The sequence below is a fragment of the Dama dama genome, chromosome 12 (assembly GCF_033118175.1).
Source record: "Dama dama isolate Ldn47 chromosome 12, ASM3311817v1, whole genome shotgun sequence".
NCBI classification, from domain to species: domain Eukaryota; kingdom Metazoa; phylum Chordata; class Mammalia; order Artiodactyla; family Cervidae; genus Dama; species Dama dama.
In genome coordinates this window covers 54,397,099-54,973,814 of record NC_083692.1, presented here as the reverse complement: position 1 = coordinate 54,973,814, position 576,716 = coordinate 54,397,099, and the positions used below count along the sequence as shown (strand labels likewise).

Below are 576,716 nucleotides of genomic sequence, written 5' to 3'. Positions count from 1 at the left end.
TAGAAGGCAGCAGGAGAAGGGGATGACAGAGGATGAGATAGTTGGATGGCACCACTGACTCAATGGACATAAGTTTGAGCAAGCTCTAGGAGATGGTGAAGGAAAGGGAAGCTTGGTGTACTGCAGTTCAAAGGGCTGCAAAGAGCTGGACATGAATGAACGACTGAACAACAACAGCAACTGTTCCCTCTGGATGGGTGCCTCATGGGACCCTTAATTAAGTGTAGATTATTCAAACTAATTTTATTCAGTGACACTTGCTCTCAAGTTTCTTATTTTGATCTTGCTTTAAAATGAGTTAAGACTATCTTGGTTTCCCACTTTCCTGGAACATGCTGGGGAGAACATGTGGTTCAGCTGAGAGAGGGTGAACTTCAACACGAGGCAGCTTGGCTTGAATCACCGCCTTGCCCTGTGAGCTGTGAGACGGTAGGCACGCGATGTCACCTCTCTGCCTCAGAGCTCTGTGGCAGAGACACAGTGAGGTAAGTCCACGACGTCACCCACACAACGTCTGACCCACAGGTGCCAGGAATCAACAAATAGTCGCCTCCCTCTTCTCCCACCTCCTTCTGAATTTATGGCTACAGAGCTCTGCGCTGTAATATCAAATCAAACTCTTTATTTTTTCCCTCCTCCAAAGGCTTTGAATGCAGCGGCTGGCCACTTCTTTACCCACCAGTATTTGGGAAAGAGGGGGCATTCATCATTGGCAGCTCTCTTCTCTCTTCTGGTTGTGCAAATTTCTCTGCAAACTACTAACCCTTTATTTTGTGGCTGGGTTCAATAATTCACAAGTTGGTGTGGGTACTTCTTGGAAACAGCACAGGGATGATCTTCTCTGGGGTTTATCGAAACTGCTGAATTTGGACTCTTTTTGCCAAAGCCCCTTCTGTAGGATGTGAGGCAGATGGTGGGTTGGCAGATGCTGTCCTAGCAGGAGAGAGGCGCCTGCAAAACGAGGGCTCTGATGAAAATGTTAGTGAGAGGTGCCCAGGTCTGCAGGAGTGGATACTCGGCACAGACAGATGGACTGGCTACAACACTGCCCTCCGCCTCCCACCAGGTAAGGTTGTGGCTGCTCCATCCAGGATGGAACCCTTATAATCAATCAAGGTGTCAGTCCAGGTGGCCTGTGACGAAGGCGTGGGGGCCGCAGGTGGGCAGGCAGGTAACAGAGCTCTGGCAGCCCCCTCCCATGCATGGTTAATGCATGAGGCGATATTCAATCACCTCCCCGCAGAGCAGTTGGGAGCAAGAGAGCAGCTAACTACACAGCAAATGACCAGCCTAGACACCACTGGAGTCAGACTGTAGCTCAACAATCAAGTTCTGCGCTGGTTCCCAGTACATTGTTTCCAAAGCTGGCCAGGCAGGATTTCCTACAGCCTGGATTAAATAAGCCTACTTCTTTCCCTCAAGCTGAAAGAGAGGGCCTGGGGGCTTCTGTCTTGTGACCTCAGTGATGGCATGGTGGTGGGGGGTTGTGGGGATCATTTTCAATCCTGGACAACTTTGGAAAAGACTGGCATGTGGGAGGGAAGTCAGCAAGCACAAGGCACTGGGCCAAGCCAAGAACATGACTGACAGGGGAACTGTGGCCAAGACTGGGGATCAGAGCCCAGGGAGTGGGGAGAGGCATATCACCAAGAAGTCACCAAGCAAATGAGAGCTGGCGGCCCTGCCTGCCTTTAACTAAATGGTGGCCCCACCTGGAGACTGTCGACCCACCCATCCTGATCCACCAGGGGCCAGCTGACAGCTCCTCTTTGCCCCGAGACCTTGACACCCAACTGGGGGCACGGGAGCGGGTCTGTGTCCTCAGAGCAGGAGTGAGTTCTCAGCCAGATGTGAGAAGAGGGGCCCATATTCTCAGATTCTCCTTCTGATTTCTTCTGTGAGGTCAGAGCTAGGAGTGGTTGACAGAGTGAGGGGACATTCTCTGTCTATCAACTGCAGGAAACTGGGCAAAATTTCAGTGGTGAGGAAATACATCTTCTAAGCGTAGAGTCACCTGTCATTTAATGAGGCCTGGGTGTGTGGACTGGGTCAAAGTTCTAATGTCTCAAACAAATCCCTTGTTACCACCTCCCCCTAGGTCTGTTCCACCCCTCAATCCTCCTGGTTAAGCATGACAAAGGGACTCTCTACTTCGGGTAATTCCAGTCAAACCCTTTAAAGCCATCCTCTCCCCCTCTCAAACCCCACATTCTTTCTCTCATCAAGCCTTGTTTCTCCTCCTTCAGGAAGCCCCCCATCTAGTCTAAACCACCACCCATTGTCTCCCAGCTGGTCTCCCTGCCTCCTATGTGACCCCATCCCAAGCCATCCCCCAACCTGTGTTCCCAGTGATCTTCCAGAACATCCCTCCCCTTGAAAGACCCCTGCCTGTGGTTCTCTACACTCCATGGGATAAAGCAAAAGCTCTTTTACCTGTCTTATAATGCCTTTTGTGGTATTACCCCTGCTTACTTTTCACAGGCCTCTCACACCACACCCCTCCCCCACTGCTGGCCCCACCCCCCACCCTCCAGGCCTTTATTTATTCGTTTTTATTAGTGACTCATTCATCAAGTATGTATCAAGTGCTTACTGCCTGCCAGCCTCTGTTCTAGGTACAGTGAATACAACAATGAACAATACAGCAAGGGTAGCAAATGATCTGCCATCAGAGAGCTTACACTCTTTAGTGGAGGGGGTGGGGGGCGGAGCAGGACAAAAATATGTAAATAAGCAACTATGCAGTATGTCAGATGATGATAAGGGCTAAGGGGAAGCCAGAGCAGAGGAAGAAATGGTTGGTAGAGATTTCTAGCACTCACCTATATCCAACTGCTCTCTCCTTCCAGCCCATGGCCCAGCAGGGTCACCCTCCATTGCTGTCCTCTGAAGTTAGATGGGGCTAATAGATATGTGCTTGCCAAGGGGGAGGGGGGTAGGGAGAGATGCAGTGGAAGGTTGGAATAGCAGATTAAGCTATTATATATGGAATGGACCATCAACAAGGTCCTACTGTGTAGCACAGAGAACTACAGTCACTACCCTGATGATAAACCATAATGGAAAAGAAAATAAAAAAAAAAAATATGCATATAGATAACTGATCATTTTGCTGTATAGCAGAAATTAACATAACATTGTAAATTAACTATACTTCAATTTTTAAAAAAGGAAAGTTAGATGAAGCTATATGACTAATTTTTACCAATGGGATGTGAGCCTTAGTGATGTGAGCGTCAGTTTGGGGCTAAAGCATTTGTTGGGGCAAGGTCTTCCAGTGCTCACTTCCCCAACCTTCTCTGGCTCTCTCTAAGAGCACATTCCTCAGTAAGTCACTCAGTACTCTCCACAATTTTGACCTTCATTCTTACCTCCTACGATATCTTTCCCCAGTGTCTTCCTCCACCCCCTTGGCTCCCCTTTCCTCCAGTCATAGCAATCTACTCCTCCCAAGAAGACACCTTGACATTTTGTGCCTCCTTTCTCTACTCCCCTATCTGCCAACATTTCAAAGTTTGCCTCAAATTCTATCTTCTCAGGAAGTCTTCTTGGATTTTCCCATCAGGGTGAAATTTTCCCATCTGTAGGACCCCTCCACCATTAGCATTTCTGTTTTATCATTTCTCAGAGGCTGCTTTTGTTAGTTGCCTGGTTATATGTGCGCCATATATGCTCGCCATATGGTTATATGCTCGCCGTATGGTTATATGCTTGCCAACCAGTTTTTGGGCTTCTGGGGGTTGAAGACTCTGCCATATTCATTAGCATTTCTCAGAGGCTGCTTTTGTTAGTTGCCTGGTTATATGTGCGCCATGTATGCTCGCCATATGGTTATGCTCGCCATATGGTTATATGCTCACCAACCAGTTTTTGGGCTTCTGGGGGTTGAAGACTCTGCCATATTCATCTCTGTCTCCAGGGCTGCTGTGTATGGTTGTGCAGGTGGGACTCTGCACAAGAACATCCAGCTTGGAAGTGGGGGGGGAAGGGGGAAGGGAGAGGGTTGTGGGAGATGATGTAGGCTGAGCATTGCTCACCAAGCTGCGCTGCCTGGCAACAGCCTGTGTCGGCCCAGAGGAAGAGATGACTTTTTATATTTCACACAAAGATGCTGTACAGGTGAGAAGGGGCCTAGCCTGTGCCCCTCAGCACCTGAACATTTTGCTTCGCAGGTGATATGGGCTTCAAGAACGTTCGCAGGCGAAGCAGCCCAGTTCTTGCCATAAATGCTAAACAGTGATTCAAGGTCGTTGATGAACAGAACAGATCATGCCTCCATGCTCTCTTTTCCATCTCTGCCTCTGTGGGCCGCTTGAGTGGTTCACTGTGATTCTGAAGACCCTGCATATGCCTATGAAAGGATTTAAGAAATCTGTCCCACATCACGACCCACCCCGAGTCTGCAGAGATTTCAGCCCCTCCCCTTTGGAGAGCAGCCTGCCCCTCCTTGTCCCCAGGCGGGTCTCAGACCGCCGCCATATCCTTGGGTGACTGGTGGAAGATTCTACTATGAGAGTCACAGAAGGACTGGAGCCAGCTGAAAAAATAACTGCATTTCTTTCCCCCAGAGTGAAAATTGTCCATTTTCCTGTTTCTACCCGGTCCAGCCCTTAGTGGTGTGATCACATCCACCAACTCTTGGCCAAGCCCAGTGGGGAGGGAAATTGTTAACAGGAAATTCCTTTCAGGGGCATCCAGAGGCCACCTGGACCTCCACTTAGGAAAGTCATCAAAAGGAACTAGGGCTGTGCTTGGGGGAGAATGAGGGAAGGTGGGGGAAGACAATGAGGCAGGTTGGCCTGTCATGGCCCAAGGCCCAGTAGGTTCTCAGGCTGGTCACTTGGGGCAGCCGTTCCTGAAAACAGCTGAGACTGGTTGAGGGGGGCGGTGCGCCTTGACCTTCCAGGCTCTTGCCCTTCTGCCTATGTCTGCTTGCTCTTCACTTTCCAGGCCCTGCATCTCTGCACATCTTGGCTGGTCAGCTTCCTTCTAAAAGTCTTCACTCTTCTGGCTTCTACCGCACAGCACCCCAGTCTCTCTGGATCCCTTTCCCCCCAGGGCTCCTCCGTGATTCTCCCCACCTCTGCCACCCACTCTTGAACGCTGGTGGACCTCTGGTCCCATACTGCAGGCCTCCCTGGTTAGCCAACAGCATGGAGGGTAGCCTCAGAGCTCTTCTCCCCTTTGACAAATGTATGAGTGCACACACATATGCTACTTTTTAAAAAATCAAAAGAGCTTCCTACCATGTGTATACTGTCTGTGTTCTTGATTTCACCTGATAGCACCATCATCTGCTGGTAGCAGAGGCAGAAGTCTGGAATCAACCTTGACTCCTCCTATTTCTCATGCTTTCCAATGTAACCTTCTAAATCATTCTGAATTGCCCTTCTTGTCTATTTGGACTATGCCCACTCATTGCCTCTTACCTAGATGATTATAATCATTTTCTAATTGGACTTCCCATCTCCAGATTGCTCTCTTTTAGATTAAGCCTTTACATCATTAAAAAAATAGGGTTTTTGACATTGAGATGAAAGTCACATAATGTAGAATTCACCATTTAAACTATTTTAAAGTGTGCAGTTCAATGGGTTTTTTTTGTATATTTATAATACTGTACCATCACTGTCACTATCAAATTCCAGAATATTATTATACCAGTGTTTTTGAGCTCCAAGCCTTGGCCTATTACTGGGGGGCTATGAAATCAATTTAGTAGTTTGAAACCATTATGTAATTTTAAAAAATGACATCACCATAGATCAGGGATCATTGCAAAGGTGAAAAGGTAACTATTGTTTCATGAAACTTTTGTTTCAGCTAGATTCTTTATATGTTTCTTGTGTATACAAAAAATTGAAATGAATTTCCAACTGTGAATCATGATTTAAAAAAGGGGAGCAGGAAGACCATTATAAGTCCACAGTGTCTAGCTAGAGAGATTTTAAATTATAAATCTAAGTATGTCACACCCCACCCCCCCGCCACCCCATCTAATGCTTGCCAGTGGCTCCTTAGCTAAATCATTCATTAAGAAATGTTTGTCAATGAGCCTACTATGTACAAGTCACTGTTCTAGGGGCTGGGATATAGCAGTAAACAGGGTGGACAAAAACACCTGCCCTGATTCAGTTCATATTCCATATGGGGGAAACATAGTAAATAAGAAAACTGTACAGTATATTGGGGCTTCCCTGGTGGCTCAGTGGTAAAGAATCCACCTGTCAATGCTGGAGATGCAAGAGACATGGGTTGGATCCCTGGGTCAGGAAGATCTCCTAGAATAGGAAGTGACAACCCACTCCAGTATTCTTGGCTGGAAAATTCCATGGGCAGAGGAGCCTGATGGGCTACACAGTCCATGGGGTCACAAAAGAGTCGGACACAACTTAGCAACTAAACAACAATACTGTGTTAAGAGGTGGTAAGTGCTCTGAAGGAAAAAAACTGAATGGGATGAAGGGGCTTAGAGTGTAGAACAGGGGAAGGAAGCTGATGCAATTTGGGAAAGGATGGTCAATGCAGGATTCATGAAGAAGCAACATTTCAACAAGACTTAAAGGAGGTGAAGGGAGAGCCATGTAGACACCTGGGAAAAGAGCACTTACACTAGAGGGAAGAGGCCAGGCAAGGATCCTGCGGCAGAAGCTGTCTGGCTTATCTGATGGCTAGGGAGGAGGCTGGGAGAGTGTACAGGGGGGCACTGGAAGATGTGGTCAGAGAGGGAGCTGGAAGCTGGGCCTTGTTGGGCCTGTGGGCCATTGTAAGGGTTTTTACATGGGGGGAGTGGAGCCATTGCAGTTTTGAATAGAGGAGTGACATGCTCTGGGCCGCATTTTTAAAAGACCATCCAAAGGCTTCCCTGGTGGTCCAGTGGCTAAGACTCCATGCTCCCAAGGCAGGGGTCCTGGGTTCAATCCCTGGTCAGGGAACGATATCCCATATGTTGCAACTAAGAGTTCGCATGCCACAACTAAGATTGCAGATCCCATGTGCCTCAACTAAGACTCGGTATAGCCACACAAATAAGTGAATATTAAAATAAATAAATAAAAAGACCATTTATTGGATTAGTTTGTGGTTCACAGTCCTTTACGCCCTGGTCCTGACTACAGATCGAGACTCACTTCTGGCCACTTCCATCAGCAACACCAAAATACTCTCATTTCCCTCCACGTACTGTGATGTTTCCCACCCTGGGACTTTGCTGTTCCTCTTGCTTGGAAGACCCCTCGCCTTAGGCTGGGCTCACTCTCCTCACCCACTCTCAGCTCAGCTGCTCCCTCCTGTCTCAGGTCCTCCCTTGGACTGGCTGATGTGCCTGCTACTCAGCCCCCAGCCTTCCATGAACGTCTAGCAGTTTCCCGGATTGTACTGTGGCTCATGTTACAATGCTCAGCTTGCTTGCACATCTCTGATTCCTGGGAGGCACAGGACCTTGCCTCTTGCATCTTCTCATCCCGTTTCCTAGAGCCGTGGTGCCCATAGATCAAGGAAGTAGTACAGGGAAGGCTGTTGAATCAGCTATTGCTGCTGAGAACTCAACGAGGCCTAAACCAATTGCCCAAGCCACGCAGCTTAGCGCACCCTGCTCCTTGCTGGTGCCCCTTCCACTACACCTTGAGGTTCCTTTCCTGGGATTCTCTGAGGCTTTCCTGGGGTAGGAGGAGTTGCAATTCTGCAATGTCCCTGGAGGAATTTAACAGATGGGATGGGACAAGATGAGTGGTGGGATTGGGTGGGGTAGGGAAGAGACTTAGAGGTGGCAGCCTGCTTAAGGTTACTCCAAGCTCACTGGACTTGGGGGCCCCTTGCAGCGTCTGGCTCTGCACCGTGGTCGGTCTACATGATACGCCCCAGGCCCAGCTGTATCTCTTCTCAGCAGCAGATCTCCTTACACCCAAAGTGCTTCATCACATTAGAACCAGAGCAGAGGGGACAGGCTGGTATCCCTGTGGCCCCTGGCACAGACAGGGCTTTGGCATAATTTGGAAGCATACTCGGGGACTCCCCTGAGACACCAGAGTATCCTGCCCTGGGCTGCCCGGCCAGTGCTCGGAGATTAGGAAAGAAGGGGTGCAGACTTCCCCTGTGAGCTCCCCTCTCCTGTGGTGAGAAAGACACACATGAAGGGGAGGGATAAATGAGGAGCTTGGGATTAACAGATATACCCCACTATATATAAAACAGATAAGCAACAAGCGCCTCCTGGACAGCACAGGCAACTCAGTATTTTGTAATAACCTATAATAGAAAATAAGCTGAAAAGAATATATATATTATACTATATATTATTATAATATTTACACATTATATATTATATATGTATATTTTATATAGTGCTCAGCCTCTTGGAGGTGTCCAACTCTGTGTGACCCCCTGGACTGTGACCCGCCAGGCTCCTCTGTCCATAGGATTTTTCAGGCAAGAATGCTGGAATTGGCTGCCATTTCCTACTCTAGGGGATCTTCCCGACCCAGGGATTAAACCCGTATCTCTTGCATCTCCTGCATTAGCAGGTGGACTCTACCATGTGCCACCTGGGAAGCCCCACATATTTTACATACAAATATATATATATTCTTTTCAGATTACTTCTTATATATAATGTATATAACTGAATCACTTTGCTATATACCTGATATCTAACACAACATTGTACATCAACTATATACTTCAATTTTTAAAAAAGACACACACACAAGAATAGGGGCATAATTGAAAATGAAATAAAACGTCACACATTGTTTCCTTCCCACACTTTGTTTTCCTTCTTTTCTCCCCTGTCTTCCCATAGGCAACCAACAATCACACTTTCTGGACACACTATAAACTCCCTCTTCCAAGCGTCTTTGCAGCCTAGACTTATAGTTTTTCCTTCCCAGGTCTATTTCCTTATAAATATTCCAAGGTGAGGCTGCCAGCTGGTGATTTATTTACAAGGCGGTATCATTTCAAGCAGCTGTGGCTACTACATCTCTCACCAAACTTAGCCTCGTTATCTATTTTAGATGAGACCAGGATGATTCACTCTATCTTGAGTTTCCATTCCAGCCAAACTAAACTGATTTCTGCTTTAAAAGATTTACAATGTAAAAAATTGACAGGTCGAACAAGTGGCTGGTCTGATGGCGGCCACTACTCCTAGTGCTCGAGCCTTCTCACAGGGAGAGCACCCACGTGTGCACACACTCTTGTGCCATCACCCTGAGGCCTCTGTCGTGGTTCTCCATCCCCAAAGGGAACCTTACAAAAGAGACAGAGGAGAGCACACGGCCAGGCCAGTCTTGCTAAACGACTGCTTATCCCAAATCTTTCTAAGCCTCCTTATTCCATCCCCATAACTTCTGGGGGAGTGAGGACTCTTCTGGGATTTCCCAGAAGATGATGTCTGTGCCCACGTGCAGACCACTTCTGCCTGTGATTCCAGGAGATGCAGGAGAGTGAAGGGCAGCAGATATAAGGCAGCAGGTGCTGGAGGAAGCTCGAGAGGGCAGCAATCCAAGGGGGTCAGGCCGAACGGGTAGGGATAGGGAGGGGTAGCTGCAGTCTGGACCCTGGTTTAGACTTGGCGACAGAGAGGAAATGAGAAGTCCTTCAAAGAAGAGATGATTCAAGGTAGAGGAGCAGACCCTCAGATGTCGTGCTGTGGAGGAACAATAAGGGCAAAGAAGTGAACGCTTACTAAACACGTGCTATGTCCCAGTCACTGGGGTATGTACCAGAGGGTAGAAACAGGTGTGGTCCCTCACCCAAGAGAGCACAGAGTCTAGTGGGGTGGCAGGTGAGTCCCAGGTACCATTAACCATAACACAAGTCAGGGGACATCAGGGAGCGGTAGTGCCCCTGTCAAGTCCAGAGGCTGCAGAGGGGCTGCGATGGGTGGGCAGCCCTGGTTCCAGGGTCCTCATCCCCAGGGCAGAGGGATGGTTCCCCGTTAGGGGCTGGGCCCTAGGGGCAAATGCGTGATGTCTCAGTTAAGGCTTTCAGTTTTCTGGAGGTCCCTGCCGGCTCCAGCCTCTCACATCAGACACAGGCAGGGTCATATCTTGTTTTCTGGCGTGGTGACTCAGCTGACCAAAATAACTCTTGCTAGCAGCAGCTCTTTCTGCATCTTGTGGGCTGGGGACAGGCAAACTGGGAAGGCCAAAACTGCCAACCATTGAGATGAGAGGACTGCTCCATCTGACTCAGCCACAGATATGGAAGGGGAGAAGAGAAACGGAGACTCAGAGAGAGACAGAGAGATGCAGAGTGGGGCCTTTTCTAGCAGTAAGGTTGGGTGCCCCTCAGCTCTTGGTTCGGCAGCTGTGGAAGTCACAGGGCGGTGACTACCAGGCAAAACAGCTTATGAGTCTCAGAACTCAGGATGCTCTCCCCCGCACCCCAAGGCACTGCTGGCCACACCTGCAAGGTGGTGTGACCCCACCCCCCCACAAAATGGACTCCTCCCAGTCAGTTAGTCTGTCTGCTCCCAACGTGCCCAGGCTCTCACAGTTCCCTTGCTCTCGGCTCCAGGATGGTCCCACACATCCTGTTCCCAGGATCCCCTTGTCTTGGCCCTTGGGTGTAGGGTATGAATGTGCGCCTCACAAAATCACTTCACTGGTGCCCTTCTCCTAAGGCCGCCTCATTCTGTGAGTTGGGATTGGCCAATGAAGAGGGATGCCAACCCGTCTTTCTGTTCATCCACATCCAGTTCACACACCAAGGCTCATTCATCCCCAGTTCTTCCATTTAGAGTCAGCACAAGAAGCTCACATTTAAAAGTGGGTCTGGCACCATGCTGGGGCTTCCCTGATGGTTCAGTGGGTAAAGAATCCACCTGCCAATGCAGGAGAACCAGGAGACATGGGCTCAATCCCATGGAAACACAGGCTGGGAAGATCCCCTGGAGGAGGAAAATGGCAACCCACTCCAGTATTCTTGCCTGAAAAATCCCATGGACAGAGGAGCCTGGTGGGCTACAATCCAAAGGGTTGCAAAGAGTTGGACACGACTGATCAACTAGGCATGCAACACCACGGCACAAGGCTGGGTGCTGACCAACATCCTTTCATCTAGATAATAATCCCAAGACAGAGATACTGTTAAGTAAGTGAGAAAACTGAGTCCAAAGAGCATCAGTGATTTGCCCAAGGACTGATCCTGGGGCTGAAGCTCCAATACTTTGGCCACCCGATGTGAAGAACCAACTCATTGGAAAAGACCCTGATGTTGGGAGAGATTAAGGCAGGAGGAGAAAGGAGCAGCAGAGGATGAGATGGTTAGATAGTATCACCAACTTAATAGATATGACTTGAGCAAACTCTGGGAAATAGTGAAGGACATGGAAGCCTGGCATGCTGCAGTCATGGGGTGGCAAAGAGTCAGACGTGACTGAAAGACTGAACAACAACGAACACCAGTGGTTAGGGTGTAGCTGGAATCTGGACCCAGTGCCTTCTGAGGCATTGCACCCAGGCTCACGTCCATATGCCTCTCTCTCAGAATCTGACCATGGTGCTCAGAGCCCGGATAATGCATCTGAAAATGCAGATGATTTTATATTAATAATAGCAAACGGAAGTCCTCTTTTCCTTGTGATTAGGACGTGTAGTTGGTTGATTAATCAAGCTTTAAAGTCAAAATAGGACATGTATAATCTTATTTTGATGTGAACTCAGGGCCTTTTATTAAAAAAAAAAAAAAAAAAAAAAAGCCCCCTAATGATAATCCTCTTTGTCTTGCACAAGCCACACTCATAATTTCCATTTCCTATTTTTATAGAGAGAAATTAAGTCATTAAACAATTTAAATGCAGAATCCTAGATTTACACAAGTAGCAGTAGTGTTAGTGGCTCAGTCATTTATGACTCTTTGTGACTCCATGGACTGGAGCCAACCAGGCTCCTCTGTCTGTGGGATTCTCCAGGCAAGAATACTGGAGTGGGTTGCCATGCCCTGCTCCAGAGGACCTTCCTGACCCAGGGATTGAACCCAGGTCTCCTGCATTGCAGGTGGATTCTTTACTGTCTGAGCTACAGGGAAAGCTCCCTCTGTTTTTTAGTTATCTCATCTGTACTTTGTTTGAAAGATTTTTTAGTGGTTCAACTTCGTCAGGTTTTTCTAAAGTAATGTGTTTGTCATAAAATAGCGATAGTTATCTTTTGTTCCACTCCTCTCTTTTGGTTTATATTCCTTTTGGTTAAATCAAATAATTACTGTGTTAAGTATAAGTGTCATAAATAGATTGGGGAACAAAAATAATTGATTTTTGGTTAACATTTGGTGGGAGCAGAAGTAAGGAGGTGTATAAGAGATGAACTCCTAGTTGGGAGCATTAGTTGGCATATTTAAGACAGAGGGTGGGGGCTGGATGACCTGGTCAGTTAGTTAAGGAGAGCTTGACTAAGAGACTTTACATAGGACTAGCTGGAAGTGGTTGATTGAGGACAACTGCAGGTAGCAGCAGTGAAAGGATTTAGTGACATGGCACTCATATATAAGCCATCGTCATGATTGCTGAGTCTTCCCTGGTGCTGCAGCCCATATGCACCTCTGCCCCTTGTGACTTTTCTTTCCTGGGGAACATTCAAGAGCCCCAGATCAACCAGCAAGAGGCCTAGGTCTAGTACCAGCTCTGCTGCTGACTGCCACTGTAGATTTGGGCAAATGACATTATATGTCTTCACCTGTTTTCTTCTCTGTAAACTGAAGGGATTGTGTGAAATTGTCTGGGAAGGCTCTCCTGGCCCTGTTAGTTTTGAGCATCTCAGGATCAGGTTTCCTGTTCACTCTCGTCCTTGGGGATCTCAGTCACCCCCAAGGTGGCAGCATGCTTTCCTAAGGCTGTAGCAACAGTTTTGCTCCCACATGTTCTGCACGGAGCAGACCCATGATTCCTGCTGTTCATCCAGCTGCCCTGCAAGTGGGATGACCTGACTTCTCTTGGATGAACAGGTGAGACATTTCAGACGAACTCAGTGCAAAAGCATATTGTCAAACGACAATTACTAGGATAGTACGTCTCTGGAGCACAAAGGGCTCTCTTATAAGAACATAATATATGATAAAGGAACTAATGTTCGGTATTAGAAAAGCTAAGTAATGATTTGGGAAAAAGTCATTTAGGCTCACATCTCAAACTATACTCAAAAATAGAGTTTTTCTTAAATGTAAAACAAATTTTTTCTACAGAAAAATCAGGAGAAAATGTAACAGAATGTTATCATAGCCCTGGAGAGAGATGTCTTTGAAAGTCTAAAAGCCATGGATAAACTCACAAAGGGAAAGAATAATTGGTTTCACTGGTGGCTCAGAAGGTAAAGAACCTACCTGCAATGCAAGAGACCTGGGTTCAATCCCTGGGTCAGGAAGATCCCATGAAGAAGGGAATGGCTACCCACTCCAGTATTCTTGCCTGGAGAATCCCATTGGCTTATAGTCCATAGGGTCGCAAAGAGTCAGACATGACTGAGTGACTAAGCACATGTAAAAATAGGTAAAAGCAGTTTGTGAAATAAAGAGGCAACGGGAAATATTTCCAGCTAAGATTAAATATGAAGGGTTAGCAGAGAAGAAAACCAGCAAGACTCCTTTCAACAAATGTCTTCTTGTAGAAGCAGACATTCAACTGGTATGGTAAAAATTCCAGCCTTTCCAGTAGTTACATGCATGCATGAAAATTAAAATAAGAACAAATAAACCATTAAATTAAGCAGAACATAAAAAACTTAGACTATTAGTGCTGGTAAGGCTAGGACAAAGTTGCCAGGTGGGACTATTAATTCCAACCATTTGGAAATTGATTTCAAGACATTTAAAAATGGCCTTGTTCCCTTTGATCCCACTTCTAGAAAAGCATCCTAAGAAGATGATGTTAAATATAGATAAGGCTATTTCTAATGAAGCTGTTCATGAGAACATTTTTAAAGGAAACACTATATATGTTACAGAAGAGGGATGAGTTAAACATTATGCATTAATACCAACCCAATGAATGATTTTGCAGACATTGAAAGAATCAACACTATGGCAAAGTGGAAAATGACATTTACGTTGCAACTCAGTGACCCTCTATGAGCTTCAGTTTTCTTATTAACAAAATGTGGGTAGTAATAGTAATTTCCTAGAGAAACTATAATTTAAAAAGATATGTTCAATAGCAGCACTGTTTATCAATACAAGAGCCAAGACTGAAATCAATCTAATTGACAGATGAATGGATAAAGATGTGGTACATATATACAATGGAATATTACCCAGCCATTAAAAAGAATGAAATAATGTCATATACAAAAGCATGGATGAACCAAGAGATAATCATACTAAGAGAAGTAAGCCAGGCAGAAAAAGACAGACATATGATATCACTTACAAGAAGAATATAAAAAAATGATACTAATGAACTTACAAAACAGAAGTAAACCCACAGACATAAAAAACAAACTTATGGTTACAAAGGGGAAAGTGGGGGGAGGGATAAATTAGGAGTTTGAGATGAACATATACATACTACTATACATAAAATAAATAACCAACAAAGACCTATTGCATAGTACAGGGGACAACATTTATTATTTTATAATAACTTGTAGGAGAAAATAATCTGAAAAAGATGCATATACACATACATACAAATATATACACACACATATATATGAGTCACTTTGCTATACATTTGAAACTAACACAACATTGTAAATCAACTATTCTGAAAAAAATAGTAACTTCCTTATAATGCGTTATAAGAATTAAATGAAATAATGTGTGCTATGTGCTTAACCTAGAACCCAGGCTATGGTAAGCATGCGATAAATGTCAGTTAATGCCATTATTTCCATAATTGTCAAATACAGATAATATAGAACTGGAATGGAATATAAAAAACATAATAGTTATGTTAGGGTGGTGGGCTTATAGGTGATTTTTTTCTTCTATTTTCCAAACTTCACATACTATTGATATATTTGGTTTATAATCATAACAGCTTTATTGAGGATCAATTTATATATCATAAAATCTATCCATTGTATGTATACAGTTCAGTGTTTTTTAATATAGTACAGAATTGTACGACATCACCAAAACCTATCACCCTAAAAAGACTGCTTGTGCAAGTTTGTAGTCCCTTCTTATTTATACCTCAGCCCCAGGCAACAGCTTATCTGTTTTTTTGCCTCTACAAAGTCGCCTCTTTTGGACATTTCATACAGATGGAATTAGGCAATATATGGTCTTTGGTGGGCTTCCCCAGTGGCTCAGCAGTAAATAATCTTCCTGCAATGCAGGAGACACAGGAGAACCACATTCGGTCCCTAGGTGGGGAAGATCCCCTGGAGGAGCATATGGCAACCCATTCTAGTATTCTTGCCTGGGAAATCCCATGAACAGAAGAGCCTCGTGGGCCACGGTCCATGGGGTTGCAAAGAGTCTGAAGTGACTGAGCCCAGCATAGCACAAGCACGTGCTCTCTTGTGTCTGGTTTATTTCAGTATATAATTTATGGGAGTTCAAAAGAATCGTATGCCACTGTCATTGCAAAACAAAAAACAAAACAAAAAGCAGTGGTTGTTCCTTGGCATGGTTGTCCTTTACATTTTCATCCAAACATCCAATAACAGCCAGGGTCCTGGCAGAAACAGATGCCCACTTGGAGGGGTCAACTCAAGAGAGTTTAATGGAGGCACTGTTTAGAGAGGGGTTGGTTAAGTGAAGGGACCTGATGGTGCATCATCCAAGGTCTCCCATCAGACAGAAGCTGGTCCCACCTTGAAGCCTAAAGGGCAGAGGGGAAGAGCAGTGGTGCTGGAACCTGCAGGGTAGGGCCAGATGACCTGGCACAGAGGGAGCTGATGGACGGTGGGTACCAACATCCTGACCTTGCTCCCTGTCCTCCATCTTCATCTGCTGCTGCCACCTCCCATTGACTAAACCCAGCGGGAAGGCAGCAGATTGGGAGCTCCTAGAGGTCAGCCTTCAGGGCAAGAGGAGAGCAGAGAAAAGCCATGAATGGGCGTAGAGGGGCCACAGAGACCCCAGAGCACAGTTTTCCATTCGTGTCTCCCCCTGTCTCCACATCCTCCAGCACTGTGCACTTAATCCCACTACAGTGCTTGGAAACCTTCCCCATGCTCTAAACTTTAACATCCTCTTGCCTTTTACAAACTGGTGCCTGATTCTGGGATGCTCTGTCTTCCTGCCTTCAACCCTTGTTCAGACATCTCCAATGGGAGGGGACTGTTCTGACCTCTGTGTTCCACTGTGTGTGTGTGTGTGTGTGTGTGTGTGTGTGTGTTTGTATACTCAGTTATGTCCAACTCTTTGTGACCCATGGACTCTAGCCCACCAGGGTCCTCTGTCCATGGGATTTCCCAGGCAAGAATACTGGAGTGGATTGCCATTTCCTTCTTCAGGGGATCTTCCTGACCCAGGGACTCACCTGAGTCTCCTGCATCTCCTTCACTGGCAGGCAGATTCTTTACCAGTGGGCCACCTGGGAAGCCACCATAGGAGGTTTAGTCTTTCAGAAGGGCATTAGCACATTTTGCTGTAATTCTGTGTTGGCATGACTCTCTGTGACAGAGAACCACCGCATTTCCCTGGAGGGAAGTAGCTGTTTTATTCATGATGCCTGGACTAGCACCTGTTACATGGTAGGTGCCCAAATAATATTTGTCCAAATGAAGAATGCCCTCTAACTTTTCTGTGTTCCTGTCACTCCATCCCGTTAGCATCATCCCCAGTGCTGTCTTCTGGCTCAGAGGATGGATTTTAGTGTGCTGGTAAATGATGAATAATCTTACATTTTAGAGATGCTCTAAGATAAGGCAACTGCATCATGACCTCTGACTTTAGGAATAAGCCCACCACCTAATGAAGGTGGGAAGTAAGAGTGTGAATGCTCCTTTTGTAGAGATGCAAAGTGACCTCCTCACCATTTTATTTATTTTAAAAATATTTTATTTGTTTATTTAGTTGTGCCAGGTCTTAGTCACAGCACAGGGTATCCTTGATCTTCACTGTGGCATGTGAACTCTTGGTTGCAGCATGTGGGATCTAGTTCCCTGATCAGGGATTGAATCTGGGCCCTCTGCATTAGGAGTGTGGAGTCCTAGCCACTGGACCACCAAGTCCCTGGGAAGGTTTTTAAATTTAACTAATTTATTTTTTACTGTACTGCACAGCATGTGGGACCTTAGCTCTTAAACCAGGGATCGAATCTGTGCCCCCTGCATTCACAGTCTTAATCACTGTACGGCCCATGAAGTCCCTTCCTCATCATTTTAAGCAGCTCCAAGCATTTCGTTTTCTCCAGGACCTCTATCCCAAAGGAAGGGAACCTCTCTAACTTTTTGCTCAGCACTCAGCTTGCCCTCTCTGATTAGGGAGACAGTAATCATCCCTTGGACTTCAAGGAGATCAAACCAGTCAATCCTAAAGGAAATCAGTCCTGAATACTCATTGGAAGGATTGATACTGATGCTGAAACTTCAATATTTTGGCCACCTGATGTGAAGAACTGACTCACTGGAAAAGACCCTGATGCTGGAAAAGGTTGAAGGCAGGAGGAGAAGGGGATGACAGAGGATGAAATGGTTCAATGGATATGAGTTTGAGTAAGCTCCAGGAAGGAGTTGGTGATGGACAGGGAAGCCTGGCATGCTGCAGCCCATGGGGTCGCAAAGAGTCAGACACGACTGAGCGACTGGACTAAACGGAACTGAACCATCCCTAAAGCAGAGCTGACAGAGTGAAGCTAAGACATTGAGTGAGGTGGCATGAACCGGGCATTCACAGATGCCCCATAAGAGCTCAGCCCATTGGAGAAATCTGCCTTTGAGACTATTACCCATGTCTCTCACTTTGTTGGTTCTCAAACTCCTATAAAAGTCCTCAAAGGAAAGAAAAAGAAACAACAATTTTCACATTCAGGTGCCCTCCCAGCTGAAATAAATGCCTCTGTGTGCAGCTTCACGTCCAGTGGCATTTCCTGACTGGCCACTGCAGTGGGTATTCCATCAGGAGCTTTGTCCTCCAAGTATCGTCCCTGGCAGGGAGACTTCAGGCCACAGAATAGATTTAAAAAACTATGAATCCTGGGCCACAGAGCAAAGTTAGTTCTCTGGCAAGAGAAGGAGGAACAGCATTTGGGAGGGGAGCTACTGGATCCCACGAAAAACACAGAATGAGTATGATGCCATCCAGATGACCATGAAAATGCCCCTTTCAGCAATGGTCCAGAGAGTAGAGTGGTAGAACAAGATGATCCTTTGAGCAGATCCTTTTCCAAACCTTGGCTCTGACACTCATTGGCTGGGGTAGGGAGTGAGGGGCAGCATGAGGATTCTCAGGACACTATTAAAACAAGATTTCCTGTTGGCTTCTTCCCAGGAAGGTAGCATAGCATAGTTGCAAGGGCATGGCTTTGGAATGACACAGACCTGAGTTTGAATATGAATTCTGTTATTTACTAGAGTGTGCACTGCCATTTTGCATAGGATTTTTAGCTGGGCACATTAGCCACTGAGCTAAAAGCTGCATTTCCCAGCCTACCTTATGACTGGATATGATCATATGACTAAGTTCTGGGATCCCAAGTGGGAGTCAATATGCAACTTATTCCCCTGCCCTGAAAGTGAAGAAGCATGTACCACCCTTCCCTCTCATGACTTCCCTATTGTCTAGAAAGTAAACAGGGGGTCTGGGGAGTCTGCTTGGATCATGCAAATCCCCCAGGTGACTGGCAGAAGCAAACCCAATTCATCTCTCTGTGTGTTAGTTGCTCAGTTGTGTCTTACTCTTTGTGACCCATGGACTGTAGCCCACCAGGCTCCTCTGTCCATGGAATTTTCCAGGCAAGAATACTGGAGTGTGTTGCCATGCCCTTCTCCAGGAAATCTTCCCAACCCAGGGATCAAACCCAGGTCTCCCATGTTGCAGGCAGATTTGTTACTGTTTGAGCTACCTGGGAAGCCCAATTCATCTCTTGAGCAATGCAACTTCTATTTAAGCCTCAAAAAATTCCATAGATAAAGAATTGAGGCATAAATATTCACAAGACAGAGACTGAGAAAAAAATATATGCAAATAACATATCTGAGAAAAGACTTTGTCTTAGTTCATTCAAGCTGCTATAACAAAGTACCACAGACTGGGTGACTGATAAACAAGTGAGAGGTATTTCTTACAGTTCTGGAGACTGAAGTCCAAATTTGGATGATAGCGTGGTTAGGTGCCAGTGACAGCTGCTTTCTTGTCTCCTCACAAGGCAGAGGGAGAGTTTAGGAGCTCTCTGGGGTCTCTCTGTTGTTGTTTAGTCACTTAGTTGTGTCTGATTCTTTGCAACCCCATGGACTGTAGCCTACCTTGCTCCTCTGTCCATGGGCTTTCCCAGGCAGGAATACTGGAGTGGGTTACCATTTCCTTCTCCAGGGGATCTTCCCGACAGAGGGTTCAAACGTGTGTCTCCTGCTTGGAAGGTGGATTCTTTACCACTGAGCCACCTGGGAAGCACCTGGGGTCTCCTTACAAGACCACTGATCCTACACATGAGGACCCCACCCTCATGACCTCCCAAAGGCCCACCTCCTAATACTATCACACTAATAGCCAGGAGAGATAAGAATGCCTTCCTCAGTGATCAATGCAAAGAAATAGAGGAAAACAACAGAATGTGAAAGACTAGAGATCTCTTCAAGAAAATTAGAGATATCAAGGGAACATTTCAGGCAAAGATAGGTTTGATAAAGGACTGAAATGGTATGGACCTAACAGAAGCAGAAGATATTAAGAAGAGGTGGCAAGAATACACAGAAGAACTGTACAAAAAACATCTTCACGGCCCAGATAATCACAATGGTGTGATCACTCACCTAGAGCCAGACATCGTGGAATGTGAAGTCAAGTGGGCCTTAGAAAGCATCACTACGAACAAAGCTAGTGGAGGTGATGGAATTCCAGTTGAGCTATTTCAAATCCTGAAAGATGATGCTGTGAAAGTGCTACACTCAATATGCCAGCAAATTTGGAAAACTCAGCAGTGGCCACAGGGCTGGAAAAGGTCAGTTTTCATTCCAATCACTAAGAAAGGCAATCCCAAAGAATGCTCAAACTACCGCAAAACTGCACTCATCTCACACGCTAGTAAAGTAATGCTCAAAATTCTCCAAGCCAGGCTTCAGCAATACGTGAACTGAGAACTTCCAGATGTTCAAGCTGGATTTAGAAAAGGCAGAGGAACCAGAGATCAAATTGCCAACATCCACTGGATCATCGAAAAAGAGAGTTTCAGAAAAACATCTATTTCTGCTTTATTGACTACGCCAAAGCCTTTGACTGTGTGGATCACAATAAACTGTGGAAAATTCTGAAAGAGATGGGAGTACCAGACCACCTGACCTGCCTCGTAAGAAACCTGTATGCAGGTCAGGAAGCAATAGTTAGAACTGGACATGGAACAACAGACTGGTTCCCAATAGGGAAAGGAGTACGTCAAGGCTGTATATTGTCACCCTGCTTATTTAACTTATATGCAGAGTACATCATGAAAAATGCTGGGCTGGAAGAAGCACAAGCTGGAATCAAGATTGCCAGGAGAAATATCAATAACCTCAGATATGCAGATGACACCACCCTTATGGCAAAGAGTGAAGAGGAACTAAAAAGCCTCTTGATGAAAGTGAAAGAGGAGAGTGAAAAAGTTGGCTTAAAGCTTAACATTCAGAAAACTAACATCATGGTATCCGTTCCCATCACCTCATGGGAAATAGATGGGGAGACAGTGGAAACAGTCAGACTTTATTTTTTTGGACTCCAAAATCACTGCAGATAGTGACTGTAGCCATGGAATTAAAAGACGCTTACTCCTTGGAAGGAAAATTATGACCAACCTAGATAGCATATTAAAAAGCAGAGACATTACTGTGCCAACAAAGGTCCATCTGGTCAAGGCTATGGTTTTTCCAGTAGTCATGTATGGACGTGAGAGTTGGCCTGTGAAGAAAGCTGAGCGCCGAAAAATTGATGCTTTTGAACTGTGGTATTAGAGAAGACTCTTGAGAGTCCCTTGGACTGCAAGGAGATCCAACCAGTCCATCCTAAAGGAGATCAGTCCTGGGTGTTCACTGGAAGGACTGATGCTGAAGCTGAAACTCCAGTACTTTGGCCACCTCATGTGAAGAGTTGACTCATTGGAAAAGACCCTCATGCTGGGAGGGATTGGGGGCAGGAGGAGAAGGGGTCGACACAGGATGAGATGGCTGGATGGCATCACCTACTCGATGGGCATGAGTTTGAGTAAACCCCGGGAGTTGGTGATGGACAGGGAGGCCTGGCGTGCTGCGATTCATGGGGTTGCAAAGAGTCAGACACGACTGAGCAACTGAACTGAACTGAACTGAACTGAGGGGTTAGGATTTCAATATACGAATTCTGAGGGGACAGAAACACTTATTTCGTAACAGACTTGTGTGCAGAACAAAGAAAGAACTCTTAACAACTCAATAATAAGAAGATAAACACTCAATTAAAATGGGCAAAAGATTTGATTAGACAGTTCACTGAAGAAGATAAGCAAATGGTTAATATGTGATGAGAAGATGCTTAGTATTAATACCATTAGTCATTAGGGAAATGCAAGTTAAAACTACAATGAAGTACAGTTTGACACCCATTACAATGGCTACAATCAGAAACAGACAATAACAAATATTGACAAGAATGTGGAGGAATCAAAATCCTCAAGTATTACTATTGGTAGGAAGCTGCTTTGGAAAAAGGTTTCACAGTTTCCTAAAACTTAAACATAAATTTGCCATATGACCCAACCGTTCCACTCTTAGAGATAATACCCAAGAGAAATGAAAACATATGTCCACATAAAGACTTGCATAATGTTCATAGCATCATTAATCACAAAATGGAAATAAGCAATTAGTGAATGGATAAACCAAATGAGCTATATTCATACAGTGAAAGACTAAGTGCAATGCTGAGTGAAAGAAGCCAGACACAAAAAAGGCACATGTTGCATAGTTCCATGTATATGGAAAGCCCAGAAAAAGCAAATTTTTAGAGACAGAAAGTAGACTAATGGTTGTCTGGGAGTAAGAGAAGGAATTAACTGTGAGTGAGTATAAAAGATCTTATTGGGATGATATAAAAGTTCTAAAACTGTATTATGCTAATAGTTACATTACATTATACAACTCAATAAAGTCACAAAACTATTGAATTGCACAATCAAAATGGCTACATTTTATGATATATAAATTATACCTTAATAAAGTTGAGACATAAATTTTATGCCATTAATTTTTTCTTTTAAGAACAAGAGCAAAAAATTTTTCAGATAAGCACAAATCAAGAGAGATTTTTAAAAAGACAGACATTTTAAAAAGGAGTCTTTAATGGAGATAATTTAAGAAAAAATAATATGGGAAGGAAGATTGAGGAAGGAGAAATGATGAGCAAATAAACTAGGAAGGGAAGAAAATGAATTAACCTGATCCAAGGCAACTATAGAAGACTGCATAATTACCTTCTCAGAAAAAAGAATTTATAAATAAATTATTAGAATTAATGAGATTTTAGCAAAGCCAATGTATTGAAGGTCAATATGCAAAATTCTGTTATACTTCAACACACCACCAACAATGTTTGAAAATATAACTGAAATGATAAACTTTATAAGAGAAACAAAATAGGCAAAGTATGAAATTAACCAGACATATGCAACCTCTTTATGGAGAAAATTGCAACACTTTCCTGAAAGATGTTAAAAAAATTTAGCTGAATTAAGAACTAAATCATGTTCTTGGATAAGAAGATTCACCATTGTAAAGATACTGATTATTCACAACATAGTTTAATGTAGTTCCAAGAAAAGCCCTAACAAGATCATTTGTGAAACTTGAAAAGACTTCTAAAATTCATATTGAAAAGAAAAAACCCAAGATAAGGTAAGACACTCTTGAAGAACAAAGTCTTAGGAATTAATCAGCTTAATATAAAATAATTAAGATAGTGTGGTGCTAGAGCAGGAATGGATAAGTAGATCACTAGAGTAGAACAGAGAGATCAGAAACAGACATAAACATATACAGAAACCTGAATTATTACAAAACAGTATTGCATATCAGTGAGGAAAGGATGGACTATTCAATAAGTGATGCTAGAACATTCTTGATAAATGTTCACTGGGGACTGGAGGGACATTGAATACCCACCTCACACCACACATAAAAGCAATTCCAAGCGGGTTAGGCACTAAACAATGCATTTCAAATCTATACATGGGACCAGATTATGTAAAAACCACACACACACACACACACACACACACACACACACACACACACACACAGAGTACATGTGAAAACTGGTGAAGACGGAATAAGGTCTGTCATCTAGCCAAAGTTTCTGGGTTTTTACACTGTACTACACGTATACAAGATGTCACATCTATTCATTATTTTTGCAACTCCCTGTGAGTTTATAATTATTTCAAAATTAAAAGTTAAAAAAAGGAAAAGCTATTAAATGTTTAGAAGACAATATAGAATGTGTTAATGACCTCAAGGTGGAAAAGACTTTCATAGCCAAGATAGAAGATGTAGAAGCCATAAAGGAGAAGATGAATAAATATGATTACACTAAAGTTAGAAACTTCTTCATAAAATGACATCTTTTATAAAGAAGACATGAATACAAGAAAAGACACGTGCCACATATATAGTCACCAAAGAATTAGCCTCTAGAATATAAAAGTAACTATGCATCATCAAGAAACAGAAAAACAAGAGTTCCCTGGTGGTCCAGTGGTTAAGATTCCACCTGCCAATGTGGGGGACGTGGGTTCAATCCCTGGCCTGAGAAGATTCCACATGCTATAAGGCAACTAAGCCCACACACGGCAAATATTGAGATCTGAGCAGCAACTATTGAGCCCATGTGTCTTGGAATCCATGTTCTGCAGTAAGAAAAGCCACTGCAATGAGAAGCCCTTGCACTGCAGCTATAGAAAGCCTGCACACAGCAACAAAGACCCAGTTCAGCCAAAATCAAAATCAGATAAATAAATAAAAATAAAGCCAAAAAAAAGAAAGATGGGCAAAATGTACCATAGACATGTTCAGAGAAGAAATAAAAATAGCCTAGATATATGTGAAAAAAAAAATTCCCCAATCTACTTAGTAGTCAGGGATATGTGAAATGAAATCTCAATGAAATATCATTTTATACCCAACAGGTGAGCAAAAATTAAAACATCAGACAGTGTTAAGTGTAGAAAGGGATGTAGAGAAATAGGAACTCACAAATACTGAGGATGGAATTACCCGCTGTGAACATCTGGCAATAGCTACTAAAACTGAACATACACATATCACAAGACCCAGTAGTGTTTGTGATAGGCAAAAACTGGAAGTAACACAAATGTCCATCAATGATTGAACAGATACATTGTAGTCTATTTATATGATGGAATACTATACAGCAAATAAAATGAACAGAACTCTACAAAACAAAATGAATGAATCTCACAAGTGCAAGTTTGAATGAAAGAACCCAGACACTAAGGAATATATAGAGGATGATTCCATTCCCCAAACAGGCCAAATTAAACTATATTCCTTAGTGATGCACTCATAGAGGGTAAAACAAAATAAAAAGCAAAAAAAAAAAATTACTTCAAAAGTCAGGAAAGTGGTTATTCTGGGGGATTAGGGGAGTGGGATTTGCTTTTGATCAGCAAGGAGCAGATAGATGGCTTCTGAGGTATTGGCAGATATTCTCAATCTAGACCTGCATCATGGTCTTTTTGGTGTCCATTTGTAACTATTTCTTAGTTTGTATAAATGGTATAGATGGTGATAGTGGTAAAAAAAAAAACCCATTTGCCAATGCAGGGGATGTAAGAGATGCAGGTTTGATTCCTAGGTCTGGAAGATCCCCTGGAGGAGGGCATGGCAACCCACTCCAATATTCGTGTCTGGAGAATTCTATGGACAGAGGAGCCTGGGGGGGCTTATGGTCCATGGGGTCACAAAGAGTCGGACACAACTGTAGCACTTAGTCGGACACAACTTAGCCCACACACACAGACTTTTCTATATGTGCATCTCCCAATGAAAGAGGAGGAAAAAGAGCATATGCTACTCTACATCTCTTCTATTACAGCCTTTATCACCAGATTACAATTGCTCACTGAACAGTTGACCTATTACCATATAAGACACATGAAAGGAGGAATCATGTCCAGTTGTCCTTTTAGCCTTGCTGAGCACTTAGGAAGTACTCAATGATTGTTCAGGGAGTGAACAGTAACCTGCTACTCTTTGAAGCAAAGCCTGAGCTTGTGAAATGGCATCTGATTTTACAGCCTAATTCACCCTTCTGCCTGAGAATGACAGAAAAAGACTCAACCAGAAACCCTCACCTCTACATGGGGACTGTGACCACAGTGAACCAGAGAGAGTGGACACATTCAGTTGGCTGCCAGCTCTTGACGCGTCACAGAATGAATGTTAGACAACTTGTGGAGAGAAATTACAGCTCAGCTGGATGGCTCATGATTTAAGACCTTCAACATCCTCAGTGGATGGTCTGTGGTGAGAACTGTCAGGGAAATGTGCCTGCCTAGAGCCAGCCCCTGTCTAGTGAGGTCCCTGGAGAAACTTAAAACAATGACAACAGCCCCGGGTTTGTTTACAGTGTATGGTTCTCTGCTTATGACCTGACATCAAGCCGCTGAACCCAGCTGCCTGGTAGATGATAGCAGTTTGCCTCCCCGATATGGGTCCCAGCAGATGGAGGAATATGGAGGAAAGAGGTCAGGGAATCAGACAGTCTTTTGTTCCACAGGAAAACTGTGGTCTAGTGATTCAGGCAGAAAGTCTGTATTTCTGCCTTCCTGCTCCCATAGGCTTGGAATGTGATCGCTAGCAAAGCCTGAGTCAAGTTAACCCACAACGGTTGAGTCATGAAGGTCAGGGACGCTGGGGCTCACATATGGAATGGTCTGTAGGGGTACGCACTTGGTGCTCACACATTCACTCAACAAGCATGTCTTTAGTGCCCACTGTGGGCAGGTGTTATGAGGGCCCCAGGGATAGTGTCCAAAGAAGAAAGTCAGATTGTCTTTCCAGACTAGACTGCTGCAGGTTGCTGTTCAGGAAGGCACAGATATGGTGGAATTGACTAGTAGTCCCAAGATACTGGTCCTAAAGGAGTTTCCTTGAGGATGGAACTCGAGAGTTTTAGGACCAAGGAAAGGAGGCATCACATTGCCAGATTTCTCATGGGAAGCCCTGGAACAGGCTGGGGGATGTCAATGCTTACAATACAAATTCTGGGTTGACTGAACTATAAAGGGAGACACAGATGTTTTGGGAAAGACTCCCAACTTTTGAAGTTATATCAGGAAGAGGAATTGTTCTTTTTAAAGAGCTGTGCCTTGCTATCACTGTTAAAGACAGTATGCTTGGCTAACAAAAGCGTGAGCACCAAACCTCTCCATGGCCCCAGTAGCATTTATGGAGCCCAGGCTAGTGCACAAATAGTCCTTGGGTGGTGGGATACATGCTGAGCCCCTCACCACTATAACACAATGGGCTCATGCTCTAATGGGGCTACGTGAAACACTGTGTCCTTTTTCTTAAGAATTCATCTCAGCATATTTTTTTTTAATTGAGCACTCCTGCCAAAATATGGAAAATATTCAGAGACCCTCTAAGAAGCAGGTGTGTTAACTTATATAAATATTGATACTGAGAGGTGACAGGCAAGTATGCAGCTGTTTATAAGAATCATATACATTTCTGATCATTTATATCATTAACCTTCTCAAATCTAAACTTAGAATTCCCACTCCATGTAATGTTTTTTGAACAGTACATAAAAGTGTGTGAAATTTGGGTATTCTCAACTGTATATTTAGTTAATCAAAGAATTTTATGCATTCTGAACTCTTATGTATTTAATTATGGATTTGAAAATTTAAAGAAGCATAAAAATAGTTAAAATATGGTAGAAACTTTGAGAAACCATGGAAGAAAAATTAATTAAACATCAAAGGAGAGAGCAGATAGACTGCAAGACTGATTTGAAAGTCTACTGGTGTCTCAGTCAGTAAAGAATCCACCTGCAATATAGGAGACCACGGTTTGATCCCCGAGTTGGGAAGATCCCGTAGAGAAAGAACTAGCGTTCTCAGTTGTATCCAACTCTTTGCAATGCCATGGACTGGGGCTTGCCAGGCTCCTCTGTCCATAGAATTCTTCAGGCAAGAATACTGGAGTGGGTTGCCATTCCCTTCTCCAGGGGATCTTCCCAACCCAGGGATCAAACCTGGGTCTCCCGAATTGCAGGCAGATTCTTTACCATCTGAGCCACCAGGGAAGCCCAATTGTGGTGTAACTTATAATTAATGCCCTGTGTACTTTTTTCTTTTTATTTGAAAATTTAATAAAAGATATCCTGTCCTATAAACTCTAATATTAGAGTTTACACAGAGTATATATAAATATATATACATATATATGTATGTATATATATTTATACAAACAGCTCATACAACTCAATACAAAAAATAAATAAATAAATAAATAAATGGGCAGAAGACCTAAATAGACATTTCTCTAAATAAGATATACAGTTAGCCCAACAGGCACATGAAAAGATGCTCAACATTGCTAGTTATTAGAGAAATGCAAATCAAAACTACAACGAGGTATCACCTCACATCAGTCAGAATGGCCATCATCAAAAAGCCTATAAATAATAAATGCTAGAGATGATGGAGAAAAGAGAAACTTCCTATACTGTTGGTAGGAATATAAATTGGTGCAGCCACTATAGGGAACAGTATAGAGGTTCCTTAAAAAACTAAGTTACAATAAGATCCAGCAATCTGGTTCCTGGGCAATAAATATATAAGAAAAGGTGAAAACTTGAATTAAAAAAGATACATGCACCCCAATGTTCACAGTAGCACTATTTACAATAGCCCAGACATGGAATCAAACTAAATGTTTGTTGACAGATGAATGGATAAGGAAGATGTGATATATACAAATATTATTTAGTCATAAAAATTAATGACATTTGCAGTTACATGGATGAACCTAGAAATTATCATAATAAGTAATTTAGACAGAGAAGGATAAATATCATATGATATCATTCATAGCAGAATCTTAAAAAATGATATAAATAAACTTATTTATAAAACATAAATAGACTCACTGATACGGAAAACAAACTTATGGTTAGCAAAGCAGAAAGGGGTAGGGGAGGGATAAATTAGGAGTTTGGGATTAAAAGATACATACTACTATATATAAAACAGATAACCAACAAGGACCTACTATATAGCACAGAGAATTATATTCAGTACATTGTAATAACATATAATAGAAAAGAATCTAAAAAATCTTTATATGTGAATATATGAAGATTTGGGTTTTAGCCACAGCAGATTTGGAAGCCATGGAGAGATTTTATGAGTAATCATGAAGACACTGTGATGTCTGGTTCAGTGAAGAATGAGACTAAATTCAGGCCAGGCTGGAGAAGACACAACAGCCTAGGGAGGCAGGATGAGGCTGCAACAAGGGAAGGAGGGACAATGGGGTGAGGAGAGGAGCTGGTCTGAGAAGCATGTTGGTGATAGACGGACAGTCTTGGAGTCACTTGGGTGATGCAGAAGGAAAGCTGGACCAGACCATGATACTGGTGAGGATAAGTCCAGGGCATAGAGGTTACAGGCTGAGGGAGAGACCTGAGATGGATTCAATACGGGGTACGCTGGGGTCTTCATAGAAATGTCAAAGGGATCACCCAGGAAAGAAACTTAGAGCGAGAAAGAACACTTAAAGGGAGGGCAGAAGAAGAGGAGGTGGAGAGAGATAAGTTGGCTCTGAAAGGTTGTTCTTTCTTATCATCTTAACACAGAAAACAACTCCTTTTCTTGAGGGCCTCCAGCATCTGAGGCCCTTAGCCTCTATGACCTCTTTTTATCTTGTCTCTGTATTATTGAGCTTTCTGTTCCTTTCCTATGTCACTGTGGTGTGATTGTGGACCTCTGGCCTTTGTGGCGAGGTTAGCCCTACGGCTACTTCCCTTGCACAGGCCAGACCAGCAGTGACCCTTGGCTCAGGCATGGACAGAATGAAAGGACCCCCTGTTTCTTTAAACAATTCAGCTCTAAAGAAATAGCCCCTGAAATGGGAATCCATAGTTTCAGGTGCCTCAAAATGGGCTTCCCTGGTGGCTCAGATGGTAAACAATTCTGCAATGCAGGAGACCTGGGTTCAGTCCCTGGGTCAGAAAGATCCCCTGGAGGAGGGCATAGCAATCCACTCCAGTGTGCTTGCCTGGAGAATCCCATGGACAGAGGAGCCTGGTGGGCTACAGTCCATGGGGTTGCAAAGAATCAGACACAACTGAGTGACTAAGCACACACTGCCTCAAAATAGTCAACGTGGGAGTTTGTTTCCCATAACAGCCCTCCCCTGAAATAGTGCCTTGAAGCTCTCTCTTAGTTGAACAAAAATGACATTGTGCTTATACTGTGCCTGTAGAGTGGCCTTAGAACTCAAGACCATGCTTTTTATGGGAACAAAGCCAGATGATGCTCAGGATCTAGTTAACGGAGTACAGTCTTTGCTGGGAGAACACAATCTCCAGGTGTTAGTCCACGGCTGGGAGCAGCGTTCACTGTAAGAACCTGGATAATCATTTACAAGAGCCTGCTCGGTGTCAGGTTCAGCGCTAGGCCCAGTGGGAAGGGGCAGGGGTAGGGGGATGGGGTATGGCCTCACTATTGACAGCTTCAAGGAGAGGAAAGACAGAGTCCGGGAGTCTGTAAAGATAAGTATAGCCCATCTTAGACAAGTCCTGGGGAGACAGATACGGAGGCAAATCCATTACAGAGAAATGAAATAGGTTGGCAACCTTCCCTAACATCCTCAATTTTCACACATTAAAAATATGATTATCTTGGGGACTTCCCTGCTGGTCCAATGGTTAAGATTCTATGCTTCTGGCAGACAAAGGGATAAGAAAGTTGTGGTACATATACACAATGGAATATTACTCAGCTATTAGAAAGAACACATTTGCATCAGTTCTAATGAGTTGGATGAAACTGGAGCCTGTTATACAGAGTGAAGTAAGTCAGAAAGAAAAACACTTATGCAGTGTCTTAGTGCATACATATGGAATTTAGAATGATGGTAATGATGACCCTATATACGAGGCAGCAAAAGAGCTGCTGCTGCTGCTAAGTCGCTTCAGTCGTGTCCGACTCTATGCAACTCCATAGACGGCAGCCCACCAGGCTTCCCTGTCCCTGGGATTCTCCAGGCAAGAACACTGGAGACACAGATATAAATAACAGAATTTTGGACTCTGTGCGAGAAGGCAAGGGTGGGATGATTTGAGAGAACAGCATTGAAACTGTATATTACCGTATGTGAAATAGATCAGCAGTCCAAGTTTGAAGCATGAAACAGGGCACTCAAAGCCGGTGCACTGGGACAACCCAGAGGGATGGGATGGGGAGTGAGGTGGGAGGGGCGTTTGGGATGGGGGCCACATGTACACCCATGGCTGATTCATGTCAATGTATGGCAAAAACCACCACAATATTGTAAAGTAATTAGCCTCCAATTAAAATTAATTAATTAATTAAAAAAAAAAGAATTTGCCTGCCAAGCAGGAAATGTGGGTTCGATTCCTGGGTCAGGAAGATCCCTTGGAAAAGGTAGTGGCAACCCACTCCAGTATTCTTGCCTGGGAAATCCCATGGACAGAGGACCCTGGTGGGCTACTGTCTATGGGGTTGCAAAATGTCAGACACTACTTAGCAACAAATAATAACAACAACAATATATATAATCTATGAATTTGTTTTCAGGATAGTGAAGTGAAGCTACAAAATATATTAAAAAGGAGTTACTGGTTTTGAATGGATTAAATGTTCTAAACTTTTAAAAGGAACTAAATTCTAATGAGAAAACTTAAGATATGATGTTTATTACACAAATCAACAATAGAAGCTTGAAAACTGCTCTAGTTTTGTAGGTCAGGCTGGCTAGAAGCTGCCAGGTATTTTTATACACATCTAGAACATGGGCATGGTAGGAATAATTCAGATGTATTCCCTTAGTAAATTTTGGTTATATTTATTTTTTACTTTATATTAGAATACAGCAGTTAACAATGTTTTGATACTTTGAGATACATAGTCAAGTGACTCAGCCATACATATACATGTATCCATTATTGTTGTCTATAATCACTACACTGTGCATTAGACCTCTAGGACTTATTTATCTATTGGTTGCAATACTCTTAAAAAACATCTGTTCCTGCACCCTTTAGCCCCTGGTAACCACCATGTTATTTTCTGTTTTCATGCATTTGGCAATAGAGGTGCCAACTAATGCTACAGTAGCAATCATATTGCAATATGTGAATATATTAAATCATCAGGTTGTACACTTTAAACTTACACAATGTTTATGTCAAATATAATTTCAATAAAAAATAATAAAATTTTACAGCACTATTTACAATAGCTAGAACATGGAAGCAACCTAGATGTCCATTGACAGACGAATGGATAAAGAAGTTCTGGTACATATACACGATGGAATTACTCAGCCATTAAAAGGAATGCATTTGAGTCAGTTCTTTTTTTTTTTTTTTTCCTATTTATTTTTATTACTTGGAGGCTAATTACTTTACAATATTGTAGTGGTTTTTGCCATACATTGACATGAATCAGCCATGGGTTTACATGTGTTCCCCATCCCGATCCCCCCTCCTGCCTCCCTCTCCATCCCATCCCTCTGGATCTTCCCAGTGTACCAGCCCTGAGCACTTGTCTCATGCATCCAACCTGGGCTGGTGATCTGTTTCATCCTTGATAGTATACTTGTTTCAATGCTATTCTCTCAGAACATCCCACCCTCGCCTTCTCCCACAAAGTCCAAAAGTCTGTTCTGTACATCTGTGTCTCTTTTTCTGTTTTGCATATAGGGTTATCATTACCACCTTTTAAAATTCCATATATATGCATTAGTATACTGCATTGGTCTTTATCTTTCTGGCTTACTTCACTCTGTATAATGGGCTCCAGTTTCATCCATCTCATTAGAACTGATTCAAATGAATTCTTTTTAATGGCTGAGTAATATTCCATAGTGTATGTGTACCACAGCTTCCTTATCCATTCATCTGCTGATGGGCATTTAGGTTGCTTCCATATCCTGGCTATTATAAACAGTGCTGCGATGAACATTGGGATACATGTGTCTCTTTCAGATCTGGTTTCCTTTGAGTCAGTTCTAATGAAGTGGATGAACCTAGAGCTATTATACAGAGTGAAGTGAGCTAGAAAGAGAAAGATAAATACCGTATTCTAATGCATATATATGGAATCTAGAAAAATGGTACTAAAGAATTTATTTACAGGGCAACAATGGAGAAACAGACATAGAGAATAGACTTATGGACATGGGGAGAGGGGAGGAGAGGGTGAGATGTATGGAAAGAGTAACATGGAAACTTACATCACCATGTGTAAAATAGCTAGCCAATGGGAATTTGCTGCATGACTCAGGAAACTCAAAGGTGGGGGGCAGTTCTATATCAACCTAGAGGGGTGGAATGGGAAGGGAGATGGGAATAGGTTTCAAAAGGGAGGGGCTATATGTATACCTATGCTGATTCATGTTGAGGCTTGACAGAAAACAGCAAAATTCTGTAAAGCAATTATCCTTCAATAAAAAATAAGTTAATAAAAAGAAAAAAAAATAAAATATTAAAAATGGGGCATGTGAAGCCTACATCAAGTTAAAAAAAAAAAAAAGACTCCATGTGTCTATTGAAGAGGGCACGGGCTTGATACCTGATCAGGGAACTAAGATCTCACGTGTCAGTGCAGCAAAGAAAAAATTAGAATATCTTGAGAGAAGTTTTTTTTTATACTAATAACAGGTAAATCAAAAGCTTCATCTCTGCTTAGACTTGAGGAAAAACTTATATTAAATATTGTGGTAAAGGAGAAGAATCAACGGTTAACGTAAAACATCACCCTGAGCCAAAGAGTTTGTATTTCTTTCTGTTGTTGTTGTTGTTCAGTCACTAAGTCATGTCCAACTCTTTGCAACCCCAAAGACTATGGCCCGTCAGGCTCCTCTGTCCATTGGATTTCCCAGGCAAGAATACTAGAGTGTGTTGCCACTTCCTTCTCCAGGGGATCTTCCCCATCTAGGACCCAAACTTGAGTCTCCTACTTGGCAGGCAGATTCTTTACCATTGAGCCACCTGGGATACCTGTATTTCTTTTTATTTGTCATCAATTCTATATGTTTAAGTCTTATTTAAAATGGTATATTTTTATATAATAGAGTAAAAATCCATTTAAATTGCTTATTCTCTGCTCTTTTGACATCTAAAATGATCTTTCTACAAAAACATAATTTAGTAGAATCTTTGGATTATTTATCCAGGACTAAGGAGAATCTACTGTGAGATTTCAAGATTAGATGTAGGCACTATTATTCAGCTGGCAGAAGCTTATCCACATGAAAAGAATAAATAAAAAAATAGATACCTATGAAAGCATCAGTATATAAAATTATTATAATCACATTGTTTATAATAGTGAGAAATTAAAAACAAGCTAAACGCACAACAGTAGGGAACTGAACGAATTCATTGTGGATGTAATTACAAAGTAGTTCTACATTATTGCTGTTAAAAATGATGCTGTCGAGTAAATTTCTGGGGGTTTGGGTGTGAGGTTGGGTATACAGATTTTACCACGTCCCCCTCTTTCCTTAAGATTCTGGCCAAAAGGCAATCATTGGACAAAAGGGTATCAAGATAATAGCATTATTACTAACAAGGGAACCACCAAAAACCAATATCAGCCTACAGAAGAACAGAACTTGGAGTTGATGCCAAAGTAGAACCTCCTTCTTCCCCTGGATACAGACTCAAGGACTTGTCTGTAGGAATAACTAGGCCCACCCAATCATCTCTGAGCTCAGTTCCCCAGCTGGCATCATGGACTACTGGCTTGTCTTACTTGCACGGTTACTGCGGGAAAACGAGATCATGAAAGAGGGAGGCATCACTGGGCCTTGCCCTGGATGAGTTTACCACATGCCGACAGGAAGCGAAGGAGAGGTCAAGTGAGCCCACCCTCAGGAGTTGGCCTTTAACATTTTAACTCTGTCCACTAGCCAAACAGAGCCCGATGCTGGGCCTCACCAGAAGAGCTACTTCTGCCCACTCGAGAAGAGTGACTGAATGTAGACAGAGAACACAGAAGGATGAGTCCCTTCCAACCCTCTCCAAGGGAAAGGAGATATGGGTTCCCTCCTCTATTTGTTGTGGTAGAAATAAAAAAAAACAGTGTTCTCCTTCCCCAATACCTAGAAACATGAAAAGAATACCCTGATATATGGTTATTGTGTTACTTATATTCTCATATATAAAATATAACATGTTTTAAATATTTGTTCTTTACAGATTTTCTTTTTTACCATTAGCATTCCTTACTTTTTGAAAGTAATTCATTTAAAAAATACCAATAAAAATAGTAACATTAGGGGAAGCTGGGTAAAGTATGTATCAGAACTCTATATTTGCAACATTTTCATAACCCACTCCAGTATTCTCGCCTGGAGAATCTCAGGGACGGGGGAGCCTGGTGGGCTGCCGTCTATGGGGTCGCACAGAGTCGGACACGACTGAAGCGACTTAGCAGCAGCAGCATAACTTTTAAATTATTCCAAAATAAAAATCTTAGGAGATACTAGCCTTGTAAATACTATAACATGATGGAAAAGTGTTTGATGTCATAACCATCATCCAGTAAACTGGGTTTACATATGCTTTCTCTCCTAGCTGAGATAGAGTAGTAGGAACTGAATATACCCATCTACTTGAAATAACTAAAAACTGGATAGAATGGTTTTAAAGACATTGGACAACAAGCAATGAAGGCCAGGGATCTTGGAGAGCTGGGAAACAACTAAGGGAAGCCTACAATTACCCTCAGTAGAGAGAATTTACAGGCTGTAGCGTGGGGAGAGGGGACCCAGGGGGATCCTTGGTGCTCTCCCTGAGCTGAGGGGATGGAATTGGGAGTTTGGTGAAGCCAGAGTGAGTCGGTTTCACAGGGCCGAGTACCAGAGAGGTGAAAGCTACACAGAGAGAAAATTCCAGAGATCTTCAGAGCAGCCAACTGAGTACTGAAGAGTACATTCACATGAAGAAATTGCCCAAAGCCAGAAAAAGAACCACCCTAAAGGATTAAAAGGAACAATCCTCAGAGGTCACACAGAACTGAAAATAGTGCTTGTTCCCACAAACCAGATGGAAAAACTCATAATTCCAGAGGGCAATGGGAGAATACACAGGAAGCTTTTGCCTCGGTAGCAGGGAATAATTAACCTCAGGTGGGGTCCTCTAGATCCACCTAATAAGTCATAAAACCAAAACCCAAAAGCATCAAGATGTTTCCAAGTAACTGAACCATGTCCCAGAACAAAGCTCAAGAATATTTATAAGAATTCAAAAATATCCAGTGCCCCAAAATGTCTCGCATCAAATAAAAAATTGTCAGGCATGCAAAAAAGTGGGAAAATAAGATTCACACTGAGGCAATCAATCAACCAACCCAAACTGACCGATCCTTTAAAAATTGTGAGTCACTGTATTGTATACTTGTAACTTAAATAATACCATCCAGCAACTATACTTCAATAGAAAAATAAAGGGAGGACAAAAACACTTTTAAAAAATGACCCAGAACTGACACAGATGATAAAGTTAGTTTAAAAGGACATTGAAACAGTTATTATAATTCTATTCTATATATTCAAGAAACAGATGAAAAGACTGAACATGTTCGAAGGTAACATGGAAGATATAAAAAATATTCAAATCAAACTTCTAGAGATGAAAACCATGTCTGAGATTAGATTAATGGAAGATTACACAGAATAGTGAGCCTGAAGACTAGTGAATGATTCAGTGCAATAAAAATGATCCAAAACTATCCAATAGAAAGAAAAAAGAGTGGGAAATAAATGTACAGAGCATCACTGAACCATGAGAGAACTTCAAATATATGTGTAAAAGAAGTCTCTGAGGGAGAATGGAGAAAGTTGGGAAACAAAAATTACTTGAAGAAATAATGGCCAAAAATGTTCCAAATTTGATGAAAACTATAAACTCACATGTCCAAGAAGTGTGACAAACTCTTCAAGGACAAGAAACATGAATAAAGCTACACCAGGCATTGCACAGTTAAATTGGTCAAAACCAATAATAAAGAAAAACTCTTAAAAGCAACCAGAGAAATAAGATGGATTATGTACAGAGGAAAAAAGATAAGAAGGTCAGCAGTTATTTTTCTTTGGAAATAATGTGAGAAAAGAGTGGAGCAACATCTTTTAAGGAATGAAGTTTTAAAAAATACAACTTGTCAATCTATAATTCTATATCTAGCAAAAATATTTTCCAAGACCAAATGTAAAATAAAAACCTTTTAAGACATACGAAGCCGAAAGAATCCACCAACAGCAGAACTGCAATATAAGCGATGTTAAAGGAACTTCTCTGGTCTGAAGGAAAATGACACAAGATGGAAACAGGGATCTCAGTAAAGGAATGAATAGCACCAGAGATGTTAATTTCATGGCTAAAGAGTAAGCTTTTAAAAATTATTTGGTGTGTTAGTTACTCAGTCATGTCCAACTCTTTGCAACCCCATGGACTGTAGCCTGCCAGGCTCCTCCAACCATGGGATTTTCCAGGCAAGACTACTGGAGTGGGTTGTCATTTCCTTCTCTAGGACATCTTCCTGACCCAGGGACTGAACCACAGTCTCCTACAGTGCAGGTAGATTCTTTACAACCTGAGCCAACTTAAATGACTTTTGACTGTTTGGGGCAAAAACAGTAACAATATATGATTACATTCATATTTGGAATCTAAAAAAAAAATAATACAAACAGACAAAACAAAAACTAACTCATAGATACAGAGAACAGACTGGTGGTTACCAGAAGAGAAGGGGATTGACGTGGGTGAAATGGGTGAAGAGGGTCAGTTGCATGGTGATGGATGAGAACTAGACCTTTGGTGGTTATCACCTAATAGAATATACAGACATCAAAGTATAACATTGCACATCTGAGGCTTACATAATGCCATATACTAATTGTACCTCAATAAAAAGTAAAACAAGGTAGTGTTAAGTTTGTAAAATATGTAGAAGTAAAACATGTGACAATGGTAGAAAGGCCAGGAATGAAGAAATGGAGCCATTCTGTTATAAAGTTCTCATACATATGAGAAGCCCACTTGAAAGTGGAGGCGTTAAGGTCGTTACCATGTACTTTCTGTTGGGACTGTTAGGGGAGAACAGATAGGCGTGGAAAGACACGGGTCAGGAACATCAGGATCAGGACTGCTGATCCTGGGGATGGACTGGGACAGGAGCTGGACACCCCCTCCCTGGTCAGGCAATGCTGCAAGACCAGCGCAAGTGGGAGGAGGCCAGAACCAGCCTCGAATAAACCATAATTTCTTAGACTCAAAACTGAACTTGAATGGCAAGAGGGTTCTTTTCAGTATTTCCCTCTCACTGGCTCTGCATTTAGCAGTCATGTGGATTGTTCCAGACCATCACAAATAAGATTCCATATTCCCAGTGGGTGCTATAGTTCATTTGACATTTTTTGAGGCCAAATAACAATAGTGTCACAGGTTAAGACATTTAGATTAAGGAACTGTGAGACTGAGGAGCTGAAAAGAATAAACACAGTGAAAAGAAGGCATGATTCAAAGACAACTCAGGGTCTGCAATGAAAAGGCCAGATTTCATGAAATGGATTTTAACCCAGAGCAGGCTCCTAAACATACAGTGAAGTAACACACAGAAGTCAGGTTTCTCCACATAGAATAAAACATCCAGGGACTGCCCTGGTGGTCCAGTGGTTAAGAATCTGCCTTGCAATGCAGGAGATGCAGGTTTGAAACCTGGCTGGGGAACTAAGATCCCATATACCATGGAGCAACTTAAGCCCACATGCTGTAACTATTGAGCCTGCCCACCAGAACTAGAGAGCCTGTGTGCAACAACTCCTGAGCCTGGGTGCGTCAAGTAGAGAGTCCATGTGCCTCAACAAAGGATCCCACAAGATGCCATGAAGATCCCATGTGCCACAATTAAGACTCAATGCAGCCAAATAAATGAATATTTTTTAAAAATAAAAAGAGAACTTTAAGAAAAAGCAAGAATAAAACATCCAGCTGGGAGCACACGAAGAAAGCCTTACCTCCATTTCACTGATGAGGAGTGCAAAGCTCGCACGGAAAGATTTGCCCAAGGATATGCTCAAATATCAGAATCATGTCTAAGACTCAGGCTTCTTGCCTTGTGATTTAGACTCCTAACTAATTTTAAACTGGTGCATCTTTGAAACATTTTAATGAAGTATAATACGTAGGCAGAAAAATGAACAAATAAAGGATCAGAAACTGAACACACCAGCATAACTAGCACACAGATCAAGAAGCAGAGTACTCGCAGCCCCAGAAGTCACCACCCCCTGCCCCTTTCCACTCACTTTCCCTACAAATCGATTCATGTTCTTATATTTAAGCTCATAGAAAACTTTTGTCTGTTTTTTTTTACTTTCTAGAAATGGAAAGATAAATATTTTTTTGCTTCTGTTTTGCTTTAGCTAAGCATTTTTTAAGTGAGGTTCATTCATATTTTTGCATATTCATATAGACTGTTCCATCTCATTGCTGTACATTATCCCATTAAGGGCTTCCCTGGTGGCTCAGGTGGTAAGGAATCCGCCTGCAATGTGGGAGACCCAGGTTATATCCCTTGGTTGGGAAGATTCCCTGGAAAAGGAAATGGCAATACACTCCAGTATTCTTGCCTAGAGAATTTCATGGACAGAGGAGCCTGGCAGGCTATATAGTCTATGGGATCACAAAGAGTTGGACACGACTGAGCAACTAATACACACATCCAACTATTTGATTATGCCACAATTTATTCTTTCTATCAAATACCACAAGCACTTAAGTAGTTCTCAGTACAAAGCTATTACAAAGAATGCTGAAATTAAAGTCCTTTTAGGTGGCTTTGATGACTATACGTACACATTGCTAGTGGGTACATATTTAAGACTGGAATTGCTGAGTCTTCAGGTATGTATATGCTAAGCTTTAGTAAATGTTATAATTGTCAAATTTAAATTTTGGTTATCATAGTTTGAAAATCACCTAACTATAAAATTTGGAATTTGTTTACATCTGGGCATCAGTCTCATATTACTGAATAACTGTCTTCTCTGCTTATTTGGATCATTGGGGAGCAGCTCACGACTTGAACTTTTCTTTTTCTCCTTGGTGCTGGATACTTGGGGCAGGTATACAGTATCTGTTATATAAATACTTTCTTATCCAAATGTACAAAGAACTACATAGGCATGGTTCTGCTCCCAGGAAAGAGTCACTGACTCAGACACACATGCAGAAGACACAAAACACCTCAATAAAAAGAATAACCAAACCAAAATTGGTCTAAAAACTTGACAGCAGAGCTCATGGTTCATAAATCTTTGCCTCCCTCACAGTATCTAATACTGTCTCAAACAGAATAGGTGCTCAATGTCTATTTGCCAAATGAATGAAATCAAGATAAGGATGACTGTGAATTGCACTTATCACCTATAGCTCAAAGGCAAGTGCCTTTTGAGATTGGAAAACAAGATGAATATAGCTGATGAATATAGATGAACTTTTACCCAACTTGGGTAAAAGTTGGAGGAAAACATGCTTTAATCCAACTTACGGAAAACGTTTCATATAGGAAAGAAACCTAAGTGTTTTATTAATGTTCTGGCCCCTCCCTCCAGAGACAGAGAAACCCTGGCTCTCTTGCCCTGATCCTAAACAATGTAAAACTGAAGAACAGACTAGTTTGAGGGGCTGGACGTTAAACTTTATTCCTCAGTACCTGGATGCAGTGCAGTGGGAGAAGCAACATTTGAAAAGTTCCAGTAACACCAAAGACAACTGTATCTCTCTGAGAGACCCTGACTTTGAAGACTCAAGGTGAGCCCTGGGGTGGTGGCTGACAGAGGGTCTGACCACTGGCACAGACTCTGGTTACTAGGAACTAAGGTTCTGCTTTCCTGTTTATGCAGCAACAACGTTCATAAAGACAGGCTTAAGCCCTAAGAAACTAAGATGAGATGGTAAGCTGTTCCTTGAAAGGGTTTTTTTAGAGAAAAGAAAAGCTTTGAAAAGAGATCTGAAGTTGACAGTGTCTTGAATCCCTCGACAGACCGTAGGCCCCGGCAGACAGAGAGCATGTTACCCAGACGTGGTGCATTTCTGCTGAGGGCAACACAAAGGAAGTGTCTTTTGTTCATTTCAAAGCCAGAGAGAAAGAAAAATAGACCTCTGTGAGTTATGCTCATGGCCTGTTTTGACATCTCACAGGAAATCACAGTTCTGCCAAGGAAAAGCCAAGGGTTTTTGGTCAGGACCCAAAGGAGTCTTTCAAACTTCTCATTAGCAAGCCAGAGGACAGTGTGAGGGTTCTCACTCACCCTGTAAACCACGGTGAATCCCCTTCATTCCAATCAGAAAAACCCAAGAATATTTTTCTAAATGGGGAAAGAACTCGAAAAGGAGAATCACCGCTGTCCTACAGCCAGGATGGGAGGTGTGACCCCTTCTCAGGGCCACTGTTGGCAGGTGAGACCAGCCCAGTCCCACCTGGGCTTGAGAGAGACAGGAAAGGGGATGTGGGATGGGATGGGGAGTGGAGAGAAAGGAAGAGAAGACTAGGGGAAAACTAGTAACATTAGAGGTAGAGAAGAAAATGAAAGTTTATTGAGCACCTATTTATAAACTAAATATTTTTATGTAAACTATTTCATTTGATCCCCAAAGCACCTCTGACAATGAAGGTGTATTATGCCTACTTTTGCAGTCAAGGAAATTAATGCTTGCCTAAAATCACACAGCCAGTCCCCTTCCCCCTGAGCAAGTGGGCTCTAAAGGGCTTTACTCTGGCCAAATTGTTCTCCATGAGGTCAAGAGACCCAGGGGCAGGGGATTTCCCAGAGTCTGTGCATCCCCCCACCCCCCACCTCCCGGCTAGATGTTGCTCCAAGTACCTGCAACCCAGGAATCCTCTGTCAGAGGACCCCCAAGCATTCTTTCAAGGCCCACAGAGATTTCTTCCTGGAGACCACCACCCTGAAGGGGTGCTGAGATGTTAATGTGTATTCCCAGGCCTCAGCGGGGACCAAGGGACTACTGTTGGCAGGGGTGAGCTAGCGTCTGCACCCGTCCATGTGAGACTTCTTGTGATGTAGGACAGAGTCAGAGTTGGGGAGAAAGTGGGGAGAGAAGGATGGGACAGGCACGGATGGGGGAGGAGGCTGGAGCCTGGGTCTTCTCACAGTATCAGAGCTGAAGTTCAAGGAGGCTGGAAATTCTGAATCAAAGCTGGCCTTCCAAGTTCTTACAAAGGTATGTTTATCAAGGTATAGGATAGAACTCACATTTAACCATTTGTTTTATATATATACATGTAAAACATACATTTGTTATATATATGTTTACATTTGTTTTATATATAAATAAGTATATATATACAAAACACATATATATTTAACTCTTTAATATTGAGCCATATAGCATGGCAGCCTTCATTTCTGCTCTTGCGTGGCTCCTGCAAGTGTCAGTGGTGGGGCTGCCTGCAGCCTATAAGAGATACAGCTGGTGGGAACTGAATCCAGCTCTGTCCAACACCAAGGGTGAATGCTTTCAACCAACTGCCCCGTGACTCCTGACCCCACAGAGAAGTCGGACACAGGAACAGAGCTACTATGTAATTTATGGAAATGTTCTCATTTTACAGAAATTATCCCTGACGATTTCCCACGGCAGATCCTCACCTGTTATGAACATGCTGCTCTTGGAAAGCCACCCACTCCTCTGGGCTCAGTTCCCTCTGCTGGGAATGAAGGGCCTGATGACCTCAAAGGAATCATTCAACTTGAAGACACTGGGCATCTGAAGAGTAATAAAACCTGTTTTCTGACTGTACTGAGTCTTAGCAATAACAGTAAATAACACTATAAAGACCATGATGGTGAAGATAACAAAAGGAACAAATCACCTTGGACAACTGAAGGGCCAGGCTTTGGCCATCAATGTCTGGAAAAGGCAGGGGCCAGGGGCAGTAGTAGGGAAAGAGGGTGGGAAGCTGAACATCTCTTGAGTGATGGGAAACCAGAGGCACTAGGGAGCTTCTGGGGGTGGGGGCAGTGGGGTCTGGTCCTAGGATTCTGGGATCCCATCATGGCCCCTCCTGCTCCATGTCTCTTGGAGGAGAGGGGGCAGGAAGATGGGGGTAGACCCTGGAGAGCGAAAGAGTGCATTTGAGTCCCTGGGCAGCCAGAGCCAGGCTGAGGGAAAGGAGGGGCCAGGTTCTTGGTAAAGTAGGACCCTGGCAAACTCCCTGGAGGACTCCCAGGTATGGGTCTTCCCATCTTGGGTCCGGAAGATGTGTTTCTGCCTCTCAATCTCCATCACCCTGTTCTCTGTCTGTGTGAAGAATCCTGCCTCCCTCCCCCTTCAATTCAATCAGCTGTTTTCTATCCATTAGCCTAAAAGGTCAGTGGGTGCTGAGATTCTCTGCAAGAGGGGTGGGGTGGGGGGGGGCTATCTCTTTAGGAAGATGCATTGGTCTCTTGCCCCCTACTCTGAGCCCCTGATCATCAACCCTGCTCCCCACAGACCCAGTGCTGAGGCAGCTGGTGGTCCTCCAGGGGCCCTGGTCCTCCTCCTCAGGTGTGTTGAGGGAGGGTACAGGTGAGGAACTACAGGATGGAAGGAGCTTTGGACTCTTGAGTTAGCAGATCTGGGGTTAATCTCTTGCTTCCTTACCTAGTGGCTCTGTGCTCTTGGGCAAGATTCTGAACTGTTCTGAGCCTCAGTTCTTCTCATTCGTAAAATGGGGATGATAGTTTCCTATCTCTGAACCATGCAATTTAACACCAAATTATACATGCATGTATTTCAGTACTTAATATTAAGGTCAATGTTGCCTTTAAAAAATAAGCAGCATCATGGGTATGGATTTCCTCTTTCCATGTTGTCTCAACCCACTTCACTTATTCTGTGGGTCTTCCCTGGGGCAATCAGATAAAAAGCACGAGCACTGGAATCTGGAATAAGACCTGGTGGCCTCTAGATTATGCTCTTGATCTCCCAGAGGGTTCTTACATCTCCCCAGCCATTTTCCTCCATGGGACTTAAGCATCTAAGCGTTATTTATGGAGAAGGCCAGACAGATAGACAATGGAGGAGACAGGAAATCAGGATTTGTGTGTTGGGGAGAAACACGTCTGGCTCAAGTTCTGGCTTAAAAGAAGGACCCAGCTTCTTTCAAGCAGCAGCCAGCCTTCTGTTACAAACTCTGCCAGGTCAGTCCCTGGATTATCAGAGTAAAACCCAGAGGACATGCAGGCAAAAGCCTTGGCTGTAGAAGATACAGAGGCAGACGTGGGGGAGCATCTACTGTGTAGAAGTGCTGTGTGTCACACTGTGGACCTCCAAAATGAGTAAGACTTATTGTACAGACTACTGTGCTCAGTGGCCCAGTCCTGGGCAAGGTCGGGGTTTGAGGGGCTGGGTCAGAGCAGAATAACAGGTGACAGGATAAAGAAGGTGAGACAGACTGTAGTTACGGCTGTGTAGGTTGTTGACTGCACAATCCCATTTCCAGTTCCTAGACTGCCAGACCCGGGGATGGTGTGTGCCAAGGCTGGACCATGCAGTAGCCCTTGGATAAGTGCTGTGACTGAAATACCCACAAAGGGATCTAGAAACATAAGTGAGAGGGCCATGGTTTCTGGCTCCGTGTGTATGTGTGTGTGCATGCACAGCATGAGGAGATAAATGTCAATATTGATTCCACCAATACCTCCTCAAGACCTTCTTTCTGCACCCTCCTCCTCTTTTTCTTTGGCAAAAATCCCTACTTTTTGACAGTGTATCACAATGACTGGAATGATTCTTGGCTCCATAATTCTTTGACATGCACAAGACTTGGCAGACTCACAGGAAAATGAGGTCATTTAATAAAAACCTTATAATGATTGGAACCTGTGCTTTCTATGGTAGGCAAGGGATGAGGGGGAGGGAGGAGTAACCTGGGACAAAATCTTGTCAGTCGGAAATGTTCAAGCTGGGAATTTCTCCTCTTCAGGGAGGTGTGATGGATGGGGGGCTTTTATGTCTGGGAATGGGTTTCATACCATTGAGCGGAAGCCTTTGTGCTGAGAACATGGCTGGGCTGGCCTGCCCATCCCAGCTGCTTTGCACATAAAATCTGAGCAAGCTTATTTTAGAAAGATATTTAACGCCAAATGCCGAGTGCATGGCTCACACATACCTGAAAGTGGTGGGGGCCAGTCCATCACAGGATGGAGAGCAAGTCAAAGGTGTCCTGTAACATTAGCCACTGGGGGCAGGGGGTAAGCTGATAGCTGACCATGCTTACCCCATCCTCTAGAGTCACCAGTTCACATTTTCACAGGACAGCGGATTAACAGCTGTAGGTCTTATTACCTTGCCACATGCACCCTGAAGTCTATGAGCCACTTTCTGCTAGGAACACTTTTGAGAAGAAGCAGGGGTTCTTAGCACTGCACAACAGCCTGTGCATGTGCAACAAACTGCTCTTTATTTAAAAAAAAAAAAAAAAAAGATTTTTTGTATGGACCACTTTAAAAGTCTTTATTGAATGTGTTGCAATATTGCTTCTGCTTTATATGTTTTGGTTTTTCAGCAGGGAGGCATGTGGGATCCTAACTTTCCGAACAGGGTTTGAACCTGCACCCCCTGCAACGAAAGATGAAGTCTTAACCACTGGATCACCAGGGAAGTTCTAAACTACTTCTTGATTAAAAAAAGAAAGAAAGAAATATCCCTAGGGTCTAATGCTTCTCTATGTCAAGTCTATCTTTCTGGGAGACTGTGGCAGGGTTGGGGGGGTTAGTGCTGAAAGGAGTGACGAGGCCAGGGTCTAGTTTTGGATCCTTTTCTTACTATTAAAAGCTCTGAGTTTCTTGGCCAGATCATCTGTCTGCTTTAGCTTTATTTTATCTATCTATCTATATATATATCTTTTTTGCCTGTTAACACGTGTTTGATATCTGCCTATCCCTTGAGGTCAAAATAAATCAGATACAACACCCCAAGTTACTGTAAAAGCTAAAAGTGCAATAGGATTATTGTTATTTTGCTGTATAGTCAATGTTGGACTACTCTTTCTTATAAGCCCTAATTCTAATCAACGTGAGACATGTGAAAAGCCTAATCAATTCACCCAGTTCATGTATATTAAGAAACTACCATGTGCTAGGAAATCTGAGATTCTTGTGCTAGCCACTGAGAATATAAAGATGAATATTACATGATTTCTATTTTCAAACTGATTGAATTTTAAGTCCTCTGTATGCACCTGTGGGCTGTATATTTATGAATTAATGAACTAACGGACATTTCACTTCCATCTGGGAATCCAGGCGATATATAAACACACACACTTATCCTCACTTCTTTCCAAAACTGCGGCCCTGTGGTTTCTGCTCCTCTGCCTGTAGCTGCGGTGTGGCACGGGGGCCACTTCCGGTGGCACAGTTAGCACCACACGCAACCTTGCAGTAAAAGTGGGTTGAGTGCTCTCAACACAGGACGCTTTCAGGGCCTCAGAGCCAGTCAGTTTCAGTGGGAGAAAGAGAACTCAGCTGAGTCCACTGAGATCTGGGTTTGAGCTCCAGCTTTGTTCATTAGCAGCTCCGTTACTTGTGCTCCCTCTAGCAAGGCTGAGCCTAGATTCTCTGCCTGTAAGGCACCCCAGCTCAGCGTGCTCTCCTAGAAGGACCAGAGGAGCCCCCAGTTCAGATCCCTTCTCTACCGCCTGGACAGCTTCTTAACCATGCTGAGAACTAGTGGAGGTCATTCACTCACCCTGTGAATACTCACTGGGCACCTCCTACGTGCCAGGCACTGCTCTCACTATGGAAGAAAGCAACAGCCAGGGGCCTGCTCTCCTGGAACCCATCCTCCAGCTTCTTCATCACAGGGCTCTTCCCACAGACACCAGGGCCTTGAAATCCCAAACAAGCATCTGGACTCAGCCCCTGTATTCTGATCTGGAATAATTGGTTGGGCTTTGTTTTTTCCCACAAATGCTGCATTATTTCCACGCACCGCCCCCCGCCCCATCCCTGAGCCCTTTTATCTTTTTGGCCACACCATGTGGCATAGGGGATCTTAGTTCCCTGACCAGGGATTGAACCTGCTCCCTCTTCATTGGAAACATGGAATCTTAACCACTGGACCACTAGGGAAGTCTCAATTGTTGTTGTTGATTAGTTGTTAAGTCGTGTCTAACTCTTACATGACCCCACAGACTATAGCCCACCAGGCTCCTCTGTCCATGGGATTTCCCAGGCAAGAATACTGGCGTGGGTTGCCATTTCCTTCTCTAGGGGATCGTCCCAGATCAGTGACGATCTGAAGTGCCTCAATAGGAAGTCTCAATACAGCCTTATTTTAATTGTGGTCTGATAACTGGGAAAACCAAGATCCAAACAATGACTTAGATCTTAATTTGTTCCCAAGGTTTGCTTTCCAAGTGTTATGGCTGCTTTCAAGTTGCCCCAAAAAGAGTGCCTGTGAGGGTCCTATAGACAGAGGGGTATCATTCACAGCCATCAACACATGTGAATTATGGAAGTACGTGACCCATTGGTTCTTTTTGAGCCACGTGGGAGGGGCCTGGTGCCAAGCTGCAGATCCTGAGGCAGAGCCCAGGAGGTGCAGCAAAGAGCTGGGGTTTCCTTAGATCTTGCTGGGTTCCAAATTCCCCTGTCTATGCATCTCAGTGACCTCATCACCCAGTGAGACTATCACTGGCTCCCTTGGCCATGGGATCTGTATTAGGACCAAATAAAGCAATGAAGGGTTTCCTTGAATAAGCACACACACATGACATTTAACAATAAGAAAAATAATATCATTTCAGGACCATCTCACTGTCTATATGTTGATATCACATGGCCCTCTTTAGGTTCACTTTTCCCAAGACATTAGTTTTTCTTGGTAAAGAAAATGGAACCCACAAAGCTGTGTCTCTGGACAGAATGTAGCCCTGCATTTGCATCAGTGAAAACAAAGAGAGTGGAGGCAGTCAAAGAAAACGTGCGGGCTAGGGGAGATGGCAGATGCGCAGGTTTTGCTCCATGTTATAGACAAACCATCAGGCTTCCTCTTCAGGAATGAGGTGAGGCCAATCAGGCCAGAAGTCAGTCTAATCTGGCTGGGGTGGAAAGGGATATTTGCATTCAGCCAGGCAAGCCTGGAGAACAGGTGACAGGATCTACCACCCAAGGTAGGCACAGGACAGACTCTCCTGAGACACACAGGGTCTGACTGCCTACTGGAGCCCTAAGAGCCACAGGATCAGCCTGGGGTGGCTAGGGTGGGGGTCTCTGCCTCCTTCCAGGGCACCTGGTGTCCTACAGAGAGGCCTGAGCCTCCAACACTTAACTTAGAAACAGTTCAGCCAAGGCCTTCTGGGCTGTAGGCTGGGTCAGCTTCCCATGCTGAGTGCAGGCCTGGAGTCTCCTGGCTCACTCACTTTCTGCCTCTTCTGTGACACAGGGTGAGGCTGTGATATGAGGGTGCCAGAGGTGGAGTGTGCTGAGCACAGCCAGCCCCGAACAGCAGTGAGGATGCTGTGGGAGGGCAGAAATCCACAAGAAGGGGGCTAACATTTATTGAGTTGTACTATACCAGATGGCTTTGGCTTCCTAGGTAGCTCAGTGATAAAGAATCCACCTGCCAATGCAAGAGATGTGGGTTTGATCCCTGGGTCAGGAAGATCCCCTGGAGAAGGAAATGGCAACCCACTCCAGTATTCTTGCCTGAAGAACCCCATGAACAGAGGAGTCTGGTGGGCTACAGTCCATAGGGTCTCAAAGAGTTGGACATGACCTAGCGTCTGAGCACACATGTACTACACCAGGTAACTTACACTAGGGGTAAAAGAGGGTAAGGGTCATGCCTCTTGAGATTACCTGGGTTCAAATGCTGGCTCTGCTACTCACTTGCTGTGGGGCATTGAGCAAACTACTTCACCTCTCTGGGCCTGGTTTCCTCACCTGAAGACAGGAGGGGTAGTGGGGACTTCTGTCATGGGCATCAGAAACAGATTCTGGTTCACTTAAACAAAGGGGGACTGAAGGCGTAGGTAACTCACAGAGGAGGGGGACAGCTGCAGGTGGGGGGCTTGGACACATCCAGCCCCAAAGTTACTCTGGGGATCCTGGGAGCCAGACGCCAGCCCAGGTTGTGTCCCCCATGGGGATGAATCAGGCCCTCTCAAGCATCCCAATCCTGAGGGAGACTTCCCTCATGGTCCAGTGGTTAGGAACTCGCCTTGTGGTGCAGGGGACATGGATTTGATCCCTGGTCAGGGAACTAGGATACCATGGGCCGTGGGACAGCTAAGCCTGAGCACTGCAACCATTGCGCCCGCATGCAGCAGCAAAGTTCCCGAGTGCTGCAACTAAGACCAGACACGGCCAAATAAACAAATATTAAAAAAAAAAAAAAAGGATCAATCCTTGGGGACAGAGCCCGAATGACCCTTCAGGATCACCTGGCCAACCTATGGCTAAGAGAGGAGGTGAGACAACCTGGCCAAACTGCCTTGTGCATGTGAAATAGCTCCGAGTGGCTGATACACATTGCTGGGGTCTCCCTGCCCCAACAGCTCTGTCTACGTGCATTTTCCACTGTCCTTCGGACTTCATTTGCAAAACATGAATTGAAAGATAAAATTACTAAGGATTTTAGGACAGTGATGGCAAAGCATTAAAACCAAAGGACAGAGAAGGACAGAGATTGTTCTCAGGACAGAGCTGGTTGCAGGACCAGGAGGCGGCATGAATGGCTGCTGGAGCCAAAATATCAGAGGAATCCAATGTACGGGCAGTGTCACCCACTGATGGCCTTGTTGTGAGCAACAGATGAGATCAAACAGTAAGGTGCTTAGCACAGTGACTCCTAAGTGGTCCCCAAGGTTTAGCTGCCCTATGACTTCTCTTAATCCTCAACAAATGTAAAATATTGCCCCCATTTTCCAGATGGGAAATTGCAACTCCCAACTGGTAAAGAGAATTACCCAAGGCCGCCTGAATGCCAAGCAGGATCCTGACCCCAACACTGGTGCAGAGGCAGCTACACAAACTGCAAAGTCTTGTGCAAGGCAAAAACGAGGGACCCTTTATTCAAAAAGCAGGGGGAAAAAAATACTATTCAAGGAACTTAAACAAAGCTTTTTCCTTCCTTCCAGTGTCTCTCTCTAGAGTACTGGTGTTTTTTTATTTCTACTTAATGTCATTAAATTAAAAATTTTAATTATTACTGTTAATTTTACTGGCCATTAAATTGTGCAATGCCAGTTTGAAATGCACATAAGAGCATTTAACCTGTATGTGGAGTCATCAAGTCATCTGCATGAGTGGTCAGCGAATCCAGAGAAGTAACATGAGTAAGAAAGGATAGAGCTGACTTCCTCAGATGTTCCTGTTTCTTGCAATAGCACTGCCTTCTTTTTGCCTTGAAAGCAGGTTTCGATTTGATTGGAAGGCGTAGCCCCTTGCAGTTTTCACTGTTATGCCTAACACTCTTACCTTGTGCTGATGTTGGGTCTCACTGGATTCCCATGCATCCTGGGTGCCCTGGAATTCTGTGTTCATGGGGCACCTTGGATGCCTTGTGCATGTGAAACAGCTCCAAGCGGCTGATATGTATTGCTGGGCTCTCCTGCGCTCACACATCTCTGCTTACGTGCATTTCCCGCTATCCTTCAGACTTCATTTGCAAAACGTAAATTGAAAGATAAAATTACTAAGGATTTCAGGACAGTGATGACGCAGCATTAAACCAAAGGTGAGGCCTTTCTGAAGGGGTCCTGCTTGCCTCTGACCTCAGAGCCCTGGCTTGTGGAACACACGTACCCCTGGCCCCAGGAGTCCACAAGCCTCTTCTTCCTCTGGGTTTGCTTTTTGTTCTGTGACAGAAACTGAGTTCTGCCACTAGGGCTCCAAGAGCTGAGGGAACCCTGGAACTAAGGGGAAACTGAGGAGGAGGAGGAATGTGTGCCCAGGAACCTCTTTGCACAGAGTATGGGGCCACAGGGACTGTGAGCTCCAGCAGGGGCTGTACTGTTCATACCCAGCAGACTATGGTGAGGGAGAGACACAGGTCCGCAACCGGAACCCTGATTCTGAGGGTAAAACTCCAATGGATCTGCCCAGCTTCACCCAGCATGAAGCTGAGGGGTTGGAAAGCACAGTACCCCATAGGCAACTGTGTCCTGGGCCTCTTGGTTGCAGGTGGCTCCCAGGGTGAGCTCCCCAGGAAATATGAAGCATCCACAAGGCTTGCTCTTGGGTCCAGAGCAGAGCTGGGTGCCCTGCTTGCTGACTTCTCCTCCTCAGGAGTACCCCTCCAGCTCTGAGGGCTGAGCCACCACCTTTCTTAAGCATCAGGCCCATGCTGGCTCTGTCAGCTCCAAGGGGCTCAGCCAGGATGCCTCCCAGGGTCTTGGAGGCCAGTTCTGGAAAATTCTCCCTGCCCTGCCCCCCACCTCTTGGGGATTTCCAGTGGTTAGAGGAGAACCACCCCACACCCACAAAGCTCAGCCACACACAGGTGCTTCCTAGGGATTTTATTGGCAATCCAGCCACTGAGTGACCAGCAGGCCCCTTGGTGGGGGTGGGAGGCTGGGGCAGGCAGAGCAAAGAGCCATTTCGCCTTTGTTCTTAAAGAAAAGAGAACAAAAAAGGCTCAGATTTATCTTCTGTTCCCAAGAAGCCAATAGGGGTTTCCCAGATGGTGTTAATGGTAAAACAACAACAACAAAAAATCCTCCTGCCAACACAGGAGACATAAGAGACACAGGCTTGATCCTTGGGTCCTGAAGATACCCTGGAGGAGGGCATGGCAACCCTCTCTAGTATTCTTGCCTGGAGAATCCCCTGGACAGAGAAGCCTGACAGTCTACGGCCCATGGGGTTGCAAAGAGTGGGACACGACTGAGCAACTAATACACACACAAGAAGCCAATAAGAACAGGGACACTCTGACTCAGTTGCTTACCTGCTAAACTGAGGACATTTTTCAGAGGAGGGAAAGCGAGGAATACAATGTGGAGACTGAGCTGTAATGGTTGTAAAGCCTCTCATCCCGGGCTCGGCCACCCACCACCTCCTCCACACCCTGTGCCAGCCTGCACCAGCCCCTGTGCCTGCATCTGTAAGGGAGACCGGTGTGCCCCCCGCCTCTGTGAGGATCACGGCCATCCAGGCTGGGATGTGCCCAGGCAGCGCCGGAGTGGAGGTGCTGTCTTGTTGCTATTGTCCGATTTTCAGAAGCTCTCCCAAAGCAGATTTACTTCCTTTTAAGCAGACAGTAACCTTTGTCTCTACCAGTTTCAGTATTTATATTTTAAAGAAAGAGCCACTGTATCAGAGAACAGGAAATAAGATTTGACCCACAAATGTTTCCTTTTACCAACCGCCCTGGGGAAACTTTGTGGTCAACACCCTCCCTTAAAAAGCTCACTGCGGGAGCTCTGAAAACTTCTCCCTCCATCCCTGGAGAACCTTTGTCTGCTTGGCAGGAGAATGCCTTTCCAGACCCACAGTAAAGCGTTGTGAGTCAAGGGGCCCAGTGAGAGAGGGGTTGCAGCTCTGGAGGTAGGGCAGGCTGAGGGACCAGGCACATCTTAGGACTGGAGTCGCTTCAGAAAACCCTCCCTTTGCCCACACAGAAACACCATCTACCTTGCGAGGAAGGCCATCCTCCCATGCTCCTCTCCTTTGTTCCAAAATGTGTGCCCAGGGCCCAGAATATCTCCGTGGGCTGGGCCTGTCTGACCAAAGCTCCCGGGCAGGTCTGTGCCGTCCAACTGCCGCAGGAGCAGAGTACGATGCTGAGTGCTCCAATGTGGAGCCATCTGCTGTGAAATCGCCTCTCTGTCTTGGGTCAGAAAGGAGAAGAATAATCCACTCTCAGGCCCTGGAAGTGTAAAATGGCACTCCTGGGCTGGACAGGTGCGGGGCATTGTCTGCTAATGAAGTCTTTAAGCCCTGCACGTGAACCCTGCCCACAGGGGCCCAGCAGCCTATGGGGCACTCTCATTTAAGGGCTGTGGAGGAGCTGGAAGTGATGGCTACATTTTAGGCACAGGAGCAGCCACCAAAGGAGAAGGCAATGGCACCCCACTTCAGTACTTTTGCCTGGAAAATCCCATGGACGGAGGTGCCTGGTGGACTGCAGTCTATGGGGTCGTGAAGAGTTGGACACGACTGAGTGACTTCACTTTCACTTTTCCCTTTCATGCATTGGAGAGGGAAATGGCAACCTACTCCAGTGTTCTTGCCTGGAGAATCCCAGGGATGGTGGAGCCTGGTGGGCTGCCGTCTATGGGGTCGCACAGAGTCAGACACGACTGAAGTAACTTAGCAGCAGCAGCGGCAGCAGCAGCCACCAAAATTCCCTGTCCTTATAGATGTTGGCCATTCCAGATCAGTGAGGTTGGCTTGTTACCCCAAAAACAGAGGCAAGGGAAGGAGCAGCAGGCTATACTTGCATCCTGGCCCGTGCTGACCCCACCCTCACCCCACTCCCACCCCACTCCAACAACACACACATTTCTTTTGCTAGGCTCAAGGATAGGGGGTGGACATCAGTGAGTTGGCATCAGAAATGTGTCAAGTGTAGAAACCACACCAGAAGGACTGGGTGTCTATTTAACATTCCAACTCCTCCAGGAAGCCTTCCTTGACTTCTCCAGAGCAGGTAGATTATTCCTTCTTGGAAACTCACACAGTATGGACAACCTGTACCATAAATGTACCCCTAGATAGGAACACAGTCTGCCTGGCCCCAAATCTCAGCTCTGTCATTGACTAGATAGATATGCGACTCTGGGCAAGTTACTTTCTCTCTACTTTGTCCTTTCACGTTTAATCTGAGAACACTGAAAATGCCCACTGCATAAAGTCATGGCAAGTACACTACTTAAGATATACAAAGTGCTTAGAACAAGCCTTAGACAAGAGGCTGCTATTGTAATCATACATATATATATATATATATATATATATATTTTGTGTGTGTGTGTGTGTGTGTGTGGTAAAGTATGCATAACACAGGGCTTCCCTGGTGGTTCAGCAGTAAAGAATCTGCCCGCAATGCAGGAGACCAGGGTTCAATCCCTGGGTCAGGAAGATCCCCTGGAGGAGGGCAAGGCAGCCCACTCCGTTACCCCTTCCTAGAGAATCCCATGGACAGAAGAGCCTGGCAGGCTGAGGTCCATACGATCACACAGTCGGACATGGTTGAAGCAACTAAGCAGCAACAGCAGCAGCATGCATAACATAAAATTTACCATTTTAACCATTTTTAAGTAGCTCAGTGCCATTAAATGCATTCACGTTGTTGTGCAACCACTGCCACTATCCATCTCTGGAACCTTTTCATCATCTCAAATTGAAACTGTTTCATTAAAGAATAACCCAGCACTTCCCCTTCTCCCCAACCCCTCATAACCTCTTCTACTTTCTGTCTCCAATCATAACTTTTTATATAAAGTTATATAAAGTTTTTATATAAAGTCTTATTTTCTTTATTTCACAAACAGTTATCAAATACTTACTTGGCACCTGGAATTGAAATAGAATTTGGGGACACAGTGGTCAAGAAGATTGATAAGAGTCTATGCCTTCATGGAGCTTTTACTCTAGTAGGTTGAGGCTTAGTCCAGTTCAGTCGGTCAGTCATGTCTGACTCTTTGCAACCCCATGGACTGCAGCACACCAGGCTTCCCTGTCAACCAATTCCCGGAGTTTACTCAAACTCATGTCCATTGAGTCAGTGATGCCATCCAACCATCTCATCCTCTGTTGTCCCCTTCTCATCCCACTTTCAATCTTTCCCAGCATCAGTCTTTTCAAATGAGTCAGTTCTTCACATCAGGTGGCCAAAGTATTGGAGTTTCAGCTTCAGCATCAGTCCTTCCAATGAATATTCAGGACTGATTTCCTTTAGGATGGACTGGTTGGATCTCCTTGCAGGCCAAGGGACTCTCAAGAGTCTTCTCCAACACCACAGTTCAAAAGCATCAATTCTTCAGAGCTCAGCTTTCTTTATAGTCCAACTCTCACATCCATACATGACTCCTGGAAAAACCTTAGCTTTGATTAGACAGACCTTTATTGGCAAAGTAATGTCTCTGCTTTTTAATGTGCTGTTTAGGTTGGTCATAGCTTTTCTTCCAAGGAGCAAGCGTCTTTTAATTTCAAGGCTGCAGTCACCCTCTTCATTCTTGAAGAGCTATGCAAAAGGTTGAGGCTGGAAATGAGCAAATAAATACACAAGACAATCTCAGAAATGCATGCTACTGTTGAAAAGATAATTTGAACTTGGAAATAGGCAAATGAGAATACATGGGTTTCAAAGCCACACATGGGTTTTCTTTAACAGTACTGCCCAAAGATCATTCAATGCTCCAGAGGACACACACGTGTTTGATTTAACTATTTACCATTTGATCAGATTGCAGACACTGGGAGTTGGATGTTAACTTGTAGATTTCTTGCCAGTGGAATAGATTATCCCAAAGATTATGGTTTTATTATCCTGTTTGTAGCTAACTAGAAATCTAATTAGGATAAGAGAGCTCAGAAATGAACCCATGTTTATATGTGCAATTAATCTATGGCAGAGGAGACAAGAATATACAATGGGGGAAAGACAGTCTCTTCAATAAGTGGTGGTTTCTCTTATGACTCAGATGGTAAAAAGTCTGCCTGAAATGCAGGAGATCTGGGTTCGATCCCTCGGTCGGGAAGATCCCCTGGAGACAGGAATGGCAACCCACTCCAGTATTCTTGCCTGGAGAATTTCATGAACAGAGGAGCTTGGTGGGCTACAGTCCATGGAATCACAAAGAGTTGGACACAACTGAGTGACTAACACACCCTCAATAAGTGGTGCTGGGAAAACTGGATAGCTACATGTAAAAGAATCAAACTGGACTACTTTCCCACTCCATACACAAAATTAAATTTTAAATGGATTAAAGACTTAAAGGTAAGACCTGAAACCATAAAACTTCTAGAAGAAAACATAGGCAGTACATTCTTTGACCTTGGTCTCAGCAATATATATATACATATATTTGGCTCTGTCTCCCTAGGCAAGGGAAACAAAAGCAAAAATAAACAAATGAGACTACATCAAGCTAAATAGTTCTTGCACAGCAAAGGAAACTATCAACAAAACGAAAAGGCTGCCTATTGAATGAGAGAAGAAATTTGCAAACAATATGTAGGATAAGGGGCTAATATATAAAATATACCAAGAACTCCTACAATTCAATATGAACTCCCCGCCACCCCCCCCCCAAAAAAAAACCCAATTAAAAATTGGACAGAAGATCTGAAAGGAGATATTTTCAAAGAAGACAGAATGGCCAACAGGCACATGAAAAGATACTCAACAACATCTCAAACTACTCCAAGCCTGAAGCCAGCTGTTTCTTCCACCAGATTTTGTCTCCTCCCTGGCTGTGAGACTTTGGGTTCGGGAAGTGGACGCCCTGCAGAAAGGCATGGAGAGAGAGGGACCAGCCCTGGGCTGGCTGGTAGGAACCTAGAAGGGGAGCGTCCAGCGCATCCCAAGAAGTTGCTCTGGGGCTCAGCAGTTGGCCGTGGTTACCAGTGTGTTGGAATCAGGGGACTTGGTCGTAGTCCTGCTGTAGGACCTGTCCAGTAAAATATGAGTGATACTTTCACCTCTAAAACCCTCCAGAATTCCCTGAACACCAGCCCCCCAAACTACTCTTCAAATCCCCTTTCTTGCACAGAGGAGTCCTCATGATAGCGCTACTGAACAGTGCCCTCTAGGGGAACCGTGTGTTCTGGCTGTAACCCCTCAGGGGAAGGGATGACAGGCTTTTCCACAGAGACCCAGCCCACTCTAGTCCTCGGAGCTCCTACTGTGTGCCAGGTGCAGTCAGCTGTTGTCAGGTACTGGGAGCAGCATATGAGCTCAGGCCATGCCTGTCTTGTTCACCTTTGGGCCTCAGCACATCATATTGCCAGCACATACTGAATATTCCTTAAGTGCTTTTTAAATGAAAAAACAAGATGCAGTGTTTGGATCTTAATGAAATTAATGTGGGGACTGTCTTGTGTTACTTCAGAGCTCTGGCATGAGCAGAAGTTGTGTCTTAAATTAAGCTCAACCTAACAGGCAGCTGCGTGTACTGTTGAGCAGAGTTCTGGAGGCAGACGGCTTGGGTTCCATTCCTGGCTGTGCCACTTACCAACCCTGTGATCTCCGATAGATTACTTAACCCCTCTGGATCTAAATTTCTCTTCTGTTAAAACAGGGCTCCCTCATTGTATTGCCATGATGGTTAAAATAATTAAAAATTGTAAAGTATTTAAGAGAGTACCTTTGCACTGTGTTAGTACATGTTTTTTTAAAAAAATGGGAAAAAAAAAAGAAAAAAAAATGGGAAAACTTGCTAAAAAATGGAGTTCACAATGAACAGTCTAAGTAATAAGGTACTGAATTGTCCATAACAGAGGATGTGTTAACTCTTTAAGATAATCAATCATAACTATTATCTATTAGGCACTTAATGTCCTCCAGCACTAATGCTAAGTACTATGCACTTTTTATCCTATTTGTTTCTATGATAACACCATGAGGCTGGTATTACTGTCATTGTCTAATGCAGGAAACAGAGGCTTTGTGACAGGTTGAAATCCCTTAGCAGGGAGCTGTTGATTCTGAGGTGAGTCATGTTCAGAACTCAGGGAACACCTGGGTGCCCGAGGTCAAGTGGGGCATGGGAAACAGGAGGAAAAGGCAGGTGAGTGATCTGTGGGCTGGAGGGAACACTCCAGGATTGGCCAAAGCCCAGGGCTTGGTGATATGAAACCCTTTGTGTTGGGGCCCAAAGGCAGAGGAAGGGCAGCGGGGGCGGGGAGGCGGAGGCAGCTTTGGTAGCAATCAATCAGTTAGTCAACCAACCCACCAAGCCAGAGACATGCTGTGTTTGGCAACAGAGGGAAGGGAGGGGCTGACAGGTGTTTCCAAATGCCCCAGGTGCAAGACACTGCCTCAGCCGGTTCATGAAGCTCTTCAAAGCAGGAGGTATCCCTGCAGAGAAAGAGCTGGAAAATACTGGAGGAGGGAACAGCAGGTAGATGGGATGAAAGATGGGGGGGGGGGGGGGGGGGGACGACGCGGGGGAGGGGGGACTTCCTCAGCAAAGTGGGGACAAGCCTTTCACAGCAGGAACAGGATGGAGGACAGGAAGGGAGACACATACCTAAAGACAAAGAGGAAAGCTTTGCCTTTACAATTAAAAAAAAAAAGTGGAGATTCAGTTTTGTCTTTATAATAAAAAAGGAGCTGAGATCCTCAAGTTTAGGTCATGAAGTCCTGAGTTTGGAGGCTTGAGAAAGGCATAGTTTGTAATAAGCCTGAGTGAGGTATCCTGGCAGAGCAAGAGAAGCAAAGAAATCTTGAGACCCAGCAGGAGGAGCTGGGGAAGGAGGGCGGGAAATCAGGGGTGCTCAGCAAGACGCATTATTTATATGTAGGGGAGGTAAGAGCTAGCTCAGTCTCTCTGCTACTCAGCCCCCTGGTTCTTACACAAGAACCCCGAGTTCTGGGCACTCTGGGAACTGTCCTATTCACCTATAAGTTATTTTTTCTCCTTGTCCAGCCACGAAAGCCACCACTCAAGAGCACATGGAGCCCTTTCAGTGGCCCCATAGGACTCCTTGGGCTTACACATCTGGCGTGCTCTCTATCCACTTCCTCTACCCCATGCCTTCTCCACACTGACTCTCAGGAAGACATCGGTGACCAAAGAGGGGCATGGCTGCAGCCTCCAGTCTGTTTCCTTGGATAAAGCATTCCCCAGTTTTCTCATGGGCCGCTAAGTGGGCATCAGATGAACACCGTGACTTCGTTTTCCAGGTGGGAGAGTTAACTGTATCGGGTTCTCCATCATTTGCAAGCTGCATCAGGCTGCCAGGAGTTGTCTTGATATTGAGGCAAGAAGGGTCTGGTGCTGCGATCTGTACCTCCCTCCATCCTTTCCACGCAGGATCGCTCCCATCATTGTCCTAACTGTGGGGTCCCAGGGGGTGTTGGGGCAGGGATGGCAAACATTTGAAACATACATATCATCGTGCTTTAATCTGGCGTCTCTGGCAGACACCCATAATGTGTCGTGCAGTATTTCTCAACACGGTACTCCAGGCAGCAGCACAAAACAAGTGCAATGGGAATTCCAGGTAAAACCTGTTCGTTATTCCATTTGTGGGGTGGGTAGCTCCAACACCCTTCCTCCTGTGAAGTGGGATGGCTGAAGGCATGAGGTGTGGCTTTGCCTCTCAGCCCCCCTTCCCCTTTACTTCCAGAGCTGGGTTCTCTCCTGAAGGTCAATCTCCTCAGGGTCCTGAGGAGCTAAACAGATTATCAGGGTCATTGATTGGCCATGATGGGAGGAGCAATGGGTTCCCATCATAGCCATACCCTCTTCACTGCCTTCCTCTCCCTAAGGCTCTTCTTTTCTGTAAAGGAGACAAATGGCACCCACCTGTAAATCCTTGGCCCCAGGACTGAGGCTCAGAATTAGAAATGAGACCCTGTATGTGTAAGATTCTAAATTCAAATGATCTTTATCAACTTAGGAAAATCTTACATTTAATCCCCAGCAACAACACTTCACATATTTTAACAGGTGCTTTGAAGGCACGGAGCTTTGCTGGTGGCTCAGACAGTAAAGAATCTGCCTGCAATGCAGGAGACCCATGTTCAATCCCTGGGTCAGGAAGATCCCCTGGAGAAGGAAACGGCAACCCACTCCAGTGTCCTTGCCTGGAGAATTCCATGGATGGAGGAGCCTGGTGGGTTACAGACCATGGGGTCACAAACAGACCCATCTGAGCAACTTTCACTTGGGAGCACAGCTTTTTAGTTTGAAAGGAACGATTCTGATGATGGAATTTTTAAGAATGTATTTATTGGGTCTTTGTTGTGGAATGCAAGATCTTTGGTTTTAGTTGCAGCATGAGGGATCTAGTTCCCTAACCAGGGATTGAACCCAGGCCTCCTGCATTGGGAGCTCAGCGTCTTAGCCACTGGACCACTGGAGAAGTCCTTTATGGTAGAATCTTTAACTGGCATAGATATTTGGAGGTAAGCTGTGCCTTGTGGCACCCTCAAATCTATCTCATGCTGCCGCAGAACTCACATGTATATGGTGCTTAACAGGTGATAAATAAACAGCTGATAAAGAGTTTGGCACTTTCTCTTATGAGCACTCTGTTGCTATTTTTGTGGCATCAGCATGGCTATACCAGTGAGACTTTGTAAATTTCTTACCTGGTAGATGCTGCAAATTCCTTACTTTCTCTTCCCCCTGTTTTTAATCAAGGGCTCATGATGGAAGGCAACTTGCTGGGCAGGGACCACAGTGTGTAGAAGTTCTGTCTAGGCCGAAAACGCCCAATCTGGGATCATTCACCCATCTCTGCCCCCAAGGGCAGGGAGTGCACAGCCAAGCCAAGCCAACGGGAGGGTTATTTTTAATCCCAAAGATGCAGTTTGAGAATAAACAGCCTTGGCCCTGGAGTACCTGCCAAATGAGTGTGGGCCTGGAGGTGTCAGAACATGGCCACTTCCCAGCGCCCCAGGGCGCCTCCAGAAACTAGAGCCGCACAGCCGTGCATATTTTTACACACGCTGACTTGCTGCAGCCTCTGAGGGCCAGCAGGTCCTATGAGGACGGGGTGGGAGCCCCATGAGCCATGACCTTTAAATCCAGTCAGGCCCTAACCCAAGATGCTGCCTGGCATCCCCGCCCTCTCCCCCAATCTCTCATTGCCCGATGCTCCCAACCCCTCCACCTGCTGCCCCATCCCTATCCCAGACTCACAGAGCTGAAGGCCACTGGTGAGTACCATCTTTCCTTCTTTTATATTTTCCTCTTCTCTTCCTTTATTCTCTGTAACACAAATAATTCATATTCATTGTAGAAAAAATTAGAATATTGAGATGAACAAAAAGAAAAGAAGGGACTTACCTGGCAGTCCAGTGGTTAAGACTCCCAATTTATAATGCAGAGGGCATGGGTTCAATTCCCGGTCAGGGAACTAAGTCACAGGTTGTACAGTGTGGCCAAAAAGAAATTTTTTTTTTTTTAATTTAAAAAAGAAAGGAAAAATCCCTATCACCCCCTGATCCTATCCCACTGTGGATGAGGACCAGCACTTGGTAATACTTGGTGGATATTTTCCCTGACTTTTTGCTATGAATATTTTTTACACGCATTTATTTTTGTCCAAAACAGGAACTCCACCCAAGGCCTGGTACTGAGGAAACCATGACGGCTCCTCATTTAGAAGGAATGCTGACCTTCTCTCCCACTGAGGGCCACAGGCTTCGTGGCCAGGGCTTTGAGAATGTTACAGGAATATGCAGCCCAGTGCCTATTTCATACAAGCAATTCTCCTCTCCATCCTCATCTTTCCCAGCAGGAATCATCTTGCCAGTGTCAGGTTTTGTCTGTCTAGTTAAGAAGGCAGGCTCTGGGGATTTCCCCTGTGGTCCAGCAGCAAAGACTCCAAGCTCCCAATGCAGGGGAGTCCGAGTTCAATCCCTGGTCAAGGAACTAGATGCCGCATGCCACAACTCATGTTCAAGTTCATGTTCATGTTCAAGTGTGTGCTCAGTCCTACTCTTTGTAACCCCATGGACTGTAGCCTGCAAGACTCCTCTGTCCATGGAATTTTCCAGGCAAGAATACTGGAGTGGGTTGTCATTTCCTACTCCAGGGGATCTTCCTGACTCAAGAATAGAACCCACATCTCTGTGTCTCCTGCATTGACAGGTACTGTGCTACCTGGGAAGCCCAAGAGTTTGAGAGCTGTAACTAAAGATCCTATGTGCCGTAATTAAGACCCAGTGCAGCCAAATAAATAAGTAAACATTTGAAAAGAAGAAGAAGAAAGCAAGCTCTGGAGTCAGGAAGCTTCAGTCTAAACCCTTGCCCTGCTTCTAAATAACTGTGTAAAGTTGGGCAAGTGGCTTAAATCCTTCGTGTTGAATTTCCTCATTTATAAAACAGGGGTGAAGATAAGATACCTGTTACAGGCCTGGCATGAGAATTCAGTGAACTAATACAGGTAGAGCAACGGGAAGAGAGGCTGGTACACAGTAAGTGCTCAATAAACACTAGCTCTTGTTCTGCTATAATGATTATCTTCTTAAGTTGTATGGAGTGCCTTCTGTTTCTGGCACTAGTCAAGCTTCCTGTATGACTCAGGGCAAATTAATTAACTGACCTCTTTCTTACTTCGTTCGATAGGTGTTCAAGGCAGTCGTGGAATGGGGAGTAATTCTGGGCACTTGGATATCAAGAGATTTAACGCATTTGCGTCATGGGGTCACTTTCAAGTGTTAAAAGCCATGTGGCTTTCATTGGAATTCTCACGCACATACTACTCCAGTTGTTGAAGGCTGCTCATGAGTACCTAGGGGTGCACCACTAGGTATTGTGTACCACGTTTGTGTCTGTTTAAAAACTTCCATAATAAAAATTTTATACATATATATGTATATAATATGTCCAGGGCTTCCCTGGTGGCTCAGATGGTAAAGAATCTGCCTGCAATGTGGGAGACCCAGCTTCGATCCCTGGGTCAGGAAGATCCTCTGGGGAAGGGAATGGCAACCCATTCCAGTATTCCAGTATTCTTGCCTGGAGAATTCCATGGACAGAGGAGACTGATGGATTACAGTCCATGGGGTCGCAAAGAACTGGACATGACTGAGCCACTAACACACACATTCTAAAAAATCCACATTACTCTACTTTCACACTTTTTCTTCATTGTTTTAACATACTTCTTTACAATGTTAAAGAATCTTTTTTTTCATTAATGAAGACAATGCAACCTTTAGAAAGGGCTTCCCCTGGGACACACCAGTGTTGACAGAAGCCGTGGCTGGTCTGTAACAGGCTCTGACTCTGGGCTGGCCATACTCAGCTGCACTGATGATGTGCAGAATTCCCAGCTGACAGGCGATGGGGACAGAGAGCAGACACGCTCTGCTCCTGGTGCCAGGCTGCCCGGCTTCCTCTCTGCGCGTCCCAGTACTGGCTTCCAGCCCTTAGCTGGGGTCACCCTCGTCTTATCTTTGTCAATGTCCAGCACTTAGTGTACACCGCTAAAACTCTGAGAACAGAAGAGGTGGAGGTTAGAGACACCCATCGGGATCCATCAGAACTTTCCACCTCAAGGTTAAGCGGCCCTGACGTCTGTCCCCTCCCTCTTCCATGGAGCAGAACAATCAGCAGATTGCTCACCTCTTTCTCCCTGGTTTTGGCACCCCCTCCAGACTCTTGACAACACAGATATCATGTCCTCTGTTGAGAGGACCAAGCTCACCTTGCTTTTTGCGACCATCCAGATGCGTTGGCTGCTTTTGTTGCTACCAACGTTATTATTGTGAATAATTACAGCTTCCAATTACTGATTGATTACTGGGCATCAAATGTTGTTCATCCATGGGTATGGTCTGATTTAATCCACAGAGCAGCCAATAAGGTAAATACTGTCATCTCATTTTTCAGAGGAAGATGCTGACGTTTACAGAGGCTGAGTGAGTGACTCATCCAGGGTCACAGGGCTAATAAATGGAAATTGAAATCACAGGCTGATTCCAAAGTTCATTTGTTGTTGTTGTTATTTAGTCACTCAGTTGTGTTGGACTCTTTGCAACCCCATGGACTGTAGCTGCCAGGCTTCTCTGTCCACGGGATTCTCTAGGTAAGAATACTGAAGTCGGTTCCTTCCTTCTCCAGGGGATGTTCTGACCCAGGGATTCGACCTGTGTCTCTGAGTTGGCAGGTGGATTCTTTACCACTGAGCCACCAGGGAAGCCTTCCAAAACTCATGCTCTTAACACTACGCTAATTAAGACTCTTTTCCATCCTCAGAAAGAGGAGAGGGATGTAAAAGAATGGCTAGCTTTCACTAGGCCTACAGTTTTGTTGCTGTTTTGTCTATATCATAAACAGAGATTACCATGAAGTGGACCCCCTTGTTTCCTGGGCTATGGCCTTTCATAAAAGGACCATAGGAGGTGGGTATGTTCATGTGTCTGTACCTCTGAATGTATGAGGGTCATCCACAGGTGGAGGACTGTCAGGTAAGACTGCTTTCAGCACACACGGCTCCTGCCTCTGCTCTGACACTCACCAGCCTGTTCTCTTGAACCAACCCATTCCCCCTCTCTGGGAATCAGTTTCTTCATCTGTAAAACAGGGATAACAAAACCTAGGTTACGGTCAGAGAGCACATTCAAGGAGATCCCAAGTGGGATGTGCCCAGCTGAGTGTCTAACTAAAGCAGAGCTTGAAAACAAAGGTGTGCCTGAGACAGTGGTCCACAGTAGGATCTGGAATAGGAGAGAAAGGGGCGGTGGGGGTGTGTGTGTGTGTGTGTGTGGTGGAATGGAAGGGGGTGGACACCATCCTATTGTTCTGAGTGCTAAGTTGGCCCTCTCTGCCTCAGTTTCCCTATCCTCTTGCCCAGGGTGCTGGCCGGCTCTCCACATACCCTCCATCCTGCTCCCAGCTGAAAAGAAGATCCTGCTCCTTGTCCACCACACAGGTCACAGCCACGTGTGCTGGGCAGCAGGTGGTTGGCAAGACCCCAGCGGGCTTCTGGTCCAAGAAGTTTGGCCACCTGTGCTGTGAGCCACTTTCTCTTAGGAAACCTAGAGTCAAGTGCATTCCTGACCACCTCTCTCTGCCAAGGACACACACACACAGACACATGGACAGACACAAAGATACACAGACACACTGGCTCGCTCCCAGCCCCCAGGCCCAGCGGTCCCCCCTCTTCAGCTCTGACTCTGTGGTCTAATAAGGGTAGGTGAGAAAGGGTCATGCGATTCCAGAGAGATTCCCAGTGCTTTCCTCCAAAAGCCTTTCAGCTGAATGTTCAGCTCTGGGCTAGTGTCCAGAGCCCGGGGCCCCAAGGCTGAGTCATGGGTTCCTCGAGCCCCAAGTCGCAGTTCTAGCCCAGTCCAGACCTCGGGCCTTTAAAAAAAACTCATAGGTCATCCCTCTGAGTCAGCAAAGGTTCCCACAGAAACTCCATTTGGTGTGCATTTAATCACAGGGTATTTTTAAAGCCTCATCTGGAGGTAATTTGGAATTTAAATTACCAGGAGAGAGGATATTTTTACCAGAAGAAGGGCTTGGAATAGTTATATCCTGTCAGTTATTGATCAAGCATTTCCAAAGGATTAAAAAAAAATAGACCTGTTTTTACCAAATATGTTATAAAAATTCCCTTCAGGATTTGGTCATTATTAGCATAACTGATATAAATTGTTCCACGACACTTAGGAATGTGTTCCATGACACATTTCACAAATTTTCTAAATTAAATTGAATCATACTTAGACCTCCATCTACCGGGACCACAAAAAATTCCCAGCCACTTTTCAGGGCCCCTCACTCTCCCTCCACACAGAAGTCTGAGGCCTTCAGGATTCCAGAAACATGGACAAGGGCACCAGGGCTGTGATGGTCACTATTGAGTGGCCTCTTGTCCAAGCTCTAGTAGGCTACTTGGAGGTGGCTGCTGCCTCTGCTGCCCACAGCATCCTCTCCAAATCCAAGGCCACAGCGCAAGTGTTAAGCCCCGGGCATCCCTTCCCCTCCTAGTCACGCCCCCAAGGCCCTGCCAACTCCAGAGTGCCTGGTGCAGGCCCAACACTCAAGGGTCCTGCCAGCCCTTAATGACTTCTGGGCCCTAGGCCCCCTCCCAACCCTCTCCATCTCTAACAAGTAGTGTTAAGACTCCAAACCCTTAGAAAATCTAAGAAAGGCCTCTAACTTTTCCCTGGGGCAAGAGAAACCCAACCCTTGAAAAAGCAGAGGCCTCTGGAGAGGAAAAGGGGAAAATAGCTCACATTCTTTTCCAGTGAGCCTGCAGAAGAAAAACAGACATGGTTAATTTCTCAATCACAGTAGTCCCTGACTTAGGCAACAATTACTCGATTTACTTAGCACTGCACACTCTTTGGGGAGTAGGTAGAGAAACTGTTGGGACCAAAACAAAAACAAAACCCCTTCCTTAACAAAGGTTATGAAATCTTTTGGCTTCTGTGATTTTCAGGGTCTCTCTAGGATACTCCTGTTTGGACATGACATCAAACCACACAGATGCCATCTAGTAGCTTGGTGTCCAGTAGCTTGGTCTCGTGGTTGTTCTTCTTTGTGGAAGAACTACACTCCATTTGAGGACAGATGAGGTTGAGATGCTTCCTAGGTGGCATTAGCAGTAAAGAACCTACTTGCCAATGCAGGAAACACAAGAGGCATGGGTTCGAACCCTGGGTCGGGAAGATTTCCTGGAGGAGGGCATGGTAACACACTCTAGTATTCTTGCCTGGAGGATCCCTGAACAGAGGAGCCTTATGGGCTACAGTCCATAGGGCTGCACAGAGTCGGACACAACTGAAACGACTTAGCATGTATGCATGAGGTTGTGATAAGGGATGAAATTCAAGTAAACATGGGTTAGCTTCAACTCACACCCAATACCACAGAAGGCAGGGGAGCTTATGGTTAAGAGGAGTGGCTATGGAATCAAATCAATCAGAGTTTTAGTTCTGGCTCCATAACTTTTTGGCTGTGTGAATTTAGACAAGTTACTTTACCTCTCTGAGCCTCCATTTTTCCATTTCTAGTATATAAGCAACCTTGCAATTAAAAGAGCTATTCTTTACAGGATTAAGTAAAAATTTCATAAGCAACTTGTGATTTATAATAAGTATTCAGTTCAGTTCAGTCACTCAGTCATGTTTGACTCTTTGCAACCCCATGGACTGCAGTCTGCCAGGCTTCCCTGTCCATCACCAATACCAACTCAAACTCATGTCCATCGAATCAGTGATGCCATCCAACCATCACATCCTCTGTCATCCCCTTCTCCTCCTGCCTTCAAACTTTCCCAGCATCAGGGTCTTTTCAAATGAGTCAGCTCTTCATTGCATCAGGTGACCAAAGTATTGGAGTTTCAGCTTCAGCATCAGTCCTTCCAACGAATATTCAGGACTGATTTCCTTTAGGATGGACTGGTTGGATCTCCTTGCAGTCCAAGGGATTCTCAAGCGTCTTTTCGAACACCACAGTTCAAAAGCAGCAATTCTTCAGTGCTCAGCTTTCTTTATAGTCCAACTCTCACAGCCATACATGACTGCTGGAAAAACCGTAGCCTTGACTAGACAGACCTTTGTTGGCAAAGTAATGTCTCTGCTTTTTAATATGCTGTCTAGGTTGGTCATAGTTTTTCTTCCAAGGAGCAAGTGTCTTTTAATTTCATGGCTACAGTCACTATCTGCAGTGATTTTGGAGCCCAAGAAAATAAAGTCTGTCACTGTTTCCATTGTTTCCCCATCTATTTGCCATGAAGTGATGGGACCAGATGCCATGATCTTAGTATTTTGAATGTTGAGTTTTAAGCCAGCTTTTTCACTCTCCTCTTTCACTTTCATCAAGAGGCTCTTTAGTTCTTCTTTAATAAGTATGTATTTGATCAACATCCCTCTTCCTGGCATGTAGCTCCTAGGACCCTTGGAATTTCCTGTAATGAAAACAATGCAAGTGTCTTTTGTTGTATGAATGAGGTGATTTTGGGGAAGCACACAGGTCACCTCAGGATGGGGACTGGTCACCAGAGGAGTCAACGGGTGACTAGAGACAACTTTCAGCCCTCTTTGGGGAGGGGAGAGCAGCTGAAGACTGACTTTAGTCACCAAGGACCAGTAATTCAATCTATTGTGCCCATGTAATGAGGCTTCTGTAAAAACCCAAAAGTGGAAGAGTGGCGAGCTTGGGGAGGGCATGGACACTGAGCCCCTTCCCACATACCCTAGCCTATGCTCCTCTTTCATCTGGCTGTTCCTAAAGTATATCCTCTTATAATAAACTGGTAACCTGTTCCCAGGTGGCTCAGTGGTAAAGATTCTGCCTGCCAATGCAGGAGATGCAGGTTCAATCCTTGGGTCAGGAAGATTTCCTGGAGGAGGAAATGGCAACCCACTACAGTATTCTTGCCTGAGTAATCCCATGGACAGAGGAGCCTGGTGGGCTACAGTCCATAGGGTTGCAAAGAGTTGAAGAGGTGTTGGAGAAGACTCTTGAGAGTCCCTTGGACTGCAAGGAGATCCAGCCAGTCCATCCTAAAGGAAATCAGTCCTGAATATTCATTTGAAGGACTGATGCTGAAGCTGAAGCTCCAATACTTTGGCCATCTGATGCAAACTGACTCATTTGAAAAGACCCTGATGCTGGAAAAGATTGAAGGTAGGAGGAGAAGGGGACAACACAGGATGAGATGGTTGGATGGCATCACTGATTCAATGGATATGAGTCTGAGTAAACTCCAGGAGTTGGTGATGGACAGGGAGACCTGGCGTGCTGCAGTCCATGGGGTCACAGAGTCGGACATGACTGAGCGACTGAAATGAACTAAGCACATACACATAATCTAGTAAGCTAAATGTTTCTCTTGAGTTCTTGAGTTCTGTGAGCTGCTCTAGCAAATTAATTGAACCAAGGATGGGGTCATTGGAGTTTGCAGTGTTTAATATGTTGGTGAGAAGCACAGGAGAGAACCTAGGCTTGCAACTGTCACATGAAGTGACGGTGGGCGGTGGGGACAGTCTTGTAGGACTAAGACCTTAACAAGGAGACTCTGATGTTATCTCCAGGCAGACAGTATGAGAATTGAGTTGCAGGACACCCAGCTGGTGTTGGAGAACAGCTTGGTGTGGGGAGAAAAAACCACATTGGAATTGGTGACAGAATCTTACAACTATGGCACACCAAGACAGAGATATCTCTGTGCCCAGAGCTTCAGAATTAAACTTTGTACAGTTTTTCATAGTCCATAATATTTCAGAAAGGGAACTTCTCTGGCCTGGGTTGGTCTTCTCTGCCTTTATTAAATATAAACACATTTTTCAGCCATTGAACGGACGATAGCCTGAATTCAACAGTGACAGGATATGTGTCACTCAAGAAGCCAGACTGCCTGATGGAGCTGCCCTCTGAAGAACCTTAACAGCATCCAGGGAGTTCCATCATCAGTCCTCCTCTTTGAAAGAAACAAGGACTTAAATAATTAGAGACGCTCATGTTTCCTAAAAGTCTTGCTGATGTATCTCTTCCCTAAAATTATCCTTTAGAAAAGAGGGAGTGGTCTTAGGCAAACTCTTAATTACAGGGTGTTCTCACAATAATTGTATTTTTGAATAAAAGAACACTATTTGGAGAATGTACAAAATCCTCAAAGAAACTCAATCGATGCTATTTTTAGGTTGGTAAGGAGATCACTCAACAGATTTTGTTAAAAAAGGAAGCAAAGAAATGAATATCAATGTACTCATTATTTCTGGGGCAAGACCTTCACAAATGTGAGCACTGGTGGTGGTGGTTTAGTCACTAGGTCATGTCTGACTCTTGTGATCCCATCGACTGTACCCTGCCAGGCTCCTCTGTCCATGGGATTCTCTAGGCAAGAACACTGGAGTGGGTTGCCATTTCCTTCTCCAGAGGATCTTCTCAACCCAGGGATCAAATCCATGTCTCCCGTGTCCCCTGCACTGCAGGCAGATTCTTTTATCACTGAGCCACCAGGGAAGCACTGGATATCACTGCAAACAACCTTTTAAAGATCACTGATCAAAATGATAATAAAACTAGTTATGTTACAGAAATCATATATGTACTCACAAAAAAAACTTAGAAAATTTGTCTTACAAATAGGCCAGTGGGTACTTGTGGCTTGGTATAAATTTCCAGTAGCAACAAGAAACATAGATTCACAAAGTGCTGGATTTCAAATAGTTTTAGGAATTAAAGATGACTGTGGGAGAGGACTCAAGAAACAGCTCCAGTGAGAGAGACAGTGATGGTAAAGAGAAGTTGGAACAAATCTATTCCATGAAATGCAAAAGAGGGAGAAAAACGGTAATCTTTCTCTGTGACTTTATATCATGTGATTTGTAAGTTTGTTGTAAATAATAAATATCATTAGCTGTATTTGACTTTTCTGCCAACAACATTCCTAAAACTTTATACATTCAAGTTGTGTCCCCTTCCCAGAGTTTTTTGTTGTTGTTGTTGTTTGTTTAATCTCTCATTTGGAAAAAAACAAAAGATGAATGTCAGTATTCAGGGTTGACTTTTGTTCGGGTATATAATTTAAGCTGTAACAGGAAAGGTGATGAAGGTCCCTGACCTTCCTTGCCAAGCAAGCCCACCTGTGCTGAAGGTAACAGACTCCTCTTAGACTTGCTTTAATTTGTGCCTCTTTGGCAGGACCAGGTTTGAATCCCTGGGAACCTGAGCGCACTGAGGACATGTTGTTGTTGTTCAGTTGCTAGCTGTGTCCTACTCTTTGGGACCACATGGACTGTAGCACGCCAGGCTTCCCTGTCCTTCACTATCTCCCAGAGGTTGCTCAAATTCAAGTTCATCAAGCCGGTGATGCCATCCAACCACCTCATCCTCTGCTGTCCCCTTCTCCTCCTGCCTTCAATCTTTTCCAGCATCAGGACCTTTTGCAATGAGTCGGCTCTTGGCATCAGGTGGCCAAAGTATTGGAGCTTCAGCTTCAGTGTCAGTCCTTCCAATGAATATTCAGGGTTGATTTCCTTTAGTGAACTTAGAACTACTGCCTTCACTTACCCAAGAGCAGAAAATTGCCTGGTTCTTCCCAAGAAGAACTCCTAAGTGCTCTGGACTGAAGGTGTCCCCCACCCCCAAAATTCACATATTGAAGTCCTAACCCCCAGTGAGATGGTATTTGGAGATGAGACGTTGGGGAGGTAATTAGGTCTCGATGAGAAGATGAGGGTGGGGTCTCCGTGGTGAGATTAGTGCCCTTATAAAAAGAGGAGGGGACTAGAGCTTCCTCTCTCTGCTGCATGAGGATCCAGGGAGAAGGCAGCCATCTGCAGGCCAGGAATGGGCAGCAAAGAGGTAATGAACTTCTGTCCGGCTTCCCTGTGGAACAGCAGAAGAACTGACTTCCTCTGTCCATTGCTTTGAAAGTCCAAGCCCAGCACAGCAGAGAACCATCACTAAAACCACTGATTGGAAAGGCTGATGATGCCACAGGGAGCGTATGGTTTCCCCTCTCCCTACTGCGGGTCCCCCAGGCATCAAGGAAGGCAGGGAGGGAGGGTTCCCAAATTCCACCCTCCTTTGCAGCCCAGGAGATATAGTCAGGGGATAATTGACTGTCTGTAAAGGACTCTGTCAGGGCCTCCAGGAGCTCACTTCCCACCCCCTCATCCCCTCCCAGCTGCCAACTCTGTCTGGACCATAGACAAAGCAGCGGGTTGTAACCAAAATGACAGAGTATAGAATATCTGAGATTGTTTCCAATTAGTTTTCCAAGCAGTCCTACAGAGGGGGTCAGGTTTTTTAAGTGCTACTTTGCACATTAAGTAATCATCACTTTCAGCCTCTCTGGGCAGAGCGTCCAGAGCACCTTCTCTTGGGTCTCCTGGGCAGGAATCCAGAAGTTTCCATTTCATGGAAATCCAGAGCCTTTATCCTTCCTGTCAACATTGCTGATAAAAGTTGTAGATCATTAGATCCTGGGTAACTCAATGTGGCAGCAGCCTTTCATGATGTTTGCCTTTTTAAAAAGTTATAAAGTCGAGAAGGTAAGAGCAAACTGTTCCTGGTGAGATGCCTTCCCTGTACCAGCTCTGCTTCCAGTAACGCTGCCCCATGTGGAGGTTTGTGCAGAAGCCTGACAAGGCGCTAAATGACCTCAGTTTATTTCAATGGGAGGAAGGTTGTTTTAGTTGAATTCATAAGCAGATAATAAGAAAATCAGTGAGGCCCATTGGAAAACTGCCATGATGAGCAGGATTGAACCATCATGATTTAAACCTGTTGGTATTAAGGCAGAAAATGTATCACAAACTCCCCTTCCCTCAGTAGTTCATGAAACTTGGATACACATAAATGGAAGACCTTAGAGTTATGCCAAACCTTAGGCACACCTTTGGAAAGCTTAGATAAGGAAGCCCTCCACCAGAAGCTCATAAAACCCAAGCGGGACAGAGTTTTGGAGTCAGAGCAGAGCCTTCAGCTCTGGGACATCAGAGCTTCACCTCATGCTGTTCCCTTCTTCATGGAGGCCATCCTTCCCCTCTTCCCACCTTGGCAACACCTAGCCATTCTCAAAGACCATCTCAGGGACTTTCCTGTGGTCCAATGGTTAACACTCCACACTGTTAATACAGGGGGCCATGGTTCGATCCCTGGTCAGGGAACTAAACCCCACATGCCACAACTAAGACTCGGTGCAGCCAGATAAATAAATAATTTTTTTTTTTTAAAAAAGGACCAGTTCAAGTCCTGAAAATTAATTTGGCACCAGTTTTGGAAAGTCCAAAATTGTCACCTAGTTCTATAATCTACCCCCCTTTATAATTTTGAGCAAGAATTGAACACCATTGCTGACTGGAGACTCACTGCCCCCAGAGATAATCCATTCTAGCTCCAAACAGCTTCATTTTTATTAACAATAATATATACTATTTGGGCCTCCCTTGTGGGAGGCTGGTAAAGAATCCGCTTGCAATGCAGGAGACCGGAGTTCGATCCCTGGGTTAGGAAGATCCCTTGGAGAAGGGAAAGGCTACCCACTCCAGTATTCCTTCCTGGAGAATTCCATGGACTGTATAGTCATGGGGTCCCAAAGAGTTGGACACGACTGAGCGACTTTCACTTTCATATACTATTTACGGTGTACTAACTTAAGCCTGACAACTGTCATGTGATGTAATTCTCACAACAACCTTACGAGGGAAGGTTTTGTTTCTCTTTGGGAATCCAGTGGGGACTGCACAGCGCTGAGCACACCTCTGATTGACTGAGTGGCAGTGGAGAGAGTATCAGACAAAGAGTCTGGTGTCCTGGACTCTGGTTCCAGCTCTGCCACCTCCAGACCAGTCCTCCCCTTTCTCTAGCCTCTGTTTCCCCACATGAAGCAGATGATGTGTTGACGTGTGCCCCCACCTCTCTTTGATGCTGGCCAGCTAAGCATTGGAGCTCTCTCAGGCCACAGGACTGGAAGTTAAGGACAGAGAGATGGAATCCATTACTTAGACTGAATCACATCCTCAGGCACCCACCTGGGGAAGCAGAAGTGGTCCCATAGAGCACACAGCTGGGACAGGGAGCCAGGCAGAACCCATGGGCAAGTGCTAACTTCTGTAGGCACCTTGATCTATTTGTCCTCTACACTCTCCAGGCTGATAACAAGCAGAATTAACACTTGCATAATTCAGAGTCTTTCAGCCTCTAACCTTTTCAGAACTTTCTCAATATTTAGCAAAATATAATTGCAAAAGATAATAAAGATACTCCACTCATAAGGTTATTATGAGAATAAAATCATGTGACAATTGTCAGGCAAAAGTTAATACACAGTAAATAGTATATATTATATTATTAATTAATATTATAGTATGTTATAGCATTATATTATTAATAAAAAATGAAGCTATTTGGAGCTAGAAGGGGTTATCTCCCTTCTTTTCCAAATCTCAATATTTCACACAGTGTCACTGATAATCTCCAGAAATTTCTTTGGAAAATTCCTTACTGGCTAATTCATCAAGAAAGTTAGGAAGGTGGACTGGGTTCAGCCTTCATCATTGCATTGGGGAGTTTTTCATTCATTTGTTCATGTATTTCACAAGCTGTGTGTGGCAGGTGGTGGGGTGGCTATTATATCCTAGGCGCTGTGCTGAGTGGTATCTTGGTCATCTACAATGATGAATAAGACTGGACACAGTTCCTGTCTACAAGGGGTTTATAGTCTCACTGGTGCTAAAAATATTAAGCAAATAATCACACATTATGATTAAAATTTGTGGTGTCATAAAGAAAAAAACACACAGGGTGCTAACAGGCAGACCTATCTTAACCTGAGGGTGAGGTGGGATCAGAGAGGGCTTCCTGGAGGAAGTGGCATTTAAGCTTAGACCTGAAACATTCAGGAAAGAAGCGTGGTGAGGGTTGGGGAGAGGTGGCTCCAAGGAGAGGTAATGTGCTCTGACCCACAACATACTGTGGTGGGCTGGCACTGGACTCATAATCCCAGCTCTAGCTTTCACTGACTGTGAAACTTTGTGTGAATCACCTAACCTTTCTGGGCCTCAGGGGCTTTTCATTTTGATTGGGTTTTGTTGGCTTGTTTTCTATCCCATCTGTAAAATGAAGATCTGCTACCTCAAGCAAATGTTGTGATGCTCAGAAGAAAGCATTGGCTAAGATATCACCCAGAAAAAGAATTCTACGTGAATAAATATGTGAGATTCTTAGTACTGACATTTGCCCTCGAAATTCACTGCATCTGTGAAAGTGAGGTCATCTGTGGGAGAACTTCAACTGACATTTAGAAAAAATGTGAGTGGAATGGGTTTTCCTTATTTGGATTCTCCACTTTAAACGCAATATTCCCAGATAATGTACAGACACATAAGAGGGATGCAGAGGGATTGGGAAACCTGGTCCCAGATGACCTTGAGAGGGAAAAGCCATCAGACGAGTGATGGGAGAAAGGGGCTTATTAAACAAACCTCACCGACAGTCCCTCACCCTTCTTTTCCAGATGCGCCTCAAAACGTTTGCCAGGAACTCTAATGAGAAACAGACCCTCTCTCCATCCTTCACCTGCAGATCTCTAAGCAGAGATATTGCTGCCACTTCTGCTTAGAGTCCAAGAGTGGTTTGTTTTCAATTCTCCCTTGTAGGAATCGGGGCTTTGAGAGCTGGAGAAAACAGTTCAGATTTTTCCTTCTTCTATACTCCAGCCAAAATGCACAGGGTCAAAAAACGAAAGGGAGAAAACCCAGGACATTTGGTGGAGGACTGGGGCGAATCACCCACCGGAAGCTCTGGTAGTTAATTACCCAAGCCCGTATGTTGAAAGGAAGCAACATAGAAGAATCCTAGTTTGCACATTGAAATGTTTACTCAGTCGTGGGAAGGTCCATGTTTATGGTCCTCACCCACCCACCCACCAGCTTCAGTGTGGGTCAATGAATCTATTGTGGAAAAAAGAAAGCCAAGGCAAGACCTTAGCCAGCAAAATGTAGAAGTGGGATTTGTCTCCTTAACCTGAAACAGAGGTTATAAACAGAGATTTGCCAACTTCTGCCATCTTGGATTGGGGGTTTTCCTTCCTAACTGCATAAGATTCTAAGACAAATGTGTTCTCCTCTTTTGTCTTTTGGGCCAGAAATCCAGGCCTGCCTCTCTTCTCCATCACCTGCCCTCGTTTCTCGGAGGCCTGTTTCAATCTGTCTTGCTTGTTTCCTCTGCTTTCCACAGTCTTCGCTTGCCTGCTCGACCTGCAGAGCCAGGATGGAGATTCTTTCTGCAAGGCACTCTCTCCAAGAAGCCAGCACAGACCCTCGCTCCCTCTTTCTGTGTTTATATACAACTGTGGGAAGACCATACTTTTCTATTTCTTATGTCATGCTGTCTCTTGAAAAAATCCTTATTTCTAAAAACTTTTCCTTCTTGGGACTTCTCTGGTGGTCTTCACTCCTTAGTCCTAGTGGCTAAGACTCCTTACTCTTAACGCAGAGTGGCTGGGTTCAATCCCTGGTCAGGGAACTAGATCCCACATGCTTCAACAAAGACCTGGAGCAGCCAAATACACAAATATTGAGGGAAAAAAAAAAAAAAAGCTCTTTCCCTTCTTACAGGCAATCAGGATAATGATTTGCTGAAAAAGAGTTGAGCTATAATCGGCCTAAGTGGTGGGAAAAACCAATTCTTGACTTCCTTTTGGATCGTTCACCCCCACAGCACCCAATTCCTCTCCATGAGAGCGCTATGCTCTTTAAACCAAGCTTCACCCACATGAAAATTTGCCAAGACAAACCCTCTGTGCGGGAGGAGCTCCCGTCAAAGCCTCTTGTTGGAATAGTGTGCCATGTGCCAAATGAATGCGCAGAGGCTAAAAAACGAGCTGGGAAACCATTTTTATGATCAAGTTACATGAAAAAGAAAAGCTGGAAGCAAAACTGGAACTTCATGTGTTCAAAAGTATGGAAACCAAATATTAGATTAAAAATAAAAATGTTTGCTTAAAAATAAGAAAGTTTGAAAGAGAAGATTTCAAGATGCGCTATGGCTGTGAGGGTAGTTGAGTGGGATGAGAATGCGCTGTGGGGCCAGGCTACTTTCCTCCAGGTGACAGCTCTGAGTGAATTCTAGGAGCCTCAGTATTCTCATCTGAAAATGCTCCTCCTCTCTGAGGGTTCTGGTGAGGATTAAATAAAGTGATGTATGTGAGAGTTCTGGGGGCTTCCCAAGCGGTGCAGTGATGAAGAAAGACACCATGGACTGTAATTCACCAGGCTCCTCTGTTCACACGAATTTCCCCAGGCAAGAATACTAGAGTGGGTTGCCATCCCTTTCTCCAGGAGATCTTCCTGACCCAGGAATCAAACTTGGGTCTCTTGTATTTCAGGCAGATTCTTTACCATCTGAGCCACTAGGGAAGCCCCGGTGGTAAAGAATCCCCCTGCCAATGCAGGAGCTGCAGGAAACATGGATTCGATTGGGTCAGGAAGATTCCCTGGAGTAGGAAGTGGCAATCTACTCCGGTACCCTTGCCCGAGAGACTCAGACACGACTGAGCGACTGAGCACACAGCACATGTACGAGAGTTCTAGCAACACCTCTTCAGCCTTGTCTACTGTTCTGCACTTTCTAAACGTTCCATGATGTTTGTATCCTCATTGTGGGGAAAAGTAAACTTATAATAATAACAGTGTGGTCCAAGTCATTTCAAACAAGGTACATTTCAAACAAGGTAATGTTACCCAGATTGGATATCATATCTAGCATGGCAAAACTTCTAAAGTGTTTCCTAAAGCTTAGTAATAATTGGTCTAAAAGTGCAATTATTTTATCCTGCCAATAACACAACCATAGACTCAATCTGCCGTGGTAGAAATGTTAGGGGAAGCACACTGATTGAAACCGCCCACCCTGGTCAGGTACCATAGTAACCATTTGCATGAGTTGTTTTATGGCAGGAGATCCTGATAAGGAATACAGAACTAATAGGCCACCACCAGCCGGAAGAGTTCGGGAAAGATCCAGAGACACTACCTGTCCGTCCACTTCCCAGAATCCCTCCTGCTAGCATCCATCTTGGCTGAGCGATGCGTGCGCCACCAGGAAAGACTCTGAATTAGAATGATTGGCCAAAGACCACCCGGAAACTAATCCCATCACCATAAAACCCAAGACTGCGAGCCACGCGGCAGAGCAGTTCTCCTGGGTTCCCTTACCTACTGCTCTCCACCCGGGTGCCCTTTCCCAATAAAATCTCTTGCTTTGTCAGCATGTGTCTCCTCGGACAATTCATTTCCGAGTGTTAGACAAGAGCCCAGTTTCGGGCCCTGGAAGGGGTCCCCCTTCCTGCAACAAATGGCGACCACGAAGGGACATCTTCTTCGCTGAGACTGACATCCTGACCACTCGGGGTTCTCAGGGGCCAGCTTGCCTGCCAATGGACCAGACCCAGCGGCCGCAACTGGGACCCTTTTGTCCCTGGTCTCCTCCTGACGCGGACAACTGGCCAGAGTGCCCCGACCGGTAAGGAACAAGAGACTTTATTGACCTCCCTCCTCTTCCCTCTCTCTTTCCTCTCCTTAGCCCTTCCTATCCTTCCTGTTTTTCTAGTCCCCCGGTCCTGGACGCAGGAATCTGGTCGAAGGGCCTCAGCTTAAGCTGAGGATTGGAGACTGATCACCTCCTCTTGGCAGAGAACTCGAACTCTGGTTCTGGTAGGGCCGAGTTCCAGTCCTCCCTTCTCTGGAAGCCCAGGGAAAAGTCCCGTAATGCCTGGGTGTCTGCAGGTGGCAGGAGACGTCTGTAAGGCCACCCCTTTTTCTCTTTCTCTCCCCCACTCCTAGACCTTCTGTCTCGTCCCACTCCTCTTCTCTCAACCTGGCCCTCTTCCCTCTCTTTGAAGACCCAAGTTATTTCCGCTTACTCTGTCTGTCAATACTTGACCTGAAGTTCTGGGTCTTTGTAAGAGATTTTCAGAGAGGCTACGCCCTCTGCTCCCCATCAACTGTGCTTTCTGTTCCTGGGGAGACGATCGGGCGTTAGAAGCCCTCCGTCGGGTGCCCTGTTTCTATAAATTCAGCCATTTAATTGCGCATTTGGCTGAGTGCTTCCACGTGGAAGTGATTGACGGGGTTCAGTATAGTCGCACCTGGTCTTGCGTGAAAATTAACACCCTAGATACATCCTTAGGGGTTAATTTACCTTTTGGGACCAGCCCTACAGCCCCATTGATTGTGCTTACTACCGAACATTTCCTTTGGCGCTTATACAATCAGGCCCTTTGGGACCAGGAGAGAGCTTACAATCTCTCTAGAGTCAGATATAGAGGCATCCGCCCCAGTACTGGTCCCTTGGGAACGAGATATAGGCTATACCATTGCTAAAATGGAAAATAAGCCTAGCTTCCCTCTAGACACCCCGCTCGGTTGTCTTTTGGCCAACTGGGAGGGTTAAAAAAAAAAAACTTATCAAATACTGTACTCAGTACTGGCCTACTTATTCCCTGGGAGGAGGGGAAAAATGGCCCCAGTCAGGATCACTTGGACACAACACCATTTTACAGCTCAGTCTATACTGCAAACGTGTGGGTAAATATAAGAAAGTTCCCTATGTTCAGACCTTTATGGCCCTCTACCAGGATTCTGAAAAAAAGGGAAAATATAAGCTTGAGGACTTCGATAAATGCTCTTCCAAAATCCTTTTAGCAAGGCCTGAAACAGAAGATCCCCTTGACCTTCTCTTGACCTCCCCTGCTTCAGCAGAGAGGCCACAAGGAAGGGAGGGTCAGACACGCCCGGAAGTCAGGAGCCCGGGCCGGAAGACATGAGATCAGAAGGGGAGTCACTCCCAGTCGCCTCGTCTCCTCCTCCATATGTCCCCTCCCCCATGGGGTTACGATCAGGAAGTAAGCTTTGTCCTCTACAGAAGAAAAGGTCATCCTCAGACAAAATCTGCCCCCTAAGAGAGGTACCAGATGGGGAGGGGGGAACTATGCACGTTCATGTTCCGTTCTCTATGCAAGACATTACCCAATGCAAGGAACAATTGGGTTCATATTCCGAGAACCCCCAAAAATTTAAGGATAAATTTGAGCGTCTTAGCCTTAACTTCTCCCTCACCTGGAGGGATATAATGGTCATCCTCACCCGGTGTTGTAATGATGAGAAAAAGCTCGAATCCTAGATCAGGCTAGAAAAGTGGCTGATGAAAGACAGCGGGTAGATGTCAGTCTGGCCCCTGCCGAAGAGGCAATTCCCTCGACAGAGCCAGACTGGGATCCTAATACAAGGGCAGGAAAGGAATTCTTAAGACACCTCATTACTTGCCTACTACAGGGAATGACCCAGGGTGTGCGAAAGGTTGTTAATTATAATAAGATAAAAGAGGTTACACAGGGAGAGAATGAAAATCCAGCTCTTTTTTTGGGCAGACTCACAGAAGCCTTTAAAAACTTTACCGAGACAGATTTAACAAGTATGGAAGGACGAGTCCTGTTGGCCCATTCCTTCATAACCCAGGCAGCCCCAGACATAAGGAGAAAATTACAAAAACTGAAAAAGGACCAGAGACCCCAATTTCCGATTTGGTGGAAGAGGCAAATAGGGTGTTTTTGAACAGGGACCGGGAGGAGGAAGCAAGAAGGGAGCAAAAAGAAGTCCGAAAAGATAAGAAAATAGAGAGGCGGACCCAGGCCTTGGCCCAACAACAGGCTAAAATCCTGGCCTTGATTCATCCTGCCACTATGCGAGAGTCCCGGGGAGAGCAAGGAAGAAAAAAAGATCTTAACAATCCACCGCGGCTGAGCCGCACCCAATGTGCCTACTACAGAGAGGATGGACATTGAAAAAGGGAGTGTCCATATCGCCCTAAGGGAAGGCATATGGTGACCCCTACACCTGCTCCCTCTGTGTTAGTTCTGGGCGACCAGGACTGACGGTGCCCAGCGGCTCGAAAAACCCCCGCGAATGGTGAGATCCAGATCACTCCTGTCGACCCTTGGGTGACTCTACAAATAGAAGGTAAGGATGTGAACTTTCTTCTAGACACGGGGGCTGCCTTCTCCGTTCTTCCTTTCCGATTAGGACCTTTAGACTCCCAGACTAAAATGGTGATAGGGGTAGATAGAAAACCCCAAAGCCGGAATTTTACTAAGCCCCTCCATTGTAAGGTGGGAAATTGGCAAGGAACCCACCCCTTCTTATACATCCCTGGTTGCCCTGCTCCCCTACTGGGGAGAGACCTTCTTTGCCGCCTCCAAACCAAAGTGACTTGGGAAAAGGTAGAAGTCGATAATTTTCTTTGCCTAGTGTCTGAATATTTACAGTCAGAGGTAAAAAAGAAAGAGTCTGTCCCTTTCCTAGATGAGGTCAATCCCCAGGTGTGGGATGTCTCCAGCCCTGGTTTAGCCATAAATGTTCCACCGGTAAAGATTTCTCTGAGGCCAAATGCTCCCTACCCCTGGAAAAGACAATATCCCTTAAAACCAGAAGCTCTTGAGGGTCTTAGACCATTAGTTAACAAATACCGAAATACTGGAATTCTAATCAGCTGTGAGTCCCCCTGCAATACTCCAATCTTGCCCGTTAAAAAACCAAATGGATCTTATCGATTCGTCCAGGATCTAAGAGCTGTTAATGAAGCTGTGGTTCCCATCCACCCCATAGTCCCAAACCCGTATACCCTCCTATCCCAAGTCCCAGGAAAAGCCAAGTACTTCTCAGTCTTGGATCTTAAAGATGCTTTCTTTTGCATTCCTCTCCATCCTGAATCCCAAAAACTCTTTGCTTTTGAGTGGCGGGACTTGGAAACGAGGGAGACCATACAACTCTGCTGGACTCGACTACCACAAGGGTTTAGGGATAGCCCTCATATCTTTGGGACTTCCTTGGGGAGAAAACTAAGGGAATTAACTTTAACGAACAGTAGTCTAATACAGTATGTGGATGACTTGCTCATAGCTAGTCCAGATTTTACCAGCTCTCAAATGGACACTATTAAAACTCTAAATTTCCTATATGAAAAGGGTTATCGAGTATCCCCCAAGAAGGCTCAGATTAGCTTAACCCAAGTAAAATACCTTGGATTTATAATTACAGAAGGAAAAAGAATGCTTGACCCCGAGGGGAAATCCCTCATCTTAAATACCCCGTACCCCCAAACAAAAAAACAGCTTAGGGGATTTTTAGGAATGACCGTGTTTTGCAGGATCTGGATTCCTAATTATGGCAATCTGGCCAAACCCCTATATAAAAAGTTAAGGGGAAAAGAGAAAGAGCCACTCGACTGGGATGAGACCTGCAAGGTGGCCTTTAATGCCCTAAAAGAGTCCATCACTACAGCCCCAGCTTTAGGCCTCCCAAACCTGGAAAAGCCTTTTAGACTCTATGTTTCTGAAAGGATAAGAACTGCTCTTGGGATGTTAGGGCAGATGATGGGGCCCGTATTACAACCCGTGGCTTATCTCTCAAAACAACTAGATGAGGTGGCCAGAGGGTGGCCCACTTGCCTCCGGGCAGTAGCAGCCACTGCTCTTATGGTTAAGGAGGCATCTAGGCTGACCCTGGGTCAGCCCACCACAGTGTATACGCCTCACCAGGTGCAAGCAGTCTTAAAAACTAAAGGGGACAGGTGGATGACAGGGGGAAGGATCACCCAATACCAAGCCCTCCTCCTTGACACTCCAGAAATAAGGTTGAGGGTCTGCCAGACTTTAAATCCAGCAACCTTACTGCCAGATCCCCCTACTTCCCCTCTGGATCACCAATGCATACAAATCATAGACGAGTTATACTCTTCTCGCCCGGACCTATCAGAGACACCTTTATCTGACCCAGAGGAAAACTGGTACACAGATGGCAGCAGTTTTGTAGAAAAAGGAGAGAGGAAAGCAGGATATGCAGTAGTGAGCCTAGAAGGAACTAAAAAAAGTGGGTCCTTCCCCCAGACACCTCAGCCCAGAAAGCTGAACTTTTTGCCCTGACAAGAGCTTTGGAGTTAGGAGAAAAAAAGAGGATTAATGTGTATACGGACTCTAAGTATGCTTTCCTCATTCTGCATGCCCATGCAGCAATTTAAAAAAAAGAGATGCCTCACAACACTTAAATCCGTTTCTAAACGCCCTCATTGCTGCCGGTTTTGCAGCAAGTGGGGTGACAGTCTCCTCCCAGCTGCTAAAGGACTGCCCCTGTACCATTATGCCATGTTCCAGTTGTAAGGCAGATGGAAATCCTGTTCCTCTTTGGCAAACCCATTTTGCTGCCCAACTTAAACCTAGTCATGGTGTCTATTTCATATGTGGGGATAAAGCTTATTTATCCCTACCACCTTTTTGGTCAGGAACTTGCTCCCTAGGGTATGTTACGCCCCACATACATCTGGCCTAGAATAATACCTCCTTGCCTCTACCAGTATATACCAACCAGAGGATACATCGTGCGGTAATACTTACCCCTATTTTCCTGGCATTAGGACTGACTGCTGGTTTAACAGGAGTTGCCGTGGGGGGAACTTCTTTACATAAATTTCAGCAGCTTTCTACCGACACTGCTGTATCCATAGAAAAAACAGCGAGGACCCTCCAACGCCTACAATCCCAGTTAGACTCCCTAGCCGCAATGGTCCTACAAAATCGTCGGGCCCTAGACTTATTGACTGCAGGACAGAGAGGCACTCGTCTATATCTAAAGGAAAAATGCTGTTTTTATTATAACCAGTCTGGGCAGGTCCAAGAAGATATCAAGGGGCTTTTGAAACAGGCTACAAAGATCCGGGATTTAAGTTCAACAGGTGTATGGAGTTCTCCTTCTTTCCCTTCTTGGCTCTTACCATCCATGGGTCCAGGGATAACTATCCTATTAGGCCTCCTACTTGGCCCTTGTATACTCCAACTCCTTACAAAGTTTATCTCCAGCAGACTCCAGCAGTTCCAGGCCAAATTGATGTTACTACAAGGGTGAGAGCTGGTTTCAAATATAGAACACCCCAACTTAGATCAGGTAGAGAGAGACTTCTGCTCTGCTAGGCAGGCCTACGCCCCGACACAGCAGGAAGAAGTTACAGAAAAAAGAGACCTCCGCCCCAATTCCCAAGAAGCATCTTGAGTATGAAGTCTCTCAGGGGGGAGTTGTTAGGGGAAGCACACTGATTGAAACCGCCCACCCTGGTCAGGTACCATAGTAACCATTTGCATGAGTTGTTTTATGGCAGGAGATCCTGATAAGGAATACAGAACTAATAGGCCACCACCAGCCGGAAGAGTTCGGGAAAGATCCAGAGGAGACACTACCTATCCGTCCACTTCCCAGAATCCCTCTTGCTAGCATCCATCTTGGCTGAGCGATGCATGCGCCACCAGGAAAGACTCTGAATTAGAATGATTGGCCAAAGACCACCCGGAAACTAATCCCATCACCATAAAACCCAAGACTGCGAGCCACGCGGCAGAGCAGTTCTCCTGGGTTCCCTTACCTACTGCTCTCCACCCGGGTGCCCTTTCCCAATAAAATCTCTTGCTTTGTCAGCATGTGTCTCCTCGGACAATTCATTTCCGAGTGTTAGACAAGAGCCCAGTTTCGGGCCCTGGAAGGGGTCCCCCTTCCTGCAACAGAAAGAAGGTTTCATTTCTTTTTAATGATGGCTACTCCAGGGAGCACATTTCAGGGATACTGGTGCCTCCCACAGAGATGCAAGGAACTTGGCTTTCTGCTTTGAAAGATACCCAGCAGGCTGAATGCCTCTGAGGAATGAGAGTTCCCCTCCCCCACCCCCTTATATCCTCTGAAATGGCAACATTCTTCTCATCAAACTGTTTCATTAGCATCCTTTTGTAACCCATTAAGTCTTTAACAGCAGCTTTGAGGAGTCCCACCTGTTTTCCATCAAGATTTCAACTGTAAGCCAGCACAAACATGTGTGATAAGTTGATGCTAAAATACCATGACACACTCCTTGGATTTACTAGCATTTAATAAATGAAGGAGAAAGCTTTGCCTTTTATAGCTCTGAGCCTCCCAGGCCCAAAGCAGACATAGCAGTTGTTTCCTGCTAAACATTCATCACCCACTGCTTCCAGATCTGAGGGCCAGTCACCTCCGGTCCCTATAAGGGCAGGAGGACCCCTCTCTTTAGGAGTAGCAGGCCCGGTGTGCTCAGTCCTGACTGTAGCTCAGTGTCAACTGAGTCGTTTTCTAAGAAGCACCCAGGCCCAGCTCCCAGTCCCAGAGATTCTGATTTAATTGGTCTTTGGTGTGTGTGTGGTGGGAGTGGGGGTGCAGGGAATGGAGCGGGGGGGCTCGGGGAGTCATAGTTTTTAACAACTCCTCAAAGGCCTCTTGTGCATAGACAGGACTGGGATCTGCTGAAAGCGATTTAGATCATAAGCAGTACGAAGTGAAGTGAAGTGAAAGTCGCTCAGTCATGTCTGACTCTTTGTGACCCCATGGACTATATAGTCCATGGAATTCTCCAGGCCACAATACTGGAGTGGGTAGCCTTTCCTTTCTCCAGGGGATCTTCCCAACCCAGGGATAGAACCCAGGTCTCCCACACTTCAGGAGGATTCTTTACCAGTGGAGCCACAAGGGAAGTCCTGTAAGCAGTAGAGTCAAGTGGAAAGAATATGGACTTTGGAAATTGGAAGTAATAGATTTGAATTCACCATCTGAAAAGAATAAACTGTGTTATGTTAGGCAAGTTTTATAAAATTCTTGGATCTGTTTCTTCATTTCAAAACTGGGGTTAATAATATCTGTCTTATAAGGCTGATGTAAAGATCAAATAAAATAATATATGTAAACTGCAGGGTACTGGGTCTTAGTCACAGCAGTTGATCAGTAGGTGTTAAGTTTTGTTATTAATGGGCTGAATGTCAACAGCTATTTCCTAAGAATCAAGGTTCTCCTAAGGGAGAATATAGTAATTCTACCACCATCTTGTGGGGATGACAAAGCCTCTCTTCAAAGCAAAGTACCTATCATATAAAGGTCAATACAATACTGTATTAGAGATTCTAGTCAACATAATAGAGCAAGAAGAAGAAATAAGACACACAGACTGCAAAAGGAAATATCAGTTCAGTTCAGTCACTCAGTTGTGTCCAACTCTTTGCGACCCTATGGACCACAGCATGCCAGGCCTCCCTGTCTGTCACCAACACCCAGAGTTTACCCAAACTCATGTCCATTGAGTCGGTGATGCCATCCAACCATCTCATCCTTTGTCGTCCCCTTCTCCTGCCCTCAATCTTTCCCAGCATCAGGGTCTTTTCAAATGAGTCAGCTCTTTGCATCAGGGGGCCAAAGTATTGGAGTTTCAGCTTCAGCATCAGTCCTTCCAATGAACACCCAGGACTGATCTTTAGGATGGACTGGTTGGATCTCCTTGTAGTCCAAGGCACTCTCAAGAGTCTTCTCCAGCACCACAGTTCAAAAGCATCAATTCCTTGGTGCTCAGCTTTCTTTACAGTCCAACTCTCATATCCCTACATGACTACTGGAAAAACCATAGCCTTGATTAGACGGACCTTTGTTGGCAAAGTAACGTCTCTGCTTTTTAATATGCTGTCTAGGTTGGTCATAACTTTCCTTCCAAGGAGTAAGCGTCTTTTAATTTCATGGCTGTAATCACCATCTGCAGTGATTTTGGAGCCCCCAAAAATAAAGTCAGCCACTGTTTCCATTGTTTCCCTATCTATTTGCCATGAAGTGATGGGACCGGATGCCATGATCTTAGTTTTCTGAATGTTGAGCTTTAAGCCAACTTTTTCACTCTCACTTTCATCAAGAGGCTCTTTAGTTCTTCACTTTCTGCCATAAGGGTGGTATCATCTTCATATCTGAGGTTATTGGTAATCCTGGCAATCTTGATTCCAGTTTGTGCTTCATCCAGCCCAGCGTTTCTCATGACGTACTCTGTATGTAAGTTAAATATAAAATTGTCTTGATGTGCAGATGGTGTGTCTACATAGAAAATCCAAGGACTCTTAACAAATGCTATTGAAACTAATAAATTTAGCAAGATTGGAGAACCCAAGGTCAATGACAAAAACCAATTATATTTCTAAATCCTAGCAATGAGCAACTGAAATTTTCGGTTTAAAAAGCAATACCAGGGTGTGCCTGGTGGCTCAGTGGTAAAGAATCACCTGCCAATGCAGGAGAAATGGATTCAATCCCTGATCCAGGAGAATTCCACATGCCGTGGAGCAATTAAGCCTGTGCATCACAGTTACTAAGACTGTGCTCTAGAGCCCAGGAACCACAACTACTGCGCCCATGTACCACTTCTACTGAAGCCTGAACCCCTTAAAGCCTGTGCTCTGCAACAAAGAGAAGCCACCACAATGAGAAACCCGAACACTGCAACTAGAGAGTAACCCCTGCTCGCCACAACTGCAGAGAAGTCTGTGCAGCAAAGAAGACCCAACACAGCCAAGAATAAATAAGTTAATAAAAAAAAAAATTTTTTTTTTTAAGCAATACTATTTACAGCATAAAAAACCATGAAATACTTAGGTTTAAATTTTACAAAATGTGTGTAGGACCTATATGTTGAAATCTAAAAGTCATCATTAAAGAAATCAAAGGAATCTAAACAAGTTAAATAGATTAGAGGGCTAAATATTAAGATATCAATTTCCCCCAGATTGATTGAGTGTAATCCCAATCAAAATCTCAGCAGACTTTTTGTAGAAATCAACAAATTGATGTTAAGATTTATACGGAAAAACAAGGGACTTAGAACAGTCAAAACAACTCTGAAAAAAAAAAAAGGAGTTGGAGGGTTCATATTATCTTATTTCAATACATACTATGGAACTAGAGTAACCAAGACCTAGTGGTATCGGTGAAAGAGGAAAGTGGTCCAGAAATAGATCCACGTATTTATATGGTCAACTGATTTTTGACAAAAGTACAAAGACAATTCAATGGAAAAAGAACAGGTTTGTTTTTTTTTCAACAAATTGTGTTGGAACAACTGGATATTCATATTAAAAAAAAAAAGAACCTTGACCCTTGATCCACATTCCATAACTTATACAAAAACTAACTCAAAATGTACCATAGACATAAATGCAGAACCTAAAACTATAAACTCCTAGAAGAAAACATAGGAGAAAAATCTTTCTGACATTGGGTTAGACAAAAATTTCTTAGATATGACGCTCAAAGCACAATCTATAAAAGAAATGAATAAACCAGACTTTGTCACAATAAAAAACATCTGCTCTGCAAAAACCACTAAGAAAATGAAAAAAACAAGCCACAGACTAGGAAAATGTTATTGCAAAATGCATCTGACAAAGGGCTTATTATGTTCATAGTGCATAATGAACTGTCAAAATTGAACAAGAAAACAAACAACCCAACTTAAAAAATGGGCAAAATATTTAAATAGGCAACTTACCAAAGAACGTATAGATGGCAAATGAGCATATGTAAATATATCCAGCATTATTACTAGAGAACTTCAAATAAAAACCACTATATACCTATTAGACCAGTTAAAATTTTTTAAAAATTGATAATATCATGTCCTGATGAGGTGGGGAGCAACTACAATTCTCATATATTGTAATGGTGGAAATGCAAAATGGTATAGCCGCTTTGAAAAGCAATCTGTTAGCTTATAAATAAGCACTTATCAAATGGCCTAGCAATTCTATGTTTAGGTATTTATCCAAGAGAAATAGAAACATTTTCACATGACAGTCCATACACAAATATTTATAGTGATTTATTCAAAATCACCAAATGTGGAACTCAAATGTCCATCAACGGGTAAATGAATAAGCAAACTGCAGTATATCCATGCAATGAAATACTACTCAGCAATAAAAAAAGGAAAACCAACCACAGATATATAAAATAACACAGATAAATCTCAGATGCACTATACTAAGTGAAAGAAAAGTGAAAGTGTTAGACACTAAGTCAGATCTGAGTCTTTGCAACCCTGTGGACTGTAGCCCATCACTGGCTCCTCTGTCCATGGAATTCTCCAGGCAAGAATACTGGAGTGGCTTGCCACTCCCTTCTCCAGAGGATCTTCCTGACCCAGGGATCAAACCCAGGTCTCCCACATCACAGGCAGATTCTTTACCATCTGAGCCACCAGGGAAGCTAGACACAAAAGTCAGTAATTTATATGATTCTATTTATATGACATTCAGTGAAAGGGAGACATTTTGGGACAAAGAATAGATTAGTGATTGCCAGAGGCTAGGAATAGAAAGAAAGAATGACTACAAATAGTGATATGAGGGAAGTATGGGGGGTAATGTAATTGTTCTATATCTTGATTGTGATGGTGGTTACATCAATTTATGCATTTGTCAAAACTCATAGAACTGTACAACAAAAAGTATAAATTTCATTGTATGTAAACTATACCTCAATTTAAAAAATGTTGGGGCATCTCTGAAATAAAGAAATACAGAATCTCATTGATATGTGGATTGGTTTGACTCAAAGGTCAAGGAGTGGGTGAAAGTGATTCTTCTGCAAAGTCAATCACAAAATCAAAACAACTATGTAGAGTAAACCAGACCAGTGATTTTAAATCTGGGTCATTGGAGTCCTGGGGATTTATCTAAAAAAGGTAGTGATTGGGACTATGGAATTATTTCCATATTTTTAAAAAAAGTCCTAAGAAAAATTATGTTTTATACGAGTAAAATCTCACATTCTTTTGCTTTTGGCTGGAATTTTCTTTTTCTGCTGGTCATATGTAATTCACAGAGAGTTAAAAAGTCCAACCTGTAGCTGTGGATAAAAGTCCTTCTGAAGATGAGGCTCATGGGGAGAAAATTGTAAAAGGGGTTTTTGGCAGTGAAAAGTTTGTGAATGGCCAGATAAAACCAGACATTTGAGGGAGGTGAAGGCATACACTCCTCTGGGAAGGTCTGAAAAAATCCAAACAAGGTTTTATTTGCCCAAGATAAATTAGGCTCATCCTGTCAAAGGGTGGGGAATAGGCCCCTCCTACCCCCATCTCAGATCTCTTCAGGCTGTAGGAGCTCCAAACCACACCCATGTGTAAATCAGAGACTGAACAAACCCTTGAGATCTGATACCACATGTCAACCCCCATCTAGAGCGCCTCCTCGCTCAGTACTAGGACATCCCAAATGAAAAGAAGTGCGTTTCTAGGGACTTCCCTGGTGGTCCAAGGGCTAAGATCCCACTCCCAACATAGACAGCCTGGGTTCAATCCCTGGTCAGGGAACTAGATCCCACATGCTGCAACTAAGTGTTCACATGCCGCAACTAAAAAGATCCCGCATGTTGCAACTAAGACCCAGCTCAGTCAAATAAATAGATATCAAAAAAAAGAAAAAAAAAGAGGTGTATTTCTAGGGTCCAGCCTGAACCTCTTTGTTGACAACTAGTTCATTGGTTTTATGATTGTTCATCATAGCAAGAAAAGTTGGGGTTTTGCATCAACCAACACTAGAATAAGTGACACCGAGTCCAGGCTGAGGTGGGAAAATGCAAGAGATCAAGACAGCAACCTTAGACCCACCTGTACAGTGGCCAGTTAACATGCCCTCCTCTGATTAGCTTGCACACAGCTCAAGGGAGCTTAACGGGATTAGGAATAAATACCTTGCTGTTATTTTTAACATAGCTTAACTCTCTAGTAAATCTCTCATTGTCCCTGCCAGTAACCTCTTGGTAAGCAGAGGCATCCACCCTTAGAGACATAGCAGGCAAGACTAGACAATGATTTGTCTGAGACATTACCCAGCAGTACCTAAAAAAGAGACTCATCATCTTTGACATCTGTGCCCTTAACGTCATGATAGGAAGTTTAAGGGCTTTGAAGCCAGGTAGAGCCAGATTCGAATACCAATTCTGCCACTTATGAGTCATGGTCAAGTTATCTTGCTTCTTTGAAGCTCAGTTTTCTTTCGAATGAGGAAAATATTACCTACCTCATAAAATTATTTACTTCACATAACGAATGGAGAGTCCCTGAAATGGAATTTATTGCCTAGGAGATACTCAGTAAAGGTTGGCTACACACACACACATATGTACTAAAACCTATATTCACATATAGCGTGCATGTGTGCTAAGTCTCTTCAATCATGTCTGACTCTTTGTGACCCTATGGATGTAGCCTGCCAAGCTCCTCTGTTCATGGGATTCTCCAGGCAAGAATACTGGAGAGGGTTGTCATGTCCTCCTCCAGGGCATCTTCCTGACCCAGGGATCAAACCTGCATCTCTTATGTCTCCTGCATTGGCAGGTGGGTTCTTTAGCACTAGTACCACCTGGGAAGCCCATGCACATGTAAGTGTATATTTAAATTTTAACTAATAAATAATTAGAAGAAAAATAAGATGCACACTTTTTCACTTTTGAACATTTTTGAGAGTGGCTTGTGTCTTTTAACTGATGTCAACCAAAACTTGCTAGCAGCAAATAGAGGAGTGACTCATGACATGGTTGTCATCACAGAGCTGTGCAAACTCAGCCAGTCTCTCCAAGTAGATCAGGGAAGTGAGAGCTGTGAGAAGCTGCTGGGGCTAATTCATGCCTTGTGGAAGATTATCACTAGACACGACACATCCATTTGTCAAAAGTGCCTGGCTGACTTTCAGATTTCCAGTGATATGCAATTCCGTTATGGAGAAAATGAAACCATGAGTTTAACCAAACAGGAAACACATGCAAAACCTGACATATTAACTGTCTTTACTAAGTACACTCAGGATGTCAAGTCCACGGGTACAGGCTCTGTAACTCCACATATCTTTGGCAGTATTTGCCTCAAATGGGAAGTATCCTCAGACTCTAAATGCAGAAAAAACTTAGAGTAGATTGTAAGTGGTTACATTAAAGTAGAAATGGCATGTAATTGTATAGATAAATATATATACATCATTATTCATTACAAATTTTAAATGAATTTTAAATCATAATATGATGTGACATTTCTTTTTTTTTTACCTACATCAAATTGATGCTGCATCTTATAATTGTAGGCATCTTATAATACACTGAACATGCTAATAACTAAGCCTGATAACCACTCATGGTCATGCTTTCTGTGACATTGGCTGAATGGGCTGATTCAAACGGAGCAGCGGCAGGCAAAATATATGGCTAACTAACACATCCAACCTCATTAATAATCAGGAAAACACAAATGGAGATTACAATGAGATGCCATTTTATAACCATTTTTGGGGGTAAAATGTGTAAAAGTCTGAAAATATTCAAGTGCTGGAGAGTAAGTGAATTCACAAGATCTTCTATGCTTTCTTGTAATTTCGTATAACTACTTTGAAAGACAGTTTGATCTTCTCAATACTTTGGCCATCTGATGTGAAGAGCCAACTCATTGGAAATGACCCTGGTGCTGGGAAAGATGGAAGGCAGGTGGAGAAGAGGACAACAGAGGATGAGAATGCTGGATGGCATCACTGACTCAGTGGTTATGAGTGAAAGTTGCTTAGTCATTTATGACTCTTTGTGACTCCATGGACGGTGGCCTGCAAAGCTCCTTTGTCCATAGAGTTCTTCGGGCAAGAATACTGGAGTGGATTGCTGTGCCCTTTCCAGGGGATCCTCCCTACCCAGGGATCAAACCTGGGTCACCTACATTGCAGGCAGGTTCTTTACCATGTGAGCCACCAGGGAATGGACATGAGTTTGAGGAAATTCCGGGAGATGGTAAGGACAGGGAAGCCTGGGGTGCTGTAGTCCATGGGGTCACAAAGAGTCCAACATTACTTAGTGACTGAACAGGAACAACATGAAGTTGAACACACATATACTCTATGTTCCAGCAATTCCATTCCTAGTCCAAGAGTCTTTTGTTCATGTGGACCAAAGGATCAATATGAGGAAGTGGCTAGTTCAGCCCAGGACTCAATCACACAAATGCTGGTGTCACGACGTCCACTGTGCCTCTCTATGTGTGCTTCCTATTTTATTACACAAGATATTATAGACATGCTCAAGAGTTGAGGTTTAATAAAATTAATAAGTTTTACTGTTTTGTTAAGACATAATCTTAATGAAACTGCCAATTCTTTTTTGTGGTATGACAATGAAGAATAAAAGGTGGTACAGTGGTTAAGACTCCATGCTTCTCAACCTAGATGTCCATCAGCAGACGAATGGACAAGGAAGCTGTGGTACATATACATCATGGAATATTACTCAGCCATTAAAAAGAATTCATTTGAATCAGTTCTAATGAGATGGATGAAACTGGAACCCATTATACAGAGTGAAGTAAGCCAGAAAGATAAAGACCAATACAGTATACTAACGCATATATATGGAATTTAGAAAGATGGTAATGATAACACTATATGCAAAACAGAAAAAGAGACACAGATGTACAGAACAGACTTTTGGTCTCTGTGGGAGAAGGCAAGGATGGGATGTTTCGAGAGAACAGCATCGAAACATGTATATTATCTATGGTGAAACAGATTACCAGCCCAGGTTGGATGCATGAGACAAGTGCTCAGGCCTGGTGCACTGGGAAGACCCAGAGGGATCGGGTACAGAGGGAGGTGGGAGGGGGGATCAGGATTGGGAATACATGTAACTCCATGGCTGATTCATGTTAATGTATGACAAAACCCACTACAATATTGTAAAGTAATTAGCCTCCAACTAATAAAAATAAATGGAAAAAAAAAAAAAAGACTCCATGCTTCTGATGAAGGGAGCCTGGGTTCAATCCCAGGTCAGGGAACTAGAACCTACATACTACAATGAAGACTGAAGATCCCACATGCTGCAACTAGGACCCAGCACAGGCAAACAAAAATTTTTTAATGAAGAATACAAAGAGCAACAAGTACAGTGAAATGTTACTGCCTCAATTTATGTTCAGTCACCCGAACTTTAATCAGCCATGGCTTGCGCACCATCAGTACAAATGTTCATAGAGAGGAGAAGGCAAATAATGTCTTAGAATTATTGTGAAAATAGTCTGACCTTGTAGATTTCCTGAAAGGATATCAGGACTCACAGGGGCAGGCCACACTGTGAGATGCTGCTGCGTGGCATTCCAGCATACGAAGAGCCTCCAAATGAATTAATGTATTCTAATGCTGGGCTTTCCAGGTGGCACAGTGGTAAAGAATCCACCTGCCAATGCAAGAGACACAAGAGACGTGGGTTCAATCTCTGGGTTGGGAAGATCCCCTGAAGTAAGGAATGGCAACCTGCTCCAGTATTCTTGCCTGGAAAATTCTATGGACAGAGGAGCCTAGCAGGTTACAGTCCACAGGGTTGCAAGGAGTTGGATACAACTGAGCACACTTGCAATATTGGTGGACATTTGGGTCGTTTCCAGTTTGAAGCTATTGCAAATAGTTTATAGCAAGCTTTTTAAATAAAGTTTTCTCCCTGCTACATAAAATATGTACTTAATTCAATGTCTAACATACAGTACTTTTAATACATTATGATTATTAAAATTCCCTTCCAGAGATGTCCTCATTCTGTTCTGTTTGATTCTCCTATCCTATCCCACACAGGACATAGTGGAATCTCCACGCCTACAGATAATAAAAGATGTTTTCTCAAAAAGCCATAAAGATAAATGAATTAGTCACACTGGAAAAGGCAGAAATGAAAATTCACCTCTTCCCTCCCCTCACCCTGGTCCCCAAGGGTATTCCTAAACTTTCCCATAGCATGGGGGCAGGGATAAAAGACTTGAAGAACGGGCTGCCCATCCCCAACAGGAAGTACCTCTCCAGCCAAGAAAAGGGCACCCAAAGAATGGCTGATGCCTGTCCCTTGGGACCTCTGGGCCTCCTTCCCCTGACACCAGGAACCAGAGGGCCCTGCTCTCGGCCTGCTGGCAGTCAGAAGGTGGAGATGGGATCCAAGTCTGTACAATTTGGGACCATTGGAGGAAAGATGCAGAGATGGTGAGAAATTACTCTTGGAAATGGTAGCTGTTTGCTGGACATGACCTGGCCCTGCTGGCTGCCACCCTGCCTCACTTGGTTCCCATCTACTGAAGCCTGGATTCTCTGGATTTCCTGCTGATTCCGTGAATATCCCTGTAGGCTCCCTACAGACTTCTGTGCTTGAGTCAGCTCATGAATCTCTGTCACCTGCCCCCAGTGACCCTGGCTCACTCCACCCCTTCATCGGAAGCCAATTCTAAGGATCCTCTCTCAGAAGGAGGTCAAGGCCAGGCTGCCCGCCAGGGAGCCTCTGTAGGGCTCACCGCACGTTGGAGTCTGCTCACTCCAGGTGAACACTGAATTCACTGTTCACATTCCGCCCTCCTTCCAGGCCTCACCTGGGCGCACTGTCAGCCTCCTGATCAGGCAGCAGGCCAAGGTGCCAGCCCTCAGAGCCTCTTTGCTCCCACGGGCATTAGTCATGACAGCCTCCACTCTCCCAGCACCTTGTCTTCACCTCCCATGAGGGACAAATCACATTCTTTCTCAGCTGTTTGTTTACCCACCTGCCTCTGTGTCCCTCAGGGCTGTGGGCCATCAGGGTGATGATGATGATCCAGGAAGCAGTTTACACTGTAGCTGATGACCCAGCACTGAAGTGACCTGGACTGCAGGGCCAAATGTGCTCTTCTTCTCACCTTTCCATGAGCAAGCCAGGGCTGAGGAACTCAGTTCTACAAAGAGGCCACAATTTAGAAGGAGAAGGTTAGTTTTCAGAGAACATACTTGCGTGCTTTCCTTGGGACAGAGCTTTGCTTAGATTCTCAGAGACATTTCCTAGCAGGGGAGCTGCAAGGCGTGGCCTGTACCTGGAAGGTTGGAATCCGCACCAGCTCTACCTCCAGCTGGAGAGTCATCACAGGAGCTTCTGGAGCCTCTGGACCCAGGAAGCAGCTGGCTGGAGTGAAACAGGCTACTAGAGGTGAAAAGCCCTGAGTGGCCAGGTGAGCACACTTCCATACCACCATTGGCCTCAGAATCCCATACCTGCTGGGGAAAGCCCTCTAGGAGTGATGGTGTTATTGGTTCAAGGGTCCTCCGAGCCGTTCCATAACACTCACGTATCAGGTCTTTTCTGACAACTCAAACTCAACATTGAGACCAATGTCAGGAGCCAGGCCTCAGGCAAACCTCCTGTATCTGCATGTGGATCCCTCTGAATGAAAGGTCAGAGGTGGCGGTGGCTGTATCACCCCTGGGGCCCTACTCCTGAGGCTCTGTGACACCAGGTGACTGCCTGGCCTGTTGTTGCAGCCGGCTCTGGGCCTTGTTTGCCCAGCAACAGCTGAAGGGACGTTCAGTGCAAAGTTCAGGATGGTCCTGGGCTGTCCCCCAAATCTGTAGAATTGAAGGGGACCTCAAAGGTCATTGGTTGCCTGTACCTGGCAAGGCCACCCCAAAGTTCTCCCAACTCTGGTCTGGGCAAAAAGTTGTTTCCCAGAAGTGGCTTTACCTGGGAAAGCATTCCTTGTGGGTCCCCTGAGTTAGCTGTCTTTCTCATTGTGACCAGACCTCAGGGAAGGTAGACAGGGGCTATCATGTCATGGCTGCAAGATAAGACAGGGTCCCTTCTCAAAGGGCACATTACTACATGGCCATGATCACAACACAAGGGGTTTTCAAAGGCTAGACTTGACACTCCAGAGATTCCAGGGGCACGCACCTCACTCCCAGAAATCAGGAGGTAGAAGGTGATGAGGCACAGGATATGGGGCTAAGTTGGGGGGAGGAGATGCGGCGCTCTTTTGGAGAGAGAATTAAGGTCTAACAAGTTCCTTGGCTGATGATCTGCATGTTTCTTTTTTAAAGAAGACTTTTAGTGTGGATCATTTTTAAAGTCTATTGAATTTGTTACATCATTGCTTCTGTTTCTTCATGTTTGGGGCTTTTGGACCAGAGGCATGAGGGATCTTAACTCCCCAACCAGTGATGGAATCCATGACCCCTGCTTTGGAAGGCAAAGTCTTAACTGCTAGATCACCAGGGAAGTCCTGAAACTTGTATGCTTCTATCATCAAAGAATGATTCTTTGAGGACTCACGGCTGATGGGCTACCAGAGATCAGCTACTCCCACCCTCACCCGTGGGCTCCACTGCCCTGAGCCTCTCCTGCTCCCCACTTTGCTCCAAACCTCCACACAGCAGACAGAACCCACGGCTGAGAGAGAGAAAGAAAGAGAGAGAGAGAGAGAGAGAGAGACCTAGGACTGAGGGCCGCTCTCCCTGGACTCCTCAGACTCTCCCGTTTACCCCACCCACCCTCAGCTTCCTTACCTCTCAAGGAGGGAAATCTGAAACCTCCTAAGGGTTTTGTGAAGCTCCTGAGAGACAGGGCAGGTGCACTGAAGTGTGAGGTGTGCAGAGCTACACAATGTGAGCTACTTTTAGAGTTATTGCTGATCGCTGAGTGTGGCCATCCCTGACGGGGAGGTGGCATGCAGAGAATGCCCAGCTGGAAGGGACATGGGCCACAGGGGACTTGCTGGGGCCTGTGATTCGAGACAGTGTGCCTGGAAGCCAGGTGTGTGAATAGGGAGTATGCCTAAGGCTGTGGACACACACCCCCACACACAAAAGTGTAGGTAGTATGGGCAACCCCACTTTCAGGACCAGCTCTTCCCCTAGCCCAGCTTGGAGTTGGGAAGCAGAAGCAGAGGGCAGATCAGAGCTTGGGGTGGGAGATGGTGAGGGGGCTGCGGTGGACCTGTCTTGAGCGTCTGCTGTGGGAATGCCATTGAGTACATGCCCTCCACTGTTGCTGCCTTGCTGGGTAGAACCGAGCCCCTGTGCCTTTAAAATTGTTTGACATCTTTGAGATTGGAACCAGAGCTCCCCAGCGGAAGGCCAGCGGTAGCTCTGGAATGCTGTTCTAATAGAAAGCTCACTCTGGGTGGATTTCAACCAATACTCCCACTGTCAGGCTTCAGAGCGAAATCACCTATTATGGTCCTGGAAAAAGCCGCAGATTTCCTGGGCTGTTCTTGCACCCATGTAGGTTTGTGAGAATCAAGCTGTTTTCCTCTCAGGCTGTGCAGACTTATCTTCCACCCCAGCTCACCGAGCCACCCTGAGGTTCCCATTTGGATGCAGAGCTAAGAGCTCAGAGCTGGGGAGACATTCCCAGGGTGGGCTGCCTGAGGCCTCCTCTAGCCTGGCCCAAGCACTCACTGTGGGTGAACGGTAGAGCCTGGACCGGCAGCCAAGTCTCCCCTCTGCTGTTTCCCCCACTCTGGTGCCTCCTCCCCTAGGCCATACAGGGATGCACATTTTGTGTGCTCATGGAATCCAGTTGAACTTGGATACTCTGGCCCCTCTTCGTGGCCAGTTAGCTTCCTGATGGGAAGGTCCCTTTGTCCCACTGTGGGGGTCCCTCATACAGCCTGAAGCCTCTCCAGCCACGTTCCTCCTGGGCCGGGCCCTGCCAGTGGTCAAGTCTTCTCTTCATATGCAGGCCCTGGAGGCAGAGAGTGCAGGGTTGAAACCTGACCACTGTTCAGTAGCTGTGTTACCCAGGGCAAGTTATTAGCCCTTCCTCATCCTCACTTTCCTTATCTGTAAAATGGGAATATAACCCTTTCAAGGTGTCAGGAGAATTAAATGAGCTAGGCTAAAAATAACAACGTAGCTCAGGAGTTCTCAAAATGTAGATGGGGGCCTCAGAAAGTTCCCAAGATCCTCTTAGGGATGTGGGGTCAAACTATTTTTCTGAAAATATTAAGATTTTTTTTTTTGCCCTTTTCACTCTCATTTCCTTGAGGGAACAGTAGGGTTTTCCAAAGACTACTGGCTCTGTCAGATAATGGAATGTGTGCTGGGTATTTTTTTTTTTTTTTTTGGTCTCTACAGGGATGGGGGAGCCTGGTGGGCTGTCGTCTATGGGGTCACACAGAGTCGGACACGACTGAAGTGACTTAGCAGCAGCAGCAGCAGCACACGTGGCATGTGGGATCTTAGTTCCTCCACCAGGGATTGAACCCACGTGCCCTGCATTAGAAGTGCACAGGCTTAACCACTGGGTCTCCAGGGAAGTGCCTGTGCTGGGTGTTCGTGTTCTTAATAGTTCTCAGTTTTAATTTACAGAATAGTACATGTCAATAGATATAATACACATCAACAGAAACTCTCTGAGGTCATCAGTAATTTTTAAAAGTGTAAAGGGGCCCAGGGGCCAAATACTTTGAGAACGGCAGACCTGGTACAACAATGGGTGCAGAGATTTTCTTTTTCTTGTCTCTGGGCTGTCCTCCTCACCCATGTCTCCACTCTTTCATCCATTTGGTTCCATCTTTTACACCATCAAGGATGCATTTTATTGTTACTGTTCCAGTCCCAACTTGTACCATCACATGTGGGAAGATTCTAAGTATTCAGCCTGCTGTGTTGGTCATTGTTTCTTTCCTCCTGTTGCTTAAAGCGGTTTATGTAAATGCCCATCTGGCTTGCAGCATGACCTCACTGTTGATTTCATCCTGGTAAAAACAGTTTGGACAGTTTAAGAAGACTATGCAGTGTCACTGAAGGTGAAAGTCAGGCTAAGACCTGTGGGTTTCCTCTGGCTGGACAGTAACAGGGACTCCTGCAAATATGGACATGGCCTTGATATTCAGCCAAAATCTGCTTTGCTTGGTCTTCAGGCTTTGGAAGTTCAAATAGCCCAAAATCTTCTTCAAGGTTCTTCATCATTGCTAAACTTGAGTGTGATCAGTGATTTTGTGACTGTGTATGTGATTGTATCAGTTGGGGTTTTAGTCAAAATAACAAGCCAGTCTAGGTATTTTCAATAGGAAGAGGTTAATGCAGGGAATTAGAGGCATTTACAACCTTGGGACAGCAGTGAGAGGAGAGGTCAGAAAGGCCACTTTCAAATCTGGAAGTTCAGAGACCATAAGGAAGTGGTCAGACCACTCTGAAGTTTCAGAATACTGGAGCACCTAAGTGGGTAATTCTCAAGGAGATGCCCCCAACCACATGCATGCAAAACCCTACAGATGGAGCTGCTTATGTGCCTGTCTGCACTGCCTCTGAGACATCAGCTTCTCCTTATTTTCTGTATCCCCTCCAGATGCCAATCTCGGACAGAGCTAACCAGGGAGTCCGGGAAGTCTTGTTTCCAGACTTCATGTCCCTGTGCTTTGGGTGACTGCTTAGAAGGTCAGGGAATCAGCAAACGATATCCCTCATGATGGCTAGTGCTCAGTTACTGAGTCGTGTCTGAATCACTGTGACCCCATGAATTGCAGCCAGTCAGGCTCCTCTGTTCATGGAATTCTCCAGGCAAGAATACTGGAGTGGGTTGCCATTTCCTTCTCTCCAGGTGATCTTCTCTACCCAGGAATCGAACCCACGTCTCCTGCACTGGCAAGCAGATTCTTTACCACTGAGCTATCAGGGAAGCCCCTCCTGACAACATATGTAGCTAATTGGTGAAACAATGTTGGTAGTATGAACAACCATTCTGAGAGATGTATATGTGAGTATTTCCTCTCAAACTCTGATAAATATTCTAGATGTATACTTGATTTTTTTCTTCCAAAAAATATTCTATTTAGAAATTCTTCATGCCTTCTGAGATTAATTAGAAGCGGAGTGTCAGCTTTGCCACCCACCTTAAAATTTCAGGAGGTGCAAATGAAATGTGAAATCATCTAAGCATGCATGATGAATCATTCTTAATCCAGAAATTAAATAAAGTATATAAAGAGTGTTTGCTATGACCAGTATGTTCTCTTGGCAAAATTCTTTTAGCCTTTGACCTGCTTCATTTTGTACTCCAAGGCCAAATTTGCCTGTTACTCCAGGTGTCTCCTGACTTCCTACTTTTGCATTCCAGTCCCCTATAAAGAAAAGGACATCTTCTTTGGGTGTAAGCGCTAGGAGGTCTTGTAGGTCTTCACAGAACTGTTCAACTTTAACTTCTTCAGCATTACTGGTCAGAGCATAGACTTGGATTACTGTGATATTGAATGGTTTGCCTTGGAAATGAACAGAGATCATTCTGTCACTTTTGAGATTGCATCCAAGTACTGCATTTTGGACTCTTCTGTTGACTATGATGGCTACTCCATTTCTTCTAAGGAATTCTTGCCCACAGTAATAGATATAATGGTCATCTGAGTTAAATTCACCCATTCCAGTCCATCTTAGTTCACTGATTTCCTAAACTGTTGATGTTCACTCTTGCCATCTCCTGTTTGATCACTTCCAATTTGCCTTGATTCATGGACCTAAAAATCCAGGTTCCTATGCAATATTGCTCTTTACAACATTGGACTTTACTTCCATCACCAGTCACATCCACAGCTGGGTGTTGTTTTTGCTTTGGCTCTGTCTCTTCATTCTTTCTGGAGTTACATCTCCACTGATCTCCAGTAGCATATTGGGCACCTAACGACCTGGGGAGTTCATCTTTCAGTGTCCCATCTCTTTCGCCTTTTCATACTGTTCATGGAGTTCTCAAGGCAAGAATACTGAAGTGGTTTGCCATTCCCTTCTCCAGTGGACCACATTTTGTCAGAACTCTCCACCATGACCAGTCCGTCATGGGTGGCCCTACACGGCATGGCTCATAGTTTCATTGAGTTAGACAAGGCTGTGGTCCATGTAATTAGTTTTGTTAGTTTTCTGTGATTGTGGTTTTCATTCTGTCTGCCCTCTGATGGATAAGGATGAGAGGCTTATGGAAGCTTCCTGATGGGAGAGACTGACTGAGGGGGAAACTGGGTCTTGTTCTGATGGGCGGGGCCATGTTCAGGAAATCTTTAATCCAATATTCTGTTGATGGATGGGGCTGTGTTTCCTCCCTGTTGTTTGACCTGAGGCCAAACTATGGTGGAGGTAATGAAGATAATGGCGACCTCCTTCAAAAGGTCCCATGCAAGCACTGCTACACTCAGTGCCCTTGACCCTGCCACAGGCCACCACTGACCCACTCCTCCGCCAGAGACTCCTGGACACTCATGGGCAAGTCTGGGTCAGTCTCTTGTGGGGTCACTTCTTTCTTCTGGGTCTTGGTGTACACAAAGTTTTGTTTGTGCCCTCCAAGAGTCTGTCTCCCCAGTCCTGTGTAAGTTCTGGTGGCTCTGTGGTGGGGTTAATGGCGACCTCCTCCAAGAGGACTTATGCCATACTCAGGTCTACTGCACCCAGAGCCCCTGCCCCTGCGGCAGGCCACTGCTGACCTGTACCTCTGCATGAGACACTCAGACACAGTTCTGTCTCAGTCTCTGTGGGATCTCTGGGTCCTGGTGTGCACAAGGTTTGTTTGAGCCCTCCAAGCATCTCTGGCAGGTATTGGATTTGATTCCAAATGCTATTTTGCCCCTTCTACCATCTTGCTGGGGTTTCTCCTTTGTCCTTGGACATGGGGTATTGTTTTGGTGGGATCCAACATTCTTCTGTTGACTGTTATTCAGTAGTAAGTTGTAATTTTGGAGTTCTCACAGGAGAACATGAGCACATGTCCTTCTACTCTGCCATCCTCAGGTCTCCCAGCTTCCATATCTTCCATATCTTGCTTTCATAGTACAAAACAAAGCAGGTCAAAGGCTAAGAGTTTTCCCAAGAGAATGCACTGGTCATAGCAAACACATAGAGAAGATTCTACACATGGACACCACCAGATGGTCAACACTGAAATCAGATTGATTATAGTCTTTGCAGCCAAAGATGGAGAAGCTCTATACAGTCAGGAAAAACAAGACCAGGATCTGACTGTGGCTCAGATCACGAACTCCTTATTGCAAAATTCAGACTTAAATTGAAGAAAGTAGGGAAAACCACTAGACCATTCAGGTATAACCTAAATCAAATCCCTTATGATTATACAGTGGAAGTGACAAATGGATTCACGGGATTAGATCTGATAGACAGAGGGCCTGAAGAACTATGGACAGAGGTTTGTGACATTGTAGAGGAGGCAGTGACCAAGACCATCCCCAAGAAAAAGAAATGCAAAAAGGCAAAATGGTTGTTGGAGGAGGGCTTGCAAATATCTGAGAAAAGAAGAGAAGCTAAAGGCAAAGGAGAAAAGGAAAAATATACCCATTTGAATGCAGAGTTCCAAAGAATAGCAAGGAGAGACAAGAAAGACTTCCTCAGTGATCAGTGAAAAGAAATAGAGGAAAACAATAGAATGGGAAAGACTAGAGATCTCCTCAAGAAAATTAGAGATACCAAAGGATTATTTCATGCAAAGATAGGCAAAATAAAGGACAGAAATGGTATGGACCTAACAGAAGCAGAAGATATTAAGAAGAGGTGGCAAGAATATACAGAAGAACTGTACAAAAAAGATCTTCATGACCCAGATGGTGTGATCACTCACTGAGAGCCAGACATCCTGGAATGTGAAGTCAAGTGGGCCTTAGGAAGCATCACTATGAACAAAGTTAGTGGAGATGATGAAATTCCAGTTGAGCTATTTCAAATCGTAAAAGATGATGCTGAGATCGTGCTGCATTCAATATGTCAGCAAATTTGGAAAACTCAGCAGTGGCCACAGGACTGGGAAAGGTCCATTTTCATTCCAATCCCAAAGAAAGGCAATGCCAAAGAATGCTCAAACTACTGCACAATTGCACTCATCTCACATGCTAGCAAAGTAATGCTTAAAATTCTCCAAGCCAGGCTTCAACAGTACGTGAATGATGAACTTCCAGATGTTCAAGCTGGATTTAGAAAAGGCAGAGGAACCAGAGATCAAATTGCCAACATAACCCAGATCATTGAAAAAAGCAAGAGAGCTCCAGAAAAATATCTACTTCTGCTTTATTGACTATGCCAGAGCCTTTGACTGTGTGGATCACAATAAACTGTGGAAAATTCTGAAAGACATGGGAATACCAGACCACCTGACTTGCCTCCTGAGAAATCTGTATGCAGGTCAGGAAGCAACAGTTAGAACTGGACAAGGAAAAACAGACTGGTTCCAAATAGGGAAAGGAGTACATCAAGGCTGTATATTGTCACCCTGTTTATTTAACTTCTATGCAAAGTACATCAGGCGAAATGCCAGGCTGGATGAAGCCCAAGCTGGACATCAAGATTGCCAGGAGAAATATCAATAACCTCTGATATGCAGATGACACCACCCTTATGGCAGAAAGTGAAGAACTAAAGAGTCTCTTGATGAAAGTGAAAGAGAAGAGTGAAAAAGTTGGCTTAAAACTCAACATTCAGAAAACTAAGATCGTGGCATCCAGTCCCATCACTTCATAGCAAATAGATGGGGAAACAATGGAAACAGTGACAGACTTTATTTTCTTGGGCTTCAAAATCACTGCAGATGGTGACTATAGCCATGAAATTAAAAGACACTTGCTCCCTGGAAGAAAAGTTATGACCAACCTAAACAGCATATTAAAAAGCAGAGACATTATTTTGCTGACAAAGGTCCGTCTAGGCAAAGCTATGGTTTTTCTAGTAGTCATGTATGGCTGTGAGAGTTGGACTATAAAGAAAGCTGAGCTCTGAAGAATTGATGCTTTTGAACTGTTATATTGGAGAAGACTCTTGAGAGTCCCTTAGACAGCAAGGAGATCCAACCAGTCCATCCTAAAGGAAATCAGTACGAAATATTCATTGGAAGGACTGATGCTGAAGCTGAAACTCCAATACTTTGGCCACCAGATGCGAAGAACTGACTCATTTGAAAAGACCCTGATGCTGGAAAAGATTGAAGGTGGGAGGAGAAGGGGACGACAAAGGATGAGATGGTTGGATTGCATCACCGACTCGATGGACATGTGTTTGAGTAAGCTCTGGGAGTTGGTGATGGACAGGGAAGTCTGGCGTGCTGCAGTCCATGGAGTTGCAAAGAGTCAGACATGACTGAGCAACTAACTGAACTGAACTGATATAAAGAATATGAAACAATGAAGTATTAGAGAAAAATGAGGTTTTCCAAAATATATTTTTATCTCACTAATCACACTTTACAACAGATTTCAAAAAAACACTTGAAAAGGTCATTTGTTATAGTTTTGAATTATGAATGCTAATTTTTTTACTTGTCAAAGCAGTTGCTATAGACTGCTAACCATTTTTACAAATGGAAGCACGAGGATTAAAAAAAAAAAAATGATTTCCCAAAGTTTCCTATTGCTGCTGTAAGAAATTAACCACAAATTTAGTTGCTTAAAATGACATAAATCTATAATCATACCATTCTGGAGGTCAGACTGAAAAGTAGGTTTTACTGAGCTAACTTCAAGGTGTCGGCAGGGCTACATTCTTACAGAGGCTCTGGGGAGAATCTGACCTTTGCCTTGTCCATCTTCCAGAGGCAGCTCACATTCCTTGGCTCAAGGCCCCTTCCCCATCATCAAAGTCAGTCATCACATCACTTCAACTTCTGCTTTTGTCTTCCCATCTCCTTCTCTAACTCTGACTCCTGTGCTTCCCTCTTATGAGGTCTTTGTGACTATACTGGGCTCACCCAGATAATCCAGGATAATCACCCCATCTCAAGATTTTAACCTAATCACAATACATTAAAAGTCTCTTTTGCCATGTAATGTGATATATTCACAGGTTTTGATTCTTAGAATATAAGCATCTTTGGGATGAGATGGTTTGGATGGCATCACCAATTCAATTGGCATGAACTTGGGCAAACTCTGGGAGATGGTGAGGTACAGGGAGGTTTGGCATGCTGCAGTCCATGGGGTCACAAAGAGTCAGACACAACTTGGTGACCAAAGAACAACAACAAATCTTTGAGGGGTCATTTTTCTTCCCACAACAGTTAAAACAATCATAAAATCAGAAGCACCAAACCTTATGGGGGATTGAGTCCTAACTGGTGTTAAAAACAAGTTATGTCAAGTTTTAGAAAGCATGCAACATTGATTAATTCAAGGTCCAGTGTAAATGCATTCTCTAGAAAGCCTTTCTAACATTTTTACAGTAATCAAGTTTTCAACAAAATGATTGATTAAAAAACTCTCCTTCAGCTGAGTTCTCATCACTGTTAATGATTCTAATATAAAATAAATAATCAAGAGCCAAAAAACCAAAAATAGTTTATTGAAAAATATTTTCCTACATTATACTATCTTGTGTCAAAAGGTTAGAGATACTATGTGTGCCAGCTAAGTGTGACACCTACTTAGCAATAGAAATGTGCAGCATAGTAACCATGGGAGCAGTTGGAAAACTGACATTGCTCAGTGTTGTTTTCTCTCTTGTAGCATCAGATCAAAGTTTAAGGTTTTGAAATTTTAATAACTAAAATAACATTTCCCTTAGTAAAATTACAAAATAATTAAAATCTAAAAGTAAAATTTCAGGCTTATTCTTGTCTCCCCAAAGTTATTCTATAATCATGATATTTGACTGATGTTGAATATTTATTTTAACACCTGGCCTTTCAGTGTCAACTAAAATGTAGACTTTGTGCACTCTTGCTCATGTACTTAGTCATGTCCAATCTTTGCGGCCCCCATGGACTGTAGCACGTCAGACTCCTCTGCCCATAGAATTTTCCAGGCAAGAATACTGGAGTGGGGCACCATTTCCTTCTCCAGGGGATCTTCCCTGACCCAGTGATTGAACCAAGTCTCCTGTGTCTCCTGCATTGGGAGGTGGATTCTTTACCACCAGCAACATCTGGGAAGCCCTCTTGTTAACCCTTCCCCAAAACAATATAGACTATGAATAGAGAGATACAATATTTTTAATAAAACATTATACTTCTCTCTTATGTCTATCTGCTCTAGATATAACACACTTTAACTTATTAGAAAATGTCTTTCCTTACCCAGTTTTCAGTCATTTGTGACTGGGTGTCTTGACTCTCTCATGCTCAGTCAGGACAGAGGTATTAACATACTTGTAGTCACAACGTCTATTTGTGTGGTTTAAAAAGTTTTCTTTTGGTTTTCACTCAACTGAATTTCATCATTTTCTTTTTTTGTCTTTGTGATGTTCCAAGCTAATAACCTCCTGGGAGGCATCTAAAAGGATTTCAAACTTGAATAGCAACTTTCCAGTGATCAGCACAGAGCAAGCATCACTAGTTTTCATGTGTCCAGCTGCTTGACCCTGGCCCTGCAGGGCCCGCTTACTGTCCAGGCTTAGGGCTGCTGGTCCCATCCCTCCGCCTCCCAAGAGTGCTCGGTGAAGGTCTCTGGTGGGGGCAGTCTAGAGGCTCCACAAAGGGACTTTCCACCCTCATTTCCTCTAGAAAATCCTGTCACTTACACTTGTCTTTTTTTTTTTTCCCAAGTATTTATTTATTTGACTGCCCAGGTCTTAGTTGGGGCATGCAGTATCTTTCATTGCAACATGTGGGATCTAGTTCCCTGACCAGGGATCAAACTTAGGTTCCCTGCATTGGAAGCATGGAGGCCCAGCCACTGAACAGCCAAGAAGTCCCATATTTCACTTACCTTTAACCAGCTAAATAGGGCGCTGTACTTGGAGACAGACATTAAGTGGCACCATCTTTCTGACTTGGTTGACTGGTGTTCTGGTGCCTTCACAGACAGGTGACCTCCAGTCGCCAGTACCTCCAGCTAGCCTGGTACTCCATCCAGCTCTGTTAAGAATAAAAACTTTGGTGTCTGTTAGGCTTTTTTTTTTTTTTAAACACTGACAATAGCTCGTGGACAGCCCTTCTTTCCCATGATACCCAGCTGGGGACAACTTCCCCATCTGCTTCTTCACAATCTTGACATCTCAGGAAAGTCAAGGCCTTAGTGGGGACCAAACAGTCCACACTGAGATACTCCCTCGGGGTTCCAAAAGACTTTCTCGTCCCATCACCCAGAGCAGAACATGGCACTAATTAAAGATGATTTGGATCCATTTAAAAGATTAAAGGGACCCTGCACTGATATGCACCCAGTAGGAAAGGCTGTGCAATAGGAGTGGCTCTAGTTTTTCATCTGTGAGCTGGGTCAGAGTGCGGACTCCATCAGGGAAGGGATGAAAGACACTGTTGCTCTGTGCATGGGATCCGGAGGTGAGGGGGAAGGAATTGGGGTTGGAGATAAGTCACAAGAGGTAAGCTGACTTACTTCACTCTGTGTGGCAGAATCTAGGTCTATCCACATCACTACAGATGACCCAATTTCGTTCCTTTTTATGGCTGAGTAGTATTCCATTGTATACATGAATCACATCTTCTTTTTCCATTCACCTGTCACTGGCGTTCTAGGTTGCTTCCATGTCCTGGCTACTGTAAATAGTGTTGCAATGAACATTGGGGTGTATGTACTTTCTCTGTACAACAGTTTTCTCAGGGTATATGCTCAGCAGCAGGGCAGGAAGAGAGATGCAGATGTAGAGAAGGGAGATGTAGACACAGCAGAGGAAGAGGAGGGTGAGACAGACTGGGAGAGGAGGACTGACATATACATGTGTAAAACGGGGAACTAATGGGAAGCTTTTGTACAGCACGTGGAGCTCTGGGCTCGGCGATGACCTAGAGGGGAGGGGCGGAGGGGCGGGGAGGAGGCTCAGGTGGGAGGGGGTATATGTATCCACACAACGGATTCACTTTGTTGTGCAGTAGAAACTAACACAGCATTGTAAAGCAACTATACTCCAATAAGAAATAGGCGTAAGCAGAGATCACAAGACTGCTGCTGTTGGTCTGCTTGGGCTGCTGAACAAAGCAGCGCAGACTCAGGGGCTTCAAGCAGAAAGTATACTATCTCACAGTTCTGGAGGCTAGAAGTTCCAGGCCAAGGTTCAGTAGAGTTGGTCCCTTCTGAGGGCAGGGAGGGATGCATCTGTTCCAGGTCTCCTTCTGTGGCTTGTAGGTGGCTGTCTTCCCTCTATAGGTGTCCCTGTGTCCACATTCCCTCTTTTTACAGTACCACCAGTCATGCTGGATTAGGGACCACCCCAGTGACCTCACTGTATCTTGACTCATTCTACAAAGAACCCATTTCCAAATAAGGTCATATTCTGAGGTACGGGGGGCAGGTGGTGTTGAGACTTCAGCATATGAATTTGGGGGGACACAATTCTACTCATAACAGGCTCATGATAAAATGTGATGGTATCGTGATCTCATTATGAAAGTACTCTGCACAGACCTAAACTCAGACACAGCACATGCAATCAACCAGGTGTTCATTTCTGGGTGATCACACTTAAGCTGATTTTTGATTATCATGTTTCTTCATAGTTCTGCATTTTTCACCTTGTAAATATATTCATGTATAACTGGGTGAATACGCTGACAAATAAACATTAGTCGGGGAGGGGAGAAGAGTAAAAACTGCCAAGTTCCAACTGCCTGGGCTCAGATACTGGCTCTGTCACTTTGCAGCTGTGTACCCTTGGGTCAGATAACTAAGTTCTCTGTGCCTTTGTGTCCTCATCCAGAAAATGGGAACAATAAGTAATACATAGCAGAGCTGTATGAAGATTGCACAAGTTAATATGTGTAAGGTTCTTTCAACAGAAATGACAAAATCATTAGCTGTCATTCATTTATTGCACTATTTTTGAGCTCTTCCTTGTACTACACTAGGTGTCAAAGACAGATAAGTATACAGATAGCATCATGATGGTTAATACAAACTAAACCTTTTCTATGGGCCAGGTGACTTTCTAGGCCTTTATGTGTCGTAGAGCATTTAACTCTCACCATAACTCTCTGATACAGGTCCTATTCCTACTCCTCTCTTCAAAGTGGGGAAACCAAAGCACAAGGAATATTAAGCAGCAGAGCAGGATCTGAACAGACAGCCTGGCTTTTAACCATTTTGTTGCCACTCCCCAAATGCATGCAATAATGGGCTACAGGAGGCCTAATGTGACTGAAGTCTGTCCCAGTCATCACAATTCATGGCACATAAGCGATTTAGGAAGAAGGGACACTTAACACTTAAATGATAGCACTTCAATACCAGGATCAGGGCACACCTGCCAGCTTGGCTCTACCACATGCAAGGAGCTTTACCCAGGGATGCAGATCTTTAGCTTGGAGTCTGCTGGCTTCATGTGGATCCTCCTGCCTTGATTTTCCTTTCATTAATACAATGATACTAACATCATGTGTGTCAAGATCCATGTCCACCTTCTTATTTTACTCTCAAAAGAAGCCTGTGACTCAAGAGAACAAAAGCTCAGAGGGGATTTCATAACCCGCCCAAGACGACACAGAGGAGGGCATAGAGCGGTCACTGAGTCAGGGCTCCTGACTCCTGGCTCACAGCTGCTCTTTCACTGGGCCCTGCAGCCTCCGCAGGAGAGTGTGGGCACAGGGGGCTTCTGCCCTGGACAGAGGAGCGCTCATGTGGCCAGGGAGCCTCTCCCCTGCCCCGCCTCCCTGCCTGTCCTGCTCTCAGAGGGCAGGCTCTTCTGCTCCCCAGCAGAGGACACAGTGCCTGGTGTTAATATTCACACACTAATGGGAGGATGGGGCTAGAAGGGACCTGGAGATAGCCTTCGTGTTTGAGTTCTTAAAGCACCAGACCCCCTTTCCAAGCGGAAATACACATGGAAGCCCAACACGAAAGCAGATAAAAGCAGCTCTGTCGAAGCAGGTACAGCGTCCTGATTTTCAGCATCCTCTTCACACATTGCTGCAGAAGAGGCTTCTGGGAACTTTCTGAAAACACTGGACTCCAAGAAAATTCAGTGTGAAAACTGCCATTCTAGGGATTTCCCTGGTGGTTCAGTGGCTAAGACTCTGCATTCCCAATGAACGGGGCCTGGGTTCAATCCCTGGTCAGGGAATTAGATCCCACATGCCACAGTTAAAGATCCCACATGCCCACAATGAAGATTAAAGATCTACACCTAAGACCTGGCACAGCCAAATTAAAAAAAAAATTTTTTTTTTTTTTAAAGAAAACTGCCAATCTAGTCCAATTCACACCCCCTTTCCCACCTCTTATCACTTGGAAGGCTGAGATTTACTGAGGGGAGGTGAGTTACACATGGACCCAAGAGCCAGGATATGAAGACAGGTCCCCTGACTCCATTCCACTTCCCAGCACCGCAGTTTCCTAGCTACACAGCCAGTGTTCAGAGTCACACAGAGAGGATGCAGGGGTGGAGGATGGAGTTTCTTTGTTTTGGTTTTTCAATGATGAGGAAAACCTTGGGCTTCTTGATTTGGAAAGGCCACTTGCCCTGGAATCAGACAGAACTGGGTTGGAACGCCATTTCTACCCTTTAGCAGATAAAGATATTGTACCTCAGTATCTTTATCTATCAAATGGAGCCAATACAACTCATGCTGCAGAGCTGTTGAGTGGTGAATGATGCACTGGACATGATCTGGTCCAGCAACGATTGGCACAAGGGTTCTGAAGAAACATTTACTGCTTCCATCTAGGAACTAAAGAGCTGGTATTCACAAAGCACAGGCTCCATCTGTGAGAACTGAAGAACTATCAGTAAAGAAACAGTCAAAATTACAGAAGTAATTAAGAAAACTCAATATGCCAAAATCCAGATTTGCAAACCAAATAAAGGTAAATGATTCTTCTTGCAGAAAGATTCTTCTGTTTCTAAAACACAACAAACAAAACTCTGAAACGTGCACAGGAATTCCCTTTAAATTATGAAGTAATAATTTTACTTATCCAGTCTTCAGGAATGTATTTATTGCATAAAACCAAATTCATGACAACTTGAACAGTTCCCGCTCAGAACTACCCAGGGTCTGAATTCCCACAAAGGGAGGAGGAATTTGCTTCTTAAATAAGAGTTAACCATAAGCCTTTGAGATTAAAAAAAAAATGCCCCTTGGATATTCTCAGCACAAATGTTCCACTGTTTTGATCTCATGGTCACAAAGAAAATGCCATAAAGGGAAGTGTTTCAATAAGACCACAGGAGTATAATTCACAGGAGGAATCTCACTGGAGGTTCATTGCATGTCTCTCTTTATCAAAACTGTTGCTTAGCTCTGTGGCCTTGAGCCAGCTAGGTGACCTCTCTGAGCTTCAGCCTCTGAGTATATGACCAGGGCTTGGAAAGGGGGGCTGGTCTACATGTCAGACAACAGGCCTGCATTAGGCCTTGCTCTGAAAGGCCAGCTTCCTTCCCTGAGGCGGTCACAGCAGGAGATCTGGCCACCACTACTGTTGCCATTTCTGTGCTCTCAGTAAAACACTTGTTATTGATTTTGACATGAAACAGTCTTCTGAGCTGATACCTGGAGCTAGCTTTGACCTGCAGTGGACTGGGGAAAGGCTTTGCTTTGAAGGATACCAGTCTTAGCTGGGCGCGGGTGGGAATGAGGCCAGCAGAGACACCATGCTGTCTGCATGAACAATGGTTTTCAGCCCACCTGGAGCAGATGTCTGTGTACTGGTGAGTGGGCGACTTCTGCAGGGCAGAGTTCTCATCCTTGACTGCAGGTCAGACGCATCAACGAAGCCTTTAACAAATTACAGATGCTCAGAACCCACCTCAGACAATCTGAATCTGAGTCCTCGGGGTGTTGTCACGTAGCCCTGCCTGATTCCAGGCCATTGTCATGGAACCAAACTCCCTTTTGGTGACCCTCCTTGACTCAGGGGAGTCCAAACCACTGTCAGGTTAGGCAATAGCAGTGAAGCCTCCTGCCACATTCCTTGGACATGCTGGGACTTTTTCATTTTATTTCAGCCTCATAAACACTTGTGGTTGGCAAGATAGTAGACGAGCAGCCAGTATTTTGCGAAAAAAATTTTAACAAGGACATTCAGGCTCAGGGAGATAAGGAAGCTTGCCTAAGCTCACATGGCTACAAAACAAAGAAAACAGAATTCGGGGGCAGTTTGCTTGCCTCCGAAGCTAGTAACACCTGGGTTGGCAAACTGTAGCCTGTGGGCCAAATTCAGCTTGCTGCTTACTTTTATACAGTTGGGGAGCCCAAAAATGGCCTTTACGTTTTAAAAAGATAAAAATAAAAACAAAGGTGATGCAACAACAGATGCTACGTTTGGCCTGCCAAGCCTAAAGTATCTACCATCTGGCCCCATGGTAGAAGGTTGGTTAAGACAGTGACAGACGCCTCCTTCTGAGCTCATGCTGGGATGACTGAGATGACACTCGATGAGGTGTCCCTCCAAAGCTTCACTGTCACAAACAGCCTTCACAGCGGTTCTGACCCTTATATGACTAAGGTCTTCAAAGGCTCTTGCAATCCTTGTTCTCCTAGCTCGGAATGAAGGTGATGTCCGCTTGTTTGGATGCACCAGAGTTTGCTGGAGCATCCCAGAGAGTTAAGGGCTTTGCAATGTAGCCTGCTTTTCATCAAAGGCCTAGCTTCACATGCAGGGGCTGAGCCCAGTGGCTGGTCCACCATAAATCAAAAGCCAGAACAACGACTGACCCCATCTGCTGTTTTATCCACTCTTATTTGATCCTTGCAAAAATTCTGTGAGATGGAAGAGAGGGTATTGTTATCCTAACTTGAAAAATCTTTATGGATGATGCAACTATGGCTCAGAGAGTATAGAGTTGAATATGCACACAAAGTGGTGGGCCACAATTTGAACCTGGTGGTCTTCTAACATGAATTATCATGCTCTTCTAGGTTACAACAGCCTTGGGGGGCTGGTGGTCATCAGCTCAAGTATCCAAAACTTGGAGTTAGGAAAAAGAAAAACTGCATGGAGACACATTAGAGGCTTATCGAGTTTTCTAGGGATATATTCCTTTGTTTTGACCTTCTATATACCAGTTGACTGAAGCACTGGATTACTTCAAACGGATGTGAAATCGTAGGAGACTGACAGTATTGATAGATGATTCTTGTCTTACAGAGGCGCCATGATTTTGTCTGGAAGAATAGATTACAACCCAATGGTTATAGTTTTACTGCCTTATAAGATAATCAATTTAACAATGATAGCCCACATACTCTATTCCAGGAATGATTAATATTTTTCTTTTTGAATGAAACTTGCCGTTCTGCTGGTTCCTTCATGAATGAGTTCAATAAATCTCTGATGTATGTTCACTCTATATTTGTATAAATTCATGTTTTTTAGCTTTCATTTTAAAATTATATTTTGACACCCTCATCCATGGATACAAATGGAGACCTCAAATATCAGATCTACCAAGATGCAGTGGTCATGCTGGGTGTTCGAAGAGTCTTCTCTCTGGGTGTATTCACGCATCGAGAGGGCAGAAAACCTTTGGTTTAGGTCTTGGCTCCATCATTTAAGAGCTGTGTAATCTTGGCCAAATCATATGCTTTTTCTCAGTCTCATCATCCATGAAATGGAGGTAATACCCTCATTGATTTTAAGGAAAACAACATACAATAGAGCACAGAGGTTGAGGATACAATTTTTATCCAGGCTGCCTGGGTTCACTTCTTAGGTTTGTTCTTTTCTGTCTATGTGAACAGAGGGAAAGCATTTGACTTACTGTGACTCAGCTTCCTCATCTGTAAAATGTCGTTAGTATCATGTAGGGTTGTTGTGAGGATTAAATGAGTTGATATAAAGTTCTTAGAACTATGACTGGCATGTTGTAAGCATTTAATGTTTGCCATGATGAAGAAAATTTACAAGTATGGTAAATGACTAGCAGAGCTCCTGGTATATAATTAATACTCAAAATGTTGGTAGTTATCAAATATCAAGGATATCTACCACCCAGAGCCAATTGAAATCATGGCAGAAGGCCTGTTACTCATGAAAGCAAAGCAGTTCCAAGAAGTCAAGTTCCCAGGATCATTCAGCTAGAGCTAGAACCCAAATCCCATGACTCCCAGACCACATTCTGTCCCCTACACAAAGCCCGGGAGCCAGACACTGAAGGTGAAGCACATGCATCTGTGTTATAAACAGCTCAGCCTCCTGCCTGTCTTATTCTCCTCATAACTTTCCTTCCCAAGGAAGCGTCTTCCTCCTGCTGCTGCTCCTGCTTCTATATTTCAACTTGACTTCCACTGGGGGACCAGAGGGAAAAGCCAGAGCCTGAGCAAACAACACCAGGTAGATGATGGTACCACGCAGTCCCAGGTGCAGGAATAGAGGCTGAACTGTCCCGCTCCCTCCCACTAATTTCCACTCCCCTGGGGTCCTCAGCTCTATGCTTGTGCCTCCAGACAAAATAGTTCAGGATTCCCTTGCTAAGTGATGAACAGAGAAAACAAACTCACGCCATAGCACATAACCCTGCATACCAGACATTCCTCGGATGGTTTGCTCTGGAGGTGATCGGCCACAGACGGCACCACCTTACTGGTGGCAGATGTCCGAGAGAGCAGGCATGGAGGTTGGGGGTGGAGGAAGTGGAGGACCTGTGCTCCTGGTGCTCATCCCAGAGTCGAGAACTCTGCTGTTCACACGCACATCCATTATCACTTCCCATCCCCACTGAGCCAGCCATAAGCTGGAGTCCAGGCATGGCCAACGTCACCGTGTAGAGGTGAGTCCCAGGTTAAGAGTCATTCAAATATTTACTGAAGACCTGCCGTGAATCTAGCGCCATATTAGGATCACAGGCGAGCACCTGACTTAACTCTTGAAAGTGGAAGAGATGGGATTTTCTTGGGACACATTCTCAAGATTGCATTTATGTAGGCATGAGGCAAAACGAAAACTTTACTGAGTGCCTACTCTGTGACCAGATACTTGCTGGCCTTTCCCCATGTGACTGCCGCCTGGGATCAATTACACTGTGTTGGCAACTCAGGCTGACTTAAACATGGCAGGAATGTATGTGGTTAGGGACTGGGACGTATGAAAGAATTAGTTAGGCATGTTGATCAACAATGTCACCAAATACCCAGATTCTTTGATTATCTTTGCCATCCTTGGTGAAGGCTCCATCATGAAGCTGGTTTTGCTTGTGGTCAGAAGCAGCTTCTTGATCCAACACTGATGGGGGGTGGGGAGGTTGATGCCCCAGCAGACACTTCTTCCCAGTTCCTTGGCCAAATCAGGTTTTAGTTCATCTGAGGACCACTCACCATTGGAAGGAATGGTGCTGTCATGGTGTTGCAAGAAGGGGGACCCCTTCTGGGGTCTGAGAGTGGGCTCTTGTCTAACACTCAAAAATGAACTATCCAAAGAGACACATGTGCTGACAAAGCAAGAGACTTTATTGGGAAGGGGTGCCTGGGTGGAGAGCAGCAGGATAAGAGAACCCAGGAGCATGTCTCTGCCACATGGCCCTTGAGTTTTATGGTAATGGGGTTAGTTTCCAGGTTGTCTCTGGCCAGTTACTATGACTCAGGGTTCTTCCTAGTGGCACGCACATTGCTCAGCCAAGATGGATTCCAATGAGAAGACTTCTGGGAGGTTGGCAGGACAAATATACTGGAGTCTTCTCTCTCCTTTTGACCTTTCCTGTATTCTTCCAGTTGGTGGTAGCTTGGTAGTTATGCATTCCTCACCAGGACCTCCTGTTGTGAGATAACTCATGCATATGAGATAACTCTTTGCACCTGGCCAGGGTGTGCAGTTTCAGCCAGTGTTTCCCCCAACACTTGGACTAACCAGGCCAGCTGTAGACTTGCCGGTCAACTCTCCCAAATTACTGCTGCGGCTCCACAGGATAAGCAGATGTTGGGAGGTGAAGTACAGTGTTCAGTCCATATCCCCACAGGTTTGGAAGGAAGTGACTTGCTGAAAGTCACGTCTCTCTTAAGTCCAAAGCCCCCCACGTGCGCTCTTTTCACCTCACAGTGTTGCCTTATGAGGCTAGAGAAAGGAAGGAAGGGGGGTTGGAGAGTCAAATTTCAGGTGCCCTTCAGCTGCAGGGGGAAACTCTGGGTTTATTAAAGAAACCTCCAGCTCAGCCTTTCTCTTTTTTCCAGATGGCCTCCACATTCTGCTGGGATTTGGGCCATGAGTACCATTTTACAGCCATCAGCTCACAGTATCTGAGGTGTTTTCAATATTTTATTAAGAACCTCCTACTGGCTAGAGCCCATCTTCTGGATTTTTCTGAACAATGGTGTTACCAGGAGGTTTCAGGATATATAAGATCAAGTTGTGCTTCCTTGCAGCTGTCTTAGGAAGGGAATCCCAGGAAAGCAATTTTCTGAGAAATTATTTTAGCCTAAGTGTTGCCCTGTGGCATGGTGGGGCCCCATGAGGGTGTGGGAAGGGAAGGAACAGCTGCGGTGTATGGTGACTGGATATATATATATATATTTTTTTGTCTATTCAAGTTCAAATCCAAGCTGGAGTCCAAGACAGCTGATCCTCAGGTCATAAACACTGGTTGCAAACTGCATGGTCTAATGATCACCCAGGCAATCAATCTTCATGGAATTTCTCATGTATCCACAGCTCAGTTTTAGGTGCTGGAAAAGCTACATGTGACAAGATATGATCCCTGCCTGTGACCTAAATGAGGCTGCTGCACAGACGAAATATTACCTAGTAACACTAGACAGAGCACCAGCCACGTGTGCTAAGGGGGCAGGGGGGACAAAACAGTAATTTCACTGGGATTTTAGGACAGGGTTTCCCAAGGCATAATCCTTAGAACATCTGTCCCTCAAAATATACTGGAATAAAAAGAAAAAGTGCTTCAAGGCAAAAAAAAAAAAAAAAAGAAAAAAAAACCCAAAGAAAAAAATACTGGGGCAAAACCATGTGTCAAATGCTCCTTTTGGAGGTAGCCAATGTATTGGTTGGTCAAAAAGTTTGTTCTGGTTTTCTGAACGAACTTTTTGGCCAGCCCAATATATGCATTTCTTACAGGCCCCAAGACACCTTATAGAGAATTAAGACACTTGTTTGTCTAAATTTAATACAATGATTCTTACATTTATTTTCCCACAAAATGTCCTCTTGTTTTCCTTAAGGAAAACAGGAATGCTCTATTAGTGTCCCATGGAACCACACTGCCCCCTGTGGTCACAACCTGCCAGGACACCTAACAAAGAAGACACAATCCTGGGTGCTGAGAGCTTTCCTCCCTGTAAGCCAGAATAACTCCAGTGGCAGGAGGGCTTTGGCAGGAGCCATCTAATCTGCAGACAGGGGGATGCAAACTGAGAATGGGCTCCATGGTGCACAAACATCCCACGCATCAGGTGAGCACACGGTGAGCTGGCAGACATAAAGGGGGAGCGTGAAGATTGTGGCCCTGAGGCAGAGTGCAGCCAGGCTGAAGGCTTTGCTGCGTCTCTCTCCTCTGCTCCTCTGTCTTCTCCTTCCTTTCAGATGAAGTTGATTCCACAGAGCAAACCTCTGCCCCAACTCATCTCCCCAGCTTCCGGCCTCTCTGCGGTCCTCTCTCTCCACCTGCTCCTTCCTGCCTGCAGGCCTAGGCCCCCAGTGTCCTCCCTGCTCCTGGCAGCTAGCCCCAGCCCAACTGTTTTCCATCAGCTGCAGGCCTCCTCTGCAGGCCTCCTCCCAGCCCACGTCGCTGCTCCTGCCCTGATGCCCTCACCCTCCCAGCCCTCAGCCCAACAGAAGGCAACTTGCACTGTTCTCACTTCACTTGCAGGAGACTGCGTTCTTCAGGAAGGTTTAAGATCTTTGAAGGGTACAACTGCGCCTTTTAGTCTCTCCATTTTCATCTCCCCTCATGCCCACAGAGTCCGGTCTGCCTCTTCCTTCCTGCTTCTCCTTGAAGGCCCCGACAGTATCGGGGTGCTCGGACCACCGGACCGGGGGCCTGGCTCAGAGGCCTTCTCACCCTGGGCTGTCACAGTTACAACATGGCCCACTTCTCAGAGAACCCAGAAAGGACTTCTTCAACATTCAGTTCTGGGCTTTACTGATCAGGATTCTCTTTCTAAAAAATAAGTTCTAGAGTCTCTGGAGAGAGAGGCCCAAGCAGACAGGAAGCTCCTAATAATGGTCTGTACCCAGGCCTGTTGTTGGGGCCTGTACCCATCCCCTACCCCTAAGCCCAACACACAAATAAGTTGCCAGACCCACCGGGCACTCCTGCCTCCAGGCTCTGATGACTTCTTGCTTTGGGATATTCGGGGAGCAAACCTGCTGGAATCCTGGCCTGCTCACGGTGGAGAGTGTTCAAACAAAAACATACGGTTGAATTGCTCTGAACCACAGGGTTACTCTTGAGCACTGGTGGTTTAGACTCAGGAGAGAATTGTGATCTGAGAGAAAAAGACCCCCAAGGTAAGAGTAGAGCCAAGCCAGGCTTGTGGTAACCTGTACTTTAAAAAAGAAAAGCTCCTCAGCCGGGTGACCATTCAGTGACCCTCAGGCCGCCCCATATCCCTCATACAGACGCAGACTCACCACTGACTCCCGTGGTCCCTACTGTCCCTGCAACCCCCGTCCCCACCTGCCCAGCAGCCCCTCTTGGATGTCCCAGGCTCTACCCATGACGTGTGGCTCCCTCTGCCCCAAGGTCTTTCTCTTCACCTCTGCCTAATTTCTATCTAGTCTGCCAGGCTCAGATAGCTTCTCCATCGACTCTTAGCTAAAAATGAGCTTTGGAAACAAACTGGAGTTTCAGCTTCTGCTTGGCCACTGACTAGCTGTGTGACCTTAACACCGTGGTTGGGAGATCCCAGTTCTGTTAGCTGTGTGGCCTTAGGCAAGTTACCTAACCTCTCTGGGCCTCAGTCTTATCTATGTCTGTGTGTGTGCTCAGTCGCGTTTGACTCTTTGTGACTCCACACACTGTAGCCTGCTAGGCTTCTCTGTTTACGGGATTTTTCAGGCAAGAACACACTTATCTATACAATAAGGATGAAAGAGTGCCTATGCTTAGGGCTTCCCAGGTGCCCCAGTGGTATAGAACCCACCTGGCAATGTAGGAGACAGGTTCGATCCCTGGGTTGGGATCCCCAGGGAAAGGAAATGGCAACCAACTCCAGTATTCTTGCCTGGGAAATAAGCAACAACATGGGTCATGCTTTACGTGTTGTGGTGGGGACTCAAGGGGTGATAAAAGTCCGTGCCCAGGCACAAGCAACTACCGGTATAGTAGTACAGTAAGTGCCAGCCATCTAGAGACAAAACTCCCTCTTCCCTCTAAGCAAAGCCTGTCCTGACACCTGGCATTGGTCCTTCCTGCTATGGGACCTCGCTGAGAGACTTGGTGGCTTGGCTCTCATCCCTTTTCCTTGCTCTGAACATCTCTGGCCCAGCAGCTTGGGGCCCACTCACTCCCGAGTTACTGACCATGCCCAGGTCATCCCCACACTTGGATTGTGAAGACACAATCTCTCTTCTGATGCACCCACAGAGCAATTCATCAGCTAACCATCCCAAGTGCCCTGGCCTGAGCAAGGCCCTCCTTGGGCTCCTGGCCACCTTTCTCTCCATGCTGCTCGCCCCTAGACCTGACCACACCGAATCCTTACTGGTCCCCCTAAGCAACCAACCCCTCATGAATTCAGGTCTTTGCATGTGCCCTTCCCATTGCCTGGAATGCTGCCTTCACCTTCTCCCCTGGCTTCTCCGCCCAGGAACTCCAATTCATCAAGAGTCAGGCCAAAGGTCCTCTGCTCGAAGGCTGTTCCTATTCAGGGTTTTGCCCTCTTTGTCCCCTGGCCTGGGCTCAGGTTTGTCCTCCCTGGACTGTCACCTTCTCCAGGAATAAGATAGGGTCCCCTGTGTCCTGCACATAGTAGGTGATGGGGCAGTGAGTAATTTTTTATTATCTGTGATTGTAATCAGCCTGATTTAGCTGCAGAGGGTCTGAATTCCCGCAGACAGCTTCCAATCTCACGCCTGCCACTGCCCATCTTTGCTGAGTTGTTTGTCTCTCTGAAAAACGGCCACAGCACCTTCCACATTGCTGGTCAGGGCTGAGGGGGTTGCATGTCCAGCGCAGTTCATCCAGGACACCCCACAAACATTAGCCCCCCCCCCCCCCCCCCCCGCCCCACTCCTGGATCGCACATCTCAGACTTCCCACCTTCCTCTCTCTGGTAGTCAGTCCCACCCCCATTTTAAAGTCAAAGATAGAAAAACATGACTAATGGGCTTAGTGATTCTAAATCACCATTTTAAGAGGGAAAATCCTCTTAGCTGTCAGACATAGTGGTGACACTCTCTCCGTCGCTATGGTGATTTTTTGACATTATCCTCTCACAGACTAGAAATGCCGCACAGTTTCCCCAAGTCTGGTTCCCCCAAACAAGGACTCTGGCCAAACAACCTGCGTGCCCACTCTCTACAGGAAGGAGGGGTCACAATCTCTGGAGGCTGCCTTTCTGCCTCGGCTGTTGAAGGTAAAATGATCCTTCCGGGGTCAGGCTCCGAGTCAGGTTCGCAGAAGAACATCTGCACAGTGCATCGAGCTATGCAACCTTCGCATCAGGGGATGTGTGTGGTCCCACGGCCTGAGCTCCTTGTCTGGGGCCCTGCTTCTTTAAGAGGAAGATAATAGCATCTTTCTACTTAGGGTCTATTTCTTATTTGAATTTCCTCCAGAGTCAACAATGCTGCATGGAATTCAGTGGTTCCCTGTGGCTTTGCCTCGGTCTCTCTCTCTCTCTCTCTCTCTCTCTCTCTCACACACACACTTACTCACTCACTCACTCTCTCTCTCCCCTCCTCTAACACAAGCTGGTGACTATAGAGCTAGTGCTCAAAGGGGAGTTTCTCTCACATGATAAAGACACAGTCTCCTCTTCCTCTCGTCCATGTTCCTCCCATTCCCATGAGACTTTCACACGGGTTCAGTCCTTTACAAGTTTATTTCTGGTGAATTAAAAAAAAATAATTTATGTGACCAGATCAATAAAGACATACGACTCGGGGAAGAACTCCGCTTTCCCACTTCCTTGCAGATTTTTCAGCTTGGAAAGCACGTGGCCAAGGGAGACCCAGCTGCATGCTTTCTGGAATCAGGAGATGCCGACAATCAGGAGGTGACCGACACAGGGACGCCTATGGTGGTGGTGGGGGGCTCTGAGGAAGGCAAAGCCAAACCTCTTTATAGAGAAGAACTCACTCTTTGTAGCATTTCTTCAGTTCGCAGACGCTCTGTCACATGCTGGTTCCTAATGCCCATGAACATAACATACCGAGCAGACGCTCAGGGACATTTAAATATGGCGCTGGGACTCTGTGGGGGAAGATGCCTTTTCTGCCAGAGGCCATCCTGAAGCCAGCACTTGGAGGAGGCTGTGCTGAGGTGGGACTTGAGTTGCTGACAAGCTCTCAGGAGCTCTGGGTTTCTGAATTCTATTGCCTCTGAGCCTGCAGTGAATATCCCCCAGTTCCTTGGGCTCCCCTCAAGGCCCTGAGTGACGGCCATCACCTCGGTCAGCAGAGGGCCAATTCCTCCAGAGGTCTGAGTGCTGAAACATATGGATAGCCTGTGCTGGGAGCAGATAGCCAGATCCCCGGGGGCTCAGTCAGTGTCCAGAACCTCAGCACTGGGGAGGATCTGGGGGTTTACACCCATGGAGGAAGCAGGCTCGCTCACCACCTCACCCTGCTGCCTGGCTCCTGCGTGAGGTTGTGGCTTTGGGAACACGAGGGTGGTAGGGTTCACTCTCCTCGGTGAATTTTGGTTATAACATTTTGATAAATATGGAATACACTTTGGTTGTCTGTAAACTCACTAACAACACACCCAGAACGCAAGCAGGGAGAACCTATGAGAAGCCCTAAGGGGCTTTCTGGGATAAAGCATGCAGGGCTCATCACTTAACCATGTAAGGGCTCTGCAGGCGGCCTGGGGGGCTCACAACACCTGACTGAAAGATGCCTACGACCCAAGGTTCCTGCTGGCACTGATCACCTGGCCTGCACCTGACCCAATGCCAGCAACTTAAACAAGAGCTGCTTGTTCAACTGAACCGGCTTGAGCATTCTTACTCAAAGACTTTTTTTGAAAGGCAGAACCAAGCAAAGCCCAGACTCCCCAATCACCTGGCAGTTCTGAACTCCAGTTCAGGTTCCTTTTTTTGACCTTCAGATCAGTTGAAGGTTCCTGTCAGTTCCTCTCATGGGGCACACACCTACACACCTACACCCCCTTCACACAGAAAGGCATCTTTATGCTCCAGGCTTGGAACCATTTCTCATCTGAAACCACTCTCTTGTTAGATACTCTGAAATGAAAATTCATACCCGCTCCCCAAAAATTCATATTTCCCTTTGAAGGAAAACCAGAACCCTCCCTCCCTTGCTGCCATCCGGGGACACCTACAGGAGCACCTATGACATCATGCCTGAAGCACAGCCTTTCTCCCATTTCATGAAATGGGGAGAGACCAAGCCAGTCACGAGGCCACTCACGTATGTGGCGCAGGGTGGACAGGGGAGGGACAGATGAAAAACCAGCACCACCCCAGGTGGGGAACCAGTTTCCCCACTGCTCACAGCCGCAGAACGTGCCGGATGGAGGATATTCACACAGGTCCTACAAAATAAACTTTGTTCCATACCTGTTTTTTGGAGTTGTAAAAAGGACAGGCCTTCCACCTGGCTTTCTGATATCAAAGGGTTTTCTGATATCAAACTCAGGACAGGTTTTAAACGACTCTGAGGCAGGGACACAGAACTCACTGGCTGGCTCCTGGGATGCCAGGCTGTGACCCAGGACCACTGGAAGAAGAGGAGCAATCACATAGTCTGGAAGACAAGGGGGTGATGGTGGGGCATGGTGGGGCTCCCCAGAGGCCTGCTATGTGAGGCCATTAGCACATCTAGACCCTGAGCCTCTGAATCTGATTCTTAAGAGTCTCAGAAAGCATGCTATGCTCATCTGCAAAGGGATTCTTGGAGACAGCCCCCAGTCCACGGGCTAAGAAATGACAGGGTGCCCAGAAGAGCAGTGAAGACTTGTGGTGGCCACACTTGAGCAGCGCGAGCCACGAGTTTGTTAGCTTCTCCCATTAGACACAGGGCCCCGCCAGCTCCCTCTTCTTTAGAGTTGATACCTTCATCCCCAGCTCTCTACAGACTCTCTCCACTTTCTTCTCATTTATACTGTATTTCTTGTAGCTTCCTACTTTCCTGGGAAAAAATTCTATGTGGCGCACTTACAAGTCTCTTATAAACAGGAGGAGCCATCCAAAGTTTAACAGTATTTTACAACCATGGCATGGGCCAGGGTCTGTTAAAGCAGGACCATTGGGCAAAGGTCTACAGGTGATACTTTTTGAGGACCAAAGCATCAGCTTTTCCCCGGGTGGAATATTCAGACTGTCCTGTGAATGAAATATGAGATGTGAGACCACATGACTGGAGAAGTGGAGGATGACTGCTGTCAACAGTTACCAGCTTTAAAAAGCCATGTACCTCCATCACCACTGTCTTCTACCAGTGAAATTTTTTTCAAAGACACCTGCTACCTGGCATTAGTATCTATCCCACAAGTCATTGATCCTTCATGTACTGTCTTGGGGCAAGGTTCAAAAAAGTCTTAAAATACCCTTCCAAGGAGAGGGCTCTGAAAAGAGAAAGGAGGTGGGGGTGGGAAATATAAGATTCTTGAACTGTGGCATCCAGAAGACAAACTCTGAAAATATCGTATGTCATCACTTTTAAGATGGGCTAATTAGCAAAACTCTGTTGTTAAAAATTCATAATGGTATTAGAATGCATCTAGGTTTTAGGACTATTAGGACATAGAGAAAACATCCATCTTGGGTTAGAGAGCGGGTAACAGATTTTTAAACAGAATTCTGAATGCTGACCATTTTGAGAGCAGAGAGCCTGATATGGGGCCTAGAAGACAGGGTCACCAAGGAATGGCTTTACTGGAGCTGAATCCTCACTGTGAATGCCTAAGGTGGGGGCTGTTGTACTGACTGCCACCTGGAGGACCTGGGTTTACATGGATGAATTTGTATGAACTCAAACAGCCTCTGCAGAGTAAGGAGCCCACACATTTTATTACAGCCCCTGCTCACCGAGCCCTGACAGTCCCCCATGCCCTTTGGATTATGGAGGAAAAAAAAAAATCATTCAATTTTCTGGGCCACAGAATACAAGTTGGATCTAGATTGTACAAGGAGCTTACACACTGAGGCAATAAAGCGTGCAAACAGGAGCAGGTATTGTTCACCCTCAGTTGTGAACCAGTGCTAGAGACAGGCAGGAAGGCCTGAGTTGCCCTCCTGGAGTCCACACTGGTTTATGTTCCTGGCTTTTATGAACTGTGTCCAACTCCAATGTCCACCTTCGCCTGAGAGGGAGAAGAAGATCTTTGAGTATCTATGGCATTAGTGATTTCCCCCGAGTCGTTTTTGTTTTTTCCTATTAAGATTTCACAGCAGGCCCAGCAGCAGGCCTAGAGAAGGACCGACAGAAGCACAAGTGTCTGAGGACGACGTAATACTGACTTCTTTTTGGTAACATCCGTGATCCCGCGCCCCTCTCTCCTGAGATACGGTGAGGTGGGGGAGGCGGTGGAGGAGCTGTGGGTGGGACTCACTGTACCGTGCGACATCACGATCATGCAGCTGGTGCCTGACAGCACAGCGGAGGGAGCCGGAGCGCTCAGGGCTCTGGGCTCGCCCCAGGGGGAGGCGGGCAGTTCCCCGGGCAGTGCCTAGCCTCCCAGGACCGCTGTCCGTCCAGTTCGTGCCCAGCCGTCCCCTGGGGCGCGCAACCCTGGCTCTGGCCTTATCCTTCATCCTCCCTCAGCTCGGTGGGTAGGAATTTATACTGCTGTTGGCGGATCTGGGCCAGTTTTTTCCTTGCTTCTTCCAGTTCTCGTTCCTTCTTTAGCATTTCCTCCTGGGCGGCAATGATCTAGAGGAAAAAGCAACAAGCTGGAGGGGTGTGAAAGTTTCTAGCAAACTGCCCTCCCCTCCATGCTTGCCTCAAGAGCTCCCACAGCTTCTGCTATCGCGGGACACAGCACTGCCCCAAGACTGCGTGTTCTTAGCTCTGGAGACCCACCTCTGGGCCACGGTTCAGGTTTTAAGATTAGTGATCTAAGACAATAAGCCGATTTCTGGTCACTGATTTAATAACCAATAGGGCCTCCATCCCTACGATGTACCCGGCTCTGGTGTAAGCACTTTACATGGAGTGTTCCATCACCTCCATGGTGACACTGTAAAGTGCGGCCTACTGAATATCTCATTGTTCCAAAGAGAAACGTGAAGCTCAAGAGATGTGGGTCCACTTTCCTGAAGGGCCTCAGCTCGTGGAGTAGGACCCATCTCAGGTATTCTCAAAGCCAAAGCTAGAGTCCTTAAACTACTAAACGGCTTTCAGATATTTATTTTGAGCCTCTAAGGTGTGATCTGAGGAATATTAGTTCATAGGTTTCAAGGGGAAAGGGTAAGCCTGTGCTCTAGAAAGCCACATAGATTTCTGAAACGCAAAGGTCTTTTCAGAGCCTTGCTAGACTAACGAGCATTGTGATATCTGAGGAAGGAGAACAGAGGTCAGCCATTCCTAGAACTGCTGGATCACAGAACCTTCTTCATGGAATTTCTCATGGAACTACTGTATCGAGAAAGAGATTCTGGTAAAAATGTATCCTCCTGCTGCTGCTGCTAAGTCACTTCAGTCGTGTCCGACTCTGTGTGACCCCAAAGACGGCAGCCCACCAGGCTCCTCTGTCCCTGGGATTCTCCAGGCAAGAACACTGGAGTGGGTTGCCATTTCCTTCTCCGATGCATGCACGCATGCTAAGTCGCTTCAGTTGTGTCCGACTCTGTGCGACCCTGTGGACAGCGGCCCACCAGGCTCCTCTGTCCACAGGATTCCCTAGGCAAGAATACTGGAGTGGGTTGCCATTTCCTTCTCCAAAAATGTATCCAATGTATTTCCAAATACAGGAAATGGTTCAGGAAGAGCGAAGGAAGGTGTGGGAATGAGTAAGTTCAGCCACGGAGCCTCAGTGCTCCTGGTGGAAAACGCATCTTGCATGAAGGATTTATATGAACACACCCAAACTGCAAGCCCAGTTTCCTGACCTTTCCTCCCCACTCCCATGCACAAGAATGCAGGCCCGCATAAGTCAGATTCCCATCCATTCTTGTAAAACTTCTGGGAGAGGGTCATCGTTCATTCCTTCTCTAAGGCCAAAGATCTGGAGTAGCAGCTCCAAATGCAACATTTGAAGATAATATTGCTGTCCTTCAACTCTCTTCTTTCCCTTTTCTATAAGAGAATCCCTGATTTTTAGGTAGGCACACTGCTACTCAGAAAAGAATACTGCGTTTCCTTGCATCCTTTGCAACTAGGTTGGCCATGTGACCAAGTACTGGCCATTGGCATGTGAATTAAGTGATGCAGACAACTTCAGAGTCATGCCTGCCCTAACTTTTCATCTTCCTGCTGGCTGGAAACCTGAGGCGGTTATCAAACCATCTCAGACCAAGTGGCCAAGGGAACATCTCATGGATGATGGAGTGATAAGGCAGATGGAACCTGGATCTCAGACACAAAGAAGCCGCCATACCATTCCTAGACTGCTTACACCCAAGACTGTCTTACCAGGGACAAATAAACTCCCATCTTGTTTAAGCCACTGTTATTTTGTGTCTCTGTTATAACTCAGTGCTCATCTTGGGAGTAAACACTGTCTGGGTTTAATCACAAACCTGAGCAATGCCCCCTACAAACTTTGTTTTCACTACAACGTCGTCATCATCAGCTTTGCCAAATGCTGCCTTCTGGGCTGCACGAACAAGGTTGTCTGAGGCTCTTTTCACAGCATTTCCTGCTGCCTGGAGAGGGGACAAGACACACATGATATCATTAAAAACAGTCATTTGGATTCAGCAAGAACAGACATGGAGGCACAGTTCATGAGACTAGGAATCTATTTATCATCCAATTATATATAACACAGTTTCTCTCTAGGTAGTATCTGTCTGCCTGTCTACCCATCCACCCAACTATTTATCCATCCATCCATTGATTCTACCAGCATTGGCACCTACCTAACCTTAGCTCATTCATCAGGTTGAGACACACTTCCTGGCTCCCAAGGAACATGCAATTCTTATGGGAATTACAGTTATGTGAACACGATTATAGCACTATGATACGTAGGTTAACAGAAGCTTGCTCACGAGCTGTCTCCTGGGTGAGAAATTCACCTCCTCCTGCCCCATCCAGCTAAGGCATACCTGAGGACTTGGCTCAGAGATCACTTTTTCTGTCCACCTTGGCCTTACCCACACCCTCCCAAGTGCCCCTGGAATGCTCTGTGCTGGCTTCTTTGCAGCCCTTATCACACTTGTGGTTGCCTTTCTTGCCCCTGGACAGTGAGTAACTTGAAGGCAGGGGCTGTGACTTGAATCTTTGCATCCCCAGCACTGGGAGCAGTGGTTACCCAGGGCTTGAGCTCACCTAATGCTTTCTGAGGGGATAAATGGAGCAAAACCTATCCCCCACCCTGCACCCACAGAAGGAATGGAGCCCTGCAGTAATTAGGGCCTTCACAGAAGTGGTTTTAGAGTCACAGCTGGCCTTGGGCTGCAGGCTCAAGAAAGGGGCAGGTGGTAGAGACAGTTACAGAAGGGATGGTCCTCATGCAGCCTAGATCTTCAGCAAGGGTGGACCAGGGGACTTGATCTCTGCCACCTGAGGTTTGGAATTTCCTTTTCATTGTGGTCAAGGTTTTGTTAAATCGCCCACAGTCCTTGCCCAGTCCCCTTAGAGTCAAGAACTTGCACTTGAGAGTAAGCCATCAGTGTTGAAATTTTCTCAAAGTTAACTGGGGACTTTCCTGGTGGTCCAATGGTTAAGACTCCACACTCCCAAAATAGGGGGCCCAGGTTTGATTCGTGGTCAGACAACTAGATTCCTACATGCTGCAACCAAGACCCAGTATGATCAAATAAATAAATAAATATGAAAATAAAAAGTTAACTGGCTCATCTGGTTGGTGGTCTAAAGTAGCCAACGGTTTAAAAAAAAAAAGTGGCCAAAGGGAACCATGAGGGCTTGCGCAAGAAGGGAAGGGGAGGTCCATTAGCACTAGACAAGCAGTCACCATGTGTGTGCCTATTCTCAAAATAGCTTTATAAGATCAGAAATTATTAGTGCACTTTTCTATGTAGAAAGTGAAGTTGAGTAATCGAAGATCCTGCAGCTGATAAATTATAGAGCTGGGATTTGAGCAGAGGTCTGTGTAGCCCCAGAGAACCTCTGGGTCATTGTAAGGGACTACACTGTAGCATTGCAATGCTACAACACTGTAGCATACAGTTAAGTCAGAAATGATGACATAAGAGTGATGCTTAGCTGCACCTGTGTAAATCCTTAGGACTTACAAAAAAAGTACTTTCACATTTCTTGATTCTTATAAGAGCCAGTGCCAGCATCTCTATCCTCATTTTACAAAAGAGGCAACTGAGGCCTGAAAGGTTTGAAATGATTTGTATAAGATCATGCACTTAATGCATTGTAGAGGCATTAAGGTCTTGAACCCAGGTATCTCTTAACTCAGAACATTTTCCAAAGAAGTGTCCCCAAAGTCCATAAATCACACATTCACAAACATGCAGCTCCCCACTTCCCCCTGGGATTATGCCAGGAGAAAAATGAAGGAAGGTGAAAGAGATTGACTGACACAGGAGGACCAAACGACCGCAATGCACTTTATACAACTTAGGAAATAACAACAAAAGTCTGGAGTTTCACTGGAATTATTCAAATATTTCTGCCATTTATGATCTTACATAAACATTTTTAGCAACACAAACAATGTGCATTACAACATTTATAATAGCGAACATCTAGAAAACTGGACACAAATATGTCTAATGTAAAGAGAAATTCTGGCATAATCAGTTGATAGAATGTCATGCAATCATTAAAAATGAGACTCATGAAGAATGAACCAGTTAGTATTGCATGGGGCCATTACGAAGACTTTTCTTCAAGGGAAAAAAAAAAGTGTAATAAAATGTGAAGTGAAAAAAGGCAGAATGTCTCTTCTTAGGATGACAACTAGACAAAAGCATTTTGTATAAGATAAAAATAGGATGAGAAAAAAATAACCTTGGACACATGAAGATGCTGAGGCTATCGTTTTCATTCCCACATTTCCTTTACTGTGTTTAAAATACTTTTATAATGAAAACAATCAGGAAAACTTAGATCCACTGGGCAGGATTCATGCGTCACCCTCTTAAGTGTGTTCTTTGAGCTCTGGGAAATCTTAGCAGCATCTCATATAAATTCTTCGGTCCTTGGGCTCCTTTTTTTTTTTTTTTTTTTTATTCCTACCAGTCGTTGTCATTTTTATCAAGTCTTTATTTATTTTTTATTTATTTTTTTTTAGTTCTACCAGTTTCTTGCTACCAACCCATCTCCCTCCACCCTTGTGCACACACGATCAGTCATGTAATCCCATGGACTTCGGCCCGCCAGACTCCTCTGTCCATGGATTTTTCCAGGCAAGAATACTGGAGTGGGTTGCCATTTCCTTCTCCCTTGGGCTCCTTTCTTTAGCAAACACTAAAGAAGAGCCTCCACTGAAACAGGTACCATCTTAGGGGTGAGAGATGCAAAGATAAAGATCTGGGACCTGGACCCAAGAAGCTCAGTCTCATCAAAGGCAGACATACAGATAAACCTGGTGGTACAGGGTGACAGGAACCATAAGGTTGGTCTGGTCAGCGGCTCTGGCAGGGCAGAAAAGGGACCGACTCCCCAAGGCCTAGGAGTCAATGAGGGCTTTCTAGAAGAGGTGGCTTTGGAGATGAGTCATGAAGGATGAGCAGAACTTCACCAAGATTGGTCTGGTGGGAGGGGGGCCCCAAGACATGAGACCAGAAGGTACACGTGGAGAACGTCAGTTTGGCAGGGCGGCAGGTATTGGATGCATGCTTCGCATGGCAGGAAATGAGAAACGTGGGACGGAACTGGCTGATGGAAGGTCCAGTGGGTCATGCCAAGAAAGTTAGACTGCTTACCCTCTGGTGACACTTACCTGCTCCAACAGGAGTATTTTCCCACCAGCATCAGTGACCATTACCTGTAGCCGCCTCATGGCCTCCGAATCCTGATCAGCCTTCACCTTGCAGGCCACAAGCAGCTGAGCCGTGGATGCAGCTACCTGCTTGGCAGATGAGATGAGCTTCTCCTCGCTGGCGTGTCCCTGCACTGAGGCGTTGGCTGCCTCGCAGAGACTGCTGGTCGCGGCTGCCACCATCCGGGCCTGGCGACAGTCAACAGAGAAGTGACCCTCGGCCCAAACCTCCCTCAGGGGATCCAAAAAGCCAATGGGGAAGAAGGAGAGAGTGACTCACAGCAGAAATCAGGCCCTGTGACCACTGTCCGTCGTCCGCAGCATTGGCAGGAATGGAACCCACCTAGAGAGGAACATAGAAGGGGTAAGGAGAGTGGGAAGGTGCAGGGTGACTGCACCCCTCACACCCTACTCATGGCCTGGAACTGGACAGAAAAGCAGCTCATCAGACACGCACATCTCCCGGGGACCCCTGGCAATGGCACCTTTTCCCACGAAGGACCCCAGCAGCTCCAAGACTGCAGGTCCTGGCTGGTTTCCACCTGGGCCACAAGAAGGTGACTGGAAACCCTCTCAATGGCCTCCATTTAACCGTCAGGTACCACATTTCTGGGAAAATGGCTTAGGAATGATGGATGGGGCTATCTTGATATGTCTGTTTCCTCTGCTGACCCTTGCCCATTTCTAACATGGAGGCCTCTTCATTCAAGAGGTGAGGGAAGCTGAAATCTCTCCTGGTTCCTGACTCTGGGAGTCACACTGTGACTTTCTGGCAGATGATGTTAAAAAAGGAGTACATCTCTGTACAATTGAGCACAGATGCTTGTCTTAAGGAAATACAGACCATTTTGTCAGGGGTGGGGAGAGAAGTAAGAAGCTGGAAGTAGGATGATCTTTGTTTCTATTTAGAAATTATGGCAACAAATAAAACGTTTTCTGACCAGATGTAGAAGGAGCTATGGGAACAAATACCTTTACTGGTGGGAGGTGTGTGGAGAGGTAAGAGATGAGTAGCTAAATTTGAATATGAAACTGGGGATCTCTTAGCAATTACAGGCATCACATCACAGCTTGTTTAAGGTCAGATGAGGCCCCAGAGTTCTGCATACAGTTCCCCCAATCCAGCTGAACCACTGTTGATGTTGTTCAGTCGCCAAGTCATGTCCAACTCTGAGAACCTCTGTTACCAACTTTTTAAATGCTTGAACATATAAGTTCCTTGGAGGACAAAGCCTTGGCCATACTCGAGTTCAATTCTCTAGTATCTAGCCCACTGTCCAGCATGCAGATGAGTCTTCATCAAGATGCAGATGAACTGAACTTTCTAGGTAGGACGTTCTTCTCAATGATCCATATTTGGTCTTTACATATCAACCAGTTAACAAGTCCTAGGTGAGTAAGGACGGCACTCTGCTCCATCAATAGGGGATAAGTGAGAAGGGTAAAAGGGACAGATTTATGCTGGCTGGGGAGATGTACATACATCAAATTGGAACAAAATGGTTTGGAAAGAGGAGCCAGTGTACGTAGGTTGGATTAAGACATGGCTAAGCTTCCCTGGTGGCTCAGTGGTAAAGAATATGTCTGCCAACGCAGGAGAAACGGTTCAATCCCTGGGTCGGGAAGATCCCCTGGAGAAGGAAATGGCAACCCACTCCAGTATTATTGCCGAAATACTTCCATAGACAGAGGAGACTGGCGGGTTACAGTCCATGGAGTTGTGAAACAGTAGGACACGACTTAACGACTAAACAACAAAAACAAGCTTACAAGAGACTTCATGGAGGAAAATGGAAGGCCACTAGTTGAGCCTAGCCATCTCTATTGCAAGTTCAAGACACAATCACATCTGTCATCTGTAAACTGACAGTAAAGGTCTTTTAATATCAAACAGAAGTGACTGACAGGTATGGTGACCAAATTTCCCCAACCTGTCAGGATCTCCATAGTGCTTCTATGATTGAAAGCCTTTTCTGCAAGATGTAATTTGGACGGAGTGGTTCCATGCCATATGGGCATAACAGGACACATGGAATATTTTCAATTGAAAGGCCTTCCCACATGCAGGATTAGTCTAATGTACTATTAATCCTCTGGGTCACTGAAAAAGAACTAGGCTTTCACGCTAATGCAGATGGAATGGGTGACTGGAGATAAAACAGGTCGAAGAAATCTCAGCTTTAAAAACAGACCAGCTTTTTGACTAAAGGACTCAGGAAAATGCTAACTGCAGAGCTGGATGGCATTCAGCTCAACAGTCCTAAGAAAATGAATAGAGTCACTAGAACTGAACAAGGTATTACAAAGCCCCTGACTTTGCTTATATAGCCATCCACTGGGAACATATGACAGTTTACATCTTTAAATAGACTAATGGACAGCGGGAAAATAAATGAATGTTCAGGCCCTGATGGCTGCCTGGGGTGAGAGCTCTCCTTAACAAGAAGCAGATGAGAGGCCTGGACGCCAAATCCTTCATTCTGTCTGTTAAACTGAAGCAGAGTGTGCAGTGTGATGGGCAGAGTGGGGTAACTCGGGGAGGGACGGGGTGACAGGGCTTCCCTGCTCAGAACACGTGCGGAGCTGCCTTTCCCTCGGTCCTCAGAGGCTCCAGCAGCCCGACTTTCCCCACGTGGCCAGCAAGGTTTACAAACCTTTCCTTGGGCCACCAGCTCCCTCTGGGCTGCCGAGGCCGATTTGACAAGGGCACTCGTGGCAGCAGCAATGGATTTAGCAGCTTCCAAGATCTGTTCTTCAAAATCCAGGGTTTCGTCCGCTTGCTATAACCAAAAGAAAACAGCATTATACACAATTCATACCCCAAAGGACACTTTCTGCCAAATGACTTACTTCTTGGTTACCTGGCTCTTCAACTGTACATGGCTTTTTATGGACAAACCACACCCAGGGTAGAAAGGCTTAAATTGACTAGAGGCCTCTCCATCTGCTGCGTCCCCCCACCCCCTCTCTAAAAGATAAAAATTACCCGTTGAGATTCTGTACAAATTTAAAATCAGGACATTCTAAGACAGATGATTTTTCCAGACCAGAGTCTTTAAAAAGACATAAATTCACTGGGAAATAAAAATATATACAAATGGTTTCATCAACATCAATAACTCAAATCAAAATACTCAATAATCAAAATTCAAAGACTAAGTGGTGGTACACTCCCTCACAGTGTAAAGCTTGAAAAATGGGTTGAAAAAAGGAAGATGGCCATTAGCTGTTGAGAAACCTTATTTCTCTTGGGTGAAAACAGAGGTAAAACAGTATTTGCATTTCTGTGGTTGAGCAGAGAGTCTCATACCAACCAGAGATCACACGTGGTAGAAAAGAAATCAGGCGATGGGACATCAAGGTAGGGCTGGCCCCTTGGAAACCTGAGGCATGGCTCCTCCTGGGGAAGAAGCTCCTACTGGGGCTATCAGGTTATCAGGGCTCTGCTTGAAATTCACCATCACCAGGTCTCCTGCGGCCAAAATGCCTGGGTTGTTGCAGAGAAGCTTTTGGGAAGTTGGGCAAGTGTAAAGACCCTAGTCCCAGGCTCAGTGGGATAGAGCATCACCATAAGGGTGGTCAGCCTAGATGACCTGCAAGGTCCCCTCCAGCAGCATTGCTCTGTGGCTCTAAGCCAGTGTGGATATGGATAAGGGCCTCTTTGATCACAGTACATTAAAGATGTGGCTGGTACCTTTCAGGCATTAAAAGATGATGGTCAAGTATAGCAATAGTTTTCTGTGAGTGTGTTGGTAAAATACACGTAACACATAATTTACTCTTCAAATCAACTTTAAGCACACCATTCAGTGGCACGAAGTGCGTTACCAACGTTGTACAACAGCAATACGTTTTTGAGACTGCCTACTATGTGCAGGTATTTTGTCAGGCACTTCCATGCACATTAACTTGTTTAATTCTCACCAAAAAAGCAAAAGGTCTTACATCAAAGTTGTCTTGATCCTTATATTTACATTGGAATACTCAGGCTGAGGGAGGTGGAGTAGTAGCCTGAGGTCATGTGGAGGTAAGAAGAATCTAGACATGATCTAAATATAAGCTTCTCTGCCTCCATCATGATAGGTTTTTTCCAGACAAGGCCATCTCTTAGGGCATCAGTTGGGGGGAGACTTTAGGTCAGAGGCTCCAAGTCGGCTCACAGATGGTCCCACGTGAACCACCAAACGGGATGGATACACAGATACAATGCTTTTCCAGTTCCCTATTCTTTATGGTATCTCTCATAATTCAAGATGTGGCCATTCTCATTTCTGTTTTAATAACTCATCAGAAAAATATTTCCACATGCGCCCTGTGGATTTGAAGATGGTCGGCAGCACTTGAGAAGTCCTGAGACAGAAGCAGTATATTCTCTCCTATTTCTGAAAAAGTCTTTTTTTTTTTGACCAAGTCTTGCTCCAGGAGCATTCAAGATAGAAATGGGTTCAGTTCCAAAAGATTAAGTTTGGATTCCTGGGGTGGGGAAGCCTATGGTAATGGTGGAATATAAAATTTATTTATTGAAACATAAAACAACCCATCATAAGACACTCTGGCATAAAAGGTACTGTTATATTGAGTTGGCTATCAAGTTCATTTGGGTTTTCTGTAACATCTTTACGAAAAAACTCAACTGTACACAAGCCACGAAGAAATGGTATTGGGCTCTGATCAGAGTATTCAGTGACCTTGAATTAAGAACTTTTCTGGAAATCCATTCTGCAAAAGTTAAGAAAAGTTAAGCTTATAAAAGATATAAGCACTGGGGAAACCAGAGTTTCTGAGTCCAAATGGAGTTCCTACTCATTTTGCAGATGAGGAGATGGAGGCTCGTTGGTGGCTCCTAACATCTCCCAGGCCCTTTTCACAGGTGGTCTCAGCTATGCTATGGGTTCTAAGATCGAGTCCACTTCACAGCAGGTTTCTGATTTCCCAAATTTTAACATGCACAAAAATGGAATTTCCTTAAAACTGTCAACTCTAAGCATAGATAGATCTAAAAGAATATCTCATTAGAATCAATTTAAAAGACCTCTCCCATATCTTTTGCTACCCTTGAAGTATTCTGTTATGCACATGGATTAACATGTCATATGCACACTACTATATATAGACAGATAACCATCAAGGACCTACTGTATAGCACAAGGAACTCCACTCAATATTCTGTGATAACCTATATGAGAAAAGAATCTGAAAAAGAATGACTATATATGTGTTTGTGTGTATATATATGTATGTATACATATAAAACCAAGTCACTTTGCTGTAGACCAGAAACTAATGCAACATTGTTTCAAAAAAATCTGAAAAAAACCCACATGCTTCAAATACATACTTAACTTGGAAATATTTCTTACACCCACATAATTTTCTTTCCATGGAAAGTGTTGTAATGCCCTTTGATGAATGTCTTTTCCTTTCTATAAGATCTCTAGATTTTAAAAAAGACATGGCAGGAAGCCTTATCTCTGGGAGACATTTGCTCTAATTAAAAAGTATGAGAGTTTCCAAAGAAAAGGCTTAATAAAGCTCACTGTGATGGAGGGTAAACATTTAAATGCTGCAGTTGGGCACAGTTCCATGATATCTGCTTTCTACCTGCTGGATCAGTATCTTTCTGTGGGCCAGATTTACCATCAAGACTAAATGCCCACTTTATCTCTCCTGCTGAAATTATGCATTGATGCTTGATGTTTCCTCACACCATACAACTTCTAGCCTAAGAGAAAATGGGATTTCTCCAAGTCAAGAAGAGTTCATGAAAAGCCATGGTACTGCAGTCTGAGTTCCTGTTGGCTTTAGCTCCTCCCACCAACACACAGGATGGAATCTGGGAGAGGGGTGTGAGGGCAGCAAGAAAAAGAAGGGCATATGCTTAACCACGTTGCAAAAAAGGAGACAAGTGGAACTGGTGTGGTCTTTGAAGGCCTTCCCTAAATAAAAGAATCACAATTCAAACGCTGGACTGTTAATGGAATAAAACTCACTGTAGCTGGGAGATTGAGAAGAACAGTAACTTGGAGATGCTGCTAGGGGTCCCTGGGAAATAATTTGCAGACCAGGACACCTGAATATGAAGAAATGCTTTCACTCAATGGGCTGGTAAATGGACAGCCCTTCCTTGCTCAGATCATTGAGGATCTGGTGCAAGATGCAGGTGGTATAGGCTACCCTGGGGTAAATGCAGGCCTGGACTCAAGACACCAGTGAGCTTAATCCCACCAGCCTCTGATCTCCTCCAGGGTATGGACTGTTGTTTCATCCAATTTATGTCTCTGGAGCATAGCTTGAGGCAGAGAAACCCATGCAGAAAAGGCTTGTTGAGAGAATGTATCCATTTAAGATGAGTTTCTGAGTACTAGAGTTCAGCCAGAGGACAATTTACATGGTAAGCAAAGGGGAGAGGCATGGAGTAAGTGCCCTGATCAGTAACTTTCCATTCCTGATCCCTGGGGATAACTGGACATACACATCAAAGCACTGGCTTCTGCCCCGTGGAACACTGTGGGTTGTTAGCTGCATGCCCTGCCTGTATCCCTCAACTGGCACTCAGTCTGTGACACCGATTCACCCACATACAGATGCAAAACACAGCAGCATGTTACTAAGAGGCCCTCTTAACAAAACAGTGTAACAGATGTTAAGCTAAAAATCTGCGCTTAATAAAGGTGTCAGCTGCAGCCTCTGAGATCTGAATCCACCTTCTCATCCTCTGTACAATACTCTTTCCCTGGTCTCTACTCAAAAAGACTATTGGCCAGGTCATCTGTAGTACTAAGCAACTGTCTTATCTGGACGGCAGGGCAGACTCTAGCTTTGACTTTTCAGTAGCTTTGAGAAAAGTCTAAGTACTCTTTTGCTGACATTTTTCCTGTGAGGTGATCTCCAGAACTCCTTTTTTAAAAAGTTAGATGTCTGGTGAGATCCCTCTGGGAAAAGGCCACACTTTGGGCTGACTCCCTCACTACCTGCTTCCCGTGCATGAGAGAGCATTTGAGACTCTTGTGTTGACGGAGAAGAGGGAGAAGGGGGAAAAAGAGGGCGGGAAAGGGAGGCCTTTCCTCATTTCTGTCTTTCGACCTTTCAGGAATTCTTGTTCTAGGGGCAAAGAATGTTCTCTGACTCCATATTGGATCTGTTTTTGTTTTTATTTATTTATTTATTTTTCATTTATTTTTATTAGTTGGAGGCTAAGTACTTTACAATATTGTAGTGGGTTTTGCCATATGTTTTTGTTTTTAAACTTTAACCTCTGTATTCTATTGTGTTTGCTACCAGTTAAGAATGTTGCCTAGAACCTGAAGTATATAGACTAGCCCACTCTCAAGGCTCTGGCCTTTAAAGGTGTAACACTTTTCCATTCATTTAGAGACAAAAAGTTGCAGAACAGACAATAACATGTGTCATGTTTGAGTTTATAGGAACGTTGTGACCAAACCTACATGGACAGCTGCAAGAACAGAGGATTCCAGAGCCAAGAAGTTTGTACCAACCAACCACACCCTCTCCCCTTTTAGTATTAAGGAAGCCTAAATCCTAACTCGGGGAAGATGGTTATTTGGGACACTAGTCCACCATTTTCTTTGTTGGCTGGCTTTCTGAATAAAGCTGCTATTCCCTGCCCCAGTGCCTCATCTCTTAATTTACTGTCATGCTGTGTGGCAAGCAGTAAGAGCTTGGACACAGTAACACCCTGAGAACATAATCTTTGTGGCAGTTCACTCATTTTCCTAACCTACCTTCCAGCCTAGCTATCCAATAAGGCTGTTATATATAAATTATTAATATACACAAAGCACATAGTAAATGCTCAATAACTCACAATTAACTTCATTTTTCTATTAATACATATACTTTTTGTGGTTTTTAACAAGTTTTTCAGACTGTGAGTTAAACTAGTCTGTTTCTCTGCCTGCACCCTATTCTTAACCCACAATTCTAATAAAGGTTCTAGTTGCTATTCCTGAATACAACCTACAACACAAATAAAGAAGACAAATCAAAGATAAATGAAGTGTCAAGCGTTGGCACTGCTTCTAGCTTCTCCTTTGACACCCAACCAGGAAATGGACAACTGGGTTTCAGTCCCTGCTCTCCCCTGTCTGGCCATGTGACTGGGGAATTTGATGCCCTTCTCCAGATATCAAACAAACATTTCCTTTTCTGTTTGTGAAATCTTTTTAAAGAATGCATGGACTAAAATTAGCACAGACTCCATTTTTTCTTCTTTCCTCTCTTCTGGCCTCCTTCCTAAAGGAGCTTTACTAACCTCCAAGCCCATCCTCCTAGACAGGTCCCTGGGCATGTGCCTGGCAGAGGAAGAATGTTTCCATCTGTGATCCTCTTTTTTGCCCTTTTCTTTGTGAATTACATCTCTGCAATATCATGTCCCTTCCCCTGATGACTTGACAGTGAAGGAGCTGCAGACAACCATAGTAGATGGCCTAAGGGTCCCAAGCCTCATTTCTGCCCCCTCCCTGAAAACCTCCTCTGAGGGGTCACCTTGCCGAGTGCTGATGAGCACCATAGTCATCTCTCACAGCTGGCCACTGAAACCAGACTACAACTCACTGCACCATCTTTCCAGTTAGGAAGCATGCTGTTTTGTGTTACTGAAGGCCTTGTCAGTTCAGTTCAGTCGCTCGGTCGTGTCTGACTCTTTGTGACCCCATGAATCGCAGCACGCCAGGCCTCCCTGTCCATCACCAACTCCCGGAGTTTACTCAAACTCATGTCCATTGAGTCGGTGATGCCCTCCAACCATCTCATCCTCTGTTGTCCCCTTCTCCTCCTGCCCCCAATCCCTCCCAGCATCAGGGTCTTTTCCAATGAGTCAACTCTTCGCATGAGGTGGCCAAAGTACTGGAGTTTCAGCTTCAGCATCAGTCCTTCCAAAGAACACCCAGGACTGATCTCCTTTAGGATGGACTGGTTGGATCTCCTTGCAGTCCAAGGGACTCTCAATAGTCTTCTCCAACACCACAGTTCAAAAGCATCAATTCTTCGGCACTCAGCTTTATTGACTAGGCCAAAACCTTTGACTGTGTGGATCACAATAAACTGTGGAAAATTCTGAAAGAGATGGGAATACCAGACCACCTGACCTGCCTCTTGAGAAACCTATATGCAGGTCAGGAAGCAACAGTTAGAACTGGACGTGGAACAACAGACTGGTTCCAAATAGGAAAAGGAGTATGTCAAGGCTGTATATTGTCACCCTGCCTATTTAACTTATATGCAGAGTACATCATGAGAAATGCTGGGCTGGAAAAAGCACAAGCTGGAATCAAGATTGCTGGGAAAAATATCAATAACCTCAGATATGCGGATAACACCACCCTTATGGCAGAAAGTGAAGAGGAACTAAAAAGCCTCTTGAAGGCCTTGTAGACGCTTACAATTAAAAACAAGATCATAAATCACATCAGAAATTAAAAAAAAAATTTGGGTATAATTTTTTAAAGTGTAAACATCTGCATATAATTTAAATGTCCTCCAGGAAAAAAAGAAAGGCAAACAAGAACTTCCGTAACATGAGTGAAGCATTTTCCTGCCAGGTGGAAACCTGAGTGGAACAGGCAGTCCCAATTCCTCCCTTTTGGTAGTGAGTTTGGCCACCAGCACTTTGCTTCTGCTTTTGAGTTGAGAGGTGCTGGAGGGGAGACCTTACCTGTACCCAAAGACCTGAATAGTATGTGAGCCAGGTCAGCTTCTCTTCTGGAGGACCCCAGGTGGGTTGTCTTTAGGACTACCACGCTTACTAGTCCTAATAAAAGGGAAATTTCTCAAAACCACAGGAACTGCCAAGAGACCAGAGCTGGTCAGCTGGCCTGGTCTCCGCAGGTTGATCTGGTCCCAGGGGAAACTCCAGGGAAACAGTCAACCGATAAAGCAGGTGCCAGAGAGAAAGCACTGCCGAATGGTTATGCCATCCACCTGGGGAGGGACCAGCCTCTGCATCCAGATGTGGAATAACTGCATGTTTCTGCAGCATCTGATGGACAAAGTCCAAGCTTGTCCGATTAGTATCTTGGGAGCAGTTTTCCCACAGCAGCCACTGCTCTTTCTTTAAATACCACTGGAATAATCTTTTAACTGCTATTTCTGTTCTTTTTTTCCTGTATGTCATTCCAGATTTATGCTACAGATATCTATACATCTATCCTTTATCAGAATCTACTAATTGCTATTTCTATTTGATAGAAAAATTCTTAAAGATGTGTCAAACTCTTAAAAAATATATATAGGCACTCGAGTGTCTATCTAGGAAGCATAGATGAAGAATAGATGACAGAATTTTTCCAAAGATTTAATTAGGTAGAATTGTTACACTGTAAAGTCATGTGACACGAATCCTGTGTGTGTCTGAGGAGGGTCTGAGAGACCCACTGCCTACTTGGTGGGGAGTCACATGGGAATATGTGCTGACTAGGGGCCCCACTCACCTTTACTCTTCCGCCCTCCTCATGTCTCCTGGCCTGGAAGCAGCTAGCGGTACATGAGCTCAATGCCCACTGCTTGGTCACAGAGAAAATGCTGTATCCTTCTCCTCCCTGAACATCTGTTTGCCTTTTCCCATTTGCCCAACTAATCAGTAGAGCTTGCTGGTCAACAGCAAAATGTACCCTAAAAAGATATATCGATTCTAATGTATGGGCTTCAAACTTCAAGTCCTTTTAAACTGAGCTTCTCATTACTCAGAACAGCTTGCTGTTGCTTTTCCATGACTATCTGTCATTTTGGCCAAACAACTTTAACTGGACTTAAAACTCAAAACAACACCGTCTAGCTGCGTGAAGGTAGCATTGACTATGGCAGCATCTTGGAAACTGGCTGAAGGAGCTCCTGCTGGCACATAGCCACTGCTCTCTTCTCAATGAGGAGGACCCCAGGGATGGGCGCCACTTCCTAACTCTGCAAGCTGGGGCTCCAACACTGTATTGCCCTCCCCTATTTCACCACCTCTCTGTTGCTGTGACCTGTCACTAGGCAGTCCCTGCCAGCAGCGATGGGCTGGCTCTCAGTCCCACCAGGAGAGGCTTTCCTATCCTGCACACACCTCTGGCTCACTATCTTCATAGAGTAGTGTCTGTATATTCAGGAGTGCCCTTTACAAGAGCACTTCCTCTTTGCTCGAAAAATCAGAGCCATTAGCACAACACTTCCCCTTTCAGAAAGCAGAGTTTTAAGTCTTTTGTTGAACAAGATCAGAATGAACTCACATATCCTTCACAGGCTCTTCTAGGGGGAGGAGGTCAGAGCCAACCGAGTTAGGCTGTTACGTGCCAGGAAAAAAATGTTTCACAATCCCGAACTTCCTGTTGCACCCAATTAGGCTATGGAATCACTTTCTGATTGTCGGCATATTCTAAATATTATCAACCTCTACTGACAAGTTAACCTACAACAGGAAACTCAACAGACAGAGTATAATCCACACTGCGTTATCTTTATTAGATATATTTAGTCCCTAAGGTTTATATAAAGCCCAGTGACTCACCATCCATACATTTGGTTTGGCTGATTTGGTTTATACATTTTGTTACTGTGGGTGGAAAGGAACGTTACAGAGAGTTGATTTGTGCTTGAATTTTTTGCTGAAAGCTTGTTCGTGAAAATTACTAATTTCTAAATTGAAGATCAGGGTAAAACTGAACTAAAATGAAATGTAAATCTAGATGTGTCTGGAGGTTATAATCCTGACCCTGTATCACAAACATGGGCTTTATTCCCCCACATTGAACACAGCCTTTAAGGATTCATCATTGCACAAAACTAAGCTGTACATAATATCTAAGCTCTTATGAAACATCACTAATTATGATTTGTTTCTATAATAAACAAAATAATCTAGCAGTACAGATACAGGTTTTAAATGCTACAAGAAGAAATGGAATATAACAAAGAGATGTAGTGAGTAATCTACTTGTGATTCTAACATATTCTTTCCTGTTGCCTTATAAGCTATATTAGGAACCCCCGGAGACAGGGCAAGACACTGTAGGAATATGTTTGATATATAGTTGGATTAAATAACAACCTAATATATCAAACATATCACACAGAGGCCTGCAGAAAGGCATCCAGGTCTGACTGAGCTGAGAATGGGGCACAGCATTGCAAGCTGCAGCCACGGGAGGGGTGGGGGGTGGGGAGGGCGCCACTGTGGCACCTCCGTCACCTGTCTGTGGAGCACAGGTGTGTCTGCAGGTATGGAAACGGCGCCATCAGCAGTATCCTAGGCACATGCACCTGGGCTCACCGACATTCTCATTTTGCCTTTATACCATCTTCCCAAGCAAACGGTGGATCCAAAGATGCCAATTTGTCACTTGTGTCTGGGCGATTCCCAGTAAAAAGAGATGCTTACATTTTTAAGGGCCCAAGCTGGGAATATGCCAGGAATCATCTTTACAAACCCTGGACCATCCTATTTTTAAAAACAGGCATCCTGAGAATGTGGTGGGCCAAACAACGGAGACGAAAACATTGTCCATCCCCCAAACTCCCTCAAAGCAGTGGAGCTGCTTCCCAGGTACAGAGGCAAAGTACATTCACCCAATCTTGGGTGCCTGGGGTTTTAGGTCGAGTTATCAGGGACAGAGGTATAGCAGCAACAGCCTACTTACAGAACCCTGAGGATTTATGATTGATTAATTGATTGACTTCCATTTTGGAAGGGGATGGGAAGAACTGGTTGGTCTCAAAAGACTGATTGATTATGATGTCAGATTGGGATCTTTTTCTTTAAACTGGGGAGAAATTCCTTCTTGAAGTCAACACAGATATTTTATTTCATGTAGGCATTAACCACAGAGTAGATGGCATTCCCAGACAGGCACAGAATCTGTTTTAGGGTGATGGGTTCTTCAGAATGGTTTTATAGATAACACAATCCATGTGGTGGGAGCCTTTGTCACTGGCTGGAGTGAGATTTCTAATCATTTTAAAGACTCAGGAAGGGCCAAATACTCCCTCATATGCAGATGGGAGTGACCTAGAGTAGGTATCCCCAAGGAAGGGACTCAAATCAACACTTATGTCAACTGTGACCCTGGCTTTCCTTATAAACCCACACTGAAAACAGAAAGGCTGGGTGATCCTGGGGCAGTGGGGGAATGCACACTGGCCCAGTTCAGCAGTCATCACTAACTTTTTAAGTGCTATTATTTTTAAAACATTGTCTTATGAAATTTTAAGACATAGATCCTCCCACCACCCCAGTCCCACCATCAATCTTGCACATTCCCCACCTGTCTCCTTCATTCACAAGTGTGTCTTTTAACAGAGTTGTGATCATACTGAGTACACCTCCACATCCTGTTTTCTTTTCACTTAATATTATGCCAGGAGCATCTTCTTCATGCTACACAGACTGATCAACCATTACTCTGAACAGCTACATACTTGTCCTTCAAGGAGACACTCAGGGTCACCTCCAAATTCTTGCTGCTTTGAATAGGATGAAAGGAGCAACTCTCTCATGCACACAAAACTTTTATCCTCTCTGGATTTCCTCCTCAGGACAGATTCCCAGAGGTGGGATTAACGGCTCAAAGGGTATGGGTAAACAAAAAACATCCCCCATGGGACTGCACCAGAGTTTCTGACACTAGGTAGGCCAAGAGGACTGGTATGGGCTAAACTACCACCCGGAGCCCACGCAATGCTCAGTCAAGCTCACCTGACTCTGGCAAGTAATTTGCCTCTGATTCTGCATCCCTAGAGCAGGGGTGCTAATGATGCTACTTTGTGGACTTGTAAGGACCAGGTGAGTTAATCTACGTAAAATACCTAGAAGATTGACTAGCATGTGCTTGGTACTCAATCAATGTGAGGTTTTTTTTTTTTTTTTTGCTAAGGCCATAAGCTCATGGATCCATGGAATAACTTTTGTTTCAGACATTTCCTAGGAGGTAGTAGATAAAAGTTCCAGAAGTGTATTTTTGGTGATAGTGATATTACTAAGTCTTATGACATGTCGGGTACTATTTCTAAATTATCTAATATGTTATATCAATAATCCTATGGGGTAGGAACTCTAATGACCTTGTTTTTCAGATCAAGAATCATGAGATAAATCAAGAGCTGGACAGAGGGAAAGCAGAACTGAGAGCAGACAGAGCTCGGGAAGATCCTGCAAAAGGACAACAGGACAGGGATTGAGACAGCAGCTCTTAGAGTTTGGGAAGTGTTGGTGTAAGTGAACGCCAGGCTAATTCTCCAGGAGAAAGAGCAGCTGACGTGGCTGCAGCACTAGCAGACAGAAGCTTTCCCCAGAGGACAGGAAAGTATGTGGTAAATCAGAGAAGGGAAAGGAAAATGAATTAAGTTTAAGCCTCAAAATCTCAGGTAATGGCTGCCTGCTTCTTAGCTGAAAGAAGTTTTCCATTCACGCTGAACTTATTTTGTAAAGCAGAAATAAAGTCAAGTCCAGAAGATGGAGTTGCCCTTACCCCTACACTTAACTCTGAAGTTCGCTGAGAAAAACTTGGTTAAAATCTCGTATCACCTAAGACCCTCAGGTTAAGGCCAGTAAAGAGGACCTTGACAAACTCAAAAACTAGAAGCCAAAACTCTGAACTTTTGAGTTCAGATGAGAAGTTCTAAAAAAGGCTTTTACCAAATTTAGAGTGACAATTAGGAGACTGGCTCTAAGAATTCCAAGGTTTTAAGAATGTCTGCAAACTTAATAGATTGACTATATGCCCATGTCTATTTTACACACATCATGAGCCCAAGAACTGCTTTTGAGCACTTTGGTGTATTTTAGTGCTCAAACTCCACTCTTTGTTTTTTTTTTTTAAAGGTACACTTTTAGGCATATCTAAACTGGAGATCCAACTTTTTTTTTGAGAAGAGCCAGATTTTACTTCCTAATGTATAAGGGTCCTTGGAAGGGAGGTAAGGTTATCAGCAGGGACTTGCTTGACTGGAAAGATGGGTCCCTTTGGTTCCACCATCCTCCAGGTGAAGACAGCCATGCAGGAGACGGGATTATGGTTTCTTTACAGGGTTGGGCTTTGTCCCCCAGACAGCACCAGTGCACCATCTTTTTACGTATTAATTGTCCTCTCTACTGCACTACCTTAAAGTATCTCTTTCTTTTAAACGACTTTCTCTTAACATATATTTATGATCTTAAGTTCTCAACATTTATCTAGATGACAACCACAGATGGAGAAAACATGCCGGTTAACCATAGTCTCCAGCATGTACTGAAAAAAGTCTGTTACTGGGTTCACTTTTGAGGTTCATATTGCTCTCTACTGATTTTTAAGGAAAGGAGAGACCCAGCATTGCTACTTTTGGTAAAAAGCATTATAGAAATCAGAAAATTACAGGGTGACAGTCTCACATTCAATTACTGGGGTGTTCTACAGAAAACATCCAATACCTGCTTCATATAATAGTGAAACAAAAGTCACGATTTTGTTTCAAGAAACACCTGGATTCTTCCTCTGGCTACCCAAAGGTATTTCTTGGGCTGGTTAACCTGAAAGGTCCACCCTTGGGTTTTTTCCATACCCTGTAAAAAGGTGCTAGGCAGGTAGAACAGGTTTGCAGGTTACTAGGCCAAGCACCAGAGAAGGCAATGGCACCCCACTCCAGTAGTCTTGCCTGGAAAATCCCATGGACGGAGGAGCCTGGTAGGCTGCAGTCCATGGGGTCGCTAAGAGTCGGACACGACTGAGCAACTTCACTTTCACGCATTGGAGAAGGAAATGGCAACCCACTCCAGTGTTCTTGCCTGGAGAATCCTAGGGATGGGGAGCCTGGTGGGCTGCCGTCTATTGGGTCGCACAGAGTCGGACACAACTGAAGCGACTTAGCAGCAGCAGCAGCAGCCCAAGCACAGGTAAGGACATGAACTCCCTGCAGCCCAGCTGGCTCCACTCATAGCCATCTACTGGAAGACCTATTGACATCAGATAAGCAGCCACATGTGGACACTCACTTTCGGTTTTGCTCTTGGCTTCAGTTGCTCTAACTTCTTAGCAGCAGCCTCAATGGATGCTGCAGCCCCCAGTAATTCTGTTTCTGCAATGACGGTTGGGTCTTCGGGATCCACCCACTCTGTTCCTAAAATCAGTCCAAAGAGGGTCATTCTTGATAGCTGCGGACCTCAGAGCAGTGACATAATTGCAAACAATATCGGGATTTGCATGCAGGCATGCTCCATAAGCTGACCAGCTGCACTCTCCTAAGGGATGTTCTCCCCAGGCTCTCGCAGAGACCAACTGGGTGCAGTGCCCACCTGTCCGACCCTCACTTTCCAAACCAGTTGTACAGACAACCCTACCACAAAGGCAGCCATCAATGAGAGCTGCAAAAACCGAGATCTTACAGACCAAGGCTAGCTTGAGTTTTACTCTGATTTGTAACTTAAAGCTCATGAATGCAAGTCAGCATCCACAGGAGAAATGAGATCATGCTGAGCACAGAGATTTGTCATTCTCTTCTGGGAACTCATGAAGATGAGTTCCCAGAAGAGAACAACCACTCCCCTCAATGCAAACAAAGGGAGATTGGTCAGAAAACCCTTCCCTGGTGAGCTGATTGCTTCCATGTAACCATGAAGGGGTGTGTAAACAATGTATCCAGATAGCATCATTTCTAAACATGAAGTGTATTATTTAAATAAAAATAAATATTCAAAGAAAAATACAGAAGAAAATGGATGGCAAGACCCTTAAAAGAGAAGTGAACAATTTAGATGGATTACGCCATTTATGTTAAAGCACTTGATACATAACTGGAGAAAAGACTTGTTTCAGGAGGATATTACTTTTTAAGTCTAACTCTATTCCTATTTGCCTTTAAAAAGTTGCTCACTCTATTCCTCTGGCTGTATTTGTCAAGAAAAGGCCTGTGTTGGCTGCACATCCTCTCTGCTCAGTTGGCTGTCCAGGTTACCCCACAGGGTGACATGTGGGAATCCAGCCTACCTTTCATGGCCTCTGCTGCCTGGATGAGCTCGGTCACGGCGCCAGCCACGCGCTTGGAGAAAGCAGCCAGCTGGTGCTTGAGTTCTGGGGTTGGTTTCTGAAGAATCTGTGTGTGAAGAACACGTCAGACACGTAAGGAAGATAGCAGCCATTGTGACAGGAAGCCCACTCTTGCTGGTGGATGCAGAGCTGGACCCCCTGGTTTGAAGTTGCAACTCTGTCCCTGAGTGATTTCAGAAACTTAGGGGAAACACCTAAGACTTTCAGTTTTCCTCACGTGAGAAATGAAAAGTTGGGGAGCAGGGATTTTCCTAAGGTCTTTCTGACATACTTCCCTAAGATCATAAGGGAGATGAAGTTCTTAGTTGTCCTTTTGTTTGTACCTAAAACAAATCTACACACATGAAAATTACCCAAAGTGAAAGAATGCTCTGAGTGAACATGAAAGTCCAAGGCCACAGGTCATCTGGTGCTTGTGACAAAGCAAATATGGGGCCAGAAGACACGTGTGACTCAGGTGGGATCTCGGAGGGAAAAATCCCCAAGAGGAGGGCTGCTCCTAAAAGGACAACTCATTTCCGGGGTTCTGATTGCAAGCTCTCCTGGGAGAAGTCCTACGGATTTTCCTTCTTTTAAACCTAGCTTCAAGGGATTTTAAATTTGCTTTTTTTTTAATGGTGTTAAAAAAGATCCTAAAAAATATAACCCTAATCCAATTTAAAGGACATCCTCAGCTGATTTCTTCCCAAATTCATTCAAGAACAGAACTATGAAATAGACGAGCACTCCCTACCATCCTCCCCCATGGATTTACATCTGACTTACACCATCTTCTTCCTCCCTAATCCTGAAATTTCCTTCTTTCAATATTCTTTTCTGCATCTCTTACCCATGCTTTACAGGGGTCATGTTGAGATTTAGAAATGCTCAGAGATTCAGGAGCAAAACACCATTACTGATGACTATGGACAATTTCAGAGCCTCTGAGCAGTAGACAAAGCATGGGCTTTGGCTTTGTCAAACCTGTGGTTCAAACCTGGCTTCACCTGCTCCTGGTTTGTGACAATGGGCATATTACTAACCGCCCTCAGAACCTGTTTTCTTATCTGTAAAACAGGAATAATGTTTACTCCTTAGGAGTGGGATAAACATCAAACGGAATCACACACAAGAAGTATCTTGCACAATGCCTGGAACACAGTAGACATTCATGAAATGTTAAATTCCCTTTTTGGTGTCCTATACCCTTTTCACATGGCCAGGAATTGTACTCTTTCTCATGTGTTTGGAAAAGATGTCTTTCGAATCAAAAAACTATAAGAGAATTTTAAGAGAAGACTTGGTGAAAAATCTGGGGTTGGGAGAGTTAACAGGGTTACACATTGACCAGTCCCAGACGTACCAGTGCATAGAAGACATTATGTTATACCCTTGAACTGATCAGTCAAAGATTCTTGAACATCACCTCCCAGGCATCTATCCCTACCCTCCTTCCTCTGGCAATCTTCTAAATTTTATATTTGTTACTGTTCTGAGTTCAGCTGTTCTGCTTTTCTCATTTCCTCACCCTAGGACCTACCTACACATGTCACCATGCATATATTAACTCAGTACAAACCTGTGAATGAGTGAACAAATGAATGAAGTACAATTGTCTTTGTTTACAAATAATATGAATGTCTATGTAGAAATTCCTAAGGCATTTATTAAAAAAAATAAAGGAAAAAAAGGTAGAATAAATGAGTTTATTAGCAAGGTTACAAGATAAAAGGTCACTCTACAAACACCAATTATATTTCTACATATTACCAGTGAGTAAAAAAAATTTTCACTGCCAATATGCTACTACATATTAGCAGTGAGAATTAAATTTTTTAAAAAGCAATACCATTTATAGTAGCATAAAAATCATGACATACCTGTTAAATTCGATAACAAATGTGCAAGATGTGGATGCTAAAAACTATATTGTTGAAAATATTAAAGACTCACATAAATGGATAGATATATTCATTGATTAGAAGATTATTAAGGTATCAATTGTTCTCAGATATCTCCATGATCCTAGCCAAAATCCCAACAAGTTTTTTTTTTAAAGATACTGCCAAGATGATTCTAAGTTTATATAAAATGCAAAGGATCCAGAACAGCTAAACCATTTTGAAAAAGAACAAAGTTAGAAGCCTTATAATATCTGATTTCAAGACTCATGATAAAGATGTAGTAGCGACCAAGACAACATGATATTATACACAGACATACAGATCAACAGAGCAGAAGAGAGTCCAGAACTAGATTCAGTCGGCCATATTGGTTGGCTGATTGATTACAGGATAATATTGTCTCAACAAATGATGCTGGAACAATTGGATAGCCATAGGTAAGAAAATGAGCCTGACCCTTTTCTCACACTATATGCATACATGAACTAGAAATGGAGTATAAACCTGACTGTAAGAATTAAAACTGTAGAATACAGGAAAATAACCTTAGTGATCTTAGTTTCTTAAATAGGGGACAAAACACATAAATTATGCTTTAAAACTTTAATAAGCAGGAACCTGCAAGTTTGTCTTAGAACCTTAAAAACATTATGTTACATGAAAGAAGCCAGTTACAAAAGACCACATGCTGTATGATTGTGTTTATATGCAATGACCAGAACAGGCAATCCACAGAAGCAGAAAAAAGATCAGTGTTGGCCTTGGGCTAAGAGTGGGGCTGAAGGGAATGAGGAGGGCTAAAGAGCATGAGGTTTCTTTTTGGGGAGAAGAAAATGTTCTAAAATTATCATTATGGCCATGGTTGTACAACTCTTAAATACAGTGAAGATCAAGGAATTGTATGACTTAACTGGAAAAGTTTGTCATATGCCAATTATATCTCAATAAGGTCGTTAACAAGAAGAGAATTAACTAGGCAGGCAAATGAAAGAAGAAAGCGAGGAAGCTGGTAGTAAAGTCTGTCCCTCCAAAATATGCCTCTTTGGCATACAGATTGCTTTCAGTTGGTTATTTTGAGAAAAATCAGACACAGGAGATGCTCTGAAAACAGGGAAGTTACCCTTTGAAAGGGAAATATATACTTATAAAAGAAACCTCCATTTGTAAGGGTATCTCCTTCTCTGTACCAGGAAGAGAAAGCTGACTCAAAATCACAAGAGAATGCTATCAATGAAGAAGGCTCTGACTTGGACTTTCCAGTGGTGTAATGGATAAGAATCTGCCTGCTAACGCAGGGGACATGGATTCGATCCCTCTTCTGGGAAGATCCTATATGCCCAGAGCAACTAAAACCATGGGCCACAACTACTGAGCCTGTGCTCTAGAGCTCACCGGCCACAACTACTGAGCCTGCATTCCCTAGAGAAGCCACCAGAATGAGAAACCCATGCGCCACAATAAAGAGTAGCCTCCACTTGCAGCAACTAGACAAAGACCATGCAAAGCAACAAAGACCCAGTGCAGTCACAAAAGAAAAAACACTCTGACTTAAATCTGCTAACAATCTTAATCCTCATCAACCCTGCTTTTCCTGACCACCTGCTCCAACCAGCCTCTTCCCACCATATATACCTTTCTTTTTCTTTGCCTAAAGGCAGTACCTGATGTGAAGAGCTGACTCATTGGAAAAGACCCTGATGCTGGGAAAGACTGAGTGCAGGAGGAGAAGGGGATGACAGAGGATGAGATGGTTGGATGGCATCATCGACTTGATGAACACAGGTTTGGGTGGACTCCAGGAGTTAGTGATGGGCAGGGAGGCCTGGCGTGCTGTGATTCATGGGGCCACAAAGAGTCGGGCACGACTGAGTGAGTGAACTGAACTGAACTGAGTATACAATTGGGTGGCTTAGGCCAGTTTGCGAATTACTCGTTTTTCCCCTGGGTAGCTTCCATTTACCCATGGGGTACACATGTGAATAAAATTTTGTTTGTTGTTCTCTGGTTAATCTGTCTTACTACATGCGATCTCAGGCAAGAACTCAGAGCAGAGGGAAAATTATTTTTCTTCCCCCACACTGGGATATAATCCTAAAAATAACTTGATAACCTTGGTGAACAATCTGCCTGCAATGCAGGAGACCCAGGTTTGATCCCTGGGTCAGGAAGATCCCCTGGAGAAGGAAATGGCAATCCACTCCCATATTCTTGCCTGGAGAATCCCCATGGACAGAGGAGCCTGGCAGACTACAGTCCATGGGGTCGCAGAGTCACAGCCTGGCACGCTACAGTCCATGGGGTCGCAAAGTTGGACATGACTGAGTGACTAACACACACTTGCAAATAAACATTCAGTTCTTCCTAAATGTTTCATATTTTAGATATGAGATATCTTAGTTGCACTTTCATTTTTACTCAAGTTCTATCTGCACTTTTTTGTTTTCGGTCTGCATTGCTGTCATTTTTTTCTTTTTAAGTATACATTTGTCTCCCGCTGCCAGACACTGTTGGACTTCCTTGGTGCTCAGATGATAAAGAATCTGCCTGCAATGCAGTAGACCTGAGTTCAATCCCTCGGTTGGGAAGATCCCTTGGGAAGACTCCCTTTGGCCTCCTCGTTCCCCTCGAGTGTGCACTGTGCATCTGCATTCTACGTTAACAGATCTGCCCAAGAGCAGAAACAGCTGCTCAACCATAAAGATCAATTTTTCTTCTTCTGTTGCCGCCATGTAACTCCTTAGAAGATAAAATTCCTTTCTCAATCCTGTAAGGGATCACAATGACCCACTACTCACACCATGTACATGCAGACTTCTTTGGTGAACTTTACGTACAAGGTCAATATACCATTTCCCCTAAAGATAGAGATGGATGCAGAGTATACTGTTTAGACGATCTGAGGAGATACTGGGCCACGCCTAATGAAAGTTCTCAGCTTAAATACTTACAACCTTATTAATGCTACCAGCATTAATAATTACTTGTATTCTGCCTATTTTACAAGATTATTGTTTCTTGCATTACCAAATATGTGACTGAGCTTCAGATAAAACTAATAGTGACTAGGTGAATTGAAATGATTGACCAAATATATAGTGCCATGACATCAATGACTCTAACAGTGTAACTCATGATATGGGAAGAAGAAACAAGAGGGAACTGCGTCCTGGCCCATAACAGACTAGTAAGACAGGCGGTCCAGAGGCCTCTGGTTACTCTTAACAGGGCCTGGTCCTATAATAGCACACTAAGTGGCCTATCAACAAAATCCCGGCCTGACCTGCGAATGAGCATTTCTAGTGCAGTGGAACAAATTGGTCACAAAATGCCTTCCAACCTCTGGTTGCAATTCAAACCGAAAGGGAAGGGAGTGTAAAATAATGTTGCCCACCATCCAGGCCTGTAAGGATTAAGTCATTCTCCACTAAGTTACTGACCTACAGCACATCCTGAAAGAAACTCAGGGCAAGGATGAGGCCCTTTGCGCTCCAGGAAAACTGACTGAACTGGTCCTCAGAGAATTAGATATTTTCAGGAGATTTTAAAAATGAACCCGAATTCTTACATCTTCCTATACTTTGAAAGCACTAAAACCTTTAACTAAGACGTCTGTTTCTAGTGACTAGCAGCAAGCTTCTCCCGAGACAAGTGCTTGATTGTATGTACTCTCTTTGCTAAAACCACATATATCCTGATGCCCGTCTTCTCACTTATCTCTTCAAAACAGTTCTCAGAGCTCTCTGAGAGACTGTCTCCCAGGTTATAATCCTCAGGTTCACTCAAATAAAAATTTCCATTTCTTTCTTTGATTGACTATTCATGTTTTCCACTGACGTGACAAAGAACTCATGCCTAGAAAATATAAAGAACTCTAAAAGTTCAATCAGACAAAAACCCAATTAAAAAGGGCAAAAGATCTGAACAGAGATCATCTGAGAAGATATACAGAAGGCAAACAGGTACATAAAAGATACTCCATGTTGTAAATTAAAACCACAGTAGACTTTTCCGGTGGTCCAGTGGCTGGGACTCCATGCGCCCAGTACAGGGGGCCAGGGTTCAATCCCTGGTCAGGGAACTAAATCTCACATGCCCAAACTAAGACCTGGTGCAGCCAAATATATATAAACACTAAAAAAGAAACCACAATAAGATATCACCTCATGCCCACTAGAATGGATAAAATTGAAAAGACTGACCATTCTAAGGGCTCACAAAGACATGGAGAAATGGGAACTCTCATACACTGCTAGTGGAAATAACCACTTTACAAAAGAATTCAGTAGTTTCCTAGGAAGTTAAAAATATACCCATCCTATGATATAAATATTCCACTTTAATATATTTATCCAAGATAATGAAAACATATAGACAGAAAGACATATATAGGATGCTCTTAGCAGCTTTATTTTTAACTATCAAACCTGGAAACAACCCAAGTATCCATCAGCAGGGAAACAGATTAGACAACACCTTGCAACAATAAAAGGGGTCAAATAACTGCTGCACACAAGAATGTGGATGGAATTAAAAATACTGATGCTGAGTGAAAGAAGCTAGACAAAGAAGAGTACACACTAGATGATTACCTTTATATAAAGGTCTGGCAAGTGTAAGCAAATCTATAATAACAAAATGCAGATCAGTGGCTGCCTGGAAGTTTTGAAGAGTAATGGATATACTCATTGTTTTGATTGTGGTGATGTTTTCACAGATGTATTCAAATATCAGCACTCAAACGGTAAACTTCAAATATGTGTTTATTGTATGCTAGCTATGCCTCAATAAAGCTGAAACAAAAGTGAAGGGTGTGGTAGGGAGATTCACTTAAATCATCCAAGTGGAGTGGTGAAAGACTTCTGTCTTTAAAAGAACTTTGATGGAAAGAGGAAACCACTTCTGTATACACTCTGGCTCTAAGGAAGGGAACAGCCCTGACAACAAAGCACCCTATTTAGACAAGGCAGAGCAAAGGAGTTCTATTTTTATTCTGCAATTAAGTCAACATGATTTCTAATAGCAGGCAACAGATAGAAGAAATTAAAGTGCTGCTAGTGAAAGTGAGGGTAATTTTAACCCTGTCAAAGAGCTCATATTGTGGGTTAGCAGCAATACTGAACTGTGGTCGCCGCAGAGGCCAACTGGCTGTCTCTCATCCTGCAGCAGAAATCCTCCATGACAGACCAGCCAACAGCAAATGCAGAAGGCCAAGACTGCTCAAACAGACATAGCTAGAGCTGCATAAAGTAGCTTCCGGGGCAGCAAGGACAGGGCTCTGCCTAAATTAGATCCCTCTGTTTGTAGACTGATAACTAGATTCTCAAACAAACAAAACATTCCCCAAGGAGGAGTTCTCGATTTGGAGTTTCTAAATTCCCAAAGGATCCAGCTGGGTGTCTGGGAATCCTCCTAACAGTTTAAAGGACATTTGTGTTTATGAGCTGATGTTTCTCTGATGAGGGTAGGGAGATGGCAGGAAATGGGTTTTTAGCTAATTCAGGGAGACCCAAATCCACAAAAGGTTAAGAAAGCTGAAATCATGATAGTTATTCGTGCCTCAATAGAGAAAAATAGAATAGTATTGGTAAAGGATATAAAATTAATTACTATCGAGAGTTTTTTTTAAACAAAATAAGAATCTGAACCAAATAAGACAAGATATTAATTTAAAAGTTGTTAATTATAGATGGTAGACACACAAATGTTTACATGGTTTTCTGTGTTTTAAGATTTTTTTTCTAAAGTAAAACTAAAATATACAAACCAGCCATAACAGGTGAGGAATCCTTGACTCTAGGATATTTGAACGGAACAAGCCAAAGCAGGATACCTTCTCCCACATTTTCACGTGTCTAAATTTAAGAAAAACAGCCCCTAAAGAAGACAGCTGAACATGACCACTTGAGAGGGACCTCAGTTTATTCTTCTAAATTGCCAGATACTTTCTCCAAGTGATGAGGAGGGCAGGCTGGGGAGTATGGGGTATGTGTGTGTATGTGTGAATGGGTATATGGTGGGTGTGGGTGTGGGTGTGGGTGTATGGTGTGTGTGAGTGTGAGTGTGTGTATGTGTGTGTGCATGGGTATATGGTGTGGGTGTGTGTGTGGGTGTATGGTGTGTGTGAGTGTGTGTGTGTGTGTGTATGGGTATATGGTGTGTGTGTGTGAGTGTGTGGGTGTGTGGGTGTATGGTGTGTGTGAGTGTGTGTGTGTGTGTGTATGGGTGTATGGTGTGTGTGAGTGTGAGTGTGTGTGTGTGTGTATGGTTTGTGTGAGTGTGTGTGTGTGTATATGTTGTGTGTGAGTGTGTGTGTGTGTATGGGTATATGGTGTGTGTGTGTGGGTGTATGGTGTGTGTGAGAGAGTGTGTGTGTGTGGGGGTGGGTGTATGGTGTGTGAGTGTGTGTGTGTGTATGGGTATATGGTGTGGGTGTGGGTGTATGGTGTGTGTGAGTGTGTGTGTGTGTGGCTGTGGGTGTATGGTGTGTGAGTGTGTGTGTGTGTGTATGGGTGTATGGTGTGTGTGAGTGTGTGTGTGTCGGTATATGTTGTGTGTGAGTGTGTGTGTGTGTGTATGGGTATATGGTGTGTGTGTGTGGGTGTGTGGGTGTGTGGGTGTATGGTGTGTGTGAGTGTGTGTGTGTGTGTGTATGGGTGTATGGTGTGTGTGAGTGTGAGTGTGTGTGTGTGTGTATGGTTTGTGTGAGTGTGTGTGTGTGTGTATATGTTGTGTGTGAGTGTGTGTGTGTGTATGGGTATATGGTGTGGGTGTGGGTGTATGGTGTGTGTGAGTGTGTGTGTGTGTGGCTGTGGGTGTATGGTGTGTGAGTGTGTGTGTGTGTGTATGGTGTGTGTGAGTGTGTGTGTGTCGGTATATGTTGTGTGTGAGTGTGTGTGTGTGTGTGTATGGGTATATGGTGTGTGTGTGTGAGTGTGTGGGTGTGTGGGTGTATGGTGTGTGTGAGTGTGTGTGTGTGTGTGTGTATGGGTGTATGGTGTGTGTGAGTGTGAGTGTGTGTGTGTGTGTATGGTTTGTGTGAGTGTGAGTGTGTGTGTGTGTATGGTTTGTGTGAGTGTGTGTGTGTGTGTATATGTTGTGTGTGAGTGTGTGTGTGTGTATGGGTATATGGTGTGTGTGTGTGGGTGTATGGTGTGTGTGAGAGAGTGTGTGTGTGTGGGGGTGGGTGTATAGTGTGTGTGTGTATGGTGTGTGTGTGTGTGTTTATGGTGTGTGTGAGTGTGTGTGTGTGTATGGGTGTATGATGTGTGTGTGTGTATGGTGTGTGGGTGTATGGTGTGTGGGTGTGGGTGTATGGTGTGTGTGTGTGTGTGTATGGGTGTATGGTGTGTGTGTGGGGGTGTATGGTGTGTGTGAGTGTGTGTGTGTGTGTGTGTGTGTGTATGTTGTGTGTGAGTGTGTGTGTGTGTATGGGTATATGGTGTGTGTGTGTGGGTGTATGGTGTGTGTGAGAGAGTATGTGTGTGTGGGGGTGGGTGTATAGTGTGTGTGTGTATGGTGTGTGTGTGTGTGTTTATGGTGTGTGTGAGTGTGTGTGTGTGTATGGGTGTATGATGTGTGTGTGTGTATGGTGTGTGGGTGTATGGTGTGTGGGTGTGGGTGTATGGTGTGTGTGTGTGTGTGTATGGGTGTATGGTGTGTGTGGGGGGGTGTATGGTGTGTGTGAGTGTGTGTGTGTGTGTGTGGGTGTATGTTGTGTGTGTGTGTGTAAATCTCTAGTTTTAACTGCTTTTTTATTCACCACTCTCAAATAGCTTATCTTAGTATTCTTTCCCTCTACCCTAAAGGTAGTTTCCAAATAAATCCAAAGTCTTCTCTAAATTTGCAATTTGGCTTTCTTTATCTGACTCTGTCTCAGCGCCCTCAGAAGTGAACACTAGTGTCTATGTCTGTGCATTTCCATTTCCTCATTTCCTCTTGGGTCGGGGCTCCACCAGCTCTGTCCTAAGCGGCCTTATGGCTCATGGTCCTCTCACGTGGAGGCTTCCTTGGTGCCTCACGTAGTGAAGAACCTGCCTGCAGTATAGATGTGGGTTCGACCCCTGGGTCAGGAAGATCCCCTGGAGAAGGAAAGGCAACCCACTCCAGTATTCTTGCCTGGGAAATGGACAGAGGGGCCTGGCAGGCTGTGGTTCATGGGGTCACACAGAGTCGGACACGACTGAGCAACTAAGCACGCACGCCTCTCATGGGGAACAATCTTCCTCATACTTAGCATCGTATTAGCTCAAATTTCTTTCAAATCTGTTTGGAGAAGGAGCGAGGGCACATGAGGTGAAATGTGAGCTTATTTTCAGCTGCAGGACCAAGGAAACTACAACTGTCTGCAGCTTAGAGGACGGAACGCTGTCACAGAGGTTTTACCGTTTTCTGTTAGGAACTGGTATTTTTCATGTTTATGATAATGAACATAATCTGAATGTTTCCTTCCTGTATTTTTACTGGAAAATATTCTTTATGGAATATGTGCAAGTCTCTAAAGAGACACAAATACATGAGCTAATTTTTTAAAGCAAATATTTGATGTGATTTCATTCTTATCTCCTTGGACATTAGAATCATAAGCACTTGTCACCATAAAAAGGCAAAAACATCCTTCTTGCAAAACATGAGACCAATTCTGTATGCTGTATAAAAGTTTTCATGTCATCGAGCTTTTCTTCCTATTAGTGATTTCAATTTAGCACCAGTGTTTTTCATACCATAAATCTCAAAACAACTTTAGGGAAACAGGACATTTATACTTCTATTTAATTATGGGTTACAATGATAATAATTGTATAGAAAAATAAAAAGAAATTCAGGTGGCAGGCTTCTAACAGACACATCGACCACCACACAATCAACCCAATGAGGTTTGAAAACAAGGTTTCAGAGTCCTGTTTCTTTAGTAAATATCAGGAAGAACTCATAACAGAAAACAGCAGGGAAGCACATCCAGTTGTAAGCTGCAGTGGTGCTTGTGGGGTCCATGAAAAGAAGCGAGTGGTTGCTCCCCTCTTGCCAGTCTCTGGCCTCACATGAAACCTCCTAAATCACAGGTGATGTGGAGTCTCCCTGTGGAATGTGTCTTTCCTGTTCCAGAAGAACCGACTGATTATCACTAGGGCTGATGCCTGACAGTCATTGTGTCCATGCTAAGTCGCTTTAGTTGTGTCTGACTCTTTGCAACCCTATGGACTATAGCCCTCCAGCCTTCTCTGTCCATGGGATTCTCCAGGCAGGAGTATTGCATGGGTTGCCATGCCCTCCTCCAGGGGATCTTCCCGACCCAGGGACTGAACATGAGTCTCTTATGTTTCCTGAATCGGCAGGTGGGTTCTTTACCACTAGCGTCACCTGGGAAGTCCAACACAGTCATTAAGTGGCCATAAAGCTAGGGTCTCTGAGTGTGTGGCCTGGGAACGGCTCCTAGGTCTTCCCTCATGTTCACCGAGACCTGGAATCCTGGGCTTCTTCTTGAGCAAAGAGGCCGACCATTCCCCCTGGCCCCCACCCCCAGGAGGCCTTGTCTTCTGTCACTAACACACGGCGTGCAGGGTGAGGAGCTGAGGAGACAGGAGGCGCCTTGGTGGATACCGCACCTGGTTCCCAGATACTGGGAGAGGGGCTACAGGTGGCTTGAGGTCAAGGAGGGGACCCTATGAGGGCTCCCTTTTCCTTCTCCCTTGGGAGAAACTTCTCAAAACAAGTGCGGGCACCTGTCCTTCCTCATGCAGACAGAACTCACCCTGGACTAGGGGGGAAGGAAACTCGACATCTTCACTGTTTGCCTTGAAGGCTGCTGCATCTGTTCCATGCAGCTTCAGGCATTTGGCAGAGACGCCGCTGCAGGTGGGCCTCAATGCAGTAACATTCTCGTCAAATGGTTCACGAGCAAAGGTGTGCAGGGGCCTGGACCTACTAACCCTGAGTCAGTTGTCAGTGCAACACAGATACGGACACAGAAGTGGGAAAAAATATGGATTAACCAAGAAACGGACCTGGAGAAAACAGGTGAAGTGAGGATCCCTCCTGTGAGTAATAGGAAGATGCCAGAATTGTGGTGCTGGAGAAGACTCTTGAGAATCTCTTAGATAGCAAGGAGATCAAATCAGTCAATCCTAAAGGAAATCAACTCTGAATATTCATCAGAAGGACTGATAATGAAGCTGAAGCTCCAATAATTTGGCCACCTGATGCAAGGAGCCGACTCACTGGAAGAGACCCTGATGCTGGGAAAGATTGAAGGCAGCAGTAGAAGGGGCGGCAGAGGATGAAATGGTTGGATGGCATCACCGACTCAATGGACATGAGCCTGAGCAAACTCCAGGAGACAGTAGAGGACTGGCGTGCTGCAAACCATGGGGTCACAAAGAGTAGGACACAGCAGCTGAACAACGAATTATTAAACGACTGAGTCAGAAATCAAAGCATAGGAGAGACAAGGAGAAACAGGGGGTCAGGGGAGAGCCCCCACTTAGGAAGCAAGGTGGGCACTGTTGCTGCAGCTCCACATCTCCACTCAGCCAGGACGGACACGTTCCAGAAGTATTTCAATGAAGTGTGTAGCAGACGTGAGCTCAGCCAGTGCCCTGGCCTCCCCACAGTCTCACTTAATCCTGAATAAGCTGCCTGTCTAACATCTGAACAAACTCAAGCCCAGATAGATGGCGGTTGTGCAGCTAGTTTCTTGGCAGAGCCTGGATTTGAATTCGAGGGTTCTAAACCTTAGCTTAAGAGTGTTTCCATTATGCTTTCTAATGTTTGGACATAACAAGATTCCATGTGTCCAGAACAGATCGTCTCATCAAAAAAAAAGATACCTTTTGGAAGCCTTACTGGCTTCATTCTCTCACAAGTGTTCTACTGACAAGTATTCTACTCACAAGTATTCAGGCTTTGGGAGCCCAATGTGAGGAACCCCAGACTGGTCACTCTAACAAAAGATACACTTTTGTACCGACCACAGTTACTGGTGGCTCAGTGGTAAAGAATCTGCCTGCCCATGCAGGAGATGTGGGTTTGATCTCTGGGTCAGGAATATCTCCTGGAGAAGAAAATGGCAACCCACTCCAGTATTCTTGCCTGGAAAATCCTATGGAAAAGAGGAGTCTGGCGGGCTACAGTCCATGGGATTCCAAAGAGTTGGACATGACTTAGTGACTAAACAACAACAGTTACCTGGGTGAAGAATATAAGTACGGCTCCCTTAGAAAACCAAAAATGCTTAACATCAGAGGGCAATTTAAAGAGAAGGCACTGAAATGCTAGAATGGGGATAGCTGAGAATAAAAAGCAGGACATGGTCCCAGGTCTGTCATTAGTAGCTGGTGACCTCAACCAAGAGGCCAGACATCTTTTAGTCTTAGATCCTTCCTTTGCCCTGTGAGCCTCATGAGGTTGCTTGAAAAAAGAAAAATTTCAATGCCCAGAGAATCAAAAGGCTTGACAGTCTTTGAGGTACATGTGTTGTATATCTGAAAGTGATGGATCTTTTTTTTGTTGTTGTTTGGGTTTGGGAAGAAGCAAAAGTAACGAAGGGAGGGGAGCTACTGTCAGGTCTCTCCTGGGGTGTTTATGACTCCTGAACAAGCTATCTTCCAAACCTCCCCAGTTCTTTTGGATTCAAATAGCACCTCCCTCCAGTCTACACCTGTATCTTGTGAGTTGGAGCAGTGCGATGTGAGATTGAGCTTTTCGGCTCAATCTAGTCCGAGCCTCGTAAGTGGAGTTTGCATGAAGCTCTAAGTGGGATTTTCCCAAGGAAAGGATGCTCGGCTCCTCCCCAGTCCCGGCCCTGCCCACCGCCCTCCTCACCACCAAGACGTGCTCCAGGAGGTCCAGGTAGCCGAGGGTGCACTCCGTCCCGTACCGCAAGGCTCTGGTGCGCACCTCCTCACTGACGTCGGGGTGGAAGGAAGCTTGCTGGAGAAAGAAAGGAATGTCATCTCAAGACAGGAGAACCAGGCGGCAAGTGGGCCAGGCAGCCAGGTGGTCCCGTATGTCCTGCCTGTTTCCACTGTAGGTTCCCTGACAAGTTTGTGTCTTGCTTTTTCCAGTGCCCCAGGGCCAGACAAAAGCAAGTGAATCTGGCCCCTTTTTTCTTTCTTTCTCATCATGCCGACCCTCACATCTCTTATTGTAAGGTAAGAAATTCCTCACTCTGTGACCAGACCACAGTGCAAACATAGCCAGTCTCCTGACCGGGCCCACTGGCTCCTGGGAACCTTCAGAGAACAAGCTCCCCAGCACCCTCAGAGGTGCCATAAATAACTCAACTCACATTATACATGTCAAGATAAGCAAACCAGAACATATGGTTAACACAGCATCTGGCCCCTCTTCTTTTTGTATTTGTGACCTGCTGACTTGAGTTACTCAAGAGATATCATTTCACATGGCACGTCCATTCCCGGGGCCACCAGTGACGTTTGAATTTCGAATAAACAATGAAAACCTTTAGCCTAAGTATGGGGCACCCTGTTTTTTTTTTTTTTTGCTCAGTCTGGCAATCCTACCCATTTAGCCTTTCCTGCTATAACTTCACTCTGGAAAGAACTCAAAGGGGCTTACAAGAATACAAAAAATAGAAAACTGCAAAAAAAATCACAAGTCAGGACAAACACAAATCATGCATTAGGATAAAAGGTCAAGGCAGAAGGGGAAGAGTGACCTGTCTCCATGCTTCTTCCAGTCGAATCCTTCTTCCCAAGGATTGGGGACTTCTCCTCACCTGCCCTCCCAATTTGAGTGGCTAGCATCTATCATTTATGAGCCTGGTTTTATTCATTTGAGGACTAACAGGCCAGGCCTTTAACTTCTCCCACACTTTCATCAGCCTTGCTCCCCTGTGTCTCCAAGTGTGAGGACAGAGACCAGGTCTGGTTCAAGGGGGAAGACAAGGACTATGATGCTCCTGTAGTAGGTAATGCACAAGGCCCTCCTTGAGAGCTGCATGGGTGCTGATGATCACTGCTGGTCATCACTGCTGGTGGCTCTAACTTGGCAGAACCCTTGGGGAAAGCAACCTAGCAATAACTGGAAAGTCCATTTGACCCACTAACTCTACTTCTGGGAGTTTTGCCTAAGGATATTATCCAAAGTATAGAAAAAAACCCCAAAGATGCCCAAAGATGTCCACTGAAGTTGATGATTAAGGAAAGTGCAGATAATCTAGATAGCTGATAGTAGGGGAAAGAGTATATTCATTAACAATGTATTTTGTGCTTATTAAAGAAATCAGTTATAATGACTTACAGTAACAAAGAAATAGTCATGTAACATTAATTGTAATTGGAGATATGAAGTTGTATCTGATAAAGACATATGAACATGAAAGTACACTCAGAAAGAAATACACACTGGAATTAACTGGGGGTGTAGGGAAGTCTATGTCCCCATTGGAGCAATTAATGTAATCCTCCATGTCTGATAAGATGAGTCAGTATGTGCCCTTCTACACTTGTTTTTGCCCTGCTCAGCCCCAAAGGTGGTGTTCAAATATGGCCATGTAGCCCTCTGGTTGGCACAGAATTGTTCCTTCTTGGCCCACCAACTGGCATTCCTGGTTTTTACATATTTACTGCACACCCTTTCTGGCAAGCTGCCTCATTTCCTTTCTGCAAGGGACGGGAGATACCAGAGACCACAGGAAATGTAAGCATCAGTAAGTTCTGTCCTGAGAGGAGTCTCCGGGCTCAGCAGTGACCCTTGTCATCAAGTCTGATGTTGGCATGAGAAGCTATGGCTGTTATTTAGTCCTGCAAAATCAGGATGGCTTGATCCAGGGCGAGATCACAATGAAGAGTCAGGGCTAGGCCAATGGCACCTCTACTTTAATCCTTAACCTCTTCCCCTGAAGAGGGGAACACATAGGAGGAAAATCGGAGCTGTCTTCCATTTCACATCTATAACACGGAGACAGAGGTACCCGTTGTTCATCAACCATGGTAACCTTGATCTCTGTGACTGGGAGGCCACAAGGAGCAGAAACAGACTGGCCCAGAGCTCAGAAGGTCTGACCTCAGTTCTGGTTCTGATTGTAAGTGTGACTTTGGTCAGGCCACATCATCTCTCCAATCAAATTAGGAGAATTCCTAATTAGAAGAATTCCCTTACCCTTCCCATCTAGGATCGAATGACAGAACATACACACCTGCCCTTCCAAAGCTACAGAGTGCCCTGCATGTGCACTGTGGTGGTGCTCACTAGCCATATCTGGCTGGCAAATACTGCTGTGATGGAGGTTATAACCCAAACCAGAATGATCACTTCTGCCAGGGCAGATCCCATTGAGTGCATCAAAACTGTACTTGGGAGACTTTCCCAGTGGTCCAGTGGTTAAGAATCTGCCTTGCAATTTAGGGGATGTGGGCTTGATCCCTGGTCAGGGAACTAAGATCCCACATGCCAAGATGTCAAGGGGCAATTACATCCTCATGTCACAGCTGTTGAGCCCATGCTGTCTGGAGCCCACATGCCACAACTAGAGTCCGTGCGCTGCAAGGAAAGATCCCTCGTGACACGACTAAGATCCAACACAAGCAAATAAATAAATAAAAAAATAAAACTATACTTGGGGCCCGAGGAGAGTCTAAACTCCCTGGCCCAGCACACGCGGAACTCGTGACAGTGGCCCAATCCTCTTGTCACCCTCTTTTCCTCCCACCTACCCCTGTCCCTCACTCCCTCCCCTCCCCCACCTCCTGGGGACCAGGAAATGTGGTGCTGTTTCCCACACTCAGTCCTTCAGCCTGACTGCCTCGCCCTGCCTCTGCCCAGGGACACCAGCCCATCCTACCCCTGCGAGGAACCTGAGAGGCCATCATCTGACCCTGCACCAGCTCTCCCCACAACTCACATCACCACAGAGAAGGGCCTGTTCCCAAGGACCCCAAGGTGCAACAGCTGCTCTTCCCCTTCTGTGGTTCATCTCCATCTGCTGACCAGGGTGGTGGGGGTGGGGTGGGGGTGAGGTGTCACTGATCCATCATGGGGAGAAGTCAGGGTTCCAGAAGGGTGCAGGACTGGGGTGGGGTGAGCCCCACTGCAGGCTCAGTGGGAGGTAGGGGACCTCTTATGGCTCCCTGGCTTAACAGATGTAAAATAAAGTGAAGGTCATAAAGCTCAGGTCTCCCCAGCTCCCTCCAAGAGCACCAGCGCAGGGCAGCCGCCCCTGCTGTCTCCCTAAGGGTCGGAAGAGCTTCCCCAAGATGCCTGGTGCTCTTTGGTTCCTCTAACTCACTCCCTCACCCAATTATGGCAACACCCTTCCTGGCGCAGAAGGGCTGATCGAGGACTCAGGTAAGGGTGCAGGCTGATGAGGGGTGCAGTTTTGGAGGGCCTGGGACAAAACCTCACAGTCCTGCTCCACTCCTGCCAGAACAGCCCCTAGTACAGCCCCTGCAAGAAGGTATCCCACCTGTTTAGGAAGAACTGAGAGACGAAGTGGGAGGGTAAGTCAGCAGACCAAGTCCACGCCCTCTTAAATACAAAACTACCTCCAGAGAGCCACCTCCCTTGGCTGATGGGCACACCTGCCACCAGCGTGCACTCTATCACAAAGGCCAGGGTACCGAGCTGCTCACTCCTACACATGGCCAGTCCTGCCCCCTCTCCAGACTGACTGCAACAGTTCAGCCACGGCAGAGCACCACCCTACCCACCCCAATCAATGCCGAGGCCTTTACCTTGCAGGCCGTCAACATGTCCGACACGGCCTTCCGGCTCAGATTGGCAGTGGCTATCACATCCTCCTGTCGACAAGAGTTCCCAGCGGCCACAGCTTTGGCCGTTGCCATGGTGATGCCTTTGGTCATCCTGATGGATTCCTCAGGTGATGATGTCTTTTCAGGTACCTCTTTTGACTGGAATACCTGGAAGTTAGAAATGGAAGAGCTGAAAAAAGTTAAAAAGGGAAGGACAGAAATAACATATGCCTCCCCTACTGGCTGTAGCAGTGTCTGAAAATCAAGCCAGCCATGGGAGGAAACTGGTCAGATGTCAGGAAATCAGAAATGTAACTGGAGTACAGTAACATCCTTCTTGCTTTCAAAATTCCAGCGTGGATAAGCCCCACACACCAGTCTTCAGCATTCCTGGGGGGAGAACATGGGGCGGGAGAATCATCTACAGTGTTAACATGTTTGCCTGTGGAAACTGACACTCTATGTGCATTAACTCCACCCCTGGGGTGGTGGGGTGGGGTGGACTGTGCAGCTTCCCAGATCTTCTGGCCCATTCTTGCTGATACCTCAGTGATCCCCAGAAGCTCCACAGCCCTGATGCTGGTTCCAGAACAAGACGGACCTGGATGAATCACTCTGGACTCAGCTCTCTCTCTTAAAGACAGTGTGAGGCTGGGGAAAAATGAAGCATTCCATTTCTTCTATTCTTAGCCTGTCTTACAAATATAACTGCCTAATTGTGTGGAGGTGTTCATGTTGAGCCTGGCATGGCGACATTTTGAATTATTTAAAAACATCCATACACCTTTAGAGAAGCTGAAATACATTAGCCACGGTAAGTGAGTATCTCACTTTAAAATTCCACCTGCCAGTCAAGCCAACCATTTCTGCTTCCAGCGCATCTGCCATGGTTCTACCATGAGTGAGGGGTCCCTGCATACGAGGACTCCTGAACCTGGTGGGGCTGCTCTGTCTTCAGTCCTTGTTGTTCAGTCGCTAAGTTGTGTCCGACTCTTTGCAACCCCATGGGCTATAGCACACCAGCCTTCCCTGTCCTTCACCATCTCCCAAAGTCTTCAGCCCTAGGCAGCCATGTTTGAGCCACGATTCACAAGGGAGGACCCAGCTGACATCCCTGTCATGTGCCCATCAGTGTTGAACACCACTAACCCCCTAAAAATGAACAGCAGCAGTCTGACTGCCCAGGACCAACCCTGAATGCTGCAGCGTAATGAGGATGGACAGAGTCCTCCATGCTAACATGGGCCTTGGGGTTCATGCTCCGTTGGGAACCTATGTTCATGGATATGCATTGTCTGGGCCAATTCTTTTTTTTTTTTTTTTTTGATATAGGTCAATTCTACATGGTATACTAGGCTGACCATGTGTAATATCCCAGGAATTACAAATCTCTTCCATTGCTACTGTTTGGCCCACTCACACTGGTCAGAATGTATCTCTAGACTTTTAATAAGAAACCCCAGCCCAGGGACTTCCCTAGTGATCCAGTGGTTAAGAAATTGAGCTTCCAATGCAGGGGGTGAGGGTTCCATCCCTCATGTGGGAACTAAGATCCCACATGCCATGTGGTATGGCCAAAAAATAAAATTAAAAAAAACAAAAAACAAAAAACTCCCAGCCCATGTAGGCAGGCGAGTGCCAGGCAGCAGTCTTAAGGATATCACCTGTGGTTTTTAGTTTCTTCTTTGTGTGAGAACTGAGCACAATGGCAGTCAAGGTTGGAGTCATTAAACACAGGACACGAGAACCCAGGCCTCCACCACTAAAACCCGACAGGACCGCTCATCTCTACTGCTTCCCAGATGGCACTAGTGGTAAAGAACTCGCCTGCCAATGCAGGAGACGTAAGAGACATGGGTTCGATCCCAGGGTCATGAAGACCCCCTGGAGAAGGAAATGGCAACCCACTTCAGTATTCTTGCCTGAAGAGTTCCACGGACAGGGGAGCCTTGAGGGCTATAATCTGTAGGGTTGCAAGAATTGACATGACTGAGGCAACTTAACACACTGCTGACCCTCAGGCACTTGTGGCCTTTGCAGGTGACTCTCTGAAGACTCCTCCTTCCGAAAGAGAAGCTGAACCTGTGAGCAGATCTGCTATTAAAAAGGAACCTCACATGATGGCCTATGTTGCCTCTGCATTTAAGTTTTATTTATCTGAGAGTCTTTGAAAAATGTCCTAAAGCTGTCTGTGTGTAGTCATTTGGCCTATTAAGAATAAAGGTACATATAAAATAATGAAAATAAATAGCATTTGTAAAAATAAATAAAAAAAGAGGAATCTCAGTTTGAAGCTACTCATTTTCAGCATATTTGTTTCGGGGGATTAGGATGAGGCAATCCTCAAGGCAATACACAGCCACCATGGAGTCAAAAGAACTGGATACGGTCGCAGTAAGCCCAGGACACCCTCGCTCTAAGACAGTGGAACTGGGCGACAGTGAACACAGGGTCGGCGTCTCTGAGATCAGACGCCTCACCTGGAAGGCAGCCTGACGTTAAAGGGAAGTGCCCCCAGTAAAACCGTCTGGGTTTTCCGAACAGTGAGCTCAGACTCCCACATCCATCTGTGTGCAGCAGGGTGAGCTGTTGTTGATGGCCACAGGAATCAGGAGGGGCCACATGTGGCCCCTCAAGGCGAGGACTTCCCTGGTGTCTCAGTGAATAAGAATCTACCTGCCAAGGGAAGGGACACAGGTTTGATCCCTGGTCCAGCAAGATTCCACATGCCGTGGAACAACTAAGCCCATGTGCCACAACTACTGAAGCCTACGTGCTCTAGGCTGTGAGCTGCAACTGCTGAAATCTGTGCACCCTAGTGCCCATGCTTTACAACAAGAAAAACCACCACAGTGAGAAGCCTGTGCACCACAACAAACAAACAGCCTGTTTCCCGCAACTAGAGAAAGCCTGCATGCATCAATGAAGACCCACTGCAACCAAAAATGAATAATAAAATAAGTAAAATTTTTAAAAAAGCATAAACTCAAGGCAAAGGGCCACAGTGAGTTTTCCCTTTGCCAAGGCTCTTCTGCAGTGCTTTCGTTTTATGCTGCAATTTTAGTGGATTTAAACCTGAATGGTCCCAAGTCATACATTAATTCATTTAATTACAATTGCAAACTAACCCTAGTCACACTCCGAAGCCAGTATCACATAGGTTCTCCATGGCACAAGGCTACCAGGAGGCAGGTGAGTGGGCCCCCCTAGCTCAGGCACTCCAAGTGAAATCTCAGAGAAGTTGTGCTGGGGTCGGCTGTTGGACACAGGGCCCTAGGGAGGTGGCTGGTGGCTCCTTACCGTAAGCTCCTGCTTCATGTACTCGATGGTGGCCTCTAGTGCCCGTGTGCCCCGGGTGGCCTCGTCCTCCACTGCCTTCACGGTCTTGAGGAGGGAGGTGACATTGGTCACCATCACCTGCATGGGAAGACAGGCCAAGAGGAAAGAGTGCGCTGAGGTCCCACCCCTCTTAGTGCAGATCTAATGGCACGAGTGCCCACGCCTCTAAGTGAGGAAGGAACCCAGATGCACACGGCCCCCTCCAAAACCTGGCGTGTCATCTCTGTCTCTCACTGGAGCACCCCTGGCACACCTGCGCCCGGCTGGGGCTCCACTCTACCTTGGCAGCCCCCTTGAGCTGGTACATGGAGGGGTCGTCGGCAGGCTTGCTGGCAGCACCCTTGGTAGCACCGATGAGATCTGAGAGGGCCTTGGCCACGTCTTTGATGGCATTGATCAACACTACCTGAAAGAGAGCATGCACCCCACGTGAGCAGCTACACCAAGATCACACAGCACAAGAGCGGGGCGGGGCGGGGGGGGGGGCCGGGGAGGCAGGGCTCAGCATCCACAGCTGCCCCGCCCGCAGCACAGGAGAGTCTCCAGAGCCTGCCCTTGGAGTCTCCGGTGTAGGAGTCCGGGTGGAAATCCAGAATCCACACTTGAGGAAGCTCCCTGAGGGAGGCAGATGCTGAGCCGGAGCGCAGAACCCAGGTACAGTCTATTTCGCAAGTTCAGAAACATGTCCTGGCCGACAGCTCTGCTGAAAAGCTGCCTGTGAAAGGATGAAGGCAGCTAGGCAGACACCCTGAGAGGCAACACCACTCACCTGTACCCAGAACTGGTCACCAAAACCACGGAGAACAAAATGCACGCCCCCCGCCTCCCCCCCGGCCTGGCCTACAAGGCTCCCATGGCAGCCCGCCTGCTCCCCAGGTGGGATCCTGACTCACTTGCCATGTTACAGGCATGTAGGTCTACCTTTTTTCCCCATTGGAAATCCTCCCCCACTCTGATCTCAGGGCTTCTGCTTTGTTCCCTTCTCTGCCTGGACCTCAGCTTTTTTCATCCTCCAGGTCTCAGATCAAACGTCACGTCCTCAGAGACCCTATCTGACCACTTGTGCCACAAGCCCATCCTCACCGGAATGCCCTCAGCTTGCCCTGCCTTATTTAATGCACTTAGCTGTAATATAATAGCAATAAAGTAATGTGGAATTATTTCATTGTATACCATCTGCCTTCCTCAACTGGGATGGAAGCTCCAGGAGGGCTGGCCTAGACTTTTGTTGTATTTTGCACTCAGAATAAGGCCTGGCGTGTGGTGGGCACTCAGCAAATACTCAGGGAATGAGTGGATATACAGGTGTGAACCCACATAACACTAGATGGAACACAGCGGCTTCACTCTTCTAACTGAACAGACAACAGACCACTTCTTCTGGGTGTTACACTTGGAATCTCAAGTACCAGGCGTCCTTAGGAATTCCACGATGCTGGGTATTACAACTACATTTTCTGGGTCCAATAGCTATAATAACAACTCCTACTTCTTACAGCAACGGCTTCCCTGCACAGAGGGCAGTATTCCAGGTGCCAAGCCAAGTACAACGCACACGATCTTATTTAACTCTCATCACTCCCTTTTCGAGTGGGAACTACAATGACTGCATCCATACTTGAAGAGACTGGGAAGGGTCAGGTTGGGATTCAGACTCTGGCCAGTGTGATGCCAAGGACACGGTCTTCACTTCCACACTGTATTGGGCTCCTGTGGCCCTGGCTCCTTATCTGCAAATGAGGTCAGTAGTGCTAGCCGCTCCCCACCACCCCCCACCACCCTGCCGGCAGGATGAACCAGATAACAAATGTGAAAACATCTTAGAAACACTAGCGTCCCAGACACTGCAAGCACAGCCACGCCGTGACTCCCAGCCTCCCACCCTCTTCATCTCGTGGCTTCTCACCCAGACTGCACAAACCTCTGCCAGCCTCTAAAACCACAGGGCAGGCTGGGTTGTGACGGGGCTCCTGAGGAGGGGCTGTGGTGGGGGCCACAGGGGAGAGGCGGAGCGGGCAGGTATGCTGCTGACACATGGCACACACTGTCCCCTCTCAGTCACTGGACAGTGACCAGGAGCAAGTGGGTGTACCTTTCAGGGGGACTTCTTGCACTGGTGGTCTCAAAAGAAGCTGGGCTCTGGGACTTCTGGATCATTTGGGAGACTAAGACTAAGCAATTCGATACATTTGGATTTAAATCCAAAGGTCTAAATCCTCCCAGCTGATTCATTCCAGGTTGAGCCAGGCTCGGGTTCCAACTGCACTCATGCATTTTCTAGCTTTTCCTTCCTCCATGCGGGTAAGAACAATGCCCAAGCAGAGACTTCTGTGAATGCTTTGAATTCCACAGGGCAGTCAATCTGGGCTCTGATATTATCAAAGAGAAAGCCAGCACAAGGAGTAAAAAGCCAACACATGGAATGTTTCCTTCAAGGGGCTCTGCTCTGCTGGAAGATATCAGGAAGGGAGGGGTCACAGCTGTGCGGGAACAGAGCTGGTGGTCTTGTATTCATCAGCACAGTAGCTGTCATGACAACTCTGGCATAGGACGGAGGGACGCTTTGTCTCCAGGGATGTCCAAATGGGCCTAACAGCCTTGTTAACTGAGTGTAGTTTAAGCAGTGGAAACTGAAGTGTTGACCATTTGATGGTGCTGGAGGGTGAAACAACAGAGGGATGTTTAAATTATGTAGTCAGGAATGGGAAGAATCCATCAATGATGGCCATGGTTGGCTGTTAGTTCAGCAAGAGCTCAACTACTCTGTTGGGCATCCATGATGTGCGGAAGCTGTGTGTTTGTTTCAAAGATCAATAAACCATGGTTCCTGTCCTTGAGGAGTTGATGATCTAGGCTGGAGGCTGAGGACCTGGCAGGTAACATCAGAGAAGTGGCTGAATCCAAAGCAGAGAATCACAGAGCCTGGAGACCATCACTGCCCCCCAGTTCCTCTCTCTCCTCCCCTTCAGAGTCAAATTTCTCAAATGGGGCATCTATACATACTGCCTCCTACCTTCACCCTCATCTGGCCACTCCTCACTAACAGCCCTGACTGGGTGACCACTGCTATCCATGGCCCTGGGGCTGGCTCTCACATCTTCTTTCTTGCCTCCTTGGCCACATCTCTGGAGGGATGAAGCACTCCTTCCTGTTAACATCATCTTCCCACCAGCTGTTGCCACTTCCCAGTCTCCTTAGGCATCTTTTTTTTTTTTTTTTTTCCTGAAGATGGTCCAAATGATGGATTCCTCAGCTTTGCCTTGACTCCGTCTCCTCATTCTCCTCTCTGGTTGTGGTCACTGTTTATTGGCGAACAAGCCCTGCATCCACGCTCTCAAACCTGAGCCAGCTCAAGCCTATTCACTTGTTTCCACCTGAGTGTCTCTCTGGAACTTCTAATTCAAAACACACTGCAATCTGAATGCATCTGCATCTATACCCAGGTCAGCCCTCCATCCAAGGAGCCTCGGCTGGGTACTGGGAGCCACTGTCCATTCACTGATGTAGTAGCCTGAAACACACGGTTGTCCTGGCCAGCTCCCTTGCCGTTATCTCCAAACGCTCAATGTGACCAATCATTTTCCAAGCCTGGCAGAGACCTCCTTACAGATTCCTCTCCAATCTGTGGGCTTGTATCCATCGCCACAGCCGTACCACAGTCCATGCCACTATTCTGCCTGGATAACTGCTTCCTACCAGTCCCTAAACCACAGATGCACCTACACACATACTGTGTATTCCCCAAGTTCCTATTTTGCCTTCAGCTTCTTCTAAGACCTGTGTATAGAGTCTGTGGGAACACAAGGCCTGACGACATGCCCACCTGGGTCTCAGGGTCGTCAGAGCCCAGGCTGGCGGCCCCCAGTTTGACCACCTCGGCGAGCTGGGTGATGGTGGCTGCAGACGACTGGGCTGCCTGGGCCAGCTTGTCTGGAGTGGACGCAGCCCCCGACACCAGCAATTTCGTGTCTTCCACCAAGGCCTTGGCTGTCTTCAGAATGTTCTCCCTGAGAAGGGCGGAGGGGGGCAGGGGAAGGGGGAAGACAAAGGGTAGACCTTGGTCACTGATAGTCAGGAAGAAAAGAAACCCTGTGTGTGTGTGTGTGTGTGTACTCAGTCATGTCTGACTCTTTGTGACCCCAGGGACTGTAGCCTGCCAGGTTCCTCTGTCCATGGGATTTTTCAGGCAAGAATAGTGGAGTGGATTGCCATTTCCTACTCCAGGGGATCTTCCTGACCCAGGGATTGAACCCACATCTCTTGTGTCCCCTGCATTGGCAGGCGGATTCTTTAGCACCACCTGGGAAGCCCAGTTAGGAAGAAAAGAAACCCTCCTAAGGGCTTTTATTAAAGAGAGATGATCCAGTTCTCCTCTTGTAATAGGAGGCTCTCATCTCCCATGTAAGAGAATTAGGATAGAAGAGAGGAAAGTCAGCTCAGAGTTCCCAGTCAATTAATAGTAAAACTTCAATTACAGATTCAGGGCTACCAGCTTGGTCCCCTTCCCCGGTCCCGTAGCTTCCTCCTTGTGGTTCCTACTATTCCTAAAAATACGTCGCAGCGACAGGGAGCTGTGAGGACACATGGGCAAGGGGACCTGGACATCAGAGCCCAGGGGGCTGGGTTTTGGAAGGGGTGACAGGGCACTGGGAATCACCTCCCCTGCCCAGTCTTGGGGCTATGGAGAGAGGAAGAAAGGTGCTGGACATGTTGCAAGGACATGGGGGGACATACCCAGCAGCAAATGGAGACCCTAGCACCTGCCTCTGAAGCAGAGTCTGAAGAGCCAGCCTGGGAGAGACAGCAGGCTTGGAGCTTCACTCTCCATTTAGGTGGGAGCTAAATGCCTGCCCGGGTCACTCCCAGTCCCAATAAGGTTAGTGAAAAAATCAAGGGCATAGCTTTTTAGCTTAGGGAAAAAAAAAAAAAAGGCAAAAAAGTTATCCTCTGTTGGAGTAGGCTGGATGTAGGTTGTGAAAGGCAAAGCTGGAACACAATTATGTTTGCAGTTGAGAAAGGCACCTATTTTGATTACGTGGTCCATTTCCGCCACTTGAACATCCTTTTGAAATAAAAATGCATAACCATATTTCTGGATGTTGGGTAGCATCTCCGAAGTCCATCAGGCCACACTGAACTTCTCCCTGTCCAGGAGCCCTCAGGATGGCTGTCACTCCCATACCTGTGGTCTGCAAATGTCTCATTGTTCTCTGCATTCAGGGTCCCTGCAGTCGCAAACATGATGGTGGTGTCCAGGTCGGCGATGATCCCGGATACGGCAGTGGCAGCTGTGATACATGCCTGGGTTCCCTTGTTCCCAGCCTGGAGAGCGGACAGCACCAAGGATACCTGAGGGCAGAGTGGGAAAGTCAGTGGGTGTGGAAGATGGAGAAAATATAACCCAAAAGTTCAAACTAAAAAAAAAAAAAAAATCACAAAGAACACAAAAAATAGAAGAGGAAACTCTTCCAAACTCACTTTACAAGGCCAACATTACTCTGACACCAAAACCAGGCAAAATACCACAAAAAAAGACAATTATAGGCCAATATCCCTGATGAACACAGAGCAAAAATCCTCCACAAAATATCAAGAAACCAAATTCAACAAAATAATAAAAGTATCACACACCATGATCAAGTGGGAATTATTCCAGGGTTGCAAGATTGGTTCAACATCCAGATATCAATGTGATACACCACAATTACAAAACAAAGGGTAAAAATGAAATAAGTCATCTCAATAAATGCAGAAAAAGCATTTGACAAAATTCAACAGCCATTTATGATAAAAACTCTCAACAAAGTGTATATAGAGAGAACATATCTCAATATAATAAAGGCCACATACAACAAGCCAATAGTTAACATTATATTCAAAGGTGAAAAGCTAAATGCTTTTCTTCTAAGATCAGGAACAAGACAAGGATGGCCAACCTCATCAGTTTAATTCAATACAATAGTAGAAGTCCTAGCCAGAGCAATAAGACAAGAAGAAAAAAAAAAAAGGGCATTCAAATTGGAAAGCAAGAGTAAAACTGTCACTATTTGCAGATGACATGATATTCTATATAAAAAACCCTGATGACTCCATTAAAAAAACACAAAACTTTTAGAATAAATGAATTCAGCAAACTTGCAGGATACAAAATCAATAAACAAAAAACCTATTGTGTGTCTATATACTAACAATGAACTATCAGAAAGAGAAATTAGGAAATCAATCCCATTTATAACTGCATCAAAAAGAATAGAATACTCAGGAATAAATTTAACCAAAGAGGAGAAAGACTTGTATACTGAAAACTATAAGAAGTCAAAGAAATTGAAAAAGGCACAAATAAATGAAAAGATATTTTGTGCTCATGGATTAGAAGAATATTGTTAAAATATCCATACCACCAAAACCAATATACAATTCAACATAATTCTTGTCAACATTAAAATTGCATTTTTCACAGAAAATGAACAGTTCTAAAATTTGTATGGAACCATAAAAGATCCAAATAGCTAAAGCAATCTTGAGAAAGAACAAAACTGGGGGCATTATGCTTTTTGATTTCAAACTAATCACAAAGCAACAGTAATCAAAACAGTATGGTAAAGGCATAAAAACAGATATGAAGATGGAATTAGAGAGCTCAGAAATGAACCCATTCATATCTGATCAATTAATTTATGACAAAGGAGCCTAGAATATACAATGGGGGAAGAACAGTGTATTCATTAAATGGTGTTGAAAAAACTGAACAGCCATATGCAAAAAAAATCAAACTGGATCACTACGATTCACCATACACAAAAATTAACTCAAACTGAGTTAAATGTAAGACCTGAAACCATAAAACTCCCAGAAGAAAATACAGCTGGTCACTTCCTTGACAGAGGTCTTGGCAATGGATCTGACACTAAAAGAACAAGCAACAAAGCAAAAATAAACAAGTGGAACTTGTTTACATATTGATATACATATATATGTGTGTATATATATACATATATATATATATAAAAAACTAAAAAGCTTCTGCACAGTAAAGGAAACCACCAACAAAATGAAAAGGCAATCTACTGAAAGGGAGAAAATATTTGCAAATCATATATTTGATAAACAGAACTAGAACTCAAACTTATATAACTCAATAGCCCAAAAAAACCTCCCCAAACCATCATTTTAAAAATGGGCAGACTATCTAAATGGACATTTTTCTGAAAAAGGAACACAGATGGCTAACAGGCACATGCAAAGATGCTTCACATAATTATCAGGGAAATGCAAATCCAAACCACAGTGAAATATCTATCACCTCACATCTGTCAGAAAGTTTATTATTAAAATGAAGTAACAAGTATGGGCAAAGATGTAGAAGAAAGTGAATCCTTATGCAACTTTTGCTGGAAATAAAAATTGGTGCAGCCCTATATGAAAAATTTTATGAAGATTCCTCAAAATATAAACATAGAACTATCATATGACCCAGCAATTTCACTTCTGGCTATTTATTTGAAGAAAATGAAAACACTTACTCAAAAAGATATATGCACCCTCATGTTCATTGGAAAACTATTTGTCATAGTCAAGACATAGAAAAAATCTAAGCGTCCATCAAAGGAAGTTAGATAAAGGAAATGTGGTACATACATGCAATGGATATCAAAGACATTATACTAGAGAAATAAATCAAAGGACAAATACCACATAACCTCCCTTTTATGTGGAATCTGAAAACAAAGACAAAAACAAACACCAAGCCCATAGATACAGAGAACAGACTGGTGGTTGCCAGTGGTGGGGGATGAGGAGGAGGAGAAATGGGAAAAAGAAAAGAAACTTTTTGTTTTTAGTTTAAATAAACTGAATGAAAATGAAAAAACAAAAACAGAAACAAAATCCAATAAAATGCACAGAAAAAGAGATCAGATTTGTGGTTATGCCAAGGGGGTGGGGTAGAGTTTGGTGGTGGTGAGACTGAAGAAAGGTGGTCAAAGGCACAAGCTTCCAGTTTTAAGGTAAATCCTAGGGCTGCAATGCACTAATGATGACTATAGCTGACACTGCTTTGTGATCTTGATAAAAGATGCTAAAGTCCTACGAGTTCTCATCACAAGGAAAAAATACATAGACACATATACTTTTTGCATTTATATGAAGTATGAATGTTAACTAAACTTGTCATGATTTCATAGCATACATGAGAAATCATGATGCCATGAAACCTAAACCACATACAGTATTATATGTCAACTATATAAATCTCAATAAATCTAGGGAGGAAAGTAAAAAACAAAACAGAGCAAACAGAAAGTGAATTTTCTCTCTGGGAGTCAATATGGCTTGGGGTTACCAGCAGTTTGGGGTCATCAGCACTGCCACTGCTGGCGACCAACGTTGGGCAGGCTGTTTCACCTCTCAGTTTTTGCATCTGGAAAAGGGGGCTGTTACTTCTTACCAACCAGGGCTGATGGGAGCAATAAGTGGGGGGAAATGCACATAAAGTACTTGGCATGTAATAAGGGTTTACTAGATGGGCTGGAGAAGACTCCTGACAGTCCGTTGGACTGTAAGGAGACCTAACCAGTCAATCTTAAGGGAAATCAACCCTGAATACTTCTTGGAAAGACTGATGCTGAAGCTCCAGTATTTTGGTCATTTGATGTGAACAGCCGACTCATTGGAATGGGAAAGATTGAGGGCAGAAGAAGAGGGCATCAGAGGATGAGATGGCTGGATGGCATCTCCAATGCAATAGACATGGACTTGGGCAAACTTCGGGAGATGGTGAGGAATAGGGAGGCCTGGTGTGCTGTAGTCCATGGGGTCACAAAGGGTCGGACATGACTGGGTGACTGAACCACAACAGAGGGCAGATGCTACTTGATGATAAAAACCACAAAGAGGGTTAAGGATCAGGCTCCTATGAACAGTGTGGCAGTTTCTGTCCCCCTGATCAGACTTTCTGCAGAACAGCCCTCTGCTGACACTTGCCACTCCTTCACTCGGCTGCCTCTTGACTAGAAATTCTCCAGAGTGGACCCCAGACGGGCTGGAGTCCAAAGAGGATCCTTTCCTTTAACCTCTCCACCCCACCCCCGCCTCGCGCCACCACCTGCCACCAGCACACCCTCAAGGTCCTAGAGACATTTCCCCGCAAGGCAAGCTGGATCTGCCCCACCCCTGGGGACGGCTCTCCTGCCAAAGTGGAGAGAAGCTGAGCTCCCTTCACAACTGCCTCCTATCTCTCAGGCCTCCCCCTATGTTCCTGCCACACCAGCCCCCTCCTTCCTTCCCCACCCACCTGCTGTCTTCCTTTTATGGATCTGCCCTCCTGGCTGGGGATGATCACATAGACACACCTAGACACCTAGACAGGTAAGGATGAGATGGGTGGGCAGGGAGATGCAGCAGGAATCTACCCGTAAGGCTAGATGCTCTGAACGAGCCAACTACCTTCCTCTGATCCCTCTCCCGGCATCCTGAGTCAGGGGTACTCTGCTAGGAGAAGCAGGAAGACGGAGGGAGGCCAGCTCAGGAAGATCAGGCTGCGTGGCCACGCTCACTGGCACCTTGCAACTTGGACCCCTTCCTCCCCTCCCTCATGCTCCTGTTCCAAAGTCTCCTACAGGGGAACTTGGCAGGGGTAACTTCAACAACAGGAACGGCTTTCAAAGGAGGGAGAATGCCTTCCTCGAGCTGAGAGATTTATTTCCTCGTCCTGGGGAAGCCTGGACAGTCCTGTGGGCTGCGGGAGATGGATGCCTGACCACAGTGAGAGGCCACGGACAGAGGAGCCTCTGTCCCAGCGGCTTCCGGGGGAGGGTCCCCTGTGCATCCCTCAAGCCCTGCGGCCAAACTTCTCAACAGTGAGGAGCTCTCTGTCCTACAACCCAAGTGAAGGAGAGGGAGATACCCGCTAAGCACGGGTGCTGCTGCCGGCACCCCACGTGGCCTGTACAGCAGCGGCCCTGAAAAATAACTCCGAGAAACCAGCCAAGCAAAACCATCAGCAAACTGCAGGAGGCTCCAGGAGGAAAGGACATTCAGAACGGGGTGCTGTGAACCAGGGAAAACCTCCTAGGAGAAGAGGTGTTGGAGAACAGAGTTAGCGAACAGTGGTTGAAATCAGTCAAACCTTGAACGGGGTCCCTGGCGCTGTGCGAAGCTCTTTGACACTTATCACTGTATATAACCTACACAACCCCTGGGCCAGGTATTCTACTTCATCCTCCCTTGACTGACAAGGAAGTTGAGGCGTGGCAGGGGGAAGTAGCTGAGCTGAGCCCTATGCTCTCTGCTATGAGAGTCTGTCTCTACCAACAGCTGCCCATAGAGTCAGGAAAGGCCCTGTGGCTCCTGTTCCCCTTCCCCACCATGTGACCTTGTGGGGCTTAATCCTGCTCACTGCACCATCTCCTCTGGAAATAAACAGGTTACACAAGAGGAGATGTGGGTCCTTCTTACCTAGTCTCAGCACTTGGGAGCCTCCCTGAGAAGGGATGGTGGGAGCAACAGTGTCTCCAGGGGCTTCAGGAGAGGTCCTGGTGCTGACTGTGACTTGGACGTGGTCTGGCCAGTCTGTCCATAGGAAAGCCCATCAAGGTGACCACCAGGGCCCTGACCTCGATGGGACAGCCCCTCAGTTTCTCAGGACGACAGATCACCCCCAGCTGCCTGATGTGCCCCAGCCCTGGAGAGATCCTGGGTGGGAGGGAAGACAGCTGGCCCTGACCGGGCTGGCTGGTTTTGGGCTTGGTTTCCTGGTCAGAAAACACCTGGGCAGAGCCGGGTGTCATCGTGCCTGCCTGGCCTGAGGGCTGCTCCTTACCTTCTCTGTGACAGCGCGGGCACACTCGATCAGCTCCCTCTTGGTATAGCTGTCTGTGGGGCACACCTGGAGGGCCCCCGCCTTCTGCACCAGGAAGATGCAGCCGTGGCCCAGGTCCTGCACCCGAGTGCGAATCTGGAAGCCGATCTGTGGAGGCAAGTCCGGGTGGGGAGGCAAAGTATGAAGTCCCTGCCGTCGAGGTCTTCCCTCCGTGGAAAATTTCTCCTATGTCCTAGGGGAGCCTGGCTAGGAAAATTCCACTGTTATTAGGAGCCTGTGTTTGGTGAACTATGGAATTTGGTTGGGTTTGCTTCCCTTTTTAGAAAATGTAAAATGCCCACAGTCCCCAGTAAGCAAGCTTAGTAATATTTGTTACCTTTTCTGCTGCATTGCTTATCAGTATCCTGAGCCACTAGGTAAGAATGTTAATCAGATGAACTCTGTGGGATTATTCATTCAACCTGTGTTTATTGAGCCCTTTCTGTGTGTCAGGGCCTCTTTGAAGCAGTCAAGGCATTTAATTTCATTGATTCCTCACAAAAGCCCAGAGAGGGTAATTAGAAGTTCAGAATATATAGCTTTAGTATAAAGCATATTTTAAAGGGTTCAAATTCTTACAAAATTGCTATGTTTACCAACCAGAATGCCTCTTTTCCTCAGCAGTACCATGGAGCGAGAGCAGCCATGCGGGGCCCAGGCTTCCTTTCCAGCAAGCCTGAGGTTTCCGTAAAAAGTTACACTTTTAGAGCTGCTGGCTCAGCAGGCATGCATGCTTTTAATGACCCCTCGGTTGTGTGATCAGAAATGGTAATTTGCTTAAAAAAAGCCAAATAAGCTCCACTATGGATAAGGTGCCAGCTGTCTCTTTGTGGTGTAATAATTTCCACCTCCATTTCCCAACTTTGGTTTTTCTAGAAGTCACATACGGATGGGAGAGCTGGACCCTAAAGAAGGCTAAGTGCTGAAGAATTGATGCTTTTGAAATGTGGGGCTGGAGAAGACTCTTGAGAGTCCCTTGGACAGCAGGGAGATCAAACCAGTCTATAGTAAAAATCAACCCTGAATATTCACTGGAAGGACTGATGCTCAAGCTGAAATTCCAATACTTTGGCCACTTGATGCGAAGAGCCAACTCATTGGAAAAGACCCTGATGCTGGGAAAGATTGAAGGCAAATGAGAAGGGAGTGACAGAGGATGAGATGGTTAGATAGCATCACTGACTCAGTGGACATGAATGAACAAACTTTGGGAGATAGAGAAAGACAGAGGAGCCTGGTGTGCTGCAGTCCATGGGATTGCAAAGAATTGCACAAAACTTAGCGACTGAACAACAATGGCAAACCATCTCCCAAAGTTTGCATTCTTCTGGCTTCGTTTCACAATCTTCATTTTGGTCTGATCAATACAGCCCAGGTAAGCAACTGAACACAGAACAAAACACCCCTAAGCTAAGTGTTATTTTAAAAAAATCCACAACAATTAGAAGCTGGGTGCTTATCCCTCCAGAATCTCTCAAGAAGAGTTACTCGGAGAGTCCAGGTTTTATGAGTAAAACCTGGGAACTCACACACCTGGGAATTTGAGCTACCTGGATGCAGTCTTCCAACATCATCCCGTGTGTCAGAGTTTATGAAAGGGCAATTCCGGGGAGTGAGGAGGCTGCAACTGCTCATTCTGTTATAGACAGACATAATGCTTTCAGGGGAAAATGTTATCCCCTTAACCCTTTGAGGCCCAAAGGATGTTTAAATCCATTTGGTAATGCATTCTCCTGCCCAGGAAGTGAGCTTCTGCTCTTTGGGGTGTCTTCTAATCACACATGAGCAGGTGCTACAAAAGCTCTATAATTAGGCAGGGCTTCTTTTTGACCATCTCCACATGGAACGAGACACGAGCATCAGGCCAGGATCGTGAAACCAGATAGCTCTGAAAACACATCTGGACTAGTGCAGCATCAAGGTCACCATCGAGAACGAGCGAGGCTTGAATTCAGCCCACACAGTAGCAATGCCATTTAAGCGCATCTCTTCACTGGGCATGTCTGCTGGTTTAAACATAAGGTCAAGCGTAGCGGGGGGATGCCCCAGTAAAGACTACTCTTAGTCTGGCTCTAGAGACTTTTCAGACCCATATGGTGTAACCCTAAGTTCTCAAGAGTCAGAGCAAGGGACTTCCCTGGTGGCCCAGTGGTTAAAAATCTGCCTGCCAATGCAGGGGACACAGGTTCAATCCCTGGTCCAGGAAGATTTCACATGCCAAGGAGAAACGAAACCTGTGTACCACAACTACTGAGCTCTAGAGCCCATGCTTTGCAACAAGAGAAGCCAGTGCACCACAACAAGAGAAAGCCTGTGTGTAGCAAAGAAGACCCAGCACAGCCAAAAATAAATAAATTAAAAAATTTTAAAATTAAAAAGAAAACAGTCAGAGCTAACCCAAAGGTAGGAGCTCTGCTGTCAAGGATGAGCACAGGTCTTTAAGGGGCAAGATACTAACAGGGAAGTCAAGTAAGGGGGGATGGAGAAAGAAACAATCAAAATAAAAAAAGACCTTATGAGTTTAGTCTTCCCATTTTACAGATGAGGAGACTGAGGCCCAGAGAAGTGCTGTGATTACCCCAAGATCACACAGCCAATCCCTCACAAAGCCAGATGACAATCTAAGTCTTTCATCCCAAGCACAGTGCACTGTTCATTAGATCAGTGTTTTTCTAATTTGATTTTTTTTCCCACTTAGCAGCAGAACCCTTTCCCACTCCCCAATAAAATCTTTCATGGAAACTCCACATCTAAAACTTAAGGAACTTGTTATTACTATACTCTTTCTTTGGAGTTAAAATTTATATTCTTGACTCAAAAAGTCAACAGTTGAGGCTAAGTTATAATCCCAAAGATGGGATTATAAAGGCCAGTTACAGCCTTGGCCACCAACCTGTTTCTGTATTTTGCCCTGGTTGCATGGTGTGAAGGATCCTGGTCTGTGCATAAAGCAAAAGGGAAGCATTCTCTCACAGATCCCTGGCCACACCAGACAGAGCAGATGCTATGCCAGCTAGAGGCCAGCACAAAACCACCCATGCCCCAGGGCAAGGCGGGGTTGGGGGGGTGCAGTGAATGTTTAAAAAGGGAAACTCGAGTCAAACATGTGCAGAACTTCCAGAGGACCAGCTGGGTGTGGGTTCTAGAGAATGTGGTATGAAGTTACTGTGCCGGAAAAGACCTGGTTTCCGGAAGAGCCTTCTCTAGGCACCTCTCCTGCTCCCTGCACGGAGCTGAGCCCGGGCTTTCTGTTTGCAGAATAACAGGGCACTGGGACAACACAGGCCACCGAAATCACTCCCCAGTCACCTGGGGGTGGAGGGAGGAGGCACCCACTCCTGAGCTGTCCCAAACCTGAAATCTATGGGCCGACATGATACATGGTGGGAAGACACCCCCCGCCCTGCCACCACCACCCACTCATGTTCTCTTAGCCCCCTCAGAAGGCTGTGCTATAAAAACACACCCTAACGTCCTGATGTTCAGCCTCCTTCCTGAAGATGACATCATGTTTGTAACAAGCAATCCTCCAAATACAACTATGGAGCTGGCACAGCAGTCACCAGTGGGAAATTTCAGTTAGGAAGCCCGAGGAAGACCAGCACCAGAAAGCAAAGGGATGAGACCAAATAAATTCAACAACAGAAAAGCTTTGGAGTCCTTAGTCAACCCTGGGCTTGGTCCTGGAGTCTGGGTCTGTGCTAGGTCACATGACTATCAGGGCAAAGAGCATAGACTGTGATCCCCAATAAATCTGGGTTTGAATCCTGATTTTTCTGTCTACACAATGACTTGTTACCTTCTTATTATACTTGAAACATTCACTTACTCCAAAAAGTTATTTAAAAAACGGGGCTTGGGACTTCCCTGGTGGTTCAGTGGTTAAGAATCCACCTGCCAATGTAGAGGACATGGGTTCGATCCCTGCTCCGGGAAGATTCTACCTGCTGCCCGGCAACTAAGCCCCTGTGCCATAACTACTGAGCCCGTGCACCTAGAGCCCTGTTCTCAACAAGAGAAGGTACGGAAACGAGAAGCCTGCTTATTGCATCTCCAGAGTGGCCCTGCTCATTGCAACTAGAGAAAGCCTGCGTGCAGCAATGAAGACCCAGTGCAGCCATAAATAGGTCAAATTTTAAAAGGAGGGCAGGTTCAACACTAACTATTGCAGCTGGGTGGTCCTGGGCATTTCTCAGAGTTCCCTGAGTCTCCTTGGTTTGTTTATCTATGAAATGGGAAGGGCAAATGATTCTCGCCTCACACACTGCAGTTGAGGGAAGATGGGCCAGAGCCCAGCACAGCATCTGTGCCGTATGGATTGAATAAATGGTTCGCATATTCCTATCTGTCTCCACGGGCACATGGGTTAGTGAAGGACACGAGAATCAACACACTCAATGCTACTGCAATTTCACAGGACGTTTTGTACTGCTGGAGGAACATCCTAAAAGGGAATACATTTTGAAAGGCTGCTTCAGATAAGGGCTTTAAAAATGCTAAGCCTCTCAAAGCAACACTAAACTTCTCAGCAAACAGGACTAACCCCTTCCACCCCCTATCCCCCCCGCCCCCAGTGATCCAACTCACTGCCAGTGTTTATTATAAAGGAATGTTGCTCCAAGACATAAAACTTGGAGTTTGAAATTGGCAACTTTAGTCAAGCAATACTTAAACCTCAAGAAAAACCCTCAATTCCCCCATCCTGCCCAAATAAAAGTAAAATGGAGAAGATTGTCTCCTGGTTTTGTGCCTTGTGGGAAATTAGAAGCCTGGCTCTCATGAAGTTCTGGCTCTTATTTCAATTGGAGGGAGTCTAAGAAACACTGATCCATCATCTTTTACTGCCTCAAACTAAACAAAACGTACAGATTTTTCTCAGGCTTCAAGATCAATTACATCGGAAACCAGGTCAAGTATAATTTGCCTGGGAGAGCTTGTGGAAGTTGGAAAGGCAGTAATGGATGTTATCTGACAAACTACAGTTTCTCCTGAGACAGAAAACATGGCGGGGAAAACCAGCGTGCAGGGCAGAAGCAGGGCATTGCTTTCCGACCTACAGAAAGTGGACTGGAAAGTTTTAGAGACGTCTAGCGTGGACGCCCATCCCATCTGGGGGAGAGGGCTGTGGTTCTCACCACAGGCTCTTGACAAATGTCCCTGCCAGTTTTTAGGACACCCAGTGTTACGAGTGGTTACAGCAACGTGCTCTCAGACATGGCGCCGTCATCACTAAACCTCTCCCCAGTGTTTACACTTAGAAGCCTGTGGCTCATGGGGTTTGTATCTTTTTCCTTCTTTTTTTAAAAAGAGGAAGTGTAGTAGTGGTGTAGTGTTAGTCGCTCACAGACACAACTGTCTGACTCTTTGCAACCTCATGGACTGTAGCCCGCCAGGCTCCTCTGTCCGTGGGATTCTCCAAGCAAGAATACTGGATTGCCATTCCCTTCTCAGAGGATCTTCTTCCGGGTCTCCTGCATTGCAGGCAGATTCTTTACCATCTGAGCTATAGGGAAGTCCCTTTAAAAAGAGGAAACACACCATAAAATGCCAAGCTGCCAGAGGGTTTTAACTTTTCTGGAGAAGCTATCGCAGTGATGTTAGCAAAAGTTTTGAATTTTCCATGGAAAAACTAGCAGATACAAAGCTCCAGCTCAATGTTCAGAGGGCAGAGCCAGGACTTTTCCTGTCATTGTCACACTCTAGAAAAGACCAAAATGCTGACTCGGCAGAGCAGACTGCAGGCCTGAAGTGAAGGGGGCAGCTTCTTACTTGCCCTGGATATAAATATTTTCACATGCTGTGATGTGGGGCTCTCCTGGGTATACACATAATTCCACAGTCTTGGGAAAAAAAAACTACATTGCTTCAGGGATCTCCTAAACTTCTCAGTTTTCCCCCAAATATCTGTCTGGCAAAGGCACACAAAGAATTTTCCTTTAGCAAGCCACCGGTAATTTTATATCCTCTCTGCCCCTCTGCGCTCCAGGTCACACTGCTCGTGTGTCTGGAATGTAAAACACATCTCAAGATGTAACGGTGAACAGGGGAAACCTTAATGGAAACGTCAGCTGCCGCAAAGGCAGGGCCAGGATGTAAAGGAGCTTGCTGCTTTGCTTTTAGCAATGCAATTTTTTTCCTGGCCTATTTTGTTTCAGTGGTCTGGGCTGCAATTAGAAAATTGTTTGCTTCATACACAGGGTGGGGTTGCTAGCTCATAAGAACTCAGATGTGGAAAGCGCTCTATAGATCGCAAGGTCTTCACTCGGCAATGCAGCTAGGCTAGCAGCACTGAAACTAACCAAAGAAAACTCATGGAAATTCCATCTTTAAAGATTTCTGGAGACAAGAGATTCAAATCTTCCCCCACAATCACAGTCTCTTTTAGTTTTCAATCCTCTCGAAAAGCCAAACACTTCTTCCTTTTGTCCAACCAAGCTTTCCCTTACTGTAACAGAAGTTCCCTTATGCTTGTTTATGAAATTCAAAATTGCATGTTAACTTCCTTTTGTCCAACCAAGCTTTCCCTTACTGTAACAGAAGTTCCCTCATGTTTATCTATGAAATTCAAAATTGCATGTTAATCACATGAATTATGAGGCCAGTTGCTCTTACTAAAGGAGGAGGGGGTCTGTTTTTTGTTTTTTAATGATGGGCCTGTGTAAAGAAATCAATGGAATCTTATTCGGGTCTCTGATCATTTTTCTTTCCTGGTAGTGACTTGACAGACTCACGGCAAATAGAATTATTCATGCTGCAGTCTAAAAACTCAATCATCCTAAAATCTCAAAACGCAGGCACTGTTAGAAACTAAAGTCATCCCATGCTGAATATATATGTATGCAAGTACATATATATGTGGTATTCCCATTTACATGCATTGTTACAACATACGTTAGAAAGTGATTTGGTTCTGGGTCTTCACTTCGGTAGTGTCGCTGGGAGTCTTGGTGAAGACATGCTTAGACCTGACTCCCAGGAGAAACAGTAACCTGGGGACACTGTCTGTCATTGAAAGGAGAAGGGAAGACCAGCCACAACCTTCTTCCTTGACAGCCTGGTACATCTCAGAATGTCATGGACAGGGTTTTGCCCTTCTGGCAGAATCCCATGGATGTCATTACCTTGTTTTCCCTGGGTCCCTGAAATTCACTCTACTATTCTTTACTGCAAGCTGGTCTTTCTCTAGGGGGCCACACACTGGGTCAGGCCCCTTCCATGTGTTTAACACTGATATAGGTGTAATCAGGGGCCCCAGAGTTCCACCCACCCTGTGTGCTGGTCAATGGACCATTTGATTTCTCAGAGGATCAGATATGGGACCTCTCAGAGAGTGGCCTCTAGAGTCAATCTTTTGCCAGTTTAGTATAGGTGTTTCGAGGTAAGTCTGTGTTGGCCGTTAAGGAAAGTGGTTTAGGGAAGACAGGGAGGGAAGGACAAGAAGTCCACAGGGATCCAAGGACAGGGATCTGGACCAATTCTTCAAAAGCCACCAACAATATTTGGGCAAGACTTTGTTTCACAAAAGCCGGCTGGCTACATAGACTTTTCTCAAGGGAGGGGGCGGGTAGATCCCATACTTGGCTTGTCTAATACTTCTGTGAGCCTTTGGAAAATATACAAATAATCGAGTGGGTTGCTAAGGAAGCACAGGAAGTAAGAGTAGAATGGCAATGTGTGTCCTGCTCTTAGCATCAGGTGATGGGCTGGGGGACAGGAGACCCGGCAGGAAACTGCCACCAGAGTCCTGTCGGAAAGCCCACCTCCCCAGGTGGCTCCGGCTCTATGCCCGGCAGCCTTAGGAAGGGCAGCGAGCCTGGAGCACAGGCTGGGGCTACTGGGTGTGAACCTGCGGGGTTGGCAGCAAAGGAGAGGGAACTATGCCTGGCTGTGGCTACGGGGCGGGGTGTTCTGGAGTGGAGCTGAGCTATGGAGACCGCCCGTCCCTCCCACCCCCACCATCGCCCGGCCGGGGGAGCGGGCACTAGTGTGGGTTTGCTTCTAAAAACAGGGACTTAAGGTGGCAGACCTCCTCTGGTTCCGCCGTGGCTGCTGCCAGCTGGCCCTGGAGAGCCAGGTGCCCATAGTCACTGGTCATTTGTGAAGCCAGTCCTCCCAACTCCTCCGGGTTAGTAACCGACTTAGTCATCTGGAAAAAGAAAACAAGCAGGACACACACACACACACAGACACACAGAGAAAAGCATGAGAACCATGTGTTAATACCACTGGGAGCCAAAGGGTCTCATTCACTTTTAAGCTTGTGTGGCTTGCGTGTGGTGGCTGGACGCTGGAGAGCCCAGTTCAAGCAAAGCCCATGCGGCAGCCCACACGAGAGGCCAGCGGGTCCTGGCCGGGTCAAGGCGACATGCTGGGGTTCAGGCTGTGCAGTGTGGAGGCCGGGCCACGGGGTCCACTCTCCGGGAGCGGTAGCCTCCACCAGCCCTGCCCTGAGGGGTCACCAGGGGAGCCCCCCAGAGAAACCCCAAGGGAGCCCAGCCCTGGGCAGGGCGTGCCCCAGGTCATACACTGCTCCCAGGCTGGCCTGGTCTCTGGGGACCCGGGAGCAGGTACCATGCCACCGAGAGAGGCCACGAGGACAGGATCATCAGGAAATCGTGTCTGGGGCGACGGGTAAGTCTAACGTTTTTGGTGGAAGGAACTCACAGAATACAGCTTTGCGATAACACTGCTCTGAAGAATAATGACGTTTCAGTCATAAATTCAATGAGGAGGATACTGTAGCCTAAATGGTCAAGTTCTGCCTTTTTCACTCTGAAGATATTCTATAGTTTTCTTCCACTTCATAGAAGAACTCACCTCACTGTACTCTACAGAGCTAACGTGCTTGCTTCTAGTTTTTTTTTCTCCTCCGACAAAAATGCCCCTCACAAGGGCAGTTGTAAGCTGCCACCGACATAGGTGTCCATGTCCCTCTTGGATCCAAGGCCTCCTCCCTCTGTTCCCCCTGTTCTCTCACTCTGGGTGACAATACTTCCTCACTCTTTGTGGCATTTGAAGTCCTTGATTTTAAAGGACTTGAAAAAAAAATCTGTTAAATGACTATACAACCACTCAAGCTGGACAGGAATGTGAGCCCATCTAAGGCATGTTTACCAGGAAATGTCATAGGCTTTTGGGTGGAGGTGTGGGTTTGCAGGAAATACACACTGCATGCCGAGAGAACAAGACTGTGCTCAAAGCTGCTCCACGTGACCCTGCCATGAGGAGCACAATGACCCTGGGGGTAGTCGGTGTAGGGGGGCTCTCACCCCCCAGGGTGCTTCACCCCTCAAGGCTCCAGCCAGCCCACCCAGGAGCAGCAATACTGGGCTCCTTAGGTGCGTGGACACTGACGGTCAAGACGGGCGGGCTGAGGAACCTTCCTCCAGAAACTCCTGAGGCCACTGAAGATATTTTCACCCCTTTTGTGCTGCACTCCCTGCCCAGAGGAGTCAGCGCTGCTGGGCGGCCGGATTTGAGCCATGATGCCCCTAAGCGCTCCTGAGCAGGGCCAGCTCAGGGCCGACTCCAGCCCTCTCCCAGTCGCCGAGATGGGCACTGTTCCTTCCTCTGCAGTCCAAGTCCTTTTCAACAACATCAAGCCTGGCACATCTGCAGAGTTTCTAAGAATGAACAGCTGCCGCCAGGGGAGCCTCTGTGGTCCAAGCTCAACCTCTAGTGGACAAATGACTACATGACAAAACCATCAACAGAGGTGCCTGGCCTGATGGGGCAGGGACCATGCGGTGGCCCAGTCTGGTCCCTGCAACTCAGGTTTAGGTGGCAGCATCTAAGAGCCCATCTCTTAATTTTATCCTGTGACATCTGAGCCTTCAGAGGTTAAGAACTTTCTTACTAGGTCCTCATATGAATGCTTTGAGGACAGTACTTTTCTTTCCTTGTACAACTTTTTAACCCTATCAAGATAGTATTCACTGAATCTCAATGCCATTTATAGCTAAATATCCATATAACACAATTCTGAATACATTTTAGGAAAAAACAAAACGAAAAAGCCACCTCCACAAGTTACATGCCTTCTGTTGCCAGGAGAAAAAAATTTCATATAACCACAGCATTTCATTTTGCCTGAAAGACTGTCAATATTATACTACTCATTATAAGCACTGTCCAAACATTAAAATTTGATTCCATCAGACAATCTCAGTTTTGTCTCCAAAAGCCTTCTCTTGTACTGTAACTTTAATAATTGAAAACATCTCAAGTTTTCTGTGAGATAAATGGGATTTTGTTCTTTCTCTGTAACTCGCAACTTCCTTCTCATGTCCTCATTTTCTCCCTTTCCTTTGCTCCCCTGTCTTCATGCTCAACTCTTAGTCATTTTAATCTGGAGCTTTTTCATGAGAAGTGTGTCCACTGTGGCCTGTGTCCAGTGGCCTGGGGCCTGAGACCACAGGCAGCCAGAAAGACCACAGATCGGGACAAAGCTGCGGCCTGGGAGGAACTAGAAACAAAGAGGACGGATCTCTCTCCACCACAGACCCAAGAACTGAAGATCCAGTGGTGTGGTGGGAAATAGGGCAACCAGCAGTGGTGGAGCAGCCCGTTTCTTTCTTACCATTTCCTGAGCTGTTACCGCAATAGCTTTGGAGTATTTAACCACCGTCGTCTGATAGTCGACAAACGTCCCCTTTGGTTCTGGAGGAGTACCTTCATCCAGCTACAGGAGAGAGGAAAAAAGCCCATAGGTCATCAGAGGCCTGTTCAACATGAGCTTCATTTTTCAGAATCAGTAACTTGGAAAAATGGAGAGGCCTGCAGAGTTTTTTGGTCCAGAGTCAACAGAATCCCCCAGCTTCTGTGATAGGGACTCCTGTGATAGAGATGCACACGAGGTACTCAGGGCACACAGACAAGGGGAAGCCCCCATTTGTTGGAGGAGAGTGGCAGGGCTGTCCGGAGGAATGGTGCTCCAGTCAAGTCTTACCAGGTAAGGGGTTTGCCATACACAAAGGGTGGGGAAGGAGTCTCAAGGAGAGGGAACAGCACTCAAGCACATGGGGAGGTGGGTGTGAATCGGACGCATGCAGGAAAGTCAGAACGGCGGACAAAGAGCTGGGGGAGGACGCAGACCCTCCATCACAAAGGGCTTTCCTAGGAACGGGGTAGCCCAAAGAGGTCTCTACCCTAGAACCCTCGCTTCTGATCTACCTTGGGGAAGAGAAGGTGGTGGAAACATAGGAAGAACTTGTTTATCTGACCCTAGCATTACAGAATTGAGAGATCAGTGTGCAGGGGAAGGGGTAGAGAAGTGGGTTGGGGGTCTGCCCCTTGAAGGGCTGGGGATTTTACTGGCTTGGAAGACTTGATTTGAGACCTGGTTTCAAGACTAGTGAATGGGCCTCAAGCTGGGTATTTAAACTGGTTCTCCAGTCTTTCATTGGAAATTTTGAAGCTCATCATAAGGTTATAATAAAGATCAACTGAGATGCTATCCCATCTACATGAATGGGCTGGAAAGGATAACCAGAATAATGAAGATGATGATGGTGATAAAGTCCATGATGGTTATGAGGAAGGCAACCCATTCTCACCACCACCATCATCATGACTATCACCACTGGTTGCCGAATGGTAACCTAGGTGAGGAGACAAGGTGAACGGAAATGAATACAGGAAGAGTGAGAGCAGTGAACAGGAGAGGGCTGTGGAGGGGCTGGGAATCAGGCTGGATCTATTTAATGAAGAACGTTGCAGTCATGAAGAAAATGGTGGGATCTGCAGTAGGCAATGATCTATCTGAGAAGATCTCCCTGGCAGCTCTCTGGTAGACAGTCTTCAGTCTGGGAATATACTAGGGACCACAGAGCAATTAGGAAAAAGGTTAGATGGCGTCTTCAGTGGTAGCTATATATCATGAGCAGATCCCAGCTACAATGTGAGTTAAATGAATGCGTCACTGTAGCCTAGTATAATGTGCTTGCATAAACTGGATGTAATCTCTACCAAACCAACAACACAAACTCCAGGATAGATTTTTTTATGTTTCTTTATCAGGAGATAGGGGGCCTCACTGGTCAAATGAGGATTGAGGTGTGGACTCTCACACTCAGTATAAATAAGTTGGGCATCTCATAAGGGTCAGGCCATGTGCTGGGAACCTCCATATGAGATGTGGTGTAACTGCAAACGTGCCAGGATGTCGGAGCTAGAGGGCATCTTAGAACACAGCGGCCATGGACTGCCATGATGAACATTTTCCCAGTGTGAAGACAATGAGAGCAGTAAGAAGAAAGAAGCAACTTTTAAACAAAAAAAATAGGATTTAAAACTCAATTAGTTGAAAGAACTTTCCTTCATTCTGAAATTATAGCCTTTCCACTTTTTTTTCGGTGTTAACATGGCCTTTATTTTATGGAATATTGCTGATGTAGATACCAAGGTTTTTGTTTGTTTTGTTTCTTTAACTACCTTCCTTGATCAAAAAGAAAAAAAAAATCTTCTAAACACAAAAGCAAACAAAGAAAAGGGATTTGGTCATAAAATCCCAAAGATTGAGACTAAGCTCGTTGAATGGGGCAAAACAAGGTATAGAAAGCTTGAGCAATTTGCCCAAAGTTACCCAGAAAGCTTATTACTTCATGGTAACCGCTTCCCCATGGCTCAGATGGTAAAGCATCTGCCTTGCAATACGGGAGACCCAGGTTCAATCCCTGGGTCAGGAAGATCTCCTGGAGAAGGATGGCAACCCACTCCAGTACTCTTGCCTGGAAAATTCCATGGACGGAGGAGCCTGGTGGGCTACAGTCCATGGAGTCGCAAAGAGTCGGACACGACTGAGCAACTTCACTTTCACTAACCTATTAATTCCCAAATCTTCTGGTGCTTATATACAGAGAGAAAAGTCTCAAAGAGATCCTCCAGAGCAGAGGCTCTAAAAGTGGCAAGAATTGCACCCAGGTTAGAATTAACTTTGTGTACACTGGATTTTTTCTGCCACTCACTGCCTTTTGGAACTTCAGACAATGATTCTAATAGTATGTCAGTGTTTTAACCAAATAACCTAAACTCAGAAAATGACATATTTATAATGTGTTGTTGCTTAGGTGCTCAAATGACCTGAGATACCACTTAATACAGAGTTCCCAGTGATGAGCAGGCCGGGCTGGGCTTAGCAAAGAGAAGAGACACCGTGTGGTACCTGGAATGTAAGGTCAGGGTAGATAGGAGTTTAGGAGTATCAGCGAAATCCCAACTACAGTTAAGTCACCTACATATGAAGGAAATCTACTCCAAGAGCATATTTGTAAGTCCAGCTTGCTTTAAGTCCAAAAAAATTAGCCTTTGTAACCAACTAACAATCAACTATATGGTACTATACACTGTAATAGGTTTATAATACTTTTTACACGAATAATACATAAAAACAAAAAATAAACATTTAAAATTTTACAGCAAAGTATCTAGAAAAGTACAGTAGTACTTTATAATAGTTGGCATACCAGGGCTGGCATCGAGTGAATAGGCAAGAAGAGTTACTACTGGAGGAGAGAGAGGAGGTAGGAGACGGTAGAGCTGAAGGATCATTAGCAGTTAAGAGATGGAGGGCAAGTTGCAATTTCACTTATGTGTGACGTTGATGGCACAGGTTCGGTTCCTTGCTGGAAACAGATGCATGTTTGCGACTTGAAGGTTCATTCATATACAGGGACTTACTGTATATACCTTGCAGAACTGAGGGGAAAAAACCCCTCTGCTCATAGCCTCTGGGGCTCATGTTATTAGCAGTTCCTAATTATTGCCCTCAGGTAACATCAGGCCTATTTCCTAGTACTTCCAAAAGAATCCAGTGTGTCCTGGGCTGACAGCACAGCTTTTATACCCCTGAAATCGGACAGTACAAGAGCCACTTTCCTTCTTGAAGAGCTATCACAATATGCAAGGCTCAAAGGCCATCAAAAAAGACTTCCCTCTTCCAGGGATTTATGCAACTCTTCCCTAGAAGAAGAGTGATGGTGAAAAGCACCACCTAAGAAGGAAAAGATTATCATTTGACTTTCTAATTTATACCTTGAGTTGCATTATTTAATATCTTTGGTAGATACAGGGCTTAATTTCAAAGCTTTGTTGTTCTGATTTTCTAAAAATCAAACAAACCCACTAAGACTTAACTAAGGGCCTTGAGGAAGTGAAGAATTCCATTCATTTTCTGCGAAACTATCCAAAGCTGAAGCATGAGAAGCCTACAGCAAAAACTACGGGAGTGCTTAGACAAGGCAAGCCTGGGGTCTCTGAGGGATCCCAGCCCAGCTTGGGACGTTATCAGTCTGACAATGTCTGCATAATGTTTAATGGGAATTATCCTAATGATAGTTGTAGGCTATCATCTCTTTACAGAGATACCCACCAACCAATCTTCTCTAAATTAGCAATTAAAGACCACTTATTATCCTGAAAAACCCCATTAGTGTATTCACCATCTGACAATGGACATTTCAAAACACAGATGAAGTCTACAGTTCTTGGCTATGCTATCAGAGAACGGCAATTAGATGCTGATGAAGAGTTGTTCATTCTAATGAGTAGCAACCGGCATGACTAGGGAAGGATTCCTTGGGGAAAGAGCACGAGATACTGCCCAGTCATCCTTTCCTACTGACCCAACTCAATTGAAGGGTCACTGGAGAAGAAATGATACCTCTGACATCTGTCTGCTGTTCCCTGAGGGTTTAACACTTACCATTTCAGTGGTCTCTGCACCGGGTTATATGCCAGAACCATGGGGAGATTTTTTAAATACTAGGATCCATGTTAAAAATAAGTAAAGTAAAATAGATTAAATTAAATTAAAAAAATACTAGGATCCACCACCCCATAGAGATTCCAAGGGATTAGGGCTGGGATAGAGTCAAGGGATGTACATTCTAAAATGCTCCCAGGGATTCCAAAGGAGCCGTTTTGAAGACCAGCACTTGGGAATCGCTTCATTACTTCATTTTGGAGTCTGTTCCCCACAGCAACTCTATGAGGTGGACAGGGAAGGTAAATAATAACTTCCATCTTATAAGTAATTATAGGACTTGCCTGGTGGTTCAGACAGTAAAGTGTCTGCCTACAATGTGGGAAACCCGGGTTTGATCCCTGGGTTGGGAAGATCCTCTGGAGAAGGAAATGGCAACCCACTCCAGAAGGAAATGGCCTGGAAAATCCCATGGACGGAGGAGCCTGGTAGGCTACAGTCCATAGGGTTGCAAAGAGCTGGACACGACTGAGCGACTAAACTTTCTTTTTTTTTTCACTTTCATCTTATAAGTGAGGGGACCAAGGATGCCTTTTGCATTGTCCCCCTGTATAAATGTGAAAGAAAGGGTATGTCCAGCTTACAAAAGTCATGAATGAGTAATAAAGAATTAAGAGTATGCTGGACATTTGATAGAATATTTGTACATTAAGCAGACCCCTCAAGAAAAGAGGAGGCTTGGTGGTGTCAGCCTGGACTGCCGGCTCCTTAGAGAAAAGCCTCTGGGACCAATTTCGAGGGAGATCTTGGAGGAAATGGAGTTAAGGAGCACAGGAGGGCGTCTGGGAGCCCAGACCCACCTTGCTCATGGCTTCTGCGATGGCATCAACCATGCCTCCCACCAACCCCACTTCACTGGCAGCTTCATTCAGTGTCACCATGATGTCGTCCACGGCCTCTTTCATGAGCTGGGCAGCCTCCGTGATGGCATCGTGGGTGTGCTGTGCCTGAGAAGGAGGGGTTGGAAGAAGAAGATAATTGCAATTGCATAAGCAGATAATTGCAATCCATAAGCAGAAGACAATGGTGCTTAATCTCTTGAGAATCACTTCACTTTTTTAAAAGATAACCTTAAAAAGCAGAATATAGAACTATACTCTCACTATATAACACAAAAATGTATTCTCTATTTTTTCCTTTCCTTTTATTATATTTGTATACATTTCTTTGCCAGATAAATAAAAAACCAGAAGGACAAATAGAAAAAAATCTCTTTTTGGAATCAAAATGGAAAAAACCCCTGCAATTTCAACCAGCGTCTTATGACTAATTTTATGTGACTATGTTTAGGGTGGTAGAAAAAGAATGCCACAGATTCCCTAATAAACAAGTTGACAGATTTATTAGGAAAAGAAAATGATATAAATTAAAAATGTGTTCCCAACCAATGCACTTCTAGTCAAAGTTACCCCACACACTAGAATTCCATTTCTATAAACATGACTGGATTATGGAAATATAGGTACAGACAGGAGAGAGAAACCTGCAGAAGGCTACATGGGCTTTGAAACTGTGTCACAAATTACATTTACATGAGGTTGGAGAGATGAATGATGACAATTCTCCAAAGACAGACACTCTGCAGGCTGGAGTGCTCATGAGTTCCCCTAGACAGTCCTCAGAGAAGCTTTGATAACATGTATGCAGTCCAGAGCAGGCTCTGGCGAGTAAGTGAATGAAAGGATGAAAGAATGGTGGTACCAGCCTCCTTAAAAAACACCTCGAGTGATAGCAAGATGAAGGGGTAAAGAGCTAAGGTCCTGAGGTCAGAAAAAAACGGGCTGAATTTTGTCTCCACTGCTAACTAGCTAAGCGGTTTGGGGTGAGGCTTCCTAAGCAAAATGGGAATGATTATAACCATGCTATGCAGTGAAAGTCTAATGAGGTGATATGGCTGCAGGCATCTTATCATTTATAATAAGAGCAGTCTAGTAGGGAGCTGTGCCCTTACCCAGAAATCTGACCTAATGCTGGGCAATTGGTGTCAGAATTGTATCGCACCAGGTACTAGATGCCCCCACACAGTGGCCACAGCTGCCCTGATGCTCCTTGGAGGAAGATGAACCCTTGAAAAGGACCAAGAAACTGCATCTTTACTTTGGCAGATGAGAAAGTAAGGAAGTCAGTAAGAGATGGCAAGTGATAACTCCTTTGCCTGATTAAATAAAAGAGTTCTAGAAGAGGCTACATGAGCCATATGAACTGGTTCAGCCTGTGGAATTGAAAAGTCATGGGAACCAAGAAGAGTCCTTTCAAACCAACATCTGATGAGATGTGAAATGTATTAATCATGGATGGTTATTCTTAAGGTGGGGCTTCCCAGGTGGCTCAGTGGTAAAGAATCCACCTGCCAATATAGGTTCAAGATGTAGGTTCGATCCCTGGGTCAGGAAGATCCTCAGGAGAAAGAAATGGCAACCCACTCCAGTATTCTTGCCTGGAGAATCCCATGGACAGAGCAGCTTGGTGGGCTACAGTCCATGGGGCCACAAAGTTGAACACAACTTAGTGACTGAACAATAACAACAACATCCTCAAGGCAATGGTGCTAGGACACAAATGTTAACTATTGACATTACTACTAAATAACTTTAGAAGGTAATAATGACAAATAACCTTGAGGAACAAAGATTACTTTGTTCCTTTGACTCTTCCCCAGACCAGAGTCCACCTTCTCTATTTCTAGGCTCTCCATGGGGTTGGAAGGCACCTCCCTCCCAGACAAATTCCCCCATCTTCTTGGCACAGAGTTCTGGCTGCCACCTGGCTGGTTTCCTCAGAGCTCCAGCCTCTCATGCTCTGCTTGCAGGGATTGGCTGTGTTTGCCTCCTCCCTCCTCCCCTCCATCTAAATCCTAGCTCTTTTTTCAAGGGCCAACCTCAATACCACCTCCTCCCAGAAGCCCTCCAGGGATGGTTGTGTGCTCATCAACTTTCCTCTACATTCTTACAGCCCTGAGATGAAACTCAGGAGTCAAAGAGTCATCAGAAGGCAATGGCCTCAAAGTAAAGAACTGGGGGACAAGTGATGCTGCCTGATTTCTGGTAATGGAAAATGATTCGGCTTCTGCCTGGTTCTCGCTTAGTATGCGTGCCTTTGAAGCCTTCAGCCTCTATGTGAGAAGGTATCTTGAGGCTGTATGCCTGGCAGACTGCATGGTGAAGCCACGTAGAAGTAGGAAGGGGTGTTCCAGATCCCAAAAAGTCTGGGTGATTTCCGCTCAGGAGCCAGACCTGGGAGTGACTAAGCCTTAGGTCCTTCAAGCCCCAGTGGCCATATGGCTACAACCGCAGGAGGGACTGAGTGAGGACTGCCTTGTGGGACTCAGTGGCTCTGTACTTCTGCCAGAGAGAATAGAAAAATGGCAGTGTTTTAAGTCACTTCGTTTCAGGGTGGCTTGTTTGTAGCAATAGCTGAGTGCGACAGCACCTAAGAAGGGCTCCTAACCCAGCCTTGGCATCAGAGAAGACTTCTCAGACATGTCTAGGCCCTGGAGGAAGAATTCACTCTCTTGAAGGGTGAGGAGGGGGTGGAATGAGGAGGCTTCCAGGCAGAGGGCACAGCCTGTACAAAGGTCTAAGGGTGAGAAGGCATGTGCATTGTGAAGGCGAGTGAAACACCATATGGAAGGGTCTGGTACAGTGCCTGGCACACAGTGCCTGCCCCTTCTGCTGTCTCTCCACCAACCAACCTCAGCCCCATCTCTCCAACCAGGCTCTGTGCTTCTTGCAAGCCATTTGCTCTGCTTTCCCCTAGAAGGTGGGTTCAAGGTACTGAAAGAGACTCATTTTTATTTTTGGAGGTATTTTTATAAGCATAACCTTCACAGGCCATTGGTGCAAATTTCTCCTCTGGAGACTCATTTAGAAATAAATGGAGCCATCTTGGGACTTCCCTGATGGTCCAGTGGCTAAGACTTTGCACTCCTCATGCAGGGGGCCTGTGTTTGATCCCTGGTCAGGCACTAGATCCCACAGGCGGCACTAAAGATCTTGTATGCAGCAACTAAAAGACCCCACATGCAGCAATAAGACCCAGCACAGCCAAATAAGTAAACAGAAAAAAGAAAGAAATTGAATCATTTGTTTTTAGGCTTCAAAAGAGCATGGGTGGCACAGCTGGGGGCAGAGATGTGGTATGTGTGTGTAGGGGGTGGCTGTCAGAACAGGACCTAGCCCTTCCCTGCCCCCAAGCCACAGACTGGGCTCACTGGGGCTGTGATGACATGCCCCAGCTCCTCTAACTGGACCAAGAAAACCCAATAACTTTCCTAAGGATGCTGGCAAGATTCCAAGGGCTAGTGTGTACTTGTATACACAAAAGCCAACCTGTGGACCCAATGTGACTTTTGTTCAGTATTAAAGTCTTGGTTCTTGTATCCTGGGCTGGGTATTTGAGCATTTTACAGACAATGCTTCATCTTAGGTGACAGACAGGGGACCAGGAATAACAATAAACATCAAACCACAGAAGAGCGGCAGTGCAAGGACAGCCGCTAGTTTGCAAGAAACATTTCCAAGGACCCTTCTGTGCCAAGCATTATGCTGAGCGCCATACACCTTCTGAAATCCCCACAGCACTTTGGAAGGTGGGGATTGGATGACAGCCCTCTGACAGCTGCAATCTGGAAATGGGAGCTTAAGCACTTAAAGCATACAGGCCTAGTGGAGGACAATCACCACTGACCAGCTGGCCATTTGCTGAGCCGAGGCCACCAGTCAAAAGGGAAATGAACCTATAGCTAGATCAGGTCAGGTTTACCAGCACTCCTGAAAAAATAAACCTTAATGGAGGGAATGTGCCATCTGCAAGGGGGAGGTTTCAGCCTGTTCCTCTAAACAGGGTGCTTTTAAACAAAGTGAAACAACCAGGTACCATGTGGCAAAAGCAGGAGACCTCAGGATCAGGAGTTATCCATAAAACTGTCTGGGCGCCCCCTGACCTAACATCCTGGCATCAGTCCGGCCCCAGCTCTCTCAGCCACTGCAGACTCCACACCTGACCATGAACTTGTTACCAGTTCCCAAAATTTTCCCCTGAAGCTGCACTCCTCGCCTCCCAGAGTCTAGACTGCATGTGTCTTTCAACTCCTGGTAGCTGGCCACTGGATGAAACCCAGCCCTGGAACCTCACCCACTGCTGAAAACTAAGACATTTGGTTGATCTTTGTCCTCAGTTACTAGGAACTTTTAAACCCCTTAGTATTTCCCAAGTAATCACACAAGTGTCTGTTATTTACGGTGGCCACACAGTAGCTTATGCCAACAAAGTCTAATGGGACCAGGAGGTAGATTCAGGATGGGGCTGGCTGGGACTTTAAGCAACACAGTATCACCCTGACCACCACCTCTGGGGAAATGAGGGGGAATGATGGAATCATTGGTCATATGACTAAACTCAGTCCATCAAGGCTACATTGTGAAATCCCAATAAAAGCTCTGGACAGGAGGCCGGTGGGTGATGCACAGCAGTAAGTGGGGAGGGTGACACATCCTGAGGATATGGGAGTTGCAAGTTCGAGACCCTCCCAGATCTCACCCTCTGGGGTTCTTCTTTTGGCTGGTTATATCCTTTATCATGGACTTCTCAGGTGGTGCTTGTGGTAAAAGAACCTGCCTGCCAATGCAGGAGACTTAAGAGATGTGGGCTCAATTCCCAGGTTGAGAAGCTCCTCCAGAGGAGGGCATGGCAACTCACTCCAGTACTCTTGCCTGGAGAATCCCATGGTGAGAGGAGCCTGGAGGGCTATATAATCCATGGGGTCACAAAGAGTCAAGACATGACTGAAGTGATTTAGCATGCACACACACACATCCTTTATAATAAAAGTGTGATTGTAAGTAGAGCAATTTCCTGAGTTGAGCACATTATCCAACCTAAGGGGTGGTGAGAACCCCTGAATGTAGCCAGCTGGTCAGAGTAAGAGAGGTTTAGGGAGCCTGGGGCTTAGGGCTGGTGTCTGAATTGAGGACAGTCTAGCAGGGGCCTGTGGTCTTACCAGGGGAATCTGACCTAATGCCAAGTGGTGGGAGAACCACACTGCCCAGGGGCCATGCAGTGGCCGTGACTGCCTTGATCCACCTTAGGGAGAAAAGAGCCTTTCAGAAGACCCAAGAAACTCCTTTGGTAGATGAGAAGGTAGTGAAAGACGGGAAATGATAACTCTTTTGAATGATTAAATGAAATAGAAGAACTCCAAGAAGAGGCTATGTGAGCCATAGGAACGTGAAAATTGAAAGGCCATGGGAATCAAGAAGAGTCCTTCAAATACAACATCTGGTGAGATGTGAAATGTGTGACCACGGATGGCTATCCTGCAGGAACTGCGTCAGGATGCAAAGCTCTCTCCCTGACGGATGTGATGGAGGGGAACTGCTCATTTAGGCCAATGGTGGATTTCATGGCACCGGGAAGGTAAAACATAAAATGTGCAGATGGTTTCATTTCGATGGAAGTCTGAAAATGACATCTATACATAACTCTCCAGAGAGAGAATCTCACATAAATATGATCTCATTGATTAAAAAAGGTAAAATGTAAGGTGCGCGTTTCTGTAAATCTCACTTAGACTGAAGTGACTATGGGTGGCACAAAAATGTCAGCAACTCTGTGTTTTTATATTAAAGCAAGTACACATTTTGAGGGAGAAGACAGTGGCTGGCCAAGTTATCTGGTTTCCCATAAAGGTAAAGTAAGGGATCAGAAGCTAATTTGGGGAGTGGCAGAAGTAAATCACAAAACAGTTCCCTGAAACTCCTTAGAAAACATAAAGGACACTTTTTCCACACCACGCATCAAAACCTACAAAAATACATCCTTGCTCTTGGTTGTCCCAGAAATGAATCACCCAGAGTTCTCCAGAAGGTCTGTTCTCCTTCACTCCACATATTAAAGTTTTACAGATTGTTAAAGGGTCAGTTCAGAGTCTTTGAAGCCTGCTCCAATTACTCCATGCCTCACCCAGGACCATTTTCTCTAACTCCAATGGCAAACCTCATCTTGATCACACCGCCGAGGCCAAACCCCACATGCAGGCTGCCGGAGCGCTCCAGCTTCAGACAGGGGAAGACACAGCAGGCTCTCAATTAAGGCAGGCTTAGCCCACCAAGGACATCTGCAAAGGGGAGCGCAGGCTTAACAATGAGGTCGTTATTTTAGAATCTGGAGGGGCTGGCTCCTTGTTATTGTTCCTCACAGAACAACACAGGGGAAGAATCAGACTTCACTCCTCTTTGGAAACAAGTCTGAAGTCGAATTCCAAGGGAGCCTTACTTCTTTATTACAATATTTCAACTACAAAGCCCAGTAAAGCAGGCGTGGACATCACAGGAGTTTGGAAAATGGAAGAAAAGGCTATGGGGGCAGACCTCAATTTCAGCAGAGAGAAAAAAAAACAGCTAATAATGAGAACTGCCCAATAATGGACAGCAGGGGATATTTGTTGGACGGTTACGGGCAGAAGTTGGAAGGTCTCTTCAAGGAGGATGGGGGGTGGGGGACTGAGCGGGGGAGGGTTGGGGGGAGCAGAGCTCTGGAGGTAGAGGAAGACTGTAGAAGGGGCTCAGTGGGATGGGGGTGAGGTCACACACCAAATGCCTGGTACTCGTGTGATTCATTAACACTAGGCTCTGGGCCTGCCTCTTTTTAATTTTTTTCCTTGATAGATCAAAGTCACTGAAAACCATTCAACCACATTTTAACCACATTTCCTCTGCAAACAAGAACTATGACACCTAATACATACATATATACATCACCTAACACACAGCAAGTAACCCCTAGTGAATATTTGCCCAAAGAATAGCAATCCCCTTGATGCAAGGGGATTGAGTCTCTGCACTTGGCCTCTTAGGAAAGGGGCTGCAAGCCAAGGTGCAGTGTCCCAGGCTGCCTGTGACAGGCCTGGTGGAGTCAGCAGACAGCACGGGTGATTGCTATTGGTGAGAGGATCCACATCAAGTCCTGAGTTGCTGTCTCTCATCACACGTCTTAGTTCATCACCTGGTGCTTTAGGCCTTTCACTGAAAACTACCCCATGCTGGCCTCCAGCCACCACCTCTGATCGAAAGATGTCATTATCAAGCTTACAGTGCTGACTACAAATGCTCAACCGTGAATTTCCTTGGCAAAAAAACAGACTTCCACAAGGATCTCAGAACCCGCAGTCCCAGCAGATGTGCTAATATTGTAATCATGCAGAAGCATCCTAATTTGAGTTATTCTGCTGAGAATGAAACTCCCTCAGGTTAGGAGTGAAGATGTGGCATTAGGCAGCCCTGGAGAAAAGACAACCCAGAACTGGGTCTGGAAGGTCAGTCCTGGCTCCTCCAGTTCAGGAAGGGAGCAAAGTGGGTGGGCCTGACTCTGGGACACCTATCACTAACCTGTCACAGCCAAGAGGGCATTCTTGTTCTTTCTCTGCCCAGCACTTCCGCAACTAGACTTATTTTGCCAGAAGACTCAAAACAACTTGAGGGCCGAGACTGGCTCTCAATATTTTTAGCATCCCCAAAATTAGTCTCTTATGAGTTGCCAGATGCATGAGTGAAAAACTGAACATAGAGGATGCAAGTCAAAACATTATCCATGCTGTTTCCAGAATGGAGATTCTAGACTCTTGATGGGTTGTTATCATTCCATACTGCTCACAATAAAGCCCCAGCTCCTCCGGGTGGGGAGGAAGCCGGTCACAATTTAGCCCAGACTCCCTTCCCGTCCCATTGTCCCTACACTCTCCATGTCCCATACACACCAGCATGCACCTGTGTGCTCAGTTGGGTATGACTCCTTGCAACCCCATGAACTGTAGCCTGCCAGGCTCCTCTTGTCCATGGGATTCTCCAGGCAAGAATACTCGAATGGGTTGCCATTTCCTTCTCCAGGGGATCTTACAGACCCAGGGATCAAACCGAGTCTCTTTGTGTCTCCTGCATTGGCAGCTGAGTTCTTTACCACTGTGCCAGTGGGGAGGCCCAGGCCAAGTGCTAAAAAGATCACAATCCTTCTATAACTCTATCTATACCTTTGCAGATGCTGTTTCCTCTTCCTACTGTGGCTCTAGCTACCCTTATGTGTCAGGTAATTTCCTTTGGTTGAGACTCATCAGCCCTCCTCCCTGTCTCTCTCCTTGACCCTCCCAGCCCTGCTCCAGGCTGAGTCCGCCTGTGTTTCTATAGGGTGCAGGCTCAGCGCCCCCCACCCCCCACGCACCTCATCAGACATCTCAGGCAACTTAGCAGAGAGGTCAGCTTCCACATGTGTACAATGGGAACCACCTATGTCACAGAGTTTTTAATGAAGATTAAATAGGATGAGGGCATAAGATGTGGTAAATGACACAGAGTCAGCACTCAATAACTATTAACTCTGAGAACACTATTTGCGATTCTGACTCAGTCTAGAGTTTTCTCTGCTATACCACTTGACTCATTTGAAGATCCTAGAGATACAACAAAACACACCGAGAAATACATATGGATCCCTGGAGCTTGTAGGTCAGCATCCTACAGAAATCGTTCCAATAGTGTTCCCTCAAGTCAGCCTGCTTAGAAGACATTCGGATCAGATGACTTAATGGAGGAACCTGTTAGAACAAAACACGAGTGTAGTGGGAAGCCTCCACACCCTCTCCAGGTTCCAGAAACCTGAGGAAACTTAAGGTTCATGCTGGATTTACAAGTAAAATAATCACTTTGACAAAATCATTCCCAAGAGAAAAGAACATGCTGCCACCATCTCTGGCCACATAAGGTACCCGAGGGACACATCAGGCTGAAGAAATGTTCCACTTGCAAACCGGTGAGGGAGATTTTCATATTAAACTCCTGTCCCCAAGGCAACAGCAGCATATGCCACAGGCAACCGGGCACCATGCTATTCTTTGAATTTAACTACCAGGAATGGAAATGACACTTACTGGAAAACAACAGAGGTTTGCTTCATGTAAGCTGCGTGTCAACACCAAGTAGGTGCCCGGCTGGTATGGTTTTTATTCCTTCAATAACCACACAGTATATTTTTCTTTCCCAAGGACTCTTGCCTACACACGCCTGAGCTCTAGAGCCCATGAGCCTCAACTACTGACCCACACACTGCAGTTACTGAAGCCCATGAGCCTAGAGTCTGTGCTCTGCAACAAGAGAGGCCACCACAATCAAAAGTCCATGTCCGAGAACAAAGAGTAGTCCCTGCTCCCCAAAAGTAGAGAAAGCCCATGCGCAGCAAGAAGAGCCAACACCATCAAAAAATAATAATAAAATAACGATCACAAAATGGTTAATTAAAAAAAAAATGCCACCATCCAAAATGTGGAGGTGCCTTCCCTGGAGGGACATGATACAGAGGAACTTCTGGTGGCTCCTCAGTGTCCTAAGTGAGTCCTTAGCATCCTGAGTTGTACCTTGGGGTTTCCTCCGCCTTCCTTGGCCGCATACAGCATCTGCAGGGCAGACTCTGCGAGTGTCTTGGTCTGATCCAGCACCGTCATCTGCTGCTGATGGTCCAGAATCTTGGAGGCGACACCCACTGCAGCTAAGATCAAGGGCTCAAAGTAGCTCGCCAGCTGTGTCACCTTTCAAGACAAAACAAACAAACAAACACATACATGAGTCTCCTTTAGGGGTCCCACTGGTGAGGAGGGAGCTTCTAGGGTGACACAGTGATAAAGAACCCATTTGCCAAATCAGGAGATGCAGGGGCTGAGGGTTTGATTCCTGGGTTGGGAAGATCTCCTGGAGGAGGAAATGGCAACCCACTTCAGTCTACTTGCCTGGAAAATCCCATGAACAAGAGCCTAGTGGGCTGCAGCCCGTGGGTTTGCAAAGAGTCAGCCACGACTGAGCACAGCACCACCACTGGTGGGGCGGGGACTGGGGCAGAGACGGAACGAGTCGTAGGGAGAGGCAGGTCTGCTGGACTCCACTTTTGCTTTTCTCTATTGTACATCCAGTGTTAGGAACTACAGTCACCATGTTACATTTATCAGATCCTCAGACCTTATTCCTTGTCCAGCTTCAGTTTTGAGAGTACTTGTAATGAATGAACTCTTGCTTAGAAGTTCTCTGTCTATCTCTGATCATAGCAGAAGTGCTAAGAAATCTGTCCTGAGATCCAGAGTTAGGTGTGAGAATTTTACAAATCTTGCAAAGTTTTACAAAAAGTTTTAATTTCATGAATAGAAGAGCTTTTGAAAGAACCAAAGGTGAACAACTTACAAACTCAAAGGGAAGGGGGCTAGGAGTGGGGTAGGGGAGCAGGGAGGTGAGAAAAGCAGCCTTAGAGTAAAGGCACCCACAAAAGAATTTCAGAAAGTCAACCCACTGCCCTCCACCCCCAAGTATTTTGACCAAACCATGGATTTGGGGAAAAAGTTATTTCCCATCAATCAAAATGTTCTGTTTATGATGAACCCAACATGAGATAGATCATGGCATCTGGCTCCATCATTTCATGGCAAATAAAAGGGGAAAAAGTGGAAGCATTGACAGATTTTATTTTCTTGGGCTCCAAAAATCACTGCAGAAGGTGACTACAGCCATGAAATTAAAAAGACACTTGCTTCTTGGAAGGAAAGCTATGACAAACTTAGACAGCGTATTAAAAAGCAAAGATATCACTTTGCTGACAAAGGTCCATATAGTCAAAGCTATAGTTTTTCCAGTAGTCATGTATGAATGTGAGAGTGGGACCATAAAGAAAGTTGAACACTGAAGAATTGATGCTTTTGAAGTATGGTGTTGGAGAAGACTCTTGAGAGTCCTTTGCAAGGAAATCAAACCAGTCAATCCTAAAGGAAATCAACCCTGCATATTCACTGGAAGGACTGTTGCTGAGGCTGAAGCTCCCATACTTTGGCCACCTGATGTGAAGAGCTGACTTATTGGAAAAGACCCTGATGCTGGGAAAGATTGAGGGCAGGAGGAGAAGGGGACAGCAGAGGATGAGATGGTTAGATAGCATCACTAACTCAATGGATATGAACTTGAGCAAACTTCAGGAGATAGTAGAGGAGAGAGGAGCCTGGAGTGCTGCAATCCAGGGGGTCACAGAGTAGGACATGACTTACTGGTTGAACAACAAGTACATGGGAGAACAAAAAAAAGTCCATCAAGACAGTTAAGCATTGCTACAGCAGAGATCTGTCTCTAGTTGGTAACACTATTGATGGTGCACACAGTCATCCCTTGGTATCTGCAGGGGGTTCCAAGATCCCCATGAATACCAAAAATCTGAGGATGCTCACGTCTCTTATATGAAATGCTGTAGTGCAGTTGGCCCTCTGCACCTGTGGTTTTAGCATCTGTGGATACACGGGGCTGACTGTACATGCTCACCAAAGCTCACCATCTACCTAGCATCTGTAATATCAGATGTTAACAGTTTGCTGTACTTGCTTCAAATGCCATCATCTACTCCCACGCGGATAAAATATAAGCAGGGGGTGGTGGTGGTGGGGGCTGTGGCAAGATGAGGGTCCAAAATATGAATGTTCATTACAATAACACTGTGAGACTTCCCTGGTGGTCTAGCGGTTAAGACTCTGTCTTCCCAATGCAGGGGGCCTGGGTTCAATCCCTGACTGGGGAACTAAGATCCCACATGCTACAACTAAACCTACGTGCTGCAACTAGAGACGCCTGCACATCGCCAAGAAGAGCCTATGAGCCACAGTGAAGACCCAGCACAGCCAAAATAAATAAGCAAATAAAGTAAAATTATATATGTATATACATATATACATACATATATATATATATATAAAGCTAATAGTGAGATAAGACTATCAGCGAAAAACAAACACTTTCACTTTTCTATCCCCAGTTACAGTTATCTGACAAATAGGTTTCAAAGCACTTGAGCGGGGCTGCTCCTGGCCCTTATGGTGCTTTGTGTGAATTTTAAAGGGGCTCCCCATCCTCTGGGCAGACTGATTGATGCCGAGGCACGTGACTTGGCTGGATTTTGGCCCCCAGACTCCCTGCTTCAGGCAAAGACCTCTGTGTCAGGCCCAGTCTGCACGATCCTGGGCACAGTCCTGCATGTTTGCTTGGATTTCATCTCCACTTCCCCAGGAAGGGCACTGGTGTCACCGCCAAGAGCAGTGATGGGTCAGCAGGAGTCAGGGCTCAGGATGGGTCCTGTCAGTTCTAAAGGAGTCAAGATATTTAATGCACTAGAATCCAATATGTTTTCTAGATTAGTTTTACTCAGACAGGAAAGAATCTGCCTATAGTACAGGAACCCAGTTTTGATCCCTGGGTTGGGAAGATTCCTTGGAGAAGGGATAGGCTACCCACTCCAGTATTCTTGCCTGGAGAATTTCATGGGCAGAGAAGCCTGGCAGGTTAGAGTCCATGAGGTCACAAAAAGTCTGACATGACTGAGCGACTAACACGTATATTATCTTTAAAGTGCATTTTCGGGATTTCCCTGGTGGTCCAGTGGCTAAGACTCAAAGTAGGGCGCCTGGGTTCAATCCCTGGTCAGGGAACCAAATCCCACATGCTGCAACTAAAGATCCTGCATGCTGCAACTAAGACCTGGTGCAGGCCAAATCAATATATATATATATTTTAAAGTACATTTTTTCAATGCAACTATAAAATGCTGCGCGTTGAGCATAAGTGATCACAGCTAAACATGTGCCTGACTGCCTCAGGAAAGGAAGATGGCGGGGTGATAGGGAGTAAGCTATAGCTTCAAAGTCACTAGATTTGAATCCTCCCTACTGACTCTGTTTTAAGACATCTTAGGCAGGTTCCATCCTATTATTAATACTAAATTTTAGTTTTCTCCTTGGTAAAATGTAATAGCAGCAAGTTTCTTCAGGTTTCTCAGGGATTAAGTCAGCATAGGTAAAGGCCTTAGCACAGGCCTCCATGTAGTAAAGCAAGCACTAGGGGTCCTTATTCCTCACATATTGTGGGGCAAAGGTTTGAAAGGGATGGGATTTTTTTTTCTGTATTTAAGAAGTCTGGCAAGGACTTCAACACCTTCTGTTCTTAGAGACACGATACAATAGGAAACCTTCTTATGTGGGTTAGCACAGAAGTTAAAATAAAACAGAATTTTGAGTATTTGGTACATGATGTGAGTCCCTAGGCCTAGGGAAGGTGAGTGGGTTGAATGGTGACCCCTCCCAAAGGTATGTCCATGTCCAAACCCTGGAGCCTGTAAAGGTGATCTTACAAAGGAGTCTTTGCATGAATATTTAAGGATCTTAAGATGAGATCACTTTGCCAATAAAGATCCGTATAGTCAAAGCTATGGTGTTTCCAGTAGTCATGTATGGATGTGAGAGTTGGACCACAAAGAAGACTGAGTGCCAAAGAATTGATGTTTTCAAATTATGGTGCTGGAGAAGACCCTTGAGAGTCCCTTGGACTGCAAGGAGATCAAACCAGTCAATCCTAAAGGAAATCAACCCTTCATTGGAAAGACTGATGCTGGAGGTCCAATACTTTGTCCACCTGATGCAAAGATCTGACTCACTGAAAAAGATCCTGATGCTGGGAAAGACTGAGGGCAAAAGGAGAAGGAAGTGGCAGAGGATGAGATGGGTGGGTGGTATCACCAACTCAGTGGATATGAGTTTGAGCAAACTTTGGGAGCTAGTGAAGGACAGGGAAGCCTGGTGTGCTGCAGTTCATGGAGTGACTGAACAACAACAGCAACAAAGATGAGATCATTCTGGATTTCTTGGGTGGGCCCCAAACCTGATGACAAGTGTCCTTAGAAGAGACAGAAAAAGGGAAGGCAGAAAAGTAGGGAAAAAAAGTGACCAGGGAGAGAGACTAGCCAAGATTCAGTCAAGGAAGGCCAAGAACCACCACCAGCTAGAAGCTGCAAAGAGCAGACTCTCCCCAGAGCCTGCAGAAAACAAGGTGTGGCCCTGCCAACACCCTGATTTTGGGCTTCTGGAGTCCAGAGCAGTGAGAGATTAAATATCTCTTGTTTTAAGCTCCCCAGTTTGTGGTACTTTGTCACAGCAGCTGTGGGAAACCAATCCAGGTGGGGTCTGAGAATCTGCCTTTATCACTCCCAAGTGGTACCGTAGCTGCTGAATTGGGGCCCCGCATGAGCACCTCCATGAAACACTGGAACCAGGTGGGTATTAACCATCAGCCCATGATCCCTGTGGACCAAGGGCTCCTAGGCTACCATTGTCCAGAACTCCCTTTCAGAAGATGAGTCTTGTTTAGCCAAGGGGCCAAGAATCAATTGATAACTCAAGTGACACAAGTAAGTTTTCTTCTCAGGCCACCCACTGGCAGAGGAATTAACCTTCCACACAAACAACATATTGGCAGGGACAAAGATGTTACCTTGGAAGTCTAGAAATATTTTCTTATGAGATTCCTACTGGCATCAAAAGCAGCTGTTGGGGACTTTCCTGGTGGCCCAGCGGTTAAGAATCCACCTACCAAGGGAGGGGACACAGGTTCAATTCCTGGTCCTGGAAGATTCCATGTGCCACCGCAGTAGCTAAGCCCACAGTTACTGAGCCTGCATGCTCTAGAGCCCATGCTCCGCAACGAGAAGATACCACAATGAGAAGCCTGTGAACCTAGAGAAAGCCTATGCTCTGCAATGAAGACCCAGCACAGCCAGAAAATAAAATAAATGAGTTAAATAAAAGTAACTGCTGAAACAAAATTTGGTATCTCTGCCAAACTTACTCTGCCCACAGTAGTCACATACACTGTACACCAGCCTCCAGGTCTGTCCTTCCACCCTCAACACCATTTCGCACCAGTGGACAAGCCCTTTCTTTTCATAAAGGGGCTCAGTTGAGAAATGAAATTGGCCACACTTGAAATGGCAGAGAGACACTGGCCATTTTAAATCTCAAACACCTCTCCTTAGAACCAGCAGGAAGCTTAGTAGGCCCTTAGGTAATTTGAAAAAGCAGGAATATTGATTTTTTAAAATCAATACCTGCAAAGACAATTTCGGCTGCTGGATTTCTTGATCTGCACATTGGTACTGATGGTGGCACTGATAAATACTAGGAAACCCTGCGGGTTGTTAAAAATCCAATGTCTGTCCTCTCTCTGCCAAGGCACAGGCTGCTTGATGAGCCAATGCTCCCTGAAGGATCTGCAAAATGACCCCAAACAGGCAAAGCGTTATGCAGTGCCTGAAACCATGTGGGTTTGAGTGCTCAGTTGAAGGGCTGACAGAGTGGCCACACAGAGGTTTTAGCCATCGAGGGTGAAGTCTGAAAGTCTGCTTTGCTTCCGCATGTCTGAAAATGGACACAACACCAGAAACCATGGAGGAACACTGTGTCCTAAACACACTGGAAGGAGGCTGGTGAGCCAGGGCAAAAAAATGGCAGACACCAGTCCAGGAATGCCAAGTCCAGTCTCTGGTTTGTCCCAGGGAAGATCAAGAGCAAGAAGTGACTGTAAATGCCTTGTTGGCTACAAAGTCTGACCATGTGCTAAGTGCTAAGTTGCACTTGCTAAGCGATAAGTGCTTCAGTTGTCTGACTCTTTGTGACCACATGGAGTTGCTTCAGTCATGTCTGACTCTTTGCGACTGTGTGGATTGTAGCCTGCAAGGCTCCTCTGTCCATTGGATTTCCCAGGCAAGAATACTGGAGTGGGTTGTCATTTCCTACTCCAGAGGATCTTCCCGACCCAGGGATTGAGCTTGAGGCTCCTGTGTCTCCTGCATTGGCAGGCAGGTTCTTTACCACTAGCGCCACCTGGGAAGCCTCAGAAAAATTTCCCTGCAGTTTTTGTCTCAACGCTAAGTGAAAAGAGATCCTTGAGGGGGTCATTTTTGGAGAGGCGGTTGAGGAACGTTGAGTGGTCTTTTCTTTAATGTAGGCCAGCACTGACTTGGCTCTAACACCGGCCAAGAGCCTTTGAGGAACAAGAGCAACAGAATCAATATCCTCTCTCCCCTACCCCTGCCTCCTTCTCGCACACTCTCAGCAGGGTCCCCACGCCCAATGCCTGTTACCTTATGTCCCAGTTGAGCTGCTTCTCCCCGAGCCGCTGTGGCAATGGGATCGATAAGGTGTCCGATTTCCTGGACCACTGAAGTCAGCTGCTCCTGCAAGGCCTGATAAGGAGACAGATCTGTCAAGTTCACCCCACAACGGCTCCCCACGTAGTTGTACTGATTTAAAAAGGCCCATGTGAAAGATAAGGGAAGTCACAAGAAATGGATGTTAAAATGCCTGGGCGTACCCTTCAGCCACTGTTCCACTCTAGCCCTCCCAGGGACCCTCAGTTCCCCTGGGGTAGACCCCCCAGTTCTACCCATAAGGGGCATGAGGTGGGCCCTAGGAACCCTTTTGCTACTGGCTCCTCACTCCAAGCAGTCACAGTGACAACTGGTGCTAGTGGTATCTTTACTTTGGGTTATTCAGAATCATTACTGGAAAAGCAGAACTGTGGTGGCTTTCCAATAAGGGAAAACAACTATGTCCAAATGGAAGGGACTACCTTGGGGTCTGAGGGAATATTCAGGTTGCTGCATCCTCAGAACTAAGAACCCCTTAAGCAGGGAGTGGGGAAGAGGGTAACCTAAAAATGATATTGGCTTTTAAAGCAGGACTACTTCCCAGACACCACACCGTGAAAATTCGACGAGGTGCCCACTAGACTTAGGTCAGGCGCTCTATGCACTGTACTTGGTGATGTGGATACCACTGTTGAAAATGGCACCCTCAAGGCATTTCTTCTCAGGTTTAAGAGTTTAATTTCTCCAACCCAAAGAATTAAACTCGTGCTCTAAAGAGATGGGGCAAGATGTCTAGATGATTCTGAAGTGTGAAGGGGGTGAGGAATTCAAAGGTGCAGAGTGCTAACTGGTAGTAGGAAAGATCAGATCCCTTGGTAGGAATCTTCAATGGAGCTTTCCAAGACAGACAGGAATTCCAGGTCAGAATGCTGGGTGTTTTAGGTCTGCACATGCCAGCATGGAATGGGGTGATTCCTAACAAAGTGACAATGTTCTGCCTATCAGATAGGACATTTGGGCTACTCTCCCACCCAGCAATGCTGCACATGCGGTGGCGAGCTTTGAGCAGAGCTCCCTCAATGAGAGGAGCAACCTAACCCACAAGCTTGGAAACAAAATCCTGGGTAAAAAATTAAAAAAAGGAAAAAGAGCGATAGAGGTGGGTGGAAAGAAACCTCCACACTTTCAAGGGTCTTATTTAGCAAATTATTTCTGGTCTTCCCACTCATAATGTAACTGCAGTTAAGAATGTAAGAATATCCAGGCAAGGTTGTCTTGTTAAATTAAATATGGTATAAGTAGGAAGCACATGCAGATAAAAGGGAGGAATTTTCTTCCCAGGGAGGAAGTCAAGACAGAGGATATGCTTTGGAAGGATGGTGAAAGGATGGGAGTGCAAGAGGTGGGAGGGGTGTTCATCATCTCAGTTTCTTGCTCAGGGTGCTAGTTACAGGATGTGCTTAGTCAGTGGCAGTCTATGAAGCGGCACACATATGACAAGCAAAGAGTTTTATATGTTTACTCTACTTTAATAATAAGTTAACAATAATTCTAACATTCCATATGGAATGAGAATGGATACCCTTTCTTTCTTTCCTTGGAAATGGGGAAGATGGGTAAAGTTGGAGTGAAATAGTTCTATTAATAAAAATAACCAATTCCAACTCCAGCCCCTGCTTAGAGACAGGTCAAAATTCTTTTTTTTTTTTTTTTCCTATTCTTCGGCCATCCCACACGACATGTGGGATCTTAGTTCCCCAACCAGAGACTGAACCTGTGCCCCCTGCAGTGGAAGTGCAGTGTCTTAGCCACTGGACCACCAGGGAAGACCCCAAAGTTTACTGTTGATGAGCTCTGGGTCAGGAGGGAAACACCAGTCAATAGACCATCCATATTTATTAAGCACCTTGAGTGTCAGGCACTTTTACACAGGGGAAAAAAGTATGAATCAGGGGACTTTGTAATAAGTAATAGAAAAAACTCAAGGGAGCAAAGTAAGAAAGTCTATTCTCAACTTCAAAATAATGGGCAAGAGAGGGGAAAGTGGCTCTGACTAGAATATAAGAGGTCTCTCAATACTAGATATTGAGTAATAAGGGCAGAAACTTTGATCTCTGCATGCACAAAACACAGAGCATTGAATGCTGAATTTGCCCATTAGTCCAAAAAGCACATTGCTGAAATATGACAAGGAAGCACTCAAAGTTTACATGCTTAGGTCTGCTCTACTGAGGTGCTCAACTGAATATGGTAACTCCACTTACAGATACACTTTTATTTGACAATAATCATTTCCTCCCAGATTTCAGCCACAGTACACTTGTTCCTTCACCAAACCATTGTTCTCTGCTTCCCATATGCCCTACCCCCTCCCAAGAACTTTCCAGGCTGGTTCCAGGGGAAGATGGTCTAATGATGAAACTTTTGCATCAACAATGTGTTGGTATTATTCCCCCATTCCCAAAGCCTGGTGCTGGGACTCTTCAGTCCTTCCAGAGGCTTCTGGGCTGACCACACAGCCCCACATACCTCCACAGAGATGTCATCCCTCGTGGCCAAGCTCTGGCTGACGGCCGCCAGAGAGGCCTGCTCGATGTCCCGGATGCACCGGTTGATGCTGTCGATGGAGAAGTCACACTCTCTCTGTCCCGGGGCCTTGTCCCTAGAAGGGACAGGGCAAGTTGAACACAGGCTCTATGAAGTGCCAGTTCCACAACCTGCTCCAGCACTAGTGGGCCAGGAGCCCTTGTCTACTTTCTATCCCACTCCATTGCTTTAGCAAGTGAATCCCTGACCTTTGCTCAGCAATGCTTCTCTGCAGAACCTAGGCATTTCTTCATTTAACACTTGCGCTCAGTCTACTTATTTATGGTGGGAAGGGCAGGGTGCTGTCCTGCATCTCAGGCAGGTTGCCAGGCAAATGAAACAGTTTGGTATTGGATTCTCCATTCAGTGGCTTAAACATAGAAACATCATTTAAACAAAACAAAACAAAACAAAAATCAGTGCTATTTCCAGTGTAAATATACTATGCTCTCTACATTGCAAACTACTCACAAAGTCCTGGGCTATGGCAGGAGTTAAAATATTTAGTGGATCTTTCTTCGCAAGGCATTAAGAAAGTTGACGTAATCCTGAGTTTCAAAAGCAATTGAAAGACAAAATATAACTGAGGAAAGGGATGCAATTCCATACTGTGGGCTATTAACTTTGGTCAACTTAAAAAATGTTTTACCTACACGGGATAACTGTTCAGGTTCCTACTATCCCCAAGGAGTGTAGGAATGCCAAGAGTTACTGTAGGACCTAGAATATTATTTTTGTCTTATCAGCAAGGTAAGTTAACCATGAAGTGAAAGTGAAAGCTGCTCAGTCATGTCCAACTCTGCAACCCCTATGGACTATACAGTCCATGGAATTCTCCAGGCCAAAATACTGGAGTGGGTAGCCTTTTCCTTCTCCAGGGGATCTTCCCAACCCAGGGATCGAACCCAGGTCTCCCGCATTGCGGGCAGATTCTTTACCAGCTGAGCCACAAGGGACAAAAGTACAAAGTACAAAGTGAAGTCGCTCAGTCCTGTCCGACTCTTTTTGATCCCATGGACTGTGTCCTATGAGGCTCCTCCGTCCGTGGAATTTTCCAGGCAAGAGTACTGGAGTGCATTGTCATTGCCACAAGGGAAGCCCAAAGTTAACCATGAATCCTGCTAAATAAACAGTGGTGCTCTCTGCCTAAGCTCCTAGGTATAGACACTATGGTACAATGGTTAGAAGGACCGAGGCTAAAGATCTGAGGTCTTCAGGTCAAGGCTAAAGGTCTGATCCCCAATCAGACCTGGGGATGACCTTGGGAATGTTATCTAAATTTCTTTCTGAATTCTCTCATCAGGAAAAGGGAGATAATAGCAGCATCTACTTTACAAGGTTGTTATGATAAACATAAAATTAATACAGGTAAAATGCCTTGAATAGTATCTAACATATAACAAATACTTGTTAGTATTTGTATTATTGTGACAAGTGTTACCATTGGTCCCAAAGAGGTAAAGAAAAAAAATTATGACAATAATCAACAACATTGCTATTAAATAAAATTCCTGATGGGCTTATCCCCCTCCTGCCCTGTCAGATGCAGGCCACAATTTCTGCAGGAGACACTAACCTGATGGACGTGATGAGACTCTTGATAGAGTCAGACACGGTGTGGGAATGTCCGGCTAGCACAGACCAGGTGGGCGGGTCTTTGGGGTTGATGGCCAGTGAGCGGGCAGTGCGGATGAGGTGCGATGAGCTCTCCAGCATAGTCTTGGCTGAGACCAGGATTGGTTCCTGTGCCTGGGAGCCCTGGGACCAGAGAGCAGAAGTCAAGGGCAGGGCACACAGATTAAGTGAATGAATCTGACCCAGGAAGGTGGTGTTCTTTATCAAGACAGAGGGTAGGGAACCATGGAGGCTGGCTCACCTGGGGCCTGGATGGGGAGAACCTGGGGCTACGTCCAATCTTTAAGTGTCATTTTTGAGTTTGACGTATACCGAGAATCAGCCCCAAACCTATGTCCAGGTTATTCTCAACATATAAAACCAAGACATCACCTTTTGAGAGATATACCAACATAGTTTCATTAACTGCATGTGTCATCACTGACAAAATAACAGTGCCCTATGTATTGACAGAGAGGGGTTTTGGAATCGTTAACTGTTCATTCCATTCAGGGACACACAAAACTAGCCACAGACCTCAATGTTACTGTCGCTGTGAAGATTCCCTACCTCGGAGCTGATCTGGGCAGGAATGCTGACAAACTCAGGGTTGGAGGCGAATGCTGTCAAGTTCTCCACGGCTTCAATCAAGGGGGCGGTGGCAATGCGACACTTGTTGCGGTTGTCCTCGGAGAAGTCCCCATCCAGGGCCTGATGGGGGAAAACACAAATCACTCCCGGGCCACAGCAGTCACCGCCCAGTGAAAAGCTTTCATGGGAATACTCAAAAGGTCTGGTGAATTCATAAACAATGAATAAGAACTGACTAGCAGGATCTCTGCCATCAAGCAGAGTGGCTAAGTGAGCAATAATAAGGAATAAAGCTGAACATATGGCTCACAGGCCAGCCGACCTCACAGTCCATCAACTCCCTGCTCACATGAGTCAAAGGGTGCCCTGTTCTCCACTCCCCAGTCATGCTACCAAACCTTGCAGCTGAGTCACTTTCTTCCCTACTTTTGAAACTGTGTTTTGGCCCCTCCCTTTCCACTCCAATTAATTCTATTCCCTCTCAAACTATAAAAAGACAGCTTTTCACACTGTGTAGCACTTTGAACTTCTTCTAAGTTTACCCGGATGTCCCTGAATAACTGACAGAGGGAGGGCTTTTGTATCTGCCATTCTGAAATGAGCAAAATGGAGTGTAATGGAGAAAAAACAGAGCTATTTTAAACTAGAGTTTACTATTTTAAACTTTAAACTATTTTAAACTATTTTTAAACTATTTAAAAAACTAGAACTAATTTCCTAAAATATGGACAAGTCTCACACACGTAATATTTAGGTAAGGAGGTCGGACACGATATGATTCCATTTGTGCAAAGTACAAAGGCAGGTGAAACTAATTCTGAGTGCTGGCTGTCAGATCCCCCTTTGGAGCCAGTGAGACTAACGGAGCACAAAGTGGGCTTCTGGGGGCTGGCCATATTCTGTCTCTTCATCTGGCTGCAATTACTTAGGTGTGTTCAGCCTGGGAAAATTCACTGAACTCTACACACATGGATGTTTTGGTCTATGTATCTTATGCTTTCAAAGCTTATTTCTCCTTAAAATTAGCAGCATTAATACCATAGCCCTCTTCTCCTTTTGCCTTGGGCAGAAGATGAGATGGGTAAATAGTATCACCAACTCAATGGATGTGAATTTGAGTAAACTCTGGGAGATAGTAAAGGACAGAGAAGCCTGGTGTACTGCAGTTCATGGGGTTGCAAAGAGTTGGACGTGACTGAACAATAACAACATGACCAGAGCACTGAATGATTTATCACATCACTGATTAATAGCCTGCCTGGAAACCAATCCAGGAAAGCAGCCTGTGATGCATGCCAGGCCACCCCACAAAGGGTGAACACTTGGATCCAAAGTTCCCCAACCCTGGGCTCCACCTTCTCAAATCTAAGGCTGTTAGAACCAAGAGTCTGTGCTCCAGCGACAGCACTCCTGCCTCACAGTAAAGGGCTACATTTGAGAAGGCAATCATGTTTGTAGAATAACATACATTTCATTGTTAAATAACCAACTAAACTTTTAATGTATCCGTTATGAGCAGTATATAAAAGTCAGTTTAGACAATTAGTGAGTAAAAAGCCAGAGGCACCAGCATTATGAAATAAACCGGATCTGAGATGGGAATGTTTCTATTTTTCAACAGGGCAAGAGGAGGCAGACAGGGTTAGATTTAAAGGCTATTTGAATAACAACTATATTGCAATCAAGTCTTGGCAACTTGGGACAGTAATTATGCATCCACCATGCTCCTAATTTTCAGAGGAGTTCCCATAAGCCTGGTTAATTTAGTGTCTTTGCTAATACTGTGCAGAGCTTACCTCTGCTCATGCCCTTCTCCACCAGACAGGCACTGACCTTGACCCAACCTTGCCCATTCTGCGATTCTTCCAGGCCCAGTGGAACTCCAACGTGCCTGCTACTTACATTGATGGCTTCAATGCCGACTGCCACATGTACTCAGGAAGTTTTAAGTTAGCACCACCCGTTACCTGCCCTGCAGCACGGCACTGGTGATGGGGCAGTGAACAATCTCGGTGCTCTCATGATCTTACCATCACCATCACTGACTGCTTGAGGTCAGGCCCTTCCAGCTCAATGGAAGATGCCCAGCCTCTGGGCGGTGCCACTTATTCCTCCTGCTCTTGCCCTCTCTGCCCTCCTCCCATCCTCTTCTTTACTTTGGACAACGCCCTCAGTCTATTAGGAAGGCAGATTTCTGATCACGTCACCAACCCTCAGGTAAACGTATGAAAAATGACAGGATGATCACCCCAGGTGAATTCCAAGGAATGGTTTTTCTAATTGTGCAGTTTCATCAACCACATCAAGAGGATGATGAAAACATTTTTTTTTTTTTGAGCATGGGCCCTAAAATCACAAATCATGTGACCTATTGCAGTGCAAGGGCCGGACCCCGAATAGTAGGGCCTGTGGACTAGAATGCCAAGCTCCAATCTGGCACTGTTTTTCATTTTCAAGAGGGAAAAGCACCGAGCATCAGAAAGGATGGTTTGTTTACATGGAGAGTTATTTTACTTCTGAATGTGGCTTCCCCTCTGGGGATGGCTGAGACACCCCAGTAAACTGAATATTCAGATCTGGCTACAGGTAAATTTTAGGCAGGCATGACAGTTTTCGTACAGACATTCCCCGTCACATAATGTCTAGCACTCCAGCCATAACAAAAGGGTAAATCCACTGAGCCAAATGCACAGGCCCGACCAGGAGAAGGGCACTCTCCTCCCTGGGCCAGCAACTCTGAATTTTCTTATTCAGCAACATCTCACAGAGATGCGGGAGAAATCATTTATGTGTGCACAACAGAATCAAAGCTTCATGAATTTCAAGGGTTAGAAGGGATCTTGCTGCTGATGCTTAGTCGCTTCAGTTGTGCCCAATTCTGTGTGACCCTATGGACTGTAGCCCACCAGGATCCGCTGTAGATGGAATTCTCCAGGCAAGAGTACTGGAGTGGGTTGCCATTCCCTCCTCCAGGGGATCTTCCCAACTCAGGGATTGAACCCGGGTCTCCTGCATTGCAGGCAGATTCTTCACTGCTCAGCCACTAGGGAAGCCCCAGAAGGGATCTTAAAGATCACTTAATCCCAAAGCTCCAATGTTCCAGGTGACAAAACCAACACCTAGAAAGTGACATGCAAGGTTAAGCTCATGCCGCAAACCAGAATCCAAGCCCCCTGGCTCCCTTCCCTCCTACCGACCTTAGAAAAGGCAGCAAGAAAAGGCAGAAGGGGCCCAAGAGGGTTTTTTCTCCCTCCTTTTTATCTCAAGAAACCCACTTTACCAATTCAACCAAAAGGACGATCAAGAAAGCATACTTACAGCCGAGTTTAAACTGGTTAGTGAGAGCTGGACTTGGTATCTTTTGGACGCCCTGGAAGTGCTTCATGGCAAAACCCTGAGCTTCAACTCTGCTGTGAAAGGCAAGGCTGAGCTCTGGCTTCTCAGAGCAGCAGAAGCAGTTGTTGCACAACTTCTACTTGGCACCCAAACCTGAGTGACTGCACATTTAAAATAACATTCCATTCCCCACATCTGACTTGAGGCTAGGTAAGAAGCTGACGAAAGGGAGAAGCCGGCATGGGTGCATGTGGTGACCAGCAGGTAAATGACTCCCATGGTTAGGGGTCCGTGTGCTTCCAACTGGGCCGGCATCGAGAGCAGAGCCTGGTCAGGAGGAGGGTGCACACATTTATTCTTTCTGAGCCATGCTTTGGGATTGCAAAGAATGCCATCAGTAGAGATCTATGATTCCTGGGGGCAGACATTCTAATGGGCGCTGATAACCCACTGTGATGTAATCTGCTTCCTGCTCTCCAATGCCCCTCAAGGGAGGGGGAGGTTCCCCCCTTTCTTCAGGGCTAGAAAGGTGCGTGCTTAGGCATACCCTTGTGATTTAAAGGGAAAAATAAGGTTGACTAAGAAGTACAGAACTTAGAGTAAAATGCAGCCTTGATGGAAGCCATTTCAAGCATTTAGGGAATTAAATATTTATTTGTTCTGCTATTTGGCAGAATTCTTAACCATTCCTTGACTCAGGAAATCTATTCGATATGTAGTATGGTATGCTGTACTGAAAGGACCTTCATTTTCCTATTAGTAAATTAAAAACCAAGTTTATTGTCTTCAGCAAAGCCTGCCCCCTGATGGGAATTGAAAAGCCAAGCTCACTTCAGCAAGCTGAGGGGTGAGTGGGTCATTTCTCCTGCACTGCTACTGATTCCCGGAGTGCTGGCGGGGGAGGCGGCCTCCATCTCCCCCACGTTACAGCAGCCTGCAAGCACAGGCCTAGCTTTAAGGCCATCCCAAGAGCTCACTGGCTGTAGGGAGCTACAAAGAGGGCTTGCCACTGTGAGGAGAACCTGGAAAGGAGACGAGATCTTAAAGGAGACAGGTCAGAACTGAAAACCGAGGAGCGGGGGCAGGAAAGCAAGGCTTCCCAGAATTAGTAAAGAAGAGTTTCTCGCCTCCCCCCGCCCCCTCACCCTGGCCCATCTAAATGCAGCCTGTTTTTTGACAGTTGAAACGATTGGAAAATGACCAAGTGTTAATTAACTGAAGTAAATAAATTACACGGCAACAAACTATGATGTCACTACTTTTCAGTTCTGTTGCTGTCTTCCATCCCTGCATCTTCCCAAACTTGCACACAAGCACTCTAAACACACCCAGCGCTTTCTCCCCAGGCTGGTGAGAGGGGTTAGTCTCTCCATGGTATGTACTCTTCAGGCCAAGAGTGAGAGCGGGTTTGGGAAGAGCAGGGGATCTGGGTTGGAATTCCAATCGACTCCTTACTGGCTGAGTCACCCCAGGAAAGTTACCTAACTCCTGTAAAGATGGGGATGATAAGCACAGGCTGGTTGGTTGTGTGGCCTGAATGAGAGATCTATACAAAATATGGACCAGGCCTTGCTCAAATTAAATATTAAAAAACGTGAGCTTTCTTCATTTCTAATACCATAGATCATGATGGTCATTAAAGTGGGCTGCCACCAGGATCCTGGGGGCAGCTGGGCACGAGCTTTAATTTATTTATTCATCTTCAATCGATCTTATTATTGTCTTCAAATAGGTGCCTTTTACTTTTTTAAAAGGCTGTTTAAACAGCTGCACAACCTCTCCTCGGCTTCTGCTTGGCTCAGCCTGTTGACTAATTTCTCCACAAGATTAAATTGGCTTTGTGGACAGAAGAGTCTGGGTGGGCTAGAGTCCATAGGGTCGCAGAGTCGGACACAACTGAAGCGACTTGGCACGCAGGCACAGTGCAGACACGAGGTGTGTGGTGTCATATCCTCTGGAGGGAGTGGGTGGTGGGGGAGCCCCACTCCTCCAGGACTTGCCCAGCAACAAAGTAGCTCACCTCACCTCCACAACTGTGAACACCCTTTAGTAAAGTCAAGCCCTCTGACACCCCTCCCTCCGGCAGGTCTGGTTTGCATAGAACTGGCAGCTTGCCTCTAAGACAGTCTCCTTTGGAAGCTCTTTGCCTGGGGTCAACTGTCTAGACTGTGGTTGTCTTCCCACCTGGTCAGCTGCTTGCTCTCTGCTTGGTGTCCCACGTAGGGCAGACCAGGATTACAGTCTGATTGCCCAGATACAAACACTACAGCCCAGCTACTGCAACTGCCTCCTCACAGGGTACCCTGCCCTGCCACTCCCACCCCTGCACCTGTTTATGACCACGATCACAAAGATGAACTTGTTATCAACACGGGATAGTCTAAGAAGTTGATGCTCCATTGAAAACATTTAAATAACTATAAATGGAAGAGATATCATAGGCTAGTACAGATTTTCTTTTAAAAAAGATGAAAGAGATTTTCCCAGCAATCTCCCATTCCCTTCTTCTTCCACCTTATCTCTTAGTCCAGAGATGTTTAACAACCATGGTAGGGCCCCTCAAAACTGTCCCCCACCAAGCACATAGCTTACCCCTCCCTACATACTATGCAGAAGGTTCGTAGAGACCAAGGCTGTTGGTGTTTCCTAATAACTGTCCATCACCAATGAACTCCTCCTCAGTGACTGAAATCACGAGAACAAATGAGAAGTCGCCCCTCACTAGAAGGAAGTCCAGGAGCCGAGCTTCATTGCCATACCTCTCTCTTACCTGCAGCAGGTGTTACAAAGGTTCCTCGGGTCTTAGCTCAGTGACCCACCTTTATGGTCTTCACCAGGTTGGCGGTGCTGTTGGCGACCTCCTTGGCGGACTGGACAAAGTGCCTCTTGGCCACGGGGTTGCCCGTCTTGGATGAGGCGATGCGGCAGGCGTTGCACAGGGCTGAGGTGTGCTTGGCGACAATTGTGGCAGCGGACAGAACCTACAAAGCAAGGACTGAGTTGGGGGCACCCCACGCTTCAGTGCAGAGGGGGTCAGTTCAAAAGGGGTACACCCGGGTCCCCAGCCCTGGATTCCCCCAACTCACAGGTCTTAAGGGCTGCTGTAACTAAAACCCAAGTCTCTACCTCTGCTACCCCCAGAGTCTCACCAAGAAAGGGAAGGGTGAGAATTATTAAGGTAGAAAGAAGAAACAAAGAAAAAGAAAACTGACGCTGCTGTGGTGGTGGGAGTGGGCTGGGCTCCAGCTGGTCTTAGAGGAGAGGCTGTCAGTATGCTTTGCAACCTCTAGCCAGGAGGGATATAGCCTAGGGCCTAGGCTGGGGTTACCCAACAGAAATACAGTGCAAACCACATACTTAATTTTAAAACTTCCAGTAGCCACATTAAAATAAGTACAGAAACAAGGGAAGTTATTTTCAATAACATATTTAATTAAACCTCAGATATCCAAAATATTTCATTTCACCAGGTAATCAATTTAAGAAGATTAAGCTTTTATAATCCCTTATCATACAAAGGCTTTGAAATCGGTCTATGTTTTATACTTACAGCCCATCACGGTTTGGACCAGTTACAGTTCAAGTGCTTACCAGTCACGATCAGCTGTATGTCACCCCCACCCGCAGTGGGCTGTAGGCACCTTATGAAGGGGTCTGGCTCAGGAATTTCTCAGGCTCCACCTCAACTGCTTTTCTGAATCTGCCTGACCCACTTTGCTGAGGCTGGTAACACTCTTTGGTCTTACATGGACAGGTGAGGCATCTCAGGTACACTGATGCCTGTCTGGGGTCCAGGTGGTCCCTGTATTATCTCCTGTACTGGGGTCCTTCTCTTGCCTCAAGGATACTGGTCCCAGGGTCAAGCATGGATGAGCCCCTCATGAGCTGCCTCTGCTGGCCCATATAAGCCACTCTTGTTCCTTTTAGTACACACTGCTGGAATTACTGGGCTTACCACGTGGCGCTAGTGCTAAAGAACCTGCCTGCCAATGCAGGAGACATAAGAGATGCAGGTTCGATCCCTGGGTCAAGAAGATCCCCTGGGGGAGGGCACATGTCATATGGAGTCGGACAAGACTGAAGTGACTTAGCACGCTGGAATTACTGAACCTGATCCATGCCACTTGGGTATCAGAAGTATCATGGAAAGTCGCACATCCTCTCTAGTTCTCAAATGTCTCTATAGCTCTTTTTGCGCTGAAGGTTCTGACCCAGCTTTGGGGCCTGGCTCAGCACCACTATCTCCAGGAAGTGACCCCTGACAACCCCTCAGAGAAACCATCGACAATCCTGGCATGGTCATCTTACCCCAATCCCTCCAGCTTCCAAATTTTATGCCACAGTAAGAGTTAAGGGGGTAGGGGATTGGGTCTCACTCATGGTGACCCTCAGTGCTGACCACAGAACAAGCCCTCCGTGTATCTCCCCTGAACTGATGAATGGAACTGTGAGCCTCCAGATGAATCTCGCTGTGATTACACCACTGCAACTGCCTTCCAGCACTCCATTCCAAAGCAACTACTTGTATTCACTGTCATCATATTTTGCTATATTCCCCCAAGACATTATCTGGCTGGCCTTGCCAGCTCTGAAAAAACAGTAATCTTCATTCTCTTAGTCTCCTACCACCCACCTCCAAGAGCTCAAGGATGCACAGACCTCACATTCAACCCCCCCCCACCTTCCCCCGCCCAAGGTTACCTGTGACGGGCTGCTGCCGGGATCCACCAGGTTCTGGCACGCCATCTGGATAGCCTGGTTGGCCCTGGCAAACTGGATGGGGTCCACAAGGCCCTGGTGGCCCGCCTGGCTGTTTGGATCAGAGATACCGACCAGGTACGCAGCCTGAGAGGGAGGAAGAAGGCCACTGCTCAGGCTCTCTGAGCACCTAGATAAGCCTGTGGGGGATCATGGTCCCACAGTGGACCTGCAGCAGTCATTCTCAGGCACTCCCAGTGCAAGGTGGTCAGAATCATTTCATCAGTAAGAGTTTAGGGGTAGACAAGGTGATGCTCGCTTGGGCCAGGGAAGTGCCAGCAGGAGTCTGCTATGGGCTTTGGGGAACAAAGTCTCTTTGTTTTTAAGAAAGCTTTGAGAAGCTCTTCCACGGGAACATGATCGAGGATGCATGTAGCCCTGAGTGCTCTGGCAGCCACTTTATGACTCTGAGGAGCCAGGCTCAGCATGAAGCTTACTCTTTAGCTGGCAGATGGAAGAGGGAAAAAAAACAAGCGGGTGTAGACTGATGGCATGGAATTGCTGGGTAAGCCAACCCTGGAACCTGCCCTACATGAGGGTTTCTCATCTCATAGTCTAATGTATCCTTAGTGTTTCGGCCAATTTTTTCAAAACAGTAAGTAAGAATGAGTAAGACGGTTCAGGGAAACAAAATAAAGGTAATATTTAGTCTCCAAGAGGACAAGAAGCTATAAGAGAAGATCTTTTCTTTAAACGCTTTGGGTGTGTTAGCCAACTAACAGGGAAGAGATGAATCTGTAAGGGGGAATTCTAACCTCAACTCATTTCCCCTGAGATGCGAGGGGCAGAATAGGAGGGAGGCAATTTCACTGCCCTCCCCCCGACCCCCAAACTAGGGATGTTTTTCTTTGGTTCAGTAACATCTTCGAGGCTTGAGATAACTGTCAGATGATAAACCCTTCAAGATAAATGCTGACATTTTTGAAAGTTCAGTGACATGAGCCCAGTAATTATTGGAAATGTACAGGACTTTCAAAGACGAGCCAGGAACATGCCTGATCACGTCTCTGAGTGATGGCATCTAATTTTTTCCCCCTCTGATTCTAAAAAAGAGCATGACTAAGATTTTTGCAACTCTAAAGCCTCAGAGGGAATTTGAATTATGTAGTACCCATTTTTTTCCCCCCAAGCAACTTATCTGTAACTATGACCTTAAAAAAAAAAAAAAAAAAAAGCTGGCCTCTGAACCCTTATGTTGGGTTTACAGTATTCAGCGCCCTATCCAGTCTGCTCTCCTCCTGGGGGTAACTGGCTGATATTTTGCCTAAATGCTCAGGAAGCAAAAGAGCCACCATGGTTTCCATGGTTTAAGTGGTGGTGGCTGGAGTTGGAGCTGAAGCCCCCTGTGCTTCCCTCGTGGGCCAGGCGCAGGACAGGCTGGAAGGCCTACATCATGGGGCATGGGGACCAGTCCCTTACCTGGGCTGCAGCCTCCGTCAGCCCACAGAGAGCCTTGGACGCAATCCCCACACACTCCCCAAAGGCAGGGAGGTCCCCAGTCTTGGCATTCTGCGAAATCCCTGCCATCGACTCTCCCAGAACCTGCAAAACACATCACCAGTGATCCTGTGACTAGCATTTCTTCACACCATGAGATAAAGGGGCTACCCTTCCAACTTGAATGCTCAAGGACATTTTATTTATAATATTTGCATTATTTTCCTTTATTTGCAGTAAGAAGAGATTCAAGATAATGATATCGCTTCTATCTCATAAAGAGAAATAAATAATTCAAGTATGAAGCTTTCATCTAAAGTTATCTATATCTCAAGGAGGTACAGTTAATATACACCAATCACTAAAGTAAAATCTATACAGGGCATCCTATGGGCAAATGGTCTAAATTGAGAACTGTTAGTGTCCAGGATACAAAAATCACACATATCTGCCGAGCTGTAGGTGAAGACACACCCAGAAAGTAGAAAACACACCCATTCCTTCTTTTATTTATTGACAGTAAAATCTATCTTTAAGGAGTGTGCATGTAAAGAGGAAGATAGTCTGAAACTAAGGCTAAAAAAATTTTTTAAGGCTAAATTCTTAAAGTATTTCCCCTTACTTCGAAAATCATTGGTATATTCTCTTTTCAGAGGTTTTTTAAAATAATAGTCAAAAGGGATTTTAGTATTCAGAATCCAACCCAGGGAGGTCAAGCACCCTGTACAAGGTGAGACAGGAGGTCACAGGGACAGAGGCAGGGTGTCCGCCCTGTATCTGGGGCTGTGTCTCCTACAGTCTCCTCACGTCCCAGGAAGGCAGGTGTTACTTTCCAGGGTCACAGATGGTAGAACTGAAGGATGTGCAAGGGATGCTTTAGAGAGACTATCAAATTCACGTCTGGAACACAACACAGAGCTCTTTGTTTGCCAAGATGCCATCTTGGATGGGGAAAGAAAGAAATTCCCTAAAGTTGCCTAGATACACAAAATAATCCAGTTTACATAAGGACTTGCAAAGCAGTTAGTGGGTATTTTTATGTACGGTATTTTCCTTTCCTTCTCCCTGCATCCCTCTTTAGGAAGAACAGTTTCTTTGGACCTAAGTGTGGGATGCTGGACAAAGCAAACCCTAGTCTTAGCCTAACTGGAAGTAAGCCCTTCTGACACCACCAACACAGCTGTCTCTCCAAGCAGAAGAGCCCAAGCCATTCTCACTGTAGGCAGGTTGTGGTTCAGTCACTATGACAGGTTGGGCTCTCTTGCGACCCCATGGACTGTAGCCCACCAGGCTCCTCTGTCCATGGGATTTCCCAGGCAAGAACACTGGAGTGGGTTACCACTTTCTTCTCCAGGGGATCTTCCTAGCCCAGGGATTGAACCCGCATCTTCTGCATTGGCAGGCAAGTTCTTTACCACTGAGCCACCAGGGAAGCCCTCCTGTCTCCCCAAAGCTAGCGTAAAGGTGACGTAAAGTAACGTGCAGAAACATTCTGAGTACAAAGCCAAATGGCAACTGTTCAATATTCACTCAGCTCACTTGCATTTCATTTCACCTGGTTCTGAGACATTCTCAAAAACACTGGTGTCATTACCAAAGGTCAGTGCTTCTCAACCTTTTAAAATATTATTATTACCGCTCTGCTAAGAAGTCTTTTTAGACCACCCTCCCTCCAATGGCCACCCACATTAAATTAAATACTAAGAAATCAGATTCTGTTGAGCAAGGTTAAGATCTGGAGAAGGAAGGATAGAAGCCATTGTATTATCTTAGATATTTTCACTGCTTGCACCCCCAAAGCCCCCACAAACTTTCATGCCTCTTAAGAATGCATGCCATAAATGGATGGTAACAGGAACACACAGGAGAGTCTCATATACGGTCATTGATAGGCTTTCCCCAGCATGCAGTCCCAGGTGATGGACATACATGCTTAGATTCACAATAAGACTCGTCCCTGAGAGGGTATAAGCAGTGGTTCTCAGAGTGTGGCTCCTGGACCACAGGACCCGACCTAGGAACTGGTCAGAAATGCACAATCTCGCCCATTCTGGGATGTACGGAATCAGAAACTTAGGGGTGTGGGTGTGGCCGAGCAATCTGTGTTCAACAAGCCCCCCAGGTGACTGCGATGCATGGCTCAGTTTGAGAAACACCTGGGCAAAGGCACCACGAGCCTTTTAAGACACGGGCCTCCCCGGGGGGGCCACAGACCTGGGCACACGGAGCATGTCACAATTCTTTCCCACAGTGGGCAGGGATGCTAACAGCACAGCCAGGCTCACCTTGGAGTTTTCCATCACACTCTCGATGCAGTCAAAGTAAGAGAGGTCACTAACGGGCTCATTGGGATTGTCCAACATCCCCTTGACAGTCTGCAAAGGAGAGCATGACTTAAAAAGCAAGCAAAGCCTTAGAACAAGGGAAACAACAAAAAAATGCCGATTATCAATCTCCCTGGCACACACAGGATTCTGATCACAATCGCTCATTGCACACATTCCTGGGAGGAATTTCAGCTGCACCAATGGCCTACTGCCATCAGTAACCTGGGTCTCAGTCAGACCCTTCAGAAGGTGCAATGAACTCTCCCCTCCACCCCTAGACCACCTTCTCTCACATGGTAAATATTCCTATTTCAGAAAACTAAGGTACATAGGGTATGACCAAGCCACATCTACTGAGATAAACAATATAACCTGAATTGGTTAGGACTGCTTTATGGACAAGTGGGCACATTGATTTTATTTTTACCCACATATATGCTATGGGCATAAATAAACTTTCCATGAAAAATAAACCCTAAGTATGAATATAAATTGATTAGCACCCATGCTGTGTTCTGGGCCACCAGGGGCCACATGACCACCTTCATAGTAATAAGTGTTCCTCTTGGGTTTTCTCTAATGCATCTTCTACATGCTACAAAATCAAATGTACAAGAAGACCATTTTTACTCAAAAAGCACTTTCTCCTAGCTTCCCCCAAAAGTCCTAGAAAAATCACTCTCAAACTGTTTAGGTAAAAATTACTCATTCTCAGCCTCCATTCAATACCAGAGGCCTCTTCCTGTTTGAAATAAAGACCCTTTTAACAAAACAACTCTCAGAGGAAATACGGAAGCAGGGGTGATAACCTCACCAAATCTAATTTTTCTTGAATTCCACCCCACTAGATGGATGGAATTCAAGATTAGAACTTTGGCCCCAAAAGTTTCCCAGGAAAGATAAAAGGCAAGAATAAAGGAGAAGAACCTGACCCTGGAGGGAAAGGACAGACAGACACATGCTCTTAAATCCTCAGCAGCCTTTCCAGGGACCCACCTCAAGTTCCCGCAGGGCGTTATCACATTCCTTCTGGCCAGGAGCTTGCTGCGTGCACAGCGTGATGAGCTGGTTGATGCTCTCGGTCACAGCTCTGAGACAGAAATGGGAAGAGTGTTTTTGGTTGTGTTTTGTAAAGATTAACAGAAATTTCCCCAATGACGCTTTGTGAGTTCGATAGGAATACAATTAATTCACTATAAAGGCTGTGGTCCCCGTGACAGCTCTTTCACAAGGCTCTAAACCAAAAATAAACCACAGTCAGGGAAGAGAGAATGAGAACCCCCACCTTGCTTCTCATTATTTATTCACTGATTTACCCTTAAAAGTACTAACAGCTCTCTTAAGAAAAGTGTGGCTATAACACTCACAAGAAAGAAGTCACAACGAAGTTGCAAATGGCAAAGAGCTCCTGTTAACACTAAAGTTAACATCCTTCACTAGCAGCCCATCAGGAATAGGATGATTCCAGCCAGGCTATTCTGGACAGCCTTTATGTAGTTTGGACTATTCTGTATATTTTAAAATAGTCATGCTGTGAACTGTGCCTTATGATTTTAAAACCTCTTCTTTCCTTTCATTTCTACATGATTGACCAGTTCCTAGAAGCTATACCAAAATTATTCTTTAAAAGAGCTATTTTCTTTGTTAATGTTAATAGGAACCAGAAATTCTTAGATGATTTTATATGTGTTTCTACTCTTCTAAGAACTTAAGACACAGCCCAGATTTTTTTCTTGTCAAGGGTTCTCCCCTTCCTGGGCAGTCACTGTTTAGGTGAAGCCATGGATATATTTTAGAAAGGCATGGTCCATTCTGAGTTAATTCCTTTAATAAGGTGTGAAATATGGATCCAGATTTTAATGGGGGGGATATATGGAGGTCTAATTATTCCATTACCTTTTAAAATGCCATCCTTCCTGATTTGAATTGCTTTTGTAACTTTGTTGACAATCAGTTGACCATATTTGTGTAGGTGTACTTCTGGACTCTATTCTATTCCATTGAACTATGTTCTAACCTTTCACCAATACCACGTTGTTTGGATTACTACATCTTTACACTAGGTCTTAAAACTGAATATAGTACCCTCGTTTTTATAAATGAAAAAGAGAGAGAGAGAGAGAGAAAGAGAGAGATAAGATAATTTCCTAAGGAGATGTTACAATAAGGTGCAAAAAACAAGACTTAAACCCATGCCTATCTGACTCCAGTGCCAGATTCAAAACCATTTTTCTGCAGGGTCATAACTGGTCTGTCTGTACCTTTGGCAGGACCCTGAATGCTATTCACAGTTGGTAACCACTGCAGCTAATGGGTAACTTAAAATAAACAAAAAAATAAAAATAGGATGCACATTGCTGCTAAGCATTAACACTAATATAAAAAGCCTCCCTCATTTTATTAGTTAAATTGGCTTTGCAGCTTCCCACAGAATATCAGATTAGATGGAAAATGATGTTGCCGATGTACAAAGGCAATCAGCTTAATTATTTGATGAGGAGCTACTGCTTTGAATTTTACATTTAGCAAGAATGATGTGAAGAAGAAAAACATTCCTCAACTCAAGAAAGAATCCTCAAATAGTTTCTGTAAGAATGATTCATTTAAAAAAAACAAAAAAGATTGATTCATTTATTTGGGGAAAAGTGCTTAATACTATGGTGTCATGGGGGAAGCACTATGTCTTCCAGGTGCAAAGCAAAACAAAGACAAGTGACAAAGCGGGACAGTCTCTAGTTGGGACCACCTTTGGAGGGTGCAGTTCATGATGTATTCATTGGAAGGGCCCCCAAAGAGTCCAACATCGTGTTCTGTGTGGCAGTCTTCAAGACACATTTGAGAGTGGGCAGGCTAGATGTGTCAACATAGCAAAGGGTGCAAAAAGGCCCAACCGTGATGACACAATCATTTGGGGAGTATTTCCACATATCACCCAAGCTTTCCATTTAGCTTCTTTCAATGTTTCCCATTTATCTGCATTAAAAAAGTGCGGTCTTTATATAGAGATATTTCCATTAGAAACTAAGTGTTCATGGGAATTCCCTGGTGGTTCGGTGGTTAGGATTCAGCGCTTTCACTGCTGTCGGCCCAGGTTCGACAGTTGGTCAGGGAACTAAGATCCCACTAGCCTTGTGGTACAAACCACCCCCCCCGCCCCAAAACAAAAGCACACTACCATGTATAAAACAGATAACTAACAAGAACCTGCCGTATAGCACAGGGAACTCGTCTCAGGGCTCCGTGGTGACCAAAATGGGCAGGAAATCCAAAAAAGAGGGGTCTGTGTATACACACGGCTGATACACATTATTGTACGGCAGAAACTGACACAGCAGTATAAAGCAATCATACTCCAATAATAATAATAATAAACAACTAAGTGTTTACAATTGGTGAATTCAGAGACCATGTAGCTATTTATTGGCCTATTTCAAATATTTTTTAGAAGTAAAAAATTCCAAATAAAAACTTGGGGTAAAAAAAGACAACCCAATGGACTAAGGGTGTGTGGTTGGATAATCCATAACAGTGCCAGCATGGCAGTGCTAGTCTGAATGAGTCACTTGGTAATACTGATCCGTCACTGAAAAGCATTATGTAGGTATCGTGTATCCTTATAACTCATTTTAGAGTGTTAACTGCATAGCTAAATAAAAAACTGAGTGGTACAGAGGCAATTGGTTAGGTAGATCTGATAATCGGAAATAGTATTTTTATGGTTCAAGCTATAAAACATATCATAAGACCAAAGGATTAGAGAAAACCCAAACATGCAATGATAAAGGAATGACTAAACACATACAGTCTACAACATAATTCTGGAGATCTGTTAAGTCATGATATCATATTCCTTATATCATAGAATATTCATGATATACAACTAAGTAAAATTAATATTAGAAAAGAATATATAAAACATGTAAACCATATGAACTGATACCAAAATGTTAAGTGATTTTACAATATTATTTTTAAAATTTACTATTACTTTCTTGCCACTGATCAGTTTGCAGATCTAGTTCCCTGACTAGGGATTGAACCTGGGCCACAGTAGTGAGAGTGCCAAGTCCTAAGCACTATATCACCAGGGAATCCTCAAACAATATTATTTTAAAGCAAAGATTTTAGTAAATCAACTAAAACAATATGAACCAACCAATTCACATCATCATAAAAATATGGCCAAAATTAGTTGCATGTGGCCTGTGCTATAGGTAAATCCCATTAGGCTTGAATTGTAGTTATTTTTATTTTCCCCATAGTTTTTTTGGTAAAGATCAAAGCTACACAAATTCATTTTAAAAAATACAAAAAATTAAATGATCATAATTTCATCATCTAGAGATAGTGTTTTCTCATAACTCATTCTTTTTTTTTTTTTAATTTTTTTATTAGTTGGAGGCTAATTACTTCATAACATTTCAGTGGGTTTTGTCATACATTGATATGAATCAGCCATAGGTTTACACGTATTCCCCATCCCGATCCCCCCTCCCACCTCCCTCTCCACCCGATTCCTCTGGGTTCATAACTCATTCTTTATCTAAGCATATGTAGCTATTCTCTGTCTTTAAACAATTGGAATCTACAACTTTAGATGTTAAAGGCTTTCTAACCTACAGCCAATTAGTGTTCAGAGATACTAAATTGATTCAGACAGGAGTTTGTGAGCTCTGGAAGGAAACTATATAGACATGGAATTGGGGCAGAGGTGAGAGAAGAAAATCAATCAATTTATGCTCATGATGATCTATTAAGCATCCAATAGTGAGCTTGGAGGGAATAAAGCAACTTCAGACAACTCCCATCCTCAAAAGAGGATGTGATTAGGAAGGCAACAAAGAGCAAACCAAAATTTAACCTGTTGGTATTCCCCGGGTTCTACCATCACAAGGCAAGGGGAATAAAAAATAATATGGCTTAAAGCTCTCTAGGAAAGCAAGATGCTGGCAATCCAGTTGGAGGGGCAAAATAATGAACAGACAAGACATGAAGGTGCACCAAAGGAAGCAGCGATGGAGGTGTGACATCAGACAGGACTCGCCGGACACATGCAGGACTCGCTGGGAGTGAAAGAAAATTAAAGCCTTGACCACAGGTGTGGGCTCTGCCTATTAGGGAGAGCCAGACAGGGACCAGAGCAGTTGTAAAGTCAGGGCTCAGCAAGATCCCAATTTGGATAATGGGAACAGAACATTGTAGAGGAGACTAAGAGACAGAAGAAGGCCCAGTGTACATTTTTTTACTTTATAGCATGGAAGAGCTGTTTGCTGGGTCATCCTTTTTCACCATCTCTGGAGCCAGAAAGATGCCTGCCTGGCAAGAACCTCAAGGCAAAGGGCAGCATGGGAAGAGGCACCTCCTGCAAGGTCCCAGGGAGCCCTGGGGAAACCAGAAAGCAGCTGAATGTCTGGCTTAGGATGGTCCTGATGCTGGCGGCAGTGGGCATCAAGTCTTCAGCTCCTAGGAGTCCTTTTGAGCAGGGTGACTGTAGTCTGAGAAGCAGCTTGGGGGTACTTGGAGGTAGAACACTCCCCCCCTTTTTTTTTTGCCACTGCAAATTGGCTTTTCACTTCCTTGACTAAGTTCAGGGAGCATCAAACCAGCGCCAAGTCACAGAAAGAGCTGATAAACAATTTTACAGAGAGTCTCCAGCCCACTCAACTGGCCAGAAAAGAGCCGGAGCCAAGCAGTTTCACAGGAAGAACAAGCCAGACACTCCACAGGAAATGACTTCCTCCCATGAGGCATCAAAAACCAAGGGACCAGTTTGTACCAGGGCTCAAATGCAGAATGATGAGCAGAGCAAAAAGCACACATACTCTACTGCTCTCCCAGAAGTAAACCTTTTTTTCCCCCCCTAAAGCAGGAAGAATCATGGTGACTAGAAGGAACAAAGAAAGGGTTCAAGTCTTTGACACAGGAGCAGGGTGGAGCTGAGTTGGTCCAGGCGTGGGTCCCCTCAGTGACAAGTCTGGAGTCTTTGTGGACATCCACACAGGTAGGGAGGCATGGCTGTCTCGAGAATAGGGAGGCCAGTGGGACTGCAGATGAGGACAATAACCATCAGGTTCCTGCTACCCAGCTCCAAAGGTGCTTATGCCCAGGACTTTTGTGAGGCCCAGAGAGAATGGGGGCGATATGCCCTGGGCGTGCCTGTCCTGACTGGACTGGGGCTGTCCTTTCTTACGCATGGTGTGTGCCCACCACTGGGCCCATATCAGGCATGCAACAAAAATCGGTTTAATGAACAAATGAAGTAACAAGAGAATGAATGACTGCATCCCCAGTGGGCAAAGCTTTACCCCAGAAGAGGAGTTGGCCTGACGCACTCTGGCAAGCTCCCACTGGGAAAATACCCCAGGGAGCCGAGCTTGCCAAGAAGCCAAGGAGAATGGGCCAGCAGCCTCCTGCAGCAGTTCCAACCCAAGATTATCAATTCACGTGATGATTTTTGAGTGCTGACTTGGCTGTGGAACCACCAGGCTGGGAATTCTCCTTATCAACTGCTGAAAGCCAGGACAGACAGGGCAACAAAGCTTTCTCACCTCGCCTCCAGGGCCCTTCCTCAATGTAACCACCAGGGGGCGTGCAGACACTCACAGAGCAAAGACACCAGTTTTCAGGTCCCGGAGTCCCTTCTTTAAGGGACTTTCAAAATGCCCATTTATACTCTCCTTTCCTTCCCACAATTTAAGAGAGACGACAACACACCTCTGAGTTGGAAACTGAAAAGGGGCATTTTGAAAAGGGGCAAAAAATTGAAGATAATGAAAAACAACTGAGTTCAGGTACCTGGAAACATTAGCTGCCTTATCCAAAGGCTGTCCTTGGAAAAAAGTGATTAAGAGGGTTTTATATCAGAAATAGCTGCTCAACAGAGAGGATATCACCATTCCTCCTCACCCCCACCCGGAGCTCAGGAGGGCATGCACCTGCTGGAACAATCACAAGCAACGCACGAGATGGAGGTGGGGAGATGTGAGTATGTATCCCATCACCTAGTGGCTCTTGCTGTTGTTCGAAGGTAAAGTATGTTTGGGCCTCCCAGGGGGCACTAGTGGTAAAGAACCCACCTGCAGATCCCCTGGAGGAGGGCATGGCAAACCACTCCAGTATTCTTGCCTGGAGAATGCCACGGGCGGAGGAGCCTGGAGGGCTACAGTCCATAGGGTTGCAAAGTGTCGGACATGACTGAAGCAACTTAGCACTCAAAGTATGTTGATGAGAAGGAATGAAGAAACTCAAAAGTTCTCAAGGGAGTTGCTCTGAAATTATCTAAATCTCCCCATAAAAAATAATACTACGAACAAAGAGGAGACCAGAGACAGGTATTAACCAGTAGTACCAAGATACCTTGTCCATCGGGAATGGAACAGAGCTCAAGGATGATGTGGCCTATACACATTCCTATTTTGTGAATGGGAAAGTTAAGACGGGTTGAGTGGTCTGACCAATGTAACCTACTTAGTCAAGCATTGAAGTCTGTACTAGAATTTAGGACTCTGATTCTGACAACTTAAAAAAAGCCAGGAGAGATTAAGACACCGAAAAACAAATAAGCAAACAAAACCAAATTTTAAAAATTTTAAGTAGAATTCAAGCCATGCTTTTTAAAAATCACTCATCTGCATATTTGGAAAATGTTTCCAATTAGGCTACAGATCCTAACTGTCCTGCATTTAATCTTTCACTGCTGTTAGGTTTCTGATCAAATGATACTAAGTGAGGCTAAGAAAACAGGCCTACACCACCACAGAATCACAGAACACCCCACCCCCTTGGTTCAGGAATATGAATGTGGGATTGCCAATATAAAATCTTCCTTAGCTATCACTGCAGTTTCTCCAGATACCAGCATTCATCACTAGTCATCGAACTAAATGCCAGAGTGGGCCTGGAGGGGGACTATATTGGATTACCTATTTCCTCGGGTGAAAACAGCAGCAAAGAAGGATATTCACATCATCCCAAGTTCAGATTCATGTATTAACATATTCCCCCAATCTACTCTCACCACCACCCCATCCATCCTGACTTTGAACCCTTCTGCACGTGACGAAGTGACCATGTTTAAATCCAGCTAATTAACATGGGTACCAGGCTCATAGCAGTAAACACTCAAGAAATGTTGAATGGCTAGTTGAGTATCTTTTTTTTTTTTTCTTAAACTTTTCAGCATCTTCTGATTTCTTCTGATTTCTTTTTAATGAACATATGGTACTTTCATAATCTGAATGATATTAACACTACTTAAAAAAAAATTCTTTAAGCCATCATATTTATAAATCAATGGAGGCCTTCAGTCTAAACAAGTCCTCCTGAAAAGGCTTTAAGAGGAGACAGAAGGCATCTTTAGCGGAGAATGCACATGCAAATGAGCCCATTTAATAAGACACCAGCGTCTATGTCACTCTTCCTTCCAATTCTGAGAGCAGAAGGTTAGCACCACTTCTTCGCTCAGCAAAAGCAGCAGGATGTCAGGCGGACCTTGCAAACACTGATGTTATTTAACCACACATGAAAGCCCATTTTGTTCCACACTTACCTCGCAGCTGCAGCCAGGAGATTTTTCGCGTTGGGGGCTCCTGGGTCTACGGAGAGAGATTTGGCAGCTAACAGTAGCTTGCTGGAGGCCATGGAGATATTCTTGAGGTTCCCTATGACTTGGATCTGGTCTTCTTTCGTCTGGAAGGTGAAAAGGAGCCAAAGTAATTAGGGGCTGTCCATTTCTCCTAAGCAGCATTCAGAGCTAGGAGCAGTACCCTGAAATGGAAGGCGGTTATCTGTACAGATGGCATGAAGCCCAATTAGTCTGCAGACGCCTAGCGTGTCGAGACTGCCTGGTGTCTACTGTTCCCCTAGCAGATTCCCAGACCAAGATGCACACAGAGGCACAGAAATCCATTCCCAAGTGGGTCAGCCAAAAACTATGCTGTATCACAAGTGTGAGTATTAATGGGGGGTGTGGGGTGGGGAGTGAGTAAGAGAGCAAACAGTAGAGGCCGCAATTCCAGCATTTTGCTCAACAGTGCTGGAATTGTCCAGGGGCTGGTGCATCCCAGCCTGGCACATACAACTATCACTGTCTGGACATTGAGAGCTGACTGCATCCCAAAAGCTTCTATCTCTGGAAATAATACATTGCTCACCTGGCTTCCCATTTGAGAAACAGCCCTTTGTATATAACAGAGTAAGAAGCATGCTGGGTACCACTTTGAGGGAGTTGAAAGGAGCTTGCAAATAAATAGCTCAGTGAGCTCACCCCAGACCAGTCATGCTCCCTTGTTCTAAAGTACAGGTTTATCTGTTCATCTGAAGGAGGTAATTTTGAATCACTTGATACTCAGGGTTAGACAAAACCTTTTCATGTGGATTCATCGAACCTCAAATAACCTGAGTTTTTATAGTGCCATACTACATTTGAATTATAGGATGCAAGGCTCTCCTCCTTCTCTCCTCTGCCCTCCTTTTAAAAAGTATAAGATGATGAGTTCTGTTGGAGAAGTTATCGGTCATCTCCATCTCACACAAGCTAATAGCATCTTCGGGAATGCCATTCCTGTGAGCTCACGAAGCTCTCTGAGCAGCAAAGATGATGTACAGCCGTGGGCTATTCACGGCTTCCTGGCTCCTATGTGCCGCTTAGCCTCGGGGGCCAACAGTCCACCAGGGGCGAGAGGCAAGGGTCAGCTCCACTCAGCAAGCCCTCTCCCCCTCACCTGTGCCTGGCCCGCCATCTCAATGCCAGCATCAAGGAACTCATCGAAGTCATCACTGAACTTCCCGGAGGCTGCGGCCAGCTCTCCGCTCTGGCCCCGGGTGGCATGGACCACCTCCCCGGCAGACTGGTTCAGATCGGCGGCTGCTTGGTTCAGTTCGCTCTGGGCTTCCTGGAAAGGCTTTGTGCTCGGAGGTAACTATGGGAAGAGAGGGCACGTTGCAGGAGGAGTTTTACTGAATGTAGGAGGAGTGGAGGGTGCTGCAGGGGGAAGAGAGACTCTCCAGGATGCATTTCTGAATCGATCAGGTGAAAAGGCTCCGTGCGGTCTGAGCCCACGTTAAGTCTGACCTTCAAAAAAATATACCCATTCCCCTATTCATTTAAATTTGTTGAACACTTATTCAGTGCTAGACAGAGTGGATCTAAAAATGGCAAGGATGGCTTTCTGCAGGGCTTCTGGTCTCCTAAGCCGCACAGCCAAGATTTGCACCTGGACAACCTGACTCTGGGATCCGCTCTCTGAACCCATGCTCTATCTTGGCATTCTCAGATGGAAACTCACAAAGTTTCAGCTTTCTGGAACTAAAAGGCAGATGCTATTAACCTTTAAATCCTATTTTTTCCAAACTAATAGCCACCAATTTAATTCATCAGTTGGTCTCGGCTAACAATATAGCTTTCCCACAGAAGTGCCACTAGCAGAACTGTAATTGTCGGTAAAGAGTTCAAGAGAGTTAAGCTAGATTATATGTGTCACACCACACCCATTGTCTGCATAACTGGTTATGTGCCAGGCACACGGCAGAGAAGAAATAGAGATGAACAAGACCAAGTCCCCCCAGAGGGGGCTTACAAAACAAGGAAGGGAACAAGCTCCAGAATGAAATTCCACAGACCACTCACTCTTTCAGTGAGTTCCGGATACTTGCATCCCTTTATCACCTGATTGTCATGGCTTGAAATGTCCTGATGAGAGGTCAGATGATCCAAACCCTCCCCCTCAACAGCCTGCCCCATTCCTGTCTCATAGGGATAACCCAAGATCGAACGGCAACATGGGCTCAAGGAAAAAGTAAATTTTAGAAGCTCTACCTGGGAATTTGACTGATCAGAAAGCAAAACAAGGAAAAGGCAAATAGGCAGGAAAACCAGGACCCCTAAAGGAAGGCTAGCTACTCAAAGGGTCCCTGGAGAGGAGAAGACCCCACCAGCACCCGCGGTGAGCCCAGGCCCCCAGGTACCCCTTCCCGAGCCAAAACCTCTCACCGAGTCCACCAGAAGCTTCTTGCTCGACTCCCCAATGCTCTTCAAGGCCACATCCACATCCTTCTGCCCAGGGAGACAGTTCACGCAGTTATTCAAGGAGTGAGAAACGGCTTTGGCTACCTGAATACACAGAGGGAGAAGAGCCTTGTCAGAAAGCAGCTTCCAGGGCAGAGAGACTTAAACACGCGTTGGGAGTGAGCAGTGACACTACCGAGAGCTAAAAGAGACAGGGAAATGGCCCGCCAGCATCCACCTGACACTGTTCACCGTGACATCGGGGCCTCTGGGCCTCTCACTGGGGTGAACATCCCGCGTCCTGGCACCGGGTCTGACACAGTGGCACAGCACACTCTCCCCGCTCCAGAGGCCAGGCCGAGGCCTGACTGTGACTCAAATACAACCCTCCAATATTCTGTCAGCTTCCAAAACAAAGATACCCAATACCAAGAGGAAGAGAAACAGTTCCCTTCAAGGAAGTCCTGCAGAGGGCCCGAGGCGGAAGGAGGCCCCAAGCTCTTTGGATCACTGGTGGTCAGGCCTGGGATGAATTTCTGCTCAGTGACCCTCTGGGGCCATCACCTCCACACCTCTCCCAGCTCAAGGGCTGGAGGGGCGCTCTGAGCTCTTCCAGACCAACTTGGAGTTTGCCTACACGCTGCCTTTAAAGGAGGTTGTGCGGCTCTCCGTCTGCACTCTCTGGGAAGACTCATTTGAAGAGGCACTGGAGAGAGTTCAAAGTGTTGAGTGTCTAAACCAAGTGTATCTACCTCACCTCCCAGGCCAGGAAGAGGGATACATATAAGTACCCTAGAGTCCAAGACAAGCTTGCTATATCCAGGCCCTTCAAGTTTCCAGGACAGGTCTCAACAAAACCCCTGTACTGTCTGCTGACTGAATTAAGAAGATCTCATGTTATGGGGGCTACCAGGCAAAGCTTTTGAAAGTGCTCATTATTGGGAGACAGCCTGTCAACATGTCACCTCAATGGTGACCTTAGCTGCCAGTTCTGGGCCTCACCTGAGCTAGTCTCTGCTGACTCTCGGCATCTCCAGGTGCAATCAGGGCCTGCTTGGCCTCTTGGATGAGCATGGCCGAGCCCTCCATCACGTCCCGGGCGGAGTCCAACATGGCATGCGCAGCTGCCGGATCACTTGTGGATGCAGCCACACCCCGGGCAGCCTGGGCCAGTGTTTTCAGAGCTTGGGCTGTCTCTCGAGCAGCCACCCCTGGGGATTTAAAAAAAGAGAAAAGAAAGAAAGAAAGAAAGAAAAAAAAGCCCACCAAACTTTCTATTAGGTTTCATCCAAAAGCCATACTTTTACTTGGGAGTAAATCTCTAGATCCTTCTAGACAGGAGAGAATCCTCAGACAGTGCTGGCACAGGTAAGCTCCAAATTGCTTTTTATAAAATTTGAATTGATGTGCTTCTCAAAGAAGTAGCCCATGCCACTGGCTCTGGGCTGCTCCCAGAGGGATGTTGCAACAAATGCCACACTAAAATCTATTTCCTTCTGCTTCTGTCACCTGCGCTGTCCCATCTGTCCTTAGACCTCAAATGCCAAGTGCACAGGATCCAATTCACAGATAAATAATTCCAATTCACTTTTCTTTCTAGTCATTTCTATCAGGGCATAACTTACATACAACAAAGTAGACAAGTCTCCCAGGAAGACTCACTGAATCTGTACAAATGTGTACACCCGTGTACCTGGCATCCAGATGCAGATGGAAAATTTCCATCACCTGTGCTCCGTCCCAGTCGATAGACTCTCATACCAGAAGTAATCCCTATTCTAGTTTTTATCACCTTAGCCTAGTTTTACCTGCTCTTAAACTCCATGTTTATTGAACCACACAGTATGTGTTCTTTTGTTTAGTTCCTTCCTCTGACCATAATGCTGTGAGATTTACCCATGCTGTTACACATAGCAGTCCATTCCTTTTCCTTGCAGCATAATATTCCATTATAGGAACACAGCAACATCTGCTTATCCATTCTTGCTAGACATTTGGGGACTGCTTCCTGTGCGGATTATTATGAATAAAACTACCAGAAAAATTTTCATAGCGGCATTTAGGTAGACATATGGAATTGATTCTAGAGGATTTAAACCTAGGAGTTGAATTCCTGGGCCACAGAGTAAGTGTATATTTAGCTTTGGCGGACACTACAAAACTTCAGAATGTTTTTGCCATTTTACACTCCACCAGCGCTATATGAGAGTTCAGTTATTCTACATCCTAGCCCAAACTTGCTATTGCTAGATTTTCTATTTTAGCCAACTCTGATGAGTGTTCAGCTGCATCTCACTGAGTTTTTTTTTTTTTTTTGCAGGGGCTGGGGGTGGGTGGCACTGCTCGACATGTGGGATCTTAGTTCCCTAACAACAGACTGAATTCGTATCTCCCGCAGTACAGTCTTAAAGTCTTAACTACCAGACCAGCAGGCAAGTTCCTCACTGAGGTTTAATTCTTCTACCCCTAGTGAGCAGTGATGTTGAGCACTTTTCTCAATGGCTGTTTTGACATCCTCTTTTGAGAAGTGCCTGCTCATCTTAAAATTTACTTGTAAAGATGATGGGATTTGGTGATAAACTGTAAATATAAACTAATTCCTAAAAAATGACAGGACTTTCCTGGTGGCACAGTGGATAAGAATCCGCCTGTCAATGCAGGGGATATAGGTTTGATCCCTGGTCTGGGAAGATTCCACATGCCTCAGAGAAACAGTCTGGAGCCACAACTACTGAAGCGCACACACCTCAGAGTCTGTGCTCTGCAACAAGAGAAGCCACCACAATGAGAAGTATGTGTACTGCAATGAAGAGCAGTCTCTGCTCACTGCAACTAGCAAAAGCCCACACATAGCAACAAAGACTCAGCATAACCAAAAATAAACAAATTAAAAAAAATTCTTTAAAAAACTATAGCACCACCTCTCATAGAAAGGAGAGGTGCCACCCTACATGACCTAGTACTTGGCACACCTAAGAAAAGGATGAAGACTGGAAATGCCAAAGCATGTAACAAGAGGCTCCTAGAACTTGGGGACCTGCAGAATATCCAGCTTCAAAGCTTGTCTCATGAAACCATTTCAGATGAGGACCAGTGCTGTAAAGCACCTTGTCTATGGACACACTTGAAATCTGAGGTTTCTTACATCTCAGATGTGTAAGAAAGGGGTCAGACTCTGCACAGTGCTCTCTGGGACACAGAACTATGAGGGATTCTTGTCAGAACCCACATCTGCATGAAAAAGTGAGATCATCTTCTCTTTCACTACAGGCTTCAGCTATAGGCCAGAGGCTTTATCTATAGGCTTCGGCTGGATGGTCTTTGGGCACCACTAAGCGTGGCCTTTACTGCCGGTGATGCAGCTGAGTGGGCACAGATGCAGCAGGTGGTCCTTGCCTTACTGGGGACGAGGTGACCTAATACAATAAAGAATGTGAAAGGCCCCGGACCCATAAAACAACTTCACAGTGTTGCAGACTGGCTCATCTGTAATATTTAAGAAGCCACACAGCTGGGACATAACTCTACAATCTAATCAAGGCAAATTACAAAGCTGCCAATCTACCCTTTATCACCTGGCACTTCTGAGCACAGCATGTGGAATGAATGCATGTGTTTTAAAAAGTGCTTTTTATGGAAGAGGAGAAAACGTAAAGATAAATAAAGCCAAGGTGAAGCAGACATACACGCTGAGCAGAAGTCTCTGCATTTTATGCTGAAGTTGCTGGCACAGGGTGGAAGGACATCTTTGCTCAGAAGGGCCCCGGGGTGGTTAAGACCTTATTTAGCTCTGAGACTGACGAGCTGTGTGGACTAAACTCCTGCTACCTTTTCCCTTTGGGCCTTGGTTTCCCACAGGTTGTAGGAGAGGATGAGACCACATTTCTGACCAAAGAAAATTCTACACTGTGATTCCTTAGACCTTGCTTCTTGACTTCCTACAGGGACTCTCGAATTTATTTGAGTTGTATGATTTTGGAAGAATAAAGCATTTATCACATCCAATTAGAAAAGTCATGATAATGTAAAAATCATTCACCAAAAAGCCTTTTATAGACTCAGACAGTTTTTCTAAAAGGCAGAAACCAACAGAGTGTAATTCCAAAAGCTGAGGCATATCCACCCTATATGTGTTTTCTGCTGAGGACTCACTATGAAATCTCTAGGCACATCAAGAATCCTCTTTGGAAGGATTGGGTTTTGGAGAAAGCAGAAACCATACCAACAAATGGATGAAAGAGGACCACCAGATGCCAGGGAGCCCAATAAACATCCAAGTCTGTACATGGCTGAATTTATGGCAGCATTCTCAATAGTGATGTTGGTTATCATCAGGGTCATGTGTCCAAGCAATCACCACTCGCTCAACCCCAAATTATTCCTATAGTCAAAGGTGCAACTTACCCCAAACTGCCAGTGGGAAACACTGAAGCAGACAACTATTTCAATAACCACAATCCTTGGAAGATACAGATTACGTTCACAGTATTCCTGTCAGCTACTTCTCAAAATATTGGGTTGGCCAAAAAGTTTGTTTGGCTTTTTCCATAAACTGGAAGTGAAAAGCCCATACAAACTTTTTGACAAACCCAATATATTCAGCAACAGAGCTTAAGGAGACACATTAATAATATGAAATACAGGAGAATTCTTTATCACAGTTATCACACCTGATCAGAATTCATGTAGACTGTGTGTAGACAGCATTAGATCACATATCAAACTCACAAGGCAAAAACCATGTGTGCATACTCATAGCTGATTCATGCTACTGTAAGCAGAAACTAATACAACATTATGGAGCAATTAAAAAATAAATTTAAAAATTCATGTATGAAAGATTTTTTAATCTGACCCAAAGGATCTGGAAAGGGTCCTATGTAACAGTAATCAGACGAGACTAAATGCATTTTGAACACCATACTGACAAAAAAAAAAAAAAAAAAAAGACACACACACAGACACATGCATCTGCATTAGAATGCAGTCCAGGGGCAGCTTGTGTGTAACTTCTGAATACCCCACACATCGCAGATGTGGAGAGGGAACTGACACCCAGGGAGAAGTTTTCCACACTCATGTCCTCTCACTGCTTTCCATCAACTCTTCAACTTTCTTGAAATTGCCTTCAACAGGGAAAGTCAGTGCCTTAGTTTTCTCCTTTGTCTTTCACTTCTCTTCTTTCCTCAGCTATTTGGAAGGCTTCCTCAGACAACCACTTTGCCTTCAAGCATTTCTTTTTCTTTGGAATTGTTTGGGTCACTGCCTCCTATACAATGTTATGAACCACCATCCATAGTTCTTCAGGCACTCTATCATATCTAACCCTTTGAAGCTATTTATCACCTTCTCTTTATAATCATAAGGGATTTGATTTAGGTCATATCTGAATGGGCTGGTGGTTTTCTCTACTTTCTTGAGAGATTAAAATGCCAGTATTCTGTGGATAATGGAGAAAGCAAGGAAGTTCCAGAAAAACATCTACTTCTGCTTTATTGATTACACCAAAGCCTTTGAGTGTGTGGATCACAACAAACTGTGGAAAGTTCTTAGAGTATGGGAATACCAAACCCCCTTACCTGCCTCCTGAGAAATCTGTATGCAGGTTAAGAAGCAACACTTAGAACCGGACATGGAACAACAGACTGGTTCCAAATTGGGAAAGGAGTACGTCAAGGCTGTATTGTCACCCTGCTTATTTAACTTCTATGCAAAGTACATCATGTGAAATGCCCAGCTGGATGAAGCATAAGCTGGATTCACGACTGCTGGAAGAAATATCAAAAACCTCTGATATGCAAATGACACCACCCTTATGGCAGAAAGTGAAGAGGAACTAAAGTGCCTCTTGATGAAGGTGAAAGAGGAGAGTGAGAAAGTTGGCTTAAAAAACTAAGATCATGGCATCTGATCTTATCACTTCATGGCCAATAGAAGGGGAAAAAGTGGAAGCAGTGACAGATTTTATTTTCTTAGGCTCCAAAATCACTGTGGATGGTGACTGCAGCCATGAAATTAAAAGACACTTGTTTCTTGGAAGGAAAGCTATGACAAACCTAGACAGTGTATTAAAAAGCAGAGACATCACCTTGTTGACAAAAGTCCATATTGTCAAAGCTCTGGTTTTTCCATTAGTCATGTATGGATGTGAGAGTTGGACCACAAAGAAGGCTGAGCGCCAAAGAACTGATGCTTTCAAACTGTGGTGCTGGAGAAGACTCTCGTGAGTCCGTTGGGACTGCAAGGAGATCAAACCAGTCTATCTTAAAGGAAATCAACCCTGAATATCCAATGGAAAGACTGTTGCTGAAGCTAAGTCTCCAATACTTTGGCTACCTAATGAGAAGAGCTGGACTTACTGGAAAAGATCCTGATGCTGGGAAAGGTTGAGGGCAAGAGGAGAAGCGGGTGACAGAGGATGAAATGGTTGGATGGCATTGTCAACTGAATGGACATGAGTTTGAACAAACTCCAGGACATAGTGAAGGCCAGGGAAACCTAGAGTGCTGCAGTCCACGGGGCCACAAAAAGCTGGACATGACCTAGCAACTGAACAACAGCAACATCTCTACAACAAACCACTAACATTTCTTACGTGGATAATCGCAACAGCCTGCTCACTGGTCTCAGTGCTCCCAACTTTGTTTCTCTCTAATTTATCTGCACATGAGAAGAAGGGTAATCTGCATTAAAAGGCAATCTAGACTGTGTCCAGGGATGCAAACTTTTCAGTATTTTCACATGCTCTGAGATTAAATTTCAATTTATTTATTGCTTTTAAAAATATTTATTTGGCTGTATCAGGCCTTTGTTGTGGCTCATGGGCTCTCCACTTGTGGGGCTTCGGCTCCAGAGTTGGCGGGTCCAGTAGTGGTGCACAGGATCAGTTGCCCTACCACATGTGGGATCTTAGTTCCCTGATCAGGGATTGTACCTGTGTCTCCTGCATTGCAAGACGGATTCTTTTTTTTTTTTTAAATAATTAATGATTTTATTTTTGGTTGCATTGGGTCTTTCATTGCTGTGCACAGGCTTTCTCTAGTTGCACCAGCAGGGGTTCCCCTTGTTGCAGAGCATGGGTCTAGGTGCACAGGCTGCAGTAATTTCAGCACATTGGTTCAGCAGTTGTACACGGGTTTCGTTGTTCCACAGCATGTGGGATCTTCCCAGACCAGCTATCAAACCTGTGTCTCCTGCACTGGCAGACAGATTCTTATCTACTGGACTACCAGGGAAGTCCAAAAGGCAGATTCATAACCACTTGACCACCAGGAAAGTCCCTCAATTTACTTAAATTGGCTTATGAGGCCTTTTGGGGCTTCCCAGGTGGCTCAGTGATGAAGAATCTGCTTGTCAATGCAGGAGCCACAGGAGATGCAGGTTCGACCTCTGGGTTGAGAAGACCCCCCCAGAGGAGGAAATGGCCACCCCCTTGAGTACTCTTGCTGGGAAATCCCATGAACAGAGGAGCCTGGTGGGCTACAGTCCACAGTGTCGCAAAGAGTCCGACACTACTGATCGATGGAGGACGCATGCATGACGCCTTTCGGGATCCGACCCCAGCTGACCTTCACAGCCGTATCTTCTCACTCCCTACCTCCCTGCCTTTTACTTGGATCCTTCTCAGTTCATTTGATTAGCCTTCTTCTCCTGCTTTTCGGACTTCACATAGGCTGTTTCCAAGTGCACCACCACCTAGTTGCCAAAACGAAATGGGGCTATTTCTAGTCTGTTCTTTAGATACCAGCTAGACAGTCTGTCATTCTGGATGTTAATCAGTATCAGATGATACAACTTGTAAAGCAGTCCTTCCTTCAATAAAAATCCATTTCATCATCTACATAAAATTTGGCAAGATTTCAGGAATGTGCAGAAATTCTTGAAACTACATCTCTATTATGCCCTATGCTTTTAAAAATTTACCTACACTTCTCCTTCTCCTTAGATGCTATATGAGTTGTAACAATCCTTAAGATCCCTATTAGGTGTCAATTCTGCTTTAGTACCTTCCTTTAGCCTCTCATGAAGACACAATTGCTCATTTTTACTGTTGTAGGTACTATATTACACTATGCTATAATTCTTTTTGTGTTCTTACTATGCTTTTATTTCCAAAGTAATAAATACACACAGTTTTTGAAAAAACCAAAGAGGCAGAATAACTTATTGCAGATGAATTCTCCCCTCCTGAGAGACAACCAGAAACACTGGGAAAAATATATGAAACATCTGTTTGAAGACAATGGAGAGATACCAAGGAGCCAAGGTAAAGAAAGCCAAGATCCTGAAGAGAAAGACAGCACATAGAAGTGAGTACAATGTTGCTTTTCCCCTCAAGGCATTTTGTAATTTGTAAACTACTGCCCAGAAGCTGAGAGGCTGAGCAAAACCTTCTGCAATTGGGTGGGGTTGGGATGCTAAAAACATAGAGTTTCGAGTTCAACCGTCAGAATGGCACTCATAAACACCAACGTAAATTGGAAATAGACTTTACGATATCCAGTCAATTCAGATCCACTCATATTATGGTGATCCGCTCATTTCTAAACCACCTGCTAAAATAAAAGAATAATCTTCTGTATCAAAGAAAGCACAATCTAGAACCTCAAGTTATTTCTACAATGATAATACCAATGATCAGTATTAAATTTTTAAAATATCAGAAACATCAGGAGATAAGATCAATAATTGAAAACAGAGGGAAAAACCCCAAAACAGACAGCAGGATGCCCATAGTTGATCTTGACATTGGATCCTCGAGGCTGGGACTTTGGAACTTCCCTGATGGTTCATCCAGTGGTTAACACTGTGCTTTCAATGCAGGGAGCATGGGTTTGATCCCTGGTTAGGGAACTAAAACCCTGCATGCTGCATGACCAGGCAGAAAAAAAAATTTTTTTTTTTTTTTAATTTTTATCTGGGTTTTAGGTAAATGTGAAAAGTATATTGAAGAAGTTAGATGACAAGATAGAGAATTTCTGCAGAGAATGGGGAAGTATAAGAAAGCTATCAAAAGACTAGTATAACATATGACATAAAATATGACATTAAAAATTAAAAACTCAACAGAAGGTTTAAAGATAGAATAGACACAGATAAACAGAGGAATAGTGAGCTGCAAATTAAAAAAAAAAAACCCACAGAATAAAGCATAAAGAAAAATTATGCCCAACATAGGAAAAAAGCATAGGAGACACATACAGTGAAAATGTCCAACATAGGGAGTAACTGGAATCTACAAAGAGGAGAGAAAAAATGGGATGGAAGCAATATTAGAAGGTACAGTGATTGAGTTTTTTAAAACTGACGTAAGACAACAAATCTTATCTTCCAGGAGTACTAAAACCCAAGGCAGGATAAATAGGCAAAACAGCACACAACAAAATTCATCTGGGCACAGTGGTTGAAAATCAAAGATTGAGAAAATTCAAAAATTCAAGAAAAGATTGAGAAAATTCAAAAATTCAAGAAAAGATTGAGGAAATTCAAGTAGCAGAGGGAAAGCTAAAACCACATTACCTGTAGAAGAGTAAAGTGACAGCTAACTTCACAGCATAAATAAAGGAAGCCAGAAAACAAAGGAATAACATCTTCAAAAGCTAGAAGAAAACAACCGCCAACCTAAAATTTTATAATACATAAAATTATCCACCCAAAATAAAGGTTACACAAAGGCATTTTTAGGCAAACAACAACGGAAAGAATTGGTCACAGCAGACTTGCACTAAAGGAAATAATTCAGGGAGTTCTTTGGGCAGAAAGGAAATAATCCAGGCGGAGGCACGCTGAGATCAGGGAGGAATGAATAAATAATAATGGAAAGGTCAATATGGAGGAGCACTTAATTATTACTATAACACAAACTTCAGTCTGTATTGGGGAGGTTAAATATATGTAGCATTAAAACACTCAACAACAAGGAACGAGTTGGAAGAAAGATAAAGTGTAAGTGTCCCAAGATTCTTGCACTGTCCAGGAAGAGGTAAACATACTAACCTATATTATACTTTTAAAAAATTGTTAAAGAATAGGCAACGAGGACTTCCCTGGTGGTCCAAGTGGTTAACAATCCACCTGTCAATACGGGGGACCCGGGTTTGATCCCTGGTCCAGGAAGATCCCACAAGCCATGGAGCAACCAAGCCTGTGGGCCACAACCTCACTCTGCAACCAGAGAAGCCACCACAACGAGAAGTCTGCACACCGCAAAGGAGAGTAGCGCCTGCTCACTGCCGTTAGACAAAGCCCATGTGCAGCAGCAAAGGCCCAGCACAGCCAGAACAGAAACAGAATAGGCAATGCAAGTACAAAAAACTCATCAAGGGTGACAGATTTTAAAAAGCACTTATAACTCTGAAAGCAGGGAAGAAAGGAGAGAAGAAAGGAACCTAGGGTAGGTAGGACATATAGAAAAGAATTAGTAAGATGACAAATTCAAACCTCAATGTATCAGTAATTACATTATACGTAAGTAGACCAAACAGTCCAACTGAAATGAAAATACTGTCACACCAACAAACAACAGCTCCCCCCATAAAAGGACAACTACATGATATACATGGCACACACATTAAATATAAACATAGAGAAAACCTGAAAGTGAAAGGGGAAAAGATTTATGATGCATCTATAATGAAAGCCAAAATATCTATGCAAAAAACTATAAAACAATATTGAGAGAAAGGAAACCTAAATAAATGTAGAGATATGTGGTACTCATAGATTAGAAGACTCAGTGATATAAAGATGCCAATTATCTCCAGATTCAGGAAACCCAAAGCAAAATCAAACCACCAAAAAAAAAAAAAAAAAAAAAACTAAAAAGGTTTTTATTGGTGGGAAGGCACAAATTGATAGGCTGCATCTAAAACAGAGTGGATATAAAGGGTCAAGGAAAGTCAGGACTAACTTGAGGAAGAACAGTAAGGTCAGGGCACTCATGTTATTGGATATTAACACTTAGTATAAAACTGCAGTGATTAGGAAAGTATGGTACTAAGGTAGAAACAGGCAATTAAAGCAATGAAAAAGAAGCAAAGTTTAGAAACTGATTCACACACATTGATTCACTTAATTTATAATGAAATGGCCCTCAAGATCATTGGGGAAAGGAAGTGCACGGATGCCATAGTGCAAAAACAACTCCACTAGGACCCCATTTGCCACATGTAAAACTCAGTTCCAGATGGATCACAGCTCTAAATATAGCAAGTCCGTTACAAACGAACAGGTTCCATTCCAAGAGCACATTCATTAAGCCCAATTTGTAAGTCCAACAAAAAGAGCCTAGTTACCCAACTGACACAATCAGCTATTTAGCACTGTAATAGGTTTATAATACTTTACACACAAATAATGCATAAAAACAAACACAGAAAACAAAACATTTTAAATCTTACAGTACAGTACCTAGAAAAGTGCAGTAGTAGAGTAAAACAGCTGGCACACAGGGCCTGGCATCAAGTGAACAGGCAAGAAGAGTTACTGACTGGAGGAGGGAGAAGAGATGGGAGAGGGTAGAGCTGGAGGGTTGCAGCAACAGGAGATGGAGGGCAAGCTGCAGTTTCTCTCCCGCCTGATGCTGATGGAATGCATATTTGCATCTTTGAAAGTTCATAGCCTGAAGGTTCACATACAGGGGACTTACTACATGCAAAGTGAAACAAAGCTTCCACACTGTAACAGCGAAGACTATCTTCATGACTTGGAAAAGTAAAATTGTGAAATGGGACACAAAAAGCACTAACCATGAAGGAGAAGTACAAATTGGACTATATTAAAGTTTAAGTTTTGTTTATCAAGAAACACCTTTAAGACAGTGAAAAGGTAAGCCACAATATACGTGACAACTAATTCCTGCAGATATCTAAGGAAAAGACAGAAAACCAATATTTTAAAAAATGCACAGAAGACATGAAGAGATGCTTCACAAAGAAGGTATCCAAATGACTGATACACTGAAAATATCCTCAACCACACTGCTTCTCAGGGACACACAAACTAAAAACCGTAATGTGATTCCACTACACACTCCACAGAAAAGCTAAAATTGACAGAATGGAGTGGGGACCAGGATGTAGAACGAGTAGAACTTTCAGGCACTGCAAGGAAGGAGTGTAGCTGAGTAGCTGCATAGCTTTGTTTTTTGTTAAAGTTGCTAAGTCGTGTCCAACTCTTTTGCGACTCCATGGACTGCAGCCCACTAGGCTCCTCTGTCCAAGGGATTTTCCAGGCAAAAACACAGCTTATCACCCAGCAATTCCCCTGGGATGCCCAAAATCACAAATATTGATAGTTTGGGGGAATCATAGTTGATTAGTTTTTGCATGCTTAGCATCAAGCCCAGTAACAAGCATGCGGAATGTACTTGAGAAATGTGTGTTGAACTGCTGAAATAAAAACATCAGGTTCATTGTCAAATCAATGAACTCCTCCCACCAGCCCATGGTCTGTACCTGGCCTCAGGGCATCATGAAGGCGAGTCTCACCTGTGTAGTGCTCATTGCCTTGAGCAGCACAGGTCAGGAGCTGCGCCATGGAGGAGCCCACTGCTTTAGATGTACTTCCCAGGTCCTGAGCACATTTTTCCAGCTGTAAGAATATGCAACGGGGAGAAGAACTTAGAAGAACCAAATTATCCACAAAAGTCTTAGTCCCCAAATAATGCAAATCAAACTCTGGGCTTCAACTCTTTCCCATCTAATATACCAATGGCCCTACGAAGAAGCAGGGTGATAGAGGGGAAAGAACCCAGGCTTCAGGGTAAACAAATCTGAGTTCACACCCTGCCCTCTGCTCCCCTCCTCCACTTGCTACCTGTGAGAGGTTTGGGTAAGTCACTGAACCTCTCCAAGTCTCTGTGTCCTGAGATCATAGTATCTAGCGCAAAGGTTTTCAGAGAATTAATGGAGGTACTCAACAAATGGTAGCTATTAGTATTATGCCTTTAGAAGCTAATTCAGAAAGTCTGCAACAAATCCTTAGTGAGAATTAATTATGCCTTGGCAGGAAGTGGGCAGACATCCAGCTGTTCCACCTTCCTGGCACGTGGGACCATTAACATTGTTCAATTTGATCATTATACTTTTACGGAATTCTAACCAGAAGGAAATGCAATAGAAATAGAGGCTTGGAGTGGTAAATGAGATTATGAAAACGAGCAAAGTGCTTGCTTCCCATGACGAGCACGTCATCTTGCTTTGTCAACAGAATAAATAATTCAGAGAATAAAGTCAATAGAGGCCTAGGATATGAGTAATTGTTTGATTACTAGATGAGGACAACATTTTGGAAGAGAACTTTTGGGTGATCAGGAAGTGTATGCCACTTTAATCCCAAAACATGTTTTCTAAGAGGCATTTCCTTCAAGTAAAAAACAGAGGCTGGTCCATTACAGGCAACCATATAATACAGTACACACAACAATTTCTTAAAAAATTACATGACGTTTCTTGCATTCTAACTAACCAGTTGTTTTATGTAAAAGCAGAATACGTGTCATGGGCTCCTTGGAGCACAGAACTTTGCAAAGGGAAACCTGGACCACAATGCAAAGCTGCTGGCCCAGGAGCCAATCCCGACCTCAGCATTAGCTGGGGCACTTTGGGTAAGTGACCTAACCTCTCTGAGCTTGAGTTGCCTAGTTTTTACAATGAAGGGTAGCTTGACTTGGTTATTTTCTGTGTGCTTCCTATGTACCAGGCATTGTTCAATGATAAATTAGTCTCTTTATATTCTTAATGTTTTTAGTTCATCCGAAGAGTGGCAGTAGTTAAAACTTCTCAGTGTAAAATATCAATGACATGGGTGAGGGAGTCCTGTAGGTCTGGGTTCAAACCGTGACTGTGATGCTAACGCCAGGTAGCATGAAGGAGAACAGTGACAAACTTGCACCTCTGTTTTCTCAGCTGTAAATGGGGTGAACAACACTTGTTAATTAGGTTACTGTCAGGATAAACTAGATGGATTGTGTGTGTATACACTGCTTAACAGGTGCTTAATAAATGAGGTGTCTTATCAGCAATGTTCAAGAGTGAGGGAAAGGAGGAATCTACATACAAACGAGGACAACTGGTAAAACTGTAGCCAAGAAGACCCCGGCACAGGCGTGAGGAGGTACTACAACATGATCAAGTTAGACTTCTGGCGCCATCATCCCATTTGCTGTTGTGGGTTTACTCAGCAAAGTGCTTTGTCACTGCCCATTAAACCATGGAAAAAAAAATTTTTTTTGAACATGATTGCTGAAAATAATTTGCATATTTCTTTATAACTTAACTGCCGCCCATTTCACAGATAAAATACTTTGAACATAGAGATCAGGACTTGCCCACAACTGGTGGATGATACATCCTGAACCAAGAGAACTTCTATGTGTAAACATAGTTCGTTCAGCAGCACTGGGCATTCTTTTCAGAAAAAGGCACAGGAGCAGAACCCTGGCCTCAACCACCAGCAGGTATTGTTTATGGAAAAGAGGGGTGAACATTAACAGATGCCTGGTCATCCCAGTCACACCCGAGGGGAGCACACACAGGCCCATCACCAGAGACCCCTCGGAGTCATCTCCGCCCTAACACAGTTCTAGAGACATGGGGCCATCCTGGGCTTTGCGTTAACAAATCTTGAAATTTAGGCGCGCTGACCCACAACTTCTAAAAATGCCTCGATGTATCCTAATAGAAGGTGAAGCCCCACTCCTGGCTGCCACCAGCATCTCCTACCGTCTCCCCGGGGAGTGGCTTCAGCTGACTCTCCACAGCCGCCATCTTGGCGTCCTGCAGTTCACTCTTCAGGGTCTGCACGGTGCTCAGCGCTGAATCGATTTCCATGGGACCACAGGCTTCGTGGGCCTGTCAGCAGAGATGGAAATATGTACACGAAGGTCTGCTTAGAAAAGCAACTCCAGTACCTTGCAACACATGAATGCTTTTCTGGATATAACCAACGACTCTCCGAATTTAGCAAGAACAAGCAAAGGTAACTAGCATTTCCTAAGAGCACAAAATTATGCTCAGTTAAGACTTCAGTCCTAAGTTCCCTAAATAATCAGTTGTGTGTGCTTCATAACAGGATATACTTAAAGTCTCCTTGAAGCTGCTTTTATCTGAAATACACTGCCTCTCAGACTAAGAGGATTCTTACCCAGTGTCTGGGTTCTAGACATGGGGCGGCCAGCACAGTATGAGTGCACATAGGAACTTGGGAAGCATGTGGCGGCTGAATGAACGAACCCGCAAATGAACCCAGGACTCTAGGGACAAGTCTATACCAAAATTCAGTTCAGTTCAGTCACTCATTTGTGTCCGACTCTTTGCAACCCCATGGACTGCAGCACGCTAGGCTTCCCTTTCCATCATCAACTCTCCGAGCTTGCTCAAACCATGTCCGTTGAGTCGTTGACATCATCCAACCATCTCATCCTCTGTTGTCCCCTTCTCTTCCTGCCTTCAATCTTTCCCAGCATCAGGGTCTTTTCCCATGAGTCAGTTCTTCACTTCAGGTGGCCAAAGTATTGGAGTTTCAGCTTCAGCATCAGTCCTTCCAATGAATATTCAGGACTGATTTCCTTTAGGATTGATTGGTTTGATCTCCTTGCAGTCCAAGGGACTCTAAGAGTCGATTCTTTTTCAAATTTCTAGATTGTAAACCATTACCTTTTCATACTGAAGGTTATGAAAGATGTTTTTCCTTAGTAAAAACTTTAAAGAAAACTACTTTATTCTGTGATCTTTTAGAAACACTAGTCTCCAAATGCTTTAATCACATACCCCCAACACACATATTAATAAATTATACACATACAAATATATTAAAGACAGGTAAGTCTTAGCATCTTTCATTTTTAGATAATAGTAACAGCAGCAGCAGTACACACTATTTGATTGATTTCTGTGGCCAGTATTACTAGGTGAGGACGCTGAGACACAGAGAGGTTAATTAACTTGCCAGTTTACAAAATTAGTCGATAGCAAGGCCAGAATTTCAATATTTAGATTCAAATTCTTTTTTATTTTTTTTTTAATTATTTATTTGGCTGAGCTGGGTCTTAGAACTTTGTTGTGGCCTATTGGATCTTTAGTTGCCACATGTGGGACCTAGTTCCCTGACCAGGGATGGAACCCAGGCCCTCTGCGTTGGGAGCACAGAGTCTTAACCATTGGACCACCAGGGAAGTCCCAGAGCCTACACAGCTAACCCTCACACTATATACAAAAATAATTAGAAGCTCTCACAGAATCTTCCTGAACCCAGTGAGCAGTCTTGCTTGAGTCCCACTTTGGGGCTCACAGCTCCAAAGCGGTTGTTTAGGAGGAGGGCGTGTCACAGTCATTGAGGAAACTTGTTAAAATGCAGTAGTTGGGTCTCTATAACCAGAGATTCTGACTTGCATGCTCAGAGGCAAGGACCAGGAACCTGTATTTTAAGTGCCCCCATGTGATTCCAGTGCAGATGGCTTCGGGACCTCTCTCTGAGAAACAGGGTTCAAAATAACTTTTTTATTAGATATAATCTAAATCTCTAGATTATATCTTTTCTTAGGTGATATAGTACACTGTTTATATTACAAATTCAAATCAGCTTCAAACCTTCTTCCCTTAGTCATGCATGAGGCTGCTTGCTTCTACAAAGGGATTGTTACAGTAAGGAAAAATGAATTCATGCCAGAACTTCATGCTAATACCATATCAAACAGAACAGTAAGGAGGGTCTTTGGTAATTAATAAGTTCCAGAGACAGAAACTCCTCAATCCCTAATTCTGTTCTATTAAGAATTCTGGTAAGGTAAATGTTCCCATTTAATACATAGAAACCTTTCAGGACAAATAGAGTATAAATGATCCTCCAAATTTGATCTACCACCTAAATACTTTGTTACTAAGTTCACAAGATAATACCTGAATGATGTGATCACTTACTTTGTCCACAGTCTATCTGGCATCAAGAAACAGATGACCAGTCTCCTCTAAGATCATGAGAAATAGATCATTGCTAGTCCCAGCGTAAGAGAGGAGGGGGAGTATGTAACCTAGCAGAGTTTAACCAAAGTCATCTGTAACCAGAAGGTGATAACTAAGTCAAGGAGACAGCAGTTAAAAGTGGTAGAAGCCAGTCCACACGAGCATATTTAACGGTCAAGCAAATGGAACAGACAATTTCACCAAGAAACATGTCCAGCAATGTTCTGGCTCCAAGGAACACCCAGGTCACAACAAATAGTAAGGAATTAAAAGCTCCACTTCCGGCCAGCTAACTGCCATGACAAGGGCGCACTTGCCTTCTGTGAGGCGGTACGCAGCTCTGCCAAGCTGGTGGCGAGGTTCTTGGCACACTGGCTCAGCTGCATGGCCGCGGCCTGGTCGCTGACGGTGGGCACTGCAGCTTTGGCAGAGGACACCATCTTGCTTCCAGGCTGTCGAGAGAAAAACAGAAAGTCAGACAGCTCCTGAGCAGCAAGAGTCAGAGAAGAGAGACCCAGAGAGCAATGCCATTGTATCAGTCACAACTTACTTTGCTCTAAAACAAGAAATATTAAAACTCTAGTTTACCCCCAAATTTGCCACCCCAAATCAGATACTCTAGGGCAGGACACTCTAGGAATGTTTGAAACAAAAAGTATGTGTCTTCGTGGGTAGAAAAATTGGGATGGTAGCTTGAAATTCTTATTTAGAAAAGATTTGAAAGAGATTTCTTTTTTTTTTTTTAAAGAGATTTCTGGCTAAAGATATTGTGTTTTTTGGAATAGCTCTTGAATCTGTGTCTCAACTATATCTAATAGACTATTCAGAAAAATACAGGGATATAATATGAAACAAATGACCTCTCACATCTCAGAATCCAGGAAAGTTTCACCATGTGTGGGTGCTGTGTGCATGTACATATATTTTCAAAAATAAGATCATACTACTTATTCTGTTTTTCAATCTTCTTGTTCCACATATTCTATTTTTTGATAGTTGTTATAATACTCCAGTATATACATCTGTTATGACTTTTCAATCCTGTCTTGAGTATGTTTTCATATTTTCAAATATAATAAACAATAATGTGATAAATACTTCTATAGCTAAAATTTTGTACACATTTTTAAAAAAATAAATTCTATGAAATAAAGTTACCAGAGCAAAGAGTATACATAATTTTACGGGTTTTGATATGTATGCTACGCAACTGCTCTTAGCACAGCTATAACAATTTAAATGCTGGGTCATAAATATCAAGAGCATAGGAATATTATTAATATTTAAGGAATTCATGAGGATTTATAGGAAAAATTAGCATGAATATACAAAAAGCATAAAGAGACAAGTTTACATAATAAAAACAAATAACTGAAACATGACCATGTTAAACACTGTGAAAACCACGGAAAGGCAAAGTCAAACAATAAAACCTTTACCAAGCAAATTGGTAAAAAACTTTTTAATGATTGCTTTCCCAACTTGGAAGAGATGTATTAAAAAGTGTGCTCCATGCACTGCTAGCTGTACATTTAGATTCACTCATCCTTCTGGAAAGGCTATTTTATCACATATAAGAAGAAAGTTTAAAATGTAAACTTGAAAAAAAGTTTGAAACTTTTGGTCTGTTGATTCCATTTCTATTTATTTCTGACTCTGAACTTATTCTTATAAAAGTCTGATGCACAGCAAGATTAGAAGAACAAAAGAAACAGGAAAACAAGTGTAGGGACTGGCAGAGTAAGCCCTGGAACACATCCACACTGTACTATTCTAAGACCCTACAATCCTGCTGACCGTGGGACAAACATGACTGACTCCAGGCCCTCTAACCACCTAGAGCAGAAGACAAACAACTTGTCTAAGCCATAATTCTCAATGTCCCAAGATAAAAATAAGCTCCTTGCAATCTGAGTTCGAGTAACCTACTCTGAGGAAACAATTTAGGAGGGGCACAAAGATTTGAGCACACATTAAGTCTTTTTTATCATATCACAGGTTGCTTATGATGGCAACTAACTGAAAATAATCTGTATGTCCAAAGACAGGAGAAAAGCTAGCCACTGAGTATAGGAGATGAGAGGCTCTGAATCAAAATCATCAATGTTCTTAACATAAATGTTAACAAGAAAAACATAGTTAACACACAGTGAATCCCCAGGGAATGCATACATACATAAATATGTTTATGTGTGAAGTTAAAATGTGAGGAAGCACAAGCTTCATGTTCTATGCCTGCATGTCAGAGCTAAGGCACTCAAAAAATTAACCAAATAGATGTATCAGTGGGTCCTGTAAGTAGAGATTTGAATAGACAGGGATGAGGAAGAAACAGGCCAGACCAAATGGACTGTTTACACGGTCCAAGTTGGCAAAGTGCTGAGAGATGTGAATATAAGAAGTACAAAGGGAGTGTTCCCACAACTTAATAGTCATATTTTTTTTAATTAAAAAAAAAAAATTGAACCTAGCCTCACTTAACAAAGACCAACAATACTTACTAATTCTACAACTGTCACAAGAAAGCATGACACCTTTGGAGAAGATGTACTCACTGCTTCTTGTTTCCCTGGCTATGAATAGCGGCATGAGATATTCCAGAAACTTGTTAGAGTGTTAGTCATTCAGTCATGTCCAACTCTTTGTGACTCCATGGACTGTAGCTCACCAGACATCTCTGTCCATGGAATTCTCCAGGCAAGAATACTAGAGTGGGTAGCCATTCCCTTCTCCAAGGGATCTTTCTGACCCAGAGATCGAACCAGGGTCTCCTGCATTGCAGGCAGATTCTTTACCATCTGAGCCACCAGGAAAACTCAATGAATAATGGCATGACATATTCCAGAAACTAGCAAACCTAAAGCAATACCGAGTACTAGGCTGTTCTCAAAAAGTGGAACTGGTTACATGTTTTCCTTCAGAGAAGGGAAATACAAATAGAAAAATAGCTGTTTCCCTATATAGCGGCATCTTGCTTTGCCAAGCTCCATCTCCCTCTCCAGGTCTGCTTACTATGAACACTTTGGTCTTGCTCTAGAATCTTTGAAGTCCTCTCCTAAAGGATAAAGGGAACTCCCTGCCCAGTGTGGGGTGGGGTGGGTTGTGGTTCTGGGGAAGAGCAAGGTGAATGTTGCTGCAGTACCTGGAGGAAGTTCTGGCTGGAGATGATGAGAGCCAGCTGGGCGCTCAGGTCTTCTGCTTGAGCTTGGCTCCCTCTGACCCCCTGGACCAGCTGAGGAATGTGATCGGCCACCGCCTGCAGGAAGAAAGGAAGATGAAAACAGCACATCTGGGATGGTGAATTACCAAAACAGCGTGCGGGGGCAAAGGCCCTGAGTGATAATGTTCTGTAGGTGTGCTTTCACTCCTGGGGATGCCTAGGCCAGACCCTGCATTCACTCAGCAGCTGCAGCCAGCAGGGTCCCTGACAACACTGAATCCCAACACAGTACCTGTGTGTAGGCTCCTCCTGCAAATGCTCTATAGACCCTGTGGTCCTCCAGGTCCCAACACACCCAGCACAAGATGATCCTCTGTAACTTGGCCTTAAAACAATTTCCCCAGTAGCAACTCACACCATCCTGACTCATGAGGGTTGAAAGCCCTAGAATTAAAGACTCTCTCCAATTTACCGGTAAATTGGAGATTTATTCAGTGCCATGATGAGAAGAATGTGAGAGAAATACTCAACTAACAGCATACTTCAGCATGTCGATTTCTGACTTTGTGGTTATACTTTCTGTCCATCAACCTTCATGTTGCCATGGTTTCTCTTCCTGCGTTCTCATTTCTCAAATGGGGAAACCCACTGCCCAGGGTAGGGAAGGGAGCACCGCATCCTGTGGGGAGAGCACTTGAAAGAGCCATCTCCCACTGTGCCGAGGAGATGACGGCCTTTCACTCAGAGTTCTCCCACACGGCCGTCTGTGCCCATGCCCTGTCTGACTAACCAGGCCCTCAGAGCTCACGGCACAGTGGCCAGCACTCTAAGGGAGGGCCCAAGAGCAGCCCACCCTGGTGACATGTTCCTTCCAAGGAGTCCATGCAGGCAAGAATCTAAAAAATAAAAAAAATTTTGAGGAGACTTTCCGTGGATCCTCTCCAGGAATCTGGTCCACTTTCCTTTCTGCGCGGCATCCTGATAAACAGCAGTGCTCTCATCCCTTGACAGGGTTACCCACAGGCTCAGTATCTTCAGTTTCCTCATAAAATGAAGAGGTGAGGGGTTTCATACTATTAACCTGGACACAAGTGGCATGTGCTCTCTGAGAAGGGAAATGCCATTCTGCTCTCCCTACTGGCAGCTGGTGCCAGACCCTGATAGGAAACCATCTCCCTCCACAGCAGGCGCCTGGCTCTCAGAAAAACCCCCCTGATGTGCACAGTCCCAAGGTCAGGGTCCTCCTGTATTGCTGAGGCTTTTCTACCAGAGCAAACTCGCTCCCTAATGAGGGGCTGGGCTAGGAGACCCGGGATTCGGGACCTAGAGGGTCCCGGGTGGTCTCCCTGCAGAAGTAAAGCCATTTCTGAAGCAGAGGCAACACCCCTCATGCATGCATCACTTCAGAGGGGAGTTGAGAAAGGAGCGAGAGCTCATAAATCTCACAGGTCCCTACACCCAGCTCCCACGGCGAACTGCAAACACTTGCGGGAGACTTGAGTGAGAAACGGTGCCAAGACGTGGGCGACAGCTATGCAATGCGAGTGTGCATCTGGCACTGCTCGGGGCTCTCCCGGGAGTCAACTGTGGGCCCTCAGAGAAGGCGGCAGAGGTGTGCCGCGCCCTCGGCGGCACCGTGGCTTTGGCATGGAATCAGGGCCTGGTCTCGGAAGATCCATTAGGTAACCAGAGTAAGCCCCAGAGCACAGCAGCACTGAGCCTGGGTAGGATGAATAAATCCAAGACTGAAGGTAGAGGCCACTGTTCAAAGGGAGGAAGGCACTCGAGAAATTCGATGCCTCATTACAGCTTCAGAGCCCGAAAATGGCCTCGTCATCGATCGTCCTTGATTTGTGCTCACAAAAAGGAGGAAGAGAATCCAGACAAAGGAAAGACAACGCTGGGAAAAACATTGTGCTTTCCTTCCAAGTTCAGGCCATCCATTTAATAGACAAAAGCCAGATGTGTGTATGTGTGTGTACACCTGAAACATGGGAGCCAGAACAAACTGGATTAGGGGCCTGGGTGATCGGTCTTAACTGAATTAGCCAGGCACCACGTGCTCTAATGCTATCAGGGTGTCCTTCAGCAGACCTGGCTCTCCGGTGGCCAGAGCCTCACCTTGCAGCTCTGCACCAGCTGCTGCTGGGCCGCAGGGTTCTTGTTGGACACGGCTGCGTTCTGGGAGGCGGCGATGGTCTGTGTGGCTGCAGCCGCAGCCTGCTTGGCTGCAACCTGGGGGAGGGGTGGCGGGACAGAGAGAGGAGGTGAGCCAGGGCTCTCGTGTGCAAACACACACACACACACAGACACACACTGACATACATTCTCTCCACTAAGGGGGGGCACCGGACAGCTATAAGAAAGTGAGCGCCAGGCACAGACTCCACCCTTTCAGCACCACTGACGACCTAACCTAGCAGTCCTGATGTCTTCCTTTGGTTTATGTTGCCTGGGACAAATGAAAAAGAGAAGCTGGCTTGAGTGTCCAAGTTCCGGTGTTCATTTGTCTTTCTACAAAAGACAAGGGACAAGTCCCAAGGCCACATGGAACTGGCAGCAGCAAGCTTAAATGTTTTAGGAAAAAGGCCTCTCTCTCACATGAGGCGGGGGCTGCTCTCTGGGTCAAATGCCAGGCACAAACACTGGTGCTCCTGACGTGCCGGGGTTCAGAAAGGCCCAGGCCTTTCTGGGCCTGGCATACTTAATCATGTTGACTCGCCAGTCTCCTTCCACGGACAAGGAGGCCAGTTGTTTTCCGGAACCCAGAAAACTACACATGTTGGGATTCCTCACCAGACAGGCAAGTTCTGGCCTCAAATCCCCCCAAATTGTATTCTAAGAGTCTCCTGTGTACATTTGTGAGATACATTTTCTAAAGAATTTATGCCTACTACTTTTTCCCCCAAGAATAAATAAGCATTCTGAAAAATTACACAAGTATTTATTATTCCCTTTCCTACCTCTTTATTCCCATCTCCAGTCTTCAAAATTGATTACTTTCTATTGGAAGTCCTGAAAGAACATTACCTCCAACAAAATATTTACATTTTAACTACACTTTTACATTTTTTTCTGAACATGTACATCCCTTAATGCCAGGGGAAAACAAAAAAACAAAAATCCTGGTTCCTCCTGAAAGAAAATTTAAATTTTATTCAAGAATGTTAAACTTTGAAAAGATCTTGGCTTTGTGCAAACATGACCTGAAGCAGTTTTTCAAACTGTGTCAATGGATCTAAACCACTGGACCTAAACGTACAGTGGCCCTAAACCAGCTGTTCAAGTTGCTCATGGCACCTAATCCATTAAACTGCATCATCCATCTTGATTTAGCTTCCTTTGGATGGGCATTGCCTTATGAATTTGATTGTTCTTTCAATGGACACTCTGCAAATCTAAAACCTAGCAAACCAAGCTCTTTACTCCTTACTGACCTCCAGTCGGTTGACGATTTTTTTCTTAATAGCATTCTGGGCCGCAGCATTGGTTGCCACCCGGAGACCTTCGGCAGCTTCTCTCAGCCTTTGCTGCTGGTCCTCATTCTCAGGGTTTGCTGCAGCCCCCTGCGAAGGTGAAAGCAAAGATGCCAGGAGGTCCAGGGGGAAATGTTCCAAAGACACTGAATGTATGCCTTCAACTGTACTTTTTCCTAGGAGTACAAGATATCTTGGAATGCTCTGAGCAGTATCTTTATGACAAAGATGTTTCCTCTCACATTAAAAAAATTATCTACCAGGGGATGGGATGTTTCAACAATGCACAGCTAAACAGGAGAAATCCAATGGTAACGCTTAAGATCATAGCCTTTGTCATCCATCAATTACCTTGTGGTCAGAAACCCACGGTTTAAAAGATGTTAAGTCCCTCCTGCTCACATCTCTCGGGAAGAAGTGTATTTTAATTAGAGCGACAAACACACATCCCTGCTGAAAGATTCTCCTGTCCTGCTGCTCTGGCGAATGAGAACGGGCTAAGATCACAGTATAACACAGGGGCCCAGGTTGGGGGGAGGAGGGAGAGGAATGCTATTCAAAGTTCTATGAGGTAATGTTGTTCAAGAAAAGACCATATCTAGAAATTACATTTCCAGAGAGCCTGAGTTGGCAAATGTATTCAAGTAGAATTGGTACCCAATTGTACTAAAGTAACAAGAGAAATTGATGCCGCTATCCTGGAGTGGAAAGGGGAGGGTTCCATGCACTGCCAATGGCCATGCTTCCCGTGCGTAAGCCCATGGCTCTTTTATCATGTTGCTGTAGAAGTGCATGTGGATTTTACTTAGATGAATAGGGTTTTTGAAGAAGAGAAAGGCTAAAGATAATGTAGGGAGAAGATAATTTTACTGCATGATGAGTGCGTGTATAAGTCTTAGTCATTCAGTCATGTCCAACTCTTTGTGACCCCACGGACTGTAGCCTGCTAGGCGTCTCTGTCAATGGAATTCTCCAGGCAAGAATACTGGAGTGGGTAGCCATTCCCTTCTCCAGGGGATCTTCCTGGCGTAGGGATTGAACCCTGGTCTCCTGCATTGCAGGCAGATTCTTTACCATCTGAGCCACCAGGGAAGCCCCAAATCAACAAAAACGTAAAGCTTATCCAGTCTTCCATCTCCACTGGCAATAAAAGTATCAATTGAGATTCTTCTCACAGGGCCTGGATGTTTTGTGACCAGCACTGGATGTATGTAGATGAACGAGTTTCTTTCCACAAACATTTTCAGGCTATAATAATTACTTGCAAGGCAGAAAGAAACACACCAATTACTAAAAATCAATTTTTTGAATGTCTCCATTTCCCATAGCCAAGTTTACCAATTTGCAAAAATAGACTTCTCTGAACTACAGTATTTATAAGAAGTCATAGGAATTCACACTGAGTGGAACAGATCTAACACCCACAGAAGAGTTGTTTTGGCAATCTTCTTGGATGGAATCTCCTATTCTTTCAAATTTAAAACCACTTTTAGTAGTCTTGATTTTGTGTTTCTAGCAACTAAAAAATTGTATCCTTGCACTTTACATGTGAAAGGATTGTTAGGGCTCCTTTTGCATTCTTCTGCTTTAATGAGAGTCATTTTTTCTGGTCACTGGGTCTTTTTTATCAATGCCTCCAGTGGCACATCAGCCTTAACTGTGTGTTCAAGCAGCAGGAAAGTACGATTTCTGTACTTTATACTGACGTGGGTGTCTGGATCCTTCCTTAGCAATGTCTTTCATGATGAACATATATTAGACATGGGGTACTAATTTTGGCCTGCAATCTTAGTTACTGATTATCTATATTTTTTCTTCACATTAAATATATTCTTTGTAAGTCTAACCACCATATATTCTTTATCTTTCAATAAAATTCAGCAATTAAAATATTGCCATGACAACTTATAACTAAAAGATTAAAATAACTTAGAAAAACATTCAACTTGCCCATCTGATATAAATAATCCAAAATAACAAATACTTTGGTAAGTTGGTATATGCAATGAATGGGTCTGGGGACCACTACACATATAGAAATAAATGTGCATTTTGGTCTTGGCTTAGTCCTGGTTATGTGATAATAGGCTTAACTTTCTCTTAGTTCTAATTTTCTCATCTGTAAAATAAAGGACTGACTAGACTTTTCACTCTGGAGGAGAGCATGGCAACCCACTCCAGTATTCTTGTCTGGAGCACTCCATGGACAGAGGCGCCTGGCAGGCTACAGTCCCTAGGGTTGCAAAGAGTTGAACATGACTGAAGCAACTTAGCACGCATACAGACTTTTCCTTAAAGTTCTTCCCAGCCTAGCAAGTAATTTTTGTGAACATGAGGGTTTGCTTGAAATGGCTTTGTTTAAACTTAGAAAGAAGGGGGGGTGGGGAAGGAAACAAAACTAGTAACAACCTTAAAAAAAAAAACTTACTACAATCCAAAGGTCTAATGCATATTTTTGCTAAAAGGGATGGTTAGAAGCAGAGCTTCTTGGCAGAAAGAGGGATCAGAGCAGAGGAAGGAAGTTCAGACTCTGCCCCTCCTTGGGATTCTCTTCAGTCCTACCCAGGACATATCTCCAAGGACTCTCAGCCCCTAAGGTAACATAATGATGAGTTAGACAAGGAGGAAGGTCTACTGGGTATCACTGCATGTCACAGACATCGAGAGTGAATGAACTTCACATACTTGGTTGAGATACACTCCTGTTCTGTTAGAAGCCAAGGAAACAGGCTAAGCTGTGGGGGATGTTTCATGAACTTGAAAATGTATAGGGATACATTCAACATGTTACCTTGGGGATATGAAGTTGAAGGTGGTTTCTATTTTCTTATTCATATATCTACATGAATTTTATAAGGTATAAAATTATATAAGGTGATTATATATAAAATTATATATAAAGTAATTTGCTGAATTTTGCCTTTTTCAGATTCTTTTCCCATATAGGTTATTATAAAATATTGAGTATAGAGTTCCCTGTGGTATATAGTTGGTTCTTGTTTATCTATCTTATATATAATAGTATACATATATTAATCTCAAATTCCTAATTTCTCTCTTCCCCACACCCCCTTTGGTAGCCACGAGTTGGTCACTTATGCAAAATCTTGAAAGACGTTTAGCTGAGAAGTCAAATGGAGGGTAAAGTGACATTAAGGCTACAGGAAGAAAACAGGTCAAAGTGAATTTACTGTTGAAAATCTCAACTTTATTCAATAAAGTCAATGGCAATGACTCAATGGAAAGAATACTTGCTAAGCAGGGACTCTGCTATCTATGGCTGAGTCAATACCATTGCCCTAAAGAGTTTCATTCATGTGTTCCATGACTTTCCTGTTTCCCACTTGAAGAAGGTTAAACATTACAAAGCCACATAGATTTTAAACAAACAAAAACACGCACTCCGTTAACCACTCTCTATCTTGAAGGTAACTTCCAGATTCTTACTTTCAATACGTTCACTTTTTAAGTGAATAAATCCAATGTACTACCTTTGCAGCCTCCACCATGCGAGCTGTGGAGTCAGCCAAGAGTTTAGCTGCTGCCAGGAGCTTCTTGGAATTCTCCATGTCGATTTCAGCTTCCGCATCTGACCTCATGGCATTGACGAGGTCTGAGGTGGCCTGGGCCAGGACCCGGGCCTGGCGCACCATTTCACCTAGAGGGTGGGACAGAGGATGCAGTCTGTGTGTCTGCCTCTTAAAGCTCAGGGGAAACCTCAGGGGCCAATACAGTCTCGTCTCTGTTCCTCTGGCAAAAAGGACAAAGAGAAATGAGCCTCCATGCTCCATTCCTAAGCAATGAAGCCAAGTCAGACCCAGAACCAAAAACATTCCCTGTGGCTGCCAGGCCTGTCTACCCCAAAGGCATCCAAGTTCAGTCTCTAACTGTGCAGGATAAAGATGACATAAGTAACCTAAGAGGAACTTTTTATAAAGAGAAAGCAGGGAGCAAGATTATGTGGATTTATTGTGTGCATTTATGCTTAGTAAATACTTACATAAAAAATATTATTTTCCTCACATCAAGAGTCTCTTACACAAAAGCCCCTATGATAAGCTCTTTGAGTAATGTGCATTGAAAAAAAATATTTTTTAATTTTGAGCCTGCCTGACATTAGATGAGTGGTATCACATAACCCACTCTATTTGTGTCCCTTGGCTCTAACTCATAGAAAGCACAGACCCCAGTTTCATGCTCAGATGCTGAGATCTGCTTTGGCCCAGTCTCCCTATCAATTATTTCTTTGCTCACCCTTTCCTTCCCAGCATTGGTTTTGATCTTGTTATTAGGAACTGTGATTTTATTGAAATCTGTTTCAACTTCCTTTTGGAAGTGGAAGAGGTACCATCATAAACATTAAAAACTAAAATGATTCAAATATGAGCAATATCCTCCTTTGGATTGTTTGTGGAGAATCTTGAAGCACTGGCAGCATGAAGGGGGAATGGGAAACTTCATGAAAATCAAAATGTGCTCGATTCAAGGTACCCTGGATTAGCTCCTGGGACAATGAAGGGACATTAGTGAAAAACTGGTGAAATCTGAATAATGTCTGTAGTTTAAAGAACTGTAATATACCAGTGCTCATCTCCCAGTCCTGACCAACATCCTGTAGGCTAGGGGAGATGTGAAAAACAGAGGAAACAGGGAACAGTAAAGGAAAAGTCTATTACTCCAGCAACTTTTCTATAGATATAAAAAATATTCCACAGTATGAAGTTTATTTAAGTAAAAGAATCAAAAGAATCCAAATATGTGGAGTACTGCCACTTCTTAAATCACTTAAGAAAGATGGAGAAAAGCACAAGGTAATTTTCTTTAAAAAAGAAAAAAAAAACTCGATTGCTCTGTGCTGATGAATAAGTAGGAAAATAGACATCTTTCAAACTACTGGTGGGGTTGCAAATTGTGGAACCTTTCTGGAGAGAAATTTCAGACATGTTTAAAATTAAAAATGTACATACTTATTGGCCCAGAAATTCAAATGATGGGAACTTATCCTATATATACTCCCCAAAGTAAAGAGATATTTTTATAAGAATGATTACTATATTAATTTTGTCAAACAAACAAAAATTTGGAAATCACCAGTAAAAAACAACTGGTTAAGTAAATTATGATGTATTCTTGAATAGAATACTATGCTCCCATTAGAAAGAATAGTGTATAGGTAACAGGCAGAAACATTCTAATATATTCAGTGAAAAATGTTGCAAAAGAGTATATGTAATAGAACTCCATTAATATGGAAAGAAAGAGGATGTTATATACACGCACACCTATATCTAGGTAGGAAGACTGAACATTTCTGAACAGGTAAAACAGAAATTGGTAAGTGGAAATTTCCAGAGATTTAGATGGGATAGTGATGGACTGGGTCTGGGGAGACATAATTTTTAACTAATAGGCTGAAAAAGTTATTTATATGTGTGTGTGTGTGTGTGTGTGTATGTCTGTATATATGTACGTATGTATAGTGATGTTTGACATCTTAGGAAAACTTTTCTGGTAGGAAAGAAATTGCCCTTCACAAAGCTAACCAATAGATAGAGACAGGAAAGGGTCTAGCCAAGAGTATGGTGGCAAACTAACCAATCCAGAGCCATCCTCTATCTGGCCCCTAACAGGCCAGGAGGCAATATTTCTCTGCCTTCATCATCCCAGAGCCATGGACCAGGCAACTTGGGATCACACCTATAAGGGAAGAGCCAGCTGAAATTATTTAGATGAGTCAAACCTAGGTTGTTCATCTTGCTCCGTCTTGCTTTTTCTACAGAAATCCCAATAAAGGCAATGTCCTGAGCTCTCTCCTCAATCCTGTCTCTTGCCATCTGGTCAGAACCTGATGCTTCCCTTGTGACCCTGTGTGACAGGCAGAGACGCCCTAACTGGGACCTCTGAGTATAATAAACTTCCAAGCCTCATTCTTGCCTCTTCCTGTCGGTGTTGCTTGGATGGGCAGATTAGGAGCCTTCTATCTTTCCCAGCCTCAGAAGAAGGCTCTGACTGAGAGTGATTAGCATTTGCTCTTTTACCAGGCGTCCAGGCAACCATCATCTGACTTGCTCCCAGTCAGCGCCATCGGGGAACCCCAAACCGCCTGGCCCACCCTCAGCCCACAGCCCAGCCCCTCACCAGCGTCGCCCATGGAGCTGAAGATGCTCTCGGTGACACACATGATGGTGTCGGTGGCCTGGTCGTAGCGACCGATGGGCTCGCCTCGGCTGGCGAACTGCCGTACGTGCTGCAGGAGATCATGGAGGGCCTGGCTGACCACGCTGGCGGCCGCGCTGACCTGCTTCAGCAGCTCAGCGTCATCGGTCGCCGCCTGGCAGGCGCGGACGCAGTTCTCTACTGAGCGATCCACAAGCTTCCCTGCTTCAATCAGCTGCTCCTGGCACACAGGGGAGCTGATGGTGGGGCTCACGACCTGAAGCGAGACGGGAGTGGGTCTTGGGCACCGCATCACAAGTCTAGTCTCCAGTGCCCGCTAGTATTTCCGCCATGTCCTTCCAAGTCCTGGGCCTCAGTTCCTTACTTAGAGGACCAGGGATTAGACTGAGCCATCACTGGAGGTTTCTCATGCTCAACCTTTTCACTTTGTGATTTTTAGATGCCCACTAACTTTCACCTCCATTACTGCTCTATAACCATTGATACTACTGACTACTTCTGTAGAGAGAAATTTCTGATATTTACCATTCATACCTCCTCCTCTTGGGAGCCTCTGAACTGAGTCTTCCAAGCTGAGATAAAGACTATGTAAAAGAATTATGATTTTTTCCCAGAGGATATATTTCCTGGAAGTCTGCTTCATGGTTGAGAGAGTAGAGGGGGTTGCATCAGCATCTGTGAAACTAGGCTGGTGAACAAGGAAAGCAGGAGGAGGGAGACCATCAATGATACCTCCGACTGATGCTGCGAACCCTCTCCTAGGACGGGAAATGCCGGGGTGAACCGGATGACAGATCCATGTGTGTGTGCTCAGTTGCTCAGTTGTGTCCGACTCTTTGTGATTCTGTGGCCTGGAACCCACCAGGCTCCTCTGTCCATCCGTGGGATTTCCCAGGCAAGAAAACTGGAGTGGGTTGCCATTCCCTTCTCCAGGGGATCTTCCCGACCCAGGGATTGAATCCATGTCTCCTGCACTAGCAGGAGGATTCTTTACTGCTGAGCCATGAGGGAAGCTCTTACAGATCTGTACAGTATGCTGTATCATCAGGAGGAGAAACTGACACCTACCACCTTCTGATGCATTATCTCAGCGAAGATACACGTGGTTGAGTGGCAAGGGTATCTGAAGTTAGGCCAGCCTGAGTTGCAAGCCTAGTCTAGGCACTTACGATATCTGTGGCTGTAATCTACTCAGTAACATCTAAGGGCCTCAGTTTCCATTTCAGTAAACCAGGGGTGATGGTGCTTCATGAGGAACTGCATTATACAGAGTGTGATTATTCTAATGACAACCATGAACTACATCATTATCCCTCATTCTGATACTGTGCAGTGCATAAAGGGCTCCCACTAACTCTGCAGATTATTACTGAACCCATGTATAATGCTATAATGGCACAATCCAAGAGCTCTTTGTGCACGGGGGTAAATAAGACATACTGAGAAGTCCGAAGGGGAGACACAGCAATTTACATGTAGAAATGGCAATCAGACACAGAAAAGTACCATTTCTTGAGGACTTGAGCAAGGAAAAAATTATTAAAGTGGAATTGGACAGCTTACGCTAAAATACTACCATTTCACCTAAAAGACACCTGAAGCAAGCTCTGAATCTTAGACAGTTTTAACAAGCTCTGTCCCTGCTTCCTCTCAATGACTGGAGGCGGATAAGAGCTTGTGACACTCTGAAGAAAGGGCTGGGGTGCCCACCAGCTTACCTTGGCACAAGCCACAAGCTGGGAGGTAGAGAGGGCGCATTGGGTGGCAGCGGCGATCACCCTGTTCTGGAGGACTGTGTCCTCAGCCACTTGGGCAACATTCTTTGCCTTTAGTACCAACATGGCAGCAGCATTGGCAACAGCTTTAGCCAAACTCATTAAAACATCCTAAGAAAAGGGAAACAGAAAATAGTTATTTATATTTTCCTAATCATCCATCAAAGCTGGAAAATAAAGCTTGGTGCCCACTTAAATATTTTATTAAAATTCCATTTGACCTTTTTGCTTCAGTACTTTAGAATAACACTTTTTCCACTTATTTTACTGAAATGTCAAGTTAGTCTGAGAGTTAATTAAGGAAGGAGACTTAATCCTAATACTACAGTCTCCTGTACTATAAGTAGCATAGGTTTCAATCTAAAATAGGTTAATTTGAAGGAAGGGCTTTTATTTTAACCATTGATTCACATTTGTGCATTTAAACAACACTTAGAATCTTGACAACACCTCCTGAGTATGTGGTAGATCCAGCTGAAAATATATACTATGAGTGGTAGGAAGGATGAGATTCATGGCCTGCCATGTCATCATGCTCCACTGTGACTTGAAAATTTATCTTTCGGATTTCTACTTTGCACAAGGATCCAAGCTGTCATCAGAAACTCAGCCACATCTTGGCCTCCAGAGGGCAACGTTGAACATGCTTGGACAGCACCTCCAGCCCAAGAGCTCATGAATTCTCTGAACCTAAGTTATTCTCAGTGTCCTGTAGCCTTCTAGATGGAGATTAATTATTATGAAAATGGAAAGTGAGCCTACATAAATAAACCAGCCTCAAGAAGACCTCACCAATGATGCAAAGCACTCTGAGCCTTTAAAGATTAGTTTATGTTGCAGGTCAACATAAAGGCTTTCTGCCTGCGGGCTGGAGAATCCCTTGACTCACCCCATCAGGTCTGCCACCATTCTGTGACCTAAAGAATCACCACTGCTACATTTAATGCACTTCTTGGCTTTTAATATTGAAGGTCATTTATTTGGTTTGGAAATGCCTTCCCAAACATATAGGCCAATTTTATTTTGAACCAACATATCGAGGCTTTCTCCCAGAGGAAATGTGGCCAGAAGTCTTTATTAATTCATCAGATAATGAAAAACACTTTTGATTCTGAATGCAAAGGGCACCCACAGAGTCTTTACAAGATATTTTATGAGAAGATATACTGGAAAGAATGTTCTGCCTGTACAATTTTATACAGAGCAAAGACTATATGTTTGTTGTTGCTGCCACTCTTTCATGACCCTATGAATTGTAGCTTGCCAGGCTCCTCTGTCCATGGGATTTCCCAGGCAAGAATACTGGAGCGCATTGCCATTTCCTTCTCCAAGGGATCTTCCTGACCCAGGGTTTGAACCCATGTCTCCCGCATTGGCAGGAGGGTTCTTTACCACTGAGTCATTTGGAAAGCCCAAAACTATATATGTTATCCAGGCAAATCAGAAACCCATGAATCCACCATGTAAGGAGATTTTTAAAATGGACAATAACAAAGCAGTCTGAAAATGGCAGTTTGGTCCAGTCTTTTTTAGGTCTCTGGTATTTACTCAATGTCCAAGGAAAAGCCATAGCCAGTGGTGCTGAGAGGTGAAGAGGCCTTTGGGATCTGACTGGCACTCATCTGCCATATAACTTCTAGAAATTGATCCCAACACAGCCTGCAAAGTTAAGTTACGGTTCTTGGCCCTCTATCTCAATGCTTAGTGAAAGCAAAATTTGAAAGTCACAAATTATTATCAAGATTTTTAAAAGCAGTCTTCCAAAATGCGTCAAAGTATTCCTTCCCTCGAAAGGAATCCATCTTCTCACCCAGGGACCAAGATTTGGTCATGCAACTCTTGATTATTCTAAAAGGCTTTGTTAGACTAATTTAAAGAAATCCTGATTCTCCTACTAATTTTGTGCCGCCCCACACAAAAAATACAGTTAGAAAAAGAACATGATCCTATGGCTATAGTTGCTGACAAGGCCCTTGTCAAACTTTTCAACAAGACCACTATTATGCAGCTCATGTAGAATAAACCTTTGTTAACTCTGGGAACATGCAGTACATTGAAAACTCATGAAAAAGCTCCAAGATAGGATCTCAAGAACTGGAAAACCAAGAGAGCAAGAAATCCAATGTCAGTAAGCCAGGGGTTACCCACAACTGGAGGAGGCTGTAGGATCACCTTACTGCACTGGTGTTTACCTAGAGACCTTACAGAAATAGGAAACATTCAAGCCAGGTCTTTCCTGTTAAGAAAACCACCATGGGACACTATCCTGAACTTGAACCTGCTTCTCTAGCCCATCTGAACAGAAGCAGACATTTGGAGGTGGAGTTTATATTTACATGTGATGGAAACAGTTTGTCAAAGAATAAAAGGGGAAAAATCTATTTTTTAAAAAACCCCAAAAAACCCACAAGGATATATGAGATGCTTTAAGGAAGAGCTGTGACTTCCCTCTCAACTTTTCCCAGACATTAGAAAATAAGTTGACTGCTTCAAGATAATTAAGCCGAGTAAACCAACGGATGAATCTCGTAATTAAGCAATTTCTAAGTAGGTACCTACATACAAAGAACTACTTGCTCTAATACAAAATTCACAGGACAACACATGTGTTTAGGGATCTAGACAAGGGGAAGTAAGGATGAGGACATAATTAGCTTGGCTTTAGCAGGTTGTATTTATGTGGTCTACAGTTAGTTCTGTTTACAGTTATTACTGGCCACGCTAGCACAGAAATGGCTTCCAGGAATACCCCTACCACCCATTCTGTGTCTCAGCCTCCCTGATCACATGAACATTCATGCACTGAATGTTCATGCCTTAATGCAGGATCTGAACGAGTCCTATGTTCCCAGCACCCCAGGAATGTGGAAAGTAGAGGAGAACGGGCATGTTTAATGTACCACAACATATATGATCATATCTTAGAGTAACTGACACATCTTGAGGTGATGAAATCCGTAGTTGTAGACAAAATAGCAAGCAAAATTGCCCCCCTTGAGGCAACTTGAATGCTAATAGAAAGCCGAGTGATTTTATTCTGAATTCTACAGAAAATCCAAACACTGAACCTGACATAGGATTTAGAAAAGGGTACCTTCCTGAAAACCTGGGTTTGAACTGCAGCAGTTTAATGAGAATGTATTTGTATGTTACTTGTAAAATTAAGACTTAGGAGGAGGAGGAAGAGGAATGAAAGGCCTCCATAAGTATGTGAGAAGAAGAGTTCGTCTGGCCTGAAGATCCCCAGCAGGAGGCCTCCCCACCCCATTTGCGGGGGCCGGGAATACAGGCAGACAAGTTGAGACCTTGTCTGAGCTGGCAGTGCATCCAGCCAGCTGCAGACAGTGGCAACAGCTGGTCCCCAGAGGATACGTCTTTGGAATTGGGAAAAAAAAGGGGAGGGGAGTGACAAAAAGGACTTCTCTGCCACACTTGTGGTTTTGAGTATGACACAGACATATTCAAAGCTCTCAACACAAAGGAATGCTTGTGCTATGTGGGAGCAGAGTGTATGGAAGTGCATGTGTTTTCACTCTTACATGCAGACTCAAGGATGACGCAATTCAAAACTGCCCCAAATAGATAAAACAACACTGGCCATGAGTGGATAACTGTAGAGTTGGGTGGGTGATATAAGGATGGTTGTGATATTATTCCCTCCATGTCTGAGTTAAAGTCAGCAGCATGCTGACTAGTAAGAACAGCTACGCAGATGTTTCAATGTGGTGATATATGGTGTAAGTGAATTGAGTTTTTCAATTAAAATTTTTTTTTGTTAACACATAAAAGATCACACTCTAAGATAATCCACCTTCACCTTTCTCTTGTCAGTTCAAGGAAGACTCAGTTTTTCATTACCTTCTCCCTACCATCACTTAGGTTCCAAGATTATGCACTGCAAATATCTCACCTGGAATCGCTCATCAGTCTCATTCTCTCCGATCTGCCGCAGAAGATCCCCGCTGGCTTGTCCGATGCTTCCAGCGGCAGTCAAAACTGTCTGTCGAGGCTACAAACACAGAGCACATCTTAGTGGGAAAGAGAAGGCGCTGCCTCCCCAGCACCATCAGACACGGCAGGACGGGAAGAGGAATCCCATAGGATGGCCTCCTCCTGCACCCAGTTAAACTCTGGAACTGTCTGCCAGACAGGAGACATACACATCCTTGTAGAATCCGTGCAAGGAACTGGCTGATGGCTCAAAACCAGCAATGAGTAGACCTGAAATGATCAATTAACAAGCCTCATTCAATTGGTAGGAAATTAGGGTACAGACTTGTATTCCCTTTATACGTGTATTTGTCACGTGTGTGTTAGTCTGAGGTTACATCTAATCAAGTAGTCTTGGGTAGGGGAAGGAAGGCTTCCTTCTAAGAGCTTGTTGTTGTTCAGTCACTCAGTCACGTCCAACTCTTTGTGACCCCATGGACTGCAGCATGCCAGGCTTGCCTGTCCCTCACCATCTCCCAGAGTTTGCCCAAATTCATGTCCATTGCATCGGTGATGCCATCCAGCCATCTCATCCTTTGACACCTTCTTCTCCTTCTGCCCTCAATCTTTCCCAGCATCAGGGACCACTTTTCCAATGAGTTGGCTGTTCACATCAGATGACCAAAATACTGGAGCTTTTGCTTCAGCATCAGTCCTTCCAATGAGTATTCAGGGTTGATCTCCCTTAAAATTGATTGGCTTGATCTCCTTGCTCTCCAGGAGATCTTCAGGAATCTTCTCCAGCAACACAGTTGGAAGGCATCAATTCTTCGGTGCTCTGGCTTCTTTATAGTCCAGCTTTCACAACCGCATGTGACCACTAGGAAGACCACAGTCTTAACTATGTGGACCTTTGTTAGCAGAGTAATGCTTAGCCAGTATCAAAGGTTGCACCATAGCTTCTGCACCCAGTTCAGCAACCCCAAACCCTGAGCCACTGGGATGGAAGGAGCAGCTAGGGAAGCAAGAGTCCCACGGGTCCCAAAGGCTGCATCTACCTCATCAGAACTTGAGTGACTTTGGGGAGAATGGATCCATGTATATAGATGGCTGAGTCCCCTCACAGTCCACTGGAAACTACCACAACATTGTTTAACGTCTATACCGCAACATAAAATAAAAAGTAAAAAAAAAGAACCTTGAGTGACTGCTCACCGCAAAGCTCACCTCTCCAGAAGTTGGCTGCACAGCTTTCAGCAAATCTGACACGGCCCCAGCGAGGGTCCTCGCAGCTCTGAGCAAGTCCTCCCCACTGCCCACCTCGTCGTCCATGAGGGCCGCCAGCAGCTTCACACCCTTGGACATCTCCGTCAGGTTGGAAGAAATGGTGGTGATGGCGCATCCCACAGCAGTGTAGTCGGTGTCTGCAGGATCACCTGGAACAGAGAAGGACTGACACCATCAAAGAAGGGCAGTGAAGGCTGCGGAGAGCCCAGGGTAACACGAGACAGGTGGTGACACTGGCAGCAGACCCTGTCTCCTTGCGCCATCCTGCAAGAGTCAGATGACTCATATCTTCTCCCCATCTCCAAGGCTGCTCTTCACGAGGTCCTTTCACTCCGAGTTCTCATACTTTGAGATTCTGAGCATGAGCACCTTTAAAACTAGCATCTCACGGTCCTTTTCGGAAAGTCTCTCCAAGGTCAGCATCTTGGAGAGGTCAACTCTGTCCCTGAAACACTGCAACACTGCTTGGTGATGCCAAGATCGTCCCTGGTTCTCACATGACAATGCAAGGCTGAGAGCCATGCAATCCAGAGAAGACCACGGCTAGACAAGACAGAGGAAGGCACCTGTGACGGCTAGTCATACAAAACCATGTTGAGACTGTAAGCTCTCAGAAGGCAGAAACTGGCCTCAATAAACTTTGCATTATGTCCAGCAGCTTGAAGGACAATGAGCTGAGTAAGTGCTTTTCACTGAGGGTGCATGATACAGTCACAAAGGCAAGAGAGGGTCCCCGCATTTCTCCTGGGTCAGGGGGAGAAAATGCCTGAAGCATTGTGAGGGCCTAAAAATAGACTCTTCTCTCAGAATAGGAAAAATCTGTTGCTTCAATCAAAGAATAAGAACTTCTCTTTTTTTTTTTGAACAAAACCACAATACACCACAAATCCCTCAGGGACTCACCGGCTGTGAGGTTAACAACTGACGCGGTTCCAGCTGTGATGGCATCGACTTGAGAGTGGATTTCGTGTTTGGATTCATCCACTTTATTCTGAACCCACACCCTAGACGCCTGCAAAACCAGAGAACTGCATGACACAATTGCTGCACAGGGTTACCCAGGAAACCAGAGAAGCCGTGCCATAAAATGAGACCAGCATTCTGACCACACTCCTCTCACTGGGCCAGTACCCATGAGGCCCTTACGTCATCTTTAACAATGTCCTTAACAGGTCTCTTGCTCATTCATTCATGCCACATGGAATGAAAGTTCTCAATGCTTCTTACTCGGGTTATCTTTTAAGATCTTGGAGACAAAAACTTTCTGTGGTTTTACATAGATAAATTCAGTTAAAAAAAATGGAGGCAGTTAGTATCTTATGATGATACTGCACAGAGGCACCAAAGTGCATGCTCAGTCCTGTCTGACTCCTTCTGACCCCAAGGTCTATAGCCCTCCAGGCTCCACTGTCCATGGGATTTCCCAGGCAAGAAGACTGGAGTGGGTTGCCACTTCCTACTCAATGGGATCTTTCCAACTCAGGGATTGAACCTGTATCTCCTGTGTCTACTGCATCTGGCAGGCAAATTTCCAGATTTGCTGGAAATGCAAATTCTCCGGCCCCACCCCATCTTCATTTGTTTAGAGAATGGAGTGAGAATTAGGGTGTTTTAGTTGAGAGTGTTCTCTCAGCATAGCAACTGTCTTTTATGACATGAATATCATGCTGATGTGCACCTTTCTTGGTAGGATTTTGAGGAGTGGTCTTCAAGACCCCTGCTCTGGATCCATAATATGTGATGTGACATTGAGCAAACTTCACCCAGTTCCTGTGCCTAAATTTCTTCTGCTATAGAAACTCAGTGGTCTTTTGAAACCTTTCTAGTTCTTATACTTTATGCTCATGTGACTCTTAGCAAATTCTGCTTTTGGCCATTTCTGGTCTTAGCCAATAAATGAGCGCTTACACTGGCAATGGTGATCCCATGGTAATAGACGGTTCTGGTCTCCCTCCCCAAATATTCCCCAAATATTAATCTTGGTTCAGAGTATGTCTAGCACTAAGATACTTTGTATATTAATTCTTCAAAAATTTGTGAAGCAAGAATATTAAGTCCAGCTATTTAAAAACTCCCTCTCCCAACTGTGCTGGATACGGGAGGCTGCCATATGTATTTTTAATCTCAAGTTCCCGAAAGCAAAATACTTAATAACTTCAGAGACTTGACAGAAACAGCTCTGAGGATGCTGCACCCTTCAGGTTTACAAGTACACAAATGAAAACCACACTGAGCTGACAGAACTTGGAGGCAGCTGTCCTGGCTGGATTAGAAGAGGCTACAAATTGTGTCTTGGTTCTGCCCCTATGACACCAGGCAGTACTACAGCCGTGGTTTCCAATCCTGGCTGCATACGAGAATCACAAAGAGAGATGAAACACCATGGAAACCCAGGCCCCACCTCCAGCAATAATGATCTGCTTGGTCTGACCTGGGCCCTAGGCTTTGTCCTTTAAGCTCTTCAGGTGATTCTAATGTGCAAAGCAGGACAGAGAATGACAATGCTAGCCAGTGCTTGGCAAACTTCCCTGTGTACACAAAACAGCTGGGAACTAAAATGTAGATTCTGATTCAGAAGGGTGGGTAGGGCCTAAGATTCTGTACCTCTCACAAGATCCTAGGTGCTGCCAATGCTGCTGGCCTGGGGATCACAATTTAAACAGCAAGGGACTCAATGATTTCATGCAATGGCAGCTACGGGAAGGCAGTTAATTGCTCTGCCTCATTGAAAAGTTCAGTAGTAGGAACCCAGCAGTTCACAAAGCACAATTCCCAGACAGGCAGTAGCACCTGAGAACTTGCTGGAAATGCAAAGTCTCTGGCCCCACCCCAGACCAACTGAGTCAGAGAAAATGGGGGAGGGGCCCAGCAGTCTGTTTTAGCAAGCCTCTGGGTGACTCTGAGTGTGAGAACCACTGGTATTAACAACAAATCCAGCTAATAGTCACTGGGCTTGCACTGTGTTAGGTATGGGGCTCAGAACTTTGTGAAGTGAAAGTGCAAGTCGCTTAGCCGTGTCTGACTTTTTGTGACCCCATGGGCTATACAGTGCATGGAATTCCCCAGGCCAGAAAATTAGAGTGAGTAGCTGCTCCCTTCTCCAGGGGATCTTTCCAACCCAGGGATCCAATCCAGGTCTCCCACATTGCAGGCAGACTCTTTACCAGCTGAGCCACACGGGAAGACCGCACACAAAGGAAGAACTTTGTACGTGATTGTATTGTCAACCCTTCACAACAGCCCTTCTCAGGGATAACAAAGTGGACCTTAGAGAGAGTAAGCTGCCCAGAATGACACAGTCACTGAGCCGTGGGGCTGGAATTTGGGCCCCACTTGAGTCTAAGTTCTTAGCCTAAAGGGGTACTGCCAATAGCCCATAGCATTTCGTGATTCTTTTTCATGTGCTAAGCACTAAGTTGCTTCAGTCACGTCCAACTCTTGGTGACCCCATGGACTGTAGCCCTCCAGGCTCCTCCGTCCATGGGATTCTCCAGGCAAGAGTACTGGAGCGGGGATCTTCCCAACCCAGGGATCAAATCAGTATCTTTTATGTCTCCTGCACTGCAGGTGGGTTCTTTACCACTAGTACCCTCTTCCTTGGGTGCAGCTTAAAGACAGGGACTCCATCTCTAAAAGAAAACTATGGATTGGCACCTCACCCAGCTGGAGACAGAGATTCACCTCACTGAAACCAGCCAGAGTGCAGAATCCCATTTTCTGTGAGGGCAGAGACATCAAATAAAAATGCTGAACTTCCGTGGTGGTCTAGTGGCTAAGACTCCATGCTCCCAAGGCTGGGGACCCGGGTTCAATCCCTGGTCAGGGAAACAGACCCCACAGGCCACAACTAAAGATCCCATGTGCTGCAACTAAGACTGGCATAGACAAATAAATAAATATTTAAAAAAAGAAAATATTCTCAAAAAAAAAAAAAAAAACCAAACAAAAAAAACAGTGCTAAACGACCCTCACCATATCCTGGCCAAGAGGTGGCAGGGAGTCGAGCTCACTGAGGTCGTCCTGGGCCTGCTGGACAGCGTGCATACTCGTGTTGATGGTCCCCATGAGGGCCTGCTGGGCTGAGGTCTGCAAAGGTAGGTAACACAGGGGTCACACCATGCTCCTGACCTGGCAACAGAGCCTCTATGTAAGCAAGGAAATTGGACCTGGGATCAAGACACAGCAGTCCAGAGTACCTCTCAACAAACTGCCTGAACCACCTCCTATTTCAACTGGGGCTGGAAATAGGTATTGTACTACATGAATAGAATACTAAATAGGGGTGTTTGCAATAGAGTGATTATAATCAGCAGAGTGTAGAGAGCATAATTAGCTGACAAGAAGCCTCAGAAAGAGTCCCCTGCTGGGAGCTCAGGGGACCCAACCCTTGAGTATTCAGAACAGAAGTTCCCCTGCACAGGAATCATGTGGGTGTTACATCTGAATTCTTGGTAAGTAAATAAAAATTTCACCCAAACCTACAATACAGCCAACATACTTCTTCAGTCAAATCACTTCTGGGCTTTCAGGCTCTTCTGCTTTCAAAAAGTTCTTGTCCCAAAGCACAAGATTCCAGGGAGGCCCCAGTCAGGCAGACGAGCACAGTGCAAGAAACCAATGATGTGCTCAGGGGATGTGTGGAGTGGAACAGACTTGGTCTACTTCTGAGCCTCTCTGAGGGGTACTGGGATAATGGGCAAGTGGGGGAGCAGGGTCCTAGGCCTCACTCACAAACCACATGGAGAGGCCGCTGGCTCTTGTCCAGCCCTTGAGGACACCTGTAGTCCTAGACAGAGCACTGCCAGAGCCACCCATTTAAAAGAAAACTTACACTGGGGATTGGGCATTTGGGACTGCCCAGCTGAAGATCCAGGGTGCAGACAGGAAGTAGCAAGAGTGGGGATAACACACACAACCCATCACCAGGCTGGTATTGCTCCCTGGGCCAGGGGCAGCCTGGTGACGGGCAGGGCAAGGCCCCCAGGAGCCTCACCAGCGGGGGCATGTGGCCGCGGTGCATCTGCCCAACCATGACCTGCTGCTGCGGGGAGGGCATGCTGCCAACATTGAAGGTCTCAGGCCCGCTGGAGCCGGAGCGCATCACAGCGGGCAGTGCCACCGAACCATGCTCCACCTTCCCGGTGCGATTGAACTGCTGCTGCAAGATGGTGGACCTGTGGGGACAGACGCTGTGGTCACTGCGGGCTGGCCGCTCACGGGGAGCGTCACGTCACCTGATACCACAGGGGTCAGCAGTCCTCGTGCTTCGTGCTACGACAACCAATTTAAAAGAGGCAAATACAGACAGAGTCATGAGTGAGGTAACAGCACTAAAATGCTCAGCAAAACTCTGAGATGAAAGTATCTTTTTATATCATCATTACTGTAATTAATTCCTGGCATTACGCTATTAGCTGTTCAGAAGGACACAGAAAACAATGATGTTCTAGGCCTACGCGAATGTTCTGGATACAGTGATGTAGTACTTGGTAAATTCTACCTGAAATAGTGTTCATTCAACACAAATCTACTGCAGGCCAGGTTCTATTCTAAGCCCTAGGGACAGAGATCAGTAATCCTTAGTTTGAAGGAAGAAATGTGGAAATGAACTTCACATTTCCCTCAGCTTAGCTCTCCTTCCCCAGGTGGAAAGCCACTGACCACAGAGGATGTTTCAACACCTGTGGAGCCTTGATGACTGGCTGACTTTGATACCTCTTCCAGATGATTTCAACGTAAGTCTGGGAAGACTCCCAGGGCATCTAGTAAACAACATTTTCAAGTTTTTACCTCTTGATATTTTCTTGCAATGAGAGGTGAGTGCAAAGGACTTTGAGCACAAGAGGGTAAGAATCTGATAACCCAGAGGACAAACCCACAGGGAATGTGGGAGAGTCTGTGTGTGGGGGTGGGGAGGGGGTGGGGCAGGGTTGGTGACTAGCTGTATTAAGGCACAGGAGCCTCTGCCCCAGGATTCTGGAACCATCACAGTTCACTTCTTGTTGCCCAGGGCAAAGGTTGTGAGTCAAGCTAGGGTACCAATCGATAGGTATCCATGGAGTGACATTAACATCTGCAGAGGAATTGGCATTAGAGAGGATGCATCTAAGGCTCCTCTTAGAGCTCAGCTGCATTCCAAGATCTCAGCCAATGTCTAATACAGGAAGAAGTGAAAGATCTCGTGATGATGATCTCCGCGGACTGTGATGCTCTCTGCAGTGGGAAGGGGCTGCAATGGCGCCAGGCAGGGGAGGGTCCCAGCACTCAGGGCACAGACACTTACTGAGCTTCTCCTAGGAGAAGTTCAAGTGCAGTGGGATCCTGTGAAGTGCACAGCTCACCCTATTAGGAAGCACTAGCTTACTAACATTCATCTGATGGTCATTAATAACTCCAAGAAATTCAAGTCTTTTGCCAGGGGTACCAAAGAGTACTTGAAATGCAGTACATCAAATTTGGCTCCAAGTTGTATACTAATAGGGGACAAATAGAGAAGCACTTCCAAGGGGATTATGATGCAAACTGTGAGAAAGTGGTACACAGTGGCCAAGGTAGAGAAACAGTGACTACAACTGGACGAGTTCAAGATGCTGCCCTAGGACAGCGCCCTAGAGGAGATGTCACAGACCTGAATCCGAGTCCTGCTCAGCCCCAGCTGTGCATCTCAACTAACCTCCAGCAGCTTCAGATTCCTCATCCACGGTCTGAGGATGACAAGATCTAGCCTACCTCTTCCATGGGGGATGTTGCTGGGATCAAGTGAGACAGCAAGGTGGTCACACAGTACAGACATGAAAAACTGTCACTACAATGCTCTATGAGCATCAAGGGAGTGGGTGAACAGGTTTCTCAACAAGTCTTGCCTATTCCTAAATTTTAATAAATCTCAGTTTCCTCATTTACAAAATGGGTGGGGCTAAATTGAGACTGTTCTAAATTTAAAATAATGATAAAAATAGCAAACATGTATTATGTCCCAGAGATTGCTTAATGTGCTTTATTAGGTTTACAGGAATTATTAAGAACTCAAGCATCAAAATCAACTTATAAGGTAGTACTATCAATTATTATTCTCATTTTATAGATGAGATGAAGGAGACAGAGAAAACTTATAATGCCCCCAAGGCCACACATTGAAAAACAGACCCCAGATTGAAACCCAGTAACTCTGGCTCCAGAGTCCATGTTCTTACCACTTCCCTTTGCAACCTCATGACACGTGTATCAAGCACGGCAGTAACAAGTGTCTCATAAACAAAAATTCCCCTACTGGGTAGGTCCCTAGCCCAAAAGATACAGAATTGAACTCACTCTCCAGGCTTTGATGATAATGATGCAGTTTATGATATTTAAATCAGAAATTCAAAACGGGACATGAAGGCTTACCATGTCTAAAGATGGAATTAAGTACCACATGGACTTCCGTGTCTCCCTGAAATCCCCGGCCGCCCTCACCCCAACAGTGATGATAATGGTCTGGGGACCACACTTTGAGAAGCAAGACTCATCTATCTCATCCATTATCACCTCCTCCACGTGAAGGACTTCAGGGCAACAGGCCCAGAGTTGGCCTGAGGAAACCTGCCCATGCTGGGAGAAGGCAGTTATCCCTGATCTTAAATACACTTACTTTTTAGGGGAAACGGACTCTTCTAACATAGTTGACTCCTCATCGCCCTCCAGTCCAAATCTATCTTTACTTTGTTTCTGAGGTAAAACAAGACAGACATGAAAGTTAGCAGGTCTTGACACAAGATCCTTTTAAGGAGGCCTTTTAAAATGAGCCACATAAGCAGGTACGTTAAGGTTATCCCAAATTCCTTGTATGGGATATTTAATAAATGATAGGTGAATAAAATCAATAGCTATAATGAAAAAGAAACATATTATTATATATATATATATATATAAACACACACATATATATAATGCCTTCTGTAATATATTATTGCACAGACAATTTCATATAGTTAAAATTCAGTTCAGTTCAGTTCAGTCACTCAGTTGTGTCTGACTCTTTGTGACCCCATGAATCGCAGCATGCCAGGCCTCCCTGTCCATCACCAACTCCCAGAGTTTACTCAAACTCATGCCCATCGAGTTGGTGATGCCATCCAACCATCTCATCCTCTGTCATCCCCTTCTCCTCCTGCCCCCAATCCCTCCCAGCATCAGGGTCTTTTCCAATGAGTCAACTCTTCGCATGAGGTGGCCAAAATTAAGACATAGTAATACTCTACTAGAACTTGGCTATTTCAGTGGGTGGTATCTTGAAACCTTAGGAAAGGTTATTCTGTGTACCACTATGGCATATAACACCTTCCTCCTCGTTAAAACTGGATGAGAGAGAAAGAAAAAAAATGAAAGAAAATCTTTAGGCCCTCAACCCAGTTTCTATGAGGAAAATGTAACAATTGCCTAGAGAGGAAGATGCTGAGGGGTGAGCTAGGCTCATTCATTAGCTAAATGATACACTATTGCTCACTACCTGGCAGTCAATGACACAAATGTGAGCTGCAGCAAAACTAGAAGTGGATTTGCGGTCAAAGACTGCACACTCAAGCACTCTTAATGTTAAAGATTCCATTAGTGCATCAAGTACTTTACATGAGTTTTTTTATTTTCCAGGTAACTATATCATCCAAACTGAGACTTTTTAAAAAAGAAGTGCTGTCTAATCTGCACAGTATTAAATACCTTTTTGAGGATGATGTCTATGTAGCCTGCAATCAGCTGGGATATTTGCTCTCCTTCAGTGGTCTGTACGGAGTAGTAGCTTTCCTGATACTCGCCAAAATCCTAGGGGGGAAAAACCCACATTAGAAGAACTACAGTCACATCACCAGTTTCAAAGGTGAGGGGTTCCAATCTTGGAACAAGTTTTGGCATAGATTCACTTGTTCTTGCTCATCTCCCCTAAATACAACTGAACACCCTAAAATGTATTCAACAAACAACGGAAGGGCTCTGAAAACTGGAAAGGTGTATTGACTGGTGACCTCAGTACTCGAGGGACCACAATCTGATGAGTTCTTGAGTTTTATTTTATATCCCACATTTCCAAGGCTGGGTGCTGGAGAGGCCTGAAACTTGGAAACTCCAACAGAAAGTTTATGAAAGTCTGTTCTCTCTGGCCAAGGGACCAGGAGATGGGAAGCTCAACAAAGACCTAACTGGGAGCTTCAAGCAGCTTCACAACTGAGTTGCTCATGGGCAGCTGCAAAGCGATGAAAGCCTGGCCATCCTAGGCCCTTCTCCACAACCCAGGCAGGCAGGTGGTCTGATCGCTGTGCAGCAGTGGCCACAGTGAAGCCCTGTCTCTCCCTGCCCTCCACTCACCTTCTGTTTTCCTAAGAAAGGTCACCTATTAATAGTAGATGGCCATAGGAAGTACTTTCTTCCCTCACAGACAACACTAGCAGGCTTTGAGCAGGAACCCCAGCAATGTCAGAAGAACAGGGCAGTCCAGAACATTGCCAGGGCTCAGAAAATAAATTTCCATTGCAACTCAAGTCCACAAAAGTATGCCAGAACACTGTACTATACACTAAACCTAAACAAGGTGACTGTCTACAAAAACAGAGACTTAAAGAAGATCAAGAGTCTTCTAATATAAAATCCAAAGCATCTAGGATGTAATTAAAAATCACTACTCATGTCAAGAACCAGGATGAATACAACATAAGGAAAAAAAAACAGATAATCAACTGATGCCAATACTGAAATGAATCAGATGATGGAATTCTCTGGTAAGAATTTTAAAATTTTGAATCATAAAAAATGTCTCAACAATTACAAAATCTCCTGAAACAAATGAAAACAAGAGGGTTAACAAAGAAATTTAAGTCATAATAAAGAACCAGGCTGAAATTTGAGAATAAAAAAATGCCATAACCTAAGTAAAAATCTCATGGGATAGATAAAATAGCACTGTGGAAATGACAAAGAAAAGAACCAGTCAGCCTGAAAATAGATTGATAAAATTTACTCAAGTGAAACAACACAACACAGGCAAAACAAAACAGAGCTTCAGGGATCTGTAGGAGAATTTAAAAAAGACCAAATATCCATGTCATCAGAAACACAGAAGGAAAGTAGAGTGTTGGACCAAAATATATACATATATATATATTAAAAGAAACAAGGACTGAAAACTTCTAAAAATTAGTGAATGACGTAAGCCTACAGATTCAAGAAGCTAAGCAAACCCTAAAACAGAATAAGCCTAAGAAATCCACACCAAGAACTTGTGAAAACTAGAGAAAGGAAACCTTCAAAACATCCGTAGAAAAGCAGCATGTTACCTATAAATGAACACCAACATGATGACAGAAAATTTCTATGCTGAAACAGCAGAGGCCAGAGAGAAGTGGAATGATTTTTCAAGTGCAAAAAGAAAAGAACTGAGGATCTCAAATTCTGTATCTGGCAGAATTAATCTTCATGAATGAAGGGAAAATAAGAACATTCTCAGCTAAAGGAAAACTAAAGAATTTGTTGCTAGCAGATTTACCTTTAAAGAATGGCTTAAGAAAAACTCTGAACACAAAGAAAATGAAAACAAAAGAAAACTGGGAACTTTAGAAAGAGAAAGAACAATGAGATAGATAAAAACAGAAGTAAATTATATCCTTCACCTCATGCGTTTTCTTCAATCTTATTATACGGTTGAAGCCAAAGTAATACCATCTCATGTAGTGTATAACATATAGAAGAAATACTTAAACAATTACACTCAAAAAGCATGGCAGGTAAGTAGACCTAAATGGAAGGAAGGTTTGTTTTCTGAAGATTCCTCCCGACCAGCAAAAGTCTATCAATCAGTGCTCAAATTAGATAACTAATATTCCCACCAAGTCCCCTTCTTGATACCTTTTTTTCTGATGCCCTGATGTAACATCTTGCCTCGATGCAGATATTTCAAGAGTTCATGAGAGTTGGAGAATAGTAAAATTTAGGAGTTCTGAAGAAAGTGACAAATTTCAACACTTTCTGATTCTCTTATGGCTCAATACACACTACAAAATAATTGCACTACTAATTTTCATATATCAGTGCGGTTGGCTAGAGTGAGGGCCACACAGCATACTCTACTAAAAGCAGATACTGAGGTTGGGAGGAAGAATTCAGAGGTAAGGTCTGGAACAAACACACATCCTCCCTACATTCAGTGTGTTTCACTTTGAGCGTTCTGTTATCATCGTCTCATTTGATTTTGGTAACTCTGAGAAACAGGTATTACTACTCCCGTTTCACAACCAAGGACATTAAAGCTCAGAGAGGAGTAACTTGAGCAAAGGCATAGAACTGGGAAGGAAAGCTGACTTTGAACACTACCCCATAGTCTGTGCTATTTTCACTGTATAGCACGTTCTCTTCACAGGCAGGCTGGGAAAACACAGCTTGGCAAGATGTCACAATTCTTAAGAGCTTATTTAGAAACTTCTGAAACAACTAGAGATGAGAAGCATCCGTACGGCTTCACAGCATCATCAAACTGCTTTTTAGGGTATACTAGGGATGGCACAGAAGACTGAGAATCATCCTTGACTAGCTCTTTCTAATTAAGGAGCTCAGACAGCCTTAGAGGACCAGAGAGAAAGAGGTGGCCAAGGAGACTCAGCTCTCAGACATCTCCCTCACTTCTAGACCAGTGCCTACCACCACTCCCTGCCCTAGGGACCCCCACCACCTATCCCTCTCCAAGGCCCTCTCCAATGGGCTTGTATTGTTTTCCCTGCCCCATGGTATCACCCAAAATATGCTGGTCCCCTCACTGCCTTCAGCCAGTCCCTACCAGTGTGAAGCTCTTGGGTGAGGCTGCCCAGCGCTTGACCGTGGTCAGTGGCCACTCCTGCAACACTTCCTTGGTCTTTTCATCCACACGCATCACTGAGTCTTTGGTGATCCCCAGCAGGCGAGGCACCAGCTTGTTCTTGCCTTTCATCTTTTCCTGAAACAGGAGATGCAAAGAATCAGTGCTCTTCCTCTGAATACATCTGATTTGTCCAAGTTATCAGTGATGTTGTGAGTTTTTACCTGCAGTCAACCTATATCACTGTTTCAAAATAGGCAGGGCTAGATAAATGACTCATAAATTAAAGGGATGGAAACTAAAACAGAGCCATCAGAAGACTGGAAGGATCCACAGAGATTGGAAAGATCCACAAGTTTTCTCTGCAGAGAGATACTGTCCAGAAGGTCAGGCTGCTCCAAAAATAGAGATTGTGACAGAAAAAAACATATCCAGAGAAAAAGAAGTTAAAGTGAACTCCCAGTAGCCACCTCAGTAACAAAAAAGGGTTAATATAGAATTTAAATATGGCACTTCAGCTATTTAGAATTAACTAAAATTGCCAGAGTAGTATCTTCTCATTACTAAGCACAGCTTTTTTTTTTTTTTTAATATTCCTTGAAATACATTTCCATCTGGAGGCTTGGGTTTTGTTATTTTTAATGTGTATCCATGGACTCAAAATATTTTGATTGGTTTTAATAAGTTTTTAAAGAAACAATTATCATGCCTATTAAAATAATAATTCCTACCTCATTTCATGCAAAGACGAGCACAATAAAGGACAGAAATGGTATGGACCTAACAGAAGCAGAAGATATTAAGAAGAGGTGGCAAGAATACACAGAAGAACTATACAAAAAGGATCTTCATGACATAGATAACCATGATGGTGTGATCACTTACCTAAAGCCAGACATCCTGGAATGCAAAGTCAAGTGGGCCTTAGGAAGCATCACTATGAACAATGCTAGTGGAGGTGACAGAATTCCAGCTGAGCTATTTCAAATCCTAAAAGATGATGCTGTGAAAGTGCTGCACTCAATATGTCAGCAAACCTGGAAAACTCAGCAGTGGCCACAGGACTGGAAAAGGTCAGTTTTCATTCCAAACCCAAAGAAAGGCAATGTCAAAGAATGCTCAAATTACTGCACAATTGCATTCATCTCACACGCTAGTAAAGTAATGCTCAAAATTCTCCAAGCCAGGCTTCAACAGTACCGTGAACTTCCAGATGTTCAAGCTGGTTTTAGAAAAGGCAGAGGAACCAGAGATCAAATTGCCAACATCTGCTGGATCATTGAAAAAGAAAGAGAGTTCCAAAAAACCACCTATTTCTATTTTATTGACTATGTAAAAGCCTTTGACTGTGTGGATCACAACAAACTGTGGAAAATTCTGAAAGACATGGGAACACCAGACCACCTGACCTGTCTCCTGAGAAATCTGTATGCAGGTCAAGAAGCAACAATTAGAACTGGACATGGAACAACAGATTGGGAAAGGAGTATGTCAAGGCTGTATATTGTCACCCTGCTTATTTAACTTATATGCAGAGTACATCATGCAAAATGCTGGGCTGGATGAAGCACAAGTTGGAATCAAGATTCCTGGGAGAAATATCAATAACCTCAGATACGCAGATGAGACCCTTATGGCAGAAAGTGAAGAAGAACTGAAGAGCTTCTTGATGAGAGTGAAAGAGAAGAGTGAAAAAGTTGACTTAAAACTCAACATCCAGAAAACTGAGGTCATGGCATCTGGTCCCATCACTTCATGGCACATAGATGGTGAAACAACGGAAACAGTGACACTTTATTTTGGGGGGCTCCAAAATCACTGCAGATAGGGACTGCAGCCATGAAATTAAAAGATGCTTGCTCCTTGGAAGAAAAGTTATGATCAACCTAGACAGCATATTAAAAAGCAGAGACATTACTTTGCCAACAAAGGTTTGTCTAGTCAAAGCTATGGTTTTTCCAATAGTCAAGTGTAGATGTGAGAGCTGGACTATAAAGAAAGCTGAGCACTGAAAAATTGATGCTTTTGAACTGTGGTATTGGAGAAGGCTCTTGAGAGTCCCTTGAACAGCAAAGAGATCCAACCAGTCCATCCTAAAGGAAATCATTCCTGAATATTCATTGGAAGAATTGATGCTGAAGCTGAAACTCCAGTACTTTGGCCACCTGATGCAAAGAACCGGCTCACTGGAAAGGACCCTGATGCTGGGAAAGATTGAAGGTGGGAGGAGAAGGGGACGACAGAGGATGAGATGGTTGGATGGCATCACTGATATGATGGACATGAGTTTGAGTAGGCTCCGGGAGTTGATGAAGGACAGGGAAGCCTGGCATGCTGTAGTCCATGGGGTCTCAAAGAGTCGGACATGACTGAGCCACTGAACCAAACTGGCCTCATACTCATGATACAGCAAATCCAAGATAGGTTAATAATTTAGAAAGAATACACAGTTGGATATTTTTGTGATTCCGGCCGGGGGATGGGGTGGGATGTGGAAATGCCTAGCACAAACGTCAAAATAAAGGAAAAGATTAAAAGCTTTAACTGTAAAATAGACGGACTTTGATATATTTTCTTTTGAAAAGAGAGAGAAATGAGAGAAAGAGAGCTCACCATAAAAAATTAAAAGACAAATGACTGGTGAATAAATATTTACAACTAATACAATGATAAAAAACTTCATATGCTTTATATGTCAGAGGTTATCATGGGGTCACAAAGAGTCAGACACGACTGAGCAACTGAACTGAACAGAACTGAATCATAAATCAAACATAAGTGGCAAAGAACATGATTAGAAAATGTCTAAAATATAAAGTAACTAGTTAATAAGCCATAAGAAGAAATTAAATTTTCATGTATATATAATAGTTTATTTTTTAAAAAATTAATGCTCAATTAAAGAAGGTATGAAAGAGGACCACTACTGATGGTCACTTAAAACAGTAAAACCTCTATGGAAGAAAATTTGTTAATAATTCAAAGCTTTAAAAATGTTCCTACTTTTAGTCCAACTTGCTTTTAGAAACTTATTAAAAAAGAAGTTACAAATGTGTATAAAGATAACAAAGCAAGAAGGCTCAACTAGAGTTTTTCAGAGCAAAAAAAACAAATAACCAAAAACGTCAACTACAAGAGATTTTATAATTATGATATTCCAAACAAAAGGCTATACTCTACAATGGTGTGTAACCATGCTCAGTCGTGTTTGACTCTTTGTAACCCCATGGACAGTTAGTCCTCCAGGATCTTCCCTCCAAGAAATTTTCCTGACCTGGAATGGGTTTCCATTTCCTCCACCTGGGGATCTTCCTGACCTAGGCATCGGACCTGTGTCTCCTGCCTTGGCAAGTGTAATCTTTACCACTGAGTCACCTGGGAATCCCTACTCTACAACTATTACAAACCATAGTACAGAAAAACAACTGGATTCACGATAATAAATTATTCACATTAAAAAAGTTTGTACAGCATGATCCTGTGAATAAAATTTTAAACTTTTTTTAAAGAAAATTCACTACATGATAAAATGGTAGCAATGATCATCTCACATGGTTTGTATTATTCTCCTGTGCTTTTCCTTACTCCAAAAATTTAACATAATACACATTTCTAGTGGTCAGGAAAAAACAAACTTTTCAAAACTATTTGCAAATATCTAGCAATTCCCATACCACCACTACAAAAGCAATATGCATACAAACTAGCACAAAGTGTGCAAGTATATGTGGATGTTTGTGCAAGAGGACAGGTACTTAAACCAGTAGTGTGACGGATGCTTAATAAATATTATCATTAATTTTCAGAAGTCCCTCAAATGTTGCCATCATCAGCATCATCAACTTCCCCACCTTGAAATGAAGGGACCAGCTATGATAATAAGTGATAAAGCCAGGATTAGAACACAGGTCTGAGTTCAAAAAGATCTCTGACTTTAAAAGAGACTGTCTACCAGTTTACTACTTCTGAAGGAAACAATTAAAGAAAATGAGAAAATACCCCTCCCTGTTTCCGTGGGCGGTTCACAAAACCATCAGACACTGAAGGTCATAGCACACCTCCAGCTTCCTCCCAAGAGTAGGAGATAAAGGCATTAGGAATCTGAGTGGGTGTCTGAGAAGGAGAATATAGCACTGTAAGAACCTCTGAGTCCTTAGGGAAAACCCAGGGAAGAGTCAGATCCTTTGTAGAGAGGCTAGCTCCACCAGGGGTGAAATCAGTGCAGGGTGGACCATGCCAGTCAGCATCATTTGGCTTCAGGAGCCACTGGTTTAGTCATCCAGGGTTGGCACCAGCCCAGCTGCTGGGCCTAGGAAGATCAGAAATAAAATATGGTTTGCAGCTGTTGCCTTCCTGCTCTCAAATCTGCACCTCCCCAGTGAGGGGCTTTGGGCTGAGGCAACACAGGATCCTGATGGATTGCCCCAACTCCTGTTGAGATCATTCTGGTCTGGGAGAGGAAACCACAGTGAACAAGCAAAGAACTTACAGTGGGCATTCCAGTACAAGTCCATAACTGGGGGTGGGGGAAGAGGGTATAAAAGAAACTCAGAAAATACTGTCACTCAGCAAGAGACCACCATCAAGGGACACTATTATTTTTGAGTCTACCCACAAAATGCAAAGCAGCTGGGGAAAGTTAAAACAGCAAGGCTTGGCTCTGTGCTAGAGATATAGGGGCTCCCCCAAGAGAGGACCTGCCTTAGACCCTTAGTGGCAAACCTGCATAATAGGAGACAGTCTAGAGGCAATAAGGTCCCCCCTTCCTCCCTAAATCTAGAATCTCAGTCCACTCTCCTGTCCAGTCTTCCAACTGCAGACACCACTATCCTTTTATCTCTGGGAGAAGACAGCAGGCTAGGCAGGATCCAGTGACGACCCAACTCTTTTTGTGCACAGACACATGGAGATTGTGGTTGCGATTCTGTCAGCTACCTAGCAACTTCTCTCTTGAGGCAATCCTCATCAAGTTGGTTTTGTTCTGAGGTGTCAAGCTTGCATAACTTAAAGGCACGAGAAGATATGTATTCTACCAAGGAGAGGTAGGATCCACTAATAAGCCAGGCCTTTCCTCTTTCAGGGGCTTCCCAAGTGGTGCAGAGGGAAAGAAGTGGCTTGCAATGCAGGAACTGTAGTTTTGATCCCTGGGTCAGGAAGACTCCCTGGAGAAGGGAATGGCAACACACTCCAGTATTCTTGCCTGGAGAATCCCATGGACAGAGGAGCCTGGCAGGGTACAGTCCACAGGGTTGCAGAGAGTCAGACGGGACAGAGAACACACATGATCCTCTTTCAAGCAGCTCTTAGCCGTTACTGTGGATTCAGTCCTGGCAGCTGGCTGTGATCAAGTCTGCTTAGCCTTGGGCTCTTCTTGCAGGTGTGTATACTGGCTGGTTCTTACATCACCTGTGCTTACATCAGGTTCAGACTGGGGTGGAGGGATGCCAGTGGGCTAAGCTGTGGGCATGCTTTGGCTCGAAGCCCGACTTCAGCATGGCCTAAGTCCGGGATCCTGCTGTGCTCGCCAGAGTCTAAAGTGGCTTCCTGCCAAAGCGCTGCCGTGTGTGCTCCGCTGTGTCATCAGGATGCTTTTTTGTTTAATCTTTTAGGCACATGGCAGAGAGGGATGGCTGCTCAGAAGCAAAATGGTGTTAAAGACTCTGTTCACTAGCTGTTTCTCTCCCTAAAAACAACTGGCAATTCATTTTGATTTAATTCATGATTCTGAGATGCTTTGAATACCTTCTGTGATGCTTTTACAGTTCAGAGAGAAGAGGGTCAGCTCCCCGGGTTTCTCACCTCAAGGCTCTGGTTGTGGTTGCAAGGAAAGTTAAAGGCAAATTTATAAATCAGAAGGTTTACACAAGGATTTCTTGCAAAGAAACAAGATCTTTTGCAAGTCATGGGAAATGCCTTACTGTTCCTTATGGGGTTTTGAAAATCTTATCAAGATAAATTGCAAAAGATTTCAATGAGAGAGGAAGACTGTAGATGTTTACAGCTCCCATCTATTGAAATCATTTGTACAAGTGTCTCCTTTTCTATATTATTTCCTTTAAACCTCATAAAAAGTCAACATCCTAGGTTAGCAAACTGAAGTTTAGAAATGAAAGTAAAGTAACTTATGGAAGGTCAAACTAGGTGGCAAAGCCAGAATTTGAAACCCAGGACCTTCCTTTCAGAGTGTCTGTTCTTAGCCACTGAGAACACTGTCATATAGCAGGCTCATGAGAGTCATCCTCCCTATTGGGGCCACAAACTATGACAGGCAGTAAAGCCAGTTTTCTGCCCCATCACCCCCCGATTTTTTTGGCATGAGAACTAAGAGTAAATTTTCTATTTTTACGGAGTTGAAAGAAAATCAAAAGAGGAATAATACTTCGTGAAAAGTGAAAACAATATATTTCATAGTCCATAAATTAAACTTTACAGGAACATAACCAAGCTCATTTATTTACATATCACCTACTGCTTCTGGGCTACAAGCACAGAGAGGAGAGGCATGGCCAGCAGTTATCTAAGACATTGACTATCTGGCCCTTTATTAAAAAGGTTTGCCAACCCCTGCTCTGTATCATGATTCTAAAAGCCAATTAAAAGTTGGAGGACTCAGGGGCCAGGAATTAGGAAACTGTAAGGAGGGCTAAGGAGTTGGATAACCTAAAATTTACTAAATATCCCTACCTTCCAGCTACTATATATATTTATATACATTATCTCACTTAATCTTCATTAGAGCTCTGTGGTGACCTACAGGGGTGGGATGGAGGGGATATATGTACTCATATAGCTGATTCATGTTAATATTCAGCAAAAACTAACACAACATTGTAAAACAATTATTCTCCAATTAAAACAACAACAACAACAACAATAAATGGGAAAAAAAAGACCTGTCAGATTCATCTGAACCTGTCAACGCACTACTTAAAATGAAAAAGAATTATAATTCCCATTATTCACATGAAGAAACTGAGATTTAAGAAGGTTAAAGATGTCTCTCCAAGTCATGCATTTCTGCTATTTCTCACAGAGACAATATTACATCAAGAATTCTAGGCCAATCTTCCCAACTCCAACACCCAAGCGCTTTCTATTATAACAATAAAAAATACAGCATGAAATACAGCTGACCCTTGAACAACATGGGTCTGAACTAGGTTAGTCTACTTTTTTTCAAAAGTTAATACTACAGAACTACATGATCCCTGTTTCTTGACTTTACAAATGGGGACAAAATGTTCACCAATATAGAAGGAAATATGACCGAAGGATCTATAAACATATCACACTCGTTCACTCAAAAGATATATGATTGATCTGAAGACTGTGTGGTATAATTGTGTTCAATATCAATATCTACATGTTGTAAATTATAATTTCATTGAGTTTTTTAATTTAGGATTTCGAATAGCCTATTCAAATAATGAATGAATCATTCCCTTTTAACTTCTGAAATTATGCCAATGAACTTCCTTCAAGATTTAATGGTATGTTGAAATTGAAGGCCTAGAGAAATCTGTTATTTATGCCATTAAAACACATTCTACCCCTTACCCAAACAATTTTGTGTGTATGTCTGCTATTCTGTGTGTGATCTCTTTTTACCATATATTCTAAATGGTTGCACGTATTTATATATACACACACACATGGGTTATTTCATGTTTTTGACATATGTCATGTAAATTTACTTGATCTATTCACTGAATTTAAAAATAAATCTAAAAATTTAAAATGACTCTGTATATTGTTATAACATGTACAAGTATCTGCACACTGAAAATTACAAAATGTTGAAAGAAATCAAAGAGGATCTAATACCATGTTCATAGGCTGAAAAACTCAACATAGTAAAGTTATTAACTCTCCCTCAATTGATCTATAATTTCGATGCAATGCCCATCAAAATCCCAGCTAAGTTTTTTTTTTTTGTGGATATAGACAAGGTTTTTCTAACATGTTCATGGAAAGGAAAAGGATCTAAAGTAGCTAAACAATTCTAAAAAATAAGAAAAAAGTGAAAGGAATCATTCAGGTTGATGTTAAGGCTTACTATACAGTTAAAGTGATCAGGACAGTGTGATACCAGCAGAAGGACAGATACACAAATCAGCAAAACTGATTAGGGCACCCAGAAACAGATCCACAGCAATATTATTCAAATTAATTTGACAAGGATACAGAAGCAATACAATGGGGAAAACACCTTTCAACAAACAGTACTGGGGCAACTGGACATCCGCAGGTCAAACATGAACCTTGATCTGAAGTCTTCACACTTTATACAAAAACTCAAAATGGACCAAGGACATAAAGCAAAACCATAAAGTATTTAGAAGTAAACATGGGAGAAAATCTTTGGAGCCTAGAGTTAGAGCTCTTTCTAAATTTTTTTTATTGTTTTTGAGTTTTCCTGCTTTTAAAGTTTTTTATTTACTTAGTTTGGCTGCACTGGGTCTCCATGACTTTGTGTGGTCTTTCTCGAGCTGCAGCCAGTGGGGGCCACTCTCTGGTTGCAGTGTGTGGGCTTCTCACTGCAGTGTCTTCTGTTTTTGTACAGCACAGGCTCTAGGGCATGCGGACCTCAGTAGGTGCGGCTTGTGGCTCCAGAGTGTGGGCTCAGTAGAGCCCACATGGGCTTAGCTGCCCCACGGCATGTTAGATCTTAGTTCCTGGACCAGGGATCAAATCTGTGTCCCCTGCATTGGGAGGCAAATTCTTAACCACTGGATCACCAAGGGAAGTACCAGACAGAAACTCTTAGATGTAACACTTAAAATAAGATACATAAAAAGGAAAAAAATGATAAAACACTTGTCATCTAAATTAAGAATGTGTATTCTAGCCTGGCGTGCTGCAGTCCAGGCAGTTGCAAAGGGTCAGACATGACTTAGTGACTAAACAACAACAAAATTCTGTGAAAGACCTTGTCAAGAGGATAAAATCACAAGCTGCAGACCATGAAAAAATATTTGCAAATCACATTCAATGAAGGACTTGGATCCAGAATATATAAAGAACTCTTAAAAGTCAACAGTTAGAAAAAAAAAAAAAAAATCTAACTAGAAAACTGGCCAAAAAAACTGTGAACAGACATTTCACTGAAGGGGATATACAGATGACAAATAAGCACAGGAAAAAATGTTCAAAATCATTAGCCATTAGGGAAATGCAAAATGTAAAAGATTTCATAAAACACATCAGAAAGGCTAAAATTAAAAAAAAATGATAACACCAAATGCTGGAGAGGATGATAAGAAACTGGATCACTCATATTTTGCTGGTAAGAATGTAAAATGGTATAGTCACTCTGGAAAATAGCCTGGCTGTTTGTTATAGTGCTTAATGTGTTCTTACCATATGGCTCAGCAATTGTACTCTTGGGCATTTATCCCAATGAATTGCACACTTCATTCACACAAAAATCTATACACAAATATTTATAGCAGCTTTGTTCATAATAGCCACAAACTAGAAACAACCCAAATGTCCTTCAGAGATGAATGACTAAACAAACTGCTGCTTCCATCAGCAATAAAAAGTGATGGACTATTGATATACATTATCACTTGGACAGATCTTAAGGGATTTCCACTAAATGAAAAAAAGAAGTCAAAAATTTATGTAGTGTATGATTCCACTCATGTGGTACTCTTGAAATAACAAAATTATTGAGATAGACAAGAAATCAGAGGTTGCTAGTGGGTAAAGAGACCAGGGAAAGGGGGTAGGGTGTGAGGAGAGGCAGGAAGGGGTGGGAGGTGTCTATGGCCATAAAAGGGTAGCACAAGGTATTCTCAATGGATTAGAGTTCAATATCTTGACTACAGTGGTGGTAACACAAACCTACACTTGTGAGAAAGCTGCACAGAACTAAACACACACACATAAGTGAACAATATAGAACACAAAATGTGATTAAGGTCTATGAACTGTATGTACCAAGGCGATTGGTTGGTTGTGACATTGTACTAGTGGCATGTTACCATCGAGGGAAAACTGATGATAAGAAAACTCTCAGCATCTTTAGAATTTTTTAAATGCTATTGAGATAGAATTCACATACCATACAATTCACCCATTTAAAGTATCTGATTCAGTGGATTTTGGTATCTTTACAGATACGTGTGACTACCACCATGGTCAATTTTAAAACATGCTCAACACCTAAAAAAAAAAAAAATCCTGTACTATTAGTTATTACTCACCTATGTCCCATGATTCCACCCCACTCTTAAGCAACCATTAATCTACTTTCTATCTCTATGGATTTGCCTTTTCTGGACATTCTATACCAAAGAAATCTTGTGATAGGATTTTTTGTTTTCTTGTGATGAAATCTTACTTCACTTCACATAACAGTTCCAAAATTTATCCATGCTGTAGTATGAAGCAGTACACTTCATTTCATTTTATGACCAATTAATATTTCACTTCATGGATATATGACATTTTGTTCATCCATTCATCAGATGATGAATATGTTATTTCCAGCATTGGGCTAAATGCAGCTATACACTTTCATGTACAAATTTTTCTGTGTATATATATGCTTTGAATTCTCTTAGGCATATACACCCAGGAGTATAACTACTGGGTCATATGGCATCTCATTTGAGGAACTGCCAGACTGTTTTCTAAGGTGACTGCACCATTTTACTTTCCTACCAGCAGCATATGAGGACTCCAGTTTCCTTACATCTTTACCCATACTTGTTACTCTAACTTTTTGATTCTCTGTTATTTTTCCAAGTTCCTGTGACTCTATGGTTATTTCAAAGTAAATAGTTAAAAATATGATTCTGTATATCTTCACTAAAAGATAAACAAATATTAATAATAATTTTTTTTTCATTTCCTAAAGATATGTATTTAAAAATTTTTTTTTACATATTACCACACTTCCTAGAATGTACAAAATAATGTTAAAGGGTAACTTGCTCTGATCTCAATTTCTATAAGTTTCTCTCCAGCACTTCTCTGTTGAGTAGAATACTGGTGATAGGTTTAAAATATTCTATCCTATTGAGGAAGTATATTTGTATTCTAGAATTTTATAGAAATTTTTATAATGAATAGTTGAATTTTATCAAACACCTTAAGAGTTTTATACAAAATGATCACATGATGCCATCTTTTCTAATTTTATATAGATATAGCTGATTCAGAACATTATATAAGTTTAAGGTGTGTAGTATAATGATTTGATATATGCAAATATTGAGAAAAGATTACCACAGAGTATTAAGACATCCGTTACTTCACATAATTACCTTTTTTAAGCTGTTATGAGAGCATTTTAAGTGAGAATATTAAAAGCAACAAAGGAAAAGCAACAGATAATACACAAGGAATTCCCATAAGACTATCTACTGATTTCTCAGCCAAAACTCTGCAGGCCAAAAGAGAGCGGCACAATATACTTAAAGTGATAAAAGAGAAAAACCTACAACCAAGAATACTCTACCCAGCAAGGCTCTCACTAACATTTGATGAATAAATCAAAAGCTTTACAGACAAGAAAAAGCTAAAAGAATTCAGCACCACCAAACCAGCTTTACAACAAACACTAAAGGATCTTCTCTAGGTGGAAAAGAAAAGTCCACAACTAAAAAGAAGGAAGTTACAACGAAAAAGCTCACTGGTAAAGGCAAATATACAATAAAAGTAGGAAATCATCCACATACAGCTAGTAAGGAGGTTAAAAGACAAAAGTAGTAAAACCATCTGTATCCACGATAAGCAGTTAAGGGATACACAAAACAATTAAATGCAAAATACAATTTGAAAAACGGTAATCATGAGGACAGAAGAGTACAAATGCAGAGGATCTAAAATGTATTTGTAATTAAGAGATTAGTAACTTAAAACAAGTAGGTATATACCTATGCTGCTATACAAAAACCTCATGGTAACCACAAGACCAAAATCTATAATAGATATATACCGACAAAAAAAGAAAAAGGAATCCAAACCCAATGCAAAAGATAGTCATCAAATCAGAAGAGAACAAAATAAGAAAGGGGAAAAAACAAATCCGAAACAACTAGTGAAATGGTAATAGAAATATGAAAAGTGAAAGTAGCTCAGTCCTGTCCAACTCTTTGCAACCCCATGAACTATACAGTCCATGGAATTCTCCAGGCCAGAATACTGGAGTGGGTAGCCTTTTCCTTCTCCAGGGGGGCTTCCCAACCCAGGGATCGAACCCAGTTCTCCCACATTGCAGGTGGATTCTTTACCAGTTGAGCCACAAGGGAAGCCCAGTAGAAATATACATATTGATAATTAGCTTAAATGCAAACAGACTAAATGCTCCAACCAAAAAACACTGAACAGCTGAATGGATAGAAAAACAGGACCTGTATATAGGCCACCTACAAGAGACTCATTTCAGATCCAGAGATACATACAAATTTAAAGTGAGGAAATGGAAAAAGGTATTCCATGCAAATGGAAATCAAAAGAAAGCCAGAGTAGCAACACTTAGACAAAATAGACTTTAAAGTCAAGAATCTTACAAGAGGCAAAGGACACTACACAATGATCAAAGGATCAATCCAAGAAAAAAATATAACAATTGTAAATATATATGCACCCAACATAGGAGCACCTCAGTATAAAACACAAATGTTAACAGTCATGAAAAAAGTAGAAATTGACAATGACACAATAATACAGGGGGAGTTTAACAACACATTTATATCAATGGACAGTTCATTTAGACAAAGAAATCAATAAGGAAACACAGCCCTTAAATGAAACATTAGACCAGATGGACTTAAATTGATATTTACAGAGCATTCCATCCAAAAGCAGCAGATTACACATTCTTTTCAAGTACACATGGAACATTCTCCAGGATAGATCATATGCTGGGCAGGATGTAAAAATGAGGAAGTTACTGGATGAGTTTCCTCGTCAACTCAAGAACACACTCTCTGCTTGTTCATAAGCTGAATTTCAAAGACCCATCTCTATCCCTCTAGGTTGGAAGACCAGCAATTTGCAAGAAAAAACAGATCTGAAGGCCACAGAAAATCTGCAAACCCATCTAACAGGATACAAAGTAAGTACCATTAAGTTTGCGGTCAACAAACTTCCTAGTCCAGGGCACTCCTGATAACTTAAATGAAACATTCTTAGGGGAAAACGCTAGCAAGTAAAAGTAAAGGCACTCCTTTGGGGACTTTACAGTAGTGACAGAGAGCAGAGCCAAGACACAGCTGTTCTGAGACCTGAGGGCAGCCAGGCTCACTCACCAGCCTAATAGCTCTTATACTTCATGTCTGTCCCATTGCTCAACTCAGGTCACTACTGCCAAGATGCTGCATGTGCAAATGCTAGGGGTCTGGGGACTACCCCTTGACTCTTGAAAGTCTCTTGGACTGCAAGGAGATCAAACCAGTCAATTTTAAAGGAAATCAACACTGAATATTCATTGGAAGGACTGATGCTGAAGTGAAAGCTCCAATATTTTGGCCACCTCATGCAAAAAGCCAACTCATTGGAAAAGACCACATGATCCTGGGAAAGATAGAAAGCAGGAGAAGGGGACTACAGAGGTTGAGATGGTTGGAGGGCATTACCGACTCAACCGACAGGAATTTGAGCATGCTCTGGGAAATGTTGAAGGACAGGGAAGCCTGGCATGCTGCAGTCTGTGGGGTCACAAAGGGACAATACTGAGCAACTAAACAACAACAAAAAAGGGACTACTTCCAAGCTTATCAGTGAACACTTTTAACAAAAGAAGTAGTAAAGATAAATGCTCCCTCCACCACACCCAACTCACCTTCACCAGGAAGAAGGACACACCGTATGTCCGAAGGGACCGGGCCAATTTGACATACTTGACTTTGGCTTCTATTTCGCTCATCTCTCCACAGTTCTTGTGCTCCTACAAAAGTGACAGAGGCAGGGACCAGTTACTGCAGCTCTGACCACAGGTGGACTTAGTGAGAGGTACTACTCCACATGGCGTCTATCTATTTGTAGATGTATGTCCCTGATGACCGAGGGTCAGAGCACACAATAAGCGCTAATGCAAGGCTTCTTAACTAGAATGTGAGCCCAAATTCCCTATAGGTTTTGTATTATAGGGAACAATTCATGCATGTGCAGTGTGACAAGAACAGGGGCCGTAACTGTAACCTAATTTTCAAAGCGTTCTATGTTCCAAAAGGTTCAGGACCAACACTTTAAATGAGGACTAGAGAAATGTTCTTGTCCTGGGAGAGCTATCATTCTAACACACAGGCAATAGATAAAATTTTCCAAACAGCATGACATATAAAAGCCTGGACATCTCAGTATGTGGAAACAATACTGGATTAAAAACTGTGTTTTATACAGATGAAATTTATCTCTTTCAATTTATATTTACATTTCAATGCCAAAGAAGACTCTGATATTTTGGATTCACTAGAGTGAGTGTTTCTTGGCAAAGGTGATGACAAAGCTTTTCTTACTGGTTGCCTAGAATAGATAACTCTGAATTTTAGAATAAATCTGGATTTTTAAAAAGACACCAGTTCCCAGATTCTAAGGTGCAAAAAACAAATCTCAGGATTAAAAAAAAGCTCCTTGTAGCTTCTTCCTTGGTACATTTTAATGGAAAATCACCTTGTTTCAATGCTTCAAAGATAATGTCTTTGAAATTAAATGTATGCACATTTTTCTCAGAAGGACTAAGTAACCTTTAGCAAGAAGGTATGGATTAAGATAATAAATCTGCCCAAAGTAGAACTGTCAGCTCCTTTACTCCTGAGTCACTAATCATTTATTATATAAGTGGAGTACAAGCACGAGATCTGAAGCTTTTATGTACAGAGGCCCCTCTCAGACTAATAAATGAGGACAGGAAGTGAGGAGAATAACAAAGCTCTGAACATTCCCAATACCTGAAATATTCTCTTTTCAGCTCCTCTCTGCTTGATGTATTCTTTGGGCAGGAATTCTTTTAGACTGAGAGAGAGAGAGTAAAAAAGGTAAAGCATTTAATCATACTCTATGATGAGAAGGAAAGAAAAAGAGACTTTTCATAAAATTCACAGTTAAGTCCCTAACTCTCAGTATTTTATGGTATAATTAATAACAGACGGCCACATCCCACAATGCACTTAAGTAGAACACAAATATAAAACTAGTCTGATAAAAGGGTCAAACTATTACAACATAGTTCAAGAAGAAAGAATGTCCTGGAATATTGTAAAGTAACAAAGCAAAGCACCCTAGAGTGTACAGTATGCTAGCTTTTGGGAAAAAAGAAGAATATCCATTTTATACTGAATGTATTTTTAAAACATTAGAAGGGTAATTCTAGTACAAATAAAAATGATTCTTCATGGAAGGAAGGAAAAAACAGGGAGAAGGGAACATGGATGGAAATTAAACCTTTGAATTTTCCTTATACTGTAGTCTTCACTTTAGAACCAAAAGAAATCACAAAGAGGGTAAAATGTAACACCTAAAACTCTAAAGCAAATTGAAACAAATGAACTGAACAGCATTAGATACAGCCTAACTTTGAAAAACAGTCTTTGACTATATCCACCCCAATGAGATATATCTTAAATATAAAATGGGCCATAGTAGACTTCTTAAATCATTATTTTTAAACTAATATCTACTCTTACCCTAAATATATACACAAATACACATACTGTAAAATTAGTATATTATATTAAATAAGTAAGTAGATGTTACAAATAACTAGAATAAAGTAAATGAGTAATTATGGTAGTTGCTAGAAATCAAGATTTTTAGCATAAAATAGATAAATAGCACAAAAGAAGTTAAATGAAAATCCTGCACTCTTTCATTTGAATGCAAATACTGACCTGAATTCTGATTCACTTTTCTTTTTTTGAAAAACTTTTCTAGTTCTGTCCACTGCAGAGGCTAAGGGCAAGGACAACTGGGTGGAGATGAGCACCCTAGTGGATCAGCCAGACGGCCTTTAATGTCAGTTCCAGTAGAAAGAATCCTTGGAGAAATGACTGACTCTAGCTTTGGGACAGGAGATGTATAAAATGTTTCTGGGGCTTCTTGTGCCTAAGGATCAAGCGAGTGAAGTGAAAGTCACTCAGTCATGGGCGACTCTTTGCAACCCTGTGGATTATACGGTCCACGGGATTCTCCAGGCCAGAATACTGGAGTGGGTAGCCGTTCCCTTCTCCAAGGGATCTTCCCAACCCTGGGGTCTCCTGCATTGCAATCAAGGAAGTTATCAAAATGACAATGGACTGACATCAAGGGATAACCAATCGGACAGGACTGAGCACAAACCCCCCACACATACTAACATGATTTTTAAAACCTCATACAAAAGAAGAGAAAATAAAACAATGAACCAAATGACTATTTAAAAGAAGAACTGAAATCTGTTAGTATAGAAAGAAAGATGTATTATCAAACTATAGTAACAAAGATAGAGTAGTACTGACATCAGAACAGAATTGAGAAGCCAGAAATTAACCCTTACCTTTACAGACAACTGATTTTCAAAAGTGCCAAGATGAAAGTAACAAGACGAAAATAATGTTTCTTCAATGGGAAAGTAACAGTCCTTTTAGCGAATGGTGCTGAGGCAACTAGATATCCACATGCAAAACAACGAAGTTGGACCTCCTATCTCACATGACACATAAAAATTAACTCTAGGACTTCCCTGGTGGTCCAGTGGTTAAGAATCTACCTGCCAGTGCAGATCCCCGGTGTGGGAAGATTCCACAGGCAGTGTGACGACTAAGCCCACGTGCCACAACTGCTGAAGCCCGTGAGCTCCAGGGCCTGGGCGCCACAGCAAGAGAAGCCATGGCAATAAGAAGTCAGCACGCTGCAGCTAGAGAGTAGCCCCTGCGGGCCGTAACTAGAGAAAGCCCATGCGCAGCAACGAAGACCCAGGGCAGCCAAAAGCACATAAATAAATAAATAATAACTTAAAAAAAAAAGATTGCTATAAAAAATGAACTCCAAAAGGATCACTGACCTAAATGCAAGGGTTAAAGGTTTAACTCTTAGAAGAAAAAGGAGTAAATTTTTATGACCCTGGATTAGGCAAAGGCTTTTAAAATATAAAACTAAAAGTACACGCAGCAAATGAAAAAAAAAAATAAACTGGACTAAATAAAAATCTGAAAAACTGAACTGCAAGAGAAATCACTGAAAAAAGTGAAAGGCAACCCACACACTGGGAGAAAATAAGTGCAAATTATGTATCTGATAACAACTTGTATGAAATCTCTTGCAACTAACGATTTAAAAAAAAACAATATAAATGATCATAGGATCTGAACAGTCATTTCTCCAAAGAAGATATAAAAATAGCCAAAAAGTCTGTGAAAATATTCTCGACACCAGCAGCCATCAGGGAAACACAAAGAAAAACCACAATATCACACCACTGCATACCCAGTAGGACACTGCAATAAAAAAAGACAGGTCATAAGGAGTGTTGGTGGGGGTATGGATGGGACCCTTCACACATTGCTGGTGGGGATGTAAAATGGCACGGCTGTTGTGGAAAATGATTTGGTAGTTTCTCAAAACATTAAACAACAATTCTACTCCTAGGCATATATCAAGGAAAAGTAAAAACATATGTCCACATAAACATCTGTACATGAACGTTCATCGTAGTATTATTCATAATAGCCAAAAGATGGAAACCACTCAAATTTCCATCAACTGATGAATGGATGAAAAAAATACAGTTGAGCCATACAGTGTAACTTTATTTGGCAATAAAAATATATTAAGTATGATACATGCCATAATACGGAAGCACTATGCTAAGTGAAAGAAGTTCATGGCAAAAGACTGCAAATTGTTATGTTTCTGTTTATATGAAATGTCTAGAATAGGCAAATCTATAGAGGCAAATAGGATTAGAGGTTGCAGAGGTTGGGGAATGGAGAGGGGGATCAGGGGAGTGACTGAAGGACACAGGGCTTATTTTAGGAGGAATACAAACATTCTAAAATCAGGTTGTGGTGATTAGGTTGCACAATCTTGTGAATACACTAAAAAGTGCTGAAATGTAAATTGTAAATGGGTCAGTTGTATGGTATGTAAGCTCCATCTCAATAAAGCTGTTCTTCAAAAAAGAAAAACATCAACCACTGTAGGCCTTGTTTGGCTCTTCATACAAATCAAGTATAAAATGACATTTTAAATACTATGTGGGGGAGAATTTAACACAAACCAGGTATTAGATGTCATTAAAGAATTGCTGCTAATTTTGTTTGACATCAGGATGGATTTGCAGTTAGGCGGGATTTTAATTATTTAAAAATTCTGTATGTCAGGAAAACATACATTAAGTATTGACATATGAAATGGTATGCTGTCTTGGATTTGCTTTCAATCACACTAGCCAGAAAAGGGGGCAAGGGGCTTCCCTGGTGGTCCAATGGTTAGGAATCCACTTTGCAATGCAGGGGACGTGGGTTCCAACCCAAGTCAGGGAGCTGGGATCCCCCATGCCAAGAAGCGACTAAGCCCCAGCACCACAACTTCTGAGCCCGCACACCGCAACTAGAGAGTATGTGCACCTGAAAGAAGGATCTGAATGACTCAACAAAGATCCCACAGGCCACAGCTAAGGCCTGATGCAGCCAAGTAAATAAATAAACAAAAAAATATTTTACGAAGGGGTCAAGTTACCATTCTGGCTACATTAAGACTTGAATCATGATGCCTCTTCAACCTGTAAACTGCACCTGTAGAAAAAAAATTCTGAAAACATTTTCTGGAAGGTCGGGGATTTAGGTTTGAGCACCAGCAGAATACTCAAGCCTAATCAAGAGACCCCATGTCAGTCCACAGGAAGGAACCTAGGAAACAATAGGCAGCAGCACCTTAGATGCTGTGACTATCGTTAAGCGGCCGTGGGGACAAAAAAGGTCTGACTCAGAGAAGACTGGAAGACATCAATGTCACAGAGGAGGAAGCTGAGTCACAGAGAGGTCAGGAGGCTTGGCTGAGGTCACAGCAGCAGAGAGCCTCTGACCTCCAGTTCAAGAGCAGATGCGTGTGAACCCAGGGCTGTTCCAGGCTCCCCCTGGAGCACACGAACAATGATAACCAGGAAGCTTCATGGTGGGCCACTGCTGGGAGCCTCTGGACCACAGCTCCCATAGTATCAACAAAGGAGACCATGGGCCCAAAAAAGGGACCCAAGCCAACCCCCTCACAAGAATGACTGTTACTAGAGGAACACCAGACGGTGGTGTCCACTGGCCAGGCCAGGGCAGAATACGTTGGTCATTTATGGTGAGAAAGTTCTGTGTGGCAACAAGCTGCCCTCAACTCAGACTCTGCCAACTAACACTCCCATTCTTTGGTAGGAAGGGAAAACAACTTCTAGAAGCTTGCACTGGAGGTGTGACCCCTGATGTTGCAAGAGTCAATTTGGGGGTAGTGTACTGTAAAGTGCGGGCTTCCCTGGTGGTTCACATAGTAAAGAATCTGCCTGCAATGCAGGAGACCCGGGTTCAATCCCTAGGCTGGGAAGATCCCCTGGAGAAGGGATAGGCTACCCATTCCAGTATTCTTGCCTGGAGAATTCCATGGACAGAGGAGCCTGGTGGGCTACAGTCCATGGGATCACAAAGAGTCGGACATGACTGAAAGACCAACATTTCACTTACTGTATTTTCAAATATGAAATGAGGGAGCGTGCGTGTGTGCGTGCATGTGTGTGGGATGTATTCTTCCCCAGTAAATCAACAGCACGCATAGTGTCAGCAGGAAGCCAGAAAGAGCAGGCAGCCTGCCATCACCACTGCCTGCCAGCCCACGGGGGAGCAGTTCCAGCTCAGTTGTTTTTTCTGATTACTAGACCCAAGTATGGAAGGTTCCTAAGCGTACATGTGAAATCTGTTGGCCTTCTCTGAGAAAATGGGTCAGATGGTCAAATCTGATTGGAAAATTTTCTCCTAATTAAGCAAGCACTGGCCAAGCCAAGTCCTACCCACTGCCTCCTGAAATATTCCCACCTTAAAAGGGCAGCCTGCAAACCCTCTGCCAGCCTCGTATGTATCATCTTTGCTGAGTGCAATAGTAACACTGATTACTAAGACAGCAGACTAGTCAGAGTTCCTCTCACACTGTCAGATCCATGGGAGGCTGAAATCTGCAGCCAACAGACTCTCTTCTCATGAGCTCTACTTTTGCTCTGGCTGAGTCAGTTGTCTTTCTTCTCCCGTTTGTATTGATCTGCCTTTATTCTTCAATCTCACTGCTGGCTGTGTATCACATAATTATGCAATAAACCAAAGTAGCCCCTAAACTGGTGCTAAAATAGTCCCTAGAACAGTACAAAAGAGAGCTCACTGAATGCTTCCTAACAGTAAATATTTACAAAAAGTTATTAGATATAAACAAGACATGTGAACTACTAAACAAAAAAAAAAATTAAAATTTAAAAACAGTCTGTCCTTATAACTCTCTTATAGATGGCGTGGTATATCCAACAAAGATAATGGAGAACCCTATCCAGGTGACCCACACCAGGAAAAAAAGTTGGTCCTGTATCAAAAGACTGGGAAATAAATGCCTACGTTAAAAGTTAAAATACAGGGTTTCAGAGAGGTAGAAGCTTAGATTCTGTACTTTAAATGACTTTGGGGGATGATCTAAGAAACAGTAAACCATGTTCATAGGGGGTTTTCCACTACCAACAGCTGCCATTTATTGAAAAGCAAATACTGTTTCAGGGGTTTTACATGCATAAATAGATTAATTAAACTCTAACAAAAGTTCTTAGAAGAAAATATTTCAACATTACAGTTTTTTTATACATGGAACAGCAGGCTCAGTGATTCTAAGGAAGTTGCCCACAATCATAGACAACAACTTAAGCCTCATCTCTGGGCTCCAGAGACCATGCTCTTAGCCACTTAGCACTCTGGTCTCCCCACGTTACCCTTTGGTCAAAAGACATACCATATGATAGGTATTTGAGAACCTTGGGACAAAGAAACAGAAACACCCAATCAGATAATGGCAACAATGACCATAGTGATGGCAGTCAATTTTTTAGAAATGCCAGAGGCAATGAATAAGGGAAGGGGAACGTAATAAACACATCTGGGGGAGAGGGGTCTGGATTCAAATCCAAGACACTCACTTAAAACTTCATTTTCTTATGTAAGAAATGTAAGAAAATGTAAGAAAATTCTTACATTTCAAATGTAAGCTGCTTCTATAAGTAATTCCAAAAGAGGCATTCTAAAGATGTTCTCTGGTCTCAAAAAAGGGCACAAGTACATGGGAGGCAGCCACGGTTTGGGAAATGTTAACCGCTTCTCACCTGTCCCAGAACTCTCATCTAGAAATTGCACCACCACAGGCAACTCCCATCTCTCTTAGCTGGTCTTACACCTGGGAAGCATTTAAGATTCCCACCTAGGAATGGTGCTGCTCCTATGAAAACAATGGCTGCCCTCTCATTCCTGGGGAAGGAGGGCAACAATATGAACATAAAGCAGTGAAGAGGGCTTCCCGGGTGGCTCATTGGATAAGAATCCGCCTGCCAATGCAGGGGACACAGGTTCAATCCCTAGTCTAGGAAGATCCCACATGCCTCAGAGCAAACTAAGCCCACAAGCCAAAACTACCCATGAGCCCTGGAGCCCATGCTCCGCAACAAGAGAAGCTACTCCAACAAGAAGACCGCACCCTGCAACGAAGAGTAGCCCCTGCTCTTTACAACCAGAGAAAGCCCATGTGCAGCAGTGAAGACAAAGTGCAGCCAGAGTTTAAAAAAAAAAAAAGGCAGTGACAAGTCTACCAGCACACAGTGGAGCTCTGAAGAGGAGAGGAGACATGGTTCAGAGGTGAGCAGAGACAGTGTCACTCAAGCAGACTTAGAACACCCAGGTTCCCTGAATCCAACCTTTATGCTGAATCACCAAATGACTAATATTTCAAATTTGGTATCACATAAAGTTTCAAAGTGTGGTCTGAGGACCAGCAGCATCAGTACCACCTGAAAACATGTAACACATGCCAGTTTTTAGGCTTTGCTCCAAACCCACTGAGTAAGAGGCTCTGAGGTTAAGACTCAACAGTGTGTTTTAACAAGCCCTCGGGATGAGCCTGCCATACGCTAAAGGCAGAGGATCCACTGGTCTAGTGGGCTGAAAGCTTAAATGATGGAGTTGGATACACTGAATTTAAATCTTGGGTGTAAATCCAGACTCAAAGATGAAAATGCGACTTGTACAAATATTGGTCAAGTCCTGGTTAATTTGAAGTGATAAAGTAGGTGGAAGAAAACACTGGTTGATTTGGAAAATAGTTACAGTGGCAAAAAAGTAGAGAGTGAAAATCACACGGAGAAGGTACAGGCAAGGCTCTGAGGACCTGTCTCAGTCACACGGCAGTTCCGTGCTCCTGAACCAAACCCAGTGCCCTTCAGTGTAAACATGGGAAATCCCACAGAGGCTCAAAGATAGTCTAGGGTTAGATACATGCAGAGGTTCCTGGTTTGAAAGTTATGGAGTCTGAAAGTCGTTAGGGAGGGAGACAGCAGCCTTAGGAGGCTGAAGCTAGGAGGAAACAGTGAAAGGCCGCATTGAGTGTTCATCACCACCCTAGATTGATGGCAGCTCCTGGCTGTCAGGAGCATGGAACCAAAAACCCTCTTGCACTGTTGGTGGGAATGGAAAATGATTACAGCCACTATGTAAGATAGTATGGAGATTCCTATAAAAAACTAGAAATAAAACTACCATATAACTGAACAATAGCACTACTGGGCATATACCCCGAGAAAACCATAATTGAAAAAGACACATGTATCTCAGTGTTCACTGCAGCATGATTTACAATAGCCAGGATATGGAAGCAACCTAAATTTCCATCGAAAGATGAATGGATAAAGAAGCTGTGGTGCATTTTCACAATGGAACATTACTCAGCCACAAAAAGGACCACACTTCAGTCTGTGCTAATGAGGTGGATGAACCTAGAACCTGTTAAACAGAGTGGAGTAAGTCAGAAAGAGAAAAACAAATACTGTATACTAATGCATATATATGGAATCTAGAAAGATGGTACTGATGAACCTATTGGCAGGGCAGCAGTGGAGACACAGACATAGAGAACAGGCTTATGGACACGGGGTGGGGAAGGAGAGGGAGGGACAAACGGACAGAGTAGCATGGAAGCATATACACTACCACATGTAAAACAGATAGCCAGTGGGAATTTGCTGAATGACTCAGGGCACTCAAACTGGGGCTCTGTGACAACCTAGAGGGGTGGGATGGGAGGGAGGTTCAAGGGGGAGGGGCATATCCATATCTATGGTTGGTTTATGCTGATGAATGGCAGGAACCAACACAATATTGGAAAGCACGTATCCTTCAATTAAAAATAAAAAATAAATAAACTGGCATTATCACCAAAAAACTAAAAAAGCCAACTAGAGAAACCAGTGCATGGGCAGTGGAGAGGAAGAGGAGACAGACAGAGCTGTGGAGAAACGAAGCTGAAACTCTTGCTTTACTGTGGGTTTGAAAACAGAATCCACAGCCAAATTATTTTGACAAAAGCACACACAGAAGACCAAATACAAAGGAGGAATATGTGTTTGAACAAATGCCAAGAGGAAAAACTGACTTAAGACTTCGTACTGTGTCAAAAGCTTTGTTTGTTGACAGTAGAATTATCTTGAGTTTGTGGGGGAAAATTTCGAGGTCCACTCTAAAGCCTTCCTCAGAGACTCATACCCCGGTTGCAGTGTTTTCTCAGTGAAACACTCCTAAGGAACATGCTAACAGGACAAGGGTGAAACCAAGAATGAGGGAGGTTCCCCCTGCCTGCCTGCACCCAACCACTGGACCATTTCTCCCTGAGACATCCAGAGTCATGGAACCTTTGTGCCTGACATCCAAGGTCTCCTAATTTTTTCTTTACTACATGGTATATATCCAACCTGAGTAATTACAAGCTTCTATCACCTCACACACAGACTACAGCAACTATCCTTTTTAAAGACATTAACTGTGAAAACATGAAATATAAAGTATACACCTCAACTTATATACCAATCATCAAGGATAAATACATGTTACCATAATGTCATATTTGCTTTATGATTGCTACTTCTCTGTTTTTAAAGAACAAATGACAGATTTAGCTGAAGTCCCACAACATCCTTCTTTCTCACCCCATAGGTAGTCATTTTCCTGAGGGTAATTTCCATGCATGGTTTATGATGTTCCTACCTCTCCTTGTGTCTATAAACAATACATTGTTTCTCTTTGTATTTTTAAATTCAACAGATTCATCTTCTAAGATATCATTTCCTCTGTGCTCTAGTGTCTTCATACATTAAAATTTGTGTCCATCTGAGAGACATGAAAAAGCCATATCCTTATTGATTTTGCATTCTAGATTGCTTATGAGGCTGAATATCTTTCCCTATCTTTACAAGCAAGTTGAATTTCCTCTTCTCTCAAGTGTCTGTGCATTATCTTGATCTTTTTCCCTAGTGAGGGTGCTCAGTCACTCTGTCTTATTTCACTCTTGTGACTCCCTGGACTGTAGCCAATCAGGTTCCTCTGTCCATAGGGTTTCCCAGGCCAGAATATCAGACTGGGTTGCCATTTCCTTCTCTAAGGGATTTTCCTGACCCAGAGATCGAACACACCTCTCTGGCCCTGGCAGGATTCTTCACCACTGAGTCATCTGGGAAGCCCCATATGGAAATATCTTTTGCTACTATTTTAACTTTCATTAAGGCAAGTTCCTTAACCTTCAGAACTCCTACATCACTCTATGTTAATAATAGAGTATTTAAATTACTATAGCTTCCTAAGAAATTGGGATTAGTTATGAATATTCCACATATTTTCACACATACAAACATACCTATATATTTATTTTTCAGTCCTGCAGATGAATACCATGGTTGTCTGGATCTAGGTGATGATAAGCTGCTTTAATAGACTGATCTTTCTTTCAGGGGCTGCTTTCTCTTAACAGTTCTGATAAATTTCTTCATAGATTGAGTGAATTATCTATGTAGATAAACCTATCACTTGCAACTGACAGTTTCATTTTTCTAATCCTGAAGTTGTTTCTTTTTCTTTTCCTTATTTCATAACTTTTTTGTTACTTATTATCTCCCTCTCCACTAGAATATAAGTTCCATCAGGGCAGGAATGTTTAACTGTTTTACACTTCTGTATCCTCAATGTCTAGGGCTTACCAGGTAGAAGACATGAATAAATTATTTATTGAACAATGAATTTTGCATTCCTGGAGAAACCAGTTATAACTTGCAGTTATAGGTAAACACAAGTCATGCTGTACTTTACTAATTTTTTATGAATCTTAGGTAGGACCCATATTGAGTTTAAAATTTTATTGGTTGGTATGCAATTCAATTTTGCTATCTTGATTCTGCTAGCTTCAAGGTAAGGTGAGGAAATTTTTTTTTCTTCTTTCTGTTCTCTGAAACAAACTGAACCTACTTTTTGTTTTGTTGTTTTTTGATTCACTTATTTTATATTATGAAGACTATTTCTTTCAAGATCACAGATCCATCCAGATTTTCGAATTATCCATTTTTGTCTATATCTTCAACTTTTGGCTTCAAATTTTCATTTCATTTTCTTATAATTTTAAAAATCCTTATCTGAAGTTCTGCCCCTATAATTCATTACTAATGTTTATTTTTGCCTCTCTCTTCTTTTGTTTTACTTGACCAAATCTACCAGAGACTTGCACATTTTATTAATTTTTTCAAAGAGGCAGCTTCAGGTTCTGTTGATTCTCTCTGAAGTTTCTATTTCATCATTTTCTCTTGATTAAAACATTTTCTTTACATTATTTTGATCTTGTTCTACTTATCACTTCCTGAGGAAGGTACGTTAAATTATTCCACTAAATTTGTGTCTCTGAAATCCCCTGTTTCTCTTGCACCCATTTTCCCAACAATAGAGCAGATGGGGGACACTAAATAATCCTTAAATCCCTGAGAACGCTGAGAATCATTTAGTCTCTGATTTTCATTTTTCTCAATAAGCACCTTCATTAAGGTGCTAGTACAGAAATCATTAAAGGGTTTTAATAAAGGTTAAAAAAAAAAAAAACCTCATTAAAAGGTCCATAGTAACTACTGTATGATCCAGCAATCTCACTCATTGGTCTATATCCAAAGAAATTGAAATCAGGGTCTGCAACCCATGTTCACTGCAGTATTATTCGGAATAGCCAAGATAGGGAGACAACTTAAATGTCCCTTGATAGATGAATGGGTAAAGAACATGTGTGGTAGATATTTACAATGAAATATTTCCCACCATAAGAGAAAAGGAAACCCTGCCATTTGTGACAACACAGGTGAACCCAGAGAGCAATATGCTAAGTGATATAAGCCAGACAGAGAATGACCAAAACTATATGGTATCACTTACATACAGGGTTCCTTCTTAAGCCATTCTCACAGAAACAGAAAACAGAAATGGTGGTTGCAAGGGCTGGGGGAGAGAGGTAAACAGGGTAATACAGGTCAAAGTATATGAAATTTACAGTAAGAGTCTAGCACACAGCATTACAACTATAGTTAATAACATGGTATAGTGTACTTAAAAGTCGCTGAGTCGATAAGCATTCTCAACACACACACACAGACACACACAATGTGAGGTGATGGATGTGTTAGTTATTTCGATCTTGGTAATCGTTCTATACGTATATGGACATCATATCATCAAGTTGCATACTTTAAAATATACATAGTTGTCAATTATTCCCAATTATTCCTCAATAAAGTTTTTTTTTTTAAAAAAAAGGTCCATAGTATGCTGACTTTGGGCACAAGTGCTACACAAATTTTCAAAAAATTAAAAGAAAATTAATTTTATAGTTAAAATTTTTTAAAAAAGGAATTAAAGTCATTAAACATACTTCCATGTACCTTACCCAAAAGTTATGTGACTAAAATCTCTGCCTGGCTCTATCTTCAACCAGGCTCTGTGACAAGGCCAATCTTCTTCTTTTTTTTTTTTTCAATTGTGAATTGTTCAAAGCCAGCAGTACATATGAAAGCAAGATGGTGAAAAACAATGACTAGCAGACATGGTTTAGTCACAGTCACCAGGGACAGCCCAGGGAACCTAACCCTGAAAGGTCTCAGACTATCCAACATACAGTCAGGGAACTGTGACCTCGCTGTTTTATTTAAAAGGAGATGAACATTCCCAGGCAAGTTTTTACCTGTAATGTATGTGCAATAATATACACAATTAAACATCTACATTAAACAAAAATGCCTCATTACCTAGACCAAATTTGGCCTAATTAAAGAGTAAATCAAATTCATAAGAAAAATAATTTCTATGAGGCACAATAAGCTTGTTTTAATCTGGAACCTGAGTAAGGATACACATACCACTAGAGGCCTGAGCTCTATACCATAATCTCAAAAACAAGAAAGTTGAACACAATTGCTTAACCTTGGTGACCTCCCATTATTAAGAGAAGGTACATCTTCAATAGAGTGTAGGTGTGCGGCATTCGATAGCCCCAAAGTCCCAGGAGACAGTGTATGAGCAATACCAGTGCTCTGATACTGCATGTAATCCACACACAAGCAGTTGGTGGTGTGATGATACTCACTGGGATGTAACAGGCACAACTAGTAACAGAGCAAAGAGACCAAAGAATCCTGTGATCACATTTTAAAGTACTTTCATAATCTTGCTGCATACTGGGAGGCCAGGGAAGGGGGCAACTTTGCCCTCCAAGTAGATATCTGTTTGTAAAAAATGTAAATCCCAATGTGAGGAGTCAGAAGCTACCTGCAGAAAAAGTCTATGTAACCGTGAACAAGCCACTTCTCTCTGCCGCTGCTTCTGCATCCATAGCATAAAACATACTGCTTGTTCAATTGACAAGGAGGCCCTGAGAATTATCTGTCTAAAAGCTCCAGAGAAAAGGCGTAAATAAAATGACCAGGGTAGCATCATTCCAGGCAGCCAGTGAAAGGCTAAATTTGGATCACCTTCTGATCAGGGCCACACAGGCTCACAGGTATGAAAGCTTAAAAACTAAACACGTAAAACTTTTTGGTTCATAAATCTCTTTATTTTCTCCCATGCTTTGTCAGTCACTCAAACAAACAAAATACATTTCCTCCCTCCAGGGCTTAATTAGTTCTTTGTGTTCTCAGTTTCCATGGCCATAATCCATAGGTTTATGATACCAAATGTATCTGAGGGACCAACTGTGACGGCAGAATACGGAAAGGTGAGAGTAACTAAAAGCTCACGTGCACATGGTTTTCTGGAAGGCATCTGGGGTATAAGAACAGAGAAAGGCAAATTTCCAAGGCTCCTGCAGGAAGGAAGTCCGACCAACTGGATACAAGTGGCCCTGAGGAACTTGGCCAAATGATTCATTTGGAGGATGCAGAATAAAGTCAATGACAGGACCTGCTTAGAGCTAGTCTCAGACTCAAGGTCACTATACGGAATACTGTAAGACAAAGCATCACTTTGGAAGGGCTCCCTGGGATTCATCAACCCAAGAAGAGAGTTTTCTTTTTTTTTTTTTTTTTAAATAACAACTCAGTTTAGACCCAACAGCACATGGCCCAGGCATTCTCTGCCACCAGGAGAGAAGTCTGATTTCCTTTTTACCTCAGGGCACTTGCTGGCCCCAATTACTTTCCACCAAAGCAAAAGTGAGGTCAGGGGCCAAATAAGCAGTTGTTATTGTCTCCTTTCAATATATTCAGATACAACATGATGAATGACCTACTTAATGCACATCACATTGGTGTATCCTATAGAAAAGATGACGCCTACCCACCCCAGTCAGTATTCCTGTCAGATCCCCATTTGCAAAGCCTCTACAAGCTGCACTCTAGGTGAGAGCACGATTTTGACCAGGTTAAGACTTCCTGTAGAGATATTTTTGGCTCAGCCAAATACTGCATCGGATCTAAGAGGAAGTGGAAGAGAGAAAGAAAAAGTGGGGGAAACCAGATAAAGGAAAGAAATATTACCAGAGAAAGAAAGAGACAAAATCCCTGGAGAAGCCCAGGCCAAAGCAGAGGGAAGATGACCTCTGACAAACAGCTGCCTACACACGGTGAGGCTTGTCTGCTGGACATCTCTAGGAAACCCAGTCCTAAAGCCCATGTTGAGTGGGGCCGTGATGAATCTGGAGGGTTAGCTTCCTCCTGAACCCATAAATATTGAGCCAGGAAAATCACCCCCATCATTTCATAAAAGCAAACCAAAGACCTGATGGGTGGGAAGAGTAGAGCCAGTATTTAAAAATGTATACGTCACACTTATTCAGAGCAGTGACAATTTCACTAAATTATACTAAATGATGTGAAACTCTCTCTTTTATACTCTGTTTTTCTAATACTGGAGTCTCTAAAAGAAATGCAACATGACAAAATGCTGCCCCATATGAAGAAATAATGTTCTAAAGAGCAGAGATTTCAGAAGATGGGAAAAGCGAGTAACTCAATTCCAGAGATATCCTGGATCAGGGGTCCCCAAACTCTGGTACTGGTCCATGGCCTGTTAGGAAGTGGGCTGCATAGCAGGAGGTGGGCGCTGAGTGGGCAAAGCTTCATCTGTATTTATAGCTGCTCCCTATGGCTGCCATTACCTTCTGAGCTCTGTCTCCTGTCAGATCAGCAATGGCTGATTCTTATATTAAATTCTCATATATCACAATATAATAGAAATAAAATACATGCAAATATAAAGTGTTTGAATCATCCTGAAGCCATCCCCCACCACTCTGTTCCTGGGAAAATTATCTTCCATGAAACGGGCCCCAGGTGCCAAAAGGCTGGGGACCACTGCCTTAGACAACAGCTTGCAGGGGTACCGCAGACCCTGTGGTCCAGAGGAAAACATACCCTGCCCAAAACTGGAACAAGCCATCTTCATACTCATCCCAGCACTGAATTTCTTGCCTTGCTTTCTCCAAGGCCCACAAATATCATCGTATATTGAATCAAGTAAAAGCTAACAGTCTCACAACTGACCAAAACTAAGGTGTGTATGTGGCATAACAAGCTCAAAAATAAATAGTGAAAATAAGAGAAAAAAGAAAACCAAATGGTCATTTACTCTAAGAATCCAGGCTTGTGTTTATGCTCCACATGAGGTCCGAATTGAATCTGGGCTTGAAATCCACCAAACTCACATGCTTTCTCGAAGGAGACAGGGTGGGAGCCGTTCAGGATATCATCCCGAGCCTGCAACACAAGAGGAAGCAAAAAGCATCAGGAGCTTGGGGGGACCAACACAATTTCTCCAGTGCCATGTTCCTGGCACCCAAGCCTACCCTCTCTGTGGAATGACGGGAAGGGTGCCAGCCAAGCCAGAGTGAGGCATTCATTCAGGACGCTGTGAGCGACTGCAGCTCTGCAGAATTAACGCAGAGGAAAAACAAGTCCGTGCCCAAATGGCCTATGGATGGAAGGCATCAGCAATGTCCAGTATATTAAAACTAAAGCTTGAGTGTAATCTAGGGAGGTAGAAGTGATTGTGAAAAATAAAGGGGCAAAGGGAAATCCTTGTATAATGACCAGATTCACAGGGGACAGAAACGCAATATATTTTTATGACCCTAAGTGATAAATTAACAGAAAAATTACCTAGAAGTAAAATCAACCCAATCTTCACCCCAAGATAAACAGAACAGACAAGAACTTAATACTGCAGACGTCTGGGTGAAATGATAAGCAAATACACAGTCCTGGAATCAGGAAGGCACTGCACTTGAAGTCTTTCTCCTGTTTTCTGACCCCTCACTTGTGTTGCTATTTATTCCTTTTCTTTCTACCTTTCCTTTCTCTAGTGAAATGACCCCCAGAGCACTCTCAGATGTACACTCTGACCTATGGCCCTGAGCCTTAAACCAACAAGCATGTTGTTACTGTCTGGATCTCTCTCTCCCTTCTGGCCTACAAGCCTCATTTCTCCAAGCCCTTCCTCCATCCACTAACTTGGGGGCCAGCAAAATTTTCCTGTAAAATGTGAGAGTGAACAAATTACATCTTCTGGGCCATGGGTCTCTGTCTCTACTGAAATCTGCCATCAGAATATGAGTGCTGCCACTGAAAATACATAGACAATAATGTGATAAAGAAGGGGATTTACCAATGTGCAGTACGTAAACGAATGAGATATGGTTCCAATAAAACTTTAATATTTATAAATACAGGTGACACCGTGGCTGCATTTTGCTGACCCTCCCCCTCCCACATTATTTCTATGATTCAATACGTTGATAAGTAAAAGGAGAGGAAAGGGAAGGAATACAGGGAAGAATGAAAGAAGTAAGAGAAGAAGGAAGATGTTTTCCTTGAGCCAAAACAAGTCTTCAGGACTGTCTAGTGAAAACCCACACCTTAACGTACTGGGTAACTGCAACTCAGATAAATTGAATGACTCATCTGAGTTTAAACAATTGGTTAATGGTAAAAATACAAAATGTTATTGAGAGAATATCTTTCAGTTAATGAGAAATACTGATTTTCTGACCAGTATCCATCCTTGTTTTCTAGATGTGAGCTAAGAAAGCGATAGTACATATGAATGGTGAGCCAGGTATGTCCTGCAAAGCCAGGAGACAGAGAGAGACAGCAGTGGCTACCAGGACCCCCGCTGGGAGGCCAACCAAGGCCCCTCTCAGGATGGCTGGCAGCTCACAGTGGACATCAACCTGCACCACCACTCCACATGATTGAAAAGAGGATGCCCCAGACACGGCGAGAACCAGAGCCCAGTTCCTGTCCCCCACCAGCCCCAGCCGGAGCTCTGGAAGGCTCCCCAACCTCAGGGTCTGAGCATTCAATACTGTACCTGAACATAGAGCAAGTTCAGCTGCACGGGGTCTCTCGAGTCCACATTCTGATCAGAGTAAAAGAACTTCCGTCTAAGCAGCAGTGTTTCATTTTCATCTACTCCTTGTTCTCTGAATGTTCGGCTGTGATCCAGCCAATTTACTGCAATGCAAGATAACATATGAAAGAACTGTGTCTACTTTTCCTCTTAGTTCAAGAGGATTAAGCAAAACAGCAGCATGAGGCAGATGTGGATTTTTAAAATGCTCATATTCAGTTATAGTTGCTTCTTAGATTAAATCTGAACTCTTTAACTTGGCAAAGTAATTGGATGCATACTACATGACATATGAAAAAGCAAATGACAGAGAAGTTCACAGCTATTCCTAAATTAGTAAAACCCCACAATGAATTTATAATATGCCCATTCCTTGGGTGGAAGAAGAAACAAGGAAAACAGTGCTTTAAGCCAAGACAATCAAGTCTGCATTTTCTTTTAAGTCAAGACTGGTCTTTACTCTGATCAGGTGAAATAATTTATAAACTCTGAGCATGAGTTACTAGCCTTGACCTTAAGCAGAAAAGAGGAGGAAAGTGGAAGTAATTGGGACCAGAAGAGGACAGGACACTGAGGGGTAGGGGAGAGTAGAACCCTGCACATGGCCCACCAGTAATCTCACTCATTTAGAAAATACTGGCCTGATACCTAGATGCATGGGGATGGATCATTCCTCTATTCTTCCCACAGCTCTCATTCCTACATGCCTCCCCAGGCTTAACACACACACACACATACTGAGAGCAAGTATTTATTAACAAGTGTTGACTTCAGCACAGGGAATGTATCGAATGGACCTCCTCTCCTACACTAGCCAGGAGAGCATCATGCACAGTATAATCCTCAGGATTTCTCTACCAAGGTCTTACTTGGAAAGAAGCATGCAACTGAAAATTGAATGAGGCAAAAAGAAAAAAAAGAGAGAGAGATTGGAGAAAGGGTCAGAGGAAATGAAAGCCCCACTGAAGACCAACGAACATAAGGACAAAGATGACATCTTCCCAACGCAACAGCAAGAGAAAGAACAATGAAAGAAAGTAAGAAGTTGGGAAGGTCTGAGTGAAATGTGCATCAAGTAAGATCCTTCTGGGAAGGTGGGGGCTGGGGGTTGTCAGCCAGTGCACAAAAAACAGGCTTTGGGGACACAGAGTGTACACATACTTGTTTTTCTGCATATTAACTCTGTAGTGGTAGAAAAGGATTTTCCTGTGGTGGAACTATATTGCTATTTTGTAACCCCTAAGGAAATAATGGATCCAGGCAATAGTCATCCAAGGCTGTTAATGTCACAAAAAGGAGACAATCAAATTCAGCTTCCCAATGGATGTACCACATAGGAGTCACTATTCTTGAACACAGATACACGTATCTGATCAAGCCTCCAGAACTCAGGAATTAAAAGGGACATATGAACATGTTAGATGACACTGCAGGCATCTAACAAAATCCAGAATATAGGAAATTTTATACAAGTAACAATCCAGGTTTTTCCCCTCAATAATTACAAGGCAAAAAATAAAAGAGAGAGATGGAGAGAAAGCCTTGGGACTAAAAGAGTTAAGCAGCCTATCATCCAAGCTTTATTTGGGCCCTAGTTCAAACTGTTAACAAAAAAGTTTTTTTTAGAAGGCAATGGAGACAATGTGAACATGATGCATATATTTGACATTAAGAGATTACCTTTTAGATGTGAAATGCTATTATCAATTTTTCCCCCTTAAGGGTCTTTTTCTTTTAGTGACATAGACCCAAATGTTCATAGATGAAATAAAACAAAGGAACAAAGACCCCTGTTCTGGATCATACAAATTATGGGAGAGGAGAGAGGCCGGGCAGCCCATGTGCCCACATCACACTTCCTCCCTGGACACTCACAGTCGTCATCCGTGTGAAGCTTGGCCTTCAGCTTCTCCATCTTCCTCTCATCTCGTAACAGCGTCCTGTCTTTTTTTAGCGTACCCGTCCCTTCTTCTTTCTTTTCTTCAATTGTTTCTTGGATTAAAGAGTATTCTTCATAGTTTGTAATGCCTAAAATTATCAATGAGTTTATCAATTTGATTAGTGACTACATTGCCATCAGTCCCTTTCGTCCTGGGGCCTGTAATACTCCAAGGAGTCCCTGGGAACGAAGGACAGAAAGAAGCCTTGCCAAGGTAGAAGGTCAGGGCCACTCCAGGGAGCATACATCAAGTAACTGGCCACAAAGGAGGGTCCTCTACTAGTTAAGTCACATTCAAATGTCATGTTAAAGTCTCCTGAGTAATTTTTGTGTAATAAGAGATAAAACAGAGGAAGGTAAGACAATGTCAAACAAGCAGTGTCTGAAAGACCTGGGCTTCATTTTCATGATGAGAAAAATAAGACAGGAAGGGCCACTTTCTTCAAATATTCAAGAGGGTTCATATATTGCAACATCTGTAAGACGTTACCAAAAAACCAAACAAACATTTTGGCCAACCCAACAGAAAGGAGACAGACTTGTTCTCTGAGGAGACGAATAGAAGCAAGGTGGGGGGCAATGTCTAATATGATTGTATAGGCTGTCCCCATGAGTCTCCAGGAGGTAATGGAGGTCAGTGATGCTTAGACAGAATCTTCCAGTCATGGGTGGGAGTCTGAATCATATGATTTCAAAAAACATTATTTTCAATTTGAGAATTCATTTTATTTTGAAAGAGAAATAAAAGCTCTCACTTGTGACTCAGAGAGATGCTTAAGTGTTTGCAATACCAGTTAGCCGGTTTGCGTACCAGGAAAATTAACACACTCTCTTGGGATTGCGCCAAAGTCAATGTGTTATGATATGTTCAAAATTGCTGAGACACCCAAAGTGGGTGAAAAAAGGAGAGGCATGTTATTAAAAACAAAGCAAAATCCAGAAGCTTGGCATGTGAACGCTCACCTATCCTGCTGCAGATAGTAACCAGGAGTTCCCCGACCGTCTTGGAGTCATCCACCATCACTGTTTTCACGGATCCATCGAGCATCCGGATTTTCTGAGGTCTCTGTTTCTTTTTATATTCCAAAATATCCTAGAGCAAAATCATACAAACATTTCATGTTGCATGGGAAATTAGGTATTAAACTTGGACACTCCTCTTTAATAAAAGAATTTTCTCTAGCTCCCTCTGATTCTTTTCTTCTAATTTTTCACAAGATTTTTGCCACTAACACAGAATCTCCAGTGCTAAACTGCTTACATAAAGATTTTTAAAAATCTGATAGTAAAATTGCACCCCCAGAAGTACTACTTATAGCTCAGTTACTGAAAACTAACCTCTATAAAGTCAAAGTAGCATATGTCCTTCTGAAAGGGTGAGAATGATCTGCTGTAATGAAAATTAGCAAAGGAAAATGCCTACTTATTTTTTGAAAAGATTGTGCTTCTCCAATGGTCTCTTACACAGTAATAAGTGATTATATATGTGTGTGTGTGTGTGTGTGTGTATACATATGTCATAAAGGACATAAATAATGCCCCCATAATTCTTCATGTAATGGTATATCACCGGTAAAAGTGGTTTTCACAATAATGGCAAGATCAAAAAGGTAATAAGTTTAAGAGTTATGTCTAAATAAGAGATTTCTCTTTTACTACACTTCTTAAAAATAGAACTATGGAAGGAAAATTAACTGGCACCTCATACTTCACTCTCATTTATGGAATACTGACTAATCTGATACGTCTATTCTGTATATCAAAATCCAGTATATCTCAGAAGTTAAGTTGAACAGAATATGACACATGCTTTTTAAAATTGAAGCATAGTTGATTTACACATTATGTGTGTCTCAGGTATACAGCAAAGTGATTCAGTTACAAACAAACATTTTTTCAGAGCATCTTCCATTATGCATTATTACATGATACTGAATATGGTTTCCTGTTACTCATTACTTTTTACTCATTATTCCTTCCTACTTCCACAACACAACCATTTTTGTTGTTAATATTACTGATAATGATTAAATACATCTAATATGAACTTTTTATAAAAGCAAACCACTGGTTATGATTTAACCTCTGACAACCTTTAGGATCGATAGATAGATTGATAGTTTGATAGAGCGAACAACTACGCTGTTCCCTCTGGATCCTTCCTTTCTATCACCAGTCACCAGGGCACTTCCTACATACTTAGAGGAAGATGCTCTATTTCATAACTACCGAGGTCCAACAATGGCATGTAGAAATAGCTTAAAATCATAGTCTCATGCTGCTTTAATTACTCTGTGAAGTTTCAAGAATTTGGATTGTTGATATTTCCTATCTAAGCTGGACAGACTTTACAAAGTACATTACGTCAAAACTATTAAACGATGCTCTGAAATCAAAATAGATTTTTGAATCTCTTCTTTTCTTTGAAGCATAACCATATTGGCTTCTACGGAAGGCCTAGACAAAGTGTTGAAAAATCAAAGAAAGATCAATAGCATACCCCATTTCGCAACATGTAGTAATCCAGTGTTCTGCCCGCTTCCAGCCAAATTCCTTTCCGAGGGTCTTCATCCGAGAGAAATAGCCCATAGTCAGAAGCTGGAGGAAAAACAGAAGGAAAAATAAAAGGTAAAGTGATGATGAACCCATCACTGACTTCCAGGCCCTTGAATCTGCTGACTTGGCAGGATGGGAGGTGGGGGGGGTGGGGGAGGCGGTCTCCTTCACCAGAGAAATACTTCATTTTCAAAACATGAGCAGCCACTGGGACTAAAACAGATTCAGAAGAATAAGAGCTGAGCTGCAAAACCAACACCCACAGATGAGGTTCAGGTTTCTTAAAACCAGCGGGCAGTAGGTGTGTCTAAAGTTTAGGGAACTACCAGAAACAAAGCAGTCTAAATTTCTTGTTAACTGAACTGGGCTTTTGTTTCCTACCACGTGCTTTAAAAGTCAGGCCAAGAACTCATGAGAGACTATGGAAATAATCACTCGAGTCCAAGGCCACTTAGGTAAAGAGGGGCTGATGGAGACTTTATACTTGGCATAATCCTTCCATCAACCCCACATGGCATTACAAAATAAAAAGGAGTTTTCCCCATGAGGTGAAGTCTCTGCTCCCCCTACCATCAAATTATGAGTAAAGTTGGAGAGTTAAACCCTGTGTCCTTCACAGAAATCCCTTAATCTAACCCAGGAGGTACAAGATGGTGGAGGCAGTATAAGATGGAAAGCGATTATCATTTTCCGTCTCAAGATTTGTCTCTTCCTAAATGTGATTCAAGGAAACCTCAGAGACCCAGATGAGGGCCAGAGCTCCTGTTGTTTCTTAGAAAAACAACTTCAAGATCTATAAAGGTTTGTATCTTCACCAGAGCTTTATAGCAATCCAACTCAAACAAAGTTTAAAAAAGTCTGAGAATAAACAGTAACGGAAAAGTAAAAACATCAGATATGATTGGATAACCAGAACTTGGGAACCTGGGCAAATTTTATTTTATTTTTTTGGGTAATCTAGAAATAACAGTGTTTTGAATAATACAGCCATTGCTTTTGGACCACAAGATTCATGGTTTTGTGAGTAACAGAACTTTTCAAGAAGACCCATGCCTAACAATAACTGTCTTTGAATGTTGGATTTTTATGAATCCAATTTTTAAGGAAAGTTTTAATCCATTTTCACACTAAAGGCTTATGAATTCAGGAGTAACCTCAATTTCTTATGCATCAGTCAAACACTAAATAAAGGAAGGAAATGTAGAGAGAAGACAAAGGGAAATGGAAAATAAACTTGTATGACTGACTTGTTTAAACTCAGATTAACTGTGGTCAGTGGTTTAACCAAACATTAAACAAAACATGTATCACGATTTTTTTTAAGGTTTGAGATACAGGTTAGAAGCCCCTGCAAAGTACTTGAAATATGATGCTTGCCCCGGGTCCTGATGGCAGTTTCAGTCTTCTTCAGGCTGCTGGCAGTAGAAACAGTGTGAAACAGGGCTCGGGATACACAAAAGCAATAACTGTCAGAGTGCAATAACGTCATCTGTGCTCTGTAGGCCTTTATACCAAAGAGTGATTTGTACACTGCGGAACACGTTGCTGAAGTATGAAAGGGACATGATGATGGTGCTGGTTTACTGGCAGAACTACAATGATGTCATTACAAGTTTTACATACAAGGCGAGTAAGGTCTAGGATAAGAATTTCATTTGAAACATATACACTAGTTGACCTGTGCACATAAGCAGAGCCTCTGTTTCCTTAGCTACCAAGGGTAAAACATACTAAACACACTTCAAGCAGCCAGAAAATAACCAATGACCTACCTTGGCCAGTTTGCGCCTCGGGTACCCTTTCTCGAATGACTCGACACGCATCGTACACAGCCGTTGATGGCTCAAACTGCATGGTCTTCACCACATTGCAGTGGCGGACACAAATCTTTAAGGACAGAGCCACCATTTTCCCAGGGGATTTGTGGACTCTCACTTAGAGTGCCTGGAAAACACAAAGGGACAAACTGTGACATTCATGATAACTGGCCAAAAAAAGGTTAGACTCTGAATCAGCTTTAAAAATTGAAAAAGAATAAAATGGCAATTACAGAGAAGGCTTTGGACAAAACTACAAATTAAAAAATAACTTGAAAAATTTGGAATAAGACAGCAACACACAGTCTTGGAGTTACCACAGCGGGGCAAGGAGATCCTCCTAGAAGGAGGAACTACAGGCGTTCTCCAAGGCTCCTTCTCAGGCTGCTCCCTACTTTGGGTTTTTCCAAGTGTTAGTCAGTTGTGTCCAACTCTTTGCAACCCCGTGGACTATATTGCCCACCAGGCTCCTCTGTTCATGGGATTCTCCAGGCAAGAATACTGGAGTGGGTTGCCATGTCCTCCTCCAGGGGATTTTCCCGACCCAGGGATCGAACCTGCATCTCCTGCATTATAGGCAGATTCTCTACCATCTGAGGGACTGGGGAAGCCGTTGGGTTTTCCCAAGGTGGGGAGGAATTTCCCAGGTGAATGCCCTCCAGGTGAGAGGCAGAGCACCCACTGCTGTCTCCTGTAGATACCTGTCAGTACCCTCAATCACAGGGCTCCCTCCCCAGCAGCTCCTGGGCAGAGAAGAAGCATCTGCCCTCTGGGGGTGCTTCTCACAGCCAAACTGCACCACGTCTGTACCAGAAGACTTGACTTGTAGGCCCAGACCCATCCCCAGGAGATGGCAACTGGCCACTCTGCTTCCATTTCCCCACAACAAGAGAGCTACGCTGTCTGCCCTGCATAATTCATAGAAGAACTGAATCCTGAGCAGACATCAATGCCAGGCAAATGCACAGCCATCACTAATGAGGCCAGAGTGAGATATTTTAAACACTCAGTGTATCAGGCAGCTTCACACTCTTCAGGGGTCTCAATGTAGAGAAAGAGATGATTTAGTTCTTCTTTCATTCAGACAAAAGCCTGGGATATTTTGCTTCTTACCCAGTTCAATGGCTTTAAAAATAGATAGGTGCTTAGGCTAGGTTTGAATTATTTCACAAAAGCCTTCTTTTGCCATTTTAAATCCAACCATAAATGCACTTTCCAAATTGATGGCTTCGAGGTTATTTCAATTACCTGTTCTATTCCTTGGCCAAACTTACCCCCCACACCCAGACCAGCCCAGTCTCTATCAAAGCAGGCCTTGGGTGCAAAAGGGAGGCACTTCTCTGCACCTGAGGAGCCAACACAGACTTACCCAGCTCACTATCATTCTGGCAACCAAAATAAGGGACTTCACAGTGAGTAGCTATTAGAATCCTAGAACAGCATGGATAACAAACCTTCAGGAGTGGCAAGCTCACACTCCTTTCTTGTCTTTCATTAGAGAATCTACAGGAAGTAAGCACCGCCGTTCCCTCTGCGAATGCAAGCCCTAAGAAGCAACAAGGTGGCCAAACGCAGAGAGGACAACAGGCTGACCAGGCCCAGGCCTGGGGTGGGAGCCTCAATCTGCTTCTCAGCAAGCCTCACTGACCACTAGCTTCCTAATATCAAGCAACTCTGGTCACTTGGCTATGGAAAACACTCTTAAACAGAAGCTCTGGTACGCATGGGCAGGGTGTACACACACTCTCATGCAGAAGCCATTTGATCTGTCCAACTATAAAGTCCTCCTGACCTCTGCTTACCTTCTGCATGAATTCTGTCCATGAAAACGTGAAAATATTTCTTACTTGAGAAATATCAAGATATACTTGGTAACAACAACAGTATTCACTGACAATCTGCTCTAAATGGAATTAATTGACTCTAGTCTGGTCATTGGCTAGATTGAGTTATTCAGAATATCTGGTGGCTTTCCATCTACAATACTGAGATCTTGCAAAGCCATATATGCAGGCATCCTTTGGAGATGTTGCAGATTTGGTTCCAGACCACCATGATAAAGTGGGATACTGAAATGGAGTGAATCACATGGAGTTTTCTGGTTTCCTTGTGCATATAAAGGTCATGTTTACACAATGATGTGGTCTATTAAGTGTACAATACCATTACATCTGGAAAGGAAATACATATACTCTATCAGAAAATATTTTATCGCTAAAAAACGCTAAGCATTCTCTGACCTGTTAGCAAGTTGTAATTGTTTTGCTGGTGGAAGGTCATGCTGATGAACGCTGACTGATGAGGGTAGTAGTGTTGAAGATTAGTTTGGCTGTGGCCACTGCTTAAAACGACAGTGAATTTTGCTGTATTGACTGACCCTTCCTTTCACAAAGGATTTTTCTATAGCACTTCTAATTCCCTTTGAGAACTTTTCCTCTGCATTTACAACCTGACTGCTTGACACAAAACGCCTAGCTTTCAGCCTGTTTTGGCCTTTGTCACTAATGAAATCATTCATAGCTTTGGACTAAAAGTGAGAGACATGAGACTCTTCCATTTATTTGACCACTTAGAGGCCACTGTAGGGTTATTTACTGGCCTAATTTCAATATTGCTGTGTCTTGGGGAATAGAAGAGGCCAGAGGAGAGGGAGAGAGATGAGAGAACGGCTGGTCAGTAGAGTAGTCAGAACACAATTTATCAATTAAGTTCCCTGTCTCATGTATGGGTGCAGTTCAAAGTTTCCCCAAACAATTATAATAGTCACATCACAAATATAATAATGAAAAAATTTGAAATACTATTAGGATTACCAAAATGGAAAACAGAGATATGAAGTGAGCAAATACTGTCGGAAAAATGGTGACACTGATAGACTTGTTTGACTCAGTGTTGCCACAAACCTTTGATTTGTAAAAAAAAAAAAAAAAAAAAAAGTGGTATCTGCAAAGCACAGTAAAACAAGGTGCTATAAAACACAGTATGCCTATAAAAGGCTCTACTCAACTCTTTTTATACATATATTTAATAAATCAACTCTCCAATTTGAGGAAATCAAAATGTATGGTATCACTTATACATGGAATTTAAAAAAATAATACAAATGAATGTATATGCAAAACAAAATCAGACTCATAGATAAAGAAAACTTGTGATTACCAAAGGGGAAAAGAAAAGAAGAGGGACAAATTAAGTGTGTGAGACTAACAAATACAAACTACTACATATAAAATAGATAAGCAAGAAAGATACACTGTATAGCACAGGGAATTCCAGCCATTATCCCATAACCTATGATGGAGTATCATCCACAAAAATACTGAACCACTATGCTGTCCAGCTGAAACTAACATCATACTGTACCTCAACTATACTTCAATAAAAATAAACTCTAGAGATAAATTGACAAATCTGCTGAGATGGAGACCACTCCATGGGTTAGTTTTTCCCACAACTATGGGGATTCCTGACCCTGTGAGAAACCATAAGCATGAAAATGAAAGTGGTTCAGTTGTTCCTGACTCTTTGTGACCCCATGGACGGTAGCCTGCTAGGCTCCTCTGTCCACGAAATTCCCCAGGTAAGAACACTGGAGTGAGTAGCCACTCCCTTCTCCAGGGGATCTTCCCAACTCAGGGACTGAAACTGGGTCTCCCACATTGCAGGCAGATTCTTCACTGTTGAGCCACCAGGAAAGCCCCATGAGCATGGCTGGTGGTAACAGTCGGTGGGAAAGACTGTGGAACTCAATGATATCATGGATGCTGTTTATACAATACACCAGAGAGAATGGGATGGTTAATATTCTTCATTCCCTGGGAATAGGAAGCAGTACAATATAAGTGTCTCTGCATGAAGCATCTCTTCCCAGGCTAATCATTGGATTTTCTGAAGAGTAAATTAATGGTCTCTGCAGCCAAGCAGAGAAAGACTTGATCACAGAAAGACAGAGCAATGACATGGGGTGAGAGCAGAATTCAGCAGCAGAACAGACCACATAGGAGCTCAGCAGGAAGAAGACACTGGGGCAGCGAGGAGAAAGGGGCAAATAGAGGTCTGGGGGCTCTAGGACAGATGGTGCAGAATCAATGAGCAACATGGGAGAGAAGCCCAGAACACTGGGAAGCAGAAGGGAAGAAGAAAACATTGATGGTGAAGGAACGTCTCTATTCAAAACAACTGGGAAAATGAAGACTCCATTGACTGAGGAGGAGAAAGCTGCTGGAAGGCACAGGTTGGGGGGGAAAAGTCACTAATAAGTTTCTTCGGGATGTATTCAGTGAGATGTGGAGCGGAGTCCAATACAAAACTGGAGGTATGGGACTTCTCTGGTGGTCCAGTGGCTAAGACTCCACACTCTCCAAGGAGGGTACCCAGGTTCCATCCCAGGTCAGGGAAACTAGATCCCCCCTGCCACAGCCAAGAGTTCAAATGCCACAACTAAAGATCCCACATGCTGCAATAAAGATCGAAGATCCCGCATGCTGCAACTAAGCGCTGGCACAGGCAGGTAGCTAGACAGAGAAATACATACACACACACATACATTTAAAATATTTTTTAAAAAAACTGGAGTTATAAGTCATCATAGTCAAATCCTGGGGGTTAGAAAGATCATCTAGGGAGTGAGCAAGAGAGGAAACAGACCTGAGGTCTGGACCACAAGAAGGCCTAGTGGTGGAGGAGGGAGGAGTATGGAGAAGGAGGACAGGCAGAGGAAGCTGTGTCACACAGGAGGGAGCGATCACCTGGGTTAAATGCTAGTCACGGTTCAGAAAGAGGGGCACTGAGCTAGGACAGCTGAATTGGACAGCTTGGAGGTCTCTAGCAGCACAGGTAAGAGGAGAAAAGAGGAGCAGGAAAGGCCAGAGCAGCAGCTTTACGAGACAGATGAGGGGAAGGGCTGGCACATAGAGTACAGAGACCTGCTGGAAGGCGTGGAGGGACAGGCAGTAGCTCTCATTTATGCTCTGAAGGCTTTTTATCCAGAAGCAATTCATCACATGCTTGCTACAAACTTTACAGAGCATCTGTATAGCCCTGGCTGCCCTGTTATTACAGCCCAAGGGGCAGTCCCGGGATAGCTAAGTGCCCTTCCTGGAGACAGGTGCCTCACCACACACACTGCAGCATTCATGTGTGAGAGGAGAGGGTAGGATTAGGTAAGTCTTGGTTCAAGCAAAGGGTGCTGGGCGGGAGCAAGTGGTCCAGGGTCAATCCCAGCCTGTTGATACCTTGGACCTTCTCTCTTGGCTTTCCAGAGAGCAGGAAGTGACCAACTCCCATGAAAGAAGCCAGTGGACACGTGATGCTCAGCCAACTCCTCCCCATCTCCTTATCCTGATATCTCATGATGGAGGCCACTCACCTTAGTTCAGGACATATGTTCAACAGAACAAGGAACACCAGATTCATTACTTGATCCGTGTTCAAGTTTTCTATCCTCTCAAAACAATCACTGCAAAAACCATCAGTTTCACTACATGGGGACACATTACACAAAAATACAAAAAATTCCAATTAGTCACCCTGAAAGAGCTGCGCACTGTGGTTGAAAACTAAAAGGCTCCAATTTCTTCTACTAGTCTTGGCTCTCTGTTTTATTATGACTCAGTGTTCCCAACCATGAAAGCATGAAACAAGACAGACAATTTCCTGCATGGGAATATTTTTTTTAATGTAAATTATGTACATAAAATGCTTTACAAATGACAAAATTCTGTATAAAGACATATTTACTACTAACATGCAAGAGGATCCCACACACAGAAAACCCTCAGTGAGGTTTTGAAACCAAAGTGCATAAAGATTTAATCACCATCCCACCAGGAACACAGCAGTGAGATGTTCCTAGCCGTACTCTCAACATGACAGACGTGCAGAATGGACATTTGTTGGAATAAAGTGTCCTGACTTACAGCAAAAAGAAAGTAGGCTTAAAGTATAAAGCAGCCTAGAGATGTCAGCAAAAGATGGGTATGTATTCAACACCCCTGAAAAGACTCTATAGATCCACTCAAGCCCAAAGATCACGTGATCACATGTGATAAAACCTGACTTTCCCTCTCCACTGTGATATTTTCAGGTCAGTGCAGCACTGCCTCTGATAACAACTGACCCTCCTGTCCACTGTTCTATATTCTTAGCCCTCCTGCTAATTCCTGGCCCTCCAGGATGGGAGTCTACAAGACATGACCAGGCTTCCTCTTCTCATTTGGCTTCACGAAGACAGAGAACTGAACACATGTGCTATTTCTTTCAGTCCTGTTAGTGTCTAATTCACCTCTACTTTATGTTCCTATCCTTGTTCTTCTTCTGCCCCAGGCTGAATGTCTGCTATCAAGTTGGACCTTAAGTTCATGTTCACTTTTTTTGCTAAAACACAGGTATAGGAATTCCCTGGCAGTCCAGTGCTTAGGAGGACTTGGTGCCTTCAATGCTGTGGGCCCTGGTAGGGGAACTAAGATTCTGCAAGCTTCATGGCGAAGCCACACACAAAAAAAGACAGGGTATAAAGGCATAAAACATTCATTACTCTCCTTTGCATAATCTCTTCTCATTCTGACCATTTTGGCCCTGACTGTGTGTGTGAAGGTTGCCTGGACCAAGACAGAAACCCTTCTGTGCCATCCATTGTAGAAGATGAGCCAATGGAACCAGTGGTGAAGCCCAGACGTTCTCTCCTTTTAAAGTAAACACTTTTCAGTCCCAGAGAGCTGTAAACAGCCCAGCATGATGGCAGCAGTGTTGGCTTGAGGCTAGCCCCAGCACACCCTGGAACAAACAAGCCTGACTCAGCCAGACCTCCTCCTCTCTGAAAGCACACTCACCATTGGTCAAGACGAGCAATCACCCCTTGGATCTCTGCCCTGGTAAGTGAAGGCCACGAAGTGCTCCCACTGCCCCCTACTCCTGCCTTACCAGCTGCCACCCTGAGCTGGTCATTTAAGTGCCACCTACCTCAATCTTCTCTCTGAAATAGAAGACAATAATAAATTTACCTCTAAGATGGCTAGAGAACTAAAGAAGTTCATATATGTCCAAGGCACATAGAAAGTACTGGGTCAAGGTTTGTTGTTATTATTTATTAGTCATGGTAGTTGGGAAAACACTGGAAGCAGCATACTGTGTTCAGCTACCGCCTAAGCTGCAAACTTCACTTTATTGTTTAGTTTGCATCTATCATACACTAGATATCATGATCTTGGTGCAAAAGTAATCGCAGTTTTACATTGTTGACCTTTGCTGTTTGATATTGAAATACATTCATAAACAAATGTGGTTATGTTATACATCATTTTAATGTGTATTTCTCACTTTATGCTTTTTTGCTAATGACTTATTAGCTGCTGTGTATTTTATATTTATCTTAGACTAGGAAAATGATGTTAGACAAAAAGAAAATTCAAGTAAATCTCTTATTTAAGTTCAAAATAGGATTTAGAGCAGCAGAGACAACTTGCAACATCAACAACACAATTGGCCCAGGAACTGCTAATGAACACACAGTTCAGTGGTGCTGGTTCAAGAAGTTTTGCAAAGGAGAGGAGAGCCTTGGAGGTGAAGAGTACAGTGGCCAGCCTTTGGATGTTGATAATGCCCAACTGAGAGCCATCATCGAAGATGATCCCCTTACAACTACATGGGAAGTTGTTGAAGAACTCAATGTCAACCATTCTACAGGTCATTTGGCATTTGAAGCAAATGAGAAAGATGAAGAAGCTTGATAAGTGGGTGCCTCATGAGCTGACTGCAAATCAACAAAATCATCCTTTTGAAGTGTTGTCTTCTCTTATTCTACACAATAACAATGCACCATTTCCCTATCGGATTGTGATGTGCAAAGATAAGTGCATTTTATGCAACAGGCAGTGATGACCAGCTCAGTGGTTGGACCAAGAAGAAACTCCAAAGCACTTGCCAAAGCCAAACTTGCACCAAAAAAAAAAAAAAAAAAAAGGTCATGGTCACTGTTTGGTCATCCGCTGCCAATCTGACCCACTACAGCTTTCTGAATCCTGGTGAAAATATCACATCTGAGAAGCATGCTCAGCAAATTGATGAGATGTACCAAAAGCTGCAACACCTGCAGCAAGCACTGGTCAAGAGAAAGGGCCCAGTTCTTCTCCATGACAATGCCCAACTGCACATCATACAACCAATGCTTCAAAAGTTGAAAGAACTGGGCTACAAAGTTTTGCCTCATCTGCCATATTCACCTGACCTCTTGCCCACTGACTACCACTTCAAGCATCGTGACAACTTTTTGCAGAGAAAATGCTTTCACAACCAGCAGGAGGCAGAAAATGCTTTCCAAGAATTCAATGAATCCTGAAGCATGAATTTTTATGCTATAGGAATAAACAAACTTATTTCTCATTGTCAAAAATTTGTTGACTATAATGGTTCCTATTTTGATTAATAAAGATGTGTCTGAGCCTAGTTATAATGATTGAAAAGTCATGATCTGAAACCACAACTACATTTGCACCAACCTAATAATATTATTACAGGCATTAGGGAAGCAAAGACAGACATGATTCCTGCCTAGTTAGAGCTCACTGTCTAGTAAACTTGTTCATCTTTATTCAAATCATACAACATGATTTTTCAAAATGCAGAACTATCTTGGAATGAGCTGTGATGCTGAACATTTTTGTGCATCAGATAACTGCTAGTACCTGGACTGTTGCTCTTGGATGTTGGTTGAATTCCCTCATACCAGGAGCCCAAAGAGAAAAGAATCACACCCTTTGGAGCAGGGTTGGCATCACAGTCGGCCCATGTCCTAGGGCTTGTCAATGTTCTCTGCCCAGAGTGACCTATATGAGGTGCCATTGGCTCTGCACGCTGCTAGACAGTAGAGGAGTGGCACTCAGCTGGCAGGACCACAAGGCCAGGCCACCACGCCTCAATGGAGTCCTGGATATGAAAAAGAGTAAGAGCTAACCACCAATCCCAGCCTCTTCCTCCAGCCACTGGCTCCATTCTGACCCACTGGAGGACTGCTGTACCCAATTATGATTGCTGCACCTCACCCGTTCTGTAGGTCTGCTCCTCTCTCAGCAGGCAAAATACAATTCTGTTTAGTAACAGCATGCATCACATAACCGAATGTTAGCATAAAATGTGGGCCTATACAAAAGCTATCATTCATCTGTGTTTATATCTCCTATGAATGATTCTGCTCTCAAAGAAATGCCCTGGAAAGAGCTTCCCCTTCTCTCCACCCCTTACCTCCTCCTCCTGCAAGGCAGGAAGGAGGAAAGCTCATCTGACAAGTAAGAATACATCTGGGTAGTCACAGCTACCCAGAGGTGCCTCCAAAGCAAAAACCAGGCTCTTGTACTTCACCTGTTCTCCTGGGCTGTTAGGTACCTTAGGGCTCGCCTTGAACATTCAGACTCTATATAGTGAGCCTGCCAGGCATACACAAGTGTCAATATCATTATGGCCACCTATGACTCTCAAGGTCATAGCACAGTTCCCACAAGTATGTTTGATAAATGTTTGTGGAATTAATAGGTACACCATGGAAAGACAGATGTTTTTTTCTAAATTAGTCATTAGGAATTATTCACACCCACAGCATGACTCAAGGATGAACAGAGGGCAAACATCCCGCAGACCCAAATATTCCTACTCATACATAAATGTTTACACTGACCACAGAAACTTAACCTCCATGGCTCACAAGATGAAGTTCTCCATTTTAGAAAATGAGAGACAAAGAAAGAACCAAATCCACATCAGTTGGGCACAACTGGAAGATCCCTGGGGATCCCTTCTCAGGTACCTGCCAGAAAGGAAGGCTCAATGCCTGTTTATTTAATGCACGGTTAGAGATACAAGTCAGCATTTTTAATTTCACCAAGAGAACCAAAGAATGCCTACAATGGGAAATTCAGAAGGATGAGAAAAAAATCTTTGAGATTATTTTCCATGTTTAGATGAAGAAACTATAATCTTGAGACCAACAGATCTTCTCAAGGTCACATTGGTAGCAAACCACAAAGCAGAGCTCCCCACGTTACACAATGAACAGAGCTGGTTATGTACGTGGTATGGTCAGAGTCCTCCGAGGGTCCCCCCAACTCACCCTCCAATTCCAGGTGGCTCCTGGCACTGGCACCCGAAACTCCATCATTAAGTACATAGTTGGTCATAATGATGTGTGTCCAGTTAAACTTTGCTGTAAAAGCAGACACCTACACTTATCACTGTATTAAAAAGCTACATTTCAGAACCTCTCAAGTAAATGAGATGAGAGCTGCTCATTATTAAAGACGATTCCTAATTACCAGGAAATTCTGAGAAGGGAGGGATAGGTTAGTGCAAATCAATCCAGAACCTGACACTGCTGAAAAAGGTCAACGAGCAGAGAAGCACAGGAAGACCTGCTAAAAGGAAGGAAAACAGACACCTACATGTTCACAGAGTTATAATTTGCTTAGAGGCAATTTTTAATACATACAACATTTTGAACTATATGAGTACTCAGGCTCAAACTGCTTAGCTCAAAGGTCTGGGCCCCTCATTCACCCATTTGCACCCCCTACTCACATTGTAGGAACTCTTCATTTTAACAGAACAAACGTATTTTCAATCCCTGCGTAACTCAATTATTTTCACCTTGTGGCATACATCTGTCTAAACATGCACCACCATGCTTCTTCATTCTTCCTGGTTATTCGCCAGCATCAAGCTTTGCTTTTAGGGGACTTCCTTGGTGGTCCAGTGCTTAAGAATTCACCTTGCAATTCAGGGGACATGGGTTTGATCCCTGGTTGGGGAACTAAGATGCCACATGCAGAGGGGCAACGAAGCCCGTACAAGGCACTACACAGCACAACCAGAGAGTCCGTGTGCCACAACTACTACTGAAGCCCGCACACCACAACTCGAGAATCCGTGCACTGCAACGAAAGATCTCGCGTGATACAACGAAGAGCTGACACAGCCAAAGAAATAAATCTTCTTTAAAAAATAAAAAGCTTTGTTTTTAGAAACTATAGTCTTTCCAGAAACTAGAAACTAGAGTCTTTCCAGTTGGCAGGAACCCTCTCCTCTCCTTGGCTCTCAGGTTTCTCATCTGTAGCCCTCTCAGGGCGGAGTCCGCACTGAAACAACCATGAGATGTTACGCCTTATGTCCATTTGGCATGGAGCAGTCAATGGCACTTTCACAGGTGTCCTTTCACTTGATGTGCTCAACAGGTTGCAAAGGAAGACGAGTTTGGTTTTGCTTTGCATTTCACAGATGGAGACAGAGGATCTGGGAGGGGAGGTGAATTCCTGGCCTGTGTGTGGCATATACTGCTGTCTCCCATCAGACTACTAAGAAGGCAGTGCTGGTTTTCCAATAATCCCGCTTGTCCGCCTATGCTCACCGAGACAGTTGAATAAGTCAGCTACGAATCTCAGTCCCTTCGCATGTTACCTATCAGTCCTTCCTCTGACAAGGAAGGAAGAAAGCTCCACATTTAAACAAAATATTTCTCTGTATTTATCTGGCTGCACAGGGTCTTAGTTGCAGCACAGAGGATCTTTAGTTGCAGCATGAGAACTTGTTAGTTGTGGCACGTGGAATCCAGTTCCCCAACCAGGGATCAAACCCGGGCCCCATGCATTGAGAGCTCAGAGTCTTAGCCACCAGACCACCAGGGAAGTCCCTAAAAGGCTTGACACTCAACTCTGATCTTGAATTCTTTTACATCCTAACTCATACAAATGATTTGAAGCTGTTTACAGAAATAGGACAGAGAAATGAAAGGTCAGGTCTAAGAAATAAAAAAAAATAGAAGAAAAACAAAAGTGAAGGTCAAGACCAGGAGAACTGTGAATTATTTACTATTCATTTGGCTAATTGGGAATAAACACATCCTATTATTTCTTCTGACCCCAGTGACAAGCCTGTAAAACCCTAAGAAAGTGATTCTTGAGGCTACTGCTGATGTTGACAAACACAAGCTTTGTCACTAAAGGTACACATCCCTGGAATGGGTACAGATAGACTAGCTTTTACTTGGGAGGAAAAAAAGAGAGGGCTTTGTCCTACAATGATATGGAAAAAGTATATATTGAGTGTGTTTCTGACTGAACCTGGAAGAATGTATGAAAGGAACTACACACAAGTCCCCCCTCAGGTCATCTTTCTCACAAGTCCCCCCTCAGGTCATCTTTCTCAAGCTTGTGACGAATTTAATGCTAAAATAGCATACACCTGACTGAAGGTGGCTGCCAAGTGTGCCCTTCAGGTGTGAAGTGACAACACAGACCATCATGCTTGGTTTCACTTAAGAAACTGAAGAAAATCTCCCACTTCCTAGCTCCATTTTCTTGCACTGACTGGGTTTTCACCAATGGCCTCAGACCAGTGAATTCCTGGCCACAAACCCCCAGCATCATCCATCATTCAAAAAGGTAATAGTGCGTGGTTTTGGCAAGGATGGATTCTGAAGAAAAAGGAGTATTAAAAACATATTATTTCTGTTTCTTTATGTTAATCCATTAACCATAAATCAGGCAGCGCATTTGTGTTAGAGCCCAGACTTGAAAATCTGGCACTTACGTGGAGAATGGAAACAAACCAAGAGATGTGACTAAAATTTACATTTCTGGAGAGTCAAAGTCCATCAGCATATTATCAGAGTACCAATCTCAGCATTTACTCATGAGACGAGATTTTCCAAAGGATCTCCATTTTCTATAGTTATTCATTCCAAGATCACCCTTGTTTTATATCTAAAAATTGCAATGTTTCAGTTACACTTAATATAGCCTGTGGTATCCCAAATCTCAGCCTTAGACGTCATTCAGCTCAGCTCTCTATAAAATACATAAATCTTTGCTCTAACTTTCACATTCTTCTGAATTCCTTACCTTCATTTATTTTTTAAATTTCTTAAATCAAAAAGAATAGCAAGGAACATAGAAGCGATTATGTGTCTGGCACTGGTTCTAAGCCCTTTTCATAGTCACTGAATCTTTGCGGTGACCCCAAGCTAAGAAATTTAGGCTTCACCCAGGGAAGACAACCAGGACACAGTGGTTACGTGGCTTGACAGAGACCACTGCTGAGGGCTCTGCCTCCAACTGTGTGCTTCTAAAACAGAAAGAAAAGGAAAAATAAATGCAGTGCTTGTGTTAGAAGAGTAGGACAAGGCATGAGCTGTGTATTTTTTTTAAACTAACAACTGGATTTTTATTGGTTGTAATATTAACATGTCATACACTGAGCTAAGCACTTGACTTAGTAAATGAGAGAGTCCTTATTTACCCTGGAAAATCAGGCTTAAGAGGCTATGTCTCCTAAGCAACAGGCTCACAGAGGTGCAAGGGGAGGTTGAATCTAGACTTTCTGTCAGCCCTGCCTTACCCAAAGATGAGCACTGCTAATATTTTGACACACCTCCTTTCTTTGTTTATGCTTAATTTTATGTAGGTTGGAATTCTGCATCCTGATGCTCCCATTTTAATTACACAATCATCATTTCCCACAGTATCGCAAAGTTTTTAGGAACACTGTTTAAACAGATGTGTAACATTGCAATGCAAGGCATCCTGATTTACTCTGCTCTATCTTCATTTTTGTGTACATCAGCTACCTGTTTTTGCTATTATGAAAAAGGCTGTGAAAAGATTTTTCTATTTAAAAATTCTTGTTATTTATTTCAGACTTTCTTAAGCTAGGTTTTTCTTTAAAGGAATCATCAATATTTTTAAAAGGCAACCCAGAAGATGTTAAGGTAAGAAGGAAAAATGAAATCTGAATGTACTGATATTAGTGGTTTGATTTATGGATTAGCTAAGTGAATATGCATTAACAACTGGAAAAGCCAGAAATCAATTTAGATTTTTATGGTGCAGTCCATCGCACAGAATGATTCTGCTAGCAAGGGCTCAGGCTGCAAAGGACTCTATCAAAGGACAAAGTAGACAAAAGGCATGAATGGGGGGGAAACAGCTGGCATGGGCAATAAACCAGTGTTACAGAAAAGAGGCAGAGGAAAGATGGATGCTTAACATACACTTAAAAATATATTGCAAACAGTGGAAATAAGAGACAAAAGAAATAATTGGACTTTACTAAAGAAAATAGCATGGATGTGCATGGTCAATATCAATGTTCTGCTTTCTGTAAGTCCAAGTATCTGAAACAGTCCAGTAGACAGAATCAGAATTACAAGAAAGATATTAACAAAACTGAAGTGCTATGATGGAGCACCATTTTCCTATACATAATAAAATAAAGCCAAATCAAAAGTCTTGCCAATTTCATCAGTGAGTGACAGATAAGATTTACATTTACATTACATTTCCAAATGACAAAACTAAATCTAATTTAAAGTCTGTGTACATAAATATTACTTCATTAAGAGCATGAGAAAGAAAGGAACATGTCCCCAGGGTTATGACATGAAATGATGAACTCTTGACAGCATGGGTAAGCATAGCATAGTATTTTAAATTATGATTTTAAGGTAGTGTTATAGTTCTCTAAAACCTAGACTATTTGGAAAACAATTCTGAGAACACAAGAATTTAAGCTAAAGGGGGATAAACAACAGAAGAAAATAGAGAGACCAGTCAAGAGAGAGGGAAACCAAGGCTAAGGATCTCTAAAGAAATGAAAGGACTGAAGTGTTTTCTGGCTTTGAAAGTGAGAGTGCCTCATCAACAGGAATTATGATACAAATTCTGTCATCTATCAGTAGTAGCTTATAAAACTGATACTCATCCTGTCCTCCAACACAATACTCAACATATGTTTATGGGTTGAATTGTGTCCACACCTCTCCCCATTCCTAAAACTCATGTGTTAAAGTTCTGATCCTAAGAATCTCAGAATGTGGCTTTATTTTGAGATAGGGTATTTATAGATATAATTGAGGTTAAAATAATGTTAGAGCAGGCCCTAATCCAAAATGATGGGTATCCTTAAAAAAGGGAAAAACTGAACACACAGACATGGATAGAGGGAAGTTAATGTGAACAGACACAGGGAGACAGGCATCTACAAGCCATGGAGAGAGACCTGGAACAGATCCTCCCTCTCTAGCCCTCAGAAGGACACCATGATCTTGGACTTCCAGTCTCCGGAATGGTGAAACAGTCTATTTCTGCTGTTTAAGCCATCTAGTTGGGGCTTCTTTGTTATGGCAGGTTCAGCAAACTTATACACTTAGAAATATGTTTCAATTCAGATTTCAACTAGTACCATTTTCCTAAATACAGGAAATTAGTACAATTTTGACACAAACTGACTAATGTGTAGTAAATACATGTTTTCTTTATGAACATGTAAAGGTAGGCATAGGCTTTCCTGGTGGCTCAGTGGTAAAGAACTTGCCTGCCAATGCAGGAGATGCAGGTTTGATCCCTGGGTGGGGAAGATTCTCTAGAGAAGGAAATGGAAACCCACTTCAGTTATTCTTGCCTAGAAAATACCATGGACAGAGGAGGCTGGCGGGCTACAGTCCATGGGGTTGCAAAAGAGTCGGACACAACTTAATAACTAAACAACAACAGAGGAAGGCATAGATGCAGCAACTGCTGTATGCAAAGGCACATGGATATGGATATATTCTGTGTAAAGTCACAAGAGTAGCAAGTGATGGCAGGGGATGGGGGTGACAGGAGGGGTAGGGGCTCTAACTTGGATATACCTACCTCCAAGGCCCATGGTCTTGCTATAATACCACCCAACAAATCTAGATTGTAATGTGGAAAGTATAGTATGATTGAAGACAAGTAGAACTTGGAATTCTTAGAGGAAAATATGGGAGAAACTATGTGTTTTATTGGAGTGATAAAATGGTATTTTTTTGAGTGTGGTATTTTTTTTCTCCTTTAGTTATACACTTTTCCATGAATTTAAATAAATTCAACTACAACAAAAGAACACTTTCAATTACTCTAATCTTGATGAAAGGGAATGGCTCTCTTCCTTCTAAGATCACCCCTTCCATTGTACAAAGAGACAGGAAGCTCCCCAGGCCTTTTTATGTCAGGCAATTCCATTAAATAGTCCATCCCTCAACTGAGTTATTTTCACAACATTCTGCAGAACCTCTCCGCCTTGTTCAACACAACTACCTTAAGTTGTAGAACTAACTGTCAAAAGCACAAGTAACTCATAGACACAGTAAAAGTCAGATGCCAAGGCTAGGCAGAAAGCATCAGAGGCGGCTGATTAACTGGCCAATCAGTAACTAGTTACCAATCACTTACAGTGTATAAGACACTGTGCTGAGTGCTTCAGGGAAAAATGAGATGAAACATGGCTGGACCTACATTTAGTGGGCTTAAATGCTCAGAGGGCACATATAACCCACAACCAGAGAGAGGACCCCTCTGTGAGATAACCACGGAATTCTAGAAAAAGGGAGATGTAATGACAAGAGGACCAGAAGTATCCACAGGATGAAGATAGGACTCTGGGAAGAGTCAGCTGAGAATCATATTAGGCTGAGGGTGAGAAGTGAACTTAGCCTTAAGCAAAGGACAGGATCTGAGTAGATAAGGAAGAGGATTTGAGTAGATGAGAGAAAAATAGCCCTCCAGATGGTGTTAGGAGAAGCTACCCTTTAACTCTTCTTTCAAGATTCAGCTTGTCACCCCTCCCACTCCTCTCTCAGACTATACTCACCTCCCAGGACTTAGTGATCACCACGCCTCCAGGGCCCAGCACAGAGCCTGGGAGATGAGCAGATATTTCATAAAGACTGAACACTGAGTCACCGTTTCTGAGCCTACTTTTCACACACAATGATGAGCTCCCGGAGGGCCCGTAGTTACTTGTTATCCACAGCACTGGGCAGACTTTCAGAACTATTTGATAAACAGTCAGATGCAATTCCTCCATATGATTTCCTTTTTATCACAGAGGAACAAGCGTCAGAAAGAATTTATAGTTCTGTTAAAAAATTGGGCCAGTTCCTTCAGATTTAAAATAACCATCTATCAGCCAAATTCAAGCATATCCCCTCTACTGTCTACTGACTAATACTGAGACAAACCATGTTACGGAGAAAACAAATTTGGTCTTGGAGTTAGAACACATGGGTTTCAATGGTAGTACCAACACTTAGGGCCTGTGTGACTTTGTGATTCCAGAGTTGAAATGCACACCGAGTCTCAGCTCACACAAAACTCACTTAAAATAACAAAGATCTTGTTGGGAAAGTCTAACCACAGTATTAGCTGCTACTATTAATACCTAATATGCTGTTTGGATAAAAACAAAAAATGTGGAATTCTAAGTTATTCCACCTTCCAAAAGAGATACAAAGACAGATAGTTGATAGTTATTTGGCTGGTGGACAGGGTAGGAAGGGTAATGGCTCCTTAATAAGAATTAACTTCCTACACCCTGTTTGAGTGATATTCTTTCTCCCCCTTACCTAAAAGGTAGTCAGTGGGATAATTTTATGACTCAGATAGGTTTCAGATGCAGAAAATTTTTAGACAAGGCAGGGTGGCATCATGGATACTCTAGTCCTTAAATCTTACATAGAACTAATTTAAAAAGAGAGATAACCGAGTTTCAGCCCTGGATCTGCTTCTCACTATGGCAGGAAGCCAACTACTGCAACTGAATGGTGTACAAAATGCTCGATCCTTAAAGAAGCATTCATCCACTTATTCACTCACATAGACTGAGTGCCATTTACTGGACCAGATGCTGCTCCATGGACAAAGAGAGCCCCAGAAAGCAATACAGGGTGATGAGTCTTGAATAAGAACTAATGTCACTCTGATCAGGAAAGTCCTCTCAGTGTTTAAGTGATTGTAGGATGAAGTAAGGGCTCTAAGTGGCTGTGAGTCCTTGAGGTTCCTGAAGAGCTCTAAGATTAGTCTGGGTCCTTGGCAGACGAAACTCAACTGGGGGTGCTTTAGCTAGAATGAGAATGGCCTATAGCACAGGCAGGCAAGAACTGACCACCCAGACGGCTCTGCCCCACAGAGTGGCACAAGTCCTCAGCATGACACTGTGTCCTCTTTGAATGATCTGGGCTTCCCTGGTAGCTCAGAGGTAAAGAATCCACCTGTTAATGCAGGAGGCCTGAGCTGGATCCCTGGGTCTGGAAGATCACCTGAAGAAGGAAATGGCAACCCACTCTAGTATTCGTGCCTAGAGAATCCCCATGGACAGAGGAGCCTGGTGTACTACACTCCATGGGGTTGCAAAGAGGTGGATACAACTGAGCAACTAACACACACATAATTAAAGGCCTAAAAATAGCTGCTGGGGTTGTCTCAAAAGCTGTGAGGAGGGGAGAAAACAACTTCTCATCAGTACTTACGTGACTACTGTGTTTTACTGGGGGCCTGATGGCAGCATCCACTATTATCTTTGTGGGCTTACATCACCATGGCTCCCAATGAAGCTGCAACCAACAGGTTTTATCATCATTACCAATATTTCATATATAAAAATATGACTATTAAAATACTACTATCAAACTCTCACACTTAAAAAGAATAATAGATGGTCATTTGTGTTACAGAAGGTATCCTGACATACAAGTGAATTCACTGAGCAAGCCTTCTTGAAAATTCACATCGAGTCTCATTGTTTATCATCAAGTCCTCAAGGGACTGCAGCCTTTAACTCTGGGTCCTTCATCAAAGACAGTCTTAAGGGCCCCAGACATAAGAGTCATGCTCCAGTCTGCTCTATTATTTCAGTAGATCTCAACTTTCTCTGGATTGGTTCTGATTTTAAATTTCAATGGCTCCATGTTTCACAAAGATTTTATGTACTCTCCAAACTACATACATTTGTAATAATCAACCTTCCACTTTCTGGTCACCAAAGACTTAACCCTGATCAAAAAGCATAACCACCTTCTCCACACTGGGGTCCAGGAACTCAAGCCAAGTAAAAGAGCTAGGCTTTCCCTGTGCTCACCTGCCTGCCTTGAGGATTTTCAAAATGCAGAAAGCATGCTCAAGGGCCGTCCAAGCAAAGAGGCATGGATTTGCTTCAGGCTCCTTCCCAGGCTTCTACCTTCCTCAAGAAAGGCAGGTGAGCACCTACTGGGGTTGGGCTCGGGGCTGCTTTGAGGGTCTCCATCCTTTATGGTGGCTGCTGGAACAGGCGCAACAGAATGACAATCCAGGAAGGACTGAGGCCAGGGCTGGGAGAAGGCACACATTAGGGAAGCCAAAGGGACCAGAACCAGAAAGGGATGGAAAGCTGATGGGAAGAAAGCTGGGGGACACATGGGAAACTGTCAGTCAAACTCATCTATGTATTTTGCTTTGGGGGAGCATAATTATAATCCAAGCTTCCCCTGATTGTCACTATCCTGAGTGAGAAGGGGTTGGCTAAATATTTCAATGCCCCAGAAAAAAAAAAGTTATAATGAAAAATCCTTTTGAGTTTTCTCATGTATACCCTTGAAAGGCATGTATAAAATTGACTGAGAAAAAATCTCTTCATTCTCTCCCCCCTGCCTTAGTGGTGACTCTCTCTGTGAGCCAGTCTAAATGTCAAAAGAAAAAGGCATCTTCTCAGGAAAATATAAATATTTATAGATAGCATTACTCCATCACTCCTGAAATGTTAAACAGACCAATTTCTTCATTCTTCTCTTTATTGATTTAGGTATGCAGTACATAATAATCAGAAAGCAAAAAAAAAAAAAAAAAGAAGGTAACAGAATGCAAGTCACTAGGTCATGCAGCAAATAAATGGAGACCAAAAATAATATTCATTAAATCTCTCTGTGATATATCCCCAGAGAGGTACCAGAAACAAGAAATCAATGTCAAAAAAACCCAGCCTCAGGCCATCGGAGATTGACTGCTCAAGTACTTTCTTCTGTGATGAGAGTATCCAAGCCTGTGAAATTCTTGCTCCAATATACATGCTCTCAAGGGCTAATTCTCACCAGCTGACTGAAGGGCCAGTGAGAAAGAGTAGAAATGTAGGGGGGATATGAAGTCTTCATTCAGCTCTGAAAATATTTTGGGAAAGCAAAGAGGAACTAAAAAGCCTGTTGGTGAATGAAAGTGAGAATGAAAAGGCTGGCTTAAAACTCAACATTCAAAAAATGAAGATCATGGCATCTGGTCATATCACTTCATGGCAAATAGATGGGGAAACAATGGAAATAGTGAGAAACTTTATTTTCTTAGACTCCCAAATCCTGCAGATGGTGACTGCAGCCATGATATTAAAAGACACTTGCTCCTTGGAAGAAAAGCTATGAAAAACATAGACAGCATATTAAAAAGCAGAGACATGACTTTGCTGACAACGGTCCATCTAGTCAAAGCTATGGTTTTTCCAGGAGTCCTGTATGGATGTGAGAGTTGGACCATAAAGAAAGCTGAGTATCGAAGAATTGATGCTTTTGAGCTGTGGTGTTGGAGAAGACTCTTGAGAGTCCCTTGGACTGCAAGGAGATCCAACCAGTCCATCCTAAAGGAAATCAGTCCTGAATATTCATTGGAAGGACTGATGCTGAAGCTGAAGCTCCAATACTTTGACCACCTGATGCGAAGAACTGACTCACTGGAAAAGACCCTGATGCTGGGAAAGATTGACAGCAGGAGGAGAAGGGGACAACAGAGGATAAGATGGTTGGATGGCATTACTGACTTAATGAACATGAGTTTGAGCAAGCTCCAGGAGATGGTGAAGGACAGGGAAGCCTGGCATGCTGCAGTCCATGGGGTCGCAGAGTCGGACATAACTGAGCAAACTGACCTGAATTGAACCTCAATTTTCTTGGCCTCTATTAGACCTGAAGTCTCATGTCTGTTTTCTGGGTCCCTCTTATGAAACCCCAAATTGGGTTCTACTGGCATGACAGTCATCTTCACAAGTGATAGCCAACTTGGAATAAGTAAGGATTATGATTAATCAGTGTGGTATCTGCACAGCTTTTCCAACTCAAGAAAGGTGCCCCATTGTATTGTCAATTAACTCTATCAACTAGCTCTATCAGCTTGACTGAATATTTTTTCTTCAAAAATCAATTACTGTAACCTATCACATCAATAGGTTTTCTAAAGAATATCACACAATCATGTTAATAGATGCAGAGAAAGCATTTGACAAAATCCAGCACCCATTAATGATAGAAAACTCTCAGTAAACAAGAAATAGAAAAGAATTTTCTCAACTTCATAAAGATTATCTATGAAAAATCTAAAGCTAGCATTATACTTAAAAAGGTGAGAAACTTAAAGCTTTTTCACTAAGATCAGGTAAAAAGCAAGGATATTCCTTCTAACCACTTCTTTTCAACATCACCCAGAGAGTCCTTGCTAATACAATAAGCAAAAGAAAGAAAGAAAAGGTATTCAGACTGGGAGGAAAGAAATTAAAGAGGATGACATGATTCTCTATGTAGAAAATCCAAAAAAGTTGACAAAAAAAATAAAACCCTTGAAGTAATAATTGACTATAATGCATAGTTGGAATATTCAAGTTAATATGCAAAACTGAATTTCTTTCCTATACAGAAACAATGATCAAAAAGAATTAAAAATTAAAAATTCCATTTACATCAGTTCCTCCAAAAATAAAATATTTAGTTATTAATATAAATCTAACAAAACACGTATAAGGTCTCTATGTGGAAAACTACAAAATCTAGATAAAATTAAACAATTAAATAAATGAAGGGATATCCCATGTTCACAGACAGGAACACATGATACTGTTAAGATGCTGGTTCTTCCCAACTTGATCCATAGATTCAATCAATCCATGTCAATATCCCAACAAGATATTTTATGGGTATCAATGAAGTGATTTTAAAATTTACATGGACTTCCATGGGACTCCTTAGTTCCATGGCTAAGACTCTGCACCCCCAATGCAGTGGGCCTGGGTCCCACTCCTGGTCAAGGAACTAGATCCCACATGCTGCAAATAAGTTCACATGCTATGACTAAAAGATCCTCATGCTGCAACTAAGACCCAGTGCAGCCAAATAAATAAATATTAAAAAAAAATAAGCAAATGATTTGAATAATTTTTTTAAGTTTATATGGAGTGATAAAACTCCCAGAATAGCCAACATGACACAGAAGGAAATAACAGTTGGATGGCTGAGGATACTCATTTTAAAACTTATTTACTATTGTACTCCCATTCCACAGTACCATTATCCACAGTAGCCAAGGTAAGGAAATAACCTAAGTACCTGTTGACTGAGAGGTAGATAAAGACAGTATGATATATATACATACATGTATGCATATACTGTGGAATACTTCAGCCTTCAAAAAGGAAGGAAATCTTGTCATTTGTGACAATATGAATGAAACTGGCAGACATTATGCTAATAAGCTGGACAGAGAAAGATGAATACTACATGGTATCCCCTATATAGGGAATCCTAAAGAGAAAAAAAAAGAAGTCAAGCTTGTAGAAACAGAAAGATGCTCAGCATTGCTCATTATTAGAGAAGTGCAAATCGAAATTACAATGAATGTAAACTGACACAGCCATGATGGAGAACAATATGGAGATTCCTTTAAAAACTAGGAATAAATCTACCATATAACCCAGCCATTCCAGTGCTGGGCATATTCCCCGAGAAAACTACAAATCTAAAAGACACATGTACTCCAGTGTTCACTGCAGCAATATTTACAATAGCCAGGACATGGAAACAACCTAGATGTCCTCTGACAGATGAATGGATAAATAAGTTGTGGTACGTTTATAATGGAATATTACTCAGCCATAAAGAGGAACGGATTTGAGGCAGTTCTAGTGGGGTGGATAAACCTAGAGCCTGTTCATATAGAGTCAGAAAGAGAAAAACAAATATTGTATATTAATGCAAATACATGGAATCTATGGTACTGATGAACCTATCTGTAGGGAAGGAATGGAGACACAGATGTTGAGAAAGACTTGTGGACACAGTGGGGGAAGGAGAGAGTGGGAAGAACTGAGAAAGGAGCACTGACATATATACCCTATCAAGTGTAAAACAGACAGCTATAGGGAAGTTGCCATACAACAGAGGGACCCCCACCTGGCACTCTGACAACCTAGAGGGGTGGGGTGAGAGAGGGGAGGGAGGATCAAGAGGGAGGAGACATATATATAAAATTATGACTGACATGTTGTTGTATAGCAGAAACCAACACAACACTGTAAGCAATTTTTCTCCAATTAAAAAAAAAAAACTTGTAGAAATAGTAAACAAGTAGTTGTTAGGGGACTGAGGGGTAGGGAAAATATGGACAGGTTGGTAAAATGGTATAAACTTTTAGATATAAGATGAAGAAGGTCTGAGAATGTAATGTAAAACATTGTGACTATAGTTAATACTGCATTGTAAAACTAAAAATTGCTGAGAGAGCAGAACTTAGATGTTCTTAGCCCCTGCACCCCCCAAAAGGGTAAATATGTGAGATAATGGATATCTTTATAACTCAATAATGAGATCCTTTCACAGTGTATATAGAATAGCAAATCATCATGTTGGCAGTTTTATTTGTCAATTATACCTCAGTAAAGCTGGGGAAAAACAGACTTACTAAAAAGCTACAGCAATCAAGACAGAGTGGTATTGGCAGAAAAATAAACCAATGGACCAATGGACCAGAAGAGAAACTTCAGAAATAGATCCCTACAGATACAATCAGTTGATCTTTGACAAAGAAGCAAAGACAATACAATGGAACAAATAAAGTCTCTTAGCGAATGGTCCTGGAACAACTAGACAACCACACACAAAAAATAAATCTAGACACAAACTTTACATCCTATACAAAAATTAACTCAAAATGGATCAGGAATATAAATGTAAAATAAAAGTATAGAATTCCTAAGAAGATAACACAGGAGAAAATCTGGAATACCTGGGATACGACAATGCCTTTTAAAACATAACACCAAGTACATCATACATGAAAGAATCTATTGATAAGCTGCAACTGATAAAAACTTAAAACTTTTGCCATATGAAAAACAGTATCAAGAGAAAATATTTGCAGCAGACACATCTGATAAACGACTATTATCCAAATCATAAAAACAACTCTTAAAGTCAACAGGAAGAAAACAAACCACTCAGTTAAAAAGTGGGCCAAAGACCTTAAGAGACATCTTGCCAAAGATATGCAGGTGGCAAGTAAGCATATGAAAAGATGGTGCACATCATGTGTCATCAGGGAGATGTAAATCAAAATGAGATACCTACCTATATGCCTATTAGGCTAGCCAAAATCTGGAACACTGACAATATCAAATGCTCTTGGTGAGCATATGGGGCAACAATAACTCTCATCCTTTGCTAGTGGGAATGTAAAATGAAACAGCCATTTTGGGAGAGAATGTGATGATCTCTTACCACACAATCCGGTATTTATCCAAAGGAGCTGAAAATTTATGTCCATATAAAAACCTGCACATGGATGTTTATAGAAGCTTTATTCATAACTGTCAAAACTTGGAAGCAATCAAGCTGTCTTTCAATGTGGTTTAGTCACTAAGTCGTGTCCAGCTCTTGCAACCCCATGAACTGTAGTCTGCCAGACTCCTCCGTCCATGGGATTCTCCAGGCAAGAATACTGGAGTGGGTTGCCATTTCTTGCTCCAGGGGATCTTCTCAACTGAGGAATGAAACCCGGGTTGCCTGCATTGCACACAGATTCTTTACCAACCAAGCTTTGAGGGAAGCCGGTCCTTCAATAGGTGAATGAATTAATAAACTGTGGTACCTCTAGACAAAGGAGTATTGTGTGTGCGTGCTCAGCTGTGTCCAACTCTTTACGACGCTACGGACTGAAGCACACTAGGCTCCTCTGTCCATGGGATTCTCCAGTCAAGAAGACTGGAGGGGGTATTACTCAGTGGTAAAAAAACATTTGGGCTATCAAGTGAGATTTGAGATAGCTCAAATATTGAGCTATCAAGCTATCAACATGAGCTATCAAGCCATGAAAAGACATGGAGAAACCTTAGATGCATATTACAAAATGAAAGAAACCAGTCTGAAAGGGCTATGTACTGTGTAATTCCAACTATGTGACATTCTGGAAAAGGCAGACCTATGGAAACAATAAAATGGTCAGTGATTTGGGGGTTAGGGGTGGAGTTAAGTAGAGCACAGAGGATTTTTAGGGCAGTGAAAGCAATTTTGTATCATATAAGGATGAACAGGTGTCTGTATATGCATTCGTCCAAATCCACTGAATGTACCACATCAAGAGTGAATCTTCAGGTAAACTATGAACTTTGATAATAGATTTGGGGTCAATATAGATTCTTCATTGGTTTAAAAAATTTTTTTCTTTTTTTACTCTATTGAGTGATGTTGATAATTAGGGCAGTTTTGCATATGTGGAAGCAGGGAGTATATGGGGACTGTCTATACTTTCCTCTCAATTTTATATTGTAAATCTAATTTGTAAATCTAAAAATTCTCTTAAAATAAAGAAGTCTTATAAAAAATTTTTTTCCTGTAAGATAAAATTCTCAAAATTCTCTTTTCTTGGTTCCATACCTAGAACTGTATATACCTAGGTATATATCTAAACATAATTCTGTGTTTAATTTTTTGAGAAACTGCCTGCTGTTCCGAATCAGCATTCCTCACCAGACATGTATGAGGATGCTACACCTTCTCCCCAACACTTATTGTCTTTTCTATCATAGCCATTCTAATAGGTAAAGTGCTATCTTACTGTGGTTTTGATTTGCCTCTCCCTGATAACTAATGATGCTGAGCACATTTCTATGTGATTATTGACCATCTGTTTATCCTCTTTGGAGAAACAGTTATTCTAAACCTTTTGCTGTTGTTCAGTTGCTCAGTCGTGTCTGACTCTTTGCGACCCCATGGACTATAGCACGCCAGGCTTCCCTGTCCTTCACCATCTCCTGGAGCTTGCTCAAACTCATGTCCATTGAGTCAGTGATGCCATCCAACCATCTCACCCTCTGTTGTCCCCTTCTCCTCCCACCTTCAGTCTTTCCCAGCATCAGTCTTTTCTAATGAGCCAGCTCTTCAGCTCAAGTGGTCAAAGTATTGGAGCTTCAGCATCAGTCATTCCAATAAATATTCAGGACTGATTTCCTTTAGGATTGACTGGTTTGATCTCCTTGCTGTCCAAGAGACTCTGAGGAGTCTTCTCCAACACCACAGCTCAAAAGCATCAATCCTTTGGGGCTCAGCCTTCTTTATGATAAACCTTTACTTCATTTAAAAAACTGGATTATTTGCCTTTATATTGTTGGATTATCTGACTTCTTTATACATATGAAAGTGAAACTGAAAGTCGCTCGGTCATGTCCGACTCTTTGCGACCCCATAGACTGTATAGTCCATGGAATTCTCTAGGCCAGAATACTAGAGTGGGTAGCCTTTCCTTTCTCCAGGGGATCTGCCCAACCCAGGGGTTGAACCCGCATTGCAGGCCGATTCTTTACCAGCTGAGCCACAAGGGAAGCCCCTTTATATATACATATATATATATAATTTATATATATATATATATAATTTTTATTGAAGTATAGTTTATTTACAGTGTTGTGCCAATCTCTGCTGTAGAAAGTGACTCAGTTACACACATATAGATAGTCCTTTTTATATTTTTTCCATTATGACTTACGACATATTGAATATCCCTGTTCTATACAGCAGAACCTTACTGTTTAAGCTTCTTATATATAATAGTTTACATCTGCTAATCCCAAACTCTCAGTTCTTCCCTCCTGTTCCCGCCCCCTGTTTTAGCAACCACAAGTCTGTTCTCTATGTCTGAGAATTTGTTTCTGTTTTGTAGATAGGTTCATTTGTGCCATATTTTAGATTCCACATGTAAGTGATATCATATGGTATTTGTCGTTCTCTTTCTAACTTCACTTCACTTAGTATGATCATCTCTGGTTGCCTGCTTGTTGCTGCAAATGGCATGACTTCACTCCTTTTGATGGCTGAGTAGTATTCCATTGTATATATGTATCACATCATCTTTGTTCATTCACATGTTGATGGACATTTAGGTTGTTTCTGTATCTTGACTATTGTGAACAGTGCTGCTATGAACATAGGGATGCATGTATCTTTTTGAATTATAGTTTTATCTGGGTATATGCCCAGGGGTGTGATTGCTGGATCATATGGTGAATTTATTTTTAGTTTTCTAAGGAACTTCCACACTGTCTTCCACAGTTGAAGTACCAACTTACATTCCCAACAGTATAGGAGGGTCCCTTTTCCTCCACACCCTCTTCTTACAGACTTTTTAAAGATGGCCATTCTGACCAGTATGACGTAGTACCTTGTAACAGTTTTCATTTACATTTCTCTAGTAATTAGTGATGCTGAGTATCTTTTCATGTGCCTACTGGCCATATGTAGTTCAGTTTATTACTTGTTTTTCTTTTGTTGTTTGTGCTAATGGTATAATAGTTAAGAAACTATTTCCTGATTCAAGATCATAAAGCATTACACCAATGCTTTCTTCTAAGAGTTTTATAGTTTTAGCTCTTACCTTTGGACCTTTGATCTACTCTGAGCTAATTTTTTATATATGGTATGAGGTAGGAGTCCAATTTTACTTTTTCTCTATCAGCTTTTAAAACTAAGAAATAGCTTTCTTCTAACTTTCACTGAATAGTGGATGTATGGAGAAAGACTAGCTATTTTCAAGTCCAAAATTAACTTATGAATAAGAAGAGAAGATGGCAATTGAATTTTTCCTGAAGAGGCTGAAATCACCTTCAGTAACTAAAAATCCAGTATTTCAAGCATTGAGGTGAAGCTCAGTGCTCTGTGATTTTCCGATGACTAGCCATGTAAAAAGAAGACTGCACATTTTAAGGGATACCAAGTGAAACCAACAAAACAAATAAAATTAATGCGTACCAGTAATATACCCTGCATACTGCTAGCCCCTAAGTTATAGTATACATATAAATATATGTAAGACACAGTCACTTACCCTGATGGGTAAGCTTGTGAAAAAACACTGGTTTTTCAGGAAGCAGTTCAATTTCAATGAGTGAAGCAGTTCAATTATATAAGCCTTCGGAGGAAAAAAAGGGGTCAAATTCATTTTAGGAGATAGATCCTATTTGCTCACATCAATAGGGCTGGTAAAATATTCAAACAGGGGCACAAGGTTTTTGTAAAAACAAGATTTTACAATCTTGTTAATAACCATTCCAACAACTCTTTTATTGAGCATTAGACAGTGGACAACCACCTCAACAAATAAACAAAAAAAGAAAGAAAGACAATTTCCTGATTTTGAAGACACAGATAGAAGAGATTCCCTAAATAGAGAACGATGGGAAGAAGGTATTAAAATGGCCTCAGCGTCCTCAATTACCTTTAGAATGAATGTTCATGTATTCATAAGAGATTTTTTCCAAGGCTTAAATGGATTACAACTTGGTTTAATTGGGTCTTTAAATTTTTAAAATAGCTTAATATTTGCCTTGTATTGGGTTTCACAAACATAAAGAAAGTGGAAGAAAGGAAAATGTATTCAAAACCATGTTTAGAAATATGTAGGAACATGAGTAGAAAATACAGAAGATCAATATACCCATCATTCTTAAGGGAACAAATGTTTCATAAGAGTTGCTCTGAGTCAGGCACCTGCAATCAAAAGAAAACTGTCTCCTTCTGACAGCTCATGGCTTAGCCTCACAGGGACCTACTTGAGAATGTCAAGAAAACTTCAGAAAGTGCCTCATTAGAGAGAAAGCAATCCCTAAAACTAACAGATACCCAGGCAGAAAAGCAGGCCCAAAATAGGAAGTTTTAAAAACAAAAATAACAGCTAGTAGCACTCAGATACCTTCTGACACTTAGCTCAGAGTTCCTCTCTGAATCACCGTGGAAAAGAAGAATCTCCTTAGAAGCCGCACAGTCTTGGAAAGTGTCATGTAAGAGTGACATGGAAGTTACATCTCACAGAGAGATGGGCTCACCACTTATGATCATCCACTATGCATCAGACATATAATGATTATCTGACCTACGCCATCCAGGGACCACATAAAGTTGGTGACACCGGGGACATGATGGAGCCTAGATGATACCTACCTAAATTTTGGTCTACCAGCATAAGGACTGATACGAAAAGTGGAAAATGGATAGTTTCACCACCAAATAGGTAAGTCACCAGGATTGTCTGGGGTTAGCAGGTTAGCAGGATAGGAAATTACTGGAGTAGAGCAAAATGTAGCAGAATATGATTATCATATGACTGATTGCTGGAAGGCCACCCAGAACTCCCTGCTCTGATCCTATAAGCGACAAGCAACTTTTTGCTTTAGTGAGTAGATGGGTCCTCCTAGGGGCTTCCAAATTAAAAGTCCTCTCAAGAGGTCTCCCTGAAATAGGAAACCTCCTCCATCACTTAACATCTACTTAGCTCCAGTGAATAAGGCTTTATGAAAAGAAGGCTCAATTTTCCATTTACCGTAAGACTGTCTTTCCCCATACTTGGTATACAGAAACATCCAAACTTTCTTTTAACCTTAGATCTTAATTATGAGGATTAATTATCAAGGCTTAATATCCAGACCTTCCTTTGAAAAATGTCTCTCTTTTAGGACAGGCTTAGAGAAAGCATATGGTCTCTACTATAACTCAGACATATTTAACAAGAAATCCATTTAATTCAACAAATGTTCCTTAAAGATTCTACTGTATACAATGTTCTAAGTGATAACATTATTTCAACTTTTGCTCCTGTTGCAATGGCACTGTCTAGTTGGGATTTTGCCTGTACAAGGCCCTCCAGGAAAACCATGCAGTAGAACCTGAACTTGTTCCTTTAAAAGGCCAAGGAAGCCTTGATGGGTGTAAGAATAGTTTCAAAACTACAATCATTTAATCTTATGCCAGAATTATACAGTGAGTTATTAGTAAAGGAGAATGAAAATTATAGCCTTCAGCTTCTTACCAAGACTAAATAACTGCAGCATGAGGCTTAAATAGAACAATGACTAACAATTCACATCACTGTTAATCTTCAGTTTCTCAATGCAAAGAATCTTAGGTTGCTAGTACAATTATGAAGTTTTGATTCTGTATCGGAGCTATAGAAAAGGAAAACATTCACTTTCCACATTGACAGTCCATGTGTGATTTCATCCTGTTCATAATTTTCCCTATTGGAAACTAAAGTCATAGCTCAACCAGAATCTTAATGAATGAAGAAATTCCAGTGTTAAACACTTCAAAACTCCACATGACAAGGCAGAGCAAACAACATGACCCCTACCTGGAAAGATCTGAGAGGACAAAACCAGCAAGCTGAAAATAAAAATCACTCATTCTGGAAGTTTTTACAAGATGGTTTCTTAAAGAACCCAATGCTGGAGACATTAGAAAAGGCAAAAAAATTCATGTACTGCACAATGATACTGTAATGATGTTATAACCAATTTTTTAAATGCAAATAAGTAGAGGTAATTCTGGTACAGCTAAGACACAAAACCCTTAGCATGCATCCAGTATGGCTCTATTTTTAAAATAATGCCTCTGACACTCAGCAGTTCAATTTCTGTGTTAGCCTCTAAAAAGCACAAATCAATGTTTCACAATATGATTCTGTGCATGACGAACCTCTTCACTTATCTCAAGGATAATTGCAGCTATTAAATATTATTCTATGAATACAAGTTAATAGCAGAAATGAAGACTTAGCTTACCTAATTCCCTCTTTGGCTGGTTCCCAAAATTCACCAACTCCTTCCATCAGGAGGGACAAAGAGACAGCAAGATAGAATGGGAAATACCTATTAAGGCTCCTCATGATGAAAGCAATTGAGGTATCTGGGATATGATTCTATATCACTCTGCCTTTGGCAGGGTAGAGAATTTAATATCAAATCTTTCTGCACGTCCAAGAGGATGGATCAGCCCCTTAAGAATTCTCTTTTGCCAAGAAACAAAATGGTCTACCTACTAGCACTGCATTAGCCTTTGGTGATGATGAAATTTTAAAAGGCATGCGTAATAAAGGCATGGCTGGAATAAGCAAGCATAAAGCAAGTCGTTCCTTGCTTCTTTAACCACCAGCACTTACCTTAGTCCTTCCTTTCAACCCTCAAAATAATAAGCACACAGTCCTATTTTAGTAGGGAAGGGTTTAAAATACTTATGTTAATGTAACTGAATGTCTGCCAAGAAGAAAAACACTAATATCTGTCCTTGTGCTAAAACTCATCCCACACTCAAGCTTTTTTCCCCTCTATCCACCATTCAGTACCAAATATGACTCGTGACATCTTTAGTTTCATCTATATGTCAACTTCACACTAGTAACCAGATACCTGGTCCAACTAAAAGCTCTCCTTTGTAACTTCCCACATAACATAGCAATATACAGGCCTCAAAGACCTGAGTGTCCTTGGACAAGGCATTTATCAATTTGATTCCCACTTTCCTCCTATGTAATAAGTGGTGATCTCAAGAGTGGCCTGCCAGCATCCAATGCCATTTGTCTGGGTGCACATCATTTCTGTTGGGTCATCCCTATCAGGGAGAAAGCTAATGTCAGTCTTGGATCCTTGAGTTCATTTATCTCAAAAGACTCAGGATTTGAAATTAGGAAAGAAAATTTTAAAAGGCAGCAGTGAACACATTTGTCTTTTTCCTACACCTCAGTCAACAGTGCTTTGGCCTGGGCTTTTGACTCCAGATTTTTGGGGGCAAGAGACCTATTTAGGATGATGTCAGTAAGCTATTTATGTTATTACTCCAGCAAAGGGGAACAATAAACCCCTATTTTTGAAATTTTTGCTTGTTCAAATGGATGAAAATCAACAAAAATAATCGTTCAGGTTTTCATAAGCCATAGAACACAATTCTAGTAGATACAAGGTAGAACCATCACTCTGAAAATCTGAATGTCAGTAATTTTGAAAGCTTCAAATGCATGACCAGCTCCTGTTAAAATGTCTTATGTGTATTTACATGTGCTATTGTCTCACAGGTACTCTTCTTCACAGGTGATACACAGTATCACCCAAATGCTCAAAAATTATTACGATGACTGGTTCGAGGTTGAGGGCTGTAGGAAGACACATGCTGTCCAGCTCGCCTTGTGGCACATGGGAGAATGTGGACTCAGCTCACCTTTCAAAACAGAATGAGAATGGATTCTGTGGGGAACACAGACCTATCCTCCCTATAGCCTCCAAGTCCCCTGACTCCCTGTGCTGCGCGATCACACGGGAGCAGCCCATAATCGTCCAGCATCCATTCCCATCTGCTCATTCATATCTCTGCTTTCTCCAGCAAAATAACATCACCAGAGTGCAGTCCACAAGCCAGGCTGGTGACACGGAAGCCCAGATTGCCTGGATCTGAAAGAAGAGTCTTACGGTCTAAAATGAAAACTGGCTCCATTTAAGATTCCTCCTGGCCCATCAGCTTCAGCCCCTGCTCCCCCTTAATCCCCTGAACATATGCTGTGGGAGTTCCGGTCCTTTCCCTGACCTTGCCAGGGCACAGGAGCCTAGCTGTTCCCAGCAGTTGGTGGCTTCCTCTTGGCTCACCATCGTGTACTAACAGAACAGATGCTAAAGACCAGCTCGTGGCAAGAGGCGTTTTCTCAGATGCTTAGATTTAATCACTGCCTACGTCCACTTACCTTTCACCCAATTATGATCTCTGACGGTGAAATATCCCCAACTCACACTGCAGCCACCATAGCCCAACCATACCCACTACAACTGTACGCTTTGAAAGGTTCTAGTTGTAATCAGGATGGTTCCAACTAGGAAGAGTTCTCCTAATGGGTTCGCTTAGACAGGCATAACCAGAAAAGTAGGTCAGAGGCCTGAGTTACAGTCTGAAGGCTTATACGCATGTTGGCTAGCAAAGCCAAGCCCCAGAGTTCTGGATGGTTTGCAGGATGCAAGCAATGCCATCTGCAGTTGGATCCTCCTGCTACTGCCCCCCATACTCCCCCACATCAGCCTTGATGACCAGCACAGTGATGAGACACACTCCTGCATCTTCCAGCTATCCCCAAAGCCCAACAACACTTCCCTTGCTGCTGCTGCTAAGTCACTTCAGGTGGCGGGAAAAACAAGTCAACTAGATGTTATTGGTGCAAACAACTTTCCGGTCACCATGTTCCAGCTGTCCAAGGCAACAATTTCTGATTATGAAAGGCCTGATCTTGCTTAGTTGCAAAGCTTTTTTTCTATTTGGTCAACAGATGTCACATTAATGTGGTGTTTTTAGCTTTCATACTTACCTTTTTAAAAAAATAAAATAGAAAGTAAGCCATCTTCTTTCCTTTACCCCATCATGCACTTATGCTTATGTACGTAACTGTACACACACAGACATGCACACACACACAGCCACACACTTTGGACATAACACACAGGATTGCTAAGGGATAAAGTCAGCACTCTAAGCTCTTGAAGACAAGCTGACAAAGCAGCAGAAGGAAACTGTCAAAGCTTATCCATTTCTTTGGTTTTTCCCTCATTACTGTGATAGTTGTTGTTTTCTCTCTCTGCCCTCCAAAGAGAAAATCTTGCACCTTTCGACAGCCCAATTTCTGAGCCTAAGCTACAAAATTGCACTCTTCCATGTCCTATGTCATCTGAGACCTTCCCCCTTCAAGGTCCTCCAGGATTGAAACACTCCACACCCTTTCTTGGGGCTCACAAACAGGAAGATTTGCTCAGAAGGGCAGAGGTGGCTTACTCTATCAGATGAGAAGCAAAGAATTTCCTGAGTGTCACGGTGACTTTTAAATCCATCAGAAACTATCTAACACTAAGTTTTTCAAACTTGGGAACAAATATGGAAATGTGACCACTTGCAAAGAGCAAGCATTGGAGGTTCAATAGTGTAAATCTTCCTGGATCGAAGGAATGTTAAACCAGCCATTTAAAACCAGCAGCAATGTGTTATTTCTGAGTAGAAAACAAAATTCCCTCATAGCTTTACTGTGAAACCATTTGGAGTAGGACCCTTAAAGTATATCCTTGGGCACCTGCAGATATATCAAATCCCTCACTCTCCTCTGCATTTAGGGGAACACTGGAAATCCTGGACCTCAACCATCATACAGTTGACAGCAGGGAAAAATTACAATAATATTGCAAGCCAAAAAACCAACTAAGGGTAGATCTAACAAGAGTAGTGAACTTGATGGGTCCCTGTTCAATGAAATGGCCAGTCAACAGTTCTTATGAATGCAAACACCTCCCCATATATTTTACTCTTTTCAGCCTTATCTCCAGCCCCAAATGAAATACATGAACTTATTAAAAAAAAAAAAAAACCAAAAACTAAAGGCTTTACGTCAAATGAAAAACTGCCTAATGATAACAGTCAACTTACTACTAAGAAGCAAAGTGTTAGAAGACAAATTATACTTTGAATTCTTGTCCATATTCGTATTAGCAGTAACTGCAGAGCTGACTACCTATGCTGCACAGTGACCTCAGTTGGTGTTGGCATGGATTAGCTATAATTTAAATTTAAGGTAAGATACATTTACATTCCATAAATGTATTTCATGCATGAACTACAGAATGAGCTTATGACTGCTATCTTATCAACACAGTCAGCAAAAACTCATTCACAAATTCATACCTGGTTTTGGTAAACAGAACCATCACTAGATCCGTGGATGAACTTTACAAGAGATGCTCACTTTGACTTAAAGCGCTGAGATTTTCGAGGAAAATAGAACAAATGATTTTCCACATAGGTTCAAACCACTAGCCCCCTTCATGCTTAGCTGTGGAAAAACACACAGAAAGTAATTCTAAAATGCTAGACTATTTACCTAAACTCACCTGGTTTGGGACCCGCTTTCCCAAAGAGCTCTGCTCCCACTGGCATGGTTATATTTAAATCCTTTCTACTGTACCACAGGTTTATTAGCAGAGGGCTTGCTAAAATCTCCACTGTCCATTCAGTCATTCCGTATGGATATTAAGTAAAGAAAATCCACTTAGTGATGTGCCATGAGGAGGGGAGGTCGTATTGATCATCCTGATTGGCACTGTCAGCTAGGGTAAGGAAGACTGGCTGGCGCTAAGGGCCAGCTGCCAAGGTACACAGACCAAGACAATGAGCAGCACCGATGGCCTCTGAGCCATTGGTCTAGGCAGTGATGGATGTTATGTGAACAGCTTATGGGGTTATTAAGGATAGAGAACTGGCCCGAGAGAAACCCAAAGTCCATCTCCTTTCATTAAGATAAAGTTGGATTTTCCATGACACAGTGCAGGGCTAAGGAAGCTTTTGTCCCTTTTATCACTGACACACACACAAAATCAATTCATATATTAAATAAGTAAAAACCCACGAGCATGTGTATAAAACAAATTACAAAACACTACTTGTCTGTTTTCTTTTAAATGAAGAACAGAATATATAAAATTCCTTAGTAGACACAACTATAGATTATTCAATTCTATGTTATTTAATCTGCATTGTTTATTACAGATTAACTGCATTTAATTGCATGGTCCAAGGGAAGAACAAGAAGCTGGGGCTTTTTCTGCATCATTTTGTGCGTGGAAGGGGTACATGCTTAGTAAGTACGGGTACAATATATCACACTGCAGTCTTCACCTTATACCTTAGACTGAATGGAGCCTGCTCCATCCTTCTAGACCAGACAGAGTCCTTTCTAAGTTGCAATTAAATAGTTTAAATCAGAAATCATCAGGAAAAAAATGTCCCTGTGTTTACACACACATGTACATACTCACTTATACCTTTCCCATTCCCTTCCTTCTGTGCTCCCAAAGGAAGTCCCTACTACTAATAATTACTTAATTGTATAACCTGGAGTGAATCATTTTAACTTTGTGGTCCTCAATTTCCAAATTAAGACTAAAAATCATTTTCACGTTAAGAAATGTCTACAAACCACAGGAACACCCTAAAGACTAAATTGAGTAAGTAATGCCCAGTAGAGTTCATATTAGAAAGACATTATTATCCTTCCCTTTGCTCCCCACCCGTTCCAGCACTTAGCCCTGTCAGTCCCAGAAAAGCCTGGCTCACGTGGAGCACCTCCCGGGAAGGATGACAGCACATGCTTTCTTCTGGCCAGCAGCCAGGCTTTTGTGAATGTGCACACATGCCATCTAGAGCTAGCAGAGTGATTTTCCAGTCCAAATTGGCTTCATGTCCTGAGCTTGTCTGAGTCGGGAGGCTCTATTAGTGGGATCACTAGAAATTCTGTGTGGGGAAATCTCTGGATTTTGCCCTTCGTTTTGAGCATCTGATAATGAAAGTAAGACGGACTTTTCCATTGGGCCAATTCTTAATGGTCAGGGAGCCCTTCAGAGCAAATAAGAGGGCTCCTGTTGCAAGAAATCAAGCCAAAGAACATCACGTGGAAGTGCAAGACTGCAGGCCCTTGGGAATGTTTCTCAGCCACTTCGCCACTTCCATCACCACTCCAGGTGAACACATTACTGCTGCACAATCGAGTTCCACAGCCTGAGGGCTTGACTCATCTTGATTTATGCTTCCAGAACACGCTTGGGAACATGGGCCTAGGGGTACCACACACAGGGAGGCTGAATCAATGTCTTCAAGATACTGCATTTTTATCTCTATTGATCAAGAGTCACAACTCAAAAAAAAAAAAAAAAAAAAAGAGTCACAACTCCCCTCAAAGACACTGTTTTCAGTAACTGCACATCGACTTCCCTTTCTCCTGATGATAATAATGTGGGGCAGCAGATTGTGTTCCCAGTGCTGCGCTTCCCAGTAGACATTCAAGAGGACACCATCAGAGAGTGTTATCTTGCATCCTTTATAGCGTTTTCATCTTGTTTGTTGACACTCCAACCCGAGTCCTTGAGCACTGAAGGTATGAACAAATACATCCTTAAGAGACACAATCGATTTCTTATTCCTTAAGTCCCAACTTGCTACACAAGCAGGTTTAAGGAATCTGAAAAATCACCTTGGTGGAATAACAAAGGCAACAGGCATCTAGCCCCACAGACCACTTCCTACAAGTTAAGATTTTAAAAGTTCACGGAAGCTCCTTCAAGTGGCACAGGATTCCAGTAAGTTGCCTTTTATAGTATATTGACCAAATTAAAATGGAAGGCTTACCAGACACAGCAGTTTCCTGCATATGGAAAATTTTACTGCATTTGAGTATAAACACCGAGTATAATCACAATTTAAAACCTTGCTCACCTCACAGCACCTCAAGCTGAAGGTCAGTAAGAGGGTGGCCTTCAATCTGTGCCAGTTTATAGGGGCTGTTGCATTAATTCCCTAGAGCTGACATGTGCATGCATGTGGGCTCAGCCACTTCAGAGTCTGACTCTTCACAGTTACCATACAATGGGTGTCTTCAAACATCTGGACTTTATTTTCTTATAGCTACAGAAGCCAGAGGTCTGGAATCAAGAGTCTCTGGTGGGTCACCCTCCTCATGATGACTCTAGGGAGTGTTAGTTGTGCAGTGGGGTCCCACTCTTTGCAACCCCGTGGACTATATAGCCTGCTAAGCTCCTCTGTCCATGGATTTTTCCAGGGAAGAATACTGGAGTGGGTAGCCATTCCTTTCTCCAGGGGATCTTTCCAACCCAGGAATCAAACCTGGGTCTCCTGCATTGCAGGCCGATTCTTTACCAGCTGAGTCACCAGGAAAGCCCAAGCTGACTCTAGGGAGAATCACTGCTTATTTCCTGAAGCTTTCCAGAGGTTCCATCTCCACATAAGTCACCCTTCTCTGTGTATCTCTCTGTGTCCTCTCCTCTTTATATAAGGATGCCAGTCATCAGATTAACCCAGAACAATTACACCTCTTATCTTTAAGCAATTTTATCTACACTGAATATTTCCAAATTGGGATCCATACTGGGGTTTTAGGTAGGCATGAATTTGGAGGGGACATTATTTAACCCACTACAGTTACTAATGAAAAGTCAAGTTGGACTCTTACAGCAAGGATTAGCTTGATATAATACTTTCTGGGACTTCCCTGGTGGTCCAATGGTTAAGAATCTGGCTTGCAATTCAGGGGACAAGGGTTTGATCCCTGGTCAATGAAGTAAGATCCCACATGCCATGGAGCAACCAAGTTCACACCACAACTGGAGCGTGTGAGCACCACAACAGAAGACCCTGTATGGCACAACTAAGACCCGATGCAGCCAAATAAATAAATACATTAATAAAGACACTTTCTGCAGAAATAGGAAAACAAAGAATATATTTAAAGCCATTAGGGCTGGATAATAGGGTATGTGAGTGATTCATCGAAGGAGATAAACTGAAGTTAAGCTAAGAAAAGCCACAATTATGAGTAAGCCCACACCAAGAGCTTCCATACTTCTCTTTCACCCTTCTTTAAGGGAATAGAGAGCTGTGTTGTCAGAGCCAAATGTGGAAATTATGTGACATTTTTCAGGGGGAAAAAAAACGCTACAGCTCTGCTTCCTTCTCCGCCTCCAACCCAAGGAAGATTGTAGACAATACACACCACACTTTGACCTAGACTCATTGCTACCCTCATCTAAGAATCAAACATCTCTGCATCCAAGCAACATAACTTAATCCAAACTTGGAAAAAGAAAGCAGAGCACAGCATAGGCCAGTTAGAAACGCTTCCTTTGCTTCTCCAAGCTGCTCTGCAAAAATTAAAAGGCACAATTGTTCAATCCTCTAAACTAGCTTCTATGCTATGAGTCTAACTTGTAGGATTAATAGAAACTCCAGAAGAAAAGTCATTTTAACAATGCATATTTTCTAACTGAAACTTTACTCTCTACATATACAGTTGGGAAAGGTTTTCAACATCTTCAGCATAACATTTCACTCTGAAAACTAACACATCAGGAGAAACGATCTAGAAAGCTTCAGGAAACCCTGACACTGCTGCAAGCTCTCCAGGTTTCAGGAACAACCACCTTCATTGTACCATAAAAGTGTTTCCAAGAGGAAGACTGTTGAATGACTAATTCTCCAAGCTTGCTACTCTCGCTGGTTCCTCCTGCGGGTGGACAGAGACCTGGGCTGCCTTCAACATGCAGTCCTGGTGAGTGGTACATGCCATACCCTGGCTACAGTGGGAGAGTCCATGCCTCTGAGCCCCTCTTTAGAGTACACAGGAGTATTTTAATACACCACCAGTTCAGAGCAGTCACTCCCAGGCCTCTAGCCGGGAGTTCCTACAGGGTCTTCCATCAACACTAGGGCCCATGGTCCCTGTAATCACCTCACAGTAACAGGCTCCAATGTCTGAAAGCCTTCCTTTGTGCCATGGGAGTAGCAGGGAAGACTGGAAAGAGGGATGAGAAGAATGGAATAAAAACTTTCCCAGGACGTCCCTGGTGGTCCAGTGGTTAAGACTCCATGCTTCCAGTGCAGAGGATGGGGGTTTGACCCCTGGCTGGGGAACTAAGATCCCACATGCTGCATAGCAAGAAAAAAAATAGTATGCAGGAATGTCATGATCAATGTACATGTCTGAATATATCTGAAAAAAAAAAAAGTTAGTAAGCAGGAAATTTAAAAAAAAAGAAAGAAAACTTTCCAAATCTTGTACCAGGAAATCATTGACGAAGTGAGACACAGACCTATCACAGTATCTAAACAAAAGGTGGAATAAAGGAATAGGAGAAAACATTCAAATTCCAGTTCAAATTCACTGAAACTCTGTAGAACTGTTTCCCCAGGTCTTGGGTGACTATGGCCCTCTCTGCTGTTACTGAAGGAGGAAATGTGTATCTTAAACAGCAACGGAGAGATGAACCAGCATGGATCATACAACCTCCTTTATGATTCTCCTTTCCTTTCAGAAAGGACTTTTCATCCACCTGATGACAAACCCTGCTTCCGAGTCCATACTTTAAATGCGACAGATATGTTTTCACTCGATAGTAAAAGGTATACATTTCTTCCTTTACATCTTCAGCACTAAAATCTTTCTCCCTCCTCTATGCCTCTGATTTAGATGTTCCTAAAACCGAAATGAACAGAAACCTCAAAGGAGCACCACTCAGAGTGACAGGTACTTCAAACCGTCCGGCAGCCAGAGGTGTAGAGAGGCATCGGGGGCCATGGCCGCGCCAGGCGGCCTCGGGGATTCAGGTGTGACAGCCCACGCCAGGCTGCTCACAGAGGCATGACGGAGGCAGAGCAGCCAGTGTGTCTCCTGCTTCTGTTTCAGTCATGTTTCTTCTCTCTGCAGCTCTGCTAATAGCTCTTTATAAATGTGCAATCGATATTAAGTGGGTACCTCAGCATATTAGATCAGGGAGGTGAAACATCGGCGTCACTTAGCTCGGGGAGGGAGAGCAGACTGCGAAGCCAAAACCAGGAAGTGTTCACCAAGAGGCCTTCAAAGGATGGCTCTCGAGGGAGGGCATACCAAGGATGGACATCACATCACTGCCGTCACCGTCAGGCGGAGCCCCTGGGCTCACCCTAACTCAGACGTGGCAAGTAGACTTGGCCTGCCTAACTTCTGCCTTCTGCTCAGACACATTTTAGCCGCTGCACTGTTTTCTTTAAATGCATAAAGCTGACAGGATGGAAGTAAAGCAGCTGACCTCACTCCAGAGAATGCCTGTGTACTGTGATTTATAAACTCACAGTCCAAACAATCTGAGCCCCATGAAGCCTTGCATTTAAATCCAAACTCCAGTCAGGACATTTTATGGGCATGTGGCATACCACAGCCTTGTCCCCTTAGGTTAAAACACCTTCCTGAGGGGACTTTCTGTGGCTAAGACTTTGCCTTCCAATTCAGGAGAGTGTGGGTTTGATCCCTGGTCAGGGACCTAAGATCTCATATGTCCTGTGGCTAAAAAAAAAAAAACAAAAACCCAAAACATAAGACAGAAGCAATCTTGTAACAAATTCAATAAAGACTTTAAAAAATGGTCTACATCATAAATAAATAAACAAATAACCTTCCTGAAGATGTACACTGGGGTGACACCTTCTCACCTGTCAGAGCCAGTCCAGATGGCAGGGGCCATACAGGCCACAGAGAGGAACATGTCATTTCTGCACTGCTCTTCTGAAAAAGTCATTATTTCTAAGAAAATGAGATTAATAAGACAACCCAGAAACTAGATGAAAAGGCAATAGCAAAGTACCTTATTTACTTTAGTGTACTGGTGGCTATCCCCTCCAGGATCCTTGCCTGGAGAATTCCATGGACAGAGGAGCCTGGCAGGCTACAGGCCATGGGGTTGGACACGCCTAGAGTATGATGATGTTAAGAGTTCAAGAAACAATATTCTGGGGAGAGAGCAAAAGCCTCAGATACACACAAGATTCCCTGTGAAATTCCCAGGTGGCGCTAGTGGCTAAGAACCCTGCCGCCAATACAGGAGATATAATAAGAGACTCAGGTTTGATCCTTGGGTCAGGAAGATCCCCTGGAGGAGAAAACGCAACCTACCCCAGTATTCTTACCTGGAGAATCCCATAGACGGAGGAGCCTGGTAGGCTACGGTCCATAGGGTTGCAAAGAGTCAGACATGACTGAAGCGACTTAGTAACAGCACCTAAGATTCCCCATGAAATTCCCTATATAAGATGAAGACTGGGGAGAAACTTGCAACACCCCTAAGAGCTTTGACTGTATCTATCTAGAAACAGTTACTTTGAGAGAAAGCATAATGAAAGCAGTAAAAAATGTTGCAAAAAATGAAAACTTACTCATCAGATTCTAAAATGACAATAAAGTTGAAATAACTACATCCTCACAGTGGTAGAAGACTCACAGATAAATTAGACATGATACAATGTTCATATGCAATAAATGTGTCACCAAAATTCCATGAGGAAATGAAACAGTACTTAAAAAGTGGTGCTGTGAAAATTGTTTAATTTGAAAAAAAAAAAATCATACTTCATACTATAGGCCATAAAACATACATCAATTAAAAGTTATTTTTTAAAAAAGAAAACATAAAAAAAAAGAAAACATAAAACAGAAATATCTATGCAATTTATCTCAGTCAGAATGGCAAGGTCTTTCTAAGTAAAAACAACACAAGAGAAGAAATCACAAAGGGATTTCACAATATAAATAGTAAAAACATTATAAAATAAACCCAGAAGAAAAGTAATCAACTTTGAAAATATGCTTGCAGAATATTACTACCTATCTGAGAGATACCAGCTAGGGCTGGCAAAAAATAATTAAGAAAACAAATACCCTAATGCAAAATGGTTAAAGAATAGTAACAAATTTTTAAAAAAAGGGAAGGAAATAAAAAGGCAGGGAAGTTCATCCTCAATAACATGTTTAAAGTACAAATCCAAATAAGACATTCTCTAATTATCATGTTAGAAGGTATCTGAACACTCATCACGTTGGCAGGAAATACAGTGAAATACACACTCCTCTCTATAGGAGGTACAATTAAGGGGTACAGCCAGTATGGCCATTCTATTTAAAGACTGTAAATATGGTGGTCACATTCTTTAGACTGCTAACTTCCTTTGTAGATATTCAAAGGAGATAAACAAAGATAAGCAGTTTTTAGGTTTGAGAACATTTCTCACTCCTTTCATAAGCATGATAAAAAAAATATTACAAATTACACATTCATACTGCACAAAGACTAAAAGAAAATCTTCCTAAATTTTTTATTTTAAATTATTTAATAATAAATTTTATTATCTTAAAATTTTGGTTTCTTAATGATTTATAGTTTGCCATGTTTTGATTTCCTACAATGTGCATATACAGTAGATATTCTCATAATCAACATAACTCTTCACTCAAAGCTACTCTTTGGTGGGTATGCTATACCCACTTGGAGTAGTATGCCTACAAGAGTCTGTCTGTTCTTAAACCTGTTCAAGTCAGTTGTATTTATTATGTATTTGTATATTTAAATATCTGGGCTTCCCTGGTGGCTCAGCTGTAAAGAATCCATCTACCAATGCAGGAGATGCAGGTTCAATCTCTGGGTCCGAAAGATCCCCTGGAGAGGAAAGGGCAATCCACTCCAGTATCCTTGCCTGGGAAATCCATGGACAGAGGAGCCTAACAGGTTACAGTCCAAGGAGTCACAAAATAGTTGGACACAACTTAGCAACTAAACACCACCACCTGATCTCTTCACACGTGGATGGACATTTGGTTCATTTCCAACTTGGGAGCTGACAGTACTGGGCGCATGTGTCTACTGCCCTGCCTATGACATCTGTGTACAAGTCTTTGTAAGAACATAGCCTACATATTTCTCTTGGGTGAATCCCAAGAAGTAGAATGTCTAGGACATATGATAGGTGCTATGTTTGTTCAAGAAGTGATGCTGGGCAAATTGTTTATTTGATTTAAAAAACCTAGATCATAATTGATACTATACATGACAATAAAATTTACAGGAATTGATAGAGATTTTTAAAAACTAGAGCATAAGACATGGGAAGCTGAAGAAACTGCCAAATGTTTTCCAAAGAGTTTTACCATTTCACATTCCTACCCTTAATGTGTATGAGTCCCACCTGCACCATGTCAGCTGTATGTATGTTTTGTAGGACACAGGATCCCTTGTTTACTAAATACATACTATACACAGCTGAGTCTACTTTTAAGGCATGAGAGTATAAGGTGACCATCCTAATTAATTATGAGTGGGAATTTTTAATTTCTACCCTCTCCCTATAGCACAGATGATAATGGAAAAAAAAAAGTACATTGATAACAATATACATCTATTTAGTGTTTACCATATGCTTGATTCTATGCATTCCATCTTGTAAATACTCTGCTGCTGTTGCTAAGTCGCTTCAGTCGTGTCCGACTCTGTGCGACCCCATAGACGGCAGCCCACCAGGCTCCCCCGTCCCTGGGATTCTCCAGGCAAGAACACTGGAGTGGGTTGCCATTTCCTTCTCCAATGCATGAAAGTGAAATCGCTCAGTTGTGTCCGACTCTTAGCAACCCCATGGATTGCAGCCCACCAGGTTCCTCCGTCCATGGGATATTCCAGGCAAGACTATTGGAGTGGGGTGTCATTGCCTTCTCTGTGTAAATACTCTACGACCTGACAAACCTAAGTGTGTGTGTGTGCTAAGTCACTTCAGTCGTGTTCGAATCTTTGAGACCCTATGGACTATAGCCCACTAGGCTCCTCTGTCCATGGGATTCTCCAGGCAAGAATACTAACATGGGTTGCCATGCCCTCCTCTACAGGATCGTCCTGACCCATTGACTGAACCTGTGTCTCTTACATCTCCTGCACTTGCAAGTGGGTTCTTTACTACTACTGCCACCTCAGTTCAGTTCAGTTCAGTCGCTCAGTCATGTCCGACTCTTCGTGACCCCATGAAACGCAACACTCCAGGCCTCCCTGTCCATCATCAACTCCCAGAGTTTACTCAAACTCATGTCCATCAAGTTGGTGATGCCATCCAGCCATCTCAACCTCTGTTGTCCCCTCCTCCTCCTGCCCCCAATCCCTCCCAGATAAGGGTCTTTTCCAGTGAGTTAACTCTTTGCATGAGGTGGCCAAAGTATTGCAGTTTCAGCTTCAGCGTCAGTCCTTCCAATGAACACCCAGGACTGATCTCCTTTAGGATGGACTGGTTGGATCTCCTTGCAGTCAGTCCAAGGGACTCTCAAGAGTCTTCTCCAACACCACAGTTCAAAAGCATCAATTCTTTGGCACTCTGCTTTCTTCACAGTCCAACTCTGATATCCATACATGACCACTGGAAAAACCATAGCCTTGACTAGACGAACCTTTGTTGGCCAACTAATGTCTCTGCTTTTTAATATGTTATCTAGATTGGTCATAACATTCCTTCTAAGGAGTAAGCGTCTTTTAATTTCACGGCTGCAATCACCATCTGCAGTGATTTTGGAGCCCAAAAAAATAAAGTCTGACACTGTTTCCACATCTATTTCCCATGAAATGATGGGACCAGATGCCATGATCTTAGTTTTCTGAACGTTGCCTAGAAAGCCCTAATAAGCTAAGGACTAAAGTTAAACCATTAAACCCATCTTATAGGTGATTTAAGTATGGGGAAAAGACAACAAATAAATTATATAGGATCACAGAGCTAATGAATGGCAGAGTCAGAATCTGAACTCAGAAATCTGAGCACTGAGCTTTAGCTCTTAACTATTATCTGCATCCTGGAATCCCCAGCTATCATCTACACATTCCTGAACGTTGGTTATTCATCTTTTTGAGTATTATTTATTTATTTAGCTGTGCTGGATCTTAGTTGTGGCATGCGAGATCTTTAGTTGTGGCGTGTGGGATCTAGCTCTCTGACTAGGGATCGAACCCAGGCCCCCTGAATTGGAAGTACGGTGTCTTAGCCACTGGACCACCAGGAAAGCCCCTCAGTTATTTATTTTACAAAGCTATGAATGATTGCTAATATTTCTTTTCAGTTCTACCTCAGAAACTATTGATTTCAAGTCTTTAAGAAACAGATTGAGAAAGCAGCCCTGGAATATCATTTTGAGCTAAAGAGGCAGAACAAATGCTCAGTTCTTACAATACCAACATGTCTACATAATATAAAATCAGCACAGCAATGACAGAATGGATATTGATTAATTCAGTCCAGCACCTCACTGAGTAAATGCAAAAGATGGCCTGAAGCAGTGAGAAAGTATTATTTCAAGAAACATGGCTTACTTTGTAACAGAGTGCTTTTCTGGTGCAAAGAAGGAAAAAAAAAACACAAAAAACTCCTGAGCCGACAGACTCATTAGCCACTGTGTGTCAGACTGCTGTTCTGTTACTGAAAGGCCTGACCATAAAGACCCAGGGCTGGAAGATAACCAGGTCAGCAATGTGTTGTATTTTAAGAACTTCCTGGCATTTGTAGCCATTATTCTAATGGGTGAAAACAGAGGGTAATTGTGCAGCCACTTCTTTGTCTAAGGAGAGCCTAGGAGTCCGACAGGGATAGAGGACAGTAGCTGCATTAAAGACAAAGCAAGGAAAAACAGCCCTTTCTAGCAGAGGCAGAGTGTGATATTGACCATGTGACAGAGAATTTTGATTCATCATCAAAAGAAAAAGAAAGGTTAGAAAAAATAATCAGCATCTTCCCAGTACTGACACAACAAAAGGAAATAGTTCTACTAGAGAGATTAACTCCGGATAAAAGGGTCTTCAAGAGAAGGAGGACTGTTCCATGACAAATTAGATTTTTAATACCTACTGAGTGTACAGCATGCTGCTGGGGTTGGGGGATAGGAAGTTAGGTGGTAGTCAGACACAAACAAGAAGTAGGAAACAAGGACTTTCCTGCCAGTACAGTGGATGAGAATCTGCCTGCCAACGTAAGGGACATGGGTTTGATCCCTGGTCCGGGAAGATTCCACATGTCACGGAGTAACTGGGTCCTGCACCATGATTATTGAGCCCATGAGCTGCAACTACTGAAGCCTGTGGGCCTAGAGCCTGTGCTCTGCAACAAGAGAAGTCATGAAATGAGACGTCCATGCACCGCAACAAAGAGTAGCCTCTCACTCAGCCCAACGAAAGAAAGCCTGTGCACAGCAACAAAGACCCAGCACAATTGAAAATTTAAAAAAAAAAAAAGGCAGAAATAGAAGGGGGATCTCTATGCCAGGTTGTAGTTTATCATGCAGTTGGGGAAAGTGCCTATGCTCTGGAAACAATCATGACACATTCAGGGCCAGTCACTCGCTACTCACCACCACCACCTTTGCTAACACTACGTTCAGCCACAGTGTCAAATCCTCCCAAAATGCTGCCTCATTTAATTCTATGCAGAATCACATGAGGCAGGCATCGCTCATCTCCATTTTATGGATTATTAAACAGATTGGGGAAAGTTTTGCTACTTGCATCTACCCATGTAGCTGGTAAGTGGTAGAGTCAGGAATCCAGTGTAGCTCTCTTTGACTCCAAAGCTGATGCTTAGTTACTAGGTTATAAAAACTCTCCAGAGCCTTCAGAAACTCTTTCAAGAATGATCCCTCTGGTTAGTGAGGGCCTGGAAGGCTTCCTGTAGGAAGGAAAGTCATATGGCAGAGAGAGTGAAGAAAAGGGGGGCAAGAACATTAGAGAGGGCAGTCATTTGGTAGCATGTGGTCAAGCACAAACATTCACCACTCACTTCATATCTGCCAGGCTCTGGTGATAGTGATGAGAAATTCAGACCTGATCCATGCTCTCCAGGGACTCCATGTTTATCAAGAGAGGCACATACCTCCACGAGGGTGTCTACCAGGTGGGGACATCCTCCTAAGGGTCTGGCACACATGGCAAGCCCCACCACTTACACCTGATCTAAAAAACAACAGTGACTACTCTGCTTACCAGATAGCATGGCACTGCCATAAATCAATAGCATAAAGTCAGTTTTCACTTCCTGGGACTCGACAGCTTTGAAACTTTAATCTGTTCTTAAATTGGATGATACTTGCATTATTTCAAATTATGAGAAAACAAGGAGGCTTTATAAATATTTTAATATCAGCCTATATTTTTTTGGAGTATAGTTTATTTAGAATGTTGTGCCAGTTTCATTTGTACAGCCAAGTGATTTGGCTACAGATATACATATATTCATTCTTTTTCAAATTCTTTTCTCATATAGGTTATCCCAGAATACTGAGTAGAGTCCCATGTGATATACAGTAGGTCCTTGCTGGTTATGTATCTTATATATAATAGTGTATATGTGTGTTCATCCCAAGGACAGAATGTGGTCCACTGGAGAAGGGAATGGCAAACCACTTCAGTATTCTTGCCTTGAGAACTCCATGAACAGTATGAAAAGACAAAAAGACAGGACACTGAAGGATGAACTCACACATACAGTCAATCTTCACCATTTATTGATTCCATATTTCTGAATCCAATTACTCAGTAAAGTGTATTTGTAACCCTAAACTTGATACCTGCAGCATTTTCCTGGTTATTCTTGGACACATGCAGAGTAGGAAAAATTCTGAATGACCTGATATACATTTTTCCAGCTGAGATTCAAGAAGGCAATGCTCTGCCATCTTGTTCCAGCTCTCACACTGTAAACATGTCCTTACTATGGTCTATTTAGTGCCATGTTTTTTGCATTTTCTGTGGTTTGCTTGGTAATGACACTGCTTAAAATGGCCCCAAGCGTAGTGATGGCCTGTCTTGTGTTCCTAAGTACATGGATGCTGCAATGTGCCTTATGGGGAAAACTGCTGTTGGCCAAGAGTTCAATGTAAATGAATCAACAATACATATTAAATACATTGTCTTTAAACAGAAACACACATAAAACATGGTTACATACGGATTACTTAACAAAGACGTTGTTACCTGAGGCTGGCAAGAACCCAACCCTGTATTTCCCCAAGGAGCAATGGTTCAGTATTTGCTAATTCTATGTTCACTCTGGCTTTATAAATCACAATTACTGTAAATATCAAGAATCAAATGTTTTCCCCAGCTCTGTCCACTGAGGAAGCCTGGGATGGATGATACCCCAGTAGCAAAGAGCACACTCAGGACCCAGATATTGGCTTCAAATCATCTTTTTTCTAATAAAAGCTAACAAAGCTCCTTTGAGAAATGGGTGATTCCAGGACTGGAGAAGGGGAAATATAAGATGAACCTGACATATCTTTTTCTGTCAGAAAGTAAAGAATTGCTCAAAGAACAATGATGCATCAAAAGGCCACAGGAACAAATTTGAATGGGCTCCCACTGTCCACATCAAGAACAATGTGAACATAAAAATAATAGTTACAGATTATGTCTTGCTGAATAAAATATGAAAACATTAGTCCATACCAATATAAATAAATGAATAAACAAAATGAAAATTTGATAAGAAGTGGAACAGTTATATAGTTTCCAAGTATCTCCCAACAAAGTTGTTATTCATCAGAACAGAGAAAAACAAAACAACAATCAAATCCTTTACAGAAGTAAAATCTAGCTGATACAACCTCAATCATGTGATGACACGAATATCATCAGTAATGGGACAAAACTAGATTGTGTACCACGTGTGTGTGTGCTCAGTCATGTCCAAACCTTTGGACCCCATGAACTGTAGCCCACCAGGCTCCTCTGTTCATAGGATTTCCCAGGCAAGAATACTGAAGTGGGCTGCCATTCCCTTCTCCAGGATCTTCCCAACCCAGGGATTGAACTCGAGTCTCCCACATCTCCTGCATTGGCAGGCAGGTTCTTTACTGCTGAGCCACCTGGGAAGTCCAGTGCCAGGACACAGAACAAACAGCATCATTCTTGTGATATTCTTAACCAAAGATGCAAAACTTCAATTTATTCATGAGGTAAGACCATAACATTGAAAGATAAGCTACAAACTAACAGTCTTTTCATCTGCAATCGTGTCACAGTCATGAAATTCCAGAAGAGACTCACGGACCATTGAAACTAAGGAAGACAAAAGACACACAAAAGACACGCGACAAGTAATCACAATGAATGATTCTGCCTTTGGTCCTCTTGCTATAAAGGACATGAATGGGAAATTTGTGGTGCAACTTGAAAGGCATCTGAGGATTAGATGGCAGTAATTGTGATGACAGCACTGTGGTTAGTTCAAGGATGGCCTTTTCTAGGAAACACCTGCTCAAATAAAAGTAACCGGGGATGACTCTGCATTAGGTCAACAACTTAAAATCAGATGGTTTGGGGAACCATTCTTTGTGTTGCACTTTCAAGTATTTCTTTAAATTTGTGATTGTTTCTAAAAAATTACAAAGTTTTTTTTTGTTTTTTTTAAAGGATGCATACCAAAGCAGTAAGTGCGGAAAGGAAGCTAGTCCAGATGAGCATTCCTCTCTACTAACTTTTCTTCCACCTCTAAAGCAAGGAAACACTGCCCCCCCACCGCCCCACTACTGCAAGCCCACAAACCTCCAGGGCTCCCACACTGCCTCTGTCCTCCCCCAATAGATGCAGCTCCTGCAAGGGTTCTCAGGGTATACTGAAAGACCTCTAACTGCTCATCTTCTTCTGGTTTCTGCCCGGGACTCCACTGGAACTCATTCTGGCCACTTTTCACGTCTCTTCTCTGCTGATAACATAGGGCTTCCCTTTCCAGTCTGCCCCCCTGCACAGCACTGGACACCCGTGGGCACTCTAGCGGACCTCCCCGTCTCTGACCTCCTCCCCCTCCGTCTCCTCTGGAGGCTCTCTACCTTGCCTAAACCTCATGATCCTTGAGTCCTCTCCTAGTCCCTCTTCCCCACCTCCTCCTCCTCTTCCATACCTTTGCCTGGTGCATCTTATCTGCTCCTAGGACTTGAAATCACCAGATGTGGAGAGAGAGGCCAGGCCTACCTGTGTTCTCCTGATCCATGATGTCATCACATTTCCCCACATCAAATTTAAGCTATCACCAAAAAATCACCCCTCCCCCGCCCCCCTTCCTGTGATTCTGATCTCACAGACAGCAGTTCAGTTCAGTCGCTTAGTCATGTCCGACTCTGTGACCCCATGGACGGCAACACGCCAGGCCGCCCCATCCATCACCAACTCCCAGAGCTTGCTCAAACTCACACCCATCAAGTTGGTCATGCCATCCAATCATCTCATTCTCTGTCATCCCCTTCTCCTCCTGCTTTCAATCTTTCCCAGCATCAGGGTCTTTACCAATGAGTCAGTTCTTCACCTCAGGTGGCCAAAGTATTGGAGGTTCAGCTTCAGCATCAGTCCTTCCAATGAATATTCAGAACTGATTTCCTTTACAATTGACTGGTTTGATCTCCTTGCAGTGCAACGGACTCTCAAGAGTCTTCTCCAACATCATAGTTCAAAAGTATTAATTCTTTGGCACTCAGCTCTCTTTATCATTCAACTCTCACATCCATACCCAACTACTGGAAAAACCATAGCTTTGACTAGACAGACCTTTGTTGGCAAAGTAATGTCTCTGCTTTTTAAATGCTGTCTAGGTTGGTCATAGCTTTCTTCCAAGGAACAAATTTAATTTCATGGCTGCAGACACCATCTTCAGTGATTTTGGAGCCCCAAAATATAAAGTCTCTCACTGTTTCCACTGTTCCCTCATCTATTTGCCATGAAGTGATGGGGCTGGATGCCATGATCTTAGTTTTCTGAATGTTGAGTTTTAAGCCAACTTTTTCACTCTCTTCTTTCACTTTCATCAAGAAGCTCTTCGGTTCCTCTAAGCTTTCTGCCTTAAGGGTGGTGTCATCTGCATATCTGAGGTTATTGATATTTCTCCTGGCAATCTTGATTCCAACTTGTGCTTCATTCAGCCTGGCATTTTGCATGATGTACTCTACATATACATTAAATACAGGGTGACATATACAGCCTTGACATACTCTTTTCCCCATTTGGAATCAGTCTGTTGTTCCATGTCCAGTTCTAACTGTTGCTTCTTGGCCTGCATACAGATTTCTCAAGATGCAGGCCAGGTGGTCTGGTATGCTCATCTCTTTAAGCATTTTCCACAATTTATTGTGATCCACACAGTCAAAGGCTTTGGCATAGTCAATAAAGCAGAAGTAGATGTTTTTCTGGAACTCTCTTCCTTTTCTATGATCCAACGGATGTTGGCAATTTGATCTCTGGTTCCTCTGCCTTTTCTAAATCCAGCTTGAACATCTGGAAGTTCTCAGTTCACATACTCTTGAAGCCTAGCTTGGAGAATATTGAGCATTACTTTGCTAGTGTGTGAGATGAGTGTAATTGTGTGGTAGTTTGAGCATTCTTTGGCAGTGCTTTTCTTTAGGATTGGAATGAAAACTGACCTTTTTCAGTCCTGTGGCCACTGCTGAGTTTTCCAAATTTGCTGGCATATTGAGTGCAGCACTTTAACAGCATCATCTTTTAGGACTTGAAATAGCTCAGCTGGAATGTTAGATCCATGAGTCAAGGTACATTGAAAGTGGTCAAACAGGAGATGGCAAGAGTGAACATTGACATTTTAGGAATCAGTGAACTAAAATGGACTGGAATGGGCGAATTTAATTCAGATGACCATAATATCTACTATTGTGGGCAAGAGTCCCTCAGAAGAAATGGAGTAGCCCTCATAGTCAACAGAAGAGTCTGAAATGCAGTACTTGGGTGCAATCTCAAAAATGACAGAATGACCTCTGTTCATTTCCAAGGCAAACCATTCAATATCACAGTAATCCAAGTCTATGCCCCAGCCAGTAATGCTGAAGAAGCTGAAGTTGAACACTTCTAAGATGACCTACAAGACCTTCTAGAACTAATACCAAAAAAACATGTCCTTCTCATCAGAGGGGACTGGAATGCAAAAGCAGGAAGTCAAGAGATACCTGGAGTAACGAGCAAGTTAGGCCTTGGAGCACAAAATGTAGCAGGGCAAAGACTAACAGAGTTTAGCCAAGAGAACAGACTGGTCATAGCAGACACTCTCTTCCAACAATACATGAGATGACTCTACATGGACATCACCAGATGGTCAACACCAAGATTAGGCTGATTATATTCTTTGTAGCCGAAGATGGAGAAGCTCTATACAGTCATCAAAAACAAGACCGGGAGCTGACTGTGGCTCAGATCATGAACTCCTTATTGCCAAATTCAGACTTAAATTGAAGAAAGTAGGGAAAACCACTACACCATTCAGGTATGACCTAAATCAAATCCCTTACGATTATACAGTGGAAGTGAGAAACAAATTCAAGGGATTAGATCTGATAGACAGAGTGCCTGAAGAACTATGGACGGATGTTCATGACATTGTGCAGGAGACAGGGATCAAGACCATCCCCAAGAAAAATGAATGCAAAAAGGCAAAATGGTTGTCTGAGGAGGCCTTACAAATAGCTGAGAAAAGAAGAGAAGTGACAGGCAAAGGAGAAAAGGAAAAATATACCCATCTGAATGCATAGTTCCAAAGAATAGCAAGGAGAGATAAGAAAGCCTTCCTCAGTGGTCAATGCAAAGAAACAGAGGAAAACAAAAGAATGGGAAAGACTAGAGATCTCTTCAAGGAAATCAGAGATACCAAGGGAACATTTCATGCAAAGATGGGCTCAATGAAGGACAGAAATGGTATGGACCTAACAGAAGCAGAAGATATTAAGAAGATGTGGCAAGAACACAGAAGAACTATACAAAAAAGATCTTCATGACCCCAGATAACCACAGTGGTATGATCACTCACCTAGAGCCAGAAATCATAGAGTGCGAAGTCAAGTGGGCCTTCGGAAGCATCACTATGAACAAAGCTAATGGAGGTGATGGAATTCCAGCTGAGCTTTTCCAAGTCCTAAAAGAGGATGCTGTGAAAGTGCTGCATTCAATATGCCAGTGGCACCAGCAACCACCCAGTTGTCAAAGTCAGAAGTGAAAGAGTCATCCCTGACAGGCACCTGTCCTCTGCCCTCTCATCCAATCACCTGACGACTGAAAACTTCAGCTCCTAAGTGTCTCTCAACTCTGTCTTCTTCTCCAGCTCTAGAATACAATTGCCTTCTGCCCAAATTAGTGCAAAATCATCCCAACTGGGCTCCTCACTTCTGTTCTTACTGCCCCTGAACACATACTCCACATCCTAAAGATCCCACTCACCTTAAACCCTTTAGTGGATTTCCCCTGTCTTTAAGAAACATCTAAACACCTTACTAGACACTGAAGATATCTTTTTCATCTCTATCTTAAATCCTCTGCACCAATTATATTACATTTTCCATCTTCAGCCTGCCAATAGTCCTGCTCCCAGCAACCAGCAGAATGCTGAGTACTCTGTAGACAGTCAATGAGTGCTTACTGAATGAACGAATGCATCACTTAGATGAGGGGACAATAGACTGACCTATTATCTAACACAGACTCAAATCTTCAGATGTACAGAAGTATTAAGCATGTGACTAAAACCCCTGGCAAATGCTTCAAAATGTCAGAGAGGGTCTGCACAAAGTAATTAGCAGTTTCAAGGTCAAGGCCCTTGAGGTTAGATATTAAAGTGGAAGAAGGGAAACACAGTTGCTTACAATCAAGTACAAAGTGGTTCCCTCTATCACATGCCACACTAGGACTTGATGCCACTTTATTTAAGGTGTGGGGCACACTGCCCATGGTGTACTGATAGTAAACTCAAATATAGTGGGGCAGTGGGCTTGCCCAGGGACAGACAGACAGACCCAGATACACACACACACACACACACACACACACACACACACAACCAAGGGCCAGGGAAAGTCAGGTCTGCTCCACATGGAGGTCAAATAAACTAAGAAAGAAAGACCAAATGACAACCAAAAACCAAATGAGGAACATTTATAGAAACTCACATGACATACAATGGTATGGAATGATCTTTCATGTATTATTTCTTATCTTTACCCTCGGAGAAGGCAATGGCACCCCACTCCAGTACTCTTGCCTGGAAAATCCCATGGACGGAGGAGCCTGGTAGGCTGCAGTCCATGGGGTTGCGAAGAGTCAGACATGACTGAGTGACTTCACTTTCACTTTCCACTTTTATTCATTGGAGAAGGAAATGGCAACCCACTCCAGTGTTCTTGCCTGGAGAATCCCAGGGATGGGGTCACACAGAGTCGGACACGACTGAAGTGACTTAGCAGCAGCAGCAGCATCTTTACCCTAAAACTTCACAAAAATCTGGCCATTCTAGAGGCTTTTCTAAAATTAGAGGCTATCAATAATATGGTCCCAGCTAGGGTCACCCACTTTAATTTAGGTAATACTGGGAGTCAAAGGAAACATGGAGTCAAGAAAAAGAAAACAAATGCAATGGAATTAAGGCAAGTTTAGCTAAAAACCATAATTGAAATGGAATCAGTAATCTAATTAAGGGGTGGGGTGCGGGTGGGGGGTTGCCACCAGCCTTTCCAGCCTCAGAAGGAGCCCTTGATGTCTAGATGACAAATAAAAAGCTATCGTGACTTCCAGTGACCCCAGGATGGCTCTGATGCCTACTAACCATTCACAGAGATCCTTCCCTGAGAGAAAAGACAGTCTAAGTAGAGTCTAAGAACACTTGAAGGGCAGGAGAAGGCCCATAAGCACAAAAAGGAAGCAACATTCGTGGGACCCAGGACCACAGGTGAGAAAATCAGGAGATGAAAAGACTGAGGACCCTTCAGGCCCTGCTGGCGCTGGTGATGCCACCACACCAACAGCTGCGGCCCACCAGAGGGCTGGCTGTGGGCCATGTCTGTGCTGAAGAGTATCTTACAACAAACGTTGTGGGGAGGATACTATTAATTCCACTCTTCACAGCAGCAGAAAGGTCAATTCCACCCAATTTGTAAAGCAGGCAAATGGTGAAATAAAGACCTGAACCGAAACCTGTGCAACTTCCAAATATGACCTTCTTTTTGAAGTACCATGTCTAGTTACTCCCTTATAAATGACTCTTCTCACCAAGACGAAGAAAGGGAGTGTCAGCTTCAAACACTCACAGAAGAATCTGGTAGTGAGGAAGCTAGCCAGCCAAAGCATGGTGAAAAATCATCCTGCTTCACTGGTCTGATGTTCAGGTTAGAACAACCAATGCTAAAGTAATGGATGACCAGGACAATACTTTAATTTACCATCCTTCACGGGGAAAATGAAATACTGTCCTCTAAGCCTGGATTCCACCATCACTGAACTTCTCCCTGTGGAATGATAGGTGTTCCTTTCTTAATATTACTCAAAATATTAATAATTTCAAGCTAAAAGAAGATCTTTATGACATGGCAGATGTTGCCTACGTTTTATCAGTCACCAGCAACATTACTTATACTACTGCTAACAGCTAGGAACACTGGGGCAACACTAGTAACACCAGTTACTGTGACCACTATGCAAGTCTATCCAAAGAGACCACATGTAGCCAAGGAAGGGAAAATCAGACATGCTGTCCTTTTACACCTAGCGGTGGTGGCACATATATCTGAGGAGGCATTTCCTGCAGTTTGGAACTGTGGCACATACAGTGATGGGCTCACTTGTACAGAGAGGCTGCAAAGCTAACATGACGCCCAGGCTCTCTTGCCCCTGTGGCGCCCAATGGCCCATAGACTCCGCCAATGAGACAGCTTCACGGGTGACTTCCCTTTGGAACTAAGGCACCGTGAAAAGAGGCAGAACGTGTGTGCATCCTGAGAAGCCTCTTCTTTTAAAACTTTTTATTTTATATTGGGGTTGTTGTTGCTCAGTCGCTCAGTAGTGTCCAACTCTTTGTGATCTCATGTGGCTGCAGCACAGCAGGCTTCCCTGTCCTTCACCATCTCCCAGAGTTTTCTCAAACTCATGTCCATTCAGTCGGTGATGCCATCCAACCGTCTCGTCCTCTGTCGTCCCCTTCTCCTCCTGTCTTCAGTCTTTCCCAGCATCAGGGTCTTTTCAAATCAGTCAGTTCTTTGCATCAGGTGGTCAAAATATTGGAGCTTCAGCATCAGTCCTTCCAATGAATATTCGGGGTTGATTTCCTTTAGGATGGACTGGTTTGATCTCCTTGCAGTCCAAGGGACTCTCAAGAGTCTTCTCCAACATCACAGTTCAAAAGCATCAGTTCTTCAGTGCTCAGCCTTTTCTATGGTCCAACTCTCACATAGAGTACTGGGGTATAACCGATTAACAATGTTATGGTAGTTTCAGGTGGACAGCCAAGGGACTCAGCCAGCCATATATATGGATCCATTCTCCCCCAGACTCCCCTCCCATGCATGCTGCCACATAACACTGAGCAGAATTCCCTGTGCTGTACTGTAGGTCCTTGCTGGTTATCCACTTTAAATATAGCAGTGTGTTCATGTCTATCCCAAACTCCCTGACTGTCCCTTCTCCCGCACCTTCCCTGGCAATCATAAGTTCTTCTCTCTTTAGAAGCCATTGCTTTTCACAGGAGGCACAGAGCAGGAGCCAGCCATCCACTTGAGGATCTACTGCTCATCCCGTACTTACTGGGTTCCTCACTAAAGACCTTCCCACAGCAGCAGCCAGGGCAGCTTTCCAGGTTCTGGCAGCAGATGAGGATTCTTAAGGTGGGGTGGGTGTATGCTGGGGGCTTAGCCTAGAACTCACTCCTCCAAACCTTCCAAGGATCCTGGAAGCACTCGCCTCCAGGATTAAACCTACTTCAGCTCTAACTCCCTGGAGGAGATTCTGTGTCTAATACAGGAAATGTGAGCAATAAGAAGAAGCTCATCACTTCTACTACTTTATTAAATTTGCAAAATATTAGGTATAAAATACCTAACCACAAAGGATAAAGAAACAAACTCAATCTATTTTCATTATATTTTGGTACAATATCATTTGGGCCAGGGTAATGCTTATACACCATTGTATCACCCCATTTTATAAACCTAAACCTACACTGTAATTCACCTCATTCATAAACATGAGATAACTTGACCTACTTTCTAATATATTCAGCTCCTTCTTGTCTGCATTAATCTGCAGTGACATTTTAAAAGCTGCTCTAATAATTTCCATTATATGAAAATGCATTTTTCATTTACATCATCTTTGATTTTCCTCCCACAAACAAAATACTGTGTTTTCAACGGTTAGCCTACAAATGTCATAGGAAACAAGATGTACAGGACAGCTGATACAAAAGGTTCCACAATGAACTGGGCTCAGTTTTTTGGTGGGGGGTGAGGGTGGCTGGAGGATGAAGAGGCAAAGAATGAGGCAATTTTGCCCAAGTCCACATAATATGGGAAGATGGGTTTGGCTCTCTTGTTGTATAACCTGTGGCAAATTAGAGAGCACAGCTTTAAACAGTAAATATGATTTCATATCAAATAATGTAATGCTTTCCAAATAACATAATGCATCCACTCATCCCAGTAATTCTCCAATCTCAGTTTATAAAGAAGAAATTCACTTCTACTCTCGTAGCCACTTATCAACTACATCCACACTTGACCATCTATAGCCTCTCAGACTTGAGTTTCTTCCCTCTGACGAAGCCCTCTATAAGCCCATTATCAACAATCCTTTCCAATAGGTTCTGCTGTGTTGGAGAACTTCCTCTGGCTCCCCAACACCGAGAGCAAAGGTCTGCAAACTACGGCCCACAAACAAAGAATGGTTTTTACATTTTTGAATGGTTGAAAAAAATTAAAAGAAGAATTAAACTTCATGACATGTGAAAATTGTGAAACAAATTTCAGTGTCCATAAATCTAGTTTTATTGAAACACTCATTTATTTATGAATTGTCTATGGCTGATTTTGCATTCCAGCAGCAGAGTTGAGTAGTTACAAGAGGGTTGGTAACTTAAAATATTTACAGGCTAGTCCTTTACGGTAAATGATTGCCAACTCCTAGCTTGGGGTGTAGCATCCATAGCTCTTGGCCTGGCAGTGCAGGACATGGAAACTTGGATCTAACCAACCTTCCTAAGCCATGTTTTCTTTTATTTGAAGACATAACATCTACTTCACTGAAATGCCCTTCTCCATTTGTCCCCAACAGAATGCCTTTTCCTTCCTTGCCTTCTCCAAAGCTCCACTCAATTCCAATGGCTTTTAAGTTTTTTTCTAAAATTTATTATGATTGCTCTTATTGTTTTTATTTATTTATTTTGCCACTTGACTATAGGATCTTATTAATAGTTCCTTGACCAGGGACTAAACCTGGGACAGGGCAGAGAAAGCACCAAGTCCTGTTGGGCTTTCCCTGGACCACTAGGGAATTCCCCCAACACCTTCTCTTTCTCCATAAAAAGTGAGATCATGCAGATTTATATTCCATGAGGTTAAAAAAGAAAAGTCATTTTTAAAGTGCCCGAAGGTATTCTCCATAGCACTATTTACAGTAGTAAAAGAAGAAAAATATCCCAATGTCCACCAATTGGGCAGGGTGAATAAGGTCAAGGCAATTCACACAAGGAGGGTGGAACAGCTGTGCCAAGGGGTGAACTTCATCACTATGACCACTACATTACACCACCATGACCACAACAGAACGAGAGCCAGGAGAGAGTAAATGAAAAAAAGCAAGGTGAAGGGAAGTGTACACAGCATACTACTATTTGCCGAAGAAAGGGGTAAGATATAAATGTTAATATGAAAACATACAACCATTTGCTGAGATTTTTTTTTTCAAAGGTACAAGGAGAAGTCCTATCTTTTTCAATTGCTACATAAGGGGGAGGGAGGGAAACAGGATGGAAATGCATGTGTGCTCAGTTGCTCAGTTGTGTCCGACTTTGTGCAACCCTATAGACTGTAGCCCGCCAGGCTTCTCTGTCCAAACGATTCTCCAGGCAAGAATACTGAAGTGGGTTGCCATGCCCTCCTCCAGGGGATCTTCCCAGCCCAGGATTGAACCCTTGTCTCTTATGTCTCCTGAACTGGCTGGAGGGTTCTTTATCACTAGCACCGTCTGGGAAACCCAGGATGGAAAAGGGGTGTTTGCAAAATCAAACGCTTCTGATCATATACACCTTATGTTACGGATGAGACATGCAAACCTTGACCATGTTGTGCAAAATTATTTAAACTGAAACTGAAGAAAAGAATTTCCTAAAAGCAAAAAAAAAAAAAAAAGAAAGGAAGAAAGCAATGAACCTAACTATATATCCAGTTGGTGGTATAATGACAGAGAAGAACTATTCCAAATGTCTTTAAAATACTCTATTGTGCACATAGCATGATATAAAGCAGACGAAAAAATATAACAACATTAGTGAAACAAATCTGGGTGAATGAAAAATACAAAGTTGATAAAGCTAGGTAAAAACCCTGTATATCTGAATTGCACTCAGAAGTATTAGTATTAATTAATAATGAGTTTTATCTCTGTGTATGTACACATACACTCAGACACACATTCATCAGTACCTATTCCCTAGTTCAGTTCACTGAGAGGATCCAGGAATAACAATAAATCCAGTAGTAATTAATATTCCTAGTTTCTACACTGTACCTTCTAAATACTCAAAAGAACCAGGGTTTTTTAGAGAATTAGTGGATCCAAGTTTGGGGTACAAAATGGATAAGAAAAACCAATAACATTTTGTCATGCAAGAAAGGACACAAAAACACAAATTATGCCAAAATGACTAGATCATTAGTTTCCACTGGTCAAATATGGGACAATTTGAGTATCAATAAGAATATTAAACTAAAAGACATCAGTAACATTTACACTGAAAAAAAAAGAAAAAGAAAAAAAACTGCCAGAAAAAAAAAAAAAAAACCCCTCAATGTTAACTTTTAGATAATGCTACAAAAGAGAACTCATTGCTTTTTCAACAAAGTATAAAGCATTTATCCTGACATTTCTATGTGAATCTCAGGGTAAACAAACAGCTGTGATTAAATGTCTTTCTTCCTTCCTTTCTATTTTTTCGGCCACACCACACTGCTTGCAGGATCTTAGTTCCCTGATCAGGAATTGAATCTGGGCCCCGGCAGTGAAAGCACTGAGTTCCAACTAGTGGACCCCCACGGAACTCCCTGAATTTCTTTTTACATAAGTATTCTCATTTATAAACAGGGAAGGAATGACAGAATTGGCATATCACTATTTTGCAATCACTAATGAATTAAAAGACATAGGTAATAGTCATCAATGATCAACAGTTATCACAAAATAAGACCACCATTTACTATCTATTTCTTAATGAAAATACACAGCCTGCCTATGATATAGTCTTGCCAAATAAAACAAAAGTCTATATATGAAGCGGACCAAAACTCGAGATTCAGTGAACAAATGACAGCAAACACAAGGAACAGAGGAACATGTTAAATGGCACTATGGGGAATCAATGATGAAAATTCCTACAATACAGTTTCTCAACCTCAGCACTATTGACGTTTGGGGCCACACAATCCTTTGTTGTGAGGGGCTGTCTGTGTACAGGGGCTGTGTGTGGGTTATTTAGCAGCATCCTTGGCCTCTTCCCACTAGATGTCAGTAGCACCTCTGAGCGGTCACAATAAGAATTGTCTCTAGGCAATGAAAAGAGAGATCATCTCAGGTGGAGAATCTCGGCTGTCAGGGATAAACAGCCTAGGTTCTCCAATAAATCACAAGGGTGGGAAAGATGGAAGGGTAACCTGTAGATTAAAAGGGGAATAGAAACATGTCAATCAACTGCAATGTATTTTTTAAATAAATATTTTTAATTTTTTAATTATTAAAGATTATTAAAATTTAATAATTAATTTATTAATTAAATTAATATAAATAAATAATAAATTAATTAACTAAATAAAAATAAATAAATAAAATAAATAAAAATAAATAAAATAAAAATTAAATTTTCAAATTTTAATTAATTTAATTATTAAAAATTATTAAAATTTAAAAAGTTTTAATTTTTAATTATTAAAAATAAATATTTATTTATTTACTTATTTGGCTGCACCGGGTCTTCGTTGCAGCATGTGGGGTCTAGTTCCTTGACCAAGGCGTCGGACCTGGACCCCCTACATTGGTAGTGAGGAGTTTTAGTTACTGGACCATCAGAGAAGCCCCCAGTTGCAATGTATAAGCCTTATTTGGATCCTGATTCAAAGAAATTTTTAAAAAAAGACAGTCGAAGAAATTTGAACATTCATTTGATATTTAATGATATTAAGGAAGCACTGGTAATTTCTATGTTTTTGGTGTGATAAGGTTTCATAGATATGTTTTTAAGTCTTATCGATTAGGGACATATAATGAAATACTGACAGAGGAAAAAATTAAATAGCAAAGCAATGCCTCCATGTAACTGGTGGGAGACAGGAAGTTATGCATGATATAAGACCAGCTAAGAATTAATCATCATTGAACCTGAGTGATGGGCATGTAGCTCACCATACAATTCTCTTAACTTTTGGATATGTTTGAAAGTCTCCATAATACAGAGGTATGAATAAATCAATCTGGCAGGCAATTTCATTCCCAGTCCTCACAGAGCACATAAGCCCCAGAACGACCAGCAGAGGGACGTAAGAATTTATAGTTCCCCAGGTTTGTCCAGTTTCTAAATGCCTCTTGGGGTCCTACTGGGATGCTGAAAGTAAACGTATTGTTTACGACACAGCCCTTACACACTGGAGCCAACTGCTTAGCTGCAAGCTGTTTCAGTGCTGGGAGAAGTGCATTGGACTGAGTGGGCGTTAGAATTCTGACATCTAAGGTGGCATCTGCCTAAGGGATATTCTAGGGCAAATTTGTCTATAAAGGATTTTTGCCTAAGTCCTGGATACAGATGTTCGCCTTTCCAAGTAAGGTATCAAATTTTCCTCATCCTGGAAGGAACCCAAGCTCTGTGAGCTGCCTGGCCCACCTCAGATGATCATCCTAGGTAAGAGAAAATAAACTTCTATCTTGTTTAACCTATCAGGATTTATAGTCTTTTCCACTATGTACAGCAAAACTTACAACAATTAAGCCAGAAATAAATTCTCCTTTCTCTTGGAAGGCTGTTCTAGCCTACAAGAAATAGCCACTTCTTTCTCTGAACTGACTCTTTCCTGCACATTTGTCACTGATGCCTCTGCACTCTTCCTGGAACTTCTTTCTTCCTGGAAACTTGCAGACCAAACACGACACTGTCATTGCGTGCTCCAGGGCCAATTCTTATTTCTGTCCTTCCTAACTCAGAGCATTGACTGTGCCTCCTCTAAATCCGAGTTTCTGTGAACAGCGGCCACCAGAGAGGACGAGGGCCTTGCTCCACACAGCTTATCCAACAGGCCTGTGTTACACTCTCCAGTGGGACAGAAAAAGGAACCAAGAATCCTGTGTGACCCAGATGCCTAAGCCAAAAGCTCTCCTGCAGCGGAGATCGAGTCATTCTTCACTCCTTAGAGGTAAATAAACGGAAGACTATAAAACGTACTTGGGGAATGTTTAGGATCAGGTAATAAAAGACTAATAAAAAAGACTTCTTAAATGTCACTTACTTCCCTCTCTTGCTCAAGGGTTGGGTTCTATCCCAGTCTTCTAGAAGCTATGTTTCTAGGCATGGGATAAAATCTTAACCAAGATTTAAATTATCCTAGGAGACTTCTCCCCCAAATCACTTTTGCCCAAATATCACTTGAATATAAAATGAAGATCAATGATCTTCATACAATGGAACCAAAATTGTCTCATATGTATTACAACTCTGTTCATTTAGCACACTTTCCTACCCTGACAACCCATCAATTGATAGATAAATAACAAATTGCCAAGTCAGAATTTATCTTTGCAAGATGATGGTAAGGTCATCTTGGACTAATCATTATCTAATTGAAATGTGAGAATTCACCTCTGATCACCACTTCAACAAGGGAAATATTGACCCCTCTCTATTCATTCAGTCTCAATTTCACTAAACTCAGATAATTCCTCTAGAAATAAACAAGCATGCATGCATGCTAAGTCGTTCAGTCATGTCCAACTCTTTGCGACCCTAAGGACTGTAGCCCACCAGGTTCCTCTGTCCATGGGATTTTCCAGGCAAGAACACTGAAGACAGTTGCCATGCCCAGCCATTGTTCTAAAGACATCTCTTTCATGCTTATTTCGGGAACATACACAAAATAGGTCAAGATGTTTGGAGAATAAGCATTATTTGCACTGAGGAGCCCATGTTAATGCCACCACCTTGAACTAGCAGAGGAGACAAAGAGGAACTCCATCCGCAGCCACTGACACCTCAATGGGCTATGACACAGAAAGCAGATGACCGGCTCCATGGTAGACAGTGGAGAGACTGCTGGTTCCACTATTAAAGCTCCACCTGGGGTCTATTTAGTAAGTAAGGCAAGCATCCCAGAGAGGGAGAAGGCCAACACTGTGTGGACCCAACAGCCATCCATCTGGTCACTGTCATAACAGTAACTCAGTAAATAGAGTTAAGCCAGACGATTTACTCCGACCAGTGCATTCACGAGAGAAAGTAAAGTGTGTTCAAAGTACAACTTGATTGTCTCTCCAATCTTTCTAAAATAACTACCAAAACACACCTCATATTAAGATAATCAGAGAACTCCCCTGGTGGTCCAGTGGCTAAGGCTCCATGCTCTCAATGCAGGGGGCGCAAGTTCAATCTCTAGTCAGGGAAACTAGATCCCATGTGCAACTAAAGATACCATATGCTGCCACTAAGACACAGCACAGCCAAATAAATAATGAATAAATACTTTCAAATAAATACTTTCAAAAAAGATAATCAAATGCACCTAACTCACACACAGATAAGGTCTAAGAAAACCCTTAGATCAATAACCACCGTTGATAAAGCACCTTTCCAGTTCACGAGCATGACAAAGAGTATAAAGCCCTCTTTATCCCTTTGAATTCACAAAAGGGACATTAAGTAGGTAAGTACTTTCCAATTTCCAGTCATTCTGTATAAGGAGTCCCTGATCACACAGTGCAGCCACAAGGTTGAAGATGGGAACTAAAACAGAGCTGATTCTCCTAGAGCAGCAGGAATTTTGGGGGGGAAGATAGAGGTTTGTTGAAGAAAGCATGCAAAAGACAGAAGTCTTTTCTAATCTATCAAACTACAGCTGCCACCATGCCCCCAGCCTGTGCCAGAATCTAAGAAGCACTTCCCAGTGGAGATCTTAGATATCTCTCATTGAGATTCTCAACTTCACAGTATACAAAATGTCAAGGGTAACATCTGTTTCATGGGGCTGGTGTGAAGATTTCCATAGACACCGGGCCTATAGTACTGAGGTGCCTAACACATCAGGTCCTCATTAGATGGTGATTAAGGTCAAAGATCAATTGGGCTTCACTGGTGACTCAGTGGTGAAGAATCTGCCTGCCTAGACAGAAGATGTGGTTTCAATCCCTGGTTCAGGAAGATCCCCTGGAGAGGAAATGGCAACGCACTCCAGTATTCTTGCCTGGAAAATCTCACGGACAGAGAAGCCTGGTGAGCTACAGTCCATGGGATCGCAAAAGAGTCGGACATGACTTAGTGTTTAAACAACAACAATATCAAAGACCAGGCTACTGCCCCTTCATAGACACCAGAGCCTGAAACTACTTTTCCAACAGTAGAAACAACAACAACATCAAAAACTTCTCCTGGCCATCAGCACTAGCTCACAGGCAGGTAGCACACCCAGAAATCAGTTCTTGCTAAAGCCTGTGCCACTGAGACCTCCAAAAATAAAGTGGGTTCCCAGCAGGGATGAGAAGGCAGAGACTAGGAAAAGACTCAAGGCTGTATTCAAGACCGTTGGGGCTGTGTGCACGGGAGGATCCACTCACATGTGCTCCATTGCAGGGCCTAGGTGTGAGGATATCAGGCTCAGAGAGAAAGAGATATGACCACCACATAATCGAACTGCCATGGGGACAGCAGCTACCTAATTATGATAGAGTGAAAGGCTGTTTCTTGGTTTTAACATTCGGAATCGAGTTATAGGTAACTCATGGAAACCTTTCCAGGGATGAAAGAATAGAATATAATTATTCTATTATACCTGAGAATATAAAATTCAAAGTATAGCTGCCCAAAATGGACAGGTTGAGTGGGGGAGGGTGGTAGACAAGAACTAGTGACTCTAGGACACAGAAATAGTGCCTCTAAGACTGGAAGAGGCTGCACATGTCATCCAAGGGCATAGAGGGAGGGTTCAAAGCATGAATCAGCCATAGAAGGAAGGGAGGTGGGAAGGTCAGAAAGAGCTAAACAGCCATCACAAGATACCAAAAAACTGCTTTTTAAAACTGATGAAGGGAGAAATGGTGCTGCAAACATAATATTTATATATGTGGAAATCACCGAACAAGCAGGAAAAATGACCCATGGGGGTGGGGGTGGCGGGGACAGTGGAGAGTGATTACTTCTAAGAAGTAAAGCTGGTAAGTGAAGGAAGAGAGAAGGAGAGATACTTGTTCTTTTCCATGAGAAGCTTTTCTGTAGCATTTTCTGTTTTTAGCCATTTGCATGTATTACTTTGACTTAATTTTTTTTTCTTTTTTTAATGAAAGATCCTCTATAAGACCATTGTTTAGACCACAGCAGGAGGATTCTTCTCAACTTCTACCAGGCCTGACAGTGGTGTGTTGAGAAGACTGCAGCTGGCTTTATGCTGTGTTTACTTTATTTTAATCTTAGCGAAGTCATGTTTAAAATCTACAAGTGCAGTAGGCATTTTACAGTTCTGGAAAGCTGTCCAATTCTGGTTTGTTGTAAACAGAATAGAAAGGCTTTGATGGTCATTTTAGATTGTCAGAATATGGGGCTTCACAGCTAAAAAAAAACAAGAGAGTCATTTTCAAGATACATGTTCAATAGGCACAAGTATTCAGAGACTTGGAGTCCATGAAATAGAATCAATTCTTAGACAGCAAAGGCTCAAATCTCAAGTTCTCCAGGAAGGCTTTTGAATTTTGAAAGAAATTAACTGACGAGCATAATTAGCCAAAAAGCTTAAGAGACAGCATATTCTACAACATCCATGGATTAAATTTAATTATGAAAAACAATCTGGAAATGGTTACTGTTGTTGTTCTGCAACATGTAGCAAATACAGACAGCAGAGGAAGGACCCCAGCACAAGTCTGGAAATCCTGATCAAGGAGATAATGCTAATTAGGACTCCCAGCCACTCTGGGAGCCCACAGCGGGTGGCAAGGGGCAATGCCTATAGTCGACAAACAGAGTCACCTCGGGAAACCAACTAATGGAGATGGCAGGAAGACAGAAGTGCATAACAGATCACATTTTTAATGAAGAAAAGCAAGCACAGGAACAACTTATCTTTTCTGACATAGCCATTTAAGTGACTGATACAGAGTAACAAATAGCTATGTAGATCCTGCCTTGAATTTTACAGATTCAATCCTCTCCTAAACAGCACTGGGAACTAAAAATTCCCCAAGAGCCAAAAACAATGTTTTTCATTTAAAATCAGTTTTAAAATATTTTTCCTTACTAGCCTGCAGGGAACATGGAGATAAGTTCAGATTATTGCATCTATTCTCAAATCTGGAATATACCATGAGTCATTAAGTTAAACACTAAACAAATCATTTATCATATGCTCCCCTCCATCTACTCTCCATCAATCTCTCTCATCTCTCTCACTTGCTTGCAATGCTTTAAAGCATCGTGTTTATTCTTGTGAAGCATGGCTGTCTCACATTTAATAGCTCATCGCTACAACATCTCACCCAGCATGGCCTTGCCTTCTGAGAGGCTCACAACATGACTGATTGATAACATTGCTCATTTTTTAAATTTTATTCAGAGTAGGACTGGCCCAGATCCCTACAATTCTACTTCCTCTCATTTATGTCAAAATAAAAGTGCCTCCAGCATTTATTCATAACTTCAGACACTTCCAGAAACGTCAACATTTCAGATCATCTCTCTTATTCCTATACATTTAAGGTAAGTGTTTCTGTTATTGTCATCATTGTTTGATACAGCTTTTCCCTTTAAAAAAGGGGGGGTAGGGTGGGAAGTAAAATAAATATCCCTGGGGTGGAAGCAACCCAACTGAAGCATACAAATCAGGCAGTAAACCAAGTGTTAGGCTGACAGAAGGGGAAACAACCAGATAAGTCTGTCAGATTTCATTTAAGTTTCCCAGAAACTAGGAACTAGGAATGTTAAAACACAAGAAAGCCAAACATCACTGGGGTGGGGTGGGGGGTGGGGGGAGTTTAAAAGGACTGCATCACCATGTTGCAATCAACAAAGACCATAGTTAACAACACAGCATTCCTGAAGCAATCAGGGTTAGGCATGCAGCATCTTGAACCATGTTAACTATTAGCTAATTATTAACTATTAGCTCATTAACTATTAACTAATAGTTAATCATCTTAAATATTAGCTCCTCCCTCACACTATTTCACTGTCCTCATAATTCAATCCATTATTGCCTATGCCCTCCACCCATCTCACCCCTCCAACACATCCCCACATCTCCAAGGAGAGGTAAGCAAGAACCATACTCTTCCATTCTCTACACACCCGAGGCATAAGAACACACCTGGTACACTGTTTTTGGATCTAAAATGGATGGGAAAGCCACGTATCTGATGCTGGGAAAGACTGAAGACAGAAGGGGAAGGGGGTGACAGAGGATGAGATGGTTGGAAGGCATCACCGACTCAATGGACATGACTTTGAGCAAGCTCCAGGAGATGGTGAAGGACAGGGAAGCCTGGCATGCTACAGTCCATGGGGTCGCAGAGAGTTGGACACAACTGAGCGACCGAACAACAATGGTATATCTGATGTGTTTCCTGTCCACTATGCCCAGGCCCTTCACTGAGACTGGCCCACCTAGAGCTGTCTGCACATCCTCAAAAGACAACATCCATGTCAAGATACCCAGAAGATCTCAGGGCAGGATGGCTCCTTTACTCCTTCCTGTCCTGTATACGTCTGGTCCCACTGCCCTCAGCTCCTAACTCTTGACCACGTCCTTGACCCCTTCCCAGCCTTGCATTCCTCACACTTGGCATTTGCAACTGTGTCCAGTTAGATATTCAGTCCTTCTCACCCCTAGCTCTCGTATCCCTACACTGCAGGCAGACACTTATCCATCAAACATCACGTGTCCAGAGGCTGCCCACAGTGGTGTGAAACAAGGATTCTGTACACTTTTATCAGACAACTCAACACACTGTCACATCTTCATTTTTCCACTGACTGCAAGGTGGCTCACAGCTAAATTTAATGCTCACATGGACGAGCCATTTTCACTTAAGTTCCCCGGCAGAACAATCCCTTGTCTTTTCACCTCTGACTTCTTGTCGGAGAAGTCAACCATGCCAGCTGTCACAGTACTTTCTGAAAATAGCCAATGTATATAACTAGAGTATATTTCTTTCCCACTTTAAAGGAATGACACAGTTTTAGAGGTAGAAGAGCTCTTATCAGTCATGCACCCTAATATTTCCCAGAAATCAATCCCCAGGCCTGCGCTAGTTGATGTTTAATGGTCAGTGGTCACCAGAGAAACAAGAAGAAGGAAATAAAGAGCTTTGTCATAATGCTAAACACAATCAAAAGTCAAACTCATGACACACCTACTTTTTCAGTATTAAAATATTTCTTCTTTCATGAAATGATATTAGCAGATGCTATTTTCGAAAAATCTTTATGAAAAATTGTAAATACAAAATAAATATATTAGCATATAAATAGAGAACACTCATGTACTATCCAGCTTAAACAATTACCAACTTCCTTTAAGCACAGCCTGAAAAATCTAGTAAAAATAGGTCTTCATTTTTTGTTTTCCTCTTCCACAAAATCTAAAAGTGTGGGAATTATGAGGCTGGGCCAGCCTCTACATTTTACAGATAAGGATTTGGAGCCTAGCAGAGATTAACCCGTCTAGAGTTGCACAGCTGGTCAAGAACTAATATATCTGTTATACCATGATATGGTTTTGGAGCAGAAACCAGTCCTTTTTAACCTGTCAGACTTTAACTGAGTCACAGCCAAGACCTGCAGAAGACCGCCTTTTGTCCCTGCCCAGGGCATTTCATACACACTATTTGGGAGCAGGTAGGCACAACAAGTACAACCAAATGAGGAAAACCAATAATCCGTAACCAACGTTTACTTCATCTCACACTATAGCAATTGTGTCCCATCACTGGAGGGCTCCAGGAACCACCAAACTGTTTCAGCACAAAGATTACTGAAAATAGGTCCATCATTATTGGAAAAAGGGTATCTTTTTAGATACCATATCTATGAGTTAATATACAATATTTGACTTTTTCTTTCTGACTTACTTCACTCTGTATAATAGGCCCTAGGTTCATCCACCTTGTTAGGACTGACACAAATACATTTTTTTTTTTATAGCTGAGTAATATTCCATTGTATAATGTACCACAATCTCTGTATCCATGGAGACACAGACCTAGAGAACAGAACTGTGGACACGGTAAGGGAAGGACAGTGTGGGGCTAATTGAGAGAATAGCATGGAAACATATACATTCCCGTATATAAAATAGATAGCAGGGGGAAATTTGCCATGTGACACAGGAAATTCAACCCAGTGCTCTGTGACAACCTAGAGGGGTGGAGTGGGGAGGGAGATGGAAGGGGAGTTTGGGAGGGGACACATGTATACCTCTGGCTGATTCATGCTGATGTATGGCAGAAACCAACACAATACTGCAAAGCATCCTCCAATTAAGAAAAAAAAAAAACACTGCTGAAATTTCTACATTAACTTCTCATCCAGTATTTCCCTCTCTATCTCCAAAATTATACGGCAAATTTTGAGTGAGTGAGAATCCACACAATAAGGTAAAAAACCAGCTACTAACCCCTTTTCCCAAGCTCTACCATGCCCCCATCAAACTAGCAGATGGAAAAAAATCACATAGCAGTGGAGGTAATAAGACCAGGCAGCTACACTCCTATCTCACAGAACCGTGGTAAAAAGAAAAATCAAACAAGACAATATGAAGCAACAATGTTTTAATGCTCTGTAAAATTTTATCAGTGCAGGAAGGTGACCTGTTGAAAATAAAATACTTTTTTTTAACAGACTCACCTAAATTCTCAGTTTATGTGAAGTCGATTTCCCTGAAGCATCTGAGAATCCTTCAGCAGCAATACCTAAAACAGTTATGAAAACCATCAGAATCAACTAATGTTATAGACATCAGTTTTCAAAAAAAAAAAAAAATCTCAATCTATACATTTGGTCATTTCCCCCACACTAAGTGCGAAAGGAAATAACTCAGGAAACAATGAATTTCCGCTGCAACACATGGGCTGGGAATTTTCTTGACCAACAGGGAATCGAGGTCCCAAGGCACTTATTTCAGAGACCAACATTACATTTCAGTTGGCAAAGAAGCAAAACACATTATTTTCTTCCCTGTGATGGGAATGTTTAATGGCTCTAGATTTAAACAAAGATCAAATATATACATTATCCTTCCTGCCCTCACCTATATTTAAAGCAAAAATCACAGGCACTGCACTGGTTGTTTTTAAAATCAGCATCCATGAGCTCTTGTCTTATTCACTTTTTTCCTCTGTAGCTCCTGAAACCTGTCTGTGAAGCAGTCCCGCCTTGCTTCCACTGTTCCCATCTCACTCCCAGTTCTCTGAGGCACTGATAACTGAGCATTTAGCACCTTATCCATGCAAACCCAATTTGAAAGACAGAAGAACCATAATTGATCATAGATTATGGCCAATAAAATGGGCCAGCATTAAACATTAAACAGTTAATGTTGTTAATAGTTAAACAATGGCCAGAGTGAGAACATATATATGAAACAATCAAACAATAAACATGCAGCCACAGAACCAAGTTTCATATGAAATAGACCAAGTGCATGTAATCTAGTCTGGGTAGGTATGTGAGACTAGTTAATAAAAGATGTTGGCTGGCTGTATGGGAGGAGAGAAAAATCTAGCACGTCTCTCTCTCTATTTAAAGAGAATAAATTCAAAATAGAATCAAATGAGTACTAGAAAAATATACAGATGAATAGTTTTATATTAAGATAGAAAGGCCCTTTGTAAACATGACATCAAAATGTAAAACACAACGACTGAGACATTTGGCTGGCAACATTTTTTTTTTTTAAATCTCAAATACAGGAAAGGCAAAAACAAGTAAAAAAGAAAGACAACAAACAAACAAACTTAGATACTTTGGGTAAAATAAGAAACTAAGTAAAATATTCATACAAGAGCTATATGAAAGGTCGCTATCCTTACAGGAAAATGTCTTAAAAGCCAGTAACGAGAGACTTCCCTGGCAGTCCAGTGGTTAGGATTTCGCCTTCCAATACATGGAGTGTGGGTTCAATCCCTAGTCAGGGAGCTAAGATCCCCCATGCCTCAAGGCTAAAAAACCAAAACATAAAAACAGCAGCAGTATTGTAACAAATTCAATAAAGTCTTTAAAAATGGTCCGTATTAAAAAAAAAAACTTCTTCAAAAGTCAGTAAAGAAATTAATACCCCAGCTCAAAATGGATGAAGCAAATTAATAAACTTCCCATGAGAAGAAATAGAACAGTGAATGGTAACAAATGCATGAAGAGATACTCAATTATACGAACAATGGGAAAATACAACTTCAGAAAACCGAGCTCTTTTTATCTGTCAGGTTGGTGATGATGTCCAAGACTGACAGGAGCTGTTGTTATGGCCACAGCTCATGATGTAGCCACTTTGGCAATTATGTCAGCATGTAAAATGGCACACCCTTTGATCTAACAATCTTTCTCTAAGAATCTACTCAAAATAGATTATTGTGAAAGCAGAAAGCTGGATACACATAACATGTTTATAATCACTGAAGGTAGAGAGAGTAAGTATCCTAAAGGTTTACAAATAGGAGATGTCAAGTAAACATGTATTTATTGATGATATTTATTGATACAAAAAGAGCCATGATATACTTCTGAGTGAATAAAACAGGCAAGACTTCCATGGTGGCACATGTGATAAGAATCCGCCTGCCAATGCAGGGAACATGTGTTCGATCCCTGGTCTGGGGAAGATCCCACATGTTGCGGAACAACTGAGCCCATGTGCCATAACTACTGAAGCCTGTGTGCCTAGAGCCCATGCTCCACAACAAGAAAAGCCACCGCAAATAGAGAAAGCCCGTGCACAGCAACAAGACTCAGTGCAGCCACAAATAAATAAATAAAAATTTAAAAATAAAATAAAACAGGTAAATGACCATGCAAAGTATGATTACATTTCTGCATGTGCATGTCAGTGCTTCTAGATGTCCTTATACATGGTAAAAGGATGTTTATTAAAACAGTAATGATTGCCCTACTATCTGAATTTTAAAGCATTCCTGCTTTTCTTATAACTTTGAATTTCATATAATGAGCATGAATTTTTTTTTCCCAAAGAACATGGTGGAGCTGTTTTTTAATGTCACGCTTGAGTGTAAAGTAATATACTGTATAGATTGCTACTTTCCCTCCATCACCTTCCTCGTAACGCATGTGTGACACATGTGCTCGCTGTGAACACTGATGAGAGAGGGCCCTTCCTTCTCTCTGGTTCCTGTTCATTCCTGAGGGCCACTTCATCCTTGCCTTAAGCTCCTAAGACACACTTCTATCCTTATTACAAATCTCTCTCTCTTTTTTTTTTTTACTTAAGCTAGCTTGAGTTGGTTATCTGTGACCAAAGGAACCCCATGTAACACAGTGCTGCTTTTGATTTTCCACCTTCTCAATCATCCATTCCATTTGAAAACAGAACAGTAAATCTTGTAATCACATGAATGAAGATTTGTTGTATACAATACCATGTATTGTTTATGACCTACAGCCAAAGGAACTGAAGCAGGCAGCTCAAAGTTAGTATAACAAAGGCAAAACTACTATTCAATACTTCAAGAGATAGAGGAGCTCTTTCCTGACTAACATGAGAACCCATGAAAAGACTATTTGAAAAAGAATAAAAACAAAGGGGACATATTTGTCCAGATGAGCTATTTCTACTGTTAAAATAGTCTCCATTATCATGTTTTAGCCACTTTGCAGATTTATTTTTATTGGGTTATATTTACATATGAAAAGCTTTTTTTTTTCTTTCTATTTAGACTATAAAGTACAGAAATGTATTCCCATAATGGGCCCATTATGTTCAATTTATTTCCAGCAGACAAATTTACTCTTCTCATTGCCCTATCTTTAAAGGTTCAGAAGTTGCATATAATACAAGAATACTCCTAAGACTGTAATTACGAACCTGGCTAAAAAGCAACAAATATACAAATCCCTTCAGAGGTGTATTGGATGTCAAACACAAATCTAATTAATCCCCCTCAACCTCCCAAAGGGTCCTCTCCCAAAAAAAATTTGTCTAGAAAGTAGAAAAAGGACTATCCAATTTCAAAGACAAGCCATCAAAGGTTTAACTAAACATCTGTGCCTCCAGGGCATCACTCAGACAAACCCGCAGGCCACCCAGTGCCCACTGCTGGCCTCTGTTTTGACCGCCCCCTGCCCTTGGGCAGGGGCATCTTTCTAAGTAGATAGATGGGGGAGCCAGGTAAGTCCATATTTGAGGCTGAGATGCATCAGGATTTGAGACAGAACATGGCATTTAGGGGAAGAGCACAGGGATTTACAGTGACTGATCCTGATTCTGCCATTTAGTAGACCTATTAAAAAGCAGAGACATCACTTTGCCAACAAACGTCCGTATAGTCAAAGCTATGGTTTTTTCCGGTAGTCATATATGGACGTGAGAGTTGGACCATAGAGAAGGCTGAGCACTGAAGAACTGATGCTTTCGAACTGTGGTTCTAGAGAAGATTCTTGAGAGTCCCTTGGACAGGAAGGAGATTAAACCAGTCAATCCTAAAGGAAATCAACCATGAATATTCATTGGAAGGACTAATACTGAAGCTGAAGCTCAATACTTTCGCCACCTGATGCGAAGAGCCAACTCACTGGAAAAGACCCTGATGCTGGGAAAGACTGAAGGTAGAAGGAGAAGAGACCAACAGAGGACGGATGGTTGGATGGCACTGTTGACTAAATGAACATGCATTTGTGAACATGAGCAAACTCTGGGAGGGAACGGAGGACAGGGAAGCCTGGCATGATGCAGTTCCATGAGTTGTGTCGCAGAGTCGGACACGACTGAGCGGCTGAATGACAACGCCAATTAGTCATTTGGCCTTGGTGTATCTCAGTTTCTTCCCCTGTAATAATGCCCGGGAAAAGGGCTGTTGTGAGGATTAAAGGCAATAATACATCTAAAACAATGAGGTAAGTTCAAGAATCAAACATGACCTTGCTTGACCTCCAGCTCAGTGGGAGCTGCGATGGCCACTGCCCACAGGCAGAAACTCATTGCCTGATCAGAGCAAGGTCCCTAGAGAACCCTAGGACAGCATATGTCTCTACATAGGACACTTACCTATTCAAAATGTCTATTTTAAACATGAATAAGACCCTTCCAATTAAATAGAAATTTATTCTAAAGGTATCAGGAGCCTGTTATTTGAAGGAATGCTGCCTTTAAGAAGCCTTCTCTGGATCATATGATAAACTTCTTGGCAGCTCCCACGTTCCACCTTTTCTGGAGTATTTTGAGAAGTGTTTATAGACGTGATCAAAAGGCAGAAAAGCTGCTGGCTAAAATGCTTGTCACCAACAGAAGGACCTAACTGTTTTGTTTTGTTTTTTGCACATTGTGGACCACCTCCTCCTTCCTTGTGGAAACTTAGATATAACTCCCCAAGTCCCACATCACTCATTACCAGAGAAGAGAGAGGAATACTTAGATACTTCAGATGCAGAAATAAAATGAATGGGTAAAGTTTCTAACAGTGCATGGAGCCCAGTAAGCGTCCAGTAAAAGGTACATCTTTAAATGATTCATCTGAACAGCAGTAAAGAAGCAAAATGCATATTAAGTAATCTGGGACAACACAAGGCACTTTTTCACCATAGGAGTCTTATGGACTCTGTTTCCACATCTCACTTGGCAAAATCCCCACAGGAATGCAGGGCCAAGTTGAAGGGGGCTTTAAGCCATGAAGAGCCTGCACAATGTATATGGCTGAAATCACACTATGTGGTCAGACCCAAAGGAGCCAAGAACACATCTGTCCTAATATTCCAATCAAAGACAGAAAACAGGGCAACATGACACTCAAACTTTACCCTGGTACCATCTACACGAACATAAAAATAAGAAGATAGGCCTGTATGGGCAACATCCCAAGTGGTTTTGGTACCCAAAGTTACAAAAGGGCTTTTATAAAGCAAGACCAAGCAAAGGGGCAGGAGAGCCACTAGATTTTAGCCAAACATGAGCAGAATATACTACTCTTAGCTTGAAGTTACCACTAACATTTGACACATTTATTACTAATTGCTCAAAAACAAAACCCAAGAAGAGAAAGACCAAGTGTGATGTTTCAGTAGCCATAAAATAAAGACAGGAAGAGCCAAAGAGAGAAAAGAGGACAAATTGTGAAAACAAAATCCTTCCAACTTCCCAGCTTCCTCCAATTCTACCCTCTGCCAAGGATCATTTTTTTCTCCTCTGAAACCTTGAGAACATTTTCTTTGAAAGCACAGTTCAATAATTAGAGTCCAGTTCTACTGAGTCAGAAGGTATCTGACTCCAAGGGAAATGACAATTCTCTTTTCATGGCTTTCCTTGGCTGACTTTCCAGCTAGAGACTGGGTCCTGGGGTCAAAGGAGACTCAGTGAAGCCAAGCTCCAAGTACCAATGCTCATGGCCCTCAGAAGTGAGGAATGATACGTGACCTTGATCTCTGCAAGCAGAAAGAAAGGCTCCAAAAATCCCTCTGGATGCCTCTTCCAGCAAACCAGGAAGTAAGAGGTGTTACGAGTGAAAAAAGATTCTCAATATACATGTGTGAAATGCTGGTTTAAATCAAGGAGTTCCTTTAATGCAGAACATTTTAGACAGTTCAATGTGCTAATGTGGATATAAATAAGAGGCCTCAACCTTATCTGTACACAGATTCCTTTACCTTTCATGGTCTACGTCGTGGTACACGTGCCCAGGTCAACAGTTTGGAAAATAATGTTATAATTAGTTCTTTTACGCAAATGACTATTGAAGGCTCACTCTGCCCCACTACACACGCAATGACAAGGCCAGGCACCACGCCCCTAAAGATCAGGTCACAGTGCAAACAATATTAATGCAAAGTACTGTGAAGCTTCTGTTTACTAGGAGGGTTAGAGAAGTACTCTAATAACACTGCTTTACCTCCTTCAGTCTTTAGATGCTTTTCACAGCTGGACAACTTGAGAAATGCCCTGAATTCCCTGTTATGCTATAATACACTGTTCTCCATCTCTCGTTTATATATAAGTAAAACTAAAATAATAACATGAGGTAGAATGTAAGCTTTCACAAGAACAGGGACTCCTCTTGGTGTAGAGCTATCCCTCCAGCCCTAGAACAGCAGGTACAAGGATGTTCCACAAATATTTGACTATTATGAATAAGTGTAAGTCACTCAGTAGTGTCAGACTCCTTGCGATCCCATGGACTGTAGCCTGCCAGGCTCTACTGTCCATGAAATTCTCCAAGCAAGAATACTAGTGGTGGCCATTTCCTTATCTGCTATATGAATAAAGTACAGAATAAATAAACTTATATAAGGGTATCAACTCATTTTATGAACTGGCCAAAATACATGGTCTACAGTTTTAAATTGATTTTGAAATGCTTACTCTAAAACAATTTCCTATTTCTTTTTTCTCAAAAGTAGTTTGTTTTACCTGTTTCATTCCTACTAATATCTCCCATCCTTTGTAATTCCCTCCCACAAAACCACCCCTCTAAAATAAAGGGTATTTTTCCTTTGACTTTTGGATTAGAAAGAACTTCAATATTCTGAACTTAATGTATAAAATAACCCTTGCAACACATTCAAAAGAATAAATTTAAAAATTTTTGCTAAACGTAATTCACTGTAACAAAATAGGATAATGCATTAAAATTTTTTAACAAGTATGTTTTTTTTCTTTGAGGGGATGAGGAGGAAAGAGTAGGAAAAAACTGTTTTAGTTCTTCCTTGATCATTCAAAACATTGACTAGACCTTTCCCACGCCCATTCCTCTGACAAAACTATTAATGCCAGTGTGTTTCTATTTGGCAATTTTCAACTTCTGGTTAGGCTATAGTCCCTTTTTCCCTTTTTTACTTTTTTAAAATTAATGTTATTAGAGTATCGTTGCTTTACAATGTTGCATTAGTTTCTACTGTACAGCAAGGTGAATCAACTATATGTTTACATATATCCCCTATTTTTTTAATTTCCTTCTCATTTAGGTCACCACAGACCATTGAATAGAGTTCCCAGTGCTATATGCAGTAGGTTCTCAATAATTATCTATTTCATACATAGTATCAATGGTGTGTGTGTATATATATATATGTGTGTGTATATATATATATATATGTATATCCTAATGTAATTCACTCCACCCTCCCATTTCTACCTTGTTATCCATATACTTGTTCTCTATATGTGTCTCTATTTCTGCTTTGCAAATAAGATTATCTACACCATTTTTCCTAGATTCCACATATATGCATTAACATACGTTACCTATTTTTCTAACTCATTTCACTCTGTATGACAGACCTAGAGACCTAGGTCCATTGATGTCTCTGCAAATGGTACAATTTCATTCCTTTTATGGCTGAGCAATATTCCACTGTATATATGTACCACATCTTTATCCATTCCTCTGTTGATGGACATGTAGGTTGCTTCCATGTCCTGGCTATTGTAAACAGTGCTACAGTGAACACTGGACTGCATGTATCTTTTGGAGTTCTGGTTTTCTATGGGTATATGCCCAAGAGTGGGATTGTTGGATTACAGTCCCATCTCTTGCAGCAGCCCTGCCCTGTGCCACCAGCATGCCAACCCTTCTGCAGCCCAGAGTAAACCGTCTAAGAAAGCCATTTGAGTCTGTACTCAGCTTCCCAACTGCACGAATCTCTGGGGCCCCTTTCTGCACCCCCGCTTCATCTGTCCCGGCAGTCAGTGCCTCAGCACCAGTGAGCCCACACTCCACCTGGAACCCCGCACTCTCTGTACGGCTTCCCTGCGGTGCCTTCTGACCTCCCAACTTCCATGCCTAAAATGGCCTCCGCACACCCCTATTCACCCAGCACCCCATCAAGATCCACCTACTTCAGGGAGACTTCATAGACCACACCTTTGTTTCTACATTTACCATATCATGTTGAAATAATCCCTTTAAGTGTCTATAGTCCACAGAAGACAGTGAGCTGCCAGAGGACAGGAGCTATGACTCCCCCTAGAGCTCTCGCCTCAGCTCACAGCACTGTTCCTAACACCCAGTATGTGCTCGGTAGGTATCTGAAGAATGAATGAACAAGTGTAGTATGATTAATAACTTCGAGACACCAGGGAGGAGAGTAGTTAACTTTAAGAGACTGGAGTACTACAACAGTAGGGTCAGGATGGGGTCAGGTGTGTGTGTGTGTGTGTGTGTGTGTGTGTGTGTGTGTGTGTGTGTGTGTGTGTGTGTGTGTGTGTGTGTGTGTGTGTGTCTCTGTGTGTGTGTGTGTGTGTCTGTGTGTGTCTGTGTCTGTGTGTGTGTGTCTGTGTGTGTGTGTGTGTGTGTCTCTGTGTGTGTGTGTGTGTGTGTCTGTGTGTGTGTGTCTGTGTGTGTGTGTGTGTGTGTGTGTGTCTGTGTGTATATACACGCCCGCACTGAAGAGAAGGGGCTGCCTCATTTCATGAACCTCCTTCCTGCTTCTTCACGGTCAAGGTTCCAGTTAAAACCCCTAATCCTGCCACCCCGCTTTCCATTTTTAGTCCCAGGGGTTTTGGTTGATGACTCACTCTCCTGCCACAAACCTAAGTGTCTTTGAGTCAGTGTCTCTCCTGTTTGGCCTGCTGTCAATAAGGGAACTACACCTTTTCCCCCATCTCAAAGCAAAGAAAGACTTCAAGATTTAACGATTAGAGGATGGTATAAGATGTCCCCCTCTAAGCTATTCCCTATCCTAACTCCTAAAGAACGTCTGTTGGCTCACTCGAGCTTGGACCCTGTGGGAGAGCAGAGTCACGCAGGGACCCACAGTGCAACCTGACGCACAAGGAGAGGCAAGTGTTAGTCATCAACCAGCAGAGCATTTCTTTTAGGAAGGCAAGGTGAGAGACTACACCAAAGTGAACAAAAAGGTTCACCTGTACAGTGGAACACTGTTCAACACGAAAAAGAAATGAGCTCTCAAGTCATGAAAGGACACTGAGGAATATTAAATGTGTATCATAAGTGAAAAGCCAATCTAAAAAGGCTATATACTGCATGATTACAACCAAATGGCATTAAACTACAGAAAACGCAAAACTATGGAGACACTAAAAAGATCAGTGGTCCCCAGAGGTTGTGGGCTCAGAAGGGATGAATGGGCAGAGTACAGAGGATTTTTAGGGCAGTGAAACTATTGTATGTTAAGCTATTGTGGTGGCTACAACTCAATATACATTTGTCAAAGCTGATAGAACATACAACACCAAGAATGGACCCTAATGCCAAGCATGAACCTTGGGTGGTTATGATTTGTCAATGGAGGTTCATCAATTGTAACAAACATACCCTCTGGGGAGGGATGTTGATAATGGGGTAGGGGGGTGCTGCGTATGTATGTGGAGAGTAGGCGTGTAGGAACTGTGATCACTTTCTGGCCAATTTTACTATGAACCAAAAAGTACTCAAAAAATAAAGTCTATGAAAGTAGAAATAAAATGAGCAAGAAGATAAGGGTGAGGTGTGATGTCATAGATGCCCCTCCCCACCCCCCACGCTGATGCCAGGGAAACTCCTATGGCAGAGCCTGGGGAGAGGTTCAGAGTGAGACAAGGCTTGGCCTATAGAAGCAGAGATGGAGGACCTGGGCTCCCCTGGCCAACTGGATGGCACTCGCACAGAGAGTAATGAGGCTGAACTTGGGCTGTCCTGCGCAGAGTCCCAACCTGCTAGAAGCGACCCTGAGAAAGTCTCCCCCACACTTATTCTCACTGCCACCTCAGCCTTTAACTTGTGGGCTACTCCTCCGTACTAGCTCCTCAAGAACTTCTTCTGTACTGAAATCATTCAACTGAAGGACACACAGAGAGAATACTACTTTCTCAAGTGGTAAACTATCTAAATTTCCATGCCAGTGAAAAACCCATCAACAACGATGGAATTTCCCAGGGCTAGGGAAAGGGGTGGCCTTCCCATAGAGGAGAAATATTAAACTCCTATGAATTCGTTTAAACACTTATTCTTCCAGCCCTCAAAACCTGGCTGCCCAGGTGTTGTGAGCACCATAAAAGCAACAGGAAGAATCAAGGTGCATTGTGGAAATTCATTAGCTTCTGGGCAGCTTAAAATAGGCATTACAGACAAGAACACAAGGCCTTTTGGGAGGATGGCTTGGCTAATCAAGAACAAATTAGCTACTCAGGTATACATAATGTGAAATCAGGGACACTTTTTTTTTTTTTCAATAAATAAGAACTTGTCATCACTTGACTGATCAGTAGCTATTGTATCCCTCATAATTCATCATTCAAAGGTAATGTTGCTGCCCTCATATCTCTGACTATGCGCACTCTGGTCTTCATGAATGGCCACCTGATACATTTCCCAAAAGGCTGAATCCCTCTGATCTTTGTTCCACTGGCCAATGGTTCTCTTATACTTATTCATTTTGGTACATTTCATTCAAAACCAAAATACACCACAAGAAATAGCTCTTTTGCCACTGAATTTCCTCTTCTTGTTACAACATTTCGAAAGTCAATCCTCCGGAGCCATGTGTCCTCCTTCTTTCCCTGACCTGTCATTCCAAGCTCTTCCTTTTCCCAGGAACCTTCCTTCCATGTGGTTTCCCCTACTCTTGCTGTTCTTTCTGTTTTCACGGGTCTTGGTAGATTCTCTGCATCATTTGGCCATTCATTATATCATATTGCATTCCTTCCAATTCTGGTTCCACAAGATTCTATAATTCCAATAGATAAGGTGTCCAACTATTCCAACAGGTAAGGTGCCCACGTGCCCAACACAAAGCCTGGTGCCCAGTCACCCACGGCCAGTGGCATCCTGGTTCCCTTACACCCATGTTGAGTGCACAGAGCAGTGTGGGTCCTCCGAGCCTCACTCCACTCCTCTGCAAAAGGCAGAAGGAGAACCTCCTTCACAAGCCAACCTAAGGGCCACATAAGCATAAGGCCTGGGGTAAAATACACCTGTAACCAACACTGACTTTTTTCTCTGAAAGTGTTATCTCTGGGCTCTAAAACTGGAATAAAATGTCTGTAAGAGCAACATCAAGACTCACATCTTTCCTGTATTTCTTCAAGGCATCTTCACATAAAGGAATATTCAATAGATGATTTTCAAGCTAATGGCAGTTACTGTTGGATAATGGATTTCAGAGCTTTTTTTTTTTTTTTACAACTTCATGTACCATTTAAACACCTAAAGCTTTCTATTAACAATTTCAAATAGCTAATAAAGAGAATAATGAATCCCTAAGTAATCATCAGTAGTCATGTATGGATGTAACAGTCGGACCATACATAAAAAAGGCTGAGTGCTGGCTGAAGAATTGATGCTTTTGACCTGCGGTGCTGGAGAAGACTTGAGAATCCCTTGGACAGCAAGAGGATCAAACCCTCAATCCTAAAGGAAATCAACCCTGAATATTCATTGGAAGGACTGATGCCGAAGCTGAAGCTCCAATACTTTGGTCACCTGATGCCAAGAGCCAACTCAATGGAAAAGACCTTGATCCTGCAAAAGATTAAGGCAAGAAGAGAAGGGAACGACAGAGGATGATGAGATGGTTGGATGGCATCCCTGACTCAATGGACATGAGTCTGAGCAAACTCCAGGATGTAGTGAAGGACAGGGAAGTTCAAGGAGTTGCAAAGAGTCAGACAAGAATTAGCAACTGAATAACAACAAAAGTACTTTTCACTCGGCTCCAACAATTATCAACTCCTAGTCACTCTCATTTCGTCCAAATTCCCTCTTACTTCCTTGTGCAAATCTCCCTCACTGGAGATTATTTTGAAGCAATACCAACTATTATCCCACTTCAATATAACTATTTTATAAAACTACAGTTTTTAAATCTGAAAAATACACAAAAAGCCGCTTTCATTTAGAAAAAAGAAAAATTCTATGCTTATCCAATAATGTTATTGTCATCTCGTCTTCTCTGTCCCTGTTGCATACTGCAAGACATGGATGACTCAAGACAGACCCAGAAGGCTTGAATTCTGATTCCCGGCAGCACAGGAGCTCTCTGGGTGACTGTGGGCAGGACAGTCGCACGGCCACTCCCTGGAGGCCTCTGCTCCCAAGGAGGACATCAGAACAGGAGGGCTCTGATGCTCACAGTTCACCTGCTTGGGCACAGCTAGAACTTCCCCTTTTCTACGTTTCTTTGTCATTCCCAGCACCAGCTTCACTACCCAGAGTAATCTAGTCTATACCTGCTGCTCCTGCTGCTAAGTCACTTCAGTCGTAACTCTTTGCCAAAAACAGAATTAGCAAGTATACAGTATTTAAATAGCAAAGTCTCTTCTAGGAACAAGTCTCCTACATAATAATCTTGCATTAAAAAAAAAAAAAAAATCATTCCTTATATATATTTTAATTAAATCTCTCAAAGAAAAAACAGAAACTATAAACCAGAGTCCTGCTTGGCTCTTTCCCCTGGTCTTTGTCCTTATGGAATAAGCAAAAGCAATTCTTGAGTTCCCTCCCTGCCCCTGGGTGAAACTAAGCAGCTAGTCCACAGAAATGACCTGCTAAAAATCACTGATACAAATAGCCAGATGTCTTTGGGGAGGAGGGGTGACTCCCCAGATTCCCCTTCTATTCACTCTAAGGTAACTATGAATTCCCTTGAAATTCTTTTAGACCAAATCCTAATTCAAATATAAAACTGCTCACATAACTGCAAATTATCTAACTCACTGTGGGCTTCGGTTCTCAATCTACACTACCCAGTAACATGACTACTAGTCATTTGTGGTTAATGAGCCCTTGACTGGTGGCTAATCCAAATCAAGACGTGCAGTGTGTATAAAGTCTATCAATTTTGAAAACTTAGTAAAATAGAATATAAAATACCTCATTAATACATTCTGTACTGGGACTTCCCTGGTGGTCCAGTGGCTAAGACTCCGTGTTCCCAGTGGAAGGGGCCCAACTTAAACCACTGGTCAGGGAACTAGACCCTGCATGCCACAAGTAAGAGCCTACATGTCATACCTAAGACCCAGCACAGCCAAATAAATAAATAAATATTAAAGAAAAATAATGTGGGTTACTTATGGATAGCATTAAAAAAAAAAACTATAGCAAAGATGCTTTTAAAAATAAACAAGCAAATTCCATATTACATTTTGAAATGTTAACACTTCATATGTACATGGTGAAATAAAACATTAAAATTAATTTCACCTTTTTCAATGTGGCTACTGGAGAATTTAAAATTACACACATTGTACAATATTTCTAGTACAGTGCTTCTCTAGATTCTAATTCCTTTTCACAACAGCAAAAATAGGTTTCATGTTAACCCACCATAACTGGTGTTATTTGAATACAAGCCTAAAGCTAGAATTAATTTACTTGGACTTCTCTTTCAAATTATTTTGTATACTTCCCTTAATGGTTCCTGCCAATTCCCATTAAGATTTAAATATTTAAATGTTCCAGTAAGACAATCACAGCTACCTTGAGCATAAAATATCACGTAATCACTAGATAGACCCCATCAGACTTCAAGTCAAAACATTTAAAGGCTGTGCTATTTAAAAAGCAATTCCCAGTCCCTATTTTTTTATCTCGCAATCAAAATATAACATTTCTTCTGGCTGCTATGACCTTGAGTATTAGAATTTCACTGTATGCAGCTGAAAAAATACTCAAATTCACATTTCTACTATAAGACAAAGGAGAGCTAGGTATACTCCATATATGAGAAGGAGGGAAGCCACTTACCTGCCTTCTACTGGTTTCCAATGGACGAAAGAAAGAACATCTGATTACACATATGGTTGAACAGTGATTTTTTTTTTAAGTCTAACATTCTGCCTGACCTCTGAAGGTCAGTAGACTTTACAGCTCTTCCTAACTGTGTTTCTTTGTTATCAGCGGAGATCAGAATACGTTGGAGCAATTTCAAAAAAGTTTAACAAAAAAACTGGACTCCATGGAAATTGATGAACTAAGTAAAACCTCCACTGTCTAGCCCAGAACTATCCACAGGGTGGTCTGCCCACAACTAGTTTGTGACTGGTCTGCAATAACGCAAGTACAGAAATTGAGAGTAAACATTTGGAAAGTTTTATAGTAATTTGACAAAGTATTTATGTTGGTTGAATGTAATAAAAATAAAAGTGCTTATAGTTTATGTCTGTTTTAAATATTTCATCTTTATTGTATTTTTTATTGACACACAAAAGTAGGTCAGCCCAAAACAAATTATAAATTAAATTACTGATGGTTCCTTTCAGAAACACTAATCTAAACCAACCCACCAGAATCCTTCATTTTCTGATCATCTCATTCTTCATGTGTAGGAGTCACGAGGCATAAGGTAATAAAGGGGAAAGGGAGCAGAAACTACATTTTTAGGGAGGAAAAACCACCAGTTACAAGAGGGTGAGTAAGGCAGAACTATGTCCAAGACACAGCTAGGATTAGGATCTATAACACCGTTAGGGGAAGCACACTGACCAAAACCGCCCACCCTGGCCAGGCACCATAGTAACCATTTGCATGAGTTGTTTTATGACAGGAGGTCCTGGTAAGGAACACGGAAATAACAAGCCACCACCAAAAGGAAAGGTCAAAGGAGACATCACATGTCCGACCACCTCCCAGAATCCTCCTCTCTGGCATCCATCTTGACTGAACAAGGCGTGCACCACCAGGAAGGACTCTGAGTCAAAATGATTGGCTAAAGACAACCTAGAACATAATCCCATCACCATAAAACCCGACTGCTGCGAGCCACATGGCAGAGCAGTTCTCCTGGGTTCCCTTACCCTCCTGCTCTCTCCACCCAGGTGACCTTTCCCATAAAATCTCTTGCTTTGTCAGCACATATATCTCCTCAGACAATTCATTTCCGAGTGTTAGACAAGAGCCCAGTTTCGGTCCCTGGAAGGGTCCCTCTTCCTGCAACAACACTATAATATTTCTGCCTCTACAATTACAGTGCCATTTTTCTTCAATTATAGCTTCTTTTTTTTTTTTTCTTTTTTGGCTATACCACGCATTTTACAGACTCTTAGTTCCCCAACCAGGAATCAAACCCAATCAGTGAAAGCGCAGAGTCCAACTCTTTGTGATCCTGTGGACTGCAGCACGCCAGGCCTCCCTCACCATCTCCTGGAGGTTGCCCAAGTTCATGTCCATTGAATCAGTGATGCCATTCAACCTTCTCATCCTTTGTCACCCTCTTCTCCTTCTGCCTTCAATCTTTCCCAGCATCAGTGTCTTTCCCAGCGTCAGCTCTTACTGCAAAGAGCAGTAAGTCAGCTCTTTGCATCAGGTGGTCAAAGTATTGGAGCTTCAGCTTCAACATCAGTTCTTCCAGTAAGTATTCAGGGTTGATTTCCTTTCAGATTGATTGGTTTGATCTCCTTGTTGTCGAAGGAACTCTAAGAGTCTTCTCCAGCACCACAATTCGAAGGCATCAATTATTCGGTGCTCGGCCTTCTTTATTGTCCCAGAGGACATATATGGATGTGTACATTTTTAAACTGCCTAACCATATCTACTGGAGTTTTTTTTTTTTTTAAGATGATCACTATTTTCCCAATTATTCTCCAATCCTATCATAATCAATGTTGAGGTTTTTATATATTCTTTTTTCCCGTTCTTTGATCTTAGTTGTAAAACAATAGTCACTTTACTAAGGTATTGATAAGCCCTAGTTTCTACCTCTCCTGCAACATTTCCTGGATTACTTCTCTCTTACTTGAATATTTACTGCAAAAATATTTTCAATGCTGGCTTTTGGTGGTATGTTTTTGAGGGCATATACCTGAACTTATTTTTATTTTGCCCTTGTATTTTTTTTTACTTTAATATTTAAATGATATTGTGCTAGATAGAAAAATTGTAGGTTTAAAGTTCTTTTAGTATTTAAAAATTTATTTTTCAACTGTGTTTCTGCAAACAGTAAAGTCTGATGGCAAGCTTCTTCCTTTGTAAAAGATCTGCTATTTCTACCTGGAAGCATTTAGAGGAGTATCATTGCTTTTGTTAGTCTAAAAGTCACTATATGTATTCATAGTACTTTTTCTTGTCTCTCACTCTGAGCCTTTTCAGTTCACAGCCTGTTATTTAAATTTTTGAAAGAGTCACATTTTATAGCTTATAAATTATACCTTTATACATTTTAAAGCTAAGTTTGCATTTAAAAAATATTTACGTATTTAAAAAATAAAATAAAATGCCATGGATTATAAATCACTTTGTGATATGATATGCAAGCGATGGGTCCTGATTGATTATTAATTTATAAACAGACTAAAGTTCACATGTGGAATGATTACAACTCAACTAAACAAAAATGTCAAGTGTTCATTAAACATGCACGGAAATCAAGTAATGCTGTTTTCAAAAAGCCTTCTAGGTTGAAGTTAAAAGTCAAAAATTTTTAGGTGAGTAAGAAACTCATTAGTAAGCATCAACCACATACAAAAGGTTCTGAGGGACAGAAAAGTGAAGAGGCAGCCTCTAAAGAATTCAAAATTGAAATGACAAGACAGATGGTACCCAAAATATCAAGGAGCAGAGAGTTAAGCAGCTTAAACATCAAATGACTTGCATTGACTGTCACTTCAGTTACAATCAATCTCAGACTCCATTTCCTAAGCACTGGGTCATCCGACAGAGAGGCTACTAAGAAAGCTGAGTCCTCCCCATGTCTGTGGCCCAAGGTCAAGGGCTGAGCAAGGAGTCAGCATCCACACGCCCACCCCATGGCCAGCAGTCACCAGCTGTTCATGCCCGGCCAATTACTTCCCCTCTAAGCCTCAGTGTCCTCATCTGTAAAAAGGGTTAATAATGCATATCCCTCAGGATTATGGGGAGGCTGGGTTCTGATGCTAAAAAACTCAGGGATTTGAATTTGTAGACTGAAAGAAAGAAGCCACAGCCCAGAGGAGGAGGGGGACTCCTGGAGAAATAGAATTTGCGGGGAGAAGGCAGAGGAAGCTTCTTCTGCCCCAGAGCTCCTTGCTCACACTGGACACTGGCCGGGAGAGGCAAGAAGTGGGTCAGGGGGCACCTCAGCGAGCTCTGTTCTCTACGTGGGATGGGAGGGCTGTTCTCCATGAAAAGTGGGTGCCAAGGAGGAGCTGGAGTAAGGGGACTGAAGCAAGGTGGGAAGTCTGTGTGCTTCCCGGAGGAACCTGAGTGTGTGTGGACCAGGGGCCCCTAAAAGGACACCATGTGGGAAGAAGTTGAGAAGTGGCTGTGGATCCCAGTGTGTGTAGGCACCAGCCTCGAGTGGTGTCCCCAGAGGAAGCCGTCATTCTCCAAGGCCCAGGGCAAGGGCATGGGGATCCAAGCTCGGGTCCCCAGTCAAGGAGGAAGTGTGAGCAGGGGATTCTAATTGAGCGGGAGGAAAGGAGGAGTTTCCATAGGGAGGTTTCAGTGAGGTCAAAGAGCAGAGATTCATGGTGTCACCAGGGTGCAAAGAAACTCTCAAGAGAACTGCTATTCCTGGTAAACCAACCCCTGCCTTGGGGTGTGGTTATGGAAACTGGAAGGCAAGGCCTTGACAGAGAGCCAGTCAGGGTCAGCTGGGTTGTTAAAGGATGCACCTGCAGTGGGGGCTGGAGCTGCCAACTATGCAGGATCCTGGGAAGGTGGGAAGGCCCATGCATGTGGATCAGCTCCTGGGGGGTGCCTGGCATTGAGCCCCAGGGACGGCACATGGTGGGGAAGGAGCCACTGGGTGAGGAGGGGCGTGGCAGCAAGAGGTGATGGACTTGCAGGAAGGGCAACTGGGAGGTGGTAGCAGGGACTCGACCCCTCCTCCAGACCCTGGGGTCCTGGGAATGTCCTGTCAGGGCAACAGTGACTAAGGAAAGGCAGGGTCTATGAAAGAGCCTGGAATCAGAGTGTTAGCGAGCAGCATTCCAGGCTCAGCTTTGTCACTCATAGAAACTGCTCGGTCACTAGGTCCTCCACTCTCATGGACTTCCAGATCTCTAGCTGCCACCACACATTCTGGCCTAGAAAGGTTTGGCAGAGGACTTCCACGGTGGTCCTGTAGTTGAGAATTCACCTGCTAATGCAGGGGACACAGGTTCGATCCCTGGTCTGGGAAGATCCTGCATGCCACAGAGCAACTAAGCTCATCTGCCACAACTACTGAGCCCGTACTCTAGAGCCCGTGCTCTGCAACAAGAGAAACTACCGCAATAAGCCCGCACACTACAACTAGAGAGTAGCCCCTGCTCGCTGCAACTTTTGCTTGGAAGCCCAAGCAAAGCAACAAAGAGCCAGTGCAGCCCAATAAGTAAATAAAATTTTAAAAAAAGTTTGGCAGAGAGTAGATTGAAAGGCTTCATTTAAGGGTAGGGGAGGAGAGGGGAGCTTTACAGGCCCACCCAAGAGCACATGTGTGCTGAGGAGAAGCTACAAAGCAATAAGGTACCTGCCAGCTGAGTATCTTCCCTGAGAAAATGACTGTGCCCCATGTCAAGCCAGAGAACCTGAAAAGAAGAACTCACAGAATTTGAAGACAAGCAGGTACCTACTATGTTTCTGCCAGGCCAGGCACTAGGTCTAACACCTCCATGTATCAATACACTGGAAACAAAGAGAATGAAAGATGGTTTCCAATACCTGTTCTGCCCTTGAATATCATGATTAGATGAAGAAGAGCCCAAAGCAAAGCAAAAGGGACTGAGGAAACATATCAACCAAAGGCAACAGATATTTAGTACAAAGGCACTTTTAGGTTTAACACTGATTCATTTATTTTTAGAGATGATAATTATGTTTAGGGAAAAAAAAGCTTCAATCTTTTAGAGTTACATACTGAAATATATACAGATGAAATGCAATGCTGAGGATTTAAACTAATCAAGTGAGAGGAGAAAGAGGGATCTTGATGAAACAAAATGGATTGTAAGTTAATAATCACTGAAGAGGGGGATGGGTACAGTGGCACTCCTACTGTGCTTTCTGCTTCTGCAGATGTTTCCAATTTCCAATTAGAAAACAAAAACAAATAAATGAGAGGCACTACATGAAGGCACAGTACATTGTTTGTAACCTAACTGTGTTACTTTGATAATAATACTGCAACACACTCAAAATTCTGAAAGTATGTTTAAATGATAAAAAGGCCTCTGGCTTTACAGGCAGATCAACAGTTCCATAGGGATGCAGTCTTTTCTGTAAGTTTTCTAAGGAAGCACAACTAGCCAGCTGTACATTCAGGCAGTCACGCTTGAGAAGATCCAGGAAATACATCTGCCCAAACAATGTGTCACCTTGACATCCAAGTTCGGCACCTTCCCCTCCGATGACATGAAGTAAGTTTGACTGATTCACAGGCGTGATAGGCAATAGACTCCTGTCATGCTTTGCTGCCCAGGTGAGGAATCGAGCAACGCAAAGATGCCAAGTGTCAGGCATCCTCGATGTGACTGGCATCCCAGTCTTAAAGCCACCAGAGGAATGGCAACAAGTCAGGGAATAAGCCTGCTCTAAAAGCTAACGGCCAATAACGACGATTTGATCAGTGACCTGCTGGCCTCGCTTGTGTGAGACCCACATCATGACCAGATTGAGCACGACCAGGCTGAAAGAGGACTCGCCAGAAACAGGAGTCACGGTTGAGGAACTGAACCACCACTCCTCCATACCCAGCACACACATACCCTTATCCTTTCCATCATCAAATTCAGGACCCTATTCAGGGGTTGAACCTGCGTCTCTTGTGTCTTCTGCATTGGCAAGCAGATTCTTAACCACTAGCGTCACCTGGAAAGCCTCCTTTTGTGCTATCACTTTGCAAAGGATTGGCTTAAGCTGGTGTCTCTCAGCCTTGGGTGACTTTTGTCCCCCCTTCCCCAGGTAATGGGACATTTGGCATTGTTTGGAGACACTGTTAGCTGCTGCAACTAACTAGGGAGAGGGGCTACCAGCATTCAATGGGCAGAGGCCAAGGACACTGCTCAACGTGCGCCCATGTACAGGACCACTCCACACGACAAAGAATTATCTGGCCTAAACATCAACGGGCTCAACTTAAGAAGACCAGGCTGAAACAAGTAAAATGACAAGTGAAAGGAAGACTCAGGCTTGTTCAGAGAGGGAGGGCAGGAGAATGCTACTGTCTTCTGCAAGTTCTGTATTTACATATTTCTACCACTATTCTTCAACCAGATGTGATATTTGATGCCATGTCCTCTGCTGTAGCTCTTCTTCTTTTGTCCACTAACACGAGAGGGACCAGACACTTGAGAGATGACAACTGCCAAGACCAATATTTGCTCTTTTCCAACGGCCATGTTTACTCAAGATTACTCTGCCCTTGGTGAACTGGAAAGCAATTGATTGTTGACACACTTGGAATAGAGCCAAGGAATAGTCTGACATCCTTTCTCATGGGTGGCGAAGATGGAATATGGTTAACAGATGAGCTGTCTCTAAAAACCACCTCGGCTTTTGGATGCAACCCCTTTGAAACCATTGGGAAACAAGTTCCTATCAACAGGGCAATCCTGTTAACATCCTCAACAGCACAGGAGACCTTCAAGAAGCAGAAAAGAATGGCAGTGAAATTAGGAAAACTACACAGAGAGGGAAGGGAGAGGGAGAACAATTATCAAATAATTTAAGGGCACTTTGACCTGAAGGAGAGAAAGGAGAACAAACTCACACCTAATTACTGCTCCATCAACCGCAATTTTATAGCCAGTTGAGACTACATATATCTTGATTATAAACCCAGAAATACAACCCACCACTGACCTCCATGGTGACCAAAGATTCTCTCCTTGTTTGATTTTTATTATTTACATTTGCATAAGTGGCCTGTTTATATAATAGATACTTCTGGTAACTGAAATTCAGCTGCACCTGAATTTCACAATCACAGATTTTTCTCTCACGGGCCATAGAGCTTCATTTTTCACAGCAATTCATGCCCCTTTAGCAAAAAAATTAAACTGTGGTAACTTCCCTGGTGGTCCAGTGGTTAAGAATCCACCTTCCAATGCAGGGGACGCAGGTTCAATCCTTGGTCGGGGAAGATCCCACATGTTGCAGGGCAATGAAGCCCAAGCACCACAACTAGAGACAAGCCCACACACCTCGATGAGCACTTGCACACCGCAACTAAGACCCAACACAGTCATAAATTAATAAGTACATAAATACTTGAAAAAATTAAACTGTGGCTACAATTACTACTAACCAAGTTCACCTGCTAACATTAGAAGCCAAGAGATTTTGGACTAAAGACTGTACCAATGCCACACATGAATTCCAACTGTTACCCAATCCAAGAACGTCTGGGCAGAAGGTATACCTGAGATGGCAATTCTGACATCCTGGCAACAGCGAGCACCCACGCCTGCTGATGGATTCTTTCTCAATCTCCCATGCCTGGACTAATGTGGGCTCTGATGGATTCTTTCTCAATCTCCCCACTTCTGGGAAGGAGCTGAGGCGCTAGACCCAGAATGTCAGACCAGAGGTCCCTGCCCCAAGAGCCCATGACTTTAGGGTACAGAGGCAAGGTCAGAGCAGACCCTTTGGTCGTTTCAAGAGAGCTCACACCCAACCTCTGCCTGAAAGGGTTGAATATTGGCCTCTCAAAAGATAAGTCCGTGACTTAATTGTGGGAACCTGTGAATATGGCCTGATTTGGAAAAAGATTACAGATACATGTGTAATAAGATTACATCTGGATAGATACTGACAATAGTGATTTGAGATGACCCTTGGACTACACAGGGAAGTCCTAAATCCAGTAAGAGGTGTCTTTATAGGAGCCAGAAGGGAAGACACAGAAGACAGAGGTCTATCTTTGGAGTGCAGTAGCCACAAGGCAAGGAATGCCTGGGGCCCCCAGAAATGAGAAGAGGTCAGGAATGATTCTCCCCCAGAGCCTTCCAAGGGAGCACGGCTCTGCCAACACCTTGATTTTTACTTTGGGCCTCCAAAACTATTAAAGAATACATTTCTGATGTAGTGAATGAAAGGTGGCAAAATATGCCGCTTTGGTATAATGATTATTTTCAGCTGTAGGCAAGGGAGAAACAGCAAATGGAGGGAGAAGCTTTCTGTGATCTGCCCTTATCTGCCTCAAGATAAACCTTGAAAAGCAACTTGACTGTATAAATCCCCACCCCTGGAGTTTCAGCACCCAGGAGAGGAAATACACCCCCACCTTCTTTCCCTATTAAATACATGTATTAAACATATCCCCAGCCTGCTTCCCCCACCTTCTTTCCCTATTAAATACATGTATTAAACATATCCCCAGCCTGCTTCCCTATTAAGATGATGTTGTTTAGTCACTAAGTTGTGTCCAATTCTCTGCTACCCCATGGATTATAGCATGCCAATCTCCTCCATTCTTCACTATCTCCCAGAGTTTGCTCAAATTCATGTCCATTGAATCAGTGATCCCATTCATGGATCACAGCCTTGTCGTGGCAAAGAGGCTTGTGTAACTCAATGAAGCTCTAAGTCATGCCATGCAGGGCCACCCAAGATGGACAGGCCCTAGTGAAGAGTTCTGACAAAATGTGGTTCACTGGAGGAGAAAATGGCAACCCACTCCAGTATTCTTCCCTAGAGAACCCCATAAAGTGGTACTTAAGTCAGAATTCTACCTCTACCTCTTAGAGTTACTTATTACACCCTACGTGTATCTCCCATTATACATGAGGCATATATGTCAATAAACTTCTGCTTTTCTCCTATCAATCTTTTATTATAGGAGGTCTCAGCTGAGAAATCAGAAGGGCAGAGAAAAAAACTGTATTTCCTTCATACATAAGCCACTCAACTTGCAGTAATTGATTAACATCGTCCTGGGAAGCTACTCCATGGCCCAACATGGGGCCTGGCCAGCCTTAGCATCTCAGAGTGGCCAGGTCAGGGTACACCTGGGCATCCTCCAGAAGCTTCTGCCTGAAACTTGTGAAAAGCTCAGGTAGGCAGGGCTGAGGATATGTCTTCAGCCCTGAAAGCCCAGGCCAAGGATGTTTTCCAAAGGATGAGTTCTGTGGAAACAATCAAGAAAGTGATTCCATCTGTCATAGGCAGAGCACCACTCTCAAGAAACAATCCCTCCCAAAGGGACTGGGGGGTGGGAGGAAACACCCAACACCTTGAGGGTCCTCAGATGAAGGGTTGTTCATCATCAGCCACCTTTCCTGACACTTCCTGAGAACTTCCCACAGGCCATACCACCCAGGTTACTACTTATTTGGGGTTTTGATTTCATCATTTTCTGCCTTTTCTTTAAATTGGTACCTCTTACATATGTTGCTATTATTTAGTTGCTAAGTTGTGTCTGACTCTTTGCGACCCTATGGATTGTAACTCAACAGGCCCTCTATCCATGGGATTTCCCAGACAAGATTACTGGAGTGGGTTGCCATTTCCTTCTCCAGGGGATCTTCCCAATCCAGGTATCGAACTCGAGTCTCTTGCATTGCAGACAGATTCTTTACCACTGAGCTACCTAAGAAGCCTGAAAATTTTTGTTTAGTGTTGCACCTAAAAAGACATTGGCTCTATTGGTATGCCTCCTGAGAACACTGAAGCTGGGGGGTTTGAGCAGTTTGCCCCCATATTGTGGGTTAGCTGATGGAGAAGCCAGAACCGTGACTTGGAGCAGACTCCAGAGTGCATGTCTTCAGCCTTCGGCCACTCTGCTCTGCCTCCCTTGGGGCCAAGAGACTTATACTAAGCCCACCCCACCCCATCCAGCGTGCTCCCTGCCAGGGCCCCCTGCCTAAGCCCCACTATGGCAAGGTCCCCATTCTTCCCAGCCTGAGCCTCAGCCATGGCCCAGGCCCCTTCCCTTGACCCCAGTACCTAATGGTGTTCAATAATAATAGGTACATAAAAACGCTCATGCCCATTATCAGGGGTTCAGAGAAAATCCAGACAAGAATAGGGAAGTTTAAATGAACGGTTATGTCGTAAGAACTACAGGGGACCAGAGAGGAGGGAATTCCTGAGGTCCTAACTCATGTGTGTCATCTTCACCTACAAAATGACATCGGCTCTGGCTAAAGTTAATGATCCCCATAAAGGCAGGCACCTCACACTCAAGCAAGATCCTGTCACTCTGTCAGCAATGCCACCGCCCTCCGAGAGCCCCCATGGCCTAACTGCTCTGACTCCAGCCTCTGTGCTCAAATCCACCCTCTGCCAAAGTTCCAGGAATCTCGAGGACACATAAAGGTTGACTACCTCTTCAGTCAGTGCTTTCTTTCAGCCAAGCATTCTGACAGTGCACTTCAGACACCTTTGAAATACCTGGTCCCTTGAGCCAGCAATCATAATGATGGCGATCTATCATCACGGAATAATCTTACATGCAGAAATGCTTTCATATCAGAAGACACTAAACCCTCCTTCTTCACCCTAATAAAAATTTGAAAACAACTTTATGATCCAAAAGAAGGGGCTAAGTTATTAACAGGGTTTGCTTCTCTTGATTGGATATTAATTACCTAGCTAGGAAAAAAATGTTGTTTATGAGATTTTGAGGAAATGCTTACTCTCTAATAAATAGAAAAACCAGAAAGCTAAACTGTACTTATGGCATGATCACAACCAACCCACCCCATGGAAGAGAAATCTGAGAGGAAGTTAGTCAAAATACAAGTGTTTCCTGAGTGGTGGGACTCTAGATGTTTCTCTTTTACTTTTTAATTTTGCCACACATTTTCTATAATGACAATGGACTATAATTAAGAGCAGAGGAAAAATGAACTTCCTAGGTAAGACAAAAGATAAGGCTCCCACAGATCCCCACTGCTGCCGCAGTTGTTCAAAAGGACACGGAGGACCCTCCACAAGTGAGTGCTACTTTCGGCCCTCAGCTTCCACAGCCCCTTCCCCCCCACCCCACGCCAACCCTGTGCACCCCATCTTCCAGGCACATCTCATTACCTCATATTCCTAGAAGCACCCTTACACCCTACACCTCAGAGCTCCACACACTGGTATGGCCTTTTTTTTCCCCAGGGAAACTGAAAATACAAGGTTTATTAGTCACAGGTCCTAAAAGATACAGGGGCATGCCTAAGATAAGAGAGAGGAAGTACAGATGTGGGTTCTGTCTTTTAAGGGGTGGAGAGGAAGGTGACTAGTACTTGAAGAGTTCACTCTATATTGGTGAATTTAACACATAGGAGCAGGAACTAGTGTGCAGGAAGAGAAAAATGGGGTCACTCAAGCAGTCATTTATCTAGGTTACCCAGGACTCTCTAAAAGGGGACCTTAGTGGAAGGAGCAGCCTAATTTTTGTCTGATTGTTTAGCTGGTAACTGTTATGCAACCAGTAATAGATTCTTCTGAGATGCTGAGATGGATGTCTTTGAAACAGATGCCTCAGCAATTGAAACCTAATGTCAGCCACTTTACACTGTAACTTTTTAAATGCAAAGACATGCCCCCAGTTTCTTAAGAAGAAACTAACTCCCCCCAACAAAAGAAGGGCCTTTTTCTGTCCATCAAGATGCTTATAGATCTGAACAAAGTGTTCTCCCTCTTGCAATAATCTTTTTTTTTTTTTTTTTTTTTTTTTGGTGTAGTCTTCCTATCTCCCACTGGGATGCAGGTTCCAAGAGGGCATGTGTTCATTACTCTGAGAGCTGGACCATAAAAAAAGCTGAACACAGAAGAATTGATACTTTCAAATCATGGTACTGGAGAAGACACTTGAGAGTCCCTTGGACTGCAAGGAGATCAAACCAGTAAATCCTAAAAGAAATCATCCCTGAATATTCACTGGAAGAACTGATGCTAAAGCTGAAGCTCCAAATACTGCGGCACCTGATGCAAAGAATCGACTCATTGGAAAAGACCATGATGCTGGGAAGGATGGAAGGCAAAAGGAGAAGGGAGTGACAGAGGATGAGATGGTTGGATGACATCACCAACTCAATGGACATGAGTGTGAGCAAGCTCTGGGAGACAGTGAAGAACAGGGGAGCCTGGCATGCTACAGCCCACGGGGTTATAACGAGTTGGACATGATTTAGTAACTGAACAACAGAAACTAGTAAAGCAAGGGTAATCAAAACAGGTCCAAGTTCATTTGGGATTAATATACATGTATGTAAGGAATTTAAGGGTGCAATCCAGAAAGTGCCCCTCCAGCAATCCAGAAGCACTTCATTAACAAGTGGTATGTTAAATGTTGCTCACATACCCCTGGGCACAGATTCCCCCAAAATTCTCTACTGAGCAATGATGTCTTAAATTTGAGGCCGGTCATATTTCAAAAAGCTCTTTCAGGCATGTCATCTGTCAGCCTAGAGCAACTTATTGTGAAGATACTTTAATGCTTTCGAATTTTCCTTAGAATTCTAAGTTAGATGGACTTCTTGCCATTCCAAACTAATGAAAATTTTTACTGCACCAAAAGAATATGATGTACGCTTCTCAAAATGATATTTATGAACTTTCTTCACCATGGCAAGTCAAGGGGCAGTTTGTGCCCTGAGTGTTAGCAGGGACCTCACCCAGCATGCACACCCGCAGTGTTTTAACACTTATTAGCAGCCTGTCTGGGGTTGCTGCTGAAGATCTAGTAAGCAGACACGCACAAATTAGCAGGTCACACATGCACCTCTGCTCTAGGAGGCTAACTGCACAGGTGACAAGGGGATATTTATAAGCAATTCTGAGCACATATGTGTCAATGGGGGAAATGCAGCACCTTATATAGCTTGAGAAATTAACATGCTCAGGAAGAACACCACCAAAGTGTGATTTGTAAGAAAATCTATAAGGCATACAATCCAGGATGGGGCCAACCTAGGCAAAACCGGAAGTGGTCACGAAGTTTCTCATCTAGGTCTGAAATCTTCAGAGATTAAAGTGGATGGGGGGATGGGAGTAGTTTGCCATCATGGGAAAAGGCCAATCTGACTGTCTTTGCTTTTACTGTGAGACCAGACTCTCAACCCCACAATAAAGCTAGGAAGCTGGGCTGCCTGATTCCTACCAGAATATGACTTCCATTGAGTCTACAGGACTTTCCCCTCGTCGGGAAAAGTCCACCAAGCAAACCTCTTAAGATCCAGGTCTCCGTCACCATCATGCCTCCACAAGTCAAGTGACTGCAGTTCTGAGGCCCTCAGACTCCCTTCCTCACCGGTGAAATAGGACAAGACCTGTTTACAGCCTCAACCTCTGACAGTATTAGGGTATGTGCAATCATTTAAAAAATTCGAAACACTACCACTGAGGATGTGTATGTTGTTATTTAAAAAAAAAATTAAATGTTCCCTATGAACTAATTTATTGGCTCAAGAAGTAGGAATTGCCCGCATGGCACTAGGTTAGATGTTAGGAACCCAGGAGAGGTCACGCCAGGCCTCTGCCATAGAGCCGTCCTCCCAGTCCAGGGGAGGAGAGACCCACACACAAAGGACTAGGATATAACAAGGTGCACAGTGGCAGGGCTGGGGGGTTCATCCAGAGCATTCTGGAGGTAACTAGTGGGGGGAACCAGAAGGAGCTTCCCATGGGAGCTAGGTGGAGCTGGCTCTGAAAAACTACAGGGGTCATGGCAATTGGGCATCTCGTGCAAGAGGGGGTAGGAAAGCCATGATGTTTGAGACGAAAGGGACATTTTGGGAAGGCTAGCCAAGGGGCGGACAGAGAAGGAACCATCAGAGAGCTGGTCCTACCATCTCCGTGACTGCATTTCACCCTCACTATTCTGCAGTGACCATCACAAACTGCAAGTTAAAAATGAGGACTGCTCTAAAGGATACACACACCTCAATATTCAGAGTAGCACTATTCATAATAGCCAAGACTTAGAAGCAACCTAAATGTCCATCAACAGAAGAATGGATAAAGATGTGGGACATATAGGATATGCACCTCAATGTTCATAGCAGCAATATTCACAATAACCAAGACACGGAAGCAACCTAAATGTCCAACGACAGAAGAATGAATAAAGATGTGGTACATACATACAATGGAGGACCAGTCAGCCATTAAGAAAGAATGAAATAATGCCATTTGCAGTGACATGGATGGACCTACAGGGAATCTCAGGTGGCTCAGCGGTAAAGAATCCACCTGTCAATGCAGGAGATGCAGGTTCAATCCCTGGGTCAGGAAGATCCCCTGGAGGAAGAAATGGCAACCCACCCCAGGGTTCTTGCCTGGAAAATCTCATGGACAGAGAAGTTAGGTGGGCTACAGTCTGCGGGGTCGCAAAGAATCAGACACAACTGAGCAACTGACCACTCACACAGGGACGGACCCAGAGATTGTCATACTGAGAAGTAAGACAGAGAAAGAGAAATATCATATAATATTTCTTATATGCAGAATCTAAAAAGAAATGATATAAATGAACTTACAAAACAGAAAGAGACTCACAGACTAAGAGAAAGAACTTACAGTTGCTAGGTGGGGAAGGATGAGAAGAAGGGATAGTTAGGGAGTTTGGGATCAACATGAACACACTGCTATATTTAAGCTGGATAACCAAGAAGGACCTACTGTTCAACACAAGGAACCCTGCTCATTGTTATGTGCCAGCCTGGATAGGAGTTTGGGGAAGAATGGATCCATGTATATGGATGGCTAAGTCCATCTGTTGTCCACCTGAAACCATCACAACATTATTAATCAGCTATACCCCAATACAAAATAAAAAGTTAAAAAAAAAAAAGTACTGCAACCCAGACATTGGGACTCAGGCAACTGTCTGAGCAACCCCTTGCTGCATAGTTACCACACTCCTGGCACATGGAAGTTACGTAAGAGCTAAGACAGATGGGTAAAAACAAACCAAAGTGGTTTCAATAAAAACACTTTTTTAAGATCAGAAGTTGTCAAGGCTATTACAGAAACATATTTATGTAATATGGGGCTTAAATTGGCTCTAGAGAAAAATAAAATTAGAACATATCATTAGTTTAAAAGGAGACCAAATGCATCCAAACCACTAGGATGCAGCAGGTATCAGCAATCTGAAGATTCATAAGACACCGTCCTTGGCATCTAATAGAGGTGTGGCGAGTGGGGGGTCAGCACAGGAAGGAGGAGTAGGGGGAGGCTTCTTAAGGGAGAGGATGTTTAAATCTGCAGATTGAGAAGAGAGAAGAAAGGGGGAAGGGGTGGTGGGATACTGCAAACAGAAGAGTTCTTGAGAGGGGGTAGGAACCTGGCCCAATAGGAAAATCGCAAGCCAGAGGCTTGGGAATATTCTAGAAGAACATGAGGCAGCTGATCTGCAGACTGAGGACAGCAGCAGGCCACTGGACCTGACCACAGAGAATGGCACCCTTTTGCAAGAAAACAGACTTTTTTATATGAACATTTTCCTCCACCCCATACAAAGTGTTTGGCTCACTGGTACTTGGAGATAGAGGCAGTTGTTCCTGGAAGCCTGTCAGAAGCCTGTGCGCACCTTCCGCAGGAGAGGGTGGGGCATCCAGCCACAGGACTCCCTGGAGGACTGTGACGTAAGGTAAACTCACCTGGAAAACGGTCCCCTGGCAGGGACCCTAAGGAGGGCCTCCAAGAGACTCCGCACAATGCTTTCTCTGGCTCCTCTGGTGAACGCATTAGCAGTTCAGGAGAGGGCTTAAGGAAATGCAGACACACCCGCTCAGGAGGGGCCCGGTGGGGCGGGTCACATTCCTTTGAAAACAGGGGCCTGCTGTAATTTGTGCAATCAGACCAGAGATTGGACGGCCCAGCTTGGCTTCCCATTTACTACAATATCTCGCTCCTGCCCAGGAAACCCCACCCGGGCTTTTGTTTGGAATTCTTGTTCCTTGATTAGGTGTAAGCCCTGTTACTCCCGCCACTCCAAAGTAGCACAGGGGTCTGATGGAGCTGCAATGCACAGCACAGGCAGAAACCCACTTCTGTGAATCAGGCAAGCGCGCTCTTTCCTTCTCGGTTGTTTTAGAATGATGATTTCTTTTTCATTCCCTACTTGGGAGAGGAAGGTGGGGGAAGCAGGGACATTCTGTGCAACTGGAAAGGCAAATCGTTTTTACTCTCGGTTTAGAACACGCGAGCCCAAGGAACACTCCCGGGCTGCATGCACAGCCTCTTGCTGCCTCCTGATCTGGAGGTCTGGTATATCTCTGCATTCAGGTAGTGAAAGGGGATGAAGGAGGCCAAGCCTTATCTGTGCACCACATCTTTGTAAAGTCTGCCGAACCCTCTGCCTCCTGCCAGGAATGGCAGAGCTGCCCTGTGATGCTATCTGACCGCCTGCCTTATGCAGTTCAGCTGGGATCCAACCCCAAGGGCAGGCTGAAGAGCAGAGTGGGGTCAAGGGCCAGTTGGAAGACAGACTCCAGAATGATTGACATTTCTTACAAGGAAAGACAGAAGTTATAGGTAAAGTTCATTTCAAAGCAGCAAATATTAAAATTGGCAAAAAGAATAAATCATTTCATTAGTTAGTAAATACTCAAGCAATGTTGGAAGGCCTATCCTGTGGTCTGTCCAACCTCAAGTACCATGGCCTCCCTAACCTCCTGCCCTTCCCTCTGCCAAAGCTTTCTGGGGCAGGGGTGGACGTCTGAACCTAAGGCAGCTGATCCATCATCAGGTCAGGGACCTAACATTTAGGTGACCTAGCTCTAACAAGCCAACTTTGGCCAAGACTGTCCCCCAGTCATTCTGAGTCTTTCTAGTTGATGGAATCCTAGCAGGGAGGTTGGAAGGTTAGAAGTCAGAAAAGCCAGGACTGGACCTTGCAAGTTCAAGTGCATGAAAAGAGGATCAAAGACACCTCAAGCTAGGCCCAGAGATGAGGGAGCCCAGAAGAGCACCTTGAGTATCTCAGCCCAACTCCCCTGAGCCCTGGGCATCCTATTCTTCCCATTCTGTGAAGTCCAAGACGACACATGGAAACCTTTCCTGTTGACCAAACTGATGTGAACGGGTTTCTACCACAACCAAAGGCCCTTGCCTGAAATATTTGCCCAATGTGTGTCCAGTGCTATTTCAGAGCTGGCATGGCTGCAAGAAAATGATAGTGAGATAATACACAAAGTCTGGCTCAAAAATGGGCAGCACAGCTCACTCTGGGTCAGATTTGCCAGAGAGCACTCCTTAGGAGAGAAAGGACTCCACCTTGACCAGGAAGAATAGGAAGGGTGTATCTGAACACGGAGGACAAAGTTGATAATCCCTCTGTGAACAGGACTTCATTCTAATTCCTCTGGGCTGCAGCCACATCCGCTGGCCTCAGTCACTTAGACTGTAGCCCACACAAAACGGGAGAGGTTCTGCTGGCGAGCTCTCCTGCCCTGATTTTTGGTGATCCTAGTGGAACACAGCAATCCCCCCGGGTAGGCTACTTAGCGCTCTCTGGTTAACAACTGGCCTACAGACTGAAAAGCAAGAGGCAGGTCAGGCTGCTGGGGAATCCTGCCTCTGAACTCCTCCCAACCTGCCTTCTGGTTCACATCATGAGCAGAAGGGCAAAGGGATGTTCATTCATAGCAGTCCAACCGGAATCAGGAACTACATCCTGAACTTGTGAGAGGTATTCAGGGATGAGGATGGGAGTGGAGATAGAAAACAAACAAAGATGCCATAGCACGTCCATAAGAAGCTTATCATTTATCAAGAAATATGACTTGTACACAGCTGACCCAATCACAAGCATGCACACACTAACTGCTGTAAGGTGCACATAAAATAGATGAGGAAATCATTTCTAAATCCTGAATTCAAGGGAATTTTCCTTAAGAAGTATAACCGAGTTGGAACATAAAATACTGTAGTTATGTAGGCAAGATCAGTATTACTACAGAAACAAGATTTAAATGAGTAAAATAAATGACAATGATGGCTTTCAAGTTTGTTTGTTTTTTTAAGCAGCCAAGTGTTTTCTTTAAATGTAACTTTACTCAGAAGCCAATAAGCAAAGTAGATTCATAAAAGCAGAGCTGCTGTGGTTGAAATGTGGGCACAAGACCTGGCGCTCCTTTTCTGTAGGCTGTTCATGGGCCACCATAGCTGGAAAACCCTTCCTGTAAAATACTGGGGCTGATGTCTTTCGGGCACACATGGTAATTTTAAAGTCACCTAGTGGAAGTGTACCCAGGCAGCTGAATATACTTGCAAAAAAAAAAGGTGATTTTTTACAAGGTAAGGACTGAGATTTTTATTTTAACTGAGCCTGTGATTTTAATTTTAACTCTGCCAGCCTACCTCTGGCAACCCAGAAACTTACCCCTCAACCTCAGGGAAGGACTAGAGTCCTGAGCTAACACATTAGACACCTCTATCACTATCTGTCACTATCTGCCTCTTACACATCTGGTTCTTAAGTCTAAACTCACTGCTCCTGCACAGCCTCCAAAGTCCCTCTGAATCTAACCTTCAGTAAGGATTTTCTGAATTTCAACCCTTCCAGCTTATTCTCAGGGCGCACTGATTATGTGGTTCTGAAACCTTTTACCTTAGTCTGAGACCTGAACTCACGTGCTGGGACGCAAACCCGGCCAAAACCCTGCCTGGGACTTGAACCCAAGTCTCTGGGACTCAACCTGGCCAAAACCCATGGTCTTCCAGCTGACATCACATGCCTGGTTTTAGGACCTAGTGAAACTCGGGTTCTTGACATCTCATGGCAGAAAGAATTCAGTGAAAAACAAGGTGATAGGTAAGAAGTAGATTTATTTAGAGAGAAACACACTCCACAGACAAGAGTGTGGTCCTTCACAGAGGGAGAGTACAGCCTCGAAATGTGGTGTGGTTAACTTTTATAGGCTGGGTAATTTCATAGGCTAAAGAGTGGGAGGATTATTCCAACTATTTGGGGAAAGGGGTAGAGAGATTTCCAGGAATTGGGCCATCACCCACTTTTTGGTCTTTGATGGTCAGCCTTGGAGCTGTCATGGTGCCTCTGGTTTGTCGTTTAGCTTGCTGATGTGCTACAATGATCATATATTGAGGATCAAGGTCTAGTTGAAGCTAACGTGTCTGCCATCTTGGACCCATTTGAGTCTAATCAGTTTAAGTTGTGTCCTCAGGCTCTGTCCTTCCTTCAAAGGTTGTGCCCTGCCCCCTTCCCTCCTGTTTTAGCTCCATCTGCTTATGGAGAATATGACTATTATACCCCAAGATTTCACCCCAACCTGTGTCTATGCCCCCTCTGGCTAGACCCCCTCTACTGAACCTATGCTCTCCAAAAAAATCTAATCATCAGGCTCATGTAAGTCAGGCTGGCCCAAAGCATGTTCCTAGGATTGCTGCAGAGGTCCTGTGGACCAGAGAGTCCTCAGAGGCTTCAGCAGGCACCTATATGCTGTGAATTCCTTACAGGAGAATCAAGAAGGAGCACCTCAATGCATCAGGAACATTTCATGTGTGTGGCATATCCCACATCACTGCCATGTCCTTTGGGAAACATCAGTGACTTAAACATTTCCTCCAATTATAGTCAATTTGATATTTTCTTATAAATACTTTCCTCTGAAGATAACTAAATCAGAAATATGTGGAAATGAGCCAACAAATGGTGAATTACAAGTAATGTCCCATTAAAATGAGGAAGATGACAAGGATGCATGCTATTTCTACTCACTATTTTATTTCACCCTCTAACTAATGCAGATAAAAATACTAGGAAGGAAGCAGGCTATCTTCATTTTTTTGCTAATGAAATGCCTGTCTGCCTAGAATCTAGTCAATTATAGATGGCCAGATACAGTAACCATTTAGAAAATGCCATTTAAAAAAATTCCAGTCATTATCAAGAAGGGGAGAAAGGGAGGGAAGGAAAGGGGGGAAAAAAAAACAAAACACCTAGAAATAAACTTACCTATAAATATACCAAATCAATCTTATCTTAAATTTTACTGAAGGACAGTAAAAGAAGATACAATAATGGAGAGAACTACTGTTTCTCAGATGAAATAACTCAATATTGTTAGACAGCAATTATCTTTCTTCCAGTTTAAAAAAGTCAGTGTGACCCAACCAACGTAGCAACAGGATATTCTATAGAACTTAAAGCTGATTCTAAAGTTTAATTGGAATTGAAAAAGCTTCAGAATGACTATGTTTTCTAAAAAGAAGGAAAAACTATCCTGACAAAATTAAACATGCTATAAAGCTACAGTAACTAAAATGGTGTGATATCATCACACAAATAACCAAACAGGATACAGGAAACAAATACATAGATATCAAGGCGACAATAAACCTATCATTTAAAGTAAAAACAACAAACTATTTGACACATTATATTGGGAAAGTAAATAGTCACATAACAAAAATGAAGTTACAAGTCTGATAGTTACCACTATCAGACACAAAAACAAATTCCAGGCAGGTAAGAGGCACAGATGTAAAAAATTATAAAGCCAGAAAAAAAAGGGAAGACACTCATTTATATATTTACAAAGCCCATGAAACAAAGAAAAGCTCACAGATGTGGCAACACTACAGTTAAACCTTCTACATAGTATAAACAAAGTCAAAGACATGCAGAAAAGAGACGTCATTTACAAACAATATTTTGAGGAAGGCAACACAATTAGCTTGATCTATTACTTTTTATTCTCAAACTTATCATGTTTAAGTATTTCTTAACATTTGAGAACTCAAATATTGTTAATAATACATATTTAAACTTTTTTTAACCAAAAAAGTTAATATGAAGGAACACTTCAAGTAAATCCTTTCATAAATATTCACAAATTAAAAATTAGTACAGTAGAAAAAAATTTGTTTGCTATTTGTCAGGAATAAAAATACGATGACTGTGGGCAATTATCTCAAATATTTTCCTTTAAACATTTTCCTTAGTGCCTCTCCCATAGATATTCTGGAAGAGAAACTATGCACTCAAGTGGGCGTGCCTCTTGGTTTTTTTACGATTATCTGAATGCCTGCATGAGTAAACAAACAATCATTCCATAAATAAACTAAGAATCTCCTAAGGAAGAGACCCTGTAACTCCTAACCTGTGGGAGAGATGTTCTCTTTTCTTTTCAAAAGGGATAGATTTTATAAAACTAAAGAATTCTGTGAATTTTTCATAGCAAATGCATTATAAAAAATAAAAACTGTTTTAATCCATATCTCTGCCAAATCCTTAAGTTTTCTCCACATCTACAAAGAGACCTATTGGAGTTCTGCTTGAGTGCTGAATTTGGGATCAAGGTGCAAAGTTACCATGTAAAAGACACTCCCTTATTGCAAAGTAGAATCCTATGCCCTGCAAAACAGAATCTTCTAGGCCCTTTTCACTATGAAGTGAGGAAATTCACACTCAGCCAGTGGCATGACCCTATCTTTTCCATTCTTTTCAGAAACCAGTCCTTCTTGGTAAAGTCATACTTTTTATTTTACCATTTTCTAATAGCCAACTGGTAACCCTGCCTGCATGCTCACTCAGTCGTGTGAGACTCCTTGCAACCCCATGGACTGTAGCTTGCCAGGCTCCTCTGTCCATGAGATTTTTTCAGGCAAGAATACTGGAGTGGGTTGCCATTTCCTCCTCCAGGGGATCTTCCCAACCCAGGGATCAAACCCACATCTCTTGCATCTCCTGCGTACAGGTGGGTTCTTTACTACTGAGCCACAGGGGAAGCCCCACAGGGAACCCTAAATGGGTACAATGTCCCTGTCCTAGAAACAGGATATATCATTTATTTCAAAGGTCTGTAATTCTGGGTTTTTCCATCAATCAATGCTACTAATGTGTTAAGTCTTTCTTTCCCAGGAGCATTTTTATTATCTCACTTTAAATCATCCAAGGTGAAAACTATAGTTTTCTGATAGAAATAAGGCTTAAAATTCTATCAAATGTTCATATCTAGTAACAACAGCTGGTATAAAGAGATCTCACTTCCTCACCCTAGATCAGGGAGTTCTCATCTACAGGATTCCCAGTCACTCCAAGTAGTCTCTGTAGGCATGAAACTCATAAGTGAGTGTCAGATGTCTTTTTTCCTCTAGTCACAGCGAGGTGAGGGGTTACAGAATCACTTTGACACAAAAGTGTTCCTCACATTGTAATCATTCCATGAACATCTGTGTACTAATTAATATTGTGCATTTTGCCTGATCCTGGGCAATGTTTACCCACTGGCATCCACTGATTAAGTACTTTTCTATCAGGAAATTCAATTCTTTGAAATCTTCCATCAAGCCTAGTGATTTAAAAAAAATCATAAAATTCCAAGACTGAATCTATGTTGTGTTCTGTAGCTTAGGCTACTGGCAAAAAAATAAATACAAATTAGATTAAAAGACATTTATCACAAGCTCATTGCTTAGCACAAAAATTAAACTATCACTATTAAACAGAAACATTAGTTATGTAATTTTTCCTGACAACTTAAGTATTTTATAAATAACGGGAAGCATTTTTTACACCTAAATTATATGAAGTAATAAAGCATAACACAAAATAGGCAAATATTCAGTTTCATCTGCATTAAATCATGGGTATAAAATGCATTTATTTTCATGCGTGTTTATTAAAAGCCTTGAAATGACACATACCAAATTCTTAACACTCTTTAGGAAAGGGTGGGGAAAAGTAAGAAGAGAGATTTTTACAGTTTATTTTCTAAGTATCTGTCTGTATCACTTGAATTCTCTAACATGTTCAATTTCGTCATTTTAAAAATAGGAAAAATGCAGAATAATGCTGGCACAGATGCATTGGAAATGGCAGTGCGGTAAATTGCTATGGCACAGTAAACTGGTACAACATTTTCACCGGGTATGTAATGGCTTTAAATATGTTTGTGTCCATTGACTCTGCAATTATTTGTTTTAGCATTACCATGACTATCTTAATTTTTATAAAGAAAATCAATGTAGGTTAACATATATATCACATTAGATCTTTAAAATATAGGCTTTTGAAATATAAGCTAGACAAGGAACAGTAGAGTTGATTCTTGCTATTTGCAGTAGTTATGTTCTACAGTCACCACAAACATTGAACTAGTCAATACTTAACTATTGCTTCAAAGGGAAAATCCAGGGTTAGGTTCTTGTGAGCCTCCAGTCACAGCAGTTTCACCAGCTCTTCAATACATAACCCTGTGTTATGTGTGTCTCCAGACAAACAGATAGATGGATAGATATGACTGACATTGAACTCATGGCCAACAGCACCATCATTCATGCCTCAACGAAGCTTATATAAAATACCCCCATTTTCCCCATAAGGCACGTTACAGCCTCCCTGTGCTTAAACACTACACAGCACTATACTTAGGGGCTGCCTGAAAGGGCAAAATCACCAGTAAGAAGCACAAAAATCTGAAAAACGTGGCACTAAATAGACCATGAAAGGGATACTTGTTTACAGACTGAGAGCTGAAGCAAGGCACAGCATCACCTTGTTTGACCTCAGCTGGGAACAGATGCATCAGGTGACTCTGATTTTTTTTGCCTCTCTGCACATGTGTGTATCCCAGACTGACTGTAAAGGAGCCAGGAGTATCGATTTTAGGTTTACAAATGAGTTTTAGCAAGTAGACAAATTTGCAAATATGTAATCACATAATAATCAATTGTACGCCTTTCCCTTTATTAGATGGAACAATATTCTCAACAGATTAACAGCAGAGTCAAGAGAGATCCATAAAAAGCTTTCTTGTCTCTGCTCGGTGGTTCTCAACCAGGTGTGATTTTGCTCCCAGGGGACATTTGGCACTGTCTGGAGACGAATGTTGGTTGTCATGATTGGGTCTAGTGGGTAGGGGGCCAAGGATGCTACAAAACACTAGGAATGTACAAGATAGGATTATCTGGCCCAAATTATCAATAGTGCCAAGAATAAGAAATCCTGTGCCAAACGACCTTTATCTTCATACCTATCAAGATACACATTGATGCCTAAACGATAAACAATTAAATGTTAAGGACAAAGCAGTTCTCTTACTTTATTGGCGCCCCTTTATTTTCAAGCTTAATTACATGCAACTGAAGGGGCGTCCCTGGTGGGTCAATGGTAAAGAATGCACCTGCCAACGCAGGAGACACAGGTTCGATCTTTGATTCGGGAAGATCCCACATGCCGCAGAGCAACTAAGCCCACACGTCACAACTATCGTGCCAACACTTTGGAGCCTGGGAGCTGCGAATACTGAGCCAATGTGCTGAAGCTACTGAAGCCTGTGCACCCTAGAGCTCATGTTCTACATCAAGAGAAGCCACAACAATGAGAAGTCAGCGTACCGCAACTAGAGTAGACCCCGCTCACCACAAGAGAAAAATCCACACAGCAATGAAGACCCAGTGCAGTCAAAAATAAGTAATAAATAAATGAAAAAAAAAGTAATAAATAAATGCAACTGAAAACACAAGACAGCTATAAGCTATATGGAGAAGTACTACTTTTCCCATCATTTCCACTCGAATGAGGAAACTCCAACAGTAACATAAAACATGGCACCGGCCTGAAATTTTATTTCTGTTTCAACACTAGGAAAGTAAAAATCATTGCTGCATAGGTAATAAGAAGCATCATCTGTAGTATACTGCTCATGAGATAAAAAGTACACTTATGTCACGCGAGTGTGTGTTCCTCGGCTCTTTGTCTCGTCACAACAAAAATTTGGAGGGACCGACATTAAAGCCTCTTGGCGGGTCGCAGCTCTTGGAGGACAGACCGTGTTATAGCTCTTAAATAAACCAGTGTTACAGCTCAGTGTTACAGCTCTATTTATTTAGATAGTAGCAGGAAAATCCATCTTTGAGGCATGAGGGCACATTGATCCAAAGATGCGAAGAGAAGATTGCCCCATCGTGCGGGGGAGAGGGAGGGAGCAAAAAAGGGCAGAACAGGGCTTTGGCTCCTCTTTTTATATGTTTCTCTGTCCCTGGGCCTGCCTTATGTAAATTCGGCTTAGGCAGGAGCATTGTTTGTTTTACCTGAGGTTCTCACTCTGGTCCTCGGACCTTCCTTTGTTCTATTTTCGCGGGCTTTCCCTTCCAGGTCTTTTAGCCACCGCCATTTTGAGACTCTTTTTCCCTATTCTAACTACCTAACACTTACTCCTAGCAGCTTTCAGATTAAGTTACAAACCTTTGAGAAGGTTCTTATAGTTTACCCTGTCTGAGGAAGAAAATGAAACAGTCTTACCGCTTAACGATTCTATCAAAAAAGGCCCAGTTAAGTGGCCCCCAAATATCCTTACTGTACACTGAACCCATGTGCCTTTAATATTATACATTTATTCAGTCTTGAATCAATCATATTTTTAAATAGTGAATCAAGCAATTTGTAGAGTGGCCTCCAAGGTCACCACAAGAGCATTTCAAAACCACTGAGCTAACTTAACAAGGATAAATAATTCCCAACTGGGAGGCAGACTAGTAAACTAAGAATTGCACTTGGAGTTTGGAACCTGAATTCTTGGCTGTGTGAGTTTAGAGCCAAGTGATTAATTTAAGAGTCTTTTATTCTGGAAAGATGTTTCAGCACAACTGTGTAAAAATAAGGCCAAGATACTGTTTCCTGTCCTAAGTATGCCCTGCTGGAGATTATGTGCTCTGCTGCCAAATGCTTTCAACTTCCTACAGGGTCCTGCTGACAACTCAGACCTAGAAACCCTCTATCCTTCTGCAACTTCACTGGCTACCCTCTCAGGCTCCGCTCATCCTCTGCTCCAGCCTACATTTGCTGCCCCACACCCACATACCACACTCCAGGCCAGGACTCTTCGGACCACCAGGATCAAAACCACCCAAGGAGTCAGAGATTAAAATGTGATTCTCAGCCCACATTCCTGACCTACTAATTGAATCTTGGATGGAAGAGTCGGGAATCTTTATGTCCATCCACCTCCCACTTATTTAAGAACGATGTAGCCCAGCCACAGAATAACACCTGTGGCTTCCTGAAAATGTATCATTTTATCTTTGATTTATTGATCACAATTTCTATTGCTTGACTCTATCCCCTAAGCCCACTTTCAGCATGCTAGTGGAGCTAGGAAATGTCATCTGTTGTTAATACATCCATTTGAGACAAATACCTGTTTTCTAAACTTTAATATGCTACTTATGATATCCACCACATAAAGTCAGAATTGTGCGTTTATTGGCTTTCACAACCAGACCAAGAGCACAAGGGTAGAGATTATGTGCCATACCTAGCCTCATCCCCATTCGCAAGCACAGTCCTGGCACATAGCAGTTCTCATTTGTTGCACAAATGGGTGGATGGATGGTTGGATGGATGGCCGGCCTCTCAATGGCACTATTGAACTTCAGTAATTTTATATAATTTGTGATTAATGTTAATGTGAACAATCCAAAGACTCGATTGAGTACCTCAGAAGAACTTTGAGTGAGTGGATCATCTCTCAGAGAGCCTCACAGGAAAAAGGAGAGATACTTCTCCAGAGCCATTCAAATTTGGCACTCCGTAGGGTCTTCACAAATTGGCTAGTTGACTGAGGAAGCATACTCCTAGCAAGGAGCAAAAGCAGACAATGAAGATGAGAAGGAAAACTGGTCACCAAAGAACTTTTCTGGGCATGAGAAGACTATAGTTAAGGCCAAGGTTAAACATTCTTATTGTCAAAGATGAAGACAAATCTGTAATTAGCCCAAATGGATCAGCCCACAGGATAAAGTCTAGACTCATTCAGGGTCAGTTACCCTGGGATTCAAAGCTGTCCATAATTTACAGGTGGAATGGACTTTTTTTTTTTTTTCATTATTAACCCATTGATCAAACCTCCTATTCACTTCCACCTTTCTAGATTTTCCTTTGGGAAATCACTATAAGGCAGTCTCAGGATTTAGGTGCTAGTGGTCCTAAAAAATGAGTCCCAGAGGTTGACCCTTACTAGTATAAGCCAAGCAGCACCATCTCATCCCCATTCTGACTACTTGTGAGATAAGCAGAAACTCAGGCCTAAGTACAAGGCACTCCCCAGGCTGCCTCTATGGTTAAGACTGGTCCAGTCAGAAAACACTCAGGTCTTTTATTTGATGGTATGGATGGGAACAAAGAAGCATGTAGCCATGCTGCTGGCAGCCATCTTGTGAACATGAGGAAATCTAAGGAAATCCTGAGGACCAGCTCTGTAACTTGAAAAGTGGGCCTTTCCCCCCATAATTGAACCAAAGAGTTACCCAGTGTTTAAGCTAACTCGGGTTTTTCTGTTATCCAAAGCATCATGATGCATGCCCACTCCTACATTTCAAGTTGCTCTTTCCCTTTTCTCTTAGCACAAACATAGATCTGCTATTTCAAGAGCCTGTATATTGTCCACCGACATAACTTACTCATTCCCACCGCCACACCTCTGTGTGTCATTTATGCCTAAAATGTTCTTCCCTTGTTCTCTTTTATTCAAATTCTGTCTGGTCTTCTAGACCCCGGCTGGCGTCCTTATCTCTCTAAAGGCAGATAACCAGAACCACAGTTTTCTTATTGCCTCTGAACTCCTGACCTCGAGAATACCCTCTTTATTAGTTGTTATCCATATCCCAACCTTACACTTTTTAAAAAATGTTTTTATTTTTAATTGGAGGATAATTGTTTTACAATATTGTTCTGGTCTCTGCCATACATCAACATGCATCAGCCATGGGTATAGATATGCCCCCTCCCTCCTGAACCTCTGGTGCTTTGTGACAACCTAGAGGGGTAGGATGGGGTGGGAGGTGTGAGGAAGATCCAACCTTACACTTTTAATGATCCTTTAAACATTTTATCCATTTTAAAAACAGAGTTGCAAACCAGAATTCAAGTAATCTATATTTTTCAACCCTTTCTGAACAGCCTCTTGCACAAAGTCTTATGGTTCGCAGAAAAGCAATAAATCTCTCCAGGCAAATTCAAAATGTGATTTAAACCTCTAAGTGACTGCCAGACATACCCTCTTATTTCACTAAGCAACATAGAAGATAGCAAGGAATTTTGGCATTACACAGTTGGCCAGGGTCCCATCACATTTCACAACCAGACTGGCAGGAACAGCTGGATGAAGATGAGAAATTCATCAGGCTGCCTTCCCATGTGCAGATCACTGAAGGCCTTCCAGTGAAGATGCAGACTGACACTGCAAGTTCTAAAAAGTCAAGTCCCAGACCTTTCAAACACCTGTATAACAACCATCCTAGGGGCAACACCAGACTAGAAAACAGGAAAGCACAGTCCAAGGTGTTCACAGAACAACAGCTCTGATCACCTCTAAGCCTTTCACACCCTCTTTCACGCTTGAAGTCTTAGGTTCCTTTAGAGCACCCAAGGGTGCATCTGTAAGATTTAAATGAGAGTCATGCAGTAAACAGACTGAGATTTATCCCCCTTCACAGTGGCAGTTAGGAGACAATGAGTTAAGGTGAACAATGGTATCAGGATCCAGGATTATTTCCACTGAAGATGACAACAGAAAATGAGAAAAAGGGAAGGATGTGTGTGCCTTCTGTGTTCACCCACAAGCAGCAAAGATGCTGATACAACCAAAGGATCAAAATAGTCCTGGCCACTCAAAGTCAACCCTTTTGTGTGTGGCGTGACAGGTCTACTGCACAAAGATTTTGATGCTCCAGTTAGGGTCTATATTAATATCATCTGACCATGTGTTTCAACAGGTTATAGAAATGGAAGGGCTGCCTGAAAAAACTTACACCACCACTATAAATGATCTATAGCAACCCCTTTCTTATATGTGTATACCTATAATGACTGAGAGCTTAGTGACAGTTAAGCCTCCCTTCCTAGAGACCAGTGGTTTCTTTGGTTTCTTGGTTCAATGGCCAGAGTCTTCCATTCAGTATTGCTTCTTCACTCTTTTTTCTCCCTGTTCAACACTGCCTTCTCTTCCTAGGTGCTAAACGGGTTCTGAAGAGGTTCACAGATTGCATTTCATTGACCAGCCCCTGCAGACAATGTTACAGATCAAAGCCTTGTCAACTGACATATTCCATGTCTTCTCACAGTCTCTGCATATCACAGGAATTACCGTGAGGAATTCAGTTCTACTAGCGGCTCAAGTTTGCAAATGCTCTCAAAATCGCCCTTTATTATTAGCTACGTGGCTACTAGAGATGGGTCTCAAAGCACTTTCTTTTTTTTTTTTTTCAATTTTTATTTTGTGTTGGGATGTAACTGATTAACAATGTTGTAATGGTTTCAGTTGAACACTGAAGGGACTCACTCAGCCATACATATAAATGTAACCATCCTCCCCCAAACTCCCCTCCCATCCAGGCTGCCACGTAACATTGAGCAGAGTTCCATGTGCTATACCACAGGTCCTTGTTGGTTATCCATTTTAAACACAGTAGCAGCACTTTCTGTTCTAAAGAGATCTGCCTTGGCTTTGTGGCCAGTGACCAACCTGGTTTTGCTTTTCTATCCAGATTGTCCACGGTGCCAAGATGGTTTCATGGGCTATTGCTGGCCCAGACTGTCCCAGGATCAGTATGCTAAGAAGGACCCTCCCTCCTATTCCCTAGACCAGACAGAAAGAACAAAACTTATGACTTAAGTGAGGTTAGAAAACCTGTCTCCTAAGAAACCAGTCTGGTACACCAGTCTTTCTGCTTCTTTCAAAAAAAATCTCCCTAGCTCACAACTATGGGCCAAGAAATGAAATAACCAGAATAGGGCAAAAGTAGAGGAGTAAATCCAAATAGCTGCTGTTTCACCAGGGGAAGAAACCAACCAACCACTGCCATAAAAATCTCTGCCCACACTTAAATCCCGTCTCTGAATCCTACAGAGGCAGATTAGCCATGCCCCAATGCAACGGTCTGGCACTGTGTTAAAGGGGAAGTCCTGTCCAGAATCTATTACAATGAAGCCATGTGGTTTGCAGCAACTGCTTTTCTTTATCACCAAGAGGTCAGGAAAAGTGCCCCCTCAGAGATGCGGGAGACTGAAGTCCATGCCTGCTTCCTCCCCCACACTGTGTGCCAAGCAGACCAGCCACATCTCCTATCAGAGGACCTGCTCTTGCCATAAGAAGCACAAATGGCTGTCCCCCCTCTCAAGCTTCCAGTCTTTCAGAATGTTCCAGCCCCACCTAATGTCCTGCATGGCTGGCTCTACTGCTTCACAGAACCAAAAGAATATGGAAACAACATCCACCTGGGATGCACAGATAGCCAAGCCTGCCCCTGGTAGTCTTTCCAAACCATGTTCCAAGAACTGACAGGGTCACTCTAGGACACAAATAACACAAATACCCTCAGCTTCAAGCTGCTATTCTGGGTATCCATTCAATATTTATTGAATGCCCGGCTGGAACAAGGTACTGTCAGTACAGCCCAGCCAGGTTAGGCTTGCACAAGGGCTCACCAGCACACCCTGAGTGGCATGAATTTCAGGGCTCTGTCCAGGAAAAGGGAACTGTTGTCCCTTATTGATTTAGTTCAGCATAAAAGGATATGCAAATTTGCAGAAGATTTGCAGGCTATGCTATATCTGGAATGCCGCCAGAAAACTTGGAAAATAACACACACACATACACACACACACACACACACTGTAGGATAAGACATACATTGCAGCTGCAAGGTTAAAGAGGGGTTTCCTCACTAGAAAGGTTTCTTATCCTATCAACCTTCCTCTTTCCCACTGTTTAACTTTTCTCCTCTACAGAAAAATGTGGACTTACCCCCAAATACCTTAATCATTATTGCAACAAGTAATCTATGAAAGGAAGAGCAAAGAAATGTATTGTTTTCCATCCCCCATTTTCCCATACACATCAGTCAATAAAAGGAAAAAAAAAAAAAAAACAACATAATACACAGAGTGAACTGTTCCCTGAGGTCACCCCCAAATCTCCACCGACTTAGGCTATTAATGCAACGACTATGCTGTCCCTGCTGATATGGGAACAAGGAAAACTATAATAAAGCTAACTTATCCTGATAATTTTCTTTATTTCTATTACAACTCAGCATGAAAATAGCACACAGCCACTTTTTTTGGTAACTCGACTCAAACTTGCTTTTAAAAGGTCTTTCTCCCGAGAAGAGTAGATGATCACAGGGTAGAAGGAGAGAGGGTGTAGGATGGTTTGGTGGCAGGTAAGTTAGGAACAGTTGCTCCAGAAAATGAAAGCATTCCAAAGCAGATCAGAGCCTAGAATCTTTGCAAGATTATGAAATTCACCTCTGTTCTTTTCAGGCAGATATGACCCTTCCTGTCCATAGTGTGCAAGTTTTTCCCCAGGTGCCTGGAGACAAGTTTTTCCAGAAACACATGATAAACCTCACAACTTCCTTTCTAGTTATCATTACATATCATCTTTTGGAATGACCCATGAAAAATTGGCTGAGAATACAGATGTCCCACAGGAGGCATAGACTATATGTCCTGAGAGTCTGGAAGAAGGGATACCCTGAACTCGAGGAGGTTGAGGGTACTATGGAAGAGATATAGAACAAGGCTTGGACCACTCAGTGCATACCTGTTACAGGCAAGAAACTTCCACAATAATTTTTGAAGGTCTGAAGAAATAAGGAACATTATTTTTTCAACTTTCAGGTATATAATATAGTATTGACTACAATCACCTTACAGTACATTAGATCCCCCATATTTATTTATCTTGTAATTGGAATTTTGTACTCTTTGATGGATATCTTCCCATTTCTCCCACCTGCCAGCCCCTGGCAACCACCGTTCTATTGTTTCTGTGAGTTTTGCTGTTTTAGATTCCATGAAGTGATATTACGCAGTATTTCTCTGACACATTTCACTTAGCATAATACCCTCAAGGTCCACACATCCACGGTTGTCACAAATGGCAGGATTTTTCTCCTTTTCATGGCTGAACAAGATTCTCTTGTGTATATGTACACCACATCTTTTTTATCTGTTCATTAAGGAACATTTTGAAGGAATTTGAAATCTGGATTACTGAACATATTTAAGAACAGATTCATGGAGAGATTAACTCTAAGAAAACATAATTACAATAAAGAAAACTAAAGGTAACTTTTCGTATGGAGCTTGGAGAGAGAAGGATGACCTACTATATAGCACAGGGAACTCTGCTCAATATTATATAACAACCTTATATAACAATATAACTGGGAAAAGAATTTGAAAAAGAATAGATCCAGGTTTATGTATACCTCAATCACTTTGTTGTACAACTGAAACTAACACAATATTGTTAATCAAATATACTCCAATATAAAATTAAAAGTTAAAAGAAAAAACAAGACTTGATATGACCTCTCAATTACCTCTTAGACTGAGGGGACTAGAAGGCCATCAGAGTCCCTGAGGGCCAGATGGATCGCAAAGTTCTCACTGGCCTTCACAGCAGCTCCAGGCTCTAAACATCACTCCCCTAAGGCCCCATCCTGGGTTCTTATTCACTCTAGTCTTCCTGTAGCTGCCCTATGGCTCCCTATAGTAGAACTGAATATGGCTTAAAGTATGTATTTATGTGATTGTTTTCATTAACTATTTGCTAAGGGCCAGGCATGTGTCAGAACTCCATCTTACATCTGTCTTACCATTTAGTCAATGCTTATCTTTTCCAATAAGTCAATAAGGGCAAAGGTCATGTGTACATTGCATATTGTTTTAACTCTAGTCCCTGACATAGAAACTGGCATCACAGGTACTCAATAAATACAGGGTGAATTAACCTAGACCAACCCCCTTATTTAAGAATTGAGCATACTGAGTTTCTGAACAATTAGACATGTAACCCAAGTCAGACTCCTGGAGAGTGACACGCAAAGAACTATGGCCTGAGGCTTTCTGAGAAACAACACAGAGAGTGAGGGTTATCAGCCATCAGTTAATAATCATCCTAGGGGAAGCAACTTCAAAGGAGGTTATCATTTGGATGACAAGGTTCTGGGGCTGGACGGAGTACTCTGTTCAAACCCCAGCACTCAGACTTCCCTAGTCGTCCAGTGTTAAGAATCCACCTGCCAATGCAGGGGACAAGATTTCAATATCTGTTCCGAGAAGATTCCACATGCCCCAGGGCAACTAAGCCCAGGTACCACAAGTACTAAGCCATCCACCTAGAGCTCATGGTCTCAACAGGAGAAGCCACTGCAATGAGAAGCCCGCATACCACAACTAGAGAGTAGCACCCACTCTCTGCAACTAGAGAAAGCCCATGGACAAGCAATGAAGACCCACAGCAGCCAAAAAAAAAAAAAAAAAGGAAAACAAACCCCAGCCCTGTCTCTGTAGTGAACACCAATGAATGGCCTCCCAACACTCATTTTCTTCTCACTTCCTTCTAACAAACAGCCTCTGCTTGTATTTATGCTTCTCAAGAAGTTGATATCACTCCTCAGCTTCAGGACATGTGTTCTAAAGTCAGTACAAGCAATGGAATCCTTTCCCCTGGCCACAGTGATCAGTTTAGAGCAAACACATGACCTCAACCAGTCCAACCCTTGTGAAATTTCAAGATTTCTGCTTGCAGTGCTGGTTCAAAGTTGCTGGCTCTTCCTCTAGAACTCTGAGGCTATTGTTGCTTCCACGAGCTGAAGACAGAATGAAGGTGAGGCCTCCCATACGGAGAAGAGCACAGCTGAAAGAGTCCTATAGGGACTTCCCTGATGGTCTAGGGGCTAAGATTCTGCATTCCTAATGCAGGGAGCTTGGGTTCAATCCCTGGTCAGGAACTAGAGCCCACATGCCACATGAAGACTGAAGATCCCACACACCACAGTTAAGACCTGGCACGGTCAAATAAATAATTAATTTTTTTAAAAAAGAGTCCTGCTGACATGAAACTGGATCCCTTATGCCAACATGAATCTCTAGCACATCCTATCACTTTATTTCTTAGTCCTAAAACCACTAAGTACCCTTCACCATTTCAATCAACCTGTGGTAGATTTTCTTTTGCTTACAACCCAAAGAATCCTAGTACATACTAGGTGTGTGACACTGGAAAAGCAAAAATGGAGGTAACGTTTACTTCGAAAAGGCTATCTTACAAATCAATGGGAGGCAAGAAAGGACTTACTGCCAGGACAACATCTGGCACTTAACAAGTCCTAAATACTCTTTACTTCTTATGAAGGGATTCACCAGAGTTCCTCTAAATAGTCTTTTCACCCAGCATATTAAACAGATTGTTTATAAATAATCACGACTTAGCAAAGCATCTGAAGTGGCCACAAGACACAAAAGGTTGAAAGTCACTGACAATCAAGACTCAAAACAAAATGGGAACAAATATCCTTGAAGTTATAATAAACATCTATACAATAATGTCTATAGGCTCAGGGAGTGATAGACTTCTCTACTGTACATACACATGTGTGAACAAAAATATGATGCCAGGAAAATCTAATGTTTGCAAAGCATTTCAAGAAGCCATCCTCTGTATAAAAGGGGACGTTATCAATTGTGCTGTCTTCAGCACATTCTCTTCCCATTTCAACCCCCTGTCAAACCTCCCCACCCTCCCTACACTCCGACACACACACACAATACACAAAGGGTACCTGGGCCAATTCGGTTCCAATCAAGCAGGCTGATCCCAGGCTGATCCCTGTGATGGAGGGTGGGAGGTGTCAGCAGAGGTGGTTTTTCAGGTGAGATGAGGCCAAGGAAAGAAGTCACGTAGGCTTGTCCTTGCAAATAGCATTCAGGGTCAAAACCAGAAAAGCTGGATTGTCCAAAATCCACAGGGCAAATTCCAGGCCACAAACAAAAGACAGCAAAAACTAACAGACTGGGGGGAAGGAAAGGTGAAATTTGGCCAAGACAGTAGTCAATAATAGTAATAGTTAATTGTCACCAAGCACAGCGCTGGTTGAGATGTTTAGTGTTAGATCACTTTTCAGTATCACAAAAACCTGTGAAGCTCTTGTTCTCCCTATCTTTAAGATTGTTACCGAATCCTATTTTCAGGGCAGAAAAGGAGACGCAGACATAAACAACAGAATTTTGGTCACAGTTGGGGAGGGAGAGGGTAGGATGACTTGAGAAAGTAGTATTGAAACATATACATTACTATATGTAAAACAGATATGCAGTGGGAATTTGCTATATGATGCAGGGAACCCAAAGCCAGAGCTCTGTGACAACCTAGAGGGGTAGGATGGGGAGGGAGGTGGGAGGGAGGTTTGAGAAAGAAGGATATGTGTATATACCTGTGGCTGTTTCATGTTGAACTATCACAGAAACCATCACAATATTGTCAAGTAATTACCCTCTAGTTAAAAATAAAATACAAAAAGAAAAAAACAAAAACAAACCAAAACCCACAAAAAAGTTCAGTGAACCTCATTACCACAACACAGCTACAAAAATCTACTCAGGGAGACCCTTGCTTGATCTGTACCCACATGAAGCACTGCTCACCGCTGCCCCACACCAGGAGGGCCAGGAAACCACCAATAAAGCATGTCAGCAAGCCCAGGTGAAAATTCGAAACTCTTAACTTGGACATCACAAACCATGGCCTGTTTCGTCAAGCCTGTGAAACTCCATTCACCTGGGCAGGTACAGAGTCCAGTTCTGTTCTGTAGCGAAATGTGACCACAGCCAACATTGACAATAGAGTTGAGCTGCCACAAGTCAGAGATCAGGGAAAGATCGCCAAATCTTGATCTTCTCCCAGAAATTCCATTAGGGACAAGGGTACTGGTACTGCCTCAACTCCTGGGTGATTTTCCCCACAAGCATATTAATTTTGTCTTTCCAACTAGATCATGCCCTGTGACCTGGGAATCTACTGCTAAACCCCGCTTCAGGATCAGATCCAAACTGATGCCCCCAGCTAGAAAGGCTCGCCACCTCTGGCACTTTTTCTCATCTCTCACATATGTCACCGCCCCTAATACCCCCAGAAACAGCGAAAGTCTTGGAGTTCCAAGACAGCTGCCAGCCCGCTACAAGGATTTTCTCACCTTTTGGCTGAAACATCGTCCCTCCCCAAAATCACCAGCTATGGCTGACATTCCTTTCCTCACTTCCAGAAAGCTTTCTGGGATAATCTTTTTGTTGTTGTTCAGTCGCTAAGTTGTGTCTGACTCTTTGTGACCCCATAGACTGCAGCACGCCAGGCTCCTCTGTCCTCCACTATCTCCCAGAGTTTGCTCAAATTCATGTCCATTGAGTGATGCTATTCAAGCATCTCATCTTCTGCTGAGCCCCTTTTCCTTTGCCATCAATCTTTCATAGCATCAGCGTCTTTTCCAATGAACATTCCTAAAATGAAATTCCTATAAAGCCGCATCCATCTCTCACTCTCTGCACACCTACCCACATCATTTTATAGTGACTCCCAATTTTATTAAGTGGTTTTTGAGGGCTGGGGGATTTAGCTATTTTTTGGTTTTATTTTCTATGTTTAATGGAAATCTAAGAAATAATGATGATTTTGTCTGGACTGAGTTTGATGAAGAATATTTACATGTACCTGCCCAATGAATAGCTAGAGGTCTAGCAGTTATGTCAAGACATACTTCTGAAAAAAAAAAAAAAAGACATACTTCTGTTCCTTTTTTAGTCTCCAGTGCTTAAAAGAGGCACACAGTAGGTCTGCAAATAATGTTTATTGAATAAAACAAGCCAAGGAAAGAATGAGATGATGGCCAGATAGATAGCAGAGAACACACCTTAAACATTTAAAAATCTCTCAACAGCACTTCATGGCCAGATCTAGATACATCTAACTGATGCACCAAGGTAATGAGCCTTTTGGGTTAACACCCAACAGACACTGTGCCTCCCTTCCTTTAGCTCCGCGGGTACCCATTAATCCTAGTGCTGTTATTTGACAGACAAGCTTGTGCTCACAGCTTTTACTGTGATGCTGACTTTCATCAAAACTCCATCAGGCCCTTGTCTGAAACTGACTGAAACTCCTCGTCTCTCGAGCATCCCGCTCCTACTGAAGGTACACTATCATTGGATCACTTTAGCTGCACTTTCTGGACCTGGGCCCTCAGCAGCAAATTTCTTAGGAATGACACCATTACCACCACCAAAACTACTCAGAGCACAGTGGGTCGTCTTACCTAACCAATCATACCCACCATCCGAGCTTGGCACAAATATCATAACAGGACAACCCTCTCTGTGCCCAACGTCCTACACAGATAAAAACAAAAACGCTAGAATCTAAAATACAACACAAAACCAGACACAAGTTGGGATTTCCCTAGTGGTCCAGTGGTTAAGAATCTGCCTTGCAATGCAGGGGACACAGGTTCGCTCTCTGGTGGGAGAACTAAGATGCCACATGCTGAGGAGCAGCTAAGCCCACACACACAGCGCCTGAGCCCATTCACTCTGGAGTCTGCAAGCCACAACGGAGAGTCCCTGCACCACAGCAAAAGATCCCACGTGATGCAACGAAGACCACGTGTGCTGCAACTAAGACCCATGCAGCCAAGTAAACCAACAATTTTTAAAAGTGAAAGTCCTTAAACATAATAAAATAAAATATGACACAAATGAACATATATCTACGAAACAAACAGACTCGGATATAGAGAACAGACTGTGGTTGCCAAGGAGGAGGGTGAAAGGGAGTGATGAAGAGGGACTTTGAGGTTTGCAGATGCAAAATATTATATACAGAATGGATAAACAACATGATCTGTTGGATAGCACAGGGAACTATATTCAATATCTTGTAATAAACCATAACTGAAAAGAATATGAAAAAGAATATATATATAGTAAATCATCTCTACTTCAATGAATTTTTTAATGCTCCTGAGATAGTGCATCTCCTGTCAGAACTGCCTTGGAATCTGTCCTCTTATCTGAGGTGGGGGGAGGGGGTACCATCAGCGAGAGGAAATCATCCCTACCTTTCCATGCAGGTAAGCTATGGTTTCTGCCTGAAGGTTAGCCTTAAAATTCAGATTCCACAGGTAGTTTCTCATTGCAAATCACAACTGAATCACCCTAAATCAGCCTCTACCAGAAGTAAGGTACTGGATATAGTACTTTAAGCTCTACTGTCATTTAACATCCCTCTAAAGAATACAGATGTTTTATTATGGTAATCAGTAGGTTATAAAGCATTCGACTTCTCTCTAAAGTAAATCAGATATATCTCTCCCCAAGATTTTTTTTAAGCCATTCCATTTGTTCTTAGAACTTACAACAATTTTTCAGAGTGACAATACCAGGCTTATTGATTCACAAATGGCCTACGTATGTCAAGTAGGTATATTACTCTTCAAGTAGAAAGGAGTTGGAGGGGAGAGTTTAACCTTCTGATTCACAGGCAGAACTCACCTCCGTTTGCCTCTTAGGTCGTGTATATTGAACCCTGTGGACACAGAAATCTAAGACCCCAAATCTAAAACCAAGGAGGAAAAAATGAATACAGAAAACCAAGGAGGCAACCTAAAAAGCTCTCCAAGATCAAACAATGGGGACAGAATTTGCTTCCATAAGTACGTATCCCTGCAATGACCTTTCCATTTCATGATTTGGAGGGAATTTATTCATTTGCATAGCTGAGTCTGAGACCTTGGACAAGTTAGGCTGCATCTAAAGCAGAGGATGGCAGAGTCCTGATGATGAGAAACCTTTGCAGTGATCCTGTAAGAATTAGAACTATTGGGGCAGAAGTACTCATATGAAAGCGTTACTTGCTCAGTTGTGTCAGACTCCGCAACTCTCTAGACTATAGCCCACCAGGATCCTCTGTCCATGGGATTCTCCAGGCAAGAATACTGGCATGGGTGGCCATTCCCTTTTCTAGGGGATCTTCCTGACCCAGGGATCAAATCCAGGTCTCCTGCATCACAGGCAAACTCTTTATGGTATGAGCCACCAGGGAAGCCCATCCCATCAATGGCCATTCTATTGTGGTTCCTTAAACTCTTGATAAAATAACGGAGGTAAAAACAAAGAAAGACGGGTGTTCTTCAAGGCCTTGAAGGACAACTATTGTAACAAGAAGCAGCAGTTAACATTTAGGTCATTTGCAGTGATGTGGCTGAACCTAGAGTCTGTCATACAGAGTGAAGTAAGTCAGAAAGAGAAAAACAGATACCATATATTAGACATATATATGGCATCTAGAAAAATGGTACGGACGAAATATTTGCAGGGCAGGAACAGCGACACAGACATAGAAAACAGCCACGTGGACACGGTTCTGGGGGAAGGAGGGCAGGGTGGGAAGAACTGCACTGACATATATATACTACCGTGTGTAAAGCAGATAGCTTCCCTGTATAGCAGGGAAGCTGCTATGTAACACAGAGAGCTCAGCTCAGTGCCCCGTGATGATCTAGAGGGGCGGGATGGGGTAGGTGAGAGGCAGGCTTAAGAGGGAGCGGATGTATGGATACCTATAGCCGATTCACTCTGTTGTACAGTAGACACGAACACAACATTCTAAAGCAACTATACTCCAATTTAAAAACAAATTTCGGTCTTTCTGAATTCCATAAAAGGAAAAAGGTATCCTGATTAAATGTATGAACTGGATTCTTCAGATCAGTCTCTGCAATAAAAGAGCTGGGCAATCAATCAGGCTTGAACTTGATAGAAGTACCTCTTTAAACCTCATCCATCATCTAGCCTCTTGAATGAATCTAACCAATGGGTAAACCATCTGGGGCTGTGGTCTAAGAGTAAGAACCAGCTGAGGGACTAAGCAAGAAAACCCCCTCTGCCCACGAGGCTCAGCTTCCTCAGATGTAAGGAGTTGATTCTAAGCATCCCATGAGATCATCTTCTTTATAGAATTTTAGAAACTTCATATAAAGCATGGCATTGCTCCACCTCCCAGGAGTGTAGCACCCCTGGAGAGCTGGTTCAGCTTCAGAACTAAATAAGCCTGGCTGGAAGATGAGCCCCTAGCCCCTGAATACCAAGGAGCTATTAGTCCCAGAGAAGCAGGCTTTCCCTGACTACTACTTATTTAGAAAACTCCTTTCAAGAACAACAACTACAGTATCTATTCTTGCAAACAGGTTAGTTGGAAAAGCATTCCACTGACTTTATGTAGTCCTGGCAGGCAGCATCCATCCATCACTTCCCTCACTCCCACAGTGAAAGCACAGGTGAGCCTGGAACATCGCTCAGACAGCCTCCTGATCGCAGCTGCATGATTACGACCAGCACAATTCCAGGACTGCGCACAGTCCCCACAGAGGGAAGACAAAACAACGTGCTGTACCAGCAGACGCTATTTCACCACCAACAGGTGAAAATATCAAGTTGACAAACAATCAGTAAGCTCTAAGAAGTCATTTTCCTTGAATCCTTTTCCAAATTGCACCCAAATTGGTGCCACAGAAGGAAAAAATGAAATGTCAGAAGCATGTGTCCTTGATAAGAACCCTAACCTTTCACCTGCAGGTACTTTACAGAAGAATCAGAAGTGGCCCTCAGGCCTGGCTGCCCATTAGTAACACCTGGGCAGCTTCAAAAAGGCTGATGCCTGGGCCTCCCTTAGACATTCTGTCAAGCTGGTCTAGGCTGTGACCTGGGTGCCATTCTCCAACACTGCAACACACCGATTAAGAGGGTCTCCAAACTGAACCCACAACAACGACAACAGTACACATCAAGAGAAGGCCATGTGTTTCGGTTTGTCATATTAAGGAGGAAAAATCAAAGTGCACTTATGAAAACCAAATGCTAGCAGTCAATCCCAAGGAAATCAGTCCTGAGTGTTCATTGGAAGGACTGTTGCTAAAGTTCTGTCCAATACTTTGGCCAAAGATGCGAAGAGCTGACTCATTGGAAAAGACCGTAATGCTGGGAAAGACTGAAGACAGGAGGAAAAGGGGACGACCGAGGATGAGATGGTTGGATGGCATCACTGACTGAACGGACATGAGTTTGAGCAAGCTCCGGGAGTTGGTGATGGACCGGGAAGTCTGGTGTTAACAGTCCACGGGGTCACAAAGAGTCAAACACGACTGAGTGATTGAACTGAGGAGTCTTGAATGCAGTGGTGACTTCATGATTCGACATTTTTTAAAACTCACATGTACACACAAAGAGTTACTGTATGGAAATTAAAAATAAAAAACAGAGGAAAAAAACCCAAATGATGGACTTATTTAACCTAGTAATTTTTAATCTTAGCTGAATAGTAAGAACCACCCAAATCCTGTTGCCCAGGCTACACCCCACATCAATCACATCAATCTCCAAGTATCAGTAGTTTTAAAAACTCCACGGGTGGGGTGGCAGCCATGTCTCCTCATTCCCCAGAGGAAGGACACAGGCAAAGGTGATCTTAACACAGGTCCATGGGCATTTGGCTCCAAACTGGTGATCACACCTACACCTATCTTCCACTGATCCAGGAAAGCCCACTAACATCTACTCAAGTGTCCAAAATTTCTTTTCTACCAACTTTCATTAGGTTTCAAGACACTGGCATGACCCATAAGCCAAGTAAGAGCGGGGCTAGTTGAGTACTCAACTGCCTCAAAATGTGCTGACAAGGGACTTCCCTGGTGGCTCAGTGAGATCCGCCTGCCAACGCAGGAGACATGGGTTCAATCCCAGAGCCTGAAAGACCTCACATTTCACAGAGCAACTAAGCCCATGCACCCTAACTACTGAGCCTGTGCCCTAGTGCCCTGGAGCCACAGCTACTGAAGCCTGTGCTCCCTGGAGCCCATGCCCCACAAGACAAGCCGCCACAGTGAGAAGCCCATACGCCAAAATGAAGGGTGGCCTCTGCCCATCACAACTAAAAAGAGCCCATGTAGCAACAAAGACCCAGCACAGCCGAAAATAAACACAATTTTTAAAAATTAAAAAGCTATTGAGCAAACCAGGATGGGCATCACCTCGGACTGGTTAGAAATGCAGAATCTCAGGCCCTATCCCAAACCTGTGGATTCGGAAAATGTCTTAACAGGATTCTCAGTGATCCAGATGCATATTAAAGTTTAACAAGCATGTTGCTGCTGCTGCTAAGTCGCGTCAGTCGTGTCCAACTCTGTGCGACCCCATAGGCAGCCCACTAGGCTCCACCATCCCTGGGATTCTCCAGGCAAGAAGACTGGAGTGGGCTGCCATTTCCTTCTTCAACGCATGAAAGTGAAAAGTGAAAGTGAAGTCGCTCAGTCGTGTCCGACTCTTCATGACCCAGCGCGTGGACTGCAGCCCACCAGGTTCCTCCATCCATGGAATTTTCCAGGCAAGAGTACTGGAGTGGGTTGCCATTGCCTTAACAAGCATGGGTGCTGACCAATTCTCATGTTCATTCAGCAGAGCTGCTGAGCACCTGGCCTACATACTATATCTAGCAGTGAATAGAGCAGAAAAACTTCTGTCCTCTAGAAGCTTCTATGGAGCAAAGGATGGAACTAAGGCCCAGGGCTGTGGGTCACAGAGCCAGTTAGCAGTAGAGACAGGTTTAGAACCTCTGTCTACTAAGAATACAGGCAACTGTCTCTCTAAAAATCACAAATATAATTCCTAAAAGAGAGGCCATCAAATGAGAAACCAGAAGACAGTCCTATATATCACGTTAGAAAACTTGGGCATCAGAAATCTAGTTCCCATAAACCTCTACTCACTGCGTAAACCAGCACAGCCAGATTACATCGGCCAACACACCATGTTTACATAGGTAAGGTTTTCTCACAGGTGTCTGAACAGGATGAACAAGAGACACGCGTTAAAAGGAAGAGCATCTTGACCACAAGCTAATACGCAAAGTCTTTCTTTAGATACTGTTAAAAATCTAGTCAACTGATAAGCCTCCCAATTTTTTCAAAATGAACTGTTCTGATACATTTAGATGAAAATCCAATTATTGGTGCTCTTCGCTTCTTCCTTGTCTCATAAACAAATGTCTGTTTGGAAGACTACTAACACTTGTCCTGCTAGGCGCTTACACAGACTATCCCTCTCGATCACACTGTCTACCATGCAAAGAAGAAAACCAAGGCTGGGCAAGGTAACTCGAGTAAACAAAGACACACAGGTAGGACAGCTGAAATGACAGAGCCACGCTTTAAATCTAGATCTAACTCCTAATCCCTTCCAGGCAAAGTGAGGTCCCTGGACCTCCCACCTAGAAGATTATTGCAAATGTAAACTCCCTGGTCCCAGCCTGGACCTGCTAAATTAGAATATGTATTTTAATCCTTGGTGATTGACGCCCACACTGACATCTGGGAAGCATTGAACACATAATCCCAAAGGCAAGTTAACTGGCAAACATCTTCGGTTCACTCCATAAGCAGAGAGCGGTCACTTACCTGAGACTTGAAGCCACTTGTCACATCACAAGCTCATAGTAATTCACATGGCTTGGTGCAGGTGGTCTTAACAGCTCCCTACAGGTTGCTGGACAGAAAGACCAAATTTTCTCTCCAGGCAGAATGCCAGGGATGCTTATAATGTCTTAAAGCTTATACTGGTCTATAAGTTTGATATTAACAGGCCTGGGTGCAAACACCTACAAAGAAATAAATACTGCCCTAATTCCCAGGTAGTGCAGTGGTAAATAATCTATCTGCCAATGCAGGAGACGAAAGAGACTCAGGTTCGATCCCTGGGTCAGGAAGATCAAATGGCAACCTGATCCAATATTCTTGCTTGGAAAATTCCATGGACAGAGGAGCCTGGCAGGCTACAGTTCATGGGGTGGCAAAGAATCAGACACGACTGAGTAACTGAGCACACCCACAAGCCCTCCTGGCACTAACCTCAGCAGTATGGTTCCTTGATAAATCACTAAAGAGGTGAGAAAGAAAAACACTATTATTCTCAGAATGAAAGTCAGTCATCTTACTGTGTATCTCTGTCTCTAAATATACACACACACACATATATATATCTCTTAGTGCATATTTCTGTCACTCTGTCTCATTTTACATACATCTATATCTATTTATATATATATATGACTGCAGCCATGAAATTAAAAGACACTTACTCCTTGGAAGAAAAGTTATGACCAACCTAGACAGCATATTAAAAAGCAGAGACATTGCCAACAAAGGTATGTCTAGTCAAAGCTATGGTTTTTCCAGTAGTCACATATGGATGTGAGAGCTGGACTATAAAGAAAGCTGAGCGCTAAAGAATAGATGCTTTTGAACTGTGGTGTTGGAGAAGACTCTTGAGAGTCCCTTGGACTGCAAGGAGATCCAAACAGTCCATCCTAAAGGAAATCAGTCCTGAATATTCCTTGGAAGGACTGATGCTAAAGCTGAAACTCCAATACTTTGGCCACCTGATGGGAAGAACTGACTTCTTGGAAAAGACCCTGATGCTGGGAAAGATTGAAAGCAGGAGGAGAAGGGGATGACAGAGGATGAGATGGTTGGATGGAATCACTGACTCAATGGATTTGAGTTTGAGCAAGCTCCAGGAGTTGGTGATGGACAGGGAAGCCTGGCGTGTTGCAATCCATGGGGTCCCAAAGAGTTGGACATGACTGAGTGACTGAACTGATATATAAAATGATCTTTGGAGTCTAGAGACTTGAGTAAGAGCTCTTACAACTAAATGTAGGCTTGATAAAATTCGCCATGAGGAGATGGGGAGGGAAGGAGGATGAAGTCTAGGAACACATCCCCACCAGCTTTCCCTGACTCACCCACTTCCAAGTTATAGTTAGTTTTGAGTTTCTCGAATTGTGGATGACAGGCTGTCTGCTTCAGAATTATTTAAGCAGTAAAAATGCACATTCCTGGGCTTAAGACTCCACATGTTTAACGACCTCCCCCGCCAAAATTTCTGCAAACGTAAAAATTTTAGGACACTTGCCCATATGACCTAAGTATCAGTTCAGTGGCTGTCGTGTCTCATCACTCTTTGCAACTGATATGAGAATTATCAGACTCATTAATCCCATACGCCACAGAGCAATTAAGCCCACAATTATTGAGCCTGCATGCCCTAGAGCCCATGCTCCACAACTAGAGAAGCCACCACAATAAGAAGCCCGTGTACCACAACTTACAGTGCAGCCCCCACTCGCCACAAATCAAGAAAGCCTGCACCCAACAATGAAGACCCAGCACAGACAAAAACAAGTAAATATTTTTTTAATAAATAAAATAAAACACATAACATCCTGAGTGCCTCTGAACTTGCAGATAATGATTCAGGGATGAAAAACAAACCCACAATAGTACTAGGGGAAAAATACCCTATAAAATGAGTATTTCATAATAAATCCAAAAATACACTATCAAAGGAGTCCAATAGTAAGTGATAAACTAGGATAAATTGTTTGCAGGTAAAACAACCAACCTCCTTAATATATTCAGAGTTCGAACAACTGGATAGGAAGTACACCAACAACCTAACAGAAAAGAAGGCACAAAACTACAAACAATTGTCAAAAGGAATGAAGACAGTTCTTCAACAAACCTATAAAAGGTACTCAACACCACTTATAAGAGAAATGCAAACTACATCTGCAGTAAATCACTTGTTCATCTTTCAGGAAAGACAAAGATCAAAAAGATCCAGAAGTGGGGAGTGGAACCCCATACATCTTTTCCCCAAAGAAAGAAATGTAGCAATAGCTATCAATTTTTTAAATTGATATTCATTTGACCCAACAATTCTACTTTTAGAGATTTCTTATAAATTCATGTATATTAGAAATGTTCACGAAGCTTCATTAAGAATAACAGAGTATTAGAAGCCAAAAAAGAAAAAGTCAATTGTAGATGAATAGGCAAATAGGTTATGGTGCATCCACATTACACAGAATACTAAGCAGTCATTGAAAAAAGGAAGCAGAAACAGGTAGTTCTATATGTAATAATACCTAAGTGCAAAGACCTACAAAATGTAAAGCAAAATACTAAAGAGTAATGTGGTAAAGCTATCGCTTTTGCTTTAAAATATATATAGTTACACTTGTGCCTTGTGCTCGGTCACTCAGTTGTGTCCGACTCTGCAACTCCAAGGACTGTGGCCCGCCCTCTACCCACAGTATTTTTCAGACAAGAACACTGGGATGGGCTGCCATTTCCTCCTGCAGGGGATCTTCCTGACCCAGGGATGGAACCCACGTCTCCTGAGTCTCCTGTACTGGAAGGCAGATTCTTCACCTGCTGAGACATCTGGGAAGCCCCATAGTTACATATATACAAACACACGCATGCTTGTCTACATAGAGATTATCTCTGGATGGACAGATAAAACATGAGAGAAGGTTCCTTCTGGGTAAGGAACCTTGTGTCCAAGAGACAGAGGTAGGAAGGATAATTATTTTCCCCATGTATCTGCCCTCCATGCCTGTACTGGCTAGTCAAAAAAAAATTTTAAGAAAATAAGAGAATAACCGAAAAAGGTGGGAAAGGCAGAGACTGGGGTAGAATAGAGGAGACGCGACCAACTGAGTGAAAAATCAGAGTTCTCCCCACATCTTTCCTCAATAGTATTGGACAGTATGTGCTAAAAGCTCTAAAAATGTTTCCTAAACCCATGTACTTCCACTTCTGATAATTCATCCTGAAACACTAAAAAACACTTTCTCTACAAAGATATACAGGAACTGATCAGGTCAATTTTTATATATTCACTTAAACTATGTATCAATTTAAACTATATTTACATAGTTTGAAACAGCATTATAACCTTAGCATTGTCAACATTAATTGAAAAATGAAAATAGAAAATTGAATAAGACATAAGCTACTTAAAATATAACCTCATTTTATTGAAAAAATGTATATACACATATTCATCTATAAATAAAGGAAAACATTATAAAGAAATGCACTAAAAGGTTAACAGCAGTTATCTTCAGGGTAAATAATATATGCACATGATTTCATTTTATTATATTTTCTACACGTGTTATTTTTATAACCTAGAAAAATTAAAAACTTAAAGATGCACAGAGAAAGATACTAAGAGGAAATCTATCAAAATGCTAACAGTTGCTGTGAGTTTTAGAATATTAAGCTTATTCTTTCACTATTATAACACTTTCAGTAATGATCATTTTGTATTTTATCATCAAAAAACCACACTTTTCCCTTTGAGGAAAAGAGGCTGGCAGTGGATCAGAACCCCCAGATAAAAGCTGGCCCAGGAACTGTGAGTTAAAGCCTTCCTGTGTTCAGGGGGAGGTCTCCAGGTGCTCCCAGTTAAAATACCATCTGCAGAGAGAATCTTTCATGTTACTTCCACAGTGGGGCAGGAAATATCCTACGAAGTTCCCAAGGCACATCTTTATCTTTGGGATTGACTGACCCCTAGTTCCTCAAGAGTGTAAGGTAACAAGCCAGGTGGGTTTTTCATCAAAGCAGGGGTTTTGTTTGTTTGTTTTCTAAACATGCACAATAGGTCAACTGCTTCTTGAGGAAGAAGCACTGGAATTTTTATCCCCAGCCCAGTTGTACAAGACAAAGGTACCAGCTCACCTAGGCAGGATTCTGTAAGGGGAGTCAAACTAATACCAGTGTGTGAAGAAGACCAAAGTGTGCTCATGGTCATAATCACTTACAGTGGTCTCTGGGGAGAACTAAACAAAACTTCCAATTCTAGCACCAAATGCCTGACACCTTTCCAGTTCCAGCAGCTCCAATATGTACTCCTCACCTACAATCCAAAATTCAGCCCTCCATCCAGGGCCCACACTCTAAATATCCGCTGGAGGTCCAAGCAGCAAAGGAAGATTCATGGCTCAGCATGTCTTTGGTACCAAGCGTGCAGGTGTATACTACCTGTATACGCACACAAGTGTGTATACTGTGTGTACACACTCAGTCGCTAAGTCACCTGACTCTGCAACCCCATAGACTGTCACCCGCCAGGCTCCTCTGTCCATGGGATTTCCCAAACAAGAATACTGGAGTGGGTTGCCATTTCTTCCTCCAGGGAAGAGGATCCCAACCCACGGATTGAACCTGAGTCTACTGCATTGGCAGGTGAATTCTTTACCACTGTGCCACCTGGGAAGCCCCTTGTATAATGCAGATACACATATACACATACAGACTCTAACAGACTCCATAGATAGATTGTATATAGGGGCACACATACCACAATGCCCACCCATACACCTAAGTCTTACATCTGCTTTATAGTCTAACTTTTCAGTGATTCACAACTTATCTGTACCCACACAGTCTTATCTATATACACATGAGCTCCCTGAGAACAGGACCCAGACTTTGTAACCCTTGCATATCCTTTCACACAGAGAACATTTCCAAAGTTACCAACAGAAACACAGACCGCTTGGGACAGGGTCTGGGAGAGATCTACTTGGGCCAGTGTCCTAAGCAGATAGAAACAACATGAGATTTTACAGTTTTGCTTCTATTTGGAGGCAGAACACTTTTAAGATTGCCAAGGGATTCTGCCCAGCAGGGAATAATGCCTCTTAACCCACTGAGGGAAGGGCCTTTGGGACCACTCAAACTGGCCAGACCACCCCAGAGACGAGGCCTGCACTGGAGCCTGGAGTGGTTGTCACCGGGTCTCAGAGGGGACTCTGACAAGTTGCAAAAGCAAAGTCCCAGGGATGCGCGTATGCAAACTAGTGTCAGATGGCAGGAGAATGGCAGCTCTACATATGCATGTCTAAGCGAAAGGCATCCATGTCTCCATTGTCATCAGAAGATAGTATTCCTTAACTATTTTGTCTATCAGGTTTAAGTTTATCATAATATAAGAAAAGATAATAAGTGTACCAGCAATCCACATGACCAACCACACCACTGCCAACTCCCACACACCCCTCGTGCCCTAGAACCACCATTAAAGAAAGACTAAAGCCTTTAGTTATGGATCCAACACCACATTGCAAAGAGTTCTAACAAACAGATGATCAGAAATGCTCAGCAGAGCCTTCCTGGTGGTCTAGTGATGAAGAATCCACCTGCCAAGGTAAGGGACACAGGTTTGATCCCTGGTCTGGGAAAATCCCACCTGCTGCGGAGCAACTAAGCCCATGTGCCACAACTCCTGAGCCTGCGTGCCACAGCTTCTGAAACTCACGCACTCGAGAGCCCGTGTTCCGCAACAGGAGGATCCACTGCAGTGAGAAACCCGCGCACCTCAGCTAAAGAGTAGCCCCCCTTGCCACAACTAGAAAGGCCCATGCAGAGCAACAAAGATCCAGCTCAGCCAATAAATGGAAAAATTAACTGCTCAGCAGGCTGGTGTGGACCAGGTTGGGAGAGCTGACTGAAGGCCCCAACTAGAGGCAGGGGTGCGGTGAGGAGCAGGGCAATGAGCACCGCATCATTAGCCTCAGCCCCACTGATGACCAACTTCTCTGGAACCTGGTCTCCTCATCCCTTCACCTACTCTAAGGGTCCTTCTAGACAAAACAGCCTCAAATCTAAGCCAGTGTCCCATTTCCTGCAAGGATTTGGCACTCTGTTCCTGAACATGTAATATAAAGCAACAAAGCAGAAGTCATCAAAATTGGCAAGAAATGGGTGATGGCATTAAATTTTCACCCACTTCTGATACCTGAGGACAAGATCAAATAACCTGTACATCACCACAGAAAAGAAACTGGACTAACCTTGAGTACAATCCTGCCGATGACCTGAGAAGACGAGCCTGGGGGACAGCGGGTAGGGAGGTGCCCGGGGACCTAGTGAATGACCCCATTTCAGAAGCAATCACAGGGATGTATTCAATAAATTCTAGTAGAACTAAGCCACATGAATCTGGAGGCACAAATTAACCCCAGGCTGGTTTTAAATCATCTCTAAGAGACTGGTACACATTTCAGGGAGATCTGAGAATGTTGTGCACATGATCCTCGCTTTGCGCAAGAAGATACCTCACTGAAGGACACATGGCTGCCTTTAGCAACTTTGTAAGTAGATTAAACACACCAAGGAAGCAGGGCAGAGTTCGGGGTACCAGGATGAGACCTGCAGCCGGACGGAACAGCACAGGAGCTGTGTAACCTTAACCAAGTGCTGCACATTCCCTAAGCCCCAGATTCCTTACATGGAAGACTGGAACAGCAGCTGCATCCTCATAAAGATGTTACAACATGAATTAACACACATAGACACCATGCTGGTAACCATGGCAACGTTACAACATCATTCTTGTCCCATCTAGCTAACTTTATGGCTTGAGGTCAATCATTTGAACTCTGTGGTCCTCTTTTTTCTCCCTCAAGTAAAAATGAAGGTTGGAAGATTCTTTCCAACTTAAAATCCTTTGATTCTAAGCTCCTGTCTGCTCATCTGCTTAGGAGATGCATCATGGATAGCAGAAACCAACTTGAACTTCTAGATCCTACCACAGTTTCTCAATTACCTGTAAGAATGAGGGAAGGAGAGTCAATATGCAATGCATTATGAATGCAATCCAAGTGACTGCAAATTCTAAAGCTAGAGTCTCAGTCAATGATGTTGTAGGTAACTATAATCCCAACAGGTATCCTTTACTGCCACTTACTATATGCCAAACACACAGCTGTCCAAAATACACAATTTCCTCTATTCTTTGTGAGTCTAATTCTAGGTAGGTTTCTTAAGCCCTATCTGAGGCTCAGAGAGGAGAAGCAATAGGTCTTTTTTTTTAAACTGAAGTATAGCTGATTCACAATGCCATGTTAGTTTCAGCTGTACGGCATAGTGATTCGGGGGGGGGGGGGGCGGTGTGTGTGTTTTATATTGTTTTTCAGATTCTTTCCCTTCAATTGGCTTTTACTTCCAGTGACACTGCTCTCCTGGGCTCTCAAGCTCAAGACCTTCTCTCTATGCCACATTGCTACAAGTACCACTCAGCTCCAAGAAGAACCCAAATAGCTTCCTATACACACATACACACATAAATCCCTCTGGGAATGAGAATCACTACATTAAGAGAAAAATTTGCAGTAGAAAATCCTCCATTTACAAAGCTCCTATTCACAGCTTTTTGAAAGCCAGTGATTTTAATTTACGTAGCAACAAGACATTTTAATTTCCCAGCCTTGAAAAGGCCATGTTATCAGGGCACAGGAAAGCTGGAACAGCCTGGAATTCCCATAAACAAGGAGTCCCAGGTGGTTTTAAGGGCTCTCCTTTAAAAGAATAGAACAGTAGGGATTTATATTTACAAAATGCCTCACTGGGAACCGCAGAGGAGTGCCTGTGTCAAAAATAACCCTCCATCCTGAGCTCTTCAAAAGGAAAGAGGACCAGCATCCAATCTGTAAAACTGGGCTGTCCCACAACAGGCTGGCATCTCCACTGCCCTGCTGCCAGGTTATCCCCCCAAAGCTGAGCTCTTCCTAGCTGGGTCTGGATGTTCAACATGGGAAGGGAACTGAAGGGCATCGCACATCCACAGAGGACTTGCCTTTTTGGCTCTACATTTTCACTTGATTTTGTTTGACTCTAAGTAGCCTAAATAATGGGCTTCCCAGGTGGCGATAGTGGTAAAGAACCCACCTGCCAATGCAGGAGTCAGTAAGAGACACGGGTTCAGTCTCTGGGTTGGGAAGATCTCCTGGAGGAGGGCATGGCAACCCACTCCAGTATTCTTGCCTGGACAATCCCAGGGACAGAGAAGCCTGGCAGGCTATACCCCATGGGGTCGTAAAGAGTCGGACACGACTAAAGCACCTTAGCAAGCACACACAGCCCAGCCTACATGATACAGACTTTAAAATCTACTGAAGAGTGTACCTTGTCACTTTTCATAAATGTTCCATGTGTGCTTGAAAGTAAGTATGCTCCAGACAAGGGAGCTGTGTTTTATACATGTCCACTGCCTTAAGCTTCCATGGTCTTTACTGTTTTTATTGTTTGCCTGTATTCAATATATGAAATACTAGGAAATTGGTGTTAAATTCTCCCCCTGTGCCAATGGACGTGTCAACTTTTCCCTTTGATATCTGGCCAATTTTACTCTCTTTACAAATGTACACATAAACATGAAAAGCCATAAAATAAAGGCAAACAAGCTTAGAATTATTATATATTACAGATTTCAGTGTTGCAGATTTATATTAGTAGTTTGAAGCCAGCTTCAGCATCTGTACAGACTTGGGTATGACTCCCAACTCCACAACCTGCTCTAAGCCTCCATTTTCTCATCCATGAAAAGAAAACATAATCTCAAACCTCATAAGGTGCTTGAGAGGATTAAGTAAGAAAGAGTATATATTGAGTTGGCCAAAAAGTTTGCTTGGGTTTTTCCATAAGATGTTAAGGAAACTTCTGGCCAACCCAATACACTTAGCATAGATGCCCCATTCTGAGGATGCTAGCTACTAGCAAAATGGTCTATGACTTGGCTGATATCATGCAGCTATGCCGTAGTATAGAAATGGAACCCTTGACCTCTTATTCATCAGAAAGCAGGATAGGGTGTGAGAGGAGGCAGATGTATTAAGTGTTTATTCCAGGGCTTCAGGGTTGGGGAAATACAGGCGAACACTACCCAGTTCATATCTCACTGAGAATGTCAAGTCACATGGCAGCTGAACATGCCACCTGCCCCATCTGAATGGCAAATGCCTGGTTTAGCTAGTAGTCCTCATTGGGATTGATTTCCCCTTGTTGCTAGACTGAGGGTTCTATTGAAACAGCTGTACAATCGTGTACTTTATAAAATTCTAGTTCTGAGAAACACTTGGTAAATTTAAAGCAGGCAAGAATTAGTATCTAAGCTGTTGATTGCTTGTGAGGGTTTATCCCAGCCCTGGGATCCTTGGAATTGCAGGTATGTGTATACTTGGAGTAGGGGTTGGAGGTTGTAGGGGGCCAGTAAGTGAGAAAACAGTTTCAGAGCAGACCATTCATTTCATGAGCAGCTTCCAAACCCTCAACAATATTCTCCCACCCAAGCAGGGTGAGCAAACCTCTGTCAGAGTCAAAATTAACTGCACATCCAGGGGAGAAGATGCAGCTTTCTTCTCCAGCTTTTGAACTCTGAAATTGACACTTGGGACGACTCTTTCTGTCCTGAAATGGTCAGCTGCAGGAAAATACCAAAAAAAGCAGGATAAACCAGCCAGTAAAGCTGCCAAATGAAAGAACCATCTCAGAAAGACTCAGGGGTTCTAGCCAAGTCACAGGTTTGTTTTAAAATTTAAAAAAATAATTAAAACAAAATCACCACTAGTGCTGGAAAGTAACTCCTTATGCAAGGTTTTTACCTCCAGGTCCATTAGAAACAGGGAACTACAGAGAGCCCACAGGGTGTGCAGAGGGCATTCAGTCCTGCCGCTGGGAGCCAGCACAGACCAGCCCACACACCAGCTGGGCAGCACCTTGATAACCTGACCGAACTGCATTCACAAGAACTTGATAAGCGGACAACACAGCCTAAAACAGTCTTACTCAGAAACCAATCCCTCATAAGGTAGAAATCAACCAAGTGCGCAGAGTGTCAAACCCAAGAACAACAAAAATTTAACAGGATTTACTAAGAGTCTCCTTTATTTCTTGACATGTTTCCTCTAAAAGAGAGGAAGATAATGTCAGCTACTTAGACGTCCTGCTTTCTTTTCTCCTTGAGAATTGCACCGCCCTTTGTCAAATGGGTGTCACCAGTGTCAACCATTCAATTCACACGCCCACAAGTGGTCCTGCTAATCTGATCCCAGGGCCCCCACATTCCACATCAGCCATTCTTTGCTTGCCTCAAAACCACAGCACAGACGTGAGAAACTCAGCCAGAGGGAAGGGGGATAAGAGGGGGACATGATCTATGCAACAAAAAACTACATATGATCACCTTTCCCTTCAAGCTTTAGGCGTGCTCTTTAAGCATCTCTGATCCAGAATCCCAAGGATCAGACACATTTCCCTGTCAATCTCTTAATACATGAGAGACAACAGTTTAAGGAAAAAGACGGGAGTGAGGTTTTCACTGGGATGTTCTCCCCCTCCTTCCATGCGAGCCAGCAGGGGAGAGCTTCTAACTCAACCCTTTGCCTTGACAAGGACTAAGTAGGGAAGAAATTATACACATTCCTCTCAAAAATCAGACAACTATGGGACTTCCCTGATGGCCCAGTGGTTAAGACTCTGCACTTACAATGAAAGGGGCGCGGGTTTGATCCCTGGTTGGGGAACTAGGATCCCACGTGCCTAGCAGTGCAGCCAAAAAAATAAACAATAATAAACTAAAAGTCTTACTTAAAAAAAATTTGAAAACTATATAGCAAAATTAAAAGGTCTCTAGCAAAACAACCTAGGGCAAGTGAAAAGACAGCCATTACAGAGATGACTTTACACTTCTTTCTGTCTCCCTCAGATTTTTAAAAAATCTTGCTGATTTTATTTTCCAGCTAACAAAGGTATAAATGCTGGTAAAAGAAATTCAAACCTCATTCCATCCCTGTTCCCCACCCTCCATCACAATAATGTGAGTGTACAGTCTGACAAACTTTACTCCATGTGTTTTTCCATGCCAGCAATGGCTACCATTAACGGAACACTTGCTGTATTCCAGTTACAATTCAAACTCTCCACCGTGTACCATTTGGCTTTCATCTTCACACCTTCTCTATGAGGTGAGTATTTCTAACCCACTTTATGGACAAGGAGACTGACTCAGAATGGCAGGTTATTTGCCCAAGATCACACCCCCTGCTAATAAGGTCAACTTCTAAAATCGCTACATACATACACTCTTTTTACCTGCATGCTGAACCTCCTAAATGTGCAATTTGTTGCTCCTTTTCCCACTTAACAACATACATGGTCATCTTTTCATGTACCCTCACTCCCCACACTGTAGCTACAATTTCTGTTTTAAAGAAAGAAGACTGATTTATTGTTCTACTGCCAAAGGGACCGGGAAAGGGGGGCAGGTAAGAAATAAAAGCTGCTGCTCACAATTTCGTATTTTCTGTGCATTCAAGATGGAAACTGTGAAGATTATCTGTTTAGCCTCTTCAGGAAGCTTGTGAGCCTGTGTATGTGAATATATTTCTGCACATGTAAACATTGCTTGGTTCTTGTATCTTCCACATCAAGCTCAAATTTCAGCATGTAGACAGGCATGTGAAATTTCTCTTCAGAAGGGACAATTAATAAATACACATTCGGGAGGCAAACAAACCTCTACAGTGACAATGATTTCAGATCCCCAAAGAAAGATGGCATTCTGTTTCTCAGTTCCTGGCTCATCCCCACCACCCCCCCTTCCTTTTTTATAGACACTAAAGACTCTTTTAAAGAGATACTACAGGGATATTTTCTTAGACATACAATTTCAATTTCACAAGCACAGAACATACTCCCTTCTAGAGACTATGGTTTGTTAAAAATTGTGCGGCCAGTTTTATAGTCTTCAACCAAACAGAAATTGACTGCCACAAATTATACTCCTTCTATACCACTGACGAGACACACTTCCCTTTTTTTCATCCCTTTTGCCTCCTGGCCTGATTCTAGGGGCTGGCACATTCTGCATCAGCTTTTGGAAATAGGGGAATACTGGAGTCATCAATTCCCAATTCTCCATTTTGCAAACAGACAGAACTTCCAAGGTGAAGCATATTTAATACACTATCATGACTTCCTGCTAATGATTCCTACTGAAAAGGTACAGAAAGCAACTTCCCTCAGTGTCTCATTTATGAGCCACTAGGGATGCAGTTTTAAGTAAGGATGTAAGCAGTAACAGAAAAAAAAAAAAAAAAAATCAACCTTGCCCAGACCAAGAATTCCTTGACTTGGTTCCTATTAATGCTTAGGAGATATTTACCAGCTAAGTGAGAAATACTTTACCCTCACCCAGGGATGCTGGGTTAGGACATCCCCAACTGTTTGGGTGATGTATACCTTTCATACAAAAAAGCACAGTCAGGAGAGAAGCATTTTATCTGGCTTAAAATCTGTGGTCAATACTGTGGGCTCTGGAGTCTTCAGACCAAGTTCACCCAGTTCTACCACTTATAGCTCTATGACCTTGGCCAAGACATGTAACCATTTTGTATAATATGTAACCATTTTGTATAATATGGGAACAATAGTAACTAACTTAGAATTGTTGAAATAAGTTAATACTTCTTTTTTAAATTTTTATTTATTTTTCATTGGAGGATAACTGCTTTACAATGTTGTATTGGTTTCTGCCATGCATCAGTATAAATCAGCCACAGGTATACATATGGACCCTCTCTCTTGAACCTCCCTCCTACTTCCCACCCCTGTAGGTTGTCACAGAGCCCTGGGTTGAACGCCCTGTGTCATATACCAAATTCCCCCTGGCTGTGTACTTCACACATGGTAATATATATGTTACAGTGCTGCTCTCTCAACTCATCCCACCCTCTCCTTCCCCTGTTGTGTTCACAGGTCTGTCTTCTCTGTGTTTGCGTCTCTATTGCCGCCTTGCGAATAGGTTTATCAGTACCATTTTTTTTTAACTCCATATATATGTTTTAATTTATGATATTGGTTTTTCTCTTTCTGACTTATTCACTCTGTGTAACAGGTTTTAGATTCATCCACTTCACTGAAAGCAAAACTCGCTCAGTCGTGTCTGACTCTTTGCGACCCCATGGACTATATAGTCCATGGAATTCTCCAGGCCACAATACTGGAGTGAGTAGCCTTTCCCTTCCCCAAGGGATCTTCCTAACCCAGAGATCGAACCCAGGTCTCCCACACTGCAGGCGGATTCTTTACCAGCTGAGCCACACTAGAATGGGCTCAAATTTGTTCCTTTTTATGGCTGAGTAATATTCTATTATATATGTACCACAGCTTATCCATTCATTTGTTGATGGATAAGTTAATACTTCTAACCACACTTAGATCTCTGTGTGGGACATGTAAGTGCTCAATAAATCTTTAATATTATTATCTATTCTTTCAACATTATATTTTCATCCTATATTCAAAATGCCACACTAATAGTAGCTCTGTACTGACTACCATGCTTTTCCACGCATTATCCCACTCTAAGGTTAAGCTTATTTAACAAGCCATCATCATCAATTTTGGAGAAGGAAATGGCAACCCACTCCAGTATTCTTGCCTAGAGAATCCCATGGACAGAGAAGCCGGTGGGCTACAGTCCATGGGGTTGCAAAGAGTCAGACACGACTGAGCACTGTCACTTCACATCAATTTATATTGTCCTCAAAACTAATGGTAGCTGAGGCAGATAGTAACTCAATTTTCTCTTGAAGCATCTGAGATTTGGATATGTCTAAACTCTTACCTAACATCCTACATTAGTGGCCTGAAATCTGAACCTGAGTTTGTCTTCAGAAGCTACACTCTCCCTACCTCCCCAAGCCCTGGGCTCCTTCCTGCCTCAGGCACGATTAACCACAAAGGAGTGTTACGAGGCAACATCTATTGAGTCCTCACCAAGGGCTGGGCCCAGAGTAAGTGCTTTACATACACTCCCACTCTATACAGTAACCTTATGGATAGGTAAAACCACCACTCCCATTTTTCAGATGAGAAAATTGAGGTTTAAACAGTTGAAGTACTATGTGCAGGAGTAAAAAAAAATTACTAGGAAAGCTAGAACGTGGGCTATAGAGCCTCACATAATTATTTCATTAACAAAAAGAAAGAGAGAAGGAGGAAATGTTCCAACAGGCCCAGTAAACCTCTGTACCATCAGATCAGTATGTTTTGAGGAAGAGTTAACACATTTGTTTTCAAGATGGGTAATGTAGTAAGACACGAAGCTCCTAATTCTCTTAGAACAACATAAACAGCATATGTGACTATTTTTGTATTTATTAGAATGTAACAGAGTTCTCAAACAACCTCTATGGCAGAGTTATTTTTGCTAAACAAACAAACAATAACAACAACAACAAATATTGGAGCAAGGAATAACAATCAGACTCATTACACAAGAGCGATCACCACCTCCTTTTTCTCCAGGGCCCTCAGCAGAGGGTGGGGTACATAACCGAAACCCCTAACAAACTGGAAAAAAAAATAAATCAGGCACAACTATACTTCACTTTCACTTTCATGCACTGGAGAAGGAAATGGCAACCCACTCTGGTGTTCTTGCCTGGAGAATCCTAGGGATGGGGAAGCCTGGTGGGCTGCCTCTATGGGGTCGCACAGAGTCGGACACGCCTGAAGTGACTTAGCAGCAGCATGCTTGGGGTATCTTTGCTTCTGTAACAATGTAACTCAGTCATTTTTCCAAAGAAAAACATGAAACCTCACATTTTATCCCAAGGAGAACAAATACCTCAGACTTTCCTGAGATTGTCTGTTAACAGCAGTCTGGGGTATGAAGAAAAGGAAGAGGACAAAGAAAGAGGAGTGAGCCCATAGAGCAGTGAAGTGGGACAGACAGACAAGGAGAGGAAAGGTGGACGTTGGAGGCACTAACGAGGAGGAGGAGGGGCCAGAATACTCCAAGTCAGTAACACAACCTCTCACTGTCCTTGGGTAAAGAGACACCCCCACCCCCCACTGAAATCTCATTAGCTCACTCACCCATATTCACTGATCTTGAATGTTCAATAAACAGTGTCCAGGAGGGGACTGCTCACGTGGGAAAGGACAGGGAGTGGATTTCCACCACCTTCCCATCTCCAGCATCACAGCTACAGCAATACCATCATTCGATGGTCCAAAGCAGCAGTCCCTAAACGTTTTGGCACCATGGACCAGAGGACAATTTTTCCATGGACCGGGGGATGGCCAGAAGGTAGTTTTGAGATGATTCAAGTGCATGACATCTAGTATTATATCAGTTACACTTCAAATCATCGGGCATTAGATCCTGGAGGTTGGGGACCCCTGGTCCAAGGACACCCACATTTGCCTCCTATCTGTTCAATCTATGCCTTGGCAAGAAGGCTCAGGCCCAAGTTTGCCAAAACAGTATTCTGCCTCTTTGTCATACAATCACTCACTTCACCTCTTACCTGAAACTGCAGCAAACTGTTCAAACATACCTTTCCACTATCCCAATGATGTGAGGCACAGATACTAAGAAAGATTTCATAGCATAAAGCAAATAAGTAGTGATGAGATTGATCACCTGCCTACCAAAGGTTCCAACCGGCTTAATGCCAGGCAGGCAGAGACTGACAGTACCAAAGGCAGAAGGACACTGGGCCTTCAGTCAGGGGAAAATGAAACAGAGGGCAGCGGGGGAATTCTCCAGGCCGGAGCAGTTGTCTAAAAGCAAGCATGCTTCCCAAGTTGAAATCAAAGGACTTGAGATAATTACAGGTCACTGATAACTCCACACAGTGAGCATATTCCCTCATCTGACAGAGAAATTTTGTCTTACTTGTAGTCAAAAAAAATCTCAAGTGAAATTTAGAATTCTTCAGGTGGAGGAGCACAACTAACTAGATGTCAGCATAATGTGATTAGGACCCAAATAAACCTACGACCCACATAAAAACGCTAAGCATATAAAGCAAGGCGGGTACAATGCTGTGTGTCACTTGCCAAGAAGAGAGAACAGAAAATCACATATTATTCTGGACCTTGTTTTTTTTTTTTTTTTAAAAAAAAAAAAAAAGCTTTCGTTGCCCAAAACCAATAATAAATCCTGAGTACATCAAGTCCTCTTTCAATACTGCCTTAGCCTCAGCCAATAAATATTACTAGTTTAAGAGAAGCTGCAACCTGAACCCCAGAAAAAGACGAGTTCTATTTGGACTTGTCACGTTCTCTAAACCCACATCTCTATCTATAAAAGGAGCTGGTTGGATTGGCTCACCCTTCAAGTGGAGAGGTGTCCTCCGGTGCCTTGAGTTTGGGGATTTGTTGTGATTTCAGTTTTGTCACAGCCATGCCCTATTGGAGTTGCCCATCTTCACTTAGGAGCTTGTTGGATGAGGACTCTACCAGCACGGGACTCAGTCGGGCGCCATCCGAAAGTGATATGTCACTAGCATGGCTGGTAGGGGTGTGATAAACATACACAAAGGGAAGGCAAAGAGTGCCTACCAAAGGGATGCCAAGTATGTTCTGCTGGATTTATTTATACTTTAGGATCTCACCACTGCCAAAAGAATTCACAGGAGTCTGATATGAAAACACAAACAATCATGTATACACAGCAGTTAAAGTGAAGATAAAATAAACCAGAACCCGCAGGGAGTTCTCTCCTCAACAACGATCACTGAGTCACTGGTAAGCATGTCCACACAAATCAGGCTAAAGATAACTTCTACGTAAGTAACAATCCTGCAAACCTTCAACGCATCCTTTTCTTAGGTGAGAAGACTCATCAGAAAGTTTACTAAACTCCACAAATAATAGGACCCTGCACTAGTTATATCTCAAAGAAAAGGGGAAAGAAGAAGGCTTAAATTCCGTGCACCAGACACAAGACCATGGTCACTGGTTCTTTGGCACAGGCCAAGTCTGCAAACAATCCATTAGTAGTAAAATGGATACACTATAGTATATACACACAAGGATTCCATTCACAGGAATAAAAACGAACAAACCTGTGATACAAACCATCACACACACAATGGAGAGGAAACAGTAGCAACAGCTAACTGACATAATAAATTTCCTTTTTTCAGGGGGTCAGAATCATATTAGGAGAGAGTGACTGTGACCAGCCACCTACCACATAGGTTTAAATAGGAGAATCACAAAAATCCAAGAAATAAACACAGCATTCAAATGGGCCTTAGATCTTCTCTAACTCAGCCTCATTATTTGAGGAAACAGAGGTGGAGAGTTCAAAGGCACACATGTCCTTACATTCCAGGTCTATACCTTTGTATCAGACCTGCTCCACTCTGTAAAAGGTTTCCAAGGTACATTTCGGCTCTCCTTGGTGTATATGAGGTACATAACGAAACACATCTTCCTTAGGTAAAAGTTTTCACTTCCTCAAGTTGCTAATCCCACACCCCAAGATGATTAAACTCTTCTCATTAGCTATTCCCATTATTTAGTGACAATACCTGTTGAAGACTCACTTAAGGGCAGCTGAAAGATTAAACTGAGCTTACAACTCTGCAAGTCTTTAATCCTTCAATTATCATCACAACCTGCCACAAAATTAACTTCCATGTTTTGAAATAATACACCAAACTGACATACAATTTCTGTCTTCTTCCCTCTGTCAAATGTCTGTGCCCATGAACTGTGAAAGTTTCTTCAAAGGTACTTGAAGGTCAGCTTATGTTTACATGCCAATGACTATTCTGAATTAATTACAACTCTTCATTAAACAACCTCATCTGCCTAATACAAGCTAGGAAAGACCTTTGAAAGAAAAAAAGCCACATTAAAACTCTGTTCCAAAAATATCATACACAGTTCTAAAGGAAGACCACTGGGGTGTTCTCTTGAAGGGATCACATTTGACCTTTTTAACAGAATTATATTTCACTGACTCGTTGAAGGAAGTTTTAGGGTTATTTTTTTCAACATACTGCCAACATAATGAAAGCAAGCAAACCTCATTCATAGTCTTTTCAAAAGTTTTGCTCTCAAGTAATAAAAAGAGGACCTTTGGGAAATTAATTACCGAAAAGAATTGAGAAAGAATTGGAGATGTGTTCATATATCAAGCTGGTAGCCTTCAAGGGATTTGGAGATGTATTCATATTAAGCTGGTAGCCTTCAAGGAGGGGGCAGGGGGCAAGTCATAATGTGTGCTGTGCAGAGTTTAAGCAAGAAAGTGGAAAGATGGGCCCTCCAAATTAGAGCAAAGATAGCACTGAGGTTTCTGCCTGCTCCCTAACAGGGAACTGTCATTCTCTCTTGCTTCAGTAAGGGGGACTAGGGGAGAAGAGATTAACATGCAAGACATCTGGAACATTCTCTGTCTCTAGAATTTGGGGCTTCCCTCATGATCTAGTGGTTAAGAATTCACCTTGCAATGCAAGAGACATGGTTCGATCCCTGGTCCAGGAAGACTCCATATACTGCAGGGCAACTAAGCCTGTGTGCCACAACTACTGAACCCACGTGCAGCAACTACTGAAGCCCACACTCTCTAGAATGTGTGCTCCACATGAGAAGCCACCATAATGAGAAGCCCCCACGCACCGCAACTAGAGAAAGCCCAGGCACAGCAACGAAGACCCAATGTAGCCAAAAATAAATATACAAAAAAATATTTTTAAAAAGACAGAGATTGGTGCGACAGAGCTTGACTCACAGCTCCCACACATCAGGCTACAGACTTCTATGCCAATTTGATCTGTAGCTGCAAAATATCCTATAGGCCCTGAGGGGGCCTGCAATTCAGTCAGTATTTACTGAGCCCCAATTTCATGCACAGCTGCTTCAAGACCCTGTTTGGACTGAGGACTGGGCAAGGAATTGCATTGACCGCACGCTTCTCATATACAGGACGCTCTTCAAGGCCCCTTACCCGGCTGTCCCATCTCAGCATCCATTCTCACAGTCATCCTGCGGAGAAGAGCGATGGGCCATTTCCAGGGGTGGCTGGAGGTTAAGTGACCTGCCCAAAGGCACACAGCTCAGGGACAGAAGCAGAAGGTGAACCCAGGTCTACATGGCCATCACTGACCCCAGGCTACAGGCCAGCCACCCCCCTCCCCTGCAAAGATGACGGAAACCCAACACTTACAATAACGCAAGGGACTTATGACACAGTAAAAGGACATGAGCACTGAGGTGAGCTGACATGTCACAGGGGCTTATAGAAGAAGACACCACCTCATAGGAAGGTAGTAAGTGGTCCAGAAAAGGTGCAAAGGAGGAATCACTGCTGCTGGGCGTTAGGGAATGAGGCAGACACCATGCCTAGTGACAGGTGGACAAGTACAGCAAGCAAAAGAAAAACATGGCTAAAGTACACAGGCCTGCAGAGTAGGTACTTTACACAGGAGGTGGTGGGGGAGACAAGGCACCCACAGGGGGAGACAAAGGCCACCCCTGTGAGCAGGGCTCCGATGGCCGACTGGCTTTACATGTCATCCACTGGGGAATGGGGAGTCAGAGGGCATCTTAGCCCATTCAAGGTGCTATAACAAGGACACATGTATATGTATGGCTGAGCCCCTTTGTGGTTCACCTGAATCTATCACAATATTGTTCATTGGCTATATTCCAATATAAAATAAAAAGGTTAAAAATAAAACACTACAGACTGAGTCACATAAATAAGGTATTTGTTTTTCACATTTTGGAGACTGGAGGATCAAGGCGTCATCAGATTCAGCACCTAATGAGGTTCAGAGATGGCCATCTTCTTGCTTGTGTCCTCACATAGTAGGAGGGAGAGGGAGCCGAGGGGGATCTCTTTTAGGTGGTGCTAGAGGTAAAGAATCCACCTGCCAGCGCAGGAGACATAGGAGTTGTGGGTTCAATCCCTGGGTCGGGAAGATCCTCGAGAGAAAGGAATGGCAACCCATGCCAGTATTCTCGCCTGGAAAATTCCATGGACAGAGGAGCCTGTTGGGCTACAGTCCACAGGGCCGCAAAGAGTCAGACACGAGTGAGCATGCAGCACCTACCATCTCATTCATGAGGATTCTACCCTCATGACCTAATCAACTCCCGAAGTCCCACCTCCTAACACTATCACATTAGGGGTTACGATTTCAACATATCAATTTGGGAGAACACAAACATTCAATCCTTAACAGGGTCTTGAAATGAAGGCTGGAAGAGAATGAGTTGGGAAAGACTGAGTATTAACTTTTGCAGGCTAGATGAATGGGAAGAAAATACTGTTACAAATTCAAGCAGGCGAGAACAGTATTGTAGGTTTGTATCCTTTCCCAAACATCCTTACCCAAACCAGCAGTGCAGTACAAAAGATTTTTGCAGGATGGTTTCTCCTTCCAAGAAACAAAGATACTGTGGATAAATAATACATAAACAAATATCTCCCAATTTTTTATTCACCTTAATGTAAGGGGAACCCAAGAATTATCAACAGTTGGTTCAATGTCTATTCAGCTAACACAATCACTGAATTTAAAAAGTCACCTATTAAGAGAAAATATAAAATCTGAAAGGGAAAATTATGCCTTTTCACAATTATCATCTATATTTCTGAAGTACATCAGTAAACATCTTGATAGGGAAGACAGTGTGTTGGTTTAGTTATGAAAAATGTACATAGCAATCTATGTTTCTGTGACACTTCTGGGTCTTTTTAGAGTTACTGTGATATTTAGGTTTAGAATGTTATCAAGAATAAAGAAAAGCTTAGATGTAGAAAACAAAAAAAGGTTTTCTGACCCAGAGACATTTCTGAATTAATAGGCCCAGAAATGAGCCATTCAAAGAGAAGAGACAGAGAAAACTCAGCCAGAGGGCCCTAGAAATGATGTTCTTTCCATGAAATGGAGGCATGTCACCATTAAAAGGTGAAAATTTTTCTTTGCTATGACAGACCCAAACCATGCAGAGACATCAAGGGGCTGGAAGACTATGTGACATAGCAAACTGAAAAATTCATCCAGCTGTATTAATGTCAGAGTCACCAGCCTCTACCTCTGACTCGGGAGCAGAAGCTGGTCATCAGAGAAGGGTATTCCTGTGGGCACTGACCCGGACTGGACACTGAAACCAGGGCACCAGGAGGAGGCCTTTAACTCACAGCCTTTTACAGAGAGGGGTAAAACCAACCGGATGGCTGCTGGCTCCTTGGTAAGACATCCAAAAAAGACCATGTGAAGGCAAGTTAGAGATGTATTTTCATTTGAACTAAAGATAAGACATCTAGAAAAACGGGGTGCTCATTCAACCCTGGCTCAAGAGAACAGCTGGAATACATCCTGAGTTAGACATATTAATCTTTAGAAATTCCACAATGGTCAATCAATGCAACTTGAGTTGAATATTAAGGATTAGGAATGAGGACTTCCCTGGTGGTCCAGGGGTGAAGAATCTGCCTGCCAATGCAAGGGACATGAGTTTGATACCTGGTCCAGGAAGATCCCACATGCCGCGGAGCAACTAAGCCCATGTACCCCAACTACTGAGCCCACGTGCACGAGAACCTGCCACAATGAGACGCCCATGTACCACAACTAGTGAGCTTCCAGTTGGGTTGCCCCCACTTGCTGCAACCAGAGAAAACCCTTGCACAGCCATAAACATACAAGTCAATGAAAGAATTAGGAGTGAAATTTTTGAGTATTAATCTCTAGAAACTCAGGAAGCATGGCTACATCCTCCCACAAGGCATCCTTCTTTTGGGGGCAAAAAGCCTTCTAGTTCTCACATGTCCCCCCAGGGGTGCACTGCAGGCAGGGAGCTACAGGACAAATGTGCCATCTCTTAACAGGCAAGTCAATCCTCCTCTAGAATTTGGGAAGAAAAATACTGTTTCTATGTTAAAAGAGATAAGATGTACTATGAGATGGAATACAAAATTGAAGTATTCATAAGAAAAAAAAAGGGGGGGAGGACCATTTAAAGAAATTTTCACAAGCCTCTAGTGGGCAGTTTGAAGCCAGGCCCAACCTTTGAGGGGGTGGGTGTTGAATTTTTCATGTAGAAGCAGAGAGTACTTCCTATAATCTCATCAGCCTTTCTTTAACTTAGAAAGATGCCTGAACATGAAAAACAGGCTGACTGACCCCTCGGATGCCTGTATGTTTTACTATGTTAATATGTCACAGGTACCAAGTTCTCCTAGTTGCTGCCTAATCATCCTTCGTGAACCACTCCTCAGAAACAGCTGGAAGCAGCACAACCAGAAGGAGGATCCATGGCTTGTGGTCACTCCTAAGTGAGGACAAAAGAAGGACTTGCTTCAGAGCCTAGCACTCAGAGGGAGATGGGCGCCATACAATCAGTAGTCAGCCCACTGGCATTGGAGGAACTTGTTATCGAAGTGCTTGGGAATAGGTGGCGCTAGTGGTAAAGAAACTATATTCCGATGCAGATTCAATCCCTGGGTCAGGAAGATACCCTGGAGGAGGGTATGGCAACCCACTCCAGTATTCTTATCTAGAGAATCCCAAGGACAGAGGAACATGGAAGGCTACAGTCCACTGGGTCACAAAGAGTTAAACCCAAGTGAAGCAACTTAGCACACAGACCTAGGAAGGCCAAGGGACAACCTGTGCGTTTTAACTTTTACACTTCAATCCAAGTGTGACTTACCTTTTCTGAACTTGGGAAAGGCATGTGATATCATTTTATATCATGCATTTGGAGTCTCTAGAGGTTGTCCTTTCACATCTGGAACAAAACACTTTATCATTAATTCTCAGAGTTGTTTCAGGGGCCTGGAGGCATCCAGTGGGCAGAGGCAGGGCGATGCTTGGTGCTTGGACTCATCACAGCCTACCCTGCAGCGGCAAATCACCAACCACACTATCACCCTGAGGTGGGCAAAACATCACCATGGGCAGATCAACAGGTGAAAAGAAACAGAGGCTCCCAATGGGGTCTGGGGCTACAACCACCGTAATTTACAAATTAAATGACCTGCTAATTCCCAGGCCCAGCTCAAAGAAGTCATCTTACTATGTGTCAGATAAGATCCATATATTTTGCATGTATCATCACCACATACCTATGTCTATAATATCTCATTACCTAAATTATCTCAACTCCTCTGTCCATAGAACTCTCCAGGCCAGAATACTGGAGTGGGTAGCCATTCCCTTCTCCAGGGGATCTTCCAAACCCAGGGCTTGAACCTGGGTCTTCTGCACTGCAGGCAGATTCTTTACCATCTGAGCCACGAGGGAAGCCCAATCGCAACTCTAACCTAAGATAAGAGTCAATATATTCCCATTTTACAGCTTAAGAAACAGAACCTCAGTGAGATGAAATGTTAGCCCAAAGCCACAAAGCTACTAACCAATATCCAAGTCTGACTGCCCCTGAAGCCAGTGCCCCTACCCTCTGGGTGACTACCTCACAGGGCCAGTGCTTCTGCACCCACAGCCCTGGGTCCTTGAGAAGACAGCGTGTTCTGGTGGATCCCCAGTGCTGACTGATGGGCTGACAAGACATGTCATGATCTGGGACACTGAAAGTGGGCTATTTGGGGCCCTGGAACCACAACTTCCCAGCTCACTTTGGAAAGTGCTTAACAAAACCACCAGGGACAACATCAAAAAGAATGGGAAAATACAGTCTGTTGGTAGGATTCCAACCTGAAAACTTCTCCTATGTATTAAGAACATTCTGCTTCATGTGGCTTACAAAAATAAGAATTTTAAATACAGAATTAATTTGAAACTAACATCCCTATCCAAACCCCAGCCTTAATGTTTCCTCTTCTTATTGGGAAACAACAGGATGTGGACACTGAATCAAAGCCATTGGATTCTCTCTTGCTCTCAAGGGAGCCCAAGTGGTAAGAAAGAGGCCGGGCAGAGGGAGTTCCAACCAGGGAGGTGGAAGGCGGGCAGGGGCCAAGGCAGGATGGGTGGTGGTCCTGCTGGGAAGGAAGGCATGTAAAAGGCCAAGAATTTACAAGCTCCCCCTAAACCCCTTTCCTCCCTGGCTCTGTGGGATGAGTGAGATGCTAGCAGGGTGGGGCTCAGAGAGCCAGATGGAGCCAGTTCGAGAGTTTGTGCGTTCCAGGCAAAACATGCCAAGGATCCAAGTGGGGATGGACACTCCACACCCGGCTGCTGAGTCAGAAGTGGAATCCCAATGCTAAAACATTCTTTGAAATCTAGATCCTATCAGAAGACCCCTTGGAATTTTGCTCAGACAGTTTTGAAGTGTCAACTGGTATGGCTATATTTTATTATGATTAACACAAGCTAGAAATTTATAAGATAACAGAAAAAGAAGGTCATCAATGGAAGAACATGTAACAAATGCTATTATCCATAACTGGCTAAAACAAACAGGCTTTACTATTGAACTGAGGCTTTAACATACAAGAGTCATTCTTCCAAAAAGGTAAACTCTTACTGAAAAAAAAAAAGTCTATTTCTATTAAATAGCTACTCTAAGATCCTGACCCACTCAAAACCACCACTGTCAGCATGACCAGTATATGCAGACATGATGCACAGGATGATGGCTAAAATCACAGACCCTAGAACCAGACCCCTTGGTTCAAATCCTGGCTCTGTCACTAAGTATCAGTTCAGTTCAGTCTCTCAGTCGTGTCCAACTCTTTGCGACCCTATGACTGCAGCACACAAGGCTTCCCTGTCCATACCAACTCCTGGAGCTTGCTCAAACTCATGTCCATCGAGTTGGTGATGCCATCCAACCATCTTATCCTCTGTCATCCCCTTCTCCTCCTGCCTTCAATCTTTCCCAGCATCAGGGTCTTTTCCAGTGAGTCAGTCCTTCACATCGGGTGGCCAAAGTACTGGAGCTTCAGCTTCAGCATCACTCCTTCCAAAGAATATTCAGGACTGATTTCCACTAAGTATGATGGAATCCTAAGCAAGTTACTTAACTAATCTATAGCTTAGTTTCTTTATTTGCAAAATGAATATAAGAACAGGACTTTCGCTCTAGGGTTGTTAAAAAGGCTAAATAAAAGTAAATAATAAAGTACTGGTATTAGAGCCTGGTTTATGGTAAATCCATCCACAAAAGTGTTTACTTGTCATCGTTAATTATTAGAGAAATGCAAATCAAAATTACAACGAGGTATCAAACTCATACTGGCCAGACTGGCCATCAAAAAGTCTACAAACAATAAATGTTGCAGACAGTGTGGAGAAAACAGAATCCTTCTACATTGTTGTGTGTGTGCTAAATCACTTCAGTCGTGTCCAACTCTGCGACCCTATGGACTGTAGCCCTCCATGCTTGTCTGTCCATGGAATTCTCCAGGCAAGAATACTGGAGTGGGCTGCCACGCCCTCCTCCAGGGAATCTTCCCAACCCAGGGATAGAACCCTTGTCTTACGTCTCCTGCATTGGCAAGTGGATACTTTACCACTAGGACCATCTGGATAGCCCGCTACAGTGTTGGTAGGAATGTAAATTGGTACAGCCACTATGGAGAACAGCATGGAGGTTCCTTAAAAAGTTAAAATTAGAAATATGGTATGACTCAGTAATCTCACTCCTGGGCATACATCTGGAATACCAAAACTCTTAATTCTTTTATTCAAAAAAGGATACATTCATCCCAATGTTCATAGCAGCATTATTTACAATAACCAAACATAGAAGCAACCAAAATGTCCATCAACAGATGAATGACTATAGAAGATGTGATATGTATACATAGTGGAATATTAGTCAGTAATAAAAAAGAATGAAACAGTGCCATTACAGCAACATGGATGAACCTAGAAATTATCATACTAAGTGAGGTAAGTCAGACAGAGAAAGACAAATATTATATGGTATTACTTAAACGATGCCAACGAATTTATAAAACAGACTCACAGACATAGAAAACAAACTTATGGTTACCAGAGGGGTAAAGAGGGGAGAGGATAAATGAGCAGCTTGGGATTAACAGATACACTACTGTATATAAAATAAACAGCAAGCACCCACTGTATAGTACAGGGAACTATATTCAATATGCTGCAATAACCCATAAGGGAAGATAACCTGGAAAAGAATAATATATATGTGCATGTATGACTCAGTCACCTGAAATACAACAGTAACACAACAGTGTGAATCAACTACACTTCAAAAGAGAAAAAAAGCATCACTCTTACCATCACACAGATGTGAAGCAGCCCTAAAGTAAACAGTGATTAGAAGTAATAGATCGGGACTTCTCAGGTGGTACAGAGGGTAAGAATCTGCCTGCCAATGCAGGGGACACAGATTCGATCCCTGGTCTGGGAAGATCCCACATGCCTCAGAGCAACTAGGTTTGTGAAACAAAACTACTGAGCTCGCCTGCTGCAAGGGCTGAAGCCTGAGAGCCTAGAGCCTGTGCTCTGCAACCAGAGAAGCCACCGCAACGAGAAGTCCTTGCACTGCAGGCAAGAGTGCCCGCCACTTCCCATAACCAGAGACAGCCCAAACATAGCAATGAAGATTCAGCACCCAGCACAGCGAAAAATAAATAAATAGTTTTTTAAAAGAATACCCTATTCACAGAAGGAAGGGAAAATAATGGCTATATCCAGATCTTTAATAGGCTAAAACTATCACAGAAAATAATCTATTGTAAAAGGGAAAACATAAGCCTAGACAATTTTAAACTAAAAAATTTATGCCCAAAGCTTGAACCCTTATTTTCAAGGGAAATTTAAGAAAATGAACTAAGTTATAAAATTTTTACTTTTTATCACTTGTTCAAAGTTAAAATGTATTAAAAAATAACTTATTTCCCTACTTTGTAAGTTAAGTGCTAAGTTAAGCAGCTAGCTCAACTAGCTCAGTCGTGTCCGACTCTTTACGACCCCATGGACTATAGCCTGCCAGGCTCCTCTGTCCAGGGAATTCTCCACGTAAGAATATTGGAGTGAGTTGCCATTTCCCTCTCCAGAGGATCTTCCCAACTCAGGGATCAAACCTTGGTCTCCTACATTGCAGGCAGATTCTTGACCGTCTGAGCCACCAGGGAAGACCTACTTCTCTAAATTTGTTTTTAATGCAATACCAATTTGGCCACTTTTATTTCAAATTGCCCACATCTTAAAGAAAAAAACTTTTTTTCTTCAATGCTTAAAAATTTACTACAGTGCTTAAAAATTCATCTAGAAGAAAATATCACATTTAAAAATTTACCACCATAATTAAATAGCACTTTTATTCTTCTCTATCAAATGTACCAATTAAGGCTTACTCAGAGAGCCACTGTGAAGAATTTACATGGAATCTTACTTATTCTTTAATGAGAAGTGCAGGAAAAAAAGAAATCCAAAAGTTACAACCAAAATAAAGCAAGCCTTGAAATTTCACTAAGGATAGCAAGTAAACATTCTGCATGTCAAAAATCAAGTTCTATAAAGATTATTTCGTATAAAATTATGAATCTGGTTTTCAGGTACAAATGATATGGGATTCAGCTCCTTATTTCAGAGAAACACCTCATCTATCTTCCTTATAAGACAAAAGGGCAAAACAGTCCAAAAAAAACAGCTTGTTAAAGACATCTGTGCTTCTCCTGCCTGGTGCTGCCTACATCCTTGGGAAGACAACTCAATTGCTTACTAGGCATGCCACATTTTATTATGCATCAGTTCCACAGTTCCTCTGATCCACCGTGTGAGCATTTAATTACCACCCAATTAATTCGTAGCAGTAACTCAAGCTCATGGGCATTTCTGGTTTAGTCACAGCAATCAAACCAACCACCCAAAGCCCATCCTGCACTTCCCACCCACCTGTGCTCTGTCTCCCAGGCATTTCTCTGGACTATGACTGCAAAAGTCTACAGAACATCAATTCTTCCCCAGCCCTAGCCACAGCTGCCGAGAGGAGAACCTGTCTTGGGTTCCCAATGCAAATATCCCTACTGGATGGGGACCTGGTAATAGGAGGAGGACAACTCAAGCATCCAATGGGGTTTCAACTAAATGAGTGGTTACCAAACTAGAGGAGTGGTATCCCTCAGCAGAAAATCCCCACTCCTCCCTAAGCTATGCTGATTGATAACTTTCCCTTCAATGTCCTCTCTTGAGAAAACCACCTCAAGCCATCAATTCATTAAAACCAGCCATTTTAAAACCTAAAAAGTAGAAAGGATATCATCTCTCAGTAAAAGGTGGTGCTTTGAATACGTTTACCTTAATAGAAAGTATCTTTATATTTTTTCTCTTGTTGACTTTTAGAAAGATTCATGTATCAGTTCTTTGGGATACACCAGCTGAAAAGGTTTTAAGGTCCCTACTGACCCTTAAGTTACTTAAGCACAGCCCAGCAAGTGTTTTTAAGTGAAAGAGAAGTGAAGATGTTTGATTATTTGTCAACAATAAATTTTAAAAAACAGGATTGTTGGGTCATATGGTAACTCTATTCCTAGTTTTTAAAGGAGTCTCCATATGTGACGACCTAGAGGGATGGGACGGGGGCGGGAGATGGGAAGGAGGTTCAAGGGGGTGGAGATATATGTATACCTGTGGCTGATTCATATTGATGTATGGCAGAAACCAGCACAATACTGTAAAGCAATTATCCTCCAATAAAAAATTAAAACAAATATCTGTGGATCATTTCACATATGCTCATCAACAAACAGATATACAAGCCAAAAACCACCACCACATCAAGGAGGTAGAGGAGGTAGCCCTGTAGGGTTAAAATGAAGCATTCTGCTTTCCTGGTATAATTTCTAGGAAGATTAATATCCTGTCAGAATGCCATTCTACTCATACAGTGATTCCAAAAAGATGTTTTTCTGGCTCTACAACACGAGCAAAATCAGCTGTTTTAACTTGGGGCCCTAGAGTGTAACTCTCCAGTTGCACAGCTATTTATAACTACAGAGAAATGCTTGCTTCTGCCACATCAAAGTATGCAAGACCCCAGGGAAAGGTCACAACACATTGTTACTTGTTTCAAACGCACTGCCAATTTAAGACTCCCTCAACCTTTGGGTGCACTTCCCTATTAAGAAAACTTCAGAAAGGAACTAAAGGGTTTCCTGGCAGGAGGGCTCGCACCTTACCTACATTCAGCAGATTTCCTAAGAATTCAAAAAGCTCGCCTGAAGAGCTGGATTCCAGTTGGCTGTTTGTAGGATGATCTGAGTGATTCTCCCATGCAGATATGAACTTGCTCAATACATATTTGCTGAACATTCCCTGCTAGGAAGGCACCCCAGAGACTCCTCATTCTTCTCCTCCCACCATACCCAAAAAAGGTCCAGTTTTCCAGAGGGTAGCCTGGGCTCTTCCACAAAGTGCCACGATACGATGTGCTGTAACAAATGCCACACTCTTAGACCCAGCAAGGCACACAAATGATTTCAGAGAATAGAGAGGTCGCTTCCTCTTAGGGAGATGATGGTTGGCTGGATTTGAGCTGAACGCTTCAAGAAATTGACAAGGGAGAATGTATATCAGGAAGCCTTTAACCCAGAACTGGAATGTCAGCTCCATTAGGGCTGGATGTTATGGGTCTTGTTCAAAACGGTGTTCCCCACATCTTAGAACAATGCCAAAAAGTAAAGCTCTCTAAATATTTAAGAAAAATAAAGGAAAGAATGGTCCTAGATCTATCACTGACTTAGCCATCATGTCATTAACTCCAAAGCATTCAACAACCCTGGATTAACCTAAGAACCAAGTTCAGGATGCCTAAAGGGGCAAATTTCTCCCCTCCACACTAAAGGGGAGAGGCAGACAAGACTCCACACTGTACATCAGAGATTGGCAAATGGGGTGCAGGGAGAACGTCTTTCACCCTTCCTCACATCAGTCACGAATTCTTTCATTTCTACTGATGTCACAAAGCAGTCCTGAACCCAGCATGCAGAAGGGACCGAGTTGAAATTTCATTTAACATCTAATACTTGTGCCTACAAGAAGACAGAGCCAACACTATGGTTGGGAGAAGTCCAGGAAGGGCACCAGCCTGGGGCCACCAGAGCAATTACAGAGCAGAGTGAGGGCTCACCACCAGCTGTGCTCCCCACCCCCAGGCCCCGATTAGAGGGCAGATGGGCCCCAGTGGGCAAAACCCCAGGACAGAACTGCCGGAAGAACACTAGCTAAACAGGAGGAGTCCTTGCTTACTAACATGATGCCACAGGATTGTTTAAATGTCAGGATTTCCTAGTACATTTTAAAATAGGCTTGTTTAAATGAACGTAAACCAGGTTTGAGACCACTTTTCCTGAGCTCTCTACATAAGCTAAAGTGAGATTCACTTGTAAAACAAGAGGAAGAGGACATAAGAGAACCAACATCTACTCTCTGAAGGTACCACCAAGAACATGGCTTTGGGGTTTTGTTTTTTTGCTTATGTTATCACCCAATAAAAAGAGGACAGTGTTAAGAATGCTCCAGAATCAAAAGAGAGAAAACAACTTCTTCCTCTGTTACCCTCTCAGCATTTAGCACACTCTTCCTCCCTCATGATTACATGATTACAATAAAATGTAGTTAGTCCTTTGATTACAAAAGAATCAATTATTAGGGTCTACCTAAATGAGCTATCAGAAATATCTGTTTATGATCTATCTCAAGTTTTTGTTTTTTTTTTTTTTTTATTACAGTATAGCCTAAGAATCAAGGTTCCCTTTTTTCCATCTAGAAACCCAATTGTTCTAGCATGACTTGTTGAAAAGCCAGCCCATTCTCCATTGAATTAGTTTGTCTCTCTGGTGGAAGTCTGTGGACCATTGATCTGTGGTCTATTTCTAGACTCTCTGGATTTCCCTGGTGGCTCAGATGGTAAAGAATCTGCCTGCAATGCAGGGTTCAATCCCTGGGTTGAGAAGATTGCCTGGAGAAAGGAATGACAACCCACTCTAGTATTCTTGCCTGGAGAATTCCCTGGACAGAGGAGTTCGCAAAGAGTCAGACACGACTGAGTGACTAACAACAGTTTCTAGACTCTCTAGCCTGCCCCAGGGATCAAGTCTGTCTGCCTTACAGGATGCTGCACTGTCTTTTATCTATGCCATTTCATAGGAAATCTTTAAATTACATAGTGTAAGCCCTCCCACTATGTCCCCCCTCAATTATTTTGGTTACTCTAAGTCCTTTGCATTTCCATGTAAATTTTACAGTTTGTTGATATTCTTAAGATTTTTTAAAATACCTTTCTGGGATTTTGATTGAGACTGCATTGAACCTTTAGGTTCACTTGGGGAGGGGAATCTCTTAATGTTAAGTCTTCCAATCCTTAAACATGGTACCCATCTCCATTTTCTTGAGGGTCTATCAGAATTAAGCAAAAACATAAAATCTAGGGCATCTACCTTGTGTGTCAGGAAAGAAAGAACAGTTGGAAAATAAACAACCTCTACAAATTTACAACTTCACAGTTTCTGCACGAGCTCTCCATGTGATGAGTTATATTGATGGATAAATAAAGGCTCAAGAATGCAATTATTAAAAAAAAAAAAAAAACAGCCAGATGTAGAACCAAAATTCAGGTACTCTTTCTCCCTCAATTCAGGTTCTTCAGTCTCAGATACTGCACAGTTTGCTGAAAACTAAGAATCAAAGAGGATAACTGAGGAAGTAGTGTAAGCCCCACTATAGGACAGCCACCTGCCCCTAGAAGAAGCTCGGTGGGGCTTCCTCCTCTTCCTTGTCCTCAGCCAAGCTCACAGGACAGAGGAGGAGAAGGAGGAACCATCACAATGTGAAAAGAAATTCAAAGCCAGAAAAAAACCCTTCTAGAAAGGCCCCAGCTGGAAAAGAGCCAGGAGAGGAAACGGGCAGGGCATTCTAGGGGAGCTCCACAGAGCACAGCCAAGGGCGCACGCATGGTCACTAGGAGGCCTGGGAATTTCTAAGAAGGGAAAAGCTAAGGAGGAGGGCGGGCACTGTGATTTCCTTTTCACTCTACAGGGGGAAAAAAAAAAATCAGTTGCCTAAGGAGCTTTAGAAGGTGGTGACAGTGAGTAAATCTACAAAGCACTTAAGAATTCTCTCAATGTATAAAAGCACATTTGGGTTAAGTAGACAAGTCCACGCTAAAAGGTGAAGTGGAGGATTCAAGTTCAGTGTAGGATAAACACAAATCACATCCAGATATGCAGTTAAGGGCTTCCTTGGTGGTTCAGTGGTTAAGAATCCACCCGCCCTGATCTGGGAATATCCTACACGCAGCAGAGCAACTAAGCCCGTGTGCCACAGCTATTGAGACTGCGCTCTAGAGCCCACATGTGGCAACGACCGAAGCCTTGTGCCCTAGAGCCTGTGTTTCACAACACGTGAACCACTGCAATGAGAAGCCTGCGCACAATACTAGAGTAACTCTGGCTCACCACAGCTAGAGAAAAAAGCCAGAGCAGCAACGAAGATCCAGCACAGCCAAATAAAGAAATAATTTTTTTAAAACACATGTAGTTAAGTCCTTACTGGTCCCCCATGCCTGAGGATGGTGAGTTCAGACCTCAGAGTCACTGACATAGAATTTTAGGGTCAATTCTGTGCAGAGTCAGGCCGTTTGTTTTACTGAGTGAGTGCTTTTTATTCTCTAAATGTTTTACATTATCAGAGATTATCTACAGTAAACACATTACTTCTGAAATTAAAAAATAAATGTCTTAAATGGCTATGGAGGGAGTGTATTTACTCTGCTGCAGCTCTAAAATCAGCCACATAAATCCAGGCAACATGGATGAGCATGGTCAGGTCACAAGGTATGAAGCACTTGGCCTTGGAAGAATGGGCAGCTAATAGAGTGGTATTTGACAACACAGCAGAAACAGCTGTAAAGTAAAAGCCTTTCAGGCTTTACTGTGTTACTTTTCTCCAACCCACCTCTAGATTTTATGATATCTAAAATGAAAGGATTAGCCTCAAAGTTGTTACCAGGAATGCAAGAATAAGAAAGGGAGACAGAGGTGACGTGAAAGTAAAGTCTGAGACCATTTGTCACCCAGCTTTTATATTTCACACTGCCTTGCAATTTTACAAGTGGCAATTCTCACAGTCTGCCTAGGTGCTCATGTTTCCAAATTCCATCTCCAAACGTGGATGCAGAGCCATTGATCACGCCCCTCTGTCTTGTTCTCCAGCTGAGCCAGAAGCCAAGCAACAGAAGACATAACATGAGTTTTTGTGGATCAATAGAGTTGTGACAGGGGCTTCCCAGGTAGGGCTAGTGGTAAAGAACCTACCTGCCAATGCAGGAGATGTAAGAGACGCAGGTTTGATCCCTGAGTTGGGAAGATCCCTGGGAGGAGGGCATGGCCTGGAGAATCCCAGGGGCAGGGAAGCCTGGCGGGCTACAGTCCACAGGGTCACAAAGAGTAAGGCACAACTGAAGCAAGGGAGCACGCATGCATGCAGAGTTATGATAACAAACTTTTGGGTCCAGAGTGCAGTGAATTCCTTTCCAAAATTCATCATTTCAGAAGAGCTCAGCCATCACCGGCCCAGTGCTCCTTCCTGGCAACAAACTGAGCCTGGAATGACTCGTCCAAGGTCAGGCACCAGTGGGCAACACAGGCTTGCCACCCTGGCTGACCCCCTCACCGACTGCTTTTCCCGTTATGTCACAAAGACAACCTTCCTCAGAAACATCAAAGCCTAAAATCTCAATTTATATCCCCTGAAGGGGAAGCTGGCAATGCAAGCATTTGCTCCTGGCAACTCTGTGTTCTATAACGGCACTTAAGAAAAGCTGTCAAAGTTAGAAAATTCAAGCTACAAGGTCTTTTCCAAGAAAAACAGGGCTTGTTTAAAAAAAAATAAGAAGGAAGTAAACAGCCTTGTCAAGGGAAAATAGATTCCAAATTCTGTAAAGCTTCATGCCGCTGAGGAAAGCTGTGGTGATTATCAACCATTCAATGAAGTAGACTGTACTATACTTTTATTTAATATTTATTTACTCATTTATTTATTTAGCTATGTCAGGTCTTAGTTGCAGCATAGAAGCATGTGGGATCTTAGTTCCCAGATCAGGGATCAAACCTGTGTCCCCTGCATTGCAAGGCAGATTCTTAACCACTGGACCACCAGGGGAAGACTGTCCCATTCTTAAAGGTGGAGCTATCTCTCACTGAGCCCATCAGAGGCCTAGGACTAAGAGGGCAACGCAGACCACAAACCCATGCCATATGCCAAGCTGTCTGCATCCCACAGACCCTGCTTCAGTGCTTTTCAGCCAGTGTCTTAGTACCTGACCCTCCATGGACATGATGCCCATTTATTAGTTATCTACCTTGGAAATCAACCTCTCCCAAATCAGGTGTCAGTCATGAGATTCTTCCAATTACATCTTCAAAAACTAACTACAGAGCAATCAGAATCTTCATTAGATACAGCATAAAATCATTTACCACCCTAAAATCCTGCTAGTAAAAGTAGGTGCAATCAAAGAAAAGACAACCACTTCCAGAGATAAACCCACATCAGTGTGGATGAATCCCGCTCACTGTGCCTTTTCCTTTCCAAGGATAATGTACAGTCACTTCTGTCACTAAGATATTCTGCATCACAGCAGATGGCTTTACAATGCACAGAGTGGCTGAATCATGAAAAGCTCTAATCAAAAATTAAGGTTTGATAAAGTAGATACGGTGTAAATATATGTATATATATATGTATACAGATATATACAGTGGAATATTACTCAGTCATAAAAGGGAGTGAATTGGGTCATTTTTAGAGATGTGGCTGGACCTAGAGATTATTAAACAGAGTGAAGTATGTCAGAAAGAGAAAAACAAATAATGTATGTGAACAATATAGCTTCCCAGGTGGCACAGGGCTAATGAATCTGCCTGCCAATGAAGGAGATGTAAGAGACTCGAGTTTGATCCCTGAGTTGGGAAGATCTCCTGGAGTAGAAAATGGCAACCCACTCCTATATTCTTGCTTGGAAAATTCCATGGACAGAGGAGCCTGGGGGCTACAGTCCATGGAGTTGCAAAGTTAGACACAACTGAGCAAGCACTCATGTAAGCATATGAACACATATATATGGGAAAAAATCGGTAATAGACTATCTTATTTACAAAGCAGAAATAGAGACACAGATATAGAGAACAAACATATAGACACCAAGGGTGAAAGGGAGGATGGGATGAATTGGGAGGTTGAGACTGACATATATATGCCATTGATACTGTGTATAAAATAGATAACTAATGAGAACCGACCTTACAGGACAGGGAACTCTACTTAATGCTCTGTGGAGACTAAATGGAGAATTCAGTCTGCTGCACAGCAGAAACTAATAAACTTTTCTAGGCAAGATTACGCGAGTGGGTTGACATTTCCTTCTCCAGAGGATCTTCCTGACCCAGGGATTGAACCCGGGTCTCCTGCACTGCAGGCAGACGCTTTACCGTCTGAGCCACCAGGGAATCCCAACATTATAAAGTAACTATACTCCAATAAAAATTAATTTAAAAATTAAAAAAAAAAAAAGAATTAAGGTTTTCCCAGGGCAGTGCAAGTACAAGCTTCATTTTGAGAAGAATCCATCAAACTCTCAGGGTGTTGTATAGTAGAAACCAACACGACATTGTAAAGCAATTATCCTACAATTTAAAAAAAAATTTTAATTAAAAAAGGCAAATGTACACAGTAGGAGAAATGGGTGAAGAAGACCAAAAAGTATAAACTTTCAGTTATAAAATAAGTTCTAGGGATATAATGTACAGCATTGTGACTATAGTTAATACTATATAGTTATACTGCATATTTGAAAGTTGCTAAAAGGTAGATCTTAAAAGTTCTCATCACAAGAAAGAAAAAAAAAAACTAACTATATAAAGTGATGGATGTTAACTAAACTTACTGTGATGATTATTTCACAATGTATACAAATACTAAATCATTATGTTGCATACCTGAAACTAACATGTTGTATATCAATTATACTTCAAGGGGGAAAAAAAAAAAAAAAAACGGAAAAAAATTCCCACCTCAGGTTGGTATCCAAGCAACCCCACAGAAGGGGGTTCATTCCAGTACTAGTGATTCCAGTAGAAGCCTAGCAAGGACAGAACTGACGGAAGTTCTCAATGGCCAGTCATGAATGTCCACGCCAGCCTTCCCCATGGCCTCCGCCAAAGGCTTGTTTGATAAATGCAGGCCAAAAGACACATGTGACTGGCTCAGGAGGAAGGGGAACAAAGGGGACTTTGTATAGTCCTGAGTATGCCATCCGATGGCCCAACCCACGTCCTTTGGCCAAATGGAAGCTAGGAGTACAGACAAATCTCCTTTTCTTAAACAATGCATGGAGGGAAGCTTACCTGGCCCAGTCTCTCTCAGCCTTTTGAAAAAGGTCACTGTCTGCTCACTGGGATGGTCTCTAGCATGCCATTGAACCTTTTTTTAAGCAGAATATATCTACACTTCCAAATGTACACAAAATGCCCTTCTCAGTGGCACTATTAGTGAGGAACAGAAGTGCTTTGCCAAGAATGCAAGCCCCCTCAGGTTCCCAAATTCTGAAGATCAGGTTCAGAAAAAATGGCAAAGAATGGCCTGTGAGAACTGTCTTGAAACAATGATATCTTTCTTCTGCATCTTTAACTGCTCCAGAAGACTATGCATGTTAAATAGCAGGACAAAGTTACTTAAATGAAGCAAAAATTCCTTTCCCAACAGTGCTCCCTCAAGAAGGAATGTTACATTATGTTCAACTCCAAGTAAGAACTGGTAGAGCTTCCATGGCCACAGCAGCAATTCCAGGTATTTCTCAGCCATTTCTAAGGATGTTTTGTTAAACATAATCTTTCTCCCCTTGCCTTGTTTTAGGTTTGCCATCTGTGAGCCTGGCTGTGTTTCAGCACCATGAATACAAAGGCAAGTCAGGGACTTCTCCTGTGGTCCAGTGGGTAAGACTCTGCACTTCCAATGCAGGGGGTCTAGGTTCAATCCCTGGTCAGGGAACTAGATCCCAGGTGCTACAGACCCCGCATTTCACAACAAAGATCTAATGTGGTCAAATAAATTTAAAACAGCAACAACAAAAAGGCAAGTCAGACTGCCCTTGCCCAACTGAATCCCCATTTAATCCACAACAAAGGTGCCCTCTTGTTTTATGATACAGAGACCAGCCACGATGCACCTCCCTATATAATGAGCAAATGAGAGACAATGAATATTTGGTTTCCCAGTGTGGTCTGTGGCACCATCTTGGCCAGGAAGTCCTAGTACACACACTTTAAACATGAAAAAAACCACCAATGGTTACCACCCATTTGGACATTCATTCTTCTAACTTTCACCGAAATTGCAATTTTGAAACAATGTGAGGAAAGAATGTTTAAGGAATGACAAATTTTAGCAAACTACTTACACTTTTCAACCACCTTTCTCTCAATTTCAAAATATGTTTGCTTAAAGGAAGCCTGGTTTCAAGTCATATCCAGGTCATTTCTCTATTCAAGTTTTTAAGTAAAAATAATGTCTGAGAGCAGAAAGATCAGACTGCAAAGACAAATGCAGGCCCAGGGGGAAAAACTGTCATCAAGTTATTCCTAGAATCTTCCTTCCATGAAGTTAGCATGGCATTGTAATTCTGTCTTAATAGGTACTAGAGCAAAGATCCAATCTTCTCTTTCACTGGTCATATCATCATCAATGACTTAAGACTCCACTATATTCCATTAACACATTTATATTCTGTTTAACAGTAACCTTTAAACAGCTCTCCTCAGAGCCTATTAACTCCTTGAATGGTTTTGCCAAATTTCTCTTAACAATTTTTCATCTCTTCACCAACTTCTCCCTACTCTTCCTAAAAGGTAATGGATCACTAATGAATATTTATCCATAAAAAGAACTGAACTTTAGGAGAAAAAAATTCTCCTAGAAAGTTAAGTTCTGTGGAAAAGATTTCACCAGGTGTTGGGGGTCATTTGACATCAGGATGCACCTTTGATTCCTGTGAAGTATATTCAGACATAGGTCAGACTTGTGGCCATCTCGGCTCTCCAGGATACAGCCATCAACCCAGAAGCATATTAAAAAAATAAATAAATAAATCTCTTCAGGCAGATGAAGGGATTGTCCAATAGCTTAGCACACTTTGTTTCTCTTTAAAAAATATTTACTTGGCTACGCCGGATCTTAGTTGCAGCACACGGGATCTTCAATCATTGTGGCATGTGAGATCTTTAGTTATGGCCTGAGAACTCTTAGTTGCAGCATGTGGGATCTAGCTCCCCAATTAGGGATCAAACCCAGATCCTCTGCATTACTGCATTAGAAGTATAGAGTCTCAGCCACCAGACCACCAGCAAAGTCCCCCAACACACTTTCAAATGAAAGCAAGTCCCTCTTACCTGAACTCAAAATTGTTGACCACTGCATATGTTTAATTCCAACAAACTTCCCAAGTGGCTCTTCTGCCAGAGAGTAAGTAGCCACTAAGAAGTCAAGAAAGGATAGGCACAGTGACAGTGGGGGAATTGACCGCTAACCACAAGGGAGCTTGAAAGACTCAAAGACTTAGCACTAAAACTGCACAAAAGGTTTGAGGACTTACTTTGTAGGATTCTAACAGTTCTACTCAAATCACTCACTCGTGCACCACAGAAGTTATAAAATGACAATGATTCTGTATTATCAGGAAACATGTTGTTGTAGCACACACTTGAAACAAAAAAAGCAGAAGAACTATTAAGAGATTTCCAAAGGGTTTTAAAAGAATTAGGTTTAAGAGCTTTCAAGGGTAAGAACCTATTCTCTAAATGAAAAGATCACACAATGTGAAATACACCTCATCCCACAGTGAAGCTGGATAAAAGAAGGGTATTTAGTAGAGACAGTGCTCTGTTTTCACATTCAATAGTTAATCCTTCATAGTAACTTTACTACACTGTATGACTGCTTCGTATCATCCCAGATCCTTGGAAAGCCAAAGATGCCTTTCTGTCACCTCAACCATGTAAGGTTTATGCACAAGCTTGTAAGAAATTTCAAGTAGTGACTGAAGGTATAAAAAATAAATAGCCAATCAGCCTTTTAATGACCTCAAAGACAGCGTCTTTTTAACATAATCTCACAGGTCAATGGATGATGCTAGAGGCTGCTCCGTTATACCAAAAGAATGCAAACAAAACCATAAACCTACATGAGAGACATTAAGAAAAGCAAGTTCAGGTTAGATAGAAGAGCCAAAGCATTTACTTTAAAATCTAATTCTGACTTACATTTATAAGAGGTATACAATTCTAGACTTAATTTCTCAATTAAGACACAAAGCTGGGGATGTTCTTAGTTTTCAGACAGCAAACGAAAAGCCATCAGGACTTGGGCATCAGCAAAGAGGGACCAGATGATGTAGAATACAGAGGAGAACCCACAACCCATTACCAAAAGAAGAAATTATATGGATACTGGAGTGCATTTCTTTTTTCTTTTTATTTTCAACATTAATATGCCTTCTCAACTTAGTAGCTTATGGTTATATTAAGCTGACTATGAGTCTCTGGCATAAAACCATCCTCAGGAAGAAAAAAATATCATCTTGTGATAAGGTTTTTGAGTCACCTGTGGCTACTTGAGTTCTGGGTGGCTACAACTTAAGGACAGAACTTTGTGAAATCATTTCAAAGGTCATCAACCCAAAGATAAGGCTGGATGGACCTAGAAACAAGCTTCTTCCCATCTAAGGATGCAGGAGCCATTGACTGATAGGAAGGCACTTCCAGAAGGAGCTGAGAAAAATACTAATAGGCTGTGAGTGACTCACAGACATTCTAAACAGCCATCCTAACAACTCAATTAAAGATCCATCCATTTAGCCTAATTTTGTTTCACCTCCACAGGTTTAATCTTCTTAGAATCAAGTACTATGATCTCCAATAGAAAACAAAGTAACCCTCACTCTCGATGCGCAGGTATGTTGGGGAGGGAGTAAGAGAAAAAACACAAGTGCAGAGATACCATCCCCAGACAGAAGAAATAACAGAAGTCCTCCATGCTCAATAAACACTCATTCATTTACTCCCCCAAAGAACTTTCACTGAATCCCAGGTATGTATCAGGTATGCCCTAGACACAGGGGATGCAGCCATGAATAAAACTAGTGCCTTATTTTTGAAAACCAAAATTTCAACACACTGAGGAAGTGCAGCAATAGTCAGACACTAGAGGAAAAATCATAGCCCAAAGGAAGAGCAAGGAGACAGAGTCAGAGGTTGCTTCATATCACAGGGAACACACGCAGGAATAATGAAAATAGAGCACAAAGAATCCTTCTTATTTGGCTACGGAACATTGTTCATTTTACAAGTATATTTAAATGAAACATTAATGTGTATTTGCATACTCAACAATAACAGGCAAAACAACTAGACATTAGTCACAATCCACAGAGGTGATTCACATCATTTTAACAAATTAGACCTATGCAAATCACAGCCCAATCCTGAGGAGGAAAGGCATTAGTAAATTAAATACATAAATGTATACAATCAATATTCCATTGCCAGGGAACAGTCAAGCAGTGATCACACAACATAACCACATGGGAGCAGAGCTTCTCAAACCTTAATGTGCACACACACAAGCTGGAAGCTGGGGTGGAGCCTGACAGTCTACATTTCTAATAAGCTCCCAGGTGATGCAGACAGGGCTGGGCCCATGGCCCACTCTGAGTGATGAGGATGAGAAAGGTCAGTGATGCTCAGTTCTGACTGAGAATCCTAGACATCTACAGAGAGGGTTCATAAACAAGACAAATGCCAATCCTCCTCTGAAACCTAATGAGCCAGAATCTTAGGAGATGAGGTTCTCTGTAATTTCTCTCTAAGCTATACAAGTGGTTCTCAAGTGCAGCCATAGACTTGTGAAATCACAGTCACATAGACTTTTTGTATACCTCAACCCAAGAAAGAGGTCAGTTCTTTTCTGTACATAGAAAATGCCAGAAGCTGTAGAAGACATCCATGGAGATAATGAGTCAGAAAGAGGAAGCCCAGCTAACCTGACCAGGCTGATCAACTTGACCATAGTGATGCCTAGAATCACAGCCTCCACAGGTTGCCTGTGGTAGAATCTATCTTGACCCTTTTCATCCACTTTAACTGCTTTCCAAAGCTAGTGCTTAGATCATTATTATCTCTTTAGCTTCATAAAACCACCAAAGAGGAAAAGGACTTTTTTTTTTTTTTTTTGCCTAAAAATTATAGATAAGGGGTCATCCATGATGAAAGACTGGAAAGAAGCCAAAAGACAAACATGCAATTAACCAGTCCAATGCCTCCAGGCTCCAGTCTTGAAAGGGCTCTTCAGCCACACAAACCCTCCCTGCAAAGTGCAATTGTGTTAATAAAAGGGACTGAGTGGAATGTAGTCTTTCAAGGTTTTTATGCACAAAATCGCTTCTGGAAAAAAGGAAAAGTAATAGTTTACCATCTCCAGTGGAATAGGTGATAGACCCTGGTCCATTTGAAACACCAGCATTTCATATTCCTCTATGGCCACTTTCCATCGAAGGAGACATTTCTGTTCCATGTATTCAGCCTCTTGCTCCCAATTTCTATCCATCTCATTAAAAGTTGTAAGCTATAATCTCCTTCTCACCCCTGCTTACGCTGACAGAGGGCAGGAAAATTGGAAAATCTTCAACTAGGATGAAGATGTTCATAGCAGTACTATTCATAATAGCTGAGACATGCAAGCAACCTAAAAGTCCATCACCACATAACTGGATAAAGAAGATGTGGTACATATGAACAATGGAATATACCTCAGCTGTGAAAAAGAATGAAATAATGCCGTCTGCAGCAACGTGGATGGACCTACAGATTATTACGCCAAGTGAAGTAAGTCATAACAGAGAAAGATAAATACCATATGAGATCACTTCTATGTGGAATTTAAAATGTGACAAAAATGAACTTATGTACAAAACAGAAAGGGATTCACAAACATAGAGAACAGACTTCTGGTTGCCCAGTGTGGGTGGAGTGGATTGGGAGCTTCGGATTGGCAGATGCAATTATCTTCTATGGGATGAATAAACAACAAGGTTGTCCTGTATAGCAGAGAGAACTACACTGATTACCCTGTGATAAATCATAATGGAAAAGAACCTGAAAAATAGGTATTTTTTAAAGACATGGTATACATACACAATGGAATACTCCTCAGTCATAGAAAGAAATTTCTCCACATGCAGCAACATGGATGGACTTGGAGGGTACTATGCTAATGAAATAAGTCAGGCAGAAAAAGTATTTACTCTATAATATCACTTCTGTGTGGAATCTAAAAACCATAACAAACGAGAGAATTAAAAAAACCTAGTAGATTCACAGACATAGAGACAAACTAGTAGTTACCAGTGGGGCGTACAATATAGAGGTAGGGAGAAAAAAGGATTATTATGGGATTATATGAAGTCATGAATGTGAGTTGGAGAAGGAAATGGCAACCCACTCCAGTATTCTTGCCTAGAGAATTCTGTGGACAGAGGAGCCTGGAGGGCTGCTGTCCATAGGGTCGCATAGAGCTGGACACAAGTGAAGCGACTTAGCATGCATGCATGCATGCAGTGGAGAAGGAAATGGCAACCCACTCGAGTGTTCTTGCCTGGAGAATCCCAGGAACAGAGGAGCCTGGTGGGCTGCCGTCTATGGGGTCGCACAGAGTCGGACACGACTGAAGCGATGCAGCAGCAACAGCATGTATGTGAAACTTTTGAAAACTGTAAAGCACTATAGAATTTAAAGAACTCTTCATCCAATGTTTTTTTTTTAAGTGTTGTCAGTTCAGTCGCTCAGTCGTGTCAGACTCTTTGCGACCTCATGAACCGCAGCACGCCAGGCCTCCCTGTCCATCACCAACTCCTGGAGTCTACTCAAACTCATGTCCATCAAGTCGGTGATGCCATCCAACCATCTCATCCTCTGTTGTCCCCTTCTCCTCCTGCCCTCAATCTTTCCCAGCATCAGGGTCTTTCAAATGAGTCAGTTCTTCACATCAGGTGGCCAAAGCTTCAGCTTCAACATCAGTCCTTCTAATGAATATTCAGGACTGATTTCCTTTAGGATGGACTGCTTGTATCTCCTTGCAGTCCAAGGGACTCTCAAGAGTCTTCTCCAACACCACAGTTCAAAAGCATCAATTCTTCAGAGCTCAGCTTTCTTTACAGTCCAACTCTCACATCCATACATGACTACTGGAAAAACTACAGGTTTGATTAGATGGACCTTTGTTGGCAAAGTAATGTCTCTGCTTTTTAATATGCGATCTAGGTGGGGTTCCCTGGTGACTCAGACGGTAAAGCGTCTGTCTGCAGTGCGGCAAGACCCAGGTTTGATCCCTGGGTTGGGAAGATCCCTTGGAGAAGGAAATGGCAACCCATTCCAGTACTCTTGCCTCGAAAATCCCATGGACAGAGTAGCCTAGTAGGCTACAGCGCATGGGGTCGCAAAGAGTTGGACATGACTGAGCGCCTTCATTTGCACTAGGTATTATAGTCAGGGTCAATAAGCAAGGCCATGTCCTCCTCCTCTCTATTTAATGCTCTGGAGAGAAAGATCCAAAGCTCCCTCAACTATACATGGATCACATCACTCAAGTGAAAAAAAGGGGGCAAGGGAGTAGCAGCTTGCAATTCCTACCATGTGCCACACATTACATGTTCATCTTTCTATCTTGAGTCCTAAGAAGGTAACTGTATAAAGAAATGAATGACTGGATAAATGACTGGAAATAACAGGATGAACAACATCCTGTCCTCCAGGACTTCCATTTTCTCTCGGGAGGACCAGACAGCACAGTGTAATTGCAAGTGCAGTAACGGAGGTTCAGGTGAGGCCAGCGTCAGGACTCAGGTCTTCCAAAGTCACGTCACTGTGCTCCGCTTTAGCCCATGTTGTGTTCTTGGAAACAGATGTCAACAGCCTTACGGGGACAGAGAAGGAGGAGGGCTCAGCTGGGGGTGGAGGGGCTGGGGAAGGCAGCAGGATGGGGTGGCATGTGACGCAGGCTCAGGGGAGGAACCAAGCTGCCTGGCTTTAAGGGCCCATCATTTGCACAGCTGTCTAGCAGTGAATCTGCTTGGAATCGGCTTCCACTTGCTGGTGTTGAATAAGCAAGGAGGGGGGATGGGGAGTGGAGGTGAGATGGGGGAGGAGACAGGGCAATGTCTTTTCAAATGTATGTATTTTTACCTCTTCTTTAAAAAAACTTTTTTTAAATCCTTATCTGCTAGGACTAGGAAGGAAGGGACAAAAAGTCTAGGATAGGAAAGAAATAAGGATTTTTTCCCCTCCAACCAAAGAAATACACCATGGGAACAGTCAGAGGTTCCTGACAATTTATCCCATCTGTGGAAGCATGACTCTTAAAATGGAGAATCACCCAGAAAATCTCCTATGGGGCCTGAACCTCTGCCATGTAATGATTTTTCCTTCTTAAGGGAATAAAGGTTAACAAAGTGCAACCTTTTTTCTAAATAAGGTCGCACAGTCCTTTTTGCAATCAGATACCTGCTCTGAGAATTAACACATCCAAATCCCCTGCTTGAATGGACATCTCCCTAATCTACTTCTGGAGAGGCGCATGCTTTTGTTTAAAACCCCCAAGACCCTGCCAGCTGAGGTCCAGCCATAAGCAGAGACTGTAATTTAATTTTGCCGAGAGCTCGGGACCTCAGCCCTAGGGAGAATGAGCCCTTAGTGAAGGCTCCAGGGCCGAGGCAGCCCCCTAGCCATGCCCACCCCAACTATGAGTGAACACACAAACCCAGGGAGTCTCAGGGCCTTTGGGACAATTGAAGATGCTAACTACAAACAGCGAGGATCAAAATGCATGTGACACCTACTGCCCCGTCTGCTGTCCCTTGGCCTCCTACCATTTGTCTTCCTGGAAATAAAGGAATCCCAGTATCACCCCGACAGAGGGCAGCTGCACACCTAATTCAGGCAGATCTAAAAACCACCTTCCTCACCAGGAGCCTCCCTTCTTGCAGACAAGGAGGTTCAGTGCTGCTTACTTAGATGTTTGATTTAGCCGCCCTGCGATGGACCTTATAATGTGGGAGAGTAAAAGGGGTGATGCTGGGTAGATTGGGGAGTACTTTTGGCAATGCAAGCTTAGAACAGACAATAACATGCTCAAATTCATCCTATACTTGTTAAAAGAAAAAAGAAAAAAAAGCCAAGGGTAGATGGGAAGACAGTTACTCACTGCACAAGTATTATGAGCCAGACATAGGGATGGAGGCTTCACCTGCGTTATCTTGTTTAGTGCCCCTCTCACAGCAACCCTACCAGGTGGATGGGTTACCAGCATTTCACAGGTGAGGGAACTGCAATTCAGGAGCTCTCTAGCTGGCCTGCACTCACACAGCCATTAGATGCTGAGGCAACATTTGAACCCAGATCTGGGTGACCCATGTCAGGAAGTATGGCTCTGCCCTCGGAGTCTCAGATGAAAGTTTACTGTTTACTGAGTTACCAGCGCAGCAGCTGGCCAACAGCAGTTCACGGACCAGACTTCCCAGATCATGGTTTATACCCATAAACCATAAACCCAGACTACACACATCCTAACCCAGCATCCCAAAGGAGGCAGAAGGGAACACAAGGGAAATGCAGACTTCCAATCCTTCTTCCACCCCAACAGGAAGGCATACAAACACTCCAAGTGCTCCAATGCCGCAGAGAGAAGGTGGCCAGAGCATCATCCTCGGCTACTGTACTCTTTCCAAAGCATCACCTCAAATCACGCCCCAAGGGTCACCAGAGGCTTCAAAGGTGACCACGTTCTCTGTGATTACAGGAATTCCACCACAGGGGCACTTACCCTGGTAGTCCAGGGGTTAAGAATCTGCCTGCCAATGTCAGGAATACAGGTTCTATCCTTGGTCCAGGAACTAACATCCCACATGGGGTTCCTGAGGCAGATGGTCAAATGAGATACCACACATCAGAGAGAGGGGAACCACCCAAGGACTCTTATCAGTCTGGAGGGTTCTGAAGTCAGCACAGCATCCTGAGTCACAGAGGGAAAAAGATAAAACTGTGACACTTATCTACTCCTTTTTAAGTGGGAAAGTATACAAGATACTTCAGCCATTTGCAAGAAAAACACAGTAGTCTCACCTGTAATTGGAGGAAAGCTCAATCACTTAGCTAAAACTTGCTAATCCTGAATTCCTCCTTTCTGGAAGATACCAAAGTAAAGGAACCACCACTACATTCTCAGCAGGTTGTTTGTGTGTGTGTGTGTGTGTGTGTTTTTAAGATCTTTCTGATGTGGGCCATTTTAAAAGTACTAAATTTGTTACGATGTTGCTTCTGTTTAGGTTTTAGTTTTTTGGTTGTGAGGCATGTGGGATCTTAGCTCCCCAACCAGAGATCAAACTCACATCCCCTGAATTGGAAGATGAAGTCTTAACAACTGGACCACCAGCGAAGTCCCTTCAGTGTATTACTTTTCATCTATCCTAGCTCTTCTCAAAACCTTATTCTTCACATTTTCTGGACATCTTTGTTTGCATCCATCAACCTCACCTTCCCTTCCCACACCTTCCCCAACACCTACTCCCCATCACAACCACCACCAGATCACATTTATCCAGCATTTCTATATTAGATACAGAGGATCCTGTAAAAAGAAAGTGATGCTTACTTGGCCAAAGCCCCTTCCTCATACAAAAATACCACAGGCAGAAAATTAAATGATGCTCTGTCAGTGTCTTTAAAACTTAAGAACACATTAACAACTCAGAGAAGCTTTTGCTGATACCAAGACACAAGACAAGGAATTAAATTATTAACATTATTCTAGGAAAGACAGACAAATGGCAACCCACTCCAGTATTGTTGCCTAGAAAATCCTGTGGACAGAGGAGCCTGGTGGGCTGCTGTCCATAGGGTCTCACAGAGTCAGACATGACTGAAGCGACTTAGCATGCATGCATGCATTGGAGAAGGAAATGGCAACGCACTCCAGTATTCTTGTCTGGAGAATTCCAGGGACAGAGGAGCCTGGTGGGCTGCTGTCTGTGGGGTCACAGAGTTGGACACGACTGAAGCGACTTAGCAGCAGCAGCAGCAGGAAAGATGGACTGTCTCTAAATCTAGTTGTCCTAAGGCTGTCCATAATTTTTACTCAAATTCAGGCATAAGTACAGCCTGAATATATGGCCTGGGAATATATGGCCAGGCATATTTATTTTTCCAAGCTCTGTCTCTGGGATGTAGTGAAGGTCTGCCATTACAATTCTTCTGATGACATGGACAAATGTGCTCTAAGTCATGAAGTGATAACCCCACAAATTAGTTAAGGCACTACAACTGCCTGGAACAAATCAAAACACTATTTAAGAAAAAAATGAATTCATAAATCAGCTTAATCTTTATAACAGTCCCTTTTTGAAAAGGGCCACATCCTTGAGGTCAGGGGTTGTGTCATACTCCTTTATATGTTCCCCCCCTCCGATATTTAGCAGGATACTGGGTAGAATAGTCAAGATGTACTGTTACTCATGAGTATTTGTGATCATTTACTATATTTCACTTTTAAAAATACTTTTCCCCCTGTTTTTTATCTTGTTTTGTATCTTATTTTACTGACCCTAGACTGCATGTGGTTATGTTGTTTGCTTCTTAATAAAAAAGTGGGATCAACAGCTCTAGGGGTCAGCAAGGTCAAATATTCAACAGGAAACAGCACATAAAGTGGAAGAAGTTTGAAGTAGAAGTGTTAATCAAGGTAATATGGCCAAGGACTTCCCTGATGGTCCAGTGGTTAAGAATCCTTCTTCCAATGCAGGGGACACAGGTTTGATCCCTGGTCAGGCAACTAAGATCCTATGTGCTACAACTAAGACCTGATGCAACCAAATAAATAAATTAAAAAAAAAAAAAGGTAACACTGGCCACAAACTGAAACGCCCAGAGTTCTAAACAGCACATCGTTACCACGTGGCAGTCTCCTGAGTCTTGAGTAAGATCTACAAGGAATCCCATGATCGCTTAATGGGCTGGGAGCAACCATCCTAGGTCTTAGGAATCCCATGATCAGTCCAAGAGCTTACACACCTGATATTCAACACCATGCAAGCTAACCAGACCCAAGCAGCTCAATGTCAGAATCCATGTCAGAAGAGATCATCAAAGGAAGAATGCAGCGGCAGCAGCCTGGATCATCATCTTTTGCATTTGTCAAACACATGTAAACAAGAGATTTCTCCACATCCTCATCGATCCTTTCCACTCCTACATAATTTGGAGGCAGGCAGGACAGTTGGATGGAGTCAAAAGGAACGCAGGGTTCACAAGGCTTTTGTACTTCTGTCTCCAGGATTTACTCTTGCCACAGGGCAGAGAGGATGCTCTGTTCCTGCCTCAGGCAAGTTTTTCCTATATGTGGGCTCTGAGGACATCAGCCCTTTCACCTGCATTCAGGAGCAGACCCTGCAGAGAACAAGAGTGCCCACTTCAGGCAAGTCCCAAGTACAAAGAGCACTTGCACACCAGACTTCCCTTTAAAGGAGGGGGTGGTCCTCTGTACATGCTCACCTCCTCTGGGACACACAGATTAAATGATACAAACTCAACACCATATTAACTAAAGGGTCGTGACTAAGATTAGTGTAGGAGAGAAAGACATCCTGTGCTTTCTGTGATATCCTATGACGTGATATACTGAGAAAGATTCAAAATATCATTTATGTAGCATTCCTGACAGAAACACATCCAATCATGAGGAACCTCCTAGTGAGGAATTATCATACAAATCCAAATTGCTAGGTAGTAACTGACATTTTTTTGAGTGTAAGTCAATGTGATCAAACACCCAGGCACACACAAAGGCAGAGGGACTGTTCCTAATTAAAAGGATGACAGAGATGTGACAACTGAATAAAATCAGCATGATCCTGGACTGAATCCTAGGTCAGGGGAAGGGTAGCCGTAAAGGATGCTATTGTCATAAGTAGCAAAATTGGGGTATGAACTGTATATTCAACAACAGTATATCAATGTTACATATCCTCATTATAAAGCAACTATATTCCATGAAAATTAATTCAAAAACAATTTTTTAAAGAAAAAGATATGCAGATTGGATAAAATGTTATATATGTCCTGTTTTACTAACTGAACTATATAGTTACAAAGAGGAATGTCTTTGTTCTTACGAAAAACATGCAGAAGCTATCTAGGGGTCAAGTGGCATGATGTGTGTAACTTCAAATGGTTCAAAAAGATAATAGGCATCAATATGGAATGAAAAAGCAAATGAGGCAAAATATTCATAATTGATGAATTAAGGTTAGAGTATATAGGAGTTCTTTGTATTCTGGCAACTTTTCTGTAAGTTTATTTCAAAATAAAGCCTTTTAAAACAACATAGATTCAAATCCAACTTGCAAAGCATTTCTACAGGAACACTGGTTGAATGAGGCAAGGTCCCCACCCCATAGGAAAAGCACCTGTCACCATCTACCCACCCCCAGACCCAGGGGACTGTGCCCCTCTTCCATCTCGAAGTCAATATCTGGTCAAGCTCAGCCACAGAGATTCATCTCCCAGGAATCTGAAATGGAGCCAGGGAGAGGTGAGAACACTGAGCGGAAGAGAGGGCAACTTCAGGTATGAGGTCTCCGCATCGAGCGGGCAGAGGAGCGGGTCTGGTTTTGATGAGGAGGACGTGGTGACACTGGGCAGAACTGTCTCAGAGCGCGAATGAGCACACTGGTGGTTATGCCCCAGGTACACAGCAATCCCTCAGTACAGCTTGGCTGCAATCAGCAATTACTGGACAGAAATGTCTCCGAGCACGGATGAACACATTGGTGGGTAAGTCTCCGGGACACAACAACCATTCAATAAAGGTTGGCTGCAATCAATCAGCAAGTGCACTGAACAACTCCACAACTCCACCCAACCCCCACTTCATTTTAGCCACCTCAACCGTGTCTGTTCCTTGGCACAGGAGCCTTGCCAAGAACAGACTATCAATACAACAAGATTAAGAGTCACCATGAACTCGTACCCACAAAGGTAGACTGGGGAGTGCAGCCACCCACCCCTCCCCGGCTCCCATGCTGCTGCCCTGTTTCCACAAAAGAAGGGATGGCTCCTTCTCTTCTCATACCCACAGCCTGTTAATCAGGGACAAACTGGCCACCACAAAGGGTACCGCCTGTAACAGAGACCATGCAGCCTCCATCAGTCACAACACAATGTGGCAAACAGCCAGAAGGAAAAGACTTGGGCCCTGACCAGGCAGGAAACCTGGATCCTTGTACCACTAACCTCAGTGAAAACCTGGTAAATTACCACCCTCATCTGACCTGCAGATAGACAGAATAATGGTACCCAAAGTTGTCTATTCCTCATCTCTATAACCAGTGTGCATGCTACATTACATGGCAAAATGGACTTTGCAGATGGGATCAATTTAAGGATCTTGAGGTAGGGAGACTTTCCTGGATTATCCAAGTGGAACCAATGGAGTCAAAAAGATCCATAAAAGCAGAGAGAACCGTTCCCAGCTATGGTCAGAGTAAGATCAAAACGTAGCAGGATTTGAAGATGGAAGGAAACAAGCCAAGGAAAGCAGGTGGCCTCTAGAACCTGAAAAGGCAAAGAGATGGAATTCTCCTCTAGAGCAGGGGTCTCCAACCTCCAGGATCTAAGGCCTGATGATCTGAGGTGGAGCTGATGTGATAATAATAATAGGAATAAAGTACACAACAAATGTAATGTGCTTGAATCATCCCAAAACTATCCCCACCCCCCACCTGGCCCATGGAAAAACTTTCACAAAACCAGTCCCTGGGGTCAAAAAGGCTGGGGAGAGCTGATCTAGAGCCCCCAGAGGAACAGAGCACTTGATTCTAGCCTCCTGAGACTCAAATCAGGCTTCTCAGCTGCAGAATTGTAAGATCAAATAGATTTACAGTGTTTTAAATCACTAAGTCTGTGGTCATTTGTGACATCAGCACTAGAAAACTAACACAGACTTTATTCCCTCCTCTGGAACTGAAAGGGTTTTCATCCTTTCCGAGAAGTGGGCTTAGTAGAACCTACAACCCATCACTTATCCTCCCAGAAACTCCTGGGGCACCCCTGGAGAAATCTTGGCCCTTGACCATAAGTTCTCTGAAGGTAAGTAATTCACAAAACCAACAACCTCCATGTCAGATGGATTTTATTTAGTATCATCCACCCTTGTTTTGTGGGCTTCCCAGGTGGCTGGAATCAAGATTGCTAGGAGAAATAGTTTAACCTCAGATATGCTGATGACACCACCCTTATGGCAGAAAGTGAAGAAGAGCTAAAGAGTCTCTTGATGAAAGTGAAAGAGGAGAGTGAAAAAGTTGGCTTAAAGCTCAACATTCAGAAAACTAACATCATGGTATCCGGTCCCATCACTTTATGGCAAATAGATGGGGAAACAGTGGCTAACTTTATTTTTCTGGGCTCCAAAATCACTGTAAATAGTGATTGCAGCCATGAAATTAAAAGATGCTTACTCCTTGGAAGGAAAGTTATGACCAACCTAGGCAGCATATTAAAAAGCAGAGACATTACTTTGCCAACAAAGGTCCATCTAGTCAAGGCCATGGTTTTTCCAATAGTCATGCAGGGATGTGAGAGTTGGACTATAAAGAAAGCTGAGCGCCGAAGAATTGATGCTTTTGAACTGTGGTGTTGGAGAAGACTCTTGAGAGTCCCTTGGACTGCAAGAAGATCCAACCAGTCCATCCTAAAGGAGATCAGTCCTGGGTGTTCATTGGAGGGACTGATGTTGAAGCTGAAACTCCAATACTTTGGTCACCTGATTTGAAGAGCTGACTCACTAGAAAAGACCCTGATGCTGGGAAAGATTGAGGGCAGGAGGAGAAGGGGACGACAGAGGATGAGATGGTTGGATGGCATCACCGACTCAATGGACATGGGTTTGGGTGGACTCCAGGAGTTGGTGATGGACAGGGAGGCCTGCCATGCTGCAGTTCATGGGGTCACAAAGAATTGGACACGACTGAGCGACTGAACTGAACAGGTGGCTCAGTAGTAAAGAATCTGCCTGGCAATGCATGAGACTCAGAAGGCATGAGTTCGATCCCTGTGTCTGGAAGATTCCCTGGAGGAGGAAATGGCAACCCAGTCCAGTATTCTCACCTGGGAAATCCCTGGAACAGAGGAGCCCCTGGCAGGCTGTATATAGTCCATAGGGTCACAAAGAGACAGACACAAGTGAGTATGAGCATGCATGCCCTTGTTTTGTATTTTGCCACTAGAACTCATTCTTTTTTTAGTAATAAAAATAAAATGTCTCCCAAGTTACTAAGTAATTGGCAAACCCCAGGGGCCCAGAACACCAGCATCCACATTGTATCTGCTCCATCGGTAAACATTCCCCAACAACCACGCCCACCCCAGAGGGCTTTAGCCTCAGATCCAATAGTGAAATCACCATGGCCACCTTCCAGATTTCTGAGTCATCTTCACCACTGCAGGTCCAAGCAGCAGCAGCTGGATTTTGACCTCAAGGCACCAAAGCCCAAACCCAGCCCTGGAAATTCAGCTGCTGCACAAGGCCCCCCAACCCCCACCTCCCTTCTCTAACATCTTCCCTATGCAACTGCCCTGCTGTCTCCTGGGAGCTATGCAGCTGGCTGAAGGACACGCTGCCAAGTGTAATCCATGGGTGTAGTGATGCGCTCCAGCTACATCACGGGAGCTACTTAAACTGATTGCCTCTGTTCTCAGGAGGGTGTTTGAGGGTATTTCTTATCACTGAAATATTTCCAATGAATGAAACATCTGGGGAAGACAGCTACTGTCCTAACTTTGATGCAGTCTCACTAGAAAGGCCTATGCCAATCCTCGTGGCTGTAGTGAAGATGGTAGTTTTTTTGAGCCGAGCCTATTTGTAGCTTCCACTTCTTTATTCTCCCAAGAGCTGGAGAGTGTGTGTGCCCCCTGCAAGTGCAGTTCCAAGGACAAGAGGTCAAAGTCCATCAAAACAGATCCAGGAAAAAGGAGCTGTCGTTCCTTCTGACAATCTTTGCTGCATCTACTCAAAACTGGGGTCACCAGGTGGGTTTCCCAGGGGATCTATTCAAATAGAGAGAGCATCACCTCTAAAGCAGAGAGCACCTAGATACCAGGGACTTGTACTGGAAATGGTTCTGGCCCAAAAGGGAGTCTGTTCTAAGCACCAGGGTGCAGGAATAGGCCAGACAGGGTGCCGGCTGCTTTACAAAAGGAAGAAGCCTGTTTTAGGGTGGGCAGGCCAACAAAGCTCAGCCACAGGGAATTTGATCACCTTTTTATCATCCTGTCATCACCCACTCCAGTTAAACCAAGATCTGCCACAGATGCCTGCCAAATGACAACGCAGGACCATGGCTCTGCCTTGGAGGAAAGTGCCCCTGAAACGTCACACAGTCATTCTGGGTGCCCGGGAGACCCCGGCCACAGACAGCCCAGCATGGCCACAACAATGTGCCCAAGAGTCTCCCTCCGAGCAGGAGCAGAGGTGGGGAACTGGAGAAGGGGGTGAGCCCACAACTGCCTGGGCAGAAGGGAGCCGCCTCCAGCCTGACCCACATCTTCTCTCTCCCACGTGCTGCAACACACGCTCCGGAGCATCCATCAACAGCACCACTGCGTGTAAACAGAACAGGAAGGATGCAGAGAAAAGGAGCCTGGGGAGAGGAACGGCAAGTCCAGAGATGAGGCCTCAAAGGCTGAAATATAGAACCAGAAAAGATATCCTGGCAACCCTTGCTACTCAGAGACTTTGTCTGAAGCCCTAGAAACTCCTAGACCTCGCATGGCAATACTTTTTTTTTTCAAGTCCTCTATATATTAAGCTTTCAAAATGACAAATTTTCAAGACTAACAACATTCTGTGCTAGTGACATATCTTAGGTCACTGGGCACCTAAAAGTATCATTTTTTAAAGGTGAATTTTTAAAGGTGCATAACTTCTGACCTCAAGATTCTACAGAAATGCCACAGGGTCTACAAATAAATATTTTAAAAATGCTTACTGCAGTAGTACCAAAATGTAGGGAGAGGGAGGGTAGGAAGCCCAGCCAGCAATGAAAGAATGAAAGCTCATACAACTTACATTTTCATGTAAAAAATAAGACACAACAATTAACAACAATAACAAAATAATAATAATATGTGGTCTTTCAATATAGGGTCAATTTTTCTTAGCATGGAAAGTGTCCATAATAGTTTTTAAAATACATTACACAGATTATTATACCATATTAATTTAAAAGGAAAAAACATGTTTTCTCATGTTTTTAAAATAATGTCAGGAGTATAAAGGGTCCTACTACTACTTTGAAAATACGTTCCCTTCTCACAAAAAGCGAAGGGTGTCAACAGTATCCTTTATTGTTCTTAAAGCAGGTAAGAGCTCTGTCTGCAAGGAGGGAACAGTTGCAAAAAAAAAAAAACAAACAAAAACTGCCAAATCCCCAGTCAGTCATTCCTTTAATTAGACATCTTGCTTTTTTTAGGTTTTTCTTTTTTTAATAAAGAGAAACATGCCCCTGAGGGTCCCAAATGAGAGAAAGCATTGGGATTGGCAGTTACCATGGGCCCACAACTGCAGACAAGGTCATACAACAGATCAGAACATCCCAGTTCGCTGGATAGGGGTACCTCTGGGTAGTCAGCCACAGGCTGCAGGCAAAATCCTTCCATGCCCCAAACCCCACGTGCCCTGTGGGCAATGTTGGCTCTAGGGTTGGCATGTTTTGAAATGACAGAGTTTGAGAGAATCCTGCATTGAGGCAGAGGCAGGAAGAGTTGCAAATCACAAAGTATCTGAATGTTGTTTATTGCTTCATTTGAAGGTCCGTATCTACCCTTCGGCATCCTAAAATTTATTACATTGTGATTTTTTAAGTATATCTGGTACAAAAAGGGAAGATAGTCCCAAATTTCTCAACCCTATAGCATGAAACAGAGGTCCAAGAGGCTGGACAGCTTGACTGGGATTACCGGATGGGAAGAATGTCATTACAGGGGGAGCTATTCTCTTTCTTTCTACAAAGTTTTTACTCTTCTTCTTTAATTACATGTTGTAAATTACCTTTGTAACTTTGTAAAGTAAAATTACATTTTAAAGAAATATAAGCAAAGCCTGTTACAGGAAAGCATATATTTACTCTTCCTTTTTTTTTTTTTTTTTTTTAAGACCCTCATCCAGCCTCTCCCCTATTACTGAAAATAACTGAGGAACCCAGAGAGGAGGACTTAAGTCCACAAAAGGCAAGGACTTACTGTTGTGTTTACCTGTTAAGGCTTGCAATTACCAGAGATCCATCTGACTACTGTTACCAGCAGCCTGTTTGCTCAGGGGTTCATCGGCAGTGCTTATTAAGCCATTGCTCTTCTGATACACTGGCTTTAGACAGGCCAATGAAACAGAGAAAATACATCGTTGGGTTCATTTAACAAATGTTTATTGAGCCTAAGGCTGAATGCTGGGCCCTGGGATACAGGATAGTAAAGCATAATCCCCCTGTCCTCAAGGGCTCGTTTCTACAGACCAAGAAATTGGCTTCAGACATGAGCAAAGAGCTCAACCAGAGGGAAAAGAGCCAAACATCGGGGGGAAAGGGGCACTTCAGCTAGTCTCCGAAGAGCAAATGGCCAGGATGAATACACAGTGCTCCTAGAGCATCATAGCTGAAACCATTCTCTCGTCTCACCTCCTTCCTTTCACTGTTGAGGAAACAAGTCCAGAAAATAGAAGCCACTAGACATTGGTGCCAGTATGAGAAAGTAAAGTGCAGGTAAATATTCTCGGGCCCAAGGTTACCCACTCCAGAGCAGGGAGGTAAATCCAGCTCCCACTAGCTCCGGATCCTTAACTCTGGATGCAAAAGCCTAAAGAAGTGAGAAGGAGCTGCTTCTAAGATCCAATTTTATGTTTCATGGGTGGGTGGGCCCACCTTGCCACTCCAAGTCGGGAAGTACAGGCATGAACTTGGTAACACAGAATTTGCAACACAAGCCTAATAATACAGTTCCTCCATTGCCTAAAACATGAGACTAGGAGTGCACACCTTGCCTCAAAAACCTATTATAGGGATTCAACTTAACTCTGCATTTGGTGAGTGATTCAGTGGCTCAGAACATAAAGCATCTGCCTATAATTCGGGAGACCTGGGTTTGATCCCTGAGTTGGGAATATCCTCTGGAGAAGGAAATGGCAACCCACTCCAGTATTCTTACCTGGAAAATCCCATGGACGGAGGAGCCTGGTAGGCTAGAGTCCACGGGGTCGCAAGGAGTTGAACACAACGGAGCAACTTCACCTTCACTTTCACTTTTCAGTTTATACACAAACTCAGCATATACATGAAGCCAAAATCAAGGAGCCTCATTCAAAACTTAAAACCCATAAACTCTAGAATTGTGTACCTGATACAGAATAGACAAAATAACCCTGAGCAGAATGAGGTTATTTGGAAATGGTCAGATACAGGAATCCCATACAGTGATCAGAAAATGGTCTTCAGAAACAGTGCAATCAGGGCTTCCCTGGTGCTCTAGTGGTTAACAATTGGCCTTTCAATGCAGTGGATGCAGGTTCACGCACTGGTCAGGGAACTAAGATCCCACATGCCTCAGAGGAACTAAGAGTCCATCCAGCCAAAAATAAAGAAATAAAAATGTTTTTAAAAATGCCTTCAACCTGACTTCTCACCTTCTGCCTCCAGCAGGAGCCATAGAGAACTAAGTTGTAGCCCTGAATCTTAGGGCCAAAGATAGTCACGTAAGCCCCCTAGAGACCTGTCACTGGGGAGGCTGGCAGAAGCTAGCAGGGGTGGGGTGAAAAGTCAGCCTCCCAAGTGCACTTGTCTGTTCCCTATTCATTTTTGCAAAGCAATGACCAAGTTCCTTCTATAACTCAAGAGGCCAAAGTACTACAGAAGCAATATTTTAAAGATGACACACAGGGAAGGGTCATACCCTCTATGGGTAAAATGAGGGTGAGATGGAAGAAAAATAGCACAAATAATCAGCAGTTCAGTCTTGCCACCAGTAGTAAAGTTCTCTTTCTAGCTGTGATGCAGGTGATGAAAGAAAGAGGAGATAAAACCCTGCCCAAGATCCAGCAGACCAGGATGGACCCTCATCTTACTTGCTACGTGATCCCAGGCAAGTGCCTTCACCCCGACCTCAATCTTGTCCTCTATGAAATGGTCACTACCTGCCTCGTGAGTCGTTGGGAGGTTTAAGGCACAAGGTCATGTGCCAAGTGCTTTGCCTTAAACCTCGTGTGTTGTAAGTATTCTATAAACAGCCACTAGAACCATTAACTACCCAGGAGGCAAATCAGTCTGGCTCCTTGTAAAAACTACACGACTTTTGAGAGGCCTGACTGCAGCTGGTAGCGTAGTGCTGAGCCGGCAACAACACACCTGCATTTCGGGAGAACAGCCCCAGGGCCAGTTCACCAGCTGGATTCAAGATGCCCTCTTTGGCAGCAGCGTCCTGAGCCTCCCCGATAGCCCCTTGAACCGTCTCTCTGCCTGCTTTTTCTGTGGTCAGTTCCCTGCTTCCAATATAGTCTCTCTTCTCAACAACCCACGTAAGTGCGTTAGCCTAGCTGAGGCAGCCTGCTCTTAAAAACAAGAACAGCCTCAGAATTTTCAGAAATGCTGACTTCAAAACAGGCACACTCATCCTATGAGGCAAAGACCTCATAGGATTCCACCTCAATAATCTGAGAAGCTCAGAACTTAAAGGGAGGATTTCACTTACAACACCATCACACACAATAACGAGGTAGGAGCTCAGACACTGGTGAGGGTAACTTAACAGGCTCCCACACTCCCTGGTTGGGTTCATATCTCAAACCACTCAGCCTCACACTGTTAAGGAGGCGAACCCACCAGAAAAACTCCCGCCGGGTCTCTGGAGGTTTTGCAGGCACACACCCCAGGGAGTTCACCGAGAGTCACACTCAAGGACAAGTCTCGTGGGCATCAGGATGCTTAGACCTTTCTTCTCCAAGTGTGAGATACAAATTGGCAGCTTCAGGATCACCTGGACCTTGTGAGAAACACAGGCTCACAAGCCCCACCCAGACCTACCCCATCGGGGTCCCCCTTTTAACTAGATGCCCAGCTGACAGTGCTTGAGAGTATTTAGAACAAAGTATAGCCAGAATGGACTGTGACTGTTGACTTAGGTATTCACCTAGTTTTTCCTTTCTTTGTGGAAGAAAGCCAACTTTAGCCACTGGCACATAGTAGATAATCAATATTCGTTGAATGGATGAACAGATGAATGGGTACCCTACCAAGTAACTCAAGAAACTTATCCTGTATTAAGTGCAAAGAAAGATGCAAGCATGGGCCTGAGAGAGAGAGCGAGAGAGAACATTTGGGGGCAGGGAGAAGGCGTCTTTAAATGAGGTTGTCAGTGCAGGCCTCTCTAACAGGAGTTCACATCAGGGGCGGCATGAAGCTACGGTGTGATGGATGAGCAGGAGCATGCTGGGAAGGGGATGTCAGCCCTACAGGTCAACACCTACACTTGCCACCATAAAGGGTCTCTGACTGTAGGCCAGTAAGGATAGATAAGGCTCATAAGTTTCTTGGTCCAATGGTTAAGAATCCACCTTGCAAGACAGGGGACATGCGTTCGGTCCCTGGTTGGGGAACTTAGATCCCACATGCCGTGGAACAACTAAGCCTGCACGCCGCACCTCCTAAATCCATGTGCTCCAGAGTCCTTGAGCCACAACTAGAAAGTCCATGCAGCACAATGAAAGATCCCCCATGACTTGATGAAGATCCTGTGTGCCACAACTAAGATCCAACATAGATAAATAAATAATTTTTTTTTAATTTTTAAAAGAACCCTAGAACTAAGAAACTAAAGGGAAAAGAAAAAAATTATTTTAAAAAGACCCATAAGTTGGGCTCTGATGGGAGAAAAGAGCAGCTCTCAGGAGGCACATTCAGCAGGTCCCCAACTGTTAGATAGCTGGGGTCAGGAAGGCTGTGTCTGGAGTTACAGTTGCCATCTCCATGGCTCCTGGAGGTGAGTGTGCCAGAGCAGGGCTGAAGAGGGAAGCGGTCCATCAGCTAGACTCTGTTTCCCGGCCACAACCCCTCCAGCCCTCAGATTCCCAAGTAGAGACATGGAGATTACTCACTGTTTTCTCCCAGTCAATCCAGGAACTTGCAGCCGAGCATCCAAGGGTCCAGGAGCCCAGTCCAGATGTTACCCTGCAACAGCACGCTGGCCAAAAAGAGACAAACGACACGAGTCAGTGCAAGCGGCCTCATTAGTGAGTAAGCAACCCTGTCTCAGCATGGAATGACCCTGACGGGGTTCAGATGATGAAAAGCAGAAAAGAAAACGCCCCCTCGGAGCCAGTGGTCTCAGAGCACTGTGTGGTGATACAAATGGCAAACTTCTCTGCCCTCAGCATCGGGAGAAGCACCGTCCCACCAACAGCAGCTCCAGAGCAGTCTCTCTGCAAATCCCCCAATATGGAGTCTAGACACAGGGCTGCAAAGTGCCCTTGGAGAGAATCAGGCCCAACCCCTCTCTTTCAGACAAGAAAAGCCAAGACTTAGAAAAGACAACAGGCCTTGTCTAAAATCAGCAGAGTATAAAGGCTAAGCCAGGAAGGGAATCAAGGAAGCAAGTCTATAAAAAAGCTTAAGTTTACCTGTAAATTACCTTCCTTCAAGAAACCTGGGTTCTAAATAAATGTTATTCTTATCTGTTCTGGCTCTTAACAGACAGACAAAGCAGCTGCAGTTCCAGATCTTAATTGTTTGCCGAGTTCTCCCTCCTTTATCCCCAAAGACTTTGAAGAGCCAAGCTGAAACTCCTGGTTTTCTTCAAAAACAAAAGAAAACAAGGGAGAGAAAGAAAAACCCCAGGACTGTTCATATTTGAGGACAAGACGAAAAATCTAAAAACTCTGGAGAAAAACTTGAAGACCTAAAAATCCCGAATTTATAAGATATAAACAGCACAGAACAAAAACAAAAGCTTCTCTTCCATACATCAGGTTTATAGACCCAAGAGACTAGAATGTTCCAGGGACATGCCTGGAGACCATAAGAAGTGGTACACTTCAAAGATGAGGGGGCTGTCTTGTTAAAATGAAATGGATGATCAAAATGCCAAGTCTTTAAAAAATGACGCTTCTGATAATTTTTTTTTTTTAATGAATTGTCATCTAACTATATATTTAAGACATAATCATGTAAATAGGTACGTCTTCCCCTGGGGTTCTAGTTCCAGCTGACCTTGACAAATCAATGTAACCTTGGGCATATCACACCTAACTAACCATGCCCGTCTTCCATCAACTCATCCATGAAAAAGCAGAGATAAGACTCAACTCTTCAGCTGGAGAATTCTGAAAATCCCCTACACTGCTGAAACAAACTAAGTCATTAAGTTTGTTATTAAGTCAGCTTATACAAAGCATAGTTACTCGCCTACTTTGAAAAAATGAATGTCAGTCATTATAAATTTAAATTGCCATCTCTTAGGGAATAACTACAAGGCTGGTGTAACAATAGTCATGTTCTGTTTCCAGGGAGTTTACTTCAACAGTGACAAATCTGCCCCCACCTGCACTAAATGGGGTATCTGGGTCTGTTTCCCCAAAGGTCCATTATTATTTATAAGGATGAAAGTTAGGGTTTCTTTCGTATGAAGTGGAATTTAGGCAGTGAGGTCATTTGTTTTGAAACTACAGCAACCATTCCAGTTTTTTCCCCCCATTTTAGCATTTCAGTTGCTCTGGGTCAAGAGTAAAAGATGAAGATTTCAGAGAAAATGCAAAGCCTGTTAGGCCACCCACAGAACAGGTCAAAGATTCTGCCCTGGACAGTCCAGGGCACAACTAACTATGGGGGTTGCCTTTCCCAAGTTAGGCAAGTTCACTGGTAAAAAGTCGGCGCAGACTTGCACACAAGCAGACTCATACATATTTCAAAGAATGTTCAAGAGTCCCAGGATTCATTTTTTAAAAAATAAACAAAGAAACAGAACCTACCATACTGGCCACATGGTTCTTGATCCTTACAGGGCAGGAGGGTCCATCAGCTCTTCTGGAAATATAATGAACCCTCTCCCCCAGAAGGACATGATAGATTCAGTTTCAGATTTCCCCAGAAATTTCTCTGTACCTCTGGTTAAGGACCCTGGCTTAATTAACATAAGGAGTCCCTTTTCATCTTTCTCTCTGAACTCTGTACAAGCCCTTGGTAAAGAGGGCCATGAGGGACAACCCCATTTACAAAGTGATTCACAAGAGCAGGGACCAGTGAGAAAACTGGCTTCATGCAGCTCTTAGGATGGAGGGTATGACTCTGCAGCCAGCAATGCAACAACTGCTCCTGAGGCCCTGGCTGTGCCTGGGAGCCTTTGCCAAACAGTTTGAACACGGACCTTCCCAGATCTGGGTTTGCACTTGGTGCTCAGTTCTTCAAAACAACAACAACGAGTAGCACAGAAACATATAATACCATATGTAAAATAGCCAGTGGAATTTGCTCTATGACTCAGAGAAGTCAAACCGGGGCTCTGTGACAACCTAAAAGGGTGGCAGGGGGTAGGAGGTGGGAGGCAGGTTCAAGAGGGAGGGGACATATGTATACCGATGGCTGATTCATGTATGGCGGAAACCAACACAATATTGTAAAGCAATTATCTTTCAACTAAATAAAAATAAATTAAAATGGCTGCAACAACAACAACAAAAATCAACAAACATCTGCATTACTTAGGAATACATACAAAGGCACCAAGGATCAGTTAAAATGAAAAACTGAGATGCTTATCATAACTCTGGGGTGATAGGGGGCGATTTTTTTTTTTTGAGATATTCGTAATGTTGATTTCTTAGCCGGGCTGTCAGCTTCCCAGATGTTCAGATTACTCCTATAGGTTGCATATATTATTCTCCATGTATGTCACAGAGTAAAGCAATCTTCCTTACAGGGAGATTCAGGCCAGGGACAAGGCTCTCCAGGACTTGTCATCTCAGCCCCAGCTCAAGACACAGCAGTAAAACTGCACTGAGCCCAACACTGGTCTGAGGGTGGGGCCCACCAGGGAACAGTGACCAGCTCTGGCCCCTGGGACACCATCTATAAATAAATCTTTTTTTTTTTTTAAACAAGTCCACACCCTGGGACAGTCCGGTATTCTGGGCTAAGGCCACGTTGACCTCCGATGCTGCCCATCTCTCTGGGAAATGCTGGTGTTGAGTTTCTGTGAACTCACTGGTCTTCCTCTTCCATGCTTGGCAGGCCTATATCCTGGGGCACATTCTGTTACCGTGAACAATCTCAGCAAGTCTTCCTGAACCGCTGAGAAAGGAACAAAGCCCAGACTCATGTGTGGAGCTTGCAGGACTGTTCAGCCATCTCCTTCCTCAGCTGGATACAGAGGCAGGAGGGGCCTTACATGTTCTCCTTCAGCTGCCTCATTACTCCACCCTCCTGGTGAGAATTCTGCTCATTCAGTGAGCGGTCAAGACATCTACTGGCCAGAAAAAGAGGTAGACAGTGTAAGGAGTCGTAACCGATATGTTTAGATTCCTATCCCTTTTGTCAGAGAAGAAAATGGCAACCCATTCCAATATTCTTACCTGGAGAAATTTCATGGACAGAGAAGCCTGGCGAACTATAGTCCATGGGAATCGCAGAGTTGGACATGACTGAGCAACTAACACTTACTTATCCCTTTGGCACACCAATACTATCTTGACCAAATAAGGAAAGTATGCTCCTCACCCTAACAATGTGAGCAAGAGCATGCCATTCCAAAAAGACAGATGAGGGGCTTCCCAGGTGGCACTAGTGGTCAAGAACCCACAAGCTAATGCAGGAGACATAAAAGACGTGGGTTCGATCCCTGGCCAGGAAGATCCCCTGGAGAAGGGCATGGCAACCCACTCCAGTATTCTTGCCTGGAGAATCCCATGGACAGAGGAGCCTGGTGGACTATGGTTTATAGGGCCATAAAGAGTCAGACACAACTGAGGCAACTTAGCATGTGCACACGCACTAGCAGACAAAGCTCTGATGTTTTAGTTACAACAGCCAAATATTGATACCATGACATCAAATAACATTTTAACCTGGTTTGGAAATAACCTACACCCATACCCTGTGGCTTTTTCATACTGTTCATGGGGTTCTCAAAGCAAGAATGCTGAAATGGTAAATGCAGCCATGAAATTAAAAGATGCTTGTTCCTTAGAAGAAAAGCTATGACAAACCTAGACAGTGTATTAAAAAGCAGAGACATCACTTTGCTGACAAAGGTCCATATAGTCAAAGCTATGGTTTTTCCAGTAGTCATGTACAGATGTAAAATTTGGACCATAAGAAAGACTAAGTCCTTAAAGAATGCTTTTGAACTGTGGTGTTAGAGAAGACTCTTGAGAGTCCCTTGGACAGCCAAGAGATCAAACCAGTCAATCCTAAAGGTGCCAGGAGATCAAACCAGTCAATCCTAAAGGAAATCAAATCTGAATATTCATTGAAAGGATTAAGGCTAAAGCTCCAATATTCTGGCCACCTGATGTGAAGAGCTGACTCATTGGAAAAGGCCCTGATGCTGGGAAAGATTGAGGACAGGAGAAGAGGATGACAGAGGATGAGATGATTGGATGGCATCATCAACTCAATGAAAGTGAGCTTGAGTAAACTTCAGGAGACAGTGAAGAACAGAGAAGCCTGGCATGCTGCAGTCCATGGAGTTGCAAAGAGTCGGACACAACTTGGCAACTAAACAAGAACATACCGTGTGGAAGGACAGACACACAGTAGACAGTGCTCCATAAAGGAAATACTGCAGTTCCTCATCTCTCACTACGTCTCTTCCACTCTTCTCCTAGCTCAAGTCTGCAGTTCAAAAAAGCAAAGCAAGGGACTTCCCTGATGGTTCAGTGGCAAAGACTCCATGCTCCCAGTGCAGGGGGCCAAGGTTTGATCCCTGGTCAGGGAACTGATCCCACATGTCACAGCTAAGACTTTTACACATCAGTGCAATCAAAAACATATTTTTTAAAAAATAAAAAATTTTTATTTTAAAAATAAATAAATAAATAAGCAACGCAAAAGCCAAAATACAAAACCCACTCTCTAATATGTCACCTTCAAAAGTGGAACATCCCTCTGGATTCTGCCCTTTCTCCTAAGTTCAAGACTGGCATAGCTTGCTCTGTGTGTGTGTGTGTGTGTGTGTGTGTGTGTGTGTAAGCACTCGACGACACATATGCACGCAAGCCCAACATTCTTGATGGACTCAAGACAATAGCTTACAGGGAAACTCTTGCTCAGAGCTCAGGAAAAGTAAAGGCCAGCCAATTCCAGAAAAACAAAGGGTTTTAGCAACTAACACGAGAACAAAATGATCTCATGCTCCTTTCTCACTGCGCCTGTGCCTAAGTGGGATCCTTCTCAAACTCGAAGTGCTCACTCAGAAGCAGTCACTGTTTCCACCCTAGGGAAACCCATGGGGAAGACAGCCAAGCCAGGAAGCAGATTCCAGAGGTAGATTTTTGATGTTTAACCCAGAAAACCCACAGACGGGGGCTCCTCAGCAAAGGAGGGGCTGGAACGCTCGGTAAGGCAGGAGACCTCATCCTCAGGGCATTAGTCACAACGTCCAATAGCCAGTTCCTTTACATCAAGGACCTGGCCCAGGAATGAAGGTGGACCCTCCAAAAACAGGCCTGTCTCTGGGGCCCTAGACTGTGCTTAAACTTCCTTCCTTTCTCTCTTTTAAAATTTATTTTTGGCTGCACTGGGTCTTGTTGCTGCACATGGGCTCCTCTCTAGTTGTGGTGCTCAGGCTTCTCACTGAGATGGCTTCTCTTGTGACAGAGCATGGGCTCTAGGCACACGGGCTTCAGGAGTTGCAGCACATAGGCTTAGCCACCCCGAGGCATGTGGGATCTTTCAGGACCAGGGTTCGAACCCACGTCCTCTGAATCGGCAGGCAGACTATTAACCACTGGACCACCAGGAAAGCCCCTGTGCTTATACTTTCAATCCTTGAGATTCTCTTACATCTCAGCGAACACTGACAGGAAAAGACCATACTCATGGGGCTCCTGGTGCCTTCCCCCCATTATCACATGGAGTGGCACACAGGTAAAAGCAGTGCGCATGCTCCAGACTTGCTACACAGTGCAGACCCCACCCCCCGCCCCTCCACTCCACAAACACACCAGAATAGCTGTATTTCTGGTTCCCTTGGAGAGAGGAACCATCAAGACATAAATGCTCTTAAATCAATTTTTAATTCATCCCAAAAGCCCCTACATACATTTTTGAAACAGCAAAAAAATAATTCTAAGGCATTATTAATTTATTCTGTAAGCAAATACTTAACACATATGGATTAAGGATCCCTTGAATGACTTCCACAACACAATAAAATAGCCTGTGTTCCACCTCAAAGTGGTGCTGGGGTAGGGGTTGGGGGAGTAAAAAAAATAACCCAAAAAACACCCCAAAACATTGGCCATACTTAGAAGCTATTCTGTTTGGAAGAAACTCTAAATAAGTCACGTGTGAGGTATGAATTATTTTTTAAATCAGCCACAACCTGCATCGCCCCCCACAGCTGGGTGATTTCCAGTGCACAACCCCCAACCACTGTTCCATGCACAGCTCTCCTGCAATTTTCTTTGCAGGGACCCCACCACTGTGCTTTTGATAGGGTTCCAAATCATCTCATCTCTGGTCTGTCTCACCTGGAGGTCCCTGAGGGCACCCTAAGTACCCAGCACAGGGCACGCAGGAGATCAATAGTAAGGAACAGGAGGGAAGAAGGAGAGAGGTGATATTTTACAGAGGCCGCTGCAGGTAACTGAGATGAATGATAATAAAATTTGGGGAGAAGGATGGGTATAAGTGTACCTTTCCCTGCCCCCAGACCAGCATAGCTCAGCCAATGCTCAATCAAGTTTGAAAACCCAGGCCTGTAATAAAGATACAAGGAAACAGTCTTCCCAGAGGCCCAGCCCACATGAGCAGCCAGCCTCCCCATCCATCAGCCTGACAGCAGCAGAGACAGTAGTAGACTGAAGGCGCTCAGTGTCCTCTGCCTCCTGCCTTCAGAGCTGCCTTTTCCTCCTCCTTTCTCCTTTCTCTCCTGCACTTGACATTCACTGATTCCAGCTGCAGTTCAAATCTCCTACCCGGGGAAAAGGCCCTGCACACCCTGACCCCCTCTTGAGTTCCCCTGGCTCAGCCACTGCCCAGAGATGCCCCTCCCTCCCACCCCCACAGCCGCAGCCTAGCCCTGGGAGTGTGTTTGCTGTCTGGGTTCTCCCCACCCCACCACGTCCTGCCTTCCCCTTGCCCCCTTTGAGGTTTGTCCCCAAGCCATTCCTTCCAGGAAAGCACAACACCCTCATCTGATATCAACCTACCTCCCCTCAAAACCCAGATCAAATGCCCTCAAGCCTCCAAAATGACCCGTCTGAGCCTCTCAATCAAAATTAGTCTTTGCTTCTCCATATATGCCATGCCGGAGGCTTTTGTCCCCCAGAGAGACACCCTATATCCAGAGGGTTAGTTTCATACTTTTTTTTCATACTCCTTTTCATACTCCTCCCTAGACTGAGCTCCTGAAGGGCAAGAATGCTATGTAGGGAACAAAGATAAAAGTGGCTCAGTGAAGCCTCTTGACAAAACAGTCCAGACTCAGATACCTACAAAATGCCTATGCCTTGGTGTTAAAGATTCTTATGGGTTTCAGGATGACAATGCTAGAATCAAACCAAGCACACAAATAGCCTAAACAAGGGTTTATGGGTTTGGGGTTTTTTTTTGTTTGTTTGGGTACACTCTAGTAACTCAACCACTCAACCATATTAGTCCATAACTTCAGGGTCTATCTCCCCAGGAAATAGACTTCTTCAGTGTTCCTTGGGGACCAAAAAAGGCTGCAACTTCAAAATGCAGAGGCACACTCCTCTTTAGAAAAGACATAGCATCTCGATAAGTAACATTATTAAAGAAGCTGAAATTTATAAACTCACTCTCATGGCATAGATTTCTTTTTGAGACAGATCAACCCACACACTTTTTCTTCTGATTCATTGAATGTGTTATGCGGGTCTAGAATCCAGACACTTCCCTAAGTCAGAAAATCCATTTGCTTGTGAAGAGACAGAAATGGCAACGTCGTTATGCTGGTCTCCAATGAGAAGCCGGCTTACATGCTCCAAATAAAGTAAGGAGGCAATATTTGACCCCAGTCAAGAAGCCTCTGGGATCTATTTTCCCCTCAACACAAATGTTTCTCATTTGGTCCAAGCTCCGTTTCAATTACATGCCAAGAAAAGACAAAGAAAAACCCACTACCACCCACTCCTGCTTTCATGTTTTCAATGTTTCAAAACATTATAAATTATCTTTATTACGTCATATAGTAAAGTGGCCTCACATGAGGCCACGCTGACAAATGGTTGCAGCGGCCGTTTTCCTGCCTTGTTCATAGGTGTTCCCCTGCTTGTCTGCCAGGCAGTGGCCTTTCCACTCCAGAAAACAGCCCGGGGACGTGCTGATGCCTGTGATGTTTGTTTCTAAAGGACTGTTGTGAACATCAACAGAATAAAACAACTTCTGTGTAGCATTAAATAATGTTTATTTCAGCAACAAAACTTGAATGAATAGAGTGTCTTAACAGTCTCTCTTTCCTCAGCTAAGTCGATCCCAGCTGTAAGCTGGGCGGTCAGTAGTTTTAACTTCCACCTAGAGCCCACAGGTTGGGCTTCCCAGGTGGCACAGTGGTAAAGAATCCACCGGCCAATGCAGGAGGCATGGGTGATGCAGGTTCAGTCCCTGGGCCGGGAAGGTCCCCTGGAGGAGGAAATGGCAACCTGCTCTGTATTCTTGCCTGGTGAATTCCATGGACAGAGGAGCCTGGTGGGCTACAGTCTATGGGGTCGCCAAGAGTCGGACACCACTGAACGACTGAGCTCAACAACAGAGCCCATAGGCCAACACCTTTGTCACCATTCAGGTAGAGGCATTTCAAAGAAATTGAAATCACCAAGCTATCTCCTCTGGCACAGTCCTTCAATTAAGTAAACTCTAGAGTGTTAAACTCTGAGGGTCCTACAGGCTCACACTCCAGAATGGAAGCCAAAGCTTTCCCATTTAAACCAAAAAGAAAGGGAAGGAAAACGTGAAGCACCTGAATTTTATAAAGACTAGACAACCTTTATTATCAGTGTCTATTCTTCCCAGGGTCCTGCATGGTGATTGGTATGAACTTACACAAGATTCTATACTCAAGGTCTACCTTTTTCATTCCAACCAGAAATTTTAGATGCAGCAGGAACCTTGGAAATTCCTGGGCCCATGGCTTATCAAATTCTGCCAGAATTTCACTAGACAGAAGAGGGTGGGCCACCAGGACTGGGAAGCCATTCATAGCAAGCATGAGGTGTTGTTCATTTCATTCAAGTTCTATATCCTATCTTCAATTCTTATGCAGATTTTCCACTTACTCAATATGTACATGTGGCCAGTGCCTCTTGTGGCTTGTTCCACCTCTCCCTTGAGAAGTTGTTTCTGTTCCTTCCTTAATAAACTTGTTTAAAAATATATATATATTTATGTACATGCTAAAGTACCTCATCTTCCAAATTCCCTGGGTGAAATTAAGGCTCCAATAATAACCTTAGGAGTATTCTGTGGTTTCATACACCCGGGCTAGGTTCACCACCCTGCACTTCATCGTGCTCCAGGAAGCAGGAATCTTGGCTCCGTTCTTCCTGCAGATGAGGAACCTGCATGTTTGATGACTTCACGAAGAGAGCTGGAGGCAGCCCCAAGTACAGAACCCAGGTCTCCGGCCTCTGAGTCAGGGGCTTTTCACCCATTTGCATCCAACAGTTCATAACCAACCAGAGTCAATCCTTAACTCATAAGGTCCTGGTCCACTTTAAAATCTGTCCCTACCTCTGCTCTATATTCAGGCAGGTTTAGGTTAATCAGGTTTTTCTTCTCAAGGTTCACAAAATAGGAACTTGAATTTTCATGGGTTTCAGATTGCCAAAATCTCCTTGGCCTTTGGAAATATTTTGACTTCTCGCCCACTCACAGTGCACAGTGTCCCCATTGACACACAGTGTCTAAAATTAAAAGTACAAGCTGCTTCGTGAAGGACAAGTCAGCATTCAAAATCTAAAAAGAAAACCAAATCAGATCTACAAGGGAAAAGTGTCATCCCAAACACAATGCAATTCAGTTCAGAACCATGCTGACCACTTTCCTATGAATGGCCTTGGAGCCAGTGTTATCTGTTAGAGATGGTTCAGATGGTAAAGAATCTGCCTGCAATGAGCGAGACCCAGGTTCGACCTCTGGGTCAGAAGATCCCCTGGAGAAAGGAATGGCTACCCATTCCAGTACACTTGCCTGGAGAATTCCACGGACAGAGAAGCCTGGCAGGTTACATGTCCGCAGAATCGGACATGACCAAGGGACTAACACTTTCACTTCACATTTCAAAGCAAAAGGGGAAAGGGGCCGTGCCAATATAAAAGTTGTATCCATCAATTTCAAGGTGCATCATATACATCTAAAGCAGTGGTCCTCCATAGGGAGCAATTTTAACCCCTCAAGGGACAGTTGGGGACATCTGGAGACATTTCTGTCTGCCACAATTTAAGTGGGAGAGAGATGCTACTACTCTCTAGTGGGCAGAGGCCAGGGTTAGGGCTAAATATCCTATAATGCACAGGACATCCCCCACAAAAAGAACCGTCCAGCCCCAAATGTGAATGGTACTGAGGTTTAGTACATGTACCTAAAACACAGGAAGAATACTAGGGTGAAGTCATGAGTCCTGCTTCTTCCCCAGTGGGCTCTTGGTCTGGGCAAAGCACCTGAATTTCTGGGTCTCTGGTTCACTGTCACTCAAAGAGGTCAGTCTGTCAGAGATTTTGCAACCTCAGCACTGAACTCAAACATTACATCTGCAAGCCTTCCAGCATGGCAGCTCTCCAAGCCTTTGTGGCTACTGTTTCTCACCCTAACACCCTTCACCAGGGGCACCTCCCACCAGTCCTCTCTCAGGTCCATCACATTTCCCTTGGAAGGAGGAGCAGTGCTGAAAGCGACCTGTTTCTTAGTATCATCAAGCGTCACACACATCCTCAGTGATCTCTCAGTTCACAGACATGAAAGCAGAGAGTTCCTGGATACAATCTTCTTCCAACTCTAAAACCATTCTACACAGTCAACAAACCAAGGACAGACATATAAGCTTCATTTTACATTCTATATTCTGCTTTGAAAAAAAATGCCTAAGCAAAAAAAAGAAAAAAGTTTTATAATAAAAAGAAAATAGCATGGCTACAATGGTATTAAATGATGTAAAAGGTTTTTTTTGCATTTTCATAATATTTGGCAGCCATCGATCAGCCTACCACCCCAACTTAAGGAGCAGACTCAGTATGAAGTCACAGTTTTGTGGACAGAGTCAACATGAGACCATGTTCCCATTCTCAAGACCTTCTCTACTGGCTCCAGCTGTAGACACCACTTCCATGAGACCAGCTGAGCTGAGAGGCTGAGCCCCTCCATACACAATCCAATGGTACCTAAAACCACAGAAGACAGGAATTGTTTTACAAGTAGAATTCTCACTTTTAGGAAAACAAATATATCCTGTCTGACAAGGGGGAGAAAATTAACATGCTAAACTGCCTCCATAAGTCCACATTGCTCTCTCTCTCAGCGAAGGCAAAAGAGCAAACACTTGTCCAGTCATGCTGCTTAGGAATCCCTCTGTCTCCATCGCGCTCAAACCCAATGATTCTCCAGATCCCAAGCTGGGACACAGTACCTGGATTCACGGGAAAAGTAGAAGACAACCAGAAGAGAAAAGAGGGAAGTGTAACTTCTAAGACTAAAATGCAATAGCACACACCCTTGCTGCAAGATGAAGGGTTTTCACACATTTCATTTGCCTCAAAAAACAAACAAACCAACACTCCCCACAAGTTTCCAGTATATCCATTATCCATAAAGCAAATGGGAAGAAGAAATTCAAAAGTCATTTAAGAGGAAGGACAAAAACTAGTGAAAACTCTACAGATGGCAACAGAGAGTTAATGTCTTGAGACAAGGCTTCCTCTCGGCAAGTACAAATCCGAAATCATAATAAAGATGGTGAAGGATTTAGTCATGAGCCCTCCCCTCTGCCATCAGAAGGAATGGCAAAAATGCAGAGTGAGTGCTGGAAGCCAGAACATTTCATTTCTTTCTAACTGAGCAAAGAATTTGCATTTAAAATGAGCATTTCATCAGTGCTTCTAAGAATGCTTGATATTAGGCTGCTAAGAAGAATAAAAGTGGTCCTCCACAACATCAAATTTCTAATTATTTAATTGCAACACAAGTATCTGGGTTCCCTGGTGGATTCAAGAACACTTGTAGCTAATTACATCTTCCCAGTCAGGTGTAACTTCAAATATAGTCAAATACAGACAACTCTTAAAATATAGTCAAATCACATTACTAAACAGTAACAAGGATAAAAAATACCTTCCTGGTGACTAAACACCCCATGAGTCAAACTTTACTTTCTATATAATTTCACATTTACAAGGAAAGTAGTATCAAAGAGATAAAGATCTATATGAGAACTAAAAACCATTAGGAAAGCAAAAGGCATTTTTTTTCTTGAGCAGCTAAGTGTGGAACATCTACCGTGAGAAGGATGGGGTGCTGAAGCAGGATCAAGGCAGCAGGACTCAGTGGCAGGAAAACCCAAGAGAGACCCCCCACCCACCCAAGCCAGGAAGGGGAGTGCTTATATACACAGGACCTGTAAATTAATAACCCTGATTCTCAGCATCTACATTCAAAACACAAAACTAAAATTCGATTTTTTTTTAAAAGGAAGAAGGATGAAAGAGAAGGATCCAGAGGGTAACACCAGAGAGTGACTCATTTCCTCCGCCAACAGAAGTGGGATCAGGGCTTCCCTGGTGGCTCAGACGGTAAAGAATCCACCTGTAATGCAGGAGACCTAGGTTCAATCCCTGGGTCAGGAAGATGCCCTGGAGAAGGGAATGGCAACCCACTCCCAATATTCTTGCCTGGAGAATCCCATGGAGGGAGGAGCCTGGAGGGCTGCAGTACACGGCGTCACAAAGCGTCAGACACAGTGGAGCGACTAACACTTTCACTTCACTCCCTTCAGAAGCAGGATCAGAAACTGGGGATGGCAGTCAGTGGCTTTGTCCTAAGTAATTTGTGAAATGTAGGAGGGGCTTTGTCTTCTTTACTCTCTGACATCATTGCAGGGTAGAAAGAAATACTAGAAAAATATTAATACAAGTTTTAAAAAAGGGTTGCCAGAACCGTGGGGCTGGAAAGAAGGCAAGAGCACCCTGATCTGCAGGGGAATAAATGCTCCAGTGAGACAGGAGGCTCTTGTGATCATAGCCACCAGCTGAACTGAACAACACAAAGGGAATTCTTGGAAATCTGAAGCTGTTTTCCCATCTCCTTCCACATCCTCCTCACGCGGGTGGCTGCTCTGTGGTCAGCATAGCTTTTCACCAGTGCTAGATGACTTCCTAACAAGGGCATTTTAATTAAAGATGAGACATGAGGCAATGCAAGCGAAAAGAGCCCTCAGCCAGGGATGGTGTCCAGCCTGAAGCCTCCATGTGGCTCCTGTTCTGACCATGGTCTGGCACCAAGCTGGCTTCATATGTGAACCTGGACAGGCGGCCTGGACCCGCTGGCAAGACCCACACCCGCAGCTCAGGGCCATTTCCTGTGCTGGCTCTCTAGTTATTTCAGCCTACTGCACTACCCCACCCTTCTCCCCCAAACCCAGTGTCCCCTCCAGCTAAGCAGACTTCCCCAGCATCCCCAGGGGGTGACACCTCTATCATCCGTGCCTGGCAAATTCCGAGGCTGGGGATCTGGACCATGATGGTCCAGGAAGATGAGTCACTGGCTCACCACCATGAACCGAGCAGGTAATGCTGATTCCCAAACCAGATGGCCCTAACCACTCACGGAGCAACCAGCCAACTCCATGGCGCTTCCCTTAACTGGACCGCCCACGGGCCTTTCAGACGGAAGCCCAGGGCCAGCTGTGGACAGCTGATGCATGCCACCCCACCCTCTCCTGGGGGTTTCTGTGAAACAACAACAACAAAAAAAACCCAGCCCTCCTCCTCCTCCTAACTCCTACAGAGATTGTCCCAGGCCATTACCTCATCAGCTTGGATAGGGTCTAGCCAACACTTGGACTTTTTCTGTGCTGACCCGGCCATTCTTGAGCCAGCAGCAATCTCCCTCAGAGCTCTTGAGTGTGTTCTTCCCTCTGCCTGGGGTATTCTGGCCCAGATGCCTCACCTGGATGGCAAACTTTCATCCTTCAAGTCTTAGCTTAAATGTCATCTCTCAAGAGACTCATCCAAAATACCTACCCCCTACTCCTCGGCTCCCCCCTCACTAGGCTTTGCTCCTCTTGCTCCCAGCTGTCAGCCCAGGACTGGAGTAGAGCTTGGCCCACAGTGGATTCCCAGGCATGATTTACTCCACGAATGAATGCCCTGGGAAAAGTAAATCAAAACCACATCTGAACTCTCGCTCCACAGAATAAATCCATCCGTGTCAAAATGCACGTACAAGAATATTCACATTGGCTTGTTTATAAGAGCCCAAATCTGGAAACTACCAAAATGTCTGTGAACAGAAGAAGGGACCCTATGAATAAAAGGAATAAATTCTAGACAACATCGGGAATGACAAGCCTACAATTCACAGGGCAGCATGGAAGCATCTCACAACCCACATGCTGAACAAAAGCAACGAGAAACAAGGACAGACACTGGCAGATTCCATTTACAGAAAGTTCAAAGATGGTAAAAGTCAAATCAGAATAGTGATTCCAAGGAGGAGGCAAAGTCGCTATTGGGGGTACCTGGGATTCTGGCTACACTCTTTCCTGATCTGGACACAGGTTATACAAGTGTGCTCAGTATCAGAATTCATCAAGTTGTAAATTTATGATTTGTGTACTTCAATTCTATTTCAACAAAGCTTCAAGACAACATGTGAAATAAACACGGGTTTCTTTTCTCTTATAAAAAAAATATTTAATTATTTGGCTGCACCGACTCTCAGTTGCAGCAGACAGATCTTCGATCTTTGTTGTAGCATGTGAGATCTTCAGTTGGGGGCATGCAAGATTCAGTTTCCTGACCAGGGATCGAACTAAGGCCCCCTGCATTGGGAGCACAGGGCACCAGGGAAGTCTCTGGGATTTTTCTCTTGAAAGAGCCAACTAAAGACACTCTTCTGTCACAAGGCCCAACATCCTATACCCAGGCTTCCTCGGATGGTGTTTTATGGGTGTGCAACACTAGCCTCCCTCTACGTACATCTAGCAGGTTGTCCAGCTGCCGTGTGACTGCATCTAAGGCTATCAGGGCTCAAATCCACCAGGACAATGCTATCTGCTACAATATTCTTCTTCCTCATAGTCCCAGAAATGCAAGACTGGGTCCTAACATTACTGACTTTAAATGGAAACAGGTGACAAGAATCACTGCCCACCTACATAGACTGAATGCTTGTGTCCCAATTGTCCCTACCCCCCAAATTCATATGTTGAAATCCTACCCCCCAGTGTGATGGTATTTGGAAGATGGTTAGGTCATGAAGATGGAGCCCTTGTGAATGGGGTTAGTGCCCTTGTAAGAGACCCTAGAGAGCTCCCCAGCTCCTTCTACCATGCAAGGACTCGGTGAGAAGACAGCCATCTGCTTATGAACAGGGAAGTGAGCTTTCAGATACCGAATCCGTCAGCACCTTGGTCGTTGTAGACTTTCCAGTCTCCAGAACAGTGATACAAATTCCTTTTGTTTATAAGTTGCCCTGTCTGTGGTACTGTTAGAGCAGCCCTAATGGCCTAAGATGCATCCCCCACAATCACAGCACATGGGCAGACACGTGAGGCCACAACTCTGCTCAAAACCCAATGACCTGGGCTTCCCTGGTGGTCCAGTGGGTAAGAATCTGCCTGCCAATGCAGGAGACACAGGCTCCATCCCTGGCCACAAGCATTCCACATGTCACAGGGCAACCAAGCCCTCACACAACAACTACTGAGCCCAGGCACCTAGGGCTTGTGCTCCACAACTAGACAAAGCCTGTGAGCAGCAATGAAGACCCAATGCAGCCAAAATTAATCACTTAATTTTTAAAAAACCAATGACCTGAGGCCCTGGGTCACACAAAGAGAACAAGAAGCGTGGGTTACCTGCTATCTTTCTAGTAATTTCCTCTTTTTAAAGTTGTTCATGAAAACTGATCATTCAAGGGAAACTCCTCTTAGGCAGGAAAAAAAAAAAAAAACAATGAGTGACAAAGCAGTGGCCTCTTGGCTCAGTCCAAAGCTTAGGAGCAGAGACAGCTAAATGGCCCTGAGCCAACTATGATCTGGAGGACACACAGCCAGCGGAGAATCAGAGGGAGGAGAAGAGAGAACTGCGCCTGCCCAGGACATCTACTGAGACAGAGTCAGTGACAGGTCTCTGCGTTCAAGGGCCCAAACCACAACACTAGTCAGATCATGATCCTACTGCCAACCTGCAAAACAGAGGTCCACACTCGACTTGCCAGGCATGCGTGTGCACTTTCACTCACACACACTCCACACACTTGCACACACACTCTCACCTCCAACGCAAATAAACTTTCCTCTTTTGAAAATTAACCTCACCAGATATTCTGGCTTGAGGAATAGTGCAAAGGTATACAGTTACTTATGTGAAGAGTTGACTCATTGGAAAAGACCCTGATGCTGGGAGGGATTGGGGGCAGGAGGAGAGGGGGATGACAGAGGATGAGATGGCTGGATGGCATCACCGACTTGATGGGCATGAGTTTGAGTAAACTCTGGGAGTTGGTGATGGACAGGGAGGCCTGGCGTGCTGCGATTCATGGGGTCGCAAAGAGTCGGACACGACTGAGCGACTGAACTGAACTGAACTGATACAGTTACTGGGGTTTCCCTGGTGGCTCTGACAGTAAAGAATCTGCCTGCAATGCGGAAGACGAGGGTTTGATCCCCGAGTTGTGAAGATCCCCTGGAGAAGGGAATAGCTACCCACTCCAGTATTCTTGCCTGGGAAATCCCATGGACAGAGGAGTCTGGCAGGCTACAGTCCCTGGATTCGCAAAGAGTCAGACACATCTGAGCAACTAACATTTTCTCTTTCACACACTGATTTATAAAATATGTCCCCTTCCTGAATGAAGTACATTCCTGTTTTGTCATCCTATCTATCTATGCTTCTGCCCTGGAAAGGTAGAAAGGGCAGATCAATTGATCTCTGTTTCAATTTCTTTTTTTTAGACCAGACTCACTGGTTTCCGAAGGTAGTCTGTGCCATGTGAATGAGCAGACTCCTGGGATGGGGGTCCGACTACCATGGCCCCCAGTCAGGTCCACTTGTCACGGGGAAGTGAAATGGGAGAGGAGGGCAGTAAGAAACTGCCTGGCTGAACTCATCGGGGAAACAACAGGACCCCTCAACCCAGCACAAAACTCACATTTCTTAACTCTGTGGAACCCCTCCCCCACCTAGAGGTCTGGGAGCCGCTCCAGGAATGGTACAGACAACCAGGACCAGCCAGACCCGGCTCTTTATTGACAATGAAGCCATGTGCCATTTCTCATTAGGCCCAGCTCAGAAGGAGAAATGCGAATCACACAAGGACCCAGGGCCCCAAGGTGACAGCGACTGCAGGCTTGCCAGTTCTAATTCCCATCTCAAGGAATGCGTGGCGGGGCGGGGGGCAAACCCTGCCTCAGCTTGGGCATGGAGAGAAAGTGGAAGGAGGCACAAGAGCAAGCTTTGTCCCCCATCGCTGGCCCCACGGGAGCGTTCGCCCATCGGCGATGCCAGCAGAGCCACAGCAGAGCTGGTCCGGGAGCTGCCGCGAATAAAGATCCCATTGTTGCCGCCTGTGAGGTTTTCAAAGCCCACGACACAGAAGCCAAGGCCTGACAACTGTCGGGGAGGAGCAGCAGGTCGGACTTGAATCGTCACCATCATCTGAGGAAAGCTTTTACCCGTTTTTCTAGCCAACCTGCCTCCCCACGGCTGCTCTTTACATCAGGACAGGGAGCATGAGACATGACAGGCCACAGGAAAGGACAGAACAGGGACTCTGTCCTGGGTGTGCAAAGCGGAAGGTGACAAATGAGAGAAACTAGCTAAAGCCGAGCAGAGAAGGGGACCAAATGTGACTTGGCCACCCTCCCTGCAGCCCACCCAGGGTTCCTGCACCTGGCAACTGGCCCTCACTAAGGCACAGCAAGCATGTGCCTTCGCAAGTTCCCACACACCTTCCTTTTGTACAGTCCCTCAGCTTGTCAAGGCCTTGTCAGCCAAAGATGGCAAAGGCGCCAACACAAACCAGCCAGCTTCCTGCCTCTCCAGATCCCACATCCCTCAGTCCCAGCGGGATCCCTCCCTGGGCAAGACCACTCTCCCAAGGAGGCAAGTCATTTGAAAAGCCTCTTCTGCCAGTAAGGCTGGACCACCAAGTAAGATGGGGCCCAGCTCCCCTGCAGTCATCCACTCCTGCCTGAAATAATTCACAGCTCAAATATTCAGAGTTGCTCAGTTGTGTCCGATTCTTTGCAACCCCATGGACTGTAGCCTATCAGGCTCCTCTGTCCATGGAATTCTACAGACAAGTATACTGGAGTGGGTTGCCGTTCCCTTCTCCAGGGGATCTTCCTGACCCAGGAATTGAACCCACATTGTAGGTGATTATTTGCCATCTGAGCCATCAGGAAAGCCCAAACGTCCCCTGGAAACCCAAGGAGATCCCCCTTGGGTAAAGGAGATCATCCTTCGTAAAGGAGATCCCCCTTTACAAAGAGCAGACAGCACAGGGGCAAGCTACAAGGCATGTCAAACACTCACAAGTTTTAAGACTTAGTTCATAAGCATGATGTCCTACTATCAAACCCTCTCCTCCCCAGACCCCCAACCCACAGCCTAATCCTAGGGATTCAAAGAGCCCTGCACACCCTCTTTCCTGCCAGAAGGCAGCAAGAGGGGACAGAGCAAGGGAGAACCTCAGCAGTGAGATACATTCCAGACAATACCCTGGGGCAATGCCAAGCCCCAAAAAGAGAAATGGCCATGTGTGTCTGTACTTCTAGTCTCCCGGAGAGATCAGAGCCTCTGAAAGCGCACTGACTATGTGATAAGCCCTCGTGCCCACCCCAACCACTAAGAATCTAAAATTAGCCAGAAAAAGCAAGCACTCAGCCCCACTTCTCCTACACCACACCTGATAAGTGTCACTACCTCCTCTGGCAATGACTTGTCTCGGGGAGTGCTATAAATACCACCGAGGCCTACCCGATGTGAATTATGAATACCAGGAATAGTTTCAGGGTTTCCAGGCACTGGCTATGTGACAGAGGTGTCAAGTTCAAAGTCGCCTGTGCAAGACGCAGATGCAGAACACACAAATCCCTTCCACCCCACTCTGCCTCCTAAACCTTGGGGAGGATTCCTCCAGCACAGCCACCTCCCGCATGGCTGAAACCGCTGCCAGCACCACCACCCTAGAAATCCAGGGAGATGCTCTTCGCTTCTTATCAAATTGCTAGGAAGTTTGAGATGCAGAGCCTTAAGTGGTTTGAAGTTATAGATAAAGACAAGTAGGATTTCAGCTTTCTTAGGTACTTAAATCTCAGAGCTTTTAAGGGGATGCATGTGTGTACACAGTCTCTTAGTCATGTCTGACTCTTTGCAACTCTATGGACTGTAGCTCGCCAGGCTCCTCTGTCCATGAGATTCTCCAGGCAAGAATACTGGAGTGGGTTGCCGTTTCCTACTCCAGGGGATCTTCCCGACCCAGGGATTGAACCCACATCCCCTGCATTGCAGGAGGATTCTTTACCACTGAGCCACCAGGGAAGTCCTTTAAAGGGATGAGGCCCTTGCAAACAGAGGCTGGAGGGGAAGCAGGTATTGACTGGGTGACCTCAAGCCATTTCTGTCTCCCTTGCACCTTGCATCCAGAGAACGTTTAATCGATGTCTGTGGAATGATCTTCAATTTGGGAGCTTTCAAGGGTTCAAAACTGCAGAATCCTAACCCCCAGGGTCTTGGCTGGTGGCACTGGCACAGATAAGGGAACTTGCCGAAGAGCAGAAAGTCGGCTAGGACACTGGATCGGGTGAGCGATAACGCCCTTGGCACAGGTAGTAGGTGGGGGTGGGGAATGACGGGAAGGCAGAAGCCCGGGGATGCAGATACACATAGACGTAAGAAACAGGACTGACGGAGGACAAGAAGGTGGGTCCAGGCAGTATGGTGTTCCAGAGGCGAAAGGGAGAGAGGGTGTTAAGAGAAAAGGATGATAAACAGCAGGATGTGAAGGGAGTCCAAGGATCCAGCTCTGAGAGTTGGCCCCCAAAGGACTGGGGGTGGGGAGGGTCTTCCAGAGCATCGTTCTGCTCAGTGGTAGCTACGGAAGTTGAGGAGCAAGGACAAGAGGTGTAGGCCATGACTCTTTCCTAAAGTTTGCCAACTGATATCTAAATTGAAACTATACTAGTGGTGAAAAGAAAAATAATCACTCCCCATCAACTTACAGCCCTAGGCTTTTAACACCCTTTCTCCCCATGTGACTTCCCGCCTTTGCGTCTTTGTTCCTTCCGTCTCTCCCAACCAGAACAGTCTGCTTTCCAATGTCGCGCAGAATCTCCAAGCTCAGTTGAGGCTGCACCTCCAGGAACCCTTCTTAAGCTTCCCAGGTCCCCACCATTTCCTGTCCCTGTTGGGTACCACTCTCCTGACCTACAAATGGCAGCGACTGTGTGTCCTCTCCCATCATAAACTCCCGTAGACAGCGCCAAGGTCTCACTGTTTCCATGTTTCTCTCAGCAGGTACCATAATCCTTTGTCCATGAGAGAGCCTCAAAAAACAGCAAATTAATAAGGCTGTTTCTTTAAAACCAGTTGTTTTTCTCCCTCCTTTGCCCAGATTCTTTGCGCTTAGTAACAGTCATAACTGCCCACACACCATCCCTATGTCAAATATTTCCCCAGCGTGTTTGATTCTGTCAGCCCCTTGGGAAGAACAGAACATGGCAGTGAATCTAAGGGGTGGAGTTGGGGGTGGAGGGAGAGAAGACAAGATACTAGAGTTTCTCTCTTCTCTCTCTTCTCTTCCCCAAGTACCGCCTCCCCCACAACTCCACTCCATCCCACATGGCCAGAGGAAGCCAGGGCCTTGGGAAGAATGCTCTGGAAGCATCACTTCAAACCTTTATCCCAAGGAATTCAGGACTTATTAAGCTACCCTAGGTCATTTTTTTCTCTGAAGGGCTGAAATAATGGAAGTCAGACTTCTAGAGTCTGAGCTAAATACCCGGAGCTGGGATTTCCCAGATGGTCCAATGGTTAGGACTCTGCACTTCCACTTCACGGGGCATGGGTTCCAACCCTGGTTGGGGGACTAAGATCCCACACACCTTGCCTCACAGTCAGAAAAATAGAAGACCTGGACCTACATGCTTGGAACAAAACCCCTTTCCTGCCCCAAGCCCTGCCCTCCCAGGGTCAAGATGAGGTCTGATAGAACTGAGCCAGGAGGAGCCAGTGGGCCAGATGTAGCAAGTCTAACAAACCAGACCTAAAATGACCCCACACTCCATGAAGGTCACCCCACATGGGGTCTCCAAGTTCCCACTAAGGCTCCTGGACAAAGCAGCAGCAGCTAGGCAGGAGACAGACAGACCTCCAGTGGCCACCACCCTCAGCCAACCACACTCCTCCAGGGAGCCTGGAAGCTGTAAGGATGGAACATGAGAATGTCCAGGCCTGGCCTCCCGCATATGTGGGGGCAGAAGCTGAAGCCCTCCCTCCCTTGGGGTCCCAGAGGCCTCCCTTCTCTCTCCCATTTCTGCCTGCTTCTCCCACCAACACTTGCTTGAGGACTGCTCTGCAAACTGACATCAGTGGAAAGGAAACGTCTGGACTACAGTCAGAGTTGAGTCATTAACTATGGCATTAACTTTCCCGGGGGAGAAAAAGGCCAAAACGAGCCACCAATTGCTAGGGCTTCGAAACACCAAAATGAAGTGTGTATGCCTTTACGGTGAGCAAAGGATCATGCATACGAGTGTCCTGGAAGTCTCAGGAGGCGGCCTCAGCAGGCAGCCCCCCTCAGCTCTCCCACAGGCTGCTGGGGGCCTGCGATCGCCTTGGGTGGGCCTGGCCCCGTAGAGAATAGCACCAAACACCGATTTTCTCCACCTACTCACCAGCGGCTCAGGAAGGGCTCACACTGTTTGCAAGGCCTGAAAACTATTATTTTCTGTCCTCCAAAACACAGCCCCAGGAAGCTAAATCTGAGAGGGAGGGGATAAGTGCAAACAGCCACATGGAAAACACAGAGAAAGGAGAATTCAGTGCCAGCTTGACTTAGAGCAAATAACATTGGTGGCATTTTCGTCAAATTCTTAAACAGAAGGCGGACTCCAAGCGCCACCAAAGAGAAGCAACCTGAGGACAGTTGACTGTTAAACAGGAAGGGACAAGAGGGAAACTTGGAGTCAAGTTTCCATTTTTCACACTATATAAAACCACCTCTCCGCAGCTGGCTCCATCCATCAGCAAGAGAAACCCCGGCTGGGGCAGGCCTGCAACAGGCCCTGGAGAATCCCTCAAATACCCTCTCCGGGATCCCTGCAAACTGCCAGGTATCATAACACCTGCATGGGAATAATGAATAGCTGGAGATTAGACCTCCTACTCTTGACACCTGTCATGCACAGGTCGTATTTTGATCACCAGTGGGTACTTTCTGCCACTTTATCTGTAGACACAATAGACAAGAGCCTACACGATTACTATAAAAATCTGACTTTTAGGAAATAAGTTTTTAATATTGTTTAATATCCACCAAGAGTAAGCTGATGATGCCAAATAACCTCTCCCCTACTGTCAAATCTGCCCATCTCCTCATATCTTTTTTACCCAATTATCTGACCTTCTACCCAAGGACCACTTTGTGTTTACCACGGGGTTGCCCAGACTTGGCAAACAAAAATATAAGATATTTGGTGAAATGTGAATTTCAGAGAAACCATAAATAATTCCTTAATACAAGTATGTCCCATGCAATATTCACGACATGCTTCTAATAAAATTATTCACTGCTTCTCTGAGACTTAAATTCAACGGGGCAGCCTGTATTGCATCTGGCAACTCTAGTTTGACATTCTAGAGAGAACACTGAAGCCTGACAACAGCTGGAAGCAACCTTTGGGATCCCCCAGCTGTCGCCTCATTCCACACAGAGGATTAGCTGAAGCGGAGCACTGGCCTCGCCACTCTGGGCAATAAGGACAGGCAGAGGGAGGCGGGAACAGTCTCTACCACACAGAAGACCGTTCTCTACTACTTACAGGGCTTACTGAAAATATCAACATAGAAAAACTGTGAACTTAAAGACACAAGCCAGACACAAAGCAAGCGTTTTATACTTCTACTTATATGAGGTACAGAGATTCATAGAGACAGGAAGTAGAATGGTGGTTGCCAGGGGCGGAGGGGAAGGAAGATAATGACAAATTATTGTTTAATGGGTACGGAGTTTCAGTTTGATGAGAACGTTCTGGAGATGGATGGTGGTAATGGTTGGGTGACTTATGAGTACTTACTGCTCCTGAACTGTACACTTAAATGGCTAAAGAACTAAATTTTATGTTATGTATATTTTACAACTTTTTTTCTCTTGAGTTAGCCAAATTTTCTCCTCATTTCCACATTAGGTAGTAGTTTTTCCCTCCCTTAAGCCTAATTTATCTCTAATTTCATGGGATAGGTATCACTGCTAAGATTCTCACAGTGTATGAGGAAATCACATCAGCAAGACAAGGATGAAAATCAAGATTGGTGAGGAGGGGTGGGTGAGTCCTTATACCCAGCTGGCCCCATCCATCCGGGCCTCCCAAGGACCCACAGAGGCACCCCACCCCCCCGCCGCACCTGCCCTGCTCCTGTGTTCATCATCCTCCGCTCAGCCTTGAATAGGCTCTAGAAACCTCCCAGGAACAGAACTCAAGAGAGTCAAGAAAGGTCAACTCCATGGCATCAGGGAGGCCTCTGGGCTTGTGGAAGCAGAGCCCTAAGCCCCACACCATCTCTGGAGTTGGCACACTTCTCTTTTCTAAAACAGTAACCAGGCCTTAGGGCTCTGAACTTGCCTTCAGGAAAGTGAAAAAGCCAAACAAAGGGTGAAAGACAATGAAGGGAGAAAAACCAACTTTGATTCCTTTGGAACCGAGAAAGAGTTCTTTCCCGTCCGCTCACACAGTGATGTCACACACACACACATTCCTCCCACCACCCGACTCTGGAGGCTCCAGGCCAGAGGTCACTTCAAACATGTTCTGGTGTAAAGTTACAGGTCACTTGCCTTGCAAGGGCCAGACAAAACAAGATTTGGGGACTTTAGAAATGGCTCTGACATATCCAGTTAAAAAAAATAAAACCCAGGCAGAGTCAAGGGCTAGAAAATATTTTCAAAGGCCTCAAACCTGTGTAAGGGTCCACACGTTGTCTGGAGACAGGCAGGGAGGCTCCCTCACTCAGTCCTGGTCAGTCTCTGGGTCGGTCCTCAGGGCTGTGTAGACCCTCCCTCCCAGGAACCCATATTCCTTTGTTTTTTGGTGGGGAGGGGGGAGCTCACCATAAGTCCTTTAGGAATCCGGATTCTTCTTAGCTCTTACTTGCCCAATCTGACCCTGACCTGGCCAGACAGCTAAGCAGCCACAATGATCCCTCATTCCCCACACCAGACTCGGCAGGGCAGACAGAGGAACAAGGGGCTGGGTCTTTAGCAGGGGTTCTCTTACTTCTCTGAGCCACAGAATCACAATGGGGATTCCCATGCCACCCCACCCAACCCCAGATTCCGCTCTCCATTTAGTGCAGGGTCCAGGGCTCAGCAGGTTTGGCAAGTACCCCAAGCAATTCCAAAGGAAGGAGATCCTCAGACCACACACAAAACAGAGGCCAGATTCAAGCTTTAAAAAAATAAATGGTAGAGCAGTTCAATGATACATGAGAATGCTCACAATATAATGTTTGGTGGGGAAAAGCTGAATAGCCAACTTCCTATCCTAGGGGTCCAAGTTGAATATTTATATACATACTGAACTTGTTTCCAAGTTAACTAGTGGAGGTGATGCAATTCCAGCTGAGCTATTTCAAATCCTAAAAGATGATATTCTTGAAGTGCTGCACTCAATATGCCAGCAAATTTGGAAAACTCAGCAGTGGCCACAGGACTGGAAAAGGTCAGTTTTCATTCCAATCCCAAAGAAAGGCAATGCCAAAGGATGTTCAAGCTACACAATTACACTACCAAACAATTACACTCATCTCACACACTAGCAAAGTAATGCTCAAAATTCTCCAAGCAAGGCTTCAACAGTATGTGAACCATGAACTTCCAGATGTTCAAGCTGGATTTAGAAAAGGCAGAGGAACCAGAGATCAAATTGCCAACATCCATCAGATCATAGAAAAAGCAAGAAAGTTCCAGAAAAACATCTACTTCTGCTTCATTGACTACACTAAAGCCTCTGACTGTGTGGCTCAAAACAAACTGTGAAAAATTCTTCAAGAGATGGGAATATCAGACCACCTGACCTGCCTCCTGAGAAATTTGTATGCAGGTCAAGAAGCAACAGTTAGATCCAGACATGGAACAACAGACTGGCTCCAAATTGGGAAAGGAGTATGTCAAGACTGTATATGTCACCCTGCTTATTTCACTTATATGCAGAGTACATCATGTGAAATGCCGAGCTGGATGAAGCACAAGCGGGAATCAAGATTTCTGGGAGAAATATCAATAACCTCAGATATGCAGATGACACCACATTTATGGCAGAACAAGAAGAGGAACTAAAAAGCCTCTTGATAAAGGTGAAAGAGGAGCGTGAAAAAGCTGGCTTAAGGCTCAACATTCAAAAAATGAAGATCATGGCATCCATTCCCATCACTTCATGGCAAATAGATGGGGAAACAATGGAAACAGTGACAGACTTTATTTTCTTAGGCTCCAAAATCACTGTAGATGATGACTGCAGTCATGAAATTAAAAGACACTTGCTCCTTGGAAGAAAAATTAAGACAAACTCAGACAGCATATTAAAAATCAGAGACATTACTTTACTGACAAAGGTCTGTATACTCAAAGTTATGGTTTTTCCAGTAGTCATGTATGGATGTGAGAGTTGGAGCATAAAGAAGGCTGAGCGCCAAAGAACTGATGCTTTTGAACTGTGGTGTTGAAGAAGATGCTTGAGAGTCCCTTGGACTGCTAAGAGTCAAACCAGTCAATCCTAAAGAAAATCAATCTTGAATATTCACTGGAAGGACTGATGCTGAAGCTCCAATACTTTGGCCACCTGATGTGACGAGCTGACTCATTAGAAAAGACCCTGATGCTGGGCACAATTGAAGGCAGGAAGAGAAGTGGACGACAGAGAATGAGGTGGTTGGATGACATCAGCAACTCTAATGGACATGAGTTTGAGCAAGCTCCGGGAGATGGTGAAGGACAGGGAAGCCTGGCACGCTGCAGTTCATGGGGTCGCAAATGAGAGTCGGAAATGACTGAGCAACTGAACATACAGCCGCTGAATATACATACAGCCAATATGTATCAATCAATACATACTGAACCTGTTTTCAAGTTAACTAAGCAATAAGACTTCCTTCTATAAAGATGGTGATTTTTAGACACCATCAGCTTCTGAATCTGCCTACTCACTCAGCCATACTCATAATATTCCAGTGCACCAGAGTGATGCCAGCTTCTGGTCCCCTCACCATCTGAAAACAGGATCTGGTATTGAAGGGAAGAGAGTGATTAGTGGGGAGAAGAAGGTTCCAGACCAGGGTCTTTTCTGATTCAGAGCTGAAGTGTGAGGACTCCAAAGACACGCTGAGAGATCAGCTGGGAAACTGGCTGGCCAGAGCAAAGATTTTGCAGGAGATGGAAGAAAACAACATTAGAAAAGTGAGTTGAGGTCCAGCTACATATGCAACCAGGGCCACTTGAGCAGCCCTAAAGCCACAACACACAATGAACTGTGTGCCAGAACTTGACGACAAGGAATGCAAATTGTTTTACAACCAGGACAGGGAAGAAACAGCAAGAAGGAATGGGAGGGGGGATGGGGTAGGGGACAGTGGTGAGTAAATCAGAAAATACAGACCGAACAATCATACAACTACACACCTTTGACTAAGAATCTTAAGCCTGGAAGCCCAGCCACCTTCCAACTTTCTCTTGCCTTTACTATGCATGGCTGTGGCAGAGGTTCTCTTTGTTTTTGAGGAGAACTTGGCACTCCAGGGCCAGTGACTCAAAACACTGGAGTGGTCCTGATAGCAGCAACTGTGATGTTTCAACCCCCTTCCTTCTCCCAGCTCACCTGCCCTTCAAGCATCCACCTCAGCCCCAAGACTCCAGTAGCAGAGAGAGGGGTGAAAGGGAAGAAGCCAGCGTCAGGACCAAACTCTGGCACAGAGCATCCTTCAGAAACAAACGATTCCCGTTAAGCACGAGACTTTCACAGACCCCCTTCGTGAGAAACTACAATACCAGGCATCTCCACTTATCACCCACCAGCCATGTGGGCCTCCTCCTTTAAGAGCTGGTCTATCTCTAAGGCTTCTCTTGGGAAATTAAGCCACTTTACTTCAGGCCTTGAAAACTAATGCTCGATGACAAGTTATTTTTCCTACTGTCAAAGAATAATACCCAGAATTCAGTATTTTATATTAAAATCAGTTCTTTTTGCTATACATCAAAAGCCCATTCCCCCCTACAAATAGCAAAGCTGAGATGCCATACCAAGGGATGCAAAAAGCAGCAGCCAGTTGCCCTGCAAAATCACACCAATAATACCCTCTCTCACCCTGAAGAGAGAAAGAAGCCCCTAATGCAAATAAAGGAAAAGAAACTGGAAGACAATGTGCCATCTTAGTCACCCATTAATAGGATAAGCTGCATTTTAACATTTCAAACTAGGTCAGAACTTGGACTCTGATATTGGACTTTCTTTATCATTTTTATTTTTTGGCTGTGCTGGGTCTTTGTTGTTGCACACAGGCTGTCTCTAATTGTGGTGAGCAAGGGCTAGTCTCTACTTGCGGTGAGCGGGCTTCTCATTACCGTGGTTTCTCTCGTAGAGCATGGGCCCTAGAGTGCAGGCTTCAGTAGTTGTGGTGCATGTGCTTAGGGAACTCACGGCATGTGGGGTCTTCCTGGATTAGGGATCAAACCCATGTCTCCTGCATTGGCAGGCAGATTCTTTACCAGGGAGCCACCAGGGAAAGCCCTGGTATTGGGCTTTTAAAGTACTTTCTTGCTTTATATTTGGAGTAACAGATTGGTGAGCCTAGAGACTCCTTCCTAAATTATGATGCCTAATAACCAAAGCTTATTTCTAATTTTTTGGATCTCAATTACAGAGCCTGCTGTGCTTAAAAAAAATTTTTTTAATTCTTTGATTAAAACTATTAGCTGCACCATAAGATTAAAACATAAATGTCTTCTCCTCCAATGGATTTCAAGTGTTTCAGCCTTTAATCAGAAGCAGTCAACCTCTCACCTCTTTGTAACAAAGAATTCCTCACGGATTTTAGACAAGAAACACGTGACTGTGAGGGCACTAGAGGGAAGAGCAGACACACAACAGAATCAACCAAATGAGGAGGAGAGGCCCCTTCCAGCCTGCCCGCTTCAAGTCTCATTCTTCCCTCCCTGAATGGCTCTAATATGATCATGCATTCTTCTAACTACATTTGCAAATGACTGACTCAATTCAATAACTGCTACCTAATTATATCTAGACTTGGGATGTACTTGTTTGAGGGAAGCTATATGGAATTAAGAGCCTTAACAACCGGGAACTCTGTTGTTCTTCACCGCTATGAGCGTGTAGTCTACAGCACTGGTGTCTCCCCAGGCCTCCCCAGGGCAATTCTGGACCCAAAGGCTCCAATGGGAAGACCCAGAGGGATGGGATGGAGAGGGAGGTGGGAGGGGGAATCGGGATGGGGAACACATATAAATCCATGGCTGATTCATGTCAATGGATGGCAAAAACCACTACAATATTGTAAAGTAATTAGCCTCCAACTAATAAAAATAAATGAAAACAAACAAACAAAGGCTCCAATGGAATCTAATGTAAGGTGAATATATAGGCTCAGTGGGCCCAACCAGAGACAGGCTTCCAAGTTCAATTCCTAAATCCACGGCCTTGGGGGTGAGCTGAAAGTACAGATCCCTAGGCCCCTCTGGAGGACTCTCCATCAGTAACCTGGGGAGGGGCAGCCGCAGGTGACAGAGCAGGCTTAGCAGTTCAACCCTGGCTCACTGTAGATAAGCAGTAGCCAAGTTCTAGATAAGTGCCAGCAGCCCCTCACAATAGCACATTAGCCAAGTATGAAGCTAGAAACCAGCTTACTACAGATCGATATAGCTGGTACAAAAACAGAAAAATACTGGAGTGAGGAGTGGTAGGAAGTCAGATCCCCAAATACCCTCAGGGGATTTGGAACTTGAGAGGCATTAATTTTATCAAAGGAGCACTTCCAAGGATGACTGAGCCTTTGAAGAAAGGGTTCGGGGTCCTGTGCCCTTCTAGTCACTTGTCTTGCCAACTCAGTCACAGGCTTTTTCCATGTATTTCCCTGGCCATCCTGCTTGAAGCCATCTCTCCCCACTTTAAACTCCTAATGTACATCACTAATACAACTTCCCAAATTGCATCCCACTCCACTAGTGAATAGTCCATAACCTTAAAAGAAAACAAAGGGTTTCTTGGACAATAAAGTCTGATAAACCAAAGATTAAGCAGATGTGTATTCATTATGGAGACTACGATTCTGAGCTCTTTAATAAATTGTTCAATTTTATTTGATCTATTCTAAATGCAACTGACCTAGGAAACTGTTTTCAAGGAAAACCTATTATTGACTTGCAGAACTGAAGATCTACAGAAGATGTGGGTAAATGCTGAGCTATCCCATTCATTCAACAACTCATTACGTCACATCTTAGAATATGCTATTTAAGTGACTTGAATAGTTATTTAATCTTTCGTTATTTAGTTCTGTATGCATTTGGGTATTATCTTAAGTAGAACATTCATTTAAGCTAAGATCACATCTTACATGCCTTTGAGTTTCCAGCAGCCCCAAGTCTACCTGCTATAGAGATACACTCAAATTCTTTAAAGTGTTAGCTCTGACATTATAAAACACATGTCTTAGAATATATGATTTTTAAAACCTCAGATCATCAAGTTTCTATATACATATGGGCTTCCCTGGGGGCTCAGTCAGTAAAGACTCCATCTGCAATGCAAGAGACCCAGGTTGGATCCCTAGGTTGGGAAGATACCCTCAAGGAGGAAATAGCAACCCACTCCAGTATTCTTATCTTGGAAATCTCATGGACAGAGAAGCCTAGAGGGCTATAGTTCATAGGGTCACAAGCATCAGATGTGACTACACCACCATACTACCATACACACACATATTTATGTAAAAGGGGCTTCCCAGGTGGCTCAGTGGTAAAGAATCTGCCTCTCAATGCAAGAGACGCTGGCTCAATCCCTGGGTCAGGAAGATCCCCTGGAGGAGGAAATGTCAACCCACTCCAGTATTTTTATCTGGGAAATCTCATAGACAGAGGAGCCTGGCAGGCTACAGTCCATGGCATCACAGAGTTGGACACGACTGAGCACACCTGCATGCACACACATATGTATGTATGTATGTATGTATATATATGTATATATGTATATGTATGTATATATATGTATATATATGTATATGTATGTATGTATACCAAAGCCCAGAGATGTAAAATGGATTGTCCAATATCATAAAAAGTTAATCAAAGAACCACGAGAAGAACTGAGGTCTTCCAGCTCCTTAGTCTTCCTTCTGTAATTTAAGGAAACCTTATCCTTTCAGGTTCCAGTTGGTTTTCCAGTAGATGAAAGAATGAATTTCAGTGATTTGAATACCGGAGGGAGCATGACACAATCTTACCAAGTAAAGAACAAAAATGAAAAAAGATTCAAGTAATACCAGAGGTGCAGAGGACTTCCCTGGTGGTCTAGTGGTTAAGAATCTGCCTTTCACTGCAGCAAGTGTGGGTTTGATCCCTGGGGTAAAGGAGCTAAGATCCCACATGCCACAAGGTAGAGCCAAAGATTAAAAAAAAGAAGAAGAAGGAAAGAAAAAGTATATGCGTCTTGTGCACACATGTACATGTGCATGTGTGAATCTACTTCTTCCTAAAGGTATCCAGTGATAAAACCGTGATACCTCTTATTCCTCCATTAGTCTCAAAGTGACATGGATTCAATCCTAGCAGATCTATATCAGACCCACTTGGGAAGAAAGCGCCACTTGAGAAGAAAGCAGGGGAGGGGTGTTGTCTGCTAATACAGAAGCAAGACCTCCAAAAGTCCAGGTCTCAGCATTTTCACAAAGCCCACAGGTGATGCCAGCCCACAGACAGAGATGTGAACTACAGCTCTGGAGGCCTGGAGCCAACTGTCTGATTGGCAAGGGACTGCCCAACGGACATTTCAAGATTTCGCTCTACTCCTAAAGGTCAGCTTCCTCTGACAAAGACTCTCTGACCCCCTCTTCCCCAAGCCTGCCATTCTCTCCCCTGTTCCAGAATCCCTCAGTGCTTGACTTCTACAGACGACATTGAGCACCTCCAGGGCTATGAGACACAGTAACTGACTATTAAAGCATACACTGCGGGACCTCCCTGTGGTCCAGTGGTTAACAATCCGCCTTCCAATGCAGGCGGACTTGGGTTCAACCCTTGGCTGGGGAACTAAGGTCTCACATGCCACAGAGCAACTAAGCCTGCACCCCGTAACCAGAGAGAGCCTGTGCAGCCAAAAAGATAAATAAATAAATGCAACTTCTTCCACATTTAAAAACAAAATAAAGTATACACTGTACTTCTTGTATTAAGACTTTTTAGTTCCTCACAGGGGCCCAGAAGTTCTCAGTCCAATGCCTACACTGCAGATGTCAGGCAATGCTGCACATGCATTGTGCTCTTTCTCCTCTTTCCAAGCCACTCCATAATGCATATTAGAAACCACACGAGGGAAAATAATCTTATTACAGGAATCACTTTGCTTCCTACTTTCTAGTAGGTCATCCAAGAGGATGGTGTCTTAACCAGTTCAGTTCAGTTCAGTCGCTCAGTCGTGTCTGACTCTTTGCGACCCCATGAATCGCAGCACGCCAGGCCTCCCTGTCCAAAACCAGCTCCCGGAGTTTACTCAAACTCATGTCGATCGAGTAGGTGATGCCATCCAGCCATCTCATCCTCTGTCATCCCCTTCTCCTCCTGCCCCCAATCCCTCCCAGCATCAGGGTCTTTTCCAATGAGTCAACTCTTCGCATGAGGTGGCCAAAGTACTGGAGTTTCAGCTTCAGCATCAGTCCTTCCAATGAACACCCAAAATTTATCTCCTTTAGAATGGACTGGTTGGATCTCCTTGTAGTCCAAGGGACTCTCAAGAGTCTTCTCCAACACCACAGTTAAAAAGCATCAATTTTTCGGCATTCAGCTTTCTTCACAGTCCAACTCTTAACCAGTAATCAGTAGCAAATCACTTCAACACGGCTCACAATTGATTGTGACTTGCAGCAGTTAGGACACTGGGGTTAAGAACTGTTGACTGAACTAGTCACTAATATCCTTATGCTGGTGTTGGAAATGAAGACAAAGAAAAGAGGACTAAGCAATGATGGTTCTCTAGAAAGTAGAATATCAATTTGTTCAAAATCTACTTTATTGCAATTAATGGGATCAACTACTGACTATGGGAATAGTCCTCACAAAGCTGGTAAATCACAAAAGCTCGAAGACATCAGCCTTATAGAAATCTGAAGACTACTATTAAGGAATTCCCTTGCAGTCCAGTGGTTAGGACTTGTTTCACTGCTGGGGCCCAGGTTCCATCCCTGGTCAGGGAACTAAGATCCTACAAGCCATGCAGCATGGCCCCCCCAAAAAATGAATAAATAAAATTTTAAAATAAAAATAAACACAACTATTACAATACTTCCTTTGTGGAACTTATCCCTTACCTTATAGACAAGAACCCGAACATCAAAATTTCCCTGGTGGTCCAATGGAAGACTCTGTGCTTCCAGTGCAGGGGGTGCAGGTTCAGTCTCTGGTTGGGGAACCATGATCCCATATGCCGTGTAGCATGGTCAAAAAGTAAAATAAAATTATAATAATAAATAAAAAGACCATCTGAAGGCTCAGTCCACATGCAGCTTGTCACCTCTGTGGACAGAGCAAAGGTAACCAGTGACCTCATGTTGGTAAAGACAAAATCCATTTCTCAGACCCCCTCATCCTATCCTCTCATCTGCACCTAGAAGTCCTAACCTCACTCACCTCCTCAACACTGCCCATCCCCTCAGTTTCCCTCCTCTTTCTCTGGCCATACCATCCTAGTCTCCTTCGCAGATTCACCCTGCTCTACTACACCGTGAATTGGGAAGGTGGCTCCCAGGCTCATATCAGCAGGTCCTCAAAGGTTTGCTGACTGCCAGGTGAACTCTGTTTACACTGATGGATAAACTGCTGGAAACCAGACTCCCATGCTACAGGCACCCTACAGAACGATCCCCAGCCTCTCCAACCAGCAAGGCAAACAGGAAAAACCAGGGTTTGCATTCACACCCTACTCTCTCCTCCTCCCAATGCTCCTTTATTTTTTCATTTCAGGTTTAGGAACTTGAGAGGATTTTGATTAGGTCTCTTCTGAGATAGCTGGGAATAAAAATTGTTCAACAGGAAAATAACTCCTCCATAACAGGTTTAATAAAGAGCTCCTTCTTAACTCAGTGTATTTTCCTTTTGCCCAAGCTTTAACATTTTAAACAAAGAATGCAGACCTTTCGTCAGTAAAGGTCACTGTCCAACAGAAATTGTTGATGGCGATAAAACAAATAGTAGTTTTATATTAGAAAACAGTTAAGGCAACAGGAAGGGCATGTATGAAAAACAAACACTGCAGTCAGAAGAAATACTAGACAGCATCTATAAATCTGATCTTTTAAAGAGTAAAGATAACATATTAGGGGCTTGCCAGGTGGCGCCAGTGGTCGAGAATCCACTTGCCAATGCAGAAGACACAAGAGACCCAGGTTCCAACCCTGGGTCAAAAAGCCCCCTGGAGGAGGAAGTGTCAACCACTCCAATATTCTTGCCTGAAAATGCCATGGACAGAGGAGCCTGACGGGCTACAGTCCATGGGGCTGCAAAGAGTTGGACACAACTAAGGGCACACACATATAAAACATGAACTGTGACAGGCTGAGGGATGCCCTTCCCCCCAAAGATAGTCTCCTAATCCCTAGAACCTTATGCGGCAGAAGAGTATGTGCAGATGTGATTAAGAACCTTGAGATGGGGACAACACCCTGAATTATCCAGCTGGGCCCAGTGTAATCACAAGGTCCTTAAAAGAAGTGTCTAGGTCAGAAGAAAGGAGAAGTGACATTGGAAGCAGAGGTCAAAGAGCAACCTTGGAAGATGCTATGCCTCTGGCTCAGAAGATGAGGCCACAGGCCAAGGAATGCCAACTGTCTTTAGAAGCTGGAAGAGTCAAGGAAAGAGACTCTCCCCCGGAACCTTGAGAAGGAGCACAGCCCTGTTGACGCATTGTTTCTAGGACTTCTGACCTCCAGAACTATGAAGATAATTTTGTATTGCTTAAAACTAGTAAGTTTAAGGTAATTTGTTGTACTAGCAAAATGTTTTTATTTCCAAGGTTGAGTATATACCTGAAATAAAAGCTCTTTTCCAATGAGATTAAAACATAAATTTTCCTCTGGGAAGTAGAAAGTATGAACACCCATTTTTCAAAAGAACAGGATTACTTTAAAATAATGAGTCCACCTCGCCAGCCTTTCATGTGAACATTGTTTGAAGCTATTTATGGGCTTCCCTGGTGGCTCAGTGGTAAAGAATCCACCTGCCAGTGCAGGAGATGTGGGTTCAGTACCTGGGTCGGGAAGATCTCCTGGAGGAGGAAATGGTCACCTGCTGCAGTATTCTTGCCTGGAAAAGTCCACGGATAGAGGAGCCTGGTAGGCTACAGTCCATGGAGTCGCAAAGAGTCAGACATGACTAAGAGACTGTGCACAAAGTCATTTATGCCCTTAGTGTGAACAAGCATCAGCTCCTGATAATTGCCCCAAGGAGCAGACAGAATAAAGCGAGAAGTCAAGTTCCAACTGAGGGCAGGTTTGCAGATCTCCATGGTGTAAATACTCTCACCAAAGCCAAGTAAAGCCACCAACATAATGTCACCGAATATCAACTTGAGAAGAGATGCAGTCAGCTCACATGAGTAGCTATGAGACAGGTGGGCAGTTCATGCCCTAATTTTCTGATTCACAGTACTTAATATGTGTTTCACTTTGATGGCGGTAATATGAGATTCTTTAGCAAACAAAGTACTCTTTTAATTAAATAAAAGTTTGGGAAACAGCACTATACCCCCCCCCCCTTCAGATATTCATACATTAAAAGCTCTGACAAGTTCTGCAGGCTCTTTTGTGTTTTCAAGCTCAGTTATCATAGTTCAACTCTGTGTTTTCTACGTGTATTCAGGGGTGGCGGGGGGGGGGGGGGGGGCGGGGGGTGGCGCGGCGCACCTGAAGCTTACTCAAGTTAGAAAGAGCCCTCTTTAGGAGAAAGAAAACAAGATCAGGTGCAGAGTCTTGGTAGGGACCCCCCTGTTTGAGGGATCCTGGAGCTTCAACCTCATAGCTTCATGGCAAATTTCATCCGTGCATGTGTTGAAATCTCCCTGCACTTACCAACACCTGACACTGCACTAGTTCAAAGATGCACACACGTTAGGAAATGCTGTCCCAGAGCATGAATGTGAAACAGGACAGAAACTGAGAAAGTGCTTGCTGAACAAGGTATCTATTCTACACCAATGTGACTATATCCAGACCGTAACTTTGTTTCCACGGGCCATCTTCCAAAATATAGAAATAGCCTTGTTTTATAGGCTGCTTCCTTCAGGAAAGTATTCCCTGTAATAGTCACTGATTCATGCTTTCAACATTTGCTAAGCACTACATGGGAGGATACAAAAACAGGTTGAAATAGCCTCAAGGAGCTACACTGCTGAAAGAATAGCAGATGTGCACCCATGGCACAAGCTGCTTGGCATGACAGCTCCATTTGAGATGGGAGGTATCAATCTTAAGTAGAGGCATAGTGGTCAATAATTCTGCTATGATGATCTAGGAGTCCATAGCCAAGGGCAAGATAGGGACAGAATGGGGATAGGAGGAGACAGTAATGAGGTTGCTATGGAAACCCTCCCCAGAGCAGTGAAGGACAGCCAGCACTGCCCTCCCTCGTCCTTGGGCACAAGCACCACTCTACCACCCTTCAGGCTATGGGTCTATTTCCAGAAAGAAAAAAAAAAAAAAATGCTCTGCTATTCGGTTATATTTACAGACCCACTGAGAGAACAATGCTCTTGATAAATTCCCAGATGCACCTCACCCAAGGAATAGGATCTACCTTTAGGCCTAACCTACCTAAAAGATACCGGCTTCCTGGTGGCTCAGTGGTAAAGAATCCGCCTGTCATTGCAGGAGACGCGGGTTTGATCCATGGGTCGGAAAGATCCCTCAGAGAAGGAAATGGAAACCCACTCTAGTATTCTTGCCTGGGAAACCCCATGGGCAGAGGAGCCTAACAGGCTACAGTCCATGGGGTCGCAAAAAAGTCGGACACGACTTAGGGACCCAACAACAACAAACAACACCCAAAAGATGTATAAGAATCAAGAATGACTTGGTCTCTATTTCAAGTTCAGGAGTAAGGAGTTTGAACAGGCGAAGATGCACCATAAATCCAGTATTTTAATTTGGCAGTGATTAGAGGCTAAAGTCTAGGTTCTATGTCACCTCTGGGAAGTAGAAAGAATCAAGTTCATGAGAGGTCTGAACTGGTGTCCTTGTTGAAGGACAACAACGCACACGAAGCTGGGGAGGTGGTGAGAAGGGACCCAGGTCAGAGAGCTCAGCGTCTCACACACAGTGGGTTCTTTACTAACACGTGTTGATTACATATGAACATGTCTGAACCTAGTGAATGAAGAGACCATCCCAGTTGTTCAGCTCACATCTCAAATCTAGTCACTGGACCCAGAGCCCTGCCTTGACTGTCAGCACTCCGGTCCAAGTACAGGAGTTCCTGTCCCTAGAATAACCTTGACCCTGGTTAACCCGGAGACCGCTGCAAGGGAGACCAAATACTTTCTTGTCCCCTTGCTAAGGGCTCCTAACTTCATCCCAAAGCAACTTTTGAAATGCCAAGTTCACTGGAATCAAGGCCAAAATCTCAGTGTTCCTACATGACAACTCACTCCCAAAGGGAAAAAGACCAACACTGGCCAGAGGCTTTCACAATCAGAGTCACTGACTCTGGCCATTCACCAGAAATAAACATTTATTCCCACTGGAGGCCTTCCAGAGGCTGGTGGCATGCTGACCCATCGTGTAAAGACTGATCAGGATAGGTCAAATGGCCCATGCCTCAGGACGAGCTGTGTCTAGGATGTAACACAGGTTTCATCACACCTGCCAACTCCCAGGGACTGACAGTGGCTCCCTCTCCTAGGATTGGTAGGAAAATGTCATGATTTTCTAACAATATCTGCCGCGAGCACAAAGTGATAGCACATGGGCTGTGTATTTACTGCCCCAATCCTGGTTTACTTACACTGTATGATTTTATAAATGCATATGCTAAATACATACACACATGTAACAATATAACCTATTTCTAAGTTCCCCTGATTAGCTTTAAAAAAAAATAAGAAAAGTTTATTACAAACAATTACATCTAAATTGCAACCATACTGGTAAATTCTCCTAAGGACAAAAGAAAAGGGAAAGAGTAGGAAGCATGACTCCAATCAGAGCCCAACATGTGGTAACACAGCTCTTGCTGGCAGGATCCAACTATACAGGCTTGTCAGCCACCGGCCTTTCCCTCCCCAAGCAGGAAGCCCCCAGGTGCAGAGAGAGGAGTCGCCGGGGAGGCACTTCCTCCCATCCTCGGGATCACCAAGTACCTGCCTTGGCTTGGGCCTTTCACAGAGAATTCGGCAGGGCGAGGAGGGCTGACCCTTGCAGACCCACCATTCACTGCTCAAGGCTCTGTTTGGGGGACTTCCTTGGTGGTCCAGAGATCAAGAATCCACTTTGCAATGCAGCGGATGCGGGTTCAATGCCTGGTTGGGGATCTAAGATCCCACATGCCATGGAGCAACTAAGCCCATGCACTGCAACTAGAGAGTCCGTATGCTGCAATGACACAACGAAGGTCCCATGTGCTGCCAGTAAGACGCAATGTAGCCAAGTAAATAAATAAAAATACATTTTTTTAAAAAGGCACTGTTTGGGGGTTTTCACAGGTCTCATGAGCCTCATAATCATCTTTAACCCCGAGCTTTGAGCTAAATACAGTGAATGCTGGCTCCCCCTCACTTCCAACTTCCCTCTTGCTCTAGCTACACTGGATACCAGGACGGATCAGCTATGTACCCAACCATGCAAGATGAAATATAAACACTGCAAGGGCCCAGAAGTAAGGAGATCAGCAACTCCATAATGCTGAAAAGGATGGCATATGTTTAGAGCAACACTCTAGGACATAAAGCTATGCTTCCACCTAAAGAGGAGAGAGGAATCAAATGGAATTTGTATAGGAAAGTGTGAAAGTGTCATGTCACTCAGTTGTGTCTGAGTCTTTGTGACTCCATGGACTGTAGCCTGCCAGGCTTCTCTGTCCATTGAATTTTCCAGGCAAGAATACTGGAGTGGGTTGCCATTCCCTTCTCCAGGGGATCTTCCCAACCCAGGGATCGAACCAGCGTCTCTTGCATCTCCTGCATTGCAGGCAGATTCTTTACCATCTGAGCCACCCAGGAAGCCGACTTTCCTTTCCTTGTATAGGAAAGGACCTTCCGAAGAGTCCTTCCTTTATAGGCAAGGTTGTCTTTCACTTGCAAGGATATACCTATTTCCACAAGGTAAAATGAAATAGTCTGTTTAAATATTCTGGCAAGTGCAAAAAAACAAAAAAAAGGCAAGGAGGTGGTCTGGCTGCTCCCCAGTGTCCCCTCTGTTTTCCATGAATAACCACTACCGGATTAGGTCATGTTGACTATTTCGAGAGCAGCAAACAACGGCTCAGCGCCAGACATCTTGGAAGTAAGTTTGACTCTCTGACTAAGGCTGGCTTGCGATGCTTCTCTGAATACTTTCTGGCCCTGAGTTCAATCCCATCACATCCCGTCTAATGCCTGCCTTCCCTGTGAGCTGTCAGGACCAGGGCAGCTCCCACCAGAGGTGGGGGTGGGAAAGGGGATGGACTACAGATGTCTGGTGCTCCTCCCGAACCCTCAAGCCTGCAAATCAATTCACTGCACCGACGGTTGTAGCATAAATGATTCATAGCTGTGTTAATCAATACATTTCTGCAGACACTGCTATTAACTCTGGTCATTTCAAGGGGAAAATACATTTCAGAAGCTGTTGTGCCAACATGGTGGACACAAAGTCCTGCAGCTTTGTGAAAGTATCTAGTCACACAGGGGGGGAAAAAAGGCAACCTGACCTCCAATAGAGATGTTAATATTCTTCGGCAGAGGCTGGGATTAAAAGCTCATGCCAGTAAGGAGATGGCTTTACACATGCCCACAGCAAGAGCTATGGCTGTGACCCTTACCCAAATTTACCTTTGCCAAAAGAAACTGAGCGGCAGAGCAAAAGAGTACCTGTCTTTCTAATTAACATTTCAGGTCACAAAGGGCAAAAGAAACAGCACCATGATAGTGACACCCACGCCCAGTGCCATGACAGACATTACTAATCCATCACCACACTCTGGGCCACAGAAGCCGATTTGGCCTCATGATTTCTCTCACCTAAATCCTCTCAGCAGCCTCTCTAATCACCGGGATATGAAACTGAAGATGAAACCCATTCACACATCTGCTTAACTCCTAACACTGCTGCCAATGATGTACTAAAATACTCCTGGACCGCTGGCAGGCTGCACGGGAGCTGCTCTTTAAGAGGTCTTGGTGGTATTTTACCTAAAGCAGCTTATGATCAATAGAGATAAAACAGAGTCATGAAAACAAAAAGCCAACGTGATAGCAGTCCATTGAACAAATGTGTTGGGAATTCTGCGGAAATATTAGAGGATGCACATGAAAGAGAAATCAGGAATCAAAGAACTGTGAAGCAAATAACCAAATCTGTAACACAGTTCATGCGACCCTCCCCTAGCAACCAGGCCCCTTGAGCCTCCTCTCAGAGACTTGCTCCAGCCACCGTGGCCTTCTCTGGTTTCTCTGATTCAGCAAGCCCTCCTACTCCAGGGCCTTGCCCCGCAGCTTCCTCAACTTAGAAGACCCCATGGTGCCACTCCACTGACACCCTGCCATCCACTCCCTTGAGTCTGAACAACCTCCACTCAGGCTACAGGCTTCCATTCAGACACATGCTCTGAAGGAAGCCCTCCTGAGCATCCTCATGACCACACCACCCCAGACCAGGGTAGGACTCCCCAGTCCTTCATCAGCCCTCATCCCAGTTTCAGTGACTCTTGGGGTGAATCCCACATCCTGGCTAAGCTTTCAACTAGTTCTGTAAGGACAGGGCAGATGCCTCCTATGTTTGCCACTGCATCCCCAAAATACAGAGCAGTACCTGGAACCTACAGGGGACACTGAATCGATGAATCGATAGATCAGTGTACAAGCAGACAATAAGGCAGAGAACTTAATTAGAGCTGAAGGTCAAACAGGGGTTTAGAAGGAGATGTGTGATGCAGAGGGTGATGGAAGTCAGGAGAAAGGTGTCTACCTATGACATAAGTTTTGAAACAATAAGGCACAAGAAAGACCCAGAGAGAGTAGAAAAGGCAGACAAAAACAATATCATGAAGGATGATACAAAACCCAAGTCATGAAATAATTAAGTTTAACTATAAAAGTTAAGTTTTCTGCAGGGAAAAAGCTAACAAAATCCAGTGGGGGAAGTATTTGTATCAAGTAACAGAAGAAGCACTTCCAGACTATGTAAAAAGCAACTAGAAATCAATAAGTGATCCAACAATATAACAGACAAATGAACAAAGAACAAATAGACAGTTAACAGAAAAATACAAATGATTTATGCATAGAAAAAAATGTTCAAGCTCACACATAATAAGTGACATAAGATAGCATTTTTTCCCAGCAGATCAGAAAACACCAAGAAATTTGGTAACACACTGTTCATAGGGTTCAGGGAAACAGGAAAACCATGCATTGTTGATTAGACAATACCTTTTGGAGGACAGTTTGGCAAATATCAAATTAAAGATGAATGCCCTCTCTGACTCAACCATTTTACTTCTAGGAATTCATCCCACAAATGTGTTCAAACTTGTGTGCCAATGTGTGTGTGTTTGCATCAATAGCATTGCGTAGGACAACAGAAGACAGGAAACAAGCTAAGTGTCAATTAATAGGAAGCCAGTTTGAAGAGCCAATGGAACATTGTACTGTTGTTCCAGAATGAGGCTCATCTATATAGTCTGATGTATTGGGTTGGCCAAAAAGTAAGATGTTACAGAAAAATTCAAATGGACTTTTTGGCCAACCCAATAAAATGATTTAGAATGGTAAGTTTGTTGCTGTTTTTTAAGCAAGGTATATAGAAGTTTATAGAGTACTCCATTCATGTAGGGAATAGGAAAAGGCAATGAAAGAAAGGAAGAAGGACTATTAAATATTCACACACACACAGATTATTTCCAGACTATACAAGACACTACTAATAGCAGTCATCTTTGGGAAGTGACCTTAGCTTCTAAGGTACAGGGGTTGGAGGGAAACTTTTCATCATATACCTCTTTTTACAGTCTGAAATTTTTAACCACACATGGCTTACCTTTGTAAAAATAAACATTAAAAACAGGGAAGGAAGACAGATGATTCCAAAATACAAACTACTGAGAAAGGAAGAGAAACTAGACAGGAGACCTAAGTCATCAAGATTCAAATACCCAGGCTGGAACCCAGAGGGGCATGCTGAGATAACGTCCCTCATACCAGAACAGGGGCCTTTGGGTAGAGAGGTTGTGGTGAGCAAGGACCCTGGATGACAACCTTGACCCAGAAGCAGAGCCCACTCTGCAAGTAGACCCCAAGCAAGCAGGCACAGGCATAAAACATAAAATTCAAATACCTGAGATCTGCCAATACCAAGCCTAGAAACTGAGGTCCGTTACACTGATGATGGTCACTTGGCATGGGGAACTGTCCTCTGGGTCTTAACAGGCCCTGACAGTTTTTAGAACTTTGGGGAATCAGTCCTCCTGAACCACAGGAAAAGGTGGGTCCAGAGGGTGACCACAGCTCTGGAGCTGATTTAATAAAGATAGAACGAGAGGTTACAAAGTAGAAAGCCTCAGGCTTCTGCGTCAGGTTGTCCCCTGGGCTCCTGAGGCCAACAGCCACAGGGGACAGTCATTGAATGAGCTGCCCAGCCAGCGCCGAAGGAGGGCTGCAGCAGGAAAACAGCACCATTTATCCTCAAAGTTTCAACTCCCTGGGTGTTTGGGCGGAGGACCCTAAGGTGGAGACCCTGAGTTCTTCACCTTAGGAGGACACATTTCTCACCACTTCTGCCCCGCTATGTGAGGCCTGTGTCCACTGCCTCTTTCAGCACAATTCTCTAAAATAGAAACCTGGTGACCTAGGCTGTGGTCTACTTCAGAAATGTTAAACACATCTGGACGGGAAAATGCCTGCCTGGCAGGGGCTTCTCCTTGGCACTTATAAGCTAGAGCACAGACACGCCTCTGTCTCCTGCCAATCGTGAGCGATCACTGGAGTCAGTGAGTTTCACAGGCACAAATGTTTTATAAATACACATTCTAGTGAATAAACCAAGAGAACTTAAATTACTCATAGCCAAGTAGTAGTTTTAAATCTAAGTATTCAGATTAGCCAGTTGACTTCTAGGAAGTTGCCAGCGACCTAGTCAGAGCTCAATACAGACACCTTCTGCAACTTCTTGGCCTCTAAGCACCTAAGTCTCAAAATGCCTAAAGGTAATAAAAATAAAAACACCTAACTGGGACTTCCTTGGTGATCCCGGGGCTAAGACTCCACACTCCCAAAACAGGGAGCCCAGGTTCAATCCCCAGTCAAGGAACTAGATCTTGTATGCCACAACTAATGACCGGGCACAGACAAATATTTTTAAAAACACACACACCTAACACACATTAGCACACCTCTGCAAGCTTTTCAAAGTGCTCTCACACATTCTCATATGTATATGGTACACATGATACATATGATATCCTGTATGCTTCCAGCCCAAAGTAAGTGTGGCCAAAGCATGCAACATGGTACATAGTAGCCTGCTCAATAAATAGCAGGAGAAAATTATTTATCTTCGAAAAGTAGTTTTCCAGAAACATGAGACAAGAAAGTAAAGAAACATCTCAGGCCCAATTTCATACAGACAGATTACAAAAGTCATGAGAGATTCCCATATCAGATCCTAGCACTCCACAGCTCAGAAACATTACTTTAGGGACTTTTAGAAACTTCTAACTGCTTCTCATTTTTCCTCACGCTCATTTTCTCTTCAAGTGGAGGATTATTTTTCCCTTAATGTTTATTGTACTTCTTTTCCAGCGATTTTCTCTTATGAAAAATCTAATAAAGGCACAGTATTAAAATTTTTTTTAAATTAATAACACATATATACAGCCCAGCCACTGATACCAGGATGAGGCCTGCTATGATTCTGAATCACAGGTGAATTTGGTATCCATATGTGCTAAGTTGCTCAGTCAAGTCCGACTCTTTGCAACCCCATGGACTACAGCCCGCCAGGCTCCTCTGTCCATGGGATTCTCCAGACAAGAACACTGGAGTGGGTTGCCATGCCCTCCTCCAGGGGTTCTTCCCAACCCAGGAATCAAACCCACGTCTCTTATGTCTCCTGCATTAGCAGTTGGGTTCTATACCACTAGCATCACCATAACTGGAGCTAAAAGATCAATCTGTCCCTTCCTGCAGATGCTCCCTGACTGTCCCTCTGATCCATGGCAAGGGATGTGCTCGCGGCCACAGTCAGGGCCTGAGGCCTGGATAGGTCTACCCTCTGTGCATTCCTATCCCAAACATTTTGTTCAGCAGAAATGAAATCCAAGAAAACAGTAACACCAAAACCATTGACAAGGACCAAATAACTGGCTACCCATCAGTTTCAAGTCTCCCATTCTAGAACTTTCTCATTCCTTCTATCTCTACCCAAATTTCTCCCCAAGCCTTGGTCACCACCTGAGGGGACTTGTGGCAATGAATGTGCAGGTTTCCCCCTTGGACAAGGTAAAGTTCTTGGTACCTAAGAACCAACTGATGCATGCTCTCTTTCTCCCCTTTGCACATTCTTCCAAATGGAGAAGGCTGAAGAAAGTCACACAAATTCCTCTTTGCTGAGTTCTTAGAATCCCTTCAGCCTCTAAACTTGAACCAAACTCAAACAAGTCACTTGTCGATGTTTGGTTTCAAGATTCCAGAGTCTGAGACAACATGTGGTCCTTCTGGGCACAAACCCTGAGAAATCAAACAAGCAGTACAGTCACAGTAGTAGTTACTCAACCCTGGAGGGGGTTGTTCTCGTGTCCTGAGGATTCGGCACATGTCTCAATGGCGTAATTATGTAATTACCTAATTTCATGTTTAATATATCAGTATGCGGTCAAATTATAGTCACAAATATGTAGGGGTGAATGCTGGGGCTTAACTAGGCATTTACCCCTGGGGCTGTGCTGGGTTCATGGCAGATTTAAAACCTTGATGCTATTGAACTAGGTCTTTTTTTAATGTTCACTTTAGACATAGACATAAATGAACACACTTCAATTGTCCAAGGGGGAAAGCTGCACATTCACTGCCACAATCCCCCTCAGGCTGTGACCAAGGCTCGGGGAGAAATTTGGGTACCTACAGTCCTCTGCCTGGGCCCTGCAAAAAGATGTTGACCTGTTCAAGAAGTGGTTTTCCTTCAAACCTCACTCTGTAGACCTGGGGTGCTACAGGCAACATCATTGCTCAACAAGAATCCAGAGCGAGATATCCAGTCTCTCAGTTCCACCCTTGTGCTTGATCAACCATATCACAACCATCATCTTGGGAAGAACTGAAAGGCTTCTTTCTCTTCCAGGAAGCCTTCAAGACAACCATACAAAACTGATCTGTCTGCTGGCTAAAACTGAGGCATGCTCAATTGTGTCTGACTCTTTGCTACCTCACAGACTGTAGCCTGCCAGGCTCCTCTGTCCATGGGATTGTCCCAGCAAGAATACTGGAGTGGGTTGCCACTTCTTCCTCCAGGGGATCTTCCCAACCCAGGGATCAAACCTGCGTCTCCTGCGTCTCCTATATTGCAGGCAGATTTTTTTTTACCACTTAGCCACCAAGGAAGCCCCTAAAACTGATGATCATTCAATAACTGTCCCGAGCAATTTACCCTGAATTATTCATGCTCCTTCATTACCTTGAAATTGCTACCTCTGTCTAACAATTTTGCTGCTTCATTCTAAGTACTGAGCTATGTTTTATACTATGTTCAAAATCCACATAGGTTTAAATACAAGGCAGGGCAACAGCATACACACAATGAATACTTATTAGCTGTGTTGACTGCGTCTCCAACAGTGGGACGGGTTTTCTCCAGCACTCATCTGAACTCTTGCAGAAGCAAGCCACTTTGCCAAACATGTGAGTGCAAATTAACTCACATGAGTGCTAAACTTCCCAGCACAAACTGCTTGCCCCCAGTGACCCAGATTAAGTGCTATTTAGAAAACAAGGGTCTAGGAAAAAAAGAGCTGCAGTCCTAATTGGGGTCAACATTCTGTAGGCAGAGAGAGCTTGGACAGGAAACGGCAGCTATAGAGTTGGTTTTGCTAGTTTTTCTATGGCTTAAATTGGACCATGGATGACCCAATAAAGCAGGTATACTGTTTTCAAGCCCACACTAATTTGCTCTCCACTTAAGAGACAAAGCAGTTGTTTAACTTTCCACACAATGGTATGTTCCCCCAAAGTCAGGTAAAACTGTAATAGAACGGTCTCCCTTCAAAACACCAATAGTATCGATCACTGCTTCTGTTAGAAATCTAATAAAAGTGTTCAGAATATGTAAATACTTGGGACTAAGAGACACCCAATTTTTTTAAAAACCTGTATACTTTTAGAACAGAAATAATTCATGTTGGGGAGGATGTAGAGAAAAGGAACCCTGGTACACTGTTGATGAGAATGTAAATTGATGTAGCCTCTGTGGAGGACAGTATGGAGGTTTCTTAAAAAACTAAAAATAGAATGAAGCAATTCCAATCCTGGGTATATATCTGCAAAAACAAACAAACAAAAAAGACCAATGCAAAGATATATACACCCCAGTGTTCATAGCAGCATTATTTATAAGATATGCCAAGATATGGAGGAAACCTAAGTGTCCATAAACAGATGGACAAAGAAAGTAGGTATATGTATACAATGGAATACTACTTCAGACATAAAAAAGAATGAAGTTTTGCTATTTGCAGCAACATGGATGAACGTGGAGGGCATTATGGTAAGTGAAGTAAGTCAGAGGAAGACAAATACAGTATGACATCACTTCTGTGGAATCTAAAAAATACAACAGCAATGAATATAACAAGACAGAAACAAACTCCCAGATACAGAGAATAAAATAGGAATTACCAATGGAGAGAGGGAAGGGGGAAGAGGCAGTATAGGGGTATTTTATTAGGTATAAAATAAGCTACAAGAATATATTATACAACATGGGGAACATAACAAATATTTCATATAGTAACTCTAAGTAGATTATAAACTTTAAAAATTGTTAATAACTATATTGCACACCTGTAATTTATATATCAAACTATTCTTCAATTTTTAAAAATCTGTACACTCTAAAAAGAGTCCAAATTCAAAACCCAGAGTAAATTAGATTTTTTAGAATATCACTAAATTAGAATTATTATAAAATGAAAACTTTACTAGAGTGTGAGATGAGTGCAACTGTGCGGTAGTTTGAGCATTCTTTGGCATTGCCTTTCTTAGGGATTGGAATGAAAACTGACCTTTTCCAGTCCTGTGGCCACTGCTGAGTTTTCCAAATTTGCTGGCATATTGAGTGCAGCACTTTCACAGTGTCATCTTTCAGGATTTGAAATAGCTCAACTGAAATTCCATCACCTCCATTAGCTTTGTTCATAGTGATGCTTCCTAAGGCCCACTTGACTTCACATTCCAGGATGTCTGGCTCTAGGTGAGTGATCACACCATTGTGATTATCTGGGCCTTGAAGATCTTTTTTGTACAGTTCTTCTGTGTATTCTTGCCACCTCTTCTTAATATCTTCTGCTTCTGTTAGGTCCCTACCATTTCTGTCCTTTATTGAGCCCATCTTTGCATGAAATGTTCCCTTGGTATCTCTAATTTTCTTGAAGAGATCTCTAGTCTTTCCCATTCTATTGTTTCCTTCTATTTCTTTGCATTGATCACTGAGGAAGGCTTTCTTATCTCCCCTTGCTATTCTTTGGAACTCTGCATTCAAATGGGTATATCTGCCTCTTGAGAAACCTGTATGCAGGTCAGGAAGCAACAGTTAGAACTGGACATGGAACAACAGACTGATTCCAAATAGGAAAAGGAGTACGTCAAGGCTGTATATTGTCACCCTGCTTATTTAACTTACATGCAGAGTACATCATGAGAAATGCCGGGCTGGAGGAAGCACAAGCTGGAATCAAGATTGCCGGGAGAAATATCAATAACCTCAGATACGCAGATGACACCACCCTTATGGCAGAAAGTGAAGAAGAACTAAAGAGCCTCTTGATGAAAGTGAAAGGGGAGAGTGAAAAAGGTGGCTTAAAGCTCAACATTCAGAAAACTAAGATCATGGCATCTGGTCCCATCACTTCATGGCGGATAGATGGGGAAACAATGGCTGACTTTATTTTTCTGGGGTCCAAAATCACTGCAGATGGTGATTGCAGCCATGAAATTAAAAGACGCTTACTCCTTGGAAAGGAAGTTATGACCAACCTAGACAGCATATTAAAAAGGAGAGACATTACTTTGCCAACAAAGGTCTGTCTAGTCAGGGCTATGGTTTTTCCAGTGGTCATGTATGGATGTGAGGATTGGACCATAAATAAAGCTGAGCACAGAAGAATTGATGCTTTTGAACTGTGGTTCTGGAGAAGACTCTTGAGAGTCCCTTGGACTGCAAGAGATCCAACCCGTACATCCTAAAGGAGATCAGTCCTGGGTGTTCACTGGAAGGACTGATGTTGAAGCTGAAACTCCAATACTTCAGCCACCTGATGCAAAGAGCTGACTCATTAGAAAAGACCCTGATGCTGGGAAAGATTGAGGGCAGGAGGAGAGGGGGACAACAGAGGATGAGATGGTTGGACGGCATCACCGACTCGATGGACATGAGTTTGGCTGGACTCCAGGAGTTGGTGATGGACAGGGAGGCCTAGTGTGCTGCGGTTCATGGGGTCGCAAGGAGTCAGACACGACTGAGAGAGTGAACTGAACTGAAAGTGAAAACGTTTTTTCAGTCGGGATCAGGATTTCAGGAAATTTCTGCATTTATATCAATTATGTAGGAATCCTAACCAGTGATCTTAGATCACTTCTAACATGAAACAATAAAATCCTTCCTGGAAAAGTATCAGAATTTCCGTCCTGCATCATCCTTGCCAAGAAAGCTGAACAGAGGCACAAATACTCCAGTACTTAGGTTATGTCTGTTTCTAGATCGTTTTTGGTGTTTCTGACATCGGTGTGCCCAAGGTTTTAGGAATTCACAATTAAAATAAAAATGACTAGGTCATCCTGCACACCTTAACCAGGAGTCAGCCAGAACATTTTCCAGCTTCTACTGTAAAAACTAACCTAAACTGCTGGCGCACCTCCAGAAAACTTCCAATGTGCTTCCTTTCTCTGGCTTCTCTGAAAATCGCTGATACTTATATACACTGACCAGAGTGAAATTCCCCCTGAATTATGAACCCGGCAGCCAAAACTTACAGGATAACTAAACCGTGAACAATCAAGACACATCTAGAGTGAGTAGAAGCAGGGAACCATTCTTAACGAGGCCATGTTTGCCAGAAACCACAATGAAGACTGAGCCACACTCAATTATAACACATGTGCTTCCTATAAACTGTAAGACTTTTTTAGATTTTTAAAGCAACTGAAGGGAAGGGTTTGGGCATTTTCAAACCGATTAATCAGTTCACCCTGCTGGCTTCCCAGCATAGCCACGTCATACTACCCCGGGGCAACACCATCACACGCACATAACCCTGCTCACAATTTGCTGCTACCAGGCATCTTCTCCACAACTTTCCTAAAATAGTACCATCACTAGCACCACACCCCCAGAGGGGATGGGATGTTGAGGACTCACCCCAACCCTCAGGACAGAGCAACAAGGGCAGGGAGCCTGGAGACCTGTCAGGATAAGTGACATGTTCTAGAGCCAGTCATCACACAGAAGTCTACCCTGGGAGACTTTGAAAAGCAGGGTCCCACATTCCATGCAGAAAGACTCTGTTTCCCTGAGTCCAGGGGGGTTTAAGTCTGCATTTTCAAAGTTCCCCTAGGTGATTCTAGAAGGTCAGACAGGATCAGGAATCCATGAATACTAAATCCCTATTACTAATAACTTGAAAGAAAGTAAAAGTTAGTCACACAGTTGTGTCCGACTCTTTGCAGTACCATGGACTATAGCCTTCCCTACTCCTCTGTCCATGGAATTCTCCAGGCAAGAATACTGGAGTGGGTTGCCATTTTCTTCTCCAGAGGATCTTCCTGACCCAGGGATCAAATCGGGGTCTCCTGCATTGCAGGCAGATTCTTTACCAACTGAGCCACTAAGGAAGCCCAAAAATATGATTATTACTCCAGGCAAGGATACTGGAGTGGGTTGCCATGTCCTCCTCCAGAGGATCTTCCCAACCCAGAGATCGAACCCATGTCTCCCACACTGCAAGTGGATTCTCTACCATCTGAGCCAAACCTGACCTATAGGACATTGTGACACTCTTGGAATTCCCACCCTTGCAACTTAACACAGGACATACAACACTTGGCAGGTCATCAATACACAAATGACTCTTCAGAGGGACCACACACCATCCTTTTGGAGAAAGGAACACAATGGTTTGTAAAAACCTTTTCTCTTCTGAGAAGCACATTCAGTAGTGGGAAAGAATCTAAAGAGATTCTGCTGTGAATATGGAAAACCAAACTGAAGCAGCCCACTCTGGACACAGCAGGCAGGAGATGGAAATGGCCCTTGGAATGGTCAGCAGTCAAGGCAAATCCACTTGCCGTGCCTTCTTTCTTGAGCTAAGTTTACAACCCTGCTCCTACTGTTGTTCTTAAGATAAATCCTAGGGACACAAACATTCTGTCTACATTAAACACAGGCCACAGAAACCAAATGAGGAAGGAAATGTCTGTGCATCCACAAAGGCAAACAAACAAAAAGTGTTTCAGGCTGTAAACCTTTACAGTTCCAGGAAACCAAGTTGCAGGTTAGTTGTCACTAGAGTTACAGCCGCCACCACCAGATACAACTGCCTCTCCTCCAGCCCCCTCCCATCACTCCTCCACCTAACTCCTGAAATCCCCTGCAAACATGCCAATCTACCAACGAAAGGTAACATCCCAAATTATTAAACATTAGAGACTTCCGTGGTGGTCCAGGGGCTAAGACTCTGAGCTCCCAATGCAGGGGGCTCAGGTTCGATTCCTGGTTGGGAAACCAGATCCCATATGCTGCAACTAAGACCCAGCGCAGTTACAAAACAAACAAACAAACAAGTTAATGGGAGGGCAGCTAATTAAAATAAACAAGTAAACAAATAAACATTATTTTTCTTCCAACAAATAAATGAATCTCCCACCCTTCCTTGGGAGCAGGCTGTGAAAATGGGTCTGAGGAAACCAGAAACTATTAGAATGGGATTAGGGGGATATGGGGAGGGCAAGAGGAAGGTGGAGGATGCACATTCAAGAAAATGAGGGCTGAGCTTGACGTCTCAGCCACTTGCTGGCCCCATGAATCCTCCCCTTCTGAGAGCAGAGCTCATAAAACAGTGAGGGGCACCACATATGTCAGTCATCCCGCAAAGATTTAATGATGCCTTCCACGTACCTGGCACCGGGCCTAGCCCTGGGAACAGTCCTCAAGGAGCCTTGAGGAAATTCTAATGGTGATCGAAGGTGGGCACCAAGATGGAGAGTCAGGGAGACTGCTACCAAGAAAAGACCCCAGGCTGAGATCCCGTGTACCTGTCAGTTGGTCAGTCAAGAGGGCAGAGAGAGAGAACCTCCAGGATGTGGGCATGGAGGCAGGGCCAGACTCAGCAGGGATCTGGAGCCCAAGGGGCTTGTCCAGAGGCAAAGAATGGTCTGACCCGACCTGCAGGTCAGAGAGACTCGTCTCCGACTATGGCCTGAAGGAGGAGGCAGAGGGAAGCAGCAGGATCTTCGATGTACAAGAAGGCTGTGCCCGAGGTGGGGCAGCAAGGGCAGTTTTCTCCTGGGAAAGACCACCCCCCACCCCGACCCAAAGGTTTGGTGCAGACTTTTAAGCTGGCCACCTTACCAAAAAAAGAGAGAGAAAGAACGTAAGAAAAAAGGAGACAAGACTTGTTTTGTGAGTGTAGCAGGAAGGCAGTTCTTAGATAAAGCAGCACAGGCAGCAGCAGGGAAAAGCCAAGCTCCCCAGCAACACCGTGCCCTGAATCCCATTCCAGGATGGAGCCGTGGGAGGGCCACCTGCAGACAGACCCGCTCCCATCACACCAGGACTCCAAGCTGTCACAGCTCTCCTGGAGGTCTAAGACCCGCCCCGTTGACACTGTCCCTCACCTCAGACTTCGGGGGTCTGCAGCAAAGTGACCAGGGCTGGGTCTGTTCACTGATCAACCCTTGGTGCCCAAAATGCAAAAAGGGCTCAACATTGGTTAAGACAATGGTTCTCAATGGGGTTATTTTAACCCCCATGGACATCTGACAATGTTGAGATATGTTGATTGTCACAGTGAGGGAGGAGGGTGCTACCAGCATCTATTGAGCTGAGGCCATGGATGCTGCTAAATATCCTCCAATGCACAGGACAGCCTCTCTCCCCCTCAATAGAATTGATCAGCCCAAAATGTCAACTGTGACAAAGTCGAGAAAGCCTGGGTTAAATGAAATCAGTGTAAGACGGGGAGCAGCAGACCCAGGGTAGACAGCACCTCTGAGACACCTGGGAGACTAGGCCTTGGTACCCACAGCACTGATGCTGCTAAAGGCGGAGAGGGGGAAAGGAGTGCCCACCCACCTCCAACCTGGCAATGGTCAAGCTCTGCCAATCTCCCGTTCCCCCGCTGCTGCCTCTTCCTGCCACCTTCAAGCCCCACTTGGCGGTGGGGGTGGGGGGAAGAGGAGGACTCACCCCAAACCACTCAGGAAGTAGACGGTATCTCATAAGAGGGGCTACAACAAGGCCAAAGTAGAAGAAGCCTGGTCAAAGAGGATGAAAGCAAGAGAACCCCACACAGATCATTTTTAAGGGCTCAGACATAAATCTGGGCAGCCCCTCCCCCAAGAGTTCCTTGGAGACCCACCTTGCCCAGCCCTTGCTTCTCAGACCCGTAACTCCTCACATCTGTGGACACCAGCACGCTCACGTGCACAGCCCTCAAGACCCACGTGCACCGAACCCTCCCCTTCCCTCCCTGATACGCCCATGGAAATGCCCACAGAAGCACCCCAGCCAATAGCCAGGCGTCCTCCTCCACACCTGCACTCACTCACTCATTCCTCTGGCTCTGCCCCGTGAAGACCCCCAGAACCAGTCCCTCCTCTCCCCTCTCTAGCCCTTTTGCCACCACAAGACCCAGATCTTTGATATTTCTCACCCAAGTGGTGGCAATACCTCCAGGGCTAAGCTTTTCAAACTTTGTAGTAATCTAGGAATGTAGAGATGGTGTCTGGGAGGCTTGCTTAAAATGTTGATTTAGTAGCTACGGATGGAGCAGAAGAATTTCCCAAGTACACTGATGCAGTGCTCCCAAACCACATGTGGCCCAGCAGGCTTTGGAATCACCCCGCCTCCACCCCCAGAGAGCTGGCGCTGTGCTCAGCTCTGCGTCCCTGGCACCACGAGGCAGGGCCTCCCAGAAAAATGCCTCCTGAGGGAATTAACACATATTACACACATATACCCCACATACACATTAACACATATACACACATGCACCACACATACCACACACACGAAAAATGTCTCCAGAGGTAATTCACACACACACACACACACACACACACACACACACACTGAGCAAACTGACTGAAAACCACAGCCTCCTGAGAGAATTAACACACAAACAGAGCAAACTGATCGAAAACCACAGCAGACAGATAGGACTGAAGCGCCAGCTTCTTTCTAGCATCCCCACCCAGCGATGCCAATGATCTAAGAGTGAGTTCAGACAAATGTCCAGCTTTGAGCCTCAGTCCCCATGATCCTAGAAGAACTCACCAGCCAGTCCAGACTGAGGTATATCTGGATCTGAAAGGCTCTTGTCCACATCCCCTCTTCTCCTTCCATCCCAATCCCTGCCCATGGTGGGTGCCCCCCAACTCTCCCAGCCCTGGCCCACCTCCCTCCTGGTCAGAGTCCAGGCAACAGGGTACCAACGCAGGTCCAGGCCAGGCCAAAGGCCCCAGAAGGGCAGCAACGGCTTTGCTCCTCTGCATCTCCTGAGGGTATAGGGCCTAGAAAGTGTTTGCTAAAATGGTAAAATCAAATGAGGGGAGAAGACAGTGAATCACTGCAAGCTGTACCTTTCCTTTCCTTTAACCTGTGGTACAGGCCCTTGACAGCCCCACAGAAAGGCCTAGAAGGGGCATGCAAGTGACAGGAGTCGCTTCTTGGACACCACATCACCAGCTTCTTCAGGCCTTCACCAGGCAAGGTTTCAGGACCCATGCGTCCACACAAATGCCTCTGGCAGGGTCATGTTCCGGACTTCCCATGCACTGGAGAAAGGCAACTCCCACCACCAACTCTCCCCACCCTCGCCCGGTAAAGACATGGTTTTAACTGGTCCGGAGGCCTCAGAGGGAAATACAAGACAGAAACAAAAAGCTGGTGGTTTTAATGCCTCCCAGCAGTTCTGACACAGGTCTGGGTTGAAGATTGTCTACGAACAATCATTTATTATATGTGGGCCAATGAAGAGTTCTCCCCCAAAACAGGGATGGGAAGGTAACAGCAGCACCTATCACTAAAAGCAATGTGACAAAAGTTACCTACTTCCTTGGTGGTCCAGAGATTAAGACTCCAAGCTTGCAATCCAAGGGGCATGGGTTCCATCCCTGGTGAGGGAACTAAAATCCCACATGCTGGGTTGCATGCCAAAAAAAAAAAAAAATTTTTTTTAATTAAAAGAAAAAAGCTACCCGCCAAGTGGGTCCTGTAGAATGAAGGCAGACAATCTTGATGTACCAGCACTTTCATGAGGCTTAATTCAACCCAGGAAGGAAACAGCCATGCACAAGTTTACACAACAAAGTACAAATATGTCACCCTATCTCTGGGAGGAGACAAACACCAAAGCAGAAAGATTTACTCCCTAAACCACTGTACTAATGGATTGAGGCAACTGTATACCAGCCTCTTCCAATCTTCTTGGGAACCATCCCTTGTGAAATCCAATCCTATCCTATAAAAGTCCACCCAGCCTCTGGGATGCAAAGAAGGGTCTGTTACAAGACTACTGAAGTCAATGCCACTTTACCTCCACTGTGAGGTGAGGTCAAGGAGCCCCATGAGAGAAGGCAGCTGACCAGGCTGCTCAGTGGACGCACATCCCAAAATAAGAGCTCAGAACACACGCAGAGACCAAGCCGGATTTGCGGCAGCCCCATGGGCAATTAACCCAGATGCACATTAAAATCACCTGGTGGGGGACTTCCCTGGTCGTTCTGTGGTTAAGACTTTGTGAGTCTACTACAGGGGGTGAGGATTCAATTCCTGGATGGGGAACTAAGACCCCCGCATGCCATGTGGCACAGCCAAAAATAAAGTAAAAATAAAAATAAAATCACCTGGGTGCTCTCCTAAGACAAGGATGCTTGGGCTGCAGCAGTGGTGTTACAGATGACATTGGTTGGGGCAGGGCAGGGCGTGGGTGGAGTTTACAAGCTCCCAGGTGAGGGTAATAAGCAATCAAAATGGAGACGCACCAGCCAGTCCCCAGGATGAAGCCAGCTACGCCGCTGGAGGAGACCTGGTAACTGGTATGAGAACAGCTCTCCTGCCATCTGCTGCACAGACTCCACCCCTCCAAACCTCACCCAAAAACGACAGGACCAAGGACGTCCCTGGTGGTACAGCGGATGAGAATCTGCCTGCCAATGCAGGGGGCATGGGTTCAATCCCTGGTCTGGGATGATGCCACATGCTGTGGAACAGGAAGCCCATGTGCAAGAACTACTGAGTCTGCGCTCTAGCACCCAGGAGCCAAAACTACCGAAGCCCTGAGCTTGTGCTCCACAAGAGAACCCACCGCAAAGAGAAGCCTGGGCACCACAATGAAGAGTAACTCCCACTCACCACAACTAAAGAAAGCCTGCACAAAGCAGTGAAGACCCAGTACAGCCAAAAATAAATTAAAAAAACAAAAAAAAAATAGAACCAAGCTTGTCTGAGGCCTCACCACTCAGCTTCCCCTCCTTCCTACTGCAGCCACCTCCTGGAGAAGCTCAATCCACACAGCCTTCAACAGGGCGCAGGGCACAGCAAACCACAATGTTTGTTCCTCACCACCGTCCTGTGACTACCATCTTCAGCCTTAAGAGAAATAACCAGTGAGCACTTCCTCTGCCAGGCCTTGTGCTAAGTGCCTTATGTGCATTATATCATTTAATCCCATCACAACTCACTGAAGCCAGTAACTGTTATTATTTCCATTTTACAGATGAGGAAACTGAGGTGTGGCCAGTTAAGAACTGAAGCAGCAAGTTGTGCCGCTAGAACTAGGATTCAGATCCAGATGGTAGGGCTCTGAGTCTTTGCTTCCAGCCATTCTGCTACTCAGACAACATGGAGTTAGAATTACCATCAAGATCAACTATGGCGGAGAGGGGATGTTACTCAGTGAAAGCAGAGAGTCCATTAAAGCCCTGAATTTGCTATCTTAAGAATTTCATCAGCAGAGATGGGGGATATCTGATTTTTACTGACAGTTCACTTGGATAAGATCTGTGGTTTTAGGGACCATCCATTCTTACACATTTGCAGGGTACCGATCTATTATAGGTAAGATATAGAAATGGGGTGCTGGTGACAGGGAGACACGCAAGTCACTCCCTTCTGATGACTTTCTAAGCTAATGTGACTCTGGGCTACATCAGGACAACCTCCTCCTCACAGGAGAAGCCAGCCCCACGGTGCTCTTCACTGGGCTGCATAGCTATTTGAGTGACTGGGTGGTTATTTCATGTTGGTTTTAAAGACCAGGTGCCCACACTCAACTCTAGACTCTCTAAACCAGTCCCTGGGAGAAGGTCCAGGATGTGCCAGCTTACAGGGTTCTCCAGCTTGGCTGAGAACCAGTGACCAAAGAATGGAACCAAGAAGGTCAAGAATCCACAAACCAGACATGTGAAGAGTTGTTGAAGATGGGTGGAATAAAAGGGACATTTAGCCTGGATAAAAGATGGCATGAAGGGTGGAAATGGGACATGGGGACTTCTCTGTGGAAGGCATGTCTACATTGCTGCTGGGGTGCCAGGGGATAGGATCAGGACCAATGGGGAGACAACAGTGAGAGGAGGACAACTCCTAAGAAAAGAAATTCCTGGCACCTTAAATTTGGAGATCTCCAAGGCTCCTCCCAAGTCTGGTTATCGTGCTCTGAAAAGCTGCAGTGTAAATGACCTGCTACTCATAATTAGAAGACAATTACAGTAATATAATAAAAACTGCAATTTAAAATTAACAGCAACTAACTGCTTTTGAAGTTCTAGACAAGAAAGTTTTATCTCCTTGCAGTCCAAAGGACTCTGAAGAGTCCTCTCCAACACCACAGTTCAGAAGCATCCATTCTTCAGCATTTAGCCTTCCAACTCTCAAATCCATACATGATTACTGGAAAAAACCATAGCTTTAACTTACAGACCTTTGTCAACAAAGTGATGTCTCTGCTTTTTAATATGCTGTCTAGGTTTGTCAAAGCTTTCCTTCCAAGGAGCAAGTGTCTTTTAATTTCGTGGCTGCAGTCACAATCTGCAGTGATTTTGGAGCCTAAGAAAATAGAATTTGCCACTGTTTCCACTTTTTCCCCATATATTCGCCATGAAGTGATGGGACCTGAGGCCATGATCTTAGTTTTTTGAATGTTGAGTTTTAAATGGTCCACTGGAGAAGAAAATGGCAAAACTTCAGTATTCTTGCCTCAAGAATCCCACACATAGGGGTGCTCAAAGGATGCCTTCTGAATGACTGAATAACACACTGATTTCATTTTTAAGTCAGGATTGGTTAACCATTATCATCCAAAGTGGTATGAAATTCTATTGAAAATTGTATTCAACTCAAACTTCATTACTTTTTAAATAAGAGCATTTAAAATTGTTTATATGCAATGCGACTAGCTGGCAGAGTTACTTGCTGGCCCACAACTTGACAACGAAGACATCAAATTCTGGACCACATGGATTTCAAGCATGTCTCTATACAGTGTGACACTGTTTTGAATTTCCCAATTTTTTAACAGTTGATTGCTGTTACTGTTCTTTGACTGGGGGACTAACATAAAATCAGAAGGGGACTTCCCTGGTGGTCTAGTGGCTAAAACTCTGTGCTCCTAATGCAGGGGACCCAGGTTCAATCCAGATCCCACATGCTGCAAATAAGAGTTCACGTGCCACAACGAAGAGCAAAGATCCTGCATGTTGCAACTAAGACCCTGTGCAGCCAAATAAATCAATCAATTTAAATTAAAAAAATAAATTAAAAAAATATATATATATCAGAAGGAAGCCAAGTTGGATCAACAAGGAACCTCAAAGAGCCCCAGGGGAGAGCCATCTTTCAGGAGTCCAGGAGTCCCTGGAGCTGTCAGGAACCAAAGAGTTCAGGCTTCCCCGTGGAACACAGCAGCCTTTATGAAAAGAATGCTCTCCCCATCTTGCCCCCAGGAGGACACACTATTGAGGTCAGGAGGGTGCTCCAGTGGTTTAGAATTTTTAAGTGGCCAGCGCTCACTGCTCCTTACATATGCAGGTCACTGAGGAAGACCCCAGAAACCATCACTCTACAGCAACTTCTGGAACCAGCAGCTTCTTTTTGGCCTTCCAATTGGCTTCTGTGATAGACCAGGGTCTAAGCCTACAGAAATATGAGTCATACATTTTTCATACAGAAATATAATTTGAGTCATACATGTGATTTAAAATTTTCCAGCAGCCACATTTAAAAAAGTAAAAAGAAACACATGAATATGCTTTTAGTAATGCATTTTATTGAATCTGATATACCCAAAATATTATCATTTCAACATTTAATCAATATAAAAAATCATTAATAAGATATTTTACAGTCTTTCTTTTATGCCAAGTCTTTGAAATCTGGTATGTACTTTACATTTACTGCACACTTCTTAATCTGGATACAAAATCTTCATTGGAAATAAATGTGTGATCTATATTTTGAATTCATAACACTTACAGCTGAAAAGGCTGATTCACATACCCAAGTTATTCCAAACACACTTAAAAGTTTTCCTATCACCAAATTGAGAAACTGATTTTAAATTTACATTTAAATGGATTACGTAAATTCAGAAATCCTATTTCTCAACCCCACTAGCCACATTTCAAGCATTCGACAGCCATATGTGGCCAATAGCTACCATAACCAGAAGGACTGATGGGTCTTCTTTCCAAAGCACTCCATATTGAAAGCTTTCTTTTCTTAGTCATCAGAAGGAACAAGGGCTGCTCATAGGGTAAAAGCATGAGGGATTTGTCGTTGTTGTGAATATTTGAAAAGTTTTTTGATTCTAAATCAGTGTATGCATGTAATGGCCTCTCTTAAGGATGACAGGTTCAACCAGGAGAGAGACCACGAGGAAGAAAGTGGAAGCAGATTTCCGGAGCACCTACTGTGAGCCAAGCACTGTGTGAGTGGAACAGCCACTATCCTGCTTGGTCCCCACCATCCCCTGCGTGACACACCATTAAGTGGATTTAACAGATAGACAATCTGAGATCAGCCGCAGTGAGGGAACTGCCCAAGGCCCCACAACTCTCCAGAAGGACCCTTCCTTTCTCCCCATGCCACATCAAAATCCAAGGATTACGGGTGGGGACATGCTGTGTCCTCTTTTTTTTTTTTTAACTCTTTTGGCCATGCAGCAAATGGGGTCTTATTTCCCCAACCACGGGTCAAAGCCATGCCCCCTACACTGAGAGTGCACAGTCTCTACCACTGGACCACCAGGGAAGTCCCTGGGTCTTCTCTATACTTAGTACCAGGTAGCATTCAAGACCAGCCAGAACACAGGTAGCCAGAGATGACAACCACACACTGGTCTGAAAATGAATGTGGAGGGGAAGGAAGGAGGAGTAAGAGGATAAAAGGGAGGGGAAGACCTGAAAAGGCTCTTTTTACATTTTTGTACCACTAAATACAAAATCCTTCCGTGGTGCCCCCTCACTGCCCACTGGCACTGTTGTGGCCAAGAGCCGGGTGCTCATTTCCCACTGCCAGGCTCAGAGCCCTCAGGAGCTTTTCTTAGCTCTAGCTTCACAAGTCTCCATCTAGACTGGGTTCGGTTCTTGCAGAACCCAGATGCCAAGTGTGAGGTTCCCACCGTAGGGCTGAATCAGGCAGGGAAAAGAATTTTCTGACTTGGTAAATGAAGGATGAGCAATTCATTGAAGCATCATCTGATAGGAAATTTCTGTACATAAGCACTGTCAGTCAACTCAAAGTTGCTTGGCGAGACCTCAGAAAGACCAAGGTAAAGCGGTTTAAGCTCCCTCAGGACTTCCCAGGTGGTGCAGTGGTAAAGATTCTGCCTGCCAATGAAGGAGACACTTGAGAGGCGGGTTCGATCTCTGGGTCAGGAAGATAGATCCCCTGGAGGAGGAAATGACAATCCACTCCAGGATTCTTGCCTGGAGAATCCCATGGACAGAGGAGCCTGGTGGGCTACGGTTTCCATGAGGTCACAAACAGTTGGACACACAACTGAGCATACAGGTGACCATGATGTGAGGCTTCCTCAGGCATTAGAGGAAGGAAGCATAAAATGCTTGGGCTAAAAGGCACATAAAGTCTCACTACTTCCTTTAGAGAATAGCCAGAAAGTAAGCGGGTGAGGATTCTGATTGGAGGGGGGAAAAGAGGCAAATGTATTGAAGGCAACAAATTGGGGAAGTATGGTGACAAATTAAGTGATTTTAATCACCTTATAAAGGTAGGGTGAGTCAGATAATGCGCAAAGATTGAAACCAAGCAGAATCCTATGAGGCCTTCCCAGGTATAGAAGTCCCTCCTTGTCCCCCATTTCCTGTCTGTTAAAAAAAAAAAAAAAGCTTTAGTCTCCTAGGCTTCCCTGAGTTTCAAAGAGGACTCAGACTCAAACAGTTAATGATTAGAACAGTAGAGTCACAGGACTCTGAGTTCCTCCCAAAGGGATATAGATAACAATCTGACCATACCTTTGATTGTTCCGCAGAGACTAAGACTGCAACACAGGTGGAGGATGGTGACGACATGCGGACCACAAGCCTATAAACCCTCGACCAGGTGGAAGCAGAAGGCTGATGACTGAGATTCCAGAAACATCACCCTGTTACCTCACCACTTACCAATCAGAAGTAGGTCCACAAGCTGATCACACATCCTGCATCCCTCACCCCTATTGTTGCCTTTTAAAACCCTTACCTGAAAGCCACTGGGAAGTTCAGGTCTTCTGGGTACAAGCTGCCCGTTCTCCTCGCTTGGTGCTGTACTATACCACAACACGGTGTCACTAAATTGGCCTTACTGTGGTTTCAGGCAAATTCTGTCTGCTACAGAGTTATCCTTCAGGACCTTACTGCCTTGGGAGAGAAGGAGGTGGTTCTGCCCCGGGGTACCCCGAGACCAGATGCCATCTCCGAGGCACTCCCAACTGGAGCTCCAAAACCTGGTTTGTAACTCGATCTGCACATATGTATGAACTGGTAAGATTTCTGAGTCAGGCTGCAACTGCTCTGACCAGGCTTAAGAAGAGAAAAAATGGCAACTTGGGGAAATGAAATGGGAACAGAGCCTCCAAATCATGAGACCAAAGAGCTTTAGTCCAACCTCTTTTTTCACATGAGACTCCTAAGGCCAGAAAGGAGAGGTACCTGTCCAAGGTCAATGTCTACATTAGTAGGTAGGAACCCCAGTGAACTGAGGAAGATCCCTGATTCTGGGATACATAAGCCACCCCAACCAGGGAAATGGGGCAGGGCTACTCCCATTTAGTCAAATACTAAATAAGCCTCTCTCACAACTGCCTGAGAATCACCTCTTTAAAATGTAATCTTCAAGGAAAATAAAGCTCAGTTTCCTGGGAGGAATAGGACCTAACTTTAGTCGTCACCAGACTCCAAAGTGCAAGCCGAACCTCCAGTGGTAAAGACTTGACAAATGGAACAATTCTATCTTGAAGGCTTGAATACAATGCATTGTACCCACCTAGCTACAGAAAAGACAGAGTTCTTTCCACCTTTGTAATCTCTAGCTTTGCAGTCCTCGCAACAGGCTGCCTATGATGTGTATCACATTCTGGTGTAATGTTTATTCAATAACAAAATGGTTTTCTTTCTCTTCTCTTTGTGGGGAGGTGTTCTGGGCTGGGAGGAGATTCTGTCTTTAATTGTATTTCCCTAACACTCCTCATAGAAATGCCCCAACCTGCACCCAGATCTGACCTCCTAGAAGTTATTTTTAAGTTATTTTTTATTTTAGTTACCTTACACTAAAATGGGCTACTATTATGGCTTTATGATGTGGTTGGCCTTATGGGCAGGGGACAGTCATCTCCATAACCGCTCAGAGATCCTAAAAGAAAAGGCAGATTGTAGCTTGGGGACAGTCTTTTCCATTAGCCCCACGTACCCCAAGGGCCAGAGAAACAATTCTAGCAGGTGCCGGAGCCCCTGAGCTGTGACTGACTCTGCCCTTAAACTGTGCCCTCTGCCAGGAAAGACTGACAGCTGCCCCTTCCTCTGGGCAAACCCCCATCACAGCAGGAATTCTGTCTTACTCCACTCTTGCTATTGCCCAGCACATTAGGCATGAATGAATGGAAACCTTTACCTCTCCTCTTTTCCCTCAAGTCAATACTATCTCCACACTCAGTTTGATTCAGTTGGAAACACTTGCTCCAGGAGAAAATGTTTCTCAAACAGAGAGCTCTATTTGAACTGATGGAATGAAAACATCTTTTCAAGAGATAAATGCTCATCAAACATTTCTGCTATCGCACGGCCAGCAGAAACACAGGTGAAAAACATCCCCCTGTTAACCCCGCTGCTGTTGTGGTGTTTCCGCAGCAGAAACCTGTCTCTCTGCAAGGTCCTCAGCCAGTTTTGGTGCCTCTCCTGTTCTTTCCTCCCTGAGACCTGTCTATCTCTGTCTACTCCTGACAGGAACACTGTCAAAGACATCCCTGAGAGGAAATGCCCTGAAATTGATCACCTAGTCACCATCAGAGCGTGCTTTTTGCAGAGATCGGTCTGAGGTGAGCTAGATGGACCTATCCATCCAGACTGTAGGCTATTGTTAAATATTACTGAGCATTAATGGAAATCTAGCTCTATTAACCCCCCATTAACTTGGCCTGGGTTACCAGAACAAGAACCCAACCCAATGGGAAGGCTTCGGGAAATGATCCACCAGACTGCACATCCAAACAGTTCTTATTGCTCGAGAACTATACGGCAGGGACTTCCCTGGTGGTCCAGTGGCTAAGACTCCACATTCCCAATGCAGGGAACGTGGGTTGCATCCTTAGTCAGGGAACTGAGATCCCCATGCCGTGCATCACGGCCAAAAGAAAAAGAAATAAATTGACTATCTCTATTTAAAAAAGAAGAGCTATACAGCAGTGCTTCTCAAACCTTGGTGTTCAGTCAAACACTCTGCAGAACTTGTTCCAGCACAGACTCCTGGACCCCTGCCCCAGAGTTATGAATCAGTAGGTGAGGGAAGGGCCTGGGGGCTCTGCCTCTCTCTCAGTTCCCGGGTGATAACTGAGCTGCTGGCCCCAGAAGTACACTCGGAACAGCTGAACACAGCACGTCAGTCACCGGTTGAACAACCAAGCTAGAACCTGGCTTCTTACCAGACTGGCCAAGGTGCACGCAGAAGCCCAGTGGTTCTCAAACCCAGTCCCCCCAACACACTGGTATTCTACCACTGAAACCAAAGCATGGGATTTCCCCTCAGTTTTCAAAACAAATCAAACCTCTGGCACTAATGACTTACTTGCTTCTGTCATAATCTAAAAGGATCTAATTCTCAACACATCATATACTTTTGTTAATAGCTCATTGATATATATATAAATAGATAACCAGTAAGGACCTACTGTACAGCACAGAGATACACTCAATATTTTGTAATATCCTACAAGGGAAAATAATCTGAAAAAGAATAGACATATATGTGTATATATAGATACATGTATATACATGTGGTAGGGCTTCCTGGGTAGCTCAGTGGTAAAGAATCTGCCTGCCAATGCAGGAGACATGGGTTTGATCCCTGGGTCAGGAAGATCCCGTAGAGAAGGAAATGGCTACCCACTCCAGTATTCTTGCCTGGACAGAGGAGCCTGGCAGACTAGTCGACAGGATCACAAAGAGTCGGACATGACTGAGTGACTAAACAACAATGTATGTGTGTGTATATATGTGTGTGTGTGGTGTGTATGTATGTTGTTGACTAAACAACAATATATATGTGTGTGTGTGTGTACATGTGTGTGTGTGTGTGTGAATCACTTTGCTGTACATTTGAAACTAACACAACATGGTAAGTCAACGATACCTCAATGGAAGAAAATAACCTCATTGAGTTCAACCAATATGACATATGACTGATAAGAAGTTGTAACGGCCTGGCTGACACAGCCAGCACAAGGAAAGACACCAAAATTCAGTGCACTTGGCCTCCAGCTCAAGTCCAGCTTCACTAAGGCATTTGTCTCCTCTGACCGTGGCATCAGGATGTTCTAACCACTTAACACACCCCCACGACTGCTGGACAAAAGAAGGATTTGGTTGTCCTCAAAATTCAATCTAGTGAACAAAATCAAACAGGCACACACATTACACTATTTTAAACCAAGGCAATGTGTAATCTATTTGCTAAGCCATCACAGGCTTCAGATTTTCCACACAAGCAATGAAGCATCACAGAAATGGCTATATCCTCCCCATGCCTGTTCACCAGGGCCCTTTAGGATCCCTCCTCAAGCCAAATGGGCTTCCCAGGTGGCTCAGTGGTGAAGAATCTGCCTGCCAATACAGGAGATGCAGGAGACTCAGGTTCGATTCCTGGGTCAGGAATATCCCCTAGAGAAGGAAATGGCAACACACTCCTATATTCTTGCCTGGAAAATTTCATGGACAGAGGAGCCTGGCGGGCTGTAGTCCACAGGGTCACAAAGAGTCAGACATGACTGAGCACGCACACATGCACTCAAGCTAAAAGTACCACCAAAAAATTTCAGTCTTCCCACAATTTAATTTTTAAAATGTAATATGCGTCTGTCCTTGGCAAGAGCATCTAAACCCATGCTCCAACTATGAACATAAACATTCTGCCCACGTCCAGCACAGAGCCTGTCGCTGTCCTGTGGGCCACAGGTCACTCAATCTGATGCCTCAAGCCAAGAGAAACAGTCTGGTGTCACACCCCCAAACCACAGGATACTTACCAGCTTGGGATTTTTCCTTCCTGACCTTTATCCCTTGAATGCATAAGGTGGACTAGCAAATGAAACCAGCAGATTAAAATATTCTATTTCATTAAAAAAAAAAAAAAAAAAAACCACTATGTTAGCTTTAAAGGGGGGGCAGGGCCAGAACATCTGGATCCAATCACTATAAAATTTCACATTCTTAGCATCTTCCCTCCCATAGAGAAGGCAGCAGAGCACAGGGACAGAGGACAGATGGAATCCCTGGACCTTGCTTGACCCAAGCTTTGCCACTAACCCAACACATGACCTTGGATAGAGTCCATGACCTCCCTAGGGCTCAGTTTCCTAAAGAGTCTCCATGGCCACACCACCAGTGGTAACTGGTAA

The 576,716-nt window shown here is 43.7% G+C and overlaps 1 protein-coding gene and 1 non-coding gene across 2 annotated transcripts; both read right to left on the bottom strand.

The window, feature by feature from the left end:
• Nucleotides 1-123,098: 123,098 nt before the first annotated feature.
• TLN2 (talin 2) lies at nucleotides 123,099-565,720 on the bottom strand. Its single transcript, XM_061157289.1, has 59 exons — nucleotides 565,667-565,720; nucleotides 511,160-511,245; nucleotides 394,537-394,601; nucleotides 324,114-324,285; nucleotides 322,286-322,383; nucleotides 320,749-320,878; nucleotides 319,722-319,874; nucleotides 317,808-317,950; nucleotides 316,068-316,195; nucleotides 300,849-300,912; nucleotides 299,741-299,845; nucleotides 285,925-286,080; nucleotides 282,825-282,926; nucleotides 281,758-281,834; nucleotides 279,121-279,301; nucleotides 278,100-278,213; nucleotides 275,031-275,139; nucleotides 274,056-274,276; nucleotides 272,821-272,919; nucleotides 268,854-269,021; nucleotides 267,097-267,391; nucleotides 264,450-264,616; nucleotides 260,920-261,048; nucleotides 259,604-259,717; nucleotides 257,465-257,578; nucleotides 254,640-254,774; nucleotides 252,085-252,213; nucleotides 249,850-249,952; nucleotides 238,364-238,572; nucleotides 237,347-237,466; nucleotides 236,079-236,276; nucleotides 234,905-235,044; nucleotides 227,353-227,446; nucleotides 226,315-226,404; nucleotides 224,012-224,134; nucleotides 222,536-222,679; nucleotides 220,654-220,815; nucleotides 214,478-214,618; nucleotides 213,870-214,051; nucleotides 212,237-212,369; nucleotides 209,702-209,803; nucleotides 203,130-203,300; nucleotides 193,531-193,677; nucleotides 188,549-188,650; nucleotides 185,996-186,115; nucleotides 177,931-178,077; nucleotides 172,294-172,460; nucleotides 170,935-171,118; nucleotides 167,392-167,517; nucleotides 167,073-167,189; nucleotides 163,755-163,940; nucleotides 159,883-159,990; nucleotides 146,123-146,228; nucleotides 145,132-145,256; nucleotides 131,825-131,950; nucleotides 129,451-129,513; nucleotides 129,177-129,359; nucleotides 125,788-125,913; nucleotides 123,099-123,979 (listed from the first exon to the last, which is right to left on the bottom strand). Exons 4-59 carry the CDS (start codon nucleotides 324,247-324,249, stop codon nucleotides 123,851-123,853), a joined length of 7,641 nt encoding a protein of 2,546 aa, XP_061013272.1. The 5' UTR covers nucleotides 324,250-324,285; nucleotides 394,537-394,601; nucleotides 511,160-511,245; nucleotides 565,667-565,720; the 3' UTR covers nucleotides 123,099-123,850.
• TRNAG-CCC (transfer RNA glycine (anticodon CCC)) lies at nucleotides 253,463-253,535 on the bottom strand. The gene has a single exon. It is a non-coding gene; the product is annotated as a tRNA-Gly (tRNA).
• Nucleotides 565,721-576,716: the final 10,996 nt, after the last annotated feature.

Coding starts and splice junctions, on each gene's coding strand:
- TLN2 (XM_061157289.1), bottom strand. CDS start 324,249: ATGGTGGCTCTGTCCTTAAAGATTTGTGTCCGCCACTGCAATGTGGTG. Junction 254,775..257,464: donor CCAGCCAGAACTTCCTCCAG/GTACTGCAGCAA, acceptor TTCTCTCGACAG/CCTGGAAGCAAGATGGTGTC. Junction 236,277..237,346: donor AGAAGCTTCTGGTGGACTCG/GTGAGAGGTTTT, acceptor CTCTTCCCATAG/TTACCTCCGAGCACAAAGCC.